General features: G+C 39.2%; 29 protein-coding genes and 5 non-coding genes across 67 annotated transcripts; 20 read left to right on the forward strand and 14 right to left on the reverse strand.

Moving 5' to 3' along the window:
* Positions 1-850: 850 nt before the first annotated feature.
* On the forward strand, positions 851-5,488 carry LOC139938973 (uncharacterized). Its single transcript, XM_071934658.1, has 4 exons — positions 851-884; positions 1,946-2,066; positions 3,312-3,437; positions 4,424-5,488. The coding sequence occupies exons 2-4, from the start codon at positions 1,988-1,990 to the stop codon at positions 4,621-4,623; spliced, it is 405 nt and encodes a 134-aa protein (XP_071790759.1). The 5' UTR covers positions 851-884; positions 1,946-1,987; the 3' UTR covers positions 4,624-5,488.
* Positions 5,489-25,105: 19,617 nt separating this feature from the next.
* On the forward strand, positions 25,106-45,276 carry LOC139939178 (vacuolar protein sorting-associated protein 18 homolog). The gene is made up of 25 exons (XM_071934953.1): positions 25,106-25,227; positions 25,981-26,124; positions 26,939-27,012; positions 27,470-27,579; positions 28,170-28,309; positions 30,274-30,358; positions 30,972-31,051; positions 31,817-31,929; positions 32,691-32,779; positions 33,471-33,569; positions 34,100-34,271; positions 34,951-35,008; positions 35,468-35,571; positions 35,908-36,033; positions 36,690-36,825; positions 37,339-37,488; positions 38,328-38,421; positions 39,097-39,326; positions 40,073-40,213; positions 41,251-41,382; positions 41,812-42,021; positions 42,445-42,566; positions 43,434-43,551; positions 43,949-44,154; positions 44,726-45,276. Exons 2-25 carry the CDS (start codon positions 26,035-26,037, stop codon positions 44,787-44,789), a joined length of 2,943 nt encoding a protein of 980 aa, XP_071791054.1. The 5' UTR covers positions 25,106-25,227; positions 25,981-26,034; the 3' UTR covers positions 44,790-45,276.
* A 146-nt stretch (positions 45,277-45,422) lies between these two features.
* On the reverse strand, positions 45,423-50,590 carry LOC139939179 (sperm axonemal maintenance protein CFAP97D1-like). The gene is made up of 6 exons (XM_071934954.1): positions 50,371-50,590; positions 49,538-49,727; positions 48,339-48,462; positions 47,280-47,402; positions 46,652-46,690; positions 45,423-46,015 (listed from the first exon to the last, which is right to left on the reverse strand). The coding sequence occupies exons 1-6, from the start codon at positions 50,471-50,473 to the stop codon at positions 45,941-45,943; spliced, it is 654 nt and encodes a 217-aa protein (XP_071791055.1). The 5' UTR covers positions 50,474-50,590; the 3' UTR covers positions 45,423-45,940.
* Positions 50,591-50,761: 171 nt separating this feature from the next.
* LOC139939181 (cation channel sperm-associated protein 4-like) lies at positions 50,762-67,808 on the forward strand. The gene is made up of 17 exons (XM_071934958.1): positions 50,762-50,893; positions 51,641-51,781; positions 52,272-52,330; positions 52,437-52,479; positions 53,393-53,506; positions 54,501-54,605; positions 55,222-55,384; positions 57,143-57,215; positions 58,182-58,240; positions 58,752-58,862; positions 59,145-59,185; positions 59,593-59,700; positions 62,277-62,358; positions 63,139-63,236; positions 63,628-63,735; positions 64,319-64,429; positions 65,013-67,808. The coding sequence occupies exons 2-17, from the start codon at positions 51,641-51,643 to the stop codon at positions 65,208-65,210; spliced, it is 1,614 nt and encodes a 537-aa protein (XP_071791059.1). The 5' UTR covers positions 50,762-50,893; the 3' UTR covers positions 65,211-67,808.
* Positions 52,645-52,716, forward strand: Trnae-uuc (transfer RNA glutamic acid (anticodon UUC)). The gene has a single exon. It is a non-coding gene; the product is annotated as a tRNA-Glu (tRNA).
* Positions 56,946-57,017, forward strand: Trnae-uuc (transfer RNA glutamic acid (anticodon UUC)). The gene has a single exon. It is a non-coding gene; the product is annotated as a tRNA-Glu (tRNA).
* On the reverse strand, positions 65,871-101,553 carry LOC139939180 (cell cycle control protein 50A-like). 3 transcript variants are annotated; one of them, XM_071934956.1, is made up of 9 exons: positions 101,408-101,553; positions 98,996-99,129; positions 96,829-96,981; positions 96,286-96,508; positions 95,134-95,247; positions 92,932-93,138; positions 92,240-92,405; positions 90,625-90,703; positions 65,871-68,929 (listed from the first exon to the last, which is right to left on the reverse strand). In XM_071934956.1, exons 1-8 carry the CDS (start codon positions 101,538-101,540, stop codon positions 90,643-90,645), a joined length of 1,191 nt encoding a protein of 396 aa, XP_071791057.1. In that variant the 5' UTR covers positions 101,541-101,553; the 3' UTR covers positions 65,871-68,929; positions 90,625-90,642. The 3 variants fall into 3 exon arrangements, with proteins under 3 accessions (XP_071791057.1, XP_071791056.1, XP_071791058.1); XM_071934955.1 differs by lacking the exon at positions 90,625-90,703 and adding an exon at positions 89,574-89,632 and having other exon boundaries at positions 65,873-68,929; XM_071934957.1 differs by lacking the exon at positions 90,625-90,703 and having other exon boundaries at positions 65,875-68,929.
* A 377-nt stretch (positions 101,554-101,930) lies between these two features.
* On the forward strand, positions 101,931-102,002 carry Trnae-uuc (transfer RNA glutamic acid (anticodon UUC)). The gene has a single exon. It is a non-coding gene; the product is annotated as a tRNA-Glu (tRNA).
* Positions 102,003-103,582: 1,580 nt separating this feature from the next.
* On the forward strand, positions 103,583-103,723 carry LOC139939222 (U4 spliceosomal RNA). Its single transcript, XR_011786277.1, has one exon. It is a non-coding gene; the product is annotated as a U4 spliceosomal RNA (small nuclear RNA).
* Positions 103,724-104,857: 1,134 nt separating this feature from the next.
* LOC139938661 (uncharacterized) lies at positions 104,858-111,075 on the reverse strand. Its single transcript, XM_071934266.1, has one exon. The coding sequence runs from the start codon at positions 110,540-110,542 to the stop codon at positions 109,442-109,444; it is 1,101 nt and encodes a 366-aa protein (XP_071790367.1). The 5' UTR covers positions 110,543-111,075; the 3' UTR covers positions 104,858-109,441.
* A 3,147-nt stretch (positions 111,076-114,222) lies between these two features.
* On the forward strand, positions 114,223-124,447 carry LOC139938539 (putative phospholipase B-like 2). Its single transcript, XM_071934108.1, has 11 exons — positions 114,223-114,568; positions 115,447-115,690; positions 116,633-116,727; positions 117,603-117,820; positions 118,328-118,422; positions 118,941-119,101; positions 119,521-119,616; positions 119,797-119,868; positions 120,593-120,745; positions 121,346-121,505; positions 122,331-124,447. The coding sequence occupies exons 1-11, from the start codon at positions 114,354-114,356 to the stop codon at positions 122,505-122,507; spliced, it is 1,686 nt and encodes a 561-aa protein (XP_071790209.1). The 5' UTR covers positions 114,223-114,353; the 3' UTR covers positions 122,508-124,447.
* Positions 124,448-124,542: 95 nt separating this feature from the next.
* On the reverse strand, positions 124,543-132,010 carry LOC139938540 (phosphoserine phosphatase-like). 2 transcript variants are annotated; one of them, XM_071934110.1, is made up of 7 exons: positions 131,957-132,010; positions 130,435-130,582; positions 129,231-129,371; positions 128,354-128,499; positions 127,576-127,724; positions 125,785-125,936; positions 124,543-125,723 (listed from the first exon to the last, which is right to left on the reverse strand). In XM_071934110.1, exons 2-6 carry the CDS (start codon positions 130,572-130,574, stop codon positions 125,823-125,825), a joined length of 690 nt encoding a protein of 229 aa, XP_071790211.1. In that variant the 5' UTR covers positions 130,575-130,582; positions 131,957-132,010; the 3' UTR covers positions 124,543-125,723; positions 125,785-125,822. The 2 variants fall into 2 exon arrangements, with proteins under 2 accessions (XP_071790211.1, XP_071790210.1); XM_071934109.1 differs by having other exon boundaries at positions 124,543-125,936.
* Positions 132,011-132,066: 56 nt separating this feature from the next.
* On the forward strand, positions 132,067-142,954 carry LOC139938910 (uncharacterized). 2 transcript variants are annotated; one of them, XM_071934569.1, is made up of 7 exons: positions 132,067-132,138; positions 132,995-133,140; positions 133,571-133,687; positions 134,143-134,298; positions 134,827-134,907; positions 135,874-135,915; positions 142,548-142,954. In XM_071934569.1, the coding sequence occupies exons 2-7, from the start codon at positions 133,132-133,134 to the stop codon at positions 142,629-142,631; spliced, it is 489 nt and encodes a 162-aa protein (XP_071790670.1). In that variant the 5' UTR covers positions 132,067-132,138; positions 132,995-133,131; the 3' UTR covers positions 142,632-142,954. The 2 variants fall into 2 exon arrangements, with proteins under 2 accessions (XP_071790670.1, XP_071790671.1); XM_071934570.1 differs by lacking the exon at positions 135,874-135,915.
* Positions 142,955-144,044: 1,090 nt separating this feature from the next.
* On the reverse strand, positions 144,045-152,186 carry LOC139938909 (tryptase beta-2-like). 2 transcript variants are annotated; one of them, XM_071934568.1, is made up of 9 exons: positions 151,895-152,186; positions 151,021-151,084; positions 150,762-150,851; positions 150,032-150,148; positions 148,787-148,879; positions 148,043-148,238; positions 146,718-146,992; positions 145,851-146,002; positions 144,045-145,064 (listed from the first exon to the last, which is right to left on the reverse strand). In XM_071934568.1, exons 1-9 carry the CDS (start codon positions 152,027-152,029, stop codon positions 144,894-144,896), a joined length of 1,293 nt encoding a protein of 430 aa, XP_071790669.1. In that variant the 5' UTR covers positions 152,030-152,186; the 3' UTR covers positions 144,045-144,893. The 2 variants fall into 2 exon arrangements, with proteins under 2 accessions (XP_071790669.1, XP_071790668.1); XM_071934567.1 differs by having other exon boundaries at positions 150,020-150,148.
* A 2,884-nt stretch (positions 152,187-155,070) lies between these two features.
* On the forward strand, positions 155,071-164,130 carry LOC139938424 (uncharacterized). Of its 2 annotated transcripts, XM_071933949.1 has the most exons (7): positions 155,071-155,437; positions 159,459-159,636; positions 160,267-160,341; positions 161,138-161,197; positions 161,426-161,689; positions 162,273-162,476; positions 162,768-164,130. In XM_071933949.1, the coding sequence occupies exons 2-6, from the start codon at positions 159,463-159,465 to the stop codon at positions 162,468-162,470; spliced, it is 771 nt and encodes a 256-aa protein (XP_071790050.1). In that variant the 5' UTR covers positions 155,071-155,437; positions 159,459-159,462; the 3' UTR covers positions 162,471-162,476; positions 162,768-164,130. The 2 variants fall into 2 exon arrangements, with proteins under 2 accessions (XP_071790050.1, XP_071790051.1); XM_071933950.1 differs by lacking the exon at positions 155,071-155,437 and having other exon boundaries at positions 159,176-159,636.
* Positions 163,118-186,582, reverse strand: LOC139938422 (mediator of RNA polymerase II transcription subunit 15-like). 16 transcript variants are annotated; one of them, XM_071933934.1, is made up of 20 exons: positions 186,419-186,582; positions 184,434-184,521; positions 179,919-179,970; positions 179,585-179,644; positions 179,066-179,200; positions 178,149-178,267; positions 177,830-177,934; positions 176,679-176,765; positions 176,250-176,393; positions 175,829-175,882; positions 174,126-174,179; positions 171,706-171,756; positions 169,710-169,756; positions 168,716-168,855; positions 167,936-168,118; positions 167,240-167,373; positions 166,583-166,755; positions 166,066-166,241; positions 165,421-165,519; positions 163,118-164,715 (listed from the first exon to the last, which is right to left on the reverse strand). In XM_071933934.1, the coding sequence occupies exons 1-20, from the start codon at positions 186,517-186,519 to the stop codon at positions 164,573-164,575; spliced, it is 2,145 nt and encodes a 714-aa protein (XP_071790035.1). In that variant the 5' UTR covers positions 186,520-186,582; the 3' UTR covers positions 163,118-164,572. The 16 variants fall into 16 exon arrangements, with proteins under 16 accessions (XP_071790035.1, XP_071790034.1, XP_071790033.1 ...); XM_071933933.1 differs by having other exon boundaries at positions 175,829-175,879; positions 176,250-176,396; XM_071933932.1 differs by having other exon boundaries at positions 168,716-168,852; positions 176,250-176,396.
* A 1,832-nt stretch (positions 186,583-188,414) lies between these two features.
* LOC139938600 (serine racemase-like) lies at positions 188,415-196,575 on the reverse strand. Of its 6 annotated transcripts, XM_071934188.1 has the most exons (8): positions 196,531-196,553; positions 196,285-196,340; positions 195,071-195,355; positions 193,908-194,138; positions 193,195-193,314; positions 192,155-192,232; positions 190,679-190,888; positions 188,415-189,869 (listed from the first exon to the last, which is right to left on the reverse strand). In XM_071934188.1, the coding sequence occupies exons 3-8, from the start codon at positions 195,242-195,244 to the stop codon at positions 189,693-189,695; spliced, it is 990 nt and encodes a 329-aa protein (XP_071790289.1). In that variant the 5' UTR covers positions 195,245-195,355; positions 196,285-196,340; positions 196,531-196,553; the 3' UTR covers positions 188,415-189,692. The 6 variants fall into 6 exon arrangements, with proteins under 6 accessions (XP_071790289.1, XP_071790286.1, XP_071790290.1 ...); XM_071934185.1 differs by lacking the exon at positions 196,285-196,340 and having other exon boundaries at positions 196,531-196,575; XM_071934189.1 differs by lacking the exon at positions 196,531-196,553 and having other exon boundaries at positions 195,071-195,350; positions 196,285-196,521.
* Positions 196,576-196,611: 36 nt separating this feature from the next.
* Positions 196,612-209,777, forward strand: LOC139938597 (coiled-coil domain-containing protein 62-like). Its single transcript, XM_071934182.1, has 13 exons — positions 196,612-196,760; positions 198,321-198,424; positions 199,099-199,331; positions 199,868-200,060; positions 200,664-200,830; positions 201,200-201,301; positions 202,619-202,696; positions 203,172-203,265; positions 204,271-204,372; positions 204,801-204,984; positions 205,488-205,683; positions 206,255-206,374; positions 207,231-209,777. The coding sequence occupies exons 2-13, from the start codon at positions 198,334-198,336 to the stop codon at positions 207,270-207,272; spliced, it is 1,602 nt and encodes a 533-aa protein (XP_071790283.1). The 5' UTR covers positions 196,612-196,760; positions 198,321-198,333; the 3' UTR covers positions 207,273-209,777.
* A 454-nt stretch (positions 209,778-210,231) lies between these two features.
* On the forward strand, positions 210,232-230,598 carry LOC139938444 (SANT and BTB domain regulator of class switch recombination-like). Of its 4 annotated transcripts, none has more exons than XM_071933975.1 (22): positions 210,232-210,300; positions 211,500-211,677; positions 212,386-212,593; positions 212,932-212,975; positions 213,084-213,136; positions 213,679-213,719; positions 214,615-214,812; positions 216,046-216,104; positions 217,398-217,492; positions 217,870-217,935; positions 218,324-218,389; positions 219,007-219,072; positions 219,406-219,450; positions 220,759-221,035; positions 221,675-221,850; positions 223,158-223,281; positions 224,424-224,520; positions 225,192-225,303; positions 225,880-225,944; positions 226,819-226,907; positions 227,705-227,793; positions 228,219-230,598. In XM_071933975.1, exons 2-22 carry the CDS (start codon positions 211,534-211,536, stop codon positions 228,253-228,255), a joined length of 2,151 nt encoding a protein of 716 aa, XP_071790076.1. In that variant the 5' UTR covers positions 210,232-210,300; positions 211,500-211,533; the 3' UTR covers positions 228,256-230,598. The 4 variants fall into 4 exon arrangements, with proteins under 4 accessions (XP_071790076.1, XP_071790080.1, XP_071790077.1 ...); XM_071933976.1 differs by having other exon boundaries at positions 210,263-210,300; positions 211,458-211,677; XM_071933978.1 differs by lacking the exon at positions 210,232-210,300 and adding an exon at positions 210,427-210,559.
* Positions 229,417-239,605, reverse strand: LOC139938445 (uncharacterized). Its single transcript, XM_071933980.1, has 8 exons — positions 238,990-239,605; positions 237,226-237,310; positions 235,603-235,741; positions 235,150-235,339; positions 234,572-234,712; positions 233,597-233,759; positions 232,605-232,697; positions 229,417-231,893 (listed from the first exon to the last, which is right to left on the reverse strand). Exons 1-8 carry the CDS (start codon positions 239,202-239,204, stop codon positions 231,765-231,767), a joined length of 1,155 nt encoding a protein of 384 aa, XP_071790081.1. The 5' UTR covers positions 239,205-239,605; the 3' UTR covers positions 229,417-231,764.
* Positions 239,606-240,315: 710 nt separating this feature from the next.
* Positions 240,316-246,866, forward strand: LOC139938589 (guanine nucleotide-binding protein subunit beta-like protein 1). Its single transcript, XM_071934173.1, has 9 exons — positions 240,316-240,454; positions 241,623-241,772; positions 242,623-242,745; positions 243,198-243,313; positions 243,582-243,692; positions 244,208-244,336; positions 245,093-245,178; positions 245,822-245,928; positions 246,685-246,866. The coding sequence occupies exons 2-9, from the start codon at positions 241,648-241,650 to the stop codon at positions 246,860-246,862; spliced, it is 975 nt and encodes a 324-aa protein (XP_071790274.1). The 5' UTR covers positions 240,316-240,454; positions 241,623-241,647; the 3' UTR covers positions 246,863-246,866.
* Positions 246,867-247,380: 514 nt separating this feature from the next.
* LOC139938588 (2-(3-amino-3-carboxypropyl)histidine synthase subunit 1-like) lies at positions 247,381-254,545 on the reverse strand. The gene is made up of 12 exons (XM_071934172.1): positions 254,425-254,545; positions 253,056-253,126; positions 252,643-252,712; positions 252,065-252,128; positions 251,494-251,615; positions 251,216-251,370; positions 250,660-250,778; positions 249,903-249,971; positions 249,354-249,510; positions 248,999-249,099; positions 248,415-248,493; positions 247,381-247,701 (listed from the first exon to the last, which is right to left on the reverse strand). The coding sequence occupies exons 1-12, from the start codon at positions 254,495-254,497 to the stop codon at positions 247,381-247,383; spliced, it is 1,401 nt and encodes a 466-aa protein (XP_071790273.1). The 5' UTR covers positions 254,498-254,545.
* Positions 254,546-254,746: 201 nt separating this feature from the next.
* On the forward strand, positions 254,747-258,747 carry LOC139938590 (small nuclear ribonucleoprotein Sm D3-like). The gene is made up of 2 exons (XM_071934174.1): positions 254,747-255,207; positions 256,910-258,747. Exons 1-2 carry the CDS (start codon positions 254,895-254,897, stop codon positions 256,981-256,983), a joined length of 387 nt encoding a protein of 128 aa, XP_071790275.1. The 5' UTR covers positions 254,747-254,894; the 3' UTR covers positions 256,984-258,747.
* Positions 258,748-260,278: 1,531 nt separating this feature from the next.
* On the forward strand, positions 260,279-267,160 carry LOC139938417 (density-regulated protein-like). 3 transcript variants are annotated; one of them, XM_071933926.1, is made up of 6 exons: positions 260,279-260,483; positions 262,127-262,261; positions 263,493-263,645; positions 264,228-264,344; positions 264,964-265,103; positions 265,930-267,160. In XM_071933926.1, exons 2-6 carry the CDS (start codon positions 262,144-262,146, stop codon positions 265,972-265,974), a joined length of 573 nt encoding a protein of 190 aa, XP_071790027.1. In that variant the 5' UTR covers positions 260,279-260,483; positions 262,127-262,143; the 3' UTR covers positions 265,975-267,160. The 3 variants fall into 3 exon arrangements, with proteins under 3 accessions (XP_071790027.1, XP_071790026.1, XP_071790025.1); XM_071933925.1 differs by having other exon boundaries at positions 260,281-260,483; positions 262,123-262,261; XM_071933924.1 differs by lacking the exon at positions 260,279-260,483 and adding an exon at positions 261,761-261,781.
* Positions 267,161-267,452: 292 nt separating this feature from the next.
* Positions 267,453-267,571, reverse strand: LOC139939223 (U5 spliceosomal RNA). Its single transcript, XR_011786278.1, has one exon. It is a non-coding gene; the product is annotated as a U5 spliceosomal RNA (small nuclear RNA).
* A 1,918-nt stretch (positions 267,572-269,489) lies between these two features.
* Positions 269,490-349,774, forward strand: LOC139938601 (uncharacterized). Its single transcript, XM_071934192.1, has 13 exons — positions 269,490-269,606; positions 271,306-271,434; positions 281,010-281,267; positions 281,959-282,085; positions 296,612-296,895; positions 298,067-298,194; positions 311,810-312,093; positions 313,265-313,391; positions 329,611-329,894; positions 331,070-331,197; positions 344,806-344,950; positions 345,721-345,786; positions 347,452-349,774. Exons 10-13 carry the CDS (start codon positions 331,120-331,122, stop codon positions 347,481-347,483), a joined length of 321 nt encoding a protein of 106 aa, XP_071790293.1. The 5' UTR covers positions 269,490-269,606; positions 271,306-271,434; positions 281,010-281,267; positions 281,959-282,085; positions 296,612-296,895; positions 298,067-298,194; positions 311,810-312,093; positions 313,265-313,391; positions 329,611-329,894; positions 331,070-331,119; the 3' UTR covers positions 347,484-349,774.
* A 3,084-nt stretch (positions 349,775-352,858) lies between these two features.
* LOC139938387 (translation initiation factor eIF2B subunit alpha-like) lies at positions 352,859-361,772 on the forward strand. Its single transcript, XM_071933862.1, has 9 exons — positions 352,859-353,055; positions 353,798-353,899; positions 355,049-355,188; positions 355,970-356,086; positions 357,038-357,150; positions 357,733-357,801; positions 358,607-358,682; positions 358,810-358,938; positions 360,022-361,772. The coding sequence occupies exons 1-9, from the start codon at positions 353,043-353,045 to the stop codon at positions 360,175-360,177; spliced, it is 915 nt and encodes a 304-aa protein (XP_071789963.1). The 5' UTR covers positions 352,859-353,042; the 3' UTR covers positions 360,178-361,772.
* Positions 361,773-366,020: 4,248 nt separating this feature from the next.
* LOC139938596 (uncharacterized) lies at positions 366,021-403,825 on the forward strand. Of its 2 annotated transcripts, none has more exons than XM_071934179.1 (18): positions 366,021-366,740; positions 371,365-371,451; positions 378,495-378,576; positions 379,474-379,671; positions 380,443-380,583; positions 381,269-381,404; positions 382,159-382,250; positions 391,119-391,272; positions 392,438-392,556; positions 393,113-393,217; positions 394,322-394,611; positions 395,069-395,269; positions 397,498-397,750; positions 398,385-398,689; positions 400,227-400,465; positions 401,130-401,354; positions 402,402-402,536; positions 403,134-403,825. In XM_071934179.1, the coding sequence occupies exons 1-18, from the start codon at positions 366,565-366,567 to the stop codon at positions 403,265-403,267; spliced, it is 3,072 nt and encodes a 1,023-aa protein (XP_071790280.1). In that variant the 5' UTR covers positions 366,021-366,564; the 3' UTR covers positions 403,268-403,825. The 2 variants fall into 2 exon arrangements, with proteins under 2 accessions (XP_071790280.1, XP_071790281.1); XM_071934180.1 differs by having other exon boundaries at positions 395,072-395,269.
* A 3,424-nt stretch (positions 403,826-407,249) lies between these two features.
* LOC139938598 (synaptic vesicular amine transporter-like) lies at positions 407,250-435,470 on the reverse strand. Its single transcript, XM_071934183.1, has 15 exons — positions 435,347-435,470; positions 426,419-426,556; positions 424,871-425,099; positions 424,314-424,372; positions 422,944-423,027; positions 421,897-421,992; positions 419,223-419,312; positions 418,882-418,986; positions 417,336-417,431; positions 416,384-416,462; positions 414,338-414,389; positions 412,813-412,876; positions 412,241-412,360; positions 411,161-411,206; positions 407,250-410,621 (listed from the first exon to the last, which is right to left on the reverse strand). The coding sequence occupies exons 2-15, from the start codon at positions 426,522-426,524 to the stop codon at positions 410,450-410,452; spliced, it is 1,398 nt and encodes a 465-aa protein (XP_071790284.1). The 5' UTR covers positions 426,525-426,556; positions 435,347-435,470; the 3' UTR covers positions 407,250-410,449.
* Positions 435,471-437,785: 2,315 nt separating this feature from the next.
* On the reverse strand, positions 437,786-448,600 carry LOC139938599 (serine racemase-like). Its single transcript, XM_071934184.1, has 7 exons — positions 448,525-448,600; positions 447,612-447,820; positions 446,701-446,931; positions 444,992-445,111; positions 444,193-444,270; positions 441,395-441,604; positions 437,786-440,465 (listed from the first exon to the last, which is right to left on the reverse strand). Exons 2-7 carry the CDS (start codon positions 447,801-447,803, stop codon positions 440,289-440,291), a joined length of 1,008 nt encoding a protein of 335 aa, XP_071790285.1. The 5' UTR covers positions 447,804-447,820; positions 448,525-448,600; the 3' UTR covers positions 437,786-440,288.
* Positions 448,601-448,698: 98 nt separating this feature from the next.
* LOC139938182 (neuferricin-like) lies at positions 448,699-463,904 on the forward strand. Its single transcript, XM_071933573.1, has 4 exons — positions 448,699-448,750; positions 458,022-458,579; positions 459,078-459,264; positions 460,505-463,904. The coding sequence occupies exons 2-4, from the start codon at positions 458,084-458,086 to the stop codon at positions 460,665-460,667; spliced, it is 846 nt and encodes a 281-aa protein (XP_071789674.1). The 5' UTR covers positions 448,699-448,750; positions 458,022-458,083; the 3' UTR covers positions 460,668-463,904.
* LOC139938201 (C-type mannose receptor 2-like) lies at positions 451,188-455,891 on the reverse strand. The gene is made up of 4 exons (XM_071933602.1): positions 455,585-455,891; positions 454,730-454,819; positions 451,567-451,812; positions 451,188-451,357 (listed from the first exon to the last, which is right to left on the reverse strand). The coding sequence occupies exons 1-4, from the start codon at positions 455,889-455,891 to the stop codon at positions 451,188-451,190; spliced, it is 813 nt and encodes a 270-aa protein (XP_071789703.1).
* Positions 462,097-468,013, reverse strand: LOC139938183 (collagen triple helix repeat-containing protein 1-like). The gene is made up of 4 exons (XM_071933574.1): positions 467,659-468,013; positions 466,485-466,634; positions 465,065-465,272; positions 462,097-464,487 (listed from the first exon to the last, which is right to left on the reverse strand). Exons 1-4 carry the CDS (start codon positions 467,773-467,775, stop codon positions 464,339-464,341), a joined length of 624 nt encoding a protein of 207 aa, XP_071789675.1. The 5' UTR covers positions 467,776-468,013; the 3' UTR covers positions 462,097-464,338.
* Positions 467,016-483,552, forward strand: LOC139938181 (protein-tyrosine sulfotransferase 1-like). Of its 2 annotated transcripts, none has more exons than XM_071933572.1 (3): positions 467,016-467,034; positions 475,324-476,512; positions 478,265-483,552. In XM_071933572.1, exons 2-3 carry the CDS (start codon positions 475,683-475,685, stop codon positions 478,698-478,700), a joined length of 1,266 nt encoding a protein of 421 aa, XP_071789673.1. In that variant the 5' UTR covers positions 467,016-467,034; positions 475,324-475,682; the 3' UTR covers positions 478,701-483,552. The 2 variants fall into 2 exon arrangements, with proteins under 2 accessions (XP_071789673.1, XP_071789672.1); XM_071933571.1 differs by lacking the exon at positions 467,016-467,034 and adding an exon at positions 469,513-469,690.
* Positions 483,553-495,386: the final 11,834 nt, after the last annotated feature.

The following is a 495,386-nucleotide window of genomic DNA, read 5'->3' on the forward strand; positions in this document are numbered from 1 at the left end:
ACGCGCGCAGTAACAGTAACCGATGGAAAAGTTTCTTCAGATGGTGTAGCTGAAGACTTGATTCAAGTCCCCGTTCTCGTTTGAGAGGTCACTAATCGCGCCAAGTAGTAAACAAGCCGTAAGTGGTCCAGAGAATGGCGCGCGGAACAGGTTGGGGAATGCCGAGCATCACAAAGCAATAGTTTTCTGGCGATGGCACGGGATTGGGACTTGAGTCAAGTCTATAGTGTACCTGACAAACACGTCACTTCGGAGCTGACCAATCATAACACAGATTGAAAGTTTACGTCACTGCATGTTTATATAATGAAATCATTGTATCCAATGAAATCATTGGGTCCGTAAAACCAATGCCTGTCGAAGACAGGGGGCCAAACCACAACTGTTTAATTATTTTTACTTTCATATTTAACTATCAATTATTATTACATTCCAAACAACATTGTTAGTAGTCATAAACTACGTTACACTAAAAGAATTGACGAAACAAAATCTCCCCCACGTAAAACTCCATATGGTTGGTACCACAATGGTCCCGGAAGTTCGATTACGCACACGACTTCTGTAGTCTATTCCATGCACGTGACATGTTGTTGACCTAAATACGTATTGCCATTGAAATGTTATTCAGTAAAGCGTTTGTTATTATGAAAACATGACAAGAGCTTTAATTAAAAAGCTTTTCTTTTCAAGCGAGATAGCAGAGTTATATTTAAAGTTTTGAAAACAGGAGGACGTCGATAACGTTTTGTTTCAACAACACGACGATGCAGCCAGCAACAGCTGTTGCCTTTTAAAAGTGTGCGATATATAAAACGGCTTGAGGAGGAGACCACGCATAAGTGCAGCGGTTTAAAAGTCGAGTGAGGATACTGTAACAGTGGGTAAGTATTGTCAATAATTTTCTTGGATTTGGGAAGAAAGCCGTAAAAATAGTTTAAAGACCTGCTTGAACGAAAATGTCAAGTCGTGAACTTTGCTGAGTTTCATTTCAAATGTTTTCAATGAATAACGAAATCGAGTCACATTATTATAAATTGATTTCAATTGTGTAAAAAAAAAAAAAAATCTTTTCGAATACCCTTATACAGCGCTTTTCTGAGAGATTTGCGAATAGCTCCGTTACGTAATCTCTCTCAAAACGTCACAGTTCCAATTTGTTGCAGTTAAAATACCATTTCCGTTAAAAACATTCCGCCCAAGTAGCTGTTTAAATGGGAAGTATAAGTTTGGTAGCTCTTAAAATTATTGGCGATAAAAAAAACATTTTTTCGAAGCCTACATCAGCTTTTGATAGCACAAAGCATTTTTAGAAACATTTTGAAGTAATGTGGTTATGTAAAAGAGATACCGGTTTTAGGCCCTACAATTTGAATCTCAGAACCACCTGTCTATAGTTTAAGCGGTTTAGTTCAACGGACCCATGAGCTCTGATGTTGTTCACAGCAGTCTGGGTTCGATACCCGGTCACGACAAGGCAATTGCTTCGCAAAAAGATGAGAATGTAGTGCATTCTGATCTACTACCCTTGTACCCAGGCTCCAATGTGGATACACCCTTGGATTGTGAAGGGTATAATTCAGCCTCACGAGTAGGTGGCAGTTAATTTGGGTCGATAGTCCATAGACCTTTCTTTTGCAACGTCACAGCCCGAGTTTAGGTTGGAAAACTGTATGCAAATGAAAACAAAAAACAAACAATTATGGGGGTATTTTATTTTATTGAAAGTTTGCAGAAATCGTGAAATTGTTTAAAACATCTGTTAGTAAATTGAGTGTTTCACAATCATTCGGCCGACCATGCCAACCAAGGCGGTTTGTTTATCAACAAAAGAAAGGTCCATAAAGTGTATTAAACCCTCCCCTTAAAGTGGCCGTCCTTTTGATGTAGGCGATCTCTTGTAACAAATCTATATCATATAAATGATTGTGTTTCCCTCTTTAAGGAGTTCTCAACGACGATTTTCACTACTGGTGTTTCTTCAGAAATGGCTTTTATTACTAAGCTCGCGATACCTCTACTGATGATAGCCTGTGCGATGAGAGGATATGAGTGCATTCTCGAAGGTGACGAATTATTACATTTGTACTATTCAGTTAAAATTAAATATAAACTAAATATTGGCAATTACTCAAAATAGCTAGTAGCATAAACACTTACTTGGTAACGAGTAATGGGGAGAGGTTGATGGTATAAAGCATTGTGAGAAACGGCTCCCTCTGAATAAACGTAGATTAAAGAGAGTTTCCACGACTTTGATTTCGAGACCTCAGAAGTAGATTTTGGGGTCTCGAAATCAAGCATCTGAAAGTACACATCAGCTTCGTGTGACAAGGGTGTTTTTTCTTTCATTATTTTCTCGCAACTTCGACCAATTGAGCTCAAATTTTCACAGGTTTGTTATTTTATGCATATGTTGAGATACAGCAAGTGAGAAGACTGGTCTTTGACAATTATTACCAATAGTGTCCAGTGTCTTTAATATATGGAAATTTGCATCGGGGATACAAAACTTAAATTTTGGTTCAACCCATATACACCGATTTGTGTTAGCACTGTATTTTCAGTACTTTCCCGAGCGCTGTAAAACAACCACAGGCATATTACTCGGTGGGATTCGAACCCACGACCTTTGCAATTCTGAGCAGTGTCTTACCAACTCGACCACCGAGATTGCCTGGTAGTAGTATAGAGGCATCCTATATTTCTACCGCGGGTACCGCAACGACTTAGATGGAAATTTGCATCGGTGATAAAGAATTTAAATTTTCCATTTACCGATGTGTGTTAGCACTTTATACTCAGTACTATTCCGAGCTCTGTACAATTGTGTACAAATGTCTTTGGGAAAATCTTAAGTACATGGACAATGGAATGAACAAAAGGTGTCTCAACAGGGATGCGTATTAATTGAGAATGTGGGTATACATGTACTTTAAGCCGTATCCGATTTGGCGTCTACAGCTACGGCTACGGCTAATGCTAAGTGTGTTTAATAGACCCTTCCCATGGAATATGTAAATTGCACATAGCGCGTGCACACTAACGTTCGGTTGGCAAAATGAGGGAACATCGCGCTGTTTTGTACACGGCTAACGGGTGCGTGACGCAGACGTGATTGCCCGTCTGCCTAGTGCACAACTTTATGGCGTTTGCCAACCAACAGGGTCTGTACGCATGCCTGAATGTGATTAGCATATTTCATGGGAAGGGTCCATTAAGGATGTCCTTATACTTAAACGCATGATGACGTTGACATCCAGCCGTAGCCAATAGCTCTAGCCGCTTATTCGGTATTTTTTGTTTTGCAGGTGTGGAATTCACGTGCAACGTAGACGAGTTCCGATGTGATAAGAAACAACGTTGTATTCTGTATTCACAGCGATGTGATGGGGTCACACAGTGTGAAGATCATGAAGATGAGGAAAACTGCCCAGGTTTGTGCTCCCATTATTATTGCCATTTAAGACACTGGACACTATTGATAATTAATCAAAATAATTGTTTGCATAAAAACTTACTTGGTAACAAGCAATGGAGAGCTGTTGATAGTAAAAAAAAAAAAAAAAAAACATTGTGAGAAACGGCTCCCTCTGTATAGTTATCGGGAAAGAAGTAATTTTCCACTAAAATATTTGAATTTGATTTCGAGACTTCAGAATTAGATTTTGATCTCCCGAAATCAAGCATCTGAAAGCACACAACTTTGTGTGACAAGGGTGTTTTTCTTCAATTATCTCGCAACTTCGACAACCAATTGAGTTCAAACTTTCACAGGTTTGTTATTTTGTGCATAAATGTTGAGATACACCAATTAAGTGAGAATACATGGTCTTCGACAATAACCAATAGTGTCCACTGCCTTTATAAGCACTGGACACATTAATTAATGGTCAAAGACTACTCCATTTGGTGTATCCCATCATATACATAAAATAAAAAATCTGTGAAAACTTAGATTCATTTGGTCATCGAAGATGCAAGAGAATAATGAGAGAAAAAAACTGTTGCAAAATTGTGTGCACTTTCAGATGTCAAAAAGGTCTTTTAAAATTACCTTTTTCTACAAAAATACGTTACTTTATATAGGGAGCCGTTTCTCAACAGCTCTCATTTTGGGCATCTGCGAGGGCTGATATTGTGCATGAGCAGAAAGCCCTTCGAGCTGAAATAGATTTGCCCAATGATCTGGGCCCAATTCCATAGAGCTGCATATGTTTAAAGCACAACAAGTTGACTCAACTCAACTATGTTACCAAAATATGGTTACCAGTCAAAACACCATGCCACATGTACAATCTGTGACTGGTATCCTGCTTATTTTAGCTAAGCACAAAATGTTTAAGCAATATTTTCTGCTTAAGCAGCTCTATGAAATATTATTTTTATTTGAAATGTATGATAACATTTGTCTTAAATACAGAGAGGCTGATGGATTTGTTGGAGGAGATGCTTGCCGAACGTCTGGAAAACCCCAACGACAGGCCCCAGCTTCAGCGCTCGGCAGCAGGGCAAGGCATACCAATCATTAGGAGTTCCAGGGGAAAGAATGTTCTTGTTGACATTATAGTTCGCGAAGAAGATGAAAAAATGAGACCAAAAGGAAGTCTCCTGGATGAATAGCAGGAAGATTTGCAAAGAAAGTAAGGCCGTATCTGAATTGGCGGCTACAGCTATACGGCTACGACTGTTGTTAAGTGTGTTGCTAGTATACGCCAATGCATGATGATGCGGAAATATAGCCGTTCTCATAACTGTAGCCGCTAAATGGGACACGACCTTTAAGTGGAGCAAGTTCTGGTTGCGACTATAGACTTGACGAGACCGACTAGACTAACTAGAAATCATAGAGCGCAGGGAGATTGACTACATCGAACCATGCACTGGAGCATGTTCGATAATTTTATGGTAAATTCGAGAGCAACGTCACAGTTTCTGATCAAGTCTAGTCGCTCACCTGGACTTGCTCTATAGGGTTGCAAACTGGGAAAGTTGTGCTGTCGACGGGGAGTGGGGAATGAGGGGGAAGTGATGGGAAGCAGACTGAGTGGTAAATTAAAAATGAGCTTGGTTAGGGGAGAATTAAAGCTATTGTTATCTTCACGTTTCATAAAACCAAACTATACCAGTACTTTATGTATTGACTTTATGTATTGACGTCTCTATATAATGGTTCAGTCGTTTCATGAAGGGGAACTGGTCTCGGCCCAATTTCGTGGAGCTGCTTAAGCAGAAAATATCACCTAAAATGTTCGATTGAGCAGAAAAGAGCAGAATACCAGTCACAAATTGTAGTTTGGCTGGTAATCACAATCTTGTAAGCATAATGTTGTGCTTATAGTGACTGTTTGTGAGCTCTTGGAAATTGGGCCTTGGTGACTGCCCGCTATAAGGACGTATGCACATGACGTCATTTGAGCAGTTGATTTTGTTTTACCTCTAAGAATGCGGTGTGATACCAGACTTATAACGCACGGACGGGGCCGGAAACGGCCACAGACTGCTGCCTCTAACTAGGTGCACACAAATTAAACAATTCAATAAAAGGTGAATATGAAATAGAAACCTCAAATAAAGACAAGAGTTATAACTATTTTGTTTGTTTGTGTGTGTTTTATTGGTGGCTCGTTATCATTATTTTATTTTTTGCATAGTTTTTAAAGGGCCTCACGTTTTCGACTATTTTGAATAATTTCCATAGGCCAATATTAAAATATAACTGTCGTCCACACTAGCGTTGCCTAAAATGAACAGAGAAGCACATTTTCCAATGTCAATGAGTTGCTTAACAATTTCCTTTTGAGCAAAAATGAGCAGAATAACCAATCACAAATGACACACAAAATGTAAAGTGGTGCATTTAGCAGTTTAAAACCTTATTCTTGTAACCATAATTTTCTTGCGTTTACTTATTTTTGTGCACATCGATGACTCCCCAAATAGCGCAAAAAGATTTGACCAACATTACAAAAACGCTGTACTGGACAGCAAACAATTCCATAGAGAATATGAATCAGAAGTAGACTCTTTCGTCCATGTTGGATAAGTTGGATTAAACAAATCCAACACTTTTTTGGAGACGATATGTGGCAGCCGCATGGACACTTTCGAAACCACGGCTCAAGGGTTCCGGCTCAGGCTTCGTCCGCCTGATTAAACTCTCCTTCGGAACGTGGACGTTTTCAAATTAGTGAAGGAGCACAAGCCAGAGCCTGAACACCCAAGCCGTAGTTTAGAAAAAATCCACAGTGTCTTGAAGTCCCCTCTTTATTATGCAAGTACACCAAGTCATTCCAGTAGGGCGCCTTCGCCTTTATGGATCAAAAGGAGGTTGTTCATTGGCCAATGTTGTGCGCTGCGCAAACAAGTGTGTCATTTCCATAGACCTTATGCATTGACGTCATCCAGCGGCCATCTTAGTGGAAAAACGGTGACGAAACAATTGAAACGCACAGATTTGTACGCGCGGCGCACAGGATTGGCCAATGAACAACCTCCTTTTGACATCTAGGTGAGGGCGCCCTACTGAAATGACGTCATGTGCATAAGGTCTATTGTCATCGTGTTAAACCTAAGATGGCGGCTGGGTGTCGTCATTATAATGTCTGTTGGTGTATTACATTGGGACTCAGGGCCTTGTCACACGAGACACCTTATACAAGGAGGTAACCAACTTCAGTTCGTGCAACACAAGACCACTGATAGCACATGGGTAATAATTTCAAACAATGTCATTACGGTCCCTTCAAAATAAATGTTATTTTGAGCATTCAAATGTGAATGCCTTTTTCATCTTGGAGATTACCTGGAATTGGTTGCCTTTAAATTGTCTCGTATGACAGATATGGGCCTTAATCTTATGAACCTTTTACACAACCCACCTCCACACCAGCAGGTCAACGACTCCCGCCATTTTTAAAATTAGTTTCTTTGCGTAGGTGCTATTATAACACCCCTTGCAAGTATTCTGCCTGCTCATTGGTTTAGAGGGCGTCACATGACATGTCTTAGTTTTGCCAGACGACGGCCGTGTGATAGAGCGCCGGTTTGCCATGCGCTAGTCCGACAGACTAGCACATGGCGTGCAATACCCAGACGTCCTGTGCGTGTACGAGGATTATAAATTAATAGTCTGTAACCACTGCGAATTGCACGACACTACATGCAACACAGTAAGTAAAAGTGTTATGTATGCAATCTGTATTCGCGTCGTCCGTGGATTATAGCATTCAGGTCTGTACCTTAATAATAACAGTACAGTATTTAGAAATGTTTGGGGTGTAATAAAACAAATATTGACTGCTTTTACTCGTGCAATGGTTAAAAACTATGACTCCCTCGGTGATCCCCGTAGCGTTCTATTTTCCCTCGGCTTCGCCTCGGGAAAATAGAACGCTCCGGGGATCACCTCGGGAGTCATAGTTTTAACCATAGCACTCGAAGAAGTCAATATTTGTATATTATTTTGACTCCCAAAATGGCGCACAGGATAGGCGTGTGCACGTGTATAAAAAGGGAAGAGTGAAATCACAAGTGCACGTGTGTGGCGAGTGAAATCACAAGTAGCCGTGTGCAAGTAAATCATAGATGAGACAATGCGAACAGAAAAATATTTGTATGGTAGGCATACTCTATGAAAAATAACATCAATATAGAGAGGAGAAACAGACAAGAGTGTTAAAAACCTCTTCACCACACACTGATTCCCTTATTATGACTGTTAATTGTTTTATAAGTGGGAGACAGAGTTATCTGTCTTTTTTTGACAATTTAGTAGGCGATGGTTATAATCGTTAAAATGGATCTTTCTTTCCTGTTTTTTGTGTATTCTTGTAATAACAGACACGGAAATAACAGAAAGGGTGGGAAATGAGGGATAAAAGTTACAACTTCATACCAAAACGAGTTTTTGTTTTGGCGATAATTATTTTGCCTATCCACTTGGGAGAAGCATGGGGTGGGGGTCTAAAGGGGGCCCCAGCCCCCCCCCCCCCCGCCCTCCGAGAGCTGCACAGACCAATGTCATATTTTATTATGTGTTGTTCGAAATAAGCACAGACCATTGACGTTTCAATTTGATGTATCTAGCTCATTTTATTTTTCTGTCAGAGAAAAGGTTTTATTGGGGATTGAACACAGATACGTTAGAGCGGGATTTGAACCAACGACCTCGGGGCTAACGACTGGGCTCGTCATACTGAGCTGTCTACCCCTCTGTTCGCGGTCTCCCTATTCTTTCAATATGTATTGTTAGGGTGCACAACGAGCTCTGGATTAACGTGCCGGCTCTCTACCAACTGAGTTGTGTAACCCTATGTTGGCAGTGTGCTTATGGGGTGCGTTCGATTAGCTTCCCCGGGTCATTTGACGTCATTCCAGGGGATCACCCCGGGTCAGCCCCGAGTGCCCTGCTTGTGGAACGGGTCAGTTGGGGCTGACTCGAGGTGCATGCCGTCACCACGAGAGGGTGAGTGATCGTTCGTTTAGCTCTTGTCAGGGGCTCACCCGAGAGCACCGCGGGGTCGACACTGGGAAGCTAATCGAACACACCCATTGTGAATATCTTTGTTCGGGGAGCAGTCAGAATTAGCCATTTCAAACGTACTGTCGTGTAGCCAGGGATCACACCCTGTAAGGTAAGGGCAGCTAGGGGATCTTCTTAAGGAGATGCGATTTATTTTCAATATATTTAACAACAAACCACATGATCTCTGACTAGATAAATTGTTAAACGAAAAAAGGGTGTCTGAACTATAAGCCCTACGTCAACTAACAACTGGAAGTGTTTTTTAAAACAATACTTGTTATTAAACATCCGTTAGCTTCCAACAGCTTTATCTAATAATTTTAATTAATTATATTTAAAGCTCGTTCCCTTTATTATTATTAATTGTCATTGTTAAGAACAACAACGCAAGGCGATCGATACGTTGGTGATTATTTTGTCCGGAAACACGCGGTAACCAAAATGTTATTGCACCTGTAAGAAATTCCGTGGTGTCATGAAACATAACGACTGGAGCTGGCGACTACGGGACAGTGAGTATGAAGCTACTCGCTTAGTACGAATCTACGAAAAGACGATCTTTGAGGTAAGTCTGGTACGTTTTGTTCTTAAATGCCCGTTTGGTAATAGTCAATGAACAGTTTTCTAACTTGGTGTATTCTAACATATGCATAAAAAACAAATCTGTGAAAATTTGGACTCAATTGGTCATCGAAGTTGAAAGAGAATAATAAAAAAGAAAACCCTGTTGCACAAAAGATGCAAAATTCTGCGGGCCTGAAGTCTAATATGTGAGTTAGAAATTACCTCTTTCTCAAAAACTACGTTACTTTAGAGAGAGCTGATTCTCACAATGTTTTATAATAATATCAACAGCTCTCCATTGCTTGTTACCAAGTAAGTTTTTATGCTAACAATTATTTTGAGTAGTTACCAATGGTGTCCACTGCCTTTAAATTAAAATATTTGAATGAACTGGTTCTCAATTACTTACAGCAATGAACTACACAAGAGTTCAGTTATGTGTCATCGTGGTATTCTGCCTTGCAGTAGTGCTAGTCCAGGGTGGAAAAACTACACAAGAAAATCAAACGGGTAAGCCATTAACAATCAATGATGTTGTATAGTTCATATCATAATTTTACTTGGTCGAAGTGAGGGGAAGTTCTACAAGTGTAGGGGCCACGTATTGTGATCTGCCTTTTCCTGTAACACATTTTGGTCCACATTCCAACTCAGACATTACTCGTCTAGTTATCTGGAGAAGTAACACAAACCGATAAGCGATGGATCATTCAGTATGCTCGGGCCAACTATCTAGAACCACTTACCACAGACCATAAGATCCTCCCTACCAACAGTTCATGCTTTCAAGCGCAATCTCAAAATTCCCTGTGGCCGATTTCACAAAGAGCTAAATGTTGGTCTTAGATGTGTATAAAGCTTACCAAAATGTGATGCTTCACACTACGGCAATAATTTTTTATTAACAACAGCTCCGTGACACAGTGGGCAAGTGGTTGAGCGTCACTTGTCACTTTCCATACACTCAGTAACCGGATTCCGGGGTTAGAAAGGCTGACTCATTTCTAGTCAGAGTGACCATGAGCATGGTTTGATATGGGATTTAAACATTCTGATTCTGCGTCAGATTGACCATCGCTGTGTCCTTTTGTCACAAGCTCCGGAAAATATCGACCCGAAAATAGGCCAGGGGTGGATTTCAAAACGAGTTAAAGGAACACGTTGCCTTGGATCGGTCGAGTTGGTCTTTGAAAAGCGTTTGTAACCGTTTTTTATAAAATGCATATGGGTAGAAAGATGTTGTAAAAGTAGAATACAATGATCCACACAAACATGCCTCGAAATTGCGTGGTTTTCCTTTTACCTCGTCGACTAACACGTCGGCCATTTATGGGGGTCAAAATTTTGACTCCCATAAATGGCCGACCATGTTAGTTCGCACAGTAGAAGGAAAACCACGCAATTTCGAGGCAAACTTGTGTGGATCATTGTATTCTACTTTTAAAACATCTTTCCAACCATATGCATTTTATAAAAAACGGTTACAAACGCTTTTGTTTTGACCAACTCGTCCGATCAAAGGCAACGTGTTCCTTTAAGATTAGTGTTATCTCGAGATAGGACGAGTTACTCGTCCTCACTTTATAGGACTAGCCATCAGTTTGTAATAACTCCTTAATAGTCCTGGGACCAGTCCTAAGTTAGGACTATCTCTGTGAAATCGACCAAGATGGGGTCATTCTGATCTTGGTGGATTTCACAAATAGTTTAGTCATATCTCGTCCTAACTAAGGACTAGCCTAACGTTTTTAAAATCTCCTATAACTGCCCCATGAAACTTAGGACAAGTCCTAACACTTAGTGAAATCGATCCCAGGCCCCTACGCAATCCGGAACCGGGTGAATTTTTATCATGAAATGGATTTTACAAGTTAAGACTAGTCCTAACTCTCTGCGGAAATCGACCCCTGGACATCTAAGATCGACAATCTTCTCTTTTGATTTTTAGCACTTGAATGTCATGATGATTACGTACCATGCGATGAGGGAACTAGATGTATTCATTTATCCTGGATCTGTGACACGGTGACTCAGTGTCAGGATAAATCGGACGAGAGAAACTGCTCAAAAGAAGGTAAAATCACTCAAAAATGTGTAACTGATCATTTCAGCAAAAAACAATATCAAAAGCCACTGAAACGTAAATCTTAAGCAAAACATCCAAAAACGGGTTGGATAAAAATTCGTCCGGGCCAGTGATTTGGTCGAAAAGGGGCAAAAAAAGATCTTCAACGGCGTCATTTGTCTACAAATTAAGTATGTCAATTTGGATGTTACATGAATAAGGCAAACATTGGTTTAATTACCCCCAAGCAATACCTGTACATGTAAGCAACACACTTACAAGAACAAATTACAGAGCACACCCTCCTAAGCTACGGGAACGTTTGTCAGCAAAAGTGCCTGCAACATATAGCCATTGCAAACAAACATGTCCCTCACTGCATAGTCCATGCACAAGAATATTTACCCAGAACTGTACATTCTGTTGTAGGTTACTATGGAGAATTAATTCAAAAGCTGCTTCAGCCAATCAGTGACGTAAGCGAGCAAGAATCCTACTCGTCCGTCACGAGCGAAACCGATTCGACTAATGACGTCAACACAAGCCGAGAGGATCATGGGAAAAGTAATCTGGAGCAGGAGAATCAGCGTGGAGGGAGCTATGACGAAAGCCCGGATGTTAACCACGTGACAATGAATGTGGATAACGGGGAAGAATCAACCCTCCAGCCCGGTGTAAGCAACTATGAAACCCCCGATGTGATGGATGAAGAACTGCCGAGGTTTGAGCCTTTTGGAGGCGACAGTGTTGCGTCCAATCCGGGCAATATGGATGCTGTACGGCCCGAAGAGAGTGATATTCAGCCGAAGGTTAGCCCTGCTCCAGCACATACTCCTGAGTATGTTGTAGGACCATGCAGATGTGCAAACCTGACCTCTGATACGAGCCAAAATAATGACAGGGAAGAGGAAATATCCTCTGTTGATGGCAAGACCACTACAAAAACAACCATCAAAAAGACGGATTGCCATGCCACAACTACAACAACCAACAATGAGGCTGGTGGAAAGACCACCACTGCAACAACCAACAATGAAGCTAGTGGAGAGACCACCACTGCAACAACCAACTATGAGGCTGGTGGAAAGACAACCACTGCAACAACCAACACTGAGGCTGGTGGAAAGACCATCACTGCAACAACCAACAACGAGGCTGGTGGAAAGACCACCACTCCAACAACCAGCAATGAGGCTGGTAGAAAGACCATCACTGCAACAACCAACAATGAGGCTGGTGGAAAGACCACCACTCCAACAACCAACACTGAGGCTGGTGGAAAGACCACCACTGCAACAGCCAACACTGTGGCTGGTGGAAAGACCACCACTCCAACAACCAACACTGAGGCTGGTGGAAAGACCACCACTGCAACAACCAACACTGAGGCTGGTGGAAAGACCACCACTGCAACAACCAGCAATGAGGTTGGTGGAAAGACCACCACTCCCACAACCAGCAGTGAGGTTGGTGGAAAGACCACCATTGCAACAACCAACATTGAGGTTGGTGGAAAGACCACCACTCCAACAACCAACACTGAGGTTGGTGGAAAGACCACCACTCCAACAACCAACACTGAGGCTGGTGGAAAGACCACCACTGCAACAACCAACACTGAGGCTGGTGGAAAGACCACCACTCCAACAACCAACACTGAGGCTGGTGGAAAGACCACCACTGCAACAACCAACACTGAGGCTGGTGGAAAGACCACCACTCCAACAACCAGCAATGAGGTTGATGGAAAGACAACCACTGCAACAACCAACAATGAGGCTGGTGGAAAGACCACCACTGCAACAACCAACACTGAGGCTGGTGGAAAGACCACCACTGCAACAACCAGCAATGAGGTTGGTGGAAAGACCACCACTCCCACAACCAGCAATGAGGTTGGTGGAAAGACCACCATTGCAACAACCAACATTGAGGTTGGTGGAGAGACCACCACTCCAACAACCAACAACGAGGCTGGTGGAAAGACAACCACTGCAACAACCAACACTGAGGCTGGTGGAGAGACCACCATTGCAACAACCAACACTGAGGCTGGTGGAAAGACCACGACTCCAACGAACAACAATGAGGCTGGTGGAAAGACCACCACTGCAACAACCAACACTGAGGCTGGTGGAAAGACCATCACTGCAACAACCACCAATGAGGCTAGTGGAAAGACCACTACTGCAACAACCAACAACGAGGCTGGTGGAAAGACAACCACTGCAACAACCATCACTGAGTTTGGTGAAAAGACCATCACTGCAACAACCACCAAGGAGGTTGGTGGAAAGACCACCACTGCCCAAACCAACACTGAGGCTGGTGGAAAGACCATCACTGCAACAACCAACACTGAGGCTGGTGGAAAGACCATCCTTCCAACAACCAACAATGAGGCTGGTGGAAAGACCACCACTCCAACAACCACCCATGAGGCCGATGGAAAGACCATCACTGCAACAACCAACACTGAGGCTGATGGAAAGACCATCACTCCAACAACCAGCAATGAGGCTGGTGGAAAGACCATCACTGCAACAACCACCCATGAGGCCGATGGAAAGACCACCACTGCAACAACCAACACTGAGGCTGGTGGAAAGACCACCACTCCAACAACCAACAATGAGGCTGGTGGAAAGACTACTACTGCAGCAACCAAAAATGAGGATGGTGGAAAGACCATCACTGCAACAACCACCCATGAGGCCGATGGAAAGACCATCACTGCAACAACCAACAATGAGGCTGGTGGAAAGAGCATCACTGCAACAACCAACAATGAGGCTGGTGGAAAGACCACCACTGCAACAACCACCAATGAGGATGGTGGAAAGACTACTACTGCAGCAACCAAAAATGAGGATGGTGGAAAGACCACCACTGCAACAACCATCACTGAGGTTGGTGGAAAGACCACTACTGTAACGACCAACATTGAGGCTGGTGGAAAGACCACCACTACAACAACCACCAATGAGGATGGTGGAAAGACTACTACTGCATTAACCAATAATGAGGCTAGTGGAAAGACCACCACTCCAACAACCAACAATGAGGCTGGTGGAAAGACCACCATTGCAACAACCAACAACGAGGATGGTGGGAAGACAACCACTGCAACAACCAACAATGAAGTTAGTGGAAAGACCACCACTGCAGCAACCAACATTGAGGCTGGTGGAAAGACCACCACTGCAACAACCAACAACGAGGCTGGTGGAAAGACAACCACTGCAACAACCATCGATGAGGCTGGTGGAAAGACCACTACTGTAACAACCAACAATGAGGTTGGTAGAAAGACCACCACTGCAACAACCAACAACGAGGATGGTGGAAAGACAACCACTGCAACAACCACCAAGGAGGTTGGTAGAAAGACCACCACTGCCCAAACCAACACTGAGGCTGGTGGAAAGACCAACACTGCAACAACCACCAAGGAGGTTAGTGGAAAGACCACCACTGCAGCAACCAACATTGAGGCTGGTGGAAAGACCACCACTGCAACAACCAACAACGAGGCTGGTGGAAAGACAACCACTGCAACAACCATCACTGAGTTTGGTGAAAAGACCATCACTGCAACAACCACCAAGGAGGTTGGTGGAAAGACCACCACTGCCCAAACCAACACTGAGGCTGGTGGAAAGACCATCACTGCAACAACCAACACTGAGGCTGGTGGAAAGACCATCCTTCCAACAACCAACAATAAGGCTGGTGGAAAGACCACCACTCCAACAACCACCCATGAGGCCGATGGAAAGACCACCACTGCAACAACCAACACTGGGGCTGGTGGAAAGACCACCACTGCAACAACCAACACTGAGGCTGGTGGAAAGACCAACACTGCAACAACCACCGAGGAGGTTGGTGGAAAGACCACCATTGCAACAACCAACACTGAGGCTGGTGGAAAGATCACCACTGCAACAACCAACACTGAGGCTGGTGGAAAGACCACCACTCCAACAACCAACACTGAGGCTGGTGGAAAGACCACCACTGCAACAACCAACACTGAGGCTGGTGGAAAGACCACCACTGCAACAACCAGCAATGAGGTTGATGGAAAGACCATCATTGCAACAACCAACAATGAGGTTGATGGGAAGACAACCACTGCAACAACCAACAATGAAGTTAGTGGAAAGACCATCACTGCAGCAACCAACATTGAGGCTGGTGGAAAGACCACCACTGCAACAACCAACAACGAGGCTGGTGGAAAGACAACCACTGCAACAACCATCACTGAGTTTGGTGAAAAGACCATCACTGCAACAACCACCAAGGAGGTTGGTGGAAAGACCACCACTGCCCAAACCAACACTGAGGCTGGTGGAAAGACCATCACTGCAACAACCACCCATGAGGCCGATGGAAAGACCATCACTGCAACAACCAACACTGAGGCTGGTGGAAAGACCATCACTCCAACAACCAGCAATGAGGCTGGTGGAAAGACCATCACTGCAATAACCAACATTGAGGCTGGTGGAAAGACCACCACTGCAACAACCAACACTGAGGCTGGTGGAAAGACCACCACTCCAACAACCAACAATGAGGCTGGTGAAAAGACAACCACTGCAACAACCAACAATGAGGCTGGTGGAAAGAGCATCACTGCAACAACCAACAATGAGGCTGGTGGAAAGACCACCACTGCAACAACCACCAATGAGGATGGTGGAAAGACTAGTACTGCAGCAACCCAAAATGAGGATGGTGGAAAGACCACCACTGCAACAACCATCACTAAGGTTGGTGGAAAGACCACTACTGTAACGACCAACATTGAGGCTGGTGGAAAGACCACCACTACAACAACCACCAATGACGATGGTGGAAAGACTACTACTGCATTAACCAACAATGAGGCTAGTGGAAAGACCACCACTCCAACAACCAACAATGAGGATGGTGGAAAGACCACCACTCCAACAACCATCGATGAGGCTGGTGGAAAGACCACTACTGTAACAACCAACAATGAGGTTGGTAGAAAGACCACCACTGCAACAACCAACAACGAGGATGGTGGAAAGACAACCACTGCAACAACCACCAAGGAGGTTGGTGGAAAGACCACCACTGCCCAAACCAACACTGAGGCTGGTGGAAAGACCAACACTGCAACAACCACCAAGGAGGTTGGTGGAAAGACCATCACTGCAACAACGAACAATGAGGCTGGTGAAAAGACAACCACTGCAACAACCAACAATGAGGCTGATGGAAAGACCACCACTGCAACAACCATCAATGAGGCCGATGGAAAGACCACCACTCCAACAACCAACAATGAGGCTGGTGGAAAGACCACCACTGCAACAACCAACAATGAGGCTGGTGGAAAGACCACCAGTCCAACAACCACCCATGAGGCCGATGGAAAGACCACCACTGCAACAACCAACAATGAGGCTAGTGGAAAGACCACCACTGCAACAACCAACACTGGGGCTCGTGGAAAGACCACCACTGCAACAACCAACACTGAGGCTGGTGGAAAGACCAACACTGCAACAACCACCGAGGAGGTTGGTGGAAAGACCATCACTGCAACAACCAACAATGAGGCTGGTGAAAAGACAACCACTGCAACAACCAACACTGAGGCTGGTGGAAAGACCATCACTGCAACAACCAACTATGAGGCTGGTGGAAAGACCATAATTGCAACAGCCAACACTGAGGGTGGTGAAAAGACCACCACTGCAACAACCATCACTAAGGCTGGTGAAATGACTATCACTGCAACAACCAATAAGGAGGTTGGTGGAAAGACCACCACTGCAACAACCAACACTGAGGCTGGTGGAAAGACCATCACTGCAACAACCAACACTGAGGCTGGTGGAAAGACCACCACTGCAACAACCAACTATGAGGCTGGTGAAAAGACCACTACTCCAACAACCACCCATGAGGCCGATGGAAAGACCACCACTGCAACAACCAACACTGAGGCTGGTGGAAAGACCACCACTCCAACAACCAACAATGAGGCTGGTGAAAAGACAACCACTGCAACAACCAACAATGAGGCTGGTGGAAAGAGCATCACTGCAACAACCAACACTGAGGTTGGTGGAAAGACCACTACTGTAACGACCAACAATGAGGCTGGTGGAAAGACCACCACTACAACAACCACCAATGAGGATGGTGGAAAGACTACTACTGCAATAACCAACAATGAGGCTAGTGGAAAGACCACCACTCCAACAACCAACAATGAGGATGGTGGAAAGACCACCACTCCAACAACCATCGATGAGGCTGGTGGAAAGACCACTACTGTAACAACCAACAATGAGGTTGGTGGAAAGACCACCACTGCAACAACCAACAATGAGGCTGGTGGAAAGACCACCATTGCAACAACCAACAACGAGGATGGTGGAAAGACAACCACTGCAACAACAAACAATGAGGCTGGTGGAAAGACCACCACTGCAACAACCAACAATGAGGTTGGTGGAAAGACCACCACTGCAACAACGAACAATGAGGCTGGTGGAAAGACCATCACTGCAACAACCAACAATGAGGCTGGTGGAAAGACCACCACTGCAACAACCAACAACGAGGATGGTGGAAAGACAACCACTGCAACAATTAACAATGAGGCTGGTGGAAAGACCACTACTGCAACAACCAACATTGAGGATGGTGGAAAGACCACCACTGCAACAACCAACACTGAGGCTGGTGGAAAGACCACCACTGCAACAACCAGCAATGAGGCTGGTGGAAAGACCATCACTGCAACAACCAACACTGAGGCTGGTGGAAAGACCACCAGTCCAACAACCACCCATGAGGCCGATGGAAAGACCACCACTGCAACAACCAACAATGAGGCTAGTGGAAAGACCACCACTGCAACAACCAGCAATGAGGCTGGTGGAAAGACCATCACTGCAACAACGAACACTGAGGCTGGTGGAAAGACCACTACTGCAACAACCAGCAATGAGGCTGGTGGAAAGACCATCACTGCAACAACGAACAATGAGGCTGGTGGAAAGACCACCACTGCAACAACCAACAATGAGGTTGGTGGAAAGACCACCACTGCAACAACGAACAATGAGGCTGGTGGAAAGACCACCACTGCAACAACCAACAATGAGGCTGGTGGAAAGACCACCATTGCAACAACCAACAACGAGGATGGTGGAAAGACAACCACTGCAACAACAAACAATGAGGCTGGTGGAAAGACCACCACTGCAACAACCAACAATGAGGTTGGTGGAAAGACCACCACTGCAACAACGAACAATGAGGCTGGTGGAAAGACCATCACTGCAACAACCAACAACGAGGATGGTGGAAAGACCACCACTGCAACAACCAACAATGAGGATGGTGGAAAGACCACCACTGCAACAACCAACAATGAGGCTGGTGGAAAGACCACCACTGCAACAACCAGCAATGAGGCTGGTGGAAAGACCATCACTGCAACAACCAACACTGAGGCTGGTGGAAAGACCACCAGTCCAACAACCATCCATGAGGCCGATGGAAAGACCACCACTGCAACAACCAACAATGAGGCTAGTGGAAAGACCACCACTGCAACAACCAACACTGGGGCTGGTGGAAAGACCACCACTGCAACAACCAACACTGAGGCTGGTGGAAAGACCAACACTGCAACAACCACCGAGGAGGTTGGTGGAAAGACCACCACTGCAACAACGAACAATGAGGCTGGTGGAAAGACCATCACTGCAACAACCAACAATGAGGCTGGTGGAAAGACCACCACTGCAACAACCAACAACGAGGATGGTGGAAAGACAACCACTGCAACAATTAACAATGAGGCTGGTGGAAAGACCACCACTGCAACAACCAACAATGAGGATGGTGGAAAGACCACCACTGCAACAACCAACAATGAGGCTGGTGGAAAGACCACCACTGCAACAACCAGCAATGAGGCTGGTGGAAAGACCATCACTGCAACAACCAACACTGGGGCTGGTGGAAAGACCACCAGTCCAACAACCACCCATGAGGCCGATGGAAAGACCACCACTGCAACAACCAACAATGAGGCTAGTGGAAAGACCACCACTGCAACAACCAACACTGGGGCTGGTGGAAAGACCACCACTGCAACAGCCAACACTGAGGCTGGTGGAAAGACCAACACTGCAACAACCACCGAGGAGGTTGGTGGAAAGACCATCACTGCAACAACCAACAATGAGGCTGGTGAAAAGACAACCACTGCAACAACTAACACTGAGGCTGGTGGAAAGACCATCACTGCAACAACCAACTATGAGGCTGGTGGAAAGACCATAATTGCAACAGCCAACACTGAGGGTGGTGAAAAGACCACCACTGCAACAACCATCACTGAGGCTGGTGAAATGACTATCACTGCAACAACCAATAAGGAGGTTGGTGGAAAGACCACCACTGCAACAACCAACACTGAGGCTGGTGGAAAGACCATCACTGCAACAACCAACAATGAGGATGGTGGAAAGACCACCACTCCAACAACCATCGATGAGGCTGGTGGAAAGACCACCACTGTAACAACCAACAATGAGGCTGGTGGAAAGACCACCATTGCAACAACCAACAACGAGGATGGTGGAAAGACAACCACTGCAACAACAAACAATGAGGCTGGTGGAAAGACCACCACTGCAACAACCAACAATGAGGTTGGTGGAAAGACCACCACTCCAACAACGAACAATGAGGCTGGTGGAAAGACCATCACTGCAACAACCAACAATGAGGCTGGTGGAAAGACCACCACTGCAACAACCAACAACGAGGATGGTGGAAAGACAACCACTGCAACAATTAACAATGAGGCTGGTGGAAAGACCACCACTGCAACAACCAACAATGAGGATGGTGGAAAGACCACCACTGCAACAACCAACAATGAGGCTGGTGGAAAGACCACCACTGCAACAACCAGCAATGAGGTTGGTGGAAAGACCACCACTCCAACAACCAGCAATGAGGTTGGTGGAAAGACCACCACTGCAACAACCAACAATGAGGCAAGTGGAAAGATCACCACTGCAACAACCAACACTGAGGCTGGTGGAAAGATCACCACTGCAACAGCCAACACTGAGGCTGGTGGAAAGACCACCACTCCAACAACCAACACTGAGGCTGGTGGAAAGACCACCACTGCAACTACCAACAATGAGGCAAGTGGAAAGATCACCACTGCAACAACCAACAATGAGGATGGTGGAAAGACCACGACTCCAACGAACAACAATGAGGCTGGTGGAAAGACCACTACTGCAACAACCAACAGTGAGGTTGGTGGAAAGACCACCACTCCAACAACCAACACTGAGGATGGTGGAAAGACCACCACTGCAACAACCAACAATGAGGCAAGTGGAAAGATCACCACTGCAACAACCAACAATGAGGATGGTGGAAAGACCACGACTCCAACGAACAACAATGAGGCTGGTGGAAAGACCACTACTGCAACAACCAACAGTGAGGTTGGTGGAAAGACCACCACTCCAACAACCAACACTGAGGATGGTGGAAAGACCACCACTCCAACAACCAACACTGAGGCTGGTGAAAAGACCACTACTCCAACAACCAACACTGAGGATGGTGGAAAGACTACTACTGCATTAACCAACAGTAAGGGTGGAATGACCACTACTGCAACAACCAACAATGAGGCTGGTGGAATGACCACATCTTCGGTTGTGAACACTGTCGCTTCATATGACCCCAATATGACCTTTCCAACAGCCAGTCCAGATTTGGTCACCACCGTTATTATCAGCAGTACCAAATCTAACATGTCTACAGTTGTTTTGACCCACTCCGAACCGAACATGACAACTGCTATCATCACCAGTCCGGGTGATGTTACGGATTTAACAAGTCGCTCATCACAGTCTGGAATTACCTCATACGAGGTGACCAGTGCGGGAGAAGACCAGACGACCGTCCAGGTCAACAGTCCAGAACCCCAAGATGTCAGTGTAGGCTTGACCAACCCCGTGACGAAAGTGACCGAGGCTGTTATTAGAAGTACTCACCCCATTCTGATTATAACGAAACAGAGGGACTTCCGCAAGCAAAGTAGGAGGAATAAGAGAGCTTTGAGGAGATGGAGATTGAAAGAGAGAATGAGGCGGGCAATGGAAAAGATGAAAAGACTGAAGGCCAGAATGGAAAAGAGGAACAAGAAAATGATGGAGAGAATTGTGAAAATTGAAGACAGGAATAAGAAACGAGCTGAAAAGGAAGTAGAGAGAGTGGTTAAGAAAAGCAAGGAAAGAAATAGAAAAAGGGACAGAGGCCCATAAACAAAATGAAAAGGAAACGAGAAAGGAGAAAACGGAGAATAACAGAGAACTTTAGCCAAAACTGAGAAAAGGTTTTGTATACGTTTGGTATTGAATCTAAAAACTAATGGCCTTACTTGGTGAGAAGTACTCCAGCTTTGAAGTAGTATAATGCATTTTGAGAAAATGTTCACCTTGAAGTACTGCGGTTATGGACAAATAAATCACCTGTGTTCCCCTATGTTAATCTGAGAAGCATTACTACTACAGTAAAGTTTCTTAGATTGTGTGTTTCAATTGCCGATTATGCTTCCTGCGTGGACATAAACCGCTCCAGATTTTCGGCATGATGTAAATATTTAGAAAAGTGTCATGGTTTGAATTTATACAACTATGGATTTAAAGGCAGTGGACACTATTGGTAATTGTCAAAGACTAGCCTTCACAGTTGGTGTATCTCAACATATGCATAAAATAACAAACCTGTGAAAATTTGAGCTCAATTGGTCATCAAAGTTGCGAGATAATAATGAAAGAAGAAAACACCCTTGTCACACGAAGTTGTGTGCGTTTAGATGGTTGATTTCATCAAATTTGTGGAAAACTACTTCTTTCTCCAAAACTATGGCACTTCAGAGGGAGCCATTTCTCACAATGTTTTATACTATCAACCTCTCCCCATTACTTGTCAACAAGAAAGGTTTTATGCGAATAATTATTTTGAGTAATTACCAATAGTGTCCACTGCCTGTAAACAATTGAACAATGGGTTCCAATTACCAAACGTATACAATCGAAGAAGCCAAACACAAAGGGGAGATTGAATGGGAGAAAAGATACAGAAAGAACCATTTTAGCTTGACAAATATTAACTTTCATTCCGTAGATATTAATTTAAATTTTGAGCGATGTATAAGTATTATAACTGCGAATTATAACTGTGGTTAATCTTTTTGCAGACCTGAGCTCAATTTAGCTGCTTTAGCTCAAAAAGGTAGCCAGCACACCAAAATTATGCTTACCAGTAGGTTTAACCAGCCCAACCTACCATTTCACGTGTTCCATAGGGAAGGCACTAAATACTAAACTCCACAGCGGTTCGGCCCATCGGAGAGTACCAGAGCGTAACAACCAGGTCCTAGTGGTTAGTCCACTCTTATGTAACAACTCCCCAAACCTGCTGCTACAAATGTACTTTAATATAGAGGTCTGAAGCAGTACTTGCATCTTTTAAACATGAAAATATAAACAACCAGGTCCCAGTGGTTAGTCCACTCTTATGTAACAACTCCCCAAACCTGCTGCTACAAATGTACTTGAATAAAGAGGTCTGAAGCAGTGCTTGCATCTTTCATGAAAATATAAACAACCAGGTCCCAGTGGTTAGTCCACTCTTATGTAACAACTCCCCAAACCTGCTGCGTGGGGGATCGTCGCGAACCGTGCCGGAATGTTCCGAGAGCACACGAAAAGTTCCGAACCGCTGTAGAGGTTAGTTTTTAGTGCCTTCCATTACAGTTACATTGTGTACCTGGTATCCTGCCCATTTTCTACTGCTTCAAGAAGCTCTCTGAATTTGGGTCCGAATTCGATGTTTGTCTGAGTGTGATTTATACACTGTTTATAAGTTAAGAACCTTCTAAGGATGAGGAAGTCTCTTTTAAAAGGCACTGTACACCTTTGGTAGTTGTCAAAAATGTCAAGATGCATAAAAATAACAAAAGAGTCTGTGTAAATTTATTTGGTTTCAATTGGTCATCGAAGTTGCAAAAGAATATGAAAGAAAGACAATATTGTTACATAAAAATGTGTCTAATGTAAGGCTTCTAGTCCGAAATCTTTTAAGTGTGAGAAATTACCCCTTTCCCCCAAATTGCGTTACTTCAGAGGGGGCCGTTTCTCACAACATTTCATACTATCAACAGCTCTCCATTGCTCGTTACCAAGTATGTTGTTATGTAACCAACGATTTTGAGTAACTACCCAAAAAGTGTCCAGTGCCTTCAAGGTTTTAGATTGAACTTAAAGGAACACATTGCACTGGATCGGTCGAGTTTGTCTTTGAAAAGCATTTGTAACCGTTTGTCATAAATTCATGGTTAGAAAGATGTTTTAAAAGTAGAATACAATGATCCACATAAGTATCACATTAAATATGGGAGTCAACCATTCGACTCCCATAAATGGCCGACCGGGTTTGTCAACGAGGTAAAAGGAAAACCACACAATTTCGAGTGATACTTGTGTGGATCTCTATATTCTACTTTGAAAATATCTTTCTAATCATGCATAACAAACGGTTACAAACGCTTTTCAAAGACCAACTCGACCGATCCAAGGCAATGTGTTCCTTTAAACTAGTGACAACTATAAATGAATGTTATCCCTACCAATCGAATAGATCGAGTGCCAGTCTAGTCTCCAATACGATATATATCTGAAATGCACCAAAAACTCCACTATTTGGATGGGATATATTCCTCCCCGATTTGAACTATATTTCCTCAATTAGTTCAGAGGTTCAGACCAGCAAAAATCTGAAGTCTTCCAATTAAAATCTCATTTTGACTCGCTACTGTTCTCGTTAGTTGACTTGCTACTGTTCATGGAACATTAATTACCAGAAGATGACAAAACAAACCAAAACGTTGGAACTATCAACAAAAAACCGGGTTAAACATCTAGGCCCAATTTCATAGCGCTGCTTAAAAGCAAATTAAATTTGCGTGCTTACTGTAGCAGAAACATTTGCTTAAGCCTTAGCATATTTCACAGGTTAGCAGAAAAATTGGGCGGCCATCTTGCATGTTTACCGTGGATTTGCATTGTGACGTCATTTCGCGCGGTAAGCACCGGAAGGTTAGCATGCCTTTTTGTGTGCTTACGTACGGTTAGCAGCGCTTTGAAACAGAAATTACACAGTAAGCACAAAATCGGCCGCTAAGCAGCGCTATGAAATTGGGCCCAGTTCAATTTGTTCAGCATGTATAGGAACATGCCTTATTAGTTTTACTTGCATTATTACTATTATTAATAGAATATTTATTTGGTCCCCAATCGAGAAAAATTATTCAGTCTGAAAGATTGACCCCAGGTGAACAGTTATCTATCCACATTGTTGAGCTTTCATAGCTACCGCGGGGTGTAAAGCGCCACTGCAAATCAATTAAAACAATGAACTACAATCTGCCGACCGTTTTTAATTTGAAGCTCTTGTGTAGTGTTGCTTAATTTGTTTGTAGATAAAAATGTTATTGTTGGAACTTAGATTTAAAATGTGACGTCTGGTCGCCCTCCTTGAAATAATAATTGTTCTTGTCGAATGCACTTTTGTCTTGTGCGGCTCCTAAGAACGCCATCTGCGTAATGGTTAGTTTTGCAACAGGACGTAGGTCTATTTCTTTTTATTCAATTTGTTAATTTTTTAAGGCCTACATTCCACACTGTCAAACACTAAAAGATTTAAACCTAAAAAAAAATAGAACTGAAAACTAATGAAAAAGTTTGAAATAATTATTATGACACGCTGGCCTGGCCAGGGAAAAGAAATAAAATCAGTGGTAACAGCGCCCTCTGTTGGTCCCACCCTCGCCACAATCATCAGTCAGCTGCTGCAGAAGGATTCTCCACCATAAAACACAGAAGAATGGCGTGTAATACACCATGAATTTCGGCATAAAGAGACACAGCACAGCGATAAGATCTTAACAAAATCAACATTAAAGGTAATACTATTAAATCATATTGAGTAGTTTGGTGACTAATTAGCCAGTTATAAGGGGAAACCATGTAAGTCCAGTTTCCGGACATTACTTTGCCCAGCCAGCCTTGTTTTTTGGGGTGTTTTTTTTTTGCCTTTTACCTGCACGGCTGTACATTTTATGTTGACGAATCCTTGCCAGAGCAGAGTCAGAGAGTTGGCAAAACATGTGGGGCTAATATCATTGCAGACAAAGACTAAACAGTTTTCAGTAGGCACAATGTACAGAACATGCTGAAACAACAGTCAATTGCCCAAAATAATTGCCCGTTAGAAACTACCCCCCCCCCCCCTCTTCAAGTTTCAATTCATTTAGTCATTATGATGAGAATGACTCACATAACTTAAAACAGGGCTTACCTAAGGTTGGTTTCGCGGGAGGCTAGCTGTGTTTTTATTTTAGAGTAGGCATAATGACCTCAATGCTTTTGTTTTCAAACCCCTGGAGTGTTTTGTAAAAAAAGACATGGGTGAACTATTTGCACTGCTTTTATGGCTGAACACACAATTTAAATTGTTTGTTTTGTTTGCATTGTCCATTGATGTGCGGATATGCTAAACAAACAAACCAAAATATTTTATTAACAAATTGATTAAAAAATTCATGAGTGACTTTGTGTGGTTACCTATAGGTAGGCTGCCAACCTGCAGGGTTTTTTAAAAAATGAGTGTTCACATTCTAAAATGTCTAATTATATATTACTCAACTTGTTTACAGACACGTTGCTGAAGAAGGCAACGATTCCTGCTTTATTGTTAATGTTAGTTGAGGATGGCGTCTCTATTTGATCAGTATGAGCAGGCTACAGCTAGGGCTGCGTCAAGCATCACTATGGTACCTAGAGAAACAGTCGCTGCCCCTGTGAGTAATTGGGATATGTTTTCCCTCCTGGAAAAAAAATAATAATTTATCAAAGTGATACCACAGCAAGACTTTCAAAAATAGACTGCTATTTATTATGATTTAATTTGAGATTCATGAAATGTGTATGGAGTAGTGCTGAGTGGTTCAACTTTGTTTTGTTTGTGGTTGTCTTTGTGGTAGAAAAGCTAGTTTCGCATACAATAAAACTTCTGGTACCAAGTTGGTCCTCAACCCGAGCCTTTCCATTGTTATTAAAGGCAGTGGACACTATTGGTAATTACTGAAAATAATTATTAGCATAAAACCTTATTTGGTAACGAGTAAACGGGGAGAGGTTGATAGTATAAAACATTGTGAGAAACGGCTCCCTCTGAAGTAACGTAGTTTTCGAGAAAGAAGTTATTTTCCACGATTTTGATTTCGAGACCTCGGAATTAGATTTTGTGTCGAAATCAACCATTTGAAAGCACACAACTTCATGTGACAAGGGTGTTTTTTCTTTCATTATTATCTTGCAACTTCGATGACCAATTGAGCTAAAATTTTCACAGGTTTGTTACTATATGCATATGTTGAGATACACAAAGTGAGAAGACTGTTCTTTGACAATTACCAATAGCGTCCAGTGTCTTTAAACAAACCACCCTGGTTGGCATAGACTGCCGAATGTTATTGTTGGTAAAACATTCAATCGTGTTATCAGTTGTTCTGAGCAGAAACAATGATGATAAGCATTATACCTCTAGATTCTTTCTGATAACTAATCATTAATTTGTAATCAATAACCAATAATTTATTTTTCTAATTGCAGATCACCTCTGGATATGTTACAGCTAAAATGGAAGAGGAGGTTCGCATCTTTAGCAAGATGAAGATAAATTTCACGTAAGATTGTCTTGTAACTTATTCATCATTGTTAAGAATGAATTTGAGATTCAAGAAATGTTTATGGATAAGTGTTGAAGAGGGAATGATGTTTGTTTTGTTTTGGGGGTTTTTGTGTTAGAAAAACTTTGTTTCAAATTCCTAAAACTTCAAGAGATTTATTGTATTTTATTTCAGCCACATCTAACTGCGCAAGCGCCAATGACAGGATGGATAAAAAACATAAAATTACATAAAATAGCACAATAAAATTATTTAAATAGACAAAACATGACACGATTGAAATGGCGAAAATATCTAACATCAAAATAGTTCAAACACAAGTTCGGTAATGTAAAGGAAGTTACCACTTCAACAACACTTTTTTTTTCTAGGCAAAGTATGTATCCTTTTGGTTTTGTCACTAACGAACCTTCCCCTCAAATTATGGTATTGGTTTATTTCACTGATATTTCAGGCCGCCCCGACCCATAACTCATCTGATTGTAAACAACAACATGTTGATGATGGCCATGTCGGATAACGTTGTCTTACGAATTGACTTGGAGCATCCCGATCAACCTGATGGTAAGATATTTTTCAATTTAAACTCACATTCATTTCCATACTTCATGAAAACAGAAAAAAGCCAAAACAACAATTTGTTAAGTAGTAACCAATAAACAAAGCTCCCTTAAAAGGCAAAGAACTTAATAATTAAGTATGAATTGAAATGGCTTTTTGAAATAAAAAGTGTTCTTACAGCCGGTAGGCTCAATTAAACGATTTGTAAAAGTTTGTAAAAAATATTAAAGTAGTAACAAAATATAAACAAAATTACGACAATTACCAAAAATAATTTCTAAATAGAGAACTTTCATCGAATAATGTACTATCTATTTTATTTACTCCAAAAAGTGTCAGAATTCGTGAACTTACGACCCATAATATACATGTTATCAGGAGAGAGCATTATCAATCCTGTTGACTCTGGGATGTACCAAGGCAACACAACTCAGCAAAATACCTTTTGTTTGGTGAGAAAGGGCGTAAACAAAATGAAACAGAATTTCGGAAACCCTTAAAAAGCTGGGCATTTTAGGTTCAAAGTGCAAACCAAATTAATGCTGGCACTGATAATTACCAATTGTGTATGTTGTCTTTAACTCTCCTAACAGAGGTTAAGCTTGGTGATGATCGCATCCATAAACTGTTCTTGGATCCGACTGGTCATCATCTTATCATCAGCACTGAGCAACAAGACGTCTTGTACCTATCCAGGACGGGGCGGAAAGCCAAACAGCTTCAGAAACTCAAGGTAAGTTCTGCCTCAAAATGAGAAATCATATATTGTAAACCACATGGGGAACTGACTGGGTATGATTTAGGGTTGAACAAAGAAAAGTTTACTAGAGTGGGACTCGAACCAAGACCTCCAGATTATTAATGTGACGACGCTCCACCTACTGAAATATATCTAGCCCTATTTAAGCAGTCTCTCCATTTTGTCAATATCTTTGTTTGGGGGTGCAAGAAAGAAGCCACCGGGGGTGTCAGTGAAAATGAGAAAAGTTAATTTCACTGCAGGTTTTTTTTTTCCAGTAAATCTTCAAACAAATCAGTAATAATAACATTCAATATGTTAAGTAAGTAAGGTTTGCGGTAACACTATGTAAAAATCTCTTTTGTAGCTCTGAGAAGAGCTGGATTGCTCTTCTTTGTCCGTCGTCTCAGAGCCACCACTCCTCACAGAAGAGATTTTCACATGGTGTCACCGCAAACCCGACTTACTTAGTATTTTTCCACCATGCATAGCCTTAAAGGCAGTGGATACTATTGATAAATACTCAAAATAATTATTAGCATAAAACCTTACTTGGTAACGAGTAATGGGTAGAGGTTGATAGTCTAAAACATTGTGAGAAACGGCTTCCTATCGTAGTTTTCGAGACAGAAGTAATTTTCCACGAATTTGATTTCGAGACCTCAGATTTAGAATTTGAGGTCTCGAAATCTAGCATCTGTAAGCACACAATTTCGTGTGACAAGGGTGGTTTTTTCTTTCATTATTATCTCGCAACTTCGTCGACCGATTGAGCTTCAATTTTCACAGGTTTGTTATTTTATGTATATGTTGAGATACACCAAGTGAGAAAAGTAGTCTTTGACAATTACCATTAGTGTCCAGTGTCTTTAAGTCTTTTTCAATTTGTTATAACTTGGTTATAACAAACTTTTTACCCTTTCACCAATGTATATTTTAGCATTATTACTTTTCCGAGTTCTGTGGAAAAAAAATCCTTCTCTATACAGTGCTTCATACACATCGGTGTAAGGGTGAAAACCAACTTATATTCTTTAACCCTGACGCAAGTTCAACATCTCTTATTATTTTTATTATTATTTATTCAGCCATTTCAACAATACATGACAATACAAAAATACTTCCAGATGGGCTAGGAGAAACAAAAGCAAAATAATTACGGTGGTCCATAGACCTGCCTCCCCACATCTGGTTGTAATACAAGTAATAAAACAATAATAAAGTCTGTATAAAACAATTTATGTACAAAAAGGTAGGAAAGTTAACTATAAATAAAACATGTCTATAGATGTACATCAAAAGTTGGCGACTAAAACAAAAAATAATATAAAGCATGGACTATGTGAGAGTAAAACCAGTTTTAGGAGTGTAAAATTTGAGAAAGTTTGCACAGTGTAAAAAACAAAATTACAACAAACAAAAACAGAAAAAATCCTAAACACTTGAATGATGTAAAAGAATATCCAAGTAGAATGCAAATTAAATTTAAGCGACCAAATCTATAATGAAAAAAATGAAAACAATGTAAATAAACAATTAATGAATGAATAAACAAATGAATGAATAAATAGAAAAATAAATAAAAATATATATAAATAAATAACCCCTTGTAATATAGATGACAAAATAAATGAATAATCTAAGTAAGTTTTAAGTAAATTGTGGAATTGCACATAGTTGTTAAGAAACTGTAATTCATTGCGGTACTCACTGCTGCCTCTAGCTACTGGGCAATCTCGGCGGTCTAGTTGGTAAGACACTGCTCTAGAATTGCAAAGATTGTGGGTTTGAGTCCCACCCACTCAAGTGATTTTCCTGTGTATTTTTTTTCACAGATATCTGGAAATTACTAAGTGTACAGAGCATAACACACCTCAGTGTATGGTCAAGACCAATTTATATTCTATATCCCCGTTGAAAAAATGAACATCTATTAATTCAATGTATTCATGTTCCAGGGCCACCTCATTGATTCTATTGGATGGAACAAGCTGAATACCAGTGAAAGCACCACTGCAGAGATACTGGTGGGAACCAGTCGAGGTAAAGATTTTCAGGGACAAAAATGTTTTGTGGTTTTAGTTTTGTTTCATAAACAATTTTTGCAATGATTAGTTGCACTAAAGAGAGTCAATACACGGTGCAAGTCTCCCAAATATTCAAACATTTTGGGACAATTTTGGTCCCATGTACGCCTGAAGGAAACAAACACACGCACTTTAACAAGTCCCAATGTTTGAATAAGTGCGATGATTGCCCACTCTAGAAAGATATGATAAGCTTTTTCAAAAGACGGGAACAAAATCAATAAGAAAAACATGTATCAATACTGAAATTAATTTGTTGTAATTATTTTATTTGGTTGGATATTTGAAACATAGAGTTTCACCGTAGCTGTTATGAAGTCATCTTTTAATCAGGGCCATTTTCAAACCGGGGGCCCAATTTCATGGGGCAGCTTAAGCACCATGCGAATGACATTTTGGCTAGTAGTAACCATATTCTGGTAAGCACAATTAGATTTTGCTTAGCTACTTGTTGTGCTTTCAACAAAGCAACTCAATGAAAGTGGGACCTGGTGGAGGCTTGAATCGGAAAAACAGTCTGGTGCCTGTCAAGTGATTGTCAGTGATCACTGCGTTGTTTTCACTTGCAGGTTTGATATTTGAGACGGAGATCCAGTCTGGAGACGACAGCAGATTCTTTCAACAGAGCCTTGAACAGTATTGGAAACAGGTCAGTAGCAAAACTGAGATGTTTCTATTATGGTTAAAGGAACACGTTGCCTTGGATCGGTCGAGTTGGTCTTTGAAAAGCGTTTGTAACCGTTTGTTATAAAATGCATATGATTGGAAAAATATTTTAAAAGTAGAATATAATCATCCACATAAGTATCACTCGAAATTGCGTGGTTTTACGTTTACCTTGTCAACTAACACGGTCGGCCATTTATGGGAGTCAAATTTTTTACTCCCATAAATGACCGACCATGTTAGTTCGCAAAGTAAAAAGGAAAACCATGCAATTTCGAGGCAAATTTATGTGGATCATTGTATTCTACTTTGAAAACATCTTTCTAACATATGCATTTTACAACAAACGGTTACAAACGCTTTTCAAAGACCAACTCGACAGATCCAAGGCAACGTGTTTCTTTAACATGTGGATGCATTTGTTATCAAATCTTGATTAATTAGTTTTTATTGATGTCCACCCACCCACGCCAAAACATCTGTGGAACAAGATAAACAAAAACAGAATATGAAAGTTCAAAGGAAATATTTTGATAAGGGGTGTCGAAAAGCTGTTATGATCCTACAGAGCCATTTGAAGTATTCAGTGACACGTATCAGGGAAGAGATTTCTCTGTTTTTAACTGGAAATCCAAAAGGAATATTATTGGCCCAGTGACCAAAGCACATTGATATGTTGTTCAAAAATGCGATATTGTTATTATTATTCAGTTTACTTTAAATATTTCCTTCAAATTTACACCCTCAGGTCTTTAATTTGGGCAAAGAGGGCCCAGTGCCAGTCACCGGGCTAGAGGTTGAACATGTTCAACCTTCACCTCAAAACGAGCGTAGATTCTTTGTCATGGCAACAACACCAGGGTAGGTTGAGCTAATTTGGGAAATATTTCTAACCCATTTTTATTGTGGTAAAATGTTGTTTTTAAACTGAAACTTCCTTCCTTGTTTTCTCTTCATTGGGTAATTGGCTAGTTACAATGATTAAAGGCAGTGGACACTATTGGTAATTACTCAAAATAATTATTAGCATAAATAAACCTTACTTGGTAACAAGTAATGGGGAGAGGTTGGTAGTAGAAAACATTGTAGAAACTGCTCCCTCTGAAGTGGAATAGTTTTCAAGAAATAAGTAATTTTCCACGAATTTGATTTCGAGACCTCAGATTTAGAATTTGAGGTCTTGAAACCAAGCATCTGAAAGCACACAACTCCGTTTGACAAGGGTGCTTTTTCTTTCATTATTATCTCCCTACATTGTACTTCGATAACCAATTGAGCTCAAATTTTCACAGGTTTGTTATTTTATGCATATGTTGAGATACAGCAAGTGAGAGGACTGGTCTTTGACAATTACCAATAGTGTCCAGTGTCTTTAAGTTCACTTTTCTGAGATTCCTTGGCTTCAAAACAAAAATAAATGAAATTAAATGAAATTAAATGAAATGCGATTTTAAGTTCTCCAAATTTAAATATGAAGATTTAATCCATATATTCCACTGTGGGTTTTGTTTTGAGCCTGTACAATCCGAATTTGTTGTAATGAAATGAAATGAGATTCAAGTTCTCAAAATCGAGAAGTAAGTACTTAATTAACATATTCGACTGTGTGTTTTGTTTTGCAGACGTCTATATCAATTTATAGGAGTAATACCAAGTTCTTCAGAGACACCAGTATTTCAGAATGTCTTTCATAAATATGAAGCGAGCCCCGGTAAGTCGTCTTGATAGCAAATATTTCAGTTCATAAACCATTGTTTGGGTCATTGTATTGTACTTGAAGCTAAAGAAGAGAAGTTGGTTTTTAGAAGAGTAATCTTGTTTCCATCTTGTAAGTTTTGAATGGGTGGTATGGTTGGCTTGTGCGTAAAGCCTTTGCCTCTCACCAAGGTAAACTCGGTTCGATACCCGGCCAGGGCCATATATGTGAGATGAGTTGTGCGTTGGTTCTCTGCTGTGCCACAAAGGTTTTCCACACCATCCGGTTTTCCTCCCTCTGGAAAAATCAAACACTTTTGATCTCTGGCTGTGTTCCGTGGTCATAATGAGTTGATGTGGCTGGCAGCTAAATGCGCCCTTGCATGCCTGCTTCTCGAACACTTTGTAGCCACGTCTTTCGCTGTTCAGCTCTTTGCTGCGAGTAAGGGTGATAAGCCTCCAAAGTTATTATTATAAACATATCATCCAACCAATCTGTACAAATGTTATCAAATTGGTTTACCCTTTTTTAGGGAATTGCCTTTCACACTATTTGTTTCAAGAGACATCTTTGTCAGCATAATCAGTTTCTGTCATAAAAATTCCTTTCAACAATGAATTAGGGAAGTTCATTCTTTTGGAAGTTCATACTTTGTTTTTTATCTTCACTAACAATTTGACTTGTTTTTTTGTTATTGTCATTCCAGCAAGCTTCCTCGAGTTGCCCGGTAACTTTGGTTACAGCAAACTTCAGTTCTTCTATCCCAAATCCAAGACAGTGCCATCACACTTTGCTTGGATGACAGGTAAGATTTTTGGTTCTGATAAAATAAAATAAAATTGTGTGATCGACATTTTGAGATGTTAACAGCTGAGCTGTCTCATGAAGTACCCTGACTGTGTGTTAATTTTTGACTTATATCCCCAAAGACACAATCCTTACTCAAATTCCAAACTGTAGATGTATAAAATACAACTAACATGAGGACATTTTATTTTAAAAGGTGGTCACATTTTTATATTGCTGAAAAATCTCCCTGTGAAGTATCGTAGTTTTTGAGAAAGAGGTAATTTTTCACTCAAATATTAAAAGACTTCAGGCTCGAAGCCTTTTATAGGCATCTGACAGCACACAAATTTGTGCAACAAGGGTGTTTTTGTCTTTCATTGTTCTCTTGCAACTTGAAAAAACAAATTGAGTCAAAAGTTTCACAGGTTTTTTTATTTTATGCATAATGTTGGGATACACCAAGTGAGAGTACTGGCCTTTGACAATATTACCAAGTTGTCCAGTGTCTTTAAATATTTTGTTTTTAATTATTTGTCAACCAACTAGGACCGGGCATCTACTTTGGAGTGTTTGACTTCAACAACCAATCAACAGACAACGTGACCAAGGACAGTCGTCTCTTACCGTACCCTGAAAGTGACAAGGAAGGTAGCAGCGATGTTGAACCAATTGCCATGACGATGACCGAGTTCCATGTGTTGCTTCTATTCCCTGACAGGTAGGTCAAAGGTCGTTCATCAGGGTGACTCTTCAAAGAGGGATTTATTTTTATTTGTCAGAGTTGGATTTACTTTTATCTGCTCATTTTATTGGTAACATTTTCCAGTGGGTTGACCAAGCATTTGAAACACTCAACTGGTTGACTGTGTATTGTGTAGATGCATTCATCAGTTGATACTATAATTGTAGGCTGGCATAGTTTATCTCATTTAAAACCACAGTTGATAATATGGTCAGACAGTAGGGGGGTTGACTCGTAATTGCAGGTTGGCATAGTTTGTCAATCAATCAAAGCCACAGTAGATAATATGGACTGGTCAGACAGTAGGAGGGTTGACTGTGTACCATGTAGATGCCTTCGTCACATGCATGATAGCGTTATTGCAAGCTGTCTTAGTTTATCTCATTCAAAACCACAGTGGATGATATGGAATGAGTGCGTTAAGTGCTCTCCTCTCACCACTATGGCCCTGGTTCGGGTTCATATTTGAAAAGAGACGTGCTCTGTTTCTCTACAGTACCATAAAGGTTTTTGTTCGGGCCTTCGGGTTTCCTTCACTCTTGGAAAAATCAAACACTTTGGATCTCTTGCTGTGGTCCATGGTCATAATATATCGTTTGTTGTTCACTGGAGGTGTTAAGATAATAATTGATTATTGTGTACTGTTCCTTCTCAGGATGAAAGTGATGTGTGTTTTGAACGAGCAGCTTATTGATGAAGACGTGTATCATGCAGTGAGTAGTTCATCAATTACAAACTTACAACACTTGTATTTTACCAATACCAACACAAAATAGACAAACAAATAACAGGTATAGACTCCAATATGGTGCACACACAGACACCCATCTGACTAACACCCAAACACCCTTCTGGCTGACACCAAGATACCCCTCTAGCTAACCCACAGATACCCCCTAACACCAAGATGCCCCTCCGATGAGTAACACCTATACACCCATCTGGCTAACCCCCAAACACCCTTATGGCTGGCACCCAGACACCCCGTACAGCCTTATTGCTAACACCCAGATACCCCTCTAGCTAACCCACGGATACTGTACCCCCTGGCTAAACACATAGACACCCATTTAGCTAATACACTTTACCCCTCTGGATAGTAACACCAAGACACCCCTCTGACTAACATTGAGCGCAGAATAATTCATCAAACTTGATTCTTGTTCTGACAGAGATATGGTAAAATCTTAGGCATCTGCAGAGACAGGACCAGAGGTACCATCTGGACCTTCACAGATCAAAGTGTCTTCAAGTACAAAGTGGTCAAAGAATCGAGGTAAGGCAGATTCTGCTCATGTCAACACCAAATTTAGTTTTTTTGGATTTCCAGGTGCACATACTCTTAAATATAAACACATCTATAGCCCGAGTTGCATGCTGATTGTGTCATAAGCTGGTTGTGATCCCTGACTATGCGACAGTATATGGTTGTATGTCTTCAAAAAATCGGGTGACTGCCAAAATAGGGCTCGCTAGCTCAGTGGGTGGAGCACATCCACGTAAACCCAGAGGTCACAGCCTCAAATATTGCTATAGTTAATTTTTCTTTGTTCAGCTTCAAGTTGCTTTACTGCACTGCACTCCAATAAATGACCGTTGTTTTATTTTGCAGGGATGTCTGGCGAATGTATCTTGACCAAGGAGACTTTGACCGAGCCAAAGAACATTGTCGGGACAATCCGGCCAACTTGGACAAAGTGCTCACCAGACAGGCTGAACATTTCTTTGAAAAGGAAAAGTAAGTTCAAGCCATTGGACACTTTCTGAACAAAACAAAAATTAAAAGTTCACAGATTTACAAATAACTTACAGGGTTTACAGAAGGTAATGGTGAAAGACTTCTCTTGAAATACTATTCCATGAAATGCTTTACTTTTTGAAAAACATTGAAACAATATCAATTCTCGATATCGAGAATTACAGATTTATTTTAAACATATGTCATGACATGGCGAAACGTGCAGAAACAAGGGTGGGTTTTCCCGTTATTTTCTCCCGACTCCGCTGACCGATTGAGCCTAAATTTTCACAGGTTTGATATTTTATATACAAGTTGTGATACACATAGTGTGTGCCTTGGACAATACTGTATAATGGCTTTAAGTGTATAATGGCTTTAAGGCCAGAAAGCCACTTCAAATTGAGGACTACTCTCTGATTTAGGCTGTTGACCAAATAAATTGTCGCCCAAATAAACTGTCGCTAGGGGCACATTGCCGCCTACTCCTGGGGCTGAACAGGTTTACCTCCTTCAAAGTCTGTAACGATGTAGGCAGGGTTATCATCATCTGTATGAGGCTTGCTGGTAGAGAAGAATGCACTACCTTCCCAATTTTAAACACCGTTTTTGATTATTTTGAGGTTGATATTCCTATTCTCATTCTTCGTCACCAGGTATGACAAGAGCGCCCTCTATTTTGCCATGACGGAGAGGTCATTCGAAGAGGTCGCATTGAAGTTCATAGAGGCACAACAGACGACCGCATTAAGGATGTTCCTGAGTAAAAAGCTGAGTGCTCTAAAGCATGAGGTTAGTTGGTCTGTCTGTCTGTCAGTGTGTCTGCTTGCTCTAGAGATATGCTTAATTTTGAGCTGAACAAGTTTTGAGATGTGCCCCCTTTCTTCTTGGTTTCTCACATTGAGCTGTGCACAAATCGTACCTGCAGGAAGTCTAGGCTCTATGATGTCACAGAAAAGCCACTTTTCTACCTTATAAAAATTTGTTTATTTTATTTAACTAATATGTAAGGGGCCATTCACAATTATCAACATTTTCACAAGCGTACAAACGGTATGCTGGGAAGGAGGTTAAAGCCTGTCACACACTTTCGATTCCTGAAGGTTCCATGTCAAACTATAAAAACTTGCATGTAGCTTCATGGACTTGTTTGCACTGTTAGATAAGACAAAGTGTTTTTATGTTTTGTTTGTTTGACCTTTTGAAAGTCAGATAAGCTGTGTCTTGTACGTAGGAAATTATATCTTCTTATATTTCTTATGTATGTGCTCATAATAATTATTAATTTTGTTTCTTCATGATTAGGAGAAGACCCAGATGACCATGCTAGTCATGTGGCTGATTGAGTTATACCTCAACCAACTCGGTGAGTTTCGCTCCAAGGAGGAAGCTCGTAACACTCACGACACTGTCCACACCGAGTTCCAGAAGTTCCTCGCTCAATCCATGGTCAGGGTGAGTATTATACAGGATTAGTAAAGCTGTTAAAAATAATTGTATGTACAAAAAAAAAAAAAAAATTCTTGAAATGATTTTTGTTCTTAAAGCCATTATACACTTTCGGTAAACAGTATTGTCCAAGTCCCACACTTCGTGTATCACAACTTATATATAAAACAACAAACCTGTGAAAATTTAGGCTCAATCGGTCATCGGAGTCGGGAGAAAATAACGGGAAAACCCACTCTTGTTTCCGCGCGTTTCGCCGTGTCATGACATGTGTTTTAAATAAATCCGTAATTCTCGCTAACGAGAATTTATATTGTTTTACTGTTTTCTCAAAAAGTAAAGCATTTCATGGACTAATATTTCAAGAGAAGCCTTTCACCATTATCTTCTGTAAACCCTGTAAATTATTTGTAAATCTGTGAACTTTTATTTTTTTGTCCGTACCGAAAGGGTCCAATGGCTTTAATGACTAATTGAGCCTGAATTTTGATTGAGTTTGTTATTTTGTGTACATCTTGGGTCACATAGAATGTGGGTACTAGTTTGACTGTTAAGTAAGCAGTAACTTGTGGTTGAACATTTGGATCCTAAAAAACCCTTAAAAAAATATGTGATGCAAAACCTCTGCCTGTTTACTTTGGCGTCCTCCTTTACCAATGTGGTCCATGTTAGATGACCAGAGCAGACAATCAAAGCTTTGAGTTGTTGAACCACTGCTACTCTCAAGAGACTTAACGCACAGGGTGTCAAGGCAAACCATAGATGATTGTTCTCGCACCATGCAAGGTTTTAAATCTTACTTGTCCATGTAGTAAGGATGTTCATACTATTGATGTGTTTTTCAGGATTGTCTGAGTGGTAACGTGGACACAGTGTATGATTTGATCGCCAGCCATGGAGACATTGAAGACATGGTGTTCTTTGCCATGCTCATGAAAGGTGCGTTAACAATCAGCCCCGGTATCCTGGCCCAATTAAAAAGGAGCTAGTGACAGTTTGATGTGCTTTCTTAGAAAGAAAAATACATTCTCAATTCATTCATTATCGAGATGAAGGAAATAAAACTTGTGGTTTCAGATACAGCGTGTTGAACTGCATTAGTTAGAAATAATATTCAAGATTCGATTTTGTTGTACAACTAAGCCACATTCCTGTTGCACTTATGAAAGAAAATAAGTCACAATATATTTCATTCAATTAATACGAGTTTGAACAAAGAAAAACTGACCGGATCAGGACTTGAACCAACGCCCTCTGGATTAACGTACCGTCTCTCTACCAACTGAGCTATCCTTGTTCGGGGATGCCAGAACTTTTTGAACACTTACACAGTCGGTTTCCTTTATGGTTTATTCCTTGATATTCTTCCAATTAAATAAGCTAAAAAAATCCTAGTTTATACTTTAAGACGACCCGATGCCCATATTGCGCCACAGCACCTTGTAAACCATTTCATGGTGCTATGTTTTAGGAATAGGTCTCATATTTCAAACGTAGAACCACATACCTTGCAGGAGGATACTGTATGTTGAAGTTCATTGAGCGTCACTGAGTGACGGATATGCTCGCTTTATAAGAATCCACAAATATTATTTTTGAAATTAAATTTTTCAGATTACGAGCGAGTCATAAGTCACCACATCCAGCATGACGACTACCACTCTGCCCTAGAGGTTCTACGCAAACCCAAGGATACCGAACTGTATTATAAATTCTCCCCGGTGCTCATGCAGCACATTCCCAACGAGCTGGTCAGTGCTTGGATCGAACAGGGCAGGACGCTAGATCCTAAGAAGTTGATCCCGGCCCTGGTGCAGTACGACCATTCAGCACAATCAAGCCAGGTAAAGACAGAACCCTCTGGTGCCAGACTTGATTCATTTTCTAGACTTGGGGTTGAAAAAGTTATATTTCAGCTGGCAGATAATGATGCGGCGCTTTCACAGCCAAAAAAGCACCCGCCTACATCAAAGATCTTCTTCATATGAGACACTGTCATTATCCTCTTTGTCCTGCTGCCTCAACCAGACTTGTTGAATCTAAATCCCGTACCACCCACTATGGCGACCATGTGTTTTCTCACACCGCATCAGTCTTTCGGAACAAGCTCCCCCGCTACTTCTAAGACACCCACTCTCTCAACACATTTCAAACCCCAACTAAGAAACTTCTGTTTACTGCAACTTTATTACATTCCTTTTTGAGTGTAATTTTCTGCAGAAAACTTGATACTCACCACTATGGTCTTGGTTCGATTCGCAGCTAAGGCCATAGCTGAGTAGAGTAGTGCAATACTTGTTTCCTATATCACATGGCTTTTTTCGCTGGATCCTCCTGGAAAATCAAATACTTTCGATCTCAGGCTGTGCTCCGTGGTCATCTATGGGTCGTTGTGGCTGGCTGCCAAAAGTGCCCTTGCATGCCTTCAGCACAAATACCTTGAGCTGCCTCCTTCATAGTTTAGCTTCTCAGCTGCGAGTAAGGATGATTAGCCTCCAAAATTATTATTATTATTATTAAACGGGGGGACTGTATTACAATTCAGGAAGAAAACAAATTTAAATTGATTGTTTTTTCTTCTTCTGGTCAGGCGAACGAGGCAATCCGGTTTCTTGAATTCTGCGTTCTGCTCTTGGATAACACCGAGCAGGCCATTCATAACTACCTGCTAGCATTGTACGCCAAGTACCAGCCAGAGAAACTAATGGGGTATCTGGAGAGACAAGGAGATGTAAGTTAACAAGCTTTTTGTTTTGTCCATGTTTCCTGTTAAAGACTCTGGACACTACTGGTAATTGTCAAAGACAAGTCTTCACAGTGGGTGTATCTCAACAAATGCATAAAATAAAAAACCTGTGAAAATTTGAGCTCAATCGGTCGTCGAAGTTGCGAGATATTAATGAAAGAAAAAACACCCTTGTTGCACCATGGTAACTCAAAGTTGTGTGCTTTCAGATGCTTGATTTCAAGACCTCAAATTCTAAATCTGAGGTCTCGAAATCAAATTCGTGGAAAATTACTTCTTTCTCGAAAACTATGTCACTTCAGAGGGAGCCATTTCTCACAATGTTTTATACTATCAACCTCTCCCCATTACTCCCAATCAAGAAAGGTTTTATGATAATAATTATTTTGAGTTATTACCAATAGTGTCCACTGCCTTTAAGGTGGGGTTGGAAATGAACCCCCCAAAAAAAGATCTGTGAAACTCTGAAAAACGAAGCTGATTTTTGTTTGTTAACCTTTTTATTTACTTGATTTGTATTAATTGTATTTTATTTATTTGTTTGCTTAATTTAATAATTTATCTATTTACTTAATCTTTTAGTTATTTATTTATTATTATTTATAGAACACATTTTGGGGGGAGGGGGGGCATTGTTAAGAGCAAGTCTCTGTAAAGAAAATTGATACCAAATTGATACCATTTCCTGTCCGTCCCCTGAAGCCACTGACCTTTAATTGGTGATTTAAACTCTGCCATTCTTCCTCTCTTCAGAATCATTGTGGATTAGTTTTTAGGTCGTCCTAACTTGACTTGGATTAAGTCAATCAAATACACACCAAGGTGTAGGCCTAATCCAGTTCCAGAGGGCAGCTGTTAACAACTTGACTTGTATTTTGTTTTGATCATTCTTTGGAGTTTTGCTATTTAAGAGTCGACATTATTACTTATCATTATAATGGTAGGAAAAAAAGATGGCCATACTATGTCAAAGATTGTGAAGGTTGTTTAAGGATTAAACCTTAGCTGTTATTCGTTAACAGATTGAAGACAATGTGCATTATGATCTGAAGTACGCATTAAGACTCTGCGCTGAACATGCTCACAAGAGGGCGTGTGTCCACATCTACACCACGATGGGACTGTATGAAGAGGCAGTTGATCTAGCATTACAGGTAATGCCCTTTGGTCATTTTCAAAGACCAGTATTCTCACTTGCTGTACCCGAACATTACATGCATAAAATTAATAACAAATCTGTAAGATATTTTAACTCAATTGGTAATGAATAATAGTAGTGTCTTTAATGAGATTGTTCTTTTGTGACTTTTTTGCCTTTGTTTCTTTTTCTTCGATAGTTGCCTTGCCAGTTAGTTTAGATTATTTACATCAGTTGTTAAATTTAATTAATTGAGATTTTAAAGACATGGAAGAAGCATGTAATGAATTTTCCTATCAGCGAGAAATTGAGGGCGCTTCGAAATTGCTGTGGCATCGAAAACCGTCCGCCTTTACTCATTTTAGAACATTTTGGCGGGTATACACATCATCCCAACTTTAAGTCATCAATGAATAATTTTGCCGTTCGACCCGTGTACCTTCAGGTTGACGTAGACCTTGCCAAGCAGAGTGCCGAGAAGCCAGAAGAAGACGATGAACTCAAGAAGAAGCTTTGGTTACGCATCGCTAGACACGTCGTAGAGGAGCAGAGTGACATCCAGAAGGCCATGCTGGTACTCCAAGAATGCCCACAACTCAAGATCGAAGACATCTTGCCGTTCTTCCCGGACTTTGTCACCATCGATCACTTCAAGGTATGTGAACAATCGTTTGAAAACCAGTGATGTAGCAGTTTTGTCAATGTTATTATGGTATATCAAGTAACATTTCAGCGTCATTGATGAATACAAAGTTCTTGAGTTGGTCGCATACAAGCTCTGCAAAGAGTTACTCGTTTGGTGTATATTAAACAACAAGTGTGGCTGTGCAGTGTGCACATTTAATTGGTTTGGGGATGTTTTTTTCTACCTTTTTTGTGTTTTGTAAGATACTAGTTATATGATACCAAGTAAAGGTTTTCACTTGTAACACTCGTTTTAAATTTTAGTTGTTTCCATTTTAGCCTTCGAGAAAGACTCTGTTGGGGTCGAAATGTCAGGCCATTAACTATTTTTTGCATCCATTGTATTCCATCACATTTTCACTCGTGGTGATATTTTATATTGCTTTTTTTTCAGGATGCGATCTGCAGCTCCTTGGCCGACTACAACCAACATATTGAGTCTCTTAAGAATGAGATGAAAGACGCCACAGAGAGCGCTAAGGCCATCCGTGGGGACATCCAAGAGATGAGAAACAAGTAAGGACATGGCCAAATTCCACACTTACCTGGGCCCAATTTCATAGAGCTGCTTAAGCACAAAATTTTGCTTAAGCAACAAATTAATTGCTTAGTAAAATCAGATTACCGGCCAAGACTCCACTCAATTGTTATGCTAAGTAAACAACAGCTAAATACCAGCCACAAGCAATGTATATGGCATGAAGTTTTGACCAGTAACATGTGTAAAATAGGTGAGCTCTTTTCGTGCTTAAGCAAAATTTTTGCTTAAGCAGCTCTATGAAATTGGCCCCTGGACACAAAGCCTTTACAACTGCTGGCCATAAACTTAGGAACAATATACCCTCTCACATTAGGGCTCAATTTTATGGCTCTGCTAACCGCCAAATTCTGTGCTTACGATCATAATTCTCTCCTTGCATGGCAAGCGCTGAATTTCTGCACTAGCCTTGTAAGCCGTTAGGGTAGAATGCCTAGTTACGTGGAGTACGCAAGTCCACAAGCCAAAATTCCCCACTAACCCATGTAATTAGCTTGAGGTTTGTGCAGAGTTCCTTGCTTCCGTAAGGGCAAATTCTGTGCTTACGGTAAGCAGAGCCATAAAATTGGGCCCAGGTTAGCATGCCTTTTCGTGTGGTTACTCTTCGCAGTGCTACACAATGGAAACTCGCACAGTAAGCACAAAACCAGCCATTCAGCAGTGCTATGAAAATAGTAAGTTCCATTGTGTTTGTAGTTCAAAGCTTGTGCACCTTTCCGAGAACAATGAGTTTATCTGGTAAGTCTGCTGCCAGCTAGTGTCCCAAACATTCTCTGTAAAATGCAACTATATTACTCTAATTACTTTTTGTGTTAAAGTACGCATTTGTTTTTGTCTTTGCCCAGGTATGGAATTGTTGGAGGCAACCAGAAATGTTCATCGTGCAACTACCCATTGTTGACACGTTCCTTCTACCTCTTCCCTTGCCAACATATGTTCCACTCAGATTGTTTAATAAATGAGGTACGTTTACAAGGGACTAGGATGAAGACTGATAATGGACCTAGCATTGTTTTAGGCACTTATCTGGGCATTCCAAGTGGCTGTTTTTTGTACTGATGTTAATGGTTTAGCTCACTTTCACCTCTCTTTTTGGTGTGTCTGGTTTATTTTACTTTTTATCCGCTTTTGGTGTACTGATTTTGTCATATTTATCATGGTTTATTTTGTGTTATCGTTGCATTGCGTGGTTACATACCTATATTTGATATTCTTTTTTCTTTCATATGCAGTTGTATTTGATGTACTTTTTTATATATAACTAATTTATAAATATTTGTTATATCTGTAAACAATGGCTACGATGGCATTTTTATCAATAAACCATTTCAATTTCAATTTCATTTTCTTAATCTGTCAGGTTTTACCACACCTGACGATAGCCAAGCGCAATCTAATGTCTTCACTCCAAAGGCGGCTGTCCCAGCTACAGTCCCATCGCAGCACCACAGCAACAGCGCCCACGACTGACGGCATCACAAAGCGCGACGAGGTGGATCAGATCAAGAATGAGCTGGATGACATCACGGCGGCTGAATGCGTGTTTTGTGGGGAGATCATGATAAGGTATTCAGCAAAAAGAAACTATTGACCTTTAACTTTTGACATTTGAAATGTTTCACACTTTTAAGATTTCAACCACACTAAGATCTTCTGTGATCTTCCGTGATCTTCCGTGATCTTCTGTGATCTTCCAGACAAAATGATATTTATTTTAATATTTTAATCTGATTTTCAATTTGTTTACCCTTCAGAAATGCGGTAGGGTTTTATCAAATGACAAAAATTTATAATAATAATTGTCATTGTTACCAATTGTTATATAACGCCTTCGGTCTATAGGCTTCTCAAAGCGCTGATAAACATATCTGCTAAGTTTTTGAATTGTGAGACCCATTTATGTAGCGTCTTGTAAAGGGTTACGGGGTGATGTGGCACAACACAATGTCACTTACCAGAATAAGGTCACCAGCCAAAGTACCATGTCCCATGTACAAATTTTACTTTGTATCCTGCTTATTTCTGCCACTCTATAAAATTGTGCCAAGGACTCAAACCCACTCTTATAAAGCTGCCAATGTACTTTTCGTAATTGAAGGAACAAATTTGTGATAAACAACTGTTTTTTATAATTCAGATCAGTGGATAGACCCTTCATTGAGCCAGATGAATATGAGGCGACGATGAAAAGCTGGGAATAAAAAGTCACCACACAGAGAGTGAGAGACTTCCGGTACAAGCTTCAGCATTTTTATTCAAAGTGTAATTTATATATTTATCTTCAAGTACGCGCTAATCCTCCAATCAGATTGGCAGAATGGAGTGGTGATTTAAACCTATATTGCACGGCTAATATCACTACCTGCGTCTTGTGTATTCTATGTCACGCGGCAAGTTTGCTTGAAGATAAATACGTTATCACACGGGCATTCGTGGCGCGTCTGCGTCCCATATCCAACCGGGACACAGAAGCGCTATATGTTTCCGTATTCCACTCGCGCTTGTGTGATAACTTTTAATGTACACCAACAGATTCATAACAGCTGCATATTCTTCATTCTGTTTAGTGATTCTGTTTACCAAGGGGGAAATAGAGTCATTCAAACATTTTCTTTGTTAATGGGCTAAGACAAGGAAATCTAAAGTTTGTGATGCTCCCCGCCAAAACCAGGCCCTTCCTACCAAAATAAAACGAGTCAAAACTGGGTCCATTTGTTCAAATACGAGAGAATTGCAAAATTAAACATGCGGTAAATCAAGGCAATTAGAGTAAAAATATTGTTTACGTGGTGGAAATTCAAAGCATTCTTTTCCATTCTTTTATTGTATTACCATGTCAAGTGTCACTGCATAATTGTTTTAAAATCACCTACCAACACCTCAGAAGTAGGTTCGCTTATGGTTGCCGACATTTACCAACGGTAGTGGCGCACAACTTGATCACACCCCTGGAATTGTTATTTGTGTAACAGAATGTAATTCATGTATTGACCATACCCCCAACTAACCGATTTCACGGTGCCTAGCACCCTTTATTACCCACCTATCCTGTCTGCCATTTTAGAAATCAAAATTTACACAAAGGAATTACCTCCCAAAATAGCGGAAATGTTATGTGCGCATTGTGCTGAAGTGCAATCAACGTCACACGAGGTTCCGTTACCACTAAAAAAAACTTCTCAAACTGTACCTTGTACTTCTCTACAAACAACAATAGTATGCCGAATGTCTGCAACTCCCCCCCCCTGAATCTACCATAGTCTATGCAAACCCCGCCCCCTCTTACCAACATCAAAATTTATCAGAAACCCAAATGCATAATTTTCAATTAAATATTATCTCCTGCTGGAAGTCAGTTGCGTGGACTCGCTGTTGGGGATCTAGTACTTGATCCGTCGGATGTCACACTATCGGGACTTGCTGGCGGCTATGAAACAAAAGCAATCAAAAACTTCTTACAGTTTGTTGATAATTTCCTCAGCTGATCCAGGATTCTCCCCTAACGGACTCTATACTATGAGGCAGTAGTTTCCCAACCCAAAATCAAACTCCCCAAGTATCCCCCCAAACCCACTCCATGTACAAAGATCAGTGTTATAGCTAAGAACAATTTTCGTGGTCGGCTCTAAATCCAAATTAGTCCACCAAGGGCGAGTGGTTCAACCTAGCTGGGCAGCACAGTTTATTTTGCTCAGAGTGCTGGGCAAAATAAGTTCTGGGCAGGCCCGTCCAGCACTGCCTACATTGCCCACCGTGGCTACAACACTGATTATCTAAAGAGCATCTGCAAACATCTGAGAATGGAGACTTTGAGGTGCTAGGTGGCAGCAGACTTACCAGGAAAATTTCAATTGTGTACGTAGTTCCGAGCATGCGCACATTACCGAGAACAATGGATTTTACCTGGTAAGTCTGCTGCCACCAAGCGTCCTGAACGTCTCCCATTGTGTGAGAGCATGTTTAAAAATTAAACTGAGAAAATATTCCATTGCCCTCGAGGCGGATGGAGAATTTCTATTGTTGTATTTCATAAATAATAATGTTTGTCTCAGGTTTGACTTGCCTGTAGGATAGGTGCCCGTCTCTGATCAAAAGCAAACCTCTGTATTGGAAAGGAAAGTAAGATACAGTTTTATTGACTGAAAATACAATTGTGAAAAAGACATGGCAAACACATCTGGTGTGTAATTTCCCAGGTTTTCTTCTTTTTTTTCAAAAAGATTCTGGAGCCTTGGAATATTTCTTGAAAGAAATGAATCAGCCACCAGAGTCTAATTTCATAGAGCTGCTTATGCACAGAAAAATACCTAGGGAAAATATTATGTGAGGACAAAGGATGTTTAGTATGAAAGGATGGATTACTGGACCATAAAAGTAGTAAAGTATTGTTCGATAACAATGTAGGGAAACATGAAAGGGTAGAATTAGAGAGCAAGTTGCATCATGATGCAACTAACAATAGTCAATTAATAGAGAATAGCAAGATCAAAGGTAGGATGATTTTAAAAATAGGTGTGAGGGACCTGTGGAAAAAAAGGTTACTACATGAGATTGGTGGCTATAAACCAATAGTTGCAAATTGTTACCAAAAAAATAAATATAACTATAAATGTAAATACGGTGCATTATAATCATCAAATGAAGATATTAAATAATATTGTATATTAAAAAGTGCAGACTTCTAGTTGTACCTGTTTTTCGTTGTTTTTATCATCTCTGGCATTCTGAACCTCTTCATAGAACTTTCTCCTGTCCCGGGTCTCTGGGTAGTTTTGGGGATACTTAGCGATGTTTTCCATGTACTGCTTGTTCAACTATGAAGGGGAAAAAAAACAGGGTGTGACTTTCGTCGTCCTGAAGACGATCAGAGAATACTGATCGAAACGTTGAATTGTCAACCACCGGTTTCTTTCACAACCAACACTACTCAAAAGAGATTTACACATTTTCAAAAAGCTGTTAAGCAGAAACTACTGCAGGCTTCATGAAATTGAGAATAAGGTGGGTTTTTTTGTGTGTTTTTTTCTCCAGAAGACGATCAGAGCATACTGATCGAAACGTCGAGTAGAAACCAACGGTTCTTTTCAGAACCACCCCAACTCATTAGAGATAGTCATGACATGGTGTTACAGCAAACCTTTCTATATAGTATTTCCACTATGCAAAGTTTCAAATCCTACTTAGTTACTAGCCAAACTACCATGTCACATGTAAAACTTGTGACTGGTTTTCTGCTTTTGCAGACAACCGCTAAGTAATATTGTCTATGAATGAGCCCTGAGCTTGGCCCAGTTTCATAAAGCTTGTGAAGCAGAAAAAAATTGCTAAGCACAGAAAGTTATTGCTTAACATGCACAGGTAACCAGCCAATGACTGGCGCTCTGCTAAACAGCTTTACGCAATGGGTGTCCGGTGTGACAACTAGACTGATGATCATACATGCATATCTTTTTAGGCCACTGAACAGCAAACAATTGAATAGTCATATGTTAGAGCTGCCACGCGCAACCTACGACCGTTGCATGAAATCGCACTGTGACTGTTTCTTCCTCCATGGTTGCATGAAGGGCAGAATGTGCGTTTGTAACAAATAGGCAGCGCCTAACGACTTGTCATCAAGTCTAACAATCGAATCCAATGAAGTATCGTTTGAAGCTTTGCACGGTGTGGATAAATAGGAATAAACTAAAAATACATAGTCAACTTGCGGTTACAGCAATGTGTAAATCTATTTGTTTTTAAATCCTTACCGCCCATTCATGTTCCCATTTTTGGTGGCTATAGTTAGCTTCCTTGGACAAGATCCGACGGAGAATGGCTTGGTTCTCATGCGTTACTCGCAGGATCTCCCGCTGTCGCTTTGTCTTGTTAAGGCTGCGAAATAACAAGGGCATCAGATTTTACTTACTGGTTCAAATTTGCGGACCCACTTTTATATTTGCTCCAAATGATTCTCAATTGTTTGCTCTATCTACGCCCAAACCGTTCAACTTCTTTAAAGGCATTGTACATGTTTGGTAATTGTCAAAGACAAGTGTTTTCTCTTGGTGTATCCCATCATAAGCATAAAATAACAAGCCTGTGAAAATTTGGGCTCAATCGGTCATCGAAGTTGCAAGAAAATGATGACAGAAAAACACCATTGTTGGACGAATTTGTGTGCTATCAGATAGGAATAAAAGACTTCTAGCTAGAAAATAGAAGTATTTTATTATTTTAGTGAGAAATTACCCCTTTCTTAAAAACTACGTTACTTCAGAGGGAGTCGCTTCCCACAATGTTTTGTACTACCAACAGCTCTCCAATGCCCGTTAATACCAAGTCAGTTTTTAAGTTAATATTTGTTTGTTTTGAGTAATTACCAAACGTGTACCTTCCCTTTAAAACTCAAGGGATCATTAAACTTTCAATTCAATTCAATTTATTTCCATATAATAATACTCACAATAATAGTAGACACAATCATCAGGACAAAGTTAAAGCCATTGGACCCTTTCGGTAAACACTATTGTCCAAGGCCCACACTTCGTGTATCACAACTTCTATATCAAATAACAAACCTGTGAAAGTTTAGGCTCAATCGGTCATCGGAGTCTGGAGAAAATAACGGGAAAACCCACCCGTGTACCCGCGCGTTTCGCCGTGTCATGACATGTGTTAACGAGAATTGTAAATTGTTTTCTCAAAAAGTAAAGCATTTCATGGAATAATATTTCAAAGGAAGTCTTTCACCACTACCTTCTGTAAACCCTGTAAGTTATTTGTAAATCTGTGAACTTTTTGGGTTTTTTTCTGTACCGAAAGGGTCCAATGGCTTTAAACACGACCAACGATAATGACGCTGAAAAATGTAACAATTATATGAAATGAGTAAGGTCAACTTTTGTACCCCCGACACCTCAAAAGCTCATATCATGCTTCTTCAAAAATTGCCCAAGTTTGGACCAACCTCTTCTGCTCGTAGTCGTTCGTGTTATCCACTCGTCCTCTTGTCCTCATGATGTAACACATCTTCTCAAGGAGGATGCGGTTATCTCTCTCAATGGTTGCTAGACGTTCTTCCTCTACTTGTAGTTTCTTCAGTTTCAGATGAAGATGCATGTACGTCTGGGGAGGCTTGTTGTCAAGGACCGGCTTGGCTGGGATTAAGAACAGGATTTAACAGTTTGGGCATTTGTGTCTACATAGCCCTACTCGCTCCTTACGGTTTGTGTTTGAGTGACTGACGTGTCCTTTGTAGGCTATGATGCCCGAACGGTCGATCTAGTTCGGGCTCATAAGTTCTCACTGACGTCACGGTGATGGAGTGTTATGTCATTTTTATAGTATTTTAGCGAAGGCACTTTTACGATTGATATTCTTACTCCCCCATATTCTGAGAGGGCTGAACGGTATCGTATATGATGAACTACTAGTACTTTTGGGCATGCCTCCACACTTAGGCCTCTACTGAAAAAGCTTTAGGGAGTTGGTCTATGCCTCATTGTGAAGCGCATGCACTATAGGCCACTAAATATTATTAGTTTACGTCTCTAACATGGTCAAGGTCAAGTAACTTTTTTTCATTCGACTGTGAGCTCCTCTGCTTTGGTGTTCTCATCAAAAATGTACGAGACAATTTCAAAACAATTAATGTTCAAGTTTGTATACACTAGCAGCAAATTAATTAATGATATCGCAGCTTCTAAGAAGTTTGCCCGTGCCTGATTGAAACATTGTTTAGTTGTACTGTGCTGCACAATGTTGTAATGTTGCACAGTGTGCTGCATGCAATAAACTTACCATTTCGAACTTTCTGTCGATGGCGGTCAAATCGCCTGTCGTCCCATCGTTTCTTCAACAGTTTATTATTAGCCGGTGTAATTGGCTGATACGCACGATGCATCGCGATTGATTTTATGTTTCAGGAAAATTTCAAACTTCTCAATAGATATTTATATTTACCCCAATAAATTACAGACCCCACATGATTCTTTTATGGCGATTGTTGATATTCGATTGCAACAAATGGAAACGATTTTGCCAACTTGGCGCGCTTTGCTAAAACTTGGCGCGTCAATTCAAACGCGAGCGCTGCTGCGCTGGCGGATAATGGGCGCATAGATTAGAATAATATAGGCGTTAATAGCAAAGCGTGGCAGCGCGGACGCAGTTAATACGCGAACGTACTATTTTTTTGAAGATCACCACAGTTTTTGAAGATTACTTTTAAAGGTGATGCATATCGGTTCTACAATCTTGAATAATACCTAGATTTAATTGGTCAGGAGTCACTGCTACGGTTTCATCGGAAATAACCCATATCGTAAGTGATTTAAATTATACTTTGCATTCAAAATTCATCTTTCTTACAAAATACATACTTACAATTGATAGGAAAAGTTATATGCTAGCCTATGGCTATCCTTTCTTTTTTCTTTTTCCAGTTTCTTAAAGTTTAAACTGGGACACTGTCTTTGCATTTACTATCTGCTGTGAGAGACTGTTCCAATTATTGATCATCATCACGATCATCAGTTTAACCGGTTCTTTTCTTCAGAAGAAAGGCGAAGAAAATATGTGTGTTTCAGTAGCCTAGTACAAAAGAAAAGGATCCTGACAAACATCACTGCTAGTGCTACATTGTTGTTGCGAGACTTACCCAAGACAAACGTGGGTAACTATCTGCACACGTTCGTCCTGGAAAAAGAAAACGCCACACACCGGGGTCGACCCGGGGAAGCTAAACGAACGCACCCGTAGTTGTTGCGGGACTTACCCTAGACTGTAGACAAATTGACCCGTTCCCATGCAGAATTTAACCCTCCTATACATGTAGTGTAGTGATTTATGGATGTCTGTCGACAACTGATTAAACTTTCGCGCTCGGTTCAGCTAACTGTGTTGTGGCAGGAAAAAAAATGAAATGGATAGAAATTAATTACTACATAAGTGGTCAGATATCAGGTAAGACTGATGACTGATGACGAATGTACAAATCTTTGTCAGATCAGAGCTTTTTTGTCCATCTCAATGAAAGTTTGAAATTCTGTCGCTTATACCAAAAATAAAGATGCAGGATTTGTCCGAGGATCCGAGCGGGAGTGATGCTGATGGGAACGATGGGGCAACAGACGCCCCTCCTGCGACGTTTCAAAGCTTCGGCCGGCGAGCCACTCTAACGGCAACCCTAGCTGGAAACACATTCAAAAAGGTACAGTTGTCAAATTGTCATTTAAAATTTATTTCAAATATAGGTTTTCCCGTTCAATTTAAACAAAAATCCATCCAATTTAATGCATGATCCGTTGAATACCACTGACAAAAAAAGTAGGATAGCCTGCCGCATGCATGACAAATCTGACAAAAAGTAGGCCCTAATAAAGTACATCTTGAATGCCATTAAATGAAATAAATTTTCTTAAACACTATCTGAATTTAAAAAAAAAACTAAATCACGTACGTGTGCACGAAAACGAAATCTAATGCAATTAGGCCTAATAGCTTTTTTAAAAAAATGAGTGGATTTGGATGAAATGAATTTCAATGTGTTTTCATCAAATTTGATGAATTGTATTGGCCGGGAAAACATTTTATTAAAGACTCAGCGTCCATTTTTAGTAACTTTTATATCTGTAAAACTAATTCCTTTTAAATGTGATAGAAGAAATCGAAACATTTTTTATTTTGATCTATCTTTACAGCTTGGAATGAAGGTGAAATTAGCCAATCGTTTTCTCAGCAAGAAGAAAGCAAATACAGAGTAAGAACGAAACGTCCTTTCAATTTTCATGTTCATTTGTCATTGAAGGTAATAATAGGCCTAAGTTTATCAAATCAATGTGTTTCTTTCGTATTTCTATTTGCAGTGATTCTTGTGTTAAAAGAGTATTCACTTTTGATGCATCAGCGGTAAGTTGTTGCTGTTGTTTGGGTATTTGAAAATTAAAAAAAAGAATAAAATATTATTTGCTCTTCTTTTTACTTGAAGTTTGTTATGAATTTTAATCATGTAATTTTGATTTTTAAAATGTTACTTTTATGTTCCTAAAAAAAAGATCGTTTGGCTATTATATATCCCATGTGGTCTAGTGGTTAGGATTCGTGGTTTTCACCCACGCGGCCCGGGTTCGATTCCCGGCATGGGAAGTCTCTATTTTTGGCAGTATTCTAAAGTTTGTTGTTTAGTTGTTACTTTAATAATTGTCGATATGACGTCTGTGAAGCAGAAATATATTGCTTAAAGGAACACGTTGCCTTGGATCGGTCGAGTTGGTCTTTGAAAAGCGTTTGTAGCCGTTTTTTATAAAATGCATATGGGTAGAAAGATGTTGTAAAAGTAGAATACAATGATCCACACAAACATGCCTCGAAATTGCGTGGTTTTCGTTTTACCTCGTCGACTAACACGTCGGCCATTTATGGGGGTCAAAATATGACTCCCATAAATGGCCGACCATGTTAGTTCGCACAGTAGAAGGAAAACCACGCAATTTCGAGATTGTATTCTACTTTTAAAACATCTTTCCAACCATATGTATTTTATAAAAAACGGTTACAAACGCTTTTGTTTTGACCAACTCGTCCGATCCAAGGCAACGTGTTCCTTTAACATTACAGTTACACTTATAGTACACTTATGTCATTTTGGCTGGTTATTTTGGCTAGAAGCAAGTGAGACTGTGTTGTGCTCAAATAATTTTTAAAATTAAACCCAGGTAGCCTAACATCCTTAAACATTATTTCTTATTGATATGTAGGCCTATTTCATAAACAAAATTTAAAAGTCTCCGCCAAATATTTTCCTGTTTGTTTCTTGTTATAGCTGAAGAAACGAGGAGCCACAGTAGCAGATCTTTTTGAGAAGGAAGAAAAAGAAGAAGACTATTGTGATATTGTTGACATGGACGATGAAAGGGTGGAGGAGGTCGTCTCAAAGGTAGGCTCCACCCCCACACCAACCCAGTTTATAGTCTGTATCCGATCGGGCCCAATTTCGTGGCACATGCATAGGGGGCCTACCATTTGGGGGCTATCGGCTTTTGTGAGTTCTCGGCTAACCAAAAAAGGGAACAATAAAGCAAGTGGTGTTCGAAGTTGTCTCTGTTCAAGCCGTTGGACCCTTTCGGTAAACAGTATTGTCCAAGGCCCACACTTTGTTAATCACAACTTCTGTATCAAAAAACAAACCTGTGAAAATTTAGGCTCAATCGGTCATCAGAGTCGGGAGAAAATAACGGGAAAACCCATCCTTGTATCCGCGCGTTTCGCCGTGTCATGACATGTGTTTAAATAAATCCGTAATTCTCGCTATCGAGAATTGATATTGTTTTACTGTTTTCTCAAAAAGTAAAGCATTTCATGGAATAATATTTGAAGAGAAGTCTTTCACTACTATCCTCTGTAAACCCTGTAAGTTATTTGTAAATCTGTGAACTTTTTTTTTGTCTGTACTGAAAGGGTCCAATTGCTTTAAAATCTCACTTTGAGCATGTCTGTAACAACCAATCCGTGAGCTGCTTTGTTTTATAGATACTGGACACTGTTGATAATTGTCAAAGACCATGTTGTCTCACTTGGTGTATCTCAACATGTGTATAAAATAACAAACCTGTGAAAATTTGAGCTCAGTTGGTCGTCGAAGTTGCAAAAGAATAATGAAAAAAAAACACGCCGTTGTCGCGCAAGTTGTGTGCTTTCATTATGCTTGATTTCGAGACCCCAAAATCTAATTCTGATGTCTCAAAATCAGATTCAAATATTTTAGTGAAAAGTTACTTTTTTTCTCAAAAACTACGTTACTTCAGCATGTTTGTAAAGTGAGGAGTTGTTTTAAGTTTGAATGAAAATAGTTTCCTCCGTGGGAAAAAAAATGTTCTAATGGTGTGTGTTTGTTAGTCTTTAATCGCTGATCCGATTTCTTTGTTTGGCAGGGTTTGGTTGGCGGCATGGTGGAGAGCGTCGTCTTTCGTTTCTTCATTCTAGCTGTTATCATCGTCAACGCCATCCTCATTGTCTTACAGACAAACGAAGAACTTGTGAGCTAGATTTTCCATTTAAATTAATCTAATTATGTAACAAGAAAAGCCGGGAAAAAAAGACAAAACTCGTACTCAAATTATAAGCAAAGACCAACTGGATTGTTTTATATGTGTTGTTGAAAGAGTTTGTTAGTTACTAACAAGTTGATTTTAGGTGAGTGCTATTGGTGCTGCATCTCCAGTCAATGGCTTTCAAAGCAAAGATTAGCTGAGATTTGTTTCGGAATGTCGTTACTCACTGCAAACTTTACTAACAAATTGCACCAGTTGACTGTTGATCAGTTTGCTGCATCATGACTTTCAAATAAATATATACTGAATAATTTTCAAATAGAACACACCCAAATATTAGCAAAAGAATAACTGAATTATTTTCTGAGTGTCGTCAGAGTTTGTTTCTCAGTAAACAATATCACACACACAAAATGTTTGATAAGCGGCGTAGTTTATAATAGTTCATCTTTAGTCGATATCACTTTCAAAATAGAATTTCAAACTTTGGTTAGGAATTATCAAGTCTCTTAGAGAAATCCTTCCCCTTTTAAAGTCTTTATAGTTCACTGCAAATTCTTATAATAAACCAAGAACAATGTTTGATTTCAACACGTGACAGTCGTTGGAATACGCATGGCTGTTTTCCATATTCGACTACATCGTTCTGACCATCTTCGTGTGGGAACTTCTCCTGAAGTGGTACAACGGTTTCTTCATTTACTGGAGGGTGGGCTGGAACATCTTGGACTTCTTCATCATTCTTACCCTCTTTCTTGGACCGAGTAAGTTGTTGCTACCACGACACTACCTGTAATTGGAATGTAAAAAGCACTATTAAAAGTTCAGCCGCAAAAAAGTAAATGGCCTGCGTTTCGACCCTCTCGAAAGCTTAAAAGTCACTTAGCCGTCGGACATTGTGACTTTTTGAAAGTTGTAAATTTTAACATAAAGCTAAGAGAAAATGACATGAAACAGTTGTGTTTCTTCTTTACAGAAGGTGGGAATATCCAACAACAAAAACTATCATGCGGGCTCAAGGTCTCAGCTTGTTTTGATTTTAAAAAAAGTATTGACGCAAGTTGGCACGCGTAAGGGAGGTGATGGTGTGATTAAAAAAAAAAAAATCAATAGCGGTGAATCAACGGTGGACGAAATTGTTTTCACACTGTGGTTTGACCCCGGCATTCATACGACGACAGATATGATGTTGCCAGATATAGCCCCCCCCCCCCCCCGCCCATGCCCCTCCATAACATGTCATTGCTGTATGCATATAAATGTCTCTAGAAGAATTCCTGCTGTCTGGGGGGATTACCTAACAGTTAACATTTGCATAGTCCAATAGGTTACGCATAGTCCAGTCATGGTCCAGTAGAGTGCAATACCTTATTTTATCCTGTGGCGATATTCGGCTGGAAGCCAAACCATTTTGAGGTATGGTTGACCCATTGAGGAAGGAAATTAGTTACTCCGGTTCTATCTCCATGGGTTGACACACTCATTGGTAAATTTGTCTGTATTACACCCAAACCAAACAGTACACTCATTACAGTGTCCATCCACCCATATGGAGGTACCTATCTCCATGGTCCACCATACCTCAAAAAGGCTAATAAAGGCAGTGACCGAGGACTTTTCGGTTGCCTCTCTCTTTCATACTGTAACTTTTGGATGGCAACCTGTTTCCGTTAAGCAATACTTGTTTTGTGCTCAGCAAATTTTTGTGCTTATATACAGGCTTATATACAGGCTTTATCAATCCCGTAATTGGCGCTTGCGCTGTTGGATGTTGTATAAAATAATATAAAATAAAATAAAACATTGGGCCATGATTTTGGTTAAAGCTGTGTAGCTGTTTTTCCTTTTTAGTTTTTTTATTTTATTTTTATTTTATTTATTTATTTATTTATTTATTTATTTTTTTTTTGGGGGGGAGGGGGGCAATTTGTTTACTAAACACTAGGCAACCCAAACCACAATGGGTTAAGCAGATACACATTTATTTAAAGATGACTGCCTATATGTTATTTCTACTGAGATTTTCTCAGGTTTTCAACCATCTCAGGTTTAGTGTCTTTGTTTTATGAATAAACAAAATACACCTACATAGTTGAATTTACTCGTTATGATAAAAACAATAAGAGAGCATTATTATGCCAATCTATACAAATAAATTGTCGCTGCATATACGGCAATGTATTTGCCTCAGAGAGGATGCCAGCTGTTTGCAGATGGGATATTCATGGTGACTCATCAGAGCTGTATGCTGCCTCATTCAGCCTTCAATGTGCATAGCGTGAAGGGCAATTTATAATCTCTCCTTGTTTAAATTAGTGTAACAGATCCCATGTGGTCTAGTGGTTAGGATTCGTGGTTTTCACCCACGCGGCCCGGGTTCGATTCCCGGCATGGGAAACTAGATTTTTTTGTTGACCATAGTTTTGTAGGTATTGTTTCCATGTTAAACCGTGTGGGCACTACACAATCGACAGAAGACTGAAACTTGTAATTTCTGTTTCCTTTCTTATTTCATTCTCTAGCATTAAGTTTTCTTGGAAGCAGTCGCATTTTGAGAATCCTTCGAGTTATTCGCGCGTTCAGGAGTTTGAGAAGGTAAGTGTGGATTACTAATGAATAATTAAGCCTGTGTGCGAATTAGCGGCTACGGCTTTATCGGCATGTCATATTATGCGGTATATAGTATTAGGAACTTCGTAGCAACACCCTTAGCAACAGCCACATCCACAGCCACTTCGGACACGGCCTTCTTAAAAATTGTCTCTGATTTGGCAAGAAAGCCGTTTCGAAGCCAAAAACCTAAAGCATTTTCAATGACTGTCATTTAAGCATTTTCGCGTTTACAGAAATACAAATAATTATTTTTTGAACAAAAAAAAAGACTAGAGTGAGACTTTAACCTGCATTAGGAATAATGTTGGTAATTACTCAAAATAATTATTATCATAAAACCTAACTTGGTGACGAATAATGGGGAGCTGTTGATAGTATAAAACATTGTAAGAAACGGCTCCCTCTGAAGTGACGTAGTTATTTCGAGGAAGAAGTAATTTCCACAAACTCGATTTCGAGACCTCAGATTTAGATTTTGAGCTCTCGAAATCAAGCATCTGAAAGCACAAAACTTCGTGTGACAAGGGTGATTTTTCTTTCATAGTTATCTCGCAACTTGGACGACCAATTGAACTCAAATTTTCACAGGTTTATTATTTTATGCATATGTTGAGATACACCAAGTGAGAAGACTGGTCTTTGACAATTACCAATAGTGTCCACTGTCTTTATAACGAAGTACCAAACTTAACGAAGTACCAGAAACTTAATGATAGGGCCTATGCATTGCGGTTTAGTTTACTTTCTATTTCATTATGTTGTGTTTCTGTCTCAGTAGGTACTTGATTGATACCAATTAATTATACCCTCAGAAAGGATGATGTATTTTTTTCAGTATAAATTATTGAGTTTACCCAAGAGAAGGTTCTAGTCTCCGCATAAAAACAAAAGTTGTCAGCATTAATGTTTGAATTTTCATTTGAACTTATTTTATTTTCCTTTTTACAGCATCAGCGCTTTATCTGGTCTGACAGTTGTCGTACAAACTATTATGCAATCCATCCCAGGTACGTCATGATAATTTCAAAATAAATGTATTTATTTATTTATTTATTTATGATAAAAATAACCACAATATACCCTAAAGTTATATGGAGTGACATACTTCGAATTCAACCTTTAAAGACACTGGACACTATTGGTAAGTTGAGCTCAATTGGTCGTCGATGAAAGAAAAAACACCCTTGTCACACGAAGTTGTGTGCGTTTAGATGGTTGATTTCGAGGCCTCAAAAATTTACTTCTTTCTCGAAAACTACGTCACTTCAGAGGCAGCCGTTTCTCACAATGTTTTATACCACCAACCTCTCCCCATTACTCCTAACCAAGTAAGGTTTTATGCTAATAATTATTTTGAGTAATTACCAATAGTGTCCACTGCCTTTAAGTTCATATAAGTATGTGTACTAATTTTGCTTTTATTCTAGAAATTAATGTGTTGAATGAGTTCGAAAACATGTGGTAACGGGTAAAGAAATTGTTTTGATTTTGAATATTTTTTGATTATTGTGTCTTTAGATATGACTAATATCGCGTTGCTCCTACTTATCATCATGGTTGTACTCAGCGTGGCTGGAGTGGCCCTATTTGGACGTGACTTCCCGGCATACTTCGGCAATTTAGGGGAAGGTAAACATAATGCAGGCCGGCATGGCATAATTATTTGATGTATAATTTGTATAAATCTTTTTATCTTCTTCATTTTTGAGGAAATAAAAAAATAAAATAATAAATAAGTAGAACTTGGTCCTACATTGCGTGTTTTGTGCAATTCTTTCCGGATCTGCACAGGACCTTTCCGCACCTTTGACAAAAAAAACAAAGTTTCAATATAGATATTTTATGCATAGGTCTTTACGTCAATAAATAGACAGAAAAAAGTACATTTTTATTTTGAAATACTTTCCCCAGCAATGTTAGATGGGTGGATGGGAATGTTCAACCAGTTTCAGGTAAGTATACAAAAAATAAATGTTTTGAATGTCAAACCCCCCCCCACCCCGCCCCCCCCCCCCCCCGCCCCCCCCCCCCCCGGAAAAAAGGGGAAAACGGTAAATTATGGTTTAAATCCATCCAATTTGTTACTTTTAACCAAATTATTTCGTCAACGCCTTCTTTCTATGAACTAAGTTGACAAAATGAAGCTGCTTTAAAACGAAAATTCGTTCAAAATCTTTCGTTTCCAAAAACAAAGCACGGAATACATCATGCGAACTTGTTTGTTCAATCGGACAAAAATCAGACATATCAAATTTTTAAGTTGAACAATAGTAAACCTACTATACTAGTTTGTCGGTTTTCATGAATTTTGAAATAAACGATGACTGACCTATACTTCTCTGTGCCCTTTTGTGTACAGGAATCGCCCAATCATTTTCTGGCGGGTGCTTGTTTCTTCATCGTCTGCATCATAGTTGGTGCCTTCGTCTTTGCTAATCTGGTTGTAGCTGTAGTTGTCACTAATCTGGTAAGTGGTTCTAACAAATAAACTGGGCAAAAATTAAAGAATTAAATAAAAATTAACATCATAGGGTGTATCCTTTTCGTTTACCCCAACACCGGTGTGTATTAAGCACTGCATATGCTGGACTATACCCTTTGTGATTTTTTTTTTTATATTTGCAAAAAACTTGATTAAAATTTGATTAAAATGCTTGTACAATATTACAAAAATGCTGGCCTACCCCTTGTGATTTTTCAATATTTGCAAAGAATTGATAAAATTGCTGGACTTACCCCTTGCGATTTGTTCACAATTTTGAAGAAAATAATTATAAAATTGCTAGACTTACCCCTTATGGTTTTTCTTATGGTTTTTTTCCGATACTTTGTCAAAAATTGATAAAAATGCTGAACTTACCCCTTGTGCTTTGTTCACAATTTTGAAAAAAATTGATAAAATTGCTGGACATTACCCCTTGTGATTTTTTTCAATATTGTTGTCAAAAATTGATAAAAATGCTGGACTTACCCTTTGTGGTTTTTTCAACATTTTGCAAAAAAAAAATATAAAAATGCTTGCTTACCCTTGTGGTTTTTCACCATTTTGCCAAAACTTTATAACACTGCTGGACTTACCCCTTGTGATTTTTTCAGGTTTTTTTTTTGCAAAACAATTGATACAAATGTTGGACCTACCCCTTGTTATTTTTTCAATATTTACCAAAAATTTATAAAAATGCTGGACTTACCCCTTGTTATTTTTTCAATATTTTTGCCAAAAAATTAATAAAAATTCGGGACTCCCCTTGTGTTTTTTCCAATATTTTGCCAAAAATTGATAAAAATGCTGGACTTACAACCCTTGTGATTTTTTCAGTATTTGCAAATAAATTATAAAAATAGTGGACTTACCCTTTGTGGTTTTTTCAACATTCTGCAAAATTTGATATAAATGCTGGACGTTACCCCTTGTGATTTTTTCAATATTTTTGCCAAAAATTTATAAAAATGCTGGACTTACCCCTTGTTATTTTTTCAATATTTTGCCAAAAATTGATAAAAATTCGGGACTCCCCTTGTGTTTTTTCTAATATTTTACCAAAAATGGATAAAAATGCTGGACTTACCCCATACGGGTTTTCTCACTATTCTACCAAAATTTGAAAAAAATTGCTGGCTTACCCCTTGTGAAATTTTCAATATTTGCCAAAATTTGGATAAAAAAGTTGGACTTACCCTTGGTGATTTGTTCACAAATTTGACAAAAATTGATAAAATTACGGGACTTACCCCCTTGTGATTATCAATATTTGCCAAAATTTTTGTAAAAATGCTGGACTTACCCCTTGTGGTTTTTCACCACTTTGCCCCCAAAAAATTCAGTATTTTTGCAAAAATGTGATGAAAATGCTGGATACCCCTTGTGATTTTTTTCGATATTTTTAACAAATATTTATAAAAATGCTGGACTCCCCTTGTGTTTTTTCCAATAATTTGCCAAAATTTTGTAAAAATGCTGGACTTACCCCTTATGGGTTTTCTCAATATTCTACCAAATATTGAAAAAATTGCTGGATTACCCCTTGTGATTTTTTCACTATTTGCCAAAATTTTGATAAAAATGTTGGACTTACCCCATGCGATTTTTTCACCATTTTGTAAAAAATTGAGAAAATGCTGGACCTACACCTTGTTTTGTTTTTTTCAATATTTGCCAAACAATTTATAAAAATGCTGCACTTACCCCCTTGTGGTTTGTTCACCATTATGCCAAAAATTGATAAAAATGCTGGACTTACTTACCCCTTATGATTATTTCAGAATTGTTTCCAAAACTTGATAAAAATGCTGGACCTCTTGTGGTTTTTTCAATTTTTTTGCCAAAAATTGATAAAAATGGTGGAGTATCCCCCTTGTGTTTTTTCCCCCAACATTTTTGCCGAAAATTGATAAAAATGCTTGACTTACCCCTTGTGATTTTTTTTCACCATTTTGCCATAAGTTGATAAAAATGCTGCACTTAACCCTTATGTTTTTTCCCCGATATTTTGCAAAAACATTGATAAAAATGCTGGACTCACCCTTGTGTTTTTTTTTTATATTTATGCCAAAATTTGATTTAAATACTGGACTTACCCTGTGTGGTTTTTTCAATATTTGCAAAAAATGTATAGAACTGCTGGACTTACCACTTATGTTTTTTCCCCGTGTTTTTTTGGTCTTCTTTTTCAGCATCCTGTCAAAATTTGATAAAATCGATGGCCTACCCCTTGTAATTTTTTGAAAGAAAATATTTGAAGAAAAACAAAATAATAAAATTGCTTGACTTCCCCATATGGTATTTTCCGATATTTTGCCCCAAAAAAAATAAAAATGCTGGACTTACCCCTTGTGGTTTTCTCAATATTCTACCAAAATTCGATAAAGTACTTCCCGATTCCTGTGAAAAAAAAGATCAACTGGCGAAGTCACTCCGGTGCGATTCGAACCCACCGCCTAGAGCAGATGTCTTACCACTCAACACCACCGTGCTATAGCCTAATGGCTAGAGGCAGTTTGTATCTTATGTGTTAAGCCCAGAATGTCTTTGTTTGGTTCCAGGATAAAGCAATCAGAGAAATCAAAGCTGAGAATAAGAAGAGGGAGGACACTCTGTCCACTAAGCCAGTGGAAGAAGACACGGGTAAATCAAACAGTAGTTATTATAGATTCCCCACAACGAACAACAGTAAAATAATTAAAGTATATAATATTTCATATTGATTCATAATTGTGTAACTGTCCACTAAGCCAGTGGAAGAAGACACGGGTAAATCAAACAGTAGTTATTATAGATTCCCCACAACGAACAACAGTAAAATAATTAAAGTATATAATATTTCATATTGATTCATAATTGTGTAACTGTCCACTAAGCCAGTGGAAGTAGACACGGGTAAATCAAACAGTAGTTATTATAGATTCCCCACAACGAACAACAGTAAAATAATTAAAGTATATAATATTTCATATTGATTCATAATTGTGTAATAAAGTTAATTTATGAAAATACAAACTGAACATATTCAAAGGGGATACCCCATTCCACTGACACATTATTTTCGTTGAGACCATAATTCTCGAGGGAAATGTGGACAAGGGGTTCTGACTATTAACCACGACTATTTACACATTGCACAACGATAACTCATCTCCGCACAAAAAGTTTAATGAGCGTGAAAAACTTTTCACCATTTTGCTTGGGAGTAAAATCCGCACGGTGTTCATTGTTGACTTCAAAAAATGGTGGACATGTGCGTGTAAAAGTGCGTTGAGCATCGTAAAAATTGTTCCATACAACAAAAATTGTTCAAAACAAAATGTTTCGGGTGTGGGAACGTCCTGTATGATTTAGTTCATAGTTTACTTCAACTATCCTAAACATTCAGGTTCATTTCATCCTTTTTTGTTTCGCATCCAATAGAACATCCCGGTCACTTGGAACACGACGTACCTATTGTCAGTATGGACACCGTCAACAAACTCGGCAACCTTACAGAACAGAAACCGCTATTCTTTGGCGTAAGTTGTCAACGAACACTGTCTCTTGTTTAACAAAAACAGCCTTGAAGGAAGTTCGCTGTCCCTTTAAGGTGCCCCTCCCCCCCCCCTCCTGCCGCAAGCATTCGGAACAGGTTGCCTCACATAGTTTGGTGGAACGATGGTGCCTTAACCCAGAAGTCACAGCCTCAAATCCCGTTCCAGTAATTAATTTGTTTCTTTATTCAACCCGGATTTTCGGCGATATCTCAAAAACGCCATCTTTGTAAATGAAATTTCATACAGACCATTTAAGTGACATTTAAATGCCTTTTCATCCATGGATTTGATCAATGCCTCAAGATGACCCCACCCTTCCGTTTTATGTCAGTTGATTTGCTCCAGTTTTATTTGCAAATCTATTTTATTCCAGGATTTCTCCAACATTACACCAGAGAAGTTCCAGAACTACATCATCGTCTTGCTGGCTCTGGAGGAAAACCTCGTGGAGTATAAAAGAATACGTGACGATCTGGATCAGGTAAAAACAAAAACTTTCATAAAATGCAAGAGGAAACATGCACGAAATACTGAGAGAAAAACTTGTAATTCTTTGTGATGTTCATCAGCTACATTCACCTGCGTTGTCAGGCTCAGGATAAGTCTAAAAAGCCTTTAAAATACCCACCCTTACGGTCAGGTGAGAATTGCGGTAGCACATTATGTACATCTCTGGTTCTGAAAAGAACCAATGGTCGAAAACTTAACGTTTCGATCAACTATGCTCTGAACGTCTTCGTTTAAAGAGCATGGTGACCGAAACGCGAGTTGTCAATACCCTGTTCATTTCTGAACTAACGCTATACTCCAACAAGTTTTACACAATGCGCTACCGCAAACTTCACCTGGTGGGGGGGGGGGGGGGGGGGGGCGGGGGGGGCCTTCCTTATCAATCCTATATTCATATCAATATACTTTACAGATTTTACATGCGCATGCAGCCATGCGTTAAATAATTGTAGACTCGGCAGTAAGGACTTGAAAACCGAATTAAAGCTACAAGCTACAGAACAATTTATAATTAGTTTACTTGTTTGTTTGTTTTTTATGCGTTGTTGTTATAGATTTATGAGTTGATTGGTTCGATTAACGAAGACGAGGGAGATGGTGGAGAGGGCGTGCCAACGGAACGGTCCAATATCTCCTCATCTCCTCTTGATGTTAGAGAGTTTGGGGTAAGTAAGCTAGAGGTGGGACATGGAGCTGGTGATGTCACAATACAATTTACCATGGCAATAGTAACAACTCATCGTAATTGCACTGGACACCTTCGGTTGTCAAAGACCAGTTTTCTCACTAACTTGGTGTATCCCAACATGCATAAAATAACAAGCCTTGGACTCAATTATTGGTCATCGGAGTTGAAATAGAATAATGAAGGAAAAAACACCCTTGTTGCAGTGTACGTGTGCTTTCAGATGCCGAATAAAAGGCTTCAGGCCTGAAGTCGTTTAATATTTGAGTGAGGTATACCTCTTTCTCAAAAACTAGGTTATACTAGTTCAGAGGGAGCCGTTTCTCACAATGATGTTTTATACTATCAACAGCTCTCCGTTGCTCGCAAAGTTTTTATGCTAACAATTATTTTGAGTCAATACCAGTAGTGTCCAGTGCGTCATTTCAGACATCCGTCAAAGAAAATTTCTGATATCATTATTTTTAAGACCAGACAAAAAGTTTTTAAAAACGTACAATACTTTCGATTGTTCAAACTATTAGATGTTTTTTTGTCTTTGTATGCCTCTATTGTTCCCTCAGCGTAAGGGTGACATCTTGTCCAACCTGATGGAGTTGGATAAACACAAACTCGGTGGCTCTTCTCTAAAGCCAGACGCTAGCTACCGCCAATACATTAAGGAATCAGCTCGACTTATTGATCAAATGAAACAGTCCCAACATCAGGACCATCCCGTTCAAGCGTCCGATGTACAGGGCACGAGTCAAGGCAAAAACTAAAACAGTTATCTTGTTATTTCAATTCATTATAGACAATAACCCTTTTGTATATTATAACGTCATTTCAGCAGGGCGCCCCGGCTGCAATTTTTTTTCTGCACTTTAGATTTGCCATCCTTAAAATGTTCCTAATGGATTCCCATTTTTGAATCGATTGGTAAGTGTATTTGTAGACTTTTAATTGTGATGTTGTTCATGTAATTCTGCTGCTGGCAGCGATATGACTAAAATGACTTCGTTTTTAAATAAACACTCTTGTGGGTGAATTTTGAAGAAGAAAAAAATCCCCCATTAAAAAACGCTACGACAGGTGGCAATATCGCAGTGCGGAACAAACAATATTGCGCCCCGGCTGTGGGTCAAAAGAACTTGGGGCTGCTCATTGGCCTAATTATGGCGCGTATGATGTGCGTTTCCAATGTTTCATCGTTTTACCTCCAACATGGCGGGGGATAGTCCATTCCACCTTTTGAGCAGAGGCCGTCCAGGGGAGGGCTAAGAGGGCGGGAATGTCCTCTACAAAGGTCTGTCCCTTCCAGACTGAACCTCATGAAACAATTTAGGGCTAAATCTTCGCGCATGTTTTTGAAAGGTGTCTGTGCCTCCGACTGAGGAAATATTAAGCCGTGTCCGAATTAGCGGCTACAGCTCAACTAGATTTCCGCGTCATCGTGCGTTGAAGTATAGGACGTCCTTATAAACACACTTAGCAACAGCCGTAGCCGCCAATACGGATACGGCTTACCAATGGTTGCCATACTTTGATAATTTGAATGTCCAACACAACACGTGGCAAATTATCATTTGACCTTTATACCGATGTTGAAAGGGGAAGTTTGGCTCCACGTTTTAATGAGTGAAAATGTGAACCATGGTTGAAGCCATGGGCATGAGGAGGGGGCAGAGGCGGTGTTTTTCTCGAGATCATTTAGTTAATTTAATTAAATAAGAAAGTAGAAATAGCTGTTGCAAACTGCTAACCAATCAAGTTTAAGGGACCTGTGGTATAAATGCAAAAGATAGTAGTTATAATGGCCTAACGTAACAACCCTTGCAGAGTCTTTCTCGAAGGCTAAAATAAACATAAATAATCAAAACTCTGAACTCCTAAGTTTCTAATATTATTTTCAATCTTTATTCTATATAGTCACATTATCTTCAAACGAATAATAGTATAATCACTTTCCTATCACTTTGATGTTTACATTCCAAGTCTAAAATAATTAAAATAATATCAACATAAACCTAATAAATCCACATTCAAGTTTAATTATTTACAATATTTTAATAACATTCATTCCACATATTAACACAAAATTATATTCCAACCCTATCCAATTCCTGCCACAAATTTGGATCGTACTTAGCCCTATCTTAAACAAGGGGGGTCACATGTGTGTCCTCTCCCAACAGTATCATTTTAAAAGTATGTTCAACACAATAATTTCCTTGCCAAATTGTATGGTATTGCAAAGTCTATTGACAGTTAAAAAACTAAAATACTTGATATTTAATATGTAAATTAACAGAAAAACATATTAACCTTTTCTAATTGTACATTGTGTGTAATAAAGGGGTGAAAATGTAATCTATGATCGAGTAACATATCTTTAAAAGTTTGATGGATAAAAAGAAAGACTGAGTGGTGCCGACTTCCAGTCAATAACTTAACGCAATATTAAACTCCCCTATTTACATGTTATATAATAAACAATGCAAAGGTAGGTTTCAGGTGAGCTTTGGGAAACATAACCCCCATAAAGCCGAACCTGATGTATCTTGTTGCTTCATCCTTTGTTGTCCTAACATAGCCCATTCCTGTCGCGGTGATAATGAAATGGCTCTCTCGCAAGACTGCTGCTTGGTGCGAGACTACTGGGCCCAATTTCATAGCGCTGCTTAGCGGCTGATTTTATGCTTACTGCACAATTTCTTTTTCATAGCGCTGCTAACCGTAAGCACACAAAAAGGCATGCTAACCTTCCAGTGCTTACCGCACAAAAATAAATGACGTCACAATGCAAATCCACGGTAAACGCACAATATAGCCGCCCAATTTTTCTGCTAACCTGTGAAATACGCTAAGGCTTAAGCAAATTTTTCTTACCATTAAGAAAATACAAATTTGCAAATGCAAATTTGCTTACCGTTAAGCAGCGCTATGAAATTTGGCCCTGATGTCACCACTACAGTTGGTCTGTAGTGGTGAGAGCAGCCCCCTCTGGCATGAACAAGCAGTCTCGCAACCAGGCTCCGCTATCATCATGACAGAAATATACTAGCTATTTCTCAGTGCCTTGAAATAGAATGGAAAATTTTGCTACATCTTGGGTTTTAGTCAGAGGTCTGCAGTTTGGGAAAATCATCCTACCAGAACTGCACGACTCTTTCATATTCCAACCCGATGGTTTATGATGGTTCATTGCATCTGTGAAGCATCATTGCCTTGGTGCCCTTTGAAATTCCCTTACAGAATGAGTCACAAATCCCTCATTGAGGTGCCCACTACCTAGGAAATACTGCCTTTCTCTTACATATGACTACTTGCCTGCCAGAAAAGCCCTGGAATGTACGATGTCCCTATTTGTGTAAACAAAGGTGACAGGGTCTATTAACCCCATGCTCAAATCTGCATCTACACGCAAAGGGTAATGCTACAATTGGTTTCTGCTGTTTAATTCACAACAATAGATTTGCCTTTTCTTCCAAAATGCAATTATATACACAATGATCATTATAATTAAAGTACAAGAAATATGGCCTATAAAAATTGGCATGCAACTGTTAACTGTAAAATCAGTGCTGAATTTCTAAGAGCTGCTTAAGCAGAAAATATTGCTGAGCATAAATGAAAGGGATACCAGTTAAAAAATGGTACATTTGGCATGGCCTTTAGTTTGGCTGGTAAAACTTAGTTCTGGTAAGCATGACTTTCCTGTAATTGGCCACTGTTTGTGCTAAAGCAGCTCTTTGAATTGGGCCCAGAATAAATAGATAAAAGTTACTTTAATTTTTCTTTTTATTACATCATTACTGCTAATCATCCAAAAGTAAACAAAAGAAGTGAATTTTGTATCTGCTTTTTAAATATTGCATTAGATGTTTTTTGAAATTTTTGTTAAAGGTGGGTACAACTAAATAAGCGACTTCTTGACACTAGGTGGCAGCAAACATATTAGCCATAGCTGATATCCATGGTGGCCACTATAGGAATGCACTGTGTGGCTCGGGTGTACTGTATACACATGTACATACAAATTTACCCAGACCAAATAGTCTTATAGTAATGTGTCCACCATATCTCTATATGGCTTATTTCAATGACTCACTGACCTTTTTAAACCGTATCAATAATAAATGTCTCCAGAAAAGATTTAGGGGGATTATGAAAGATCATCTTTTTCCCACGAGAGATCATCTGTTTAAACCCTCAGTCTTTTCCAGAAAAGTGCAATCTTTAATTCTCTACACAGACACGATGAGAAGATTTTTTTTTTTTAAGTTTACAGAATTTTACATCTTATTCACCTGATGTGGACAGGACACCATCTAAATGTTGAGTGCTAGTTTGCAATACTAGCTGGTACCTGTTACTCTGTTGTTGCTCACCCTCCTTCCAGTCACCAAAGTATACTCCTGGATCCCCCCTTGTCATCATAGTGGATTATCCCAAACATTACCCGATCTCGTTCGTAGTACTTGCTTCTGGAGCATTTGCTCTGAAAACAAAAACAAAAACACATGTTTTTCCAATTGTTTGTCATGTTATTTGTATCTTTGACAAAAGTTCCCCTTAGTTAATGCTGCATGAATGCTGTTTAAACTATAGCGCTTTGTGGAAATGTTTTTAGTTGAAAGTGAGGGTTAGAGCATTCGTACTGTTATCAAGAGAACGCAGGGTCATAGCTACTCGAATAATCAGCACAGGGCTAAACTCAATCATAATACTAGACATTAGGTGTTTGTGAACAAACACAAAGCTGTTCCGTGTTCTTTTGCTTAGATTATGTGGTAAAATGACCAAGGAGCCTATAACTGAAAAAAAGTTTGAAATGTTGAATAGTGTCTTGAGTTATGATGCCACTTCCGGTTGACCCGAAAGTAGAGGTCGACATGGGGTCACGGTAACCTAAGGCTAATCTCCAATGCCCAAGGGGTCTAAAACTGAAAAAAGTTTGAAAATCGGTTCAATGGCACTTGCGATATGGTCCCACTTCCAGTTGACACGGAAGAAGAGGTCAAAATGAGGTCACGGTTTTTCCCAACAATTTTTAAGACCTAAGGAGTCTATAACTGAAGAATTTTTTTTAAATCGGTTGTGTAACTTTTGAGATATGGTCCCACTTCCGGTTAACCCGGAAGTAGAGGTCAACTTGAGGTCACAGTTTTTCAAAATTAATGTCCATGCCCCAAGGAGTCTTCACTACAGACAGTGTAAAAATTGGTCCTGCACTTCTTGAGATATGGTGCTGCAAGGATTTTCACTGTCAATAGAGGGCGGTATATAAGATGAGTGGTCCCTAGTTGAATAATGTAAAAACTTGCATTTGACTCAGGATTGTTTGATTTGGTTGGTTTCTTGAGTTCATGCCAGTATCTTTAGAGTCCATTGCCATGTGACAAACTACTTAATGATAAAATCCTTGTATTTGGTTGGTGGTTTGATGTTTGATCTAATTCGAGTGGATTTTACTGAACTCGTAACCACCAAACTCTGCACCTACGATCACCATTTTCTGCTAAATGTGCATGCGCAGAATAAAATGTGCGAGCTTGGAAGCACACAAACAAAAGAAATCCCTGCTAAGCAGTGTATTTTGCTTGACGTAAGCGCAGAATTCACTGCTTCTTCTAAGCACTGAATCTTTGCTTCCAGAGCAGAGCACTACATTGGGCCCATTCGCACAAGATTTTTCATAAGGTTTATCGCGATTCAGAACCGCAATGCATTTTGGGAAGGAATATGGGGCGGTATCTACCAGTTTCTACAACTCGCGCTCGCAACGCCTATACCTTTGTGTGGGTTCAACAGCGCCCTCTCTTGAAATTTTGCGATTTGCGATAAAACCTTAATAAGCAAGTTCCCATCATGATAGGCCTGGGTGACTAGTGAAATTTACTAACTGGACTAATCGCACCTCAAACCCAACTACGACACTTGTCGAGATAAATTACGGATTCTCAAGACTTGTGCGGCAAAGTGTTGCAAGCGCACGTTATATTATATGTTGCGAATAGTAAGAAGCAACACAACTAAGTGTTTCACCAGACAGGTAGTCGGGTCAACGTTTGAGCACGATTATAACAGTGTAGAGAAAAATAGTAGTCGCGACTCAAATAATAATTTGTAGTCGTGACTCAAACAATAATTTGTAGTCGCGACTTTAACACTAAAGCACACTAGTCGCCCCGGCCTACTTTTGCACGTAAGTAAACCACGGGTATAATCCTGCGAATGCAAATCTAATTTTCAAGTCACTGTTGTTTTCGCAGCGAAAGTTTTGCAGGAGTTGAGCACAATTAGTCAACTGTAGCATTTTTTTATTGGGAACTGTGACGCTCAAGAACGCATTCCTTGCTAACCTGTTAAATACGCTTAGCGTAAGCACAATTCCATGATTACGTAAGCGCTGCGATTCTTTCCCTTAAAAGCCATTGGCCCAGGACCAAACTACACTAAAGCTTTTTAAACACAAAAAGCAGCTAAACACGGCAAATACAAGTACAAGTTGTGATTCAAGGTATTCTGCTCATCTGCAATTTTTTTAAAGCAAAATAATTTGCCTATTGATTATAATAAGTAGCTCTATAACATTTAGCCACTATTCTGCTCAATTTCTGCATTTTTATAAAGCAAAATGTTTTGCCTATTTATTATAAGCATCTCTATACAAGTGACCCACTCAACCACAAGAGAAACGTCAGAATAATAAAATCGCTGCTTTTGTATTCCTGCCAAAGAGTTTTTGTATTGCGTGGTATAATTTCCGAAAAGAAAGCGAAATACTTGAATTAGTTTAGGGTTATGGTCCCCGACTTCACCCGTAAAAGATTCCAAATCCCAGGCGTTCTATTTTTGTCGTCCACGCTCGTCGCCTGAAACGAAGCCGGTCAACTCGGTCCCAAACTAACTCGGTCCCAGTCATACGTTGACAGTTTTTTCACTCATTTCTCAAAAACGAACCCGGTCAACTCGGTCCCAAACCAACTCGGTCCCAGTCATACGTTGACAGTTTTTTTTTCACTAATTTCTCAAAAACTACAACACCACACCAAGTAATATTTTAAGGGAAGCTTTCAACTATCATTATCTTCAAACTGTTTAAGTTTAGTGTAATTCTGTGGACACCATGGTATGTCGTCGTCGTCAAAAACGTACCCCTATTTATATACGCACGTTCGCTAAACGAAAACCCTATGCCTTTGTGTACGTCCAGAACTCGGTTAGGAAACGAAGAAACAGACACTGCGCTGTGGTCCAGAACGTATGTAGAAAAACAAGAAAAAGAAACTTGGGTAGACTTCTCTCAAGAAGTCACAACTCATGATAGGTACATACTGAATTGCATTCACCATAGAGAATGTTTAACAATAACATGGAAGTGACTGCATCCAGTTATGTTCAAACGCGTAGACTCATCTCAAGAAGTCACAACTCATGATAAGTACATACTGTATGGCATTTATCAAAGAGAATATTTCACAATAACATGAAAGTGACTGCATCAAGTTTACAAATTAAAAATTCAAATGAAGACCACGTGGTTAATTAATGAAGAATTTTTACACTTTTTTATTAGAGTAAACCTTAGGCTCTAAGCTTCAATTTGATATATGATTTAACTATTTTATCCTAATACTTTAGGAGTAGGGGCCTAAACAAAAACGCTGTACAAACACAATGGGGTTTTAGGCGGAAACAAAGAATAATAATAATAATAACTAGACATCTAGTGTTTGTGAACAAACACACAGCTGTTCCGTTTTTAATTTTCAATGTTCAAGGGGTCTTTAATTGAAAAGAAACTGATGATCGGTTGCATGGTTCTTGAGATATGGTCCCACTTCCGGTTGACCCGGAAGTAAAGGTCAATTTGAGGTAAAGGTAATCCAAGTTCAATCTTTAGGGTTCAAAGGGTATATAACTGAAAAGAACTTGAACATTGGTTGTGCAGTTCTTAAGATATGGTTCCACTTCCGGTTGACCCGGATGTAAAGGTCAACTTGGGTCATGGTCATCCAAGTTTAATCTTTAATGATCAATGGGTCTTAAACTGGAACTAAATGGAAAAATCGGTTGTGTTGTGCTTGAGGTATGGTCCCACTTCCGGTTGACCCAGAAATAAAGTTCAACATGGGGTCACGGTAATGAGAGTTCAATCTTCAATGCTGAAAGGGGCTATAAATGAAAAGAAATTGAAAATTGGTTGCTTAGTTCTTGAGATATGGTCCCACTTCCGGTTGACCAGGAGGTAAAGGTCAATTTGGGTCACAGTAACCAAAGTTCAATCTTTCGTGCTCGATGGGTCTACAATTGTAAAGAAATTAAAAATCGGTTGTGTAGTTCTTGAGATCATTAATCTATGACATTCCCTCATCAGCAGGATACATCATTTATGTTACTTTGAGAGTTTCCTGTTTGGCAGTGTTCTTCGTCTCGAGACTGGTCTCGGTATATAAGAGACAGCACAAACCCAACTATTTTATGTGGTTCAGGAGAAAATTATTTCTCCTCTATACTATAATGATCGTTGATTCGCTGGGCGCCACAATGTTTTCCGTCAAGTGGCGCCCGCACCCTGCTGAATCGATGCGTCCTAGGGTTAGGGTTAGGTAATCACTCTTAAAAAAATAGTTGAATAGTGTCTTGAGTTATGGTGCCACTTCCGGTTGACCCGAAAGTAGAGGTCGACATGGGGTCACGGTAACCTAAGGCTAATCTCCGATGCCCAAGGGGTCTTAAACTGAAAAAAGTTTGAAAATCGGTTCAATGGTACTTGAGATATGGTCCCACTTCCAGTTGACACTGAAGGAGAGGTCAAAATGAGGTCACGGTTTTTCCCAACAAGTTTTAAGACATAAGGAGTCTATAACTGAAGAATTTTTTTTAAATCGGTTGTGTAACACTTGAGATATGGTCCCACTTACGGTTAGCCCAGAAGTAGAGGTCAACTTGAGGTCACAGTTTTTCAAAATTAATGTCCATGCCCCAAGGAGTCTTCACTACAGACAGTGTAAAAATTGGTCCTGCACTTCTTGAGATATGGTGCTGCAAGGATTTTCACTGTCAATAGAGGGCGGTATATAAGATGAGTGGTCCCTAGTTGAATAATGTAAAAACTTGCATTTGACTCAGGATTGTTTGATTTGGTTGGTTTCTTGAGTTCATGCCAGTATCTTTAGAGTCCATTGCCATGTGACAAACTACTTAATGATAAAATCCTTGTATTTGGTTGGTGGTTTGATGTTTGATCTAGTTCGAGTGGATTTTACTGAACTCGTAACCACCAAACTCTGCACCTACGATCACCATTTTCTGCTAAATGTGCATGCGCGGAATAAAATGTGCGAGCTTGGAAGCACACAAACAAAAGAAATCCCTGCTAAGCAGTGTATTTCGCTTGACGTAAGCGCAGAATTCACTGCTTCTTCTAAGCACTAAATCTTTGCTTCCAGAGCACAGCACTACATTGGGCCCATTCGCACAAGATTTTTCATAAGGTTTATCGCGATTCAGAACCGCAATGCATTTTGGGAAGGAATATGGGGCGGTATCTACCAGTTTCTACGACTCGCGCTCGCAACGCCTATACCTTTGTGTGGGTTCAACAGTGCCCTCTCTTGAAATTTTGCGATTCGCGATAAAACCTTAATAAGCAAGTTCCCATCATGATAGGCCTGGGTGACTAGTGAAATTTACTAACTGGACTAGTCGCACCTTAAACCCAACTACGACACTTGTCGAGATAAATTACGGATTCTCAAGACTTGTGCGGCAAAGTGTTGCAAGCGCACGTTATATTATATGTTGCGAATAGTAAGAAGCAACACAACTAAGTGTTTCACCAGACAGGTAGTCGGGTCAACGTTTGAGCACGATTATAACAGAGTAGAGAAAAATAGTAGTCGCGACTCAAATAATAATTTGTAGTCGTGACTCAAACAATAATTTGTAGTCGCGACTTTAACACTAAAGCACACTAGTCGCCCCGGCCTACTTTTGCACGTAAGTAAACCACGGGTATTATCCTGCGAATGCAAATCAAATTTTTAAGTCACTGTTGTTTTCGCAGCGAAAGTTTTGCAGGAGTTGAGCACAATTAGTCAATGTAGCGTTTTTTTATTGGGAACTGTGACGCTCAAGAATGCATTCCTTGCTAAGCTGTTAAATACGCTTAGCGTAAGCACAATTCCATGATTACATAAGCGCTGCGATTCTTAGCCATTGCAATGGCCCAAGACCAAACTACACTAAAGCTTTTTAAACACAAAAAGCAGCTAAACACAGCAAATACAAGTACAAGTTGTGATTCAAGGTATTCTGCTCATCTGCAATTTTTTAAAGCAAAATAATTTGCCTATTGATTATAATAAGTAGCTCTATTTAGCCACTATTCTACTCAATTTCTGCATTTTTATAAAGCAAAATGTTTTGCCTAATTATTATAAGCAGCTCTATACAAGTGACCCACTCAACCACAAGAGAAACGTCAGAATAATAAAATCGCTGCTTTTGTATTCCTGCCAAAGAGTTTTTGTATGTCATGGTATAAGTTCCGAAAAGAAAGCGAAATACTTGAACTAGTTTACGGTTATGGTCCCCGACTTCACCCGTAAAAGATTCCAAATCCAAGGCGTTCTATTTTTGTCGTCCACGCTCGTCGCCTGAAACGAACCCGGTCAACTCGGTCCCAAACTAACTCGGTCCCAGTCATACGTTGACAGTTTTTTCACTCATTTCTCAAAAACGAACCCGGTCAACTCGGTCCCAAACCAACTCGGTCCCAGTCATACGTTTTGACAGTTTTTTTTCACTAATTTCTCAAAAACTACAACACCACAGCAAGTAATATTTTAAGGGAAGCTTTCAACTATCATTATCTTCAAACTGTTTTAAGTTTAGTGTAATTCTGTGGACACCATGGTATGTCGTCGTCGTCAAAAACGTACCCCTATCTATATACGCACGTTCGCTAAACGAAAACCCTATGCCTTTGTGTACGTCCAGAACTCGGTTGGGAAGTCAAGAAACAGACACTGCGCTGTGGTCCAGAACGTATGTAGAAAAACAAGAAAAAGAGACTTGAGTAGACTCCTCTCAAGAAGCCACAACTCATGATAGGTACATACGGAATCGCATTTACCACAGAGATCGTTTAACAATAACATGGAAGCGACTGCATCCAGTTATGTTCAAACGCGTAGACTCATCTCAAGAAGTCACAACTCATGATAGGTACATACTGTACGGCATTTACCAAAGAGAATACTTCGCAATAACATGAAAGTGACTGCATCAAGTTTACAAATTAAAAATTCAAATGAAGACCACGTGGTTAATTAATGAAGAATTTTTACACTTTTGTATTAGAATAAAGCTTAGGCTCTAAGCTTCAATTTGATATATGATTTAACTATTTTATCCTAATACTTTAGGAGTAGGGGCCTAAACAAAAACGCTGTACAAACGCTATGGGGTTTGAGGCGGAAACAAAGAATAATAATAATAATAATAATAATAATAAACACAAAGCTGTTCCGTGTTCTTTTTCTTGGATTATGTGCTAAAATGACCAAGGAGTCTATTACTGAAAAAGGACGAAAATGCTGAATAGTGTCTTGAGTTATGGTGCCACTTCCGGTTGACCCGGAAGAAGAGGTCGACATGGGGTTATGGTAACCTAAGGCTATTATTCAATGCCCAAGGAGTCTCTAACTGAAAAAAGTTTGAAAATCGATATTGCCACACTTTGGGTTGACCCGGAAGTAGAGGTCAACTTAAGGTCACGGTGTTTCAAAAATGTATCTCCAATCCCAAAGGAGTATATAACTACAACAAGTCTAAAAATTGGCCGTGTACTTCTTGAGATATGGTCCCACTTCCGGTTGACCCGGAAGTAGAGGTCAATTTGAGGTAAAGTTTTTTGCAACTTATCTCCTATCCCCTAGGAGTCTATAACTACAAACAGTCTAAAAATATGCCGTGTACTTCTTGAGATATGGTCCCACTTCCGGTTAACCAGGAAGTAGAGGTCAACTTGAGGTTACAAGTTTCCAAAGTTCATCTTTAATGCCTAATGGGTTTAAAACAGAAAAAAAGTTTGAAAATCGGTTGTATAGTACTTGAGATATAGTTCCACTTCCGGTTGACCCGCAAGTAGAGGTCAACTTGAGGTCAAGGTTTTTAAAGTTTATCTTTAACGCCTAAGGGGTCTAAAACTGCAAAAGGTTTGAAAATCGGTTGTATAGTACTTGAGATATAGTCCCACTTCCGGTTAACCCGGAAGTAGAGGTCAACTTGAGGTCACGGTTTTTCCAAATTAATCTTCAATCCCCAACGAGTCTCTAATTATAAACAGTCTAAAAATCGGCCGTGTACTTCTTGAGATATGGTCCCACTTCCGGTTGACCCGGAAGTAGAGGTCAACTTGAGGTCACGGTTTTTCAAAATTGATTTTTAATGCCCAAGGGGTCTCAAACTGAAAAAAAGTTTGAAAATCGGTTGTATAGTACTTGAGATATAGTCCCACTTCCGGTTTACCCGGAAGTAGAGGTCAACTTGAGGTCACGGTTTTTCAAAATTAATCTCCAATCCCCAAGGAGTCTATACCAACAAACAGGGTAAAAATTTGCAGTGAACTTCTTGAGATATGGTGCTACAAAGATTTCCCAATTAAATATGCAAATGAGGGTCACATGGTTAATTAATTAAGAATTTTAACATTTGTGACATTTACAATTTAGCTTAAGTTCTAAGCTTCAATATGATGTATGATTTAACTCTGTTGACCTTGTGGTAAGGGAGATTAGGAATAAACAAAAAACGTGTACAAATGCAATGGGATTTTAGGCGGAAACAAAGAATAATAATAAAATTAATTTTCAATGTTCAAGGGGTCTTTAATTGAAAAGAAACTGATGATCGGTTGCATGGTTCTTGAGATATGGTCCCACTTCCGGTTGACCCGGAAGTAAAGGTCAATTTGAGGTAAAGGTAATCCAAGTTCAATCTTTAGGGTTCAAAGGGTATATAACTGAAAAGAACTTGAACATTGGTTGTGCAGTTCTTAAGATATGGTTCCACTTCCGGTTGACCCGGATGTAAAGGTCAACTTGGGTCATGGTCATCCAAGTTTAATCTTTAATGATCAATGGGTCTTAAACTGGAACTAAATGGAAAAATCGGTTGTGTTGTGCTTGAGGTATGGTCCCACTTCCGGTTGACCCAGAAATAAAGTTCAACATGGGGTCACGGTAATGAGAGTTCAATCTTCAATGCTGAAAGGGGCTATAAATGAAAAGAAATTGAAAATTGGTTGCTTAGTTCTTGAGATATGGTCCCACTTCCGGTTGACCAGGAGGTAAAGGTCAATTTGGGTCACAGTAACCAAAGTTCAATCTTTCGTGCTCGATGGGTCTACAATTGTAAAGAAATTAAAAATCGGTTGTGTAGTTCTTGAGATCATTAATCTATGACATTCCCTCATCAGCAGGATACATCATTTATGTTACTTTGAGAGTTTCCTGTTTGGCAGTGTTCTTCGTCTCGAGACTGGTCTCGGTATATAAGAGACAGCACAAGCCCAACTATTTTATGTGGTTCAGGAGAAAATACTATAATGATCGTTGATTCGCTGGGCGCCACAATGTTTTCCGTCAAGTGGCGCCCGCACCCTGCTGAATCGATGCGTCCTAGGGTTAGGGTTAGGTAATCACTCTTAAAAAAATAGTTGAATAGTGTCTTGAGTTATGGTGCCACTTCCGGTTGACCCGAAAGTAGAGGTCAACATGGGGTCACGGTAACCTAAGGCTAATCTCCGATGCCCAAGGGGTCTTAAACTGAAAAAAGTTTGAAAATCGGTTCAATGGTACTTGAGATATGGTCCCACTTCCAGTTGACACTGAAGGAGAGGTCAAAATGAGGTCACGGTTTTTCCCAACAAGTTTTAAGACATAAGGAGTCTATAACTGAAGAATTTTTTTTAAATCGGTTGTGTAACTCTTGAGATATGGTCCCACTTACGGTTAGCCCGGAAGTAGAGGTCAACTTGAGGTCACAGTTTTTCAAAATTAATGTCCATGCCCCAAGGAGTCTTCACTACAGACAGTGTAAAAATTGGTCCTGCACTTCTTGAAATATGGTGCTGCAAGGATTTTCACTGTCAATAGAGGGCGGTATATAAGATGAGTGGTCCCTAGTTGAATAATGTAAAAACTTGCATTTGACTCAGGATTGTTTGATTTGGTTGGTTTCTTGAGTTCATGCCAGTATCTTTAGAGTCCATTGCCATGTGACAAACTACTTAATGATAAAATCCTTGTATTTGGTTGGTGGTTTGATGTTTGATCTAGTTCGAGTGGATTTTACTGAACTCGTAACCACCAAACTCTGCACCTACGATCACCATTTTCTGCTAAATGTGCATGCGCGGAATAAAATGTGCGAGCTTGGAAGCACACAAACAAAAGAAATCCCTGCTAAGCAGTGTATTTCGCTTGACGTAAGCGCAGAATTCACTGCTTCTTCTAAGCACTAAATCTTTGCTTCCAGAGCACAGCACTACATTGGGCCCATTCGCACAAGATTTTTCATAAGGTTTATCGCGATTCAGAACCGCAATGCATTTTGGGAAGGAATATGGGGCGGTATCTACCAGTTTCTACGACTTGCGCTCGCAACGCCTATACCTTTGTGTGGGTTCAACAGTGCCCTCTCTTGAAATTTTGCGATTCGCGATAAAACCTTAATAAGCAAGTTCCCATCATGATAGGCCTGGGTGACTAGTGAAATTTACTAACTGGACTAGTCGCACCTTAAACCCAACTACGACACTTGTCGAGATAAATTACGGATTCTCAAGACTTGTGCCGCAAAGTGTTGCAAGCGCACGTTATATTATATGTTGCGAATAGTAAGAAGCAACACAACTAAGTGTTTCACCAGACAGGTAGTCGGGTCAACGTTTGAGCACGATTATAACAGAGTAGAGAAAAATAGTAGTCGCGACTCAAATAATAATTTGTAGTCGTGACTCAAACAATAATTTGTAGTCGCGACTTTAACACTAAAGCACACTAGTCGCCCCGGCCTACTTTTGCACGTAAGTAAACCACGGGTATTATCCTGCGAATGCAAATCAAATTTTTAAGTCACTGTTGTTTTCGCAGCGAAAGTTTTGCAGGAGTTGAGCACCATTAGTCAATGTAGCGTTTTTTTATTGGGAACTGTGACGCTCAAGAATGCATTCCTTGCTAAGCTGTTAAATACGCTTAGCGTAAGCACAATTCCATGATTACATAAGCGCTGCGATTCTTAGCCATTGCAATGGCCCAAGACCAAACTACACTAAAGCTTTTTAAACACAAAAAGCAGCTAAACACAGCAAATACAAGTACAAGTTGTGATTCAAGGTATTCTGCTCATCTGCAATTTTTTAAAGCAAAATAATTTGCCTATTGATTATAATAAGTAGCTCTATTTAGCCACTATTCTGCTCAATTTCTGCATTTTTATAAAGCAAAATGTTTTGCCTAATTATTATAAGCAGCTCTATACAAGTGACCCACTCAACCACAAGAGAAACGTCAGAATAATAAAATCGCTGCTTTTGTATTCCTGCCAAAGAGTTTTTGTATGTCATGGTATAATTTCCGAAAAGAAAGCGAAATACTTGAACTAGTTTACGGTTATGGTCCCCGACTTCACCCGTAAAAGATTCCAAATCCCAGGCGTTCTATTTTTGTCGTCCACGCTCGTCGCCTGAAACGAACCCGGTCAACTCGGTCCCAAACTAACTCGGTCCCAGTCATACGTTGAAAGTTTTTTCACTCATTTCTCAAAAACGAACCCGGTCAACTCGGTCCCAAACCAACTCGGTCCCAGTCATACGTTTTGACAGTTTTTTTTCACTAATTTCTCAAAAACTACAACACCACAGCAAGTAATATTTTAAGGGAAGCTTTCAACTATCATTATCTTCAAACTGTTTTAAGTTTAGTGTAATTCTGTGGACACCATGGTATGTCGTCGTCGTCAAAAACGTACCCCTATCTATGTACGCACGTTCGCTAAACGAAAACCCTATGCCTTTGTGTACGTCCAGAACTCGGTTAGGAAGTCAAGAAACAGACACTGCGCTGTGGTCCAGAACGTATGTAGAAAAACAAGAAAAAGAGACTTGAGTAGACTCCTCTCAAGAAGCCACAACTCATGATAGGTACATACGGAATCGCATTTACCACAGAGATCGTTTAACAATAACATGGAAGCGACTGCATCCAGTTATGTTCAAACGCGTAGACTCATCTCAAGAAGTCACTACTCATGATAGGTACATACTGTACGGCATTTACCAAAGAGAATACTTCGCAATAACATGAAAGTGACTGCATCAAGTTTACAAATTAAAAATTCAAATGAAGACCACGTGGTTAATTAATGAAGAATTTTTACACTTTTGTATTAGAATAAAGCTTAGGCTCTAAGCTTCAATTTGATATATGATTTAACTATTTTATCCTAATACTTTAGGAGTAGGGGCCTAAACAAAAACGCTGTACAAACGCTATGGGGTTTGAGGCGGAAACAAAGAATAATAATAATAATAATAATAATAATAATAATAATAAAAATAATAAAAATCTCGACGAAAACAATAGCTGTTCCGACTGGATCGGAACAGCTAATAATAATAATAATAAACACAAAGCTGTTCCGTGTTCTTTTTCTTGGATTATGTGCTAAAATGACCAAGGAGTCTATTACTGAAAAAGGACGAAAATGCTGAATAGTGTCTTGAGTTATGGTGCCACTTCCGGTTGACCCGGAAGAAGAGGTCGACATGGGGTTATGGTAACCTAAGGCTATTATTCAATGCCCAAGGAGTCTCTAACTGAAAAAAGTTTGAAAATCGATATTGCCACACTTTGGGTTGACCCGGAAGTAGAGGTCAACTTAAGGTCACGGTGTTTCAAAAATGTATCTCCAATCCCAAAGGAGTATATAACTACAACAAGTCTAAAAATTGGCCGTGTACTTCTTGAGATATGGTCCCACTTCCGGTTGACCCGGAAGTAGAGGTCAATTTGAGGTAAAGTTTTTTGCAACTTATCTCCTATCCCCTAGGAGTCTATAACTACAAACAGTCTAAAAATATGCCGTGTACTTCTTGAGATATGGTCCCACTTCCGGTTAACCAGGAAGTAGAGGTCAACTTGAGGTTACAAGTTTCCAAAGTTCATCTTTAATGCCTAATGGGTTTAAAACAGAAAAAAAGTTTGAAAATCGGTTGTATAGTACTTGAGATATAGTTCCACTTCCGGTTGACCCGCAAGTAGAGGTCAACTTGAGGTCAAGGTTTTTAAAGTTTATCTTTAACGCCTAAGGGGTCTAAAACTGCAAAAGGTTTGAAAATCGGTTGTATAGTACTTGAGATATAGTCCCACTTCCGGTTAACCCGGAAGTAGAGGTCAACTTGAGGTCACGGTTTTTCCAAATTAATCTTCAATCCCCAACGAGTCTCTAATTATAAACAGTCTAAAAATCGGCCGTGTACTTCTTGAGATATGGTCCCACTTCCGGTTGACCCGGAAGTAGAGGTCAACTTGAGGTCACGGTTTTTCAAAATTGATTTTTAATGCCCAAGGGGTCTCAAACTGAAAAAAAGTTTGAAAATCGGTTGTATAGTACTTGAGATATAGTCCCACTTCCGGTTTACCCGGAAGTAGAGGTCAACTTGAGGTCACGGTTTTTCAAAATTAATCTCCAATCCCCAAGGAGTCTATACCAACAAACAGGGTAAAAATTTGCAGTGAACTTCTTGAGATATGGTGCTACAAAGATTTCCCAATTAAATATGCAAATGAGGGTCACATGGTTAATTAATTAAGAATTTTAACATTTGTGACATTTACAATTTAGCTTAAGTTCTAAGCTTCAATATGATGTATGATTTAACTCTGTTGACCTTGTGGTAAGGGAGATTAGGAATAAACAAAAAACGTGTACAAATGCAATGGGATTTTAGGCGGAAACAAAGAATAATAATAAAATTAATTTTCAATGTTCAAGGGGTCTTTAATTGAAAAGAAACTGATGATCGGTTGCATGGTTCTTGAGATATGGTCCCACTTCCGGTTGACCCGGAAGTAAAGGTCAATTTGAGGTAAAGGTAATCCAAGTTCAATCTTTAGGGTTCAAAGGGTATATAACTGAAAAGAACTTGAACATTGGTTGTGCAGTTCTTAAGATATGGTTCCACTTCCGGTTGACCCGGATGTAAAGGTCAACTTGGGTCATGGTCATCCAAGTTTAATCTTTAATGATCAATGGGTCTTAAACTGGAACTAAATGGAAAAATCGGTTGTGTTGTGCTTGAGGTATGGTCCCACTTCCGGTTGACCCAGAAATAAAGTTCAACATGGGGTCACGGTAATGAGAGTTCAATCTTCAATGCTGAAAGGGGCTATAAATGAAAAGAAATTGAAAATTGGTTGCTTAGTTCTTGAGATATGGTCCCACTTCCGGTTGACCAGGAGGTAAAGGTCAATTTGGGTCACAGTAACCAAAGTTCAATCTTTCGTGCTCGATGGGTCTACAATTGTAAAGAAATTAAAAATCGGTTGTGTAGTTCTTGAGATCATTAATCTATGACATTCCCTCATCAGCAGGATACATCATTTATGTTACTTTGAGAGTTTCCTGTTTGGCAGTGTTCTTCGTCTCGAGACTGGTCTCGGTATATAAGAGACAGCACAAGCCCAACTATTTTATGTGGTTCAGGAGAAAATACTATAATGATCGTTGATTCGCTGGGCGCCACAATGTTTTCCGTCAAGTGGCGCCCGCACCCTGCTGAATCGATGCGTCCTAGGGTTAGGGTTAGGTAATCACTCTTAAAAAAATAGTTGAATAGTGTCTTGAGTTATGGTGCCACTTCCGGTTGACCCGAAAGTAGAGGTCAACATGGGGTCACGGTAACCTAAGGCTAATCTCCGATGCCCAAGGGGTCTTAAACTGAAAAAAGTTTGAAAATCGGTTCAATGGTACTTGAGATATGGTCCCACTTCCAGTTGACACTGAAGGAGAGGTCAAAATGAGGTCACGGTTTTTCCCAACAAGTTTTAAGACATAAGGAGTCTATAACTGAAGAATTTTTTTTAAATCGGTTGTGTAACTCTTGAGATATGGTCCCACTTACGGTTAGCCCGGAAGTAGAGGTCAACTTGAGGTCACAGTTTTTCAAAATTAATGTCCATGCCCCAAGGAGTCTTCACTACAGACAGTGTAAAAATTGGTCCTGCACTTCTTGAAATATGGTGCTGCAAGGATTTTCACTGTCAATAGAGGGCGGTATATAAGATGAGTGGTCCCTAGTTGAATAATGTAAAAACTTGCATTTGACTCAGGATTGTTTGATTTGGTTGGTTTCTTGAGTTCATGCCAGTATCTTTAGAGTCCATTGCCATGTGACAAACTACTTAATGATAAAATCCTTGTATTTGGTTGGTGGTTTGATGTTTGATCTAGTTCGAGTGGATTTTACTGAACTCGTAACCACCAAACTCTGCACCTACGATCACCATTTTCTGCTAAATGTGCATGCGCGGAATAAAATGTGCGAGCTTGGAAGCACACAAACAAAAGAAATCCCTGCTAAGCAGTGTATTTCGCTTGACGTAAGCGCAGAATTCACTGCTTCTTCTAAGCACTAAATCTTTGCTTCCAGAGCACAGCACTACATTGGGCCCATTCGCACAAGATTTTTCATAAGGTTTATCGCGATTCAGAACCGCAATGCATTTTGGGAAGGAATATGGGGCGGTATCTACCAGTTTCTACGACTTGCGCTCGCAACGCCTATACCTTTGTGTGGGTTCAACAGTGCCCTCTCTTGAAATTTTGCGATTCGCGATAAAACCTTAATAAGCAAGTTCCCATCATGATAGGCCTGGGTGACTAGTGAAATTTACTAACTGGACTAGTCGCACCTTAAACCCAACTACGACACTTGTCGAGATAAATTACGGATTCTCAAGACTTGTGCCGCAAAGTGTTGCAAGCGCACGTTATATTATATGTTGCGAATAGTAAGAAGCAACACAACTAAGTGTTTCACCAGACAGGTAGTCGGGTCAACGTTTGAGCACGATTATAACAGAGTAGAGAAAAATAGTAGTCGCGACTCAAATAATAATTTGTAGTCGTGACTCAAACAATAATTTGTAGTCGCGACTTTAACACTAAAGCACACTAGTCGCCCCGGCCTACTTTTGCACGTAAGTAAACCACGGGTATTATCCTGCGAATGCAAATCAAATTTTTAAGTCACTGTTGTTTTCGCAGCGAAAGTTTTGCAGGAGTTGAGCACCATTAGTCAATGTAGCGTTTTTTTATTGGGAACTGTGACGCTCAAGAATGCATTCCTTGCTAAGCTGTTAAATACGCTTAGCGTAAGCACAATTCCATGATTACATAAGCGCTGCGATTCTTAGCCATTGCAATGGCCCAAGACCAAACTACACTAAAGCTTTTTAAACACAAAAAGCAGCTAAACACAGCAAATACAAGTACAAGTTGTGATTCAAGGTATTCTGCTCATCTGCAATTTTTTAAAGCAAAATAATTTGCCTATTGATTATAATAAGTAGCTCTATTTAGCCACTATTCTGCTCAATTTCTGCATTTTTATAAAGCAAAATGTTTTGCCTAATTATTATAAGCAGCTCTATACAAGTGACCCACTCAACCACAAGAGAAACGTCAGAATAATAAAATCGCTGCTTTTGTATTCCTGCCAAAGAGTTTTTGTATGTCATGGTATAATTTCCGAAAAGAAAGCGAAATACTTGAACTAGTTTACGGTTATGGTCCCCGACTTCACCCGTAAAAGATTCCAAATCCCAGGCGTTCTATTTTTGTCGTCCACGCTCGTCGCCTGAAACGAACCCGGTCAACTCGGTCCCAAACTAACTCGGTCCCAGTCATACGTTGAAAGTTTTTTCACTCATTTCTCAAAAACGAACCCGGTCAACTCGGTCCCAAACCAACTCGGTCCCAGTCATACGTTTTGACAGTTTTTTTTCACTAATTTCTCAAAAACTACAACACCACAGCAAGTAATATTTTAAGGGAAGCTTTCAACTATCATTATCTTCAAACTGTTTTAAGTTTAGTGTAATTCTGTGGACACCATGGTATGTCGTCGTCGTCAAAAACGTACCCCTATCTATGTACGCACGTTCGCTAAACGAAAACCCTATGCCTTTGTGTACGTCCAGAACTCGGTTAGGAAGTCAAGAAACAGACACTGCGCTGTGGTCCAGAACGTATGTAGAAAAACAAGAAAAAGAGACTTGAGTAGACTCCTCTCAAGAAGCCACAACTCATGATAGGTACATACGGAATCGCATTTACCACAGAGATCGTTTAACAATAACATGGAAGCGACTGCATCCAGTTATGTTCAAACGCGTAGACTCATCTCAAGAAGTCACTACTCATGATAGGTACATACTGTACGGCATTTACCAAAGAGAATACTTCGCAATAACATGAAAGTGACTGCATCAAGTTTACAAATTAAAAATTCAAATGAAGACCACGTGGTTAATTAATGAAGAATTTTTACACTTTTGTATTAGAATAAAGCTTAGGCTCTAAGCTTCAATTTGATATATGATTTAACTATTTTATCCTAATACTTTAGGAGTAGGGGCCTAAACAAAAACGCTGTACAAACGCTATGGGGTTTGAGGCGGAAACAAAGAATAATAATAATAATAATAATAATAATAATAATAATAAAAATAATAAAAATCTCGACGAAAACAATAGCTGTTCCGACTGGATCGGAACAGCTAATAATGTCCATTGGTTTGGCAAATGATAGTCATTTACAGGGCCAAATTTCATAGAGCTGCTTAAGCAGAAAATAATTCTGCTAAGCAAATATGACCAGCTCTGGTAATAATAACTTTGTTGCGCTTTGCTACCTTTTGTGCTTAAGCAGCTCTATGAAATTGGGCCCAGATCTTCAAGAAAAGGAAGTAGATGTTTGAAAAATTGCTATACCACATGCAACGAAGAGATCAAGCAACCAGGTGAGCTGAAATGCCACCAGTTCATTTTTCAGGCAGATGCAACAAAGTTATTGCACAAATTATTTGTTGTTAACGCAAAATTTTGATTAGCATTCCAGCTAGATAGGATTAGAACTTGCATTAAGAAAAGTAGGCAAAAGAAGAAGAAAAAACCTGAATCTTAGTTTCACACTTTCAACAAAAACAAATTCTTGCACAACAGGTTTCAAAGTTTGAATACTTTCAAGAATTGCACAGTGTATCGTCAACATAAGATGCAAGCTCAAGATGCAAGGTACATGTAGTCGTCATGGGAGTGCACAACCAATTTCTTAAAATGACCCACAGATGTCAGCGAGACAACAAATATATTTCAAGAGCTTGAAGGCCATGTAAAGCCCGGATCATATTTCCTGCGAATGCTTCATGCGAAGCGAATTTCTCTGCGTCATAAAGGGAAATGGAGTGCGTACTGATTGTAGCATCACCAAAATCGCCTCACATTCGCAGGAAGTATGAACCGGGCTTAATAAGAGGTAATGTTCAGGCAACCAGCTCAAAGCTATCTCCAATTAGAAAATTTATCCGTATTTCAGTTTTCTCATTACTGTCTTGGGGATAGCACACAGTTAGAAGATTGTCTCTTGTGCTGTCGAGTGTTCCGTTTGATACAATGCAAGTAATTAGTTGCCTCCAAGAAGCCTGAAAATAATGCCCTGTGTGACACAAGCACTGACCAACCACAACTGCACACTCTTGCCCCCCCCCCCCCAAACCTGACATGCACAAAATTTCAACAAGCTGCTGCAATTGATGAACCGGCCTGTTATTATAAAATATTATGTAAACACTTTCCCTTTTAAAGACACTAGACACTATTGGTAATTGTCATATGCATAAAAAAACAAACCTGTGAAAATTTGAGGTCAATGTGTAGTCGAAGTTGAGAGATAATAATGGAAGAAAAAACACCCTTGTTACACGAAGTTGTGCGCTTTCAGATGCTAGATTTTGAGACCTCAATTCTGAGGTCTTGAAATTAAATTCGTGGAAAAATACTTCTTTCTTGAAAACTACGTTACTTCAGTGGGAGCTGTTTTCTCACAATGTTTTATACTATCAACCTCTCCCCATTACTCGTTACCAAGTAAGGTTTTATGCTAATAATTATTTTGAGTAACTTACAATAGTATCCACTGCCTTTAAGGTTGCACCTTTCAAGCCAGTGAGGAAATTTCAGTTAGTATGACCATGCTGTAGTTAACTGGGTTGACAACTCATCTTCAGATGAATCAGAGTGTTTTTGTGAAATCCAGCCTCAGCCAATTACATGTAAGTGAACAGGCCATAGTCACTGCCAAAGGAAGCGATAAATTTGGACATACATGTAGCCCTAAAAATGATTTACAATATTACATTTTCATCAAGTGTTTGTGCTTTCATGAGTTACAAATAATTTAACGAATATGGTTAGAAAGATTATTTAAAAGTAGAATATAACAATCCACAAAAATATGCCTCGAAATTGCGTGGTTTTCCTTATACTTTGCGAACGAACATGGTCGGCCATTTTATGGAGTCAAAAACTTGACTCCACAAAATGGTTCATAGACCAACTCGCCCGATCCAAGGCAACGTGTCCCTTTAAAATAAAGATTGCAATAGTGTGTGAGACCTGGGCCCAATTTCATGGCTCTGCTTACCGTAAGCACAGAATCGGCGCTTACGGAAGCAGGGAATTCTGTGCTTACGGCAAGCGTATTTCACGGGTTTGCGACGAAATTTTTGCTTCTGCACGTGCGTACTCCGCGTTACTAGGCATTCTACGCTTACAAGGCTGGCACAGAAATTTGGCGCTTGCATGTAAGCGGGGAATTGTGATCGTAAGCGCAGAATTCTGCGGTAAGCAGAGTCATGAAATTGGGCCCTGGTTAGAGCAGATAGCATTATATAAAACCCATAAAATAGAAGCATTATTAAGCATTATAGGCGCAGGTAATCAGGATTAAATATCAGGGCCATTTTCTTGCCCCAAGCAGAGACAGAGGAAGACTAACTAAAAGCAGATTAGGTGGCAGCAGACCTACCGCATAAATCCATTGTTTTAAACAAGATATGGTCATGCTCAGTATAGAGCAGATTCACAGGGTATATTTGCTGCCACCCTCTATCCCAGATAAAAGCTTATTCGTAAGGGCAAATAATGGCTTAGAAAGAAGATTCTGCTTCCACACACTAATGTAGAGTCATCTACGAATTCATGAATTAACAATTTTTATAGTTCCCCCCCCCCCCCTCCAGCATACCCCATACCCCCTTCAGAGGGGTTAAAAGTTTCTTTATAACGCAATATACCACATACATAATTAGGTAAGTTTCCATGCCAATGCAGTGTTACACCTCAACTCTTTGCGACACTAGGTTGCCATCTTGAGATAAGACTAGTCTCAACTCTTCGTGAAATCCACCCCTGCTTAGTATCTACAGTCTCCCTGTGGTATTTTGTGGTACGAACCAGCTGGGGCAGGAAGAGTGCACCAATAATAGCAACAGGGTTAATGATATAATTTTTGCATGTGCTTGACAACCCTGATGTCCGGCCTGATACATTACCGGGGCAAAGAAGGCGATTGCCCTTGGTACCCTTAAATTTCTCCAGTAAAAATTCACAATTTTCTCAGTTGTAGGGTGCCCTTTACCAAGGCGCCCTTGCCCTTTACCAAGGCGCCCTTGCCCTTTACCAAGGCGCCCTTGCCCTTTACCAAGGCGCCCTTGCCCTTTACCAAGGCGCCCTTGCCCTTTCAAAAACGAAGCATACAGGGCTGTGATGTTATTTGATCTTGATTGTATGCAACAAAAGAATCTGACCTGGTTCTGAGCACGACGATTTTCCCCCAGCAGTTAAGTGCACCAGATAGATATAGAATCAAGCAGTGAACATGCAGCGGAGGAACTAGAGGTTTGTTCCGACCAAATCATGCAAAATAAAGCTTTAACATTCATGCAACAACGAGTTAAACAACAAAAATTAATAACTCTAAAAGCCAACTAACAAGTACTTACACAGTGCACCAGAGGGTATATTATTAGCGTTATTGGCCTCAACAGTCAATGGGCCCGGCCTGTGAGACAATAGGAATTGAGGGGAGAGGGGAAGGGGGGGGTGTGACAGACGTAGAGAGACACAGGGTGCCACAGAGGAGAGTGAGAGAAACATAAAGACAATGTGTGAGACGCCACGAAACCGGAAACAAAACTTTTAAAAAAACTATTTCCAACGGAGAAGGGCTAAGGAATTATAAACACCATAATGATGATTTTTCAGTGATGAGTGCATTACCACAGAAAATGTAATACCACAGAAAAGAATCTTGTTTTCGAGGAATTTAGATCAGCTTCAACTTGAACAGATAATTTCAATACTACTTTTGTATTTGCTAGCTTGTCTGACTAACCAAGACAAGAAAGGTAGTTCACTATGCCCAGTTAAATAGGAATTTTAGCAATGGAATAATTAGCGCCAAAAGCCTGTGAGAAAACTTTATACTTTACTATTCGCTAGCATCTCAGACCAACCAAATGAACTTTTCACTTCACCCAATGGAAGGTGAATTTTAAGCAATGTGATACGTTGTCAATCTAGGATGGAACCGGTAGCTTCAGAACACCTACATTGTATTAGTAGAAGTTGATCTCGGAGCATTCTGAAGGCTTACAAATTTTTCGTCTCCAGTCACGCTAAAACTGGCATTTAGTTTATGTCAGAAAAATGCCCACAAAAAACGTTCATTGTAGTTTTGTGAACAGTTTTGAGGATACACTTAAAAAAATCTTCCTGCCATCTCTTCAACCTTCCATAACTTGTTTTGTTGGCTTATTAGTTACGACAAGGAATGTCAATTGATTGGCTTGGATTGCTCAGTTGTTAGTCGAAGCCTACACCCTTGCCGCTGACCAAGAAAAACCCTGCCGTTAATGGCACCATCCATTCTTCCCTCAGTGTTAAAAGTCAAAATGAAAAAATTAAAATATAGTGCACTGCAGTTAAATTATGGTTAGTGAGCCGCTGTTTTCTTTTTAAAACATTCCCGCCACAATTTGGTCTCAACTCTACCTTTCATTTTTTTTTTTTCTACAACGCTTCCGCGTGGTGTGCTGACCTGGTGTTCTGACCATCCCAACACAAGACAGAACTGACAAATTGTTAACGGAGGGGAAATAAATAAAAAGTACAATTAACACACAGGGAGAAAAGACTTGATGCAATTCATCTCTCTAAAAACGAAACTCGGAAAAATCATTTCAACATTTAATCTTGTGGAAAGGGAGGATTCATCAACTCAACACACAGAAGTACAGAAGTTTAACCATGCTGATAGTACACATGCTTAGAACTTCAACGTGCACCACAACACTCCACTGTAAACGCCAACATGGACACTGAAACTCTACAAGGCTGGAATTTTACACTGGACCATCAGCCCGAGGCCAGTGATTTCACTATCAGGCCAGTAACTCAAGACAGGTAAGTCCAGTGGTCTTTGTTTTTATTTTCAGCTCAACATCTTTGTCTCAAAAAAAAATCACGATTTGAGTATGAGTCTCACACGTAACTTTCATTCCTGCTGTATAAAACAAAAGAGATGAATCTTCTCTTAGTTAACAGTTTAGATAGATGATTAAACTATGTTCTCATTTTGATTCTAGCTCTTCTCATTGTGATTCTGGTTTTGTAAACAATATCCTGGTCCAGTAAAAACTATGGCAACAAGTCCTTCCGTTTTGTGGACTCCCCCCCCCCCCCCAACTCAAGCCCTGCTCTATATTGGGTGAGTTCGTTTAGCTTCCCCAGGTCGACCCCGGTGAGTGGTTTTTTTTTCCCCAGGACGAACGTGTGCAGATAATAACCCACGTTCGTCCTAAAAGAAAACCGCCACACACCGGGGTCGACCCAGGGAAGCTAAACGAACACACTGATAGTGTCTCTGGCCAGAGGCCCTAACAAATCATAAAAAATATACTCCACTCCATGGTAACTCAACACCTAAAAGCAAAAAACGAAACTATTACAGGGGCACACGGCAGGGCACAATTATTTTCAAGGGGGCACTTCAGGCAAAATAAGATACAAATGCCAGGTCCATTAATAAGATGTTTGTCTTAGGGCCAGCAGTTACAAATCCCACAAAGTCAGATAACTTCACAAATTAATTTTGCAGTTCTGACTCTTACACATCAATGTATTCATGGTGTATAGCACCCTGTTTATCTTCAAAGTTAGAGTTCCGGAGTACAAACTTACTAGTAATCCACTTTCTACCCTTGTCTCTTTTGTCTCCAACAGTTGATAAAACTAAGCCCTGTAATTCCTGCTCTTTACAATCTGGGCCCAACTTCATAGAGGCGCATAAGCACACAAAGTTGCTAAGCACAACATAATTATGCATTCCAGATCAGGGTTACCAGCCAAAATAACATTTCATGTGTACAACTTGTGACTGGTATCCTGATCATTTCTGCTAAGCATAGATTTTTGAGCAATATTTTCTGTTTGAGCAGCTCTATGACATTGGGTTGTGCTATTGTTAGTTATGGAGCTTAAAAAGATGATTTTCCGCAATGTTTGTAGAAGTTTAAACACAACAAGATCATTGCCTCTCCTCTTTTTCAAATGCTGTCGTCAGAATAACTGCAATAAAAAAGGGGGGGTTAAAACTCTGTGAACTCACCTGTGGCCGTGCTTAATGTGAATGAGTAAGAAAAAAGCTCCAAAGAGGATGCATAGAGACCCGGTGACGATGTAAGCGATGCCAAGAAAGTTATTCTTGCCTCCTAGCCAGGAGGTGGTGGTCAAGACGATGCTTTTGGTTCCGTCAAACATATGCACTGGGTAGGCTGAGGGGTAGGTAGTTAAGGATCTTACAAGACATTTAGTTTGTGTTTAGTGCGAGAGGTCGTCTTCAGCTGATTCTAAATTCCTTAAGACATACTTTGACAGTTTTGTTTGTTATCTCAACAAGTAGACATTGAATTCAACTGAAACTTTTTATTGTATCTGTCTGCCTTTAGTAGTTCAAGTTTTTGGCTATGACATGAATCCCTAGTCACTGTGAATGAAGATATAGGAAATTTCAGAATAAATAGTCCTCTTGTTTTTAAGAAAATGTGAAAATCACAGAGCAATGTTTTCAGGAGAGTCAAGTAAATCCACTGACATGAAAATCATTTTCGTCAATTTGTTTACCTAATTTCTCAAAAACTACAGCACCTCAGCAAGTAATATTTTAAGGGAAGCTTTCTACCATCATTATCCATAAGCGGTATAAGTTTAATTCAAGTCTGTGGACGTTTGTGTTTTGCGTCATAACAAAATACTTTGGATAAACCAACTGGCCACCCCAAAAATGTTACAAAAGGATACAATAGTCAACAGTGAGACTGTAGTTCCCGGCCGGTAGTCCCGTATCGAACACAGTCTGCGCTGTATTAATGACACGGCGATGAAGTTTACGGAATGTTGGTAGGGCCGCGGTTCGCATCCACACAATGAAGTCTTCATTCTCATAACCGTTTGGCAAATCTTGGATGCTCCGCTGCCAGTTAGGGGGATTGGTGCTCCCATCGAATGCTATCAAAACAAAACAAAAACAGAATAAGCCATTTTGAGATATGGTGGACACAGCACAAGGGCACTATAGGTTTGGGTAAATTTTTCTGTAGACACCCGAACCAAACAGCCCACTACTATAATAGTGTCCGACATAACTCAAAAATGCTAATAAACTGTTAAGTTACAGGAATGTAAACGTGCTACTGACCATCCAGTTGAAACATTTCACCCATACAGGTCGTGTATGGTGGCACAACTGTGCATAGGTTTGACTCTGCACATGTGGTTCACAGCCAGTCAATCTGCTTTAGAATATTTCTGCAGAATCAAGGAAAGCATGAGTTGCACGAGAGCCAACAATCTGCTTACAAGCAATTTCATAGTGTCGAGACTGCCCTCTTAAAAGTCCACAACGACATCATGTGTGCAGTTGACAACAAAAAGGTTGTACTGCTAGTCTTGCTCGATCTCTCGTCGGCCTTTGACACAATTGACCACAAATTATTGCTTCACAGATTGTATAATTATTTTGGCATCCAAGGCTCTGCCCTATCCTGGTTTAAGTCTTATCTACATGATCGTTCTCAGATCATCAAAATACAAAACGAGGCTTCGGCTGTGGCCAAGGTTCCTTACGGAATACCTCAGGGCTCTGTCCTCGGCCCGGTGCTTTCACACTTTACACTTCGCCTCTTGGTCAAATTGCTCGTAACCATGGTTTACAATATCACTTTAACGCAGACGACTCTCAATTATACACTACATTCTGCCCCACTGTCACAGGTGATGGTTCCAAAGTGCTTGATGTACTCACTAACTGCCTCACTGATATCCAAACATGGATGTCAGTTAATTTTCTCAAATTCAATCCTCATAAGACTGAGTTTCTTGTCATATCTTCCCCTCACTTCCGACACAAGGTACAAATACAGGACATACAGGTTGGGGATGCTCATGTTCAACCAAGCTCAGATGCCCGCAACCTAGGCGTGCTTTTTGACCAAAGCATGGACCTCAAGAAGCACGTCTCTAATACCTGTCGGACCTCTTACATGTTTCTTAGGCGTATAGCTGCAATTCGACACTTACTACTAGCGCAGCAGAACAGCTTATTCATGCTTTCATCACTAGTAGGCTTGACTTCTGCAATAGTCTCCTGGCCGGGCTTCCTCAAAACACACTTCATCGCCTACAATCTGTCCAAAATGCCGCAGCAAGATTACTGACCGGTACCAAAATATCTTCACACATTTCTCCTATTCTACACAATCTCCACTGGTTACCCATTCATTCCAGAATCCAATACAAGATCATCCTTCTGACATTCAAGGCTCTCCATGGACTATCCCCTACCTACGTACAGAACATGATTCGGCCCCGTAGTGCCAGGCCGGGTCTGAGGTCATCTGGCAGCATGCTCTATGTTCCTCTGACCCGTTTATCCAGCTATGGGGACAGGGCATTCAGTAACATTTCACCACGCCTCTGGAACTCTCTGCCTCAACATCTCAAGGACACACATGACATCTCTCAATTCCAACATTCTCTCAAAACCCATCTCTTCAGATTAGCCTTTGCAGATATTGAGTGAAGTTTTTTTTCTTGTTCTTTGACCAGCGCCTTTGAATGTTCCACAGATTTAGTGCGCTTTATAAATGCTGTATTATTATTATTATTAAGCTGGCAGCCCTGGGTCAGTTTTGTAAACAGGGCCAAAGTTTGTAGAGCTGCTTAAGCAACACAAATTGCTTGACAAGCTTTTTGCTTAACAGAAATGAGCAAGATACCAGTCACAAATTAACAGAAATGAGCAAGATACCAGTACAAATTATACATGTGACATGATAGTTTGGCTGGTAACCTTATCCTGGTAAGCATAATTTTCTTGTACTGAGCTACTTCATGTGCTTAAGCAGCTCTGTGAAATTGGGTACTAATCAGTGGTACTGATCAAAGTGACTGAAAATGGGGGATCCCTTTATTTTTACAGTTTAAAGAAAAAACAAATCTTACAGGCTGGGTTCTGGAACTTGGCGTTTCTGTCGCTGTCCCACGCTATGCCTGTGCCATTCAGCTGAACTGGTTCGTTCATGTTGCCGTCATCGAGAAATGTGATGTTAAATGTATCTACATGGGAATAAAGAAGATGCAATATAAATCAAAATAAGTTTGAGCATTTTTACTGTCTACATGTTAAAACTCCTTCCCTTGGTAGAGACAAACATATTATTTGTTTTTAATGAGATGTTTAAGTGTTGGTGTTTGCAAGATTTGCATTACTGAAAAGAAAGTATGGTTACAGATTGAATAGCTTCTGACTGGCACACAAAACAAAGATATTGACACATTTTTGTTGTGCTCGGCTACTTGTTGGGCTGAAGCAGATGAAACTTGGCCGTGGTGGCATTTGTACCCCTGCAGAAATTCTCTGTAGGCTTTTAAATTTCATCCAATGGAAGTGCCTTTTAAAAACTGAAAATAGCTTTGCCCTCTCAAAGATGAAATTCTAGTCCTGCGCCTTCATGTAATCTTTTACGATCCATGGTAGCATGCCATAGCAGGATTTATCGAACACCTGGTCTCGTCCATGGATAAAGACATGGATAATCAGGCGTGATATTTGGTCCTTGGAAAAAAGTAGGAACATTTCATTAAAGGGAAGGTACACTTTTGGTAATTGTCAAAGACCAGTGTTCTCACTTGGTGTATCTCAACAAATGCATAAAATAACAAACCTGTGAAAACTTTAGCTTAATTGGTCATCGGAGTTGGGAGAAAATGATGAAGAAAAAACACCCCTGTTGGACGAGTTTGTGTGCTTTCAGAGAGGAATAAAAGACTTCTGGCTAGAAGTCTTGTATTATTTTAGTGAGAAATTACCTTTTTTTCAAAATCTATGCTACTTCACAGGGAGCAGTTTCTCACAATGTTTTATACTAGCAACAGCTCTCCAATGCTTGTTACCAAGTCAGTTCTTTAGTTAATATTTGTTTTTTAGTGTACCTTCCCCTTTTAGTACAGGGCTGACCTACATGTACACACGGTATGGGCTTAAGAGGACTTTTCAGGCTTTTTAACAACATTCTTTTTAAAAGCGTAAACGAATCGAAAATCAGACTAAAGTGGGATGAATATCACTCCTGGATAAATCACACAGCAACTCACCATTGAAAAAGCTGTTAGCGATTGCACCGCAAGGAGCAATGGGTTCATTTTTGGTGATATTGTGAGCATCATTGGTGTCTCTCTGCTCGTATGGCTGGCATGACGTACTCGGGGCGGTCTGGGAGGCAGCATCCCCGAGGAGCTGAAGATCATCCCGAGAGTTAACGTACCGCCGATGGTTCTGGTAGTAGTTCGTCAACATGTACAGCATGTACACTTCCCCCTGAAATCAAAGGTAATGTCGATATTGTCAACGTTTTTACAAAGAGGCACTTCTTTAACAAATGAAAATTTAACTGTGTTTTTAAACATTTGTTTGGATGTTATCAAAGACATCAACATTTTCCAAAAGTATCAAGTGATAAAATGTAATAATACTAAACACTAAGAAAATTTCACAAAGTTTACAAGGATTTGAACCCACACCTGATGACTTAACCACCAGAACTTGAACTTAATGCGCTAAACCATTTGACCATGACAACGAACCGATGACATAACTCAAGCACTGGAATGTGAAAATAAAAACTGAAAGACACCAACCTCCATTTTAGTATCGAGTTCGAACAGCACCTCACACTTGCAGTTTAGCCCCATGTCAGGCATCTGATCAAACCGGTCTTTACAATTGTACGTGGCGTTATCTGTGCCATTGCTATAATAGCAGTCTGTGTACTCTACAACAACCTCCTGCACCTGTGTCATACAAAATGTAATACATGTTCATGAATAATTATACAGTTAAAATCATAATGTCAGGACTCATATTTTTTATTTTTGTATTATTTTTTTATATTATTTGTTGGATAATTTCATATAAACATCACAAAGGAATGAACAGTATGACAACCGATGTGGTTGAATTGCTCTAGAACATGTACAGTATAAAAAAAATTCTTTAAAAAGAGCTAAAAGGTTAAACAGTTTAAACACACAATAGATAATGAGCTACAAACAATCAAAACAACAAACAATCAACCAGCACTTAGAAGCTATTATACACTTTCGGAACAGGAAAAAAAAACGTTCATACATGTAGATATACAAATAACTTACAGGGTTTACAGAAGGTAATGGTAAAAGACTTCTCTTGAAATATTATTCCATGAAATGCTTTACTTTTCTATCAATTCTCGACATCGAGAATTACGGATTATAGTAAACACATGTCATGACACGGCGAAACAGGCGGAAACAAGGGTGGGTTTTCCCGTTTTTTTCTCCCGACTCCGATGACCGATTGAGACTAAATTTTCACAGGTTTGTTATTTTATAAGTTGTGATACACTAAGTGTGGGCCTTTGGACAATACTGTTTACCGAAAGTGTCCAATGGCTTTAACCAAAAAGAATGAGACTTAACAAAAATAGACGTAATCATAGGGACAAATTGTGGATAAAATCCATACAGTTCAACTGAAAAGAATTTAAAAAAAACAAAAGCACACCAAAAGACTCATGTTTGATTCCAGTTTTGTACAATGTCAGCAAAGATTCTGAGCTACAAGCCCTGCGATCTAAGCTTGGGCGATATCGATTTATTTTATTCACGATATATCGCCGACAATATATCCCGATATTCGATATAATCACGATTAATGAAATTTGCCATCATCAGTCTTCAAACCCCAAGTGAAAGTTGTAGAAGAGACAGTCATAGCATAAGAGGGGTGTTCTAATGACCTATCCTTCTGGTTTTACTCCAAACCTATATATCGATATTTCGATTAAAACCAAATCCATCCGATATCGAAATCATTTCCAAATTAATATCGCGATATTCGATAATATCGTGATATCGCCCAAGCTTACTGCGATCTCATTTATTTTCCACCCATACTTCAAGCCCTGTACATTATGTAGTTGTTCACAGCTACACCACGCATGGTGCCAAGCATTCTAGCCCTTCTAAACATTAATCAGTTCTGCTATTGAGTTGTAAGAACTATCAGGTTCTGGTGGATTTAGGAAGGGATCAAACTTGCCTTCACAAGGGCGTTTGGGCTAATTGATGGGTTTTTAATCCCAATTCCCAAATGCTGTTTGCCCAGTATCCTTCCCTCACTGTATCAGAGAGAAACACCATGAGCTGAACCCACAGAGGAAAGACTGGCTTAACTTGACACCCTAACCTGTGCAATCTGATAAAGGTGGCAAAGCACTGCTAACTTCAGTCATACTCTTGACTATATGTATATAAACTTTACGCAAAATAATATTAATAAATGCCAGGCCTCAAAATAACCCACAGCACCCATGCAGCAATTGTCGTGATGCCCTGTGCTTTTGCTGTATGCTCTGTGCAAGGTTCCTGTAAAAACTTACATTTTCCTCATATTAATTTGAATTTTAACCCCACGGCCATCACCACTCCCCCCATGTTTGTTTCACCCCCTGTTTGTTTCAGAATCACTTGATGCAATTTTCTAGCAAAAAAGGGGTATCTAGCTTAACCCTTCTCCCAAGAAAGGGTAGGCAGTTCCTGAAGACAATCAGCGCATACTGATTGAAACGTTGAGTTGTAAACACCGGTTCTTCTCAGAGCCAACACTACTCAAAGAGAGATTTACACAAGGTGCTAAGCAAACCTCACCTGATTACTTCCCAATATAGTTTGTGTGGATTAGTAATTCAGGTTTCAAAAAGATTTACCCAGGATTTTGTTCAGTGTGAAAGGGGCTCTGTATACAAGGCCAATGTTAGTAACTTACGTTATTTGATGTGACCAGAAATAGAGCTCCAAGAGGCACAAAGATGATACCGATGATGAAGAATGCTGGTAGTACTGTACCAGCAGTCAGGATAGGTTGCCAGGCGGGTAACCTCTGCTGCTTAAAGGCAGTGTCTGTGGATATGAACAAAATGAACATTTTTATCAACATTTATTTAATGCATTCCTAGAGCCTTTATAGGAGAGTACAAATTGGCGTTAACCACTTTGGGTCAGGTCACTTTGGGTTGCCAGGCCGGTAAACCGCTGCTGCTTAAAGGCAGTGTCTATGGATATGAACACAAAAAACATTTTTAGTCTTATAGCAGGACTCTATAGCCAAATGTAATGAGTTCCTCGTTTTCTAAGAGAGAGTCTTTATAGGAGAGGACAAAACAATTCTTTAACTCGGAGTTAACCACTTTGGGTCAGGTCACTTTGGGTTGCCAGGCCGGTAACCTCTGCTGCTTAAAGGCAGTGTCTACCGAGATGATCACTAATGAAAATGTTGTCTTAAAGCAGGGCTCTCTAAAGCAAAATTTAATGAGTAACTCATTTTCAAAGAGTCTTTACAGAAGAGGACAAAACCATACTTTAACTTTGCATAACCACTTTGGGTCAGGTCAGTATTCCCAAAATATTTTCTGTTCCTCTGCCTGGTATTATTTTTGGATTTTTTCGAGCTTCTGGAGAAATCGCTACATTTAGAAATGAATTTCAATGTTTTCATAGTAAAAAGTTTCAACAACCCTAAGCGACAGTAACAATGAAAGTATGACCGGCAAGTTGATCTTGGTTTCCCCAAAAACATTGACTTGTGTCACAGAAAAATTATCCTGAGCCTGGTATTTAATTTTAAATATATACTGAGAAGATACATGTAGACTCAGCAGTATTGAAGTTAAAGCTGGGGCTCTTTACTCATGAAATAAAACACTCATTATTCATTGACTTTGATGCTTGTTAGCATCAAACTAAAAAAAAATTGAGAGATTTTGTTTAACATATTGAATGATAGACACATATGACTCTTCTACTCCTAGAACTATGAGGTTCGTTCCACTATCACATGTGATAGCGGAACATATCTCCAGTTTTGCTTTCACCAGCTGTAAAGGCATGAAAGGGATGAAAGGGATTAATCCATCAAGTATCTACATGTAGAGTATGACTCTTCCACAAATGTTTAATGGTTTAATGTTCACAAAACATATTTTTAAAGGATGAAGTGCATTTAAAATTCGTTTTAGGCAGTTGTTGTCAGGCATATGTAGTTCTGTCGGCTTAGTGCGACTGTAAATAAAGCCAATCATGTTTATTTAATTTATTTTATTTTATTTTATTCAACATCCAAACAGCGCAAGCGCAATACACAACGAATCACTGTAAAATGTAACAATAAAATTTAAAAATATCAGTCAGTTAGTGTTTATGTCTGAATCAGAAATATTGGAAAGGTTTCCATATGGCGCCACCACTTTTTCATTCGATATTAAAAATTAAAGTATCTAATTTACCTCAACGAAATATCCCTTTTTGTAAAAATTTGTGAAAAAGTGGTGGTGCCATACGGAAAGTTATCTGAAATTTTAAATAACCAATAATTCCAATGTCATTGAACATGGCGAATTGTTTTTTTTCTAGTTAGTTTTTACTCCAATGCAAACATGCATTAAATATTTTAAATTAAATTATAAAATTTGTTATAAACAATCAATTAATTTATGTTTCAATAGCCCAGTGGCGGCGGTTTGTGCAGTAAAGACATGTCAAGGCCCAATTTCATAGAGCTGCTAAGCACAAAAATTTGCTTAGCATGAAATTTTTACCTTCATAATCATAAAAACAGGATTACCAACCAAATTGTTTACGGGATTTTTAGGATTATAATTAAACAACAGCTGAATACCTGTTGCAAGCAATAGGCCTATGCAACAAATGAAAATAATTGTTGCTGTTTGTATCAAGGAAGAAATTTCCTGCTAAGCAAATTTTTGTGCTAAGCACCTCTAGTCTACGTACGACTACGAGTATGAAATTGGGCAAAGCAATGGCATATGACTGGGTGGGAGCTCAATCAACAAGGGGGCAAGAACTTGAAGAAGATGGCAATCGAAATCGGATACTGCATTTTTTTAGATTTGTTAACGTTCCTTACGTCCTCTCCTTGATCAGTTAGGAATGTGAACACATGAATTGAAAAGATCGAGGCAAGAAAGATCAGACCACTCCACTTTGTCTGTGAGTGTGAGTGTGACAACGGAACTAAACTAACTATATAACAGACTAAACAAAACATTTGAGTTGACAAAATAAAGTAATACAAAAATTAATATAAGTAATTTCATGAAAAGCAAGGCGACGTTTAACTGGTTTTACAGCTTGGTTGTGCACCTTTCAACTGTACACTTACTTGCAGGTCTGTTACTCTTTTTCTTCTCCTCTGGATTGCCATTATCATCGTTCAAGTTTGCCACAGAATTGGCATTTTCTTGATCGCTGCCCGTCGACTTGGCAGAAGACACCCGAGATCGTACATCTGCCATTTTGTTTAGTTGTATTTTGATAAAATTTCGCTGGTAACCAACCAATGTTGCCTTCATGTATACTTTATGACTTCATAAACTTAACCTAGTAAACCACTGTTTCAGTGTTTTTATTTTCAGAATATAGATTCATTTGATAAACATAAAATAAAATTTAAGATGCATATTGCAGCAGCAAAATCTATTAAATAGTTGTATAAATACTAAAATTACAAATAACACCCGATCAGTAGGCTGTAAATATATTTTGCCATCAGGACCCCGCCCTTAAATGGAGCAAAAACAAATAAGTTGACTGCTACAAGTTTAACAAATAATCCCTGGTGTTTTTTACAAGCGTGAGCGGTTACTTTTATTTAAATACTATCAGATTCTCATTTCAGTATGACATCCCATATGGTCTAGTGGTTAGGATCCGTGGTTTTCACCCACGTGGCCCGGGTTCGATTCCCGGTGTGGGAAGCCGTATTTTTTTTCTTGATGTTTATTTTTGTATAAAATAGGTTTGAGAATATTATTTGCTGTCTTCGGTGCTTGTTGTCGTTTTCTCTTGGTTGGAGTCCACTCTTTTCAAGAAAAATGTAATATAGAGTAGGAATTTGAGAGGCCTATAGCCACCGTCTTCCCTTCAGCTCCATATTGATTCTAAATAATAGTCCAGCCTTCTTCTGGCTATTGTGGCAGCAGACATTTTTTTACCACCAAGATTTCACAATTATTGTTGGATATCACAACGACTTTTTCCTACACCATAGGCCTACTTGCAATAAAGTGTGATTATTGTTGCATTTTTTTTTAACTCATATTAAAACAAAATTACATATATATAATATATATTCCCCTGGTTTAGCCTTGGTGTTCCTTCCAAAGTTTCCCATTGACTAATATTGTTTCAATGGAAGTGCCCTTTGAAAAATAAAAACGGACTTACCCTTTCAAAGGTAAAATTTCAGACCTGATAAAACATACCCTTTACTGTGTTCAATATGTAATTTTACCGGTTACACGTATGGGTCATATTATCGTTTTTGCCCGGCTCAATATACACTCGTCAACGTCCCCAAGAGTAAATCCCCCATCCCCCTACATCTTAAAGATTTGACAAGCCTGACGAGTTGATCCCCCTTGGCCCTCTTGCGGCGGAGTCGTCAATTATGAGTAGGCAACTTTGGCGCCTCTTCTTCACAGGAAGGAAACAGCTTTCACTTTTTTTTTCTTTTTTCTTTTTTGACGCGGTTGTGTGGGCACTCAAAACGAAGGGCATTACGATAGTGCCTTAAAATAGTACAACAGGAAATTCCAAGGTCAAAATGTGCAACATGATTTGTTTGGCTATTATAATTCAAACATAAAGCTATAATAAGTATAAGAGATTTACGCTGATGCTGCCGCAAACCTCACCGATAACTCTTCACCATGTTTAGTTTAAAATCCTACTGTATTTAATGTTATAACTTATAAAGGCCTGTTTTATAAGGGCATGTTTTACACTTTGTCAAATGACTGTTTCGTAATCAATTCAATCCAGATTATAACAATTAATCTTGGCAGTATAAATACACCACTCTATCTGCATGGTTGCTTATGTCGTGAAAGTTGATTCTCAAAAAAAAAAATTATTTGTCAGGGAACCTGCACGACCGCAACACAAATCGTACGTAGCCTATGTGCATGGAGGTAGAATGTGGAACCTCCATGGTTTACGCGATCACACAGTGTCAATGGGTGGTGCGCGCAATTTAATGTTTGCCAAATACCGCTATGCTTTTATGATGTACTGGTTAATTGTTTAAATACAGGTGTGTCCCTATTGTGTAACGGGAAACTGCTTAAGTTGGTTTGAATGGTTTGATCATTTTCTATCGGTGTACAGCTTCACCCTAATTACTATGCACCCTTATCCGTGCGGATGACGGGTTACGCGCATGCGCAATCGCAATGCCAAACCTCACGTTGCATGCAGTGGGTATGTGTGAGGCTTCGCATCATGAATACAAGGGTGTATCGTTTTAAACTCTACAACTCAGTGCACATTATTTATTATCTTTGCGCAGAGGCGATATCGTAACCAATGAGGTTTATCCGAGGTGCGATTATTGCTAGTTGAAAACTTATCCCAATACCCCGCAATGACGACGTGAAATATCGTCGGCAGATGCAATTTTTGATGGTCTCTACGGAGACCCAATAATGGAAAGCTAAAGATAGAACGGTAAATAATGAAATCGAATATGAAAGGATGAACACCTCTGGCCTCATTCGCTACACATGAATTAGTCAATCACTGGATAGTGGAGAGAGGTGGTTGTTATCAAGGATTCAATACTATGAAAGTGGCATACTTACAATATTCGTGGGGACTCAAAGAATGCACACTCGTAAATGTTTTCACTAAGCTGATGGGTGAGTCATTTATAACTTCGCATCAGTAAGAAATGAAATCATAAAGGTAGGATAAAATGAAGGACCACTCTGAATACATTCGTTTGTTAACATTAAACAATTATGTATCAATATTTTATCATAATGGGGTATATGGTTGCATGGAATCCCGAGTCACCAAAATGAAGAGGGACATGCTCAACGTTAAATACTGTTTCAAAAAAAAAAACATCAAAAACTATTTTCTGCAACTCTGAGGCCTGATACATGTACCTCGCAGAGCGATTGCCTCCATTCACATACCAGTTACACTTTTCTTGCCAGTGCCACTTTAAAAAAGTCTAGTAGAAATTCAAATTGAGCAGAGGTGCTCTCAAAGGGGCAGATTGTTCGCTTCAAATCTTTCAAAAAAATTGCTGTTTGGAATACGTCTTATCCTTTTTTATACAATGATCTAATATGAAATTGCCTGTGGAAATACAACCAGCAGAACATTTTCCTTGCCTTATTTTACAAAGTCATGCAACTGCGGTTTTGTGTCAAAAAGAGGAAAGGGCCAGGCTTAGTGCCACAATCAAGAAACCAAATATGATGAAATCAGGTGATCAGCTTAAAATTTGCACAACAGTTATTACAAGAACACAGTCTAAGGCCTATTTAACCAAAGTCCCAGAGGAAACTGTTGTGTGATTGTATGCCATTTAAAAATATTTTTTCTACCTTTAATTTGAATAGTCAAAACACTCCATTATTTACAAGTCTTTTTATTTCCTTAAAGATAAGAACTTAAACAAGAAGTGAACATCCCCAAACTTTCATATACAAGAAAGCGGCGAATTAAAAGACAAAAACAAGAAAAGGACAAGAGAAAGAAACAACAAAAATACACCGGATATTAGAAAGTGAAATATTGATATGTTTTTTTATTGGAAAATACAACTCATTTATAATAATTTTATCAAGGATGATTTAATTGTGTATATACATGGTATATAAATTTGTTACATATTGCATGGTGTTCGAATGTTCTCCTAAAAAGTGTTGAAATATAAATGATGTGTGACACCTCAAAACAGTAGACCCAAAACATGGGAAAAAATAGTCTACATATATACAATTTAGAAACACAGTTGCTCCTGCCGTGCCCCCCCCCCCCAACCAGCCTGCCCCCCACAATTTTAGTTTTCACAATTCGCAAGTTTGCAAATCCCCCCACAAAAACATCCAGATACGTACATGTAATCAAGGTTTTAGCCAGGATTTGTTAAAAGGTTGTCCAAATTTGCTGGAAATTTTAAAACTGGGTGTCCCAATTGTTCACTTACAATAAATTTACATGTAAATGACAGATGAAACAGGGTGTCCAAATTAAAAACAGGGTGTCCAAAAGACACCCAGACACCCCTCTGGCTAACACTATGCATGTAATGCCCTCAATAAGAAAAAGACATGGTCTTGTCTAAACCACTCCAACATAAATATCAAGTTTCCTGTAATCAAAAAGTTGTAAAACCACAAGTATTTTGAACCCCTTCCATGCTTTGTTGTGTTTTGGTTGTTTTTGGTACAGGCACATTAATTGGCTTTCCAGAGACGCTTCGTTTATCCATACTGAGGTGCAAGGCAAGTGTATTTAAATATTATGTTCACTATCATCACAAGAAATTGATACAATTTCATTGAACATTTCCTCTTCCTCAATTTCATCAAAATAAAGGTTATACAGTACATTTCACTTCAATAACAGCGCTATGTTTCTCAAATTAGGGTGGATGGTTAAGGTATTTTGTTAAAGGTAAATAAACAAAAAATCTATCTAAAAAGGATCAAACTAAAAATATGCCTGCTTCATTTAAAACAAAGTTCATCAGCTCAAATAAAAAACATAAAAAAGCAAAAACTACTTGTTGGAATAAAATATTATAATGCATTAATTAAACTAATATACCAAACTGGAAATACATGCAGTGTTGTACATAAAGCCAACTCGAATAGCAAATAAGAATACAATATTCTAACTCATACAAAAATTCAAATATTATGGCTTTAGTTTTCCTGCAAAATTGGTTCTCCATGTGCCCTTCAGTCAAGAAAAAATGGGCCCGGCCAGTCAGACATGACGACTTTCAAGGCCCATCAAGTGTAGTTTACATGTGTACATTAGACCACCTAATCTTTTCTTTGAATCCTTGCGTATTACAATGTGGTATCTCAACATAAAGGTCATTACTAAACAATCAATAGTTATCATGCAAAAAAAATACTTAAAGCTAAAAGGGACAGGCCAAAGGTACAGCGTTAGATTTTTCCAAAGAGTACATTCACATGTTGTCCTTATCATCGTTTTTACAAGAAACATCTCACAAAACATTCCTGTGAAAAATCAACAGCTTAGTTTCTCAAATTGAAGGCTAAAAAATCAACCTATAGTGGTATTGTTGAGTCTACATGCTAGGCCGAATTAAAAAAATAAACCGATTTCTTGCCCCTCCCACTTCCTTTTTCATGCTTGCATAATTTGTGTGTTTTTTTACCAGGCCAGCTACAAATTAAACATGGTCTTAAAAGATGCCTAGAATTTGGCAAACTCTGTCTTAAAAACAAAACCCCTTCAAAGTTCAGATACAGCTGTAGAATAACAATTCCCAGAGTACTTAAAAACTTGCATCAAGTTAAGACCAAAACCTTAGCACCATTTGGTGTACAATTTGTTGTTGTTTTTTCTTTCAGAAATTTCCCCTTTAAAAAAAGGAAATGACTGACAGGCCCATCAGGATGAAATCCTTCTCTTTCTTTCTTTTACAAGCTTGTATTTGAAATTCATGTTTGTGTGGCAAATAAAGTGTCAATATTTTCACACAAAAGAGGAAATAAAACCACAAACACAATATTTGTAAAGATACAATGTAAACAAACAAAGAAGGCAGTTACAATACATGGAACACAAACTCTTGTTTTAAAAAGGGAAGACTGAAAGGAAATGTCACATGTTGCTGCATCAGTGCAACAAAGTTATCACAGGGAAATACTCTGTACAAAAACGTTTTCGAGAATCTCAGCACCCTTTGACCGTGGAGGTAGAAAGACCAAATATTTCAACCTCAAATAATATTTCTACCTTCATGCTTTTGACCCAGTACAGGACTGGATGGTTCATGAGAGGGCAAGGTCATTTTGATACATGTAGGGCACTTCCATTGGAAAATCTTATTCTATGAAAGAGTTTAGACGGGGCACCAAGGCCAGGCCCAAGGCAACGATGGCCAAATACGGTAAATGTTACTGTACATGCGGTACATCAGATTTATTTGAGCAAGATGTACAACTTTTTGACGTTGAATCACATGAATTATGCAAATTTAGTAGAAATTACCTTGCTTTCACCAACACGACAATAATATACCAGCATACACTGGGTAAAATGAAATGAACTAGATATCTTACAAAGGTTGAACTCCTGTTAATTCATATGTAGTCTACTTAAGAACAATTAATAACACACATAACAAATTATCAAAAAAGTTATTGGAACATTTTAGAAAGATGGCAGTAGTAGTAAAGCAGTGTCACTATTTTCACTAAAAGATACCCAATTACTAACTATAAAGGAAAATTTCTACCTCAATGATCTTTACTATCAAGTCAGTAAGCCTATGACGTGTCACGGCGGAGCACTCATGTGCAATGCGCTCAAGCTCTGGTGTTTCTCATCAGCAGAGTGTGGGTTCGAGTACCGGTCATGGCACTTGTGTCTTTCTAGGGTAGATTCTTAAACCATAACTGCTTCGTCATTCGGGTGGGGCGCTAAGCCCTAGGTCCCATCACCTGTGTGTTGTATAATGTATGTAACAGAACACACTACACTTAATCATAAACAGAGGGGGGTTCACCACAGTGTTTCTGGCAGTGGCTGCCGTGTATGCTGCTGCACCTTGCAAAAAAAAAGATGAGATACATAAACGGGTCTCAGAGTTGTGCTTTTCTGTGTTGAAGCGCCATGAGCGCCTTACTTATGGGTGGGAAAAAAAAGTGTTAAAATAGTAAGATTTCACTATCATTATTATTAATAAACTAAAAGAAATGTCATCAATTTTAGAATTGTCTGAGACTAAGGTGTTGATTAGGCCTACATACATGCACAATACATGTTTGTAGCGCTGATTGTGAAATTCTGAAAAGTGCACACGGGTATACATGTACCATTTAGCATGAGCATGAGTAATCCTATTTCACCCAATAAAAGCGCCAAACACCTGCCAAAAAGGGAGAGACAGGTGTCAGGTTGCCTTAGTTTGTGCCTGATGTGTGCATACATGTAGTTGATTGTGCCAAGCCCAATTTCATAGAGCTGCTTTTTAAACATAAAAGGTTGCTCAGCACAACAAAGTTTTGCTTACCAACACCAGAATAAGGTTACCAGCCAAACTGCCTAATCACATGTACAAATGGTGACGGGTATCCTGATCATTTCTGTTCAGCAACAAAATTATTTTCTGCTTGTACAGCAGCTCCAACTATTAAATAGGGCCAGTTTTTCATAGGATTGCTAACTCAACATCGACAGTGACACATTATTGTGAACAGCGTTTGACTACAATTTCATTGGCACTCTTCTTCTTTAACAATTCATGTTCACAGCTTAGCACATCTGTTGTCTGTGAGTCACATTGCTCAGTCGCTGTGAAAAGAGCTGTGTCATGACCACGGTTGCACCGCTTTACAAACCAAGCGTCAATAAAGAAGCCTGGGAATATTGCCCTTTGGGAAACGGGGGCCCAAATGCACCTCGAACAGCTTTCTACATTGAAGTGTTAAGTTTGCCATCAAGAACAAAATTTACAATGTACCGGTAATGCCCCTGCTTTTGGACAAAGAATTCTAATGTGTCATTTTATTAGAAACCAAACTCAAGCGGATTGCACATGAGACATGCATGTTAGTCAGGCTGGTAACGCTATTCTGTTAAGCATTATAACTATTGTGCCTGGGTACTTTTTGTGCTTTAAGCAGCTCTATGAACTTTTGCCCAGACAGTAGGATCAAAGTACATTACATGTACATGTAGGCCCATACAATGCAAAACCAAATAGGAGCATAGGCCTGGGGTCGATTTCACAAAACTCTTCCTAACTTAGGACTAGTCCTAGGCAATGCTAAGAGATGGGACTGGTCTTAAGTAACTCATCCTAACTTTAGGACAAGTCCTATCTCTTAGCATTGCCTAGGACTAATCCTAAGTTAGGAAGAGTCTTGTGAAATCGACCCCTGGTCCACTTGGTAAACCTAGTCCACGAGCTGTTGCCCCTGGTCTTTGGATGGCCTCGGTACCTCTTCAAAACTTTCCCATAATTTAAGATTTTGTAATGGAAGTGCTCTTTGCAAAATGAAAACTAATGGCCTTGCCCTCTCAACGATGAAAGTCCAGGAATGCTAATTTCTCTATTCATATAACGCAATCTGTATGCAAACATTCCTGAAATTTCAAAAAATATGAATATTTAAAAAGAAATTCATTATCTCTAAGATGATGATGATGATGATGATGTTCTTCGCTGCCTGTGCTCATTAATTTTCTGCACAATCAGCATTCCAAACTCAGCGTGCATCTCCGAGAATGATCGTACATCATGATCATGAAATAGAGCCTGTCCCGACTTTGGGATTGGCCCGCCTTGCCCAAGTTGTCCCTTATTGAAGAATCGCGCTCTGGTGGTTCCGCTACGTGGCATCATCCTTGGAGATGTCGATATATTTTCATAGAAGACCGATCTAGCGATGCGTCCAGAACCTGGGGCAGTAGCAGAGTTGGGATTCGAGGGAGGCTTTCGCAAGTTTTGAGAAACACTAATGTCCGACTGTAATATACTGGGTTCGTGGCCATTGTCGACGCCCCCACCATTGCTGTTCTCCACAAAGAATTGAGGTGCCGTAGAAGACTGGATGCCATTCCCTTTGTCGGTACCTTTTTGGCTATTGGATGAAACAAGCGGATCCCAGATGTCATAAGATGGGTTGCTGTACTGCGCTGCAGGCACCGAGTTGCGCTGGAAGGCATTTTGTCGAGGTGCTCCGTGGTGCGATAGGGACTCTGTTTTTGCTTTATCGTACATGCCCATCTTACCGGGGTATTCAGCCATGTCTTCCAGGCAGTGGTCATCCGTATGACCTGTTGTGACATAGGAATAGCGCCCCGGACGCATTTGTCCATCCCCGTGTGAGTCATGGGTAAGTTCATCAAGCTGTCGTTGAAGCTCGTCAACCATCGCCTTCATGTAGTCGTAGCTAGAACACGACAGCGCTCGCATCCAAGACTCCATGTCGTCCTGGCTGTACGCCGACAGAATGTACGTCCTCGCTCCATCGCCGGGGAACGAAATCTGGAATGTAAACTGGCTGTCCTCACTGTCTGCCAGTTCCACACGGCATCCCTCAAGAATGATAACTCCCACAGGGTCTCGATCTCCCTTCTTTTCCAAGTAGAACAGAAGATTTCCCTTCAGAATGAACCATCTCCTCTGATACCCTCGGTTTATTTCACCGCGCTTCGCCAAGATCCCCTCCTTGTCGATGGGCGAGTTGCACGAGGCAAAGTAAGCTACATTACGCTCATTCAACTTCATCTTGTTGGAAGTTTTTATTAGAGTCGAAGTTGCGAACACACAAAAACTTCAGTATGACAGCACAGAAACAGCAACGAGTGCTATCCCCATGATAAACATGTCATAACCAAGTTCATCCGGCCTGCTGCATGTAAAGTAGAGTCCTTGAAATTCACTTCGATCACGGATAGTGTGTTATGCAATCATAGGAAGCAAGTAGTAAAATGTTCCCCGCCTGCTGCCTGTGCGCAGTACGCACTGCTGATGTCCAAAAATAATTTTACCCGTGTTGGCCAAGCAAAAGTGCAACGGCGTTTCCGCTGCGACAGTGACACCCCTTAATTAACAGGGGTTGGCCCATGAATCACCATTTTTTTCGATGTAACCGGTATCTGGACACGTTCTGGATGTGCTCATCTGTGACAGTTGATTCACCGGACTTATTTTTTTAATTCAAGTTGATATATAATGTTGTGCCAAGCTAGAGTGGAGAGTCGTGGGAGGGAATGAGGCGTTCTTCTCCACAAATCGTCCATACGTACCCCGTACACATCTTGAAAGCATTGGTAATCAATCACATTGCCGCGCGCTGCCACTGATGTTCCGACTGGTACCCGTGGCTCTTTGTAGAAGGGATGGAGTTAAAGTACGGCCCTATATTAAAGGGGTGGCTGGTGGTACATTAATACACAAAAATAAATAAGCACAGTCAAACTTCTTGATTGATGAATAGGGACTTTTCGTTTTCGACGACGGATGGTTCTGCGACGGTTGTTCAGCTAAACGTTGTCGTTTTCAGCACAACGAAGATTCATCCCAAGTACCTGTCGTAAAAATTGAGGGACGACCGTCCTCAAAGCCGACGCATGCGCAGATGACGCCAAATGTCATATTTACCGTCGCAGAACCATCCGTCGTCGAAAACGACAAGTCCCTAATTATACGAAAACGATACGTTTCTCTCTTTGTAAAACTTGAACTAGCCTATTTGTTGCTATATTAATTTTTGTAATTAATTCTGTGTTTTTAAAATGTAATGTTTTTTGTATCAAATTTTAATCTTTTTAGTGCACACAGGGAAAACAATTTTCACTTTTTACTTGTAATATGTGATGAAATAAATAAATTGAATTGAATTGAATTTAATTTAATTAGTCATTCATAGCGAGTGCCTGGGGTGGATTTCACAAAGTAAGACTAGTCTTATCTCGAGTTAGGACGAGTTACTTGTTCTAACTTAGGACTAGCTGTACGTTTTATCTCTTAGGACTAGTCCTAAAGTTAACATAGTCCTAATCTTTGTGATCTACCCCTGAACATAGTACAAAAGCTAGGGTCCTAGCTCTATGATGTAACGCGTGAGTCTGGTGCTACTTGATTACGCCCTCTGTTGAGTTTAGTGAGGTTGTGTGTGAGTGCCCGACCCGCAGTTTAGTTAAAGATGCTCAGTTTTTTGGCCCCAAACATTAAAATATATTTTTTTGAGCGAATGGTTTTTCAAAGAGTATCACCCGCTCTATCCTAACGGAAAAATAGTTAACTTTTACTTTTAATGGTCAGGAACCATGACAAAAATTTAAAACGTTTCTTATAACACACATAAGAATTGGTCACGTGATATTTTTTATATCGGGATCCCGACAAAAACTAATTTTGAGCACTTTATTTCACTGCTACTATTAATTGGCGGACTTTTTGAGCAATGGCTCAAATGAAAGCTTGTAACTTTCTCAACCCCCATCAAAATACCTATTGAGTTTTTAAATCAAAATTTTGGGGTCAAATCGGCCAAAAATCTGGCATAGCAACTTTAACTGGTGAATAAACTACAAATTCATCTGTATTACATCAGAAAATATGAACAGGTGGATGGCGTTGACGGGGAAGTTACAACGGGGTTTTTTTCGAAACGTTTTTATTAGTTTGGAAGAGCATAGGACCATGAACACTGTTGAAGACAAAAGCAATGTCCACATAGCGCACAATGTCACCTCTACCAGGGGCCTTTCTCAAACCACGGCTTGGGCTCCGGCTCAGGCTCCGCGTGCTGATATCCGTGTAAATACGCGCGGCTCCAAAATGCAGGTTACAATGCAAGCTGCGTACACAGCACGCGGAGCCTAAGCCTGAGCCGGAGCCCAAGCCGTGGTTTGAGAAAGGCCCCTGGAGTGCATTTTGACAACCCCAACCAGAAACATTGGTTGTCGGTTGAGCGTCGCGCGCCAACGATTTTGGTGGGAGAAAATGTAATGCATAATGCATTAGCGTGGTGACTTGCTGGCCAATAAGAAGCCACAATTACTTGCAAGACGTCACAAGAACGTTCGATGCAAATTCGTTAAATGATTTTCTCCCACCAAAATCGTCGGCAAATGTAAAGAAAAACATAAGGCCCCCAAAACGAGTTGGTAAAGGCGCTTCGCGGCTTCGCCGCTCGCGGTGATAGTCTTTTTTCGTGCGTTACATTTTTGGGGCTGCGTGCTATCCGGTGTGCCGCGTGCGCCTTGCAAGCTTGGCTAAATGCAGGGCCCTAGTGTATAAACACGTCTGGCTTAAAGGCAGTGGACACTATTGGTAAATGTCAAAGACTAGCCTTCACAGTTGGTGTATCTCAACATACACATAAAATAACAAACCTGTGAAAATTTGAGCTCAATCGGTCATCGAACTTGCGAGATAATAATGGAAGAAAAAACACCCTTGTCTCACGAAGTTGTGTGCGTTTTAGATGGTTGATTTCGAGACCTCAAATTCTAAACTTGAGGTCTCGAAATCAAATTCGTAGAAAATTACTTCTTTCTCAAAAACTATGTCACTTCAGAGGGAGCCGTTTTTAACAATGTTTTATACCATCAACCTCTCCCCATTACTCGTCACAAAGTAAGGCTTTATGCTAATAATTATTTTGAGTAACTACCAATAGTGTCCACTGGCTTTAAATGCGAATCTCCATATCACAATATGAGAGTCGAGTGTAGATGTGAATGATGCGAAGTCAAAGATGATCTGGCGCCAATCACGAGCCTCGAAGTCTGACGTCAGAATGTTCACGTTCCAAACATGTTTCCGCAATCGATGTTAATAATGACAAAATTTAAAACGTAACGATTCTGTAAAACAAAAAACTGAACATTATGCCGGACCATGGCCGAACAATGTACGTAATGCCTATCGGCCTATTATGCAAATTATTTTGTTGCACACTTTAACGCCAGATAACGTCCGGATCCCCGACACTGAGTTCATTTCCATTTAATGATATGGCCACAGCTCACCATTATTTAAAAAATAAATATATAAAATATTGTTCGGGTCAGATTGTCCAAAAACGGAACGACATCTTTGTCTGACAATTATTATTTGAACACCCGCAGCACTGGTGCGCATTACAAGTCTCATCTGTAAAATCTTTTTTCATTATATTTTTATTTTCTAGTATTTAATCTGGTACGCAGGTGTTCATATTATTAAGAATAAAAATTTCAATATTTATACACAGAATTACAACATGTTCATATTATTAATACCTATGTTTGAAGCCGTTTTTGTCGTATGCGATACTGCGCCTTTAACGTCTCCAAAGTCTGCAGGTCTCAAGACCAGACTGCTTTGAACAAAATGAAGCCTGGATAAAACTTGTATTCGGGTCACGTGAAATAAGGGTCCCTGACTATACACACACAGCTGCTGTACTGTAGTTTACTGTGTATTTCCCCATTGTTTACTTCTCGATCAAAGAATGAATACCCATTGTTATGTTTAGAAGTGGTTTGCTTATGTCAGAGTGCAGACGTCAGTTCTTATCTTACGAAACTAGGCTTTAGGAAGCAAAATGTCGGTTTTTTGTGCAGCTTCCAGCCTCTTCTTGCTTCTGAGCTTGGCCACCATTTATTCGGTGAACACCCAACAGCCTCCTTTGGATTCGAGAAGTGCCTCTGTTTTCCTTGATACGGTAAAGATGAAGCTTGAGATTGTGGATGGCTATCATCCCAACTCGACCTCCATGGTTGCATGGGCCAACTTCACTGACAACATGCAGAAAACCGGGTAAAGTGATTAACAAGTAACTATCTGAATCTGAATTTGATTGAAAACACCATATTATTTTTGTTAATAACTTAATATTAAAGAACACAATAAAGAAAGTTACGTTTGACTTGGGTCGGGAGGAAAACCCCAAACAAGGACTGAGTCATCATTATCAGACAGACATGACAGAGGTTGTCTGCTGGTACTAATAAAAGTAACTGTTTGTTTTACTTTTGCAGCCCCTATGTATATATGGTTGCTTTTGTAATTTGTTTGTCCATTTTACTCGTCTACAGTTTGTTGTAAATAGAAAGTTGTATGTATTTATTGTTGTTTTGTGCCCTTTTAAGATGTTTAGATTCTTAGTGTTCCTGGGGTTTTTTTTTTTGTTTTTTTGCTTTTAACTATTATTAGGCCTAGGCCTATGTGTATTTATTTAGGAGTTTATTGATGGTACATGTACATTGTGCGTTGTTTTTTTTGTCAAACAAATAATCAGTAATAAAAACCCGCACTGTGCAAGCAGTGTGGGACTAGAAAACCTAATCCACATTAATAAATATGTGCAATAGCCCGGGAATTGAACCGGGTCCACAGAGGTGACTGAAAGCCGAAAAAGAAACCGCTGCGCCAGCCAGACTGCCCTTATTCGGGTTTAAAAAAATTATTGTGAAAAAAGGAAGAAATGTTTCAGTAAGTTATCTTTTCGGTTTGTGGGATACATTTCCGTTTTTTCTTGGTTGACACTTTGATTAATTTAAATAGGGTAGACCAGTTCTTAGTCAAGTCTCAACGCAGGTAGAAAAACCAAAATTTGTTTATTGGCCATATGGTGGTGTATGTAAGGGGTCTAAAATACGTGTATTTCTAATAAAATTGTATTCACTGTTGTGCAGATGGAATTACTTGACAGTGACGACCAACCCAGCATTCAATGACACCTTTCAAGCTTACGCAGCAGGACTTCTGGAAGGTTTCCTGGCGGCAGATTACATCTACATGGAGTGGTTCAACTCCAAGGCATCCTTCTGCAAGTCACTGACCCCTGACTGCCAGAAGATTAAGAAGTTCTTGACAAAGAATCTGAAGTGGATGGAGGCGCAAGTCAAGGCAAACCCTAATGACCCTTACTTTTACCAGGTCAGTAAAAGGGTTAGGGTTGAATGAAGCAGGGCTTGCACTCTACTCTTGAAGGGGGCACAGACATTTTTTTTCTGATAAGGGGCACTTCGTTTGGGAAAATGTAAGATTGTAATTGGAACCTTGCAGAGGGCAGCACAGCAAACTGGCAATATCTGGCACAGGGCACTACTGCCATCTCTCATCAACAAAAAAATAGAAAACAGAAAGCCATTGACTCTGTTGCCATGGTCTTGGCCTTGGTGCCCCTTCAAGTTTATCCCATAGGCTTGAAGGTTTTGAACTGCCCTTTGCAAAATGATGAAATGGCTTTGCCTTCTCAATTATGAAATTCCTATACTAAGATTTAATGCCAGCACATAATGTTCAGTGTGGCTTAAAATGAAAGTCCTACACAATATGATATTGAAAATGATACTTGCAATACCATATATGAAGAACAATATAGAAATTTACTAAGCATAGAATAACATTGCTTAGCAAAAGTATTGAACATTCATGTACCATGTATAATCAACATTGGTTGCTAATCTGAACACAAATTAGCTAACCACCATTTTTATGTTTTTTTAAGAATTTTATGAAACTGCGATCTGAAACAAAATGATTTTAAGAGTCGGGGCCAGTGTGAATACAGGGATGCTTTTATATAAGTTGTACAGAATGGAAAGTGAAGCGTACTGTTCTAGCTGTCCAGGGACGAAAGAACAGGGGATATAAAATACTAAAATGCTGTTACTTATGTGATTATTTTATGGATTAGATATTGTTAGTGTGTCATTACCAAACTGCTTTGTTGCCTAAAATTCACCCGTTTCACTTAATTTTTATATTGTGCTTTTACTGACTGCTTTATTGTAAAGCTTTTTGATTGAGGCTTGCATTTATAAGGGGCTCTATAAATCCATTATTATTATTATTTTTATGACTTGATTCAAACAGATGGCACTTATCCTGGATCAACTGAGTGGATTGACAGATGGATACAACAAGAAACCACGTAAACCCAGCCTGGATATCGACCCATTCGGCTTCCTGTAAGTCATAATTGCAATTTGTATGTTTGTGTTCCTGTCATACCATGCCACGTGTTTCCTCTCACTTACTCATACAAAAAGACAAGAACAAAGGACTTCCAGACCATGTTGTTAAAACAATGTAATTGTCTTCAAGTTCACCAGTCAGCTGACACTGACAGGGGAGAATGAGGTAATAATTGAACTTTGCTCTTGGAGGGTTGCAGCACTTCTTTGGGGCAAATGTAATTTTGTATTGAAACCTTGCAGAGGGCACCACAGCAAAAGCACAGGGCACCGCGGCAATCGTTTGCTGTGGGTACCATAGGTTATTTTCACCGGTCAGCTGACACTGAGGGGGAAGAATGAGGTAATAAAAACAGGCCTTGAACTTAAAAGGGCTCTTGAAGGGTTGCAGCAATTTTCCTTAGGTAAGGGGCACTTCTATGGGTAAAATGTAAGTTTGTATTGGAACCTTGCAGAGGGCACCACAGCAAAAACACAGGGCACCACAGTAATTGCTGTGGGTAGCGTTGGTTATTTCAAGCCCTGTTATAATAATAATAATAATAATGTATGTAGTTTTTGAGAAAGAGGTAATTTTCACTCAAATATTAAAAGACTTCAGGCCTGAAGCCTTTTATCAGGCATCTGAAAGCACACAAATTTGTTCAACAAGGGTGTTTTTTTCTTTGATGACCAATTGAGTCAAAACTTTCACAGATGTGTTATTTTATGCACATATTGGGGTACATCAAGTGAGAATACTGGTCTATTGGCAGTTACCAAAGGTGTCCAGTGCCTTTAGAAATAGAAATTTGTTGCCGTTAGGCAATTACGTAGGTATAGATTGTTTCAGGGAGACTAACCCTTTATGACAATTCTTGCCCTTTTAGATTGTTTCAAGTGGGTGCGGACCTTGATTCTATTGAGGCAGCTCTGAATACTAAAAGCAGTAAGAAACGTCCCCTTGGTGGCACTCATTGCTCCGCCCTCATCAAACTTTTGCCTGGAAACAAAGATCTCTTTGTTTCTCATGATACGTGGGACGAATACAGTGGTATGCTCAAAATTATCAAGAAATACAACTTTGGATTCCGGATGACTGCAACTTGTGAGTATTGAATACAGACAACAAAACCATTTTCTTTGTAATTGTACATTTTTTGTGTTAGCTTTCAAAAGCACTGAGTTCTTGCTGCCAATGCACCTCAGCATTTCATACATGTCAGGTTTTTTGGGGGGTCTGAGACTTCCTTCCTTGTCTTCTCTCTCTTTTATGAGAGTAATGGGCTTCACGGTCAGAATTCCTTTTTTCGCTGACAAAATATAAGATAAATAACAGGACTTGATAATTAAAAAATATATGCAATCAGCTGATTTTGGTTGTTTACAACCAAAATTAACAACAATGTGTTTACATACTGACAAATGTGCGTGGTCTTTCAGTATTTATTCCTGACTCACCTAATGGATTAAGCCTAAATTTTCATAAGTTTTCTCTTTCATTTATATGGTTGATCGCTCAAAACATGAACACTGTTTCATTTTAAAGCTTCAGTTTGTCCTTGTTTTCAAAACAAAACCAGATTATTTAACTTATTTATTTATTTTTTGACAGCTTCTAAGTTTATTCCTGGTCGCGAAGTGTCGTTTTCCTCCCAGCATGGTCCCATATTCTCCGGTGATGATTTCTACGTGATTGGTTCTGGATTGGTAAGTTTTGAGATCAGAAAGGCATTGGGACAGGGAGGGGACCAAAAGGAAGCCTTGGGTCGGGGAAAATACTGCGAACATCTGTGGGCTGGGCTGTGGGGGAATTGGGGAGGAGGATTCAGAGTGGAAAAACTTAAAACAAAATGCTGCAAAGTGTGCTTGAACCTTTAAGGGCAGGTATACGTTTGGTAATTCACTCTTAAAATTAAAGGCAATGGTAAGAAGCCTACAACAAGTTTCAGTAGTACAAAGCATTTTAGAAAATTTACACTCAGAAGAAATGTGGGAAATTATCAGTTTTTATGCCCAAAACTTGAATCTGTATTCCTGTTTTAGGGATTAAGCCTCTTCTTCCTGCATGGACATTATCGCTTCAGATTTTCAGCGATATCTTAGTTTAGCTTTATTGAATATATCTACATTTATATAGGATCAAAACAATCAAACGGCGCCAACAACCAAAGGTTTACTCTCTCTAAAATAAATAATTTGCAGTATAATTTTTTGGTCTTTTGTAGGTGACTATGGAAACGACAATTGGTAATGAAAACTCCGCCTTGTGGAAGTATGTGCAGGCAAATGGTACAGTACTGGAGTGGATGCGCAACCTTATCGCCAATCGTCTTGCCTCAAGCGTCATGGAATGGTGCGATATATTCAGCAAATACAACAGCGGAACGTGAGTACTGGGTCCAAGTAGTTTCAAGATGTAAACCCTAGACGTCCAAGTATACAATTCCTGATGATCGACTGAGGGACACATAAAACAAATTTCAACTTGTTGTTTCACCCTCCTAACACTCAACAGCCCTGTACTTGAAAATGGGCTTTGGGAGTAGCAAATCCTTTTCATAGAGCGTGTCAAGCATAATATCCTTGTTTCTCACTTCACTCCTTCAACCCAAATGTCTACTTGAAACGAGCGCGATGACGCATTCGCCGCACATCACGGTTGCTAGAGCAGCCAGCTGGTCCGTCTTGGGTCTCCTCCCCAGCACCTTTAGTCTCAACTTAATCTTTCAACATCTTACAAATTGTCTAACTATTCCTAGTCTTGGGTTCTGTACCTCTTGTAATTTTGTTTTATTCTTGTCTAAGGTACAACAATGAGTGGATGGTGGTGGATTACAAACATTTTACACCTGGACAAGATTTGCCAAAAGAGGGCCTCCTTGCAGTATTGGATCAAATCCCGTAAGTGCTACTTGTAAATTGAGTGTCTATCTTTGGCTACAATATTTAAATATCAGCCACAGCCAAAGAAAGTCACTTTTTCAAACGCAAGGAAAAGTTATTATGTCATAGATCTCTCCTAAAATAAGATGAAATTGCTGTTTAAAGTGTGATATTTTGACTTTCTTTTATTGTTTGAAGGGGTGAGATTGTGAGCAAGGACATGACTTGGTTGCTCCTGAACCAAACCTACTGGCCGAGTTACAATGTTCCGTAAGTATCAAAAGTGTCTTTATGTCTTTTATAGCGCATGTATCTACCAACAAGGTACTCAAGGCGCTTGGTATAAAAAAATTCAGAAAGATTATCGCAGTTATGAATTCTGAGACCCAATTATGTAGCACCTTCTAAGGGCTTAGAAGGTGCTACGGCGCATACAGCAGCCACAGCCAGGAAATACTGGGGCGAACCCCTTCTTGTAGTGATAAGCATTACTGGAATCTTTTACTTGCATTACACAATGCACAGGACCACTGGCTTTATGTCCCATCCGAAGGACGAAGCAATAGTGGTCAAGTGTCTTGCTTAAGGACACAAAGATGTCGTGCCCCATGTGTCTCTATGTCATGCCCCCACTCCAAAATCAGGCACCAATACAGAAAATTATGTCATAATGGCACGTTTTTGTGGCAGCACATATGATTTATATCACATGTATCACATCATGTTTTGTGGGCATTCCCGAGGAGCATTATTTTAAATGAAATCTAATTTTTTCAAGAAAACCAGTTTTAAAATATGTTTTTTCAAAGGGGATAGAAGCAGGTGTAGGCCTATGTTTTTAGCTGATTCATTTTTAATAAATTACAAACTTTTACATGGGCAGGGTTGTCTACACGCATCCTGTAAAAACAAGGATTCCTTCAAGGAGGCTTCCTTTCTAAAAATGTAAGCAAATACAGTTTACAAACTTCTCTCATCGATCCATTCCTTGCAGGTATTTCCCTAAAATCTTCGCAGACGGTGGATTTAAGAAGCAGGCCGCGGAGCATGGCTCCTGGTTCTCTTATGACAAAACTGCCCGAGCCAACATCTTCAGACGTGACCACACAAAAGTGACCGATATGAAGTCCATGATAAAGCTTATGAGGTCAGTAAGGTCAAAGCAGTTTAAAGGAGCTGGCAACAACTGTAATGTTTGTTCTCGATATCTTTAAATTGCAATGTTTTAATGTTTTTAAAAATGTTTTCTGACAAATAAAATGAAAATAGTCTCAGGAAACTATTAGGTCTCATATTAAAAGGTATTATGCTGGATTGGTAGAATGGCTGCAGAGAGTTGCAGACAATGTTCATGTTTTGTGTGATCAACCTTATATATGAAAAAACTAACCTGTGAAAACTTGGGCTTAATCCATTGTGAGTCAGGAGATAATGGTGAAAAACCATGCACAATTTTTAGCATGTAAACAGCCTGTGTAACAATACCCATTTTTGTGCGTTTTTGTTTGTTTAGGTTTTTGGACGTCTTCTCAAATATGACTTCATTTTAGAGGGAAATAATTTAATGACAAAATGTTTTGAGTATGAACTTAATAATTCCTTAGATTTTAGACGAAAGGTATACAATGTTTTGATTGTAAACAAATCCTGTATACTGGTAATACCTTTATTCAAACTAAGGGTGCCTTGAAAGTGAACTTAACCCTCCTACTGTCTTACCATTCTTGTCTTGTCTCGTCTCTTGCAGGTATAATGACTTCCAGCACGATCCTTTGTCTCGTTGTGACTGCACTCCGCCGTTCACCGGAGAGAACGCAATATCGGCTCGCTCAGATCTCAACCCAGCTAATGGAACATATCCATTTCCAACATTTGGTTTTAGGTGTCATGGAGGAACGGACATGAAGGTTGGTTGTTGGTTTCAGAGATGACTGATTCTGATTACAGTGATTTTAAGAATACAGACGCGATGGTTAGACAGTATGCATGTCGTGCCGTAGTCTTGGTGCAAGACATTCATGTTGAGTCGGTCAACCTCTATGGTAATACCATAGGCCCCACACACTCAGCGCTACACACATCCACCTAAACTATTTCACCTAAAGAGATCGTTTCTGTCACCCGCGATCCGCCAGCAAGTATTAAAAAAAAGGCCAATCCTGGCTCAAGCTCTAGTGTTTCTGACCTGCAGACTTCGGGTTTGAGTCCTGGTCTTGATGCTTGTGTCCTTTACCATTATTGCCGCAGTGGCTTCAGGTGGGATGTAAAGCAGTAGATACAGCGTGTTGTGTAATGCTGTAGGTCCAGGGTGTCATGGCCGAGTGGTTTAGACTCCCTAGAGCATCGAATTCAAGTTCTAGTGGTATAGTTGCCAGTGTGTGGGTTTTGAATCCCGGTCATGACACTTCTTGAAACGTTAATGTGCTAACAACAAGCTGATTTCCAATTGGCCGTATTCCTATTAGCCGAAACCCTCTCGATCGGTGTATTATGACGTAAGCCTTATGCTTTTCTTCACAGCGCTGCCACCCTCTAGTGTTTAATTCTGATCAGCATAATTTGGTTTCGTTTCCTGGTCACGATGCTTGTGTCCAAGTGGTTTAAAGCAATGAATTTAGTTATTGGGGTGTTGGTTCAAATCCTGGTCATGACACTTGTTGAACATTTAACACAGATCATAAATTGAAATGTTGCAGAATGATCAGACATTTTACTTTTCTCCCGATGCCCAGGTGACCAGCAGTTCAATGGCCAAGACTCTCTCAATGATCGCCGTCAGTGGACCCACTCATGACCAGCAGCCGGTCTTTCAGTGGAGCAAGTCAGAATGTGACAAGCAGTACCTACACTTGGGTCATCCAGACATCTTCAACTTTGACCCCGTGGAGGTCAACTGGAAGAAACCTTAAAGGCAATATTTCAGAAGTATATATTTTTTTTTTGATTAGACAGGGACTTTTTTCTCTTTTTTTCCCCATGATCTACCGGGTAAAACCCACAATTTTATTTTGTTTAATCAAAATAATGCTTAACAACTGTCTCCTAAGCAAAAACTAGCAGGATATCAGTGACTTATTGTATTTGAGAAATGGCATTTTAGCTGGTGAACATTATTCCGTCAGCATAATTTGTTCGTGCTTAGCTACATTTCGTGCTAAAAGTGTGGGTTATTTGTATGTAGACACTGTATCCAGCTGAAACTTTCACACATGATTTTTGTTTCTTTTTTTATAATTTTGCCTATAAACCAGTATTACGTTGACAAAAACCAATCTTTGATTCCATCTTAAAGGAATGAAAAAAACAAATGTGTATTATATTAGACAATTGCTTTTCTGCAATGCATTTATTTTGTAGTTGACAAATCCTTTAAAAAAAAATATATTGGTTTTCTTCTAGCTTTCATCAAAGTAAAACTTTCTGAAACTAAAAGATAGCTTTGGATGTTACAAAAATAACAGTAACCCGCCATCTGGCATAAGTATTAAAGTAATATAAAGACTGCAAATATTTGTCATTTAAAAAGAAAATTTATTTGTTTACTCATAATTCAGATTGTAAGTAAAATTTTCTTTTTTTCTGCATCCAAGTAATATGAATTAGTCTTTATTTGAAATTTACTGATTAAAATCAGTACATGTAATTGTTGTTTTTATCTAATTGACAATATCATCACCATTTTCACAAAGGGCCACAAATAAATACACAGATTGATACAGGAAGGGGGCCTATATTTCAATATATTATCTGTTTTTTCTTGATTGTATATGAAACTGCAAACCGTGGCTTTAATTAATAATGCAGATTTGCAGGTTTTAGCCGAGTAGTGTAAAATGTAAATCTCAATCAGGCCTTTTGACATTATGTGGCCCTTTGTGAAAATGGTGATGGTATAAATGATGATGTCAGGTGATGATGTCAGGTGATGATGTCAGGTGATGTGGGTCATCATATCCAAATTGGAAAAGAAAGAAAAGTTGTGTTTTGTTCTGAAATTTGTCTCGCGTATTTAATTTCAAGACGACGAGTCTTTTTTTGGGCTGAAATTTATTTTGAAATAGCTATTTTTTATAGAAAGTTATTAAAAAATTATTTAAGGTATTGTACACACTTCAAGCCATTGGACACCTTCGGTTAACGGTAATGTCCAAGGCCCACACTTCGTGTATCACAACTTCTGTATAAAAATAATAACAACAGACCTGTGAAAATTTAGGCTCAATCGGTCATCGAAGTCGGGGAAAAAAAATGGGAAAACCCACCCTTGTTCCGGCACGTTTCGCCGTGTCAAGACGTGTGTTTAAAACAAATCCGTAATTCTTGATATCGAGAATTGATATTGTTTTTGTTTTCTCAAAAAGTGAAGCATTTCTTGGAATAATATTTCAAGAGAAGTCTCTCACCATTACCTTCTGTAAACCCTGTAAGTTATTTGTAAATCTGTGAACTTTAATTTTTTTTCTGTACCAAAAGTTTCCAATGGCTTTAAAGTCCACAAAAGATAAGTTAAAGTGAATGACAAACTAAAATAAACAGTTTCTGTTGGGATCTTGATATTAACTCACACTGTCAATCCACCATGTGCAAAGAAATTTGCACGATAGGGGCCATTCAGAATAGTCAACGTTAAAGAATATTGATTTTGTTGTATTTCTCGTGAGGAAATAAAAAATAAAAAAATTGTAATAAGAATTTTCCAAAAAAGATCAGTTTTGTAATAAACTATAAAATGTAAAGTTTGAACCTCTGCTTTTGTATTAATTATTTGTGCATTTGTCTCCTTAACTTCAAGCGAAAAGGATCAGTATTGTAATAAACTATAAAATGTAAAGTTTAAACTTCTGTTTTTGTATTAATTATTTGTGCATTTGTCTCCTTAATTTCAATCGATGTCAACCTTTTGGCTATGGCCGCGGCTGTTGGGGGGGGGCGTGGCATTGGGCCATAGCCACTGTGGAAGACTTTAATGCAATCTTGGTCTCCTTTTCTATTCCTAACAGTGATGTTTGGTTGCCACAGTAACAACAAAGGTTATTTCCCAAAACATTTACCACCGAGTCCTTATGATGCAAGAGTCTAACAAGAGATTCGTAATATCAATTTAAATGGCCAGCAATTTTAATCTTCCAAAATAAAAGTGAATACAGTACGAAATCAAATCAATCTCAAAAATTGTACTGAAACATAAAATGTACCCTGTCTCACACAAACTTAATTAAATTAAACCATGATTTATTTGGTAATAAATTTTCAAAGAGGCACTGATCAAACTTGTTGAGACAATAACAAAAAAAATAAAGACTACATTTACATTACTCAGATTCAATGAAAGTAAATGTTTAATGAAGTAAATGTATTAATGTATACTCAAATTGATACTGTACCGAAGTGTCAAATTTTAAATTTGATAAGTTATAAAAGAAAAACATTATCAAATATCAATTGATTGTATTCCCACCATGCAAAATGTTAAATCCTACAGAACTAGGAGGGTTGACTGTGTACTGTTTTTAAGATGCACTCATTCAATGGTATCATACATGTTAGTCTTGAAATCAAGTCGGTTATTGTTAAGCGCGGTGTAGCTACGGGTAGCTACATATCCTTGATTCTAGTAAGTGTGTGAGTCAATGGTTAGAGCTGGTGACGGACCTTGCCACACTTTACCTACGACCGTTGCATGAATGATAATCGCACTGTGACTGTTGCATGAATGGCAGAATACGTGTTTGGGGCAGCGCTAACGACTTGTCATCAAGTCTACATACATGTAGGCTGGGATGGTGCCTTTATCATACACACACATTTGAAGCAGACAGTAGTTAGGGTTGACTTATACAGCACTGTGTAGATGCATTCACCACATGCTATCACACTGCCAGCTGGCATTGAGTTCATCTCTTATTCAAAACCATGCGTATGATATTGAACGGTCAAAGAGTAAGAGGGTTGACATTAAAACTGTCTGGATGTAATCACCACATTACAGACTGTAGTGCCCTCATCATTAACGATCAGTCGATATAAGGATTTGAAAATACACAATTTTAATCACAAAATTTCATTCATGATCTAAAATTTAGTTAATTTCTTGTATATATGCAGCATAAAAAAGTATCTCAGTTCTCATTTTAAGGCAGGAAAGGCATGCAGAGTTTCACAGATTCACTCTGCAGAAATTTTCCGCTCTGAAGAATCTCATTTCCTTGAAGGATTTAAAAACATCAAGATGACTCTTGTAGGACGTCGATGAGCTCTTGGAAGCTGTTAGCAAACCAGCTAGCACCTTCCTGAACCTTCGCTCGGACCTTGTTACCACCAAATCCTATAAACGCATCCTGCAAAGGGGTTATACAAAACAAAACTCTTCTATAGACCATGTGAACCTTGTTTACAATAAGTGTGACCTTGTACATTCTTGAAGTATTCTGGCAGGCACTGTACTACACTGGTCCAGTGGGAAAGTTGACATTTTGATTCATAATTCCCACGTAAAACCAAGAGTTATGAAAGTAAAAGCTGGACAAGTTTTGAGATGTGCCCCCTTTCATCATATCAAAAGTTGATAAGAATTAGACAGTGCAATCTCCATAAACTTTAAGATTTTATGTACAAATCATGCCTGCGGGAAGTCCAGGATCTGTGGCTCTTTTGTAAACATGTGATGTCCCAGGTAACATCATCTATAACCAATGGTTACACAAGTTTATTAGTTTGGGTCCATTGATTAAACAGGAGCTAATTGTTGGTCTCGTTAACACCAAGTGACTGTCTCCTTAGCGTAGTGGTGGTTATCTAATATTACCCAAGTCTAAGGGCTAGGGGATGAAACCTTGGATATAGGTTTTGTTAACACCAAGTGACTGTCTCCTTTGCGGAGTGGTGGTTATCTAATATTACCCAAGTCTAAGGGATAGGGTATGAGACCTTGGATATAGGTTTCATTAACACCAAGTGACTGTTTTCTTTGCGGAGTGGTGGTGGTTATCTAATATTACCCAAGTCTAAGGGGTAGGCAGGCATGTGAGTAACTATCCATGGAAAAAGAGGAAAAGAGAAAACCGGGCAAGCAAACAAGAGGAAAAGACAACATTCCTATACTTTTGTACACAGTGAGTTAAGAAAAAAAGAGGAAAATCAAAACCCCAAAAGAGGAAATCAGCTGAAAAGAGGAACTCTCACATGCCTGGGTAGGGGATGAGACCTTGGATATAGGAGATCCATTAGTCGGGGGGGGGAGTGAGAGCCAAATGTCACTGATGTAGAAGCCTATGTGTTGAGGAACCCTGTCGTGCATTTAGATCTCGATGGCCTCTCTGATGCGTCTTAGGTGCCATGCCTGGATTGGAGCGATGATTTCTGCTGCTTCCCAGTCAACTTGGTGGTCAGTGATTTGGGAATGTTTGACGATGGCCGACTTCTTATAATCTCCCCTCCGTGCGCTCGGTGTTCTTTGAGTCTTGTAGGATGCCCGATATCCTCAACAATTGATGGAAGCTATTTGATCAAACTTGTCTCCATCCAGCACCAACTCGCAGCATGTCCTTGAAGTAAATCCTTTATTGCATTGGGAGCCAGTGTAGTTTTAAGATTTTAGGGATGCAAAAGCTGAACTTGTATTTGTTTTGTTGAGTCTGAATGTTATTTATCCTCCTTTATTATCACCCAGGTTAAAATGGGAACCGGCTTAATCGTTACATTTTGGGCTGGTAAACATTTTTAAACTATGGACATTTAAGTGTATGCAGCCTTGGCGATCAATATATACATGTAGAACATGTGGTCATGGTTTTACACAAGATCTCGTGTACATGAGCTCATGGGTTGGGCTTGCTTTTTTACCACGTGATTAGAACCCGAGTATTGACGCAAACAATACAACTGTTTCTTTGTCGCTTATTGATAACTTAACAACGTGCGTACACAACAGAAATATTTGTCCTATAAAATTATTTCAAATGAAGTGATTTAACTTACTGCAGGAGGGCAAGCCTCGAGGTCAGTGGCTCCGTCTCCAATCATGACAACGTTCTTGTAGCCGTGTTTCTTCTTCAACATACCCACAACGGCGGGTTTTCCTCCCGCTGCACATGTTGGTTGTTCCTCACAGAAACCAGCGTGCTCACCTGATAAATACAAAAATATCAAAACGTACTTCAAACAATATATTTTGCAAAAAGTTACCCAACAATAAACAGTTAGAAAACTTGTCCATAATTTCGGAAAATCTATGTAAAGAGGCTATGCTTTGACTAAAATATTTATTATTTCATGAAAATTCTGCCTGTACACATTTAACATGGTTACTTATTAAAACATTATCAGGACTGGAACTACATGCAGGCCACGACCTCAGTTGCCCCTGGTTGGCCTTGGTGTCCCTTCAAAAGTTTCCCATTGGCTTAAAGACTTTCCAATGGGAGTGCCCTTTTCAAAATGAAAATGGGAGTGCCGTTTTCAAAATGAAAATGGCCTTGCCCTTTTCAAAGATGAAATTCCAGGCCTCCATCATTACAGAGTGAACTGCAAGTTGAGAATTATGGTGTACTTTGCATTGCGTGGATTGAAGACAATGAGTACACACACTGTGCGAAGGAGCTATCATACTGGAAAAACGTTTTATTTACTCAACCTCGGGATTGCAGGTCATGGTGTGACCTTTGACATGAGCTGTATGCAAGTTATACAATACTAAATATTTATGAGCTGGGTGTAGCCAAATGGGCCAAGGAAAATATATCACGAAAATCCTCACCATTATAGAAGAACTTGAGCTTGTTAGCGTAGATATTTTCCAGGGGAATGTTGAGAGATTTGGCTAGTTCAGCGACTGTACAGTAGAATCCACCAGTCACGAGGTACACCGCTGTGCCTCGGGCGAGAAGAAGCTCAATCAGTTCCCTGCAGTTTAAACATAGGAAATAATGCTTAGATGATTGTGTGGTTTACTTGTCAAAAACGTAATTGCCAAGTGCCCAGTGCCTTTAAAGAGTCTGTATACGTTTGGTAATGACTCTGAAAATTATGGCAAAAAAAGTTACTTAGTAAGAGTAGTTACTTACTTACTTAAAAAGTTAGTTACTTACTAGGCCTAAACAACAACAAAAAAACGAATTAGACGACGCTCTCCTGACCTCCTTGTTAAGTTCCCCAGCGGAAGTTTCAGGAGGACAACTACCAAGTACCAAGTACCAAGAGTTAGCTTTGGATAATATAAAGTAATTTGAAAAACTGTTTACTTCAAACAAAACTGCGGTTATGGAAAAAGATATCACAACAAATTTGAATCTGAGAAGCGTTACTGACAGCAGTGTCATGGCCGAGCGGTTAAGAGCACCGGATTCAAGCACTGGTGTTTGATCAGCAGAGTGTGGGTTCGAATCCCGGTCGTGACACTTGCTACATAAAATTGGGGAGGTAGTGCTTTCTGCTCTACCGGCTCGGCTTCGAAATTGATGATACCCAAGCCTACATTCGTATGGACTGTGAAAGGGGTAACCCTGTTTCAGCCCTAGGAGTAGGTGGCAACGGCCTCTGGAAAAAACAATTGTAGCCCACACCTTGAAGTGGCCTTCAGACCTTGTGTGTCAAGCCACTTTTAAAAAAAAAGCAACATTTCTTTATCTACATACCTGACTTTTGGTGTAAGATAATTTGCTGGCGGATGACTGTCTATAAAACTCTTAACAATATCTAAGGATGGATTAATAATCTTTAATCTTGCTGTCAGCGTCTCTTTGTATGTTATACTCCCATCCATTGCCTTCTTGGTCCTGAAATAGAAAACACAGATCAGATTGAATTGCATGCACTACAACAACAGAATGTGTTATTATTGTTATAAAATTATATTATTGTTTAATTTTATTTATTATTTATTCGGCCGTTTCACAAAGTACAATAACGAAAATTATTTGCAAACAAAATTTTAGTTATAGACATGAAGGATGTTTTTTTTAATAAACATGTTGAACAGAACTAATGTACATGTAGGCATACAAATAAATAAATACAAAAATTAATATACTTAAAAAGAGAAAAAATAAAGTACAAGCAATTTGACCCCATAACGAAAATATAAACCAGTGAGATTAAAAAGAAGGGCAAGAAAAATAAAATATGCACGATACATTAGTTATGTTTAAAAAATAAATAAAACAAATAAATTAATGTACAATTACATGGATGCAAAAAATAGTTAATAAGTAAATCAATCAATCGATCAACAATCCAACAAACAATATGAAAACAAAATAAATACAAAGATCAATCCTTGAAACCAAGATGACTCATAAGTGAACTTAATCACTGCAGCTCACAAGCCTGAGGAAACCTGGGGAAAATTGTCTGTATGGCGCCACCACTTTTTCAATCGATATGAAATATTATAGTATCTAATTTACCTCAATGAGATATCCCTTTTTGTAAACATGAGTGAAAAAGTGGTGGCGCCATACGGAAGGTTATCCAAACCTGGTAACAAAGAAGCTTGCTATGTGAGACAGATACACAGGGGTTAACCTTGACTCTTCAATGACAAGTGTTCTAGGTTATTTTAGGTGCACTACCATTCCTAGTAGTACACTTGACTAAAATATTAAAAAAATCAACATCAAAGCAATTTTTATATTTTTTTTATCAATCCCAAAGCGAACAAATTAAAAAAAAAAAGATAGCCTGAACAAAAGTCAGAACAATTCCAAATTGAAATGTTGAATGCTTAAATATAAACAACACAAAACAAAGATTATCTTGAGAGAGAGAAAATCCAAGTTGTAATGTATGGATTGCAGAGTGGGGGGGGGGGGGGGCAAAAAATGAATCAGGCTACCGTACCATTGAGCTACTTCGTCTCCGACTCCACAGTGAGCGGCGAGCTCATCGATTGCCTCCTCTGTGCTGACTGTACTGTCGACGTCAAAACAGACCGCATCTGCTCTCTTCCATACTGCTTTTGTCTCTTCAAGTGTTGCCATGGTATCGACTGAAAAGAGATTCGAAAACATAAAAGATGTTAGCAAAGTTCATAAATGCGTTTTGTGAGGTGTTTTTCTAACAATGCTTCTAGATGGCGCTCGACATGAACACTACCTAGCCCTTCTTGACACTGGGGGGCAGTAGTGTACTCCTTCTTGATGTTCTACATATTGATAACTATTGTCAAAGCCTGTTTAACAGCATTGGGATAAGGTGAGAAGACAATGAAGAAATTTAAGCTTTAGACGTGGAAGGGAAACCCCAGAGAATTATTCCTGGGAATAACTGGTGTTTTGACACCTGTGGTCGTACTCACCTGGGCATGCAGTTTCATGGCACTGCTTACCATAAGCAACGAATTGGCGCTTACGAAAGCATGCAATTCTGTGCTTACGTCAAGCGTATTTTATGAAATAGCAAGGAATTTCGGCTTGAGCACGTGCAGAATACACTCTACTAGGCATTCTATGCTTCACTCAGCTCGAATGGTGATCGTAAGCGCAGAATTTGGCAGTAAGCAGAGCCATGACAGTGGGTCGCAAATTTCTAAATTTCAAAATAGTAGTAAAGTGTCCCATGGTCTCATACAAGGTTACATTTTGTTATGTAGTGAGCCCATGGCCTTGACAAGCCTTTATTCTGGACTACCTATGTTGGGCAAAACTGGCCACAAAAATGTGGGGTTGAAGTTTGCGTGGAATATCTTGTGCGAAGGCGCACAAATAAATTTCAATCGGGCCATCAAGTTTGCGCGCTCCGCGGGGCTGAAGTTTACACGAGGATTTTAAAGGAACACGTTGCATTGGATCGGTCGAGTTGGTCTTTGAAAAGCGTTTGTAACCGTTTTTTATAAAATGCATATGGGTAGAAAGATGTTGTAAAAGTAGAATACAATGATCCACACAAACATGCCTCGAAATTGCGTGGTTTTCCTTTTACCTCGTCGACTAACACGTCGGCCATTTATGGGGGTCAAAATTTTGACTCCCATAAATGGCCGACCATGTTAGTTCGCACAGTAGAAGAAAAACCACGCAATTTCGAGGCAAACTTGTGTGGATCATTGTATTCTACTTTTAAAACATCTTTCCAACCATATGCATTTTATAAAAAACGGTTACAAACGTTTTTGTTTTGACCAACTCGTCCGATCCAAGGCAACGTGTTCCTTTAAGCTTGCGCACAGCAAGAATCGAAGGGAGGGAGTCTCGAGACTCGAGTTCAAGTTGGCACCGATTTTGTTAAAAATTGTCTGAATTAAGTGTATGTTCTTCGGGCAACCTAACCAGTGAAAAATAAACTCACTCATTTAGTTCATATAAATAATCATAAATTGATGAAAATGCAAACGTAGTGATTTTGCTGACAGTGTGACACTTACGTAATTAATTTGACGATCTCCAGCTGATCCGTACACACGTGTTGTTTTCTCTGCAAACCGCCCGGTATGAGTTGGTCTACCGCCCTCTTGTGCTGCAAATTTGGTACGGCGTCAAATTCATGATGGCCGACTAGCAACGAGAGAAGCTCTTTTGAATATTTCCTGCGCGGCTAGTTCAATCGGTAAGTTGCTCTTTGTTTAAATGTACACATTTCTATGAAATTTCATGGATTTTTGGAGCAAGGGTACAATTTGTCGGTGTATGTATTACTTGTTCGAAACGGAAAGGGATCAAATTGAGTGTGTGTTGATCGGGTCGGGTGCCTTTTTGAGTTGATTGTGTTGACATTTTTATTTGCACTTTTTGTGATGAACCCTTTCTTTGCTTTGTGATTGAGGAACCGTGATTGATGTTGATCATGTCGATTGGGACATTCGTGGACAATGATGGACACTGCAATGACCGAGTGTGAATGAGTTTAGTAACCCTCCATCCTATGGTCACATTATTACGATTATCGCAGTACATTTGCTGTGTAGGTCATGCTCTGTAAATCATTCTTTTACATTCATTGATCATTGTTAATTCTAAATTTAAAAGAGGATGCCACACTACAGCAGCCTGGCCCTTAGTTGCCATAACGTAATCCTCCTGCCGACGGCGGCAGGAGGGTTACGTTATCGCAACTACCTGGCCCTGGGACCCACAATCCACATGTAAAAAGAACTGTCAAGCCCTGGAAAGAATTCAAAGACAAGCAGCTCGCTTCACCACAAATAATTACAGTAGAACTGCAATGCCAAAACGCTGACTGCGTGTCGCATTCAAGTGATCTAGAGCACTGAATTCAAGTGGTGGTGTGGTGGCTGAGTCATCACAATATAAGGGTTTGAATCTAACTCCTGACCATGCCTGACTGTAAATTCATATTCAGGCGGATCAAATATTTGAAGGTGACTTCAAATGCTTTTTCCCCATTTGACATCATTTCGCGCAAAATAAATAAAGTTTTCTGATATTCTCTTTTATTTCCACAGCTTTGACAGTGTGAACTGTTGCCAAACATCTTGTCAAAGCAAACATTTAACAATAATGATGATCTATCGGTACGATGGTCTTTGGTGCTCAAGTAAACACAACTTAATGTAGCGTCTGTTGAGTAGGGTCTTGCCTCATGGAAACCGTAAGTATAGAATGTCATAAACAGTTTGCTTAGCACATCAAAAATCTTGCTCAGCAGAATTTTGGTTACATGTACCAGTCAAATTAACAACTAAAATTACTGATTTGTGACTGGTGCCATATTTAATTTTGTAGCGTCACAAAAGAAGTTGCCTGTGGATATATTCATTATGCCTATAGGTCTTGGAAAAATCAGTACTGAAATCAAACATTCGTGAAACACGACACTCATCAGGCCTCAAAATAACCCAAGGCACCCACAGCAATTGCCTTGGTGCCCTTTGCCTTTGCTGTGGTGCCCTTTGCAAAGTTCCAAAAGAAATTAAAATTTTCCTCTTAGAATTACCCCTTATTAGAGAAAAATTGCTGTGCCCTAAAATTGTTCATAATCCCCCCAAAAAACCATCTATTTAATTCTTTTCTCTAAACAGGCTACGACACCAGCCCCCAATGAGCTGCTCCTGCCCGTCCCAGTCATCGTTGTTTTAGCCGTCGGAGGATACCTACTTCTAATTGTTATTCTTCTTGTGGTTCGCCAATGTCTTGTGGTAAATATTAACTTGTGTAGGCCTTAAAATAACCCACTGCACCCACATCAATTGCTGTGGTGCCCTGTACTTTTGCTATGGTGCCCTCTCTGCAAAGTTCCAATACAAGTTTACATTTTCCTCATAGAAGTGCCCCTTACAAGAGAAAAATGGGTGTGCCCTTTAAGAGGGAAATTCAAGGCCTGTTTGTGGATTTTTAAAGGGTGTCAGACATAGGTAAAAGATTCAAAATATAAATGTTCACAGAATTGCAAATAATTTACATGGTTTGAAAATTGTGATGGTGTTGTTGTGATAAGTCAATGTTTGTGATAAGTTATCATTTCTTCAATCATGTTGTATAAAATGGTGTTAACAAACTGTCTTTGTGGTAATTAAGTCCGCATTGTGTTGCTTTGCAATTGAAATAATTATTTCTTGTATTTAACAAAACGCTTGTTTGTTGTTGAAACAAGGCACGGGGCATCTGCATGGCCTGCTCACCCTGCGGAAAAGAAGACGGTAGTCTACAGTGTTGTGATTGTTGGCTCTCTTGTGCTGAGGGGTGCAACTGCTGTGCCTACCCTAACACCAAGTCATGTCTTGACTCTCTGTGTGGACCTCCTGATGATGTAAGTATGGGTGCGTTCGATTAGCTTCCCTGGGTCGACCCCGGTCTGCCCCCGGTACGTTCGAATAGTTTTGACGTCATTCCAGGGGCTCACCTGGGTTAGCCCCTGATCAGTGCCCTGCGTGTGGAGTGGGTCACTTTGGGGCTGGCCCAAGGTGCATGACGTCACCACGAGAGGGTGAGTGATCGTTCGATTAGCTCTTGTCAGGGAAGCTAATCGAACGCACCCTCTGAAAGGGTTGAGGGAAGGGAGGGAGGGGGAGGGGGGTCTATGTGATGGGGAGGAAAAACATATTGGGGCAGTTGGATCTCTTGTGCCGAGGGGTGCAACTGCTGTGCTTACCCTAACACCAAATCATGTCTTGACTCTCTGTTTGGACCTTCTGATGATGTGGGTATGAAATGGTTGAGGGAAGGGATGAGGGGAGGGGTAAGGGGAGACTGGTGAGGGAGAATGGAGTCTGGGCTTCAGCTAGTGCTGTTTCCAAATTTTAAACGTTTTTCTTTTCTTTTCTTTCATTATTTTCAGAGGTGCAGCATTGCTAAATGTTTATCCTGCCAGACGTGTCAAAATGAAACCTGCTGTGGAGATGACAGCTCAGGTTTCGAGGTAAGTCAGACTAGTCCACTATCCTCGTATCAAATGATATATCAAGCCAGTATGTACACCTGAAAATCTGGCTCAGGCATACAAAGAAATGTTTGCATTTTACCCTGTAAGCTTCATCATTAGGGCATTTTTAAAAACCCTGCCTTGGGTTCTGGCTTAGACTCCTTCAGGTTTTCTAAAAAATGTGTGCTTTCGCTATGGGGCTTAAATCATATAGAAGCAGCCTAAGCTGAAGCTCGAGTCTAAGCCGTGGTTTCGAAATGGCCCATAGAAAAATAAAACAAGTTAAGTTATTCATTACTAAGTTTGCTTCAATTTTCAGATCATAATAATCACAAATCTTCAGATTTCTCCCCTCTATTTGTGTTTTCAATTCAGTAGCCTATGAAGTTTATTTGAATGCCAAGTGTGCTTGTTGGATTTTAACTTTGACTTTTGAACTAACATAACATGACATAGCTATCCTTTATCTTTTAACAAAATGTCCAGAATGAACTAACCCGATTAACCTAAACTAATAATTTCACAAGGTTTTTAATTATTCCGAGTCCAAAAAGTCAAAAAAATTGATAACCAACCAAAGTTAAATAACTTTCGAATCATCTTTGATTTTAATCAACCCAATATTTATCAGCCTAATAAATCGCATCAATCTAGTAAGATAATAGTTTTATCAACCCAAAGTTGATAGTTATTGACCTGATCAATTGACATTTGTCGCCACAATAATTTTTTATTTACCCATTCTAACTTGAAAGTTGATAGGCATTCAACCAAATAAGTTGATATTTATGATACCAGTAAGTCAATAGCTATCAACCCGAAGTTGATAGTTATTGAACTGATAAGTTGATAGTAATCGTACCAATAAACTAATATCAACCCCGATTAGTTGACATGTAGCCTCCTGAGTTTCTTTGACAAATCCTTCTTCTTCCCCTGACCTTGAAAATATATTATTTTTAGTTATGTGGGGGCGGGGATACCTGCTCAAGCACCGGGTGTGAAGTGAGTATTTTAGTTGTTTTTGACGATGGCTTTTACATGAATGTCTTTCATCAGCCGATTGATTGCTTCATTGCCCAGGGGTGTTGATGGTTTTTCCATGAAGTCCTGATCGGGGGATATATTGTACCCTGTTTGGGTGACCTCTATGCAATCTCAGATAGTGTACCTTTTTCGGGGTATATACCTTTACTCCTGATCGGAGAACATTTTGTGTCTAATAAATGAGGATACTTTTTGGCATTTTTACACTTACTCTCATTGAAACCTGTGGCCAATTTCATAAAGCTGTTTTAAAAAAGCAGAAAATATTGTAGATGTTAAATTTGCATCGGGGATAAAAAATATTAATTTTGTTTTTTACCCATACACCGATGTGTGTTAGCACTGTATACTCAGTATTTTCCCGAGTCCTGTGAAAAAAATATCACAGGCATGTTACTCGGGTGGGATTTGATCCCACGACCCTTGCAATTCTAGAGCAGTGTCTTACCAACTAGACTACCGAGGTTGCCCGGCAGCTAGAGGCAGTTCGAATCCTATGTTTTGGCAGAAAATATTGCTTATCAAATTTCTTTGCTAAGCAAAATTGAGTCGGGCACCAGCCACAACAATGCAAACTTAATGTAATTTTGGCTGGTAACCTGATTCTGCTAAGCAATACTATTCTGTGCTTAGCAAGTTTTTGTGCTGACAGACTTTGTGAAATTGGGCACTGGTTATCCCAACGTGGGTACAATTATATCCTGATTTGGACTCTTGGTTGCCAACAACACCAGTTACCATAGCAACTCATCACTGCATCATCATAAAGCATGCAGTCATCTTAATCGTTATCTCATTAAATGCATGCGTCTTCAAAGATCTGTCTTCAAAGCAAGCAATCTCGATACCAAGAGAGGACATTAACTCGCATCATGCTCCATCTTATTACGGGCTCACCGTTGGTATCCTGCTTTTCATCTTTTTGTTTTTCCATCTGTTAAATCCTCCATAAATTCATCTTCCTATACTCTACAGAATCTTAAGACTCCTTTAGTAAGTGTCTGTAATATGTACAGCTATTGGCCTTACAATGCACTATTGTTTTCATCTGAACTCTTCCATTCGTTGCTAAAAAAGTTTTGATGTTTTAGGTTGATTCGTCTTGATTTTAAACATTTCAATATTCCGTGAAAGTGTTATGTGTTAGAAGGTTAAACCAAATTATATTGTTTTTCCCTGTTGCAAACAAATTAACATTGATTAAATCATGTGGTACCCCCTATGCCAAGGATTTGAACAGCCTCTAGGCATCGGGCTAGCTTGGGGGTCTAGTGGTAAGACATCTGCTCTAGCTAGCTATGGTCATGGCCTATGGATTTTGTTCACAGAACTCGGGAAAGTACTGAGTTTACAGTGCTTAATACATACAGTGTAAGGGTAAAAGCCAAATTAGAAACTGTCATCGTTGTTAGATCTTCATTGCGTCATTGCTTGAAAGTCTCTTAGAAGTAATTGTCAGCTGTCCGACTATCAGTAAAACAATTGTAGGAAAATCTTGAGTTGTTCTAGATAATAAAAAACATCCACCGTATTGTGTGTTAGTCTTTCAAAAGTATTTTTGCGGATAAACACTTTATCCAATGTTAAGTGGTTAAAGACTTGTTCCTTTGTAGTTAGTTTTTGTGAGGGATATATCTGTGTTTAGCAGAGTTTCATTTGAAATGATCAAAGGTTTTCCTGATCATTCAGTGAAATGATAAAAGATGTACATGTGTACTTTTGGTTGCATTGAGAGATTGTTGTGTGTCAAACCCTAGATAACAAACACCCATTCACTACTTAACGAGCACCATCTCCTACCTACCAAACACCCATTCGTCACTAAGCACCCTATCTTACATCAACTACTAAGCACCCTCTATCCTACCTACATGTACCAAACACCCCTTCACTACTAAGCACCCTACTACCTACCAAACACCTTCCCCACTATTAAAGCCATTGGACACTTTGGGTACAGCAACAAAATAAAAGTTTACAGGGTTTACAGAAGGTAATGGTGAAAGACTTTTCTTGAAGTATTAATCCATGAAATGCTTTACTTTTTGAGAAAACATTAAAACAATATCAATTCTCGATATCGAGAATTACGGATTTGTTTTAAACAAATGTCATGACACGGTGAAACGTGCAGAAACAATGGTTGGTTTTTCCTGTTATTTTCTCCCGACTCCGATGACTGATTGAGTCTCAATTTTCAATTTTGTTATTTTATATATAAGTTGTGATACACGAAGTGTGGGCCTTGGACAATACTGTTTACCAATAGTGTCCAATGGCTTTAAGCACCCTATACGTGTACCAAACACTCATTCACACAAGCACCCTATCCTACCTACCAAACACCTACCCACTACTAAGCACCCTATCCTACCAACCAAAATCTTCTAAGCACCCTATCCTACGTCAACACCAACCCACTACTAAGCACCCTATCCTACCTACCAAACACCCATTCACACAAGCACCCTATCCTACCTACCAAACACTCATTCACACAAGCACCCTATCCTATCTACCAAACACCCCTTCACTACTAAGCACCCTATCCTACATCAACACTTACCCACTACTAAGCACCCTATCCTACCTACCAAACACCCCTTCACTACTAAGCACCCTATCCTACCAAACACCCCTTCACTAAGCACCCTATCCTATCTACCAAACACTCATTCACACAAGCACCCTATCCTATCTACCAAACACCCCTTCAATACTAAGCACCCTATCCTACCTACCAAACACTCATTCACACAAGCACCTATCCTATCTACCAAACACCCCTTCACTACTTAGCACCCTATCCTACATCAACACTTACCCACTACTAAGCACCCTATCTTACCTACCAAACACCCCTTCACTACTAAGCACCCTATCCTACCTACCAAACACCCCTTCACTAAGCACCCTATCCTACCTACCAAACACCTACCCACTACTAGGCACCCTATCCGAATTCCATCTGTTGCCTCATATTGTTATCACATTTAGCATCATCCCTATCCTACAAGCCTCAATCCCCAATTCCACTATTACCTCAAATCCCAATCCGTCTATTACCCCATACCTGTATCTCACTTCTAACCTCAAACTTCAACCCCATTATTTCTTCATCCCCATCCCACTCACCTCCTACTCTTACCCCACTAGCCCTATCCCATTAGCCTCAAACCCCTCCCCTACTAACCACACCCCTTTTAGCAATACCCCTGACCAACCAGACCCCAAATCAACCACACCCCGACCAACCACACCCCCTACTAACCACACCCCCTAATAACCATTCCACACCCCTCCTAACCACACCCCTAATAACCCCTCCCCTCCTAACCACACCCCTACTAACCCCTCCCCTACTAACTACACCCCTACTTATCCCTCCCCTACTAACCACACCCCTACTAACCCCTCCCCTACTAACCACACCCCTTTTAGCAATACCCCGACCAACCAGACCCTAAATCAACCAGACCCCAAATCAACCACACTCCGACCAACCACACCCCCTACTAACCACACCCCATAATAACCATTCCACACCCCTCCTAACCACACCCCTAATAACCCCTCCCCTCCTAACCACACCCCTACTAACCCCTCCCCTACTAACTACACCCCTACTTATCCCTCCCCTACTAACCACACCCCTACTAACCCCTCCCCTACTAACCACACCCCTTTTAGCAATACCCCGACCAACCAGACCCTAAATCAACCAGACCCCAAATCAACCACACTCCGACCAACCACACCCCCTACTAACCACACCCCCTACTAACCACACCCCATAATAACCATTCCACACCCCTCCTAACCACACCCCTAATAACCCCTCCCCTCCTAACCACACCCCTACTAACCCCACCCCTACTAACCCCTCCCCTACTAACTACACCCCTACTTACCCCTCCCCTCCTAACCACACCCCTAATAACCCCTCCCCTCCTAACTACACCCCTACTAACCCCTCCCCTACTAACCACACCCCTTTTAGCAATACCCCGACCAACCAGACCCTAAATCAACCAGACCCCAAATCAACCACACTCCGACCAACCACACCCCCTACTAACCACACCCCATAATAACCATTCCACACCCCTCCTAACCACACCCCTACTAACCCCTCCCCTACTAACCACACCCCTACTAACCACCCCTGAATGTTTACCTTTCTCGACACACACACAACCTCTTTCTCAAGTCCTGTTGCAGTTGTGGTGGCCCATCGTGTTGTGATGGGAGCCTAACTGACTCATGTTGTGGGGATGGGGGTCTTTGCTCCTGTCTGAGCTGTGAAGTGAGTATTTTTGTTTATCATCCTGGTTTTTTTTATTGAAGACATTTGGGTGTCTTCATCTGTAGAAGTACCTTTAGTCCACTGGACGTACATTTAAAATTGGTCTGTTAGTGTTAGCAAGGCTTGTTTGGAAGCGGTTTCGAACAGTATACTCTGCTCATCTTCAGACCAAACCGGCTCTTTTTAGAGTCAACACTCCCTCAAAAAGTGATTTCGTACTTTGTTGTAACCACAAGTTTATATAGTTTATTATTATTCACACCATGCAAAGCTTTATACATTACTTAGTCTTGGGCAAGTTGAATATCAATTTTGCAGTGAAGGTCTCCTGAAAAGGTTAAATATGCTCATTCTTCCCAATTGTTTCATTCTGTCAATGCACATATCCTATTTTAATTTAGGATTTGGTTGTCAATGACAGTAGAAATGTTGAATCTGTTTTAAGACCATGATGTCAAGATCTCAACTCAGGTCTTTCCCATATATATTTTTGTCAAATCCTGCTTATTGCATGTGTTCAGGAAAACTAGTTCTCATAAAGTTGCTTTGCTTCAGTTGTATCAAAGTTTTATTGCAGTTACATCTTATGATCATCCATTATGCAAATCACTCTCCATGGCAGTGTAAGACCCTTTTGGAAACCCTGGCTTAAGCCCGGTTCATTCTCCCTGGGAATGCGATTGCGAAACGACTTTTGACGTCACAAATGTGCAACGAATAATTGGCATCACTTGAAATGTGCTCAACTCCTGCGAAACATTTGCTGCAAAAAACAGGGCTGTGAAGTCAAAATTCATAACGCATTCGAATTCGCAGACAGTATTTTGTTTTGGGACTTTAGCCATTGTTTTAAAAAGGACCCGAGATAAAATGTACAATCTTTGAAAATTCATTTAATAGTGAAATCTTTCGTTATTCATTAGTCATTGAAGTCAAAATTCATATCGCATTTAAATTCGCAGACAGTATTTTGTTTTCAGACTTGAGCCATGGTTTTGAAAAGGACCCGAGATAAAATGTACAATCTTTGAAAATTCATTGTGAAATCTTTCATTATTCATTAGTCATTAGTCATTATGTTTCACCCATGTTAATATGCTATACAATGTAAAGCATAGTGTTATATAATCGTATGATCTGACTACATGTACACTAATTGATGACAGTGACTAGTCCGCAAAAGCATACAAATGTCACGAGCAGCCACTGTCTGCCGCATTCACCGTTTTGGGAGTCAAATTGCATGTGAATTAGACTGTATAACACACCGGAACATTGACTCCTAAAATGGTGCAACCAAGATTAGTGTGATGATGACATGTGTTAAATCAGGTCACAGACGGCTGGGAAATAAAGAAATAACTGAAAAAAAAATCATTGTCATTAGACCTCTTTGGACATTTCCAAATATTATATCTGCAGTTGTTGCCTGGTTTTCTTTTAGATATAGGTTAATTTCCATACAGGGCTATATTTCATTGCAGGGGCTGGTCATACATGTAAATGACAGTCCAGTTATTCTTTGCTATTAATTCCACACAAATGTTCTCACTAATCATAATTTATACATGTAATTGTTTCTGTGGAGACTTTCAAAACAGAACTAAAGACGACTGCTCTTTACACAAGCATTCTTTGTCTGTTCTTAGCAATGAGTTTAATCAATGTGTTTAATCATTGTACATCTATTTCATTTTGCCGAAGCACAATGAGTAATGTATTTTAGAATGTGCCCTTTATAAATAAATAAAAGTAAAAATGGTAGTTTCATATACAGCGTGCATATCTGTCACTCAATGACACTCGAGGCGCTTCAACATACAGCATTTCCTGCAAGGTATGTGGGACTACGTTTGAAATGTGAGACCATGGGTGGATTTCACAAAGGTAGTCCTAACTTAGGACTAGTCCTAGGCAATGCTAAGAGATAGGACCAGTCCTAAGTTAGGATGAGTTACTGGTCCTAACTTAGGACCAGTCCTATCTCTTAGTACTGCCTAGGACGAGTCCTAAGTTAGGACTATCTTTGTGAAATCCACCCCATGGTCTGATTTCACAAAGAGATAAGATTGATCGTAACTGCAAATCAATTGTAGTCGCGTGATACTGACGATTTGTCTTACGATGGATTTTATTGCTTGGTGAAATCGGCCCCTAATCCTTTTCGTAGCACCATGTAATGGTTTACAAGATGTTGTAAATCCATATATTATAATGTTAAATGACCTTTTCAATATCATCTTTCTCCATTTCCATCCCCCCCCCCCCTTTCCTCAAACCACAGTGTGCAGGATGCGACTGTGCTTGCCAGGCGCCGGAGTGTGACACGATCGACTGTTTCTGCTTCAAGATAAACATGCACAACTAGACTTGGCTGAGCCGAGCGGCGTACACTGTGCTGTAACCATAGCAACGTTACCAACAACAGACAACCGATGAGTGGATAATGGTCGTAATATAGAAACAACTTCATCTCCCTGGTAACACTGGCCTTAATACCAAGGTTTTTTGTTTGTTCTGGATGACATTAACAATTTGTCTTAAAATCACTTTTGACTGATTTTTCAGACCAACGCTTGTTTGTGAGAGAGGATAATATCTTTTACTTGATACTAAAACATATATGATATGTGGCTTCATATAGATATGGAAACTAAGTGAAATTCCAGTTGATTTGGTAAAAAAAAGAAATGAGTATAATTATAATACAATGGCGCACATGCAGAGACCTTTTTTGGTTTCTGCAATGGCAGGAATAAATACCGGTACCGTAAACAAAATCTTGGTACAATTTCAAACTGTTTTCAAACATTTTTTTGACTTTCATTTTTGTGGGAGCACATTTGTTTTGTTTACAAATTGACTGCCAGACTTATATTTTCAGTTTTTTAATTCTGTACAAAGCGCGTGTTTATTTATTAATTAGAATATTTTGTCACTTTATGCGTTGTATCGTCCTTAAAGCCATTGGACACTTTAGGTACGCAGTATTGTCCAAAGGCCCACACTTCGTGTATCACAATTTATATGTAAAATAACAAACCTGTGAAAATTTAGATTCGATCGGTCTTCGAAGTCGGAAGAAAATAACGGGAAAACCCACCCACGTTTCGCCGTGTCATGACATGTGTTTACTATAATCCGTAATTCTCGTTGTCGAGAATTGAGAATTGTTTTAATGTTTTCTCAAAAAGTAAAGCACTTCATGGAATAATATTTCAAGAGAAGTCTTTTACTGTTACCTTCTGTAAACCCTATAATTTATTTGTAAATCTGTGAACTTTTTTTTTTCCTGTTCCGAAAGTGTATAATGGCTTTAGTTGACGACCAAAATTCAGTACTTTCTGCATTAAACATGCATTGCTTATGCACTTGCACAATTTGTTTGCCAAAATGATAGCTTACAAACTTTGATAGCTCTTTTTAGTCAAGGAATTTACAAACTTTCATTTGAGACACTGAATGTTCAAATAATGAGTTTTGTCGGGACCCAACCTTGTTACCTGCACTGCAGGAATGTACAAACGATTTATTACCAATATTTATGCATTAAGTTGGCATGTATGAAACATTTATACTATTTTGTTGTTTCGAATCATCAGTCAAAATTTGCCTGGTGAAAAAAATAAACAAGTTTGAATTTTTCTGGGAAAAATTTGATGATAAAACTTTTAGGGTTCTGGTGCAAGATTTAATTATTTAGTACCTCACTTTTGTATGTCAGGTTCATAACTCTGTGGGAAAATAAAACCTTTTTTACAAACAGTTGCCATGATGTCCATTTTGACACTAGGTTTATATTTATTCACCAAATAAAACTTATTAAGACAGCGTAATGTTAATGTCTCCTATTTTTATGTGCAAGGATAAAGATGGGCACTGGTCTTAAAGATCTATTGAACTCGGGGCCCAATTTCATAAAGCCTGTAAGCATAAAAACCTGCTTAGCACAAACAAATCTTGCTTAGCAAAAATTGCTCAGCAAAAACCAGCTAGATCACGATACAGTTACCATGTGTGCGACTGGTACCCAAACCCTATTTTTGCTTAGCAAAGCAATTTTTCAGCAGAATTTTCTGCTTAACAGCTATATAGAACTGGGCTCTAGTAACTCTGCTGCCATCTAGCATCCACAAAAAGACTCGCATTGTAGTTTGGTCTACCTGTTACATGTATATACTTAAGGAAAACGCAGAGAAAATAATTTTGCACTGCTCGATAAGATGATCAAATTTAATGTGCATTCTTTAAAAAAAAAGTTAAATTATTATGGTTTATTCTGCTGAACAAGGGAAATTGATTCAGATTTACAAGATCAATGTGGGAGAATTTAACTCGACACATTTGGAGTTTTTTTAGTTTTTTTTTTAAATTTTGTGTGATGTAAATTATTTGACTTGCATTGTAAGTAGGGTACAGTCGTTTGTGTGTATTAAGTTTTGTAAATTATGTTAATCGTACTTGACATCATTCGGTATTGTAAATATAAAAATCGAATGGAAAGAAATAAAAATATGAAAGGAAAACAAAATAACTGGAATACAATTTTGAGAGATGAGTAATTACTTTTTTGCCTCTCACTTATAATTAAAGAAAATGAATTTTTATACCTAGTGTGTATCACTCATTTTCAAGTCATCTTTTGGCGAAGCCATGTCACGTACTTGGACATTCTCGTGTAGACACCGGGGTACCCTGGTTCCCCACAGCCCGCACCGAAGCTAGTTGTTCCCACCAGGTACCACTTGACGATGCCAAACTCACCCAAAGAACTGCAGACCAGCGGACCACCAGAATCACCCTGAAGAACCAACACAATATAATTATTTCAATAAATATTTTGTATCCATTTACAAAAATTTAACTCGATTCAAACCAGTTACAACATGTTTTTAGTCGATTTAAGGCACTGGACACTATTGATAATTAATCAAAATAAATGTTATCATAAAAACTTACTTGGTAACGTCGTTACCAAGTAAGTTTTTTATCGTTACTAACGATAACAGAGAGCTGTTGTATAAAACATTGTGAGAAACGACTCCCTATGAAGCAATGTAGTTTTTGAAAGAGGTGATTTCTCACTCAAAATAACAAAAGACTTCAGCTAAAGTCTTGTATTGCGTCTGAAAGAATTTGTGCAACAATGGTGTTTTTTCCCTTTCATTATTTTTGTGTAACTTCGATGACCAATTGAGTCCAACTTTTCACAGATTTTTTATTGAATGTTGGGATACACCAAGTGGTACTGGTCTTCGACAATTACCAAAGGATTCCACTGCCTAATAAACTAAATATAAATTTGAAAAATAAATCAACGAATCTTTTACTTTCTGGGCCTAATTTCACAAAGCCTGTAAGCACAAAAATGTGCTTAGCATGAAATTTCTTCCTTGATAAAACAAGATTACCAACCAAATTGCCACGTAATTTTTCAGGATAAGCAAATCACAGCTGAATGTATCAAGCAATATGCAACAAATGGAAATTTGGTTGGTAATCCTGTTTTTATCAAGGAAGAAATTTCATGCTAAGCAAGTTTGTGTGCTTACAGGCTTTATTAAATTGGGCCCTGGTTAACACTTACCTGGCATGTATCAACGTGTCCTAGCAGTTGCAATGACTCTGATGCACAGATCATATTATCAGTGTATCTCTCGTATATCCCATCACACACTGACTGAGGTACAATAACAACTTGGGCAGCTTGTAAGTAGTACGGCAAACTACCACCAGACGCTTTATATACAGAAAACAAGGTTGTGGGTTTGAATTAACCGCTGATAAATTGGGTCTCATTCATACTTCAAAACATACCGTGTGTCTAAAAAAAAAAAAAAAAAAAAAAAAAAAAAAATCTAAACTCTTTTAAAATGGCTGCCGAATAAAAAAATACATGATTCTGGGGGAAAAGGTTTATATGTATAATTAGCCTTCGGGCTCAACTTTCATATGACACCAAATAGTCCGAAAATAATCCATGCTTGGGTGTGAAGAATAAGTAGCCGACATCTTTGATTGAATTTTGTAAGCTCCTAAGGACTTACCTCTCACAAATTGGAAAGCTAATTCCTGTGCAACCTAATTTTCATACCCTTTACAAAAGTGAGCAGTGAATGAATTATTTTTGGACTTTTTGGTGTCAGAAGTCGAGTCCATAAGCTGTCCATACATATGAACTTTTCCATTCAGAATCACATATTTTGTATTCGGCAGCCATTTCAAAAGTGTATAGTTTTTTTAGACCCCCTACATAGCTCCACATACCTTGCCGAAAAATGGCATTTTTGTTGAAACGTGCTCGCGTGAAAGGCTCTCATTGGCTGAGAGTTTGAGTGATTTGGCGGTCGATGGCGCCATGCGCAACAACTATAACAATGTGTAGACAATTTGTTTTCCCTTTTTTGTTTTATCCTTAGTCTCCATAAGGTACCGCAAATGAGCACAAACTCACCTAGTGATCCCCACCCACTGATATAACACTCCGATTGACTGTCAAACTCCGTCACTTGACCCTCTTCCTCCTCCTGTTGTAGGCACACCGGGTAAACCCATTGGGATAAGGCAACTGGACTCGAGAGAACCATCACAGCGATGTCGTTGTTGTTCGTCAGTGAGTTGTAATGAGCGTGGATGTAAACCTTCTTGACTGTCCGAACCTGCTTGCCTCCCCTTTCTCGGATGAAACGGCCAAAGTACAGTCGCCACAAGTGCCTCGATTTGTAAATTCTGTATGTTGAAGACGAAACCGTAAAGGCTATATGTAACATCTAATTTAACTTCATCTAAAGGCACTGGACAATGGACACTATTGGTAATTACTCAAAATAATTGTCAGCATAAAAACTTACTTAACGAGCAATGGAGAGCTGAGAAACGGCTCCCTCTGAAGTAAGGTAGTTTTTGAGAAAGAAGTAATTTCTCACTCTTTATTTTCTTGCAACTTCGATGATAAATTGAGCCAACATTTTCACAGGTTTCTTATTTTATGCATATGTTGGGTTACCGTCATGTTTGGTTGTCAAAGACCATTATTCTCACTAACCATGAAATTTTTTATAAATTAATAACAAACCTGTGTAAATTTGGGCTCAACTGGTAACCGAAGTAGTAAGAAAATAACGAAAGAAAAAACATCTTTGTGAAGGAGTTGTCTCACAATGTTTTATACTATCATCAGCTCTCCGCTCTTCGTTACCAAGTAAGTTTCGGTGTTAATTATAATACTATTTGAGTATCAAACGCAGTGCTAATTGTGACTTTAGTTAATTAACGATTGTGTGTTGTGGCTGAGCGGTAACTCAAGCTATGGAGTTTCTGATCAACAGATGCAGCGCAAATTTGCACAGCGATTTTGCCAAATAACCTTTGCAACATTGTAGATATTTTCAAATATCTTGCAGAAAGAAATGAAGGACTTTTTTATCCCAAAGAAATATATAAAAGTAATAATATCGGAGTCTTATAACGCACGTATCTACCAACAAGGTATACTCGAGGCGCTTATTTTTTACAGAAAGATTCTGAGACTCGATTATAAGGTGCTACGGCGCATACAGCAGCCACAGCCAGGACCACAGGGGAAAACCCCCTTCTCTTTTTCGATAAATGCACTGGGTTCTTTTACGTGCGTTACACACCACACGGGACCAACGGCTTTACGTCCCATCCGAAGGACAAAGCAATGGCCAAGTGTCTTGCTTATTAGGACACAAGTGTCACGACTGGGATTCGAACCCTCTTCTGATAAAAAGGAGAGGGCATTAGCCATTATCTTACACACAGTGGGCTGCGGTGACAACGTGTCTCGGCGAGACGAGAGTACCTCCACAGGTAAAGTCAAACCAAGCCATTTGCCAGAACCGGTATCTGAGCTGGACTTGCCATGGGTGGTCCTCAATAGACGCTACAGCTCCTCCTATGATACGATACATATCTTTTTGGACAATGCCGCAAGTACTGGCGAGATTTGGTACTTCACAAAGGGAGGGGGGGGGAGGAATAGAAAACATGATTCAGAAACAAGTATCTCAAACTTGAAATGCAAGAAAGGAAATGTGGGTAGAATGTTGTATTTTTGGAATAAAGTATAGTTCAGATCATAACTTTGAGCCTTTTCTAAACAAAATTTGAAGGCACTGGACATCTTTGGTTATTGTCAAAGACCAGTATGCTCACTTGGTGTATACCAACTTATGCATAAAATAACAAATCTGTGAAAATTTTGACTCAATTGGTCATCGAAGTTGCAAGAGAACAATGAAAGAAAAACACCCTTATTGCACAAAATGTGTGTGCTTTCAGATGCCTAAATTAATAAATTGTTTCAAGCCTGAAGTCTTCTGCGTGAGAAATTACCTCATTCTTACAAACTACGTTACTTCAAAGGGAGCCTTTTCTCACAATGTGGTGGTTATACTATCAAAAGTTACCAACTAAGTTTTGTATGGGAACAGTTATTTTGAGTAATTACCAAACGTGTCCAGTACCTTTAACATAATAATAGTTCACTATTATACATACTTCGACAAACGCTGCCCTTCCACATCGATGTGCATATACATGTACAAGTTTCAGCTTCGAGAGTCCCGCCATTGGCACATACTTTGATGCAATCTGTTCAACGAGAATAATTTGAGGTTTTAAACTTGTATTAATTGTATATTTTTATTGTATTCACTCTACTCCAAATAATTATTGGTGCAGTGGCATAACTATAGAGGGAGGGTACACTGCAACTTCTTGGGTGTTAAAATTTACACCACGGGGCTGTCACATTAGATACCGAAAAGAGAATCAAAACTATACGTCTTATGTTGTTAAAATAACACGATGTATATTTTGGCATAAATTAGTGTTGTTTAAACACCATAATGGTGTTAATTTTGATTCTCTTTTCGGTACCTATTTATGTGAGAACACCCGTGGTGTAAATTTAACACCCCAGTTTTTGCAGTGTATATGATGGGGGGGGGGGGCACGTGTTCCCACCACTGATGCCCGTGCCACCCTTGCCCCCCCCCCCTATCCCGTGCCACCCCTTGCCAACCCTTCCCACCCCCCCCCCCCATTTGAAACCTTGAATTTTGTTTTAAAACCTTTTATAAGCTTTAATGTAAACAGTAATATCAACGGTTTTTTGTCCACTTACCAGAGAATGTAATTGTTTTACAAAAAACGTCACTCTAACTTTGAACATAATGTGGACATGGTACATCAAGAGTGCTGAAAGGGGGATTGTATTCATAATAATAATAATTAAGTGAGATAGTAATTGAGATACAAACGGAAACTGCAGTGTTAATTGGTCAGAATCACCCCCACCCCCTCCCCCTCCCCCTCCCCCTCCCCCTTTTAGAAAAAAATGGTGCACCCCATGAATTCCATAATGCAGGAAGTTTCCACTGGTTACTGGCTGAATTCCAAAAAGTTTGGTTAACGGGCAGGGCATGGAGGTGTGTTGGGAACCTCAGAACCTATAGCACAGGCTTGTCAGCAAGACATCTGGAAGAAAGCTATATACAAAGAACGGATGACTCCACATTATCAGAGGGTAGTACATGTTTGTATGTCCGTACAATATTGTGCACGTATGAGTGCAAATCTGTCAGCTTCTTACAAACGCCTCCGCAGCCCTGGGACTTGATCCCCCCCCCTCTCAGATATGTGGGATGGTCCAATCTAGTATACCAAGGACTTTGACTCCCCCCCTGATATCATTTCACTTTGGGGAAATGTGGAATACCTTTAGATTACCTTCAGGCTTACCACATGTTTCCTCATCTGTACCGTCATGACACTCCTTTAGACCGTTACACACTTTCATTTTATTGATGCATCGTCTGCTGCCATCACACGCAAACTGGAAACTCCTGCATTGACGTACTATGGAATAACCAGGACATTAACAAAGGATCCAAAATGATTATCATGTGGCATTGATATTAAGGAGAGGAAAATATGCCACAATAAGTGAAGAGGATCATAGTATACCCCTAAAACGTATGACCATTAAAAAAACGTAGTTGGTGTAAGGCTAGCAGAGTACCCCCCCCCCCCCAAAAAAAAATAATAATAATAATAATAAATAAAAAAATAGCTGTTCCGACTACCACGTGGGAACAGCTAATTATAATAGAGAGGAATTTATAAAACGTATAGGGCCTAAACAGTTTTACAAAAAAAAAAGATATTATATTGTGCCCTGTCATTTCGTTCATTTTTGATGGATGTTTCTTTTATGTTCATGTATATGTTTCTTGTTCTTTTATAGTGTTTTGTAGTATTTTATTGTAAATTAATTAATTTTATATCCATCCGCTTTTGGCGCTTGCGCTGTGGATGTTGTATAAAATAAAATTAAAATTAAATAATATCTAAAAACAATTCTTGAAGAAGGACGGTCTATAAGACCGAACAGCGACGAGATTACTTCTCGACGTTTCAAGTAGTGTCTCCAGTTGATATTCAGATATACACAGACAAACAAATTAGTTACCACTGCATGTTGGACCAACCCAGTTCCCCCAACAAATGCATTTGCACTGTTCCCTGTTCAGCCGTCCACGAGAACACCGAAGATTGCACGCTGCAGAGAAATAAAGAAATTATTAAGTGGAGTTTGAAGCTTTGCATGGTGTGAAAAATAAAAATAAAAGCTCAGGACTTCAAACGAGAGGACGGAGCCCGAAGCCGAATCCAAAGCCGAAGCCGTAGATGTGAAAAAGGCCCTATAGGCAAACATGGAATGAGCTTACCGGCTCTTTGTGGACGTAGACCGAACAAATCCTGAAGACTGATTTGATCAGATGATCCCAGCTCCTAAAAACAAAACATTATTCATTACCTTAAAGGCAGTGGACACTATTGGTAATAACTCAAAATAATTTATGGCGTAAAACCTTACTTGGAGACGAGTAATGGGGAAAGGTTGATGGTATAAAACATTGTGAGAAACGGCTCCCTCTGAAGTGCCATAGTTTTAGAGAAATACGTAATTTTCCACGAATTTGATTTCGAGACCTCAGATTTAGAACTTGAGGTCTCGAAATCAACCATTAAACGCACACAACTTCGTGTGACAAGGGTGTTTTTTCTTTCATTGTTATCTCGCAACTTCGACGACCAATTGAGCTCAAATTTTCACAGGTTTGTTATTTTATGCTTATGTTGAGATACACCAACTGTGAAGGCTAGTCTTTGACAACTACCAATAGTGTCCACTGCCTTTAAAATAAAAGACCTTTACCACAAAGAGAAACTATCGGCACAAAAAGGTGGGTTTCTATTCGAACTACCCCCTGAAGGTACTCTTGGGCGTATGGCCAAGAGCGCATGGATTGCATCGTTTAATTTGCACTACTTATGGGGGATAGAGTGGACCATGGAGGAAGAAAAATGGTGGACAGTGACAACATTAATAATTTGCACTACTTATGGGGGATAGGGTGGACCATGGAGGAAGAAAAATGGTGGACAGTGACAACAGTAATGAGGAAAGTGACCCTCTCCCCAGTTATACGACACAAATTTGCCCCATAAATAGTACGCTGGACTCCCTCCGCTTGGGGGGTCTAGCGTTTTAATATTATGCCACTATTTATGGGGCTATAAGACACTGAACAAACTTACCGATTCTTTGGTTAAATCAAGGGTTAAAACGCTCCTTACTACAGTCACGCACAACACCAAGACGTGCATCGAAAACCTCATGACTATATTCTTCGATTCATAGTTTTCTAACAATAAGAAAAGTGCCAAATTCATCAAAAGTTGTTCACAACGATCCTTCACACAAGCAATGAACTCAGGCCGCACGTATTTTGTTTGACGACATTAAGCCATTATGTCGTCATTGATTCCACTGAACTAGGGTTTAAATCAGATCCAATCCAGTCGGATTTGCAAAGGTATTTGTGGCCCCAACAAATGAAAGAAGACATAACAGTGGTTTTTCAGAATTGTGTTATGTAACATCGTCGGGGAAATTTAGTTTCCATTGATTCGAGTGTGGTATGTTTCGTTGTGCCCGCCCCGTCATCTGACAGACAAAGGTTCGATTCCTTGCTGGTATTTTTGGCTGATGTACTAAATGTGAGGGTTTACATGTGGGTTTAGGTCAAAGCATGTAAAAGAAAGTCGTTTGACTGTAAGAGAGATGGGGGAGGGGCTATAGGCCCTACTCAACTGCCGTTGTGGCAGGAGATTCTGTGGTGCCCCCTCCCCCGGATATCCCCCACCCCTCCCATAATGGCAAAGTGTAAACTTCTTTAGATAGCGTCCTTTTTCTAATCCTCCTCGTCCAGCCCGTGTTAAGTTCCCATACGGGGGACCGAATTTCCGGCGGACAAAATTCCCCTGGACACCGGTATGGATTTTGAGTTTCTCGCAGCAGACACATTAGACAGTACTCTCTTGCGATCGCTAAATCGCAACCATTGTAACAAGTTATCCTCAAGATTAGATTAGTTAATTGATAATCATAAGAAACGCTGATCCACACTAATCTACAAACATGGTGCTTGTAGATTCGTGCTTATGTCTAAATCTAGACTATTTTAAACATATTCGAAATTGTCCGGAGATAGGCCGTACTGTTTGTCCCACGATGACATTCAAACAAATATGAACTAAACTCCGACTTTATTAAAATACGAGATTATGCGCTTTCGGTTTATAACGGAATACGTTTTCGTCACACTCGACGTATTTGTCAGCGAGGAATTGTCAATTTAATTAAATTTAATTGAGTTTTTTTATAGGCGGAAATATATCAACAACAAAAACTAACAAAAGCATAAAAACTATATACGGCTATGCGCAAACACGAAATGCATATTAAGTAAACTTCGATTTTCTACACGAAACGAGGGTCTATAGCAAATAAAGCTACGACGAGACGAGTAATTAATTATAGACATGGCGGACAATATCGAGTGTCGAATGGTAAATTATTATAAATTAGGCCGTGTCCACATTGGCGGTTATACAGCTACTCTTTAATGCAAAAGAGAGAAAAAACACTCTTTGAAGAGCCATATGAGGGACAACTCTTTTTTGAGTGGTCTTCGACTCTTTCAGATTGAAGTTTGCATCTTTTTGAGTGATTTTTCACTCTGTCCTGGAGTGAAACCCCTATAAAAGAGTGAAACAACCACCACTCTTTTTAAAGAGCCATATGAGGGGCAACTCGAAATGTAAAGAGTGGTGTTTTTACTCTTTAATTTAAGAGAGTATGACTACGGCTAGGTTTCCGCGTCATCATGCATTGAGCGTAAAGGACATCATTAGCCGTAGCTAGCTGAAGACGCCAATTCGGATACGGCACAATCCTCTAAAAAGAAGAAAAACAAAAAAGTCGGCTAGTTACGAGTTCGTTGTATTATCTCTGATCTATATAAGTGTTTTGTGCCAGTGTAGATAATATTAGTCACGTAAAAAAACACCCAGGCAAACCATTAAAACCAGGACACTGCGAACAATGTCTACGAAATTATTTGCATTCAAGTACACCAACAACCGCAACCGGTAACGACAACAATAGAATGGATCAATTTATAATTTCAAAACGCGGGTCTTGACTTCATAACTTTGATGAATCAAATTGTGCTTAAAATTTATGTGAAGGTTGAACTATTTATTATTCTAAACATTGCACACCACTATACTGCATGATACTGCAACCGGAAAATCGATATTATTTTACGCATGGCCAAGCAATAATCTGCAAAAAAATATGAATTTTGCGTATAGATTGTTGGTTAATATTAAAACCAAAATATATTTGCTCTGAAGCAGGTGTGCTGACTGTGTAACTACACTGCCAAAATATGGACAGTGACGTCACGCGAGGTGACTGTGGTGTGTAGCTTTCTAAACTGTTGGTTGGTGTTCAATTGTACAGTTAAAAAGTTAGTAACGTTTTTGATCGTTTCAACATTTCTTGGAGCCTCCAGTTACGTGTGAGGGAAACACATTCCAGCATGGTTCTAAACCTTTTTAAATAGATTTGTTTTCATAAGAAGATATAGATAGATATAAACGTTTATTCAGTGTTGCAAATAGTGTATAAATACAGAGTAATATGGACAAAATAAAAGTAAATATAAAATATATTAACAGATGAAACTTAGCCTACGTTTTTAGTCACTCTGCGAAATAATGGCAATACAAACTTTTGGGCAGAAGCTTGCACCAGCACAAGACAAAACTTGTTATTCGCTCCCAAATTTGAATCTGTAAAGCGTTACCTTATAACGCTTCCCGGATTGTGTATTCCAAAGAGGGATTACTCTTCGTGGGACACAATCACACCGGATTGCAGCGATATCTCTAATACGCAACCACCGTATGAAATGCAATTTTCACATGTTGGTTAGTATATCTTCATTTTAAAGGGTTGAAACAAAGACCAAAGGCCTATAGTTCCCTTTAAGACGGTGAAACCTTTAAAGCATTAGATCGTAAAGAGATCATATTATTTCATGGGTTGGTCTAGGGCTGTCTTGAATGGTGGGTTGAAGCTTTGTTCCACCATTGGAGAAAAGTTGGAGAGGGTCGCTCCAAATCTTAAAAGAAGCTATTATTTTCAACTTGTGGTAAATATTTTTGCCCAAACCTTTTGTTTTTGCTGACGTCAGGTGTCAGACCTAAAAAGTTCTCTTCTCACATGGTTCATTCTTCCTATTCAATTAATCCTCCCACTGAATCAGCCACACGCCCCGCCCACATTGCCATCCCCTTCCACACTCGGTCATTTGATCGTTGCTGCAAACATGCGCATAATAGTCACGTTTTCATTGCAGTTAAAAAAGATCTGAACCGAACCGCGGCTGATGGGTGAACATTTTCTACCCACGTTCGAAATCTTATAGGGCAGTGCTTTCCCCTGCCATATGGCGCGGTGAAAATCGACCAAACCAGCCGTGTAGCAGTGGATCATTAGTGGTCAGTGGGTACAGCATTAAACTCAACGAGGAAGTCAGGCTTGCGTGGTTTATCATTCAGCATACATCCCGCATGTAATAACAAGAAGACATAATATTTTCATTGCAACATTGTCTGCTGATAGAAATCGCCATCAACTGGGTAGCTATACTCATCCTCACACCCCGCACAGCACTGAAGCAGCCCCATTAACGGAGCGTGTGGCATTTCAGTAAGAACCAGTCACTGGTAAGAACATTGTCATTGTCTTAGTAATTAAAGACATTGGACATTATTGGTAATTGTCAAAAGATCAGTCTTCTCATTTGATGTATCTCAACATATGCATAAAATAACAAACCTGTGACATTTTGAGCTTAATCGGTCGTCGAAGTTGCGAGATAAAAATGAAAGAAAAAAACACCCTTGTCACAATAAGTTGTGTGCTTTCAGATGCTTGATTTCGAGACCTCAAATTCTAAGTCTGAGGTCTCGAAATCAAATTCGTGGAAAATTACTTCTTTCTTGAAAACTACCTTCAGAGGGAGCCGTTTCTCACAATATTTTATACTATCAAGGTTTATGCTAATAATTATTTTGAGTTATTACCAATAGTGTGCACTGCCTTTAACACTGCACGTCGAGTGTTGCACAATGATAGAGCAAGGGCTCATTTGTTATGATTGTGAAGCACTGCAACAAGTCAACAGTAAGGAACAACTGTTTCTGATTTTTTGTTACTTCATCAGTTTTTTATTCTACCAAGTTGAATCTGTAAAAACTGTATGCTAGAATAGGTATTGTGCATTATGTTCATTATGTCTACAAAAATAATGTGCGTGAACTACGATACATTAATATTTTGGATAGTATATAATTTAAGCGTTCTTGTGAGAGGGCAGCCCGTTAAAAAAAAGGGTGCGTGCAACAGGTGCGCAAAAAGGGTGGATACCCGTTTCGATTTTGTTGGTCCCAGTTTTGTAAAACCATTTGAAAAACTTGCTTGCCAAAAAACTTGGGTGGCACAGGAAAAAACCTTGGTTAGAAGACACATGGTACCAAGTAAAAAACACATTAAAAATCTGTTTTGTATGCAAGTCGCCAGACACACAAGGCCTGAAGGCCACTTCAAGGTGTGGGCTACAATTTTTTTTTTTAGAGGCCGTTGCCACCTACTCCTAGGGCTGAAGCAGGGTTACGCCTTTTACAGTCCATACGAATGTATAGGCTTGGGTATCATCAATCCGAAGTCTGGCCGGTAGAGTAGAAAGCACTACCTCCCCACCACATACACACTGTTGCTTAGCAGTTGCTGAGCAGCATTCTCTGCTAAACAGCTCTATTATGAAATTGAGCCCAATCGTAAAACATCACTTTAGATTCACTCGCTGAGGCTATTTTTAGCTGGTGACTTGATCTTTGGCGATTATGTGTCCGTTCCCATGGCAATGTTTTATTCTCAGAGGGCAAACTCGGGTATGTTAACATGGCAACAGGTTGCCCTACTGTTGCATTCATGCAGTGAGGTCGACTATACAGTGGCACCATTAATAAATGAAGGAGAGGTTAATGTTGACGGTAAAAAGGGACCAGCAAAACATTTGTTCTTCTTCCGTGTATACTTTGTTTATCTCAAACCAATATAGTGAGTGCTGTCAACAGTGGGAGATATTATTTTATGTATTCAGCTGGCTTATTATTCGTCCACAAACGAACACAGAATCGATTGTGACGTGTTGCCTATTGCTGATGGTTTGGCGCTTTACTTAACACTATTCAGGTTTTCAATTTGTACAGATGACTTGTTATAATGGTAAATGATGTATACCTAAATATGCACACCGGCGCGATGCCACGCACTACACGTAGGTCTACTCACACAACACCCTGCATAGTTCTTGTAGACAATCTGAATAAAGAGTATGACAATTATTTAGGGCTTCATCAAAACTACATAGGCCCTAAACATAATTTAATATCACTTACAGTGACGAAGTATAAAGGGAAGGTACACGTTTGGTAATTACTCAAAACAAATATTAACTTAAAAACTGACTTGGTAACAAGCACTAGAGAGCTGTTGATAGTATAAAACATTGTGCGAAACGACTCTCTCTGAATTGAGAAAGAGGTTATTTCCCACTTCTTGTCAAAAAGCACACAACTTCGTGTGACAAAGGAGTTTTTTTCTTTCATAATTATCTCGCAACTTCGACGACAATTTCAGCTCAAATTTTCACAGGTTTGTTATTTTATGCATAATGCTGTGATACAGCAAGTGAGAATACTGGTCTTTGACAATACCAATAGTGTCCATTGTCTTTAAACTAGACAAACTATAGGCCTTCATCAAAAATTCACAAATATCATTCAATGCATCTGATGAAGCATCAAGCTTCAGTTCTTATCGTCAAAAAGCCTAAATATTTGTCAGTGACAAATATTTAGGCTTTTATCAAAACTACATACACATAATATGATATCACAAGTATCATGCATCATAGTTCAAGCTTCAAAGTTCATAGTTGTAACTACAAAAAAGTGATAATTAAAGTGATGAAGAATCAATCAGAATTAAGCTTACAACCATAATACGACTACTTGACGTAATTAATTTGTGCATCCATTTATAGTACCATAAGGTCCTTACAGTTGGTGGGCAGTTTGCAACAGGTAATCCTATTTTCTCAGCCGTCTGGCCATTTATTATGTTTTTAAATTTAATTCCTGTATAACATTCAAGGTCAAAAAGGGAAACAACTCTTCAAAAATTATCTTTTTTATTACTCAAAAGGCATTTTAATAGCCCTACAAAAAACAATTCATTTTTAAATGCCCGAAATATTCATTAAAAAAAAACTGTTGCCACCGAAAATGTTGAGCCATTGAACATAATAGGAAATCAGAAGGGATGATTTGTGGATGCAATATCAGTACAAGTTTTGGTCAAAAACTGACCCCGTCTCTTTTTTAACCAATATTTTGGAAAGCTCACTCGGCAGCAGTCGATGGGTCGCTTAAAGGTGTCATCACGCTACATGCGTTGCGTTATTTTGCAGGTTTTCCCGAATTCCCCAGAATGGCAGCGAAAGAGCACGATAAGCTTTTTGATGACCTCGAAAACTTACTTGGTAAAGATCACTGGAGGGCCGTTGATATAAAACATTGTTAGAAACGACACACTTTGAAGTAGGGCTTAATATAGTTAGTTAGAGAAAGGGTATTTTTGTTTTTTAAATCAAAATTGCCTCAGAGATTGGAAAGGCTTCAAGCCTTAAGCCGTTCACAGGCATCTGAAAGCACACAATAATTCTATGCAGCGAGGATGGTTTTTACTTTCATTATTTTCTTGCAATTTCGACGACTAATTCAGCAAAAATTGCCACAGTTTGTTACTGTATCTTGTGAGGTGAGGATACTGTCCTTTGACAGTTACCAAATATAAACATCGACTTCAAAATGTGCATAATGGCAATGCTCAATGTTAACTGAGAACGATTGTGGAGTTAGCCATACATCGCCGTCTCCTCGGAGATCTATTGACAACCCGAAAAACACCAGATGGGGAAAAGTCATCCATGCACACAAAGTTCCAAAATTATTTGTGTAAATATACCCTTCAGATGATCGACCTCAAACGCAATTTTCCCGCTCGCCAAATTAAATTAAATTGTGTCGCAAATTTGAAGAAGAAAAAAATATGTAAGTACATTCTCTAGTTAATGTTTCAGCAATGTTAGTCTGCTTCAGGGCACGGTGGAATAATCAAATCAAACCCACGCGAGAATCTGTAGAGCACGGTAAATCTAGTCCACACATGAGAGACTCAGATGTAAAAGTGAAAGGAAGAAATTAAATGTACGGCGGGGGGGGGGGGGGGGGTGTGCACGCGGAGTGTTTGTACAACGCGGAACGCATCTCCCGGAGAATGCGCACCTCCCATTTCCTTTGTGCACAATTATTTTTGACTCTTGTGGATGCACGGGATGATGCGCGTTGTGCAGCTGAGCATGCAGCAGAGATCTTGGATGTTCTTGCTATTTATCGTCGTGTCGAGAAAATGAAAGAATAATGACCCAAGGCAAGGCGATTTGTCCAGAGTTTATCTCTGGAATATTTATATTCCATTAGCTAATCACGACACGTCTGAGAGCAAGATATTAGCATAACAACAAAACCCAGGAAATCGGAGCATCATGCACTTCGTGGACTCAATGCATGCACTGTCACCGGGCATGAATTAATAGTGTCTTTTTTCATTGTCTTGAAGCACTATGCGCCTTACCATTTGGACACAACGACTGTTGGCTGTAGTGTTCATTGGGTTGGCTGCGATATGTGGAATCATCGAGGCAACACACTGGCAGTACAAGGAAAAAGGAAACAGTGATGATATGCATGGCGGTGTTCCCATGGGCATACCAAACGACAACTGCGACAATGGCCAGGTAATTAATAGATCTAACGTGAGTGTAGTTTCATACAAAATGCCTCAGTCTTTCAAAACGTATAGGCCTACTGTTTGTGTGAAGTCTTTGTGTCACAGTTGGATATCAGTAATGCAAAAAGATGCACTATTCGATAGTGTTTGCTCGAGATGACCCTTGGACCATCTTGGACTCGAGTCAGAGTCGCTAATTTCACCATAGAGCCTCGCCTCAGCAAGATCTCTTCCTTGCATGCTCTATGATTTCACTGACGGGAAAATGACTTGAGAATTTACTTGAATTCATTACAACAATACATGTACAATAATGACTGCAACTTCACTTGACTTGCTTGAGAAAAATTACTTGTTGCACAACACTGAATTCATAATTGGGAGAAACGTGACCCCTTTACTAATTAATTGAGACAATGAATGAAACTTCGTGATTTCGCCGGTACGCTTGGGTGGTCATTTGAAAAGCCGTCTCCGTGCAACCTTTAGCGGAATGCCGTAATTTAGAAGAAAAAATCTCAAACACTCTAATTCAGGCTTATGCTACCATCGGGAAAGCCACGAGCGCCTTGACAAGGCTATTTTTATGTTTTGGAATTACTGCAATCGATCATCGTTTGTCTTTTTGTATCTGCAGGACAGACTGTGGGTTGATTACGACGGCGCGGAGGAAGACTACTTGTGTCCGGGGTTGCATTGGGTCAGCAATACGGTAAATACACTGTAAACCAAGCACATTGTGTGTAGTCTTGGCTCAATTCGTTATTATAAATCTTACATTGTGGTATTTTCTACTACATATTATGCGTGTACATTGTATAACTTCCAATTAACATTGATGGTTTAATTTAGTCAGTATGGTTTGAAAGCTGAAAAGCCACATAATCTTATTACAGTAGGTCTATTGTTACAATAGATGTCAAATTTGCATCGGGGATAAAGAATAATAATTTTGGTTTTTACCCAAACACCGATGCGTGTCAGCACTGTATACTCAGTACTTTCCCGAGTCCTGTGAAAAAATATCACTGGCATGTTACTCAGGTGGGATTCAAACCCACGACCCTTGCAATTCTAGAGCAGTGTCTTACCAACTGGTAAGATTGTTGCTCCTGAAGAGCGTGTTCATGGAGCTGCTAATTATGGGCCAGTGAAAGTCAAGGTTACAAAGTCCTCTTTGATCCATGGTGGAAAACCTCAGGAACTGAAGACAACAGAAGACAGGGGGCCCCAGTTGTATGAATGTGTCTAATTCTCACATTATGAATGGGCTTTTGCAGGGGCCCAATCGCATATAACTGTTTTACAGAAAATATTGCTAAGCAGATGTTTTTGCTGAGCCAGGAGTATGGGGCGCCAGTCACAATTGAATCTAAACTCGAAATGATGGTGGTAACCTGATTACGCTAAGCAAGAATAAGATTGTTCCATGCAAAACAATCAAATGGTAAGTTTTTCCTTTATGTTGATGATACTGATTTATCTTTGTGTGCCTTATATTTCTACAGAACGTTAACGCCCGAAACGAAGCGCCATTTTCCTCCTGTCAAACAACTGATCTGGATCCAGTAAGTATTTCAAATGGTTTGATGTTAACCTTATTAAAAAAGGTCTGGTTGTACTAGGTAAAGCCCAATTAACATGGTTATTTTATGCATATATGTTGGGATACAAAGTGAGGTTATACCGTTTTTTATTTTTACAGTTACCAAAAGTATACCATTTAGTTTCTATTCAAGTTTTAGTTTCTGTATAAAGTGTTATTTTTTATTTTCTGATTGATGCTTTCTTCACAGCCATTACATGTATGCATGCATCAAGTCATTGAGTACCGTGATCCAATCCCGACTAACGGAGCACATCGCCCTCTATGGGCCAAGTATGGAGAGTACCAATACCTACCCAAGCAGCGATGGTTACATAATCTAGAGCATGGTGCCGCAGTCTTTTTATATCATCCCTGTGCTGACCCAACCGAGGAGGCAGAACTGAAAAGGATAGCTAGATCGTGCTTGTGGAAACATATTATAACACCATTCAGAGAATTGTCCAGAGAAACGGTACGAGTCAGGGTGTTAGACACATAGAGAGTGGTGCCTTGTTGGCTTGTGGTCAGGGCCCAGTTTCATAAAGCTGTTAAGCAGACAAATTCTGCTTAGCAAGTTTATTTGGTAAGCAAGACATGACCGGGGTACCAGTTGCAGCAATGGTCCTGCATGTAATTCTAGCTGGTAACCATTACAGAGATTGTGCTTACACAGAATTGTTCATTGAGAGATTTTTGACAATTAGCATGTATGCATTTGTTAGTGACAGCAAATGGATTCTACCGGTAATTGCAAATTGTTAATAATTGATCATTTTAAAAAATCACATTACATTTGTTATTATTTAAAATTAATACTGATTAGTTGTATGGTTGAACAACTACACACAAGAGTTTCATACACTTCTGAGTTGTCACAAATCAGAAATATTCCCCATTTGCATTTCGATTTTGAGCTTCTTTAAAGTGTTCCCCTTAACAATGTTTAAAATCCAACTCTATTTTGGGCAACTCTATCGACAAACAACTCAATACTTAAGAACTTCTAGTGAAGTGTTAACCATTGAATGTTTGCTTTTGTGTTCCTCATTTGTTAGCCCTTCGCCGTTCTCACATACGGCTGCAAGCTCATTCTCCCCCGCGTCGATGATGCGCTTATCAAAGAGTTTCTGCAAGACCACGCATTGAACGCTCCCGAGAGTAGTAATGATGAAGACGGGCAGTTTGATGACCGCCTTTTCGTTCCAGCAAGGCATCTTCTGCATTATGAGGACAGGAGTACCATTTGTCAGTGATACATGGTAGGCACTTTCTTCAAAATGTGACCACAAACTTTACATCTGTCAATTTCAATTGAATCAAACAAATGAAGTCATCACAATTATTCTGATAACCAGGGCTCAATTTCATAAAGCCTGTAAGCACAAAAACCTGCTATCCACAGATACATCTGGCTCTCCAGAAACAAGTTACTGGCCAACATTTCCAAATGGTATGTCCACATAAAATAAAGCACTAAAGTCAACTTCAACTGAGTAAAACGAAAGTAAAACTCTTTGTAAATTGTCACTTGTTTCTTTTCCTTTCTATAGAACTGGCAACATCTGGAGTATGGCTCACAGAACTCATGCACTAGACTATTAGTTATTAAGTGACCTTGTTTCAGCCAACCAGAATACTAGCTTAGAGGCCTGTGATAATCCCAGATACCCCAGATACGATTCAAATCTAATTCGCAAATTCCGATTTGGAAACCATGTTTGATCTGTCATATTAAAGACCCTGGATACTATTGGTAATTGTTAAAGACCAGTCTTCTGACTTGGTGTATCTCAACATATGCATAAAATAACAAACCTGTGAAAATTTGAGCTCAATTGGTTGTCAATGTTGCGAGATAATAGTGAAAGAAAAAACTCCCTCGTCAAACGAAGTTGTGTGCTTTCAGATGTGCTCGAGTGCTTGATTTTGAGACCTCAAAATCTAATTCTGAGGTCTCAAAATCAAATTCGTGGAAAATTACTTCTTTCTTGAAAACTATGTTACTTCAGAGGGAGCCATTTCTCACAATGTTTTATACTATCAACAGCTCCCCATTACTTGTTACCAAGTAAGGTTTTATGCTAATAATTATTTTGAGTAATTACCATTATTGTCCACTGCCTTTAACATAAGAAAGTGTACTGAAGCAGCATCTAGCAACAGCGTTCAACATTCTCCTGCTGAAGAGGATCAGAGCATACTGATCAAAATGTTGAGTTGTCAACCACCGATTCTTTTCAGGAACAATTCAGGGGTCGAAATTGCCACTAGCCCGCTAGCCCGGGTCTACCAGATTTACAGCCGGGCTACTGATTTTTCCAGTTTGATAGCCCGACGGGCTAGTGGAAAAATAATGCAAAAATCATCATCACAAACAATAAAGAACTATGTTATTGGTGTATTGTAAAGTTTGAGCCGTGACGCGAGACATAATGTGTCTTTCGGGCTACCAAAATCTAATCAGGGCTACTAAAAATTATTGGTCACTAGCCCTGCTGACTACCATGGAAATACACTTAATTTCGACCCCTGAACAACCTCACTCATAAGCGATTAATACACATGGTGCTACAGCAAACCTCACCTAATTATACTCCCACCTAGCAAAGTTTCAAATCCTACTAATACGAAAGTGTCAAAAGTGAACAAGCCAAACACACTGCTTGTAGATTTCAACCCAATTTAGAAACGACAACAAATCTTTTTTTTCTTCAAAAGTACACTTAATAACTTTAGATTTGTTTCTACGCCTGAAAAAAAACATTTCGGGGAGGAGAAATTATGACTGGAAGCTGGAGTAAGTTATTCATATGGAAATATCCATACACTTTATTTACAGCTTTTATTTGGATTTCAGAATGTGTTTGTAAAACTGAAAATGTAATAAAATTACATCGCCTTGTGGTTACAGATTGACTTGTTGTATTATCTCTGTTTTGTCATTTTTGTCATGAAAAACCCTTTGTGAAACAATAGATTGCTGTGAGAATTTTGGAGTAGTTTCCCCTTTTCCTGTACTTTATTAATCATCTAAAGTCCTGACAAGTAGGTAAGATGATGATACAGTAAAGGTTGCCCTTGAGTGATATATAATCATTGTTTGGTTTCTATCAATATAAGGCTGATTTATGGGCCAAAAGGTCAAGAAATATACATAAAAAGTCATCTTTGAAAACTTCAGTTGAATACAGTGTCTACTTGTTGAGAAAACATGAAAAACATGGCAGCCATTAGCCGTGTACAAAACAACACAATGTTCCCTCATTTTGTCAATCAAAATGTTACTTCATCACGCTATGTGCAATTGACATATTTCATGGGAAGCGTCGATTAACATAAAGCATTGGATACAGTATTATGCAGAGATAGTATTAAGACAGCACTTGCGGATACACATCTCCCATACATCCAGCATCTGAGTCAGTGAGAATCGATCCGGCATTCGCTTGAGTTGCGACAGGAGGGTTCGTTGAACAGACAGAAGGAAAGGCGTCTGGTCTGGAAAAAAAGAAGAAAGACAAATATATTTTTGCAAAATATGAAAGCCAAGGTTTTGATTAAGTTTGATAAAATGACTTGCTTATGGAGCATCTCCAAATGTTGCTTATGGAGCATGTTTAAAGGAACACGTTGCCTTGGATCAGTCGAGTTGGTCTTTGAAAAACGTTTGTAACCGTTTTTTATAGAATGCATATGGGTAGAAAGATGTTGTAAAAGTAGAGTACAATGATCCACACAAACATGCCTCGAAATTGCGTGGTTTTCCTTTTACCTCGTCGACTAACACGTCGGCCATTTATGGGGGTCAAAATTTTGACTCCCATAAATGGCCGACGGTGATAGCTCGCACAGTAGAAGGAAAACCACGCAATTTCGAGGCAAACTTGTGTGGATCATTGTATGCTACTTTTAAAACATCTTTTCAACCATATGCATTATATAAAAAACGGTTAAAAACGCTTTTGTTTTGACCAACTCGTCCGATCCAAGGCAACGTGTTCCTTTAAGGCCTGCGCTAAACGTCAAACTTTTGCTGTGTTGAATTAGAAAATAATTATTGATTTGACAAAAGAGCGACAGTTAGCACAAACTTTTGATTGAAATTGACACAAAGTCCAAACATTTGGGTTTACTTTACTAAGCTTTGATGAATTTGGGATAGCTCCTGTCCGTGCATTTTTTAAGTATAATAGAAATACTTACTGTATTCTTGGGTACTTGTGTCACAGTGAGGGCTGATGGAGGGATAGCTCTGAGGAACGGTGACGGCAATTGGAGGTACGCTGGGTAATCGCTTGTCCTCTGCAAATGTTTAAAAAACAAATAAATTAACACGTTTTAAAAAAGTTATTATTCAAATTTGAAAAGGAAGAAATGTGAGTGGGTTTTGAGGCATTGGGTTGAAGGGTTGAAGGGCTGACTTGCCCTACTTGCCCTCGCTAGTATTAAAGGGTGAGCCCTTATAAAATATAGATGAATTGCATATGACGTCATTAACGTGCAAGCGTGAAAGGCTATCATTGGCTGAGAGTTGTGGGCGGCGCGTACACGCATGAACTTTTCAATTGTTTATCATCAAATACGGCGGCTTGTGACGCTGTGTGCGATCCATCTGTAGACGATGTGACCTCTGACGTCACATGAAAACCACAACATGATTCGCGCGCATACCGCCGGGCAAAACCTTCGTGTTTTGGCAGCCAGCTAGAAAGTGTACGCAATCTTACTATGACTACGCAACTCAGTGCCCGGCGAAACATGACGTATATAGTGTTTTGTCAACAGAGGGCGGTTTGAATGTAAACATAGGTCACATCGTCTATAGGAAACTTCACATGAATCTTGTACCTAATCTGCAGATGAGGTGTACATCGTTGCCTCCAGCGTGATGAGCCTCATCTAGACTGACTCTGAACTTAGAGGACAGTCTAGCCACTTCACCCTGGACGATGTTTGGGACTGTGTATGTCTGAGCCTCGGTGTCTATCTTCTGTTGCTTGGCTGGAGGAGTTGACGATGGGTAACTGGAGGGAAAAAAGTCAATCATTTCAATTAAATTTATTCGTTATTTAGAACGGTTCTATTTTTGTATTCCTATATAAATGTAGAAATGAAGATGTATCCAATATAACCAAAATGTGAATAATTTCCATATTTTGGTAAGAAACCTAAAACAGCTTTTGATAATATACAGCATGCTGAGACACATTTCACTTTGAAGTAATATGGGTTTGAAATAAATATCGGTTGAACTTGATTCCGTAGGAGTGTTAGCTCTAAGACCACTCCTACTCTCATACAAAAGAGATTTTACACATGGTTGTACTCACAAGTCTACTATTTACAAGTCTCAAAAGTAACATACTTAGTAGAGGGTCCATGGATAGCGGTCATGGCTGGTCCAAACGTCCTTTGTAGTGAGTGGTTCAGAATAGGAGATTTGATGTTCCCCATGATGACCTCGTACAGCGGGGCACAGACATTCTTTGGCTTTGAGCTGCTTGAACTTGTAGAGGTACCTGAAGCTGACTGGCTACCCTTTAATTGAAACAGTTGGTTATAAGATAATTAATCAAAAAAAAAAAAAAAAACTAACAGTATTAAAGAATAATTTTTATTAATTTAGAAGGCTAATCATTCTTACTGGCAGCTGAATTGCGAAGGATGCGACTACAACGTGTTTGAGCAGCAGGCATGCAAGGGCATCTTTATGGCCACAGAGCACAGCTTGGATCAAAAGCGTCTGATTTTTCCAAGGGGGGGGGGGGTGTGGAGGGGGAAACCAGGGGGCCCTGATAAAAGCCCTTGTAGCAAAGCAGAGAACCAATGCGCAACTCTACTCAAATATGGCCCTAGTCGGGTTCGAACCAGCGTCACATTGGTGGGAGGAAAGCACTTTACACACAAGCCAACTATGCAACTGGAGTAGAACCTCGGACCGGAATTTCTATTTTAAGCTGATTTGTATAATTTTTCAAGTTGTAATGACCGACAAAAGGGAGGACCGATTCAAAGCACTTACAACTTTTCCGAAGTCCATTCGTTCGAGGACCTCTTCACATCTGAGTAGCATGTTGAGGTGGGTTTTCTTGTTAGGATCTGATAGAATGTCTAGAAGGTTGGTCATCTTACTAAGACTCATCTCACGACGATATTCTGTGTGTCAAGGAAACAAGATGAATCAAATGAATGGAAACGAAGGCGAGAGAGCAACAAGGATAATAATCCTAGAGTTATGTAACGTTCCTTCGCATTCGCAGAAAAGGTATCACAGCGCTTTAGAACAATAAATTTACTACACTCAACAATTACTCAAAATAGTTGTTAGCCTGAAAATTTACTTGCAATGGAGAGCTGTTGATAGTATAAAATAATGTGAGAATTGGCTCCCTCCAAAGTAGCATAGTTTTTGAGAAAGATGTAATTTCTCACTCAAATATTAAAAAGACAATCCTGAAGCCTTTTATAAGGCATCTAAAGGCAAACAAATTTGTGCAACAAGGGTGTTTTTTTCTTTCATTATTCTCTTGCAACTTTGGTGACCAATTGAGTCTCAATTCTCACAGGTTTGTTTTTTTATGCATATGTTGAGATACACCAAGTGAGAATACTGGTCTTTGACAACTACTGAAGGTGTCCAGTGCCTTTAAAATTGCATCACCCTATATTTTGATATTTAATTTGATGCAACAGGAAAAACCTCTCCTCTGTCACTCACCGTCCTCCTTGCTCGCTTTGTTGATCATCCTCTTCAAGGGTTCAATGAACTTTGACAGCTGCTTCCACTTCTCATAATACGCTGCCTGCTGATCGTACACCGGACCTGATGTCTGCACCTTGCCTGGGCTGGGTACCGGGCCGATGGATCCCACAGAACCAGGACCTACTGACCCTGGGTTACCTGTGAAATTAATTTTCAAGCATAGAAATAAATTATAATCACTGAACAATTCTACTCTTTCGTTTTGTCCAAAATATCAAACTTAGATACTTCTGAAGGGAATGTACAACATTAGTCTTTTGACATGATTCTTTTGTCCAAAATTTGACCTAAATGCTGAGAAAGGACCCAATAACCAAGGACATTTATACAAAAACTACATGTACATTGCAATCGACTGGTCCCCTTGCTAAATTCTAGTTTACATGCAAAAGTGATAAGCCTATTTTCTGCTAAGCTGAAATCAGCAGAAAACCAGTCCAACCAATGTACATTACACAGTATATTGGCCGGCAACCCATTTCTGTTCAGCTGTTTTACTTCTGTGCTAAGTCTGTTTTCTGTTAAGCTGAAATCAGCAGGAAACCAGTCAAAAGCAATGTATATTATGTAATAGTAACCCATTTCTGCTAAGCTGTTTTACTTCTGTGCTAAGTCTATATTCTGTTAAGCTGAAGTCAGCAGGAAACCAGTCACAAGCAATGTACATTACGTAATGGTAACCCATTTCTGCTAAGCTGTTAGTTTTTTCCTTGCTTAGTGATTTGTTGTGCTTACCTGGGGTGCTAAGTGGCCCTCCTGGCGATGGAACACTGGGTGGTCCTCCTCGTTGGGAACCAGCAGGTGATGGGAGAGAGTTCTGCTGAGGTGAAGGAGAAGGCTGAAGGTAGCTTGCTGGTGAGGCCATCTGCTGGCTACTGAAATCAATCAGGAAAAGATCGGTTAAAAGGCACTGGTTTGGTAATTTTCAAAGACCAGTATTCTCACTTGATGTAACCCAACATAGGCATTAATAGATTCGGGTACTTTTTCAAAATGTCCACAGATTTACATTAAACTTACATGGTTTGAAGAAAATGATAGTGGAAAGCTTCCCTTCAAATATTACTAACTGAGGTTGTGTAGTTTTTGAGAAATGAGTAAAACAAGTCACAAAATAATTTTCGTCTCAGGAAGATGAAAATTATTTTAGCATGCAAAATCCCATTAACCAGTTATGACATTATACCAAAACCATAGCATAACTGGTTAATACGTTTTTACATGCTAAAACTGAGACGGAAATTATTTGTTTTACTCATTTCTCAAAAACTACAGCACCTCAGTAGGCAAAATTTTAGGGGAAGCTTTCTACTATCATAATCTTCAAACTGTGTAAGTTTAATGTAAATCTGTGGACATTGTGTTTTGTGTTAGGAAAAAGTACATAGACCCTTTAATAACAAACCTGTGTAAAGTTGAACTCAATAAGCCCTTTTCAGGTATGGCGGACGTGATAGGAGTGTACTGTTTGGTTTGGGTGTATACACACAAATTTACCTAAACCTCAAGTGTTGTAGCATTGTGTCCGCCATATCTCAAAAAGGCTTATTGTTGTAAGAGAATAGTGAAAGATAAAATACCTTGTGACTTAATACAAGATATTATTGAGTGAGTTTGCTATACAAAGTACAAGATTCTTAGTGTACATGTTTGTAACAAACCTCTTGGCTTGACCTAGAAGACACAGGTGTAAAACAAAACCAATAAAAATATTTGTTGGTCAACTTACCCCTGATTTGGTTGTTGGGAAGCTGGTGATGGCTGCTGTGTCATGGACTGCAAACAATAAAAAAATATTAATTTAAAACTTATAAAAAATAAAATAAAAAATAAGGCGTGCTCCAATTTTCAACAACAGCTCAGATTGTTCCTTATTCTACACTTTTTGATGAGACCTAAAAAAGATCAGATACTTCCTTAAAATTCAAGTGTGATCAAACAAGATAAGACTTCGGCCCAAACACTGTCTAGCCGCTAAAGCACACAAAAATTGCTAACGGCAAATGAAATAAGACAATATGGGTCTTCAAATAAATTTCCGTAACTTTCACAGCATTAAAAATGCAAATAATATTTCACTGGAGGATAGGAAATGATGACCTTTTTGAGCTTTCGGATATTTTTAAATTAGCAATTGTTCTGTTTTGTTAGAGTTACCATCAATTAATATGAGAATCACCACACAATGAACACAAATAAAGAAATAGGCAATACATGCAATAGGCTACATACTTCTATTTGAGGTAATTTAGGACAAGGCCATGTGGTTGTGCCCTTTTATGATGACATAAAAAGGTGTTAGTAGACGTTTCGTTTGGTCATGAAAGTAGTTAGAATGTATTGGTTGGTATCAAACAGCAGTTGAAGTGCAGTCTTTTTTAGTGTGGGAATAACACTACAGTGGGTACTGTAAAATTCCAAGAGGGGCTCCAAGGTCAAATTAATTTTTTTTGTGATGTTCTAATTTTCCACTCACTATATAAGCCTTTTTGAGGTATGGCGGACGTGATACGCGCGTCACACGCCCCAACTGATGCCACGCTCACCATGTTGGTGGTCATTAGGTTTACGTGTAAACGCTGTGTCGCCTAAAATGCGCACTTCACTGAATAACATACGTTCTATTTCTATAGTCAGTACGCACAAATTTACCACAACTTTACAGTGTTGTAGCATTGTGTCCGCCATATCTCAAAAAGGCTTATGAAGTCCTTATGAAAGTGGAAGTAGAGCAATTACAAGTCTCTAACCTCACATGAACTTGGGTAATTTAGGGTTACATTTGCAACAGGGGCAATGATTTTGTCTTGGGGAAATGCTACCGATTGAACCCCCGACCAATCCCACAATCACAAACAGCCCCTCCAAAGATAATGAAATGAACTTCACAAAAATGAAAACAATGAACTGTTACAACCCACAAAAGAGAAACAAAATATGCAACATTTTAACACCAACATCTTCAACCAACAAAGACACGTTCACTCTTCTACAGACAAATTACAAATGAAATTCAGCTCTTAACCACTTCACATCGAATGACATTTTTACCTGGCAATCTTTTCCACATTTTTTTTCTTCATTTTTGCCGATTGTCTTAGTTTCTTTTTTTATTCTAATGTATGATCAAGGGTCCCCATTAAGTTGCCTGCGTGCCTATTTGGGGTTTCCCTTAAGCAAAAAAGTTATACACAGAGGCATAGAAAAGATTTGTGAATATTGATGGGAAGTGGTTAATAAATCTTAAAAAGACTTAATATAAAAAGGAATGAAGTACACCTATACACAGGAGCATGTCCAACTGCTAAGCTGGCTCATTAGCGTTGTGATTGAATATGAACCACGTTCGCGAGTACCATTTTTTGGTTTGGTTGGTTTTACTGAATCCAGACGCAAGCTCTGGTGGCTAAGTCATCAGGGTGCATATTTGAACCCCGGACACAACACTTGTGTGTCCATAAGCAAGATGCTTTACCATAATTGCTTCTCTTCACCTAGGAGTATGTATGGGTACCGCGAGGGTAGAGGTTGTTTTCATGTGCAAAAAAAAGGCCTATGGAGTATCAAATGTTTTAGAGTAAAGTTTATGGAATATCAATTGAACAATCATATTCAAGCACTTGCCACGTATTTAATAGCAGTTGAACTTGCTCCAAAGTTACACAAAATAAGAAAGAGGTGCAAGATCTTTTTGAGACAACCTAGCACTGAGAGCATTTACAGACCTGGGGAGACATCAGGAAATGTTGACCACCATAAGGGGAGGTCGGTGGCCCCTGCGTTCGCCGGCAAGAAGCATGGGAAGTAATGCAAGATTAGAGTTACAGGACAAGGTCAAGAGTAGTCTTAGTTCAAGACGCTCCTGTTGTTTATTTATCTAAGTACTCCTGCGCCTAATTTTCACCGCTGATAGTCACCAATAGAGGGCGCTATCAACCCCGAACCGCTATCACCCTGAGAACTGCTAGCACAGAAGCAAACTCGAATGATAGCGGTCCATGGTGAGAGTGCGCCCTCTTGTGGCGATGGATCATCAGGAGATATTAATACAGGAGAGTCTTGAACAAAGACTACAGGTCAAGAGCAATTGAGCTACAATGAGTTAGCCAATGAATCAATCTGAGGCCATGTCCAAATGAATGGCTTTGGCAGTGGCTATGGCCGGATTTCCCAAAATGGCTGAAGCCAAAGACGCTCGATTTGGACGCCACCTAAGTTTCAAAGCAGAATGTGATGTCACAGTGTGATGTCATCACTACGATGACAGTGGATCAAGTTCATCCCGAGATGAATCTAACCTCTTTGTGGAATCATGGTACCACTTGGAGACAATGTAGACCTTTCATTTTTACAACTAGAAAAACTACCTACTTTTGAAAGGTTGAGTTAGCTAAAATGTGCACCGAATCAGACATTTAGAGTTTGTACGCATTGGCCAAACCATACCATAGTGCAAACTGCCATAGTGCTGTCATCACACTTGACTATTATTGAGTGATCATTCCATTAAAAATGCCGACTGACTGACTGGATGTATTATCTACAAGCACAGCTAAAGTCTGTCATGGTCTGCCATGGTCTGCCATGTTTGAACTCCGAATACATGTAAAGATGTGGTCCAGATCTATCTGAGCTCTGCATAGTGAAGTGTTTATCATGTGATAACGTCAGGTGAATTGGGTAAATAAACCCCTTGTAGTGGCCGCAATCACTAAAGTAAAACAGTGAAAACTCTCAACTTGTGAATAGGTCTTCACTGACCTCAGTGGAGGCGCTGTTTTGGGATTTGCTGCATACACAAGGTAACTTTGCTTTTAGCAAGAAGAGGAAGCTGCCAACACAAACAAAAATTGTGCACTGTTTTTCAGTTTTTTTAGTGGCATTCTCATTGCATGAATTTTATTTGTTTTCTTCATATGAGTCTCAAATCTTACATCTTCTTTGAATGATAATGAACGATCAACCATTAAGAGTGTCAGGTTAGAGCAAGCAACCTTAGAGAAGAAAGAAACAGGTATATAAAGTATAGAAGGCAAGAGGCGGCAAGGTGATAGGGCAGCAAAGGTATTTCTTTTAAAGGAACATTACAGAATTGGTTTTGTTAGCAAACAGTTGCTGGCAGTGTAAGCACTTTATGTAATCCACCATTTACAAAAACTGAATAACCTGTAGAAGAATAGTGAAAAACCGAATACACATTTTGTGTGACATCGATGCGAAAACAAAATTGAATAAAACGCTCCTTGAGCGATAAACTCCAAACGCGAAATTAGATTATTTATTGTTCACCAAATAAGAAATTTCAGACTGATTATATGTCAAAGGGATGTTTTCTACTATTATCATCATTAGACCGTCTAAGTTTGATGTAAATCTGTGATCTTCACGATTTTTGTTTCTTACAAATTCTGTAACGTTCCTTTAAGTGAGATTTGCAGAGACGCCATGTAACTAACTCTCTCTATGAGCTGTGGCACTTCTGAGAAGAACCAAGGGTTAACACAAGAAGGACGTATTTCTTTCTAGAATTTGCAATGGGTATTATAAGACAAAAGTTCAGGTCAGGCATTTTTAACGGTCTCGCTGTGTTAATTTTATGTGTTAATCCCAAAAGTGTCCAGGGACCGATCGAGTCGTCCCAATTTTTTTTTAACTTGGGTTGGTAGGACCGATTAAATCAGTTCCCATTTATAAACTCACTCAAATTTGTTACAGCACACTGTGGAACCTAAAAATGACCTGTGTGAAAGTTCAAATCGTGACCAAAATAAAGGTTTGGAGAATCAGCTTTTAAAATGTGTATGCCTTGACTACAGTCATTGTGTCTAGAATTTGTATACGAAAATTATACTAATTTCAACTACTTAAAACTTTTAAAAGTGCATAGCACTGCATTTATAACTTAATACAGGACAATGCTAGGGCTAGAATAAAACTGCTGCTGGGTTTTGATGGGTCATAGGTCAAGAGTCAAGGATTCTTGTTTTTTGACCTCAAAGTTCTGTAAAAGGTCCAAGCAAATAAATTTGTCCCCAAAGAAGATTAAAAAATTTTTTTTTGTTAAACTCTACACACAGACTCCCTAATGACAACTGTGAATGGGTGAGTCCACTTTTATCAAAGGTGAATTTTCCCTGATACAGACCTGAGGGGACATCACAAAGGGTTGGCCAGCGCCATATGGGGACATTGGTGGCGCCTGCAGTAGAAAGTGAAAGAGTCCAGGAAAGAGATGGGTTAAGGGTTAGTAAAAAAAAGAACCAAACAGAAAAAGAACCAAATCACAGTGTTATTATGCATTAGATGAAAGTGCACAAATCATAGAGGAAAAAGTTAACAAGCAAAACCTGACAGGACACGGTTCCAATCCTGAAGTTATGAATTATTGTGATTCAGGAAAGTTACCATTTGAGTGATTGTGGAATCATTTTGAGCGCATTGCAATAACTCATGAAGTTGTTTTGATTTCAATGAAGGCATTCAACATGAAGAAAAAAACCTACTGAAGTTATAGAAGAAAATCGATCTGGAAGAAGGTTGTATTTGTTAAAAAAAAAATCATTAAAGGCACTGGACACCTTCGGTAAATGTGAAAGACCAGTATTCTCACTTGGTGTACATCCCAACATATGAATAAAATAACAAATCTGTGAAAATTTGGGCACAATTGGTCATCGAAGTTGCAAGAGAATAATGTAAGAAAAAACATCCTTGTTGCACAGTATTGGTGTATTCAGATGCCTAATAAAAGGCTTCAGGCCTGAAGTCTTTTATTGTTTGACCTCTTTCTTAAAAGAGATGCTTGATTTCGGGACCTCACATCTTATTCTGAGGTCTCGAAATCAAATTCGTGGAAAATTATATCTTTCTCAAAAACTACGGTACTCATCCAGAGGGAGCCGTTTCTCACAATGTTTTTTACTATCAACAGCTCTCCATTGCTCATTACCAAGTAGGTTTAGATGCTAACAATTACTTTGAGTAAGTACCAATAGGTGTCCAGTGCCTTTAAACTGATGTCATCAGTTGGTTTATCAATGCTTGCATTCTGTACAATGACAATGTTTTGCTTTCACACAAGTCTTTATTTGTTTGTTTCTATTTTGAATTTTTGTTTAGAATGGATTTCTATGCAAAATTAACATCAGGGGTGAGAGTCATTCTTAACTAAAAAGGTCTATAACTAGGCTCCAAATTTTACTTGGTCCACTGAAATGACAGCCATTTCCGTCTTTTGGTAAAAGATTTCAAGGCGCTTTTGGGAACAGTGTCTTCAGCACCAGAGAGGAAGATCAAAAAGCAGATTTTTTTCTACATTTGAAGAAAGTTATAGACCCCTGTTTTCACCAGGCAGATGTCAAAATGTCTGAATTCAGATAAAGGCCTGGAATTTCTCATATAAAATTTCTCTAACCATAAAAGTTTCCCAAACAAGCGGTTGCCAAAGAAAAAGAACGCTACATCGGTCAAATGAACCCCACTCTCTTCCCAATGTCAACAAAAATATATGATGAAGTTTATTAAGTAAGATTGTGCTGCAAGCATAAAAGAAAACAAACATGCACATGAGTAAAAAGAAAAAAAAAAATTTATATTGGAAGAAGAATTAATCATTAATGCAAGCAACAAATTAAATGAATGAACACAAATCATGCTTGACTTTGTCAGGCAATGATAAAGGAACAGCAATAGAGTATTGAGTTTTTAACTCAAGTACTTTTCTCCTGTACTCAACCTCGTTTTTACTCAAGTGTGACCTCACAGGAAGAATTCCCTATACTTAAATTGTTCTCAGGGGAAAAAAAATGTCTGGCACCTGTACTTCTTTTTGTTTGTTTGTGTACCAACCTGTGGAGACATCATGTAGGGGTAGCCACCATAAGGGGAAACTGGTGGCCGCTGCTGAAATGAAAAACAAATCAAATAATAAACAGCAAGGGCAACAGTCCTTGAGTGAATTTTAATCAATTTTGAGCTTGAACAAAGAACAAATTTACTGGATGGGGATTTGAAGCTACAACCTCTGGATTAACAGGCCACGCACTACCAAATGAGCCATCTCTTTGTGGCGGTCTTGATACTTTGTCAATACCTTTGTTCAGGGGTGCTTGTGCTAACTTTTATCATAATTTTGCCTAGAATAGATTATTAAATTATATATGAAAAAAAGATACAGGCTAAAAGTTCCAAAGTGCAGCAGATATAGGGAGAACATCTATTTGACTATCTCACAAGAGTGGTCAGTCAGAGATTCAAACGCAACCCTCACCTGCTGTGACGCCTGTTGCCGTTGCTGCATCTGCTGTTGCTGCTGCAGCTGCTGTTGTTGCTGGAGTTGCTGCTGCTGTAGCTGCTGCTGTTGCTGTTGGAATGGTTGGGGTGCTCCGGCCATACCCATAGCAATGGTCTGCTGCTGCTGATATTCATCATAAAGAAAATGAATTTAAAACAAAAATAATCAATGGTCACTGGGGAGGTCTTCAAATGTTTAATTTTGACTTTGACAAAGATTGCTAAGCGTGCAATCTCTAAGGATGTGATAGGCTGTTGAAAAAAAACCTGAACAGTAAGCGCAAAGAGTGAAAGCTTGTTTTCCAACATATATCTTTGGTTTTAGATGCCAGACTCAGAGCTGTGACGTTGCAATAGAAAGGTCTAAAAGGCGTATGCATTCACTTAAGATAATCATGTCTGATACCTTGAACCCTTGCTGTCCTCTTGCATGCTGCCCAGCACCAGGACCCTGTTGCTGTTGTATCTGTTGTTGTATATGCTGTGGCTGAATCTATAAATAGAGTATGGAGGAACATGTTAAAGGGAAACATTACCTTCAGATTGGGTGCGTTGGGCTATAAAAGTGTTTGTATAGAAATGAATACAGTTGGAAATTTGTTTTTAAAGTAGAAATTTGTTTTTTGTATACAGTGCTAACACACATCGGTGTATGGGTAAAAAAAACAAAATTAATATTCTTTATCCCCGATGCAAATTTAACATCTATTATATCGTTGCGGTACCCGCTGCCAAAACATAGGATTCGAACTGCCTCTAGCTGCCGGGCAACCTCGGTAGTCTAGTTGGTAAGACACTGCTCTAGAATTGCAAGGGTCGTGGGTTCGAATCCCACTCGAGTAACATGCCTGTGATATTTTTTCACAGGACTCGGGAAGTACTGAGTATACAGTGCTAACACACATCGGTGTATGGGTAAAAAAAACAAAATTAATATTAGAATGACAATGATTAGCACACAAATCACTCCAAACTGTGTGGTTTCCCTTTTTCAATCCAATAATATACCTTTAAAGGCACTGGATACCTTTGGTAGTTGTCAAAGACCATACAAGACCACATCTGTGAAAATTTTGAATCAATTGGTCATCAAAGTTTTAAGAGAAAAAAACACATGTACCCTTGTTGCACAAACTTGTGTGCTTCCAGCCGTCAATTTCACCAAACTCTTCCTATACTTAAGATTAATCTTAGGACCTAGGACGGGTCCCAACCCTGCACTGTAGCATGCAGACCTTAAGATTTATCCTAAGTTAGGACGAGTTACTCGTCCTAACTCGAGATAGGATCAATCCTAGCGTTTCGTGAAATCGGCTGCAGGTTCCTAAAAAAAGGCATTATCTGAGTGAGAAAAAAAACAATGTTACTTCAGAGGGAGCTGTTTCTCACAATGTTTTATATTATTAGCAGCTCTCCATTGCTGTTACCAAGTAAGATGTTATGCTAACAATTATTTTGAGTAATAACTCATAGTTCCCCAGTGGCCTTTACATAGGCACACATGTACACCCCAATCCCCCACCCCCTCCCAACACAAAACAGAAAGACCGAGCTTACTTTGAATGGTAGTTGTCCACGGATCATTTGTCCCTGTTGGGTTTGCTGCATTGCACCCATCGGTTGTGTCATCATTGACCCACCAGCTTGACCAGGGTTCATACCCTAGTGGTAAAACAAAATATATCATTCGTTTCATTCATGATATGTATAGCCACTCCCCGGTTCATTGGTTCGTACTTTTTGTACGATACAAAACACAAACATCCACAGATTTACATTTAACTTACACGGTGTAAAGATAACAATGGTAGAAAAGCTTTCACAGAGTGGGTCACATATGGATTCAACATGGTTAGAAGTATTTAATGGGGTTCACCTGCTGGGGTGTGCCAGGCATGAAGCTGGCCGGTGACTGAGGAGATGACGTCGCTCCTGATAACTGCTTCTGAAGCTGCAACTGAATCTGTTTCTGCCGTTGCTGCATCGTCAACTGACCTGATGAGAAAACAACAGAAATGGAAAGAAAAGGAAACCGTTATTTACATGTATTCATTTGGCATGTTTGGTGCTCAACATGTGGCATGCTGTACCCATTCCCTCCTATTGTGCTCTGAGAATCTTAGGAAATCTTGTAGAGGATATTGATTTTTTTTTTTTTTTATCTATTAGTTTATTAATTTATTTATTTATTATTATTATTCTTTTTTTGTTTGGGGGGGGGGGGGGGAAGGGGACACGACACACCCTCTGCCATATATTGGGCATGTAACAAGTATTCACTATACTACCATATAATACTAAACAAATAACGAGGACGTCTTTGTGTTCTCGGGTCCACACTTTGCATGCAATGCTTGCCACCCATGCACAATTTTCACCCAATGATAGATTTCTCTTATGACCTCAATGAGGGCGCTGTCTGATCTTGTGACATCATATTACAAGGAGCAAGTACGAGTGTGCACCATAACTAAAGCCTAGGGAACCAGCCTCGAGACCATGGTTCCTTCTGTTGTCCCATATGTAAAGCCCAGAAGGGAACCAGTGACACTATAGCGAAAAGGCGGACGTCTAGATGGAGTGTTGCATACTGTGGTACCGGAGTCGTTCGAGTGAGTGCGTCACTGTGTATATACATTGCTTGTCAGTGGTCAACCATGGGCCGACTAAATGTGGGCACTCCAACTTGCTCAAGAGGTCTAGCGGCTGCTTCCCCATCATTAGTTTTATCTGACTGTATCGCTGCATGCCTACCAGGTAAACCTGCATGCCTACCAGCTACAGCAACCTTACCAGAAATGTTGTGCTGTTGCCTGCCACCCATCATCTGTCCCATCTGCTGTGGACCTGGGGGTGGCGTGCCCTGCTGACCTGACCTTGACCCCGTCATTGATATGGAGGTCAAACCCTGTAGAGCTGCCATTGGATCTGAAAAAGGTAAAAGAAAACAACATAGAGCAATAATAATAATTATATAGAACACTTAGTATAGCGCTGTTTTCTGCCTGGCATGTTTAGGCAAATACTGGCGCTATACTTAGTTTTCTATATTACTATTATTAAGAAGGCGCTCATAAAGCTTGAGGAGGAAGACAAATTCTACAATATACATGTAGTAGATGGAGAAAAAAAAAACAGGCATCCCACCAGAGTAATATGCATGTGATTTTTCACAGGACTCATAAAAGTACCGAGTATACAGTAATATGCCTGCTTTTCCCTGCAGGACTCAGGAAAGCACGAAGCTTATCACACATTGGTGTTGTAGGCTAAAAAGGCGTTATACTGGTATGATTAGGCAGCTTGTCTTACCCTGCACGCCACCTCCTATTTGTTGTTGCATTTTGCCGGATCCTCCTTCCTTTCTGGCATCTACAAGAAAATGTAAAAACAGTTCAAACTTTGGACTGGTAGGTTATAAGGAGCTAGGCTAACAGGCATTAGACACTATTGGTAATCACTCAAAATAATTGTTGGCATAAAAACTAGTTGATAATTGTAACTTAAAAAAATTAAGACGATCAGAGCATACTGATTGAAACGTTGAGTTGAAACCAATGGTTCTTTTCAGCTCCACCCCAAACTCATTTAGAGATCATCATTACAAGGTGTTACCGCAAACCTTTCTATACAAATTGTTACTTACTTGTATCACGCATGTGGATCATCAATCGAGCAACCAGCGCTAGATACTCATCCTAGAGTAAAATAATAAAAAATAATGTAAAAAAATTAAAGTTCTACGCTATTACAACCCCCCCCCCCCCCCCCACACTCATCAAAACAAAGTCTCAGAATTTCATGAACTCTTTTAATACCCACTGTATACTTAAAGTCACGTTAAAGCACGAACGATGATCACAAACGAAAACAGAACAATGATATCAATTTGTCTTAATAAAAAACCAAGACTGCCAGACATCTTACCTTCTCAAAAATATTCCAGAATAAAATTTAAAGTACTACGCTATTACCAACCCCCACACTCAAAACAAATAAAGTCTCAGAATTTCATGAACCCTTTTAATACGCATTGTATATTTGATGTAAGGTTACAGCTAGAGCGATGATCACCAACTAAAACAGTGATATTGTCTTAATCAAATCCACGACTGCCAGACATCTTTGCCCTCTCAAATAAATTCCATGTACGTGTACAATAATTTCCGCTAGTGTATCTTTACATACGTACGCTGTGCAGTAAGGCACTAAACATAATATGAGAACAACTAAAAATACAAGCAGGAAGTACTGCCTCTTCCTGAACCAAGTTCAGTAAAATATCATGAGGTCTTCATGGTATTAAAGGAACAGTTTAGGCAAATGTAAAATGTAATACTGGTAACCCTATTCCGGTAAAAAAAAAGGGAGTTCAAGACAAAGCATTTTTAGAAGAGCATAGGCCCTAGTATTTGGTAAAAGAGTGTACAAATTTGCTGGAGACTTAAAAAATAGGTGTCGCATTGTTCACTTATTACAATACATAAATATATTATTAGGTAATTGTACATTATGTGTTTATTATGACAGATAAAACAGGGAGCCCAAATTTAAAAAACAGGGTGTCCAAAAGGCAGATAAAGATTTGACATTTTCTGTGCTGGAATTAATGGCACTTCCATCCATTAGAAAATCAAAAGTGGTAAATTGTTTAAGGTCGAGACCTGGGCAACAATGGACATGGCCTGTGTGTGGTTCCAAGCCCGATAACCAACCGTTCTCTTCAGAACAACAACTCATTATTAAAGGGTCTATGTAACTTTTGTAAGACAAAAAACACAATGTCCACAGATTTACACTAAACTTACACAGTTTGAAGATAATGATAGTAGAAAGCTTCCCTGAAAATATTACGTGCTGAGGTGCTGTAGTTTTTGGGAAATGAGTCAAACAATGTCAGGAAAATAATTTTTGTCTCATGAGACGAAAATTATTTTAGTCATTTACTAATGTATTTTCATGGCATTGTTTTACTCATTTCTCAAAAACTACCGCACCTCAGTAAGTAATATTTGAAGGGAAGCTTTCCACTATCATTATCTTCAAACCCTGTAAGTTTAATGTAAATCTATGGACATTTTGAAAAGGTACCCAAATCCTTTAAAAAGATTATGGTCTCAAACTCAGCACCTTCTGAAGCCCAAGGACAAAACACAAAAAAGGGAAAATAAAAAGTACTCCGCATGGAATTTCTAAAGACCAGCGGTGCTCCACAAGAAATGTTGTGTACAAAGTGTACGGGAAAATCTTAAGTACAGGGACAATGGAAAGAACAAAAGATGTCGCCACAGAGATGCATATTTGAGAATGTGTGTATATGTTTGCTTGTAATTATTTCTTCATTTGGTAGTTAGACCACGTCTTTCAAGAAAATATGAAATAATAATAATAATAATACTGACAAAATCCATGGCAGTTTTCCTCAACTTGACTTGAAGCAATTACTAAAATATAGGGCCTACTGTGCAGGAATTTTGGTCAAATTGCAGTTCTAAAATACGAACACCCCATGTAGTCCAGTTAAAATCGTATACATTGTGTGCTGTGTACTACATTAAGCCAGGTTCATACTTTATGCGAAACACAAAAGAAAAGTGGACTTCTTCACGTCCCAATTTAGAAAACAGCTTGAACCTGATGGTTTCCGTTGTGTTATACATTTAATACATTTGCTTTCCCGTGAAGAATGAACAGGGCTTTACTCAGAAGTGTGTGAACATTTCAGTGTCACATCTTCCCTTTAAAGGTTTCATGACGGAAAAATTAACTTTCACAACAGAGAATGTCAACTCTTGTATGTATAGTAGAAAACTGTATCGTACATCCTCTTTTAACAATTGTACACTGAACAGTGACAGATCACACAATACATGAATGGCATTGTTATTATTGCAACTACTGTGTACGGTGTAAAGTTGACATTGGTTGTAATGCGATGACTTCATTACAAGAGAGATTTATAAATGTAAGTGAAAAATTTCAGTTTGGTTGCCGGGAGATTTATCAGCAGATTATGAATTGTTTCAAGAGGCAGAGTACATATCACATGTATTATATCACACGCTTGTTGTATGTATGTACATGTATGGTGTAGGCTATAAGGCTTGGTTTAAAATACATAGGAAGTTGAATTAAGGCATAAAACATTAATCAACAAATTTGAAGAATTATTTTTTTTGGTGGCAAGTAGAAATTTTTATTTGCCTCCAGGAGGGTTTAATCACAAAGACAGTTAAGATTCCCTCATGAAAACCGGGCCTGTCGTGTTCCAGATCCCCCATAATAACTTGAACTTTGCTCGATTGAAGGGGCTCTTCATTTGGGCAAAATGTAGTATGGGTGCGTTCGTTTAGCTTCCCTGGGTCGACCCCGGTCTGCCCCGGTACGTTTGAATATCTTTGACGGGGCTCAGCCAGGTCAGCCCCCAGTGCCCTGCTTGTGGAGTGGGTCACTTTGGGGTGACCTGTGGTGCATGCCGTCACCACGAGAGGGCGAGTGTGATCGTTCGATTAGCTCTTGTCAGGGGTTCACCCGAGTGAGCACCGCGGGGTCGACCCAGGGAAGCTAAACGAACGCACCCATTGTGTGTAAGTTGTATTGGAACCTTGCAGAGGGCACCACAGCAAAGAATATATTGTCATAATTGTAGGGCATCACAACAATTGCTGTGGGTGCGGAAGGCCTGCAACAAGTGGCACACTTTTTGTGTAACCCTCCTCTACACTGGTACTCCTATACACTGGTACCACAGCAGGCCTGATACTTCACGGAGGCAACGAAGGATTGCCTCCGTGTCCCCTGGACATTGCCTTGGTGCCCTTGAAATGCTCCAGTACAAATTCGCAATTTCATCATAAAGGGTGCCTGATACCAAGAAGAAAATGCCTCGTGCCCTTGCCCTTTCAAAAACGAAGCATACAGCCCTGCCACAGAGTGCAAGAGACTGCGACACAGAACTTAGAGGCTAGCATTTTTTTTGCGTCATGGGTATCTTCTGTTTGTATGGCTGGTGGTGGAAAATTCATGGTTTGGGTGCTTTGGATTTAACTTCCATAGTGCAGTCTCCGTGCTATTATGTGGAATGGGCCAGCTTAAATATAGCCTTGCTCAAGGCAGTCGCATTATTCACTCCAAAAAGACGACTTTGTAAACCCACCCGTATACTGTGTGTGTGTAATCACACCGTATGACCCAACCGTATACACTGTCACATCGCTCAACACTGTCGTATGACTACTGTGCACAAGTCATCCGCAGTCAAACCACTTATCTGCATGCGGAGGCCGTAGGCTGACAGCTTTGTCGGGTCTGTAACTTCACGACCTTTGGACCCTATCATGCTTGCTGAGCGTCCGTGGTGGTGCGACTTCCGCCAACACGACTTACGCCACTGACCAATGGGGTCTCGTCTTTCGCAGGCATTTTGGTAATGAGTTGACGGCGGGAACTCTTCTTTCGAGCTTATAGTTATAAGTCAGTGGCTTCAACACTCCCTACAAGGCTGTCGGCCTACGGCCTCCGCAAGCGGCTAGTGTACGGGGGGAATCATGTTGTGCGATGTGGTTGCACACATTACGCACAGTGTATACGGGTGGTTTTTTATAGCGGCGGTCTTTTTTCGGAGTGAATAATTCGACTGCCTTGAGCAAGGCTAGCTGAAATAACAACTCAACTTTTAACTCCTTTATATATCCCAGTTTTATTGTCTAATATATCTCTTGGTGTTTCTACTTTCACACTTTTTGAACCAAAAGCTGTATCAATAGACCTTATGCACATGATGTCATTTGAGTAGGGCGCCCTCACTTAGAGGTCAAAAGAAGGTTGATCATTGGCCAATCCAGTGTGCAGCGCCTATAAATCTGTGCGTTGTGATTGTTATGTCATTGTTTTACCTCTAAGATGGTGGCTTGATGACATCAATGCAAGGTCTAGGGCCTATATCATTTAAAAGCATAGCTTATGCTTTTTTCAAATGAACATTTTTTTTAAATGACCTGCCGACAAACGACTCATTTTGCTTGATGGCAACAATTGTACTATTTATACACTTCTGGCTCAAAAAAAACAAACATCTAGTGCAAATTGTGGAAATAAAACAGAAACTGAATACCTTTTGTGGGAACAAACTGTTTAATATAAACCACAGTATCTCACTCACCCTGTTCTTAGCTTTCTGGAACACATGATTCTCCATCTCAATGCTGGACTTGGCAGTTGGATTGCCGGCTTTATGAACCTCATCCTCACTGGGAAAAAAACCACACAAACTCACTCATTAAACTCAAATGTCAGGCTCTGACAGATGTGACCGGCCTTCATTATTTTCTTTCATGTGGACATTTTGACATCGATTATATTTCACGGTAATTAAAAACAACTTGCAGAGATCAGAATAAAAGCTCCTCACTAACTTTGTAAAAGAAAGTGTCCAGTTATTGTTATTATTGCTGAAATGTTCGTCACTTTGACATGATTTTTTCTCTTGGACTCTGTTTTTGACTGGTCCTACGGAGAATGGCATGCATTGGGGGCCCATTTAACAAAAGCGTTTCCTCCGTAAATTACTACGATTGCTGTTTAAAAAAACTCTCCTAAAAAACAAAAAAAAAGGGAATGTTTTTCGATGAAAAAACCCAAATTCCCAACTTTGGTTTGATAAAAAAAAAACGAAGGTTGGTTTCAATGTTTCAGCAACCATACCTAATTCATACGCGTATGACTAGTTGCGATAACGTAACCCTCCTGCCGACGGCGGAGCCGTAGGGTTACGAGTCGCTTCAATCGAAAAACGGCGAAATGGTCAAACACGTACAATTTCAACAGCTAGTCAACAGATTTGCTAAATTTTTTCCCCTTTCGAAAATCATGACTTAAATTCTAAGAACACGACCTTAATCCTCAATATCTAATGAATAACATTCAACACACTATTGAGAAAGTATTTTGAACTAAAGTACAAAAACTTACCAGATCCCGGAGCGAAACAGTCCCAGGTTCTATTTTGAACCTGTCGCTTCGCCATTTTGTGACTTCCCGATGTTCATTGCTGTTAGACTAAACCATTCTGTAAAAGGCGTGTTATAAGGCAGCGCGGCAGTGCGTGTGCGCTGTCCGTTTACTATGCCCGCTGTTCACTCACTTAAAGCACTGCCGCACTGCAGCACCCCTTGTAACACCCCTTTTACAGAATGGTTAAGTCAAACTCGGCTGCGGCTCGGTCGGCTGGTACCTGCGGTTGGGTTCAGCGCTTGGGGCTGCGCATGGTAACCAGCGACAGGTTCAAAAATAGAACCTGGGAAATTTGTGACTGTTTCGCTCCAGGAATCTGGTAAGTTTTTGTCTTTTTTTTTCAAAATATTTTCTCAATTGTGTTTTTGAATCTTATTCATTAGACATTGAGGATTACATTCGTGTTCATAGAATTTGTGTCATTATTTTTTAAAGTGGTAAAAAAAGGAGCAAATCTGTTGACTAAAACATTTCGCAGTTTTTCGATTGAAGCGACTAGTAACCCTCCGGCTCCGCCGTCGGCAGGAGGGTTACGTTATCGCAACTAGCGTATGACGTGACTTGGGTACGAAGCAAGTGGCTTGGATCTGAAGTGACTTGGGTACGAAGTGATTTGGGTGCGAAGTGACAGACATTCACTCAGACAACTCAACTGGTCAGACAACTCTACTAGCTGTCACTGACACATCAGTGAGACAATTTGACCAAAATAGTTCTAGGAGTAGCATAGGGAGACCTTGATCTAGTAAATTTCTGGTTTGGTTCTAACTTTTATTATATTAAATTAATATCATAATAACAATAAAATGTAAATTAAAACAATCTTTAGGCCTATTTTTTTATTTGTTTTCATTTTTCAAATTGAATTTAATAAATGTATGAATTTGATACAGTCTGCAGTCTGACTCTGATGAGTGAGAACGTTATCAACACACGAGGTCATTAATGTATTTCTATCTTGATGTTGAAGTTCAATTCTCTGATCCATTTTTCAATTTTGAGTAATCTTGAGAAGTTATATGAGAGGAGTGAATGATGAGATCGTGTAGGTAGAGAAGAACAATCTGTGGCTGTGTGCAATTAACTACGAAATACCAGACACAGCGCGACAGACACAACAAAAATTTTACTTACATCTGAGCGACGACTTTGTTTCTAAATGCCTGTGTTTTCCACTCGTCCTCAATGCCAGGATACACACCTCCCATTCCTGGCCCAGGAATCATATTTGTCATCTTGTGAGGGGGAAAAACAGTCTTACAAAATAGAAAATATCAGCTATTGACGCTTGCTTTCATGCTTTCTGCATTCTAAATCAACAACGAGGCTGGCTCTGTTTTGTTCGCCTTAATCAATTGTAAGAGGAGAAGTCTGGGATTCGAACAATTGGTGCTCTTTTCCAATGTGGGCGGATCGCAACTCTCATGAAAAGGGGGCGGTATGTCTTGCAGACTGTGGTATGGAGGGAGGAAGGGTTTATAGGAACTACACAGCTCAGGGGAGGGTATCAGAAATGGAGCTGGAAATGCCCCATATTATTTACTTTTCACATTCCTTTTTAGGGCAAAGTAGGCCTATATTAATGTATTAACCTGTCTTGCACACTGCAGAAGGGAGGAAGGGTTTATAGGAAAACTACACAGCTCAGGGGAGGGTATCAGAAATGGAGCTGGAAATGCCCCATATTATTTACTTTTCACATTCCTTTTTAGGGCAAAGTAGGCCTATATTAATGTATTAACCTGTCTTGCACACTGCAGAAGGGAGGAAGGGTTTATAGGAAAACTACACAGTTCAGGGCAAGAAGGGTATCAGAAATGGAGCTGGAAATTTCCAATATTATTTACTTTTCACATTTCTTTTTAGGGCAAAGTAGGCCTATATTAATGTATTAACCTGTCTTGCACACTGCGACAAAGAGGAAGGGTTTATAGGAAAACTACACAGCTTGGGGAAAGAAGGGGTGTTCAGATATGGAGCTGGAAAAATGTCCCATACTTTTCACATTTCTTTTAAAGGCAAAGTAGAGGCCTTAACCTCTGGGACCTGGGCCTAATTTCATAGAACTGCTAAGCACACAAATTTGCTTAGCATGTAATGTCTTCCCAATGATAAAAAAAACAGGATTCTCAGAGGTTAGTATATTTGTGTAGTAACCTCCAGGACCTGTTTCTTGACATTTGGATTTATATAGGAGTTTGAAAACAAATGTTTATTAGTCAGTGAAGGTTTTTTTTAACTACAAGGTCTCAGAGGTTAGTATATGTCTCAGAGGTTAGTATATTAATGTACTAACCTCCTGAGACCTGTTTCTTGACATTGAGATTTAAAGGCAGTGGACACTATTGGTAATTGTCAAAGACTAGCCTTCACAGTTTGTGTATCTCAACATATGCATAAAATAACTAACCTGTGAAAATTTGAGCTCAATCGGTCATCAAAGTTGCGAGATAATAATGAAAGAAGAAAACACCCTAGTCACACGAAGTTGTGTGCGTTTAGATGGTTGATTTCGAGACCTCAAGTTCTAAACTTAAGGTCTCGAAATCAAATTCGTGGAAAATTACTTCTATCTCGAAAACTACTCCACTTCAGAGGGAGCCGTTTCTCACAATGTTTTAGACTGCCAACCTCTCCCCATTACTCTTTACCAAGTGAGGTTTAATGCTAATAATTATTTTGAGTAATTACCAATTAGTGTCCACTGCCTTTAAATAGGAATTTGAAAACAGAACTTAGGCATGAATTTCTCTCTAGATTGGGTCGATTTCACAAAGAGTTAGGACCTACTAGGAGATATACAAAACGTATGGCTCATCCTAAGTTAGGACTAGTATCTTGTCCTAACTCAAGATAAGACTAGTCTTACCTCTTTGTGAAACCCACCCCTGCAGGTGTCAGTATTATTTATGTAGGCCGACTAATTTCCAGGACCTGTTTCTTGATGGGAATGGATATACATAGGAATTTTAAAACAGGGCATGAACAGGGTTTGTTTAATTACAAGGTCTCAGAGGTTAGCATATTAATGTACTAACCTCCAAGACCTATTCCTTGACATGGCTGCTGTACCGGTACTTTTCAGAGCCATTATAAAACACACCATTGAAGTACATTTTAAGTGAAAAAATAAAGTTTACTAGTGATCATTGTTTATTCCAGACCATACAAAGAATAGTTTACAATTTAAGTTCACAAATAGGGCCTATAATAAATGGAGAATAAACATGTGTCTATGATAAAAATATATAGTGTTATAATGTAAAATCCGAGTTAAAAAATTACTCTAAGCCTCGGCTGTGAATTAAAAAGAAAAATATAAATTCTTTCATGTCATATTTAACATATTCTCTCATTCAGCTGCGAATCAATTACCAATACAGTCAATTTTCTCAACCCTACATACTCAAAAAATATATTTATTTACAAATAACATTCATTTATCTCATACAAGTCCAATTTAAATGCTTTAAAAATATACCAAATGCTTGTCCCGCCCAAAATATTGAGTTGTAATATAAGTGAATACTAAGTGCTGAAGAATTAACTGCACAAACTTTTTGTGCACCTTTAAATGCAGGCTAGTGAATGATTCCTCTTGTAAACTTGTAGCAAATACTACAAAAAATGTGTCAGTTGCCACTCAAAGATCCTCACTTCAGTATTCAGAAGAAAAACACCCTTTGTTGCACAAGCTTTTCAGACGCAGTGCATTCGAGACCTAAACTGAGGTCTCGAATTCAATTCAAATATTTTAGTGAGAAATTACTTCCTTCTCAAAAACAACGTTACTTCATCAGAGGGAGCCGTTTCTCACAGTGTTTTATACTATCATTAGCTCTCCATTGCTCATTACCAAGTAAGTTTTTATCATAACAAACATGCTAAATTCCTTTTTTCATAGTACCAATAATAATTGTGAAAGATTATAGAAAGCTGAAAAAAAGGGCACATGATGAACTGAAGCTCTTTCCAAATGTATTGTTGGATTGCGAAATATGCTCGGTGTAGTGTTATGCAGATTCCCCAAGAGCGCATTGCGGATCATGAGGTCACCAAAGTAGACTTGTGTTATATGAAACACCTGTGTTCATCGTCTCTTCATTTGTCCCTCATAGTTATTGTATTCCATTTCAGCAAACAAATGTTTTACCATACCTGAAATTGTCATAATAATACTGAATCCATGGGCCGGGGGGAGTGGTCTTAAGAATTCATACTTTTTCCCAACTTTTAGGTGTAGAAAAATCAGAACTTCTTAAGAGATCATACTTTTTGAGAAATCATCAATAAGACACATAACTGCTGGTGTGGAATCCATGACCCCCCCCCCCCCCTTACTCAAGCTATAGCTTGCCGAGTTAGTAATGTCATAAATTCAAAAAACCAATAGGTTGAGTATGTTAACCTAGATCCAGGTTTTAACTGCGTCAATGTCATAATTTCCTCCACACAGAATGACTCCAACATTCTTCAAATCGCCATACTTGGATTTAAAATTCTCAGACATTACGGCAGCCACACCTACTCCCGCTGAAGGCTCGATGCACAGCTTCATGTTCTTCCAGACGAGCCTTGTACCTTCCTGGGAAATGAAAGGAGGGAACATACATCAAGAAATTAGAAATTATTTAAACTTATCTTGTTTTTTTTAATGGTAGGGTCATAGATTGGTTTTGGTCAACGTATTATGCTGATTTATAAACAGAATTATAAAGAAACATATCATAAAAGTCACATTTGAAAGTTTCAGTTCAATACAGTGTTCCCAGCAAAAAATGGTGACAGTATTTTCACGAAAAAATTGATTCCATCCAGATTTGCGAGGTGACAGCGGGCAACAACTGCTTCTCTGGCCCCAGCATACCCCAACAATAACCAACCCTTGATATCTAAATTGCTGAATAAATATTAAGGGAATCCTTTTTTCAAAAAAGTTTGTACTTTCAACAGCTGCAGTGCTTTTACCCCCAACTAAGTTTTTGTGGTCATGATTTATGGAGTAAATACCAATCTATGACTCTCACTTCAAGAAACATTGGGTCATCATGTTGGGAAATATTATTTTTTAGGCATTGCATGGTGAGGTGTCATCAACAAAGTGAAAGTTCAGACTGTCCAAAAAATGTTTGCATATTTCAATGCTTGCCTGAAGACGAGCATACTGTTTGAAATGTCAAGACCACACTGGCTCTTGCTTCTCAGAGCCAACACTCCCTCAAACGAGATTTACACCAACATGGTTAACTACAATATAAGTTTCTTCCTATCTATCCACACCATGTAAAGCTTCAAACAATACTTGCAAAAGTTGTACATTGAATTTGTTTTTTAAGCATTGGAGAGTTATAATCAAACAACAATTTTGTTTTTGTTTTGTTTTATTCCAACAACCTTGATCTCATCCTCCGTCACTGTGATGACATCATCAACCAGATCTCTTATGATTGGCCAGGCTACGTTGCCGACGGATATGCGTAGACCGTCTGCGACTGTGCTGGGGAAATGACTTTGCCTGATGTGTTTCTTAGCCACAAACGACTGGTAGCAATCATTGGCTAGTTCAGGTTCGGCTGCAATTACTCTGATGCCCGGGCACAAGCTCTGTAAAAATCCAAACAAGTGCAAGAAACAGTTTTCGTGAATAATATTAATAATAATAACAAGTTCTTATTTATGATTTTGGGGTTGAACAAAGAATTGACAAGAGTGGGATTCGAACCAACGACCTCCGGATTAACGTGCCGGAGGTCGTTGGTTCGAATCCAACTCTAGTCAATTAATCCGGAGGTCGTTGGTTCAAATCCCACTCTAGTCAATTCTTTGTTCAACCCCAAAATCATTTCAAAATTTACCCAGTCAGTTTCCCTTGTGGTTTTTATTGATAAGTTCTTATTTAGCGCATTTTACAATAACCGTATCACTGTGTACTTTACATTAGTGCCCTGGTCATACATGTAGTACCAATAACATTCCTGTAAACTTTCTCGGCTCATTATGGAGTAAAAGAGACTTCAAAATCCAGGCTGGAGCAGGAGCCAAAGCCTAAGTCAAAGACTAACTAGTCATTTTCATTTGGGGGGGGGGGTAAACACTTATCTTTACACCCTACCAAAAGAAACCATTTGCAACAAGTGCAACATACTTGTTTTAGTCTATTGATACAGAACCATACTTTCTGATGTGACAATATTTAGGTAAAAGGTTAAAAGAGAGATGCTAATGTTCCCTAAACCCATGGACAAACATTTTGTTTGTTTGTTTGTTTTATTATTTCCAAATATCACAATAAATAATCATGAAACATACAAGAAATAAGAACAACGAGTGATAAGAGGAGGGCACCAGGAAAAAGCCTAGGCTTGTACAGAGCCTGGACCCTTTATAATGTAAATTAATAGGTTTTAGTTTATAACAATAACAATATTGATTATTGAAATTAAGGTACGGTGAAAGGTATAGTGCAAACAGCAAAAATAACACAATGATTGTTTGTAATTAAACTGTTTTGAAAAAATTTGTTTGCTATGCAGCCATAAATACATATTGAGAGTTGATAACAAAAAGGAAAATTAACAGAACATTATTTAGGAAATTACAAAACTTGATAATTTGGAATGGATAATCATGGTACGCGTGTAGTTACAGTATGGTACAACCAAGGTATCGTAACATGAACCTAGGACAAACGAAAACAAAGACACTGGACAGCAAGGACAGACAGTATACACAAAATCTTATCATCACATCTTGTGTTTAATTAAGTTGTTGTTAAAAAAACTATTAATTATGTTCATGTAGGCTCCTTCAACACTTTCAGAGTGGATACTTGCACATATTTTAAATAGATAATTATTTAAAGAACTATACCTTTGCTGCTACAAGAGCTCCAGCTAGCATCCCACCTCCACCCACAGGTACAACTATGGCATCAAGTTTGTTGTCTGTCTGAAAGATTGAATCAAAATGAGCCTTCAGGCTGGAAAAACACAGAGACAACAGATCATGACCATGACCTTTAATGCCCTGGTGTCGATTTCACAATGAGTTAGGACTATTCCTGGGAGCTATCAAAATCTTAAGGCTAGTCCTAAGTTAGGACGAGTTACTTGTCCTATTAACTCAAAATAAGACTAGTCTTAACTCTTTGTGGAAATCCACCCCTTGTCTTGGTGTTGGTGAAAAAGCTTCTCATAGACTTTATCAATTTCCACAGGAAGTGCCCTATAGCTGCCAAATGAGAATTCCATCAAAGATGAAATCCATTTTCTTTCAAGGCAAAGTTTTTTAATCTTGGTCGTGTTTTTGAGATATCACCAAAATTTGAAGTGGTTATGTCAGCGCAGGATAAAAGATCTGTACTTGGAATACACAATCTGAGAAATGTATCTGACAGAAACATTTCTCAGATTCAAATTTTGGGTGATAACCACAAATATATTGTTCCATCACCACATTACTTCAAAGTTAAATGATGGAAACAGAGAGCATCATTTCGGAGAGGTTTTAAGGCACTGGACACTATTGGTAATTACCAAAAATAATTGTTAGCATAAAAACTTACTTGATAACAAGCAATGGAGAGCTGTTGATAGTTTTAAACATTGTGAGAAATGGCTCCCTCTGAAGTAACGTATTTTTTGAGAAAGAAGTTATTTCTCACTAAAATATTTGAAATTGAAATCGAGATCTCAGCTGAGGTCACGAATTCAAGCATCTGAAAGCACACAATTTGTGCGACAAGGGTGTTTTTTTCTTCCATTGTTCTCTTGCAACTCCGACGACCACTTGAGTTTTATTTTTCACAGGTTTGTTATTCCATATGTTGAGATACACCAAGTGAGAAGACTGGTCTTTGACAAGTAACAAATGTGTCTAGTAACTTTAAGCTGTGTAGCCCTTTCCATTACCTGTTGCAAAAGCTCTGTACATATAGTTGCCTGCCCTGCCATGATGTCATGGTCCTGTGAGGTGGATATATACAAAGCACCCTTCTCTTTAACAACAGCATCCTTAGCATCGATTCGACCCTGAAACGTCGGAAACAGAGTTTACAACTAAAATCAGAATGTAAAGAAACTGCACAAACAAAACAATGAGATACCTGTAACAAATCAAAACAACTGTTGTGTTCATTTACAGATAGAATTTATCATTGTAAATTTGGTGTCTCATCAAACATTAGACAGCACCCATTCAACAGTGATCCACTGGCAATGTTCTATTTAAAGGCACTGGACACTATTGGTAATTGCTCAACTTAATTGGTAATGAGCAATGCAGAGCTGTTGATAGTATAACTACCATTGTGAGAAACGGCTCCCTCTGAAATTTTTGAAAAAAAGGTAATTTCAAATAGCGATACTCAAATATTAAAACATTTTTTATGCATCTGAAAGCATACTAATTTGTGCAACAAGGGTGTTATTTGCACTTTTGATGACCAATTATTTTATGCATATTTTGGGGTACAAGAAGCAATTAACTCCTGTATTCTGTTAAAGATTTAACACTTTTTGTTTTTAAAAGTAACTCAACGATGAGTTTTTGGAGGAGGGGAAGGCTGCGTAATTATTACTTCTCAACACATCAATTGTTGAGCCAGTGTTATCAAATTACTCACCTGTTCAGTAGATTGGCACAGTACAAGTTCTGCTCCGTAGTCCTTCACTGCGTCCTGCTTGCACTTTGGGGCCACATCTGGCATGACCACATATGCCTTGAAGCCGAGTATTTGAGCTGCTAAAGCGAGTCCCTGGGCAAAGTTTCCACTACTGTGGGTCGTAACACAGGGTAGGGATTTGCCTTTCGATTCTTCCTTGAGTTTAGATAAGAAGTTTACAGCTCCACGGAACTACAATAAAGAAGATACAATAAGCGAACCAAAAGGGTAATTGATATAAAGTTAAATTATTATTATTTTTCTATGGTTTATTAAAAACCTGCTCTTGAAACAAATGCTACATCAGTTTTCTTTTACGATGTAGTCATGAGAGTCATGACTCACCGACTCACTCTCATTTGGCCTTGACGTGAGTAGAGTTCTGCGTTGACTCTCTCCATTGCAAAAGGCCCTCTGATTTTCCTCCTTCTGCAAAATCAAACACTTTCGATCTCTTGCAGTGCTCAGTGTTGTCATTATGGTTTGATGTGGCTGCTGCCAAAGGAGCCTTGTACCTTACTGCGGTTCAACAGTTTCTTAGCAATTCAGCTTCTTAGCTGCTTGAATTTGGAAGAAAAGACTACACTCAAGACCCCAGGGCTGGTAGCTCAAAGAGATCACTGGACCAAAATTTTGTGTGCAAGATCAGTTTCTTAGCAATTCAGCTTCTTAGCTGCTTGAATTTTGAATAAAAAAAGACCACACTCAAGACCCCAGGGCTGGTAGCTCAAAGATATCACTGGACCAAAATTTTGTGTGCAAGACCAGCATTGAAATGAGAAGAAAACTTTCCTACACAGTTTAATCAATCAAACTTTTTGGATTTGAAAAAGCACTAAGATAAGATTGATCTCAGTTGTACCATGGGTATTAAAATGCTTTGCAACAATCATCAGATTTAAACTTATCAGACTAAAAGTCAACATTCGAACACAAACACAAGACCATCGGGCGTGTCCTGGCCCAATGCTAAAATCACTGCCTGCAGTCAAGTGTTAAATTTGAGCCCTGCATCCCATATTGAAATATTATCATACAAATCCATGCGTTTTGCAGAATCTCAAGCCCTCTGTAGTCAAAGTAGACTTTTTCAGCAGAACATTCACAGACACATAAATTTATACCTTGAATGACCCCGTCCGTTGAAACAGTTCACATTTGAAGAATAGATTTGTCCCCGCTTTGGCGTCCATTCGGCGTGATGTCATGACAGGGGTGAAGTTGGTGATTCCCTTGATACGCTGCTCTGCAGCTCTGATGTCATCGAGACAAAACGGCTGCTTCATCAATAAAACCATCCTTGTCTACGCACAAGTGTCAGCTTTTTGTGTGATTTAAAAGATGATATTTTCAACTTTTAAATGATTACTGCTGGAAGAAATCCTGAGCTTTTAAAGTTGACTACTTCCCTTTTAAAGAAAACAAGAATGGCACATTAATTATAATTGGCTTTTAAACAAAAATCAGGTGAGGTTTGTAACAGCACTACTCCTAGAACTCTCCTAGAACTATGAGGTTCGTTCGGCTGTCATCTCCGGAGACGATCGCCGAACGAACCTCATAGTTCAGGGGCCAATTTCATAAGGCTGCTTAAATTAAGCAGAAAATTTGCTTAAGCACGAAAATAGCATAATTATTTTGAACATGTTACTGGCCAAAATTTCATGCCATATACATTGCTTGTGACTGGTATTTAGCTGTTGTTTACTTAGCATAACAATTGAGTGGAGTCTTGGCCGGTAATCTGATTTTACTATAACTAACAAGGATATTTTCGCTTAAGCAAAATTTTGTGCTTAAGTAAGCAGCTCTATGAAATTGGGCCCTAGTACTAGTAGTAGGAGTATGACAGCACCGCACCCACCAATGTATAAATCTCTTTTTTTGAGTAGTAGTAGCGCATGGTTTTCTTCATAAAAATAGAGACGATAGCCTGATTGCGGAACAAAACTCATCATATAGTTCTTCAAGTTAGAGGAGTATCAATGTATCTAGCTTAATGCAAAATTAATGTTTTGAAACGGATTCAGAATCAGACCAAACAAAGCCCGGCCCAAAGCTATTTTTTAGCAAAATAAAAATTGCCTTGCCCTCTCATTGTCATTGAATTTCAATTTCAAGTCCTGGAAAAATATGATTATGAGCTGAAAATATTTAATTTTAAACAAACTTTAAAAATAAGAATTTTGCAAAACTAAATTTTTGAAGTTATGTGAATAGGTAGAACTAGAAGGGCCAAAAAAAGCCAGCGCCAAGAGTCCACCTTCTGATTCTTCCGACACTCCATACACATGCTGACATGACAAACACAACAAGTACACGCCCACACCGTACCCACCCGGCTCAACTGCATTTCTGGACGACAAGTGTAACTGTCTGAGCGCCCTCAGGAGTCTGGAACAGAAAAAGGAATTCTGTAAGAACATCCACCAGTTAAATTTCCCGCATTTATGCCTCGCTCTTTCTTTTGGCCATTGAATTTTTTCTCCGTAGATTAGCACATTTGTTTGTGCACCCAATTTACTGTGTTTTTTTTATCAAAATGTCAAAAGTAAAACGAACAATTTCAATGTTATAAACTGACCTTTGATTTTGAATGTCGAGTACTTCCAAACAAAGTCCAGTGACGTTGTTTGACGTCTCCATCTAATTTTGTGCAAGTTGTCAAGTAGGTACCCGACTAATTGAGTAAGGGGGTGCAACTGGTGTCAAGGGGCCGGGTGTCAATCAAATAATTTTTAAAAAATGGCCCGCGATGATGAGCATTAACATTCGTTTTTGGCGAAACAAACAACTTCTCTTTTTCAGCATTTGGTAAGTTAAATTAATTATCACCACTCCTTCTTGATAATGACTTTAATAATAATTTTGTTTGAAATATGTAGGCCTAGTTAGGCCCTACCTGAAGTTATTTTGCCGTTTGGCCTAAAATCTTATTTATTAAAAGGTTTTTGTTGAATTGAATGTTGTTATGTTTTTATATTGAAATGAAAGAATTGATCAGATTTTCAATGTCATTGTAAAAAAATGTGTTGTTTATTTTCAAAATTTAGTCTTCATGGGCAGTAACTTGGGCGCTGTACTCCTTTTTTCGAAATGTTGTCATTATCAGTCTCGTTATCACTTATCCTAGCTTAGCCTAAGCTAGGATAATATTAATAGTTAGTACCTGTTAGTATACATAGGGCCTTTCTCAAACCACGGCTTGGGCTCCGGCTCAGGCTTAGGCTCCGCGTTCTGTGTATGCAGCTTGCATATTTACCTGCATTTTGGAGCAGCGCGTATTGCACGGATATCAGCACGCGGAGTCTGAGCCGGAGCCCAAGCCGAGCTTTGAGAAAGGCCCCTGGAGTATAGACAACGGATAATGACAAAATTTTGGAAAAAAAAGAATACAGCGCTGGGCCATTTAATTAATTCCTCAAACCATTTCTCAACTCCCTGGGGAGTATACAGCCTGTGCATTATTTATACAGAGATGCCAAGTCCACAGGCCAGCTACAATGTATGTATGCGTGAGATTTTTCAAAGCTCACTTGGCTGAATCGGAACAAGTTACCATCTCTGCCCTCGCACCCATTTATCCCTGGGTGGAGAGGAGCAACCATAGTGAAGTGTCTTGCTCAGGGACACAAGTTTCATGACGCGGATTAAACGTCCAAACATGTGTCTTTGGAACATAGGTGTAGGTGTGTTTGAAAATATATGGGTGTCAAAACATAGGACTGTTGTTCAGTGTTGGAACAGGGTTTCACTGTCAGAACATCGGCCCGGGTGTCAGAACAAACAAAAATGTCTGTCCTTTTAGTTTTGGGTTTACAAGGTCCTTAAAAGGAAGGTACACGTTTGGTAATTGTCAAAGACCAGTCTTCTCACTTGGTGTATCCCAACATTTAAGCATAAAATAACAAGCCTGTGAAAATTTGGGCTCAATTGGTCATCGAAGTTGCGAGAAAATGATGAAAGAAAAAACACCCTTGTTGGACGAATTTGTGTGCTTTCAGATAAGAATAAAAGACTTCTAGCTTCTATTATTTTAGTGAGAAATTACCTCAGCTCAAAAACTACGTTTCTTCGGAGGGAGTCGTTTCCCACAATGTTTTATACTATCAACAGCTCTCCAATGCTTGTTACCAAATAAGTTTTTAAGTTAATATTTGTTATGAGTAATTACCAAACATGTACCTTCCCTTTAATACATTTCACACCTGTTTCAAGGCTCTTGGTCTTATTGTGCCAAGGCCCTACATGTACATGACATTTTAATACCAGGACAAGCTTTCGTTTCTAAGATTAAAAATTTTTGTATGCTCAATATAAATGTTATTTGTCTTCTTGTTCAAGTGTCTTTGACTTTATTTTGTTCTTTGTTAGATTCTATTGGGCAATGGAGGGAACATCGTTCTCCACGCCAGCAGTCAGCTATAAACCTAGGGACTTCACATCAGCCAGTAAAAGATATTCAAGACTAACAACAGGTCAATAACTGAGTATTACTCTAGACTTTTAATTTTGCTACTTTTTGTCGTAATTTCAGCTTAGTAGATTGCAAAAAGTACACTGTACACAAACAAATATTAAATCATCACAGTGACTAGAATTTATTATCCGCTTGAGTTAAAAAGGCCCTGTACTCTATTTATTTATTCATGTTTACTTTTACTTAAAGCCATTGGACCCTTTCGGTACAGAAAAAAAAAAAAGTTCACAGATTTACAAATATCTTACAGGATTTACAGAAGGTAGTGGTGAAAGACTTCCCTTGAAATATTATTTCATGAAATGCTTTACTTTTTGAGAAAACAGTAAAACAATATCAATTGTCGTTAGCGAGAATTACGGATTTATTTTAAACACATGTCATGACACGGCGAAACGCGCGGATACACGGGTGGGTTTTCCCGTTATTTTCTCCAGACTCCGATGACCGATTGAGCCTAAATTTTCACAGGTTTGTTATTTTATATATAAGTTATGATACACGAAGGCTGGGCCTTGGACAATAGTGTTTACCGAAAGGGTCCAATGGCTTTAAAGATATGTTTTGCTTTACTCCGTAATACATGTAACTGTTGTTATTCTTTTATGAGAGTATGGAAATAAATGTATTCTTCAATTGAATTGAATTGAATTGAATTTTTCCTTTCTTTAGGTAATGCACAAAGTAGCTATGAGCCATACCACAGTACGCCCAAGCAACCTTCTCCAGGCTCCGCCCACATTACTTCCTATTCAACGTCCTCCCTGCCTGTCGGCCATTCCAGTGGGACGGCCCACAGCTACGTGAAGGGCTCCCCCAGTGTTGGAATGGGGAAAACTTCACCGAGTCCGAATCGAGTCCGAGCTGGAAGTCCATCGAGGGGATTCGCCTCTCCACCGCGGCATGTAAATATTGTCTGATATTACTTCTCTTTTCAACATTGAAACAATATTTTCTTTTCAGAGTTGACAACTTGATAGAGTTTTTTCTACGATCAAAAGAACTTATTGCAAGCCCGGTTAAAGGTTGAGTCAAAGAATGTTGTTGTCAATGTAATGCTGAATTATAGGCAATATTTTAGATGCAATAAAAGCCATACGTGAACTAAATACTTTTGCATTGTATATCATCAAATATGGCAGTTGATGACACTTAGTGCAATCCATCTATCTTTTCAATTATTTAATCAATGCACAATTTTGTCAAGTGGCTGTCCTGTCAAGGCAAGTGTGTAAACAAAATTTAGGCATTTAATTTGCTTAAAAGTAAAACAGACAATGGGTTTTTAATGTCTTTGTGTCAAAAAAATTGGGCTGCAAGCACACCAGCAATAGCCATGATATCCCTGCAGAGTGCAGCTGCATGTAGTGCCTGTATGGATTGGTCTATACCTTCCAGTGGTATATTTTCCCATGACGTTCTTTTTGTTTGGTCACTATAGAATTATGTGTCGGAGCTTGAGACCACAACCATCCAGAAGCAACGCAAGGAACTCCATCTTCTCATAGGTGAGCTGCAAGACCGTGACAGAGAACTCAACGAGATGGTTGCATCTCATCAGAAACAACTCCTAGCCTGGGAACAGGATCGACAGAAACTACTCACATTAGAGCAACGCTATTCCAGGCTAGAAGGTATTCAAGTATAGACCTGTTCTCATTGTTGATAAATAAATTGCGCTGGGTTGGCATGGACAGCAGGATGTTAGAAAAACATTTAACAGATAATGTGTTCAAAATTCAACAGTTCTGCAAACTTTTAATCAACAAAAAATTCACCCCATGATTAGTTGCTTTGTTTCCAACAAATTGAAAACTATGTTTTAATATTGTGTCATATATTGTTACAAACTGTGGCAATCTGATTTTGGTTTGCATTTACTGGCTTCCCATAGTTTTCCAATCCAATCTTGGTTGACAAAATGTGGGCTTTGAGGTATGTTGCAATAGCATGAATGAATCTACATGCAGTCAAAAAACTAATAGGCGGGAAGTCTCTTAAAATTTGAGTGAGGCAATAAAAACTTTGGGTAAGAAGCCTACAGTAGCTTTTGATAGTATAAGGCAATCAATTGTTGAGAAACATTTCACTTTGAAGTAATTTGGTTATATGTTAAAAGATATCAGTTTTCATAGGGAGCTGCTTCTCACACTGTTTTTATGCTAACAATTATTTTGAGTAATTACCAATAGTGTCCAGCGCCTTATAAACACAGACTGGAAACTTGCATATTACAGGTGAGTTAAAGAGTCGGTCGGAGCAGCTAAAGAGTCAGTCTACTCAGCTGAAGGTTCTTGAGTCTCAGGATCAGTCCAAAGAACTTGCTCTTCAATCAACACAGAAACAGCTGGAGCAGATGTCGGAGAAAGCCAGCGCTGCCTCAAGACGTGCACATGAACTAGAGGTCAGTATCTTTAGATGATGTGCAATCAAGTCAGGGGTGTGATTTCTTAACTCTTTCACGCGCAGAACTGGTCGCTATCGACCGATTTGAAATCCATTTAAGACCGCACAGTTTTCAAATGAGAAAACAGGATTCTTGTTGATGCTATCAAGACCTGTTATGGGGGGGGGGATCACCAATTGAAAAAGGAATTAGGAAAAATTAATGTGTAAATATTATCAATTTATTACCAAAAAAGGAAAATGCTGAATGTTGAAGCACCTAAAGCGCCACTGAGTGACGAATTTGAGCGCTAAAGCCACTATTATTATTAATTCTCATTATTAAATGCCTTTTTTGCTTGTATCATGACAATTATCTCCTCTTCAGGAACACACTGTCCAACTGAATGGGATGATCCGTGACCTTTCCAGTAAAGTAGGACAATTTGAGGCCAGGGAACAAGAACTTGTGACCATGTTAAAACTAAAGGTCAGTGAATAGTGTGGTTCCAGTCATGTCTAATTTTCAGCTTAGCAGAATTTTATAAGGCAATGAAAATGAGTCAGGGGCCTTGTCAGTTGTCACACACGGCAACTTTTGCAGGCAACCAACTGCAGTGCATGCTACAGGACTACTTTGGTAGCACATGAGTTATTTTTCAAACAATGTCTTACGATTCCCAAGAAAAATATGCAAACGATCAAACCTTTCTTGGAGGTTGCCTGGAACTGGTTGCACGTAAGTTGCCTCGTGTGACATGGGCCTAACGCTCAACTTTGTATCACCATTTACCAGAGTTCCACTCTTAAGGTGCCCGGTACTGTGCATACTTGAAAGAATAGCCCCCAAAAAGCTAGTATTTTCATCAAGAATGTTGAGTCCATCCATCCGTTATGAAGGTTGACAGTTGGACTTGTCTCCTGTCTTTATTCGCAAGGATAAATACAAGCACCGGTCTTACAAGCCCAATGATTTCATTGGATAAATGGCTGTGATGTAAGCTTTCCATATCTGAGGTGATGTAGTTTCAGCTTGCACTTGCGATCGTCTGCATGCAGCTTATGTATAAAATTGTGTACGTCATATAGTGTCGTTTCATTCACGATGTAATATGTGTACAAAGTGCATCCACTGCTCCCTTCATTAGATGCTTTTTAAGAAGGCTCTGAAAACTCATCTGTTTAAACAATGACCTGCCGTCGATTTCACCAAACTCATCCTAATTTAGGATTAATCTCAGGACTTAGGACGAGTTAAGTTCCCTATCCGAAGACATGCATGTGTAGGACACATTGAACCCATACTACATGCAAGTTAGGACGGGTTCGTCCTAACTCGAGATAGGATTAATCCTAGTGTTTCATGAAATTGGCTGCAGCATGCTTAACTGCATTGTTTGGTTAATTCTCTGAAATAATAATAATAACCCGTTTTTATATAGCGCTTTTCACACCCGGAGGGCGTCCCAAAGGGCTTCACATTATTACACCTGGTCACTGGGCCTTAATTCACTCCTTAAACCATCTCATCTCCATGGTGGGAAGTATGCAGCCTGTGCAACATTAATAGGCACTACTCGGCTAAATCAATCACAAGAACAATCTCTGCCCACACAGGTACCCATTTACTCCTGGGTGGAGAGAAGCAATTATAGTTAAGTGTCTTGCTCAGGGACACAAGTGTCACGACCGGGGTTTGAACCCACGACACCCCCTCTAGACTCTGTTCAGCACTGTGTAACCATCTTTGATGAGTAAAGAGCTTTCTATAAATATATTTATTGTATTGTATTGTTGACTGATGCAGGACAACGATTTGGCCGAGGCATCCGCACACATCACTGACATGAGTGGCAAACTTAAGAGATTTGATCGCGCTAACAAGGTAAGACAGGATTTGTTTAGATTTCGTTGTTATTTATTTATTGCTTACCAACAGCAAAAGGTATCATTGGTCAAGTGGTTAGAATTGGGGAATTGTATTCACAAGGTTGTGGGTTCGAATCCTACCAAGCTAACCGCTGATTTCACAATGACTAGATTAAGTATTGTCGTCTAGTTACTGAATCACAATTGCTTGATTTGTGCATTCTATGATCATTGTATGAAAGAGATTGTCTGTGGCCAACTTAGTGTTTTTTATCTCCATCTGGGAATTTACCGAGTTTCCTTGACGGGAAGATCATCTAAACAAGCAAATAGGAAAGCAGTTACGGTGATTGTGAAATACGCTATTTAAGAACTAGTTGTTATTATTATAATTTTACAAAAATCAATTTTAGTAGTTGACATTCCCTACTTCTCTTTGTAATATTTGTTAACACCCACCCATGTCTCGCGTTCTCAAATCTGTATTCTAGGAGATTCGACAAACTGAGGCAGCAACGAGAAAAGAGCTGGCAACTTTGAAGCAAAAATGGAATGGAGAAAAACAAGAACTGGACAAAATGAAAGGTGAGTTGGGAGTCCTGAATAAATCACAATGAAATCAAGGATGTCTCATAAGTGAACTTAATCACTGTAGCTTGCAAGCCTGAGAAAACCTGTAAACAAGGGTGCTTGCTATCTGAACCAGAAACACCGGAGATAACCCTGTGTTTTAGTTTTTTTATGTGCACTACCAAGCCTAGTACATTGGACCTATGGCTAAAGGGGAATAAGTGCCACGGCCGGGACTGGAACCCACACTCTGCTGATCAGAAACACTAGAGCTTGAGTTCGGTGCTCATAATTGCTCGGCACTGACACCATAATGATGATAATTTTGAATGACTGGAGAATGCCAGCTTAGCAATCTAATTTTTTAACTAAAACAGTTTCCAAATATAGTTAGTGGCCTGGCCTTTCGACCCTAGCAGAGTATTTCTCAAAGGCTAAAATAGTTTCCATACGAATGACGACGCAGGGTAAGTCAAGTACACACAAAGTGCTCAAACCCTCGAAGGTTGGTTTCTGTTGCGAAGAAGAGTCTCTGACATTGCCATTTATATGGAAACTATCTTAAGCCGTGTCACATTTGATAAGTTTTGCTAAACTACGGCGACTTCTTTAAGAATGACAAAATTATATCCAATGGGAATGCACGGTGAACGGATCTCCCTTTCAACTTACCGCGACCGTGATGTTAACTAACAGGCTGAAAGAGGTCGTGGAAGACTTCCGCGCAGCTACGGTAACTGATCAGGGCTGCTGAAAGGTCCAATGGGAACAGCTCCGCGCTGTGAACCTACCGCAACCACGCTGTAAAACGCTATGCAAACGTCCAGGTGAAAGAGGTCGTGCACGACAGAATTACACCAACCCTTCATTGTTTGCGTGGTGGCGGAAGAAAAAATCCAATAAGAACACTGCTTTAGGGGGCTGAAGGAATGTTCTCTTTTGAGAAACGCTCTAGCTGGCATCACTCCTTTAAGTGTGTTGGTTTTGTATTATTTATTTTTTTACTCCTTCATGATATAGGTCAATTGAATGAGCAGAATAACACCAATACTGAGCAGAGTATAGAACTGGGACAACTACAAGGAGATTTACAGGCTCTTCAGCAGGAACTCACACTGGCAGGTAAGATCATCAACAGCCTGAACGTCTTGCTCTTGGTTGGTTATTTTATGCATTTGTTGGGATACATCAAGCGAGGACACTAGTCTTTGGCAGTAGCCAAAATTATGTACTCTTCCTTTAATTATTGTCAGAAGTACGACCTGTCGTATTTTCCTTACAAATTTATCATAAACAAAGAAGCCTTGTTCATACTTCCTGCAAAGACGAATGTTATACGAATTCTGATGTCACAAGTTTGCAACAAATAATTTGCGTCAGTTGACTTGTGCTCAACTCCTGCAAAAACATTTGCTGCGAAAACAGCCCTATGACGTCGAAATTCTTATCGCAGTCGCATTCGCAGGAAGTATGAACCTGGCCTAAGAGAAACTATAACCTTTTCAATAAAACTAATGTTAAACGTTTCCTCTCCAATAAAAACCTTGAAGGCGAAAGAGAGAAACGAAAAGACCAACTTCTTGAGCTTCAGCGCTCCAAACAGGAGAGAACTGACGCTGAATTGACAAACCTCCGGCAGGTGTACGAACGACAGCATCGAGATCTCTCACTCCTTCAACTCAATCTAGACAGCAAGAATGAAGTACTCATCCGATCACAACTCAGCAACTCACTGTGAGTAATGACTTTATTTCATGCAAAATAATAGTTAATGGCCTGATGTTTTGACACTAGCAGAGTCTTTCTTGAAGGCTACACAATTTGAGAAACGTCAGGCCATTAACTATTTTTTGCATTTATACCATAGGTCCTGCTGGTTGGTAAGCAGTTTGCAACAGCTAGTTTTACTTCCTGAGTTTATTTAATTTTCATTTATTAATTGTGGTTGTGAAAAGGTTTCCTTTTAATATGCCTCTGGAAGCACACAAATTTGTGCAACAGGGATGTCTTTTCTTTTATTATTCTCTTGCAACTTCGATGACCAATTTAGTCGAAATTTTTACAAGTTTTGAATTGTATGCTTATGTTGGATACAAATTTTGTATTTTATGCCTTTGCTGGATACACCAAGTGAAAATACTGGTCTTTGACAATTACCAAACGTGTTCAGACCATGTTCAGAATTTGTAAGAGCAAGGGGTCTGAGTTCAAACTTGTTATCAACTTCTTTCTCCCAGACATGATGAGCACACTCGCAGCCATAATGCCTCAAGATCACCGGGCAACTTATCGCGCAAAAGCCATGAGTCGTCCCTACCCAATAACAACAGCCTGATAGAGGGCGGTCTAGTTGATGACAACGGTGAGCCTGGTGGACCTGAGTTTAGTAGCGGTGACACTGAGGACTTGCTGACAGCCGACTCTTCAGGGGAGGTGAGTTGTACAAACAATAGCGAGGTTTCGTTGACTGTGGTAATGATAATAGTAACAGGCATTTATAGAGTTCTCTTACACAGGGTACCACAGTGCTTTCCAAGAAACAGTACACTAAGTGCATTAATAAAGACACTAATAATGGAAAGACAGTTGGTCCTTAGCAATCAATCATTGAATAGGAAAGTTTTGAGATGTTTCTTGAAAACTTAAGGTGACTCATCAGCTCAGTGAATTTGATGAGGTAGAAGGTTCCAAAGGTGTGGGGCATGTGCGAAAAATGCATGATCCCCAGCAGAAGGATGGACCTCGTACAACCACAATTAGCTATCCGTGTGATTAACAGTTTTGATTGGTTGTGTGCAGGTTTCGATGACGACCCCAGTTATGTCTTCAAAAAAGCTACTCTGGGGGCAATCTTCAAAATGGCAGCGCTCATGTTTGATGAAAAAGTTTTTATCGCCATTAAAAAAGAGGGATACTGAAAAGTATACCTTCCCTCTAAAGCCCAGCCAAATGTATAATTATGGTTGAAAACAAATTCTCTAAGAGTGAATTTTGTTAATTTCAGACCCAAGCTGAAACATCGCCAACGAGTAAACTTCATCGATTACTCACAGAATCAAGACAGATGGTCCAAAACTTGGAACAGACGACACTTCCCCCTTACATGAATAAACCAAATAAACAGGTAACATTTTCTATGTTTCTTTAAAGACACTGGACACTTTTGGTAATTGTCAAAGACCAGTCTTCTTACTTGGTGTATCTCAACATATGCATAAAATAACAAACCTGTGAAAATTTGAGCTCAATCGGTCTTAGAAGTTGCGAGATAATAATGAAAGAAAAAACATTCTTGTCACACGAAGTTGTGTGCTTTCAGATGCTTGATTTTGAGACCTCAAAATCTAATTCTGAGGTCTCGCAGTCCAAATCGTGGATAATTACTTCTTTCTTGAAAACAATGTTACTTCAGAGGCAGCCATTTCTCACAATGTTTTATACTATCAACAGCTCTCCATTGCTTGCTACCAAGTAAGTTTTTATGCTAACAATTATTTTGATTAATTACCAATAGTGTCCACTGCCAATAATAAACACTGTTGGTGGTTTAAAAAAAATATCCGTGCCCGCCCGCAATGTTATTTTTCAGAACTTGAGGATTATAGAGTGGAGCTTTTTGCGTAATGTTGTGTCTTTTGTTGTTTTCTCAAATTGGGTTCATTTGTGATTATTGTCAGTCACTTAAGCTTGTTACAAATTATTTCTTACTTATTTATTGTTTAAATTCTGTGTAATATTCAGCTGTTCTTAAAAGTGATATCATCATCATGGTGACGTTTGTGTGCTACATTTTGTTTGTTTTGTTCAATGTCCGTTTCCATTGTTTGGCATGTTGAGTGGCTTGGTTGCTTTACTCCAATACCAACCATCCCCATCTCATCAGAGAGTTGCTGTTGGTTGGTGTAACTTCACATTATGGTTGAATAGATTCCAATATGGTTTTAATAACTGAGACATAATTCTCTATTTTTATTTGACAGGATGAGCAAAGCAGAGCTAATGAGACTGGAGACCAAAACTAAATGTTTTCCGTTTATCGCAAGGTTTTTATAAAAGCTTGACAATCTCAGGAACTGAAATAAGTACACCAGAGGGTCTTAGACTAGTAGAGGAAATTAAGCTTAGCTTTGAGGTGTTTAGCAACAGTTTATGATAGACCTACGCCCAGTTTCTTAAAGCCTGTAAGCACAAAAACTTGCTAAGCACGTATTGCTTAGCAGAAACAGGTTACCAGCCTAAATTACATTGATTTTGCATTGTTGTGGCTAGTGCCCCACTCAATTTTGGCTTTAGAAACGAAACTTGTCAAACAGTATTTTCTGTTTAGCTGCTTCATGAAATTGTGCCCAGGATTCAATCTCATTAAGCCTGTAAGCACAAAAACTTGCTCAGTGTCTATCATAGGCCCGTGTAGGGTATAACCAAAATTAACTTCAAATTTGGCAAACTTATTTTGTCTTAAAGGATTGGGCATCCATGAATATAGTTTGCCCAATTTTTCTAACTTGGGTCCTGTTTGTTAATACTGCTTACTTGCTGTTTATGCTTATTATAGCAGGAAAATTTGCAAGTGTGGAAAAAAATTGTATTTCTTAATCAGTTCTGATGAGTTCGCGTGTGAGCGTTTTCCTTGCATTTGCATCAGTGCTTCACTCATCTGCCTATAAGAATTTTTATATTTATTTAAAAAACGGAAATTCTTCCTAGGTGTTCAATGAAATTTCTAAGTTGTCAGGAAATAATTTATTAAAATAACCAATAAGATTGAATTATACCGACCTGAACTCATACCTCTGAAGTTGAAAAGACAAACATTTTTGTTTGTCTTTAATTACACACAGACAAGAAACATTTAGTGTATAACTTTATATAGTATTTTTGTAGTTTTTTTCTACTAGTTATCTTTGAGAAAGATGTTAATCTATGTTTACTATGCAATTATTCTCTCCCTGTCAACCATTTCATACACTGGGATTCGAACCCACACGCCGATGACTTAACCATCAGAACTTGAATTTGGTGCTCTAAACCACTCGGCCATGACACCCTTTGAGAAAGGGTATTCTAATTTCAAGTGTCGTATAAATTTCTTGTCGATGGAAAGAAAGATATATATCTTGTGCACTGGAAGTATTCTTATAATATGCTGAGCAGGTGATTGCCTCAAAATTTTCCTGTAGAAAGTGCCCAGTGTGACAATGCTCTTTGACGGGTAACACCCCTATGTTCCGACATCCCTATATTCCGACATCCCTATATTCCGACACCCCTGATGTATTTTCCTAATCCCAACCTAAACCCTAACCCTAGAGGGCAAATCATCAGAGGTTTTCGGAACACAGCGCTGTCGGAACATAGTTGTGTCGAAATATAGAGCAGTCACCCTTTAGAGATCTCTTTAGAAGCATTATGTGAGATTTTTCTGACGACTCTATCGACTGTGGTTTGGGATAATGTTAGTTAAAGTGTTTTGCTTTTTGCCTTACTCTTGTTTGACTAGTACTGCCTTATTAGATGTATTGATCCAATTCACCTAACATCATCACAATAATCCATGGTTGCGCCATTTTGGGGGTTGTATAGTTTATTGCACATTGTAGGAGATGTACCATCTATACGCTTACCAAAATGGCAAGCATGGCAAAGTCACTTGTGACGTTGGTGAAAGGGGTCAATACTCAACTTTTTTAATGAAATATTTTATAAATTATCTGTTTTCAGAGACATTAATTGTTATTTTTAAATTTAATGGTTTGATTTGGTGTGTATGCTTCTGAGGCGCGTGGAATATGCTTGCTGCAATTCTTTTTATCACAAATTATATTTATTGACATCTTTTGAAAGCTGTTTTTTTTTACATGCAGATTTCAAGATATATTTTGATCCAGAAAAGATATTCCAATTCTAAAAATACTTTTAAGTGAAAATTACTATGATTGCAAATAGAGCATTATGCTTTAAAAAACACTTTTATTTAGTTGTTGTTTGCTTAGCTTTGATGCACAGGCAGGAATCTTTAGAAATATTTTTCACTCCAAAGACAGTGGACACTATTGGTAATTGTCAAAGACCAGTCTTCTCACTTGCTGTATCTCAACATATGCATAAAATAACAAACCTGTGAAAATTTCAGCTCAATCGGTCATCGAAAGTGCGAGATAATAATGAAAGAAAAAACACCCTTGCCACACGAAGTTGTGTGCTTTCTGATGCTTGATTTCGAGACCTCAAGTTCTAAATCTGAGGTCTCGAAATCAAATTCGTGGAAAATTACTTCTTTCTCGAAAACTACATTACTTCAGAGGGAGCATTTTCTCACAATGTTTTGTACTATCAACCTCTCCCCATTACTCGTTACTAAGTAAGTTTTTATGCTAAAAGTTATTTTGAGATAGTGTCCACTGCCTTCAAAGCGTTTTCAAACGTATTTTCAATTCAATAGTTTTTTTCTGTTAATGTTATCTCACCTTGTGTACCTTTGAGCTGTAGACAATCTTCAAGCAACTCGTAAAAATAAATAAAACTTTTTCAGTATTCAGAGTGAAACTTGTTTACGGATTATGTTGTCAGTTATTGTTATTTTGTTGTTTTCTTTTTTAAGATATTGATTTTTCAGAGAAGTGTGTTCTGCCTTTGAAGGAATAATAAGCCACTTTTGGCTAAGCAATATCAAGCTTCTCAATTGTAAAAGCTAACTTGCCAAAGAGAATCAAACAAAACTCATGTTTATGTATGGTGTTTGAATAAAATGGTTTTAAGGGGCACACATTTAAGATTGTGAGAATAAAACAAGGTTCAGTCACAAATTGGCAGTTGACTAACAGAAGAAATAATGAAGAAATTCAGTATTTCCAATTTGTTACCAATAAAAGTGGTTTGTATGTTTTTTTAGGGTGGCCATCACAGTAACTGGGGAAAGATTGGGGTTTTGTGGTCGAGTTTTTTTCTTTTCAAAGTGGGCGCTAGAGGGCGTCCCCACAACCTCCTTTTTCCCGTGGAGTTTTGTGTTTAATTTTGCAGACGACGACAACGTCTTCAGAGATTCGTTTGGTAAGTTACGACAATTTGTATCCGTTTATATCTTTTAGTTACAGAACGACATGAATATTTCTTTATGTAATGTTGGTATATATTTATGCATAATAAGAACTAGAAATATAGTTGATTTTGACGTTAATTTTTTCATAATTTACAGTCTGTCAAAAACAAATTTTCAGTCACTGTTTCAGTGTTTGTTGGGTTGTTACGGATTTTGTACACTACAACCTACACGGTTGTTGTATTTTTGTAGTGTAGATTGTGTTGTGCGGTAGGTATGGAAGGGAACAATATTATGGACCCCAATAATATTACTATTTTTTACTGACGAACGTCGGGAGGAATTGAACTTTTATTTTAAGGCAAAAGAAATTTGTGTTTGGGGCCGGGTTAATAACACTCATCATCCATATGACGTTGATTGAGTACTTCTTCATCATCATGACTTCAGTTGAATTTGTTCACTTGCCAAACATAGTCAGAGTTCTATTTTTACATCCATGGAGTCAGAGTCAGACAGTCATTTTCAGATTAAGTGTCATAAAACATTAGTTGCGATAATCGTAACCTTCCATCCTCCCGATGGTCGGGAGGATGGAGGAATAACAGTAAATAACACAATCATTGCAACTACACCAAACTTGCGATAATTGTACACCCTCCTCTTGATGTCGGAACCGAAGGTGGGGAGGAGTGTATGACTATCCCAAACTGGACTCAAACTGTGGTGTTTCTGATCTGCAGAGTGTGGGTTCAGCGGAGTAGTGTGGGTTCGAGTCCCAGTCGTGACACTGTGTCCTTAAAAAAGCCAGACAATTAACCATAATGCTTTGTCCTTTGGATGGGGCGTAAAGTCGTTGGTTCTGACATTTTTTACTTTAATGTACATTTAACAGAACCCAGTGCACTTATCTATTATCGAAAAGAGATTGGTTCACCCATATGCGTATACCATCCCCAGCACCTTGTAAAACCTTGGGTGCAGTGCCGCCCACGTAAAAGGAGAAGGTCTCATGATTTGAAACGTAGTATCAAATTTCTTGCAAGAAAATACTGAAGGTGAAAGGGCCTTGAGCAATAGGGCCTATGTCACTGAGTGACGGATATAAGTGCGAAAAATAAGAAGAGCTACTATATAAAAATTGAGAGTATAAAATTTCCTTTTGCAGCATGGCTGAAAAATATTGAATAGAACACTTTCTCCTATCAAGGTTTACTTCATCATTGAGAGTTACGACCGTAGGTATGATTCGTCGAGACAGCCCTTCTCGGGCTGTGGCCTTGGACCTGATTCTAAGAACCTTCATGAATTCCTCCGACTTCAACAACATGCAGAGCAAGAACTGGGATGCTATATCCAAACTGATTCCCGGCTCTACACCACAAGAGGTACGTCATAGCAATTTAATGTCATCTTTTTACATTCTATTCTGACTAAACTCATTTTTTTTAATCTTGAGACCTGAGGATCGGTAGTCTCTCTATCTGCTGCCCTGGCCAATTTTCCCTTTAGCACAATAGTGTCAGACACACGTACTGGTGAGGGTTCTTCCTAGGATTTATCCAAACTGGGGGCATTCTGGATCCCAAGGTTAGATCTGGATCGGGATAACTATTCACAACGCTCTAATTAGAGCCAAACGAGAAGAGAAGATGATGAAGAAATTTGAATTTTTGATGTTGAAGTAAAACCCCAGAAAATTGTTCCAGGGAAAACCCACGCAGTCAAGTAAGGACTGGAGGGACTGAAAACCCAATCCACATAGTGCCGCCCCGGTGAGATTCAAACTGGGGTCCTAGAGGTGGGAAGGCGAGGCAACTACACCATGTACACCAACCTGTGACCGCCCTGGACAAAGTAGATAATGCTCTGCACAATATTCCAAAGTTTCCACAATATTTGATATTGAGATTAATGCTCCACAGCTGATTGCTATGTAGTGGTTGCAAAGTTGGAATGAATGGCACTTTGTAACAATGCAGTTTAAAAAGGTTCTGAAACTGAATATTTTACTTTTTTTAAATGTATTTTGTCTAATGCAAGTTATTCTGCATTGATAACCAAATTCCTTTTCCATGAATGGTTTTAATTTTTAGTGTTCAAGAAGATTTCAGGAGCTTCAGTCTGCGGCTGGCGACCTTTCCCCTGTAGGTCACCTCTCTGGCCTAGCTGCGCGTGGTAAGCCTGCCCCTAGAGGGCGCCCTGGTAGCGGAGCCTCAAAGTATCAGCAGCCTCTTCATCCGCTGAGTACGAGCGAGGAAAAAAATAACGTTTTGAGGCAGAGTGATAAAGAGGAAAACCAGGGTATGTCAAATAAGGCCTAACCAACAAATTTGATTGGATCAACCTTCCAACTGCCTTTGAATAAAGTGGGGTTTTTTCCCTTCCTTTTTTCATTTCTCTTTTTGTTTGCACCTGTTTAGTTAAAAATTTTATTCTATGAATATTTTGGCAAAAAATAGTCAATGGTCTGACGCTTCGACCCTAGATAGCAGAGTCTTTCTCGAAGGCCTTCGGGAGTGGAGAAGAAGTTTAAGGAATGGTCTAGTGCCCAATGAACAGGGATAATAATGTTGTAATAAAGCAACTTGAAAGGATGAGGCTGTTATATAAGAACCAATTATTATTATTTTGTATTGCAGATGTGGCGGAATCAAACCAACAGAATATACCAGGAAATGACAAGGTAAATAACACTCTCTATTACCACCATTCCAGAGTAACGCATACTGTTGGATAGACCTTTCCATTGGTGATAAACAATTTTCTTTGATCTATTGTGCCACTTTTCCAGAGAGAATCTGTGTTGGAGACAGAAAAGAAAACGCTATCACCTGATTCGTATGGGTAAGTTTATTCATGGGTGTTTTCATATTTTGTTTAGCCGTGTTCCCAATTAATTTTTTCTTCCGCTGCTACGCGGAAAGTTACAGTGACTGGCTTTGGTGTCATTCTACTGTGGTTTCCCACTGCTGCGATCTTTGCACAGTGTTTTAGAGCAAGGTCGCAATAGGTTTACAGCGCAGAGCTGTTCCCATTGGACTTTTTAGCGGCCCTGATAATTTACTGTGGCTGCGCGGAAGTCGTCTGTGACCTCTTTCAGCCTGCAAGTTTTACATCGCGTGCATGGTAAGGTGACGGGGAGGTCAGTGTACCATGCGTCCCCATTGGATTTAATTTTGTCATTCTACAGAAAAGTCGCGATACTTTAACAAAAAGGGAACACAGCTTTATTAGCAAGTCACTGACTAGACATTGAAATTAAACTTGCAAATAGATTTTTCTCCGATGATGAGTGGATACAAATTTAGGCATATTATGGTTTGTTGATGATGCTGTGATGAAATTGCGATTCATGATTCTTAAATGATTTTTTTTATTTATTTCAGACCCAACATGGTGATTCATGTATGTGACGAGGCTAAAAATGGTATGTTTATTTGTTTCAGAATTATTCACTTCATGCTTCAAAGAAACCCAAAAGAAATTAATTTTTCAAAATGCTTAAAAAACCACAAAGGAGCTTTTGTGTTAAAACAAAAAAAGAAACATTTTGCATTTTAAAGGCATTGGACACTGTTGGTAATTACTCAAAATAATTATTAGCATAAAACCTTATTTGATAACAAATAATCGGGAGCTATCGATAGTATAAAACATTGTGAGAAATGGCTCCCTCTGAAAAAACATAGTTTTCAAGAAAGAAACAATTTTCTACGAATTTGTATTTGAGACCTCAGATTTAGAATTTGAGGTCTCGAAATCATGCATCTGAAAACACAACTCCGTGTGACAAGGGTGTTTTTTCTTTCATTATTATCTCTCAACTTCGACGACCAATTGAGCTCAAATTTTCACAGGTTTGTTATTTTATGTTTATGCTGAGATACAGCAAGTGAGAAGAGTGGTCTTTGAAAGTTACCAATAGTGTCCAGTGTCTTTAAGCAAAACCATTCAGGGAAATGATGGTAGAAAGCTTCCCTTAAAATATTGGCTGCTGAGGTGCTGTATTTTTTGAGAAAAGAGTAAAAATAAAAAAATAAAAATTTCATCTCATTGAGACATGGATTTCTGCGACTCTTCTGAAAACATTACTTTGTGATTTTCACTTTTTTTCTTAAAAACTTGACAACTAATGAGGCTGAAACTTCTACAGGTGAATTATATTACATACATCTTCATTCACAATGAGTAGGGATTCATGTCATGACCCAAAAAAAACTTGATCTACAAAAGGTATCAAAACCCTTTAAGTTAATACTTTCTTTTTTTCCATCAGTTATTTTAATGCAGATTTGTTTGTACTCTCTTTCTTTCTTCTGCAGTCAAGAAAGATTTTACCTGTCCTCGTGACCTCCTTGTCTCCGAGATGCGTTATTTCGCTGAGTATCTTTCAAGTGAAACTCAGCGCTGGGAAGAAGTTGACATCTCAGTCCATTGTGATGTACAAATATTCCACTGGCTGATGTCTTATGTCAAACGGCACTGTCCCGGGTCACAGACGAGACTGGTGCCAAATCTGGGTGAGAAATGTTGTTTTAATAGTACTACGCAGGGTTCTTGGTGGTTTGGGGCGTGGGGTAACATGTTTAGGTTCAGGGACACAAAATACTTAAAGGAACACGTTACCTTGGATTGGTTGAGTTGGTCTTTGAAAAGCGTTTGTAACCGTTTGTTCTAATGGTTAGAGAGATGATCCACACAAATTTGCCTCGAAATTGTGCGGTTTTCCTTTTACTTTCCGAACTAACACGGTCGGCCATTTATGGGAGTAAGAAAATTGACTCCCATAAATGGCTGACCGTGTTAGTCGACAAAGTAAAAGGAAAACCATGCAATTTCGAGTGATACTTGTGTGGATCATTATATTTTACTTTTAAAATATCTTTCTAATCTTATGCATTTTATAACAAACGGTTCCAAACGCTTTTCAAAGACCAACTCGACCGATCCAAGGCAACGTGTTCCTTTAATGTGCAACTTAACCTTTTTGATGTCTAACCAGCAGGACCAGTTAGCGTGTTGTTTTACTAGTCCGCTAGTGGTCCAAATACATCCTGTTAAAGGCCCTGGCACAACTGGTAATTGCTCAAAATAGTTTTTAGCATTAAATTTACCTGGTAACTAGCAATGAAGAGCTGTCGATAGTAAAAACATGGTGAGAAACGGCTCCCTCTGAAGTTAAGTAGTTTTTTAGAAAGAGGTAATTTCTCACTCAACTATTAAAGGCACTGGCACTCTTGGCAATTACTCAAAATAGTGTTCAGAATAAACCTTCAGACTACAGTTCGTTGTCCGTTTCCCAATTCTCTATTTGACGACCCCGTCACATTATCATAAAAACTTACTTGGTATTGAGCGATGCAGAGCTGTTGATAGTGTAAAACATTGTGAGAAATGGCTCCCTCTGAAGTAACATAGTTTTTGAGAAAGAGGTAATTTCTCCCTCAAATATTAAAGACCACTGGTCTGAAGCTTTTTATTAGGCATCTGAAAGCACACAAATTTGTGCAACAAGGGTGTTTTTCATTCATTATTCTCTTGCAGCTTTGATGACCAATTGAGTAAAAATGTTCACAGATTTGTTATCTTTTGCATACACGTATGTTGGGATACACCAAGTGAGAATACTGTCTTTGACACCTACCAAAGGTGCTCAGTGCATTTTAAAACTGGTTGAAAAGTGTTTGACACATATGCACAATGTTAAGTTCATTATTTATAATTTAAGATTATTTTCTTTTTTCTTCTTACAGAAGCAAGCAATGTGATTTCCATCTTGATATCTTCTGACTTCTTGAAGATGGATTCTTTGGTGAGTTTTGTTCTGAACAAAATCAAAATGGAGCACAAATGGAAATAAAAATAGAGTAGTGGTACAACGATGGGATTTTCACTTTCCAACAACTCTCCAAACTAACTGAATGTGTCTATGTTTAACCCTCCTACAATGGGTGCGTTCGTTTAGCTTCCCTGGGTTGACCCCGGTCTGCCCCCGGTGCGTTCAAATAGCTTTGACGTCATTCCAGGGGCTCACCCGGGTCAGCCCCTGATCAGTGCCCTGCTTGTGGATTGGGTCACTTGGGGGCTGGCCCCATACAGGTGCATGACGTCACAATGAGAGCGGTGAGTGATCGTTCGTTTAGCTCTTGTCAGGGGCTCACCCGAGTGAGCACCGCGAGGTAGACCCAGGGAAGCTAATCGAACGCACCCAATATACTTGAAGTTGTTAACTGTTTCAACCATGGTATTTGTGATAGTGTCAAAACTACCTAGGCAGCACACTTTTGTTTCGTAACCAGTTTACTTGAACGTGATGATCTTGGAACTCACCAAAGGTCTGTAGCCAGCCTCTGCCTGTTTTACAGATATTTCCATGGTAAATGTTCCACCAGTCTATCCTTGTTCCTCCTGTCAGGGTGTTTGAGCATGAGACCAGGCTTTCTGCTTGTTCTCATCCTTTTACTGTGGCTGTGCCGAGATGTAGAACAAAGAGCTACTCCAGTAGCTTTTTCCCTTGTACTGCATCTCTTTGGAACTCCTTGTCTGGTGCATGTTTCCCTTCATCCTATGATCTGCCATCTTTTAAGAGAAATATCAATTCCTACCTTCAGCTCCACTGAGTTACTACATTTCTATGTTTTCTTCCTTGTAGCCCTTAACCTAGAGTGGCTTTTAGCCTTGTTTTGGGCAAACTTGCATTAAAAAAAATATTTAAAACAAATCTTGATCAGCTGCTCAGATCGTTCGGACATTCCTTTTGTTTACTTTGTATGGATGGTCTGGGTTTTCTTCCATGAGCCTCAGGGTATCCAGTGTCCTTTAACAAGTGTTTATGTATATATGTAATTGTAATGTTTTTGTATCTTCTCAATTTGTTGAGGTTTGTTGAAATAAATTTAAAATAATATAAATTTTATTGGTATCACTTTTCAGTGAGTCTGAAACCATTTAACTACACAGATTGTGTGTGGTGGCACGATGAACAGAACTAATTATTGGTATTATGTATGCTGTGTTGATTGTTACAATTTTTTCCTAGGAAAGCTTTTTGTTGATGTCCTTGTTTACAGAATCTTGTGTTGTTTTTCTAAATATTATTTTTTAGGTGAGTGAGTGTGTTGAGTTCTGTCATAAAAATATGTCTGCGATAGTAGCAACACCCTGCAACATGAACTGTATCAACGATAAACTATGCACAAGGTAATCCATTATGTGTTAATAATAATAATATTAATAATAACTAAAGTACTTCTTATATAGCTCATTTTACAATAACCATATCAATGCGCATTACATTCGTGCCTTGGTCATTGGGCCAACAACATTCCTTTATCTTTCTCAGCTCCCTGGGGAATTTACAGCTGATGTGGTGCTCCAAATATCAACACCTACCCTTCGCAGGTACCCATTTATACCCCTGGGTGAAGGGAAGCAATTATTTTAAAGTATCTTGCTCAAAGACACAAGTGCCACGGCCAGGATTCGAACCCACACTCTAATGACTTAACACCAGAACTTGATTTCGTTGCTCTTAATTTCCTGCGAAAACTCAATACTTGGTAATTATTTGTTTTCAGGATTGCTGATCTTTTCACAGACTTGGAAGTGGATGAGGTGAAAGACAGAAAAGATAAATTCAAAAGGTGAGATTGTCTATGTACTTTTTTGTAGGACAAAAAAAAACCAATGTCTACAGATTTACATTAAACTTACACAGTTTGAAGACAATGATGGTAGAAGGCTTCCCTGAAATTATTAGTTGCTGATGAGGTGCTGTAGTTTTTGAGAAATGAGTAAAACAATGTCATTAAAACAATTTTCTTCTCAATGATCATGAGACGAAAATTATTTAACTACAGCACCTCAGCAACTAATATTTTAAGGTACGCTTTCTACTATCATTATCTTCAAATGGTGTAAGTTTAATGTAAATCTGTGGACATTGTGTTTTGTGATGCATTTTTGCACTGACACAATGGTATTTTTGGTTTCCTAAAAGTTCAATGTTTATGTTTGTTTTTTTCCGAACAGCAAGTTGATTTGTAAAAAGATAGAAGGGATGTTTGAGGGCAACAAACCTGCTGCCACTCTGTACAGGTAAGCACTCAGGCCTACACATAGGATCCATTTTGAGCAATTCCACTCATGAAAAATGACAAATAAAATGACAGGTGTACTAGTCAGGGCCCAATTTCTCTGCTTGGAAAATGTCTTTGCTAAGCAAAAATTGAGTGGGGCACCAGCCACAACAATGCCAACTTAAAGTACTTTTGGCTTGTAACCTGTTTCTGCTATTAAGCAATACTTAGATGTGCTAAGCAAGTTTCATGCTTACAGGCTTTATAAAATTGGGCCCTGGTTTTCTACCATCCCAATTTGTCGGAATTTTAAAAACTTTTAATTGTGTCTAAATTGTTCACTTGCATGTATTTACATTTAAATGACAGATCAAACAGGGTGTCCAAATATAGAACAAGGTGTCTTTAAAAGGTGTTCTTGTGATTGAATTAGCTTGGTGTGCTACATATTTGGCAGCACAGGCTGTATACTCCAAAGTGAGCTGAGATTGTTTAAGGAGCTGAAACAGTGATTGATGTTATAGTGCTGTAAGCATCTCCGAGGGACGGGTTTGGGCATTATTTTTAAAAAGGCTACTGTTATTATTGCTATTGTTTAAGATTTATTTTTCGTTTCACTCTTTTGTATTTGTTCAGATGTCAACATTGTAAACGTCTTTTGACATCAGAGCTTCAATCTAAACTCAAGTGCATTGCATCAAGGTAAAGGCTACATATTCAAATATTAATACCTGTTTTCATTATACATCCCGAACTAACACGGCACGCCAGTTCTTGGAGTCAAATTTTTTACTCCAGAAAAGGCCGACCGTATTAAGTTCGCAAAGTTAGAGGGAAACTGCACAATTACTAGGCATATTTGTGCACTCTACTTTTAAAACATCATTTTGACCATAAATGCATTTTATAAGAAACAGTTTCAAACGCTTTTCATAGACCCACTCGCCTGATCAAAGGCAACGTGTTCTTGAGAAATTGCGCCCATATTGAAAGTTAATCTTGGGGCTGTTTTCTTTTTTTTAAAATTTTTTACAGGATGAGTATAAACAGACAAGGGAATATAACATACCATCATCAGAGGTGAGTCGTGTACACAATAGATACATCTTTATTGTCACGGAATTTATAAAATTTTAAAATAGGATCAGCTATTGAAGTCGCCAAATTTAACCTTTTAAGGGAAGGAAGTTGTTTGGTTATCACTCTAAGTAAAACTGAATAAAAACTTACTTGGTTATAGTACAGCAGCTTTCGCTACAGCAGCTATCGCTAGTATCATTTCTCAAATATTTGTTACCCACTCTGTGAAAATGAGTCAGATGTCACCAAATGCATTACTGAGTAATGGACAGTTTAATGTGGAAAATATATTTTGTTTGTTTTACTTTTTAAGATTTATATTTGCATGGTAAACCTTTAGAACACTTTTTTTAGCAAATAAAACTGTGCATACAACAATTTTATGATCATACTTTAGTCTAATTTGTATCCTGTTGCGCAAAATTGTAGTTTGAAACATCACTTTACTTGTAATTCGTTTTTGAAAAAAAAATGACATACTGGCTAATTTCAAATGGGAGTAATCAGCAATGCAAAACACCCCAAAGCTTAGGCATATACCAAATAACTGTTGCTGGTGTGTTCTTTCCAGCCACGCATATAACCCAATTTTTTAAATTGTCAACATCTGACTCATTTTCACAGAGCGGGTCACATTTAGACTGACATGTTTTGTGCACACACAATGCTAATATTAATAATAATAATAATAATAAAATCTGCACCCTATAGTCAGCTTAGCTCCAGGTGCACTGCTCCCGATATTTTATAAAAACTTGGGTAGCAAATGATAATCTCTGAGTAGCAACTGGTACATTTACGTAAAGTCCCTTCTTGTTACTTCCACCCTGTTTCAAAATCGTATGGAGCTCAGCCATTCCAAGTAACTGCAGCTGAACTGTGGAATGGCATACCGGAGTTAAACTTAGGCAGTCACAGTTGAGCAATTCAAAAACCGCCTTAAAAAACATCTTTTCACCAGAAATTGTTCTTCCATTGGTTGTTTGTATCTTAAAGCACATACAGTTGTAGGGACTTAGCGGTGATAAGCGCAGTGATTGTTACGATTGTGTTTTATTTTATAATTTTTATAAGACCAAAAGTATCACCAAAATTTAAACAATGCAAAACCATATAATGATGTCATTATTGACACGTTCTACTCCAAGTTGTAGACAAGTAAAAAAGACAAAAACTCAATCCTGTCGACGACACTATTCTGTACTTTGGTGAATGCTCATCCTTTGTAAACAGAGGGCAGGCCTCTCCTTCCCGCGTCTCTACATATAGTTTCTCCAAATGTTCACATAACCCACTTTCTTTTTGCAGAGATCCATCATGGGACATCAACGATTACCTCCTAGGCCTCCGAGCAGACTGCAAATCATGGAGGGAGGTTTACTGGCGTCTCTGGGCCACCGTCAATCACCTTACCTGCTCAAGATGTAAGCTGGTCTTCCCTTGCAGTGAGCTGGGACACTGTAGGTTCCACCCAGAACTGCCAAAGTTCGACAACCTGGTGGAGACAGTCAAGTCGTCTGCTGTTGGGACGTATGGATGCTGTCAACAGAAGACGCTGAGATTTGATCCTCTTAATCAGAACACGGTATGTGGAGACACTAGAGCTTCATCACAGTTCAGCCATCTTGGTTTGTTTCTCATTCAACTTAGTGTAACCCAAACGGAGGCAAGTAAAATACCAGTCTGGTCCATGGTATAGATGACATCAGAACCTTGATTTCATGGAGCTACTAACTAAAAAGCACAAAAGAAGCTAAGCATAGTATGTATGTCAGAAAAGTTTAACCGTCAAAAGCCCAAAGTACAATTCCACATGTCCCACCTGGTGTCCTGCTTATTTTCACTTAGCAGATAATTGTTGGACTAATTACTGGACTAATTGGTGTTTATTATAAGCAGATGTACGAAATTGCGCCTTGCTGTCATTAGACTTGTTGACAAGTCATTAAATGTCTGTCGCGGTGATAGCGTTTCTCTCTGTGATTCCCGCGACCCTGGCGATACTCTCGCAAGACTACTGCTCTGCACTGTGCGAAGTAGAAGTCGACAGTCAGCAGCCTCACGCAGAGCAGTGATCTCCCGAGAGCAGTTTTTCATCGCGGAAACCTGAATCATTCAGCCACTACCACGGCTCGACTATCTCACCGCAACAGGCCAATAATGACTTGTCCACAAGTATATGCATTCATCGGTGATAACTTATCGTCATCATTTTCCTTCACAGGGATGTCAGGTGAAAGATCACATTGTCATGATAAGCAAACAAGATGAGACGGATGCAGAGGAAGCTTCTCATCATTCCAAGCACTCTAAGATGAGTAGAGATGCAGAGATCTTAGATATTCTCCTCCAACGCAAAGACATCATGTGCATTCCTCCCAAGTCTCCGGAACAGGAGAGGTATTTTGTCATCTCAATTTCTTTTAAAGCAGAAAGGCACATAAAGAGTTGGCAAAACTGGCCTAAAGAGTTGACAATACTTCCTTAATACAAGCTGTTGTTGAATTGGCATCTAATAAATGGAAACTGAAATCGGGATAAAGATTATTAATTTTGGTTTGCACTGTATATACTCAGTACTTTCCCAAGGTCTGTAAAAACAAAATCACAGGCAATGGCATATTACTTGGTTGTGATTCAACCCACGACCTTTGCAATTCTAGAGCAGTGTCTTACCCACTAGAACACTGATGAGATTGCGCAGTAGCTAGAAGCAGTTCGAATTCTTTATTTTAGCAGCGGTTACCGCAACATATATGTAGATGAAAATTTGCATCGGGGATCAAGAATATTCATTTTGGTTTTTACCCAAATACACCGATGTGTGTTAGCACTGTATTCTCAGTACTTTCACGAGTTCTGTGAAAAAAATCACAGGCATATTATCGGATGGAATTCGAACCCACAACCTATGCAACCTATGCAATACCAGCTAGACCACTGAGATTGCCCATTAGCTAGAGGCAGTTCGAATCCTATATTTCAGCAGCGTTTACTGCTACGATTTAGTAGATGGAAATTTACGTCAGGGACAAAGAATATTAATTTTGGTTTTTACCCATATACACCGATGTGTGTAAACACTGTCTCAAATTTTCCTGAGCTCTATGAACAAAATTACAGGCATATTAATCTGGTGGGTATTTCGGATGATGAACATTATTTTTGTGGTGTTGACAATTTAACCCTTTGGTGCACAGATTCATTTTTTGTTCATCGGTATTAGAGATGTTAAATTTGCATCGGGGATAAAGAATATTAATTTAAAATTCGAACTGCCTCTACCTACCGGGCAACCTCGGTAGTCTAGTTGGTAAGACACTGCTCTGGAATTGCAAGGGTTGTGGGTTTGAATCCCACCCGAGTAAGATCATGCCTGTGATATTTTTTTACGAGACTCAGGAAAGTACCGAGTATACAGTGCTAACACACATAGATGTTCAATAGTGTTTTCCTCAAAATATTCAATAGGACCTCCTGTTGAACATCACACCAAACGAAAGCTCAACACTCGCTCTAAACTATCAAATGAGAGCGGGCTATTTGGGGGCTATCATTTTAAAATTATGACTGTTTATAAAAGTCCAGTTTGACATGTTTTTGGTGGTCGCTAGCGACCGCCTTGTGCACCAAAGGGTTTACTCTTGGATAAAATGTCTGTTTTGTGTTATCCCTAATATTCATGACTGTGACTGTTTGATTTGCAGATGGCAGGATATCAATTTGTTCAAGAGTGAAGAGACGTTGTGTGGAATTGGGGAAGACGGCATAGGGGTCAAAGGTCATATACAGAACATCTTCCCTGATGATCATCTGCCAGCTAGTAACCAGGTAACCATGACAGTGATGTCACTTCCTGCATCTGTGTATTTGTGGACTTGATTTCAAGTCCGAGTACACAGAAGAAATACAACCGTTAGCTGTTATGTAGCCAGGGACCACACCACACACAAGCAGTGTTGTAGCTAGACCAATTTTAGTGTTGGGCTCTAAATCCAATGTAGTCCACGGGGGAAATCTGTGCTGGACAGTACTGTATATTCTGCTCGGATTGCTGGGCGAAATTTGTTAGTATTGGGCAGGCCCGCCCGGCACCACCAACCGTGGCATACAATTACACTGCACCTGGGATACAACCTGGGCCCAATTTCATAGCGCTGCTTAACGGTAAGCAAATTTGCGTGCCTACTGTAGCAGAAAAATGTGCTTAAGCCTTAGCGTATTTCACAGGTAATCAGAAAAATTGGGCGACCATATTGCGTGTTTGCCATGGATTTGCATTGTGACGTCATTTATTTTCGGGCGGTAAGCACCGGAAGGTTAGCATGCCTTTTCGTGTGCTTACGGTTAGCAGAGCTATGAAATAGAAATTGCACAGCAAGCACAAAATCAGCCGCTAAGCAGCGCTATGAAATTGGGCCCTGGGAAGCAGCAGTAGAGGGTTCACCTAATAATGGGGATGTAATTTTGTATTTCCAAAATCAGTTAATAAACCACAAGTCCCACTCTAGTTAACTTTTCTTGGTTCAACCCAAAACTATGTTAAAATTTCAACCCAGTCAGTTTCTTGGTGTTTAGAAATAAACCCATGTTTTGGCAGTAAGTGCCTGGGCCCAATTCCATAGAGCTGCATAAGCACCCCACAACCACATTATGCTCACCAGAATAAGGTTACTAGCCAAAGTGCCATATTGCATGTACAATCTGCGACTGGTATACTGCTTATTTTTGCTAAGCATTATGTTCTGCTTAAGCACTTCTATGAAATTGATCCCTTATAGACCAATCCAACGCGCCCCGAGCGCCATTTGCTGCGGTGTCTTCAATGCCTGGATGATGCACAAAAAGACACCGCAGTTGGTAATTTTCAATAGAGGGCGCTACTAATTGTGATTCGTTGGATTGGTCTATTGTCATTAAGGTTCTGTCTCACATTCAGTAAAACTATTTTCTTGGTTGTGAATTATTTCTAGCCTGATCACAGTAGGAGTCGGGACACCGTGGCGGGATCCTCGTCAGACTTTGATTCCAGTGATGATGAGATGGGAGATGAAGAAGTTACAGCCAAAGGTAAAGCAAAATAATTAGTCAAAAAAAATAGTTAATGGCCTGACGTTTCGCCCTAGGACAGTCTTCCTCAAAAACTAAAAGACTATGCTAGGGTCGAAAGGTCAGGCCATTAACCTTTTTTTTTTGCATTTATACCATAGGCTTTTTGGGTTGGAAAGCACTTTGCAACAGCTAATTATATTTTCTCAGGATAAAAAGTCATCTAACTTTGCATGGGTAGAGGTCTATAATAAAAAATAATTACATACCACACACATAGATTTTGTTTTATTTGATTGGTGTGTTTGATTTGAACACACACGTCACATGTCATTTACTTACATGTCAAAAATATTTTAAAAGTGTTATTATTCTTATGATTATTTATTCGGCATAAAAACACATACAAAATACAAACATAAACAAAACAAAAGAAAGGGACGATGCCTGGAATTAAAAAAGTTTACCTAAAAACTGTAGCCCGAAGGCCTTCAATTCCAATATCCCTGGCCATATATTTAAAATCTATAATTATTTACAATTAGTCTATAAAGACATGTAAAACATCAGACAACAATAGAAAGATGCTAAAAAGTAATACTCCTTGGTTGCATGCTATACCCCGGCCAGAAATAATGTATAGTATTCTTTGATTGAATTTAATGACATTACTTCTTGATGCTTAATCCCAGTTTCTAAGCATCGTCATAAGCGATTGATTCGTAAGATGTCCAGTAAATCCTCCATGGGAAGAGACAAACACAACTCAGTCACATCTGTAGACAGCTCTGCATCAAACATTAGGTAAGTCTTGACTCTCAGTTCAGGGCCCAAAGGCCATCAAGCTGTTAAGCAGAAAATAATGCTTGACAAATTTCTTTGCTAAGCAAAAAAAACAAGAGGGGCACCAGTCGCAGCAATGTAACCTATTTTTGTTGAGCTATACTTTTCTGTGCTTGGCAAATTTTTGAGTTTACAGGTTTTATGAAATTGGACCCAGAGTCCAAAAGGTCATCAAGCCTGTGAGCACAAAAACTTGCTAAGCACAGTAAAAATCCTGCTTAGCAGCAACAGGTTACCAACCGACTCCATAAAGTTCTCGCTTTTGTAAAAAATGTTGTTTTGCCCAAAAATTGATTTGTAATAACCCCTTCAGTTTTCCCTGAAGTTTTGTTTGTCAAAATAAATCAAATCTGATAAAGTAATATATGAAAGTTTGAATAGTGATGAACAGTCTTGTTTGTTAACTTGTTGGTGTATTTGTTTGTTTGTTTGTTGGGGGTGTTTGTTGACATTAATCTGCAGCTCCCATAGGTCGTATTGATTGGTAAGAACTTTGAAAAGGCTCATTTGGTTTTCTTTTGTCTGTTTTGTTTTTAGTTACAGGAGTCGATGGGATCCTGAACGCTCTCTGCGTTTTAACCAAGATGCCCAGAGGGAGGAAGGTGAGTCAGAGTAATGTCACTTTTATTTTTCTTACATAATTTTCTCCTTTAAAGGCAGTAGACACTATTGGTAATTACTCAAAATAATTATTAGCATAAAACCTTACTTGGTAACAAGTAATGGGGAGAGGTTGGTGGTATAAAACATTGTGAGAAACGGCTCCCTCTGAAGTGACGTAGTTTTCGAGAAAGAAGTCATTTTCCACGAATTTGATTTCAAATGAGCCCTCAAAATTAGATTTTGAGGTCTCAATATCAAGCATCAGAAAGCACGCAACTTTGTGTGACAAGGTTTTTTTTTCTTTCCAAGTTATTTCGCAACTCCGACAACCAATTGAGCTCAAGTTTTCACAAGTTTGTTATTTTGTGCATATGTTGAGATACACCAAGTAAGAAGACGGGTCTTTTAGAATTACCAATAGTGTCCAGTGTCTTTAAGTTGGGGATGCCAACATAAGCAAGAAACAACCAAACCAATAAATGTATATTCATTTTGCTGAAACACCTTGTGTACATATCTACTTTGGTTTGTAGAATTGTTCTTTCTTGTCTGGTTATTTATTCTACTGCTGAGTAGATTTTGGAGTTTGAGAGACTACTTAGTTCTGAAAAGAGCTGTTACTTACTACCTGGAATTCGTCCAGGGCCCAATTTCATGAACTGCTTAAGCAGAAAATATTGCTTTAAAATGTTCTGCTACATGTGGCATGGTAGTTTGGCTGATAACCTTATTCTGGTAAGTATAATTTGGTTGTGCTTAGCTACTTTTTGTGCTTCTTCAGCAGCTCTATGAAAATGGGCAGAGGACTACTACTTTCTCTTAGTAGAACGAACTCGTCATGTCAAAATGTAAATCTGTTTCTCTTTTTGATAGATTTGAAGCGGAGTCAGATGATGGTGAATCATCTAGCTAAGATGAGAACGGACCTCACGGAGAGAAGCGAAAAGTCAAAACCGAAGGAGGTAAGATTCGGGTTATGGAAGACGTGCTTACTTGTAATCCAACAATGCGATCAAGCAGAATTGTTCTGAATAAACCGACTCGGGAGGATTCAAATCTGTTGTTAACCAGAGAACCCTGTACTCTAGACAGTTAAGCTAGGATTAGTCATCTAATGTGCCGTTGTTTTACTATACTAGTAGTATTAATGTGTACTTATAGCCTTTAATCACACAGTGCTCATTATATGGTTTTCGACAGGATAAGTGGCTGTATGTTTTGAATTATGGAACCCGTCTAGCACTTTGTAAACTCAGTATAGCCACTGCCAGAAACACAGGGGCAAACATCTTCTCTTCGTGATAAGTGTAGGATTAGTCATCTAATGTGCCGTTGTTTTACTATACTAGTAGTATTAATGTGTACTTATAGCCTTTAATCACACAGTGCTCATTATATGGTTTTCGACAGGATAAGTGGCTGTATGTTTTGAATTATGGAACCCGTCTAGCACTTTGTAAACTCAGTATAGCCACTGCCAGAAACACAGGGGCAAACATCTTCTCTTCGTGATAAGTGTAACTTTTACGTGCATAATACTCAAAACACGGGACCTACAGCTTTAAGTCCAATCAGAAAAACAAAGTAATACTGGTTAAGTGTCTTGCTTAAAAGACAAAAGTTTCAAAACCTTTACTTGAACCCACACTCTGCTGATCAGAAACGCTTGGGTCTAATGTACTTGAGCACTCAGCCATGACACGCTGTCTTTCAGATACATTTATTAACCCACCCACCCACCCCACCTTTTTTCTTGTAGTTTGCTGGAGGGTTATTCAGTCGACTTGAGTACCAGTTTAAAACCTCATCACAAATCTCCAAACCAACGTCGCAGGTCACACTTCAAAGGTAAGCCCTCCATTTTGTTTTACAATCGAGCGTCAGTTTTCTATCAATCAGTTTCAATACATTATGGGATAATCACTGACAGAAAGAGGCTTAAAAAAATACATCATTTTTGTTTGGCAACTTACACCTGTTACCTCTATGCAAAAAGTGGACATAATTGTATCAAACTAGCGTGGGATCTGGCTTAGTCTCCATCACAGCTGGAGCCGTTGTTTTTAAAAGGGTCTGTAACTTTCCTGTCAAACTGACACTGTATTATGCTGTTCTTGATTTAGATAATAGTGTGAGAAACCTTAAAATTTCAATTAAAATGTAATGACATTAGTTAAAATGGTATAAGCACTGCTCATTTGTTTAAGGTTCTGCTGGAAGATGTTTTGCATTTGTCTGACACAGCCTGACATATTTCAAACAATTTATTTCAGGGCCAAAACGAGAGCTAATCAGCTTCGAACAACTTGATGTTGGAGGATTTCCCCTGGCAGGAAGAGAATATTCTGATTGCTGGTCTGTTGAATTTTTCTCAAAATGTTTGAGGATGATGAAGCTCTTTTGTAACTCTTGAAAAAAAAACTCGTTTTTGTTTACAAAAGTACACAGTGTCCTGTTTGTGTAAGTAACTTTAACTTATTTTAAATATTGAGTTTGATAGTTTTATCTGTATATAATTGAAAGTGTGTAATATTCTTATAAACGTTCAAAGTTGTGTTTTTAATCCAGAATGAACCTGATGTTTATTGTGAAGAAATTCTCTTTATATTATTTGTATTTTTCTTTGTTTTTTAATCTTCACACATAAATACAGATCTGTAATTTGTGATGAGTTTTACTGATTTTAAAACTGTCCTGAAATGGATTGCATTTGGCCATTAGATTTCCTTTTAGACATCAAATTACCTCAAATGACATATTTTCCCCCAAAATTATCAGAATAATCACTTTCAGAAAAAAAGTATAAGGTTTATTTTTTATTTTTAGAATTGTACATTGTGTTTTTTAATGGGACCATTTAAAATACAAATGTTGTCCTATACCTTTGCTTTGACCCTCTTGCTTAAAGACACTGGACACTATTGGTAATTGTCAAAGATCAGTCTACTCACTTGGTGTATAACAAACCTGTGAAAATTTGAGCTCAATTGGTCGTCTGAGTTGCGAGATAACTATGGAAGAAAAAAAACACCCTTGTCACACAAAGTTGTGTGCTTTCAGATGCTAGATTTCGAAACCTCAAGTTCTAATTCTGAGGTCTCGAAATCAAATTCGTGGAAAATTACTTCTTTCTCAAAAACTACGTCACTTCAGAGGGAGCCGTTTCTCACAATGTTTTATACTATCTACCTCTCCCCATTACTCGTTACCAAGTGAGGTTTGATGCTGATAATTATTTTGAGTAATTACCAATAGTGTCCACTGCCTGAAGTGAAAGTGGAAGTACGTTGAATCTTCCGGCCGATTGCAGCCGCTATGACAGTTCAGTAAAAGCCTTTTGCGACTGCTATGGTCTTTAAAGGGTTAAGGTACCGGTAATTTTCACTTAAATTTTGTTGTTTTAATATCACACCTGTAAACAACACCGAACTTATACACAAGATACAGAATAAACAGTGACTCAATTCAATATCATCTTTCAAAGCACCATATGCCACTTTATTGACCTCAAAAAACACACATAAACAATTTAACTAAACCAAAACAACAAAACCAACTTGAAATCAATCCTATCATTTTCAAATGCCAAACTAGGATATAAAGGCCAATTCATATATAATTAATATACATGTAACTTATTTACTAACAGTCAAAATAGAATTCTCTCTTACTAAAAAAAAAGTAAAATTACTATATTTACGGCACAATCAGATCAGAGTTCATCAAACCTTTAAAGGTAGGGTCATAGGTTGGTTTACGCAGCGATATGCTGGCACAATTAGAAAGAAAAATACATAAAAAGTCACCTGTGAAAGTTTCAACTGAGTACAGTGTTTTCTTGCTGAGAAAACAAGAAAAAATGCTGCTGTGCTTTCACAAGAGCATCAAATTCATCCACATACATGTTATAGCAAGGTGAAAGCAGGTACCAACCACATCTCTGGCCGCCTAATAAACCGTATTGAATAACCCCTTTTTGCTATGAAAAGTCGCCATCTTGTAGGGCAAACCGTATACGCGTCCAAACGCGTACATCATCGAAGCACGCAGCACAAAACATCCTGGTTTGATTTCTACGGCACATGCACGCACAGACGCCATCTTGTAGGTCAGATATTTGAGCCACGTGACTTCATATTCAATACGGTCTATTCTCAATTAGACTCAAATCCTCAGAAATCTGAGAAAAGATTCATGCATGAATCAGATTTGTTTAGGGGTGAAAATTACCAAAAGCATAATATTTTAAAGGAAATCCTTTCTCAAAATAGTTTATACTATCAACAGCTGCGGGGCCTCTTACCAAATACGTTTTCCATGGTAATTAATTTGAGCATTTACCAATGTATGACCCTACCTTTAAGTTTACTGATTTAAGAGAAGCCCTACACCCCTCCCCCTTCATGCCATTCTTCACCTCACTCTCCTCACCTCACCTCATCATTTATGACGCTTACAAATATTTGTCTACTTTGGTAAGCATACAAAAAGTGCTTACCATTAAACAGCTTTTAAAATAATACTATAATTATGTGCTAGTTTTTAACAATTCTTTATCATAAACTTAAAGTTAATTAAACTTAAGTATTGTTCTTTGGTCACAAACAACAACAAAAATATATCGGTGGAATCACATAATATATTAAAAACAAATACAAATAAACAAGAAGTTGTTGGCACATCCATTATGAAATGCATTGATTTATTCGTAGTGCCAAAGCAAACGCAAAGTGAATCTCAGTGATGATAACAAATCCAGGATTGAAACTTGAATTACTTTCACTCAAAAAGTTTGAGCATGGCTTTTAAAAACATGAAAAGCCAACAAGCTCTTTAGAATAAACGCCTTGCATAGGCTGCCACCACTCACGCTAAACAACGGCAATGTGTACACGACTCATGCACCAATTGTGACTGATATACTGCTCATTTCTGCTAAGCAGAAAATTGTTAAGCGATATTTTCTGCTTATGCAACTCGAAGAAATGTTCAGTTGGTTGCCTCCAAGTTGCCTGTAAAAATTGCTTCCTGTGACAAGGTTTCACTACACAGTGGACGGAAGAATGATATTTAGTACAAAAAACAGCAAGTTATGTACAAGAAAACTTCAAAAATATTTATACTGACTCAAGGAATGGAACAAACTACCAGAAGTTCAAACCTCCTGTCAACATTTGTAATTTTGGATTATTTAATTAAATGAATTCTGTAATCAAGTCAACTGGACTAAGGGGCCATTCAGAATAGTCATTGTATGCAAGTCGCCAGACACACAAAGACTTAAAGACACTGGACACTATCGGTAAATGTCAAAGACCAGTCTTCTAACTTGCTGTATCTCAACATATGTATTAAAGAACAAACATGTGAAAATTTGAACTCAGTCGGGCATAGAACTTGCGAGATAAAAACAACAGAAAAAACACCCTTGTCACACTAAGTTGTGTGCTTTCAGATGCTTGATTTCGAGACCTCAAATTTTAAATCTGAGGTCTCGAAATCAAACTCGTGGAAAATTACTTCTTTGTCAAAAACTACTCCACTTCAGAGGGAGCTTTTTCTCACAATGTTTTATACTACCAACCTCTCCCCATTATTCGTTACCAAGTAAGGTTTTATGCTAGTAATTATTTTGAGTAATTACCAATAGTGTCCATCGCCTTGAAGGCCACTTCAAGGTTATCTACACTCAACTATTTTTCCAGAGGCCGTTGCCACCTACTCCTTGGACTGGTAGAGCAGAACAGAAAGCACCAACTCCAAAACATAAATGAGTGAATTTGAATTTTGATTATGTAAACTTTGGATTATTAAATCTTTTACATTTGTTTCATATCCATGAAGTAGAGATACCTTGACGATCCAGCCACAAATTTAGGGACTGTGCCTTTTCTGTTATTGTCCAAGCAGTAGACGCCACGAGGGAGATCCACCAACCGGCCGGTTGTCTAAAGAAAAAAAAGATGAGGGAATATGATCATTATAATTTAAATATATGAATACATGAATACAAATCACAAGTGATTTAACTGAAAGGCATTGGACACCTTAGGTAATTGTCAAAGACCAATATTCTCACCTGCATAAAATAATAAATGGGTGAAAATTGTGGCTTAATTGGTCATCAAAGTTGCAGAAGAATAATTAAAGAAAAAACACCCTTGTTGCACAAATGTGTGTGCTTTCATTTTGGATGCCTAAATAGTCAACTATAGCTGCTCGAACTTGCTCCAAGTTGCAAGAAGTCTCTGCTAAAAAACCTTGAGTTCTTCATCAGCACTTATTCATGAAGGTGATTGGTGTCATCCATAGATTCAGAGTTTGAATGCCAATCTCAGTATAAAATAATTCTTTTGATAACACCCCTTACCCCTCACACGGCATGCAATACCCAGGCATCTTTTTACCCACCTCGAACCCAATCAAATGTGCACTGTGTATCTGAAACGCGCGTACGAACAATACGTGTACGAAGATGATCAATAGTCTGTTGGGGTGTTACAAAACAAATATTAACTGCTTTAACTCGTGATACGCTTAAAACTCTGACTTCCTCAGTGATCCCCGAACCATTCCAAAATAGAACGCTCCGGGGATCACCTCGGGAGTGGTACTTTTAACCATAGCACTCGAAGCAGTCAATATTTGTATACTATTACCTGGAGTGTTCCTCTATCGATGACCCTGACCATATTGGCATCACACCCTCCTACAGCGATGTTATCTTTACCCAGCCACTGTGCACAGTAAAGCTGAAGAGAGAATCAAATTAAATACATAAACTGTAAACACAAAAACTCCCTCAGCACAGAATAGTATTGCAGAAATAGAATACCAGCCAAAATTACATAAACAAATTTGTCTAACAGTTTTTTCTCCTTTTAGCAGCTATATGAAATTGGGGCCTTAAAGACAACAAAATCAGAAACCAGATTCAAGTTAGAAGAAAATCTTTCCTGTCACTGAATTTTGTTTTTACTGTTTTAACGGGTCAAACTTTGGTAATGGCCCCCTCCCACAAAAAAAAAAAATAAATAAATAAATCAGTTGCCACTTTAATAGCCTCCCTTCAACCCCTCCAAGCCTGCCCCTCACATCAATAACACCCCTTGGCAGGGTGTGCACCAGTCCAGCCCAGTGTGGAGGCCTATTCAAAAAGCCATGTGGCTTCAGTTTGCTGGGTGCTGTGCTTGAGAAAGGATGTACTGGTACATGTATGTGGTGGAGTGGAGAGCTGTGTAGATTCTACCTGGGCTTGGCTGGAACATGGTGGAAGGAAATATGGCTGTAGAGACCGCCCACTGGGTAAGTTGTAGTTTTTAATATCTAAAAAGCCCCCTGGGAGTAAAACAGACTTCTGGAAGTTTCCTAATAAATTTGTTTCATTACTTTTGACCATCACCGAACCCCACTTTTCTGGGTCTTTATTTACAGTTGCATTTCTGGGCGAATACTTGCATTAATGCAGCCTTACGCTGCCCTGAAATCATTTATAACCGTATAGTAAGATTAGGGATTGGTCCAACCCACCAATTTGTAGCCATAGTGTGAAGTAGCAGTACATGTAGTAAGTACCAGTAAAGTTCTTGTTGGAACAAAATTGTGAGTACGCAAGCTGAGACACACATCAGCTGAAATGGTGAATTCTTACCAGTGAATTATTGAAGTCTTGGGGCACAGTGCGTATCGGGCTCCCTGAGGCATAGTCCCAGATCTGAAGGTTTAAATCTTTTCTCCAGGATCCAGTCACAATGTGATTATGGTACGGATCAATGTCCAAGGCATCACCGCATACATGAGGCCCAATCAGTTTCCTGCCATGAAAATCAATCAAAATTAGGGAAAACGAAGGAAGATAAAACAATTTAGAGTTGGATTTACCTAAACCAGCCACCTTCGGATTAACAGGTCGGTGCTCAACAAACTGAGCTATAGTTGGCAGTCTCCCTACATGTATTTTTGTCAGCATCTTTGTTCCAGTCAGATGTTATACAACCGCTAAAAACTGCATAGTACATATTTTTGTGTAAGGGCAGCTTTTTTGTTTCTTAGGGCAAGGCAACGTACATTTTGCAAAGATTTTGCAAAAAGCACTTCCATAGAAAAATCTTTACGTCTTAAAGCCCACACTTTGTGTACCACAACTTCTATATCAAATAACAAACCTGTGAAAATTTAGGCTCAATCGGTCATCAGAGTCGGGAGAAAACACGCGCGTTTCGCCGTGTCATCACATGTGTTTAAAATAAATCCGTAATTCTCGTTAACGAGAATTTATATTGTTTTGCTGTTTTCTCAAAAAGTAAAGCATTTCATGGAATAATATTTCAAGAGAAGTCTTTCACCATTGCCTTCTGTAAACCCTGTAAGTTATTTGTAAATCTGTAAACTTTTTTTTTTTTTTCTGAACCGAAAGGGTCCAATGGCTTTAAGGGAAACCTTTTGAAGGGGCACCAAGGCCAAGACCAGGAGCAACAAGAGGAGATGGCCTCTGCCGTGATTGTAACTCCAGGCCAGACGGAGTTTGCGTAAACAAATTTAAAATGATTTTCTTTGGACAAACCACTGCGGGCCTCAAATCTTGGAACAGTCTCAACCCTGGATGGGCCATTCCAACAAAACTTACCTTATTGAATGTTCTGTTCGGGTGTCCCAGAACTGCACAGTGTCATCCCAACCTCCAGATACAAACTCCTCTGATTTGTTGGGGTGAAACTTGAGAGAGAAGATGCGGGAACGATGTCCGTCCATCACATTCATGGAAGGACTACAAAAATAAAAAGAGATCATCTAAGATTAATGACACTGGACACCTTCGGTAATTGTCAAAGACCAATATTCTCACTTGGTGTATCCCAACATATGAAACAACAAATTTGTGAAAATTTGGACTCAATTGGTCATTGAAGTTACAAGAGAATAATAAAAGAAAATACACCCTTGTTACAAAAATTGTTTGCTTTCAAATGCCTAAAAGGGCTTCAGGTTTGAAGTCTTTAAATGTTTGAGTGAGAAATTACCTCTTTCTCAAAAAAAAGTAACTCTGTTTCAGCTCCAGGAGTACATGTAGGTGGCAATATCTCAAAAAGCACGACCACATTTTGAAATAATTTGTAAACAATCGAACGGTTAAAAAAAACCAAGGATGTACTTTCCCTATACTTAACCCTAGTTCTTAAAACTTTCTCTACACTTTCTACGTACCTCGGTTGACAAGTGAATATCCTCTTTCTGGTGTTATCATCGTATACATAAATCTTTTCATCGCATCCAGCAGTGATGTACATCGATACATCCTTATTGTATGCCACCGTTAACGTCTGCCGGTTCTCATGCGTAGTATGGATGCATGTGCAGGTAGACGTGTGCCAGAATTTAACCATACCGCTAGCATCTTAAAAGTAGAGACAGGGTACAAGACAGGGTATCAAAACATCAAAAAATAAAACATAAAAAAATAAAACACATCCAGGGGTATAAATGTGCACCAGGGTAGATCATACTGTGTTTGACAAATCTTTTGAAGCGCTGTGGTCGCCAAGGGCTGTATACTTGGAAAGGAAACAGGATTGGCCCAATGACCATCAGCCGTCTATTACATCAAACTCTTCCTAACTTAGGACAAACTACTGGTAATATTTTACATGAGAAACTTACATGTGGCTAAGAGTAGATTCAAAGACTTATCACCGGGTGTATAAGGTCTGAACAGGATGCTGGTGCATGGTAAATGAGCATCTGACGTCTCATCATCCACCAAGTTATACAGAGCAGCACCGGTATCTGTTGCATACACCTTGAGCAAGAAATGTTCAGAGAAAAAAAATTATGTTAAATGCAAAGTATACCATAGGAATGATATAAATCAGATCTCTGGTGGGTTTTAGTGCTGGTAATAGACCGTATTGAAATGACGTCACAGTTCAAATATCTGCCCTACAACCTGGCGTCTATGAGCGTGTGCGTGTATGTGTGCGTGCTTGTGCCGTAGAAATCAAATCGGAAACGCTTCATGCCGCGTGCTTCTTTGATGTACGCATTTGGACGCGCATACAGGTTTGTCCTACAAAATGGCGACTTTCATAGCAAGAAACGGGGTTATAAATTCAATATGGTCTATAGGGCAAGTTTGTGTAACAACACCTTCAAACTCAAAGTTTTCCAGCTGTTATTTCATATGCATAATGTAGTTTCAAATTTTACTTCAAATAATTAAACAGGATACAAAGTCCCTGTTTTACAAAATGTACTTGTCTACTTAAATGCAAGTTATATATTTGGTTTTTGAAACTGTTCGATTGTTAAAATCCTTTGATAGCTGTAGGAGTACACAATCTGAGAAATCTTACTGCTCCATCTCTTCTCAGATTCAAATTTTGGGGCATAACAACTAATAAATTTACATTTATTAACCACATTACTTACTTCAAAGTGAAATGTTTCCCAAAATGTTTACTCTATCAGCTTCTCACCACACAACTCCAATTTCTTTTAGTTATTTTTTCTAATTTATGTATCCAGTTATTTTGAGTAAAACAAATTTACTCTAGTTCAAAAAAACTCAGGATTTCCACGAAAAATCAGGAAAATCTTACATCCTTGATATAATGTATGTGAGTGAAGGCATTATTTTTTTTAAACAAAATTAACACATAATATTATCTCATCCAGGCAATTTAAAAACTTGACAAAGATTGCATGCATTTATTTACGCTTGATTTGAGCTGATCCTATGACATACAGAATGTGTCAAGTTATTACAGAATTTTGAGAGAAACGGAAATAGGTTGTATTCATAGAAAAATGCCTCCACCTGTTCTGATCCCACTTCACCTGTTTTTTTCTTGTTTATGAATAACTAGTCTTTCAGCAAACATTACAGGGGCCTTATTGCTGCTCTCTACTACCAACTGCTACTTATGTTGGGGGAAAGTGAGCGTGTGGTAACTCAAGAGCTAAAGATTAATCAATTATTGTGCTTAAACATGTATGCACAGTGTGCCACGTTCCCATGAGCAAAATCTGCACTGTATGCCATTGTAAATTTTTTGTCTCAGATTTTGAGTTTTATAATGCAATTTTATGTGTGTAGTTGGTAATACCTGTAGTTGGTATTTGAAACTTGTCTCATAACTCATCTTTTAAACACGCTTATCGTTAAAATAAAAACATGCTTTGAGCGATGCTGCTAGACAAAACAAAGTAAAAGAACCAAGTATTTTGTGTCATATTTGCGGTGCGCAGACAGCGCCCTCTGCAGTTGGTATCTGAAACCCTTACCTTGATACTACCGTCTACGAATCCTGCTGCTAGCATCGTCCCGTCTTCATTGTAGCGACAACACATAACATCCTGCTGACAATCTCTAAATTATTGAAACAAAGATCAGAAAACAAAAGGTTAGTTTTGGTTTTACCCACACACTGCCATACACCGATGTGTGTTAGCACTGTATTCTAAGTACCTTTCCAAGCTCTGTGAAAAAAATATCACAGGCATAATACTCGGGTGAAATTCAAGTTCGAACCTGCGCCCTTTGCCAGCAGTGTCTTAAACTGTAGACCCTTACCCTAACCTAATATTCTTTATCCCTGATGCAAATGTCTATTTAGAACAAAGGGTTCTTAAGTAGCTTCTGTACAATGGGTTGGGAATAACCCTGATGACTTGTAATTTGCCAAAATAGTGGAACCAGTCCAGGCCTGAAACTACATGGAAGCAGCGATGAATGGCCTTTTGTTGTCCCTAATCATCAGTGTCTTTTAAGGAAAAAATGCCTTGGTGCTCCTGCCATTTCAACTATAATAAAAAAGCACCAGGCCTGCCAGTTACCCCTTTTGAAAATACTTCAGATTCAAAGTTAATATGTATGCAAATTCAGGTTACACTATCAATCAAGTCCAAACCTTATTATAAACATAAAGCTCCCATTACACTTACAGTCACAGTTCATAAACTTTATCTAAAGAGCTAGCCAGGTGAAAACTGACCATGGTATACAATAACAGCAGGCAACATTAGTGCCAACTACGTTTTTTAATTAAATCTCTAAAGTAAACAGGAACAGTTGATGAAATGTGACCCTGTGTTACAGATTGAAAAACAGTCAGAATGGTTTAATTTTAGTCAAAAAGCTTACTGATTATGAAGTTACCACTAAATAGGGACTACTAGAACAAAAACAATTTAAGATATTCCCACCCCCCTCTTGAATGAAGTCATATTTGACTCAAAGCTTTTACCTGAAATCCTATTTTGAAAAATGTAATCAGCTAATTTCGTCTGAGTGTTACCATGGTTACAACCAAAATTAAGGACAATGTGAAAGTTGTGAATGGTATTTCCCCTTTTCTCCAGAGATCAGTTATTTCATGCCCCCCCCCCCCCCCAAAAAAAAAACACGATCTCAACTTACTGAATATTCAATTTCAACCTTACATTTCATGTGAGACACTTCAAAAAAAACTTTAAAAAGGTATTAGAATGCTTTACTGAGTGTACTGTATATAAAGTATAACAAATTTTATATCAATTTTAAATTTATAACAGGAGGAAGGACCAAGCTTAATCCGCCCCCCCCCCCTTTCACAATCATTGTGACCGACGAGTTTCTAGATAAAAAATATTTTGTTAATTTTATTTATAACATTGACAGTGGAAAATTTTCAGTTGGATAGTTCAGAATCTAAATGATACAATTATGATAACCCACAAAATAATTACAAAAACATCAGCAGGTAAATTTAAATGTGAAAATTCAAATTCACAATTATTTAAATAGTTCGACTTTTATGATTGTGTTATTAGGGGGCCTACCACTTGAAAGCTAAGTTTGGGTACAAATAATATTGACAAATAAATTACAATATATTGTTAATTTTGCATGATTTAGCCTAATTAAGCCTTAAGCCTAAAAAAGCTTTAAAAGAATTGAGAAAAGAATTGGGACAATACAAAAAATAGACAGGTCTTTCCTTTCTTGCAAACCAGGTTATATTTTCAGATTGTCATGAAAAAACAACAACATTAATTTAAAAAACTTACACAGTAGTCAGAAGACGCAAATTACCCTCCGAGACGGGGTTCCGACGTGCCCGGTGCTCCGCGTCAAAGTCCCCGCTGGAGTTGAGCCCAGCCACCGGTAAACTCATCACGCTGCTACGGGGAGTAGACCGCGAGCTCTTGGTCGATGACAAATCATCTGGAAGCTTTGACTGCCTCGCCACCCCAGCACCCGATAAACCGGCCAAGGCATACATGATGACTTAAGAATTTATTGGTTATTTATTTACTGTTCTCGGCCCCGGCGATACGGTTACAAGATGAAACACGGTACCGGGAGACGAGGGCGAAATGAGTTCAAGAGTTCTCGATGTGGCGACCGGTGGTGCTGCAGCCCTCTCGAGAGTCGAGTACGTCCAGCGATCGAGGAGTTTATTGTCTAAAGAGTCGGCAGAAACAGAACTTCAGATTGTTCGTAAACTCCAGGTAACCCCTTTTACCTGATGCTTATTTGTTCAAATGGAAGCAGATCCTTCTTCGCGTTCTGCCACACCGAAACAACAACACTGAATTGGGTTGAGAACAAATAAATTTAGGTAATTGGATATATTATTTTATTTTGAGAACTAGGCTGCACTTGGTAACGTTTGCCGTCGCTTACGACGTGACCTCAAAGATAACAAAGGTCAAACTTGTTTATTTCGTACTCTTCCATTTTAGTGTAGGGACTTAAAGGAACACGTTGCCTTGGATCGGACGAGTTGGTCAAAACAAAAGCGTTTGTAACCGTTTTTTATAAAATGCATATGGTTGGAAAGATGTTTTAAAAGTAGAATACAATGATCCACACAAGTTTGCCTCGAAATTGCGTGGTTTTCCTTCTACTGTGCGAACTAACATGGTCGGCCATTTATGGGAGTCAAAATTTTGACCCCCATAAATGGCCGACGTGTTTAGTCGACGAGGTAAAAGGAAAACCACGCAATTTCGAGGCATGTTTGTGTGGATTATTGTATTCTACTTTTACAACAGCTTTCTACCCATATGCATTTTATAAAAAACGGTTACAAAGGCTTTCAAAGACCAACTCGACCGATCCAAGGCAACGTGTTCCTTTAAGATAACAATGAAGTACAATTTATGTTGTGCATGTTTTCCAATTATTATTATATTACCATGTATTTATCAGCCTATTTTTTTCTGTATAAAATAAATTATGTTGATATCTATTGATGGTATGGGCTTCAGTAAAGGAATCAAAATTCCAGGTGAAAATAAAACTTACCCTATTAAAAAAATGGTAGACTCTACATTTTTCTCTAATATCCGGGTGAATCAGTGCGGGTCAATTGCGGGAACATTTAATTCCATCAACACCATCTACATCTCTACATAAGTACATGGAGTAATGGTGTATGCAGGAGGCCTCTAGCTAGTCTACTCTACTTTCTTGTTTTCAAAGAATGTTTTCACTGTAGTCAGCGATTGGATCAGCATTGTTGATTAGGTGAATATTAAATTGTGACTAATTGATGATAATATTTATGTTAAAAACATTAATTCGTCTTCAGTTTTAGTTACAAAAACTTTATCTGACACATTTTATTAACTCTAAACTTTTACTTTTTTATATTTATAATAATACAAAAATTAATAGGCCTAATTATTAAATGTCTTTATATATTTAGTCATATAAATATGCCCTATTTTCAACTTATTTTATATAGTGTAAATTATACCCCTAGAATTGTGACTGAGGTTCAACTTTTATTTAATAACACTTTATTTGTATCATTAATTATAGATATCATTTACGTAGTATTATTACAATTACATGTATATATTTCTGGTAATCAACATAGGTGCCTGCAAGCGCCAGGAGAAACCTGGCGTTATTCTCTTGTTTTGGCACTAGCTGTAGAGTATAGGGAATGTCAGACAACTAGCCATCGGACTGGTTCAGATTAGTCTAGCCGTCGAAAAATTCAATGGTTCAGACAACTTGACAAACTGTCTGTTCAACTGTTGGGCAACTCACGCTCGCTGATGGACAAGACAAGTTGACGAATGTCAGTGGTGTTCGCATGACACCAGGGTGCCCATGAAAATGGAATAGGCCTAGAGCATGAACTTGCTTGAGCCTCAAGTTGAGGTTTACGCAAGAATTACAGAAATACAGGATTTATACAGGAATTTTGTGTAAACATGTCAGTGACCGAGATCAGCCATTCAAACATCGATTTGTCTCAGCCATTCGTTGAATTGTTTCAACGCCGAGTTGTCTCAACTGTCGAGTTGTCTCAACCGTCGAGTTGTCTCAACCGTCGAGTTGTCCAAACTGTCAAGTTGTCCAATGGACGAGTTGTCTGAACTCCGCTGTAGGGGCCTCAAGCTCAAGTGGGAAATACTACAAACTTCAGGACTTAATTTTGTCAATTTCTGGTGGGGATCAAAAACCTGTACTGAGTACATGATTGTCACAATATTTACAGATTCATAGAGATGACTACAGACTAATAATTATTACAATTTAATAACTTCAATTGTCAAATTGTTGGCATGCTAAAATGAACATACAAATTTGACACAGTAATTAAAATGTTACAAGGTGTATGGAAAGCATTCTCGCTGTTTTTTTCTTTGTTTAACTTGGAATATTTTTTTTTTTTTTTCAGTTTTAGGGGAAGTTGCAGCCAGAGGATGTCTCATGAACCAGAACCACCTCGTCCTCCAGATCCATTGTTTGTGCTTCGAGGTTCCAAGGATGCAGTTAATTGTGTGAGATTCTATAAATCCACTGATGAGAAAGGGAGATTATTATCAGGGTAAGATAATAATAATAATAATGATAATAATAATAACAATCTAGTGGCCTCTTGTCATAGCGCTCATCTCCGTCACTCAGTGATGCTCAAGGCTCTTCACCATTCAGTATTTTCGGTATGTCGAGCTACATTTGAATTATTAGACCTATTTCTACTACATAGCACCATGTAATGGGGTCCACTGGTCCCTATCAGATAATGTCATTTCAAGTCATCTTTTCTTTTATCTGTTGTTATTTATTATTATTATGAAGAAGTTTATTTTATGCTATCTACGATACATCCTATAGAGCCGGATCCAGACTATGGATCTGAGGTGCTAAAGGGGTGATGTTATTTAATGGACAGAATTCTACGTAGTATGTGAGCTGTGCCGAGGAGTGCTATCTTCTGGACTAAGTTGATGCTTATGCTGCCAGGGATACGCTCCATGAATTTCTCCAGTCCTTTCTTTACTAGTCCCAGAGCTCTGATGACCACTGGGATTGTCTCGGTCTTCATACTCCACATTCTGCTAATCTCGATCTCAAGGTCTTTGTATTTAGAAAGCTTCTCGGTAACTTTAACAGGGGAAAATAAGTCTTGCTGATAATTGGGGGAGTTATAATTGTGGGAGTTATAATTGGGGGAGTTATAATTGGGGGAGTAATCAAACTAGTTTGATTTTTTTAAACTTCCATCTACTTCCATCTGCCTGTTGCTCTTGTTTGAGCGTAATAGTTCAAATCTTGCTGCCATTTGTGGCCGCTGTGGGTATTTCAATCAAAGCTGCTAACAACCTCTATTGTCTCTAAAGGGTTATAAAGAAGAATGTTATATCATGGCACAAAGGCTCTGTTTTGATTTTCAGTTGTGGGTGCGGAGAAGTGAGACTTTGGAACCTTGAAACAAGGAGAGCAGATGCAGTTCTCGACGGCCACAGTGGCAAGAGTGTGCTGTCAGTTTCACCACTAGACAAGTCCCAAATTGTCAGGTAAGTTCCTAGCTATAGGCCCAGTTTCATAAAACTGTTTCTTTGCTTAGCAAAAAAAATGAGTGGGGCACCAGTCAAAACAATGTACACTAAATGTAGTTTTGGCTGGTAACTTGTTTCTGTTTTCTGTACTTGGCAAGTTCTTTTTTTGCTTACAGGCTTTATGGAAGTTGTTTTGTGTTACAAAGTATCAATAGGGATGTCATAGTGACAATGGAAAGAACAAAATAATTTTCCCCAGGGATGTATTTTGAGAAAGTGTGCTTTTATTGGCCTCCTGCGGCCGATAACTTTAACACTCACAGTGGGACCAGTCCCAACTATAGTTGGGGCGAATGTCAAGTTGGGACGGAACAGCGTTCGTGGCTTGTACCTGAGATTCCTTGACTTCACAACCAGAATTAATCAAAACAAACAAATAAATTGTATACAACCCCTTTACCTCCATCCAGCCAGGGTCGGGACGGTCACATCTTAACATGGGAGACTGCAGAAGGCAGGCGTGATGTCATATCCTCCATAGAAACTAATGGGTTAAGCTTCTGCAGATGCAGTGTTTATCAAGAAGGTAAATTCAACGTGAAAATTATATCCTAGTCCAATGCCTGGAATTGCAAGCAGGCCACTGAGGTCATAGCCCCTGTTTTCCCTGGTCTTAGCCTTGGTCCCCCTTCAAAAGATTTCCTATTGACTTTAAGATTTTCCTATGGAATTTTAATACCATAGGAAAATCTTCAAAGTTTTAAAATGGCCTTGCCCTTTCAAAGATGAAATTTCATCCTAGCTTCAGCAAAAGCTACCAATTCAAACAGGTTATTTTACGTCAAATTTTACAGCAAGCCCTCTTGTGGCAGCTCCAGGCCAGGACTCCGATGTCCATGTCATTGACCTTCTCAACAAGTCAACAATCTGCTCATTGAGGGCGGACAAAGATGTCAAGGCATTTGGTGAGTCTTACATTTGTGACCCCCCATCTTAAAGACCAGTATTCTAACTTGCTTTATCTCAACATATGCATAAAACAACAAATTTGTGAAAATTTGGACTCAATTGGTCATCAAAGTTGCAAGAGAATAATGAAAGAAAACCACCCCTGTTGCCAGATTTGTTTGCTTCCAGATGCCTAAAAAGGGCTTCAGGCCTGATTTCTTAAAATATTTGAGTGAGAAATTACTTCTTTATCAAAAGCTAAGTTACTTCAGAGGGAGATATTTCTCACAATGTTTTATACTATCAAAAAGCTCTCCATTGCTTGTTACCAAGTAAGTTTTTATGCTACAAATTAATTTGAGTAGTTACCAATAGTGTTTAGTGCCTTTAATTTAAATGACAACATTTCCTACATTATTTTCACAAACCTGTTTCTGATATTTCTAAGATGCCAAAGTCTGCTTTATTAATACAATTTTGTTCTCAAGCTAGTTTTTCAAAGATGGCAAACTTTACTTTTGAATTGCTACAGGTATGCCAATGTGTATTAAGTTCATCTCTGCATCGAAGCTGCTGGTTGGCTACGAGGCAGGCCAGGTTGCATTGTGGGATTTCAACACTCGGAAAATGCTGGCCAACAAAAAATTACACAGCGAGCCAGGTAAATGTTTATTGTTATGATTGCTCAAAGTGTGTGAGTTATCCATAGAGTTATATATAAGAACTAGAGGGCGTACGAGATGACAAGCACGTCATTCTGCACGCGCGTTGAATATGAAATACACGTTTGAGGTTTTTTTTATTGAACGCTCACGCGATGCTGTTTGTTCAACTTACAAAATGGCCGCACAAACACACGCTGTGAGATGCCAGTTTTGTCAACTTAGAAAATGGCCGCCTGCGCGCATGCCGGAGCGCGTATATAGGCCAGTGCGCCCTCTAGTTCTAATATATAACTCTATGGAGTTATCACATCTCAGGGCTTGAATTTGAAAGCTCATAATTTTTACTGGACCAGGATTCTTTTTTACAAGCCAGACTTTGACTTGTGGTTTTGTGACTGTACATGTAAATCTATTTTTAATCATTGAAAATGTGGTTGACATCCTTGCTACAATAGTCTAATAGTTTCAAATGGAATCTTTCCATACATAAAAAAAAAATCAGGAAAATCAAAAAAGCATTTAATGTACTCTGTTTGATTTCAAAGAAGTTTTTTTATACTAAATTACCAATGTGAATTCTCACTAGAGTATAACAGTTTTTACAAAGCTATCTCCAGTTATTTAACTTTCGAAAGTTGAGCATTTTTGTGGGTATTAGTAGTGGCAAGGAGTGCTGACTAGAATGTGTGTGATTTGATAGTTTCTTTTTTACCCCTGTTCTGATACTTCCTAACCTCTCATTCATTTTCCAGTAATGTCACTGGACTACTCCATTTTGTCAGAAAGGGGTGTATCAGGGTCAGCTGATGATAAACTATTGACATGGACATGTAAAGAGGTAAGGCAATCATTCTTTCCCGACTCCCACTGTTTACCCCATGGAAAACTTGGGTTTGCAATTCTGTAGCTCAAATTTAAAGGGAAGGTATCTTAAAATTAATTGAAACGTTTCCGTGAAATACTTGTCCCTAAATGTTGTATTTTTTTAAGAAATGATTGTAACAGTTTGTTGATAGTAAAGAAATGTTTTAGATTTGGTTTTAGATTTTTTATATTTGAAAAACTATCTTCTTGAGACTCTGACGACCAATTGAACTAACTTAGTGTATTGCAACATTATGCATAAAATAACAAATCTGTGAACATTTGGGCTGAATTGGTCATCGAAGTTACAAGAAAATAATGAACGAAAAAAACACCCTTGTTGCACACTTATGTGTGCTTTCAGATGCCCGAAGTCTTTTCAAGATTCAAATATTTCAGTGAGAAATTAAGACAAATTCTAAAAAACTCTATTACTCCAGTAAGTTTTTACTCTAATATATATTTTGAGTAATTACCAAAAGTGTCCAGTGCCTTTAAATTGTCACAGGTTTGTTATTTCATGTATACAATTGGCTCACATAAAGGGTAGATATTGGATGACAAGTTTAAATGTTGTCCATGTGCTTCAATACATTTTCATTTTTTTTCCATGCAAGGCTGGTCTGACAGTGACATCAGAGTCGACTTTAACCAATCCTGGACTCTCTGATGTTTGTGTTCGACATGACAATAGAATACTGGCTACTGCAGGTTGGGATTCACGGTATGTATGAAGGAAAGTCACATAATGAAATGCCACACATTCATCCCACAAATTACTTATTCACTGAATGATTATGTCCAGATATGATTACTGGTACCGATACAAACGATCATTAAGCCTGGGCAACTAGTGAACTTTACTACCTGACTAGTGCCACCTCATTATTAGTTGTGACTTTGACACTAGTCAAAACTAATTTTTAATTACCAAAATGCATTGCGGCATATTGTTTGACGCAGGCGCAATAAAGACAAACTTATACTGAAAGGGTTGTAGGATTGTGCCTCTGATGTCCGATTGTAAATAATGTATTATTTTTATACTGGTATGCTGTACGCAGGATGCTCTCTCTAACTGTCATGACGTCATGTGCATAAGGTCTATTACCCACTGAAAGAGTGTTGTCCTAAAAACTTGACTCAAAGCAAAACTCATCATAACAATAGAATCAAGTCCCTTTCATCATTTATTTAGAAAAAGTTATACACCAAATTTAATATGAAGACATTTGTTGTTTTAAGGCAAAAATGAACACAAATTTTGAGCACAAAAAGCTTGAAGATGGGGGGAAAATTATAATGACATCACTGTCAAAATTATTATCTGCAGAGTTAAATTGATGAAGTACTGGAGTAACTTAATCAACCGGATTTGGTTTACTTCATTTTAAGTTTCATCAGGCAACTCATTTTATGAGTATTATGAAACAGAAACAAATTCACTTTAGTCTGGACTTTTTTTCTTTTTTCCCTCCAGGATTCGAGTGTTTGGTTGGAAAAAGTTTAAACCCTTAGCTGTCCTGAGCTACCATCGTGCGACCGTCAATTCTGTGTCATTTTCCGAGCCTCTACCTTCATTTAACTCCTCCCAACTACTAGCCGCTGGATCCAAGGATAAACACATCAGTCTCTGGTCACTGTATAACCCAAGTTGACAGCGGCAAGTATGAAACATTGGACTAATGCCAGCCAAAAATCACTTCAAGACTGTAATTTTTTTCATTTCATTTATTGACTCTGGTTGTGAAGTCAAGGACTCTCAGAAAAGCGAACTTAATCACTGTACTAGCCCGAATGGAAAGAAGACAGGAAAGAAGTTTCAGTTTTAGATGTGGGAGAAAAACCCTAGAGATTTATTCCAGGGAAACCCCACACATTCAGGTAGGGACTGAAACAATCCAAATAGTACCCCCTGTTGGGATTCGAACCAGGGTCACAGAGCTAAAATGCAATGTCAATATCTCTCTGTTCCACCATAATGGAAACAAAATTTATTCAGGATAATTATTGGCACAAGGTAGTCCACCAACAAGAGGGCTCGATAGCTCAGTTGGTAGGCATATTAATCCGGAGGTCGTTGGTTCAAATCCTGCTCTAGTCAAGTTGTCTTTGTTCAACCCTAAATCAAGTTTGTAATACAAGTTTGTAAAACAGTTCACCGTGCCGTGGACTGTCATGTTGTTTCTCCACTCTCTTGACATGAACAATGTTCACAGGTTCCGCACGCTCCAGCAGATGAACTATTAGTTCCATCTGCAGACTCTGTAGTTTTGTCGCTCACATCTGGTACTCTTTTTGTGTCCCCTAAACTTTCCACCGCGATAGTCCTGGGAGAAGCTCCAGGAGCACGTTTCCCGCTGGGTCTTGTTTTTCTTGGTGGCTTTGGGGGGAGGTTGGCCTCATTGTTGACTGCCCAAGGCCCGAGGCTTCCATTGGAGTAGAAATCCATGGGGTAGGTCGCTTGCCATTCAATTGATTCTAGAACAACTGAAGCCTGTCGTGGGGAAAAAACACAAACAAACACCTCTTTATTTTGTTTTCTTTGAATCCATAGATATGTACAAAGCTCACAGGTACAGGTACATTGATCTATGTGATTGGATTGTTGAGCCCAACTTGATAATCACCAGCCCACTTGTAGTCTGTCCTGTTCAAAAGTATAATGGGACCGGCAGGGGTTACTCTAGTTGGGCAAATTACTCTAGTTGGGCAGGTTACTCCAGTTGGGCATGATCTACAGGTTGAAATCAGTGACCAAACTGAGACTCAGATATTAATGCCTTTTTAATTACTAAAAACGCCATTTGTTTAAATAAATGTAAATTCAATTCAATTTTTTTTACCCAAAGATTGTATTTCCCCCTCTATGTGGAATATTGCAATTTTATCCATTTATATATCTCATGTATTTTGTATAAATTTTGTATTGAATTAAAGCAATTCAAACTGACCAATAATGTTTTTATCTGTTTACACTGGCCCCTGCAATAATTTGTTTTAATACATTTTTCTCGTCTGTTTCTTGTCCTAACTTATGACAAAAGTTTTAAAATCTCCTAGGATTAGCCCTAACTTTTTGAGATATCGACCCCTGGAACTGGTTGACTGGAAATTGCCTCGTTTAACATGGCTTTAAACATCATCTTGTGTGATTTTGACGCAAGACCCTGTAAATAAAATGCCACACTTGACCAGAGTCAAACTTACCTCATATGGTGAAAGCAGAGGTTTCTCAAATGCATATCCCCAGTCAATGGACAAGCGAGGGCAGGCTACTTGGATCCATCTGCAAGAAAAAAAAGTGATCGATCACAGGCATTATGTGCTGTAGTCCTCTTCGGGAGACTGCTTTCTTCCATATAATTTATACAAAATCTTCCCATTAAAGGGTTTTGATAGCTTTTTTTTATATCAAGTTTTTGGTCAATATGACATTAATCAATGATGCTATGTAACATAATTTACCTGTAGAAGTTTCAGCTTCATTAGTCGTCAAGAAATTACAGAGCAATGTTTTCAGGAGAGTTGCGACGCATGTACACGAAAATATGTTGTATATGCTAAATTAATTTTCGTCTCCCAAGACAAAAATTATTATCGGGACATTGTTTTACTCATTTCTCAAAAACTACAGCACCTCAGCAAGTAACATTTTAAGGGAAGCTTACTGCCATCATTATCTTCAAACTGTGCACGTTTAATGTTGATCTGTGGAAGTTGTGTTTTGTGTCTCAAAAAAAGTACACAAACCCTTTAAAAACACCTTCCCTTTAAGAGTAAAAATTACTTACGCATCAACGTCTTGCAGAAGCTTGAGTTTATCTGGGTAGATCTCTGATAGGAGGACCAGCACGTAATCCTTGCCGACTGCCTTTAGACGTGTTTGTAATTGCTATAAAAAAAGAAACACCAGAATTTAATCAATTTCATTCATACTACTACACTGGCATGGGCATTTGACTTTCCTTGTTTCACTATTTCACAAATTTGAAGGTCTCTATTAGAAACTGTTCTTCTCTATTCCTGGAAGACCTTTGTAGTCTATTTTATTCTATTTTGTACATGTAGCCCAACGAAGCCAGTGTGTCACTTTAACGTTGATGTCTAAAACAAAACATAATTTCAGTCAAGTTTGACATTTCTCACCTCCAGTACTTTAGGTGATCCCTGCCTGCCTAGAGTCCCCATGATTAGACCAAAGCGTTGGGCTTTACAAGCTTGCTTGATGGCTGTCTGTCTCGCAGCGTGCATCCTCTCGGTCTCATAATACTCTCTGCTGAATACTTTACTGTATGGATCATACCTTGTGGCATAAAAGGACCAACAATTGATAACAATTGGGTGATTGTAATAGTTGTGATAGATGTTATTGTAGTTCTTTTGTGGGTAAATGTATACAATACCATAAAATTACGGAATCAGTCATCAAAGAAAGTTGCAAGAGAATAATGAAAGAAAAAACACGCTTGTTGCACAAATTTGTGTGCTTTCAGATGCCTAAAAAAAGGCTTCAAGCCTGAAGCTTTAAATATTTGAGTGAGACATTTCTTTAGAGAGAGCCGTTACTCACAATGTTTTATACTATAAACAGCTCTCCATTGCTCATTACAAAGTAAATTTTATGCTGACATTATTTTGAGTAATTACCAATAGTGTCCAGTGCCTTGAATACAATAATAACAATCAGTAGGTTACCTGTATGCTGGAATGTCCGGATTGCTTATCATGACAGCCTCGAGGTGGAACCGACCATCTCCTAAATAACTAAACAAACAGAACAATAATATGTGAAAGATAAAACAACAATTCTCACTCTTTCATTTGTTTGAAAGTGGACTGACCTGGCATCATACCTGAACATTGCAGTTTATCAATTAGGGCGCCATAATTAAAAATGAATAGTTTTGTTGATCCACTCACCCTTGGTGGAAGACAAAATTTGATTAATTGCTCACCACTAAAATTGGTCTAGCTACAACCTTGATTACATTTACAAATTGTAATTACAAGTACAGCAAAGTCCGAGTGACTACGGCTTCCGCTATGGCTTTTCAGGGAGCCGGACATAGCCACTGCTGAAACCAATAATCTGGACACGGCCATAGTCATCAGCCAAACTATACAGTTTTTTTTTAATTTATTTTTATGTCAATACTCCTGGTTTTGGAACTGATTCAAAACAGAAGTCAACACTGATCCGAATATTCTTTGAAAACATCAGAGCCCAAATTCACGAAGCCAGAATGCACAAAAATCTGCTAAGCAAGGTTAAATCTTGTTAAGCAAAAACCAGCTGCTAGCCAACATTCCATAAAGTTAACATTGATGTTACTGGTGCCCAAATCATTTTTGAGCTTAGCAAAGAAATGTGTCAACTGTCAAGCAGTATTTTCTGCTAAACAGCTTCATGAAATTGGGCTCTGTTTGTTGAGGTATTGGCTGGAGATCTTACATGATGTTGTCTACGTCACTGAGCCTTGGCGCTGTACAGCCGAGTATCTCACCGGGTGACAGTGGTTTACATTGTGGGATCTTCACCTTATAGTCATCTTGGAGCTCCTCATAGGCAGACTGCAATGCAATTTAAAAAAAATAGTTGGCGGTTAAGTGTCATTGTTTGGTTTGATCTGGTCACAAGGTCTCACTAACACACGTCTGGAGGCTGGAACAAATGCAGGCCAGATACTTCACTGAGCCAAAAAGGCGATTGCCTCCATGACCCCTGGTCATTGCCTTGGTGCCCTTGAAATGCTCTAGTAGAAATTTACAATTTCCTCATAGGGTGCCCTTTGCCAAGGAGAAAAGGCCTTGGTGTCCTTACTTTTTTTTGTAAGGAGTTTTGAATAGTTGTGTGATATTGTTGCAAACTGTGGCAATCTGTTTGCTGTTTTGCATTTATTGGTTGCATTTATTGCTTTCCACCAAAAACTCAGGCTGTGACTTTGCGATAGAAAGGACCACTGACACACTAGCATCCCACTGCTAAAAAAATAGCTTAGGTCATATACCTGTAACGCTGCTACAAACTGGATGGTGCTGACGAGAGCCATAGAGGTACCAGACTGGAAGTTATGCCTGATTGTGTTGACCAAGTGTGCGGTATCGATCCGAATATCAACAAATACATACAGCATGTTGATTCCCTCAGTGGTGCCGATGGGTACTGTGGGAAATGGAACAGAAAATAGAATGGAAAAGGTCAGTATTAAACTAACTCCTAACAACATCTGGAGCCGAAGCTGTGGTTTTCGACAAGGGCCTGTGAACTTGGAATCTTCATACTAACCCAGACAGCTGTGGCCATAATGAACCATGAAGTCCGCTCCCAGTGCTTTAGCAGTGTAATCATCCACACAGCATGCTCCATACGTCACATCGCCCATAATCAATGTATCAGCATCTGTAAATCTACATCATTCAGAAGAAGGTAGAATATGGGTTAGAACCAAATAAAGCGTGTCGTGGCCTAGCGGTTTAAGAGCACCGGATTCAAGCTCTGGTGTTTGATCAGCAGAGTGTGGGTTCGAGTCCCGGTCATGACACTTGTGTCCTTAAGCAAGACACTTAACCATGATTGCTTCGTAAAGTTTCGGAGGTAGTGCTTTCTGCTCTACCAGCCAGGCTTCTGATGGATGATACCCAAGCCTACATCCATATGGACTGTAAAGGGGGTAACCCTGTTTCAGCCCCTGGAGTAAGGTGACAACGGCCCCTGGCAAAACTAAATTGTCGCCCACACCTTCATGCCTTGTGTATCTGTTGGCTTGCATAATAACACGCATGTCACTGACCGCATAACCAAGAACCCAAAGACTTTGTGTTAATAGATTGTTTTAACAAAACTTAAAAGTATTTACTTTTCTATTATATCTGCAATGGTGCAGGCAAACATCAAGAGTCCCTCAGGAAACTGTAAGGCAACTGTGGAATAAAAGAATCACATTTAGATCATGTTATATTTGGGCACAGAATACATCGATCAGGAGAGTTAAAGCCATTATACACTTTCGGTAAACAGTATTGTCCAAGTCCCACACTTCGTGTATCACAACTTATATATAAAATAACAATCCTGTGGAAATTTAGGCTCAATCGGACATCGGAGTCGGGAGAAAATAACGGGAAAACCCACTCCTGTTTTCGCGCGTTTCGCCGTGTCATGACATGTGTTTATAACAAATCCGTAATTCTCGTTAACAAGAATTTATATTGTTTTACCGTTTTCTCAAAAAGTAAAGCATTTCATGGACTAATATTTCAAGAGAAGTCTTTCATCATTACCTTCTGTAAACCCTGTAAATTATTTGTAAATCTGTGAATTTTTTTTTTTTTTCTGTACCAAAAGGGTCCAATGGCTTTAAAGTAGGAGAAACTGTGGACACAAAATTCAACTCAGCATGTTATTACCAAGCTGGAAATTAAATCAAGTAGTTACCTCTACTAGATCCTACATTCTTGATGCGCCATATTGTTTTGGGGATTTCAAAGTTGTAGTTCGATGGAAGCTGAAAATAAAAATAAGGGGGGAGGGGGGTAACCATTTCAGTAAAGATAGTTATTTTATCAATTCCAATGGATGAAAAATGGTGCACAACCTCACAAATTTATCAGTGGCATTTCACCTACAACAGTGGCTTCATCAGACTGGCAACTCATCACCGCTGGTTTTCTCCTTTTATAGTTATCGGAGACATAGAGAGCGTGGTGAGCTGGTTGTTATGTAAATCACAATGTCTTAAGACACTGTACAGTTTAAGATATTTTTGAAAGTTAGAGGACTATGTATAAATATTTGAATGTAATCAGAATCCTAAAACTAACTTTGAAGATTTACATTTTTTTGTTTACCTGGCTGATAGCATCTTTCAGTTCGTGATTGTTGAGGATTTCATCTGGAATTTGATGAGCTACCCTGGAGCCTAATAGAAAGACAATTGAAAGATTTATAATGAAATCTTAATGCATAGTCACTAATTTATGACACCCTAACAAATTTACCCCTAAGTAAAAAGATACAAAAAGTCGTTATTAATTGTCAATATTCATAATACCAAAGACAGTTTCGCTATTCCTGTTGGTGGAGAGCATGTCACAGAGGGGTTAAAGCCATTATACACTTTCGGTAAACAATATTGTCCAAGGCCCACACTTCGTGTATCACAACTTGTATATAAAATAACAAACCTGTGAAAATTTAGGCTCAATAGGTCATCGGAGTCGGGAGAAAATAACGGGAAAACCCACCCTTGTTTCCGCACGTTTCGCCGTGTCATGACATGTGTTTACTATAAATCCGTTATTCTCGTTGTCGAAAATTGATATAATATGGAATAATACTTCAAGAGAAGTCTTTCACCATACCTTCTGTAAACCCTGTAAGTTATTTGTAAATCTGTGAACTTGTTATCTTTTCTGTACCGAAAGTGTCACATGGCTTTAAAGGGCTGACTTATAAAGACATAGTTGTGATGTCAAAAGGAGCTGGAGCTGTATAAGACTAAGAGTGCCTTGCTTCGCCTGTAGAGCGCATTATAATAATTAGTTAAGTCCCCAGCACCACACACCTGCAACCTACCCCTACACTGGGAGATTGATTGCAGTATTGATCCAGATGGCTGTCGATAGCGGATCTAACCGCTATCGTGCCGTTGTGACGTGGAGACGATAGCAGAACAATACTCATCTTAGATTATTTGCAATAATGTAACCCTCCTCCGGACTTTTGCTCGGCCGTCGGGAGGAGGGTTACGTTATCACAACTTATCAGTTCTAGCTGGGTATCCCCTACTCCTAGAACTATTTCGGTTTCGTCTGCTATCATCTCCCGTAGCGGACGAAACCAAAATAGTTTTCTAGAGGAGTATCCCTTCCCTAGCCCCACTTGTGTGGCCAAGGATAGCTTGTCAGCTATCATTGGCCACACAAGTGGGGCTATCCCCTCCCATGATATGTTTACCCATTCCAAACGAATCAAACTATATAGCACTAAAAAAAAATCTAACACTCCCTTCCTTCCTAACACTTTTCACACTTTTAAGGCCGAGTTTGGATCCAAACCCCCCCCCCACCCCGCCCCTCCGTCAGGCATGCACTTTTGCACGTACAGTGTGAGTGTCAGTTGCAATATTAAATAACGTAACCCTCCTCCCGACGGGCGCGAAACATCAACACCATGAAACAACACGGTTATTTATTAACTAATGACAGCGCTTACTACCTTTTCCACCAATAATCCGCTTCGGTTTTGAATTTTTGGCTGAAATAACAACAGTTTTGTCCATGTTTTCCATCGTGGTGACTGGTGGTGGTGTCAAGAGAAGACACTTGCCGTGTTGTTTATCTCCTGTAACAAACTCGTTCTCAAATTACTGCCACCAGCACAAAAGAATGCACACCAATCTAATTTTACTCTGAGAACGACATCGTCATTGGAAAACCATGGTGTTGTCAAATATATTGCACCCAACAAACGATACGCCTGAATCGTTTTTTCACGCGTACATGATTGGCTGAAGCGCATTCACGTTGGAATCAATTCGTTCAACAACACCGTAAACAAAACGTACGCTGAACGTGAGTTTCAAGTACGAAATACAAAACTTCGAAATTTAAACTAGTTGAAATCCATCTCCATCAGCTCGTAGATTTAATAATTTCGCTGAAAACTTTCATAGACACGAAGTAAAGATGTCAATCGGTGTTCCCATCAAGGTTTTGCACGAGGCAGAGGGTCATATCGTGACTTGTGAGACGAATACCGGTGAGGTTTACCGAGGAAAACTCATCGAAGCCGAGGACAACATGAACTGCCAAATGATGAACATCACAGTCACATACAGAGACGGTCGAGTTGCTCAACTCGAGCATGTTTTCATCAGAGGTAGCAAGATAAGATTTCTTATATTGCCCGATATGTTAAAAAATGCACCGATGTTCAAGAAGACTGGGAACAAGGGTGGCACCGTAGGAAGAGGAAAGTCGGCCATTCTCCGTGCGCAAGGTAACGTACAAAAGAAAAACAAATCTTTTCAACTTCTGAATTTTTATTTAATTTATTTCATTTGACTTACTCTACTGTCGTAAGTTTGCATTTTCGTGCTGGTTTTCTTTCTCTTATTGACTTTTGTTATTTATTTGTAATGACAACAGAAAGTGAAGATGACAAAATAATAATATTAATAAAATTAAAAAGCCCCAATTATCTGATTATCCGATTAATCCCACACACAAAGAAAATTGCCATGGTGTTATTATTTAGGAGACCAGACAACTCGTCCGTCGGACAACTCGTCCGTTCGGACAACTCGACGGTTCAGACAACTCGACGGTTCGGACAACTCGACGGATGATTTATTCAACCGTCAGACAACTCGACTTGGGGTCAAGACAAGTCGACGGATGGCCGTGACGGGGCTCAGCACGGGGCGGGATGGGTAAAAAGCAGCCTGGGGTGGGTTTTTTTTTTTTTTTACCATGACCCGCTGCATTTTCATTGCTTGTACCATAGAGCAATGATCGAGTTGTTATTGTTGTTGGTAATAAAGTAAATAAAAGTAAATCTTCTAATAATAGAGCTGTATAATGTTTTACTTATTTAATGTTTTAATTGTGTTTTTTTAAATCTTTTATTTTGAATAAATTGAAGACAACTGCTAACTGGCTACACATAGAGTCATACCATGGTCATCTCATAGTCTGTTTTTTACACAAAGTCTCGAGATAGTCACTTAACAGATGTTTCTGCAAGTATGGCTTCACTGGAACACCACACTTCTTGTGATAAATAATAATTGGTAAATAATAATGATCAACATTAACCGTCGACTTGTCTTGGCCATCCGTCGAGTTGTCTCAAAGTCGAGTTGTCCTAACCGTCGAGTTGTCCGAACCGTCGAGTTGTCTGAACCGTCGAGTTGTCCGAACATACGAGTTGTCCGACGGACGAGTTGTCTGACATCCATTATTTAGATCTGCACTTTGATTATTGATTGAGTTTGAATCGAACATGATTAAGTTTTTCCCTTTGTAGGCCCCTATTACTATTAGGGATTTTTTTATTCATATTTTTTGCACAAACTTTAAATAGCCTACCTGCTATCTTGTGTTCAAAGGAACACATCTGTTTATTTTATTATTGCCAATATCAAAAATGATTTGTACTGGATCAAACTTCACGCAACCATATATTTACCAAAACAAGTCAAGAATTTCGAATCATGGATAAAACAAATCAGATTGTATTGCTCATGATGTGCTGTTGGCACCGACACTGTTAAGATGATTAACATTGAAAGGTTAAAGATTTTTCATGCAACTACACCAAAAAATGAGCTTGCACAAAATAGTTGGAACTTTTTCTTATATTTAAAGTAATGGTATTAAGCAGGTAGATGACAACTTGGGAAAAAATTGGGGCAAAACAAAAATTTATATTTGCCTTTGTCAGGAGATTAACTATCTTTCGCATTTATGCCATCGGTTCAGTTGTTCCGTAAGTTGTTTGCCACCCCCAACAGCTAATTCTATATACTTATTTTAAAAATCATCACACTTGTTGATGCTATGTCGGCATGGTGGGGCTAGGGTCAGGATTCATTCATTTGGGGGACTCATCCAGTTATAATTATTGGGCTCGGAGGAAAATTCTACTTTTTGTTTATGAAAATTCTTTTATATGAATGTTCATTCTGTTCTCATTACAGCTGCAGCCAAAGGAAGAGGACGAGGCATGGAAGGTGGACGAGGTCGCGGTAACGTCTTCCAGCGAAGGAAGTGAAGAAAGAGAAATGAACTTCGTACAACCAGGACCTGTAAATAAACTTTTCCGTTGGGTAGCATTCTACTCAGGAATGTACTAAATGGAGGGCGAACCAGTTTTTGTATGGCTACGCTTGTCAAGGGATCTGTGCAGGATTACGTTCACCGCATCCTCCACAGGAGTGTGGCATCCTCCACAGGAGTGAGATGGAGCCACTTTCATGGACGGAGCAACCGGAAGTTCCTTACTGATGGCAGCGGCTTTAATTTTTTATTCCTTCTGGAGACCAACCGCCACACAGTTCTTTTGCAGCATTGAGGCGACCCATTTCGAAATTTACAATTGTGATGGAAGATCTCAACCCCAAGGCCATTGACCTTTCTTAGCGCCAATCACCCTGCTGATTTCGCTGAATGGCCAAAAGGCATTTCAGTTCAGCAAAATTAGCCATTGAGGAAACGTGATGAGGTCTATGCTGCAATAGGCTGTTTTTGTGGTTTTGTGGTTTTGTTTCCCTCTCTTATAATGTTTGTTTATTTTACCAGTTGTGTATGGCTCAAGGGGATGGGTATACCAAATATATAGATTTGAGAGGGAATTGGGATGGTTCAGAAATGTCATTCTTCTAATTTAGGGGAAGACCGGTTTCCCAAACGATGAGCTTTTCTGTTAGGGAGCATAGCCTGAAAAGTTTTTATAAGTCTAAGTGCAGTTTTAGCCCTGTGGGTCACTGTCTTTCTACCTCTAAAGGGCTAGGCAATGGACACTAATTTGGTAATTACTCAAAATAATTGTTAGCATAAATATGAGCAATGGAGACCTGTTGATATGGTATAAATCATCTAAGAGAAACAAGGGTGTTTTTTTCTTTGATTATTCTCTTGCGTCTTTGATGACCAATTTATTGAAAATTTTGTTTTTTGCATATACATTATGTTGGTGAGAAAAGTGAGAATACTGGTCTTCGACATTCACCAAAGGTGTGCAGGTCTAATGCCTTTAAGACTCAATATTTTTAAACAAGTCCTTTGAAAGAAGAGGTTTGAAACAACAGAGGTTGACAACAATTCAAGTACGCTTGTTGGTTGTTGCTCTCTTTTATGTTGAAATAATTTTTTCACCTGGTTTCTAAATTACTGTAGGTTTTTGTGTACTTGACTTATTGAATGTAAAAAGCATTTGTAGCTATAGCATTTTAATGGTACAAAAGTGAAGGAGATTTGAAGGAACACGTTGCCTTGGATCAGTTGAGTTGGTCTTTGTAAAGTGTTTGATGTTTGTAACCGTTTGTTATAAAATGCCTATGGTTGAAAAGATGTTTTAAAAGTACAATACAATGATCCACACAAATAAGGACTAACAAACACGCCTCGAAATTGCACGGTTTTCTTTTACCTTGTCGACGAACATGGTCGGCCATTTATAGGAGTCAAATTTTTGACTCCCATAAATGGCCGACCGTCGTAGTTAGCAAAGTAAAATGAAAACCACGCAATTTCGAGGCAAATTTGTGTGGATCATTGTATTCTACTTGTAAAACATCTTTCCAACCAATATGCATTTTATAACAAACGGTTATAAATGCTTTTTATGGACCAACTTGTCCGATCCAAGGAAACGTGTTCCTTTAACTTGAAACTAGTTTTCCATTTTAATCATTCACGCTCCTCCAGCAAAAACAAAATGCACTGGTACTTTCATATTAAAAATTGTAAACATGTTCAAGTAGAGGCCCATCTTAATGTTGAAACTGTTTAAATAAAACGATGCTTTGATACTGTACTTGCTAAGTTTGCTGCTCAATGTTTTATTTGTTATCATCATTTAAAGGAACACGTTGCCTTGGATCGGACGAGTTGGTCTTTGAAAGGCGTTTGTAACCGTTTTTTATGAAATGCATATGGGTAGAAAGATGTTGTAAGAGTAGAATACAATGATCCACACAAACATGCCTCGAAATTGCACGGTTTTCCTTTTACCTCGTCGACTAACACGGTCGGCCATTTATGAGAGTCAAAATTTTGACTCCCATAAATGGCCAACTGTGTTAGTTCACACAGTAACAGGAAAACCAGGCAATTTGGAGGCAAAGTTGTGTGGATCATTGTATTCTACTTTTAAAACATCTTTCCAACCATATGCAATTTATAAAAAACGGTTACAAACGCTTTTTATCGACCAACTCGTCCGATCCAAGGCAACGTGTTCCTTTAAGGGATTGTGTGTGTTTGGAACCCACTGTTGTTTGAACTCTACACAGTTGCAGATGTATACCGTAGAGGACACTACATGAATTGGTAATTACTCAAAACAATTGTTAGCATAAAACCTTACTTGGTAACAAGCAATGTCGAGCTGTTGATAGTATAAAACATTGTGAGATATGGCACCCTCTGAAGTAACTTAGATTTTCGAGAAAGAAGTAATTTTCCAGGAATTTGATTTTGAGACCTCACAATTAGATTTTGAAGCCCCGAAATCAAGCAACCGAAAGCACACAAAACAACCCCGGTGACAAGGGTGTTTTTTTCTTTTGGCTCCCTTTGAAGTGTCGTAGTTTTTGAGAAAAAGGTACATGTAATTTCTCACCTAAATATTAAAAGACTCCAGGCCTGAAGCCTTTTAAAAATAGGATCTGATGAAAGCACTCTCTTTCATTAGTTAGTATCTTGCAACTTTGACGACCAATTGAGCTCAAATTTTCACAGGTTTGTTATTTTGTGCATATGTTGAGATCAGGCCTGGTTGAGATACACCAAGTGAGAAGACTAGTCTTTAACAATTTCCAAAGGTGTCCGGTGTTGGCATCAATGGCTGCTTAAGCAGCTCTTTGAAACTAGGCACTGGCCTCCTGGCCATGCCAGTCACTAGTAAAATTGGAGGAAACTGTGCTTCTTCTCAAATTCTTCTTTCTTCTTCTTTTTCCTTTAGTACAGTCCATCCATCCTCTTTTCCGTCAGAGTACAGTCCACCATCTTTTAATTATTTTTCTCTAAAACCATATATCTTTGTACTCAATTAGGATGGAATCGTTTCTCAAACTGTACATTATCAATACACTCAACAGCTACAGTGCTTCTCACAAAGTTTGTAGGCATGGTCATTAATTCTTTAAACCACACTAAAACTAGTCATTCAGATGATAAAGACCGGCTTCAAAAGTGTACTAAGAATGACTTAACATAGTAAAATAAACTATTCTGCTAAAGACACAAGAAACCAGCACGAGAGAGAGAGAAGGGAGGGGTCGGGCGGACCAGGAAAAGTTTGATTGAAGCGAATATTTATGTAGAAATTGTGTCCGATAATGTAAGATAGCGCCCTCTTTTGACCCAACTTCCCCATGCGGATTTGTATGTGAAACGGACGTATATATTCGTCAACGAGCGTCAAAAGTAGTCGTTCAGTGTATTCAACGATAACTTGTGCGTGGTGTTTGGGCCCAATTTGGTACTCCCATACAAATCTTGAAGACGAGCTCACATGTGTCAGAAAACAGAGTGAATCACAATTTAAATGTGAGTACTTTTTACTTCCATTTTGAAATATTGTTTCTATATTATTCAAATTAATAACTTATGTATGAACGACATCAACAATTGAAGTTTGAATTAGGCCTTCAATTACCGAATTTAGCATATCGTTAAAACTTGCATTTGCTGCTCTGTTTTGCACTGTTCTCAGTTGCACTGCAGTATTACGAATTTCATTTTGCCATACAAAAATATTATTAATTATCCTCTGCTTACCAGTTATCACGCTATTATGCCTTTTTCTTTGAATTGGGAAAAAAATAATGATGCAATATATCAACCGATGCCCTAATTATCTTCATTTGTTAATACGAAGTATGCAAACATATATTAAAACTTGATGGACATTGAAATGTTCACACCACACACTGATCTTGGATGACTTCAACTGGCCCCATTTGTTTTGAGTTTTTCCTATTTTCACGTCAAACAAGAAAGTATGGTTTCCCGGTGAAGCCATACATGGAAGAAACATCTGCAGTGACTACAAGTGTTCTTTGAGACTCTGTGTATGACTGTATAGCCAGCAGTTGCCTTCATTTTATTCAAAATATTTTTTTTATTAAATTTTTAAAATTACCATGGTAACTTGCAAAAAATTAAAAAAAATAAAAAAAAATAAAAAGTGTGAATAATTAATGGCTTCAAATTCTGATTTCTATTTATTTTTTTTCCTACTTTTTTTCTTAATATTTATAATAAAGCGTATTAATAAACAGTGATAATTGAATCAACAAGCTGATGTTTAAATTTTAATATAAATAATAGTTTTGATACAAGGGTTACAAAATAAAAATCTCAAAAAATATTAGAAAATGATATAAGGCACATGGCTTCTTTAAGCCTCTGTATTTTTCTTTAAGAATGCTCAGCAAAACATTCAGTCACATGATTTTGATCATCATGAATTGTGAATTGAAATAGCGTTTGATGAAACTTTTTCGGTGGGCAAATATTTTTTTATGGCCTCAACATTATGACATATTTTTGTACCTTGTAGAAATACCTAAAATACCAACTTTTTTGCATTTACAAGTGCAAATGACCAGTGGAGCCTTACGTGTTTCTAAGTTTTGGTCAAAGAAGAGGAGACTCTTTGCTTGGCAAATAAAACCACACAATTTTTATCTAGGGACTGTTTACATCGCGCACAGAGAGGTAAAAGATTTGCCACGATATTAGGGACACCTCGAAAACAGGACCTCCTACGATATATATTAGTTTTGCCATAATATGACATGGTGGACTTTTAGTGGTAGGTGTGGATAACTTTCCGTACATGCGTAAGGTGCCACCACTACTTTATTTTACTAATTTTTACAAAAAAAGGGATAGGCCTATCTCATTCTCATTGATTGAGCTTTTTAATTTGACTCTTGACTTGAGGTAGGCTAAATTAGATATTATTTCATATCGAATGAAAAAGTGTTAGCCATACGGAAACTTCCATACGATCTACTCCTACTCCTAGCTAGAGGTTCAGAGGCGATTGCGGAATGAACCTCATAGTTCTAGTAGTACAAAAATGATTCAACTGTCACTTCTTTTTCAACTTTTAACTTCAATCAACTTTTTAAAAAAAAGTGCTATATTTTGTACCTTATAACTTATTTTTTTCCACCAGTTAGATCATTGGCGATATAGAATGGCAGCAGCAGAGGTCATTGACCCAGTGGAGAATGATGCCCAGTCGGAGCCAGTTGAAAAGAAGTCTACACGGAAGAAAGATGTCTCATATCCATTGAAAGTCATTTACTGTGGTGGTACGTTAAAAGTTCCACTTATAAGTTATAGGTGGAATATTAACTGATCCTAATATTAGGCCTTATACTTCAGGGAGGCAACAAAGGCAATTGCCTCCATTCACCCTGGTCATTGCCTTGGCACCCTTTCACAGAGGCAATGAAGGCGATTGCCCGATTGCCTCCATGCCCCATGGTCACTGCCTTGGTGCCCTTCCATGGAGGCAATTAAGGCAAATTGCCTCCATGTCCCCTGGTCATTGCCTTGGTGCCCCTTCATGAAGGCAATGAAGGCGATTGCCTCAATGTCTCACTAGTCGTTGCCTTGTTGCTCTTTCACGGAGACAATGAAGGGGGTTGCCTCCATGCCCCCTGGTCATTACCTTGGTGCCCCTTCATGGAGGCACCGAGGGGGATTGCCTCCATGCCCCCTGGTCATTGCATTGGTGCCTTATCACGTAGGCAATGATGGCGATAGCTTCCATGCCTAGTGGTCATTGCCTTGGTGCCCCTTGAAATACTCCAGTAGAAATTTACAATTTCTATAGGGTACCCTTTACAAAGGAGACAATGCCTTGGTGCCCTTGCCCTTTAAAAAATTAAGCATACAGGCCTGGTCATATCAATCAGCCGATCACTGTCTCCTTGTAGAACACATGGCAAAGAACACATGGGGAGCTCGTTCTTTCTTGGTTACTGCGGGGAAGGTTTGGAATGGTCTTCCTGACCACATGAGGACTGCAAATACAACATCTTCTTTTAAAACTGCCCTTAAAACTCACCTCTTTGAAGTTAAATATTGACCAGCTACTCTCAACATAATTTTTCTGTTGCTTTCTTTTGAACTGTTTATTTTGTATCATGAGCGAGTGCCATGAGCGCTTTTTTATGTGGCAGATACCGGCGCTACATGTATAAGACTCGTTATTGTTATTATTATTATTATTAACAAAGGATTGAAGAGCAGGGCCCAAATTCATAAAGCTGTTAGTCTAATACGCAAAAAAATACTTCTTGACAAATTTCTTTGCTTAGCTGAAGTTGAGTGGGGCACCAAATATAATGTAATTTTGGTTGGTAACCTGTTTCTGCTAAGGAATACTTTTCTGTGCTTTGTGAAATTGAGGCCCCAAGCATTCTTCAGCATCAAATTACAAATACAATTGATGAAATAATTGAAATAAACTTCTCAACTAGTTGATGTAACATAATCTTTCAATCCATTTTAAATCCAATGTTTTATATTCAAAAGTGTGTACAATGCCAGTGGAATACTGCGAGTTCAACCCGTCATACAAGGAATGTAAGGTGTGGCTCTCGGATCACTTTCCCAAACTCTTTGAGAGATTAAATCTTGAAGAAGAAGAGGAGGGCAGTGATGGGAAGAAAAAGAAACAGAAGAGAGGTTTGTAGAATTTTACAGAGCTCCTTAATGTTAGTTATGTTTTATATGCAACCTATGTGTAACTTTGGCTGCCGGTGCTGCATACTCCTAAGGAGTTGAGAAGGTTTCGGGAATGCTTAGACCCATGGGGTAAAGAAAGAAACGGGGGAAAACATAGGGTGTTTTGAGTGGCAATTTTGGCTTGCAAAAACCACATCGAAACAGGAAAGCTCTAATAATACAGCAGCTAGATAAAACATCCTTTTAATCGGACAAAGAGTACCTCTTACCTACATGTACATGTAACTCTTTTTCAGTGAACTTGTTGGTTTGTGCAATTGGATCATGCACAAACCTACTGCCCACAGGCATTTAACTGCTTATCCTTGAAGTTTAATGACCCAAGTAATTCAAGGTAAACACAACCACTGGTGAAAAGGAATTTTAGAGTTTTTGTGGCGAAACTCTGAAAATCTTTAATGGAGCTTTATCATAATGATGACTACAATATCTAATGTTGAGATGGTCTTTTAACACCAGAAATGAATGGTTTGATAAAATTTAGTCTTCAAAATTGATAAAATTAACAAAATTCTTCCGTAGGAGGAAGAGGTGTGATGAAAGTGAAGAAGAAGATGGAGCCTCAGACCGTGACAATCGCAAGGATACAGCGACAGAAAAAGAAATACGTCACTGTTGTACGGGGAATTGGCTCACATGGTAAGACTGCTGTATGGGTTTTTGTAGGAAACTATGTAAAACCAATGTTTACTGTTTACTTAAATTTTGGTTGGAAAATGGAAACAATTTTGTTGATGATTTTTTTATCACTAACAGTTCTTAACTCCTCCTGCTTTCTGACATGTACGATCATCTATTGTGGTTTTGAATGATAGTTAAACTGTACCAGCCTGCAATGGTGGTAAATGCAGCTACACAGTACACAGTCAACCCTCCCACTGTTTTAGCCATTCACTATCATCTACTGTAGTTTTGATGGACAGATGAATTATGCCAGCGTTCAATATGATATCATGTGGTGAATGCTGTTATGTACACTGTCAACCCTCCTATTGTTTAACCATTTAATATCATCCACTGTTTGGTTTTGATTGATAGACAAATTATACCAGCCTGCAAAATGAAATCTTGCAGTGTACATGTATGTATCTACACACATGTGTACGGTTCTGCCGCCATACTGCATGGTGCTCACAGTTCAAGTTTTTCTAACAGCCTATTACACCCCTGTTTCCTTCATACCAACCAAAAATATTGTAAATATATTTTACAAAATGCAAATGTCTACAACCTTTCTCTACTCATTGGCTATTTTCAGATATAGATTTAAGGGACGCGTCCAAAGCTTTTGCATCTCGGTTCTCATGTGGTGCTTCTGTAGCGTCAGGGGAGGATGAGATTGTCATTCAAGGAGACGTCACAGATGATCTTCTTGATTTCATCCCGGAGAAGTTCCATGTAAGAAAGTTTGTTTTTCCCATTCTCATAACTTCAGACTTTTTCAAACTTGATGTATTGTCATTATTTGGTGGCGTGTCGTGGCCGATTGGATAAGAACACCAAACTCGAGCTCTTCTGTTTCGGATCAGTGTGAGTTCGAGTTGGTGACACTTGTATCCTTAAGCCAAATACTTGACCATTATTACTGCATCTTCCGGATGGAACATAAAGCTGTTGGTCCCTTGTTTTGTGTATGCATGCACCCAGTGATCTTATCCTATACAGAAAAGGTTTGCCCCAGTGTTCCTGGTCTAAACAGCAGCATACTGCGCCACAGCAGCTTGTAAACCTTGACATTGTGTGAAATCGGCCCCTGATCTGCTGGGCATGGATTTTTGACCTTTGAAAAAATTAGGAAAATTTTATTTATGAACAATGAACAAATGCTGAATGATACATGTGCATATGGTTATATTTTGATGATAAAAAGTTGTTAGGGTGAGAAAATCAGAAAATAGATTGTAACAGTTTGGAATCAATTCATGCCTGCTTAAATGCACTTTGTTCTTTGCTTATGCCTCCATAAATAATAAATAATAAATAATAATACTAGGTTCTTATATATAGCACTTTATCATACTCCTAGCGGCATCAAAGCTCTCAGTATTTTTACCCCTTTCTACAAAAAAATGTGAACAGAAATCAATGAAAAACCAGGAATCAGGGCTACTGTGCTGGTGACTTTTGCAGATATTTGTTTCATCGCAAGAAAAATGTAAATAAATAAATATAAATAAACAAATCTCATTAATCCTATTATCTGTTTTCTTTTTTGGGATTTCAGATTGATGAAGACAGTATAGAAGACATCGGCGATATGAAGAAATGAAACGTTCACAATTGTCATTCAAATTAAAACAAAAATAATAAAACAAAATCACTCTCCTTGATGCTTGTTTGTCAATAATAGTCGACCCCAGGCTGGCCGGTTGGGCACTTTTTCGGCACACCACTGGGTTTGCATGTTAATATTGTCCTCTTGTCCTAATTTATCACATTGTGGGGGAGGGCCTCCAAAGCACACCCCCAACCATCCCCACTCCACCCCCCCCCCCTCTCTAATGAGAATTTGAAAAAATCACAATGAAGTCATCTTTATCGACATCATGGTGACGACCCTGCACCATGGCACATGCAGCTCACGAGTGCTGCTTAGTGGCTACATACTGATTACTCATTTTCCATTTTGTTTTGGCATTTGGAATGGCTTGGTGAACCTGATCGAAGCCAATATACTAATTAACCGTTCTCAGGTTATGAGAATGGTGCTGTTGGTAGGTTAGCTATGTCTATGGTATGAATCTGTAGGCTGGCTGTTCCTGTCAAAAGCCTGGTTGATACTTCCTGCGAATGTGAAGTGAAAATTGACGTCACAAATTCGCAACGAATAACTTGATACGGTTGAGCTGTGCTCAACTTTTGCAAATTATTTGCAGCGAAAACAGAGTTATGACGTCAATGTTTGCATAATGCATTTGCAGGAAGTATGAACCAGGCTTTATGAGTGTGGAATCTCACCCCTAGTTGGGTTTCTATCTCAACCAGTGGAAGGCGCTGCTTGCAAACTGCTGTTTATGCTGGTGATGCTTCTGTGTTAAGGCATTGATTTACATAGTTCTCGAATGAAGTGTTAAATAATTACAAATATTTTGTTCCTTATTCAACCTCAAAAACATTGTAAACCTTTAAAGGCAGTGGACACTATTGGTAATTACTCAAAATAATCATTGTCATAAAACTTTTCTTGATTACAAGTAATGCGGAGGGGTTGATAGTATAAAACATTATGAGAAACAGCTCCCATTTAGAGAAAGAACTAGTTTTCCACAAACTTGATTTAGAGACCTCAGATTTAGAATTTTGAGGTCTCGAAATCAAACATCTGAAAGCACACAACTTCGTGTGACCATGGTGCGACAAGGGTGTTTTTTCTTTCATTAAAAACTGTTTTTATGCATTTCTATGAGAAGGGAAGTTTGCCATCCAGATTCAATAAAAATTCATCAGTATCTTGAAACACGTATAATGCTTGTATTTGATGTTAATTGATCGCTGTGTGTATGTAGGTGTGCCTACATGGTGAAATTGACCCCTATCCTCCCCCCTCAAATCCTCTAAAAGAATTGTTGACATTCCAAGAACGCATGGTGTACCCATTTTGAGCACCAAACGGAATATTGAACGTATAAACCCAGCCCCCAATAACTTTTAAAAATTCAAAGTTAATTATGAATTTCAAGAACTTAGTTAAAGCAACATTCACTTTAAAAGTTTGGGTGTCATCAACCTATCTTTGAATTTATTGTGAGGCTTATCTTACGATAAGCCAGTGAAAAATTGATTACAGACTCATCAAGTGCCCTGCTGCACGGAAATCTTTAGTAAAAGGCGAAAGATTTATGCGATTTGCAGTAAAGCCAGAGTGATAATAGTTGTCAATGATCCAAGTGAAACAGTTTCTTATTATCTAACGTAACAGCCATGGTGGGTAGTCACATTTTATCATCACCATTGAAACGTTTCACAAACGTCTTCTTAACCCTCCAACAGGGTGTAGTGGAGTCCCATGTTCCTCTTGCCATGTTATTATCCATGTAGTTTCCTTAAAGCTGGACTTCTAAGATTGTCTCCATCCATGGAGCCTCCATGCTCCATCAATTCAAACTCATGGTCACTAATTCTTGTTTACAAGTAAATTTATTTGTAGTTCACCTGAAAACAAACTTGTGGATTTGTTTTAGTTTGAAAAAAACAAAAAACTTAAAATGTACCCTCTCATCCCGTCGTGGGTCAGAGGACTCTGTGGTTTATAACTAAGTAATTGCTAGAGATAACGATTCTGAAAGTTCTCCACAAAACGCCAGTTACATTTTAAACATTGCACTGTTCACGCATGGTTATTTTTAAAAATTCGCGCGGTTCGCCATGTTTTGCGTTCAGGTTACTATTGCGTACCCCCCATAAATTGGTCCACTACACTCCGTATGATTGGACGCATTTATGGGGCTACCTCTAACCATGGAGATATAACCATCCATGCTATAACGTATCCTGTGCGCAATTTTGTTTTTGTCTCTACGTAGTGCTTTTCAATGAAAATGTTGTCTTTCCAATTTGATTCAGAAAAGGGAACCCTTTAAAGGCAGTGGACACTATTGGTAATTACTCAAAATAAATATTGGCATAACACCTTTCTTGGTGACGAGTAATGGGGAGAGGTTGATGGTATAAAATATTGTGAGAAATATCTCCCTCTGAAGTGCCATAGTTTTCGAGAAAGAAGTAATTTTCCCCGAATTTGATTTCGAGACCTCAGATTAAGAACTTGGGGTTTCGAAATCAACCCTCTTAACGCACACAACTTCGTGTGACGATGGTGGTTTTTTTCTTTCATTATTATCTCGCAATTTCGATGACCGATTAAGCTCAAATTTTCACAGGTTTGTTATTTTATGCACATGTTGAGGTACACCAACTGTGAAGAAGGCTAGTCTTTGACAATTACCAATAGTGTCCACTGCCTTTAAACAAAAATCAAGAAAATATTTGAGGATGGAAATTTGAATATGTGCAGAAAAAAACGTCTGACGTCACACTTCGAGGCTCGTAACGCCAGCCTCCGTCGTCTTTTAAAAATATTTGTAAAACTCTTCTATTCTGAAACTCTTCCTGTCGTCACATAAACGGTTTGCGATACTGCATCTACAGCGCTCCTCATGTTTCCACTGATAAACAAATCTCGTAAACGAACATTCAAGCGATGTTCTCGACCCTACGGAAGTGAATTTTAGGACAATAACAAAAACCGAGCTCCACTATAATACGCCCGGCCGGGCGGGCGTATATCCCGGGCGGATTACTATTTCACCCTGGCGACCATTTCGGCGGCATAGTGGAGCCCGGGTTTTTTTTCCCATTGTCGGTATGTCCTAAATACACTTCCATAAGACCCGGCCAAACTCTTTTTTTTTTTTTCCAAGCTTTCAATTAATGTTAATAAAATATCTCACAAGTGGTAGCTTTGTATTAAAAAATAAATGCACTGTTTATTGTGGAATACTTGTGTGACGTTAAAAATTATGGCCATATGTATTGTTTGTCATTGTTTGGCAACAATTTAAAATTGTTGCCAAACAATGCCAAACAAAATACACATGGCCATTTTTAGCTCGACAGAAAAGGTCTTTCGTCGAACAGCCAGTGCTCGTTAGCATGAGCACCAGACGTCACACTGGGAAGCTCGCGAGTCACGTAGTGCGCACCAGTCTATGTTCCTTTAACCCATGAAAAGGGTGTTCTAGGTGCGCTGGGCTGCTGGTTTACAAAAGACCGTTTATAGACTCTATTATGACTGAACAAAGAGACTCCTTTTGTGGAAGACCACCTTGTAAGCAGTCGCCATCTTGTAAGCCGGTAGGGACATGGAACCTATGACGCAGTTCTAAATTTCACCAAGAAAAGGTAAATCTTTGTTTTTTTTAACTTCTTCTGTCGAAATTCGCTTCCGTAAATTCACCGCACTTTCGTGAACGGTATATCGTGGTTCGTCATGTATCGTAGGATATGTCACCAAGCCAAGGTTGAAGGTGTCAAATCGTCCCGTTTTTTATTCATGGAGAAAGAACGAGGCAATTTGTTTAGTGTTACTCTGCCATGTCTGCGCGCGATGTAAACATGCCTAAAATAGATGAATTTTGTGTGGTTTAACTTGCCAAGCAAAGAGTCATCCCTAGAATAGATGAATTTTGTGTGGTTTGACTTGCCAAGCAAAGAGTCTATACTCTCCCTTGACTAAAACAGAGAAACACGTAAGGCCTCCTCCGCCGCGGCGCGGCAAAAGGGCTACCTTTATCTCTTTATGTGGAGTATTTTAAGTTTGAAGAAAATTTGACTTTCCTTTCAATAAGGTTTATCGCGATTTAGAGCCGCAATGCATTGTGGGAAGGAATATGGGGCGGTTTCTTATGCAGTTTTCTACGACTCGCGCACGCAACGCCTATACCTTTGTGTGGGTTCAACAGCGCCCTCTCTTGATATTTTGCTATTCGCAATAAACCTTATCTCATGCACTCATAGCGCTTTTTGTAAGTTGATCACTACCGGCCTGCAACTGTTGCGCGCAATGTATACAGGGTCAAACTTTTCAGGCAGGTGGGGAAGTAGTTGGACATTTTAAAACAATGGCCACTTCAGATTTTGTTATGGCATGAATTGATTAGTGAAACATTTTGTGGTATTTTAATGCTTAAAAAACCCACCCGCTGTATCAAATTCAAGTTCATCATGTCACTTCGTGACCCATGCTACTGAATTTTAAGTAATGAGAGCGTGCAAGCATGCTTGCTCTTTAGCTACCGATGCGTTGTGTATAAACAATAGGACTAACAAACAACTGTCATGTTCTTCACGAGCACCAGTGAAATTGGACCTGCTCCACTCTCAGTGTGGGGTCATCCTCCACTCTCAGTGTGTGTATTATTCCTTGGGCGTGCATCACTCACAACATCATTATTATTATCATCATTTTTTTAATCAACAAATTTAGATCAAATTTAGAGGCTGGGTTGTTGTACATGACATTCTTCTATTTAGCACTCTTTTCAGTCCACATGTTTATCATTTTCGTACAACCTATCCCTGTGCAACAATGGTCCATTCCAGAAACTTTTGAGGTTGAGCGTTGTCAAGCTTGCTGTGTGTATGTCAAGCGTGCTGGAGAACCCCTAATTTAGCAGTTCTTCAGGAAAAAAAACCACCAAAATATTACAAACCGAAAATTTCAGTTGGCTGCCACCTCAGTGTCTTCCTCTGTCTTCTAATTCCTTAAATTTCAGGAATACTGTTTAATTGTCCCCCAAAAGCCTGGATAATATTTTGACCGAATGAGTTTTTTTTACAATTTCAATCATAGGCCTACATGTACCTAACCACTTACAACACACAGGGCTTTTGATCTTTATTGATCAAAAGAGAAAGTACAAACATCAATGCAAAATTTGGGGATTTACCAATGATGCATAAAGTATTAATGAAAAACCAAATTTCCCCCTCCTGGAAGTACCCATCATGGTTGATATGCTGCCTCTCCTTTGTTCATTACAGAAAGTGTTGAAACTCACAACTTGCCCATTGAATGGAAGTTCTCATACTTTATTTGCAGATAGTGGTTGAACAACCAAGCTGCTGCAGCTTGCAAAGCATCTTCATTCAAGATGTGCTTCTTGTTTGATGGGAAATCAAGCAAGGTTGAATCTGCACTCAAGCTTGCAAGAAAGAAGATTGGAATCAGGTCAGTGAAATTGTTTGCAGAAATTGTTTAGAACAAATTTTATGAATAAACATTCAATTGTTAAAAATCTATGCAAAGGCACTCTTTTGTGTACAGCCATAGTGCCAACTGTTACTATAGTAATGGTTGTTGTACCATTTCGTTTTAAAATTACCATTCCTATGTTATCACAAAAAGTGTTGACATTTCGATAAAAATTGTAAATTCACCTGACTTCATCATCAGAATAATCTTGGATGTGCCATTTTGGTGGCCAATGTCAACAAGTGTTACTCAGTGAAGTGCGCATTTTAGGCGACGCGGCATTTAAACATAAACCTATTGACCACCATCATGGTGAGCGTGGCATCAGTCGCCATGTGGACGCGCTTGCAAGGGGTCATTACAGAAACTATACTTTAAAAATGTAATTTATTTTTAAAAATTAGGTACAGTGACTTGAAGTCAATTAAAATTTAAAAAATTGGATTGTTAATGTCGGCCGCAAGTAGTCGGCTTAGAAAAAATTACTTGTGTCAATAAAAAAATATTGAACTTGGGATAAAAAAAGGGCACAACGACCAGTGGGGAAAAGGGCACCGACAGGCTATTACCATCGTCTGGCCATGTTGTAGGTAGGTAAGCCCCTGGATGCCATGATGGGGCGGAGGGGAACATCAAGATTGTGTGTCTTGGGTTGACCGAAGAAACAAGGGCAGGAGGATCCAAAGGGCTTGGGATGGCAGTACATAGTTGTGATGATGGCTTGCCTGGTGATCTTGCTTTTAATGATAGGGTTTCTTGGTAGGCGTCTGTTAGTTTTGGTCGACAGAGTGTCAGTCACCTCGTGGTCATAGTCGGAGATGGATATGGCCACAGGATATGGATTGTATGGTCTTTAGGGATAGCTTAGATGGTGGCATTCGTTTGCTTTAGTTGTGTCTTTGTAGCTTAGTGTTCTTGAGGTTTTGCAGGATCAGGATGCGGACTTGAGTTAGGGTTAGAGTTTGGGTCAGTGTTAGGGTTAGGGTAAGGTTTGTGGTTGATTGTGGACTGTTGTCCTGTCCACCTCTTCCATCCCTGCCATTGAATGCAAAATCACCAAGCAGCTCTGATCTTTCCGTCAGGCTCAAGCCATCGACACGCCCTTTTACTGTCATTTCAAGCCCTCTGCATCCTCCTGCCCTTGTTTCTTTGGTCAACCCAAGATACACAATCCTGATTTCCCTTCCGCCCCATCATGGCATCCAGGGGCTTACCAACATACAACATGGCCTGACATTTCACCAAGATCTTCCTACTGCTAATTTGCTTCACACACCTCATCATCAACTCAAGCCAGTTTGTCAACTTCATAAAGGATATTCACCTCAGTCAATCTGACATTCTTGTTAGTTTTTAAGTAGTCTCTCTTTTCACCAACATACTGAAGAAAGAAGCATGGCTCATCGCCAAACAATGCCTACTACTAGTTGATCCCATCATGAAAGACCGCACAAGCCTAGAATTCCTAAACAAGTCCACAGCCTTTTAATTATCTGCGCATCTCCATCAAACTTCCAAAACATTGACCAGTTCTGTACCTACTTTTTAAAAATATTTTATATTTTGTAAGTATAATTTCTATATTAGGCCTACCAATTACACTGTTATTTTGAAAGAAACTTTCAAACAACAGGTCACAGTTCACACTGATCAGCACATGCTGCTTATAAATCTGTCACAAAGAATTTGCCTCAAATTACACTTGAATTCAACAAGGGCTATCAGTGAGGAAACCAAAATAAAGCCTAACATAAAATCGTGTAATGCCATTAGTGACAATAATTATGCAAAAACTTTGACGAGAATGGATGTGAAAGTGTAGATTTGTTTTCATGAGTCTACACTTTGGTGTCTATTCTCTGACTTTTAAAAACTATTTCCACCAAAAGCCATTGATTATGAATAGTTCAATCAATTAGAGTTCTCATAAAAAGTGTAGATTCATAAGATTACTCACGCGTACATACACAGTTAATGCTAAACTATACTACATGTATGTCATACATTTTACTGACCCAATTAACCTGACGTCATCATCAGAATAATCTTGGATGCGCCATTTTGGTGGTCAAGGTCAACGTGTGTTATATAGACAAGTGTGCATGTTAGGCGACGTGCTTTTACACACAAACCTATTAACCACCAACATGGTGAGCGTGGCATCAGTCGTCGCGCGTGTGACGCGCGTGCAAGGGGTCAATAGGACGTACAATTCACATGGATCAAGAGAGGCCATAAGCAAAAGCTATCAACTCGATATAATTAATTAGGATTGGTTTATTGGAATAAAAAACAACAGAAGGGTTGACACCTTTCACCGTTACAAAGTTTTTACAAAGTTAACAAAATATAAATTTACAATAAACGGGTTAAATCATACTAACACACACAAAAGCATGTTTAGAGAATAGAGAGTATAAATAAACCCGCAAAGGCATTACATCAAAACATACACACACAAAAGCATAGAACTTTGCAAACTCACAGGTAAAACAAGTTATATGAGTATATATTTGAAAATTGGGAGACATTGCTATAATTAGCCTTAAACTAAAGGTGGTAGCTGACGGGCACCTACATGTGCAACAATAATTAATTAAAATGTACCCACCCGGAAACCTAATAAATGATCATAACGGCACATAGTAAGCATGGAGCGATTTGCCACTGTGCATGCAACGGGGAGAGTGCGCGCAATGTAGGTCATTTACGGGCTGTACCATTTTGATACGGAGATGGAGTACAATAATGATAATTCATATTATCGCATAAACGATAAAATACGTTATTCGCGGCAGAAGACCCAGACCCTGCAGTGTAACAGAGCTGTGCTGCAATTCATGGTGCTTACTACAGTGTTGTTATTGCCGTCCGCTACTGCATTGTTGTTGGGCAATAATTTTGATACTTGCCTTATAGTGACGTCCCTTGTTGGGGTTTGGACGTAAGCCATAAAGCAGTGTTCTCGACACACGTAAATTGGCAGGACCGCCCTCCTAAAATTTAGGCCGCCCTGCTAAAATTATTGGCCGCCCTGCCAAAACAAGGACAGAGCTAGAGACTATTATTAGACCGCATTTATAAGATCAAACAAGTACCTGACATACCAAAACCGACTTCAAAACTACAGCATCAGAAATGCGATCGTTAACAAACGTTAAAACATGATGTACACACAGCTACATGGTTCATATGACACACACCACCCACACCGTCGACGTCGAAACATGGAAATACCCACTGCATGCGTGCATTTAATAAGATCAAGCGAGTACCTGACAAGCCAAAACCGACTTCAAAACTACAGCATCAGAAATGCGATCGTAAACAAACGTTAAAACATGATGTACAGATGGCCACATGGCTCATATGACACACACCACCCACACCGTCGACGTCGAAACATGGAAATACCCACTGCATGCGTGCATTTAATAAGATCAAGCGAGTACCTGACAAGCCAAAACCGACTTCAAAACTACAGCATCAGAAATGCGATCGTAAACAAACGTTTAAACATGATGTACAGATGGCCACATGGCTCATATGACACACACCACCCACACTGTCGATGCGATACATGGAAATACCCACTGCATGCGTGCATTTAATAAGATCAAGCGAGTACCTGACAAGCCAAAACCGACTTCAAAACTACAGCATCAGAAATGCGATCGTAAACAAACGTTTAAACATGATGTACAGATGGCCACATGGCTCATATGACACACACCACCCACACTGTCGATGCGATACATGGAAATACCCACTGCATGCGTGCATTTAATAAGATCAAGCGAGTACCTGACAAGCCAAAACCGACTTCAAAACTACAGCATCACAAATGCGATCGTAAACAAACATTAAACATGATGTACAGATGGCTCATATGACACACACCACCCACACTGTCGATGCGATACATGGAAATACCCACTGCATGCGTGCATTTAATAAGATCAAGCGAGTACCTGACAAGCCAAAACGGACTTCAAAACTACAGCATCAGAAATGTGATCGTAAACAAACGTTTAAACTTGATGTACAGACCACATGGATAATATGATACACACCACCCACATCGTCGATGCGATACATGGAAATACCCACTGCATGCACAGTGCATAAACAATCCGCACGCTGTGATTGGCCGTTGATAGACTCCAACACAATACGCACGTTCACAACTTATTGTGTGGCTCTCTTCAATTTTCCATTATGTTTATTTGGCAACACTGGCACCCTCATGTTCCTGTTGGGCTAGTTCATGTAATCCAACCGCATGTACCAGCGGTGGAATCACTTTTTAAAAATTGTATGACTATGTAATTGTACATAGCTTTTAGAAACACTGCCGTTAGTTTTTTATAGGGACGGGCATGCTGCCACCTCTTTTATCGACAAAAATTTTATAATTTAAGCCCATAGGCTCATTTTAAAACACTCCTTTTTAATTAGTGTTATAGGTAGAGTGGGCAAGCTGCCCCCTATGGAAATATGTAGAGGCTGGGAAAGCTGTCCCCTATGAGAAAAAAGGAGACTGTGCAAGCTGCCCCCTATGGAAATATGTAGAGGCTGGGCAAGCTGCTCCTATGGAAATATGTAGACCTATAGAGGCTTGGGCAAGCTGCCCTCTCTTTTTTATCTATGGCAATATAGGCGTGGCAAGCTGCCCCTATGGCAATATGTGGAGGATTGGGCAAGCTGCTCCCTTATGTTATCTATGGCAATAGGCTGGCTGCCCCCTATGGCAGTGTGTTTCAGCAGGTAGTGTTTGGATTGTGGGCGACTGTTACGCAGAGCGTCCTAAGGGCTTGGTTGCCGGCTGGAGGGTCATGGTACAGTATGGTTGTGGAGGCAAACGTTATTTTCATGTCCATCAGCTGTTGAACACTCTTTGTACTCAGTGGCCGAATCCCAGATTGTTTGTTCTTTTTGGCACCAATGTTTGAGTTGATTGCCTTAATCATTTTCAGCCTGGTAGGCTTATTTTAAAACACTGCTGTTTTAATTAGTGTTATAGGTAGAGTGGGCAAACTGCCCCCTCATCTTACCTATGAAATTATGCACAGGCTGAGCAAGTTGCCCCTATGGAAATATGAAGGCTGGGCAAGCTGCCCCTTCAGTTTATCTATGGCAGTAGGCTGGGCAAGCTGCCCTCTATGTCAATATGTATAGGCTAGGCAAGATGCCCCCTATACGTAGAGGCTGGGTAAGCTGCCCCCTCTTTTTATCTGTGGCAATAGGCTGGGCCAGCTGCCCCCTATGGCACTATGTATATAGGCTGGGCATCAAGATGCCCCCTATACGTAGAGGCTGGGCAAGATGCCCCCTCTTTTTATCCGTGGCAATATGAATAGGCTGGGCAAGCTGCCCCCTATAGCAATATGTATATAGGCTGGGCAAGATGCCCCCTATACAAGAGGCTGGGCAAGCTGCCCCCTCATTTTATCTATGGCATTATGCATCTAGGCTGGGCAAGCTGTCCCCTATGGCAATATGTAGGCTGGGCAAGCTGCCCCCTCATTTATCTGTGGCAATAGGCTGGGAAAGCTGCAATATGTATGTAGGCTGGGCAAGATGCCCCCTATATGTAGAGGCTGGGCAAGCTGCCCCCTCATTTTATCTATGGCATTTTGCATAGGCTGGGCGCTGCCCCCTATGGAAATATGTGGGCTCGGCAAGCTGCCCCCTCATTTATCTGTGGCAATAGGCTGGGCAAGCTACCCCTATGGCAACATGTATATAGGCTGGGCAAGCTGCCCCTTATATCTAGAGGCTGGGCAAGCTGCCCCCTCTTTTATTTATGGCAAGCTGCCAAGTAATCTGGCCCGGTACACTTTTTTTAGGTTATGTTTATTTGGTAACACTAGCACCCTCTTGTTCCAGTCGGGCTAGTTCATGTAATCCAATCGCATGTACCAGCGGTGGAATCACTTTTGTTGTATGATTATATAATTTGATATCGTTGCTTTTAGAAACACTGCTGTTAGTGTTTTATAGGGGTGGTTAAGCTGCCACCTCTTTTATTGAACAATCATTTTAAGCCTGGTTGGCCTTCTTTTTAAACACTGCTGTTTAGTGTTATAGGTAGAGTCGGCAAAGTGCCCCCTCATCTTATCTTTGGCATTATGCATAGGCTGGGCAAGCTGCCCCCTATGGCAATATGTATATAGGCTGGGCAAGATGCCCCTGTTCGTAGAGTTGGGCAAGCTGCCCCCTCTTTTTATCTACATATGGCAAGCTGCCAAGTAATGATGCCGGGTACATTTTGTTAACGATGTTATGTTTATTTTGTAACACTAGCACCCTCTTGTTCCAGTCGGGCTAGTTCATGTAATCCAACCGCATGTACCAGCGGTGGAATCACTTTAAATGTTGTATGATTATATAATTCATATCGTTGCTTTTAGAAACACTGTTAGTGTATTACAGGGGCAAGCAAGCTGTCACCTCTTTTATTGAACAATCATTCTAAGCCTGGCAGGCTTATTTTAAAACACTACTGTTTAGAGGTTGAGTCGGCAAGCTGCCCCCTCATCTTATCTATGGCAATATGCATAGGCTGGGCAAGCTGCCCCTTCGGAAATATGTAGAGGCTGGGCAAGCTGCCCCCTCATTTATCTGTGGCAATAGGCTTGGCAAGTTGCCCCCTACATATGGCAATATGTGTATAGGCTGGGCAAGCTGCCCCTACGGCAATATGTATATAGGCTGGGCAAGCTGCCCCTACGGCAATATGTATATAGGCTGGGCAAGCTGCCCCCTCATTTAATCTATGGCATTAGGCTGGGCAAGCTGCCCCCTATGGCAATATGTACTGTATATAGGCTGGGCAAAAGCTGCGCTCTATACGCAGAGGCTGGGCAAGCTGCCCCCTCTTTTTATCTATGGCAAGCTGCCAAGTAATCTGGGCCCGGTACACTTTGTTAACGTTGTTATGTGTATTTGGTAACACTAGCACCCTCTTGTTCCAGTCGGGCTAGTTCATGTTATCCAACTGCATGTACCAGCGGTGGAATCACTTTAAATGTTGTATGATTATATAATTTTATATCGTTGCTTTTAGAAACACTGCTGTTAGTGTTTTATAGGGGTGGTTAAGCTGCCACCTCTTTTATTGAACAATCATTTGAAGCCTGGTTGGACTTCTTTTTAAACACTGCTGTTTAGTGTTATAGGTAGAGTCGGCAAAGTGCCCCCTCATCTTATCTTTGGCATTATGCATAGGCTGGGCAAGCTGCCCCCTATGGCAATATGTATATAGGCTGGGCAAGATATTCATAGAGGTGGGCAAGCTGCTTTTTATCCGGGCCGGTACTTAAGTAATCCGGGCCGGTACCTTTTGTTTACGTTGTTTTGTTTATTTGGTAACACTAGCACCCTCTTGTTCCAGTCGGGCTAGTTCATGACCGCATGTACCAGCGGTGGAATCACTCTAAATGATGTATGATTATATAACTTTATATCGTTGCTTTTAGAAACACTGTTAGTGTTTTACAGCGGCAGGCAAGCTGTCACCTCTTTTATTGAACAATAATTCTAAGCCTGGTAGGCTTATTTTAAAACATTACTGTTTATAGGTTGAGTCGGCAAGCTGTTCCCTCATCTTCTATGGCAATATGCATAGGCTGGGCAAGCTGCCCCTATGGAAATATGTAGAGGCTGGGCAAGCTGCCCCCTCATTCATCTGTGGCAATAGGCTAGGCAAGCTGCCCCCTACATATGGCAATATGTGTATAGGCTGGGCAAGCTGCCCCTATATGTAGAGGCTGGGTAAGCTGCCCCTCATTTAATCTATGGCATTAGACTGGGCAAGCTGCCCCCTATGGCAATATGCATATATACGCTGGGCAAGCTGCCCCTTATACCTAGAGGCTGGGCAAGCTGCCCCTCTTTTATCTGTGGCAAGCTGCCCGGTACAATTTTTGTTTATTTGGTAACACTAGCACCCTCTTGTTCCAGTCGGGCTAGTTCATGTAATCCAACTGCATGTACCAGCGGTGGAATCACTTCAAAATATGTATGATTATATAATTTTATATACAATTTCCCATGGCATATCCCCATGGGTTTCCCATGCCCAATTCACAATGGGAATCCCATGGGAAATTTTTTGTAAGGGCAGCCCTTCAGCCAACGTAGATGTTGCTGCTAAAGTTCATGATCTCAACTCAAATTTGGAAACCTCTTCTCCGGATGCAGTAAAGCTGATTATGGGAAGTTTAACTAATGTCAGTTAGATGTGTGGACACTGTCCTTAGTAGAATACCTTACTGAGCCATTCTTTTCCTTCCTTGTGTTGTTTCATTCCTGTATCTAATACTCTAGCCTACTCTCTGATGGTATCTGTCTGTCCTCAGTAGGTTTCCATACTGAGCCCAGTGTTCTCCACACACGTCAATTGGCAGAGGGCAGACCGCCCTCCTAAAATTTAGGCCGCCCTGCCAAAAAAAAGGACAGAGAGACTATTTTTAGACTGCATTTAATAAGATCAAACAAGTACCTGACAAGCCAATACCGACTTTAAAACTACAGCATCAGATATGCAAGCATAAACAAACATTAAAATATGATGTACACACAGCCACATGGTTCATATGACACACACCACGCACACTGTTGACGTCGATACATGGAATTACCCACTGTATGCATGCATTTAATAAGATCAAGCGAGTACCTGACAAGCCAAAACCGACTTCAAAACTACAGCATCAGAAATGTGATCGTAAACAAATATAAAACATGATGTACAGATGGCCTAATGGTTCATATGACACACACCACGCACACCGTCGACGTCGATACATGGAAATAGCCACTGCATGCACAGTGCATAAACAATCCGCACGCTGTGATTGGCCGTTGATAGACTCCAACACAATACGCACGTTCACAAACTTATTGTGTGGCTCTCTTCAAAAAGTTGCGCAATTTGTCGACAATTCCATTCAGGTCGAATATCGATGAAGTGAATGATACACATTTTTGCATTCCCCACGCTTTACCAATGGCCTCGAAAAAGCCCATAAACAAACCGTTTTTGGCCAAATGATTGCTTGTGGGTAACTTGTTCACTAGATTTATGAATATTTACTCAAGTTCGTTAATCAATTTAAATAATTATTACAATTTTGCGCAGGTACTTGTACCTCCGTAGTTTGTCATGCACATGCCTGGTCTCCTACAGGAATCACTGCGACGTGCGCGCAATCTAATTTAGTGCACAAACACACTTTGTGCAACAGTCGAATTGCGCAAAAGTGATGGCGCCCTCTATTTCCCAGTTACGCTGATGAAATGAGATTTAAACTCAAAATGACAATCCAAGCAATTCAACGCTCTTTGAATGATGTCAGGTGAATTGGGTCAAAAAGGTTTTCCATCATGTTTTGTACTCTTTATTTTACTTATTAGGTAACAAACCAAAAGATCTAAAATAAATGTTGGTTGAACAAGGCAAATTTACTGGCGCTGGACTTGCAAGTCCTGTTCCCGTAAATTTTGTCCTCGTTCAAACCCCATTTCTTTTTTATATGCACTTGCAGGAATCGTTCGGAATAGGACAAAAGAAGATGAGCAGGGAGGCAGCCCAGCAGGGCCTCATGCAATGGCTGTTGACGAGACTCAAGCCGATAAAGTGCCATTTGATGTCATGAAGCTTTACTGTAGTGGAATCATTGCCATCATCCTTCAAGACACACAGGACAAGTTGCAGAAAGAGACATGGCCTGAAAAGATAGGAGAATGATGAGATGTTTAAAAACATCTTCAACTGATGTTGTCTAGCAACAAGGGACGCTCAGGTAATACTGCTAAGAGTTATCATTACAACAAATCATTAGTAAAAGATGAAACAAGAATTGAAAAAGGCACAAGTCTAGACAGACATGAGTGCAGATGAAACAGGAGAATACCTACTTGTGTATGAAGTATCTTAGAGAAAGAAATAGGGTGTTAATAACAAACCTTTGATCATTATTTGTTGCATCAGCAATGTCATATCTGCACGTAGATGCTGCTAATAAGTAGCATCAAAGTGCTCTGAGCAAAATGTTTGTCAATTTGTCCTTACATTGGCTATGAACATGTTTTATCCAGTTTATCCATTGTGCTGCGTGCACAGGCAGGCACCTACTTTGCTATGCTTTGTTACCCTCATAAGAATAGGGATAGAGGGTACTGGAAATCATGCTCAAAATCTCCCTTTTTCACGGGGGTCACAGGCAGGCACCTACATTGCTAAGCTTCATTTCCCTCATACAAAGAGGGAGAGGGTACTGGAAATTTATGCCTAAAATCTCCTTTTTTTCCTGGGGGTCATAGGCAGGCACCATACCTTTCTAAGGTTGTCCCCCTAGTGGAAGAGCCCATTATGAGTGCAGACATATGTTTATCTCCTATTGTGGTTCTTTTATACTGCCTCTGTTTGTTCATCACAGAAATTTAAATTCACAACTTGCCCATTCAATGGAAGTTCTCATACTTCATTTGCAGATTTGGTTGAACTATACCAAGATGCATGACTTTGTGTGCTTCTTGTTTGATGGGAAATCAAGCATTATCATTGTTCGTGTCAAGGTCGGATCTACACTCAAGCTTGCAAGAAGAAGAATGGAATCAGGTCAGTACAGATTGCGTCAATTTTGTTAATCTATGCAAAGGCACTTATTTGTGTAACCACAGTGCCAAATGTTACTTCTTATGTTATCACAAACAGCGTTGAAATTTGTAAATGATTCTGCATAAGTCATGCAGCATCAATTTTTGTGTCCCTCCAAGAGGAATTGCTCATTTTCATTGTTTGCGTATAATTCACGTGATGGTTGTAGAATGGACCATGCAACTACTACTACGGAAAGCGCAGTATCAAAGATCAAGTGTGTAAGGAAGACCATAATGAAATCCACTAGAAACGTGTATATTATACAAGTGTAATTGATTTATAGAAATGGTACTTTAAAAATGTAAAATATTTATTACAAAAATAGGAATAGACGAGATACCATGGCGACCCAGCAGTTTGCTCATAATAGTAATAATAAATAATAATTAAACACATTTATATCGCGCCAAATCCATAAAAAATGCTCCCAAGCGCTTTACAACAATAAAAATGATTGTTTAACCACAAAAAGCATCATCAATGAAAGGTAAAAAATAACATCAAAAAAATATGATGATTAAACATTAAAGGTACAAGTACAAGTAAACAGATATATAATAAATCAAACATATTAGTAAAAACCACGTAAAATATATCGATCCAGAAAAGTTACCCAAGATACTTAACAATTCTTTTTAATGCAACCAGTAAATGAAAAAAGGGGAAGGCAAAATACAATGAGTTGTGGGTGGAGCATCTTGCTGATACATCAAGCCATGTTAGAGGTTGTTAAGCCCCTGGATGTCATGATGGGGCAGAGGGGAACATCAGGATTATGTATCTTGGGTTGACCGAAGAAACAAGGGCAGGAGGATGCAAAGGGCTTGGGATGACAGTACATAGTTGTGATGATGGCTTGCCTGGTGATCTTGCATTTTTGTGGTGGGAATAGGGTTTCTTGGTAGGCGTCTGTTAGTGTTGGTCGACAGAATGTCAGTCACCTTTTGGTTCTAGTTGTGGTGGATATGACCACAGTAGCCGGCATGATATGGATTGATTGGTCTTGAGGTATAGCTTAGATATATCTTGGTAGCTTAGTGTTCTTGAGGTTTGCAGGATCAGGATGCTGACTTGAGTTAGGGTTAGGGTTAGGTTCAGTGTTAGGGTTAAGGTTAGGGTTGTGGTTGATTGTGGACTGTCATTGAATGCAAAATCACCAAGCAGCTCTGATCTTTCTGTCAGGCTCAAGCCATCGCATACCCATACTGTCATTTCAAAACCTCTGCATCCTCCTGCCCTTGTTTCTTCAGTCAACCTAAGGTACACAATTCTGATTTCCCTTCCGCCCCATCATGGCATCCAGGGGCTTACCAACCTACAACATGGCCAGACATCTCACCAAGATCCTCGAACTGCTAATCGACCTCACATGGCACCACATCATCAACTCAAGCCAGTTTGTCAACAGGCAAATAATTAGTTCTACCCATCAACAATTAAACAAAACATTACTACTTACAACAAATTTAAATAGTTTGAAATTGGCAAGCGACACAACAGTTTAAAAGGGTCCCCTAATAGTATAAAAAGAGAAAAAAAGTAACAAAAAATAAATAGGCCCCTCAACAAATAAATGAATAAAAAAGTACAAGTAAAATAAAAAAAATCAAGAGATATTTATAGATAAATAATTAATTGAATATAAAGAGATATTAATAGATAAATAAATAAAAAAATAAATAAAGAAATAAAGAAATAAAGAAATAAACTAACAAGTGAATAAATAAATAAATAACAAAAAGAATAAAGAAATGAAAACAGTTTTATGAGCAAACCGCTGGGTCCCCATGGGATTTCCTCTTTACCTACTTTAACTAGTATTTTACTTCTAAAATAATTTCTCTATAGGCCTACCAATTACACTTTTATTGGCAATTATTGTGAAAGAAACTTTCAAACCACAAGTCTTCCTCATTCGCACTGATCAGTACATGCTGCGTATGGGTTTTATTGACAATGGTGGTCTTGAAGTATTTGTTTGGCCAAATAAAACAACTCAATTTTCAAAGTAAAACACTTTTTGGTTTATAAGCCGCTATTTATTTGTTGATTTAGGGGTTTTATGCTGTTTATAAACTGAGGGACTTATGTGCCAACCTATCAATTTTGAAGAAAACAAAACGGCACACATTTTTTCAAGAAATAGTTTGTAGAAACAGACGGGACAAATTGTACAACGCAAAACTTAATCTTTAAAAAAAATAATTATGCAACGTGGAGGACTCCACCAATAGTCCTATCCACCAACCTTGTTCGCCGCTACACAAGGCCTGGCCTCGTTTTTATTCCTAGATGAATGGATCACAAAAGGTCACAGTTCCATACTTCACAGTTTTTTCAAAGGAAATCTGTGCGTTCAACAAAACCGTTTTTTGTCCATATTTATGAACACTTTGGTCTAGCGGCTTTTCTTAACGGCGAATTGAGAATAATTGTCATCCTTGGACCACTGATTTACTCGATAATTTCTCACAATATAGTGGGGGTGGATCGCAAGGCACGATTGTGAGTACAAGGTACGAGACGGCAGTGCTGCCTCCCAGCATGCTGCCCTAAGGGAACAAGAGCTTGGTTTATACCAAAGGGGCGCGCAGGAGCTTGTGACAGCGGGTCCAGGGACGCTCCAGACAGCAGTGCTGCCTCTACTGCACGCTGCACAGTAAAGGGAGCGAGTAGAGCTGTGTTTTTACCAATATACAGGAGCGTGTCGGCGGCTCCATCAGGGACGCTCCAGACAGCAGTGCTGCCTCCACTGCATGCTGCACAGTAAAGGGAACGAGAGCTGGGTTTTTACTAATCTACAGGAGCGTGTCGGCGAGTCCAGGGACTCTCCAGACAGCAATGCTGCCTCCACTGCAAGCTGCACAGTAAAGGGAAAGAGAGCTGGGTTTTCACCAATCTAAAGGAGTGTGTCACCGAGTCCAGGGACGCTCAAGACGGCAATGCTGCCTCCACTGCATGCTGCACTGAAAAGGGAACGAGAGCTGGGTTTTCACCAATCTACAGGAGCGTGTCGGGTAGTCCAGGGACGCTCAAGACGGCAATGCTGCCTCTGCTGCATGCTGCACCGAAAAGGGAACGAGAGCTGGGTTTTCACCAATCTACAAGAGCGTGTCGGCGAGTCCAGGGATGCTTCAGACGGCAGTGCTGCCTCCACTGCACGCTGCACAGTAAAGGGAACGAGAGCTGGGTTTTTACCAATCTACGGGAGCTTGTCGGCGAGTCCAGGGATGCTCAAGACGGCAGTGCTGCCTCCACTGCACGCTGCACAGTAAAGGAAATGAGAGCTGGGGTTTTTTACCAATCTACAGGAGCGTGTCGGCGAGTACAGGGACGCTTCGGATGGCAGTGCTGCCTCCACTGCACGCTGCACAGTAAAGGGAACAAGAGCTGGGTTGTCACCAATCTACAAGAGAGTGTTGGCGAGTCCAGGGGCGCTCTATACGGCAGTGCTGCCTCCACTGCACGCTGCACAGTAAAGGGAACGAGAGCTGGGTTTTTACCAATCTACGGGAGCTTGTCGGCGAGTCCAGGGACGCTCCAGACGGCAATGCTGCTTCCACTGCTCGCTGCACAGTAAGGGAGCATCTCAAAAGTCGGATCGCTTGGAACGTTCAAATGAGAACACATCACCAACCCGCCGGGCATACTCCGTGTCCCCGCTGGATCGCGGGCATATCCCCGTTTGGACGTTCAACTCGACCTGTATGCGAACGTGTAATTTCTAACAAAATGGCGTCTCGATCCCGTATTTCGCTGTTGAATTCCAGTAAGTGATGTTTTCACTATGAATACACAAAAAAAAATTTTGAAGATGGATTGGCACTTACGTTTGTAGTTGGATGCAAAAGAAGAGGTTTATTTTGATTTGAAGGGTAGTGTAAACTGGGTTCGGCGACGCAAGTGTTTCGACATACCGCACATGTGTGTACGACGGTCGGTAGGATGGAAGGTTAAGGTTTGCCCGAACTACTAATATCTGATTACCCAGACTTGAAATACATGATTATCCAGACTTATCAAATTTAAAACAATCTCAGTCATTGGTCACCACTTAACTGCGGTTTAAAATGACACTACATCTATGAAGTGTGGAAATTATGTAAAGTATGATTATCCTCCTATCCTATATTGTACTATGAAATAACGTTAATAATATATTAAGGTAGTCTCGATTTGAGTAAATTGCGGGGAGCGTGAGTCACCTAACGGAACATTATAGACTTTATTATTCTAACAAAATTGAGAACATATTTAAAAGTAGTTGAATTGTTTCAGACTGGTTAAAAACATATGTTTATGAACCTATCTTTTTTTGTTGTTTGTTTACTCTATGACTGAGTCAACGCAATTCATGCAATGGAGTGTAAACATATGCACGCAATCGAGCACAAGTTAGCAATGTGCGAACATTCCCCATTGGACGTCCAGGCAGATCGTTCCCGTTGGAACGTTCCCAAGGGATTGGTCAAAATATCATGCCGCCGTGTCCCAACGGGCATGCGGACGCGATCCACCGAAAAAGGAACGTTCATATGGGAACGTTCTGTTTTGACGGGAACGTTCCAGACTTTAGAGACCCTCCCTAAAGGGAAGGAGAGCTGGGTTTTTACTAATCTATGGAAGCGTGTCGGCGAGTCCAGGGATGCTCAAGACGGCAATGCTGCCTCCACTGCACAGTAAAGGGAACGAGAGCTGGGTTTTTACCAATCTACTGGAGCGTGTCGGCGAGTCCAGGGACGCCCAAGACGGCAATGCTGCCTCCACTGCACGCTGCACAGTAAAGGGAGCGCGAGCTGGGTTTTTACCAATCTACTGGAGCGTGTCGGCGAGTCCAGGGACGCTCAAGACGGCAATGCTGCCTCCACTGCACGCTGCACAGTAAAGGGAAGGAGAGCTGGGTTTTTACCAATCTCCAGGAGAGTGTCGGCGAGTCCAAGGACGCTCCAGACGGCAATGCTGCTTCCACTGCACAGTAAAGGGAACGAGAGCTGGGTTTTTACCAATCTACTGGAGCGTGTTGGCTAGTCCAGGGACGCCCAAGACGGCAATGCTGCCTCCACTGCATGCTGCACAGTAAAGGGAAGGAGAGCTGGGTTTTTACCAATCTACGGGAGCGTGTCGGCGAGTCCAAGGACGCTCCAGACGGCAATGCTGCTTCCACTGCACAGTTAAGGGAACGAGAGCTGGGTTTTTACCAATCTACAGGAGTGCGTCGGCGGGTCCATCAGGGACGCTCTAGACGACAGTGCTTCCTCCTCCGCAAGCTCCTCGATATTGGTTGAGTTGCAGCGGTGTGATGTGGTGAAATGATGCTACAAGCTATCTAGGTGTTGATGGCACAGTGAGTTCTTGAAGTGTGGGTAATGGAATGAAGGGTTGTATGGAAACCAGTCATTATGTCTGCTTCCGGTGTACTCTACTGTATGGACGAGGGTGCCATCTGCTTTTCTGGTGACTTTATCATCAAGGAAAGAAAAGGTGTTGTTCTCCTATTGTTCCATTGTGAATTTGATCAGTGGCTGCTGGTGTTTTTGGTGTTGCAGGAACTGCCTTGCAGTTGGGTCAAACCTCAAAGGTATCATCAACATAGAAGAGCAGAGGCGAAGATCAATGTTTTCGATGGATCCAGTTGACAGTTGGAAAAGAGTTCATACATGTATGAGCAAATCTGCCAGGACCAGGGTGTAAATGGAGATCCAAAAGCGACCCAGCTTGATGAAAATACACAGGTTATGAGAAGATTGTGGACTTGTTGAGAAGTGAGGCTTGTGTGGTCTGTCATGAAGGGATGCACTTGTAGGCGTTGTTTGGCGATGAGACATGCTTCTTACTTGGGTATGTTGGGAAGAGAGAGACTGTGTCAAAACTGACAAAAATGTTGGATTGACTGAGGTGAATTTTCTTTTAAGTTAAGTGATGTTGCATTTGATGTCTGTGATGGGTTTTCTAGGTAGGTGTCTGCCTAACTCTAACTATAAACCTAACCCTCATCCTCACCCTCACCTTAATCCTCACCCTAACCCTTTAATCCTTACCCTAAACGTTACTCTAACCCTAACTCACTTACAGACACCAACTGACACTTGCGGATACCTACCAAGAAACCCCATCCCAGACATTGAATGCAAAACCACCAACCAGTTTTTGGTATCTTTAATTCAGTCTCCTAGCCATCAGAAAATCAGAAACCCACATACTGTCATCTTAAGCCCTCTGCATCATCCTGCCCTCGGATCTTTGGTCAACCCAAGATGTATGTTTGTTTTCTTTTCATATTCTATCTTTGTGCGTAATAATTGCTGTTTTGGTAACGGAACGGAAGCTTGACAAATGCTATGGAAATGTGCAAGGACTGTATAAAACTATCATCAAGCAGAGACAAGAGAGCAGTTACAGGCAAAGATGGCAGCATGGAGAGCTTGTCTGGACACTAATGGTCTGAAGATAAAGGCTGGGAAGACCATGGTGATGGTTAGTTGAATCAGCAGTGGACCAATGACGAGCTCTGGTGCGTACTGTGGCTGTGTGTAGTGTGAGGGTAGGGTGTAGCTGCAAAGCCATTCTAGAGTACATTGTATAGGAAGTGGGTTCACAGTGATGTAGTTGGGTGAAAGGTAGCCTTCAGGCTGCTAGCATCACGTTCTTCTGCTAGAGATGTCGGGGTAATGGTCAGATCACTGGCCGGAAGAGAGAGAAAGCGGGTCTGGAAATCTGCGGCTACATATTTAAGATGGTGGAGTCGTTTTTCAAATGAGCTATTCAGATGCAGCATTGACATCATCAGGCACGAGGAGTGAATGGAAGAAGTTCAGGGAGCTGGCCCCTTTTTTTGTTTACATAAAAGGGGCCGTCCCTGAAGATGAAGGGCCAGGTTTACACCACCTGTGTCCAGAACTGTATGGTGTTGGCTGCGAAACATGGCAGGCCCACAAGGGTGTGGCACATTCAGTAGATGGAACGAGCAGAGATGAGAATGATTAGGGGGATGTGTGGGGTGTCTCTGTCTGACGGGATGTCAAGTGAGGAGCTGAGGAGGAGAGTCGGAGTGGAGGGGATTGGCATCGTATCGAGGAGGCACAGGCTGAGGGGGTTTGGTCATGTGGAGAGAAAGGAGGATGCCAACTGGGTCAAGAGATGTACCAACGTAAATTGTTGGTGGGGCCACACTTGTCGGCTGACCACGCAAGACGTGGCAGAGCTCCATGTCCAGTGATATGCAACTGCTTGGCATCAATGCAACGGACCTAACGGACAGGGTTACTGGTGGAGGACAGCCACAGGGAGGAAGCAGGCCCATCCAAAACAGACTGGACAACGGCCTTAAAACTTACATGATGATCTAGGCCGGGTTGGTATCGTCGGTTCATAACACTGTTCAACTGCTACCAAAGTATGTTCAATGATTAAAACAATCTAAACCACTTGTAAGAACTACGGTTACTCTAAAGGCATGCTTCTAGTAGGCCTATAGGGATTGAGAGGTCTTTAAAACATCTGCTACACTGATGAGGCTACATAGGTGATTTTGGCATACATCATTTTCTGCAAAGCATTGATCATCCCAGAGAAGGTGTAACACAGTTGCCCCATTTTTTTACTCCCTATCTCGATAGTCTTTGACCCATGGCCCTTTGCGATTCCTATGAAGTGTTTTTAGCAGATTATTAAATGTATGTTTTTGTCACAAACTAAAGATCGATCCATCAGTTTGCTTATAGAGCAAAACAAGGTGTAGAAGATGCTGTCATTACCTTACTGCACAAAACATATGCTCATCTTGACACTATACAGCGCCTTACGCTAGAGTTCTCTTTTTGGATCTGTCTCATCCACAAATAAAGGCTAAATTGTTGATGGATCAAATGCATAGCGTGGATGTAAACCCTATTAGTTGTGGATATAATAATGATAATAATAAAATATTCCCAAAGCACTTAACAGCAAACTGAAAAGCAATAAGAAAACACAACTTAAAGTAAATTTCCGAATTAAAACCCACAACAAAATTATATAAAATACTACAAACAACAAAAGGATCTGAAAAATGCAGTCATGCAGCATCAATTTTTGTGTCCCTCCAAGAGGAACTGCTCAATTTCATTGTTTGCGTATAATTCACGTGATGGTTGCAGAATGGACCATACAACTACTACGGAAAACGCAGCATCAAAGATCCAATGTGTAAGGAAGACCAGAATGAAACCAACTAGAAACGTGTATATTATACAAGTGTAATGGATTTATAGAAATGGTACTTTAAAAATGTAAAATAAAAAATTAAAAATAGGAACAGACGAGATACCATGGCGACCCAGCAGTTTGCTCATAATAGTAATAATAAATAACGATTAAACACATTTATATCGCGACCAATCCATAAAAAATGCTCCCAAGCTCTTTACAACAATAACAATTATCATTTAACCACAAAAAGCAAAATCAATAAAAGGTAAAAAATAACATCCCCAAAATATGATGATTAAACATTAAAGGTACAAGTACAAGTAAACAGATATATAATCAATCAAACATATAAGTAAAAACCACGTGACATTATATCGATCCAGAAAAGTTACCCAAGATACTTAACAATTTTTTTTTTGGTGGGTGGAGCATCTTGCTGATACGTCTAGCCATGTTAGAGGTTGGTAATCCCCTGGATGTCATGATGGGGCAGAGTGGAAAACAGGATTGTGTGTCTTGGGTTGACCGAAGAAACAAGGGCAGGAGGATGCAAAGGGCTTGGGATGACAGTACATAGATGTGATGGTGGCTTGCCTGGTGATTTGCATTTTTGTGGTGGGAATAGGGTTTCTTGGTAGGCGTCTGTTAGTGTTTGTCGACAGAATGTCAGTCATTTCATGGTTCTAGTTGTGGTGGATATGACCACAGTGGCCGACATGATATGGATTGATTGGTCTTGAGGTATAGCTTAGATAGTGGCATTCGTTTGCTTTGGTTGTGTCTTGGTAGCTTAGTGTTCTTGAGGTTTGCACGAGGGATGCAGACTTGAGTTAGGGTTAGAGTTAGGTTCAGTGTTAGGGTTAGGGTTGTGGTTGATTGTGGAGTGTGGTCCTGTCCACCTCTTCTATCCCTGTCATTGAATGCAAAATCACCAAGCAGCTCTGATCTTTCTGTCAGGCTCAAGCCATCGCACACCCATATACTGTCATTTCAACACCTCTACATCCTCCTGCCCTTGTTTCTTCGGTCTACCTAAGATACACAATCCTGATTTCCCTTCCGCCCCATCATGGCATCCAGGGGCTTACCAACCTACAACATGGCCAGACATCTCACCAAGATCCTCCAACTACAGATTGGCATTACACGACACCACATCATAAACTCAAGCCAGTTTGTCAACAGGCAAATAATTAATTCTACCCATCAACAATTAAACAAACAAATTATTACTTACAACAAATTTAAATAGTTTAAAATTGGTAAGCGACACAAAAGTTTAAAAGGGTCCCCTAATAGTACAAAAAGAGAAAAAAATTAACCATGAAAAAAAAGAAGAGAGACAACTATATTAATACAAAATAAATAGGCCCCTCAACAAATAAATGAATAAAAAAGTACAAGAAAAATAAAAAAATCAAGAGATATTTATAGATAAATAATAAATTGAATATAAAGAGATATTTATAGATAGCTAAATAACTAAATAACTAAATAAATAAACAAACAAGAAAATAAATAAATAAATAAATAACAAAAAGAATAAAGAAATAAAAACAGTTTTATTAGCAAACCGCTGGGTCCCCATGGGATTTCCTCTTTACCTACTTTTACTAATATTTTACTTCTAAAAATAATTTCTCTACAGGCCTACCAACTTTACTTTTATTGACAATTATTGTGAAAGAAACAAAAATTATATTAACAAAAAATAAATAGGCCCCTCAACAAATAAATGAATTAAAAAGTACAAGAAAAAAGAAAAAAAATCAAGAGATATTTATAGATAAATAAATAATTGAATATAAAGAGATTTTTATAGATAAATAAATAAATGAATAACTAAATAAATAAACAAACAAGTAAATAAATAAATAAATAACAAAAAGAATAAAGAAATAAAAACAGTTTTATGACAGAACCGCTGGGTCCCCATTGGATTTCCTGTGTACCTACTTTTAGTTATATTTTACTTCTAAAAATATTTTCTCTATAGGCCTACCAATTACACTTTTATTGGCAATTATTGTAAAAGAAACTTTCAAACCACAAGTCTTCCTCATTCGCACTGATCAGTACATGCTGCTTATGGGTTTTATTGACAATTATTGTGAAAGAAACTTTCAAACCACAAGTCTTCCTCATTCGCACTGATCAGTACATGCTGCTTATGGGTTTTATTGACAAATAGTGGTCTTGAAGTATTTGTTAGGCTAAGCAAAACAACTCAATTTTCAAAGTAAAACATTTTTTGGTTTTTAAGCCTCGATTTATTTGTTGATTTTAGGGCTTAATGCTGTTTATAAACTGGGTGACTTAAGTGCCAACCTATGAATTTTGAAGAAAACAAAACGGCACACATTTTTTCAAGAAATATTGTTTGTAGAAACAGATGGGACAAATTGTACACCGCAAAACTTAATCTTAAACAATTATGCAACGTGGAGGTCTCCACCAACCTTGGTCACTGCTACAAGGCCTTGCCTCTTTACAAAAAGTCACAGTTCTACTCTATTGTTTTTTTCAAAGGAAATCTGTGCATTCAACAAGACCCTTTTTGGCCATGAACACTTTGGTCTAGCGGCTTTTCTGAATGGCGATTTGAAAATAATTGTCATCCTTGGACCACTGATTTACTCAATAATTTCTTGCAATATAGTGGGGGTGGATCGCAAGGCACGATTATAAGTACAAGGTACGAGACAGCAGTGCTGCCTCCCAGCATGCTGCCCTAAGGGAACGAGAGCTTGGTTTATACCAAAGGGGTACTCCGGAGCTTGTGACAGCGGGTCCAGGGACGCTCCAGACGGCAGTGCTGCCTCTACTGCACGCTTCACATAAAAGGAACGAGTAGAGCTGTGTTTTGACCAATCTACAGGAGCATATCGGCGGGTCCAGGGACGCTCCAGACGGCAGTGCTGCCTCCACTGCATGCTGCACAGTAAAGGGAAGGAGATCTGGGTTTTCACCAATCTACGGGAGCGTGTCGGCGAGTCCAGGGACGCTCCAGACGGCAAATGCTGCCTCCACTGCACGCTGCACAGTAAAGAGAACGAGAGCTGGGTTTTTACCAATCTACAGGAGCGTGTCTGTGGGTCCATCAGGGCACTCCAGACGGCAGTGTTTCCTCCTCTGCACGCTGCTCGATATTGGTTGAGTTGCAGCGGTGTCTTGATGTGGTGAAGTGGTCCTACAAGCTATCTAGGTGTTGATGGCACAGTGGGTTCAAATGTTGTGGATGACTTGGAACAGAGTTCATATGAGCAAATTCACCAGGACCAGGGATGAGCAGATCCCAGGGCGACCCAGCTTTCTGAAGATACACAGGTTATGAGAAAATGTGGACTTGTTGATAAGTAAGCCTTTGCGGTTTGTCATGGTGGGATCAGCTTTTAGATGTTTAGTGATGAGGCATGCTTCTTTATCGTGGGTATGTTGGTGAAGAAAGAGACAACGTCAAAACTGACAAGAATGTTCGATTGACTGAGGTGAATTTCTTTTATGTATGACCAACCAGCTTAAGTTAGTGATGTTGCACTCAATGTTTGTGATGGGTTTTCTAGGGAGGTGTCTGTCTAACCCTAACTATAAACTTAACCCTCACCCTCACCCTCACCTTAATCCTCACCCTCACCCTCACCTTAATCCTCACCCTCACTCTCACCTTAATCCTCACCCTATTATTACTCAAACCCTAACTGACTTTCAACACTTACAAACACCGACTGACACTTGCGGATACCTACCGAGAAACCCCATCCCACACATTGAATGCAAAATCACCAACCAGTTTTTGGTATCTTTTATTCAGTCTCTTAAGCCATCAGCAACCCACACACTGTCATCTTAAGCTCTCTTAATGGTCCTGTTAGCTTTGTGATGGATAGAATGCTGTTTTGGCTGTATGATTCACATGCAAGACTAGTTACTACAAGAGATATCAAGGTTACGGCAGCCATACCAATAGTGTGCTACTAGAGAATTCAAGGATATGACAGCCATACAAAACTAGAGAATTCAGAAGATCTGGCAACCATTATCAGTACTAGGTACTGTAACTGTATAACCCGTACACCCGTCAAGTATTGTGTACAGCTGGGATACACTATGGAGCCAAGCTTCAGGTTATGTGATATTCCACCTGCAATGAAAATTAGAAATCCAGGGAGACAAGGTGGATATGTCGGCAAGGGGAAATGGATACTTGACAAATGCTATGGAAATTTGCAAGGACTGTATAAAACTATCATCAAGCAGAGACAAGAGAGCAGTTACAGGCAAAGATGGCAGCTTGGAGAGCTTGGTCTGGACACTAATGGTCTGAAGATAAAGGCTTGGAAGACCATAGTGATGGTTAGTTGAATCAGCATTGCACCAATGACGAGCTCTGGTGCGTGGCTGTGTGTAGTGTTAGGGAAGGTTGTAGCTGCAAATCCAATCTAGAGTACATTTTGTAGGAAGTGGGTCACAGTTGATGTAGTTGGGTGAAAGGGAGTCTTCAGGCTGCTAGCATCACGTTCTTCTGCAAGAGTTGTGGTCACTGGCCGGAAGAGTGAGAAGCGGGTCTGGAAATCTGCGGCTACATATTTGAGATGGTGGAGTCGTTTCAGATGAGTTATTCAGATGCAGCATTGACATCATCAGGAGAGCTGGCCCCTTTTTTTTTTTTACATACAAGGGGCCGTCCCTGAAGATGAAGGGCCAGGTTTACTGTGTGCAGAGCTGCATGGTGTGGGCTGCGAGACATGGCCAGCCCACAAGGGTATGGCACATTCAGTAGATGGAACGAGCAGAGATGAGAATGATTAAGGGGATGTGTGGGTTTTTCTGTCTGACGGGATGTCAAGTTAGGAGCTGAGGAGGAGAGTCTGAGTGGAGGGGATCGGCACCTTATTGAGGAGGCACAGGTCGAGGTGGTTCGGTCATGTTGAGAGAAAGGAGGATGCCAACTGGGTCAAGAGATGTACCACCGTAAATTGTGGGTGGGGCCACACTTGTTGGCTGACCACGCAAGACGTGGCAGAGCTCCATGTCCAGTGACATACAACTGCTTGGCGTCAATGCAACGGACCCAACAGACAGGGTTACTGGTGGAGGACGGCCACACTTGTATGAACTATGGCTACTCTAAAGGCATGCTTGTAGTAGGCCTATAGGGATTGAGAGGTGATTTTGGCATACATCAATTTCTGCAAAGCATTGATCATCCCAGAGAAGGTGTAACACATTTGCCCCAGTTTTTCACTCCCTATATCAATGGTCTTTGGATATTGGTCTGAAGGTATTGATATCTTCTATGGTCAACTCTGATATCCAAAATGCCCAAAAATGAACAATTATTGACCCATGGCCCTTCGCAATTCCTATGAAGTGTTTTGAGCAGATTCTTAAATGTATGTTTTTGTCACAAACTAAAGATCGATTCATAAACAAGGTGTAGAAGATGCTGTCATTACCTTACTGCACAAAACATTTGCTCATCTTGAAACTATACAGCGCCTTATGCTAGAGGTCTCTTTTTGGATCTGTCTCATCTGCAAATATAGGCTAAATTGTTGATGGATCAAATGCATAGCGTGGATTTAAACCCTATTAGTTGTGGATATAATCATGATAATAATAAAATATTCCCAAAGCACTTAACAGCAAACTGAAAAGCAATAAGAAAACAAAACTTAATGTAAATATCTGAATTAAAACCCACAACAAAATTATATAAAATAGGCCAGACCAGCTGTTCTAAATTAAACCATTAAAAGTACTGCAAACAACAAAAGGATCTGAAAATTAACTGTAAAACTAGTTATTAAAAAATACGAAGTTAAAAGCCAAAAAGATAAAAGCACTGTAAAACTAGTTATTAAAAATTACATATTTAAAAGATTAAAAGATATGGATTTTTTTTAACTGTTCGATAGCAGAGAGTTTGTCGCAGTAATATTTTACGATTTTTAGGGCTTAACCAAATGTTCAAGAAAAACTTACTAGAGTGGGATTCGAACCAACGACCTGTGTAGTACAGTGGTTTGTCTTATAACATCATAAAATCAAATGGTATTATCAAATCTGCTAGTAGGTTGCATGGTCTGTTTTATTCCTGTGTCATTAAGGTTTTTCATTGTGTTTTGTACACTTGTTTTACTCATTAAGTAAGAAACCAGAAAGGAAACTGACTGGGTTCATCTTAAAAATGTTGGTTGAACAAGGTAAATTGACTGGAGCTGGACTTGCAAGTCCTGCTCCCGTAAATTTGTCCTTGTTCAAACCCCATTTCTTTTTTTTTATATGAACTTGCAGGTAACGTTCAGAATTTGACAAGAGATGTGTTGGAAGGTGTGCAGGGAGGCATCCCATCATCAGGGCCTCATACAATGGCTGCTTAAGAGACTCAAGCCGATAAAGTGCCATTTGATGTCATGAAGCTTTACTGTAGTGGAATCATTGCCATCATCCTACAAGACACACAAGACAAGTTACATATAGAGACGCGCCCTGAAAAGCATAGGACAATGAGATGTTCAAAAACGACTTCAACTGTTTGTGTTCTGCTCAGATGCTGTCTAGCAACAAGGGACACTGAGGTAATACTGCTAAGAATTATCATTACAAAAAATCATTGGTAAAAGATGGAACAATAATTTAAAAAGGCACAAGTCTAGACAGACATGAGTGCAGATGAAACAGGAGAATACATACTTGTGTATGAAGTAGCTTAGAGAAAGTAATAGGGTGTTAAAGGCAGTGGACACTATTGGTAATTGTCAAAGACTAGCCGTCACAGTTGGTGTATCTCAACATATGCATAAAATAACAAACCTGTTAAAATTTGAGCTCAGTCGGCCACTAAAGTTGCGAAATAATAATGGAAAAAAAGAAAACACCCTTGTCACATGAAGTTGTGTGCGTTTAGATGGTTGATTTCGAGACCTCAAGTTCTAAACTTGAGGTCTCAAAATCAAATTCGTGGAGAATTACTTCTTTCTCCAAAACTATGGCACTTCAGAGGGAGCTGTTTCTCACAATGTTTTATACCACCAATCTCTCCCCATTACTTGTCACCAAGAAAGGTTTTATGCTAATAACTATTTTGAGTAATTACAAATATTGTCCACTGCCTTTAACAACAAAGCTTTGATCGTAATTTTTTCATCAGCAATGTCATATCTGCAGGTAGATGCTGCTATAAAGTAGCATCAAAGTGCTCTGTGCAAAATGGTTGTCCATTCATCCTTACATTCGCTATTACCACGTTTGATCCAGATAATCCATTGTGCTGTGTGCACAGGCAGGCACTGACCAAGCTATGCTTTGGGGGAGAATAGGAATAGAGGGTACAGGAAATCATGCTCAAATTCTCCCCTTTTCCCGGGGGTCAGAGCAGGCATCACCTTGCTAATGCTAAGTTTCATTTGCCTCACACAAAGAGGGAGAGGGTACTGGAATTCATGCTCAAAGTCTCCCCACTTACCCCGGGGTCACAGACATGCACCTACCTTGCTAAGCTTAATTTTGGTCATATGAAAGCAGGACAGATGGTACTGGAAATCAAGCCCAATATCTCCCTTTTTCCTGGGGATCAGAGGCAGGCACCTACTTTGCTAAGGTTGTCCTCCTGATGGAAGAGCCCATTATGGGTGCATACTTATGTTTATCTCTCATTGTGTTTCTTATATGCTGCCTCTGTTTGTTCATCATAGAAATTTAAAATCACAACTTGCCCATTCATTGGAACTTCTCATACTATATTTCCAGATGTGGTTGAACTATACCAAGATGCATGACCTTCATGTGCTTCTTGTTTGATGGGAAATCAAGCATTATCATTGATTGTTTCAAGGTCGGATCTACACTCAAGCTTGCAAGAAGAAGAATGGAATCAGGTCAGTACAGATTGCATCAATTTTGTAAATCTATGCAAAGGCACTTATTTGTGTAACCACAGTGCCAAATGTAACTTCTTATGCAGCATCAATTTTTGTGTCCCTCCAAGAGGAATTGCTCATTTTCATTGTTTGCGTATAATTCACGTGATGGTTGTAGAATGGATCATGCAACTACTACTACAGAAAACGCAGTATCAAAGATCAAGTGTGTAAGGAAGACCAGAATGAAACCCACTAGAAACGTGTATATTATACAAGTGTAATTGATTTATAGGTACTTTAAAAACGTAAAATATTTATACCAAAAATAGGAATAGACGAGATACCATGGCGACCAAGCGGTTTGCTCATAATAGTTATAATAAATATTAATTAAACACATTTATATCTCGCCAAATCCATAAAAAATGCTCCCAAGCACTTTATAACATTAACAATTTTCATTGAACCACAAAAAGCAAAATCAATAAAAGGTATAAAATAACATCAAAAAAATATGATGATCAAACATTAAAGGTACAAGTACAAGTAAACAGATATATAATCAATCAAACATATTAGTAAAAACTACGTAAAATGCACAATCAGGAAAAGTTACCCAAGATACTTAACAATTTTTTTTTTTTAATGCAACCAGTAAATGAAAAAAGGGGAAGGCAAAATACAATGTGTTGTGGGTGGAGCATCTTGCTGATACATCAAGCCATGTTAGAGGTTGGTAATCCCCTGGATGTCATGATGGGGCAGAGTGGAACATCAGGATTGTGTATCTTGGGTTGATCGAAGAAACAAGGGCAGGAGGATGCAAAGGGCTTGGGATGAAAGTAGATAGTTGTGATGATGGCTTGCCTGGTGATTTGCATTTTTGTGGTGGGAATAGGGTTTCTTGGTAGGCGTCTGTTAGTGTTGGTCGACAGAATGTCAGTTACCTCATGGTTCTAGTTGTGGTGGATATGACCACAGTGACCGATATGATATGGATTGATTGGTCTTGAGGTATAGCTTAGATGGTGGCTTTTGTTTGCTTTGGTTGTGTCTTGGTAGCTTAGTGTTCTTGAGGTTTGCAGGATCAGGATGCAGACTTGAGTTAGGGTTAGAGTTAGGTTCAGTGTTAGGGTTAGGGTTGTGGTTGATTGTGGACTGTGGTCCTGTCCACCTCTTCTATCCCTGTCATTGAATGCAAAATCACCAAGCAGCTCTGATCTTTCTGTCAGGCTCAAGCCATCGCACACCCATATACTGTCATTTCAAAACCTCCGCATCCTTCTGCCCTTGTTTCTTCAGTCAACCTAAGATACACAATCCTGATTTCCCTTCCACCCTATCATGGCATCCAGGGGTTTACCAACCTACAACATGGCCAGACATCTCACCAAGATCCTCCAACTACAGATCGGCATTACACGGCACCACATCATAAACTCAAGCCAGTTTGTCAACAGGCAAATAATTAGTTCTACCCATCAACAATTAAACAAAAAAATTATTACTTACAACAAATTTAAATAGTTTAAAATTGGTAAGCGACACAAAAGTTTAAAAGGGTCCCCTAATAGTATAAAAAGAGAAAAAAATTAACCATGAAAAAAAACAAATCACGAGATAATTATAGATACAAAAATTAATTGAATAAAAAGGGATATTTATAGATAAATAAATTAATAAATAAATAAATAAAAAAATAAAAAAATAAATAAATAAATAAATAATAAAAAGAATAAAGAAATAAAAACAGTTTTATGAGCAAACTGCTGGGTCCCCATGGGATTTCCTCTTTACCTACTTTTACTAATATTTTACTTCTAAAAATAATTTCTCTATAGGCCTACCAATTCGGTTTTGTTTGACAATTATTGTGAAAGAAACTTTCAAACCACACGTCTTCCTCATTCGCACTGATCAGTACATGCTGCTTATGGGTTTTATTGACAAATAGTGGTCTTGAAGTATTTGTTTGGCCAAATAAAACAACTCAATTTTCAAAGTAAAACATTTTTTGGTTTAAAAACCTCGATTTATTTGTTGATTTTGGGGCTTTATGCTGTTTATAAACTGAGGGACTTATGTGCCGACCTATCAATTTTGAAGAAAACAAAACGGCACACATTTTTTCAAGAAATATTGTTTGTAGAAACAGAGGGGACAAATTGTACACCGCAAAACTTAAATTTAAAGGCAGTGGACACGATTGGTAAATAGTCGAACTAATTATTAGCATAAAACCTTTCTTAATGACGAGTAATAGGGAGAATTTATGGTGTAAAACATTGTGAGAAACGGTTCCCTCTGAAGTGCCATAGTTTTCGAGAAAGAAGTAATTTTCCTTGAATTTGATTTCAAGACCTCAGATTTAGAACTTGAGGTCTCGAAATCAAGCATCTAAATGCACACAACTTCGTGTGACAAGGGTGCTTTTTTCTTTCATTATTATCTTGCAAGTTCGATGACCGATTGAGCTCAAATTTTCACAGGTTTGTCATTTTATGCTTATGTTGAGATACACCAACTGTGAAGGCTAGTCTTTGACAATTACCAATAGTGTCTACTGCCTTCAAAAATAAAAATATGCAACGTGGAGGACTCCACCAACCTTGTTCGCCGCTACACGACCTTGTCTCGTTTTTATTCCTAGATGAATGGGTCACAAAAAGTCACAGTTCTACTCCATAGTTTTTTTTAAAGGAAATCTGTGCGTTCAACAAGACCGTTTTTTGACCATGTTTATGAACACTTTGGTCTAGCGGCTTTTCTTAGCAGCGAATTAAAAATAATTGTCATCCTTGGACCACTGATTTACTCGATAATTTCTCACAAAATAGTGGGGGTGGGTCGCAAGGCACGATTGTGAATACAGGTACGAGATGGCAGTGCTGCCTCCCAGCATGCTGCTCTATAAAGGGAACGAGAGCTTGGTTTATACTAAAGGTAGCACAGGAGCTTGTGACAGCGGGTCCAGGGATACTCCAGACTGCAGTGCTGCCTCTACTGCACGCTGCACAGTAAAGGGAACGGGTAGAGCTGTGTTTTATCTACAGGATCGTTCGGCAACTCCATCAGGGACACTCAAGACGGCAATGCTGCCTCCACTGAACGCTGCACAGTAAAGGGAAGGAGAGCTGGGTTTTAACCAATCTACAGGAGCGTGTCGGCAAGTCCAGGGACGCTCAAGACGGCAATGCTGCCTCCACTGCACGCTGCACAGTAAAGGGAATGAGAGCTGGGTTTTCACCAATCTACAAGCTTGTGACAGTGGGTCCAGGGCCGCTCCAGATGGCAGTGCTGCCTCCACTGCAAGCTGCACAGTAAAGGGAACGAGAGCTGGGTTTTCACCAATCTACAGGAGCGTGTCAGCAAGTCCAGGGACGCTCAAGACGGCAATTCTGCCTCCACTGCACGCTGTACAGTAAAGGGAACGAGAGCTGGGTTTTTATCAATCTACAGGAGCTTGTGACAGTGAGTCCAGGGCCGCTCCAGATAGCAGTGCTGCCTCCACTGCAAGCTGCACAGTAAAAGGAACGAGAGCTGGGTTTTCACCAATCTACAGGAGCGTGTCAGCGAGTCCAGGGACGTTCCAGATGTCAGTGCTGCCTCCACTGCAAGCTGCACAGTAAAGGGAACGAGAGCTGGGTTTTTACTAATCTACGGGAGCGTGTCGGCGAGTCCAGGGACGCTTAAGACGGCAATGCTGCCCCCACTGCATGCTGCACAGTAAAGGGAAGGAGATCTGGGTTTTCACCAATCTACAGGAGCGTGTCGGCGAGTCAAGGGCATTCAAGACGGCAATGCTGCCTCCACTGCACGCTGCACAGTAAACGAAACGAGAGCTGGGTTTTCACCAATCTACAGGAGCGTGTTGGCGAGTCTAGGGACACTCAAGACGGCAATGCTGCCTCCACTGCAGGCTGCACAGTAAAGGGAACGACAGCTGGGTTTTCACCAATCTACAGGAGCGTGTTGGTGAGTCCAGGGACGCTCAAGATGGCAGTGCTGCCTCCACTGCATGCTGCACAGTAAAGGAAACGAGGGCTGGGTTTTTACCAATCTACAAGAGAGTGTCGGCGAGTCCAGGAACGCTCAAGATGGCAGTGCTGCCTCCACTGCACCCTGCACAGTAAAGGGAACGAGAGCTGGGTTTTTACCAATCTACAGGAGCGCGTCTGTGAGTCCAGGGACGCTCAAGACGGCAATGCTGCCTCCACTGCACGCTGCACAGTAAAGGGAACGAGAGCTGGGTTTTTACCAATCTACAGGAGCGCGTCTGTGGGTCCACCAGGGACGCTCTAGACGGCAGTGCTGCCTCCACTGCACACTGCACAGTAAAGGGAACAAGAGCTGGGATTTACCAATCTACAGGAGCCTGTCTGTGGTTCCATCAGGGACGCTCAAGACGGCAGTGTTTCCTCCTCTGCATGCTGCTCGATATTGGTTGAGTTGCAGCGGTGTCTTGATGTGGTGAAGTGGTGCTACAAGCTATCTAGGTATTGATGGCACAGTGGGTTCAAGTGTTGTGGATGGCAGACTTGAGATAATGGAATGAAGGGTCGTATGGAAACCAGTCATTATGTCTGCTTCCGGTGTAGCCTACTGTATGGACGAGGGTGCTATCTGCTTTTCTGGTGATTGAACATCAAGGAAGGAAATGGTGTTGTTCTCCTCTTGTTCCATGGTGAATTCGATCAGTGGCTGCTGTTCAGGTGTTCGAGGAACTGATGAAGTGTTGCCTTGCAATGGGGTCAAACCACAAAGGTATCATCAACGTTGAAGAGCAGAGGCGAAGATCAGCATGGAATCTGATGGAATCCAGATGAGTTGGAACAGAGTTTATATGAGCAAATTCGCCAGGACCAGGGATGAGCAGATCCCAGGGCGACCCAGCTTTCTGAAGATACACAGGTTATGAGAAAATGTGGACTTGTTGATAAGTGAAGCCTTTGCGGTTTGTCATGGTGGGATCAGCTTTTAGATGTTTAGTGATGAGGCATCCTTCTTTATCGTGGGTATGTTGGTGAAGAAAAAGACAACGTCAAAACTGACAAGAATGTTCGATTGACTGAGGTGAATTTCTTTTATGTATGACGAACCAGCTTAAGTTAGTGATGTTGCATTTGATGTTTGTGATGGGTTTTCTAGGGAGGTGTCTGTCTAACCCTAACTATAAACCTCACCCTCACCCTCACCCTCACCTTAATCCTCACCCTCACCCTCACCTTAATCCTCACCCTCACCCCACCTTAATCCTCACCCTATTATTACTCAAACCTTAACTGACTTTCAACACTTACAAACACCAACTGACACTTGCGGATACCTACCGAGAACCCCATCCCACACATTGAGTGCAAAATCACCAACCAGTTTTTGGTATCTTTTTATTCAGTCTCTTAAGCCATCAGCAACCCACACACTGTCATCTTAAGCTCTCTGCATCCTCCTGCCTGGAATCTTTGGTCAACCTAAGATGATTGCTTGTTTTGTCTTCATTTTCTGTCGATGTACATATTTTTGCTATTTTTGTAATGGTCCTGTTAGCTTTGTGATGGATAGAATGCTGTTTTGGCTGTATGATTCATGCAAGACTAGTTACTACAAGAGATATCAAGGTTACGGCAGCCATACCAATAGTGCTACTAGAGAATTCAAGGATATGACAGCCATACAAAACTAGAGAATTCAGAAGATCTGGCAACCATTATCAGTACTAGGTACTGTAACTGTATAACCCATACACCTGTCAAGTATTGTGTACAGCTGGGATACACTATGGAGCCAAGCTTCAGGTTATGTGATATTCCACCTGCAATGAAAATTAGAAATCCAGGGAGACAAGGTGGATATGTCGGCAAGGGGAAACGGATACTTGACAAATGCTATGGAAATGTGCAATGAGTGTATAAAACTATCATCAAGCAGAGACAAGAGAGCAGTTACGGGCAAAGATTGCAGCTTGGAGAGGTTGTCTGGAAACTAAGGGTCTGAAGATAAAGGCTTGGAAGACCATGGTGATGGTTAGTTGAATCAGCAGTGGACCAATGACGAGCTCTGATGCGTGGCTGTGTGTAGTGTGTGGAAAGGGTGTAGCTGCAAAGTCAGTCCAGTGTACAATTTGTAGGACGCGGGTTCACAGGTGATGTAGTTGCGTGTAAGGTAGTCTTCAGGCTTCTAGCATCATGTTCTTGACATGTTTGAGATGGTTGAGTCGTTCTGCTACCTTGATGACATGATGGGTGCCGAGGGAGCTATTCAGATGCAGCATTGACATCTGGCGTGAGGAGTGGATGGAAGAAATTCAGGGAGCTGATCCCATTTTTTACATAAAAGGGGCCGTCCCTGAAGATGAAGGGCCAGGTATACACCACCTGTGTCAAGGCTGCATGGTGTCAGCTGCGAGACATGGCCGGCCCAAAAGGGTGTGGCACCATCAGTAGATGGAACGAGCAGAGATGAGAATGATTAGGGGGATGTGTGGGGTGTCTCTGTGTGACAGGATGTCAAGTTAGGAGCTGAAGAGGAGAGTTGGAGTGGAGGGGATCGGCACCTTATTGAGGAGGCACAGGTCGAGGTGGTTCGGTCATGTTGAGAGAAAGGAGGATGCCAACTGGGTCAAGAGGTGTACCAACGTAAATTGTGGGTGGGGCCACACCTGTTGGCCGACCACGCAAGATGTGGCAGAGCTCCATGTCCAGTGACATACAACTGCTTGGCATCAATGCAGGGGACCAGACGGACAGAGTTACTGGTGGAGGACGGCCAAAGGGAGGAAGCAGGCCAACCATAAACAGACTGAACAACAGCCTTAAAAATGACATGATGATCAAGGGGTTGGTATCGTCCGATCGTAATACTGTTCAACCGCTACCAATGTAATGATTAAAACCATCTAAACCACTTGTAAGAACTACGGCTACTCCGAGGCATGCTTCTAGTAGGCCTATAGGGATTGAGAGGTCTTTAAGACATCTGCCACACTGATGAGGCTATAGAGGTGATTTTGGCATACATCAATTTCTGCAAAGCCATGATCATCCCAGAGAAGGTGTAACACATTTGCCCCAGTTTTTCACTCCCTATATCAATGGTCTTTGGATATTGGTCTGAAGGTATTGATATCTTCTATGGTCAACTCTGATATCCAAAATGCCCAAACCAGTTGCTATGAACAATTATTGACCCATGGCCCTTTGCAATTCCAATGAAGTGTTTTGAGCAGATTATTAAATGTATGTTAAAATTTGTAAATGATTTTGCATAAGTCATGCAGCATCACTTTTTGTATCCCTCCAAGAGGAATTGCCCATTTATCATTGTTTGCGTATAATTCACATGATGGTTGTAGAATGGACCATGCAACTACTACTACGGAAAACGCAGTATCAAAGATCAAGTGTGTAAGGAAGACCAGAATGAAACCCACTAGAAGCGTGTATATCATACAAGTGTAAATGATTTATAGAATTGGTACTGTAAAATATATATTAACAAAATTGGAATAGACGAGATACCGTGGCAACCCAGCAGTTTGCTCATAATAGTAATAATAAATAATAATTAAACACATTTATATTGCGCCAAATCCATAAAAAATGCTCCCAAGCGCTTTATAACAATAACAAAATTTTCATTTAACCACAAAAAGCATAATCAATGAAAGGTATAAAATAACATCAAAAAAATATGATGATTAAACATTAAAGGTACAAGTACAAGTAAACAGATATATAATCAATCAAACATATTAGTAAAAACTACGTAAAATGCACAATCCGGAAAAGTTACCCAAGATACTTAGCAATTTTTTGTTTTAATGCAACCAGTAAATGAAAAAAGGGGAAGGCAAAATACAATGTGTTGTGGGTTGAGCATCTTGCTGATACGTCTAGCCATGTTAGAGGTTGGTAAGCCCCTGGATGCCATGATGGGGCGGAGTGGAACATCAGGATTATGTATCTTGGGTTGACCGAAGAAACAAGGGCAGGAGGATGCAAAGGGCTTGGGATGACAGTACATAGTTGTGATGATGGCTTGCCTGGTGATCTTGCATTTTTGTGGTGGGAATAGGGTTTCTTGGTAGGCGTCTGTTAGTGTTGGTCGACAGAATGTCAGTCACCTCATGGTTCTAGTTGCAGTGGATATGACCACAGTGGCCGATATGATATGGATTGATTGGTCTTGAGGTATAGCTTAGATGGTGGCTTTTGTTTGCTTTGGTTGTGTCTTGGTAGCTTAGTGTTCTTGAGGTTTGCAGGATCAGGATGCAGACTTGAGTTAGGGTTAGAGTTAGGTTCAGTGTTAGGGTTAGGGTTGTGGTTGATTGTGGACTGTGGTCCTGTCCACCTCTTCTATCCCTGTCATTGAATGCAAAATCACCAAGCAGCTCTGATCTTTCTGTCAGGCTCAAGCCATCGCACACCCATATACTGTCATTTGAACACCTCTGCATCCTTCTGCCCTTGTTTCTTCAGTCAACCTAAGATACACAATCCTGATTTCCCTTCCGCCCCATCATGGCATCCAGGGGCTTACCAACCTACAACATGGCCAGACATCTCACCAAGATCCTCCAACTACAGATCGGCATTACACGGCACCACATCATAAACTCAAGCCAGTTTGTCAACAGACAAATAATTAGTTCTACCCATCAACAATTAAACAAAAAAGTTATTACTTACAACAAATTTAAATAGTTTAAAATTGGTAGGCAACACAAAAGTTTAAAAGGGTCCCCTAATAGTATAAAAAGAGAAAAAAATTAACCATGAAAAAAAACAAATCACGAGATAATTATAGATAAAAAAATTAATTGAATAAAAAGAGATATTTATAGATAAATAAATTAATAAATAAATAAATAAAAAAATAAAAAAATAAATAAATAAATAAACAAGTAAATAAATAAATAAATAATAAAAAGAATAAAGAAATAAAAACAGTTTAATGAGCAAACCGCTGGGTCCCCATGGGATTTCCTCTTTACCTACTTTTACTAATATTTTACTTCTAAAAATAATTTCTCTATAGGCCTACCAATTCGGTTTTATTGACAACTATTGTAAAAGAAACTTTTCAACCACAAGTCTTCCTCATTCACACTGATCAGTACATGCTGCTAATGGGTTTTATTGACAAATAGTGGTCTTGAAGTATTTGTTTGGCCAAATAAAACAACTCAATTTTCAAAGTAAAACACTTTTTGGTTTATAAGCCGCTATTTATTTGTTGATTTGGGGGTTTTATGCTGTTTATAAACTGAGGGATTTATGTGCCGACCTATCAATTTTGAAGAAAACAAAACGGCACACATTTTTTCAAGAAATATTGTTTGTAGAAACAGACGGGACAAATTGTACACCGCAAAAAATTAATCTTTAAAAATTATGCAACGTGGAGGTCTCCACCAACCTTGTTCACTGCTACAAGGCCTCGCCCCATTACAAAAAGTCACAGTTCCCTACTCCATTGTTTTTTTTAAAGGAAATCTGTGCGTTCAACAAGACCTTGCCCCATTACAAAAATTCACAGTTCCCTACTCCATTGTTTTTTTCAAAGGAAATCTGTGCGCTAAACAAGACCGTTTTTTGTCCATATTTATGAACACTTTGGTTTAGCGGCTTTTCTGAATGGAGATTTGAAAATAATTGTCATCCTTGGACCACTCATTTACTCGATAATTTCTCACAATATAGTGGGGGTGGGTCGCAAGGCATGATTGTGAGTACAAGGTACGAGACGTCAGTGCTGCCTCCCACCATGCTGCTCTATAAAGGGAACTAGAGCTTGGTTTATACCAAAGGGGCGCACAGAAGCTTGTGACAGTGGGTCCAGGGACGCTCCAGACGGCAGTGCTGCCCCTACTGCACGGTGCACAGTTAAGGGAACGAGAGCTTGGTTTATACCAAAGGGGCGCGCCGGAGCTTGTGACAGTGGGTCCAGGGACGCTCCAGACGGCAGTGCTGCCCCTACTGCACGGTGCACAGTAAAGGGAACGAGAGCTTGGTTTATGCCAAAGGGGTGCGCTGGAGCTTGTGACAGCTGGAGCTTGTGGGAGCTGGGTTTTTAACAACCTACAGGAGCGTGTCAGCGGGTCCAGGGCGCTCCAGACTGCAATGCTGCTTCCACTGCAAGCTGCACAGTAAAGGGAACGAGAGCTGGGTTTTAACCAATCTACAGGAGCGTGTCGGCGAGTCCTGGGACGCTCGAGACGGCAGTGCTGCTCCACTGAGCGCTGAACCATAAAGGAAACGAGAGCTGGGTTTTCACCAATCTACAGGAGCGTACCGGCGAGTCCAGGGACGCTCAAGACGGCAGTGCCGCCTCCACTGCATGCTGCACAGTAAAGGGAACGAGAGCTGGGTTTTTACCAATCTACAAGAGAGTGTCGGCGAGTCCAGGGCAATCAAGACGGCAATGCTGCCTCCACTGCACGCTGCACAGTAAAGGGAAGGAGAGCTGGGTTTTCACCAATCTACAGGAGAGTGTCGGCGAGTCCAGGGATGCTCAAGACGGCAATGCTGCCTCCACTGAACGCTGCACAGTAAAGGGAAGGAGAGCTGGGTTTTCACCAATCTACAGGAGCGTGTCGGCGAGTCCAGGGACGCTCAAGATGGCAATGCTGCCTCTACTGCATGCTGCACAGTAAAGGGAACGAGAGCTGGGTTTTTACCAATCTACAAGAGCGCGTCTGTGGGTCCATCAGGGACGCTCTAGACGGCAGTGTTTCCTCCTCTGCATGCTGCTCGATATTGGTTGAGTTGCAGCGGTGTGATGTGGTGAAGTGGTGCTACAAGCTATCTAGGTGTTAAGGGCACAGTGGGTTCAAGTGTTTTGGATGGCAGACTTGAAGTGTAGATAATGGAATGAAGGGTTTTATGGAAACCAGTCATTATGTCTGCTTCCGGTGTAGCCTACTGTATGGACGAGGGTGCTATCTGCTTTTCTGGTGATTGAACATCAAGGAAGGAAATGGTGTTGTTCTCCTCTTGTTCCATGGTGAATTTGATCAGTGGCTGCTGTTCAGGTGTTCGAGGAACTGATGAAGTGTTGCCTTCCAATGGGGTCAAACCACAAAGGTATCATCAACATTGAAGAGCAGAGGCGAAGATCAGCATGGAATCTGATGGAATCCAGATGAGTTGGAACAGAGTTTATATGAGCAAATTCGCCAGGACCAGGGATGAGCAGATCCCAGGGCGACCCAGCTTTCTGAAGATACACAGGTTATGAGAAAATGTGGACTTGTTGATAAGTGAAGCCTTTGCGGTTTGTCATGGTGGGATCAGCTTTTAGATGTTTAGTGATGAGGCATGCTTCTTTATCGTGGGTATGTTGGTGAAGAAAGAGACAACGTCAAAACTGACAAGAATGTTCGATTGACTAAGGTGAATTTCTTTTATGTATGACGAACCAGCTTAAGTTAGTGATGTTGCATTCGATGTTTGTGATGGGTTTTCTAGGGAGGTGTCTGTCTAACCCTAACTATAAACCTTACCCTCAACCTCACCCTCACCCTCACCTTAATCCTCACCCTATTATTACTCAAACCCTAACTGACTTTCAACACTTACAAACACCGACTGACACTTGCGGATACCTACCGAGAAACCCCATCCCACACATTGAATGCAAAATCACCAACCAGTTTTTGGTATCTTTTATTCAGTCTCTTAAGCCATCAGCAACGTACACACTGTCATCTTAAGCCCTCTGCATCCTCCTGCCCGGAATCTTTGGTCAACCCAAGATGATTGCTTGTTTTGTCTTCATTTTCTATCGATGTACATATTTTTGCTATTTTGGTAATGGTCCTGTTAGCTTTGTGATGGATAGAATGCTGGAGTCGTTTCAGATGAGTTATTCAGATGCAGCATTGACATCATCAGGCACGAGGAGTGAATGGAAGAAGTTCAGAGAGCTGGCCCCTTTTTTTTTTTTTACATAAAAGGGGCCGTCCCTGAAGATGAAGGGCCAGGTTTACTGTGACCAGAGCTGCATGGTGTCGGCTGCGAGACATGGCCAGCCCACAAGGGTATGACACATTCAGTAGATGGAACGAGCAGAGATGAGAATGATTAAGGGGATGTGTGGGTGTTTCTGTCTGATGGGATGTCAAGTGAGTAGCTGAGGAGGAGAGTCGGAGTGGAGGGGATCGGCACCGTATTGAGGAGGCACAGGCTGAGGTGGTTTGGTCATGTTGAGAGAAAGGAGGATGCCAACTGGGTCAAGAGATGTACCAACGTAAATTGTGGGTGGGGCCACACTTGTTGGCTGACCACGCAAGACGTTACAGAGCTCCATGTCCAGTGACATACAACTGCTTGGCGTCAATGCAACGGACCCAACAGACAGGGTTACTGGTGGAGGACGGCCACACTTGTATGAACTATGGCTACTCTAAAGGTAGCTTCTAGTAGGCCTATAGGGATTGAGAGGTCTTTAAAACATCTGCCACACTGATGAGGCTACATAGGTGATTTTGGCATACATCAATTTCTGCAAAGCCATGATCATCCCAGAGAAGGTGTAACACATTTGCCCCAGTTTTTCACTCCCTATATCAATGGTCTTTGGATATTGGTCTGAAGGTATTGATATCTTCTATGGTCAACTCTGATATCCAAAATGCCCAAAAATGAACAATTATTGACCCATGGCCCTTCGCAATTCCTATGAAGTGTTTTGAGCAGATTGTTAAACGTATGTTTTTGTCACAAACTAAAGATCGATTCATCAGTTTGCTTATAGAGCAAAACAAGGTGTAGAAGATGCTGTCATTACCTTACTGCACAAAAAATTTGCTCATCTTGAAACTATACAGCGCCTTATGCTAGAGTTCTCTTTTTGGATCTGTCTCATCCGCAAATATAGGCTAAATTGTTGATGGATCAAATGCATAGCGTGGAATGTAAACCCTTTTAGTTGTGGATATAATAATGATAATAATAAAATATTCCCAAAGCACTTAACAGCAAAATGAAAAGCAATAAGAAAACAAAACTTAATGTAAATTTCCGAATTAAAACCCACAACAAAATTATATAAAATAGGCCAGACCAGCTGTTCTAAATTAAACCATTAAAAGTACTGCAAACAACAAAAGGATCTGAAAAATAACTGTAAAACTAGTTATTAAAAAACACGAAGTTAAAAGCCAAAAAGATAAAAGCACTGTAAAACTAGTTATTAAAAATTACAAATTTAAAAGATTAAAAGATATGGATTTTTTTTTAACTGTTCGATAGCAGAGAGATTGTCGCAGTAATATTTTACGATTTTTAGGGCTTAACCAAATGTTCAAGAAAAACTTACTAGAGTGGGGTTCAACCCACGACCTGTGTAGTACAGTGGTTTGTCTTATAACATCATAAAATCAAATGGTATTATTAAATCTGCTAGTAGGTTGCATGGTCTGTTTTATTCCTGTGTCATTAAGGTTTTTCATTGTGTTTTGTACACTTATTTACTCATTAAGTAAGAAACCAGAAAGGAAACTGACTGGGTTCAACTTGAAAATGTTGGTTGAACAAGGCAAACTGACTGGAGCTGGACTTGCAAGTCCTGCTCCCGTAAATTTGTCCTTGTTCAAACCCCATTCCTTTTTTTTTATATGCACTTGCAGGTAACGTTCAGAACTTGACAAGAGATGTGTTGGAAGATGTGCAGGGAGACATCCCATCATCAGGGCCTCATACAATGGCTGCTTAAGAGACTCAAGCCGATAAAGTGCCATTTGATGTCATGAAGCTTTACTGTAGTGGAATCATTGCCATCATCCTACAAGACACACAAGACAAGTTACATATAGAGACGCGCCCTGAAAAGCATAGGACAATGAGATGTTCAAAAACGCCTTCAACTGTTTGTGTTCTGCTCAGATGCTGTCTAGCAACAAGGGACACTGAGGTAATACTGCTAAGAATTATCATTACAAAAAATCATTGGTAAAAGATGGAACAATAATTTAAAAAGGCACAAGTCTAGACAGACATGAGTGCAGATGAAACAGGAGAATACATACTTGTGTATGAAGTAGCTTAGAGAAAGTAATAGGGTGTTAAAGGCAGTGGACACTATTGGTAATTATCAAAGACTAGCCGTCACAGTTGGTGTATCTCAAGATATGCATAAAATAACAAACCTGTTAAAATTTGAGCTCAGTCGGCCACCAAAGTTGCGAAATAATAATGGAAAAAAAGAAAACACCCTTGTCACACGAAGTTGTGTGCGTTTAGATGGTTGATTTCGAGACCTCAAGTTCTAAACTTGAGGTCTCGAAATCAAATTCGTGGAGAATTACTTCTTTCTCCAAAACTATGGCACTTCAGAGGGAGCTGTTTCTTGCAATGTTTTATACCACCAATCTCTCCCCATTACTTGTCACCAAGAAAGGTTTTATGCTAATAACTATTTTGAGTAATTACTAATATTGTCCACTGCCTTTAACAACAAAGCTTTGATCGTAATTTTTTCATCAGCAATGTCATATCTGCAGGTAGATGCTGCTAATAAGTAGCATCAAAGTGCTCTGTGCAAAATGGTTGTCCATTCATCCTTACATTCGCTATTAACACGTTTGATCGAGATAATCCATTGTGCTGCGTGCACAGGCAGGCACCGACCATGCTATGCTTTGGGGGAGAATAGGAATAGAGGGTACAGGAAATCATGCTCAAATTCTCCCCTTTTCCCGGGGGTCAGAGCAGGCATCACCTTGCTAATGCTAAGTTTCATTTGCCTCACACAAAGAGGGAGAGGGTACTGGAATGCATGCTCAAAGTCTCCCCACTTACCCCGGGGTCACAGGCATGCACCTACCTTGCTAAGTTTAATTTCGGTCATATGAAAGCAGGACAGATAGTACTGGAAATCAAGCCCAATATCTCCCTTTTTCCTGGGGATCAGAGGCAGGCACCTACTTAGCTAAGGTTGTCCCCCTAGTGGAAGAGCCCATTATAGGTGCATACTTATGTTTATCTCTCATTGTGGTTCTTATATGCTGCCTCTATTTGTTCATCATAGAAATTTAAAATCACAACTTGCCCATTCATTGGAACTTCTCATACTATATTTCCAGATGTGATTGAACTATACCAAGATGCATGACCTTCATGTGTTCTTGTTTGATGGGAAATCAAGCATTATCATTGATTGTTTCAAGGTCGGATCTACACTCAAGCTTGCAAGAAGAAGAATGGAATCAGGTCAGTACAGTTTTTATGTAACCACAGTGCCAACTTCTTATACAGCATCAATTTTTGTGTCCCTCGAAGAGGAATTGCTCATTTTCATTTTTTGCGTATAATTCACGTGATGGTTGTAGAATGGATCATGCAACTACTACTACGGAAAAAGCAGTATCAAAGATCAAGTGTGTATAAGGAAGACCATAATGAAACCCACTAGAAACGTGTATATTATACAAGTGTAATTGATAGACGAGGTACCATGGCGACCAAGCGGTTTGCTCATAATAGTTATAATAAATAATAATTAAACACATTTATATCGCGCCAAATCCATAAAAAATGCTCCCAAGCACTTTAAAACATTAAAAATTTTCATTTAACCACAAAAAGCAAAATCAATAAAAGGTATAAAATAACATCAACAAAAAATGATGATTAAACATTAAAGGTACAAGTACAAGTAAACAGATATATAATCAATCAAACATATTAGTAAAATCTACGTAAAATGCACAATCCGGAAAAGTTACCCAAGATACTTAACAATTTTTTTTTTTAATGCAACCAGTAAATGAAAAAAGGGGAAGGCAAAATACAATGTGTTGTGGGTTGAGCATCTTGCTGATACGTCTAGCCATGTTAGAGGTTGGTAAGCCCCTGGATGCCATGATGGGGCGGAGTGGAACATCAGGATTATGTATCTTGGGTTGACCGAAGAAACAAGGGCAGGAGGATGCAAAGGGCTTGGGATGACAGTACATAGTTGTGATGATGGCTTGCCTGGTGATCTTGCATTTTGTGGTGGGAATAGGGTTTCTTGGTAGGCGTCTGTTAGTGTTGGTCGACAGAATGTCAGTCACCTCATGGTTCTAGTTGCGGTGGATATGACCACAGTGGCCGATATGATATGGATTGATTGGTCTTGAGGTATAGCTTAGATGGTGGCTTTTGTTTGCTTTGGTTGTATCTTGGTAGCTTAGTGTTCTTGAGGTTTGCAGGATCAGGATGCAGACTTGAGTTAGGGTTAGAGTTAGGTTCAGTGTTAGGGTTAGGGTTAGGGTTGTGGTTGATTGTGGACTGTGGTCCTGTCCACCTCTTCTATCCCTGTCATTGAATGCAAAATCACCAAGCAGCTCTGATCTTTCTGTCAGGCTCAAGCCATCGCACACCCATATACTGTCATTTCAAAACCTCTGCATCCTTCTGCCCTTGTTTCTTCAGTCAACCTAAGATACACAATCCTGATTTCCCTTCCGCCCCATCATGGCATCCAGGGGCTTACCAACCTACAACATGGCCAGACATCTCACAAAGATCCTCCTACTACAGATCGGCCTCACACAGCACCACATCATAAACTCAAGCCAGTTTGTCAACAGGCAAATAATTAGTTCTACCCATCAACAGTTAAACAAAAAAATTATTACTTACAACGAATTTAAATAGTTTAAAATTGGCAAGCGACACAAAAGTTTAAAAGGGTCCCCTAATAGTATAAAAAGAGAAAAAAATTCACCATGAAAAAAAGAAGAGAGACAATTATATTAACAAAAAATAAATGGGCCCCTTAACAAATAAATGAATGAAAAAGTACAAGAAAAATAAAAAACAAATCAAGAGATATTTATAGATAAAAAAAATTAATTGAATAAAAAGAGATATTTATAGATAAATAAATTAATAAATAAATAAATAAAAAAACAAAAAAATAAATAAATAAAAAAACAAGTAAATAAATAAATAAATAATAAAAAGAATAAAGAAATAAAAACAGTTTAATGAGCAAACCGCTGGGTCCCCATGGGATTTCCTCTTTACCTACTTTTACTAATATTTTACTTCTAAAAATAATTTCTCTATAGGCCTACCAATTCGGTTTTATTGACAACTATTGTAAAAGAAACTTTTCAACCACAAGTCCTCCTCATTCGCACTGATCAGTACATGCTGCTTATGGGTTTTATTGACAAATAGTGGTCTTGAAGTATTTGTTTGGCCAAATAAAACAACTCAATTTTCAAAGTAAAACACTTTTTGGTTTATAAGCCGCTATTTATTTGTTGATTTTGGGGTTTTATGCTGTTTATAAACTGAGGGACTTATGTGCCGACCTATCAATTTTGAAGAAAACAAAACGGCACACATTTTTTCAAGAAATATTGTTTGTAGAAACAGACGGGACAAATTGTACACCGCAAAACTTAATCTTTAAAAATTATGCAACGGAGGTCTCCACCAACTTTGTTCACTGCTACAAGGCCTTGCCCCGTTACAAAAAGTCACAGTTCCCTACTCCATTGTTTTTTTCAAAGGAAATCTGTGCGTTCAACAAGACCTTGCCCCGTTACAAAAAGTCACAGTTCCCTACTCCATTGTTTTTTTCAAAGGAAATCTGTGCGTTAAACAAGACCGTTTTTTGTCCATATTTATGAACACTTTGGTTTAGCGGCTTTTCTGAATGGAGATTTGAAAATAATTGTCATCCTTGGACCACTCATTTACTCGATAATTTCTCACAATATAGTGGGGGTGGGTCGCAAGGCATGATTGTGAGTACAAGGTACGAGACATCAGTGCTGCCTCCCACCATGCTGCTCTATAAAGGGAACTAGAGCTTGGTTTATACCAAAGGGGCGCACAGAAGCTTGTGACAGTGGGTCCAGGGACGCTCCAGACGGCAGTGCTGCCCCTACTGCACGGTGCACAGTAAAGGGAACGAGAGCTTGGTTTAAACCAAAGGGGTGCGCTGGAGCTTGTGACAGCTTGAGCTTGTGGGAGCTGGGTTTTTAACAACCTACAGGAGCGTGTCAGCGGGTCCAGGGCGCTCCAGACTGCAATGCTGCTTCCACTGCAAGCTGCACAGTAAAGGGAACGAGAGCTGGGTTTTCACCAATTTACAGGAGCGTGTCAGCGAGTCCAGTGACTCGAGACGGCAATGCTGCCTCCACTGCACGCTGCATGGTAAAGGGAACGAGAGCTGGGTTTTCACCAATCTACAAAAGAGTGTCGGCGAGTCCAGGGACGCTCAAGACGGCAATGCTGCCTCCACTGCACGCTGCACATTAAAGGGAACGAGAGCTGGGTTTTCACCAATCTACAGGAGAGTGTCGGCGAGTCCAGGGATGCTCAAGACGGCAATGCTGCCTCCACTGAACGCTGCACAGTAAAGGGAAGGAGAGCTGGGTTTTCACCAATCTACAGGAGCGTGTTGGCGAGTCCAGGGACGCTCAAGACGGCAATGCTGCCTCCTTTGCATGCTGCACAGTAAAGGGAACGAGAGCTGGGTTTTCACCAATCTACAGGAGTTTGTGACAGTAGGTCTAGGGACGCTCAAGACGGCAGTGCTGCCTCCACTGCACGCTGCACAGTAAAGGGAACGAGAGCTGGTATTTCACCAATCTACAGGAGCGTGTCAGCGAGTCCAGGGTCGCTCGAGACGGCAGTGCTGCCTCCACTGCACGCTGCACAGTAAAGGGAACGACAGCTGGGTTTTCACCAATCTACAGGAGAGTGTCGGCGAGTCCAGGGACGCTCAAGACGGCAATGCTGCCTCCACTGAACGCTGCACAGTAAAGGGAAGGAGAGCTGGGTTTTCACCAATCTACAGGAGCGTGTCGGCGAGTCCTGGGACGCTCGAGACTGCAGTGCTGCTCCACTGAGCGCTGAACCATAAAGGAAACTAGAGCTGGGTTTTCACCAATCTACAGGAGCGTGTCGGCGAGTCCAGGGACGCTCAAGACGGCAGTGCCGCCTCCACTGCATGCTGCACAGTAAAGGGAACGAGAGCTGGGTTTTTACCAATCTACAAGAGAGTGTCGGCGAGTCCAGGGCAATCAAGACGGCAATGCTGCCTCCACTGCACGCTGCACAGTAAAGGGAAGGAGAGCTGGGTTTTCACCAATCTACAGGAGAGTGTCGGCAAGTCCAGGGACGCTCAAGACAGATTGCTACCTCCACTGAACGCTGCACAGTAAAGGGAAGGATAGCTGGGTTTTCACCAATCTACAGGAGCGTGTCGGCGAGTCCAGGGACGCTCAAGATGGCAATGCTGCCTCTACTGCATGCTGCACAGTAAAGGGAACGAGAGCTGGGTTTTTACCAATCTACAAGAGCGCGTCTGTGGATCCATCAGGGACGCTCTAGTCGGCAGTGTTTCCTCCTCTGCATGCTGCTCGATATTGGTTGAGTTGCAGCGGTGTGATGTGGTGAAGTGGTGCTACAAGCTATCTAGGTGTTAAGGGCACAGTGGGTTCAAGTGTTTTGGATGGCAGACTTGAAGTGTAGATAATGGAATGAAGGGTTTTATGGAAACCAGTCATTATGTCTGCTTCCGGTGTAGCCTACTGTATGGACGAGGGTGCTATCTGCTTTTCTGGTGACTGAACATCAAGGAAGGAAATGGTGGTGTTCTCCTCTTGTTCCATGGTGAATTTGATCAGTGGCTGCTGTTCAGGTGTTCGAGGAACTGATCAAGTGTTGCCTTCCAATGGGGTCAAACCACAAAGGTATCATCAACATTGAAGAGCAGAGGCGAAGATCAGCATGGAATCTGATGGAATCCAGATGAGTTGGAACAGAGTTTATATGAGCAAATTCGCCAGGACCAGGGATGAGCAGATCCCAGGGCGACCCAGCTTTCTGAAGATACACAGGTTATGAGAAAATGTGGACTTGTTGATAAGTGAAGCCTTTGCGGTTTGTCATGGTGGGATCAGCTTTTAGATGTTTAGTGATGAGGCATGCTTCTTTATCGTGGGTATGTTGGTGAAGAAAGAGACAACGTCAAAACTGACAAGAATGTTCGATTGACTGAGGTGAATTTCTTTTATGTATGACGAACCAGCTTAAGTTAGTGATGTTGCATTCGATGTTTGTGATGGGTTTTCTAGGGAGGTGTCTGTCTAACCCTAACTATAAACCTTACCCTCAACCTCACCCTCACCTTAATCCTCACCCTCACCCTCACCTTAATCCTCACCCTATTATTACTCAAACCCTAACTGACTTTCAACACTTACAAACACCGACTGACACTTGCGGATACCTACCGAGAAACCCCATCCCACACATTGAATGCAAAATCACCAACCAGTTTTTGGTATCTTTTATTCAGTCTCTTAAGCCATCAGCAACCCACACACTGTCATCTTAAGCTCTCTGCATCCTCCTGCCTGGAATCTTTGGTCAACCTAAGATGATTGCTTGTTTTGTATTCATTTTCTGTCGATGTACATATTTTTGCTATTTTGGTAATGGTCCTGTTAGCTTTGTGATGGATAGAATGCTGTTTTGGCTGTATGATTCATGCAAGACTAGTTACTACAAGAGATATCAAGGTTACGGCAGCCATACAAATAGTGCTACTAGAGAATTCAAGGATATGACAGCCATACAAAACTAGAGAATTCAGAAGATCTGGCAACCATTATCAGTACTAGGTACTGTACCTGTATAACCCGTACACCCGTCAAGTATTGTGTACAGCTGGGATACACTATGGAGCCAAGCTTCAGGTTATGTGATATTCCACCTGCAATGAAAATTAGAAATCCAGGGAGACAAGGTGGATATGTCGGCAAGGGGAAACGGATACTTGACAAATGCTATGGAAATGTGCAATGAGTGTATAAAACTATCATCAAGCAGAGACAAGAGAGCAGTTACAGGCAAAGATTGCAGCTTGGAGAGGTTGTCTGGAAACTAAGGGTCTGAAGATAAAGGCTTGGAAGACCATGGTGATGGTTAGTTGAATCAGCAGTGGACCAATGACGAGCTCTGGTACATGGCTGTGTGTAGTGTGTGGAAAGGGTGTAGCTGCAAAGTCAGTCCAGTGTACATTTTGTAGGACGCGGGTTCACAGGTGATGTAGTTGCGTGTAAGGTAGTCTTCAGGCTGCTAGCATCACGTTCTTGACATGTTTGAGATCGTTGAGTCGTTCTGCTACCTTGATGACATGATGGGTGCCGAGGGAGCTATTCAGATGCAGCATTGACATCTGGCGTGAGGAGTGGATGGAAGAAATTCAGGGAGCTGACCCCATTTTTTACATAAAAGGGGCCGTCCCTGAAGATGAAGGGCCAGGTTTACACCACCTGTGTCAAGGCTGCATGGTGTCAGCTGCGAGACATGGCCGGCCCAAAAGGGTGTGGCACCATCAGTACGAGCAGAGATGAGAATGATTAGGGGGATGTGTGGGGTGTCTCTGTGTGAGGGGATGTCAAGTTAGGAGCTGAGGAGGAGAGTTGGAGTGGAGGGGATCGGCACCTTATTGAGGAGGCACAGGTCGAGGTGGTTCGGTCATGTTGAGAACAAGGAAGATGCCAACTGGGTCAAGAGGTGTACCAACGTAAATTGTGGGTGGGGCCACACCTGTTGGCCGACCACGCAAGATGTGGCAGAGCTCCATGTCCAGTGACATACAACTGCTTGGCATCAATGCAGGGGACCAGACGGACAGGGTTACTGGTGGAGGACGGCCAAAGGGAGGAAGCAGGCCAACCATAAACAGACTGAACAACAGCCTTAAAACTGACATGATGATCAAGGCCGGGTTGGTATCGTACGATCGTAATACTGTTCAACCGCTACTAATGTAATGATTAAAACCATCTAAACCACTTGTAAGAACTACGGCTACTCCGAGGCATGCTTCTAGTAGGCCTATAGTGATTGAGAGTTCTTTAAGACATCTGCCACACTGATGAGGCTATAGAGGTGATTTTGGCATACATCAATTTCTGCAAAGCCATGATCATCCCAGAGAAGGTGTAACACATTCGCCCCAGTTTTTCACTCCCTATTTCAATGGTCTTTGGATATTGGTCTGAAGGTATTGATATCTTCTATGGTCAACTCTGATATCCAAAATGCCCAAACCAGTTGCTATGAACAATTATTGACCCATGGCCCTTTGCAATTCCAATGAAGTGTTTTGAGCAGATTATTAAATGTATGTTAAAATTTGTAAATGATTTTGCATAAGTCATGCAGCATCACTTTTTGTATCCCTCCAAGAGGAATTGCCCATTTATCATTGTTTGCGTATAATTCACATGATGGTTGTAGAATGGACCATGCAACTACTACTACGGAAAACGCAGTATCAAAGATCAAGTGTGTAAGGAAGACCAGAATGAAACCCACTAGAAGCGTGTATATCATACAAGTGTAAATGATTTATAGAATTGGTACTGTAAAATATATATTAACAAAATTGGAATAGACGAGATACCGTGGCGACCCAGCAGTTTGCTCATAATAGTAATAATAAATAATAATTAAACACATTTATATTGCGCCAAATCCATAAAAAATTCTCCCAAGCGCTTTATAACAATAAACAATTTTCATTTAACCACAAAAAGCATAATCAATGAAAGGTATAAAATAATATCCAAAAAATATGATGATTAAACATTAAAGGTACAAGTACAAGTACAAGTAAACAGATATATAATCAATCAAACATATTTGTAAAAACCAAATATATCGATCCGGAAAAGTTACCCAAGATACACAACAGATTTCTTTTTTAAATGCAACCAGTAAATAAAAAAAGATATAAAATACAATGAGTTGTAGTTGGAGGATCTTGGTGATGTGTCTAGCCATGTTAGAGGTTGGTAAGCCCTTGGATGTTGTGATTGGGCAGAGTGGAACATCAGGATTGTGTATCTTGGGTTGACCGAAGAAACAAGGGCAGGAAGATGCAAAGGGCTTGGGATGACAGTAGATAGTTGTGATGATGGCTTGCCTGGTGATCTTGCATTTTTGTGGTGGGAATAGGGTTTCTTGGTAGGCGTCTGTTAGTGTTGGTCGACAGAATGTCAGTCACCTTTTGGTTCTAGTTGCGGTGGATATGACCACAGTGGCCGACATGATATGGACTGATTGGTCTTGAGGTATAGCTTAGGTGGTGGCTTTTGTTTGCTTTGGCTGTGTCTTGGTAGCTTAGTGTTCTTGAGGTTTGCAGGATCAGGATGCGGACTTGAGTTAGGGTTAGAATTAGGTTCAGCGTTAGGGTTAGGGTTGTGGTTGATTGTGGACTGTGGTCCTGTCCACCTCTTCTATCCCTGTCATTGAATGCAAAATCACCAAGCAGCTCTGATCTTTCTGTCAGGCTCAAGCCATCGCACACCCATATACTGTCATTTCAAAACCTTTGCATCCTCCTGCCCTTGTTTCTTCAGTCAACCCAAGATACACAATCCTGATTTCCCTTCCGCCCCATCATGGCATCCAGGGGCTTACCAACCTACAACATGGCCAGACATCTCACCAAGATCCTCCAACTACTAATCGACCTCACACGGCACCACATCATCATCTCAAGCCAGTTTGTCAACAGGCAAACAATTAAACCAAAAAATTATTACTTACAACAAGTTTAAATAGTTTAAAATTGGCAAGTGACACAAAAGTTTAAAAGGGTCCCCTAATAGTATAAAAAAAATATTAAAAATTAACCATGAAACAAAAAAAGAGAGACAATTATATAAATAAAAAATAAATAGGCCCCTCAACAAATAAATGAATAAAAAAGTTTAAGAAAAATAAACAAAATCAAGAGATATTTACAGATAAATAAATAATTGAATATAAAGAGATATTTATAGATAAATAATTAAATCAATAACTGAATAACTAAATAAATAACTAAATAAATAAACAAACAAGTAAATAAATAAATGAATAACAAAAAAAAAGAAGAAATAAAAACAGTTTTATGAGCAAACTGCTGGGTCCCCATGGGATTTCCTCTTTACCTTCTTTACCTAATATTTTACTTCTAAAAATAATTTCTCTATAGGCCTACCAATTACACTTTTATTGACAATTATTGTGAAAGAAACTTTCAAACCACAAGTCTTCCTCATTCGCACTGATCAGTACATGCTGCTTATGGGTTTTATTGACAAATAGTGGTCTTGAAGTATTTGTTTGGCCAAATAAAACAACTCAATTTTCAAAGTCAAACATTTTTTGGTTTATAAGCCATGATTTATTTGTTGATTTTGGGGCTTTAAGTGCCGACCTATCAATTTTGAAGAAAACAAAACGGCACACATTTTTTCAAGAAATATTGTTTGTAGAAACAGACGGGACAAATTGTACACTGCAAAACTTAATCTTTAAAAATTATGCAACGGAGGTCTCCACCAACTTTGTTCACTGCTACAAGGCCTTGCCCCGTTACAAAAAGTCACAGTTCCCTACTCCATTGTTTTTTTCAAAGGAAATCTGTGCGTTCAACAAGACCTTGCCCCGTTACAAAAAGTCACAGTTCCCTACTCCATTGTTTTTTTCAAAGGAAATCTGTGCGTTCAACAAGACCGTTTTTTGTCCATATTTATGAACACTTTGGTTTAGCGGCTTTTTTGAATGGAGATTTGAAAATAATTGTCATCCTTGGACCACTCATTTACTCGATAATTTCTCACAATATAGTGGGGGTGGATCGCAAGGCATGATTGTGAGTACAAGGTACGAGACGGCAATGCTGCCTCCCAGCATGCTGCTCTATAAAGGGAACTAGAGCTTGGTTTATACCAAAGGGGCGCACAGAAGCTTGTGACAGTGGGTCCAGGGACGCTCCAGACGGCAGTGCTGCCCCTACTGCAGGGTGCACAGTTAAGGGAACGAGAGCTTGGTTTATACCAAAGGGGCGCGCCGGAGCTTGTGACAGTGGGTCCAGGGACGCTCCAGACGGCAGTGCTGCCCCTACTGCACGGTGCACAGTAAAGGGAACGAGAGCTTGGTTTATACCAAAGGGGTGCGCTGGAGCTTGTGACAGCAGGTCCAGCAGGGGTTGCCCTTAACTTTTTTTTCAACTGGCCAGCAGGACCAGTTGGCTTGATTTTTCACTGGTCCGCCAGGTTTTTGACTGGTCCGTCAATTTTTTATGCTATTTTTTTAAAACTAATAGTATTCTGTTGTATACCAACTGCTCGATTTTCGATCGTCGCTATTTCAAAATTCAACATGATTTGCAACGTCAACTTAACTGCACTGGAAGCCATACTTTATTTATGTGTACCAAGTTATTGTGTTCGTAAAGGATAATTAATTTGAGAGTATTTTTTCTTTAAAAATGTAATAACAATAGCGTTATTAAAATTAATTTAAAAACAGGTCAAATTATTTGTCAGAGCAAAATGATCTTTATTTAGGTAGTTTTTTTTTAGTCCACGGTTTATTGTAAGCACTCATCATAAAAGTATTCCTAAGTAAGAAGAACCTTTTTATGAAGAAAAAACAAATAGTGTTTTTACTATAAAAACACCCCAAAAAACACTTTAAAACCGACTGTTAAAATATCATTAACTTTTTATGAACTGCCTTCAAATCTACTGTGGGGGAGGGTTACGTGCGATCGCTCAAGTTATTTTATCATGTATAAACATTGCCTATTATTGTAGTTTTAATAAGTATTCATAAACATAATACATCGTACCGAAGTTCCCAAAATCTTCCCACTTTCGTCCAGAAAAATCCCCAACAAAAAGTAGACATCAAAAAAGTCCATGAAGAAGCATACGAGTTTGACGGTATTTTTTTCAATTATGTGTATGGAACGGTCGGTGCCGGCGTCTGTTTTGTGAACAAAATTTTCATTTAAAAAACGTTTTTAAAAGCAGCAAAAACAACTGCGCCTTTGTTTAACACATGATTGCATTCTAGAACCCAAGTCTTTCTTGAAATCAACCCGCAAAAAACCCCAAACAACCGCGCATTATATGTGACCAATAAAACCATGGATAAACTAGATCGCCCACAAAAAAAAACAAGCCCCAAATAACAACAAAATTACACAAAATCAGGACGGAAGAACTTTCCTAAACACAATTAAATACTCCTTTTTGCTCATCCAGAGTATCCTAACTTGGTAATTTTTGTTGAATGAAGCCTCACCGTCTCGCTCGTTTTTCGTAAACACGCTAGACTCTTATTCCCACACGGAAATCTGCTCCGTTGACCGACCATGCTGCTGACAGAATGTGTTTTGCTTTGTGGTCTTCTGTCAAGGCGATTGAAGCTAGTTTTGTAAGCTATTGCGTACTTTCACCAATAGAGGGCGTCTATTCCCACGCTATCGAATATTCTGAAACGCCCTCTAGCGTTCAGTATTTCTTACACTTTCTGCCACACGTGAACTAATACGAAGACTATAAGCCTTTGCGTTGCATGATGGGATTTTGCGCTGTGTATGCGTGATCGTCGAAAGTTTGCCAGCGTTCAGCGGCACTTCGAGTGATTTTTATTATGTTTTATCCAAACCTTGAGTGAATGTTTTTACATTTTATTCGAGCCTGAAAATAGTTTAAAAATTGTCATAGTTCTGTAGTACCGCTGCAGATATTTTTGACTGGTCAGCCGGACCAGTTGGCAAGGTGTTTCAGCTGGTCCGCCGCGATTTCTACTGGCATTTGGCCAACGGACCTGCGTTAAGGTCGAACCCTGTCCAGGGGCGCTCCAGACTGCAGTGCTGCCTCTACTGCAAGCTGCACAGTAATGGGAAGGAGAGCTGGGTTTTTACCAATATACAGGAGCGTGTCAGCGAGTCCAGTGACTCGAGACGGCAATGCTGCCTCCACTGCACGCTGCACGGTAAAGGGAATGAGAGCTGGGTTTTCACCAATCTACAGGAGCGTGTCGGCGAGTCTAGGGACGCTCAAGACGGCAATGCTGCCTCCACTGCAAGCTGCACAGTAAAGGGAACGAGAGCTGGGTTTTCACCAATCTACAAAAGAGTGTCGGCGAGTCCAGGGAAGCTCAAGACGGCAATGCTGCCTCCACTGCACGCTTCACAGTAAAGGGAACGAGAGCTGGGTTTTCACCAATCTACAGGAGAGTGTCGGCGAGTCCAGGGACGCTTAAGACGGCAATGCTGCCTCCACTGAACGCTGCACAGTAAAGGGAAGGAGAGCTGGGTTTTCACCAATCTACAGGAGCGTGTTGGCGAGTCCAGGGACGCTCAAGACGGCAATGCTGCCTGCACTGCATGCTGCACAGTAAAGGGAACGAGAGCTGGGTTTTCACCAATCTACAGGAGCTTGTGACAGTAGGTCTAGGGACGCTCAAGACGGCAGTGCTGCCTCCACTGCACACTGCACAGTAAAGGGAACGAGAGCTTGGTTTTCACCAATCTACAGGAGCGTGTCAGTGAGTCCAGGGACGCTCGAGACGGCAGTGCTGCCTCCACTGCACGCTGCACAGTAAAGGGAACGACAGCTGGGTTTTCACCAATCTACAGGAGCGTGTCGGCGAGTCCAGGGACGCTCAAGACGGCAGTGCTGCCTCCACTGCATGCTGCACAGTAAAGGGAATGAGAGCTGGGTTTTTACCAATCTACAAGAGAGTGTCGGCGAGTCCAGGGCAATCAAGACAGCAATGCTGCCTCCACTGCACGCTGCACAGTAAAGGGAACGAGAGCTGGGTTTTCACCAATCTACAGGAGAGTGTCGGCAAGTCCAAGGACGCTCAAGACAGATTGCTACCTCCACTGAACGCTGCACAGTAAAGGGAAGGAGAGCTGGGTTTTCACCAATCTACAGGAGCGTGTCGGCGAGTCCAGGGACGCTCAAGACGGCAGTGCTGCCTCTACTGCATGCTGCACAGTAAAGGGAACGAGAGCTGGGTTTTTACCAATCTACAAGAGCGCATCTGTGAGTCCATCAGGGACGCTCTAGACGGCAGTGTTTCCTCCTCTGCATGCTGCTCGATATTGGTTGAGTTGCAGCGGTGTGATGTGGTGAAGTGGTGCTACAAGCTATCTAGGTGTTAAGGGCACAGTGGGTTCAAGTGTTTTGAATGGCAGACTTGAAATGTAGATAATGGAATGAAGGGTTGTATGGAAACCAGTCATTATGTCTGCTTCCAGTGTAGCCTACTGTATGGACGAGGGTGCTATCTGCTTTTCTGGTGACTTGAACATCAAGGAAGGAAATGGTGTTGTTCTCCTCTTGTTCTCCTCTTGTTCCATGGTGAATTTGATCAGTGGCTGCTGTTCAGGTGTTTGAGGAACTGATCAAGTGTTGCCTTTCAATGGGGTCAAACCACAAAGGTATCATCAACATTGAAGAGCAGAGGCGAAGATCAGCATGGAATCTGATGGAATCCAGATGAGTTGGAACAGAGTTCATATGAGCAAATCCGCCAGGACCAGGGATGAGCAGATCCCAGGGCGACCCAGCTTTCTGAAGATACACAGGTTATGAGAAAATGTGGACTTGTTGATAAGTGAAGCCTTTGCGGTTTGTCATGGTGGGATCAGCTTTTAGAAGTTTAGTGATGAGGCATGCTTCTTTATCGTGGGTATGTTGGTGAAGAAAGAGACAACGTCAAAACTGACAAGAATGTTCGATTGACTGAGGTGAATTTCTTTTATGTATGACGAACCAGCTTAAGTTAGTGATGTTGCATTCGATGTTTGTGATGGGTTTTCTAGGGAGGTGTCTGTCTAACCCTAACTATAAACTTAACCCTCACCCTCACCCTCACCTTAATCCTCACCCTCACCCTCACCTTAATCCTCACCCTCACCCTCACCTTAATCCTCACCCTATTATTACTCAAACCCTAACTGACTTTCAACACTTACAAACACCGACTGACACTTGCGGATACCTACCGAGAAACCCCATCCCACACATTGAGTGCAAAATCACCAACCAGTTTTTGGTATCTTTTATTCAGTCTCTTAAGCCATCAGCAACCCACACACTGTCATCTTAAGCTCTCTTAATGGTCCTGTTAACTTTGTGATGGATAGAATGCTGTTTTGGCTGTATGATTCACATGCAAGACTAGTTACTACAAGAGATATCAAGGTTACGGCAGCCATACCAATAGTGCTACTAGAGAATTCAAGGATATGACAGCGATACAAAACTACAGAATTCAGAAGATCTGGCAACCATTATCAGTACTAGGTACTGTAACTGTATAACCCGTACACCCGTCAAGTATTGTGTACAGCTGGGATACACTATGGAGCCAAGCTTCAGGTTATGTGATATTCCACCTGCAATGAAAATTAGAAATCCAGGGAGACAAGGTGGATATGTCGGCAAGGGGAAACGGATACTTGACAAATGCTATGGAAATTTGCAAGGACTGTATAAAACTATCATCAAGCAGAGACAAGAGAGCAGTTACAGGCAAAGATGGCAGCTTGGAGAGCTTGGTCTGGACACTAATGGTCTGAAGATAAAGGCTTGGAAGACCATAGTGATGGTTAGTTGAATCAGCATTGCACCAATGACGAGCTCTGGTGCGTGGCTGTGTGTAGTGTTAGGGAAGGTTGTAGCTGCAAATCCAATCTAGAGTACATTTTGTAGGAAGTGGGTCACAGTTGATGTAGTTGGGTGAAAGGGAGTCTTCAGGCTGCTAGCATCACGTTCTTCTGCAAGAGTTGTCGGGGTAATGGTCACTGGCCGGAAGAGTGAGAAGTGGGTCTGGAAATCTGCGGCTACATATTTGAGATGGTGGAGTCGTTTCAGATGAGTTATTTTCAGATGCAGCATTGACATCATCAGGCACGAGGAGAGAATGGAAGAAGTTCAGAGAGCTGGCCCCTTTTTTTTTTTACATAAAAGGGGCCGTCCCTGAAGATGAAGGGCCATGTTTATTGTGTCCAGAGCTGCATGGTGTGGGCTGCGAGACATGGCCAGCCCACAAGGGTATGGCACATTCAGTAGATGGAACGAGCAGAGATGAGAATGATTAAGGGGATGTGTGGGTGTTTCTGCCTGACGGGATGTCAAGTTAGGAGCTGAGGAGGAGAGTCTGAGTGGAGGGGATCGGCACCTTATTGAGGAGGCACAGGTCGAGGTGGTTTGGTCATGTTGAGAGAAAGGAGGATGCCAACTGGGTCAAGAGATGTACCAACGTAAATTGTGGGTGGGGCCACACTTGTTGGCTGACCACGCAAGACGTGGCAGAGCTCCATGTCCAGTGACATACAACTGCTTGGCGTCAACGCAACGGACCCAACAGACAGGGTTACTGGTGGAGGACGGCCACACTTGTATGAACTACGGCTACTCTAAAGGCATGCTTGTAGTAGGCCTATAGGGATTGAGAGGTGATTTTGGCATACATCAATTTCTGCAAAGCATTGATCATCCCAGAGAAGGTGTAACACATTTGCCCCAGTTTTTCACTCCCTATATCAATGGTCTTTGGATATTGGTCTGAAGGTATTGATATCTTCTATGGTCAACTCTGATATCCAAAATGCCCAAAAATGAACAATTATTGACCCATGGCCCTTCGCAATTCCTATGAAGTGTTTTGAGCAGATTCTTAAATGTATGTTTTTGTCACAAACTAAAGATCGATTCATCAGTTTGCTTATAGAGCAAAACAAGGTGTAGAAGATGCTGTCATTACCTTACTGCACAAAACATTTGCTCATCTTGAAACTATACAGCGCCTTATGCTAGAGGTCTCTTTTTGGATCTGTCGTATCTGCAAATATAGGCTAAATTGTTGATGGATCAAATGCATAGCGTGGATGTAAACCCTATTAGTTGTGGATATAATAATGATAATAATAAAATATTCCCAAAGCACTTAACAGCAAAATGAAAAGCAATAAGAAAACAAAACTTAATGTAAATATCCCAATTAAAACCCACAACAAAATTATATAAAATAGGCCAGACCAGCTGTTCTAAATTAAACCATTAAAAGTACTGCAAACAACAAAAGGATCTGAAAAATAACTGTAAAACTAGTTATTAAAAAATACGAAGTTAAAAGCCAAAAAGATAAAAACACTGTAAAACTAGTTATTAAAAATTACAAATTTAAAAGATTAAAAGATATGGATTTTTTTTAACTGTTCGATACCAGAGAGTTTGTCGCAGTAATATTTTACGATTTTTGGGGCTTAACCAAATGTTCAAGAAAAACTTACTAGAGTGGGATTCGAACCAACGACCTGTGTAGTACAGTGGTTTGACTTATAACATCATAAAATCAAATGGTATTATCAAATCTGCTAGTAGGTTGCATGGTCTGTTTTATTCCTGTGTCATTAAGGTTTTTCATTGTGTTTTGTACACTTGTTTTACTCATTAAGTAAGAAACCAGAAAGGAAACTGACTGGGTTCATCTTAAAAATGTTGGTTGAACAAGGCAAATTGACTGGAGCTGGACTTGCAAGTCCTGCTCCCGTAAATTTATCCTTGTTCAAACCCCATTTCTTTTTTTTTATATGCACTTGCAGGTAACGTTCAGAATTTGACAAGAGATGTGTTGGAAGATGTGCAGGGAGGCATCCCATCATCAGGGCCTCATACAATGGCTGCTTAAGAGACTCAAGCCGATAAAGTGCCATTTGATGTCATGAAGCTTTACTGTAGTGGAATCATTGCCATCATCCTACAAGACACACAAGACAAGTTACATATAGAGACGCGCCCTGAAAAGCATAGGACAATGAGATGTTCAAAAATGCCTTCAACTGTTTGTGTTCTGCTCAGATACTGTCTAGCAACAAGGGACACTGAGGTAATACTGCTAAGAATTATCATTACAAAAAATCATTGGTAAAAGATGGAACAATAATTTAAAAAGGCACAAGTCTAGACAGACATGAGTGCAGATGAAACAGGAGAATACATACTTGTGTATGAAGTAGCTTAGAGAAAGTAATAGAGTGTTAAAGGCAGTGGACACTATTGGTAATTGTCAAAGACTAGCTGTCACAGTTGGTGTATCTCAACATATGCATAAAATAACAAACCTGTTAAAATTTGAGCTCAGTCGGCCACTAAAGTTGCGAAATAATAATGGAAAAAAAGAAAATACCCTTGTCACACGAAGTTGTGTGCGTTTAGATGGTTAATTTCGAGACATCAAGTTCTAAACTTGAGGTCTCAAAATCAAATTCGTGGAGAATTACTTCTTTCTCCAAAACTATGGCACTTCAGAGGGAGCTGTTTCTCGCAATGTTTTATACCACCAATCTCTCCCCATTACTTGTCACCAAGAAAGGTTTTATGCTAATAACTATTTTGAGTAATTACAAATATTGTCCACTGCCTTTAACAACAAAGCTTTGATCGTAATTTTTTTATCAGCAATGTCATATCTGCAGGTAGATGCTGCTATAAAGTAGCATCAAAGTGCTCTGTGCAAAATGGTTGTCCATTCATCCTTACATTCGCTATTAACACGTTTGATCCAGATAATCCATTGTGCTGCGTGCACAGGCAGGCACCGACCATGCTATGCTTTGGGGGAGAATAGGAATAGAGGGTACAGGAAATCATGCTCAAATTCTCCCCTTTTCCCGGGGGTCAGAGCAGGCATCACCTTGCTAATGCTAAGTTTCATTTGCCTCACACAAAAAGGGAGAGGGTACTGGAATTCATGCTCAAAGTCTCCCCACTTACCCCGAGGTCACAGGCATGCATCTACCTTGCTAAGCTTAATTTCGGTCATATGAAAGCAGGACAGATGGTACTGGAAATCAAGCCCAATATCTCCCTTTTTCCTGGGGATCAGAGGCAGGCACCTACCTTTCTAAGGTTGTCCCCCTAGTGGAAGAGCCCATTATGAGTGCAGACATATGTTTATCTCCTATTGTGGTTCTTTTATACTGCATGCCTCTGTTTGTTCATCACAGAAATTTAAAATCACAACTTGCCCATTCATTGGAACTTCTCATACTATATTTCCAGATGTGGTTGAACTATACCAAGATGCATGACCTTCATGTGCTTCTTGTTTGATGGGAAATCAAGCATTATCATTGATTGTTTCAAGGTCGGATCTACACTCAAGCTTGCAAGAAGAAGAATGGAATCAGGTCAGTACAGATTGTATCAATTTTGTAAATCTATGCAAAGGCACTTATTTGTGTAACCACTGTGCCAAACGATACTTCTTATGCAGCATCAATTTTTGTGTCCCTCCAAGAGGAATTGCTCATTTTCATTGTTTGCGTATAATTCATGTGATGGTTGTAGAATGGATCATGCAACTACTACTAAGACCATAATGAAACCCACTAGAAACGTGTATATTATACAAGTGTAATTGATTTATAGAAATGGTATTTTAAAAACGTAAAAAATTTATACAAAAAATAGGAATAGACGAGATACCATGGCGACCCAGCAGTTTGCTCATAATAGTAATAATAAATAATAATTAAACACATTTATATTGCGCCAAATCCATAAAAAATGCTCCCAAGCGCTTTATAACAATAAAAATTTTCATTTAACCACAAAAATAACATCAAAAAAATATGATGATTAAACATTAAGTACAAGTACAAGTAAACAGATACATAATCAATCAAACATACTAGTAAACACCACTTGAAATACATCGATCCAGAAAAGTTACCCAAGATACACAACAGATTTCTTTTTTAAATGCAACCAGTAAATAAAAAAAGATATAAAATACAATGAGTTGTGGGTGGAGGATCTTGGTGATGTGTCTAGCCATGTTAGAGGTTGGTAAGCCCCTGGATGCCATGATGGGGCAGAGGGGAACATCAGGATTGTGTATCTTGGGTTGACCGAAGAAACAAGGGCAGGAGGATGCAAAGGGCTTGGGATGACAGTAGATAGTTGTGATGATGGCTTGCCTGGTGATCTTGCATTTTTGTGGTGGGAATAGGGTTTCTTGGTAGGCGTCTGTTAGTGTTGGTCGACAGAATGTCAGTCACCTTATGGTTCTAGCTGTGGTGGATATGACCACAGTGGCCGACATGATATGGATTGATTGGTCTTGAGGTATAGCTTAGATGGTGGCTTTTGTTGGCGTTGGCTGTGTCTTGGTAGCTTAGTGTTCTTGAGGTTTGCAGGATCAGGATGCGGACTTGAGTTAGGGTTAGAATTAGGTTCAGCGTTAGGGTTAGGGTTGTGGTTGATTGTGGACTGTGGTCCTGTCCACCTCTTCTATCCCTGTCAGTGAATGCAAAATCACCAAGCAGCTCTGATCTTTCTGTCAGGCTCAAGCCATCGCACACCCATATACTGTCATTTCAAAACCTTTGCATCCTTTTGCCCTTGTTTCTTCAGTCAACCTAAGATACACAATCCTGATTTCCCTTCCGCCCCATCATGGCATCCAGGGGCTTACCAACCTACAACATGGCCAGACATCTCACCAAGATCCTCCAACTACAGATCGGCATTACACGGCACCACATCATAAACTCAAGCCAGTTTGTCAACAGGCAAATAATTAGTTCTACCCATCAACAATTAAACAAAAAAATTATTACTTACAACAAATTTAAATAGTTTAAAATTGGTAAGCGACACAAAAGTTTAAAAGGGTCCCCTAATAGTATAAAAAGAGAAAAAATTCACCATGAAAAAAAGAAGAGAGACAATTATATTAACAAAAAATAAATGGGCCCCTTAACAAATAAATGAATAAAAAAGTACAAGAAAAATAAAAGACAAATCAAGAGATATTTATAGATAAATAAATTAATTGAATAAAAAGAGATATTTATAGATAAATAAATTAATAAATAAATAATAACAAGTAAATAAATAAATAAATAATAACAAGAATAAAGAAATAAAAACAGTTTTATGAGCAAACCACTGGGTCCCCATGGGATTTCCTCTTTACCTTCTTTACCTAATATTTTACTTCTAAAAATAATTTCTCTAAAGGCCTACCAATTCGGTTTTATTGACAACTATTGTGAAAGAAACTTTTCAACCACAAGTCTTCCTCATTCGCACTGATCAGTACATGGTGCTTATGGGTTTTATTGACCAATAGTGGTCTTGAAGTATTTGTTTGGCCAAATAAAACAACTAAATTTTCAAAGTAAAACATTTTTTGGTTTATAAGCCGCTATTTATTTGTTGATTTTGGGGCTTTATGCTGTTTATAAACTTAAGTGCCGACCTATCAATTTTGAAGAAAACAAAACGGCACACATTTTTTCAAGAAATATTGTTTGTAGAAACAGACGGGACAAATTGTACACCGCAAAACTTAAACTTAAAGGCAGTGGACACTATTGGTTAATACTCAAAATAATTATTAGCATAAAACCGTTCTTAATGACGAGTAATAGGGAGAATTGATGGTATAAAACATTGTGAGAAACGGCTCCCTCTGAAGTGCCATAGTTTTCGAGAAAGAAGTAATTTTCCTTGAATTTGATTTCGAGACCTCAGATTTAGAACTTGAGGTCTCCAAATCAACCATCTGAAGGCACACAAATTCGTGTGACAAGGGTGATTTTTTCTTTCATTATTATCTTGCAAGTTCGATGACCGATTGAGCTCAAATTTTCACAGGTTTGTCATTTTATGCCTATGTTGAGATAGACCAACTGTGAAGGCTATTCTTTGACAATTACCAATAGTGTCAACTGCCTTTAAAAAAAAAAAAATGCAATGTGGAGGACTCCACCAACCTTGTTCGCCGCTACACGACCTTGTCTCGTTTTTATTCCTAGATGAATGGGTCACAAAAAGTCACAGTTCTACTCCATAGTTTTTTTTAAAGAAAATCTGTGCGTTCAACAAGACCGTTTTTTGACCATGTTTATGAACACTTTGGTCTAGCGGCTTTTCTTAGCAGCGAATTAAAAATAATTGTCATCCTTGGACCACTGATAATTTCTCACAATATAGTGGGGGTGGGTCGCAAGGCGTGATTGTGAGTACAAGGTACGAGATGTCAGTGCTGCCTCCCAGCATGCTGGTCTATAAAGGGAACGAGAGCTTGGTTTATACCAAAGGGGCGCACAGGAGCTTGTGACAGCGGGTCCAGGGACGCTCCAGACTGCAGTGCTGCCTCTACTGCACGCTGCACAGTAAAGGGAACGAGTAGAGCTGTGTTTTATCTACAGGAGTGTGTCGGCGACTCCATCAGGGACGCTCACGACGGCAATGCTGCCTCCACTGAGCGCTGCACAGTCAAGGGAAGGAGAGCTTGGTTTTAACCAATCTACAGGAGCGTGTCGGCAAGTCCAGAGACGCTCAAGACGGCAATGCTGCCTCCACTGCACGCTGCACAGTAAAGGGAACGAGAGCTGGGTTTTCACCAATCTACAAGCTTGTGACAGTTGGTCCAGGGCCGCTCCAGATGGCAGTGCTGCCTCCACTGCAAGCTGCACAGTAAAGGGAACGAGAGCTGGGTTTTCACCAATCTAAAGGAGCGTGTCAGCGAGTCCAGGGACGCTCAAGACGGCAATTCTGCCTCCACTGCACGCTGCACAGTAAAGGGAACGAGAGCTGGGTTTTTATCAATCTACGGGAGCGTGTCGGCGAGTCCAGGGATGCTTAAGACAGCAATGCTGCCCCACTGCATGCTGCACAGTACAGGGAAGGAGAGCTGGGTTTTCCCCAATCTACAGGAGCGTGTCGGCGAGTCCAGGAACTCTCAAGACGGCAATGCTGCCTTCACTGCACGCTGCACAGTAAAGGGAACAAGAGCTGGGTTTTCACCAATCTACAGGAGCGTGTCGCCGAGTCACGGGACGCTCAAGACGGCAGTGCTGCCTCCACTGCACGCTGCACAGTAAAGGGAACGACAGCTGGGTTTTCACCAATCTACAGGAGCGTATCGGTAACTCCAGGGACGCTCAAGACGGCAGTGCTGCCTCCACTGCACGCTGCACAGTAAAAGGAACGACAGCTGGGTTTTCACCAATCTACAGGAGCGTGTCGGTGAGTCCAGGGACGCTCAAGACGGCAGTGCTGCCTCCACTGCACGCTGCACAGTAAAGGGAACGAGAGCTGGGTTTTCACCAATCTACAGGAGCGTGTCGGCGAGTCCAGGGACGCTCAAGACGGCAGTGCTGCCTCCACTGCACGCTGCACAGTAAAGGAAACGAGAGCTGGGTTTTTACCAATCTACAAGAGAGTGTCGGCGAGTCCAGGAACACTCAAGACGGCAGTGCTGCCTCCACTGCACCCTGCACAGTAAAGGGAACGAGAGCTGGGTTTTTACCAATCTACAGGAGCGCGTCTGTGAGTCCAGGGACACTCAAGACGGCAATGCTGCCTCCACTGCACGCTGCACAGTAAAGGGAACGAAAGCTGGGTTTTTACCAATCTACAGGAGTGCGTCTGAGGGTCCATCAGGGACGCTCTAGACGGCAGTGCTGCCTCCACTGCACACTGCACAGTAAAGGGAACAAGAGCTGGGATTTACCAATCTACAGGAGCCTGTCTGTGGTTCCATCAGGGACGCTCAAGACGGCAGTGTTTTCTCCTCTGCCTTCTGCTCGATATTGGTTGAGTTGCAGCGGTGTCTTGATGTGGTGAAGTGGTGCTACAAGCTATCTAGGTGTTGATGGCACAGTGGGTTCAAGTGTTGTGGATGGCAGACTTGAGATAATGGAATGAAGGGTTGTATGGAAACCAGTCATTATGTTTGCTTCCGGTGTAGCCTACTGTATGGACGAGGGTGCTATCTGCTTTTCTGGTGACTTGAACATCAAGGAAGGAAATGGTGTTGTTCTCCTCTAGTTCCATGGTGAATTTGATCAGTGGCTGCTGTTCAGGTGTTCGAGGAACTGATGAAGTGTTGCCTTTCAATGGGGTCAAACCACAAAGGTATCATCAACATTGAAGAGCAGAGGCGAAGATCAGCATGGAATCTGATGGAATCCAGATGAGTTGGAACAGAGTTCATATGAGCAAATTCGCCAGGACCAGGGATGAGCAGATCCCAGGGCGACCCAGCTTTCTGAAGATACACAGGTTATGAGAAAATGTGGACTTGTTGATAAGTGAAGCCTTTGCGGTTTGTTATGGTGGGATCAGCTTTTAGATGTTAAGTGATGAGGCATGCTTCTTTATCGTGGGTATGTTGGTGAAGAAAGAGCAACGTCAAAACTGACAAGAATGTTCGATTGACTGAGATGAATTTCTTTTATGTATGACGAACCAGCTTAAAATAGTGATGTTGCATTTGATGTTTGTGATGGGTTTTCTAGGGAGGTGTCTGTCTAACCCTAACTACAAACCTAACCCTCACCCTCACCCTCACCTTAATCCTCACCCTATTATTACTCAAACCCTAACTGACTTTCAACACTTACAAACACCGACTGACACTTGTGGATACCTACCGAGAAACCCCATCCCACACATTGAATGCAAAATCACCAACCACTTTTTGGTATCTTTTATTCAGTCTCTTAAGCCATCAGCAACCCACACACTGTCATCTTAAGCCCTCTGCATCCTGCTGCCCGGAATCTTTGGTCAACTCAAGATGATTGCTTGTTTTGTCATCATTTTCTATCGATGTACATATTTTTGCTATTTTGGTAATGGTCCTGTAAGCTTTGTGATGGATAGAATGCTGTTTTGGCTGTATGATTCATGCAAGACTAGTTACTACAAGAGACATCAAGGTTACGGCAGCCATACCACTAGTGCTACTAGAGAATTCAAGGATATGACTGTCATACAAAACTAGAGAATTCAAGGATCTGGTAACCATTACCAGTACTCGGTACTGTTACTGTAAACCCCATACATGTGCCAAGTACTGTGTACGGCTGGTTATGTGATATTCCACCTGCAATGAAAATAAGAAATCCAGGGAGACAAGGTGGATATGTCAGCAAGGGGAAACGGATACTTGACAAATGCTATGGAAATGTGCAAGGACTGTATAAAACTATCATCAAGCAGAGACAAGAAAGCTTTTACAGGCAAAGATTGCAGTATGGAGAGCTTTTCTGGAAACTAAGGGTCTGAAGATAAAGGCTTGGAAGACCATGGTGATGGTTAGTTGAATCAGCAGTGCACCAATGACGAGCTCAGATGCGTGGCTGTGTGTAGTGTGTGGAAAGGGTGTAGCTGCAAAGTCAGTCCAGTGTACAATTTGTAGGACGCAGGTTCACAGGTGATGTAGTTGCGTGTAAGGTAGTCTTCAGGCTGCTAGCATCACGTTCTTGACATGTTTGAGATCGTTGAGTCGTTCTGCTACCTTGATGACATGATGGGTGCCGAGGGAGCTATTCAGATGCAGCATTGACATCTGGCGTGAGGAGTGGATGGAAGAAATTCAGGGAGCTGACCCCATTTTTTACATAAAAGGGGCCGTCCCTGAAGATGAAGGGCCAGGTATACACCACCTGTGTCAAGGCTGCATGGTGTCAGCTGCGAAACATGGCCGGCCCAAAAGGGTGTGGCACCATCAGTAGATGGAACGAGCAGAGATGAGAATGATTAGGGGGATGTGTGGGTGTCTCTGTGTGACGGGATGTCAAGTTAGGAGCTGAGGAGGAGAGTCGGAGTGGAGGGGATCGGCACCTTATTGAGGAGGCACAGGTCGAGGTGGTTCGGTCATGTTGAGAACAAGGAGAATGCCAACTGGGTCAAGAGGTGTACCAACGTAAATTGTGGGTGGGGCCACACCTGTTGGTCGACCACGCAAGATGTGGCAGAGCTCCATGTGCAGTGACATACAACTGCTTGGCATCAATGCAGGGGACCAGACGGACAGGGTTACTGGTGGAGGACGGCCAAAGGGAGGAAGCAGGCTAACCATAAACAGACTGAACAACAGCCTTAAAACTGACATGATGATACCGGGTTGGTATCGTCCGATCGTAATACTGTTCAACCGCTACCAATGTAATGATTAAAACCATCTAAACCACTTGTAAGAACTACGGCTACTCTGAGGCATGCTTCTAGTAGGCCTATAGGGATTGAGAGTTCTTTAAGACATCTGCCACACTGATGAGGCTATAGAGGTGATTTTGGCATACATCAATTTCTGCAAAGCATTGATCATCCCAGAGAAGGTGTAACACATTCGCCCCAGTTTTTCACTCCCTATATCAATGGTCTTTGGATATTGGTCTAAAGGTATTGATATCTTCTATGGTCAACTCTGATATCCAAAATGCCCAAACCAGTTGCTATGAACAATTATTGACCCATGGCCCTTTGCAATTCCAATGAAGTGTTTTGAGCAGATTATTAAATGTATGTTAAAATTTGTAAATGATTTTGCATAAGTCATGCAGCATCACTTTTTGTATCCCTCCAAGAGGAATTGCCCATTTATCATTGTTTGCGTATAATTCACATGATGGTTGTAGAATGGACCATGCAACTACTACTATGGAAAACGCAGTATCAAAGATCAAGTGTGTAAGGAAGACCAGAATGAAATCCACTAGAAGCGTGTATATCATACAAGTGTAAATGATTTATAGAATTGGTACTGTAAAATATATATTAACAAAATTGGAATAGACGAGATATCGTGACAACCCAGCAGTTTGCTCATAATAGTAATAATAAATAATAATTAAACACATTAATATTGCGCCAAATCCATAAAAAATGCTCCTAAGCGCTTTATAACAATAACAATTTTCATTTAACCACAAAAAGCAAAATCAATAAAAGGTATAAAATAACATCCAAAAAATATGATGATTAAACATTAAAGGTACAAGTACAAGTAAACAGATATATAATCAATCAAACATATTAGTAAAAACCACTTGAAATATATTGATCCGGAAAAGTTACCCAAGATACACAACAGATTTCTTATTTAAATGCAACCAGTAAATAAAAAAAGATATAAAATACAATGAGTTGTGGGTGGAGGATCTTGGTAATATGTCTAGCCATGTTAGAGGTTGGTAAGCCCCTGGATGCCATGATGGGGCAGAGGGGAACATCAGGATTGTGTATCTTGGGTTGACCGAAGAAACAAGGGCAGGAGGATGCAAAGGGCTTGGGATGACAGTAGATAGTTGTGATGATGGCTTGCCTGGTGATCTTGCATTTTTGTGGTGGGAATAGGGTTTCTTGGTAGGCGTCTGTTAGTGTTGGTCGACAGAATGTCAGTCACCTTATGGTTCTAGTTGTGGTGGATATGACCACAGTGGCCGACATGATATGGATTGATTGGTCTTGAGGTATAGCTTAGATGGTGGCTTTTGTTTGCTTTGGCTGTGTCTTGGTAGCTTAGTGTTCTTGAGGTTTGCAGGATCAGGATGCGGACTTGAGTTAGGGTTAGAATTAGGTTCAGCGTTAGGGTTAGGGTTGTGGTTGATTGTGGACTGTGGTCCTGTCCACCTCTTCTATCCCTGTCATTGAATGCAAAATCACCAAGCAGCTCTGATCTTTCTGTCAGGCTCAAGCCATCGCACACCCATATACTGTCATTTCAAAACCTTTGCATCCTCCTGCCCTTGTTTCTTCAGTCAACCCAAGATACACAATCCTGATTTCCCTTCCGCCCCATCATGGCATCCAGGGGCTTACCAACCTACAACATGGCCAGACATCTCACCAAGATCCTCCAACTACTAATCGACCTCACACGGCACCACATCATCATCTCAAGCCAGTTTGTCAACAGGCAAACAATTAAACCAAAAAATTATTACTTACAACAAATTTAAATAGTTTAAAATTGGCAAGCGACACAAAAGTTTAAAAGGGTCCCCTAATAGTATAAAAAAAAATTAAAAATTAACCATGAAACAAAAAAAGAGAGACAATTATATTAAAAAAAAATAAATAGGCCCCTCAACAAATAAATGAATAAAAAAGTTTAAGAAAAATAAACAAAATCAAGAGATATTTACAGATAAATAAATAATTGAATACAAAGAGATATTTATAGATAAATAATTAAATCAGTAACTGAATAACTAAATAAATAACTAAATAAATAAACAAACAAGTAAATAAACAAATGAATAACAAAAAAAAAGAAGAAACAAAAACAGTTTTATGAGCAAACTGCTGGGTCCCCATGGGATTTCCTCTTTACCTTCTTTACCTAATATTTTACTTCTAAAAATAATTTCTCTATAGGCCTACCAATTACACTTTTATTGACAATTATTGTGAAAGAAACTTTCAAACCACAAGTCTTCCTCATTCGCACTGATCAGTACATGCTGCTTATGGGTTTTATTGACAAATAGTGGTCTTGAAGTATTTGTTTGGCCAAATAAAACAACTCAATTTTTAAAGTCAAACATTTTTTAGTTTATAAGCCTTGATTTATTTGTTGATTTAGGGGTTTTATGCTGTTTATAAACTGAGGGACTTAAGTGCCGACCTATCAATTTTGAAGAAAACAAAACGGCACACATTTTTTCAAGAAATATTGTTTGTAGAAACAGACGGGACGAATTGTACACCGCAAAACTTAATCTTTAAAAATTATGCAACAGGGAGGTCTCCACCAACTTTGTTCACTGCTACAAGGCCTTGCCCCGTTACAAAAAGTCACAGTTCCCTACTCCATTGTTTTTTTCAAAGGAAATCTGTGCGTTCAACAAGACCTTGCCCCGTTACAAAAAGTCACAGTTCCCTACTCCATTGTTTTTTTCAAAGGAAATCTGTGCGTTCAACAAGACCTTGCCCCGTTACAAAAAATCACAGTTCCCTACTCCATTGTTTTTTTCAAAGGAAATCTGTGCGTTCAACAAGACCGTTTTTTGTCCATATTTATGAACACTTTGGTTTAGCGGCTTTTTGAATGGAGATTTGAAAATAATTGTCATCCTTGGACCACTCATTTACTCGATAATTTCTCACAATATAGTGGGGGTGGATCGCGAGGCATAATTGTGAGTACAAGGTACGAGACGGCAATGCTGCCTCCCAGCATGCTGCTCTATAAAGGGAACTAGAGCTTGGTTTATACCAAAGAGGCGCACAGAAGCTTGTGACAGTGGGTCCAGGGACGCTCCAGACGGCAGTGCTGCCCCTACTGCACGGTGCACAGTTAAGGGAACGAGAGCTTGGTTTATACCAAAGGGGCGTGCCGGAGCTTGTGACAGTGGGTCCAGCCAGGGACGCTCCAGACGGCAGTGCTGCCCCTACTGCACGGTGCACAGTAAAGGGAACGAGAGCTTGGTTTATACCAAAGGGGTGCGCTGGAGCTTGTGACAGCGGGTCCAGGGGCGCTCCAGACTGCAGTGCTGCCTCTACTGCACGCTGCACAGTAATGGGAAGGAGAGCTGGGTTTTTACCAATATACAGGAGTGTGTCGGCGAGTCCAGGGACGCTCAAGATGGCAGTGCTGCCTCCACTGCACGCTGCACTGTAAAGGGAAGGAGAGCTGGGTTTTTACCAACCTACAGGAGCGTGTCAGCGGGTCCAGGGCGCTCCAGACTGCAATGCTGCTTCCACTGCAAGCTGCACTGTAAAGGGAACGAGAGCTGGGTTTTAACCAATTTACAGGAGCGTGTCAGCGAGTCCAGGGACGCTCAAGACGGCAATGCTGCCTCTACTGCATGCTGCACAGTAAAGGGAACGGGAGCTGGGTTTTTACCAATCTACAAGAGCGCGTCTGTGGGTCCATCAGGGAAGCTCTAGACGGCAGTGTTTCCTCCTCTGCATGCTGCTCGATATTGGTTGAGTTGCAGCGGTGTGATGTGGTGAAGTGGTGCTACAAGCTATCTAGGTGTTAAGGGCACAGTGGGTTCAAGTGTTTTGGATGGCAGACTTGAAGTGTAGATAATGGAATGAAGGGTTGTATGGAAACCAGTCATTATGTCTGCTTCCGGTGTAGCCTACTGTATGGACGAGGGTGCTATCTGCTTTTCTGGTGATTGAACATCAAGGAAGGAAATGGTGTTGTTCTCCTCTTGTTCCATGGTGAATTTGATCAGTGGCTGCTGTTCAGGTGTTCGAGGAACTGATGAAGTGTTGCCTTTTAATGGGGTCAAACCACAAAGGTATCATCAACATTGAAGAGCAGAGGCAAAGATCAGCATGGGATCTGATGGAATCCAGATGAGTTGGAACAGAGTTTATATGAGCAAATTCGCCAGGACCAGGGATGAGCAGATCCCAGGGCGACCCAGCTTTCTGAAGATACACAGGTTATGAGAAAATGTGGACTTGTTGATAAGTGAAGCCTTTGCGGTTTGTCATGGTGGGATCAGCTTTTAGATGTTTAGTGATGAGGCATGCTTCTTTATCGTGGGTATGTTGGTGAAGAAAGAGACAACGTCATGTATTTTATGTATTACGAACCAGCTTAAGTTAGTGATGTTGCATTCGATGTTTGAGATGGGTTTTCTAGGGAGGTGTCTGTCTAACACTAACTATAAACTTAACCCTCACCCTCACCCTCACCTTAACCCTCACCCTCACCCTCACCTTAATCCTCACCCTCACCCTCACTTTAATCCTCACCCTATTATTACTCAAACCCTAACTGACTTTCAACACTTACAAACACCAACTTACACTTGCAGATACCTACCGAGAAACCCCATCCCACACATTGAATGCAAAATCACCAACCAGTTTTTGGTATCTTTTATTCAGTCTCTTAAGCCATCAGCAACCCACACACTGTCATCTTAAGCCCTCTGCATCCTCCTGCCCGGAATCTTTGGTCAACCCAAGATGATTGCTTGTTTTGTCTTCATTTTCTATCGATGTACATATTTTTGCTATTTTGGTAATGGTCCTGTTAGCTTTGTGATGGATAGAATGCTGTTTTGGCTGTATGATTCATGCAAGACTAGTTACTACAAGAGATATCAAGGTTATGGCAGCCATACCAATAGTGCTACTAGAGAATTCAAGGATATGACTGTCATACAAAACTAGAGAATTCAGAAGATCTGGCAACCATTATCAGAACTAGGTACTGTTACTGTATAACCCGTACACCTGCAAGTATTGTGTATGGCTGGGATACACTATGGAGCCAAGCTTCAGGTTATGTGATATTCCACCTGCAATGAAAATTAGAAATCCAGGGAGACAAGGTGGATATGTCGGCAAGGGGAAACGGATACTTGACAAATGCTATGGAAATGTGCAAGGACTGTATAAAACTATCATCAAGCAGAGACAAGAAAGCTTTTACAGGCAAAGATGGCAGTATGGAGAGCTTTTCTGGAAACTAAGGGTCTGAAGATAAAGGCTTGGAAGACCATGGTGATGGTTAGTTGAATCAGCAGTGGACCAATGTTGAGCTCTGGTGCATGGCTGACATCAGGCGTGAGGAGTGAATGGAAGAAGTTCAGGGAGCTGGCCCCATTTTTTACATAAAAGGGGCCGTCCCTGAAGATGAAGGGCCAGGTATACACCACCTGTGTCCAAAGCTGTATGGTGGCAACTGCGAGACATGGCCCACAAGGGAGTGGCACATTCAGCAGATGAGAATGATAAGGGGCATGTGTGGGTGTCTCTGTCTGACGGGATGTCAAGTGAGGAGCTGAGGAGGAGAGTCTGAGTGGAGGGGATTGGCTTTTTGGTTGCACCGTGTGTAATACTTGTACCCCACAGGGACTGTTATATTTATTTTCAACGATTTTAAATGTAAAGGCGCATCCTCTTGTATTGCTGTAAAATATGCCGATGATACTTCTCTTGCTGGACTCATTTCAAGCAATAAAGTCAGTGCTTTCGGAAAGCTACTTGAGCGAAATGTTTTGAACAAAAATGCTATTTTGACTTGTTTATAATGCGTTTGTTCACCATTTAAATGTAATGTTGATATGTGTAAACTTGAAGGTTTTGAAAAACTAAAAACACTTCTGCCGTTGACGGCGCGCGTCAAAATGACAAGATGCTTTGACGCCGTGTCTGGGACTTTTTCTTTGATATACCTCCTCGCTGCCACAAATCGGCTATACAAATTGGAGCTCCCAACTATGACATAACATGAGTGATTACGCAACAGAGCTTTTCGCGAATTTTTCAGAAAAGCGCTGGATGGGTATTCGAAATGATTGGTTTTTTTTTTTCACAATTAAAATCAATATAGTCATATGACTCGATTTCCCTGATTGAAAACATTTTAAATGAAATTCAGCAAAGTTCACTACTTGACATTTTTGTTCAAGCAGTTCTTTAAAGACAATGTGAATAATTTTGTTACATGGTGCATTGACGATTACCTTACCCTCTCAGTGCGGCGAAGTATAAGGAAATCACTGAACTAAAAAGAAAAAAAGAGAAGCAAACACGAGTCTTTAAAAATAATGATTGCTCATGGTGTTGTGTCAGAATGCAATACCTGGGTGTTTATTGATGATAAACTTAACTGGAAATGTAGTTCTTAGAAATTCAGTGCTAAATGCAATCAACGCCTGTATCTTTTAAGGCGCATGAAATCTTTCATTTCAACTTATTATATCAGGCGTTTATTCAATCTGTTTTATCCTTCTGTAGTGTGGTCCAGTGGTTTGGTCCTCTGTTAACATCATAAAATCAAATATGTATTATCAAATCTGCTAGCAGGTTGCATGGTCTGTTTTATTCCTGTTTCATCGTGTTTTGTACACTTTATTTTACTCATTAAGTGAGAAACCACAAAAGAAACTGATGTGGCCAGATCTTAAAAAGTTTGGTTGGACAAAGAAAAATTGACTGGTGCTGGACTTGCAAGTCCAGCTCCTGTCAATTTTCTTTGTTCAAACCCCATTTCTTTTTTTCACATGTTCTTGCAGGAATCGTTGAGAACATCCATGAGATTTGTGGAATCTGCAATGGCTGCTGAAGAAGAGACTCAAGCCCAGAAAGTGCCATTTGATGCCAAACTTTACTGTAGTGAAATCCTTAATTGCCATCATCCTGCCCTGCAAGACACACAAGGTAAGTCAAGTTTGTTGTTATTCTATGTTCAAAAACTACTAAATACAACAGATACCACATACTAAAAAGGTTTTACTGAACTTTTGTATTTTGGAGGTCTGCGTTCAGAATTTAAACAGTTTTTTAAAATGATTTTGTTGTGGTTTGTGTGGCCAAGTTTGTGCGTCTGCCTCTAGTACACACAACTTTATGGCGTTTGCAAACTAATGGTTTGTCTGTGTCTGTGTTTCATTAAAGACACTGGACACTGTTGGTACTATTGTCAAAGACAGTTATCTCACTTGGTGCACCTCAAAATATGCTTAAAATAGCAAACCTGTGGAAATTTGAGCTCAATTGGTCGTCGAAGTTGCGAGATAATGATGAAAGAAAAAACACCCTTGTCACACAAAGTTGTGTGCTTTCAGATGCTTGATTTCGAGACCTCCAGTTCTAAATCTGAGGTATCGCAATCAAGTTTGTGAAACAAATTTCACAGATTTGTTATTTTGTGCATATTATGTTGGGATACACCAAGTGAGAAGACTGATATCTTTGACAATTACCAAACGTGTCTGGCCAGTGCCTTTAAAAGTTTTTACCAAGCCTGTGCACAAACCAATCAGCATTGATCTTTGGTGCTTCCCTTTCAGAGGTTAGTAACGAGAGATAAGGAAAAAAACCCACTGCCCAGGGTAACGAGGCTGCTTGGTTATCTGCATTAAGTATCACACCTTCTGCATGCAATGAATCTAGTCTTATTTTTGCTTTCTGTTGTTGGATTATTTCAGAAAACAGAGCGAGTTACTCGGTGAGCTTGAATTCATGGCACACACACACTCCTGCAACAGCTTGCTGTAAGTAGCCACAAGATCTTTTCCCTGTTTCACAAATATTATCAAGGAAAATTTACTGGGTATATATTTGAAAAAGTACTTTGGGTCATGTGAACAAAGACAAATTTACTAGTGGGACTTAAGTCTATGACCTCCGTTCCAGCACTCTACCAACCCAGCTATATCGCCCTATGTTGGTGGTCTCCCTAGCTTGCCAATATCTTTGTCTGTGGTGCTAGTCAGAAGCAATTCAATCTGTTACTGCCTTCATAGCCAGGGATTACACCCAAGTTAACTATACAACCTAGGAAGTGACAGCCTGGGGGTCAGCTTGTAAGGGGTGCAACTTATATATTTCAATATCAAATAATAAACCTTCAGCTTGAAATGAACACAACACTACACAAGCAATACACCTACATCAACACAATGAAATTGATATGTGCATGCAAATAAGAGTTCTAATTTTGATTGGTCGAGGGGAAGTTTCAAACAAGACTCAAAAATTAACTTTTTACACCTTGTTCTAATGTCACATAATCTCTTATGTCATTTGCGAATCAAATTGCATGTAAAATTGTGGAAAGCATTTAAATACGTGGCCTAAAAGTTCATATTACACAGTAACAAATTGGGAAACTGACTTCCAAATGGTCCAACCAAGATTTATGTGATAATGATGTCAAGTGAATTGGGTCAATACTAGACTTGTATTTCCTTAACGGCAAAGCTTGTACAGTTTTGCATTGATATCCCAGGTCAAAATTCCAGTTGAACCTAGTTAAACTGGGTTTAACTGGAACTAGTTGAAACCAGTTGATAAACTAGTTAAACACAGTTAAAACCAGTTGGTTTAATATGGAAAATGGACAGAAACCAACTGGTTTGTAATTTCAACCTAGATGAACACAGTTAAACCTAGTTCAAACCAGTTGGTTAATATGGAAAATGGACGAGTTTGGTCACTATCCAGTTGAACCAGTTGACCCCAGTTAACTAGGTTCAACTGGAATTTTGACCTGGGATTTGAGGGGAAAAAAGAGTAGACAACTTGAAGCAGCAAGGTGAGCTGCCTCCAACATGTTTTGCAGTGGGCAAGTGAAACCTTAAAGGCAGTGTACACTATTGGTAATTACTCAAAATAAATAGTAGCATAAAACCTTAATTGGTAACAAGTAATGGGGAGCTGGTTATACATAAACATTAAGAGAAATGGCCCCTCTGAAGTAACAAAGAAGTAATTTTTTTACAAGTTTGATTTGGAGACTTCAGAATTAGATTTTGAGGTCTCAAAATCAAGGATCTGAAAGCAAACAATTTCGTGTGACAAGTTTTTTTTTTTTTCATTGTTATCTCGCAACTGCGACGACAATAGTTGAGCTCAAATTTTCACAGTTTTTATTTTATTTTATGCACACCAAGTGAGAAGACTGGTCTTTGACAATTACCAAAAGTGTCCGATGACTTTAACACAAACACCTTATACAGTGATGCTCATTTGTACTCCTGGATGCAGAGGAGCAGGGTTACAAACCATATGTCATTATTCATCGTTACTGGTTGCCAATACAGTGCATTATGAACTTGGTATTAGCGAATCTGAAATTCAAAACATATTTCTACCAATTTCGAAACCAGTGTTTGAGGAAGTTCTGAAATTCTGAAATGTTGCTATTTTCTTTACAGGTCTACAAAAGACAGAGCAGGCAAGCACATAGGAGAATGAGATGATGGAAAACCTCTTCGACAGAAATGAATTTAACAACAGAAAGATTTTATGACAGGTACTGAGCCTGGTTGTTTAATGTTGAATTACACGCTTAGAGGAACCCATTCAATTTGGGTTTTCCTTTTGGTCTTAAAGACACTGAACACGTTTGGTAATTGCCAAAGACCAGTTTTCTCTGTTGGTGTATCCCAACATGCATAAAATAAAAAACCTGTGAAAATTTTGACTTAATTGGTCATTGAAGTTGCAAGAAAATCATGAAAGAAAAAATATCCTTTTTGTACAAAATAGTGTGCTTTCAAATAGGAATAAAAGGCTTCTTGCCAGAAGTCTTTTATTATTTTAGTTAGAAATGTCCTCTTTCTCAAAAACTGTGTTACTTCAGAGGGAGTCATTTCTCCCAATGTTTTATACTATCAACAGCTCTCCGTTGCTCGTTACCAAGGAAGGTTTTATGCTAATAAATATTTTGAGTAATTACCAAATGTGTACAGTGGCTTTAACAAAATGCTTGCTATGAAATGAATAAAACTATAAACTATAAAACAATTAACTTCACAAATTTACTGGGAAATTGTGTGGTTTTCATTTTACCCTCTTGAACTAACACAGTCTGACATATTGTTGCAGCAAATTTTTTACTTTCCAAAATGGCGGACCATTTTAGTTCACAACGTAAAAGGAAAACCACACAGTGTTGAGGCACATTACTGTAAATATTCATACACTATACTTTTAAAACAAGTTTCCAAAAAGATGTCATAACAAACGCTTTTATATCCCTAAGTGCCGAATCTAAAAGCAATGTGTCTCTTAAAGGCAGTGGACACTATTGGTAATTACTCAAAATAATTTTTAGCATAAAACCTTTCTTGGTGACGAGTAATGGGGAGAGGTTGATGGTATGAAACATTGTGAGAAACGGCTCCCTCTGAAGTGCCATAGTTTTCGAGAAAGAAGTAATTTTCAACGAATTTGATTTCGAGACCTCAAGTTTAGAATTTGAGGTCTCGAAATCAACCATCTAAATGCACACAACTTCGTGTGACATGGGTGTTTTTTTCTTTCATTATTATCTCATAAGTTCGAAGACCGATTGAGCTCAAATTTTCACAGGTTTGTTATTTTATGCATATGTTGAGATAACTTTGAAGGCCAGTTTTTGACAATTACCAATAGTGTCAACTGCCTTTAACGAAGGTTTCGATGAACATTTCATTAATGTGGTTTAAATTGTTGAAATTTGAGATGTGATAAATTTAGACAGATTTTATAATGAGTAGGCCTACTATGGGCCTGACCTTTTAATGTTGATTTACCTCACATGCTTAAAGGGATATACTGCATTTGGATTTGGCCCTTTGGGTTAAAAAATAAATAAAAAGGTAGATGCTATAAAATGAACATTGTTGGAAAGATGTTTTGAAAAAATTAACATGGTTGGAAAGATGTTTTAAAAGTAAAACAAAATCATTCATACAACTTTAGCTCAAAATTGTGCGGTTTTACTTTTACTTTGTGAGCTAATAACATGGACCGCCTTTTTTTTTTTAAACCAAGTTTTTTGCTCAACCAAATTCCAGACCATTATTTTTCGTTCACAAAGTGAAAGGAAAACCACACAGTTTCAAGGCACTATAATTAGTATAAATCTTTATTCACTACTTTTAAAATAAAACATGTTTCCAACCAGATTCGTTTAGTAGTGCCTAACGCTTCCATAGCTCAAAGTGCTAAATCTAAAAGCAATGTGTCTCCTAAAGAAGGTTTTTGATTAATATTTTATATTGTGATTTAAATTGATGAAATTTGAGATAAGATGAATTTTAAAAAAACACGGTTAACTAACAAATACTGAGCCTGACTTTTCAGTGTTGAATTACTTCGCATACTTAAATATTTTTGGCTTTAAAGTGCTTGATATGAAATGAATATGGTTAGACATATATTTAAAAATCAAAAAATAATGAGTGACACAAATATGTCTAGAAACTGTGTGTTCCTTTTGCTCTCTTGAACTAACATGAAAAAAGTTAGCTCACAGAGTGTAAGAAAAAACACACAGTTTTTAAGGCATATTGGTGTAAATCACACTTTTAAAACACATTTACAACTAGATTTTTGTCATAACGAATGCTTTCATTGGGCAAAGTGCAAAGTCTAAAGATTTGTTTATAACCAGTAATGAGCCTGTTTTTCAATGTTGAATTAAACTCACATGCTTAAAGGAACACGTTGCCTTGGATCAGTCGAGTTGGTCTTTGAAAAGCATTTGTAAGCGTTTGTTATAAAATGCATATGGGTAGAAAGATGTTGTACAAGTAGAATATAATGATCCACACAAACATGCCTTAAAATTGCACGGTTTTCCTTTTACCTCGTCGACTAACACGGTCGGCCATTTATGGGAGTCAAATTGGGAGTCAAAAAATGGCCAACCGTGTTAGTTTGCACAGTAAAAGGAAAACCACGCAATTTCGAGGCAAACTTGTGTGGATCATTGTATTCTACTTTTAAAACGTCTTTCCAACCATATGCATTTTATAACCAACGGTTACAAACGCTTTTTATAGACCAACTCGTCCGATCCAAGGCAACGTGTTCCTTTAAATGGACACATTGCATTTGGATTTTGTGCTCTTGGCTAAAAACAGCAGCTGTTATAAAATGGATATAGTTGGAAAGATGACAATAACATTATTCACAAATTTATACCTTACTTTTACTTTATGAAGTAACACGGTTGGACATGGTCCATCATTTTGTTGAAGCAAATTTTTGACTCCACAAAATGGCGGACCATTTTAGTTTAAAAAGTAAAAGGAAAACTACACAGTTTGAGGCAAATTAATGTCAATCATTATTCACTACTTTTAAAACAAGTTTCCAACCAGATTTGTGTCATAACAAAATGTTTTCATACATGGCCAATTAAAGCTCCAAACCTAAAAGCAATGTTACTCTGAAAGAAGGTTTTGATGAATATTTAATTATTTTGATTTAAATTGTGAATTATGAGATGTGATGAATTTGACAAAAATAAAATACTGAGCCTGAGTTTTTTATGTTGAAATACATCACATACCTAAAAGGGCACATTGCACTTGGATTGTGTGCGCTTCAGGGCTGAACAAAAAGGCAGTTTTTATCAGATAATTGATTGGAAAGATGTTTTAAATAAAGATTAAAATGATTCGCATATTTATACCTCAAAATTGTGTAGTTTTACTTTTACTTTGTGACCTAGTGGTTGGACCGTTAAAAAACAAGGAAAATCACTAAGTATTGAGGCACATTAGTTTAAATCATTATACAGTGCTTTTAAAATTTTACATTAACAATGTTTGATTACGAGTACTGAGCCAGACTTTTTTCAAAAGCAATTTCATTTTGCATGGAGTCTTTATTAATTGTATTGTTGCCTTTGAAGTTGTGACCAGTGATGCAGGATTGTATAAATTTGCTAGAACCAAATGATGAGTAGAAAATAAAAAAGTGAATAGATGAATCAATTAATTATGGTGTGTGAAATTAGTATTAGTGTTATTATTGCCAACTTTTTTTAAGTCTTCTATTGGGAGAAGAATTGCCGAGCATCTGGTATGGTGTTGGGGTGGGTGTTTGGATGTGCCCAATTTGTACCATGTGTAATGCTATGAGGGCCATCTTGAACAAAAGTTGTGTTGAATTTACCCCCCCCCCCCCCAAAAAAAAAAAAATAAACCCAAACAAACATGTGATTTATCTAAAGCAACAAAAATGTCAGGTTGTTTCTTTACAATTTATCAATTAGAAGGGAAAACAAAAACAAGAATACTTAAAGATGCTATGTCAGATTTTTGGCCCCAAACATTAAAAAATGGGTTTTTTTTTTGAGTGAATGGTATTTCAAAGAGTATCACCCGCTCTAACAAAACAAAAGTTTAACTTTTACTTTTAATGGTCAGGAACCATGACAAAAATTTAAAACGTTTCTTATAAAACACATAAGAATTGGTCGCGTGATATATTATTGTTGGGATCCCGACAAAAACTAATTTTTAGCACTTAATTTCACTGCTACTTATAATTGGCGAACTTTTTCGAGCAATGGCTCAAATGAAAACTTGTAACTTTCTCGACCCCCATCAAAATACCTATTGAATTTTAACTCAAAATTTTGGGGTCAAATCGGCCAAAATCTGACATAGCATCTTTAGAGTTGTCCTCCGCAGTTGTTTGACTTTTTGTAATTAATCTCTATGATTTTCAAAAACTTTACAACTAATGGAGCTGGCTTTTACAGGTAAAATAGATTACATACATCATCATTCACAGTGATTAGGAATTATTATGTCCTCAAAGAAATGATCTACAAAACGTATTAAAACCCTTTAAATTATAAAACCACAGAGAAAAAATTCCTCACAATGACAAGAAAGAGAACTTTCAACAAAATGTCTTTGTGTGTCAAATCATTTATTGATCTATTCAAAAGAATAGCAAAAACTTATACAAACCTGTACAAAATATTATAACCCCCATTTTGGCCTGATCCAGGATGACTGGACTATTTGATGTGTTCCTTATAGACCCTCTATCAATTCTTTGTAGTGGTGCCCGGTGACATGTGAAACCACCACCCAAGTAATGGTATGATTTTGGCATTTTTAAATTCTACTTTTTAAACAAACCAATAAAACAAAAATATTAAATCCCCTGGGCCTTGTCAGAAGTTTCCTACTCAAAGTTTCCTTTGTAGTGAATATGCATTGGTTGTTCAGTTCAGGGACCAATTTCATAGAGCTGCTAAGCACAAACATTTGCTAAGCATGAAATTTCTTCCCTGATAAAAACAGGATTACCAGCCAAATTTCCATTTGTTGCATAGTGCTTGTTACTCATATTCAGCTTTTGTTTGCTTATCCTGAAAATATAGATTTATAGAAAAGAAGAAAGAAAAAATCGAAACAAAACAACTTTAATGTGCGAGTATACTCCAGAGGAGGTTTCTGCACATTATAGGAAGATGATGATGATTGCTAGCTTAAACCAGCATGCACTCATCATTTTTGCGAAAAGGTCTGTGTTCCATCTCAGTGCCTCTCTGTGTGGACATTTGCCAAGATCATAAGGAAATCGCGGCTCTCTTTTCATATGAACAGGTCTGCTTTACTTAACTTATTATAATTCTAAGATCATTTAAATTCAAAGACTAATTCAAAAGTTATGTAGAAAATAATTATTCAACCTTGGGTGGGTGGGGGAGGGGGGGGGGGCATCACCAGTCTGATAAACTCTTGGAGGACTTATACAAGTCAACGTTGAGCTTAGAGCGCCCTCTCTTGTTAAGTGAAGTCTTTGATGATTGGTAAACAGATTGATTGCAAGGTGAAACATGCGGATGATAACTTGTCGCTGATGAAATTAACAATATTTTGACTGTTTTCATGGTCAAACTGCGTCAATTTTTACACCTGGTAGTTTCATCAATGAACTTGTTCTTGTAGTGAAACTTACTTCTGCCGTACATGTGAATGGTGTAGAACTTGCAACATCAACAATTACAATGAACAAGGAGGGTGAGTTTATTCTCATGAATCATGGCTTATTAATATTTTAATTTTATTTTTCTATTTATTAATAATATTTGTGTAAACTCACCATGAACTCACCATTGAGAGGTAGGTGTCACTGAGCAGAGTGTGTGAGTGTTTTACCGGTGTTCAGACAACTCGTCCATTGTACAACTCAACTGTTTGAACAATTCAAGGGTCGAGACAACTCGGGTCCTACTAAAAGCCGACAACAAGCCGACAACGCCGACAACAAGTCTATACCGCCGCCAACACGCCGCCAACAAGTTTTAAATACCTCAAAAATGGCAAATAAACCATATACATTTTAGAACTATGTGTGTTTTGTAATATTAACATAAATTTAATGGAAAAACTTCACGAAAAGTGTGAATTTTTAACCAGAAAAAAAACTTAACGTTCACGGAGAACGGTCGGACGCCATCTTGGCTTAAAATCGTTGTCACACGAAGTTGTTTCCTTTCAGATGCTTGATTTCGAGACCTCAAAATCTAATTCTGAGGTCTCGAAATCAAATTCGTGGGAAATTACTTCTTTCTCGAACACTACGTCACTTCAGAGGGAGCCGTTTCTCACAATGTTTTATACCATCAACAGCTCTCCATTGCTTGTTACCAAGTAAGATTTTGTGCTAATAACTATTTTGAGAAATTACCAATAGTGTCCCCTGCCTTCAAACAATTAAAATAAGTCAACTTTATCTTAAATTTTGTTTGATCTTTGACAGATGCCCTGAAGTATTTCCAGCAGTGCATGGAGGAGAACCCTGAGATTTCATGTGCAGTGGCAGCTATCCGTACACTCATTGAATATCTCAAACGCAGTCAAGGTAAGAAAGGGTAGGGGTCAAATGAGTGGCAGACTTTGTGCCTGAATATATCTTGGCCGTTCCACTCTTTGTGACTTTTTCAAACCAGTTTTGAGCAGCCTATTGATACCATTTAGCAGGCCTGCGCTCGATACGTCATAGACCCCTTTATAGATAGGCTGGAAGTGGTGATTATGATGCATTTTGGGAGAGTTTGTGAGTAAGCTATGCACGTTTTATGCTTGACGAACATCCCAAAACATCGCATCCTATCTCAGAATGCATTGCTTTTTCCTATTTGTAAAGGGGTTTATGGAGGCGCAACTACAAGGGAGTGACACAAGAAATATATTCTCAAATTATATTTTTTTCTTGTTTCAAGAATACCATTTTTAGTAGTGTGGTCATTGCCTTGATGCCATTAAAATGCTCCAGTAATAATTAACAATTTCCTTATACATGTAGGGTGCCCTTTACCAATGAGAAATTGCCGTGGTGCCCATTCATAAAGCAAACCATGCCCCCCATGATTATCCATTTTCCCCTAACAAGATGCTGTCTATGCCCCGCAGGTACCCTGTTACCCCTGGGGTACAATTTTGTTTATTATTCATAAATACCTCAGACAGTTTCGCTATTCCTATTGGTGGAGAGCGCGTCACGTGGGTGTGTATAAACCTTTGTTTATGCCCAGTAAAAAGTGTTGAAACATGGGCGTGACACGCGAGCTTGCACCTGTTCTTATAAGACAGTTTCTTCATTCCTATTGGTCGAGAGCAACGGCTGAAACAGTTGTGCCACATCACGCGATACGCACAACGAGCACAGCATTCCTTTATAAGGAGTTGTTTACCCGAGGGCGGCTAAGGGCTTTACCATTTCATAGCTAGAGGGGTTTTGTGTTGAGAGAAATCATTGAACAATTATAATTTTTGCATTTATTTTACTTTTTGACCAAAAAGTGTTGATGTTTTTGATCGAAAAGGTATTTATGAATGGGAATCAAAGTGTGTTGAATCGGTTTTCGACTAGTGGTTTAACCCGCCGAGGCCTGGTTCTTTATAATTTACCTCGACTACTAGTTGAAAACCTCTTCACCACACATCGATTCCCTTATTAAAATATTAAGCAAAGTTAATAAGCTATTTGCTTCTTGACTGTCTTCAACAGCTGGGACCCTCGCCGGTCTAAGAGAGAGCTTAAAGGGCTGCATCAATTGGCTGATGGAGACGGATAACTCGGCCACCTCAATATCTTCAGGATGTGAACTCTTTCTTAGGTTTATTACTCTTGCAGCTTTGGATCAAATGGTGAGGCATTCATATTAACAAATTAGTTAACAGAATTAGCTTTTAATTTTTTTAAACAAATTGTTAGATAGCGCATTTCACAATAACCATATCAATGCACTTAACATTAGTGTATGGTCATTGCCCAATATAAACATCTCTTTAATCTTTCTCAGCTCCCGTTGGAGTATACAGCCCCGTATACTACCGTGGCGCACCGAAGGCATTTCTATACACAATATCAACCTCTACCCTCGCAGGTACCCATTTATACCCCTGGATGAAGAGAAGCAATTATAGCAAGGTATCTTGCTCAAGAACACAAGTGTCACAACCGGGATTCTTTGGTGACTTAACCACCAGAACTTGAATTTGATGCTCTTAACCACTCGGCCATGACACTCTACAGCTTTTGCAAACTACTTACTAAGCCTGTGCGACTATTGATTGCTCAGTCGAGTGATAACTACCGTTATTCAGCTTCTTGGTTAGTCATGTCACCACAACCACTACAAAAATAGTCTTTCCTTGTCTTCCACCTTAAGGTCCCAGGTTGGAATCCAACTGGGGGCACTATATTGATTTGGTTTTCAGTCCCTACCTGATTGCATGGGTTTTCCCTGGAATAATTCCCTCAAGTTGTCCTCCCACATCTATAAACTTCTTTCCTCGTCTTCTCTCTATTTGGTTTCTTGGCTGGAATAGTGATTAAGTTCACTGTTCAAAGAATACTTGAAATCACAATCAGAATTAAACAAATAAAGAAAGAAATCTATATCTTGACTGTATATTTTACAAACAGAATTTTCAAGAATGCAAGAACATCTTAGTCGAGAGAGGGAAACTGTATCTACAGAAAGTCGCTGGATCGAGAGATAAAATTGCCAGTTTGGGAGAGCCTTTCATCAGAGATGGATGTGTAAGCGACCACTATAGTTCTTCCTTTATGCCTTTTTAAAATGTTGAACTTCTGGCCCATAATTGAAGGGTGAGCCTAAGCTACAACTTACAAGCAAGGTCTGCTTACTGCAGAATTGTATGCTTACAATCCATAGAATTCAACACAGTACAGGAGCCAATTGCATAAAGCTGTTAGGCAGAAAGTACTGCATGACAAATTTCATTGCTAGGCAAAATTCAAGTCAGTCACAACAATGTAAACTTAAAGTAATTTTGGCTGATAACCTATTTCTGTAGAGCAATACTTTTCTGTGCTTAGCAATTTGTTGTGCTTACATGTACATGCTTCATGAATTTGAGAACTTGGCAATGGAAGCGCACATTTTTGTGGTTAGCAGTGTCGATAAACTTAGCCATTTTTGAGCCACTTGCACGCTTTCTTTGAAAAAATGGTGGGCAGAGCTTCAGCCATACTGTAATCCATTGCAATTTGTTCAGCTGTTCGTTCGTTGTGTGGATTTAAAATGGTGGACATAGCCGAAGCAAGCACCTAATGCCAGTTCCATTTAATGCCATTTTGTTTTTTTGGCATGCAAATTAACAATGGTGGAGATTTTTTGATATGTATGTTCAACTTGGTTAAGTTTCATTAAGTCATCAACCATCCAAAAATTACTGAATAACGCTTACCAGACATGCCAGAAACAGTTTTCCAGTCAAAATATGATTTTATGTGCACTGTTTGTGACTGGTTCCCTTCTTTTTTCTGCTTAGTGTAAATAAACAGCTAAGCACCATTTTCTGCTTTACAGCTTTATTGAGTAGGGCCATGTATAACGTAGTTGTACGGTCCACTTTGGCCCATAAATTAATTTAAACCCTTATTCATAATACAGAGTTTGACATCTATTATCTCTGCTTTAAGTTGTTTTAGTGTTTTTATGAGTTTCTCTTTTTTCTATGTCTCTAGAGTGTCTTGACACATTCGCATTCTCGTGTCGTCTTGAAGATGTTCCAGGAAGCAGCGGACGCAAAGAAAAGATTCAACGTCTTCATCACACAGTCATGTCCTGATAAATCAGGGTGAGAAACCGGTTGCTCCTTCAATGCCAAAACAGTGGAACTTGAAAAAATGACAGTTTGAGAAAAGCAAGTAATGAAAAAAGTTGCCATAAAAACAGGACGAAAGTGTTTTAAAAGAGGCCAAGATAGGTCAAGTTATATTGACATCCCTAACTTGATGTTTTTAATACTTTTTTATTTATTTTTTACCCATACACAGATGTGTAATAGCACTGTATACTCAGTACTTTCCAAAGTCCTGTGAAAAAATATCACAGGCATGTTACTAGGGTGGGATTGGAACCCACGACCCTTGCAATTCTAGAGCAGTGTCTTCCCAACTAGACTACCGAGGTTGCCTGGTAGCGAGAGGCAGTTCAAATCCTATAATATGGCAGCAGATACCGCAGCGATATAAGAGATGTTAAATTTTTCATTGATGTTTGAGTTTTTGGGTGTGTTTGTTCTGTTTTGTGTCTTTTCCTACGTAGTTCATTTGAAAACTGCCGTGATAAATGACATGCTCATGAAGTATAGCTAATAATTCAGTACCTGGGATATGATATAATTTGATAAGTGTATTGAATTCTTGAATTTTGACAGGGAGAAAATGGCGAGGAAACTTCGAGAGGCCGGAATACCAGTCATTGTCATTCTTGACGCTGCAGCTGGGTGAGTGTTTTTGTTTGTTTGGTCGGTTTTTTTTTTCAAGGGTTTGGATAGTTTTTGTAAGACACTAAAAATAAACGTCCACAGATTTACATTGAACTTACACTAAACTTAAGGATAATGATGGTAGAAATATTTCCTTAAACTGCTACTTGCTATAGTTTTTGAGAAGTGAGTGAAACAAAAATACAAAAACAAAAATAATTTTCGTTTGAGTGAGTTTAACTTTGTTTAGCATGTACACAATTGATTTATGCGACTCTCCTGAAAACATTGCTCTGTGATTTCCCCCCTTTGTTTCTCTCTAAAACTTGATGACTACAGGTAAATTATGTAACATACATCTTCATTCACAGTGAGTAGGGGTTCATGTCATGTCCCAAAAATCTTGCTCTACAGAAAGTATCAAACACTTTAAAATGCAAGTTCACCCCAACAAGGCTAAAAGCGCCACTCTTGGAAAGGGACTTAAATATCAAATGCCAAATAACAAATGAACCACTGTATTAACAGGCTTTACAGTGATTACTTTAATGGTGTTTTATGTAGCAACACTTCTGTAAAATTTTCCTTTTAGCAATTTTTTGTTTTGTATTTTCAAGATTATTTTTAATTGCAAAAGGTGGTTCATGAAATAACCTGAGAAAATAGAATTAGCTGTTGCAAACTACTTACCAACCAAAAAGACATATGTTATATTTATGCACAAAATAGTTCATGGCCTGATGTTTCGACCCTGGCAGAGTCTTTCTCAAAGGCTAAATGACATAAATATTGTTATTGTTTGTTTTGATTATTTGTGTTTCAGGTATATAATGGAGAATGTGGATCTAGTTTTGGTTGGAGCTGAGGGAGTAGTAGAGAGTGGGGGTATTATTAACAAGGTAAGTGTGCTGAGCAAGGAGTTAACCCTCCTACTATGTGACCATTAATATAATCCATTATGATGAATGCAGACCTACAAAGTCACAATACTTGCTTTAAATATCCTTTGCTGTTTGTTTCCTGCAGATTGGAACTTACCAGATTGCGATGAGTGCAAAGATAGCAAATAAGCCGTTTTATGTCGTCGTAGAAAGCTTCAAATTTGTGCGAGGTATCTACCCCCTTAATCAGCAAGATATTCCAGATGAATATAAGGTATGAACACTTCTCCTACAGCTGAAGTCTCAGTTTGCGGTTTTAGCAATAGCATTTATCAGTTAAACGTCTTACTTTCATACAGCTTGTTTCACCAAGTCTCTATTTTGAGGTTTATTTTACTAAATCAAGTAATATTAACCACAAGGGAAACTGACTGTAGATTTGAAACAAAAATTGATTTGAACAAAGACAAGTTTACTGGGTCAGCACTTGAAACAGTGGCCTCCGGAATAATGAGCCGGCTGTCTACCAACTGAGCTATCTAGCCCTATGTTGGCGGTCTCCCTACCGGTCAAAGTCAATGTCATTGTTGGGGATGCCAGTCTGAAATAATGCGCTTTGGTGACCCTAACCAAAGCCTAACCAACTCAACAAGTCGGTTACCGGTTGGTCTGAACAGCATCGTCACCGGGCTCAACCGAACACGCAAAAAAAAAAAACGCTCAACCAATGACCAATGTTTCTGGTTGGGGTCGCCAAAACGCACTCATATTCTTTACAGACTCACTTTGTCTACACGCAATCTATTTCCCCAAAGTGCAGACAATAGCGATGTGTGACTTGGACTAGAGTTAGACTCAAGTCGCCAATTACACTGACTTGTGACTTGACTTGACTTGGGGAAAATGAGTTGTGACTTCACTTGGCTTGAGGGAAAATGACTTTAGGCTGGACCTGACTTGCGCAAAAATTACTTGAGATTCTACAATTGACTTGAATTGATTTGATTTTACAACAATGCAATTATAGTTTAAATAAATGTGGCAAAATTAAGTCTTGGGCAACAATGCCGCCTGGTGTTTTTTTAGTGCATGATTTGGTCACCTTGTCATAAGGCCAGGCGTTAAATCTTCATGGATATGTGAACATGTGGGTGCACCATGGATGTGAAATGTAACTTGTGACTTGACTTGACTTGTGCAAATTTGTGACATGACTTGACTTGAGCAAAGATGACTTGTGGAGCGGACTTGACTTAAAAAAAAAACTTTGTTACAACACTGGTTCAAGGGGTTAATCAATACAATTGTGAACATCTTTATGTAAACTCTAAATTTTTTGTTTTCGGCTTCTTTGCAGTTCCATGCCGCAGAGCTGAAATCCAAGAAGGACCTCAATGAAGCTCATCCCTTAATTGATTATACACCACCTGTTTACATCACCCTACTCTTCACTGACTTGGGTGTTTTAACTCCTTCGGCTATCAGCGATGAACTCATTAAGCTGTATTGTTGACACAGTGGAATTAACATTCAGCAGTTGTGGACATTGCTTCATTAACATTGTTTCTTGTGGTGGATGCATCAACAAACAATACGCAACAGTTAAGTTGTGCTCATCTCCTGTGCAAAACAGCCCTGTGACATCAAAATTTGCTTCGCATCTGCAATCGATGGAAGTATGAACCAGGCTTTACTCCTTCCGCCATCATGATCGCAATTAACGTATTGAGCTATATTGTTTATACAGTGGAAACTACATTCATCACTTGTTGTGCTTCATTTACACTGTTTCTCAAAGATTTCTCAAGCTTCATTTTCATCTTTCTTCCAAGAATTTTGAAGCTCTTATGGGTAAATTTGTATCCATTTTAGATTTAACTTATGAACCTTCTTGCTGTCTTAGTACCAACAGTTTTATCAACATTGGTTTTTGACCATTAACTATGCCAGCCTGCAATATGGTAGGTCTAACGATTTGAGGAATACATACATAATGCACAGCGCACAGTCAACCCTCCTACTGTCTGACCACTCAATGTCATCCACTATGTTTTTGGGTGATGAAATGCCAGTATGGTCATGTGATGAATGTATCTCCATAATACAGTCAACCCTCCTACCGTCTGACCACTTGATATCATCCACATGGTTTTGAATGGTAGATCAAACATGCCAGCCTGCATTATGACATCATGTGATGAATGCATACGCAGTACACAGTCAACCCTCCGACTGTCTGACCATTTAGGATCATCCGCTGTGCCTGTCTATTACAGTACACCATTTGGTGAATGCGACACAGTCACGACAGTTTGCAGTCAACCATCCTACTTGCTGACCATTTCATATTTCTGTTGTGAACTTACAAATTGACTTTGCCTTCATGTTATGATGATTTGTTGAATGCTTGTGCACTCTATGCAGTCAACCTTCTTATTGCATGATCATTTAATAATATTTTTGAGGTTTTAAAACAAAAAATAATTGTTTTGTCTCCAATAGCATGTGGTTTTAACACACTTATGAACCACACAGTTGAACAGTTTTACCATTATAAGACAATCTGTGCAGGTATACATTTTCAAATGATTTGTCAACTTGCTGGAAAAGGGTTTTTCAGCGGGAATGTCTGAGGACTCAACGCAGGCTAGGCCTATATTCTCGTTTTGAAAGGGCAAGGGCACCAAGGCATTTTCTCCATAAAGGCCACCCTATGAGGAAATTGTAAACTTCTACTGGAGCATTTGAGGGCATTAAAGCAATGACCAGAAGGCATGAAGGCAAACTTCCCCTTTGTTGCCTCCATGGGTTCAAAGAGTTAACTGGTTGCTGTTGAACAAGGAGTCGGCATTCGTCTTCTGTTACAGCAAGTTGGGGAGAGTGTGTTTTTGTGTAGATCTCCCGTCGTTAAATGGTTTACTATTAGAAAAAATTCATTGTGATGTTATAATTAACTGCTTTGGCAAAAAATATATAGATAATTAAAACATAGTAAGGAGGAGCATTAGTTTAATAATGAGTTAAAATGAGAAAATAGAGTTAGCTGTTGCAAACAACTTACCAACCAAATGAGATAAAATAATAAACAATGTGAGAATATTATTTTCATCATGATGTTAATATTGTTTCCATTGTTGATGAAGTGAAAATAGTTGATGCATTTATTGGTCAGGGGATCCAGCTGATGGAGAAAGGGCTTGTGGGTGAAAGAGTTTTGGCTGGTGTGGCAAGGAGGTTGTGGCTTCTAGGTAGGGGGTTGTTGCTAGTGGGGGAAGGGTTGGGGTGGGGTGAGGGTTGGGATGGGGAGAGGATTGGGGTGGGTAGGGGGGTTTGCAGCTGGTGAGGAGGGGTAATAACTGGGGAGGGGTTTTGGCTGGTCGGGAATTGGGGTGTGGCTAGTGGAGAGGGTTGGCTGGTGGGAATGTGCAATATTTTCAACCCAAGGAGGGGGTGGGGCCAAGGCTGCTCCTATCCTGAGTGCTGCCATCCACCGAAGTCTGAAATTAATTACCAGTCAATTTCCCCATTGTTTGTGGTTCATTGCTTACTTCAAACGTCATGAGTTCAACATGACGACAGGGCCACATGCGGGAAACATTTAATTGGACCATTGATACCCTCCTCATACATCCAGGCCCGCCTGCAAACTAAGACACAGCCAGACTTAAAACCGGATCTGGAATAATAGGCCTAGGCCTACCCTAAAAAGGGGGTGAGAAACAAGTTCAAAGAAACTGGAAACGTTTAAATAATAGTCCAATTTGTTATGGGAAAACAGAAGCAGAACCCATTTGCAACATCAAAGAATGACGATTTAAAAAAAGTTTCTCCATTTCGTAAATTTCAAAGATTATTATTCTGGAAAAAAACACATTATTTGGGTTTATTTAAATAAGACTGGTGTTGGAAAACGATGGTGATTGTCCCCCAGGTGGAAAACTTTCCCAAACTGAAAAAAACTAGAAAACCTTATTTTAATAGTAACCAGGTTCTCGCGGATGTAGTCGACCAAGACTCTCATTCTCAATAGCTTTAGGCCTATAATTCTAAACATTTTGATTGGAGACAATTCATGAAGAATTAGACGGCGGTTCAGAGTGTATTGTCTCTGAAGCGAAGCATTGATTGGGTTTGAGAGTTTCGAAAAACTGTTTATAGATTTATCGTTAACCCAAAAGGGCCGAACGAACGGTGAAGGTTGAAGTTAAGAACAATACTAGACCAAGGGTGAGAGACCCGTAGGCCTTTGCCCGGCAGTGTGATGTGCTTGTCTCATCAAAGGACTGATTGCTGGATGTCCCACAGAAAATAAGCTCAAAATATGAAGAAGAAAAAAAAAATCAAACGATTTCACTGTTTACGTTCAACTATCTATTTTTATATAATGAAAATAACAAACTCTCGAAACATCACGTCAGAATCATAGTCAGAATAAACAGAATCGTTTGCCGTTATGTGTTTTCAATTCTTTTCTCTGCAAAAAGTGTCTGCACTGAAGGCGCACACAAATATCTAAAAATCACAAGGTGGCGCTGTTTAGTATGCGTGAAACGACATCGACACTCACTAATGGTAAGTATTACTCAAAATAATTATATCACAAAACATTTCTTGATTACGAGTAATGGGGAGAGGTTGATAGTATAAGCTATTGTGAGAAACAGCTCCCTCTGAAGTAACGTAGTTTCGTGAGAAAGAAGTAACTTTGCACGAATTTGATTTTGAGACTTCAGATTAACATTTTGAGGTCTCGAAATTAAGCATCTGAAAGCACACAACTTCGAGGTCGTTCACACGCCGTGTTAAAGTTGGTCTAAGTCCACTTAGACCGGTTCGGGTTCAACTTTTGTGCGTGTGAACGCAAATAAAGTTAGACCGGATCGGGTTTAAACCCCAAAACTTAAACCGTCCAGCGAGGTGGTCTAAGTCTAAACCGGTTCGGGTTTATCTTTTAACACTGCGTGTGGACAGAATGACATCCGGTTTTAACTCACAACGGACGACCCATTGTGTGGTTCAATGCACACGCCCGGAACCCGGAGTGCTTGTATACGGTTTCTGTTGCCTCTGATGCTGAAAAGCACCGAGTATTTATATTACTTTCTTGCCGCTTACCGAGTTGGCGAATCCCTCTCGATCAGTGTATGCAGTTTAACACAGGCCCACGCCCATGATTTATTAAATTCTTAAACAAAATTATATTTTCCAAGCTTTTTTTTGTTGAGTGTCCTACAATAAATTGAAACTGTTTTTTTTATGCGTATACTACGAGCGCAGCGAAGAAGCATATGTTGTATTGCTTCTCACATGTACAGCGCTGCCATCCCATAGTGATCACTCTCTGATATCCCATAGTTATCCATCACCGATCCCGTGGATGTGCCTTTCTATTGCCGTCACCGTTACTAGCGTGCTGTACTTTCAATCTGGGAGAATGAACTGCAGTGAGCGCGAGGCTGTGTGTAGGGGAAATTCCCTACGCCAGCAATATCACCACGTTGTTAGGAAGTTGGGAAAATACTGCAAAATACATGTATTTACGTAACTTGCACGTGTGTAGTTGTGTTTATGAACGACTCAATCGGAATAAAAATCGCGGCACCAGCTTTTGAGAGATCGCAAATTCCAATCGATTGAAGTACAAACTATAAGTATTTATTAAATCGGAAACAGTGGTATAAAACAAAACACAAAAATGAAACGTGTTCTGTTTCATGGAATATGGACAATATTTTGGTGAGTTTTCTCGGCGGTTTGTATCAATATTTTGTTTGTTTAAAATAATTTCGAGTCGTGTTCATGTTTGTTTTAAGTGCCCATATCCTCCCAACGGTAAAACTGTTACCGCGTTCGATTGAGCCATTTGTATCAAATAATTATGCCCTGTCTGATCATCCAGGGCATGGGGCACTCGGTATCTCGGCATACTCGGTGCGTGAATCTGATGAATATAACCGGATGTTAGAGCAACGGGGTCGCGTCTACTTTGACCTCTTAAAACCGAAGATAAACCGGATCGGGTTTAACTCTGTGCTGTCTGAACGCAATGGGTTTTTATTTTTACGACCACCCCCCGCTGCTCGTAAAAGTTAGACCGGTTCGGGTCTAAGTTAGTACGCTGTCTGAACATACCCTTCGTTTGACAAGGGTATATCTTTTCTTTCATTTATCTCGCAGCTTCGACGACCGATTGAGCTCCTATTTCCACAGGTTTGTTATATGCATATGTTGAGATACACCAAGGGTGAAGGCTAGTCTTTGACAATTACCAGCAGTAAAGTTCAGTGTCTTTAATCGAAAAAATAAAAATCATTATTATTTTGTCAATCAGTAAAAGTATAACAGAATTTTAAGAATGGTGAATCTTGTGCGTATCAATCTGCAAATTATAAGAACTGTGACGCATGTGAACAACTTTAGGCCTACTTGATGTGTTTTCTCTTGTGCAATTGTTGCCCCTAGCTGTAGAGTGTAGGCCTATACGGCCTAAACAGCTATTTGGCGGCAAACGTTGCGGACTGAATTTTTAGCTGTTGGGGTTGGTAGGAAAACACAAACTAGAGAACAGAAAACCCACATAGTCGCTATAGTACTTTAAAGACTTAAACCAATCCACACACAACTGGGTCATAGCGGGATCCGAATCGGGTGCGGCGCAGGCGAAACCACCGGGCTTATAATTATAGGCAAGGCCTACACACATTCAAAAATTAATTAGGCCTACCTTGCATAAAACAAATCCCAGAATGAACACTAGTTTATAACAATAAAAAGATAAGCCGCTAGGGGGGATTTTCGGTTAGGGACACCAATCAATCAAAGCATCGAGGGGCGTCCCCGTCGGGCTCCACGAATCACTCTCCTTATCATGTGCCCCTGGAGGTGTGGTGCTCCTCCTAGTCTAGTCCTAATCATTTCCTGCGTCTAGGCTACCCCATCCCGCGGTTAGACCTAGCTATTGTTTCAAGTTCCATCCCACTTGTGGCACTCAATGAAGGTGGTATAAACTTTGTTTTATTCAGGTTTTTCACGTGACGTCAGTGTGCAAAAACTTAATTAGGAGGACATCTTTCAGGACTTTATCCGCTTTTATTTTTATATTTTTAAGATGTCTTCTGAATTCATATCGGGTTGTGAGTCACGTTTTGGGAATAGGTAGGCCTACGTGTGTATGATGTTCTCATGTCATATTCCTGGTCTGGCCCTACGACTTTGTGGAAACTACGGGTTTTCTGCTTGCAAAAAGGAGGATCAAGCGAGTGCCGCCGAAAAGAACTTTGTGTTGTGTTAAGTCAGTCCAGTCTGGTGACATGATAGCTACATTTGGAAACCTCATACACCCGAACGTCCGAAAATTCCCATTGTCGTCACGGCACTACAAACACACGTCTTTGTTTTTGTCTAATCCCAAGTCATCAAGCAAACAAACTTCAGACACCCAGAAGACGGGCCTGCTTCAAGTGTTCATTGCCCTATGCTTCAAGTTGTATCAAAGAAGCCTAAATCGATAATCCTTGATGAACAGATGAACGCATTATAACTGTTGCAGATGTACAAGTATTGACCCAGTTCCTTGAATCCTGTGGAGCTGAACCGACCACCACTGCTCAATACGGCTGCTTTTTGTGTGTTGTTCGCGCCGCCGTCATCCACGCGACGAGCCTTTTGGAAGTGAACGGCAGGGCGTTAGCAACGGTTGGTCCGTGGAAGGCATTGAGTTGGTGCTACACCGGCCATTTTGATGTACATTGACAACCAAGGCGTGTAAAAAGAAGTTGTTGTTTACATAGCTGAAGTTCATATTTTCAGACGTGTGGTAAACATGCTACTGAAGGAAATCCATCTGAAGCACCCTTGAGGACGTGTAGAAAGGGTAGTTTTGCGGTAATTTTACTCGTGAATGATGAACAATAACGACGATTCGGACTACACGAACTCGCCGTCGTCCATAAAGGATGGGACGGGGTATTTTGCTGACACTCCGGGGGGCTCAAATTCATCGACGTCGGTGACCACCGCTCGCGATGCGTACGCAAAGAAGAGGTTTTTCTCCGGACTTTCTTACGATTCGAGTCGGTAGGTATTGTGTAATTGTCGAGTGCATTTGTTTTGTGTTGGTTTATAAGTAACGAAGAAAGAAGTGTAGATAGTGCAAAAAGTGCACATGCCTCTTTAGTTAGAAAGTAAAAATTACTTTAGTTTTTAATTTGGTTCAAAATTGAACAGAACTCTATTAAACATGATATTAAAAGTCTACTCAAATTTTTTGATATGAGTTTTTAGTGCTAGCGCAACCCTATCTTTAAAAAATTGGTCTTGGAACATGTGTGATATGTGATTTCATCACTTTGGCTCTGCTTGTTGATTTCTAGGTAGGCCTATTTGGATTTGAACTTTAATTTGGCAATAAAATTATAAATCATAATAAACGATTGAAATGTTTTTGATCAATACATTTTATACACTAGTTTTGCACTATTTTCTAGATAAAAGCTGGGTTAATTGATAACAAAAGTCAATGACTTTTTGTTGCTATATTTATTTTTCTGCTTTGCATTGTGTTGTGTATAATGCATGACATGTAGACACTTTTTTTGCCAAAACATCACAGAAAAAGCTTCAATAAATCAATGTCATTTTGCATCAGAGATGAGAATAATATAAATATTTAATAATTTGTCTTCATTTTTTTTGCAACTTAAGTCAGTATAGGTACCATTGTGTATTTTTTCATAAGTTCTTGTTTTACGAGACTAATATGATAAAAAATGAATAACATGTTGTAAACGATGGTTCACAATTCCTAAACTGATCGGTTTAACTTTGTTTCAAATTGAAAAGAACTCCAGTGCCAGCGTAGAAAAAGGTTGAATATTATTTCCACATACAGATACATTATCGAGGAAGTGAGTTAAATATTAATATATTATTTACATTCCTGCCGTCTTTGTTACCGTTGCACTTTGTTACCATGCAATTTAAGTTGCACATGAATTACTTTTGTATGTATTTTGCACATAATTCGGGTCAAAGATCATAAAAATTGTCACTTCTTGGTGGCTATGTCTCATAAATCAATAGCGATGGGGGTTTACATTAATTAGGCTTATAAATAAATAAATGCATTGTGACATCAACAGTGCAGGAATTAACAAAACATTTAATTCAGAATAACTTGATAAGTCTTATCGCCCTGATTGTGATGTTCCTTCTACATTGTTTCCTCTTTCTTCTTCACTAATCTGACATTTATACTCATTTGTGTAAATATACAATCTGAAAACGTGATCTTATTGTTGCAAGTACAGTAGGGAACTTTATAGTTTGAGTTTCTTACTCTAGTAGTACGTACAGGTATTTGTTTTACAAGTACATGTATTATAGGCCAATGGAATATATTTGCAAACATTGATTAATTTTATTTTATTTAAAACTTTCTGGGAATAAACAAAGGGACCCTTAAAATTGAGTAGAACTCTAACCCTTAGGCCTGAAGATAACTGTGTATAGAAGACAAGGAAGTCAGTTTTAGATGTGGGAGGAAAACTGCAAAATAGGTGAAACCCAAGCAAACAGAAGGGACTGAAAACCGAACCCACGTGCAAGGCTCCGGTCCGAGATCTGAACCATGGTCTATAGAGGTGAAAGACAGGACAAGATACAGCTACTAAAGCCAACCCAATGGCCCCTGATACATGTAAACCCAATACGTAGCCCTAGCTGGTCAAGGCTTTTACCCCATTCAAAGCATTCCAATATAATTACGATTTCCCAATGAAGGTCCAGTGTTGTTGACATCCTGGTTTCAGACAACTTAGAGTTTCATTCACCTTGAAAACCTTAAAAACCTTTGACAAAAATAATGTGTTTCCAATCTACAGCAAACTAAAGCCTACTACACAGTACATTCTGGGGAAAAAAAGCTAAATGTATTGCCTGCAATTGCAAACTTGAATGCTTTAGACTCTGATTTGTCAAATTAAATAGATGAAAGCATTTTAGGCAGATATTATGTGACATTACAATTGGCTTTTACGGTAGAAGTTGAACAAACTTTTGATCAAGGGAGCTTTTTCATACTTTGTGTTAGATTTATGTACAGATTAGTGCAAAGCTTTGATTGACCTACATATACTACTGAAATGAAATTGAGGAACCAGTCATATAGTGCGTGCTTGTATGCCTCATTGCACATTTCTTATGGTTTCTCTTGGCCGAACCGGCTTCTGATGTCCTAATGCCACAATCAAATCACTTTCGCTACCAAGATGATCTATTGTGCAAATGAAGGCATGTGTGCCCGGTGAACTTGGGAGAGCTGTAATGCATTTGTTTGCATAGCAACAGAACCCACAGCTTCCCTTGTTACACACACACACTCAGTACAATACAGTCCAAAGGCTTGTCCTTGTGTGACCTTCAATGTACAGAACTGAGATTTAAAGGGAAGGTACACGTTTGGTAATTGCCAAAGACCAGTCTTCTCACTTGGTGTATCCCATCATGCATAAAATAACAAACCTGTGAAAATTTGGGCTCAATCGATCATCGAAGTTGCGAGAAAATGATGAAAGAAAAAACACCCTTGTTAGACGAATTTGTGTGCATTCAGATAGGAATATTATTATTTTAGTGAGAAATTACCTCTTTCTCAAAAAATACACTACTTCAGAGGGAGTCGTTTCCCACAATGTTTTATACTATCAACAGCTCTCCAATGCTAGTTACCAAGTCAGTTTTTAAGTTAATATTTGTTTTGAGTAATTACCAAATGTGTACCTTCCCTTTAATGCAGCATAGGTTTACCACCAATAATAAACAATTGCTTGTTGAGTGAGTGCAGAAAATGCCTTAACAATTGGCTGATAAATTGTGAAGGTATGGAGCAGTAGTTTACAGTAAACATTATAAAATACATGTAGGCAACCTTGGCCCCAAAACACCATGTTACTATAACACCGCTGAAACCCCAAAATGCAAAAAATAAGCGAAGGCATAATCTATTAAATACATTAAAAAAACAAAATGTCTGTGAACATTTCCATTTTAAGCTTTGATTAATTGAACCATGCTTTTAGAAACTGTGTGTTTCTCCTAAAAATGTTCTTCCCCAGAAGGAAAAAAAGTGTTGTTCTTTTCACGAATTCCTTGGGTGGGTTTTCTTTTCCCTCCATCCAGTGATCTGATTTCAAGATGAATATTTCAGAAATACTACATGTAGCAGGGTCCTCCCAAAGCTTTTCCCCAAACTTTTGGGCGTTTTGGACCCAAATTTTTGAAGTTTGTCTGAAGCACGCTGAATTGAAACAAGGTCTTCTAAAGGTGTTCTACATGGTTTTTATATTAGTTTTAAAAGCCGTATAGCATTCTGTATGGTTTTCTGTTGATGTTTGATGTCTGTTGCTTTTATTTAGTTTAAATCGGCTTAATTTGGTGTGTATCAAAATGCGTAGCTGGTGCCTGGAGAGAACCCTATTGAACTTCCTGGTATTCGCTTAAAGACACTGGACATTATTGGTATCAGTAATTGTAAGACCAGTCTTACATGCATAAAATAATAAACCTGTGAAAATTTGAGCTCAATTGGTCGTCAAAGTTGCGAGAGAATAATGGAAGAAAAAGCGCCCTTGTCGCACAAGTTGTGTGCTTTCAAATGCTTGACTTTGAGACCTCAAAATCAATTTCTGAGGGCTCGAAATCAAATTCATGGAAAATAACTTCTTTCTCGAAAACTACGTAACTTCAGAGGGAGCCGTTTCTCACAATGTTTTATACTATCAACAGCTCTCCGTAATTCGTTACCAAGTAAGTTTTTATGCTAACAATTATTTTGAGTGAGTACCGATAGTGTTAAGTGCCTATAGGAACACGTTGCCTGAGATCGGTCGAGTTGGTCTTTGAAAAGCGTTTGTAACCGTTTGTTATAAAATCGATATGATTAGAAAAGATATTTTAAAAGTAGAATATAATGATCCACACAAGTATCACTCGAAATCGCATGGTTTTCCTCTTACCTCGTCGACAAACACGGTCGGCCATTTATGGGAGTCAAATTTTTGACTCCCATATATGGCTGACCGTGTTAGTTCGCAAAGTTAAAGGAAAACCACGCAATTTCGAGGCAAATATGTGTGGATCATTGTATTCTACTTTTAAAACATCTTTCCAACCATGCATTTTATAACGAATGGTTACAAACTGCTTTTTATAGACCAGCTCGTCCGATCCAAGGCAACGTGTTCCTTTAAACAAAAATCTTTACTGTTCATTCTTTCCTTATTGTAGGAAGGTGTAGCATGAACATTGTGGTATTGCATTGCCTCGTTCGCTGCAAATGAAAAAAGTATGACCCTGTTTTTTAATTGATCGCATCTAAACAAAATTCTTCTAACCACTTCTTTTTTTGGGGGGGGGGGGGTTTACCCATACACTGATGCGTGTTAGCACTGTATACTCTGTATACACTGTACTTTCCCGAGTCCTGTGAAAAAATATCACAGGCATGTTACTCGGGTGGGATTCAAACCCACGACCCTTGCAATTCTAGAGCAGTGTCTTACCAACTAGACTACTGAGGTTGCCCGGTAGCTAGAGGCAGTTCGAATCCTATGTTTTTGGCAGCGGGTACCGCAACGATATAAAAGATGTTAAATTTGATGGATAATTTCTTGATTTTGTTCTCGTCTTCCTCGTATTTCAGGAGTAACCTCAACTCAGCTCCAGATTCCTTGGCGGATGACTGGGACTTGGAGGATGGTAACCTGGAACAAGTTAATGTAGTCGTTAGGTAGGTGCTAAACATTAGTTTAGAATATTGACTCATCATCTAGGAGTTTAAAGGCAAAGAATATATGTACCTTTGGTTTTTGGATTCGTTTGATGGTTTTAATCCTGTGATGTAGATGCATGCATACAATAAAACTAACTTGTGAGAGTGTTATTTCAAAAGGTGGTCGCTTTTTTGAGATAAACAATTTGAGAAATGTAACTGACTATTGGGCATAAAAACTGATTTTACACTTTTAACACATTTTCAAAGTGGAATGTTTCGCACCTAGTGGACTTCCTTATTGGGGCCTGGAAAAAGGAAAGTTTTCAAGAATAATGTAATAAGTATTGAAAACTGTGAACATCGCCCTTTACTTTCCTTGGGGTGGATTTCATCAAGTGTAAGACTAGTCTTATCTCAAGTTATTTACTTGCCCTAACTTAGGACTAGCCTTAGTTTTCAATATCTCCTAGGACTGGTCCTAAATTAGGACCAGTCCTAACTCTTTGTGAAATTGACCCCTGGTCATTTAAAATCATCTCGAGAGTTTCAATGATTCTGTAGAATGGAGGCACATTAACCCATTTGGTTTATGTGCAAGAATTGAGGCAGTAGGGATCCTACAAAACCCTTGTTGATTATTATTGTTTGTGGCCTAGCAAACTGTGCGTTTTACTTGAACTCAGGAAGTTTTAGTAGCTCAGATTTTCAAACATGTTTTGTCATCAGATTTATCTACCTAACGTGATCACTGGTCAAAGTTACATTCACATACTCAAAACAAATTAACACAGTTTTACAATGAATTTTTCACATCCGAATTGGAAGAAATATTATGAGCATTTTAAACTAAAGTACCTTTAAATGTAGGTTGCACATTTTTCTAAATAGTAGCCTACAGGGCAAATTAAGAAACGTTAGTGTTTATAGCCTGTGGCAGTTTTTACCAAACAAGTGGTGCTAGTGTTTGGAGAGCCCTGCGGGCCTACATGTACCTGTACAGAAAACCATATGAACTAGAACATCAATGTTCCACCAGTTCCACCACTGACTGGGGAAGTTCCATTGAGTGCACATTTGAACTACTTGCACTCCACATTGTGTGTAGGAATTGTGTACCTGCCAAGCTTCATCCTACATTTTATGCAATATGACACTTGAGTCTGATTTATGACAGTACGGACCTGTCACTAGTGGCAACCTATAAATGGAAGGGTTAGCTTAGGTCATACTGCCTGTGAAGTTGACAATGGTGAGGTACATGAACCATAGTGGATGAACATGTACATCCTCCATTGTACAATAGTAAAGCATTCATGGTTAGTAGACCACTTGCTGGAATAAAAAGCTCTTATATTCAGGATAGGTCTAATGTGGCACAATCAGGCCCGTTACAAGGGGATGGGTGCCACAAAATCATGAAAAGGACAAAAACTACAGCCTCTCCCCCAAAACAAAACAAAATAATAATAATGAAAATGGTACGCACCCAAAAAAATGAGGGCAAAATTTGACAAAATATTTTGGCCTTCTCGTTTGAAAGAAAAGATATTTATTAGTTGTTAAATTTGCATCGGGGACGAAGAATATTCATTTGGGTTTTAGCACTGTATTCTCTCAGAAAAGATAGTGAAACAAGTACTGCCAATATTCTACATCAACACCATCAGCACACATTGCTAATATTTTTCACTCGCTGAAATCATAAAATTTTGAATTTGTGGCTGCTGTTAATTTTTTCCTCGTGAAAATTTATGAAATTTTAATCCAAGGACTAAAGCGTCAGTGAGGAAATAAGTGCAGGTGAGAGGGAAATCAGCACTTCCATTTTAATGACCGAGCTGGGTCTTTGTTCCTTTGATATAGAGCGATAGTTAAGTGTGAATTCTCGGAGATGATGCAACGACCGCTATGTTTAGATGCAAGAACAAAAGGAGAGCAGTGTTGCTTGGTTAGCCTGGATGGCGGGAGCAGGTGCTTCAGGACATTTGAGATCATGCCACTAAGGCCAAAGAAAAATGTTCAAAATTGTCGCGTCATCGCCCACTTCCTATTTGGAAACCTCCTCATTTTTAATGATTTTTTTTACGAAAAAAACCCCAAATGCTATAAATATGTATATATTTTAACGATCTCAGACAAAAACAAATTAATTTTGAAAAAAGCTCAGCCGGTTGTCTTTAAAAATGTGCCGGCTGATCATTAATAAAAAAAGAAAAAATGCCCTTCTCCTTCCTTTTTCATTATCAAAGGCGATTATTTCTCATTGTGACCAGTTTACATTTTGTATAAAAATAATGTTATTCTTGGTAATGTGACGTCTGAAACAAAGTCCGAGCTGCTTTCAAGCTTGTTGAGATTGGAGTGTAGACTTACCCTAAGGGTCATATCTAAGGTGGTTTTGGAGTAAACAGGCTGGGCCCAATTTCATGGCACTGCTTTAAAACTTCTGTGCTAACAGCACCCTGTCTGTAAAAAGCGTGTGTAAAAAGGCCATGGCAGTGCGAGTACGCAGAATTTCTAAGAATTTAAGCAGCGCTATGATACTGGTCCCAGCTTATTTCATTTCAAGGACTCCAAGAAAAGTGAACTTAATCACACTAGCCAAGAACCCAAATGAAGAGAAGACTGGGAAAGAAGTTTTAGTTTAAGATGTTTGGAGGAAAACCCAAGAATATTTTTTCAGAGAAAACCCAAGCAGTTGGGTCAGGTACTATAATGCATAGGGACTGAAAACCTGATCTTGGCGTGGTTCAAACTAGGTTTATAGAGGTGGAAGGCAAAGGAAGAAAAGATACCACTAAAGCCCCTTTCACACAAGAGCAATTTTGCAAGGGTCCCTTGCTAAATTGTAGCATGGTTGTAAGATTTTACAAAATGCACCTATGTGAAAGGACAATATTTTTGGGACTTTCCAGGGTCCCTTGTCAAATCTTGTCCAACATTGCTACATTTTGTCGGAGGTCCGGATCTATGACAAAATCTTATACTACATCATCGTGTGAAAGGAACCCTTGTTTATTGAACGACGTCCTAGGTGAAAATGCCCATACAGCGCATGCTATTGTGGGTGCTATGATCAGGATTACCAATTTGTCATATCACTCTCATGTCGCACAAGGGTTGTTAGTTTTTTAACTTTGCAGTGTGAAAGCTCACAAAATCTGTCGTGCATGGTGATCACAAAAACAATCCACGCTCATAATTTTGTAATATTGTAGCAAGGGACCCTGTCTACATTTTGGCCATTGGGCATTGTTGGTTGTCAGGAGTGGAATCAGTTGTGTGCTAGGATTTTTCAAGTTATATCAGCGGGAACATAAGCTTTGTGTTATGTTTTGTGTAATCACCTGAAGCAAGGACACGTTGAGCAACAAGACTCATAGAATCTAGAAGAATGGCTTTGGGATATTGTCTTGTACAGGAGCCCAGGGACCGCCGAGTCTTGGGCCAGTTTGTTTTTAAGCTTGTGAATTTAACATGTCTGTGCTCGTAGAGCGAGAGGCCATTTGGAAAGTGCAGTTTATTTGTTTTTGACAATTGCATCATTCAGCAGATGGGAAGACCATGTGGAGTGCGAAGCCCTGTTGAGGAGCGATTTCGGCCAGCAGTTTTGCATTGCAAATTATTTAGACTAAAGCTGTGTTTAAAGCCTGTATTTCAGATGGACTTTTTCTGCCGCTGTCACGCAGAAAGTTACCTTGACTAGCTGTGGTGTAATTCTACCATGTGTTTCCACCTGGACTTATTTTCCGCGATGTTTTAGTTGATAGTGAGGTCAGTTTACCATGTGTCTCCATTGGATTTAACTTTGTCATATTTGCAGAAAAGTTGTGGTACATCTTCAACAAAAAAAGCTTTTTATAGCTTGTTCTGTGCTCACTGAACGCATTTGAGTAGCAACTTTTGACTTCTTGAGTAGCAAGTGGTGCTCTTTGAGTAGCAACTGATTCATTTTGTGTTTCATCTTGCTTTGCTTTTGTACAATAAGGGAAGTTGTTATCTGCCTGTGACTGTACGGCTTTTGTGAATGTTCGTCATGTTTTTAGCCGACAGGTTTTTTTTTCAGTCATGGATACTGCATGCTTATAAAGGCAGCTCATGGATCCAGGATTCCTCCACAAATGACCATTCGTTGACATTTGCTCCTACAGATTAGCTCCAAATGTCTCTTCTAGTAAATAGGATAATTGAATAGAAAAGATTTTTAAAGCTTACTGATCAAATAGTTTTCCATTATTTGTTTCAGTAATGCCGATTGCACACAGTGTAATCTTTAGTCAATATTCAACGTTGACTGAAGCACTTACAAAAAGCTAATAAGTAAATACAGGAGTGCTTCAGATTCTCTTTGGATACAGTGGTGTCTATAAGCTTTTCAAACACCATTTTCTCAAAGTTTTGACACTTCCCATTGAAACAAACCCCGTACAACCTCAATGGGAACTTGGAAGAACCTCAAGTTTGGTGTGGTGTTTTTATCTTTATAACTATCAGTGTACACAGTTGCTCTTCCTCATTTCTTTTTCATGGTTAGTCCTTAATCCACAAAGTCTGTAGCATCAATTGTCAAACTTTCAAACTTACTCCAAAGCCATGTTGAAATTGTGTAAGACCAGTAGATTTTGGTCAACATGTAGATTCAGCATTGTCCTCTAATAAGCGCAGCTTTAGTGCAACCTGTACAAGCTTCTTATTTAAGCACAACAATGCATCTTCTTCTCAGAGAAGATCAGAGAAGGGCAATTTACGCATAAAGCTGCCTTGGAGCTAAGCTTGGAGGTAACAACAGGTGAACAACCAGTTACTGGGTGTCATTGTGTGACAAATGTACACATTACCTAGATAGGGTTTCATACAAGTAGACGACCCTCCAGGGCCAATAATAGCCCACCACCTATAGGAACCAACTCCCTGATGCTCTTACTCCTTGTTGTCTGGCTGGATTTGGATTCATTTGACTGTAGTAGAATAAGCTTTTGTTGGGTTTGGAGATAATTATATAGTCTGGCCATGCTTTGTACCATGGTGTGATGGAGCTCTATGGTTATATGCAGCCAGCTGTACAGTGATTATTACAGGTCTTATGTTCAGGAACATTCATGTGCACAATGCTGTTTGTCTACTCCAGCAGGGTAGGGTCTTTCAGTGTTCGTTGTGTTTGGGATCGGATTGTAAGATGATATGGTTCTCTCTGAGGGTGGATGAAAGATATACCTTGATGTTTTTAGCTTCACACTTATACCTTTGGCAGTCCACAAATTGTCCATAAAAAATCTACTTAAAGCCATTATACACTTTCGGTAAACAGTATTGTCCAAGTCCCACACTTCGTGTACATCACAACTTATATACAAAACAACAAACCTGTGAAAATTTAGGCTCAATCGGTCATCAGAGTCTGGAGAAAATAACGGGAAAACCCACTCTTGTTTCCGCACGTTTCGTCGTGTAATGACATGTGTTTAAAATAAATCTGTAATTCTTGCTATCGAGAATTGATATTGTTTGAATGTTTTCTCAAAAAGTAAAGCATTTCATAGAATAATATTTCAAGAGAAGTCTTTCACCATTACCTTCTGTAAACCCTGTAAATTATTTGTAAATCTGTGAACTTTTGTTTTTGTCTTTACCGAAAGTGTATAATGGCTTTAAAAAATAATCTGCTCATTGTGTGCCCAGAAGAAGGACTTATTGAAAAGTTGCTGGAGAAACCTGAGTCGCAAGCAAAATGTGCAAAATTGTGTTTCAAGACAACCGAGTGTCAAGGTTTGATCAATGAACAATAAATCATTACTGGAATGTGAAATTCTGGGAATGGGAAAAACTTGTTTCGGGAGTAAGCAACAAAAATGTAACAGAAATGCAACAAGTTGTTGTAGTCACGAGCCTATTGATTGCTTTTTGCAGCCTTTTGTTACTTGAATATACACTTTGTGTCCTTCAAGGACTTAAAATAGAGCCTTGCGCCCTTACCTTCGGGCAACACACAATGTACTCTTTTGTGCAATTATTGTTTGTAGTATTTTCATCCACGGTGTGTTTCACACCAAACCAGGACCAAGCCTTGTACACTGCGATTTGCACTGTTCAAGTCACAAGGGACAATTAAAATCATGACGATGATGAGAGCGTAATTGATAAAATGTTTTTTAAACATGTATACTGTACACCAAGAGATTCTTCTTAGAACATCCACAACTCAAATTTATTTATATATATTTGTTTATATACTTTTTATTTTATGCAAGTCGCCAGACACACAAGGCCTGAAGGCCACTTCAAGGCATGGGCTACAATTATTTTTCTTCCAGAGGCTGTTGCCACCTACTCCTACAAGTAGGGCTGAAACAGGGTTACCCCTTTTACAGTCCATACGCATGTAGGCTTAAATATCATCAGTCCGAAGCCTGGCCGGTAGAGCAGAAAACACTACCTCCCCAATTTTACATAGCAGGTGTCACGACCGGGATTCGAACCCCCGCTCGGCCATGACAACCAAACATTGTACGACCACCATGCAAAATTTCAAATTCTTCTATAAAATACATGGAAAAATACTAGGCCTAGAATATTCTTCTTCTGCATCTCAAAATTACTTTAAAACTTACAAAGTCAGTTTCCCCTGATACTTGAAATAAGAAGTTGCATCCCCTTAAGGTGATCCCTCGGCTGCCATTTCCCAGATTGTATATCATAAGTAAACATGGGTGTGATTCCTGGCTAAACAGCAGTAGGCCTACAGGTTGTGTGGCTTCTGACTCACTGGCACCCCAGGACAAAGATATTGACAAAATAAGGGATACAACAAACATTAGGGCAAGATAGCTCAGTTGATTGAGCGCTAGCACATTTAAAACCTGGTTCTTTCCTCCATATTCAATACAACAATACCTAGGTGGGTGCCGAAGCACACAGCTCCAACAGTGTTTTCTGTTTGAACTTTCAGCACTGTAACTTCAGGCAGGTTTCAAGTTGCTCTTGATTAATAATATCCACTTTTCACACAGGTTTGCAAGATTTTTATATTTAATCCCCTTCGTTTAATTTCATTCTGCCAGGGTTCGACCGGTGAGTGATGCAGAGAAGAAAAGGACGGATAAAGATTGCGTCAAAATCCAGCACAATTCATCCTCAATAACGGTTAGTTACCATAAACGCTCTTGTTTCAACTTCATTTTGATTTAAAAGATTAACCCTTGTTAGCGGCCACGCGCGTCTTGTACCAAAATGCCATGGCCGCAACTGCAGTTAATTGGCCACAAGATTTGTGATTTATAATTCAGCCTGCTGGCTGCAACAAGCAGATGTGTTTAATAAACCAGTAAAAATAAAAATAACAACAATATTTTCATTTACAGATAGAGGTAATAAGTAAGGTCATGTCCGGATATGAAATTTTCCAATGTTTGATTTTAACATAACATCCTGATTTTAAAAACCAAACAACTTTTCTGTTTCATGTTAATTTTGTTGACATTTTTAAAAATTGATTAAATAAATTAACAAATAAGGCGATGTCTGAGCTTTTTGTGATGATTATATTATTAGTGAATGGTCTCTAAAGGGTTAATGTACTTGAAGAAGATATCATTAAAAAGTTGCACATTTTCTTAAAAGCTAATTGAATGTTAAGCATTTTTAAATTCGCTTAGAAACATTTTGTATGAAGCAACATATAAACGTTTTTTTTGGATCTGACGGTAGGTTGCAACATTTATATGAATTTACTTTTGAAAACAAAAACTAAACATAATTCATAAGTTCTTATTTCCTGACTTTTCAGTGAAACTTAGCCTCCAAATAAACACTTGTGTTATGTTCTTGCAACGCAAAATTGTATTTTTATTATGGGTTTAGTAAAAACACTCCTTGCAGCCCAAAAGCTGAAATGCACAGTGATCGTACATGAATATAAGAAAAGCAAACTAAACGTAAATACAGTGCATACACAAATGAAATTTAAAAAAAAACACCAAAATGTATGGAATAATTCTCCTGGAATGACGTTCTAACTTTTCCACAAATATTTCTTTGTAGTTGGAGACTCCGGAGAAGTCCAAAACTTTTACATTTAGCGCAGTCTTCGACAAGGACACTACGCAGGGAGAGGTACTGGAGAAATGCGGTATTAAGCAGATGATTGAGATGGCGGTAGACGGGTACGCATGTACAACGTTTGCGTACGGGCAGACTGGATCTGGGAAAACATACACAATCACGGGACCCATCAACCAGGTAAAATAGTGACAAATATAAGTTTAGTGTCATTTTTTACTTTCTTTTAACCAGCTCAAATTTGTTTTTGTTTGTTTCTCTGATCTCCGTCATCAAAATTTACATCAATTCAATTCAACAACATTTATTTCCATGCGGTCATCATTGGGCCTTTTCCTGGAATAGGAAAATCACAGTAGTTGTTCACAGAAAAAAATGTAGACTAAGTTGTCCCTGCATGCACTGATTTTCCAGGGGGAAAAAAACAACTAATGGAGAAACAGGTGTGCACAGTTGTTCTTAAACCCTTTTCCTTCCATGGCCTTTGTGGCTTATGTGGCTGTTTTTGTGTCCTTCCTCGAGCCACAAGTAACTACAGTTGCTTCTCATAACCCATGAGGAAATGGGTTCAACTGAAGGGCAGAGATGGTTCTTGTGATTGATTTAGCTTAGTGTGCTCAGATTTAGCAGCACAGGCTATACTTTCTAGGGGAATGAAATAAATGGCCAGGGGTAATAATGTGTGAGGCGCAATGATCTTTCTTTGAAATTGTGCTTTAAAAGAATCAATATTATTACTATGTTGCTACAAAAATCTTTGCATATATGCTGCCATCCTGAGGTCAAACTGTGTGAACTCGCATGCCTGTCACTCACAACCATTAGTCAATAAGAGGTGTTCCTTTTACCTCAGTGAGGGCGCTGTTTACGTCTGTGACGTAAAAATGCAAGGTAGTCTTAACAGTAAATAATTCTGATACCCCGACTGATTGTGTTTCGTCTCTATTGCAGGATGCTTTAAGGCAGACAGAGTATACCTATGGACTTATACAGCGTTCCTTCGTTCATCTCTTTGACGTCCTAGGTCAGAAGTCAGGATCTAATGTTAACTACACTCTCAGTGCTTCCTATTTGGAGATATACAATGAACAGGTGGGTCCAGAGTGTAAGAATGACTGTTAAGCTTGTTGTGCGCATCTTCTTTGAACTTTATTCATGCGCGCTGCCATTTTAGCAGTATGGCAAATGGTTAAGTTTCTCATTGTTTGGTGTCGTGAATTTAAAAGGGATGTATACGTTTGGATATCACTCTCAACATAAATGGCAATTAAACTTACTTTAAGTGCAGCAGCTTTTGATGTACAGTATAAAGCATTTTGAGAAATTATTTCACTTTAAAGAGATGTGGTTACTGAAAAAGATGTCCGTTTTATGCCCCCCAAATTTGAATCTGAGAAGCGTTACTGTCAGTTACGTAAACGGCTGTTGATGGGCGATGTTTACACATACAAAACATTTCTTTGAAAGTTCAGAGAGTTTCATCTTCTAGACCAAGAGAAGTCCACTAGGTAATCAAATTTTGATTGAATTTTTAACTCGTAGTTCTTCTCTTTTAGACAAAAATATATACTACAATCCTACCGTATCAATTTCTCTTCACGCCCAAACTTACCACAGAGAAAGACTCTGCTAGGTTCGATAAACTGTTTACATTTTTACTACAGGTCATTGGTAAGAAGTTTGCAACAGCTAATTTCTTTATTTTCAAAAAGAAGGAACTTAACTTACAATGCTGTTATTTATGCCTTTTCTCCTCTTTATTTGCTCATGTGTGTAGGTAAAAGACTTACTGAACCCATCTGGACGAGACTCACTGCCGGTCCGATGGTCCAAAGATAAGGGATTCTACGTTGAGAATCTATTCATTGTAGACTGCGAGACATTGGACGATCTATTAGCAATCTTAGAAGAAGGTAAGAAAGTTTTTGCAATTCAAAGGCAACATCATATTAGCTAAGGCCTTCAAGAAAGACTCTGCTAGGGTCGAAACATCGGGCCATTAACTTTTTTTTTGCATCTATTCCATAGGTCCTTTTGGTTTGTAAGTTGTTTGCAACAGCTAATTTTAACATAAATGCAAAAATAGTTAATGTCCTGACACTTAGACCCTAGCAGAGTCTTTCTCAAAGGCTTTAGCTATAAGAGGATTTTGCCTTCGAGTAACATAACGGTGTAAGTTAAGTACATGTTTAAAAAATGCTTAAATTGTTTGTAGGTTCTAACATGGGCTGTTTAGTACCCATTTTATCTTGTAAAATAGTAACTGGCCATTGTTTAATATTTAGCATTTACTTTTTTAACCTCAGCTACACTTTATAAGTATAGATTAACTTTTTGTTTCAGGTTTTGTGATGTATTTTTTATAACGAATCCAACCCGGTTATGGTTGCCAAGAAAACGATCCTTATTCTTATTCTAACAGAGAGTTTGTCTCTGCAATTCTCACTAGAGTCTTAAGCCCGATTCACACTTCCTGCGAATGTGAATGCGATACGAATGTTGACGTCACAAATTCGCAACGAAAAATTTGCAGCAGTTCAACTCCGCTCAACTCACTTGCGAATACCGCTGCGAAAGGAGGGGTGTGACGTCAAATTCACTTCGCATTCGCATGAAGTATCAAGCAGGCTTTACTCCTCTTTGTACTTATTTCTTCTTCTTCATCAGGTATGGGCCAGAGACAGATAGCAACAAATAACATCAATGAATACTCTAGCAGAAGTCACACCATTGTATCATTACAGATTGACTGCGAAATGGTGAGTAAATGTCAATATTAGCCCTGTTCATCATTCCTGCAATGCAAATGAATTTTGATGTCACAATTTCGTAACAAACATTTCGGGAGAGTTTCCCTGTGCTGTCAAATTCTCTTCACACAAAGCATTCAGAGGAAGTTCGCTTGAGCTTAAAGGTACTGGACACTATTGGTAATTACTCAAAATAATTGTTACATGTACAGTACCAGCCGCAAGTAATTCCAAACCCCCGCGAGTTCGGAATGGGTACCCGCGAGTAAACTGCGTGGCGGGTACGAGGACCCCCGCACCCCCGCGGGTATTTTGCGGGGACGGAACGGGGTCCACGCGAGCGGTGGTACTTGCAAGCGGCAAGTTTTGCGGGGCCACACAAGGTCCCCGCAACAAGTCTAGTAATAACTTCACGCATGGGTTAGCATGAATGCCTTCAATGATAATAGGGAAGGCGGCCTGAATAATTGTACACAAAAGAATTCTTTAATGCCGCTTGAGACTTTGAAGAATGTCAGTTTCCGTCTTTTATTAATGCCGTCATTCGAGTTGGGGTACATTTTTTTACAAGTTAAGAATGTCCGACCTCCCCTGCTTGTTATATTTGTGCTGTCCTTGGACAATAAACAATTTGTTTTAATGGTAAAATGGCCGCTGTATTCCGACTGATAATATTGCTGGCATTCGAGATGGGGAACATTTTTGTACAAGTTAAGAATGTCGGACCTCCCCTTGTTATATTTTTGACAATTTTTTTTAATGGTAGAATGTCCGTTTCCGTCTTTTAATAGTGCTGGCATTCGAGTTTGGGATTTTTTTTTTTACAAGCCAATAATGTCGACCTACCCTCTTTATTATTTTTGCCGTTGTGGGAAAATGCATTTAATATTTTTCTTTTAAATGGTAGAATGTCCATATTCTGTCTTTTAATATTGCCGGCATTCAAGTTGGGGAACATTTTTTTACAAGTTCAAAATGTCGGACCTCCCCTCGTTGTTATATTATTGCCGTTGTGGGACAATGCATTTAATTTTTTTATTTTATGGTAGAATGTCCGTATTCCGTCTTTTAATATTGCCGGCATTCCAGTATTGGGGAACATTTTTATCAACGTAATAATGCCGAACATACCCTCCTTGTTATATTTTTGCCGTTGTGGGAAAATGCATTTAATAATTTTCTTGTAAAAGGTAGAATGTCCGTTTTCTGACTTTTAACATTGCCGGCATTGGAGTTGGGGAACATTTTTTTACAAGCTAATAATGTCGGACCTACCCTCGTTGTTATATTTTTGCCGTTGTGGGAAAATGCATTTAATATTTTTCTTTAAAATGGTAGAATGTCCGTCTTCCGACTTTTAATATTGCCCGCATTCCAGTATTGGGGAACATTTGTTTTACAAGCTAATAATGTCGGACCTCCCCTCGTTGTTATATTTTTTGCCGCTGTTGGAAAATGCATTTAATGTTTTTCTTTTAAAAGGTAGAATGTCCGTTTCCCTCTTAATATTGCGGGCATTTGAGTTGGGGGAACATTTTTTTTACACGTTCAGAATGTCGGACCTACCCTCGTTGTTATATTTTTGCCGTTTGGGAAAGTGCATTTAATATTTTTCTTTTAAATGGTAGAATGTCCGTATTCCATCTTTAAATATTAAAAGTTGGATTATGGACATTCTACCTTAAAAGAAAAATGTTTGAATGCATTTTCCCACAACGGCAAAAATATGACAGCGAGGGGAGGTCGGCTTCTTAGCTTGTAAAAAAAAACGTTCCCAAATACTGGAATGCTGGCAATGACAAAGTCGGAATACGGACATTATACCATTTTAAAAATAATTGTTTTTGTCCCACAACGGCAAAAATATAACAAAGAGGGGAGGTCCGACAAAGGGGGAATGATTGTGCCATTTTCAATGTTTGCTGTAACATCTGGGAAAAACAAGTGGATGTGGGAGGAATCATTGAGGAATCGACCATAACGGCACTTGGGGACGCTCTATGGACAGCAATATTAAAAAATTTCAGTGTTAAAACCAAATGGTTGCATAAATTAAAAAGACGAGTAGGCCTATGGACATTCTTTTCTTACCAACTAATTGTTTTGTAAGTAGTATACAAATGTCCCACAACGACAAGTTATAAAAAAGATGGAAGTTATATTAGAGAATGGAGGAATGATTGCAATACATTCATGCCAAGCTCGTTCCCACGGGTCAGGAATCCACACTCAGTCATGTTTTATGTAAACGCAGGCAACGAGTGTGAGGAATAAGGGGAAATCCCAGACTGAGCAATATTTGGAGAAACACGTGCACGATGTCACGGACCCTCATTGGACAACACTTTCGGTTGCCACTTTTCATGAATGAAGTGGACGGGATCAAATCGTTGAATCATTTGACTGGTTGGCCTGTAAATATTGTGTAGGCACCTGGTGGATACAATTGCAAGGACAACATTAACTGTAAATCTCCAGAATAAGAAAAGCTGGGAAGGTGCTGAGAACATCGTCTCGTGTGACAAGGGTGCTTTTTCTTCCATTATTATCTTGCAACTTCGACAAGCAGTTGAGTTCAAATTTTCACAAGTTTGTTATTTTGTGCATACATGTTACTATTATTTTGTGCATATATGTTACTAGGATACACTAAGTGAGAAGACTAAGTCTTTGACAATTACCGAAAGGTGTCCAGTGTCTTTAATACATTAGGGTATTTATGCCGAAAGTCTCAGTGTGCTTTGCGATGCTGAATAAGCATATCTGGTAATAATAATAATAATAATAATAATAATAATAATAATAATAATAATAATAATAATAATAATAATAATAATAATAATAATAATAATAATAATAATAATAATAATAATAATAATAATAATAATAATAATAATAATAATAATAATAATAATAATAATAAGATTTGTAATGCGCATGTATCCACCCTGCTGGGTGTTCAAGGCGCAGTAAATGTGTCTGAAGTTCAAAAGAGCGTGATATATGAAAAGATAATATGAAAAGATATATGAAAAGATAATTAGATATTAACACGTTCTGTGCAGTGATTGTTTGTTTTAAATGGTACATGTGTACGTTATCCAGGCTATCTGCTGAAATATCGCTCTGTCCATATATACAACTGTATTAATACCTCCGATGGTGTCCAGGTAATGTTGAAGGGTGTATTGTGGTCTCGTTGTATCAGTGAACATCAAAATTGCATGTCTATCTGGTTAAGCACACCATTAGATGCCCATTATTGTGGTGGGCCCACTGTCATTAACCTGTTATTTAGGATTTGAATGGTGCGAATACAATCAAATGACACTGTGTACAATACTCTTCATGAGTTGTAATGTGGTGGTTCTGCGAATGTCTGACAACTCAACTTTTCATTCAGTGTTCTCTGATTGTCTTTTAAAGCAATCACACAACATCGGTAAACAGTATTGTCCAAAGGCCCACACTTCCTGTATCACAACTTATATATAAAATAACAAACCTGTGAAAATTTAGGCTCAATCCGTCATCGGAGTCGGGAGAAAATAACGGGAAAACCCACCCTTGTTTCCGCACGTTTCGCCGTGTCATGACATGTGCTTAAAATAAATGCGTTATTCTCAAAAAGTAAAAGCATTTTGATGCTCCTGTGAACAGTGAAAAGAATGCAGGCCAAGACTTGCACAGCGGCAACAGAGGCCATGGCCTCTGTTGCTCTAGTCTTGTTCTTGGTGCCCCTTCAAAAGTAACCCATAGACTTTTAAATAAAATTTCCAATGGAAGTGTTCTTTATGAAGTAAAAAGAAGGTGACATTCCAGGCCTTGGATTAAGGAATTTATGATGATTCATGAGATGGCATGCTTGTATTTGCCTGTCAAAATAACTTCACAGAGGTTGAAGGAATATCTGCAGTAAACAGTTGATGTAATTTGTTTGCAGTTGTCAGAGTGGAGAAAAAAACGCATTTTGGTTTTATTTTTGATTCCCTGTGTGTGTGTTTTGGCTTCCTTACTTGTACTGAAAACCAGTACAGACCTATATAAAGTATTTGCTGAATCGATCCGTTTATTTTTCTGCCACATCGTGGGTATAATGAACAGGACACACCTTTCTGCTATCATTGCATTGCCATATTGTGTATCTATATTTATTTATTTTTTCCCCCATAAATATTTGTATTTTTGTATGTAACAAAATAATATATATTTGTAAATATATCTGTAAAAATTGTCTTAACTCAGCCTCTGGCTGCGATGACATTTTATTAATAAACCATGTAAATTAAATTAACCCATTAGCTGTAGTCGTTTCTCTTAGGTGAGCCATTTCCAGCATTGCTAGTGTGCATATACTCATTCATCTAAACCTGACCTGGTATTTGCTTGTTCAAAGTACACGCAAAAACGAATGTCAACACGCTTGAACTAGACTAGCCGCTTGACATTTGTCCCTTGCTACAGTGTACTGCACAACATGGTGCCTTTTGTTCCAGCACGGAGCAGTTTATAAATCGTGAAGTTGAACTCGGACTACAAAAGCACGTAGCGTTTGTTCACGATAACCTTCAAGTGGTTGAGCATAGTTATTATCTCTTCTTACTATGTAATCTTCGATTGGGAAATTCCAGGTGACCATCTGATGAGCGCACGATGATGCCATTTTTTAGGGACCTAATAGTGAGGAACAGATTGTTGTGATGGGAATTGCGTTGATATTGTTTCAATCGTTTGTGTGTGTCGATGGGTTGTGTATGATTGAAATGGTGTATTGTGTAAGCAATTTTGTAATGAATCCCACAGGAACACGTGGCAGGGCCTTGGCCCAACTTCACAGAACTGCCAGATTTTTGTGCTTAAAGGAACATTACAGATTTGGTTTTTGCTGCAAAACAGTTGCTGGCAGTGTAAGCACTTTATGTAATCCATCGGATACACAAACTGACAAACTTGCAGAAGTTTGAGATCGAACGGCAATCTGGGTCATGAGAGAATAGTGAAGCAAAAAACCGATTACAAATTTTGCATTGCATCGATGCCAAAATGAAAATGAATGAAACGCTCACTGAGCGATAAACTCCAAACGCGAAGTTACATTATTTATTTCTCACTAAATATGACATTTCAGACAGAAATATTTCAAGGGATGTTTTCAACTATCATCATCATTAGACCGTGTAAGTTTTATGTAAATCTGTGATCTTCACGATTTTTGTTCCTTACCAATTCTGTAACGTTCCTTTAAAGGACACTATTGGTAATTACTCAAAATATTGTTATCTTAAAACCTTTCTTGATTACGAGAAATGGGGAGAGGTTGATAGTATAAAATATTGAGAGAAACAGCTCCCTCTGAAGTGACGTAGTTTTCCAGAAAGAAGTAAGTTTCCACGAATGTAATTTTGAGACCTTGGATTAGAATTGGAGGTCTCAAAATCAGGAATCTTAAAACTTTGTGTTACCATGGTGTGTCATGGGTGTTTTTCTTTCATTAATATTTTGCAACTTTGACGACGGATTGAGCTCAAATTTTCACAGGTTTGTTATTTTATGCATGTTGAGATACACCAACTGTGAAGACTAGTCTTTGACAATTACCAATAGTGTCCAGTGTCTTTAAAGATTTTCTGTTGAGCAAAACTAAGCAGGAAACCAGTCATAGATGCCTGTACGTGTGATACCATGTTTTGGCTGGTAACCTTTATCTGATATGGTAAGGCAAAAAAAATTATGCTAAGCTACTTGTTGTGCTTAAGTAGCTGAGCTCTATAAAATTTAATTGAAACTTAATTTTTTTAAGATTTTGGAAATCGATTGTTAAATGTTAGTGTTAATTGAAAAAAAAAGGGCATTTTACGACGAAACGTTACTTTGGAGTTTGTCTAAATTTACATGTAAAATAAAATAGAATAAATAAAAAAATGCCCGGACACCCTTTCGGCTAGTGTTATTACCACGGCTATAACAAGTCAAATGCCAGTTACAAAGTTTCCAGGGTCTGTCATATTTGCCTAATTTCCTACTGTACAGTGGCAGGGCTGATTGAAAAGTTGTAAGTTTGTGTCATTATTTCCACATAAGTTCAAGAGATTTACATAAAATCACAACTGAGAAATGTTTGTGGTGTGCCACCTTCATGTCAAGAATGATTACAAATAAAAAGTGCAATCCCCATAAAACATAAGATTTCATGCTTTCTTTTGCCGGGCTGTGTACAAATCCTGCCAGCGAGGAAGTCCTGGGCTCAATTTCACAACGCATATAAATCCACCGTAAGACAAACTGTCAGTATTAGCTTTGTGATTTTAATTGTGACATCACACTTTACTAAGCAACTAAGATTGATTTCCAGTTAAGATCAATCAAAGCTCGTTGTGAAATCGGCCCTTGTCCCTTTCTGTGGCTCTTTTGTATGATGTCACAAGTTAAGGTCACAATATAAATTGTCACACTCTCAAGGTGTGACATGAATTAATGTAACTCTATTGAAAACACTTGATAAGTGTGCCTAGAGGGACAGTAATGTTTGCACTGTTAATTTGTTCACACTTACTGGTACAAAATAATCCTCACTAAGTGGTTGCTCTGTAATCAAATAGGATGGGATTAAAAACAAAAAACATCTGCCTTTTGAAGCTTTGTATTCATGTTAAACTGATAGAGGTACCGTTTTAAACCTTTTTGTCTCTTGCCAATTTTTCATTCTTATGTTTCTTTATTGCTGATTAAGTTTATTTTTTGCCTGATGGGAGGGGGTGGGGCTTTTTTTTGCGCTTTTACTTATTCTGCGTCACTGCTTTTAATTATCTTTCTGTTTTTGTCTTATTGTTCTTAATGTCTTTATAGATTTATTGTAAATAGTTATAGATTTTTGATATATGGCCAGGGATATTGGAATTGAAGGCCTTCGGGCTACAGTTTTTAGGTAAACTTTTTTAATTCCAGCCATATGTCCCTGGCTTTTGTTTTGTACTTTATATGTTTGTTCTTTGTATGTGTTTTTATGCCGAATAAATAATAATAATAAAATAATAATAATGTTTTGAGTGGCTGGCTTTCTTGATAATTCTGTTGAGCCCGGTTCATACTTCCTGCGAATAATTCACGTCAGGGCCCAATTTCATAGAGCTGCTTAGCATAAAAATTTGCTGAGCATGAAATTTCTTCCTTGATAAAGAGGATTACCAACCAAACTTCCACGTGATTTTGAGGATAAGCAAACAACAGCTGAGTACCAGTTACAAGCAATATGCAACAAATGGAAATTTGGTTGATAATCCTGTTTTTATCAAGGAAGAAATTTCATAAGCAAATTTTTGTGCTTATTAGCAGCTCTATGAAATTGGGCCCTGTTAACTTGTGCTCAACTCCTGCGAAAAACAGCCCTGTCACAGGGCTGTTTTCGCAGGAGTTGAGGCTGTGACGTCAAAATTTTATTCGCATTTGCAGGAAGTATGAACTGGGCTGTCTGTAGGCTCCATGAAATGTTTTCCCAGTAGAGCTTTTATTGTTCTCATAATATAATGACTGTTTATTTTTATTCAAAACAACACAAGTGTGAAAGGAAAATGGGGTTAAACTTTTTCCAGCAGTCTTTAGGGGTTTTGTTTTAAATGAAAGAATAAGGATAAGAAAAGGAGACATACGCCTTTTGGCAATAGTTTTTTTTATTTTTTTTTTTTTAACTTTTACTTTTATGCTCTCCTGGGCACCCCACTGTTGTTTTACTTTGTTGCCTAATGTGTTCGCCTGAATAAATATTATTAAAAATATTATTATTATAAGATAAGATAAAACTTTATTATCCCACACTGAGAAAATTAAAACTGATCTTGATTCAAGCAGTACAGACAAAAACACTTGAACTTGGCTTGGTATAGTGTGACTGCTTACATGTTGGTACCATTGATCTATGTTTGTACATAGTGAGTGAAGACAGATCAACTCATTTTGGCTTGCACAGTTATCAGTTAATTTGTAACTGTTATATATTCCATTAGAATGTGTAGGGTAAAAGCCAGGTGCTTTTACTCTGTCAGACCACAGAGGTGTGAAGTGTGCCATTGTTGTCAACCTGTGATAAGATATCACTAACTAATTGTAGCCTGTGGTTGTTTGTTCCGTTTGTTCTGTCCCTGCTCTATGGTTTTGAACACTAATAATATGTCCCAAAATGAACAAAAACTTAGAGCACAATCCTATGCCTGGTACTTCATGTTGTTGTAATGGCAAGGTGGTGCTTTCTTGGCTATGGTAATCAGGCCAAAAAACAAATAAATGTTTAGCGTCCCTGCCCTTTTCCTTTTTAGAGGCCACCTTTTTATTTCCCTTTTATTTAATACACAAAAACAGGATACATTTTAACAATCTCGGACTATTTTTTTTTTTAAATAGCCCAGTCGATTGTCAGTCGGCCATTTCATCAACAAGGGTAAATTGGTCCTCCTTCCTTTTTTTCAAAAAGGCAGGACGCTGAACATGTTTTCGGAGTGGTTTTTTTTTTGCCTTAGGGCACCTCAGGGAGTGTAAAATTCTGGGACATTTCATGGGGCACCAAGGGAGGAAATTGCCTCTGTTGCCTCTGTTAAGTATTACATGTGCGTACACATACCTTTTTGAAGCTGTATTTTTCAAGGTATTAAAGGTAAATTATTTATATATTGACAACACAAAGACGTGTGGATAGACTGATACATATGTGATTTTGATAATTGTTTAACTTCAAATATAAAGCCACTATAACACTGTTTTCTTTTAGGAAAAAGACTTTTAAAATACACAGAAACATGACAATATAGCCCACTTAAAACATGGTAAATTACATTTTAAGTTATTATATTTCTACTATTATTCTCTTGTCTTGATTGTATTCTGCAGCCCGATCCAGAAGAAGAGAGCCTATACATCACCAAGCATGGTCGTCTCAGCTTCGTCGATCTCGCCGGCAGTGAGAAGGTGAAAGAGTTGGGTAACTCATCGGGAGAGTTACTCACCGAGACAACCAATATCAACAAGAGTTTGTTGACCCTCGGTGAGTTCATCTATCACTCGCTCAATAGACCTTGCTGCAGCCATCTTGATTTTTCTCTGTTTCAAACAACAAGGATGTGATTTCTCCATTTAAAAAAAAAGAAAAAAAAAAAGGGGGGGTTTTGGGGGGGGGGTAGTTATATTTTAAAGGGAAGGTACGTGTTTGGTAATACAAAACTGACATGGTAACGAGCATTGGAGAGCTGTTGGTAGTATAAAACATTGTGAACAACGCCTCCCTCTGAAGTAGCGTACATGTAGTTTTTGAGAAAGGGGTAATTTGTCACTAAAATGTTAAAAGACTTCTAGCTGAAAGCACACAAATTCGTCCAACAAGGGTGTTTTTTTCTTTCATAATTTTCTTGCAACTTTTAAGACCATTTTAGCCCAAATTTTCACAGGTTTGTTATATTATGCTTGCGATGGGAAACACCAAGTGAGAACACTGGTCTTTGACAATTACCAAACGTGTACAGTGCTTTTAAAACTTGGATCAAATTCATAAGAAAAAAGAAGATACAACCACATGGAACATCCCAGATGTCAGAGTAGGGCTTTCAAAACAAAGGATCAATGTATGTTAGCAGGCTTCCACACCGAAGAGTTCTGTGAAAAAGTTGTGTCTAGTTGGTAAGACACTGCTCTAGAATTGCAAAGGTCGTGGGTTCCAATCACACCTGAGTAATATGCCTGGGGTTTTTCCACAGAACTCAGGGAAAATACTGAGTACAGTGCTTACACACATTGGTGTAAAACCAAAGTGTGTAGTAAGCATCGATGTTGACAGTTTTCTCAGGAATCAACTGAGCTGCATAATTGATTGAGAACCCAGAATGATAAAAAATTATATTATGTTTCTTCATTTTTTGAAATCCATGGCTGCCCATATTCCCTTCAAAGATATGATGCCATTTCCCTTGGCGTGAACAAGTTACGCAAAACTGGTGAAAGAGCATTTTCCACTGCTGCCTCCGGCCTATGGAACGGTCTTCCCATTTAAAAATGCTGAGACTGTTTTGTCTATGTCACAAAGGGTCTCAAGACACACCTGTTCTCCAATCTGTAGCTGGTTGTCACCATCACTTTGTGCCTTGCATCCTTTGGTAATTTGGCGCTATATAAATCATAAATCATTATTTTTTATTAATGTTTCTCTTGATTTGCAGGGAATTGTATATCAGCATTGAGCGATAACCGGAAGCGTTCTGGTCATATACCATACAGGGACAGTAAACTGACTAAGCTTCTAGCAGATAGTCTGGGCGGCAATGGCATCACACTAATGGTAGGAAACATTGAATGGATACCCTCTTCAAAAATCTCTGTTTAGAGAGTCAAGATTTTAGAGTAATTTGTGGCTTGTCATGACCAAGCGGTCAAGTTCATTGAATCTAAGCTCTAGTGCTGTCAGCGGTAGAGTATGGGTTAGAACTATTTGCCCTTGAGCAAGGCACATATAATTGCTTTGTAAAAATTTGGAATGGTAGATCATTTTGCTCTACCAGCCAGGCTCCTATAGTGGATGCACCCTATGCCTTTACCCTTACGGACTGAGATGGGGAAAACCATGTTTCTGCCTTGTAATGTTACATCCTTGTAATGTTTTAAAGTTTGGTGACTCTCTTTTAACGAGCTTTCACTTTAATCTGTTGTCCCTCTAGCTTTTGCAATAAATATTTATTGTATTGGTTTTCACTGAGGGAATAAAAGTGTGGCACCGAGGACTTCAACAGTCCTTTAAAAACTTGCAGGGTTGTGGCCGTGCGGTAAATCATTGAAAGTGGAATTTTTCATGGCAGTATTTATTATTGTATGACAATTATTTTTTGTCTATTTTCTAGATTGCATGTATCACCCCTTCCTCATATTGTATATCTGAATCGTTGAGTACGTTACGCTACGCCAACCGTGCCAAGAGAATAAAGAACAAGCCAGTTATCAGAATGGTATGTACATGTGGATTGATTGTTTATTCAAAGTCTGGGGCCAATTTCATAGAGCTGCTTAAGCACAAAATTTGCTTAAGCACGAAAATAGCTCGCTTGCTTTACACATGTTACTGGCCAAAATGTCATGCCATACATACATTGCTTGTGACTGGTATTTAACTGTTGTTTACCTAGAATAACAATTGAGTGGAGTCTTGGCCGGTAATCTGATTTTACTGAGCACGGATTTTTTTGCCTAAGCAAAGTTTTGTGCTTACGCAGCTCCATATAATGGGAGACTTTGGGACGCTAGGGGGCAGCAGACTTACCAGGTAAATTTCCATTGTTTACGTAGTTCTGAGCGTGCGCACATGATTGAAAACAATGGATTTTACCTGGTAAGTCTGCTGCCACCAAGTGTCCCAAAAGTCGCCCATTGGGCTTTGGCCGCCAGGCCAGAGCCCAAACCGCGGTAATGTTTTGATCTTTTGAGGAGATAGAGGCCTATAGCCCTACCTACATGTGTGTAAAGAATCTAAACTAACTTGCAAGAAAACCACAGAATTAAAACAAACAAAAGACACACACAAAAATACCAGGTCAAATCTTGCAGCCATTTGACGCCATGCGTTATGGCATTTTGGTACAAGCCACTTTGGCTAAGTTTTGTTAAAGGGACACATTGCCCTTGGTTCATGCAAGTTGGTCTATGAAAAGCGTTTGTAATCATTTTTTATAAAATGCATATTGGTTAGACAGATGTTTTTAAGTGTAGAATACAATGATCCACACAAACATGCCTCAAAATTGCGTGGTTACTCTTACTTTCCGAACTATAAACACGGTTCACACTTTTGTGGAGTAAAAAATCTGACTGTACAAAAATGGTGTGCTGTGTTAGCTCACCAAGAAAAAGAAAAACCATGCAATTTTAAGGCATGCTTGTAGGGATCATTGTATTCTACTTTTAAAACATCTAATTATATGCATTTAACAACAAACAGTTTCAAATGCTTTTCATTGACCAACTCGCCCGATCCAAGGCAACGTGTCCCTTTAAGGGGATAATGTGACTAATCAAATTTAAAGGCTAATTTGTTCTATGACCCCCTTTTTTATCAGGATCCCAGGGAGAAACTTATCCTCAGCCTCAAGAGAGAAGTCAAACTTCTACGCAACGAAAACAGCTACCTCAAAAATCGTCTAGAATTCCCGAGCCCCATCAAGCCGTCCCCAATGAGGAGGAACGACACGGAGGACAGCCTCTCCATTCATACCTTCTCGGAAGACGATCTGTCGGGGAATCGGACTCCGATTCCTGGAGATTTCGATCGCTCTAAGGGAGAGTCCAAGACGCCGTTGCAAAAAGACAACAGGAAGGAGCGAGAGTTAAAGAGGAGAGAAACCGACAGGTAATGCCTTTAAAAAAAATATATTAATTTATTTATGTTCAATTTATTTTTTTATTTATGTATTTGTGTAATCTTTATATATTTATTTAGTTATTCATTCCTTTCTCTCTTCTTGCCTTACTGTCTTGCTAACAATTATTTGCTCATTTATTTCTTTATTTCTTTATTTAGTTATCTAGATTTTTGTCTAATTATGTTTTCTTTTCTTTTTATCAAATGTAAATTTCTATTTTGTAAAATTTCGATATTTTTTTTTTTGATATTTAATTGTTTTATAAATGTGTTTTTTTTTTTTTTTTTACTGATGGTCCAATTTTCAAGTTTGGATTAGCAGTTGAATACCTTACAGTCTTTTTTTGCTTAAAAACAAATCCCATCATAAGAACCACATACAAATATTTACAGCAAATTACAAAAGTTTTTTCAAAGTTTGTAACACTGCCTTTTTAATTTACAGCAGCATTATGTCATCCTTCACACCCAAGTCAGCGGCGGACAGCAGCCTCTATGAGATGCTACAGGAGTACATGGTGGAGAACGAAACCCTAAGATCTGAGAACTCAGACCTTCACAACGGCAGAGAGAGAGCAATGTCTGAACATCACTACCTATCCAAAGAAAACGATAAACTCCTCACCAAGCTGGACCAGTTGGAAAGGTCAGTTTTCTCCACCTTCAAGTTTATAGGATTTGATACTTTGCATGGTGGAAGTGTAACTAAGAGAGGTTTGCGGCAACACCAGTTGAAAATAAGCTTGGGCGGTTCCAGAAATTTGGGGCTCGGTTCCGGTTCCGAGAAAAAGCTCGGTTCTGAGACATACCCGGTTCCAATTCAATATAAAACATAAGCCGCCCGTCCCGAGCTCACACACACACAATTGAGCCGATCTATTTTAACTGAAAATAACCAAGTTAATCAGACATCGGTTCCGAGCTCACACACACACAATTGGAGCCGAACTATTTTTAAAGAAACTACCAGAATACCCACCCCAATGATCAGACATCGTGCCACCGAGCACCTATTTTCCCTGCATTTAATCAAGTCTTTGATTTAGCCGGCAGTACGATCGTTGTGTAGCAGTATGTCCGTAGTGTAGTACATCCGTAGTGCAGTACATCCGTAGTGCAGTACATCCGTAGTGCAGTACATTCGTAGTGCATGCAGTGTGTCGTCTCTGTACATACAAGTGTACTATGCCTGTACATGCCTGTACATACATACATACATACATACATACAGCACTGTGTGTTTTGTGCATGGGGCAAGCTTTTATGAATATGGATATATCGGCAGCCAATCACAACGTGCTGTCTATACATGTACATGTATATGCATGACATGTACATGCATACATGTGGTGGTTGTAGAAGATGCCTATGTGTGTGCACTGTGTATGCAGCCACATGTGATAGTTGATACATGTACTCATGTCGGCTTGAAGCCTTTGCACACTGTATCTGCGGTCACCGCTTTCACCATCAAGCCTCAATTTCTAGAGCCGGTTCGTCGCAGGATCGGCTCCACAGAGCCTTTTATAATTGGGACTCGGTCTTTTAAAATCAGAACCGACAAAAGCGGGTACCCGGTTCCACAGAAGAGTGGAACCGCAAGTCCGGTTTTCAATTTGGAACCGGGTAGAACCGGGTAACCGAAGGGACCGCCCAAGCTTAGTTGAAAATCCCTTTTGAAAAGTGGTGGTTAATGACTCAAGGTTTCGATCAGGGGCCAATTTCATAGAGCTGCTTAAGCAAAAAATTTGCTTAAGCACGAAAATAGCTTGCTTATTTTACACATGTTACTGGCCAAAATTTCATGCCATATACATTGCTTATGACTAGTATTTAGCTGTTGTTTACTTAGCATAACAATTGAGTGGAATTCTTGGCCGGTAATCTGATTTTACTAAGCAATGAATGTTTTGCTTAAGCAAAATTTTTTGCTTAAGCAGCTCTATGAAATTGGGCCCCAGTTCATCAGAGCATTTTGACTGAAATGTTGAGATGTTAAACCACCAGCTCTTTCCAGAACCAACTCTACTCAAAAGAGATATTCAAATGGTTTTACCACAACCTCTCTTAGCCTTAATGTTTTTTAAAGTTTTTTTATGCAAGTCGCCAGACACACAAGGCCTGAAGGCCACTTCATGGTGTGGGCTACAATTTTTTTCCAGAGGTTGTTGCCACCTACTCCTAGGGCTGAAACAGGGTTACCCCATTTACTGTCCATACAGTTGGCATAAAAAAGTAGGTCTTAAATTACTCAAGGGCATTCATGGCAATTGCAATAGTTGTCAGGTATTTTCTTGCCGTGGTGCTCCTTGTAAAGTTATAATTGTAAAAAAAATTGTTTTCCTAAGGAAAATTGCTGTCCATTATTAATAATAAGTTCAGTGGTTGTATTTATTTGTTGTTTTATTTGTTCGTTCGGGCTTTAAAAACATCAAAAACACATGGCAACAATAACAGAAAATGTAGGATTTAAAAACATAAGGAAAACAATTAGACACATACAAAAAAAAAAAAAAAAACAGAAGCTGAGGGATTGCCCAAAAGCAAGCCAAATCACTATCCAAAGGAGCAATCCCTTTAGGCGTAGAAGTATTGCTTAGGCCCACTATACTGTGGTAAGGTTTAACCCATTTTTAACGTTGTACCTTTTTACTGGTGACTGTGTTTTATGTGAGCAATAAGGCCAAAGGAATTTCCCTTGCAGGGACAATAAAAGTTTTATTGTATTGTATTGTATTGTTTTGTGTATAGTTCCCTTTACTTAAGAATTGTTCATGTTTGTATTCTGAAATGTGCACATGAAATTTGGATAAAACTCTTAACATCAGTATGCAGAATCCAGGGGTTGACATGCTTCCAATATTTTTCTCACAGAGTCTTTGCAGCGTCCCCACTGTCAATGAACCGCACAATGTCAGGAAAGTCTGTGGCGACACCAGTGGCAGCCCAAGGTAGATCTCAGAACTCCAATGCCTCACCATCCTCACAGCAAGACCAGCAACGGAATAGTTCACAAAGTAGTTCATTACTTCAGTCACCAGATTGGCAGCAGGGTACCAAGGGTACAAAGCCCTCAGTCGGTGGCAGCGGTGGGACGGACCGACACTCCTCTGGTAGTCAGGAACAGGTGAGCCATCGTTAGATTTAAGGAAAGGTATATGTATATGTTTGGTAATCACTCTTAAAGACACTGGACACTATTGGTAATTGTCAAAGACTAGTCTTCTCACTTGGTGTATCTCAACATATGCACAAAATAACAAACCTGTGAAAATTTGAGCTCGATCGGTCGTCGGAGTTGCGAGATAACTATGAAAGAAAAAAACACCCTTGTCACACGAAGTTGTGTGCTTTCAGATGCTTGATTTCGGGACCTCAAGTTCTAAACTTTAGGTCTCTAAATCAAATTTGTGGAAAATTACTTCTTTTTTAAAAACTACTCCACTTCAGAGGGAGCCGTTTCTCACAATGTTTTATACTACCAACCTCTCCCCATTACTTGATACCAAGTAAGGTTTTGTGCTAATAATTATTTTGAGTAATTACCAATAGTGTCCACTGCCTTTAAAATGAATGGCAATAAAAACTTTTTGAGGAACATTTCACTTCGAAATAATGTGGTTGTGGAAAAAGACATCAGTTTTTATGCCCTAACTTTTTGAGAAGTGTTACTGTCAGTAATGTTTCTCAGATTGTGTATTCCTACATGTATTAGCTCCGATGTTTTATAAATGAATACTTCATGTGTTTGTTGTTTACAGACTGGACAGCTTCCTCCAGTTGACAACAAAAGAGGTGTCCCAAATGGTTACCGCGGCCCCAAACCACACCACTACACCCCTCCTCAACCATCATATAGACCCTCCTCCCCGCCTCTTCAATACCACTCCCAACCAGTCAATCAGCATCACTCACCACAGCAGCCACTGCCACAGACGCATCAGAGTTTTCCTGGTAATTTTAAAGTGGGTGAGAACCAGGGATATAGCGGAGGTACGGGTGGATCACGACCCGGCAAGCCCCAGCATAGTTATCCACCCACACAGAGTGGGTATAAAAACCAAAAGTGAGTATTGTACGAAATTCTTATTCTTCTTAAGAGCCCAGCTCATACTTCCTGCGAAAGTGATTCAAAGTTTGACATCGCAAATTTGCGACAGTTGACTTTTGCAAGATATTCGCTGTGAAAACAACCATTTGTAGCTGAACTGACATTAATATGTTTCTCATATACAGTGTATATTATTTAATTTCAATGCAAGAGTTCATAATGATTGTGAACTTGAAGTTATTTTCATTGAAGTTTGTGATTTGATTTTTATAATTGTTATGTTGATATATTGAAGTTTGTAATTATGTGATTGTATTTTTATTGTTATGGTGATATATTTGAATTCCGAAATGCCTGATTTCTTCTTCGATGCATGTTCTTCCTCTGGTTGTTTTCTCCTTAATGCAGATGTTTCCCTTTCTAATGAGCATAATATGTACTTTTTATTCATTGGATATTGATGTGCACTCAAACATTTGTACATTCGTACATTTGCAGCGTGCAATATCAAATAAATTTAATTTACGCATTCATATTTATATTTGTTATACTGATTGCATTGACATTGCCATGCTTTCTAAAAATTGCATTTCTTTCATCAATTTTGTGAATCTTGTCTTGATTTGTTTGATGTGTATTTTCTTTCCCTGGTTGTTTTTCTCATTTATGCAGATGTTTTCCTTTCTAATGAGCATAATGTATACTTTTACATAATTTCATTCATTTATGCTCGGTATGCACTCGTACATTTGTACGGAATGCAAAACAATATCAAAAAAGTTATTCAATTGTATGCATTTATATTTATATTGAATGCATTAACAATGCCATGTTTCTAATTTTAATGTATTTCATTCATAATTTTTTTTATGATGTCTTGATTTGTTTGTTTATGTTTGTCTTCTCCTTTCTCAGGTTTTGGATGTAGGTTTTGGAGTATTTTTTTCTTTCCCTATAATTTATTTACCCTTTATTAATATTTGGTTTTGCTTATTTATTTACTTGCTTGTCTATTTTTAGCAAGATGTAGGCCTATTTTGAGAACGCCAGGGCTGACATTTATCTTTACTGTATCAATCTTAAGATGAATTTTGTGCTTTTATCTTTAGCCAAATAATTTAATATTTAATATGGCATTTATAGGCTTTTATAATTATTTCATTTTTAAAGTAAATTCATGAAACAAGTTAAACATGCCATTCTGCTGTCATATGTACTTTTAATATTAGACCAATCAGAATTTTTCTTTTGTATTCCATCAATCAGAATAGGCCTATGCTATTTAAATTCACTATGACATTCAATTTAAAAATACTCACCCTCCCCCCCCCACCTTAACTTGTTATCTTCCCTAAAAAAAAAAGTGACTACAAAAATTTCCCAGTCTGAGTTCCTAAAATCATGTTAACATTTAATAGACCCATCAGATTTTGTATTTTTCAATAGACCAATCAGAATAGGCCTACCATATTTAAATTCACTTATTCAGTATTTTACGTTCAGTAATTAAATACTCACCCTCAACCCATACTTTTATCTTCCCTAAAAAAAGTGACTACGGAAATGTTCCAGATACCAGTCTGAGTTTCCCTCCAGCTAACAGCCACCATAGTCAACCTTCAGTCAACTCTGCACACTCCTTGCCGGGCGAGCCCTCCCCAAGGGGCGTGGCTAACCCAAGAGGTAGAGAGGGGCCCCCATTAGGAGAGACGACAACTCAGGGTAGAGCCCATCATACAGCTGATATATATATTCCGTCCTTACCGACCACTTCCAAAGAAATTCATAGAGGTAAGTTTATGTACATATATATTCCCTGACTTTGGCTGATTTACTGTTGAAGAAGCAGGCAGTCATATCTTTTATTTAGTATTCTGGCAGGCGAGTCAACAAATGTTTCCTTGTCACAATAAATCAGGAGTGCAGTGGTAAAATTCCAAAGAGAGAGATTGTTTTAAAGTTTGTAAAATGGTTTGACAAGTCTTGATTTGTGCTATCTTTTTATTCAAACGCATGCACATGTCTGGCATTCATGTTGGCGAGTAGGGGAAATATAACTCAAATTTCAAGCTGGTTCCATGTATATCCTCAGCTAAAATTATAACCTCGTACTTATAAACTAATCACTCTTGCTGCATATTTGTTTCCCATTGTGCCTCACCAACTGATTGTTAAAACACAAACATTTTATGACAAAATAATTTTATGTACAACAGAACCTCAAATCATGAACCCATAAAAATGATTGTCGATGAAACAAAGTATTATCAAGGGCAGAAATGGGGGATAAGATCGCCCAAAAATGCCCCAAAAAACCCTAATAATAATAATTTGTGATAAAAAGGGAAAATTAATTGACGTGTGTTCACAGTGACCAAAAAAATCAGTTTTTTTTATTCTTTCAGTAACTAATCCCTGTTATTTAGTTACACTCACCAACATTTTTTTTCTCCAGATCCAGTAGGAATGAAGATTGAGCAGGCCAGCCCACAACGAGACGGCACCCAGCAGAATAACAAACCAAAGAACTCACCGCCAAAAAGGGTCATCAAACCAGCAGCGGGTACGACTGCACCCTCTCAGGGTGTGACTGGGTACAGTAATAGGAATAAGAAGAATGCCTGGGGACAGAGCGGCAAGAGTGGCGGGAAACCGGCTACTAAGACGCAACAAGGCGGTGGTGAGTCTTATGATTGGTTAAAGGCAGTGGACACTATTGGTAATTACTCAAAATAACTATTGGCATGAAACCTTACTTGGTAACGAGTACTGGGGAGAGGTTGATAGTATAAAACATTGTGAGAAACGGCTCCCTCTGAAGTGACGTACTTTATAGGACCCATTATACTTTACGAGAAATTAATAACTATTCACAGTCACCCAACTCAACTCAAGAGACGCCAGGATTGTACAATGCGAATTTGATTTCAAGACCTCAAGTTTAGAGCTTGAGGTCTCGAAGTCAAGCATCTGAAGGCACACAACTTCGTGTGACAAGGGTGTTTTTCTTTCATAGTAATCTCGCAACTCCGGCAACCAATCAAGCTCAAATTTTCAAAGGATTTTTTTATGTTATGCATCTGTTGAGATACACAGGTGTGTTGAATGTAATTCAAAAAATCTCCCTGTTTGCAAGATGCAAAATGTTGGCAGCTCTGAGCTAGCAGCGTCAGTCATTCACACTAAATGGCTCTATGATGCACAAAAGCAAAAAGTGTTACTGCACTTAGCGTAATAGATTTGGTTTTTGTCAATGTTTTGCTAATTTCTAGGCGAAGTTATCATTAAAGTAGAATAAATGTCACCAGCTGAATACAGTCTCTACTTGTTTGGGCAACAGTGAACAATTTTCTCTGTATCTTCATCACAAACATTGACTCCATTTGGAACATTTCACGCATGAATGTTTCTCTGATGCAAGTGTTTTAAGGTTAAAAATGTATCAAAATCATGTTACTTCAAAGGAAATCTATTTTCAAATTAGTTTTTACCATCAACAGCTGCAAAGCTTCTTAACAAGTGGATTTTTACGGTCATTATGATTTTGGAGTATTCACCAATCTATGACCCTACCTTTAAGTGTTCATGTTTGTATAGGATTGTTTTGATATGTACATGTACTAAACTGGGCCTGAAATTTTTAAAACCGTCTCCACCAAACCATCCATTGCAAAATTAAACTCCAGCCATCAAAACTTTGTGGTCTTTTTCATTTTACCAAATACAGAGGCCCCGAACAATGAGCAACGTTTGAACTCAATTCCTCACACGCCTACCGTCACGCCGCCTCCCGTTAAGTACAAGCCCCAGGGAACCACTGATCTGTTCTCTGGAGACAAGAGCGGACCACTTCCAGATCCAGGTAGGCTCAAGCCTCGTTTAAACTTCCTACAAATGCGAATACGATATGATTTTCATGACTGTTTTTACAGCGAATGTTTCGCACCAGTTGAAAACATTTGAAGTGTTGCCAATAATTCGTTTTGAATTTGTGACGTCAAATTTGTATCGCATTGGCAGAAAGTTAACCAGACTTCATTTATCAAAGAGGTGGTCCAGGGAATTGGTCCTTTGGATTGCTACAGGGGATCGCTCCAGGGGCTTCAACCCCTCCCTGCTGCTCTCAACAAATCTTGTTTTACTTTTTTACTATCCTGAGACATTGGGTTTTCTCTTCAGATCTAAATTCCACTTGCCAGCTTGTGCCATAAGCATACTCACTGCACTTAAAGTGGTCCAGGTGGTTAACGGGAACCCCTCCCTCATACAATTCTGGTTTCGTGCTTGTGAAGACAGAAAGCAAAGCTTTCACTAAACAATTTGGTCTTCACAGAAATAGCAATACATTTCCAAAATTGTCACACACCTCATAGAGCATCAGAGTATAAGCAAATGGTATTAGACACTTCAAGTTGATGCTATCTCTTTCATGACACTTGTTTCTGTTTGTATATTCTAGAATCGTTACTGGAGATCAACCAGAAGCTGAGGCAAGAGTTGCTGACCTTGGACGGAGAGATAGAGTACATGAAATATGTGAATAAAGCAAAGAATAATGCACAGACAACAAAAGTCAAAGGGAAACGGAGGTAGTACAAGGACATCCTCACATGCTGAAATGCAATGCAGTTAAAGTACAGCTCTGGACATCTTTACCAAACCTTCCTTGACACTGCGGGAAAGCTGTGGTGTACAGCTACTAAGGATGACGCTGGCTTGTGATCAAGCTGAAATGCAATGCAGTAATAGTACAGCTGAGTATACCGTTACCAATGCTACCTTGACACTCCTTGATGAGGGATGATGCTGGCTTATGATCGAGCTCATTTGAAATGTTGGGAGCTCCTGATAGCCTACTGAATTAAGGCACTGACCAGGTGCAGGTGTGAAAAGTCTGTGAACGAGCAGCAAAGAGGGAAACAATTCGCAGAATGTGTTTGACATGGTCAGGCCCGTATGTTTCGTTTTGAAATGGCAAGGCATTTTCTCCTTGGTGAGAGGGCACCATATGAAGAAATTTTTGAAATTTCTATTGGATCATTTCAAGGGCACCAAGGCAGAGACCATGCCCAGGGCTCAATTTCATAAAGTCTGTAAGCACAAAAATGTGCTTAGCATGAAATTACTTCCTTGATAAATACAGGATTACCAACCAAATTTCCACATGATTTTCAGGACAAGCAAACAACAGCTGAATACCACTAACAAGCAGTATGCAACAAATGGAAATTTGGTTGGTAATCCTGTTATTATCAGAAAAGAAATTTTATGCTAAGCGAATCTTTGTGTGCTCAGGCTTTATGCAATTGGGCCCAGGGGACATGGAGGCAATCACCTTCTGAGCAGACCAACTAGTCTGAAGTGCTATATCAGCAACTCTACCCGAGCAGTTTGTATGTCTGGCATTCATAAGTCATCGCTAAGCAAACAGAGCCCAATTTCATAGAGATGCTTAGCACAAAATTTGCTTTGCATGAAATTTCTTCCTTGATAAAAACATGATGACCAACCAAATTTCCATTTGTTGCATGTTGCTTGTTACAAGGAATTCAGCTGTTGTTGCTTTTTCTGAAAATCACATGGAAATTTGGTTGGCGATCCTGGGTATTTTTTCAGGGCAAAAAAATGTCATGCTAAGTAAATTTTTGTGCTTAGTAGCTCTATGAAATTGGGCCCAGAGCCTTGAAGCAGACAAGGGGCCTTTCTCAAACCACGGCTTGGGCTCGGGCTTTGGCTCAAGCTTAGGCGCCGCGTGCTGTGTATGCAGCTTGCATTTAACCTGCATTTTGGAGCAGCGCGTATTGCCAGATATCAGCACGCAGAGCCTGAGCCAGAGCCCAAGCCGTGGTTTGAGAAAGGCCCAAGGCAATGTCTAAGGTATTTTGCCAAAGAACGTTGCTTGACACATCAGCTGATGAAGTTTCACTGAACCCTATACATTGGGAAGTTTTCACTAAGTGCTTCCAATCAAAGTAAAGTATCAGGCGAACAGACCCAGAAGCTGTGATCGTTTCAGTACAAAGACAACCTCTGTCACACTACCGTTCCAAAAGTCTTTGGAGAAGTTTGGAAGTATGTCTTCACAGCCGAGACAATAAAACAGATTTTGGCTTATTACTAAGCGGGTTTGCCAGTTTCTTGCTCTTCATCAAGCAAAGCCAGTCAGCTCACTGTTCAACGATCTGCTGAATTTGTTGCCTTCTGTCGGGTGACAACACCTTTGTTCGTGGGTGTACGTGGTCAAAATCTGAAGCCAATAAGATATTTTTCTTGCAATGAGTTCTACATTATATGGAAAGGTTTGCGGTAACACCATGTAATGACTATCTCTTAATGAGTTGGGGTGGTTCTGAAAAGAACCGTTGGTTTCAACTCGACGCTTCAATCAGTATGCTCTGATCATTTTCTGGATTCTACATTGGTATGATTAAACTGTCAAGATGAATCGACGAAAGAGAATTTTAAATTTGGCTAAAAGTTCACGCCAACAACAACCTGTGAACAACTGATCAGGAAAACAACACTTTGCCCAGAGGTTTTGTTACCGATACCATGGTATTATTTTTTATTTTTTACTTCTTGTACATAATTAATTTTCTGTTCATAATTTTGTGTGCAATATGGTTTCACTTCTTAATACCCCCGACTTCCAATTCGCCAATGAATTATTGTTAAAATATTCATAAAAAAGTGCTTCCTTTCTGAAAACAAATAATAATTGGGAATTTTTAATTCACTACGGTTCTTCCTCGGACAAAAACAAAAAAAAAACAGATAAAAGTTAGGCACATAATTATTATTTCATTAATACATACTACCGCATAAAGTATTTCAGTTTCACATCCGTTGGTTTCTCAATGGGTGTTGGTTCGAATCCTGTTGTGACTTTAAAAAAATATATAAAAATTTGACAAGAGACTTACCTCACAACACTAGTGTGGGCTCTAAATCCCAATTCAGTCTACCAAGGGTGAGCGATTCAACCAAATTATTCAAGAGGCGCTTTGATACTAAACTTGAAAGTGTCTAATAAAATATGCCAGTTAATATTAATAATATTATTTGAAGAAAAGGAATTTATAAGCTGAAAGTTTGAACTGTTAATTTCTAGGGGCAAATTCCTTGTACTATAAGATAATTAGATTTTCCTTTAAACAGTGTACATAGTATTGTAAATTAAAAAATGCCTTATTGTTAAAAAAAACTTCATAAAGCGTAATTTTGTTAAACCTTGTTAATAGGTCAAACAAGTTGTATATAGAGGTGTTTTTCTTTCTTTTATAATGTGACTATATTCAAAGAGAGTTTGAAATATTATTATTTATTTTGGGTCATTATGAGTTGAAGTTTGCCATTGACAGAGCATCACATTTGTTTTATTACAGGAGCGATTCCTGGAAGATTTCCGGGAAAACATTAACAATCCCCAACTGAAATTCTTTTCTATTTTGCCTTTAATGTTTGTATTTTTATATATTTAGTTTTAAAGACACTGGACACCTTTGGTAATTGTCAAGGACACCAGTCTTCTCACTTGGTGTATCTCAACATCTGCCCAAAATAACAAACACGTGAAAATTTGAACTCAATTTTCGGGTCGTCGAAGTTGCGAGATTGAAGAAAAAACACCCTCGTCACACGAAGTTGTGCGCTTTCAGATGCTTGATTTCGAGACCTTAAAATAAGGGGGAAATCAAATTTAAATAATAGTTTAGTGTAAAATTACTTCATTGAAGCCATTTTTAACCACGATTTAAAACCTACATATATCAACAGCTGTCCATTGCCTTTTACCAAGTAAGTTTTTATGCTAGCAATTATTTTGAGTATTTATCAATAGAGCCATGCCTTAATCGGCTCAGTCGGTCATCGAAGTTGCGAGAAAATTATGAAAGAAAAAAAACACCTTTGTTGGACGAATTTGTGTGCTTTCAGATAATAATAAAATACTTCTAGTTAGAAAGTCATTTATTATTTTAGTGAGAAATTACCTCTTTCTCAAAAACTTCAAAGGGAGTCGTTTCCCAAAATTTTGATTTACTATCACCAGCTCTCCGTTGTCCATTACCAACCAAGTTTGTATGCTTACAATTATTGTGGGAAATTACCAGTAGTGTTGAGTCCCTTTAAGACCTAATTGGTTTGCTAAACATGTAGACCATTTTAAACATGAACCATTGACTTGTTTACAGCTGTGTCATTCAGAGAAAACTAGCTTTGTACAATTTACACAGCCATTTTTATTCAGATAATTGGAATGTATCTTCTTCTTTTTTCAAAACTCAGTGCTTCTTACCGTCAAACTATCCATTGATTTTCATTTTGTTTTACCTTTTGTAATAAGTAACTTAAATATACACACACTGCCACCAAATGGCCAGTTGAAGTGGGACTAATAATCCCAGTTGATTTGTTTGGAAGGAAATAAAACATCAATTACGATTGTCATATCATTTGCAGTTAGGTATATTTAATCTTTATTTTATTTCATTATAAATATTTGAACATATAAATATTTGAACATAAAAGCACTATACATGCTTTTATACATTTAAAGATGTCCTGGTTAAATACACTGGCACTATAGGTAATTGTCAATGACCAGTCTTCTCACTTGCTGTATCTCAACATATGCATAAAATATGCATAAAATAACAAACCTGTGAAATTTGAGCTCAATCGGTCATCGAAGTTGCGAGATAACTATGAAAGAAAAAAAACCCTTGTCACACGAAGTTGTGTACTTGTGTAAGTTGATTTCGAGACCTCAAATTCTAAATCTATGAGGTATCGAAATAAAATTTATGGAACATTACTTCTTTCTCAAAAACTATGTCACTTCAGAGGGAGCTGTTTCTCCCAATGTTTTATACCATCAACCTCTCCCCATTACTCGTTACCAAGTAAGGTTTTTTGCTATTAAATATTTTGAGTTATTACCAATAGTGTCCACTGCCTTTAAGATTGATAGTAAAAGCAAAACTGTCCACAAGGTGTGTCAGACCGATTGAAATTATGAGCTTCATCCCCGGTGCGCTTGTAATGTGGAAGACTTGTATGGACCGTCAAATTTGTAGAAACAATTTGCAGCGTCATGCTGTAAAGGAAATGGCGGCTTTCACTACAAACATACATTTATTTATTTTTTTGCCAATAATGCTAACATACCAGCAGCATTACCCATATCTAAAATTCTTTCATACAAAAAGTGTTTTCTTTTTATACTTCAATCATAATAAATAAATGTATTGTGTTTTTTCCAATTAAGCTAACAAATTCACAACAGCATCACCATCTAATAAATAAAATGTGCACTCCATTAAAAAGGGAATAAAAGTATTTAAAAAACACTATTTATATTGCGCAATATAAATAAAAATTCACACTCCATTAAAAAGGGAGCAATAATATTTAAAAAAAAACACTCTTTATATAGCGCAATATAAATAAAAATTCCTCAAAGCAATTCACAGCAAAATAAAAAGCATAACGATCAACAAAAACTTGGACTATAACTTTCCAATTTAAGCCCACTTAAATAACAGTTATAATTTTGTTGCCCTTTAAAAATGTTATTTTGTTGGAGAGATTTGGGTGCCCAAGTGGTATTGTAAACATTTTGCCCAATTGTGACCTTTAAGAGGTATTGTTCACTTTCATCTTGGGATCGTCGATTTCAGTTGATACATTTTAAGCTACTCAGTGCCTTTCTTGCAAAACAATATTGTCAAAACAGAATCCCCATAACAGTGATCGGCGGCCTCTTTTATATTTTGTAGCCCTTACACACCATATATTATGAGAGATTTTAGGGCAAAATTAAAAAGGGGTAGGCCTACACGTGAACAAATTCAAAACACAGCAAATTGAACACACACAGGGTACATATTCATTTGATGATATAATAAATCGTTGAAGACTTGGCAGAAAATAATATATAAGCTAAACAACTTTCTGCTAAGAACAATGAGTGGGAAACCAGTCACAGACAATGTATATTTGGATTGTTAATATTTTAATTCGGTGGGCTAGTGGTAAGACATTGCTCTAGCAATGCAAATGTTGTGGGTTCGAATCCAACCCGAGTGATTTTGCCTGTAGATTTTCGGTGGGTCCGGTACTCGCTTAAAGACAGTGGACACTATTGGTAATTGTCAAAGACCAGACTTCTCACTTGGTGTATCTCAACATGTGCATAAAATGACAAACCTGTGAAAATTTGAGCTCAATCGATCGGTTGTAGAAGTTGCGAGTTAATGAAAGAAAAACACCTTTTTCACACGAAGTTGTGTGCTTTCTGATGCTTGATTTCGAGACCTCAAAATTCTAAAGGTGAGGTCTCGAAATCAAATTCGAGGAAAATTACTTCTTTCTTGAAAACTACGTCACTTCAGAGGGCGCTGTTTCTCACAATGTTTTATACTATCAACCTCTCCCCAGTACTGGTAATAAAGAAAGGTTTTGTGATGATAATTATTTTGAGTAATTACCAATAGTGTCCACTGCCTTTAATACACATCGGTTTCAGGGTTATAAAAACAAATACTAACCTGATGATGACTATAGAGAAAGCCGAAACGTTGAGACCAATAATAAGAACTCACTCCGCGGTAGTCAAGTTAATAACGACCCACTTAAAGACCCACTTAACGACCCGACCCACTTAACGACCCACTATTGGTAATTTCCAAAGACCAGTCTTCTCACTTGCTGTATGCCAACATATGCATAAAATAACAAACCTGTGAAAATTTGCGCTCAATTGGTCGTCGAAGTTGCGAGATGATAATGAAATAAAATACACCATTGACACGCGAAGTATGTGTGCTTTCAGATGCTTGATTTTCGACGCCTAAAATTCTAAATCTGAGGTCTCGAATTCGTGGAAATTTACTTCTTTAACAAAAAGTACTCCACTTCAGAGGGAGCCATTTCTCACAATGTTTTATACTGCCAACATCTCCCCATTAATCGTTCCCAAGTGAGGTCTAATGCTAATAATTATTTTGAGTAATTACCAATAGTGGCCACTACCTTTAAAAGATAAAATAGTAGTCCTGGCCGACTTTCTACCTTCCGCCCAGGTAGATAGTTTAAAAGCTTTTTGGAACTGGGAAGTGAGTCCCGAATTCCGAATGAACAAACAAGACATTTCTCTACAGAACAACATCTACACGACAAATAGATACACACATTGCGTTACTGCAAACCAAATATTTATTTAACCTTAATTCTGATATCAGCACACCCCCCAAAACACTTTCCACTATAAATAAAAAGCCTGCTGGGCGAGTCGCGACTACCGTTTTTCAACTACTCGGTTAATCGTGACTACACGACCTCTTACATAATACGCCAACAAAGTTTACTTAACAAAATCAGACATTAGTGGCACAATCCTTCAATCCTTTTAGCTTGAAATTGCGCCTGCAGCAAACATTGAGAACTAGTGTCGTTTAAATAGTCGCGACTATTCGAAGAGCGACTAGTCGGGTATTTAATTTCTCTAGTCGCCCCGCGGTCGATTTCGCGAATCGCTATGATTAAATCCTATGGGGAGCTAAAGGACGCCTATAAACCCGTGCTAATAGGATGGGTTCAGTCTGGAGTTAGTACGAGTACCCTATCTGGAGACGTCCTAACTCGTCCTACCTTAGGATTAATCTTAACTGGATGCTACAGTGTTACAGATTAGTCCTAAGTTAGGATGAGTTTGGTGAAATCGACGGCAGGCCTAATAAATAACCTCCCAGCGGCGAGTATTCGTAGTTGTCATCAGTCTAAATCTGGCACTCTATGCGCCACTGTGTCTGGTTTTACGGCGGGAAGAATTAAAACCGTCTTTTCATCTGCTTTTTCAGAGGAGGTTGGTTCACTGTCCGAACCTCGCAGTATACAACACAAAGGCGTTAACAAAGCTGTACATATTCCTAGACCTCGAAGCATCCTGAACAAAATAAAACACCAAAAGTTATAAGGTATATCAACAGGCTTAGAACTTAACAAAATTGTACTATGTCCATGACCCAATTTAAAGAGCTGCTTAAGCTAAAATGTACTGCTTATACCCTGTGACAATGCCTCAAGATTGTGTGAAGTATGGCTTGCAGACCACATGCTCGATGCCGACCAATCCGGCTTATTACTCCAGCGGATAAGTGGAAATTTCCTGCACTTTGTGGTAAAAAGCATGAAACCTGGCACACATGAACTTTGTACCAAAACATTATATTTTAGATTTGTGCCATTTCTGATTTGGCCTTTTGTGGGCTCTGAAGCCTTTTTTTAAAATGCCCCCCCCCCCCTGTTTAAAAATGCCCCCCCCCCCTTGTTTCAATATGGCCCTCCTTGTTTTAAAATGCCCTCCTTGTTTCAAAATGCCCACCCCCTGTTTCAAAATGGCCGCCCTTGTTTCAAAATGGCCGCACTTGTTCCATTACGTGGTGCGTAATCTAAACTGTATGAGAATGAGACCCGTAAGCTTACCATTCAAACCCCACGTTATTGAGGAGAATACTGCTCAAGGCAGGACCTATGTCAATAAAAGAAAAGCAATCGTAAATAGTGGCTTCTTGTGACAAGGATGCCAAGGAATATTATTGAATAAAACGTGGCTTAAAGGCACAGGGGTGGATTTCACAAAGAGTTAGGACTAGTCCTAACTTAGGACTAACTTAGGACTACTCCTAGGAGATATACAAATTGCATGGATATATAGTCCTAAGTTAGGACGAGTAACTGGTCCTTACTCGAGATAAGACTAGTCCTAACTCTTTGTGAAATCCACCCCAGGACACTGTGGGAGACTTTGGGACGCTAGGTGTGGCAACAGACTTACCAGGTAAATTTCAATTGTTTACGTTGGTCTGAGCGTGCGCGCATGACCGGGAACAATGCATTTTACGTGGTAAAGTCTGCTGCCACCAAGCGTCCCAAAAGTCTCCCATTGGTAATTTCAAAATAATTATTAGCACAAAACCTTACTTGGAAACGAGTAATGGGGAGAGGTTGATAATATAATGCATATGTTGAGATACAATTATTTTGAATACTGTTAACAGTAGTGTGCCCAGTTCCTTGCAAATACTTAGAAGTCTCAAACACTCCATTGCCCGCCGCGTTTTCACTATGGTGTCACTGGTTCCACGCTGCGCTTTACACATGTAAGCATGGAACAGGCTAATATTGGGACCAGTGAAGAAACCATCGTCATGAGGCTGGTTCCCAAGTCGACCTCAGTAGCCCCAACCAATGGTCGACCAGCCTGAGTTCGAGTCAAAACAGTCAACCTTTAGATAACCATGGGTGCGTTCGTTTAGCTTCCCTGGGTCGACCCCGGTCTTCACCCGGTGCGTTCGAATAGCTTTGACGTAATTTCCTGTGCCCTGCTTGTGGAGTGGGTCACTTGGGGTGGCCCCCGCCCCCAGGTGCATGACGTCACTACGAGAGTGGTGGGTGATCGTTCGTTTAGCTCTTGTCAGGGGCTCACCCGAGAAGCTAAACGAACCCCACCCCCCTTGTGTAAACTCTAACTTTCTCTTAGCGCGTCACTGATCGTGGTCTTACCCAGTATGAAACCCAGAGAGAATGCGAGCGTTATGAGTGCTGATGCTGCCCCGTACGCCCCCTTGAAATCTCTCTCTGCAATGTAGAACAGCACAGCGCAAGAGTTCACGTCTACTGCACCTATAACGACAAAACGTCAAGTAGAGAGAATAAATAAAAATGTTATTGCAATAGAGGGTTTTCGGGACGCTTGATGGCAGCATGACTCACACTTCTAAAACTGAAAACTTGTTCATCGTTCTCTCACCCTGTATAGATGCTGAAAAGGCTTTGGCAAGAATGATCATAGATGTAGATTATGATAGATGCATTAATCTCATTTTTGGGAGTGTTGGCTCTGAAAAGAGCCAGTTTGATCTCGACGTTTCGAACAGTAAACTCCGCTCGTCTTCAGGAGAAGGAAAAGAGCCGAGATAACACCCCGGCTCTTTTCAGAGCCAACTCTACCACACACGAGCTTTACAAATGGTTGTACCCGCAAGTTCCTTCCTATTTATCAACACCATGTAAAGCTTTTTTTAACAAATTGAAACTATTTTTTTACTTTTTTTTTAATCCGCAAAATAACTCACCAAAGCAAAAGCCTACGACGGCCATCGGCACCAAGAGCTTTAAGAAACTGGTGGCAAACGGAAGCTAAAATAACAATTGGAAAAGAAAGATAAATAAAACAATGGGGTATTCAAAGGCACTGGACACTGACAGTAATTCCTTAAAATAATTGTTAGCATAAAACCTTACTTTGTATTGAGCAATGTAAAGGGCTGTTGATAGTATCATACATTGTGAGAAACGGCTCCCTCGAGAGATGAATTGCTCACTCAAATAATAAAAGACTTCAAACCTTAAGTCAAAGACTTCAAACCTGAAGCCTTTTATTATGCATCTGAAGTAATGCAACAATATTAGGCCTAAGGGTGTTTGTTCTTTCATTATTCTCTTGAAATTCGATGATCCAAATTTGAGTCAAAATTTCCACAGATTTGCTATTTTATGAATATATGTTGGGATACACCAAGTGAGAATACTGGTCTTTGACAATACCACACGTGTCCACCAGTGCCCTCAACATACTAAATTAACACACGGCATTTTTCTTTACTTTCGGATAACACGTAAAAATGGTAATGATGCAAAATGTAAACGGACATGAAGATATCTGTTGAAGTCATTCTCAGGCAATTCACTTTTCCCCCTATTCGTTTGCGCTGACAGGGTTATGGACTATCTATTTGAGTGAACAAATTAATAACAGTTAATTAAAATAAGTAATTATATTTAATTGTCCAACAGCTGTAAATAAGGGCATGGAACACGTTTGGTAAATTTGCAAAAACCATGTATTCTTGCTTGGTGTTTTCCAAATAATACATAAAATAATAAACCTATGAATTAGGCTCAACTGGTTATCGAACTTGCAAGAGAATAATGAAAGAAAAACTACTGTTGTTGCATTACTTTGTGTGCAACAGATGCGCAATAAAAGGCTGTCATTTGAGTGAGACATGACTTCTTTCTCGAAAACCACGTTACTTCAGAGGGAGCCGTTTCTCACAATATTGTATACCTATAAAAAGTTCTCAATATTGCTTGTTACCAAGTAAATTTTTATGAACACAATTATTTAGAGTAAATACCAATAGTGTCCGGTGCCTTTAAAGAATGATTTTTTTTAAACAGTTGCTTTTGAAGGGTTTTAAAGGCAGTGGACACTATTGGTATTTACTCAAAGTATTTTTTAGCATAAAACCTTTCATGGTGACGAGTAATGGGGAGAGGTTGATGGTATAAAACATTGTGAGAAACGGCTCCCTCTGAAGTGCCATAGTTTTCGAGAAAGAAGTAATTTTCCACGAATTTGATTTCGAGACCTCAGGCTTAGAACTTGAGGTCTCGAAATCAACCATCTAAACACACACAACTTCGTGTGACAAGGGTGGTTTTTCTTTCATTATTATCTCGCAAATTCGATGACCGATTGAGCTCAAATTTTCACAGGTTTGTTATTTTATGCATATGTTGAGATACACCAACTGTGATGGCTAGTCTTTGGTAATTACCAATAGTGTCCACTGGTTTTAAGAGGAAATATCTTACCAATGCAACGTTGACAGACAATACGAAGATAGGTACAGCAATACACAGCCACCTAAAAGTATTGATCAAACCATGAGAAGTACACTGAGTCAGATTATTCATTCGACATTACTTTGGAGTATGAATTTATCTTTATTAAGCCCTCCGAGCAGCCACGGGAAAAAAAATACATATTGTATTACGGGTAAAAAGTGTGTTTGGGGCACAATTTTTCTTGTTCTGAACAGATAAATAGACATCCCCTGCACGTGGACCAGTGGGTTTGGTCACATTTTTATAAGCAAAATTTATTAGCATAAATATTATATTTACAGTGCTTGCAACATTATCGAGTAAGCCTATGTTTGAACAGTTTACCATTATAAGACTGACTGTGTAGGAGGGCTGGGCCCAATTTCATTGAGCTGCTAAGCACACACATTTGCTAAGCATGACATTTTGTCCTTGACAATAACAGTGTTTACCTACAACATTTTCACGTAATTTTCAGGATAAGCAAACAACAGCTGAATACCAGTGACAAGCAATATGCAACAAACGTAAATTTGTTCAGTAATCTGTTTTTATCAAGGAATCAATTCCATGCTAAGCAATCCAGAGCCAACACTCCCTCGTCGAAAGAGATATTACACATGGTTTTACCCGCAAGTCTATACTTATTCCTGATCTCCATACCTGTTTTTATTAAAGTAGACTAATTGGCTGGATAACGTTATAATTGAAATATTAATGACATGTTCTCTGCTCAGCATGCACATCCTGTTTAGCTTTCAAATCATTTTCAAGTTGAAGTACCACTTTAGTTTATAACGAATCTACATTAAATAAAAAACATATTTCGAAAAAAACCATTTTACACTTTCATCAACGGAGTGACGTCACAGAAATGGTTTAAACTCTGAGCGCGACACCCAAACATGTTCGTCCAATTTGATTATTGTTATTCCATAGAGCTGCCTATAGATTTTTCCTGTGAAAAGACCAGACTGCCTGACAAATTGTATTAACAGGGCCCCAAATTGTATTAACAGGGAACAAAATACACCTTCGTTATAGCGCAGCCATCTCGACTTTCTCCCATTCATATCGATGTTACCAAACCGAGGCTCGAAGAACAAACTAGTTTGGCTCCTATTTGCAAAATGATTGTTAGCATTCATTATCGTTGTTCGATACGAGGAACATGATCACTGTTGTAGTGCTTTCCAATGGGGATTCTGTTTCTTCATCGATTCAAAAAGGGGGAATCCTTAAAAATTAAATCCTGTTTACATTAGCTCAATGTTATGCAACAGCACCCTGCAAACCATAACTTGGTGCCATGTATGAATTTGTTTAACTCAAAGAAGTAGCTGTGCCAGTTGAGTTGATTCTGAATTAATTTTTTGTTATATTCGTAGTGACGCAGCTGCCCTTACGGGAAATCATACAGATGGTTCGACTGCCGAGCGACGGGTACGACCGCTCTTTAAGAAGCCATTGCATGAGCTCAGCACACAATTTTTCCGCACACAGTTAATAATTGTCCAGTCATTATTTGCCTCCTTTGAACCCAGTAAAGGGCGATTTTTGTCACAAGTTACGAGGGCGCTTTTTGGCCCCAGTGGGGGCGCTTTTTGAGCGTGTGAAGTCACATGCAAGGGGTCCATTATCATTATTTTAAAGGCAGTGGCCACTATTGGTTATTAACTGAAAATAATTATTAAAATAAGACCTTACTTGGTAAAGAGTATGGGGAGAGTTGTATGGTATAAAACATTGTGAGAAACAGCTCCCTCAGGAGTGACGTAGTTTTCAAGAAAAACAAGTTATTTGACACGAACTTGATTTTGAGACAGCATGCAGGTTTAGAACTGGAGGTCTCGATTCAACCTACCTCTAAACGCACACAACTTCGTGTGACAAGTGTGTGTTTGTTCTTTCATTATTATCTCGCAACTTCGACGACCGATTAAGCTAAAATTTTCGCACTATTATGTTGAGATACACCAACTGAGGAGACTAGTCTATGACAATTACCAATAGTGTCTAGTGACTTTAACTCACCTGCCTATTCTGTAAGAAACAAACCCCATTGTAGTACAGGCGATTACGTAGAACGTTCCGGATGGTATAAAAACGGCACCTAAAAACAAAGATGAGCGTAACAATCCAAATCAGTTGATGGTGTTGGAATGTGCTGTGTCTAATGGAGTACCTTATTATTGTATAACTCACTTGTTTAACTAGTAGGCCTATTGTGAGAAACGGCTCCCTATGAAGTTACGCAGTTCTTGAGGTAATTTCTCACCAAAAGCAGACAGATAAAAATGTGCAACAATGTTGTTGTTTTCTTTCAATTTTTTTATTTATTACAACTTCTTCTCACTTCGATGACCAAGAGAGAATACTGGTTCTTTGACAATAACCAAAGGTGTCAAAACGGACAAGCTTTTATTCAAGGCACTGGTACCTTAAAGACAGTGGACACTATTGGTAATTACTCAAAATAATTATCATCATAAAACCTTTCTTGATTACGAGTAATGGGGAGAAGTTGATAGTATAAAACATTGTGAGAAACAGCTCCCTCTGAAGTGACGTAGTTTTCGAGAAAGAAGTCTTTTTCCACAAATTTGTTTTCGAGACCTCAAGTTTAGAATTTGAGGTCTCTAAATCAAGCATCTGAAAGCACACAACTTCGTGTGACAAGGGTGTTTTTTCTTTTATTATCGCGCAACTTCTGCGACCGATTAAACTCAAATTTTCACAGGATGGTTATTTTATGCATATGTTGAGATGCACCAAGTGAGAAGACTGGTCTTTGACAATTACCAATAGTGTCCACTGCCTGTAATAATAACAAAACAACTTTTCAAAAATAACATTGATTTTAAAACAGAAACCGAAAGCTCAAAGCCGTATTTTCGAAGGGACCACCGACCACCAACCCCAAAACCGTGTGGTTGTTTTCCCAACTAAAATCATCTGTTTTTATATGGCAAGAAAATGAACTTACCTAGCTGCCATGTTCTTGCTGCCATGGTTTGTAACATCCAAACAGGTAATGCTGGTTCTAATATACCGAATACTACACTAGCCATCGTCAGTGAACCTTAATGGAAGTACCAAGTAAATCAGTATCAAGTCATGATGCTAATATGGGCATAGGAATTAACTAGTACTCAACCTAGTACTTAACCTAGTATTCAACTTAGTACTCAACCTAGCCTATATAGTAACCTAGTACTCAACATCCGGGTATATGGTGTAAAATCTCTTTTGGATGATGTTGGCTCTTAAAAAAATAGAGCCGGTGTCGCATGCAATTAGATCTTATGGTAATAGAGTAACATAATATAATTTGTGCATGGCCAGAGTGCATGTACAGTACTTTAAATTTGTCGTGTAAGATAACAAGTTTTTATTTTGAGTGGCCAAACCGCGCCTCAAAATTCCTTAAACTTGGTGAGCCATCTTATTTTATGCAAAGAAGTAATGTGACTTCAACATAGGTTTTGATTGGTGAAGTTAAGGGTTATTTTGAACAATGAATGTTCATGAGCAGGCTTGAGCGAGCAGGGATAAAAAGTTAAGGGGGAATACAAACAAAATTCCTAAGTTTCTTTTCTGGTTTGGGAGGGTGTAAAGACCCTATAGGAATAGAATATATATTTTTGGCATTCGACATCAGAGCTTCTTGAGGAGAGGGTGTGAATCCAGCCTCAAAGATTTAAATTGCGAGCCTTAGGAGAGAGGGCATAGCCAGCATTTGGCAGTGAGAACTAGTGAGAGTTCAACCAACACTAATTTGAGTGGAGTGTCGCTTGCTAATAAATATTTCATATGTGGCGATTTTGAGCAGAACTTCGAGAAAGCCAGGATTCGCCAGTATTCCTGTAAGTTAAACTTTATATTAATTGTTGTTAAATGTCCGCTGGACGGTTTTGCATATGCATATGCAATTGTGTCTGCCCGGACACATTTGCATATGCAGATGTGTCCGCCCCGTGAAAAACCGTTCTTGCAGTAAATTAAACGCCCATTGGTCGACGGAACACATTCGCCTTTTTTTACAAGCTATAAAGTGCTTGTCATGAATGACATGGGAAATGCTCGGCCGTTGGGTTTTCGCTGCAATCATAAAATACGTGAATATTCATGCTGCATATACGTAGGTTCAGTGCATGCACGCTCGCTTACGCGACCATGTGACCTAACATAAAGTTTTTAGCACAATCGGTCATCAGAGTCGCGAGAGAACAGTGAAAACCTCAATGAAATGTTTTCACTGTTTTCTGGAAAGACAATTATTGTACACAAGATTGACCTCCTTTTGATATATGGGCGAGGGCGCCCTATACTTAAATGACGTCATGTGCATAAAGTCAGATAGATCTCATCAGCGTGAGGCAGTGTGTCCCAAGCAGCGACTTCGGCTACAGTTGCGGCTAGATCAGCGCGTCTGCTGCCAGTGTTGGAGAATAGGCAAGACGTACTGGATGATCTAGCAGTAGTTCCAGCCAATGTCGCCGTTTCGGAGACACATCCTTTATTATACTTACCAGCTGCAATAAGTGCATTGGGGCTTTTCAATATATGCAAAAGTGCCATCGGGTCTTCATGTTCTTCGGTTTCAGTCTCGGGTTGATAAATCGACATCTGTGCAACTATGTCAATTAAAAAGTCAAAATATATGTTGCTTATTAAATTATTAAATTACTGAAGCAGTTGCTTTTTAAGAACACATTTTGTTCACGACACAGCAAATGGATGAAGCTCGGTAAATTCTCTACAAGATTTCCAACCAAACGCCCATTTCTTTTTATGGGGGGGATTCTTTTTTTTTTTTTTTTTTTTTGGGGGGGGGGTTAAGTTTTGGTCTTTTAAAAGATGTTTTCCTTACCTAACAATAGAGTGAGAAGTCCTGCAAAAACAAGAAAGGGAAACATTGGTCCCATGCTGTCGCCAAGTAAACCGCCAAAAACGGGACCGACTAGGAAAACAAAATAAACACTTTTTTTTCAATCACGTAACTTAATCCATATGTAGAGGTATTTTTTTCAAGAATTTTGTGTGTGTTTTATTTTAAACGAGTTCTCAAAAAAACAAAGTTGCGTGCAGTGGTTCATAGCCACAATCATGGGTGAACCTTTTGTTATGAATACACAACATAAAACTAATATTGAGTAACTCTATGCAGATCTTGTATTCTAAAAACTCGCCACTTATTATTCATCATTCACCCAACGATCGTTGAAGGCAGTGGACATCACTTTTGGTAATTACTCAAAATAATTGTTAAAATTGTTAAATTGTTACTCAAAATAATTGCATTAAAACTTACTTGGTAACGAGTAATGGGAGAGGTTGGTAGTATAAAACATTGTGAGAAACAGCTCCCTCTGAAGTGGGGTAGTTTTCGAGAAAGAAGTAATTTTCCACGAATTTGATTTCGAGACCTAAAAAATAGATTTTGAGGTCTCGAAATCAAGCAAAGCTTCCAACTTCGTGTGACAAGGTGTTTTTTTCTTCATTATTATCTCGCAATTTCGACGACCAATTGAGCTCTAATTTTCACAGGTTTGTTATTTTATGCGTATGTTGAGATACACCAAGTGAGAAGACTGGTCTTTGACAATTACCAATAGTACATTGAGATAACTGCTGCTTGAACATTATTTTTTTTTGTTAGCTGACGTGTTGTTCATAATACACACGAACATAATAATGTGTAAGCCTATGATCGTGGCTTTCCATATTGTATTCTAAATAAGGCAGTTTTACCAGACACCGAAATGAAACTGAAATCTTACTTTAGGACAGAGTCTTCCTTTCCATTAAATTCCACAGACAAACTGTTCATGCGAGTAGTTGAGGTTAGTTATTTCTAAAGTTAGTTAAACCCCTTTTTAATCATTTCTTAATTAGTGCGGGTGGTGTGTGGGTGGGTGTGCATGTGTAAAATAAATATTTCAGTATTTCAATTTTATAATTAAATTATTGTATGATTAACGAATACCAGTTTGTTGTACTTTTATCCCACTCAAAAATCGGTACTCCAATTATTATTAGATTCAAGTTAAAAGCACTGGACACTGTTATTGGTAATCACTCAAAACGAATTAGCATTATACATAACGGAACATAGTACACGCGGAGCGATCAAAAAATAAACATTCACTACACTGTGTGTGCGACCGACGGGGAGAGCGCACGTGATGTATGTCATTTACGGGCCGTACCACTTTGACACGGGGGTGGAGGACAATAATCATAAGAATGGGCGTTGCGTATTACTGTGATACTCGAAGTTTCAAGCAGTCATTGTGGTTTAAGACAATAAAACGTGAGATAAAGCTTATATAATTAGCTATCAGATCCAACTTTTGCAATGACTGCATACTAAGTCAATGGCCATATGTTTACGTTACCGCGCGCTCGCACACACAACACGGAAAGGGTTATGCTCCAAAACTATCGGCAGCGTATGTTAACCAAGTTCAGCTTCAAGAGAAGCCGTTTGATCCAGGCAACTGCGCGGCGCAGTTCACGAGTTATGGAAAGTTATGTAAAATGACTCAACGAGTAGTGGCAATTTCGATAGTTTTTTCACTCCCCGCCATAGGCGCGAGAAAGAAAGTCGATTTGTTTAAATAAAAAGGGCAACAAGTTCCCTATTGTATAGAACTAAACAACGTACATGAATTTAAAAAGAGTAAGTTCCTCTTCAAAATACCGAGTGATCCATAAAATTCGCTTGTTGCATGCAATCTTGAGTTATTATGGATTTTGTAAAAAATTATGCATTTAAAAGTATATTTTGTGCGTATTTGGGGCCGGACATAAAACGCTCAATGCAAATGAACGCTATGTTCCGTTATGAAAGATTACTTGAGAAAGAGGCTATTTTTCACTCAAATAATAAAAGACTTCAGCTTAGCCTTTTATAATGCATATGAAAGCACACAAAGAATAGCAACACGGGTGTTTTTCTTCATTGTTCTCTTGCAAATCCATTGACCAAATTAGCTCACATTAGACAGGTTTGATATTTTATGCATATGTTGGGAAACACCAAATGAGAATACAGGGCCCAATTTCATGGCTCGGTTTACCGCCAAAATCTGCGCTTACGATCACGATTCCCCGCTTGCGCTAGCCTTGTAAGCGTAGAATGCCCATTAACGTGAAGTACGCACGCGCAGAAGCCAAAATATTCGCCGCTAACCCGTGAAATAATACGCTTGACGTAAGCACAGTATTCCCTGCTTCCGTAAGCGCTGATTATGTGCTTACGTTAAGCAGAGCCATGAAATTGGGCCCTGATCTTTGACAATGACCAAATGTCTTTAATAAACCGATGCATTAAGCTCCGCCCTATTGCGTATTGACCAATCACAACCCCGGGTTTGCGCAACCAAAAGTCCGACAAGATGGACAAAATCAAGTCCGACATGCGTGCGCGTATCTTGGCGCGCGCGGCACAGAGTTGTGCAGAGTGTGGCATTGGAGAGGCTATTGGTGTTCTTATTGATCGGTGTATTGGAATCGAAACAGTTGTAAATAAAGGTGTTTACGTATTGATCCAACAGCAAACCCGCAGACGACGAATCCCAGTACGAATCCTCGTTGTTTGTCGTCATCTCGGAAACGATACCCTATAACACCCAGACCTTCGAGTTGGGAATCGAGAAATGTAAAAAGAAAATTAAGGTTTGAAAATCCTTTGAAAATCAGTGTTCTCACTCACTGAAAGGTTTCCCCATGGACCAGAAATAAATACATATAAATAAATAATAATAATTATCATGATAAGCAGCTAGTTCGATGCATCTTATTTATAACAAAAAAAACTGATTTTAGCTTTTGGAAAAACGAATTTAGATTTGGGGGAAATTTGTGTTTAACAAAATATCGCATAAGAGCTAAAACAAACGAAAAACACCGACAAAATGTCTTGATTTGTGCAATTCATAATTTTAGATGTTAAACAATATTGTATCAGGGAGATTGGCTTTCGACAGCTTGGCATTTAAATCCCACTTATGGGAGTTCACCAAGTTCGGGAAGGGACACTATTGGTAAGCTACTCAAATAACTTGGTAACGAGCAATGAAGAGCTGTTGATAGTATAGCACATTGTGAGAAACGACCCCCTATGAAGTAACATAAATTTTGAGAAAGAGGTAGTTCTCACTCAAACAAAATACTTCACACCTTTGGGTCCTTATATTAGGCATCTTAAACTTGTGCAACAATTGTGTTTTTTCTTGCATTCTTGTTTTCTTGCAACTTGGATGACCAATTGCGTCAAAATATCCACAGATCTGTTAGTGCATGCCTTATATATAATATTGGGATACACCAAGTCTTTTGACGGGACCATGGGGTGACTTTCACAAAAAGATGAGGCTAGTCTTATTTCGAGTAGGGACGAGTTACTCGTCCTCACTTAGGACTAGCCCTTATAAACTTTTTGTAAAATCGACCCTTAAATGAAGATGTTCTTGTTTTAACAGCAACTTGTTTTCATAGTATAGAGCACGGATTGTATATCAGAAGATTTGTAAATTTATTTTGTACTTATTTTGCAGACAGGGGCGGAGAAAATGGTTATTTTTTACCTCCTACTTCATTCGATACAGCTGCGAATCCATGTGTTATACGACCCACTAGATATGCAGCGTAGGATGTGGAAAATGCATACACTGTCATAGAGAAAGTTTAAAATATTTTTTTATAACAAAATTCTTAATGCGCACATAATTTGTTATCCACCCCACCAAGTGATGCAAAGGCGCCTAACAAGGTATAAAACTAAAACAATATGAGAGTACATAAATAACAGAGAACGTTACAGGCAGTGTACACTATTGGTAATTGTCAAAGACTAGCCTTCACAGTTGGTGTATCCGTGTATCTCAACATTTTATGCATAAAATAACAAACCTGTGAAAATTTGAGCTCGATCGGTCATCGAACTTGCGAGATAACAATGAAAGAAAAAAACACCCTTGTCACACGAAGTTGTGTGCGTTTTAATGGATGGTTGGTTTCGAGACCTCAAGTTCTAAATCTGAGGTCTGGAAAATTACTTCTTTCTCGAAAACTATGGCACTTCAGAGGGAGCCGTTTCCCACAATGTTTTATACCATCGCCCTCTCCCCACTCGTCACCAAGAAAGGTTTTCTGCTAATAATTATTTTGAGTAATATTACCAATTGTGTCCACTGCCTTTAAACAACGTTAATTACAACATATTGTGAAACACACTCATATCAACTGAGGAACTCAAACATTAGCTATAGTGTAGGTTTTCATTTTTTTTTACACAAATTTTTATTTGGCTGACATTTTTGTTGGAATGAGCTTGGGAGTTCCATAACCTTTGGGTGCAGCAGCTGTAAAAGCTCTGGCATCCGAACGCCTCTTGGTTATTAATCGCTTTTGTTGAAATGTAGGAACGAAGACTTGTATATAAGAAATAGCTATTGGAATCGTTGGAACATCCAATTTATTGGTCACTAATTTCCTTTGTGATTTATCTGTAGAGTATGCATCGTTTTTCGTGCGTGACCTCTGTGTGAATATTAATTAGTCAAAAGGGCTTCTGGAATTCGGTCATTTTCAGCCTTTTCTGAAAAGTCTCAACCATAATAATGTACCAGTAAATTGAAACAAAGAGCATATACTGTTTAGTTATCCGGACGCGTAGCCGTTCAGGGCCCATCATAGAGTTGTTAAGCAGAACATACATTATACCGCTTGATGAATTTCTTTGCTAAGCAAAAATTGAGTGGGGCATCAGTCACAGCAGTGTAACTTAATGCAATTTTTTAGTGTAACCTGTTTCTGTTAAAGCATTATTTTTATGTGCTACGACTCGGTACGACACGGTTTCGACCCGGTAACGTTTTCATAATGCTACAGAAGGCACATTATTGAAGAGAGAAAAAAAACAGGTCGACCTGAGCCTTTTGTAATTTGCACTTACCCAAAGATGACGTAATCATTAGCAAACATCCAATCATCATCACTACGAAATAGCCCCACCTGAGGGAGAAAGAGAATTCATTCATTCAAAACATAATTTTAGTTCAACAATGCTCTTCATAAACTGAGCCACAATATTTAAAACCCTGTTTAGTTATAAGTTCTTATTATTATTAACTATACACGTCACTCTATGTAGTACATCACAATTCTAACCCCCAAAAAGGTCATAGGTGCAGCCACTGCAAGTTAGTGGTGGCAGACGTGCGCCTATTGACCCATTTCACCTGACGTCATCATCAGAAAAATCCTGAATGGCAATTTCACTGCGTTTTCATAACTCTATGCCGTGCGTTATGCAGTGAAGAGTGCATTTTAGGTGACGCGGCGTTAATACACGTAAACCTAACTGCCCACCAACATGGTGAGAGTGGCATCAGTCGCCGCGTGTGACGCGCGTGCAAGGGGTCAATAGCCTCAATTTGAGTAAGACTTATGACGTCATATGTATGAATATTAAGAGAGGCATAATAAATACAGAGCGATTTGAGAACTTACTTCCTGCAAAGGTAGCCCCCGAGTGGGGACAACGCCATTCGAACAACAAACTGTGACGCCAGTAGAAGACCTAAATTGGTGTTTACGGCTTTCTCGCACTCCGACAATTCGATAATGACTACTGTGTCGTGTGAATCCATCACGGATGTCAGGTTCCCGAAATCCTCAATCGTCTCGGTCGAGCTGTCTCTGTGACATTTCCCGAGTAGAACCACGGGTAGTAAAGGGACTACGGGACAAGGAAGTGTATTATACGGTGATTATTTAAAAGTGTTTTTTCTTTTTACAAAGTGTTTATGGACTCAAGTGTGTTTAAGGACTTTTTCACGCTGTCACCATCTTGCTAATGTTCCCTGATTCTTCCAATAACAGTAATGAATGATAACATTCATTGCGCATGGCACCAGACTACTATTTCGTCCAGCCTCAATTTGGTTACAATGAGTTGGAATGGAGTAAAATCAAGATGACCACGCCATGATAAAGGTCCATATAGTAATTATACTCAGTTTATTTTATTTTGAAGAATTAAACGAGGTACAAAATAACCAGAACAATATTGAGCAAAAGTCATTAAAGGATATACAAAGAGTCTTTTGGAAAACAACAACAACCCACCCCCATCCCCCTAATATATTTTGTGTGGTTTATAAAGTATTGTGTAGTGCTCTTTTAAAGGCAGTGGACACTATTGGTAATTACTCAAAATAATTATTAGCATAAAAACTTTCTTGGTGACGAGTAATGGGGAGAGGTTGATGGTATAAAACATTGTGAAAAACGGCTCCCTCTGAAGTGCCATAGTTTTCGAGAAAGAAATAATTTTCCACGAATTTGATTTCGAGACCTCAGATTTAGAACTTGAGGTCTCGAAATCAACCATCTAAACGCACACAACTTTGTGTGACAAGGGTTTTTTCTTCTTTCATTATTATCTCACTACTTTGATGACCGATTGAGCTCAAATTTTCACAGGTTAGTTATGTTATGCACATGTTGAGATACATCAACTGTGAAGTAGTCTTTGACAATTACCAATAGTGTCCACTGCCTTTAATATTGTGTGTAAACCGTGTTATTTTTTTTTATTTTTTTTTTATTGACGAATCAAGTTTCATGGTTTACGAACAATGGTGAAACAAGGCATTATGCGCTAAACAATACTGTTTGAAAAAGGGGCCTCGTAGGCCTTATTTATATCGCAAATACTCGGTATACGCGCGCGGATATAGACCGTTCTCCATCTTGGTCATGTACCTCGAATCGAATAGCAATAATGAATGATAATCATTATTTTGAAGAAAAGAAAAAAAAGGAACCAGACTATTTTGTTCTTCTAGCCTCGGTTTGGTAAAATTGATATCAATGGGGAAAATTCGAGATGGCTGCACCATGATAAAGGTCTATAGGCGTGGAATGAGGTGCATATTGGTCTAGCTAGCGATCAAGTTTGACCGCTAGTAGACATAGACCAGCCTGCACCTTATTCAACAGCTATAGTGCTTGCGCAGCCTGTATTTGCGCAAACGCTTATGAATCAAAGCTTACCAACGGCAGTCATAAGGCAGTTGTCAAAGACCATTGCAACCGTTACCACAGCAACGAGTAGCCATTTGGATTCTCGAAACTCTTGAATTGTCTTCCGACAACCCATAGTTGTCTTTGCTCTCGGCAAACGCCTTTAGCCTGAAGGAAAAAAAGGGACATTTTAATCAATGGTTAAATGCAGTTGACATTATTTGGTAAATGTCAAAGACTAGCCTTCTCAACATTATGCATTAAAAAATAAAACTGTGAAAATTTGAAAACTATGGCACTTCAGAGGGAGCCGTTTCTCACAATGTTGTATACTATCAACCTCTCCTCCCCATTACTCGTCACCAAGAAAGGTTTTATGGCAATAATTATTTTGAGTAATTACCAATAGTGTCCACTGCCTTTAAGAGGGTGGAGGTTGGTATTGTGTTTGAAAATGCCAATGGGGCTCTACGGCAGCTCAGGTCTATCCCCATACATCCTAAGGATACTTGTATATTGTTGAAATGATTTCTTTGCTTTTCTTAGATTGTTAAACTCCATAGGGTTGGTCGGTCCATAATGGTCCCGGAAGTTCAAATACACACGAGACTGTTTAGTCTATACACAGAAGGTACTCTCTTAATGTTAAAAGAGTGAAAACCACCCGTTTTGTCCGCCATACCACTCTTGCAAAGAGCCATAAAAAAATATGGCGGCCAACTCTTTTAAGAGTGAAACACGGGTACTTCCAACTCGATTTAGAGTGAAGTTCGTGCCAATTTCATCCAGAAAGAGTGATACAGATTGACTTTCACTCTCAAAAGAGCGAAAATGCCACCACTCGGACAAGAGAGTGAAATTTTTCACGCTTTTACATTAAAGGCAGTGGCATTATTGGTAAATGTCAAAGACTAGCTTTCACAGGGTGTATCTCAACATATGCATAAAATAACTAACCTGTGAAAATTTGAGCTCAATCGGTCATCGAAGTTGCAAGATAATAATGAAAGAAAAAACACCCTTGTCGCACAAAGTTGTGTGCGTTTAGATGGTTGATTTCGAGACCTCAAGTTCTAAATCCTGAGGTCTCGAAATCAAAGTCGTGGAAAATTACTTCTTTCTCGAAAACTATGGCACTTCAGAGGGAGCCGTTTCTCACAATGTTTTATACCATCAACCTCTCCCCATTACTCGTTACCAAGTGGTGTTTTATGCTAATAATTATTTTGAGTAATTACAGTCGTACAATAAAAGAAAACATAAACTAAATACCAATACACATGGTGGGGAGATGCATGGGCCCATAAAAAGCGGAGTACGTACCCCACTATGTAACGAAGAAAGCAATGTAAGCAATTATGTTATAGGTGGTTTAATCTTAAGAAAATGTTGCTGCAAAACAATTCAAAATTACAAGACGAACAACCACAAAACAGTTGGCGTAAAGCAATAAAGTGAGAGATGATTATAATTTAAATGAAACAGATAGGCTAAACAAAATACCTATCATCTACAATAGAACTTGATGGAAACATAACAACAAATGAGTTTGGTAAGCATAATACCAGAAAAACATGGGCCCACAATGCTGAAAAGGTCATGTCGAAATCTAAATTTAAGTGGTTAAGGCAGTGCAACTCCAATACATGCTGATGTTCTCACAGGAGCAAAACACGCGGTTCATGGTTTGTTGAAAGTTGTGGCGACAGCAACCTTTTATCATTTTGTTCATCATTAGCGCATCATGACAGTTTAATGTAATTTCAAGGGCTGGTGATTGCACTTTTGTTTCCATTGTGTACTGTGTGCTACCTTCCATATTCCGTAGCCGTGTCGCAATTACGTGAATTTAATTATGTGTAAAATAATAGGCCCATCAGTGTTGTTACTTGATATTGACGTAGGCCGACATCAAAAGACCAACCACGGCCCAATTTCGCGTCACGCCTACACACAGACTTCTGTGCTGTCGGCCCACGGAATTGCGCAGAATAGCTAGGCCTGGGCTCAGTTTCACAAAGGTCTACCTGGGCCCCACTTCATAAATCCTGTAAGCAATCTGCTTAGCATGAAATTTCTTTCTTGATAAAAAACCGGACTAGCAACCAAATTTCCACGTGATTTCCAGGATCAGCGAGCAACAGCTGAATAAAATGAGTAACAAGCAATGTGCAACAAATGGCAATATGGTTGGTAATCCTGTTTTTATCAAGGAAGCAATTTCTTGCTAAGCAAATGTTTGTGCTTACAGGCTTTATGAAATGATGCCCTGTAAGCATTTTGTTGTGCTTACTGTAGCAGAACACCGTATAAGCATGAACGTATTTGATTTCTTAAGTAAGCAGACAATATTTCTTGGCGCGCATGATGCACGTTCACCATGGATTTGCATTGTTAATATTACGTTGTTAATATTGCTCTGGAATTGCAAGGGTCGTGGGTTCGAATCCCACCCGAGTAAAATGCCTGTGATTTTTTTTCACAGGACTCGGGAAAGTACTGAGTATACAGTGCTACACACATCGGTGTATATGGGTAAAAACCAAAAATTAATGTTCTTTATCCCCGATGCAAATTTATCATCTATTAAATATTACGTCACTCTTTTGCTTATAATCGCGGGTTAGCAAGCATTTACCCTTGGTTACGGTAACCAGCTTTATGAAATAGAAATTCTGCTATAATGGACGCTCCGTATAGAGCACAAAACCAACTGATTACATTTATAAGATTACTGCATTGAGGGCCGAATAATGTCAGCGCATGTTCACCTTAGAGGAAGAAATACTATTGGCCGTTTAAACATGGTTACACCCTGTCAGCTCAACCTGTGGCTGATTTCGCTTTCGGGATCTGATCCTCCTTGGATGATTGTAGGAGGATCAAGTGGAAACCAAAGTTATACAGCGTGACCCGAAAAGCAAACAAGATTAGCATATGACAGCCCATCAGGCAATTTTGACATGTGAAAAACACCCGGCTTATAAAAAGCAAAGACCAACAAAAATGGAAGTACATTAACCCTCTTTATGGAAAAACAAGATTTGGAAGCATGTGCTGACATAGAACCACGGGGTGTTGCAGGCGTAATGAAATAGAAATTCTTTGCATGGTTAACTTCATTGATTATTTTTTTGATGGAATAATCCCAGAAATATAATTATCGTTCACTACAAATACCGTATAGGCATGTGATGATTCCCACGACTCTTGTGAGAATGGTCTGGTGTGGTTTAAAATAAACTAATCAGTGAGCATTTAATTTAAAACTGTATGCCCCCATCCCACCATGGTACAAATCCTATATTAAGGAATGTCGTGATCAAATCATCGTAAACGGTGGCCTGAAGCTCTTTATGATTACAAAGAATGTCCTATCATTATCAAACCTCAATTAAAATGTTAAATGGAGAGCTGTCGATGGAGTAAAACATTGTATTGTATGAATGCTGTATTTAAGACACTGGATACCTTTCGTAATATTGTCAAAGACCAGTTTTATCACTTGGTGTATTTCAACATATGGTGGCAACATATGGTGGCAAAATAACAATTGGTCGTCGAAGTTGCGGGAATAATGGGGTAAAAACACCCCTGTCAAACCGCCTTGAAAGGTCACCCAGCAATGGGATTCACACCGCGTTACTATGAGGGGATAAACCCCGTCAATTCTTGAAGAACAGGAGACCCATTTCCCTATTAAATACTACGTACAAACTGGCCTCTTCTTGTATAGCAGAGAGAATTAAAACATGTCTTCCATCTATTATACATGACCAACAAAAAGGCTTTTTGCAAGGTCGCCACATTCGTTTGCTTAACTACACAAACAACAACAACATTCGTGGTATGTTTCTTTTAGTTGATTTTGAGAAAGCCTTTGATTCGGTCTCCCATGACTTAATTCTTCAGATTCTTGAGCTAATTTGGGCCCCTCAATACAAAAGTGGTTTTAAGTGCTGTACCGGGCGGTGCAAAAGCCTCTGCATTGATAAATTGTTTCTTGTCAGAATCTTTTCGAATTGAGCGGGGTTGTCCGGTGTCGCATGTGATTATGTCCTCTATGCAATATTGTAACACCCTTACAAATATTCTGCCTTTTCATTGGTTTAGAGCGCGTCACATGACATGTCTTAGTTTTGCTTGACGACGGCCGTGTGACAGTGCATCGTTTGCCTTTTGATGGTCCGGCGGGCGACTATCACACGGCGTGCAGTACCCAGACGTCTTTTTACCCATCTCAGTTGTAAACCAGTTGCATACGAACGTTACGTGTACGAAGATGATAAATTTTACCGAGACGAAGTCGAGGTAAATTATCAAGAACCAGGCCTCGGCGGGTTTAAACCACTAGTTGAAAACCGATTCAACACACTGTGATTCCCATTCATAAATACCTTTTCGGTCAAAAACATCCACACTTTTTGGTCAAAAAGTAAAATATATGCAAAAATTTTAATTGTTCAATGATTTCATTCAACACAACACCCCTCCAGCTATGAAATGGTAAAGCCCTCCGCCGCCCTCGTGGTAAACAACTCCTTATAAGTTGGTGGGCAGTTAGGTTTATGTGTATTAACGCCGCGTCGCCTAAAATGGCCACTTCACTGCATAACGCACAGCATACTCTATGCATAGAGTTATATATGAAAACGCACAGTGAAATTGCCCACCAGTATGGCGCATTCAAGATTTTTCTGATAATGACGTCAGTTGAAATGGGTCAACAGACCTTTCGTTTGCAACGTCACAGCCCGAGTTTTTGCCAACCCAGATTGGAAAACTATGGAAAGCCACAAGTTAGTGCAAATCAAGAAAAGATCGTTGTTTTTGGTAGAAATGTACCAATTTGTTTAAAACAAAACAAGTTGTTAAGAGAGGTATTTTATCTAGTTGAAAGTTTGCAGAAAACGTTGAATTTTGTTTAAAATGTGTTTTTTACGATTTAGTGATTTACTAACATTCGGCCGACCATGCCAACCGAGGCGGATTGTTTATCAACAAAAGCAAGGTCTATAAGAACAGGTGCAAGCTCGCGTGTCACGCCCATGTTTCAACACTTTTTACTGGTCATAAACAAATGTTCATACACACCCACGTGACGCGCTCTCCACCAATAGGAACAGCGAAACTATCTGAGGTATTTATTAATAGTCTGTTGGGGTGTTATAAAACAAATATTGACTGCTTCGAGTGCTATGGTTAAAACTACGACTCCCTCAGTAATCCCCGGACCGTATTATTTTCCCTCGGCTGCGCCTCGGGAAAATACAACGCTCCGGGGATCACCTCGGGAGTCGTAGTTTTAACCATAGCACTCGAAGCAGTCAATATTTGTATACTATCCGGAGGACATTATTGCATATAAATGGCAAAATTATCTCCCGATGACGACATCATAAACGCAAATAAGTCGACAAACGTAGATAATTAGGTCAGGATGTCGACATCCTAAAAGTAGTATGCCGTCTTCCTGCGATAACTTATCACGGAATGTCTACATCCTAAAAGTAGGATGTCGTCTTGCTGTGATAATTTATCTCGGGATGACGACATCCTAAAAGTAGGATGTCGTCTTGTTGTCTTAACATATCTCGGGAAGTCGACATCCTAAAAGTGTAACCAATTAAGACTGTTTAGCTTTTAATCTTTGAAATTTTACATGTCAGGGAAGTAGATTGTGTTAACTCATAAAGATCTGTACAAATTTGGTTAACAAAGTGTTTAATTAACGAGTAGTTAACATTCAAAGTTGAAAGCTGGAATGTTCCATTCAACTCGGCTCCGCCTCGTTGAATAGAACATTCCATCTTTCAACTCATGAACATATTCGCACCATTGCACTCATAAACATTCATTATGTGTATAATATTTTATGGAGATTGCACTGTCTAATTCTTACCAACTTTTGATATGATGAAAGGGGGCACATCTCAAAACTTGACCAGCTTTTACTTTCATATCTCTTGGTTTTACTGGGAAATTATGACACAAAATGTTAACTTTCCCATAGGACCAGTGTAGTACAGTGCCTGCCAGAATACTAAAAAAATGCACAAGGTCACACTTATTGTAAACAAGGTGCACATGGTCTATTGGGGAGTCTATCACGTCAGTCTAGAGTCTAACTCTGATTGTATAAATAAATTCAGGCATCATCATCTTCAATGTCCAACAAGCAAACTTTGATTTTCCGATTTTTATTTCAAAGGGTAACAGAAATGGATGTTCGCAAACTGCTTCCAACAAAGACTACATGGTGTACGTGCAACATTATTGTTACCTGCCTCAAGCCTTGACCTCACTATATAGCTACGTTAAGAGACTTCTTAACGGATTTATTGGTAGAGTAGTTAAAACTAGAAACCCTTACATTCTGACTTTACTTTATCGCTCAATTAGCAGACCCTTTCTTGAATACGCAGCTCCAGTCTGGTGCCCTGTTCTTTCGACTCAGCAAAAAAACGCTAGAGAAGGTACAGAGGCGATTCACCCGTTTTTGTTTGGGTCTGCCGAGAAGGGTTTTAATTGATTCTGTAAATGAAATTGAATATCAACAGGGTTCATTTCCTTTCAATTACGTTTGTTATTAAATGTTTATGTAACAAATTTGACATTGACACGGACACTCTAATTCCCATTAATTGTAGACATATCGAATCTGTTAAATTTGTCCACCATCAGGCTCGTTCCAATGCTGCCCATAATTCTCTTTTTCACAGATTCCCTAGATTATGGGACGAACTACCGGCCTGCATTAAAGATACAATTATCCATAGTTTTTCCTCCTTCACAAATTCCCTCAGGAATCATTTATTAGTCCCTGGCGAGGAGGTCCCCTTGACCAAAACAGTTTAACTTTCTAGTTGCCTTGCTCATTCAAATACCTTGCTGCTGTTTTTTTTTTTTCTTCTCAAATTTACATTGCCTTCTGCATAATTAACTAGAATCTCTCTTTAACGATTTTGTATTTTAATGCCCATTAGTGCTTTTATAGTTTTAACTGCTTGTATAGTATTATATTTTGATACTGTATGCCATGTTTTAATAATGTCCATCTGTAATAACCCTTTATTGTCTCTTCTTAAATTGTGGCATCAGGAGATTAACTCGATAGTAATTTAGTTTACTTTTTTAAAATCCTTCAGGGGTGCTGCTTTTTTTGTTATTGTATTGTATGTTCATGTTTTTATTTTCTTACTGTTCTTATTGTCTGTGCTTGAACTTTTGCCTGTGAAATTAATAATTGAAAACGAAATGAATGAAATGGCTTCGGGCTTCAGGCCTGAAACTCTTTTTAGGCATCTGAAAGCACACGTTTTTCCTTTCAGCTTCGATTACCAATAATTGTGGGCGAAAATGTCCACAGATTTGTTATCAATTATGGACAAATTATGTTGGGATACACCAAGTAGAAAGAATACTGGTCTTTGGCAGTTACCAAGGGTGTCCAATAAGCTTTGTACAGTCGTGGAGGAAAAAATAGAAAAATCCATCTTCGTCAAGCTGGTGAGAGTCTCATCGTGTACTATTAGTTACCCGTGGCGTTTATACACCGGTATGTTTACATTAACCAATCCCCACAATTACTAAGTAAACTCTGGCATTACTAACTCGGCCAAATCGGGAGTAACAAAAATCAATGATAGACACTGGTTCCAATATGCGTTTAGCCACCTGTTTGTTCTTAGCTTTGCTAATAATTGAAAGAGAAAGTGTGAGCGAGAAAAGTAGCCTGAAGCTGATGCAGTTAAAGCTGTTGTGCAAATGTGTAGAGAGGATCAGATTGCTGCAAAGCGGAGGTGTTAACACGGGAGGGATGCGATTAGGGGTTGAGTGTAAAAAAAAAGGATTTGAAACAAAAATATATAGTTGGATGGATGTAAATGAATAGAAAGTTACAATTTATAAAATAATAGTGTACTGGTAATTTGCAGTGTATTTAAAGACACCGGACACTATTGGTAATTGTCAAAGACTAGTCTTCACAGTTGTCCCAACATATGCATAAAATAACAAACCTGTGAAAATTTAGCTCAATCGGTCGTCGAAGTTGCGAGATATTAATGGGGAAAAAACACCCTTGTCGCACCATGGTCACACGAAGATGTGTGCTTTCAGATGCGAATTATAAATCTGAGGTGTTGAAATCAAACTCGTGGAAAATTACTTCTTTCTCGAAAACTTTGCCAATTCAGAGGGAGCTGTTTCTCACAATGTTTTATACTATCAACCTCTCCCCATTACTCGTTGCCAAGTAAGGTTTTATGCTAATAAGTATGTTGATTAATTACCAATAGTGTCCACTGCCTTTAAAACCGTGTTTCTATTTACACACAGACTTGTCTATACCTACATGGCAGATTTACACCCGTAAAAGAGTATGCGACCACACAAGTTTGCTAAAATAATTTGCCAGAAGTCATCGTCTAGATAACAAGGTACCAAAAGTGTGACCCTTCGACGCTGGTGATAGTTGACAAACGACGGAACAGAACTAAAATATTAATGCTTTCCGTGAAACGAAGTGAAATTTAATTCACATTCCTTTCTGATCGCCAGTTGATGTTGAAGTTGAACAGTATTTGAGTGCTCTCTGGAAACCCCTATTGAGTGAATGCAAATGAGACCGTACTATACATAAATTCTACCAAAAAGACAGTAAACAATTTGCAAGGGCGGATCCAGGGAGGAAGCAATGGAACCCACGCCCGTAAAAACACAAACGAAAAAGTCTTCGCACTCGCGGGCACCATCTTGGACAGAATTATCGCCCCCCCCCCCCGCCCTTAAAATTTTAAGAATGGAACCGCCTCAATAACCACTTTAACAAAACGGTTTTAGTCTTAGTCAGTCGATTGAAGAAAAAACCGAGAGCTGGGCTGAAAGCTGAAACTGCAAAAAGAAACAAAGTTATGATATGTACAGAATAGGGCCGAAAGTTATGATGAGACTTACCTTGTCGGCCGAACGAACGAAAGACGACTTCTATTATTTTTGTATACAGATTTCCACAGAGCGATGTCACGGGTGCGATGCCACATCGCCAGCAAGAGTTAGACCACTACCTCCATGCTCTGATTAATCACCGCAGACAAATGCATGAAGGCATACAGAGTGCTTGCGCAGAGTGCTTGCACAGAGTGCTTGTTTGCTCAACAGCTAGCTCCTGCGCCTTCTATACTGTCAGTTTAACAATTCAGTGAGTTGGCTCGCGAATCTGCCCCAGCCATGAGATTGCAGCACTCCTCGAATCGGCATGAAATATCAATAATTATGCAAAGAAATGCTAACCTTGACATGTTTATTGGTTTCTCATTTTAAAGTTGTTGTTTGTCACACTGCTTTCATGAAGTATGGAAATTAACGTAGGCCCTAAGTTTGAATTTAATTGAATGGAATATGTTTTTATAAGGGAATAAAAGAGTAGTGACTTGGTCTTAAAGGTCCGTTTAAAACCGGTGTCGCATGCAATTATGTTCTCTATGCAATACTATCCAGAGGACATTATTGCGTATGCAATAATGTCCGCCGGACGGTTTTGCATATGCAATCGTGTCCGCCCGGACGCTGCTGCATAATGCAATTGTGTCCGCCCGGACATATTTGCATATGCAGTTGTGTCCGCCCCGTGCAAAACCGTTCTTGCAGTAAATTAAACGCCCTTTATGGGAGTCAAATTTTTGACTCCCATAAATGGCCGACCGTGTTAGTTCGCAAAGTAAAAGGAAAACCACGCTATTTCGAGGCAAATTTGTGTGGATCATTGTATTCTACTTTTAAAACATCTTTCAACCATGAGCATTTTATAACAAACGGATACAAATGCTTTTTATAGACCAACTCGTCCGATCCAAGGCAACGTGTTCCTTTAATATAACGCCGGTGTCAGATGCAATTGTGTCCGCCGTGCAATACTGTCCGCTCCGGACACGTTTGCATATGCAATCGTGTCCGGGGCTATGCAAAAACCGTCCGGTGGACATGTACATGTATGTGCACGCGTAAGGGAGCGTGCAAGCACCCACGTATATTCAGCATGAACATTCACGTATTTTATGATTGCAGCGAATAAATAACTGCCGAACCATAGCCAACGTGTTCCGTCGACGTGACCATACTGTACTATTAAGTTACAGACCTGAATGCTACAATCCACGGACGACGCGAATACAGACTGCGAAAACTTTTACTGTGCTGCATGTAGTGTCATGTTATCCGAAATGGTTACAGACTATAAATTTATCATCCTCGTGTGGCAACGGACGTCTGGGTACTGCACGCCGTGTGCTAGTCTTCGGACTAACGCACGGCAAACCGGTGCACTATCTATCACACGGCAAACCGATGTACTATCACACGGCCGCCATATAGTAGAACTAAGACATATCATGTGACGCGCTCTAAACCAATGAAAAGGCAGAATATTGGTACGGGGTGTTATAATATTGCATAGAGGACATAATTGCATGCGACACCGGTATATTAAACGCTATCTAGCGGGAAACCCGCGCTACGCGCGGGTCCCGCTAGAGTTTCGCGCTGTTTCGATTTCACAAAGCACAAAGATTTATTTTAACTTTGTATCAATCTTAATTGTTAAGCAAAGAGTGACGTCACAATGACAATTACCCTGTCCTTGTTTGTGCTCCGTTGCGTTTACTTTTTTTCCCGTGCCTTTTCTGTTTTCCTTTCCCGTTTTATTTCCCAAGCTCATTAATTTTTTCCCCGTTTTTATCCACCGTTCGCGCACTTTTACGCGTTTTTTTGCAATGTTTTTTGTTTTGTACAAATTCCTGTACTGCGAGTCCCGCTAGACAGGACTGGGCAGTTAGCACACCTGCATAGCAGCTGCTACGCATAACAATGTGCACTGTTGATGATCTGGGCCCAATTTCATGGCTCTGCTTACCGTAAGCACAGAATCGGCGCTTGCGGAAGCAGGGAATTGTGTGCTTACGGCAAGCGTATTTCACGGGTTAGCGGCGAATTTTGGCTTCTGCGCGTGCGTACTTCAAGTTACTAGGCATTCTACGCTTACAAGGCTAGCGCAGATATTCGGCGCTTGCACCATAAGCGGGGAATCGCGATCGTAAGCGCAGAATTCGGGGGTTAGCAGAGCCATGAAATTGGGCCCTGCTCATAAGGCAAGGGGGATGATGCGTTTCATCTTATCAAGAAATCGGTGTTAGTGCTAGTTTACTGTCACTTTAAGAATAACAATATTCAGGAAACACCCATCAAATTGCGTTTTAAAAAGACAGTGTGAAGCACATGTGTGACACGTACACCAAACCAATGACTTCATACTTTGAGAATAACTGATAATTAAGTGAATAAACTTCGGCTGGTTGTTGAAGTAACGGTAACCAAAGCTTAAAAATCATTTGTCACGTGCAATGAATGTCCAAAATTTAATGCGTAAACTTTAAGGCATGTTTTACTAAGTTTGTCCGAACTACAAAGAAAGTCACCATGTAGTGGGATTGTGGAGGGGTGGGCTATAGACGATGCGACCTATGTTTACATTCAAACCGCCCTCTGTTGACAAAACACTATATACGTCATGTTTCGCCGGGCACTGAGTTGCGTAGTCATAGTAAGATTGCGTACACTTTCTAGCTGGCTGCCAAAACACAAAGGTTTTGCCCGGCGGTATGCGCGCGAACCATGTTATGGTTTTCGTGTGACGTCAGAGGTAACATCGTCTATAAATCACCGTAAAATAAAACACGAGTTCTCCAGGAATTGGCGGATATGAGCCACCATAAGTTTGAGATCACAACACTTCATTAATTTCTGTTCGTTCTTTTATGCGTAGTGTCAGTTTCAAAAAAAAAAAAAAACTTATTTCAGGAATTCTACAACAATCTACAATTAAAAACATCAACCTTCAAGAGACGCTCATGAATTTTCTGCAACTAGAAAAATACTTCACACTAATTATGACAGAAAATGACAAAAATAGAGACAAACCTGATCCAAAGACTAGACGTGATTCAAGCATGGTAGGCCAACTAGCCTTTTAAAGGCACTGGACACCTTTAGTATTTTCAAAGACCAGTCTTCTCATCACTTGGTGTATTTATCAAATATTTTAGTGAAAATTATTTCTTTCTCAAAAACTGTCACTTCAGAGGGAGCCGTTTCTAAAGTCTCGAAATCAAATCCGTGGGAAATCACTACTTTCTTGAAAACTACGTCATTTCAGAGGGAGCTGTTTCTCACAATGTTTTACACTATCAACCTCTCCCCAGTAATCAAGAAAGGTTTAATGATAATAATTATTTTGAATAATTACCAATAGTGTCCACTGCCTTTAAAAAACTATTACAATTAGACATTACAGTTGGACGTTACAATTGGAAATTTATTCATCCGAATTTTTGGTGATATCCCAAAAACGCATGTTAGTTTTATTGTATACATTTTATGTAGGATAAAACAATCAAACGGTTAAAATAGGATATTTTGCTTTTAAAAAGCTACTTCAATAATTTTGTTATAATTAGGCAAAACAATATGGAAATCATGTAAGGGAGAATCGTGCCCGGATAAAATTTTACATTTTATGTTCAAATATATATAATTATTAGATAGCCTAAACATCTTAACATCCTTTGTCCTCGCCACTCCTATTGGTTCATAGCCACCAATTGTTTCTGAAATAGTAACTTGATTGGTTGTTATTTGGATCCTTCCCTTAATCCTTCTCCCCTCTCTTTTTGCTATAAATGGATATGTATTTGTTTGTACTTGTTTTATGCCTCTGAAGAAGGTCCGGATTGGATCAAAAGCTAAGGCCACCTACCCTATTCATTATATTATTAGATAGTCTAGATATATAATTTATTTATCCAGGTCAGGGCAATTTATAATGGTCTTGAGATCAACCCCCCAAAAAATTCAACCAATTCCATCAATAAACAAACTAATACTAAAGTTATAAAGGCAGAAAATAAAATACTAAATACATTTGCTATATTATTATCGCTTGCAAGTTTGACTTGCACTAGAAAAGTAAAAACAATGTGAGAAATATAATGTTAAAAAATAACTATTAGGTTAAAATAAACACACAAAATACTAAAAAACATACTCTATTTTAGACTGAACAAAGAGTCTATCTACATGTTCATAGAAAGACTCTGCTAGGGTCGAAACTTCAGACCATTTAAGATAACACTTTTTTTTGCATACATGTTCATAGGTTACACCAGATATATTACATATTTTGGTCACATCACAAGGAAGGCGTGGCACAAGATATACGCTCAAACAAATCCATGCAAATATTATGTTGACTGTATGATAAAAAAATTCTGTAATTACTAGAGGTCTGGCTTTGCTATAACACAAAGCTAATTTAGGCTCAATTTGAAAGAGTTGCTTTAAAATATTCTAGAATTGCAAAGGTCATGGGTTCAAATCTCACCAAAGTAATATGCCTGTGATTTTGTTCATCAAACTCAGGAAAATACTGAGTATACAGTGCTAACACACGCCATTGAATATTAAATGGGTAAAACCAAAATTTGTATACTTTTTCCCAAATGCAAATTTCCAAGATAACGCTAAAACCAATCAATGAAAAAAAAAATTATGTTGACTGTATGACAAAAGCAGAGGCCTGGCTTTGCTATAACACATGAAGCTATTTTGGGCACAATTTGAAAGAGTTTTAAAATTTTCTGTTCTAGAATAACAAAGGTCGTGGGTTCGATTCCACCCAAGTAATATGCCTGTGATACAGAGCTAGCGAAAGTACTGATATACAGTCGAACACATGTCATTGTATAAGGGTAAAACCAAAATTTGTATTCTTTATCCCCGATGCAAACTTCCATGTTTTAAAAGGAAACAAGACAAAAGCTTCTGGCAAGATCTCAAGGTTTCAAAATTACAGCCAGCTTTTAACTGCGTCAATGTCATAATTTCCTCCACACAGAATGACTCCAACATTCTTCAAATCGCCATACTTGGATTTGAAATTCTCAGACATTACGGCAGCCACACCTACTCCCGCTGAAGGCTCGATGCACAGCTTCATGTTCTTCCAGACGAGTCTTGTACCTTCCTATATATTTGGAAAAAACAGACAAACCTCAAAAGGTCAATGTTTATAAGATTATTCTTTAAAGGCAGTGGACACTATTGGAAATTGTCAAAGACTAGCCTTCACAGTGAAAATTTGAGCTCAATCGGTGATTGAACATGCGAGATAATAATGAAAGAAAAAACACCCTTGTCACACCAAGTTGTGTATTTTTAGATGATTGATTTCGAGACCTCAATTTCTAAACCTGAGGTCTCGAAATCAAATTCGTAGAAAATTACTTCTTTCTCGAAAACTACCACACTTCAGAGGGAGCTGTTTCTCACAATGTTTTATACCATCAACCTCTCCCCATTATTCGTCACCAAGAAAGGATTTATGCTAATAATTATTTTGAGTAATTACCAATAGTGTCCACTGCGTTTAACCTAAAGTGTAGGTTTTGAAACTTTGCATGGTGGAATTACAAGGGTTTGCGGTAACACCATGTAGTGAAAATCTCTAAATGAGCTGGCGTGGTTCTGAAAAGAACCCTAGGTTTCAACTTGGTTGCTCGATCAGTATGCTCTGATCGTTCTCTTGGAGAAAGCATGTATTGTATTTTAAAATTATAATACACCACTGGGAGTAATTGCCCCTCATCATTGATGAGTGTGGAGTTTAAGGTTCAAGGTTCATGTATTTTCCACAGTATCACAAAGTTTTGAACTACGAGACCTACTCCTTTTACATAGCACCAAGTAATGTTTCACAAGGTACTGTGGCACGATATGCAGCCAGTCAAACCAGGAACACCGGGGCTGAACCCCCTTCTCTTTATGATAAGTGCACTGGGTTCATTTACGTGTGTTACACAACACACCGGGTTTATGTTCCATCTGAATAAAGCCCTCAACTTCTCATTTTATTAAAAAAAAAAAAATCGAATTTTATTAAATGTTTTAACTAACCTTGATCTCATCATCGGTGACCGTGATGACATCATCAACCAGGTCTCTTATGATTGGCCAGGCCACATCACCCATCGATATGCGTAAACCGTCCGCCACCGTGGTAGGGTAGCAGTCCTGTCTGACATGCTCCTTTGCCACGAACGACCTATAACAGTCGTTGGCTAGTTCTGGCTCTGCTGCAAACACTTTGATGCCTGGGCACAAAGTCTATAAAAAAAGGAAAAAACAGTCGGTGGGAACTTGAATTAATTTACACTAAAATGGAATTACACTGCAATAAAAAACATATATTAACATAATTAAAAGTAATTAAATTTTGCATGAATTACAAATAAATAGGCCAATGAATAAATTAAAAAAATAGTCCAATGAATAAATTAAAAAAATAAATAATAGTAATAAATCAATGAGACTTTTATGAACTAGAATACAAATACAATAATGACAAATAAATATATTAAACAAAGTAAAAGTCCAAGTGTCTGTTTGATTGGAAAGGAAGGACCCTACTCTGCACCACCCTCGACCCTTCTACATACTGCTGTTAAAATAGTGGAATGTTTTGTTTTTCTCACACAATTCTCCAAGGGTGCATCCCACTAAACAAACAAGGATAAAATGGAGTATCAGCGTCATGATGTAGGCCCCTCAAAATATTCTATACTGGACAGATTTGAGAGACAAATGAAAGGGGTACAGTGTTAATATTTAGTCAAAGTGACCTGGGGTGGATTTCAAAGACTAGTCTTATCTGGAGATAGCACGAGTTACTTGACGAGTTAAGGCCTGGTCCCACTGCAGCGATAACGAGAACGATGACGATCACGACGCAAAGAGAACGCGTTCTATTGGTTGAATTGCTCCACGCAGAATACGGCTTTATGCACACGTTATCGTTATCGTTCTCGTTTTGACCGGGCCTATAGCCTTAGATTCTTAATAACTCCTGTAGAGTCCTAGGTCTAGTCCTAAGTTAGGACTATATTTGTGAAAACGCCCCAGAGGGTTGTTGACTTCCAACTTCAAATAGACCTATCTTGGATGACCTTATAGCCCTAAAACAGACACCCAAGAACTCCTCTCTCCCCCTAGAAGAAAACCTTTGAAGGGAAGGTACACGTTTGGTAATTACTCAAAACAAATATTCACTTACAAACTGACTTGGTAATGAGCATTGGAGAGAAGTTGATAGTATTTAACACATTGTGGGAAACGACTCCCTCTAAAGTTATGAGGTTTTTGAGAAAGAGGTAATTTCTCACTACAATAATAAAAGACTTCTAGCTCAGGAGAAGTCTTTTATTCCTATCTGAAAGCACACAAATTCGTCGAACAAGAGTGTTTTTTCTTTCATCATTTTCTCGTAATTTTGATGACCGATTGAGCCCAAATTTTCACAGGCTTGTTATTTTATGCATATGATGGGATACACCAAGTGAGAAGACTGGTCTTTGACAATTACCAAACGTGTACCTTCGCTTTAAATTTTGGTTTTAAACTGAACACATTATGAACAAAATGGCAACACAGTGTAAGTGAAACCAAAATTAATATTCTTTATTGACCCATTAAATTTCCATCTATTAAATATTGCAGTACCAGCAACTAAAATAAAGGGTTTTAATTGCCTCTAGCTACCAAGCAATATCGATGTCTACATGGTGAAACACTGCTCTAGAAATGCAAATGTGGTGGGTTTGAATCCCACCCGAGTAACATGCCTGTGATATTTGTTTTCACAGAGCTCAGGAAAGTACCCAGTACACAGTGCCATTACACATCGGTGTATATAGGTAAAACCAAAATTAATATTCTTTACCCCTGATGCAAATTTTTATCTTTACATTGCTGTTGTGTATCTTTTGAACATGTTGCCTTGGATCAGACGAGTTGGTCTATAAAAAGCGTTTGTAACCGCTTTTTATAAAATGCATATGGTTGGAAAGATGTTTTAAAAGTAGAATACAATGATCCACACAAGTTTGCCTCGAAAATGTGTGTTTTTCCTTTCACTGTGCGAACTAACACGGTCGGCCATTTATGGGAGTCAAAATATTGACTCCCATAAATGGCCGACCGTGTTAGTCGACGAGGTAAAAGGAAAACCGTGCAATTTCGAGGCATGTTTGTGTGGATCATTGTATTCTATTCTTTCTACCCATATGCATATTATAAAAAACGGTTACAAACGCTTTTCAAAGACCAACTCGTCCGATCCAAGGCATAGTGTTCCTTTAATGGTCCTTGTCTATGGAACACTATCTCCAATGATTTAAGAACAATGGCATTCGTGGGAGCTCTCTTATAAAAGAATCTTCCTCTCTCACTATATATGTAACAAAGCTTTTTCTCTCCTTCAATACTTATCTATTTACTTTTGTCGTCTTCAGTTAGCCTAACATTTTATTGTTTGTATTTTGTCGTCAGTATTTTTTGTAATGTCATTGTTCGTTTTGTCCATGTTGTCCGTGTTTCTTCTTCACTGTTTGTTTGTTTGTCTACTGGTATAAAGTCTGTTTACTACAAGCCTCAGCTTACTCTAACAGCCTCATGGCTCGCTCCTCCCTTGTACATAGTTAATTCCTAGTTATTTATTTATTATTTGCTTTAACATTATATTCATTTTGTATACTTATAACATGTGGTTTTGATTTTGTTATCTTTCTCAGTACTGATAATAATAATAATAATAATAATAATATTTAAATATTTATAATTTATACTGATCAATTATTTTACTATTTTTCAACGAGAGAATGGAACAAACATCATATTAAATTGAATTTTCTGTTTACCTTTGCTGCAATAATCACTCCAGACAGCATCCCACCCCCTCCAACTGGAACAACAATGGCATCTAGCTTGTTATCCGTCTGAAATGAAACACATTACATTCAAGGACATCATTAGGGGGACAAACCATGCTAGACAATTAATAATACAGTCATGTATTACATGTATGGTGGAGGGATACAAGTCTCTATTGCAGGCATGATTTTTTGGCCCATGGAAACAAGTAGGAGTATTTTATTGAGTACAGGGGCTGACCAGTGACCTTCATGTACACATAGTAGAAGCTCCATCACAATGTTCAGGCTATTTAATCACAATTTTGCAAACTTTTTCCGAAGGCCAAACCAGTCGGAATCAGATCTAAGTAGGAAGAATACCATGGCTTTTAACCTATGTGAAAATGGTGTTATTGATTCCCCGTTCAGAAATTGTATTTGATACCCTTTAACAACAAAATTTGTCACCATCCAAAACATCCGATGACATTATTCTGAAAAAAAAACTTTGTCTCTACATTTTCTAAGGGGATGCTTTGTTTTATTTTTGTTGCTCTTTAACAACTTGAAGGTGATCTTAGCCTGGTACTTCACTGATGCAACAAAGACGATTGCCTCCATGCCACAGAGTCATTGCCTTGGTGACCTTGAATTGCTCCAGCTCAACTTGACAATTTCCTCATAGGGTGCCCTTTACCGAGGAAAAAATGCCTTGGTGCCCTTGCCCCTTTCAAAAACAAAGCATACAGGCCTGTAACAATACTCGAGCATGATTTCATTATATTTTCCCTGGTGAACAGTTTACCTGTTGTAGCAGCTCAGTACACATGGTTCCCTGCCCGGCCATGATGTCATGATGTTGTGAAGATGACGCATAAACAGCTCCTCTCTCTTTCACCACAACATCTTTGGCTGCGATACGACCCTGTAATAAAGCCAAGCATTGTTTGAAACTGAATCTATAAACACATTTAATTTTGTGGTACGCATAATGAAAAATTCGCCTAACGGTCTATAAAGTTTTAGCACAAAAACTCAGAAACTGTATAACTGAATATTATGAAACACCAATGATGATACATATCATGTGAGGGCAATACATAAATAAATGTTTATTGAATTGAACGTGAATAGAATTGAAAAAAGAATCGTAGAGTGTCGCGGCTGAGTGGTTAAGAGCATCGAATTCAAGTTCTGGTGCTAATTCACCGGAGTGTGGGTTCGAATCCCGGTCATGACACTTGTGTCCTTGAGCAAGATACTTTACTATAATTGCTTCTCTTCACCCAGGGGTATAAATGGGTACCTGCGAGGGTAGAGGTTGATATTGTGAATGAAAAGCTTTCGGAGCGCCACGGCAGCTCGGGGCTGTATATATACTCCCTAATGGGAGCTGAGAAAGATTAAGGGATGTTTATTGGCCCAATGACCAGGGGACTAATGTAAAGCGCATTGATACGGTTTATTGTGAAATGCACTATATAAGGACTTGTTATTATTATTATTATTAAATGTTACAGCCTTGAACCTTGCTCTTAAAGGGGCACAGCAATATTCCTCTTGTAAGGAGCACCCTATGAGGAAAATGTAAATTTGCAAAGAGCACCACAGCAAAAGCACAGGTCACTACGGCAATTGCTGTGGGTGCCGTAGGTTACTTGCAGGCCTGAACATCGTAGCTTACAAAATATCATATCTCAATCCCCAATAAATTTTACAATGCACTTTTTTAGAACTAGTGGAAGTTTTTTTTTTTTTTTTTTGTAGGGCCTCTCATTTCCACCAGCCCCAAGACTCACAGCCCATCCGCATTACAATATCCACCCAGACACCAGTGCCCTAGGTGACTGGCTGTCCTGGACAAGACAAACTTGTGTGTTTTTATTAAATGACCTCTAGCCACCCACATTGACAATGTCACACTGTCACACTAACCAATGTATAACGTCCTATTTTCCCAAACTCTTTATTTTTATAGTCTGCTCTCTTTGACAGAACCTCCTGGTTAGCCCAGTGCAAGATCTTGCACAATGGCCCTATCAAGTGTTCTTCTCTCGACTCCTGCCTTCTTTTCACTGCTCTCGCAACCATTTTTGTTGAGCCATACATGTAGCCTACAGCTTTTAAAATAAAATACTCTGTATATTTCAATAGAACAATTCGTTACGGAGACCGTGCTTTCGCCAAAGCTGCTCCTGCCCTATGGAATAAGCTCCCTGTCTCACTTCGCAAAACAACATCTCTCAACAACTTCAAGAGGGAACTAAAAACACCCTTGTTCTCTTAGACTTTCATTGGGTATAAGTTATATTATGTTTATTCTTGATTTTCTATTGTATACTGTTGATCGGTTTTCTGGAGAAGTGCGCGTTATAAATCCATATTATTATTATTATATTTAAGCCCAAAGATACGAGTTTAGAGTTTTCTTTTTTACCAACCAGCCAGTCTACAATTATATTTATTAAGTGACACCAATTCTCTGTGTTACACAAGCTTGAAGTTCATCCCAACCTCTTCAGTTGATTCACATAATATGACTTCAGCTCCATATTCCTTGACTGCATCCTGCTTACACCGAGGGGAGTTTTCGGGCATGACCACATAAGCCTCCACACCAAGAAGTTTAGAGGCCAAGGCCAGACCTTGGGCAAAGTTTCCACTGCTATGCGTTGTGACGCAGGGCCGGGGACCATCCTTTGACTTGTCCAGGAGTATCGATAAGAAGTTTACAGCTCCTCGGAACTTTTAAAAAGAAAACATAAGTAGGGGTGTTAAACGTTCCTTATGTAATAGTGATTTACGAGGTATTCAATGCTACTTTCTCAAATTGGCAGTATTGCAGATAAAAACAATTCTGTCAAGATTAAATATTGGTATAAACTTATTAACCATGCAATCAAACTAAAATTTTGCCTCCTACCGAGCTAAACAGTAAAGCCCGGTTCCACTGGGTTCAGAATTCCTGATAATGCGAATGCGAAGCGAATTTTGATGTCACAACTCTGTTTTCGTTGCAAATAATTCACAAGAGTGGAGCACAGCTAAACTGTGGAGAATTATTTGTTGCACATTTGCGACGTCAATATTCGCTTCGCATCGCATTCGCAGGAAGTATGGACCGGGCTTTATACTCAAAAGATAGACAGATTGTCTCATGCAGGATTTGATTCTGCTGCAATAACTGTAGTAATGAGAATTGAAAGGAAGAATCAAGGGTCAGTCATCTACCTCCATGGTCAGTCACACTGCAGCCATAACGAAAACTGATAACAGTCACGACCCAAAGAATAAGAAAACGCATTCTAATGGTAGAATTGCTCACACTTATTCAACCAATCTAGGACTTGCATTTAAAACGTGACATGATCGTTATCGCTGCAGTGTCACTGTGTCTGGCCCTCCAGACTGCAAAAAATCTTTACTTTGAAGGACCCCGTCCGTTGAAACAGTTCACATTTAAAGAAGAGATTTCTCCCCGCCTTGGCGTCCATTCGACGTGATGTCATGACAGGAGTGAAGTTGGCAATGCCTTTGATGCGCTGCTCTGCAGCTCTGATGTCATCCAGACAAAACGGCTGCTTCAACAATAATCCACTCATTTTGCTGGATGCCATATCTCAACCTGTACAATCTATGGACAGTGAGAAATGATCAAAAGCACTATTAAATTCAAATAAACCATAAATAAAGCCCTTTCGCTTCTACTACGGCTACGCCCTATTGAATAAAGGCAAAGCCTTAAAGGGACACACTTTAGATCATGGAATTACCAGAGGCAACAGTCGCCTCAACTCAACTCAGGGCCCAATTTCATAAAGCTGTAAGCAAAACAAAAAAAAATTAATTTATTTGCTACGCAAAAAAAGAGTGGTGTGGTACAATCAAATCACAACAACAATTCGACACTGCAGTGACAATGTGAATCCCCCAGCTAACCGGTGATTTCACAATGACAAGAATAATTATTGTCGTCTAGTTACTGAATCACAATTTCTTGATTTGTGCAATTCATAATCATAGACGTTAAACCAATGTAATGTTTGTGAGAGAGATTGGTTGTTGCCATCTTGGTGTTTATATCCCCTTGTGGGAGTTTGCCGAGTTCCCTTGATGGGAAGATCGTCTAACTCTAAACAAACTCAAACAAACAAACTTCTGATTACACTAGTCACTCGTTGATCTGGAACATTTAATAAATGTTTGTTGACATTTTTAACTAATGTAAACGGCTCAACAAACATTACACAAAATATGGAAATACAACTAGAGCTACAAGGTACTAAAAAATTGTGTGATTCTTGCACTTGCAGACTATAATTCAGAATCAGGACTCACGTATTTTGTTGACGTCCCACCACTCCCACCGTTTGATCAAAATTCCCAAATTAATGGTTTATGACTAAGGGCGCCACCAAGGGGTCGTTTCTAAAAAGTAAACAAGCTTTTACCAAAAAAATGTAAAATTTCGTATGAAAACGCCCTCTTTTGACTCCGTCATTATTCCCTGCCCAACCATCCCGTGTGCATGAAGAGGCCGAGAGTGTCACCGAGTTTCAGTAGGGTAAATATGATTAATGCCATCTTTTTATTAAGGTTTAAAACAGTCATTTGACTGCTAGTGTCTATACAACATTTTGCTGTTAAATATAGATCTTGCATTGATTGCCAATAGATTAATTACTGGTTCCTAGTCCTAACTAGGGTCGATTTCACAAAGACTGAGTTAGCTAGTCTTATCTCGAGTTAATTAAAGGAACACGTTGCCTTGGATCGGTCGAGTTGGTCTTTCAAAAGCGTTTGTAACCGTTTGTTATAAAATGCATAAGGTTAGAAAGATGTTTAAAAAGTAGAATACAATGATCCACACGCATTTGCATCGAAATTGCGTGGTTTTACTTTTACTTTGCGAACTAACACGGTCGGCCATTTATGTGAGTCAAAAATTTGACTCCCATAAATGGCCGACCGTGTTTGTCGACGAGGTAAGAGGAAAACCACGCAATTTCGAGTGATACTTGTGTGGATCATTACATTCTACTTTTAAAACATCTTTCTAACATTGCATTTTATAACAAACGGTTATACGCTTTTCAAAGACCAACTCGACTGATCCAAGGCAACGTGTTCCTTTAAGGATGAGCCTAATGAGTTTACTCGTGGAGGATCCTACTCCTAGAACTATCCTGACTAAGAAGTATGAGGTTCGTTTCGCTATCGTCTCCACTGACCTCATAGGGTATCATGTTTCACAACCAGACGGTTCTGTTTTTTTTTAACTTTTGGCATTTCCATTCACACACAAATCTCTTTTTTTAAATCAAATCTCGCCAAAATTAGGCTCTTTGTTCTTTGAACTCTCATTGACCTTGGCAATGGTCCAGAAAATCACTCCGCAATCTCATTTTTTTTATTAACAATTATAAATGCTTACCGTAATTGAATTCAGTCCCCATCTACTCCGTTTTACTGCTACATTTAGTTTTTTTATGTACAACAAAACAATGCTGATGACCCGGACGTGTCTCGAGGTCACGACGTGATGATCCGGGCTTTGTGTACAAAACATATGTCCACGCGTCTGGGAACCACGAATCTCGCACAGGGTACCAGTATGTACACAGTTTTCATTAGCTGTGTTCAAATAGATTGTATATTAAACATACATGCACAACACAAGAATCAAACTATCAGGGCCCAATTTCATAGAGCTGCTAAGCACAAAAACTTGCTTAGCATGAAATTTCTTCCTTGATAAAAACAGGTTTACCAACCAAATTTCCATGTGATTTTCAGGATAAGCAAACAAAAGCTGAATACCAGTAACAAGCACTATGCAACACATGGAAATTTGGCTGGTAATCCTGTTTTTATCTAGGAAGAAATTTCATGCTTACCAGATGTTTGTGCTTAGCAGCTCTATGAAATTGGGCCCTGATCTTTAAAATCTTTCAGCACCCAATTCTCTGCCTACTTTGCAAGGACCAAATGTCTGCGCTAGATTTATGAGTGAAAAATGCCCAGTAGCGTGGAGTACTACACAAACTAGTTAGTACACTAAAATTCCCAACTAACCTGTGAATTATACTTTTAAATGTAAGCACTTAAATTTCCTGCTTCTGTACTGATTTTTTGCCTACAGTAAGCTGAGCTGTAAAACTTGGTCCAGATCAAAATTACATCAAATGCATACAATACAGCCTAAAAATACAAAAATGTACCAACTATATATAACAATGCAGATAAAATAATGCAAACAATTTTTTTTTAAGGATATACATGTAGGAAACTCTTAACCCAAAAGGGGAACAAAATACTGAAGCAGAGTAAAGAAAGTAAAGGCTAGCTCCTTCCCTTTAGTTGTTGGCGTAAATTGAACAGACCAAGAAATGTATGTTGTTAACTCCCTTTCAATGCCCACTGTTTTTTGCGTTTTTTAACCAAAATAGCTCGGCTTTGTGAAGTTGTTTGAAAGTTTGTAAATTAAGAAATAAATAAAGTCTACTCTTTAAAAAGTTTTGCTTAAAGCCATTGGACCCTTTCGGTAAACAGTATTGTCCAAGGCCCACACTTCGTGTATCACAACTTCTATATCAAATAACAAACCTGTGAAAATTTAGGCTCAATCGTTCATCGGAGTCGGGAGAAAATAACGGGAAAACCCACCCTTGTATCCACGCGTTTGGCCGTGTCATGACATGTGTTTAAAATAAATCCGTAATTCTCGCTATATCGAGAATTGATATTGTTTTACTGTTTTCTCAAAAAGTAAAGCATTTCATGGAATAATATTTCAAGAGAAGTCTTTCTGTAAACCCTGTAAGTTATTTTTAAATCTGTGAACTTTTATTTTTTTTTTCTGAACCGAAAGGGTCCAATGGCTTTAAATTTGGCTTGGGTGAGTTCGATCAGTAAAGTGTCATTGATGTGATTCTTGTTTGCAAGATGATGGCAGTGTGATTCACTGATACCTGAATGTGTGTAGATCACATTTTGAACATTTATGCCACTGATTGCTTACACACTGAAGGGTACTGCAAATCACATCGCACATCACCCCAGCCTGGAGCAAACAGCCGACCACAATTTCCAGTAGCTCCACTATCAGGCTGCCCATCTATCCAATTCCTGAAGTCAACATCAGTTGTTCCATCCTTGCATTCCCAGGTGCCTTTTAAAAGATAAGGATAGACAACAAAGTGGACTCAGTGTAACTTTTTTCAATTCGTCATTTTTAAATAATCAACGATTTGTAATCTGCTTTGATTTCTCAATAATAACCAAACTCTCGTTATGGTAGTATGCTCTGCCATCATTATCTGATATGTCCAGACACTTGTGATTTCAGTGAACACTAAAAAACAAATATTTGGCACTCACCTTCTTCTTGAATATCACTGCAGTCAATCCAAATAAAAGTATCTACATATTTTGCAAGACTTAAGAGGTGTGACTGCTCCTCCAGAGTATTTGGGGTGGCCATCACGCCCCCCATCTCAATGCATTTATCTTTTGCATTAGCCCATTCAAGTTGCTCATCAGTAACCTTGTAGCAGTGATTTTTCCACTTGCTCCATCCAGCAGGACAAGTTTCTTTTGCAGCTCTACGGAAACATCTCCCGTTAACTTTATAACATCCAGGCATTAGATGAACAAAGATCAGAAAAAGCTTGAACACCTTTTTCAAGTTTAATGACCCCATGGCGTAGTTGGGCCCTAGAGTTTGAAAGAGACTGTGTTATTTTTTTTTCTTGTTAGATTATGACAAAAAGCTTTCCGTGTACTGCACAGTGTGACTCGATGCGTTCTCCAACTCGACGATTATAGTGTTTGAAATATATCTAGGTGTGTGTACTTTTAGATATATCAACTACAGGTGCGCGCACAAGAATATTGAATTTTCATTTAAGCACTTTCCTGCTTGCCAAATCCTTGACAGAGCTCACCAGATATTGATTACTTTAAAGGGAAAGTCTTTTTCTAAATTTGTTTGCTTGCCAACTGGTTCTTGAAGATTCAAATGTACCTGTGTGTACCTGTGTGTTCATTCGGTGAAGATTATGTGTGCTTATATACTCAGTAGCCTATTTTCTGTTTTTGTTTGTTCATGTAGTGTTTGGGGGATACAGCCCTATTAATATTTCTTCCATTTCATACAACACTTGTGATTCATATATAAACTTTTGATGCTTTTCGTAAGTATGTTTTTGTTATGAATGTACCCTCCCTTTAAAAGCACTAAAAACCTTCGGTAATTGTCAATTAAACGGTTCTAAAGCTGAAATAATGAGTGTTCTGTTGACCTTCCTGTTGCCATGGATTCAAGCTGGTGGGATTGATTTACAGAGTCAGGTTGAGTTGACTGATCTTTTTGTAGATGAAATCCTTTCAAACATTCAAAGCGGAGATTGTTTCCTTCATGGTTTTGTTTAGAGGGGCTTTAAGCTCAAGTTTAAGCCATGTCTGTTTTTGATACTATACAGGTGTCATTTTTGTCAAAATCAAAAAATGGTCAGAGGAAGTGTGTGTAAATAATCTGTTTGGGGTGGCTATGGAAACACAAAAATGACTGTTCTTTGCAAAATCCAACTTGAGACTGCACAACATTCTTTAATATTTTCTTTTATTTATTGTTTTATGAAGGCAACAACAACTTAAATGAAGAACCTACTACAAGTAAATAACATACAAATGTGTCACTAAATTGAAGGCAAACAAGTTTGCTCATTACCCTACATGTTGAACTTTTTTTAGATCAATATTAAAAATAGTTTGAAATGAAAGTACAAGCAGGACTTTTTCTCCAAATTATTGAATCATCAAACAATATCTTGAGTTCAAACTGGAATGATAGCAATAAAATATTTTATATAATATATCGAATGTGCCCAGATTAAAATGTAATGTGAAATTAACACTGAAGTACCAGTGCCTCAGAAAACCAATGTCAAACCAGTCCGTGTCGTGGCATATTTTCTGTCACACCACGGACCTGATGAAGGTTGTTTGTCTTCGTTGCTAGGCATTTTCCATTGTCTTGTTTGGATTCAGTCCACAGTTTGATGTCACAGTGCTGTTATAATTCCAAGGGGTCGATTTCACAAAGAGTTAAGACTTGTCTTATCTCGAGTTAGGACGAGTAACTCGTCCTAAATTAGGATTAATCTTAAGGTCTGCATGCTACAGTGCAGGGTTGGGACTCGTCCTATGTCCTAAGATTAATCTTGAGTTAGGAAGAATTTTGTGAAATCGACGGCTGGGTGCTTTGGACATTTTTTGTGAAACTCTGCATTTTTGCTCAGTGTGATACTCATGCAATTCTCATAACACACTTATTTACCTCTCTATATTCAAAAGTATTAATTTTACTTTCATCTAACTTGATCTTGAAATAATGTTACGAGCTTTTAATGAAAACAATTATAATTACAGTCACTGTTTATATACAATTTTTAATATTTTAAGAAGAAAAAAAATGCACTGTGTTTCACTGACCATCTTTTTGTGTACAAGTTTCCAACTGGAATAGTGTGAAGCTAATTAAGTGAACAAGTTCTAATCTTGCTCAAGAAGCAACTTTATGTTCAACATGGATAAAAAGGTGAGACAAGCTGAGGCTAAACTGCCAAATTTGTTCTCAACCTTTAAAGGTTTTGGATGTTTGTAACAAAAAGTTTTGATGATTGGAAATTATAATAGAGTGGTGACTTAGTCTTGAACGGTCGTTTAAAACCCGGCTTGGCACAGCCACAACCATAAACAGCCCATTTAAGACCTCATCCCCTTCTCTTACATGTATGTTCGAAGGTAATTAATGACCAAATGCTCAACATTTTCATTGGTAGTGAATAAGCCTATTTTGAGTTGCAGCTGCGCATGTCCGTTACTGCTGACAATGCAATTAATTTGTCTATCTACCGTGACCTTTAGACAATGTGGGTATTGTCAAAAGAGGTCCCGGGAGATAGACAAATTGCGTTGTCAACAGTAACGGACATGCGTAGCTGCAATTCCAAATAGGCTTATTCCTCTTTTATTTGGGATTACAAATTTGACCAGAGACCATTGACAGAATTTGTGTTTGTAACAAGTAAGAAACATTATATGCATACACTAAAAAATGTACTAACTTTTTAAATAAACTTTAAATTTTAAAAGCAATCTTTCATACACTGCTTTTATGATTTACTGAGAAAGTACTGAGAAATTAAAAACTGCTGTTGTTAGACTCAGAAGTCATCATTTAAACATCACTTTATTTTATAGTTTTTTTCGCAGTAAGGTGTTTTGACTCAAAGACCTCAACAGCTCCCCATTACTTGTTGCCAATTAAGGTTTTATGCTAATAATTATTTTGAGAAATTACCAATAATGTCCACTGCCTTTAAGTGTCTAATACAAGCCCTGTTGTATACTGATGATGTCATTGAGATTCTTCAAGTACATGTAGATCATTGGTACTTTTATGCTACAAATTGCTTACACACTGTTAGGGCCGACCCATTGCATACTGAATCATACCAGCCTGAATCTGAAAACATACCACAATTCCCAGTAGGTCCACTATTAGGCCACCCACTTGCCCAATTCCTGTAGTCAACATCAGCTGCTCCATCCTTGCACTCCCAGGTGCCTTTAAAGATAAGGATAGACAACAAAATGGACTCATAATGTAACTGTTTTTCATCTTGTTATTGTTAATTGAGATTTGTAATCTGCTTTGATTGCTCAACAACCCAAAACATTTCAAGACAACAGACCGATCCATTAAGCTCCGCCCTAAGGTCCGACGTGTTCGCGTATTATGGCGTGTACGGCAGAGTTGTGCAGAAAGGCATTGGAGAGCCCCCTGTGTTCTTGCTCACACGTGTGTCGTGGGCAGAGCCTACTGAATCTGTCTATTATTGGATTGCAAAAAGGTCAAAAATTGTCAACAATCCTCTCTGATTGGACAATGCTCTCCATTCTTGAGAAACAACACCAAAGTTGAATTGAAATGGAAAAAAAATAAATGAGAAAAATAGAATTAGCTAAAAACCAAAAGGACTTATGGTATACGGTAGTTAGATGGGAGACATTAAACCCATTCAGGTTGTGGGATATGTGTGTCATGTTAAATCCAGCTATTCTGTTTGTCGTTTTTTTAAATGGATTTTGTGTTTATCCGAACTTGTGCATTCTACACAGTAGATCGAGCAAGATCAGGGTTGTGGGAATACACACTGTGGTTGAATAATGTAAAGTTAAAAAATACATTGGAAAATGAAGCATGAACAACACCTAGACATTGAACTCTCGTTACGGTAGTACGCCTAGCCTGTAAGTGTACCATCATTATCTGATATGTCGAGACACTTGTGATTTCAGTGAATACTAAAATCAAACATTTAGCACTTACCTTCTTCTTGAATATCATTGCAGTCAATCCAAATAAGCCCTTCTGCTAGGGTCTTGAGGTGTGACTGCTCCTCCAGAGAGTTTGGGGTGGTCATCACGCCCCCGATCTCAATGCATTTATCTTTTGCATTATCCCATGTAAGGTGCTCAGTAATAGCCTTGTAGCAGTGATTTCCCCACTTGCTCCATCCTGCGGGACAAGTCTCGTTTGCAGCTCTACGGAGACATCTCCCATTAGCTTTGTTCAAGTGATGACTTAGCACGCAGAAAAGTAAAATGCTGACCTTCATCGCACGGAACAATGCCATTATTGTAATAAGAGTATTTTTCTTAAATTCAAAATTGTCTTCAAGTTTTCAAAAATTGCTCCGGAGCAAAATAAAAAACCTGTTGTCTCAAAAAGAAACTAAGCGCAATCTGTCGTTGATTTATTTTTTACCAGTCTTGTCCTCGGATTTGTAATTATCGTCTTTGGCTTGGTTGATAGAAGAGAGCGTTTTATCAATCATGCAAGTAGGTTAACTAATAAGAATTGAAAGGATCTTTTGCAAAGTAATAGACTTAACCTTTGTGGTTTACTATTGTTGCCATTTATTGATTATAAATGCAGGATCTGCAGGATCGTGTGCCAATGCCTGCCTCCTTTAAAGGCACTTTACACATTTGGTATAAATATTGTCAAAGACCAGTATTCTCACTTGATGTATCCCAACATGCGTAAAATAAAAAATCTGTGAAAAGTAAGACTCAATTGGTCATTGAATTTTCAAGAGAGTAATGGAGGAAAAAAAAACCTTGTTGCACAAAGTGTGTGCTTTCAGATGCCTTAAAAAAATATTAAAGACTTTGCAGGGCTGAAGCCTTTTTAATAATAATGAGTGAGAAATTACCTTTATGGTACACTGTTGTTGCCGTTGATTGATTATCAGCGCGTGATACGTTGGCTCGTGCTGCAGGATCTGCAGGATTGTGTGCAGATGCCTGCCTTCATTAAGGGAACGTTTTTAAATGAAAGGCCCCTACCAGTTTTGGAAAACTACTTTTTTTCGCGAAAACTACGTTACTTCAGAGGGAGCCGTTTCTCACAATGTTTTATACTATCAACCTCTCCCCATTACTTGTTACCGAGCAAGGTTTTATGCTTATAATTAATTTGAGTAATTACTAACAGTGTCCACTGCCTTTAAGTTTAAATTAAAGGCAGTGAACACTATTGGTAATTACTCAAAATAATTTTTAGCATGCCTTATTTGGTAGCGAGTCATGGGGAGCTGTTGAAAGTATAAAACACTGTGGAAATGGCTCCCTCTGAAGTAACATAATTTTCGAGAAAGAAGTAATTTTCTATGAATTTGATTTGGAGACCTCAGATTTAGAATTTGAGGTATCGAAATCAAGCATCTGAAAGCACACAACTTTGTGTGACAAGGGTGTTTTTTCTTATATTATTATCTTGCAACCTCGACGACCGATTGAGCTCAAATTTTCACAGGTTTGTTATTTTATGTGTATGTTGAGATACACTAACTGTGAAGGCTAGTCTTTGACACTTACCAATAGTGTCCACTGCCTTTAATCACTGTACTAGCCCAGAACCCAATGGAGAGAACACACGGAAGGAAGTGTCAGTTTTAAATGTGGGAGGAAAACCCCATAGAATAATTCACTTAAATCTGGTTGTGAAGCCAAGGACTCCCAGAAAAGAGACCTTAATCACTGTACGAGCCAGAAGACTGGTCTTTGACAATTACCAATAAGTGTCCAGTGTCTTTAAATAGCTATGCCCATACTCAGCCCTCATCTTCTCTATAGCACTCTCTGCTCCACTTTAACTTTTGATTATTGTTGTGCTTTTAACAAACGTTTTTGGTTCAGGGGATCCAGATCCAATTTCATAGAGCTGCTGAGCACAAAAATTTGCTTAGCATGACATTTCTTCTTTGATAAAAAAACAAATTTCCATTTGTTGCATATTGCTTGTTACTGGTATTCAGAAATTCCATGCTAAGCAAATTGTTTGTGCTTAGCAGCTCTATGAAATTGGGCCCTGCCTTCCAAGTACAAAAGTGAGCACATTGCTGACGTTGTACAATCTTTTTCTGTGCCAGGGCCAGGATTGTGGAAGCAGTTTGCAACAAATCAACTAAATCTATTTTCTCTAAGAAAATAAAATCAAAAGTTTTGTTGGTCTTCAACGCTTCTCTGCATTTTCCTGGACAATTTTAAGGGGCACTTTTGACATTCTTTGTATCAACTTGATGCTAATTAAAGGCATAATGTGATTAAATTACTCACGTGTGCAACCAATACTTTTATTTATTAAGGTTTCTCAGAACTTGGAGTTAAACATTTACCATATTCAACTTCCACTAAAACCTGTATATATAACTCGGTGTGACTAATTTTTTTTTTTTTTCTTTTGTTAAACCAAACTACAGGAATTTGGAAAGCAGTATTTGCAGTCTGATTTTGCTGTTTGTGAAGACCGAGACAAAATAAGATGTTTGTGAAAGTGGCTATAACAGTCGCTTTGGCAGCCGCTATTTGCTGGCATTTTGGGTTTTACCACTTAGAAGACATCACCTCAACGATTAAAAACGGACTGAATAATGCTGTGGGGAACTCTAAAAACACTGCACAACCTGCACCCTCGGCTGCATCCACAAAGGAAGACTTAACACCCCCATCCCAAACAGTTGAACAACCCACTAGACTTCTAAGTAAGGAGGAAATGGGCCACTACAATGGCAAGGAGGGGAGCAGGGGTCTGTATCTTGCCGTGTATGGCCAGGTGTTTGATGTGGAGAAAGGGGCGAGGCATTACGGTCCCGGTGGGGGGTATGAATTCTTCTCGGGTCGCGACGCAACGAGAGCGTTTGTCACCGGAGAATTTAACGAGGAAGGCTTGGGAGATGACGTGGAAGACTTCAGTCCTAAGCAGATGATGGAAGTAAATACGTGGGTTGAGTTTTACAAGAAAGAGTACACACATATCGGTAGGTGGTAAAAAAGACAGACAACTTGCAAACAATGCCAAATCCGTGCCACATTTTCAATGGAAAATTGTATAACCTTTTCAATGACTATTGGATTTTTTTTTTCTATTTGAAAAAAGGAGTTCTTAGCTACATGTAGTTCAGCCATAGTTAGCATTTACTGTTTAAACACAAAAATTCAAGCCGACTTTTCATTGCTGTTTGCTGGGTCATGTTAGCTTTGCTGACCATGGTACATGAGCAGGGTTCGATGTCACAGATATTGTTCTAATTTAGGACTAGTCCCAGGACTCTTGAGGAGTTACTTAAAACTTAAAGCTAGTCCTAGGTTAGGACAAGTTGATCGTTCTAATTCGAGATAGGACTAGGCTCATATCTTTGTGAAATCTACACCTGGGCTTTTGTATTAAAACCTAAATAATTTTTCCTATGAAGGATGTATTAATTTTGTTGAATAAAGATTGATCGAACAATGTTTTGAACATCTTGTTATTGAAGGAAAAGTCGTTGGGAGGTTCTATGATGCCAATGGGGAGCCAACGGAGGCGTATCGGCAAGCTGAGATGGTGTTGGAGGAGGGGAGGCAAGAAAAGGACAAGGAGGATGCTGAGAACAGAAGATACCCTCCTTGTAACTCATCTTGGAATCAACAAGAAGGGAGCAAAGTCTGGTGCTCTGATCAAAGGTAGGAAGACATTTTGTTGGTCCGTTTCTTGTTACTGGTTATCTTCATAGTTTTGGGTTAAAGACACTGGACACTATTGGTAATTGTCAAAGACCAGTCTTCTCACTCGGTGTGGCTCAACATATGCATAAAATAACAAACTTGTGAAAATTTGAGCTCAATCGGTCATCGAAGTTGCGAGATAATAATGAAAGAAAAAACACCCTTGTCACAAGAAGTTGTGTGCTTTCAGATGCTTGATTTTGAGACCTCATATTCTAAATCTGAGGTCTCGAAATCAAATTCGTGGAATATTACTTCTTTCTCGAAAACTACTTTACTTCAGATGGAGCCGTTTCTCACAATGTTTCATATTATCAACCTCTCCCCATTACTCATTACCAAGTAAGGTTTTATGCTAATAATTATTTTGAGTAATTACCAATAGTGTCCACTGCCTTTAAACAAAGAACAACTGAACCTGCTACCTCCTGTTTAACGTGCCGTGTCATAGAGAAATATGTCTCTGGAGATTCTGTGTTTCATATGGGAAATTCACATGGTTTGATAGAGGGTTATTCAATAGAGGGCCCTTTCAGAAGAAATTAGGACACGGTTCCCTAAATGGGGGGAGCAGAAACTTCGGTCACTTTGACTCTTTACCAAATGAGCTTCATGAACGTTGGCGCTGGCAGTCTCCCTTTTTGTCAATACTTTTGTTCTGGGGTGCAAGTCAGAAGCCATTTAACCTGTAACTACTGTGGTAGCCAGGTATCACAACCAAGTTTACGATGCAACCAGTGGCAACCTAGGAAGCTGCAATCAAGGGGATGCAAGTATTGTATTTCAAATATCAAGTAATAAACCAAAATGGAAACTGACTGGTTAAATTTAAATTAGTTTGGGGTTGAAGAACAATTTACTAGAGTGGGATTTGAACCAATGGCCTCCGAATTAACGTGCCAGCTATTTTCGCCAGACTGGTGACCATATTTGCCCATTTTTACCACTTCCATAAATCACAACACACATTTTAAGGACAGGAATTTGATCGCCATTTAAAAAAAAATGAATAAATATTTTAAAACAACATTTTTCAGAGAGAAAACAAAACTTACCATGGATGGAGAATTATTGTAACAAGACACAAACCGATTTTCTCAAGCTCCATGCTGATAAATTTTCTAAGACGGACTCGGTGCATAATATTTCTTTTAAATGAAATTTACGGTTCATCTTCTTGTTTTCTTCTTCTTTAAAGCGGTGGAATTGTTCGAGGCTGGGTAGGTTTGCCCAGACGTTACTTTCTTCCTGGCTCCAAAAACTGGAAATGTGTTTGTGTTCACGATCGAGACCTAAGTAACCCACACATGAAGGTATTTGAAGGATGCGGACCAAGCGACATCTCATGTAAAATGAATTGAAAGCTTTGTTGGTATGTATTTTTTCAGTGATTCACACGTGCATGTAAGACCCTTTCGTAAAAGCGAGCTTGCATTACAAGTAAAAGACAATCAGAGTCCAACAAGTTGGGTATGGAATTACCTTTATGGTTCTTATTCTAAAGACCTTCTGGCCCAATTTCATAGAGCTGCTTAGCGGCAAGCAAATTTTCATGCTTACTGTAGCAGAAAACATTGCTAAGGTGCAAGCTTCACAGGTTAGCAAGAAAATTAGGTGGCCATCTTGTGCGCTCCCATGAATGGATCCTTCCGACTTTCCACTAAGCTCCACCCACCGCGCACGTGAGCAAGACACGTGTACGAGCACTCCCAAAGACATTCTGCACGATTCTGCCGCGCGAGCCAAATATACGCGCACGCATGACCGAGTTTGTCTGACCACAATCATTGCTGTGATTGGTCAAATGGGTGAACGCGTACAGTTTGATTGACAGGCCGGATCGGTTTATTTGTATTGTTTTGTGCAATAAGCATCGGAAGGTTAGCATGCCTTTTCGTGTGCTTACGTACGGTAAGCACATAATATGCAAGCAGCGCTATGAAATGGAAATCGCGCAGTAAGCACAAAATCGGCTGCTAAGCAGCTCTATGAAATTGAGCCCATGTAACATTTGCTTACAGTATGTACATTCATCAGTTCAAGGACTTTTCTGGCAGGCAAGATAGTACACTGGCTATATGTGAAATTGTACATTTTGTGTCATAATTTCCACGGCAATTCAAGAGTTCTGAAACAGAAACAGGTTTTTAAAAAAACTTTGCGATGGTCCCCTTTCTACATTCTCGAAACTTGATAATTTAGACAGTGCAATCTCCATACAATATCAGATTTAATGTTTTCTTCATTTCGGCTGTGTACAAATCATGCGTGCAGGAAGTCCAGGCTCTGTGACTCTTTTGTAAACATGTGATGTTTATACTATTTTTCTATACTGTGCATGCAGACAATGTATTTGTTGTTGGATTATCTTAAAAAGGAAGGGAAATTAAATGCCAAATTTGATTTTGTGCTGTTCTAGTTTTCCAATGGATTAAAATTGTCTAATCTCACTTTGTCACAAACGGTGCAATTTTGCCATTGTATTCAATACCACTTCAGTGCAAAATTTGTGAACATCCAAAACATCTGATGACATCATTCTGAGAAAAATGGGTCTCTTTGTATACTGTCTTAGATTTTGACTTACACTACAGTACTATTTAAGATAATGTTTGTATATTTATGTTCAAAATTTAAATTTAAAAGTATATACACTTTTTGAGACATATTTTTTATAAATTATTCAAATCTACTCTCCGATATTTTCTATGTTTGACCTTACTGTTTACTGCAAGAAACTCAGTACACTCATTCATTCAGTAAAATATCAAAATCATGCTTTCACATTCGTCAAAAATACCTCTCGTCAATATATTCATAACTATTTCTAAAATTGGCACAAATAAGGTTAAAATAATGTATTATCTACAACACTTCAATTTGGGAGTAAACATTATATAAGTGTCGACATTTTTGTCAAAATATCTCCCTCAAAAACCATTTAGGCATGAGGTTTATGTGAAAAGCTGTTTTTAAAAAGGGACGTTTCAGATGTTGAAGGACACTTTTTAACTCTTCTTCTATTCATCCTATTGTTCTTTAGTATTACAAAAGAGGGTGCCAGAAGAATTAAATATTAAAGGGTCTGGGAACTTTTTGTTGGACACAAAACACAATGTCCACAGATAATACATTAAACAACTTAAACTGTTTGAAGATAATGATGGTAGAAAGCTTCCTTTAAAATATTACTTACTGAGGTAAATCTGTGAACATTGTGTTACAAAAAGTACCCAAACCCTTTAAAGGGCGAAAAAATAAGAAACAACAATTTTATCAATTCTTTAAAGCCACTGCACACTATTGGTAATTGTCAAAGACCAGTCTTCTCAGTTGGTGTATCTCAACATATGCATAAAATAACAAACCTGTGAAAATTTGAGCTCAATTAGGTCGTCGAAGTTGCGAGATAATAATGAAAGAAGAAAAAAACCTTGTCACACAAAGTTGTGTGCTTTCAGATGCTTGATGTTGAGACCTCAAATTCTTAACCTGAGGTCTCAAAATCACAGAAAATCGCAGAAAATTACTTCTTTCTCACTTCAGAGGGCGCTGTTTCTCACAATGTTTTATACTATCAACCTCTCCCCATTACTCGTTACCAAGTGATGTTTTGTGCTAATAATTATTTTGAGTAGTTACCAATAGTGTCCACTGCCTTAACTCAAATTATCAAAGCATTGAATATACAATTTTAAACTTAAACACCTATACTTACAGGGGTATAACTCATGAAATCAGAACTTTGTTACAGCGCCCCCTTGTGCTGTATATTCACTTACCAAATAGACCCCTTGCATTATGCGAAAATGCTACAAGGATGCTGAGCTCACGTGCACCTTTTTTAGCACAAAGAACAGCTATTGTCCAATCATTTGCCTCATTTTACCCCAGTGAGGGCGCTTTTTTACCACAGTGAGTGCGCTTTTTTGAATGTATGACGTAACTTGCAAGGGGTCCATCTATTATTTTCCCTAAAACAATAGTTGTTTTCAAAAATAGCCCATTTTGTTGTAACTGTTTTTAATATCAACTTGAATTAATTGTTTATCTTTTAAAAAAGGTTCTACTTGTACAGTAATTTTTCAGACATTGAAAAATGTGTGTAAAATACAGACAATGTTAAAGGAACAAGTTGCCTTGGATCGGTCGAGTTGGTCTTTAAAAAGCGTTTGTAACTGTTTGTTATAAAATGCATATGGGTAGAAAGATGTTTTAAAAGTAGAATACAATGATCTACACAAATATGCCTCAAAATTGTGTGTTTTTTTTTTTACCTCGTCGACTAACACGGTCTTGACTCCCATAAATGGCCGACCGTGTTAGTTTGCGCCGTAAAAGGAAAACCATGCAATTTTGGAGTGATACTTGTGTGGATCATTATATTCTACTTTTAAAACATCTTTCTAACCATGCATTTCATGATAACAAACAGTTTCAAACACTTTTCAAAGACCAACTCGTCCGATCCAAGGCAGCGTGTTCCTTTAGAGTACCTGAAATGATTATATGTATTTATATCTTGTTGATATTTTCATTAAAACTCCATTTTAGTGGATTTATTAAGTATGGAGTTCACATTTCATAAAATTATGTAATCATTTGTTTCAAATTTTCTTTTTTCAATGAGCAGTGTCTAGACCCTTGTTGACCCACTGAATCTGGGACTTCTATTTCTACCATTGTTTTAGAGAGAGAGAGAGAGATTTGCATTGTTATGTAGTTATACACAGGAAGGTTGGAATGCCTTTTCCAGTGCAGTTGGGCTATAACATGGAAATCTCACAGTAAGCACAAAATTGGCCATTATGCAGCTCTATAAAATTGGGCCTGTTACTATTTGGTGCTTTATATGTGGCATGGTGCCCCCCCTGTCGTCATTGTTTTCTGGGAATCTCAGGAATTTTTCAAGGATTTTAGGAGGGGGGGGGTACTTCTGTACTAGAGGAAAAAGTGTGTTAACGTATGGGAACATTTGGGGGGGGGTCACAACCTCTGCCAAAAATTAGGCATAGTAATATTCTTTACTTTTTTAGTCATAAGGCGATGGTGTGATCTCTTCTACCATGATAGACAAAGCGCTTTCCCATCCGGTATAGCAGTCATAGTAGCCGTATCCTGCACAGTTTCCAACTCGCAACCCAACGGAGATACTACCGGTAGACAAACTCTTGCAGTAACCTGAAGACACAACAAAATTAAGCACGGTTCATACGTCCATCGAATGCAAATGCGATACAAATTTTACATTAGCCAAAACTATACTGCAAAACAAAGTACATACCAAAGAAAACTTGAGGTCTGTGTAAGTTGTAATAGAATAGCCTCCAGCATAGATAACAGCCTCAATGCAGTTAGGGTCCGAGCATTCATTACTGTTGAATGTGGTTATAATAATTACAACAACAAAAACAACAACAACAAAAACAACAACAACAACAACAACAACAACAATATCAACATTAGCCAAAACTACTGTAAAACAAAGTACAATGTACATACCAAAGAAAACTCTAGGTTTGTGTAAGTTGTAACTAGAATAGCCTCCAGCGTAGGTAACAGCCTCAATGCAGTAAGGTCCGAGCATTCATTACCGTTCCGTTGAATGTGGTTATAATAATTACAACAACAACAGCAACAATAACAACAACTACAGCAACAGCAACAACAACAACAACAACAAAAACAAAAACAACAACAACAACTACAATATCAACATTAGCCAAAACTACTGTAAAACAAAGTACAATGTACATACCAAAGAAAACTCTAGGTCTGTGTAAGTTGTAACTAGAATAGCCTCCAGCGTAGGTAACAGCCTCAATGCGGTCAGGGTCCGAGCATTCGTTACCGTTGAATGTGATGTACCACCGGCAGCAAGCTCCGTTTGTGTACGCTACTCGTAGATTTCCCGAAATGGCCACGTACAGATAGGTGTCTGAGTACTGCTTAGTGATGCTGCAAGTCTGTAGTAAACAGGTTCAGAAGTTTGTTTTTCTTTTCTTTATGATCTAGGCCCAAAGTTCATAAAAAAACTATCTAAGCGCAACCATATTTTTACTTTATAAGGTTACCAGCCAAACTACTATGTCATGTGTGCAATTTGTGACGGGTGTCCTGCTTATTTCTGCTTAGCAGAAAATTGTTAAGCATTTCTTCTCTTTAAGCAGCTCTGTAAAAGCTGTTAAGCAAAAAATTGAGTCGGGCAACAGCCACAACAATGCAATTATCATGTAATTTGGGCTGGTTACCTGATTCTTCTAAGCAATACTATTCTGTGTTTAGTGTGTTTTTGTGCTTTATGAAATTTTGCCCTGGGCCAAACATCATAAAGGCCACTTATCCAGAAAGCATTGCTTCCCCCGCAAAATCTCTGCTTAGCAGAAAATGAGTGAATACCAGCCACAGATGGTATATTTGGCATGGTAGTTTGGCTGGTAGCCTGGTTTTCATAGTTTTGTTATGCTGCAGCTTAGCTAATTTTTGTGCTTAAAGGCAGTGGACACTATTGGTAATTACTCAAAATAATTATTAGCATATAACCTTACTTGGTAACAAGTAATGTGGAGAGGTTGATAGTATAAAACATTCTGAGAAACGGCTCCCTCTGAAGCGGCTTAGTTTTCGAGAAAGAAGTAATTTTCCACGAATTTGATTTCGAGACCTCAGATTTAGAATTTGAGGTCCCGAAATCAAGCATCTGAAAGCACACAACTTCGTGTGACAAGGGTGTTTAAAAAAAAAAAAAAGTATAGTTACATAACAATTAAAAAAGATTCTATAACTTTTTATTCTAAAATTTAGTGGCATAGATAAATAAATAAGTAGTACATGGAAAATTGTTGGTTATAATGTATAACCATAGAATATTAAAAGTGATCCCATGAAACAAAATTCCTTTAGTAATTTAAAACATTATATCAAAAATGAGGGTAAACACAATTTCTTTGCAATAAGGGACATCAGCAGAAGAGGGACACCCCCGGCGGTTAAAGATTTTTTGTTTTTTTTTGTTTTTTGCTTTTTCGTTTTTGTTAACTTTCCCACACATAAAGAACAAGTAATATAATTTACATCTTATAATGTAGTTGTCGTTAATTTGCATCAGGGTTAAAGAATATTCATTTTTTTTTATTTAACAATAATTATAAGGGACATTAGGTTTATTGAATTCCTACCCTGACTTCCCCATTATCCTGGCCATCATTGATAATAAAGAAAGCACACGACCGCCAGTTTGTTGAAGCTATACTCGGCCCTCCTATGTCTCCCTTCAACCCAGGCGGGCCAGGCGGCCCTGGAGGTCCGTCATTTCCCGCTGAGCACTCCTGGAAAGAAAAAAAATTGTCAGTCAATTTTTTTATCATTGAATATTTTGTCTAGAAATAATATAATAATGTGACCCGGGAGCAACTTTTTCTCTCTGAACTGCAAAATTGCCACTGTCGTAGTGCTTTTCAATGGGAAATTTTTGTTTCTTCTTACTCGATTAAAAAAAAGGGAAATCCTTTAAAAAAAAAGGGACAATTTTTTAGGATTGCAATTCTAAACAGCAGAGAAAAAAGATTGACCGGGGACCAATGTAATGTCATTGGCTGTCATAAAAGTTTGTCGTCCATTGTTGTCGTTCTTTTTTGTCTTAGGTGGCCACAATTGTGTCACTTACTTCTGAGGGAGCCGTTTCTCACAATGTTGTATAAATTACATCTCTCCTTCGCTCGTTACCAAGTAAGTTTTTATACTAACAATTAGTTTGAGTATAACTTACCAATAGTGTCTTAACAATTAAAGATGCTATATCAGATTTTTGGCCCCAAACATTAAAAAATTGATTTTTTTTGAGTGAATGGTATTTCAAAGAGTATCACCCGCTCTAACGAAAATAACTTTTACTTTTAATGGTCAGGAACCATGACAAAAATTTAAAACGTTTCTTATAAAACACATAAGAATTGGTCACGTGATATATTGTCGGGATCCCGACAAAAACTAATTTTGAGCACTGTATTTCACTGCTACTAATAATTGGCGGACTTTTTGAATGCTTGTAACTTTCCCCCATCAAAATACCTATTGAATTTTAAATCAAAAATCTGACATACATCTTTAATTTGAGTATAACTTATCAACAATATATTGAAAAGTTTTGCATGGTGGAAGATTTCTCTCGTGAGGTTTGCGGAAACGCTATGAGTAGTGTTGGTTCTGGAAAGAACCGGTGGTTGACAACTCAACCCTTCGATCATGGAGGTAAAATTAAATTACTCTTCAGGTTTGTTACATCGCTAAAACCTAACCCCAAATCACACCCAGTAACACAGTCAAAAAAACTTAATAAATTGTCTGATTTACCTCCAAAACAACTCTCCTCTTGTATGTATCAACGACCTCGGCGTTGACTGAAGTCAGCGATAGATAAACTGCCAGTAAACATGAACAAATCGCAGTCGAAAACACACTAAATTCCATGTTGGTGTTTATGCAGTTAAAGCATTCCTTGCGAAAGTTATTCCAGCAAAAATGGCGTCCAAAGTTTACCTCTAGACGTAGGTGTAATTGATTTTATTGATTACCTGTATTCTGTTCTTTCTTGCGGTGCCACATTTAGGATGGCCTATTGTGGTTCAACCCATTGCCGATACGATTTAACCCAGTATTACAGTTAGTTGTTAAGTAAACATGGGACAAAATTATTGTCAGCGTGACAATGTTTCTTCTTACAAGAATGTATTGTTTTTGAAGTATCACCCAAGAACTTTGGAAAATGCGAAAAAAACAAAAAACTATACTTTTTTGTTATAGAGCTGCTTATAGGTCCAACCGGCGAACAAACTTTCGACCCTATCAACGTCTTTCTCGAAGGCTGAAGAGAAAGACTCGAAACGTCAGGCATTTTTTGCAAACAACAGTTCTTGCGGGTACAAGTGATGGGCAACTCTTACTCTTTCGCTTGTCAGAGCCAACACTTGCCCCCCCCCCCCCCCCCCCCAAACTCACAGGTTTACTTTTTCCCCATACACCACACAGCTTGAACATCACTATCAAAAAGTACTTTTGGGCAGAAGGGGGAGTGATTCCTCCTTCATTAATTGATTGGCATACAAGTAGGTTCAGCATTCATGAGAGCCACCTCCTGGGCCCTTCCCAGGTCGATCGATAAAGTGCTAAATCTACAATAGAGTCAAAAGTGTCACCGTATTATAGTCGGGGCAGGTAAAGCTGTATCTGGAATTGGTGGCTACGGCTGTGACTGTCGCCAAGGGATGTCCAATTAATTAACCTATGATGCCGTAGTCGTAGCCGTAGCCGTAGCCGCTAATTCGGACATGACCTCCCCAATCATCATTATAGTTGAAGTATTGTTAAGAAGTAAGTCTTACAATCCATAATATATAATGTAACCGCTTCAACCAGTTTCGATGTTGTTTTCAAAGATAACTTTTGTCATACCATTATGTCAATGTCATTCCGGAACTTGGGTGCCAATGAACTCGGGTGCCAATTATGACCCAAATCCACTCATCACACTTCAACCGGGTAAGAATAAGTTGGCTTTTATGTTCACTTGCAGATCTTATTAGCTATTGTTGTGCATAATAATGTGGGCTTCCACGCACGGGGAGGCCCTAATGAATTTTGCTGTCAATAATTACCTACAATTTGAGGTACAAAGTCGTGAGTTTTATCGGGAATTGTCGTCAATATTCACGACTTGTTCACAAGTCGTAAATATTGGAGTCATAATTATTTACGACGTGTAGCACAACACAAGTCATGCCATTAATGTTGTCATTATTGGCGTTATGCCGTTAACAATGCGATGGGTGTGCACAATGTGCTTTTTGCTTGGGCCTTGACGCAAGCTGTGCGTGGCCCACACGGTTCGGGAAACGTCCACAGTTGGAAAATGTGTACAAAACCAATGGGAGCTGTTACAATAAAAGTTAGAGTAACTGTATAAACAAAAGCAAAAACTTTTGAGACCTCTCCTCGACCAGCAGAATATCTGGAGCCGAAGCCGTGGTTTCGAAAAGGGCCTAGGAGAAGATGTAAGCTAGCGTACAATACCGCCCTCTGTTGATGTTTACAAGCATCCGGCCGGCTGTGAGAAACGATCGTTGGTACGCGGTACAGTGTGTATTGATGAAAGCGTGAATCGCGAACCAACGATTGAACTTTATTTTTTTAGTGAATTCAGCACTTTCACAGATCAACTGGCAAGGCTATCAAAAAACTCACCTAATTCAGTAGCGGTTCCTCAGCTGTACACGTATCTCCACATTTTCTGCTATAATATACAACTAGTAATGAGGTCTGTTCCGGTAGAGCATGCATTGGTGTGAACTTCTAATGGCAGACGACAGTTTCGTCAAAAGTAACCGGTGTAAGCATATCTTTTCTTTCTTGATTTATTCTTAAGAACTCAAGTCAATGGGTGTACGTGTTTTATGAAGGTCTTTTTATGCATGTCATGTGTGTGTGATTTCCTTCCCCCTGCATGCATGCACAGTCGTGAGTAGACGAGAGGGGCTGGATAACTTTCCGTATGGCGCCACCACTTTTTCACTCATTTTTACGAAAAGGGATATCTCATTGAGGTAAATTAGATACTATATTATTTCATATCAAACGAAAAAGTGGTGGCGCCATACGGAAACCTTTCCGAGGGGCTGATGGTGGGGGCAGTATTATGACCAAATTTGTTGGGTGTACTGTTAGGGCTGAACAGGCATAGTTGATATTATAACGTAACCCTTCTCCTGACTGACGGGTTACGAAGCTTCCGCAATCTCTGCAGGGCGAAATGGTTAAAAACGTAAAAGCGCTGTCCGTTTGCTTTGCACGCCGTTCACTCATGATGGCGCGCACGCACTGTAGCACTGCAACATTGTAACACCCCTTTTACAGAATGGTTTAGCCCAACAACAAAATAATGCGTGTGCAAAGCGATGCGACAGGTTCAAAATATGAATCTTGGATTTCGCTCCGGGATCTGGTAAGTTTTTGTCCATTTTTCTTCGAAATATTTCCTAAATGGTGTTATGAGTATTATGGCAGGCTGCATTAGACATTGCGGATTAAGTTCGTACCCTCAGAATTTGTGTCATGATTTTTGAAAGTGGTAAAAATGGGGCAAATCTGGTGACTAGCTGTCGAAATTGTACGTGTTGGACCAGATCAACCGTTTCCGCTCGAAACAAACTCGTAACCCTCCGGCCTGGCGGTCGCCAGGCCGTCGGGAGGAGGGTTACGTTATCGCAACTACACAACACGCAGCGCTGAGTCCGTGACGTGCACAAACAGCCAAAGCTCCGCCCCCCTCAGGTTCGAATTTTCAACCTGGGACATTTTTTACTCTTTCGCTGTAAGGAAAGGTATGAAATGTTCATGCATCAAAATGTTCATGCATCAGCCGCATTGCGTAGTTGGCCCAGGTTTCACAGAAGCTTGTACTATGGGAGTATGCTGGGGATGAAATGTAAGGCTACTTACTGCTGCAACCTCTTTTTGCATTATAGGTTGAAAGGCAACTTTTTTTCCAGGTTTACTCCACTCAGTATATATTGAGTTATTGGAAGTTGACAATAAAGTATGCATTGTCATGCCCATTTGTACAGCAGGAATACTCACCTGCACGCTTGGTAAACAGCAAAAATACCGTCTCTGGCATGTGATGATTGGACCAATGAGAGAATTTTGCTCTCAATCATGAATATGTATGGGGTATTGAATAATTGGCAGGGTTTGCCCTTAAATGTGTCAGTGACTAGCTAGCAGGACCAGGTAGCTTGCTGTTTCACTATTCCGCCAGTTTTTTCACTGGCCTATTTCATATTGTGCTTTTTATTACTGAACAAGCCGCCAGACCACTTAGAGAGAATTCTGACTTGTCCTTGGGTGTTTCAACTATTGCCCCGAAGCATTTGGCCAGCGGACCACTGTTTAGGGAGAATGCTGATTATGTAGGTAGGGTATGTTACGGATAATAGAAGGGTTTTGCTGGTAGCCAATGTAGATCTTTCACAAGGTTCTCCCAAGGATTTTTCCAAGACTGTTGGGGCATCCAGGACGCAAAATTTTGGATGTTTGGCAAAGGCATGCGATTTAACTAAAACAAGGTCTTGGGAATGTATTGTAATGTCCTTTTTTTCTTAAATAATAGGTGCTTATTTGCTGAAATTTGTGTGTATTGGCCTGCAATTTTGCACATAGCTACAGTACATGTAGCTTATGCATGGAGAAAACTCTGTGCCATATTCATCGATTTCACCAAACTCTTCCTAACATACAAGTTAAATCTGTATCCATAGACGTTAGGATACATTGAACCCATCCTAAGTTAGGACAAAGTCATAACTCAAGATACACACTGTAGGATTAATCCTAGCGTTTCGTGAAATTGGCTACAGGGGCTTGAAATGAAGACTTTGTATGTCAAGCCTTTGATAAACAAAGAAAGAGTTTACTATTTCAGTAATTTCCTGTCTACTAATTTGTGCATGTTAATTAACAGTAACAGTCTCCTTTGAAAGGGGAAATGAGTCATGGTACAATGTATGTGATTATTTAGCATAGCTTACAGTAATTAACTAAAGGTATTATTAGGCAGGATTAATAGAGCTGGAAAAATAGACGCAGACAGTGTTTATGTTTAGTGTGATCAACCAAATACATGAAAAAAGAAAACCTGTGAAAGTTTGGGCTTAAATGGTTGGGTTTTCTTCAGGAGAAAGTTCTATTACAAAAATGTAGTAAAAACTTGCATTTTTTTTTGTCAATACACAAAAAAAACAAAAGAAAAGAAAACAAAAAACGTTTTTTATTTGTTTATTTATTTTGTCGCCACAAAACACACCAAGAGAAAACCGTAATGTAGAATGCTCTTGCACAGTACATGTAGGGCTTTTAAAACCATGAAGACCTTGTTTCGATTCATCATGCTACAGCCAAACATCCTCAAATTTTGTGTCCAGAAAGGCCCTTCAGTTTTGAAAAAAACCCTGGGGAGTACCCTAGGGGCTAGTCTCAACCCAGGAGCAATTACATAAATACACCCGTTCACACTTTCGCATGCGGCCTCAAAAAAAAGAATGAGGAAGGGGACGATCAACTGGTTATTTTTATTAATTTTTTTGGCCTAAAGAGAACTTTTCATGAAAAAGATCCCCACAGCACACTCAGGCATGACAGGTGACAGGGAACTGCCACCTGTTTGACACACAGATTCATTTGGATTCAGCCATGCCTGAGTTTTTATGGAGGTGGAGTGTGAAGGGCTACAGATCATTGGAACTGCAATGGTTCACTGCTACAATCACAGAGTGTGATGCAAACATACATAATGAATGGAGGCAGTCTTAAAAGCAAAATATGTTGTTATACCTCTGTACAAATTGTGAAGTTTGATTGGTCGAGAACCAATCATGTGATGCGCAACAAAAACGCATGTTACATGGCTCGACGGGCCGGGTAACATGAAAAGTGATGTACACCGGTGTACATCACCTTGATCGTTCCCAGCATTGGTCGATTTCCAGCGCTGTGTTGTACGAAACAACAACCACGGGTACGAGGGAATTGTTTCTTGTTCGTCTGCTTATTAAACAATGAATAGTCCGTCGTAATATTGTTTGAAGATGACAACAGAACTTCGAGAAGAGGAATAACAATGTTACCAAGGTATACAAAACAATTGTTGCACGCTGTGACTGGGGTCCATGGGTTTTGTACACCCTCGAGGGGAAATGGCACCCTCGGTTCGCCTCGGGTTCCATTTACCCCCTCGAGTGTGCAAAACGCCATGGACCCCGTCACAGCCTGCAACAACTGTATACTGGTATACATGTGCAGGGATCGATTTTGTCCAGCAATTTCACGTAGCAACAAGTTTAGACTGAACTTATTTTGTGTACATGTACACTGAATGCAGTATGTAAGTAGAGGAGTCAAGACCAAAACTGTTTAGCTTTTTGTGTTAGCCTTGGCAGTTCCCCAGATTCCACTGTCTGTTTAAGTTGTGTGTGTATTTTACTTGTTTTTGTCCACTTTTGTGGAGATTGTCTAAACAAAAAACAAACAAACAAACAAAGAACAAACAAACGTATTGATTAGCAAATGAGGATTTCTGAGGAGCAACTGATACATTTTGTGTAATGTACAAGGGAAGTCTTCAGTCTTCACTGATACACACTATGTATGGCATATTGCATTGATGATTGTAAATGTACATCAATAAAAGGTTGGACATAACATTTATGCCAGAGCTGGCGAGAGTCTTTTTTGATAATGGATAGTAAGAAGAAGAGAGTATGTAAATAAGTTGCCAGGTAGAGCCATTACTTTATTCTTAGACCATACTAATGGAACTGAACTGTGAACGCTGTATGTAACACCTTCATGTGCACTCACCTACACACTCATAATACATGTGAGATGATTTGAAGTGAACAATATTTATATTAATAGAGATGATTTGACTTTCAGATCCATTGACTCGATATTCTATGTAATTGGATCTGATTGTTTTCATTATTTTACCTTCAGAAAATCTTCACATAGTATGTAATCCATTATAAAAGAAACTGTAAATGCCAAAAGGTGTATGCTATTTTGAATACTAGTAAGGCTTTGCACCAACAAATTTTGTTTACTATGTTTTTTTTTCAAAGGTCAAATATTATACATGTAAGCCTGCAAACATGGCAAATGTTGGGCAATTGTATGAATTCATCTAATACATAAAATACACAGTTACCTTGCTTTAGGCCTACTGTGCAAGTCCTACTGTATTCATTTATATTTCATTTCATATTGTTTGAAAGAGTCACTCTGTTTGTTTGAAGCAGAAGGCGTTGTAAGAATATTGACTATTCATAAACCTATAAATCACCATGAAAACAAATTAAAAATCATATTACAATGATCTACAGTATCGTAAAAAGGTAGCGGAGTAAAACATCAAAGAGTAAAAAAAAACAATATCACACACACATAAACAACAAGTCCTAAGCTTAATCTCGAATATCAGAGAATAATCCATCTTAAAGTGTTGACTGATGCAGCTCTGGAAAAAATGACTTCAAGTCCCTGGTCATTCACTCAATCAATTAATCAATCAATCAATTAATCCAATCATTCAGTCAATCAATCAATCAATCAATTAGTGTGGTCATACTGGTTGGAAAGGATTATGATAGGACTAACAAAGAATGACAAAAAAGGACAGGGTGACTGACGAATGAGGACATAAGAAATAAATCAGGAGTGCATAATATTATCAAGACAATCAAATCAAAGAAGTGGAGATGGGAAGGCCACCCCCTAGCAAGGAGGCATGACAATAGGTGTGCATGTAAAACAACCAATTGGACTCCAAGAAACGGTATAAGAGAAAGAGGGCGACAAACAGAAGATGGAGAGATGACCTTAGTACACACAGGGGTATTGCTTGGCAACAGACAGCGCGGGTAGAGTGAGATGGAGAGTTGGTGAAGAGGCTTTCCTCCTGCAGTGGAGTGAAACGGGCTAGACGACGAGTGGTTGGATGCCTGATTCAAGTCAACTGTCAATGATAAAAAGGAAGAAAGGTCAAGTGGGTGACTGTTTCTTGCCTTGGTCTATGTGTGATAAATTATGCATCTTGTACGTCATGTACTGTATGATACCATCTTACATACTACGTGTACTCGGAGTTCTCCCCATGCACCAGGCAAGGGTGAGACCCACATATTTTGTGCCAATACGCGCACGTTTCGGCCGATGTGAAAAATATAAATATTTGTTTATATTTGTTTATTTAGCTTTTCGGGTGTTAATTTCACACAAACATTCATGCAAGATAGTTTTTGTTTATAATATGCTCAGAATGCCTGTAGTGTTATGGCCTTTAAAACATGTGTAACTTGTAGTTTTAGGCTTACAGATTGCATTCTGTCTACTTCAATATTAGATGGTTTCAGTTTGAGCTAAAAAATACAATGAACTCAATTTTGTTTTTCCTTGTCTCATTTTCTACAGGTATTCTGGTCACGAAATGAGCTGAGCTATTTCTGTTCACATTGAATGTTGATGCGTTTGGGAAGCTGCCGAAGGTTCAGTCTTTAAAGTGCAAGGATGTCAGAGGAATGTTTTAATGGATCCAGGACGCAACAAGTGATACAGTACAACATCTGAGGAGCTAAGTTCTTGTCATTTGTTTTTTTAAATCAAAACTTATTCCTTACATTCCCCCAAAATCGTCAAGTTTGTTTTCAGGTGAACTAAAAAAATTACTTGTAAACAAGGATCAGTGACCATGAGTTGGAATTGATGGATGTAATCATAGAGGTGATTTAAGTGAGTCCAGGAAGCCGTACGGTTGTTTGTAGACGACATCCATGGCAAGGAACATGGGTCGCAACAGTAGACTCCACACCGTTGTGACGGTGTTCTTGACGGTGTGTATCACCTATTTTATAATCTCGGCAAACTGCCCGGGCGACCAGAACACGGCCATCATGTCGCCCAGAGAATCCAAGCATGCCATGTACGACGATAACAAAAATGAGTATCCATACGATACGAACATGCCGCTTATTTTTATCGGTGGAATGCCGCGCAGCGGCACAACGCTAATGCGGGCAATGCTGGATGCGCATCCGGAGGTGAGATGCGGGGAGGAAACGAGAGTTATACCAAGGATGTTGAGTATGAGAGCTCAGTGGATGAAGAGCACAAAAGAACACGGCCGACTACTAGAAGCGGGACTCACCGATAACATCATTGACGAAGCGCTAGCGTTGTTTATCCTAGAGATAATCGCTAAGCACGGTGAACCCGCCCGCCGGTTGTGCAACAAGGATCCCTTTGTTTTGAAATCCATGACCTACATGCACAAAATATTCCCCAACGGTAAATATTTACTGATGCTGCGCGACGGACGCGCTACCGTTCACTCGATTATCTCACGTAAGGTCACCATCACTGGGTTTGATATCACCAGTTATAAGGACTGCTTGAAGAAGTGGAGCATCGCCGTTGAGAATATGTACAACCAGTGCATGCAAGTGGGATCCGATATATGCCTGCCGGTGTATTATGAGAAACTGGTTCTTCATCCTGAGGATTGGATGAGGAAGATCTTGACATTCTTGAATATTCCTTGGGATGATAGTGTCTTGCATCATGAGGACACTGTGGGTAAACCTGGAGGAATCTCGCTCTCAAAGTAAGTTATCTCAAATATTGTCACTTTTTTTTTCATTTTTAGATTAATTTATTTGTTTTGTCTGGTTTAACCAGTGTAGCCCATGGAGTTATAAGAACTAGAGGGCACACTGGTGATGCCGCTTGCACAAATGCAACGGGACCGCAAGATGACAAGCACGCCAATCTGTACGCGCGTTGAATATAAAATACACAATTGAGTTTGTTTTTTATTGAAGGCGCATGCGATGCTGTTTGTTCAACTTAGAAAATGGCCGCCTGTGCGCATGTTGGGGCGCGTATATAGGCCAGTGCGCCCTCTAATTCTTCTATATAACTCTATGGTGTAGCCCCATCAGTTTTCAATGAACTGTTCTCCCTGTGGGCCCATAGTACAATATTAGCATTGAGTGTCCACAAAATTTGTTCGAGGCGTTGAATTCTATTCTTGAAGGGGCACAGCGATATTCCTGTGGCAAGGGACACTTCTATGAAGAAAATGTAGTGTTGTTTTGCGACTTTGCAGAGGGCACCACAACAAAACCACAGGGCACCACAGCAATGGACCCTTCCCATGAAATATGCTAATTACATTCACGCATGCGTACAGACCCTGTTGGTTGGCAAACGCCATAAAGTTGTGCACTAAGCAGGCGCGTCATCGCGTCTGCGTCACGCACCCATTAGCCGTGTACAAAGCAACGCGATGTTCCCTCATTTTGCCAACCAAAACGTTAGTGCGCACGCGCTACGTGCAATTTAAATATTTCATGGGAAGGGTCTATCGCTGTGGGTACTGTGGGTTATGTTGAGGCATTCTGTTCATTCAAACTATTTTGCTACATATTGACCCCTTGCACGCGTATCACACACGGCGACCCACGCCACGCTCACCATGTTGGTGGGCAGTTACATGTAGGTTTACGTGTATTAATGCTGTGTCGCCTAAAATGCTCACTTAACTGCATATCGCGCAGCATAGAGTTATATATAAAAAATGCACAGTGAAATCGCCCACCAGTATGGCGCATTCAAGATTTTTTCTGCTGATGACGTCAGGACTTCGAGAAAGTACTGAGTATACAGTGCTAATACACATCGTTGTATGGGTAAAAACCGAAACATATTAATATTCAAAGAGATGTTTTTGGCAGCAAATAATACAGCCCAACATTTTCTGCTTAGCAATAAAAAGAGAAGTATACCACTCACAGATGGTGCATGTGACATGGTATTTTGGAATATATTCTGGTATTGTGCTTACCACTATTTGTGGCTAAGCAGCTCTTTGAAATTTGGCTAAGGTGTTCTGAGTGAGCTTTGTGACTTGATACATGTCAGAATTTGGTATCATCATTAGCCAAATGATATTGCCGTTTGTGCATTAGTGTATAAAGTCACAAACATTATAATATACATTGTACCGAATACTAATAGACCTTTCACATGAAATACTTACAGTCGTCATCCATAGCACAGACACTGTTGGTTGATGGTTGGCAAACATGGTGGAGATGTGCACGGAGTAGATGCGTCTGTGTCATGCCAAAATGTTTTCCCATATGAAAAGACATGATGTTTCTCTATTTTGCCAACCAAGTGTCAGTGCGAAAGCTGAAGTGTAATTGATATTTTTTTTTGTTCGGTGGGGGGGGGGGGGGGGAGGGTCTATTCCTGTTGGCCTGCAGGTACACAACCTGATACCCAGCAAGCATTTCAGAATCCTTGGTTTTTTTTTAAACTCTCCCATCCCTTAATTTTTCTTTTTTTTTAGGAGAGAGAAATCAACGGACCAGGTGGTCAAGCCAGTCAACTTGGAAGCCCTGACCAAATGGGTGGGTCATATCCCCAAAGATGTCATGGACAACATCGAAACCTTAGCACCCATGCTCAGCAAGCTAGGCTATGACCCGCATGCCAACCCCCCGAACTACGGCATCCCCGATCAACGCGTCTTGGAGAATGAGGATAAGATCCGCAAGAATGCCGACCACTACATGGAGAACGCCAGACTGGTCCTAGATCGGCCGGACAAGATTAAACCACCAGCTACTCCCAAACCTACCAGTAAAGACCTGACAATGCGCAAAATCATGGACCATCTTAAAATAGGTCGGAAGGAAGAGCTGAAGGAAGAGCCAGATATGCAAAAAGCTCTGAATCCTAAGTTTGCACGGCGACAGGAAGCACCCTATCCCGACAGAAGATGATGAGATTGAAGTAAAGACATTTCATAAGTGTTACATGATTATCAAACAAAAAACAGGCCAACATATTTTTATAATGTGTGAAAAAAAACTTGAGGTGCAATATAGTTTCTGTCAAGACAGATTTTAAATTTTAATTAAGAAAATCCACCCCCACCCCCCCCCACCAAAAAAAAGTGTGCTGTAGAAAGAGGATTTTTTCTTACCGAGTTTGGTTGCATCTTATTATTAGAAACATTTACGTACATGTAGTTGACTTATTTTTTTAGTTCATAGATCCTTTAGCACACTAACTCACTAATCTGAGAAAGACTTATTCAGGAGAAACTAGTTAAAGCCACTGGACATGTTTGGTCATAAAATAGCCGTTTACCGGTCCCCTCACTTGGTGTTTCTCAACATATGCATAAAATAACTTACCGGTGGAAATTTGAACTCAGTTGGTCATCAAAGTGACAAGAGATAAGAATGAAGGAAATAACCCCCTTGTCACACAAAGTTGCCTGCTTTCAGATGGTTGATGCGAGACTTCAAATTCTAAATCTGAGGTCTCAAAATCAAATTCGTGGAAAATTACTTCTCTCTCGAAAACTATGTCACTTCAGAGGAAGCTGTTTCTCAAATTGTTTTATACCATCAACCTCTCCCCATTACTCGACACCAAGTAAGGTTTTATGCTAACAAACCTGTGGAAATTTGAACTCAGTTGGTCATCGAAGTGGCGAGAGATAATAATGAAAGAAAAAACACCCTTGTCACACAAAGTTGTGTGCTTTCAGATGCTTGATTTCAAGACCTCAAAGTCTAATTTTGAGGTCTTTAAATCAAACTTGTGGGAGCCATTTCTCACAATGTTTTAAACAGCTCCCCATTACTCGTTACCAAGTAAGGTTTTGTGCTAACAATTGTTTTGAGTAATAACTAATAGTGTCCAGTGCCTTTAAGATTTGTATTGTGCAGGCTAGATATTCTTCCTACTTAAGGGAAAATCAGAAAAATTGTTATTACCAAATAGCATGTAAAGTCCTCTAGTGACCCTAACCCATGTGTACTTTCAGGTCGGCCTTTGTTCTAGATAAAAGGTTCCTACTTTTATTGGCATCTTCAAGCACACAACTTTGTTCAACATTGGTGTTTTTTCTTTCATTATTCTCTTGCTACTTTGAGTCTAAATCTTCACAGATTTGTTATTTTATGCATGTGTTGGATTACACCAAGTGAAAATACCAAAGATGTCCTGTGTCTTTAGATAGGGAAAGCAAGGTCAAGACCAGCCGTTGATTTCACAAAACCCTTCCTAACTTAAGACTAATCTTAGGACTTAGGACGAGTCCCAACCCTGCTCTGTAGCATGCAGACCTTAAGATTAATCCTAAGTTAGGACGAGTAACTTGTCCTAACTCGAGATAAGACGAGTCCTAACTCCTTGTGAAATCGACGCCCGCAACGATAGGGGAAGCAAGGTCAAGACCAGAGCAGTGAAGGTTGCTGCCTCCAAGGACTTTGTGGTGTCCTGCAACTAGGCCTGCATTGTAAATGACTCGCAAATATATTTGACAAGAGTTAGGTTTCTTTATGAAATCTAACCCTCTGTCAAATCACTCTCAGTTTGCAAGGAGTTTTTGTCCACTGTGCTTAGTGTTTTAGATTGAACAAAGATATAGATTTTACCAGAAAGTTAGTTTTAGTTTTGTAGAAAAAATTAGAATTGTTTTAGGGTTTTGTTTTGTTGTGCTTTTTAAATAGTAGAATGTGTTGTTTCAGCAGCTGAGCTGTGTACATCATGCACAATCTGATGTAGAATGACATGTTTTACTACGATATTGTCAATTTTGCTGCAAAATATAGTCTAAAACAAGTTTTTATTTTTAATCAAACAAAATCGTGATCACTTGTGTTGTTGCCTCTTCTACAAAAAAAAAGACAAGCTTATCTATTTGGCCGTTAAAGAGGACAATTTATAGCTTCCACCAAACAGTAAAACAGAATATTTTTAGTAAGAAAAAGATCCGCACCTTGTTTTTAGCTCTCATTTTGTGCCTCTGCTTTCCTTTGAGCTTGTAATAGCCAATCACTTTCAAAAATATATAACTTGAATTGATGTCTATTTGTTTTTCTCCAAAAGTCTCTCGTGAAAGTCACAAAATATGCAAATTTAGAAGTTTGCCGCAAAGGCAGCGTGTCAAATCCAGCGACTTTGGCTACGGCTGAAACTACAAGGTTGACAAATAGGCCTTATCAGTGCTGTCCTTCCATGGCTAAATAATCTATTTTTAAAAATGACATTAAATGACATTTCAGACGGAACCCTTAATCCAAAAGTGCTAAAATAACAATCTGATCTGTAAGGGTCAATTTGCCCCACGAAACTGGGCTAAACTTAGTAAACTTAAACCTAAGTAAAGCTTTAAGCAATGTGGATAAACACAAAAAAAAACCAGGTTTTACGACCAACCAAATGAGAGAACAGCAAGTACAGAGATGAGCTGTTTTAGCATAAAAAATTGGATGAAGCGTTAAAGAGGCTGACATAGGACATGTAATAATCACAACCCACACAGGGTTTGCCTGTGAAACTTTGGATTTGGAAAAAATTTATCCATAAATTATCTTATGTAAAAAACAAGTTTTCTAAGATGGGCTGTTTTGGCACGGAAGGACCAAGCAATTCAGCTATATGCACTAATTTGTACACAGCCTGCAACTTTGGCTTTGGCTTTGGCTATGGTTGTGCAACAACAAGGTTAAGAATAGGTCTTTTAAGCGGTGCAGCCGAAGCCACTGCTGTAACCGTAGCAACTACTGTAGCCATTAACTTCTTCTGGACAAAGCCTTTTACAATTAATTACACCATTGTATGTTACTGGCATCAGATCCTCCAAAGCCAATTGTGAATTTCATATTATAGGCCTTTCTTTCTCCACAGTGTACACACGTGGCACTCTGTTTGCAGTGTAGTGCCGTGCTATAAAAGGGTTATCGTAACCTTTCATCACAGGACTTGAATGCACAATTTTTATCTGCGTGAGTGGACTCCTAGCTCCCTGAATAATGCTGTTTTCAAGATAATGTTAATGTGAACGCAGGCCAAAGAATCCCCTACTGTTCAGCATCCATGTACTTTGAATGACGGGAGATAAATACAAAAAGTACATTATAGTCTTTCTTGCATTTGCTGGATCAAAACATTTATCCTATAAAATTGTGGATCGTGACCTGTCATCAAAAAACTGAAATTACACAAAAAACACTCAACTTCAAGGTTTAGTTGTGTGACTAATTACATTCTAGTGTTGACATGTCTTTCCAACCATGTTTTGTTTTGAGTGCCGACACGTTAATCCGAAGGTCGTTGGTTCGAATCCCACTCTTATAAAAATAATAATAATAATAATAATAAAACCGTTCTAATATAGCGCATATCACCGTGAGGTCCCTATGCTGTAAAAGGAAATCAAAAATAGATATGTTTTTACCCGGGTTCTATTCAATTGTTTGTTCAGCCCCCAAAATAATATTTTGTTTCATAACAAATAATTTTTTTGGGTCAAAAGCGTGCCCCATCCGAATTCAATGAATGTTGTCACTTAAAGCCATTGGACACTTTCGGTAAACAGTATTGACACAAGCCCCACACTTCGTGTATCACAACTTACATATAAAATAACAACCTGTGAAAATTTAGGCTCAATGGGTCATCAGAGTTGGAAGAAAATAATGGGAAAACCCACCCTTGTTTCTGCACGTTTCGCTGTGTCATGTGTTTAAAATAAATCTGTAATTATCGATATCGAGAATTGATAACTGTTTTAATGTTTTCTCAAAAAGTAAAGCATTTCATGGAATAATATTTCAAGAGAAGCCTTTCACTATTACCTTCTGTAAACCCTGTTAGTTGTTTGTAATGTGTGAACTTTTATTTTGTGTTCTGTTCCGAAAGGGTATAATGACTTTAACAGCTGCATGGAATTTTGCCCAGTTGTATTGGTTCAGTGCACTGCCTGTGTACTTGTTTGTTCTGTCGTGTTACAGTCTACCCTTCATTCTTTCAATTTCAAGTTGGTTTATTTTGTACGTACCACTGAGACTAGTTTTTAGTTTGATTTAGAAATATTTAGTTTTGTAGTTTTGTTGAGTTGAAATTATCTTTTGTAGACAACTTTAACTTTATACTGGTTTATTTACAGATGAGAAGTTTCCTTTCATTTTTTAGGTAAAACATTGACATTTTATTTAACGGTAGATTACTAACCCTTCCTTGAAGTATGTTTAAGGGAAGGTACACGTTTGGTAATTACTCAAAACAAATATTAACTTGAAAACTGACTTGGTAACTAGCATTGGGGAGCTGTTGATAGTATAAAACATTGTGAGAAACAGCTCCCTTTGAAGTAGCATAGATTTTGAGAAAGAGGTAATTTCTCACTAAAATAATAAATTACTTCGAGCCAGAAGTATTTTATTCCTATCTGAAAGCACACAAATTCGTCCAACAAGGGTGTTTTTTTTCTTTCACCATTTTGTCGCAACTTCGATGACCAATTGAGCTTAAATTTTCACAGGTTTGTTATTTTATGCGTATGTTGCAATACACCAAGTGAGATGACTGGTGTTTGACAATAAAAATTACCAAACAAGTTCAGTGCCTTTAATAACAAATGCATGCCGACAGACACAACTGAAGGGGAGCAAAAAAGATAAATTGGTGAATTAGGCAGAAGCACAATTGTCCGCTCTAAAAGTCGATTGTATGGATTTCATCAAATTGGCTTTTCATATTTTTGAACTCCTGGTTAAAGGAACACGTTGCCTTGGATCGGTCAAGTTGGTCTTTGAAAATCGTTCTGTAACCATTTGTTGTAAAATGTATATGGTTAGAAAGATGTTGTAAAAGTAGAATACAATGATCTACACAAATATGCCTCGAAATTGCGTGGTTTTCTTTTTACCCTGTCGACTAACACGGTCGGCCATTTATGGGAGTCAAAATTTTGACTCCCATAAATGGCCGACCGTGGTAGTTCGCGACGTAAACGGAAAACCGTGCAGTTTCGAGGGATACTTGTGTGGATCATTATATTCTACTTTTAAAACATCTTTCTAACCATATGCATTTCATAACAAACGGTTTAAAACGCTTTTAATAGACCAACTCGTCCGATCCAAGGCAACGTGTTCCTTTAATGGAGTGTATTGATCAAAAGTGGTCATCAAAGTTATTGTTTGGCAAAAAGAAACACTCAGTTTCAAAGATATTTACTTGTGGATTTTGATATATTTAAAAAAAAAAACCTATGCGTTTTTAAAATGCCCTTTTTTTTACATTCAGAACACGAAAATTGCAATTGAGGAAATGACGCCATGTGTCATGCCACAGTCAGCCACATACAAATAAGGGCGATGCTTTCTCATTTTGCCATCCAGTAGTGAGATAGGTTGTGTGCAATGAATGAATCTCATTGAGAGACTTCTTTGTCGGCAAAAATGTCTTTGTTGGTAGTGCCAATCAAAAATCTAATTATAGAAATATTCCCACTCCACTGTTATCAAAACAGGGTTTGCAGAAAGAGTTTTTAATTAGCTGCCTGTATGGGATGTCACCATTATATTAACTGTATGTACTTGGGCCCAATTTTTATAAAGCCTTTGAGCACAAAAACTGGCTGAATACTGAGTAGTATCGCTTAGCAGAAACAGGTTACTGGTCAAAAATACATCAAGTTTGCGTTGTAGTTGCTGGTGCCCAACTCAATTTTTGCTTAGCAAAGAAATTTTTCAAGCAGTAATTCTGCTTAACATCTTTATGAAGTTGGCATGGTTGGGCCGGATCAGTGGTGTAACTAATATTATTGGGGTTATATCACTCCACCCATTTCAAATGTTGTCTTATGGGGCTATAAGTTATCCCTCCAAAATGTTATACTTTATTAGCTTTTACTGCGATAATTTCATTTTTTAAAAACTATTTTTTCTTATTACATGCAGACAATGTACATGTTTTTGTTTAATATTCATGTCAGATTCTCTTATAAAAACAGTAAGTGGAATAAGAAGAGTGCTGAAAAGGGGCTGGGTTATTGCAAGTGAATTAACAGTTTTAATTGGATAGAAAATTAGGCGGCCATTCACAGTGGATTTGTATTGTTCTGTCATTCATTTTCGTGCAGTAAGCACCAGGAGGTAAGCATGCTTACAGTTAGAGGCACTATGATATGGAAATCGTACAGAAGCACAAAACGGGCCGTTAAGCTGCTCCATGATATAGCGGCCTGGAGCAATTTCAGTTGAGTGTCTTGCTCAAGGAGACAAGCTTCATTACCAGGATCGAACTCACACCCTGATTTTTTCTACAAAATGTTATTGACCAATTGAGTATTTTACTGTACAATCTTTTTTCCCACCATAATTGGCTTTGGTAAAAAGCTTCACACGTAGGAGTAATCCAGCCTCAGGCTGGCACTTAATTTTGTCCAGCAATTTGTCAAGGAAGCCTGTAATGCATAAAATTATCAACAATGTGTGCGATAATGGGGGAGAGGGATAACTAATGATGGCACAATATTGTCGTCAAGATTCAATTGGATCGTTTGTTGTGTGGTACTTTAATTTATTGCCCTTGACCATGGCAAAGATTAATAATATTTATAATGGCTTCTTATATGCGCGCATGTCCGTCACTCAGTGACGCTCAAGGTGCTTTAACATACATAATTTTGCCTGCAAGGTGTGTGGTAATTTATTTGAATTATGAGACCTGGGCCCAATTTCATGGCTCTGCTTACTGTAAGCACAGAATCGGCGCTGACGGTCTAAAGGGAATTCTATGCTTACGGCAAGCGTATTTCACGGGCTAGTTATTTGTTTCGCCTGAAATGGTGTAGTTTTTGAGAAATGAGTCAAGCAATTAGTTTTGATCTCACATGTCCGAAATTCAATAATGATAAAACAGTGAAAACAAGAATTTTGTTACTAAATTTCTTGTGAGTCCCAGAGTCATATGTGTATGACAGATTGAGCTTAAAGCTGCACAGGTTTGTTATTTCATGTATAAAAAAACTTGTTTTCACTTCTTTATTACCCGAGGGCAAACCCCTGGGAATAATGCTCTACCCCTGATCTACCCCAGCAAGTGAGCTTACCCTGGGGATTAGCCACCTCTGCTCGTAGTAGGGGTAAGGCATACAAAAAAAATTGTTATGTTGGCATAACCCGACTACCCTAAAAATACAGCCGACCCTGGAATTTTTTTCTTTTTTTTCAAGGGAAGAAATTTTATGATTAAAATCTATTGTTTTTTTATCATGTATACTACCGGCTTAAACAATTAGAAAACATGTCATTTTCGCTGAGGGAAAAAAAAAATAAAAATCCCTACTTACCTACCGTATTTTGGGGGGCCCATTACGCCAACATAACTTATTCTTTTTTTTTAATGCCTAAGCGATAAAACTGTGGAGCATTTTTGAAACGTACAGCCTGAACCCCATTATCCTTTTTGAGATATGGTGGCCACTATTGGAGTGCCTCATTTGGTTTGGGAGTATATCAATCATGTATATGGCCACTATTGGAGTGCGTCATTTTGTTTGGGTGTCTACAGACAAATTTACCTAAACCTAATAGTGGCACAGAACTGTGTCCACCATATTTCAAAATAGGGACCTGTTAGCAGGGAAAATGTGAAAGTGCGGAGTGGTAATAGTGGGGTAAAAATATCCCGGGGCCTCCCCAGGGCTGCATTCCATGGGGATAAGAGATACAGTGTGAAAAGGGCTTAATGTTGGTTGTCATGAAGTGTGGATGCTGGTCTTTGACAGCTACCAATGTTGGTTATGTCCCTTTAAAAGCATATATATACATATACGTGTTACTTAATTGTACATAAAAGTAATTTCAAGGTTATTGTTTTTTTTTTTTAAGTAAAATTTGCTAACGGATTACTAATCAGTGCCAAAATAATTAATTAATTAATTAATTGAGAGAGGAATGTTAACTACCAAAGTGTGTTATTTGGTAGAGGCATGTTGTATTACTGGGAAATATTATTGCAGCATGCTTTGTGTAATACAACTGTAGTGTGTTGTCTGATGATATTAAAAACAATAGTAAACAATAAAAACAAGTTTCTTGTGTGTCACATTGGCCCAAACTTCAAGTTCATTTTGTAAAGCGCTATGATTATGCCTCTTTTGGAATAGCGCTGCATAAGTACTGTTTATTATTAGGTTAATCAATCCTCCCCACACGGTTGTTTTCTTACTATTGTCAGTAGCCTGATTTATAACAAAAACAAGAGGGTTATCTCTGCATCAGGTGCACATGAATGTGTCGGCATTGGCGTGGATTGAATGCATTTTGGTGTGTCCTAATGCATGAAGTGTAAAGCCCGGTTCATTCTCCCTTTTTGACATCACGAATTTGCAACGAACAATTCACATTAGTTGAAATGTGCTCAACTCCTGAGAAACATTCGCAGCGAAAACGGCTATGGCGTAAAACTTTGTTTCGCAATCACATTCGCAGAAAGTATAGACCGTATTGAATATGACGTCACGCGGCTCAAATATCTGACCTACAAGATGGCGTGTGTGCGTGTGTGTGCATGTACCGTAGAAATCAAACCGGGAATGTTGCGTGCTGCGTGCTTCGATGATGTATGCGTTTGGACGCGCATACGGTTTGCCCTACAAGATGGCGTCTTTTCATAGCAAAAAGGGGTTATTCAATACGGTCTATTATGAATCGGGCTTCATTCTAACTAATACAGCATACATGTAGTCTTCAACTCAAGTGCATTTTCCTTCAAAACACATGAATAAGACATAACTACCCTTTAGTGGAGTAACTGAGATTGGCTTGCTGAAATTCTTTGTCCTTCTATCTTGAGTAAGTATCACCCAATGAGATTTTGAATCAGATTTGAGAGCCTTGATGAGAAAACCTTGGGGCAAGTGATGCTGTTTGCAGACCTACAGACTCGACTATTGAGCAGGGGGACGTTCCGCACTTTATTCTTCGACTTGAACAATTCTGATGTCACTGATGATTGCAACAGCTTAAAGGCCCTAGACACTATTGGTATTCAGAATAACTGTAAGCATAAAAACTTACTTGTTAGCGAGCAATGGAGAGCTATTGTTAGTATAAAACATTGTGAGAAACGGCTCCCTCTGAAGTAACCTAGTTTTTGAGGAAGAGGTAATTTCTCACCTAAATATTAAGTCTTTTCAGGCATCTGAAAGCACACAAATTTGTGCAACAAGGGTGTTTTTCTTTCATTATTCTCTTGCAATGGAGTCAAAATTTTCACAGGCTTGTTATTTTATGCAAGGATGGGATACACCAAGTGAGAATACTGTTCTTTGACAATTACCAAAGGTGTCCAACACCTTTAATCTTCGTCTGGAATAAATCTGATGGCACCGTTGAAAAAAATAGCTTTAAAAAAAAGTCCTCTGCTTGACTCTACAAGGGAAGCCTTTTGACATTGGATTTGCTTGAAGGCGATTATCGGAAATCAAATGTCATTCAGTGGTCGTGGTAGTCCCATGGGAAAATAACATTTGTGGCGCATCAGTCTCTATAGGAAGTAAAAGAATGATGTTCACTGAAATGTCACTATTTAAAAAAAAGCGATATGGTGCAACATGGTGTGGTATGGTTTAATACATCGTACATGCCCATGTGAGCCTGCACTTTTATCAGTACTTTTTAATGTGTAACTATTTTCTTAATAATTTGTGAAAAGCGCACTATAGATTTTTTTTTTTCATGACTGTTGGTGCTTTTTTATTGTTATTTTTCAACATAACATTTCTTTAGACCTATTTTTTAAATACAGATTCGAAGATTGTTCAATATTGCACTCATCAAAAGTTTCTGCATCAATTGTTTTTAGAAAATCTATTAAGGGGTTGGTTCTCCCCCCCACCCCCCCAGAGCAGTTGAAATGCCACAGTTGGAGATTTTTTATCTCAAAAGTAAGTTTGTAAAAAAGACTTTTTAACCATGAAACAACAAGTCGTTTACACTTGTTTCTTGTTTCATTTTAAAACAACGATGGGCACTAAGAACTTCTCCATCATTATAACATACAGGAATAAAAGGTCAAGTGATCAAGCGATACTGTCCATTTACAAAGAGGCTCTTGCTAAGTGGGTTGGTCACATCCATCAAGATGTCCTCGCTATGCATAATATTGAAGGGACTTAAATATTTTTTATTCCTTTCTTTCTTCCTTTCTAGTGCAGCTTTCAAGATTGAAGATAGTCACAGTACTGCCTGACACACCAGGGCGAACCCCTTCCTTCTGCAATAAGTGTGTATGGGATCTTTTACATGCGTTTATAGTTTTTATAAAAAAACACAGCCTTATGTCCCATCTGAAGGAAGAAGAAATGCTTAATATTCTTGCTGAAAGACACGAGGGTCACGACTGGGAATCGCACCTAGACTCTGCTGATCAAACACAGCAGAGTATGAGTTCAGTGCTCACAACCACTTGGCCACGACACTTCCAAGCAACAGACAGACAAACAAACAAGCAAGCAGGGATTAGCAACAACCTAGAAGATGAGCCCTTACAACAAAACACCTAATTTTAAACTCACCCCTTGTGATTTTTTCATTTTTTGACCATAATTGCAAAAAATGCCGGACTTGCCCCTTATTATTTTTGACCCAAAATGCAAAAAAAAACTGCTGGACTAACCCCTTGTAATGTTTTTACATTTTGGTCCCAAATTGCATAAAAATGCTGGACTTACCTCTTGCGATTTTTTTAATTGTTGACCAAAATTGCATAAAAATGCTGGACTTACCCCTTGTGATTTTTTAAATTTTGGACCCAAATTGCATAAAACTGCTGGACTTACCCCCTTGTGATTTTTTTCAATTTTGGACCCAAATTGCATAAAAATGCTGGACTAACCCCTTGTGATTTTTTCAATTTTTGACCAAAATTTGATAAAAATGCTGGACTTACCCCTTGTGATTTTTTTCAGTTTTGGACCCAATATGGATAAAACTGCTGGACTACCCCTTGTGATTTTTTAAATTTTGGACCCAAATTCCATACAAATGCTGGACTTACCCCTTGTAATTTGTTTAATTATTTTTGTCCCAAATTGCAAAAAAATGCTTGACTTACCCCTTGTAATTTTTTCAATTTTGGACCCAAATTGCATCAAAATGCTGGACTTACCCCTTGTGATTTTTTTTACCCCTTGTAATTTTTTTTCAATTTTTGACCCAAATTGCATAAAACTGCTGGACTTACCCCTTGTGATTTTTTCAATTTTTTTCCCAAATTGCATAAAAACTGCTGGACTTACCTCTTGCGATTTTATTAATTGTTGACCCAAATTGCACAAAAATGCTGGACTTAACCCCCTTGTGATTTTTTTTTAATTTTATGCCCAAAATCGGACCGACTGGAACCACTGCTGGACTTTCCCATTGTGATTTTTTTCAATTTTGGACCCAAATTGCATAAAATTGCTGGACTTACCCCTTGTGATTTTTTTCAATTTTGGACCCAAATTGCAGAAAACTGCTGGACTTACCCCTTGTGATTTTTTCAATTTTGTTCCCAAATTGCATAAAAACTGCTGGACTTACCTCTTGCAATTTTTTTAATTGTTGACCCAAATTGCATAAAAATGCTGGACTTAACCCCCTTGTGATTTTTTTTAACTATATGCCCAAAAACGGACCCACTGGAACCACTGCTGGACTTACCCCTTGTGATTTTTTTCAATTTTGGACCCAAATTGCATAAAACTGCTGGACTTACCCTCTGTGATTTTTTTAATTTTGGACCCAAATTGCATAAAACTGCTGGACTTACCCCTTGTGATTTTTGTAAATTTTGGACCCAAGTTGCATAAAAATGCTGGACTTACCCCTTGTGATTTTTGTAAATTTTGGGCCCAAAAATTGCATAAAACTGCTGGACTAACCCCTTGTAATTTTTGTCAATTTTGGGCCCAAATTGCATATAAAACTGCTGGACTTACCCCTTGTGTTTTTTTTCAATTTTGGACCCAAATTGCATAAAACTGCTGGACTTACCCCTTGTGATTTTTTCAACTTTGGACCCAATATGGATAAAAACTGCTGGACTTACCCCTTGTGATTTCTTTCAATTTTGGACCCAAATTGCATAAAACTGCTGGACTTACCCCTTGTGATTTTTTCACTTTACGGCCCAAATTGCATAAAACTGCTGACTTACCCCTTGTAATTTGTTTAATTATTTTTGTCTTAAATTGCATAAAAATGCTGGACTTACCCCTTGTGATTTTTTCAATTTTGGACCCAAATTGCATAAAACTGCTGGACTTACCCCTTGTAATTTTTGTCAATTTTGGGCCCAAATTGCATAAAACTGCTGGACTTCCCCCTTGTGTGTTTTCTTCAATTTTGGACCCAAATTGCATAAAACTGCTGGACTTACCCCTTGTGTTTTTTTTTTCAATTTTGGACCCAATATGGATAAAAACTGCTGGACTACCCCTTGTGATTTTTTAAACTTTGGACCCAAATTGCATACAAATGCTGGACTTACCCCTTGTAATTTGTTTAATTATTTTTGTCTTAAATTGCATAAAAATGCTGGACTTACCCCTTGTAATTTTTTCAATTTTGGACCCAAATTGCATACAAATGCTGGACTTACCCCTTGTAATTTGTTTAATTATTTTTGTCTTAAATTGCATAAAAATGCTGGACTTACCCCTTGTAATTTTTTCAATTTTGGACCCAAATTGCATAAAAATGCTGGACTTACCCCTTGTGATTTTTTCACTTTACGGCCCAAATTGCATAAAACTGCTGGACTTACCCCTTGTGATTTTTGTCAATTTCGGACCCAAATTGCATAAAACTGCTGTACTTGCCCCTTGTAATTTTTTTTTCAATTTTGGACCCAAATTACATAAAAATGCTGGACTTACCCCTTGTGATTTTTGTCAATTTTGGGCTTAAAAATTGCATAAAAATGCTGGACTTGCCCCTTGTAATTTTTGTCAATTTTGGGCCCAAATTGCATAAAACTGCTGGACTTACCCCTTGTGTTTTTTTTTTCAATTTTGGACCCAAATTGCATAAAACTGCTGGACTTACCCCTTGCGTTTTTTTTTCAATTTTGGTCCCAAATTGCATAAAACTGCTGGACTTACCCCTTGTGATTTTTTAAACTTTAGACCCAAATTGCATACAAATGCTGGACTTACCCCTTGTAATTTGTTTAATTAGTTTTGTCTTAAATTGCATAAAAATGCTGGACTTACCCCTTGTAATTTTTTCAATTTTGGACCCAAATTGCATAAAAATGCTGGACTTACCCCTTGTGATTTTTGTCAATTTTGGACCCAAATTGCATAAAACTGCTGGACTTACCCCTTGTGATTTTTTTCAATTTTGGACCCAAATTGCATAAAACTGCTGGACTTACCCCTTGTGATTTTTTTCAATTTTGGACCCAAATTGCATAAAACTGCTGGACTTACCCCTTGTGATTTTTCCAATTTTGGACCCAAATTGCGTAAAACTCCTGGGCTTACCCCTTGTGATTTTTTCAATTTCAGACCCAAATTGCATAAAAATGCTGGACTTACCCCTTGTGATTTTTGTCAATTTCAGACCCAAATTGCATAAAACTGCTGGACTTACCCCCTGTGATTTTTGTCAATTTCAGACCCAAATTGCATAAAACTGCTGGACTTACCCCTTGTGATTTTTGTCAATTTCAGACCCAAATTGCATAAAACTGCTGGACTTACCCCTTGTGAATTTTTCAATTGTGGACCCAAATTGCATAAAACTGCTGGACTTACCCCTTGTGATTTTTGTCAATTTCAGACCCAAATTGCATAAAACTGCTGGACTTGCCCCTTGTAATTTTTGTCAATTTTGAGCCCAAATTGCATAAAACTGCTGGACTTACCCCTTGTGTTTTTTTTTCAATTTTGGACCCAAATTGCATAAAACTGCTGGACTTACCCCTTGCGTTTTTTTTTTCAATTTTGGGCCCAAATTGCATAAAACTGCTGGACTTACCCCTTGTGATTTTTTAAACTTTAGACCCAAATTGCATACAAATGCTGGACTTACCCCTTGTAATTTGTTTAGTTTTGTCTTAAATTGCATAAAAATGCTGGACTTACCCCTTGTAATTTTTTCAATTTTGGACCCAAATTGCATAAAAATGCTGGACTTACCCCTTGTGATTTTTTCACTTTACGGCCCAAATTGCATAAAAATGCTGGACTTACCCCTTGTGATTTTTTTTCAATTTTGGACCCAAATTGCATAAAACTGCTGGGCTTACCCCTTGTGATTTTTTCAATTTCAGACCCAAATTGCATAAAAATGCTGGACTTATCCCTTGTGATTTTGTCAATTTCAGACCCAAATTGCATAAAACTGCTGGACTTACCCCTTGTGATTTTTTCAATTGTGGACCCAAATTGCATAAAACTGCTGGACTTACCCCTTGTGATTTTTGTCAATTTCAGACCCAAATTGCATAAAACTGCTGGACTTACCCCTTGTGATTTTTGTCAATTTCAGACCCAAATTGCATAAAACTGCTGGACTTACCCCTTGTGATTTTTGTCAATTTCAGACCCAAATTGCATAAAACTGCTGGACTTACCCCATGTGATTTTTGTCAATTTTGAACTACAATTTGGACCCCCAGCATTTTATCCAAATTTGGTACAAAATAAAAAAAACTTCACCCTCACTGGTTTATTGAGTGAGTTGAAGAAGTAAACAATTGAGGCCTGTTTTACAATACAAGCTGTTACATGATTCTGTATTTAATCCACTTAATAAGAACGATTTGTATAATCAAAAGATTCAGCAAAATATTACACAAATTACTTGTATAGTTAAAAAGTCCTAAAAAGCTCTTAATACGCATAAAACCAGGAGAGAAAACAACCCAGCTGCCTTTATAAATAGATAATACAGAGCGCTGTTCACTATGTACATGTACAAGGTGAATGGAATAACAACATGCTGTACATTGTGTATAAAACACATAGATACACTATCATGTGAAGGAATGATAAAATAACTTAAGATTTGTACAAAATATTGTTATCGTTGTACACGACATGTTATATAAATACAAATACAATATTAACGCCTTTATACAATATAAAAACAAATTATACATTTCAAAGCAACAATGCTTCTTTGCTTTTAATGGAAGAAATTAATTAATCAAATAAGATCACGATGGGATAGTAAGAACTTTAGGTATAATTCGCATTCAAACATATTTTTTAAGAGCCTTGCAGGTCTTGGATTTTACACCAGACCACAGGCCCAAAACCATTTATTTTAAGTGTTTGGCTTGTAACCTCAAGTCCAAGGGTCTTGCGTTATTCAATTAAATAAGGCAGTGGACACTATTGGTAATTACTTAAAATAATCATTAGCATAAAAACTCCTTTGGTAACGAGCAATGGAGAACTGTTGATAGTTTAAAACATTGCGAGAATCTTCAGCTGAAGCCTTTTATTGTGCATCTGAAAGCACACAAAGTATTGCAACAAGGGTGGTTTTTTTTTCTCTCATTGCCCAAATTTGCACAGGTTTATTTTATGCATTTGTTGAGACACACCAAGTGAGACTACTGGTCTTTGACAATTACCAAACATGTACAGTGCCTTTATTGTTGCTTCAATGTTGACTTCGAGTCTGATAAATGTTTTGAGGTACATGTACAAGCCCTGTTGTCTTGTGGATTACCCCCACCCCATAATTAAGCCCAGCCTTGGGTGGGTGCCCACACACATGGCTTGGAGTGAGCAGAGAGCTCCCCTGAAATAGACTGCTTGCTAAACACTGAGCTCGACAAAACCACCAGGGAGCTGCACTCAATATCTCACAATATCGTATTCCAAATGTTAGAGTATAATGTTGCTATGTGTTTTGGGAATGCAATTTATTCTTCTTTTACTACTGCACTCAATATTTTTCAAAACTCCCTGCTTTCCCTCAGGATGCTGTTGAAATTGCTCCTATTCAAAGGAATTTAGTTCAAGTATTGATTTGAAGTTCAATTTGCGATGTTTCCCATGAAAATGCCCAGGGAGGAGAATAAATTACAGTAATTTGCACATAGCACAGGAAGGGTGAGTTCAATGTTCACCTGAGTGTAACAGTTGCGCCAGTTCATTTGTAATTGCATTTTAAAACTCCCTGATAAAATATTCATACAGGAAATTGAAATTGTACACACACGCCAAGCATGGCACTGGGCGACAAAGGTTAGTCTACACCAAATTTGTACCCAATGGCAAATTTGTACCCAATGGCAAATTTTTACCCAATGGCAAATTTGTACCCAATGGCAAATTTGTACCCAATGGCAGTTGCAAATATATAATAATTGTGTGAATATTTGTTCTGATCATTCAAGTGAATGGTAGGATAACATAAAACAAATACAAAATTAAGATCTACAAGTACGTCAATATTATACCCTGTGTCTCTAAAATTATTTTCACATTTTGTTTTCCCTGCTACATGGTGTCCCCCCGCTTTTGTGTTTTCCCTGAAAATGATGCCCCCACTAGTTCTCAAATTAAATTCATCATACTGTTTCTGCTTGTTTCAACTTAATTACAAAATAATTGTAGCCCCTCCCAAAACAAAAGAGTCAAACAAAAA

Source organism: Asterias amurensis, chromosome 6, assembly GCF_032118995.1.
Source record: "Asterias amurensis chromosome 6, ASM3211899v1".
Taxonomy (NCBI): domain Eukaryota; kingdom Metazoa; phylum Echinodermata; class Asteroidea; order Forcipulatida; family Asteriidae; genus Asterias; species Asterias amurensis.

What these genes read in the sequence shown, in the direction of transcription:
- LOC139938201 (XM_071933602.1), bottom strand. Translation starts at nt 455,891, where the DNA reads ATGGCATTGTTCCGTGCGATGAAGGTCAGCATTTTACTTTTCTGCGTG. An exon ending in CAATGATATTCAAGAAGAAG is followed by an intron (nt 454,820 to 455,584) that starts GTAAGTGCTAAA and finishes TTATCTTTAAAG; the next exon opens with GCACCTGGGAGTGCAAGGAT. An exon ending in TGGACCTACTGGGAATTGTG is followed by an intron (nt 451,813 to 454,729) that starts GTATGTTTTCAG and finishes GATGTTATAAAG; the next exon opens with TTAACGGGAGATGTTTCCGT.
- LOC139939180 (XM_071934956.1), bottom strand. Translation starts at nt 101,540, where the DNA reads ATGGCAGATGTACGATCTCGGGTGTCTTCTGCCAAGTCGACGGGCAGC. An exon ending in AACTCGATACTAAAATGGAG is followed by an intron (nt 96,509 to 96,828) that starts GTTGGTGTCTTT and finishes CTTTGATTTCAG; the next exon opens with GGGGAAGTGTACATGCTGTA. An exon ending in CACATTAAGCACGGCCACAG is followed by an intron (nt 90,704 to 92,239) that starts GTGAGTTCACAG and finishes ACAATTTGTCAG; the next exon opens with TTCTGTCTTGTGTTGGGATG.
- LOC139938387 (XM_071933862.1), top strand. An exon ending in CTTTCATCAGAGATGGATGT is followed by an intron (nt 356,087 to 357,037) that starts GTAAGCGACCAC and finishes CTATGTCTCTAG; the next exon opens with AGTGTCTTGACACATTCGCA. An exon ending in ATTCTTGACGCTGCAGCTGG is followed by an intron (nt 357,802 to 358,606) that starts GTGAGTGTTTTT and finishes TTTGTGTTTCAG; the next exon opens with GTATATAATGGAGAATGTGG.
- LOC139938588 (XM_071934172.1), bottom strand. Translation starts at nt 254,497, where the DNA reads ATGGAAAACATGGACAAAACTGTTGTTATTTCAGCCAAAAATTCAAAA. An exon ending in CCGGACATTCCAGCATACAG is followed by an intron (nt 249,511 to 249,902) that starts GTAACCTACTGA and finishes TTATGCCACAAG; the next exon opens with GTATGATCCATACAGTAAAG. An exon ending in CTCTGCTTTCACCATATGAG is followed by an intron (nt 247,702 to 248,414) that starts GTAAGTTTGACT and finishes TCCCCACGACAG; the next exon opens with GCTTCAGTTGTTCTAGAATC.
- LOC139938539 (XM_071934108.1), top strand. Translation starts at nt 114,354, where the DNA reads ATGTCGGTTTTTTGTGCAGCTTCCAGCCTCTTCTTGCTTCTGAGCTTG. An exon ending in ATTCCGGATGACTGCAACTT is followed by an intron (nt 117,821 to 118,327) that starts GTGAGTATTGAA and finishes ATTTTTTGACAG; the next exon opens with CTTCTAAGTTTATTCCTGGT. An exon ending in GCAGTATTGGATCAAATCCC is followed by an intron (nt 119,617 to 119,796) that starts GTAAGTGCTACT and finishes TATTGTTTGAAG; the next exon opens with GGGTGAGATTGTGAGCAAGG.
- LOC139938597 (XM_071934182.1), top strand. Translation starts at nt 198,334, where the DNA reads ATGGAGGGAACATCGTTCTCCACGCCAGCAGTCAGCTATAAACCTAGG. An exon ending in GACGTGCACATGAACTAGAG is followed by an intron (nt 200,831 to 201,199) that starts GTCAGTATCTTT and finishes TCTCCTCTTCAG; the next exon opens with GAACACACTGTCCAACTGAA. An exon ending in TCACAACTCAGCAACTCACT is followed by an intron (nt 204,985 to 205,487) that starts GTGAGTAATGAC and finishes TCTTTCTCCCAG; the next exon opens with ACATGATGAGCACACTCGCA.
- LOC139938661 (XM_071934266.1), bottom strand. Translation starts at nt 110,542, where the DNA reads ATGAAGTTGAATGAGCGTAATGTAGCTTACTTTGCCTCGTGCAACTCG.
- LOC139938599 (XM_071934184.1), bottom strand. Translation starts at nt 447,803, where the DNA reads ATGGCATCCAGCAAAATGAGTGGATTATTGTTGAAGCAGCCGTTTTGT. An exon ending in TATGTGAATCAACTGAAGAG is followed by an intron (nt 445,112 to 446,700) that starts GTTGGGATGAAC and finishes GCTTTATTACAG; the next exon opens with GGTCGTATCGCAGCCAAAGA. An exon ending in TCACCGATGATGAGATCAAG is followed by an intron (nt 440,466 to 441,394) that starts GTTAGTTAAAAC and finishes CCAAATATATAG; the next exon opens with GAAGGTACAAGACTCGTCTG.
- LOC139938589 (XM_071934173.1), top strand. Translation starts at nt 241,648, where the DNA reads ATGTCTCATGAACCAGAACCACCTCGTCCTCCAGATCCATTGTTTGTG. An exon ending in GACAAGTCCCAAATTGTCAG is followed by an intron (nt 242,746 to 243,197) that starts GTAAGTTCCTAG and finishes ACCTCCATCCAG; the next exon opens with CCAGGGTCGGGACGGTCACA. An exon ending in ACTGCAGGTTGGGATTCACG is followed by an intron (nt 245,929 to 246,684) that starts GTATGTATGAAG and finishes TTTTCCCTCCAG; the next exon opens with GATTCGAGTGTTTGGTTGGA.
- LOC139939179 (XM_071934954.1), bottom strand. Translation starts at nt 50,473, where the DNA reads ATGCATCGTGCGTATCAGCCAATTACACCGGCTAATAATAAACTGTTG. An exon ending in TCGACAGAAAGTTCGAAATG is followed by an intron (nt 49,728 to 50,370) that starts GTAAGTTTATTG and finishes TCTTAATCCCAG; the next exon opens with CCAAGCCGGTCCTTGACAAC. An exon ending in ATAAAAACAACGAAAAACAG is followed by an intron (nt 46,691 to 47,279) that starts GTACAACTAGAA and finishes TTTCCAATACAG; the next exon opens with AGGTTTGCTTTTGATCAGAG.
- LOC139938422 (XM_071933930.1), bottom strand. Translation starts at nt 186,519, where the DNA reads ATGACAAATATGATTCCTGGGCCAGGAATGGGAGGTGTGTATCCTGGC. An exon ending in CCTACATGATGTCTCCACAG is followed by an intron (nt 174,180 to 175,828) that starts GTTGGTACACAA and finishes TTTCTACTGCAG; the next exon opens with GCGCCACCAATGTCCCCATA. An exon ending in CCTTTGTGATGTCCCCTCAG is followed by an intron (nt 171,757 to 174,125) that starts GTCTGTATCAGG and finishes CGGCGAACGCAG; the next exon opens with GGGCCACCGACCTCCCCTTA.
- LOC139938973 (XM_071934658.1), top strand. Translation starts at nt 1,988, where the DNA reads ATGGCTTTTATTACTAAGCTCGCGATACCTCTACTGATGATAGCCTGT. An exon ending in ATATGAGTGCATTCTCGAAG is followed by an intron (nt 2,067 to 3,311) that starts GTGACGAATTAT and finishes TTTGTTTTGCAG; the next exon opens with GTGTGGAATTCACGTGCAAC. An exon ending in AGATGAGGAAAACTGCCCAG is followed by an intron (nt 3,438 to 4,423) that starts GTTTGTGCTCCC and finishes TCTTAAATACAG; the next exon opens with AGAGGCTGATGGATTTGTTG.
- LOC139939178 (XM_071934953.1), top strand. Translation starts at nt 26,035, where the DNA reads ATGGCGTCTCTATTTGATCAGTATGAGCAGGCTACAGCTAGGGCTGCG. An exon ending in GAGAAACAGTCGCTGCCCCT is followed by an intron (nt 26,125 to 26,938) that starts GTGAGTAATTGG and finishes TTCTAATTGCAG; the next exon opens with ATCACCTCTGGATATGTTAC. An exon ending in ACTGGTGGGAACCAGTCGAG is followed by an intron (nt 30,359 to 30,971) that starts GTAAAGATTTTC and finishes TTTCACTTGCAG; the next exon opens with GTTTGATATTTGAGACGGAG.
- LOC139938181 (XM_071933572.1), top strand. Translation starts at nt 475,683, where the DNA reads ATGGCAAGGAACATGGGTCGCAACAGTAGACTCCACACCGTTGTGACG. An exon ending in GGAGGAATCTCGCTCTCAAA is followed by an intron (nt 476,513 to 478,264) that starts GTAAGTTATCTC and finishes CTTTTTTTTTAG; the next exon opens with GAGAGAGAAATCAACGGACC.
- LOC139938601 (XM_071934192.1), top strand. Translation starts at nt 331,120, where the DNA reads ATGGGAAATCAAGCATTATCATTGATTGTTTCAAGGTCGGATCTACAC. An exon ending in AAGAAGAAGAATGGAATCAG is followed by an intron (nt 331,198 to 344,805) that starts GTCAGTACAGAT and finishes ATGTTCTTGCAG; the next exon opens with GAATCGTTGAGAACATCCAT. An exon ending in CACTCCTGCAACAGCTTGCT is followed by an intron (nt 345,787 to 347,451) that starts GTAAGTAGCCAC and finishes TTTTCTTTACAG; the next exon opens with GTCTACAAAAGACAGAGCAG.
- LOC139939181 (XM_071934958.1), top strand. Translation starts at nt 51,641, where the DNA reads ATGCAGGATTTGTCCGAGGATCCGAGCGGGAGTGATGCTGATGGGAAC. An exon ending in TACAGACAAACGAAGAACTT is followed by an intron (nt 54,606 to 55,221) that starts GTGAGCTAGATT and finishes AACACGTGACAG; the next exon opens with TCGTTGGAATACGCATGGCT. An exon ending in TTGATGTTAGAGAGTTTGGG is followed by an intron (nt 64,430 to 65,012) that starts GTAAGTAAGCTA and finishes TTGTTCCCTCAG; the next exon opens with CGTAAGGGTGACATCTTGTC.
- LOC139938445 (XM_071933980.1), bottom strand. Translation starts at nt 239,204, where the DNA reads ATGTATGCCTTGGCCGGTTTATCGGGTGCTGGGGTGGCGAGGCAGTCA. An exon ending in TCGTAGACGGTAGTATCAAG is followed by an intron (nt 235,742 to 237,225) that starts GTAAGGGTTTCA and finishes TTCTTGCTCAAG; the next exon opens with GTGTATGCAACAGATACCGG. An exon ending in ATATTCACTTGTCAACCGAG is followed by an intron (nt 234,713 to 235,149) that starts GTACGTAGAAAG and finishes TTATTTTTGTAG; the next exon opens with TCCTTCCATGAATGTGATGG.
- LOC139938540 (XM_071934110.1), bottom strand. Translation starts at nt 130,574, where the DNA reads ATGGCAACACTTGAAGAGACAAAAGCAGTATGGAAGAGAGCAGATGCG. An exon ending in TATCTTACACCAAAAGTCAG is followed by an intron (nt 128,500 to 129,230) that starts GTATGTAGATAA and finishes TTTAAACTGCAG; the next exon opens with GGAACTGATTGAGCTTCTTC. An exon ending in GCTCAAGTTCTTCTATAATG is followed by an intron (nt 127,725 to 128,353) that starts GTGAGGATTTTC and finishes TGTATTTATCAG; the next exon opens with GTGAGCACGCTGGTTTCTGT.
- LOC139938910 (XM_071934569.1), top strand. An exon ending in TGTGTGGACCTCCTGATGAT is followed by an intron (nt 134,299 to 134,826) that starts GTAAGTATGGGT and finishes CATTATTTTCAG; the next exon opens with AGGTGCAGCATTGCTAAATG. An exon ending in GCTCAAGCACCGGGTGTGAA is followed by an intron (nt 135,916 to 142,547) that starts GTGAGTATTTTA and finishes CTCAAACCACAG; the next exon opens with TGTGCAGGATGCGACTGTGC.
- LOC139938183 (XM_071933574.1), bottom strand. Translation starts at nt 467,775, where the DNA reads ATGGAATTTAGTGTGTTTTCGACTGCGATTTGTTCATGTTTACTGGCA. An exon ending in AGAGGAGAGTTGTTTTGGAG is followed by an intron (nt 466,635 to 467,658) that starts GTAAATCAGACA and finishes TTTTCTTTCCAG; the next exon opens with GAGTGCTCAGCGGGAAATGA. An exon ending in CAGACCTAGAGTTTTCTTTG is followed by an intron (nt 464,488 to 465,064) that starts GTATGTACATTG and finishes TTGTGTCTTCAG; the next exon opens with GTTACTGCAAGAGTTTGTCT.
- LOC139938417 (XM_071933924.1), top strand. An exon ending in GAAAAAGAAACAGAAGAGAG is followed by an intron (nt 263,646 to 264,227) that starts GTTTGTAGAATT and finishes ATTCTTCCGTAG; the next exon opens with GAGGAAGAGGTGTGATGAAA. An exon ending in ACGGGGAATTGGCTCACATG is followed by an intron (nt 264,345 to 264,963) that starts GTAAGACTGCTG and finishes GGCTATTTTCAG; the next exon opens with ATATAGATTTAAGGGACGCG.
- LOC139938598 (XM_071934183.1), bottom strand. Translation starts at nt 426,524, where the DNA reads ATGGGTTGTCGGAAGACAATTCAAGAGTTTCGAGAATCCAAATGGCTA. An exon ending in CTGCCTTATGACTGCCGTTG is followed by an intron (nt 425,100 to 426,418) that starts GTAAGCTTTGAT and finishes CTTGTCCCGTAG; the next exon opens with TCCCTTTACTACCCGTGGTT. An exon ending in GGGGGCTACCTTTGCAGGAA is followed by an intron (nt 424,373 to 424,870) that starts GTAAGTTCTCAA and finishes TTTCTCCCTCAG; the next exon opens with GTGGGGCTATTTCGTAGTGA.
- LOC139938182 (XM_071933573.1), top strand. Translation starts at nt 458,084, where the DNA reads ATGTTTGTGAAAGTGGCTATAACAGTCGCTTTGGCAGCCGCTATTTGC. An exon ending in GAAAGAGTACACACATATCG is followed by an intron (nt 458,580 to 459,077) that starts GTAGGTGGTAAA and finishes TTGTTATTGAAG; the next exon opens with GAAAAGTCGTTGGGAGGTTC. An exon ending in GTCTGGTGCTCTGATCAAAG is followed by an intron (nt 459,265 to 460,504) that starts GTAGGAAGACAT and finishes TCTTCTTTAAAG; the next exon opens with CGGTGGAATTGTTCGAGGCT.
- LOC139938909 (XM_071934567.1), bottom strand. Translation starts at nt 152,029, where the DNA reads ATGAATTTGGCACTTTTCTTATTGTTAGAAAACTATGAATCGAAGAAT. An exon ending in TCTACGTCCACAAAGAGCCG is followed by an intron (nt 150,852 to 151,020) that starts GTAAGCTCATTC and finishes ATTTCTCTGCAG; the next exon opens with CGTGCAATCTTCGGTGTTCT. An exon ending in GAAGGGCAGCGTTTGTCGAA is followed by an intron (nt 148,239 to 148,786) that starts GTATGTATAATA and finishes CCCTTTGTGAAG; the next exon opens with TACCAAATCTCGCCAGTACT.
- LOC139938590 (XM_071934174.1), top strand. Translation starts at nt 254,895, where the DNA reads ATGTCAATCGGTGTTCCCATCAAGGTTTTGCACGAGGCAGAGGGTCAT. An exon ending in GGCCATTCTCCGTGCGCAAG is followed by an intron (nt 255,208 to 256,909) that starts GTAACGTACAAA and finishes TTCTCATTACAG; the next exon opens with CTGCAGCCAAAGGAAGAGGA.
- LOC139938600 (XM_071934185.1), bottom strand. Translation starts at nt 195,244, where the DNA reads ATGGTTTTATTGATGAAGCAGCCGTTTTGTCTCGATGACATCAGAGCT. An exon ending in AACGGACGGGGTCATTCAAG is followed by an intron (nt 194,139 to 195,070) that starts GTATAAATTTAT and finishes TCTTTATTGTAG; the next exon opens with TTCCGTGGAGCTGTAAACTT. An exon ending in TGTGCCAATCTACTGAACAG is followed by an intron (nt 193,315 to 193,907) that starts GTGAGTAATTTG and finishes CCGACGTTTCAG; the next exon opens with GGTCGAATCGATGCTAAGGA.
- LOC139938444 (XM_071933975.1), top strand. Translation starts at nt 211,534, where the DNA reads ATGATTCGTCGAGACAGCCCTTCTCGGGCTGTGGCCTTGGACCTGATT. An exon ending in CCGGCTCTACACCACAAGAG is followed by an intron (nt 211,678 to 212,385) that starts GTACGTCATAGC and finishes TTTAATTTTTAG; the next exon opens with TGTTCAAGAAGATTTCAGGA. An exon ending in ATAACATACCATCATCAGAG is followed by an intron (nt 219,451 to 220,758) that starts GTGAGTCGTGTA and finishes TTCTTTTTGCAG; the next exon opens with AGATCCATCATGGGACATCA.
- LOC139938424 (XM_071933949.1), top strand. Translation starts at nt 159,463, where the DNA reads ATGCGCCTTACCATTTGGACACAACGACTGTTGGCTGTAGTGTTCATT. An exon ending in ACAACTGCGACAATGGCCAG is followed by an intron (nt 159,637 to 160,266) that starts GTAATTAATAGA and finishes TTGTATCTGCAG; the next exon opens with GACAGACTGTGGGTTGATTA. An exon ending in GAGAATTGTCCAGAGAAACG is followed by an intron (nt 161,690 to 162,272) that starts GTACGAGTCAGG and finishes CTCATTTGTTAG; the next exon opens with CCCTTCGCCGTTCTCACATA.
- LOC139938596 (XM_071934179.1), top strand. Translation starts at nt 366,565, where the DNA reads ATGATGAACAATAACGACGATTCGGACTACACGAACTCGCCGTCGTCC. An exon ending in TCACGGGACCCATCAACCAG is followed by an intron (nt 379,672 to 380,442) that starts GTAAAATAGTGA and finishes TCTCTATTGCAG; the next exon opens with GATGCTTTAAGGCAGACAGA. An exon ending in AGTGGGTATAAAAACCAAAA is followed by an intron (nt 398,690 to 400,226) that starts GTGAGTATTGTA and finishes CCCTAAAAAAAG; the next exon opens with TGACTACGGAAATGTTCCAG.